Raw genomic sequence first — 576,716 nt, forward strand, 5'->3', positions numbered from 1 at the left:
TGGCAGCTCCCAGCAGTGGGGGACAAGGACACAGGGCGGCACAACTGAGCCGTCGGGCAGGAGAAAGGAGAGAGCTAGCCCAGCCATCAGGCCAGTGGTGTGCCGCGACACCTTTGGTAAGGAATGCCATGCTACACCTGCGTGCCAGACGTGACTGCGCACTTACCGCACAGCCCTTCACACACTGGAGGACCCCGTTTTGTTCACAAAATAGCACCCTCTATGCGTGTTCATGGGCTGGACAAAATTGTCCAATGGGCGCAACGGGTCAGGAAGTCATAGCCATGGCTTCCATAGGCGTGCAATGCCTGGTTGCCTACATAGATGGGAAACCACGGGTGCAGGGTCCTAGTGGTGTGAGAAAGAGAGCAAAACATCAAGAGGAGAGACTGTCACTATATTGCTATAGTCATCGTCATCCTGAAATGTGCAGATAGATTTGAGCTCTGTTACAACAATGCGAATTCGGAGTGACTCCTTTTTACTTCAGTGGCTCTGCTCCAGGGTTCCTGAAATCAGAATTTGGCTCCATCCATCTGGTGTCAACCCAGGGGAGGTACATGTGCCGGAGAGATTTTATACAGCTATGGAAGGTGTCAGCCCTACATCGGGCCTCATAATAGCACAAACTCTTACTACACGTTTGACTATTGCGCTGAGTTCCCCTCCAAATGCCCAGTGTGAAATGCCACAGCCAATGAAGTGTGGATTTTTCTTATTTAATGTACAGGAGTGGGGGATGGATTAGTTGCTAATTGGACTCACTTTGATTTTTAATGTGCTGTAATTTAATACCTAAGGCATGGATTCTGCAGTGATGGGATAAGCAGGGTTGCTGTCATCACATCCTGCAGATATTGTACCATCTCAAGTGTTTTAAAAACATAGCACCTTTTAACCTTGACCTCATCAAACTGTGAATTGCATCTTCTCCTTCTCTTTACTCTAGATTTCTAGAAATAGCTATTTTGCAAGGGACATTACATATCAAGTGAGTATGTGGATACTTTCTTCCATTTTCCATGAGTGTGCAGTCTCCAGCAGAAAACTGAATAGACGACAGTGAAATCGTACTCACATTCTCACACTCATGCTGTCTTCAATTAATTTTTTCCCCATTTGTTATCATCAAAACAATTTATTACCAATAAATAAAATACTGAGGCATCCCAGATTATTATGGGTGAATATCTGCATTACTGGTCTGGATCAAAAACCAGGAAAATCAATGGAGACTTTCCAATGATTTCTCAGGGCCCATGTAACTGGTCTCTAAATGGATAAATTAGCTTAGATATATTACCTTACCAGGATGCTTGTAAATAAATGAGACTGCCTTTTTATTAGAAATGTGGTGTTGTGGTGCAATGATGGGACTGAATGCTATGGACTGAAATATTAGGTCATGTGACTAAATGTCTGGCATGCACAAGTGTCATTTATTTTGAAATTCTTTGATGCAGGTGAGCTCTGATTACTTTCATGCTTCTGCCCTGTTTCCTCCCCGCCACCCCCACATCCCCAGGCTTGCTGCTATCAGCCTACCTGTGAAAGGCAGCTTGGCACATTTCCCCAGCAGGATCGTTTCCATATAAAGCTATTATCAAGCATACAGGGCAGCCTCATAGCAGTGGCACAATTCAGACCTTTCCTCCTTTTCTGAGGCAAGACCTAAGATCAACTGCTTTCCCAGCACATCAGCCACCAGTAGCTGTCAGATTCCATTCTCTTGTGTGTGTCGCCTGCCTTTTTTGCATTACCAGCATGGCTGATTCATGCATTGGCTTTAAAACTTTCAAAGCCTGATTCTGCTCTCACATTAGCATAAGTTAGGAACAACTCCTTTGACCAGCCAGGAGAATGGGGCTCCCATTTTTCTTGTTTGGCCTCAATACCAGGTTTATTTCTTTCAATGAGAAAAAAAGTCATGGGCTAGGAGTTTGTAAAGGCCTTTATACAGCAAAGTGCTTCAGCACATGCTTGCTTGCCCTTGATTTTGATAAGACTTAAGCTTGTCCATACAGTTCACACTCTGCATATGTGCTTTGCTGAATCTGGGTTGAAGCCATGCAGTTTCTGATTCTGCAAAGCCCACTAGTATGCAGTAAGCCATCCTCTCATGTATACATTTTTTTTTCCTGCAGCTCTTTATATTTTAAATCAATGCAATATTTTCATGTGATCCTTCTTCTGGAAGGAGTTGGCAGCAACCAGGGCTGGGTTCAACATCTAGGGGTTCCTTTTCATCCATCTCACATAGAACTGGCTCGAACCATCACTCAGGAGCCTGGGAAATTCACACACCCCTGGGTGCCTCAGAGGGGCAATGCTTCCCCACTCGCAAGCACAGAGTCTGAGTGTAGAAAAGAAACTTTTAATGGAAAAGGCAGAAAAGTCATAAGGCCTGAGCTTGGGAATTACCACTCCCAGAGTTCATAACCAATCCTCAGGTAACTGTCCCAGCTCAAATGGACTGAGCAGTGTCCTTTGCCTCTCAGGCTCACCAGTCCAATACGCTAAGGAGCCAATCCACACACCCAAACTTTCTCTGTACCTCCCCCTTTGAATGCCCCACTTACAATTCTGTCCAGTCTGTGCAAGCCCTGACACACCACCCTGCTGCATTTCCTCATTGAGTCTGGGGCACTGCCACCTTTGTGCTGGTCCAGTGCTCCGCTTGCCCCACTAGCCGCCCACTGGTCGCTTCTGCTAGCTGCCATGTTGGCCACTCACTCCTGCCAGCCACCCTGCTGGCCACTCACTGCTTCTCCTGGCCACCCGCTGGTCACCCCTGCCAGCCACCTGCTGCTTCTCTCACCAGCCATCTGCCATTTGCTCCTGCCAGCCGCCTGTCCACTGTGCTCTGCTGGCCATTTGCCCGCAGTACTGTGAGTTTTGTTGGAGGCAAAAACCCTATGATTCCATCTCTCTGTGGCTTCACCTACCAGTGATTTCAGCTCATAATGGTTTCAGCTCTGGGCCGAGTCACAGCATCTCAGTATCCACCAAGGTAGATTCTCACAAAATTATTATAGACCCAGCTTTAGATCTATTTTTGAACAGTGAGGGGGGAAAGCAAGTCAAACCAATCTTAAAGCTATATGATCAAAGAGCTCCCAGCCAGCTGCTTCAATCACTATTCCTATTTGTACTTGTATTTCTATTTCCATTTCTATTTCTCTCCTCCCTGCGCCCTTCCACCTCACAATACTTAGATGGAGGGATCCTTCTGCAATCCATACCTTACCCAGCAGTGATGACTGCCCTGTACCCCCACAACAACTTCAAGCATTGGTGAGACTCCACAATTCTGAATATGCAGCACCTCATTATGCAGGTGCTGAATATGCAGCACCTCATTGGTGAGACTCCACAATTCTGAATATGCAGCACCTCATTAGTATAACAACAACCATGGCACTTTGAAAGTGCCACTTTTGATCTCGCATGGCTCATCTACAGGTGGTCCTTTTCAAAAGAACCTCTGCACATTTTGAAATCCTCTTATTCCTATTTGGTTATAGGAATAAGGGGATTTCAAAATGTGTGGAGGTCCTTGCGAAAAGGACCCTATGTAGATGACCTGCACGCGATTGAAAGCAGCACTTTCAAAGTGCCGCGGCCACCATTATGCTAAATAGGCACTGCATATTTATTGCATTCCCTGAAGTGTCTCATTAGCATCCCCCTTTTAAAAGAAGGGAGCTAGTGTAGACACAGTCCACAGTTTACAACAGACAAAAAACTCATTGTTTCACCTGCTACACATCAGGCTTTGTTTACAACGCATTACATATGCACATATTCCCGAACTCCTTCCTTGAGCTCCTGCTGGCACATTTCTTACATGAGAAGCGGGTCTTTGCCCACGAAAGCTTATGCTCCAAAATATCTGTTAGTTTATAAGGTGCCACAGGACTTCTTGTTGTTCTCAAAGATACAGACTAACATGGCTACCTCTCTGATACTTACAGCAGCATTATTTCTGAAATCTTGTGTGGGGATTCCCAAAACGTGTGTGGGTTACAGAGACCATTTAGAGGCCTGTGATTTTTTGAAAAGTTTATTTAAAAATTAAATAATAATAATTAATAAAGTGGTCTCCTATTTCAGACCAGTTGTACTTACTAAAGATGGCTTGTAGGGTATATTTTTAAATATGCAAGTTTTACAGTCAGGTGTTAACATCAGAGAAAAGATGTCTTACATCATATTTCTGATTCCTGGAAATGCAATGCAGCCTTTTTAACACTTTAGTGTAAAGATCTCCCAAACATTCATGTTTAACAATAACCATTTCACACAAGTAAACTGTTCATTATATGAAATAGTTTTATATTCATTTTACAAATGTGCAGAGAAGCGGGACCTAGTGTAAAAGATAAATATGGAACTTACACAGTGGATGATAATAGTGTAGAGATAAGATGGCAAGATTATGACAGAGAGCATATTAGTAAAGAGCTTTGTCTTCAGGTTGTATGGTGTGCGTGTGTGTGTGTGTGTGTGCGTGCACATATGTGTATTGCAGATGCGTGTACATGCCTACACTCCCTAGATACGTATGCATACACACATGCAAACAAAACAAAGACCTTCGGTTTAGCTTGTTCTGTCTGCTTGGGTCCAATGTATCGTTCTTACTATGTACAGTGTTTTAATACATTTACACTCATGTAACAAACATTGTGCCAAACTGTGCTTTGTTATTTCTTTAAATCGAGGGTTTTTTTTCATTATTTGTAACTTATTCCTTTACGTGGATTCTCTGCCAGTATTTAAATGCATGTGTTAATGTATACTTGTATACTGACTATCTTGTGTGCTGTATGCTACTGTTTGCATCTGTTAATTAAGCTGGTTATCACTGGCCTTAATGTTCTACACTTGTTTAGAAATTAAATTTGTCTGGGTTTCAATATCTGATGCAGTATGTTTGCGATGCAGTATATTGGAGGACCAGCTGTGATGAAACAGACCGTTTCCAAACCTTCAAATTTATGTTTCATGCACAATGCCAGTACTTTCTTTTCCTACTGCAAAATCATCTCTGTATTTTAATAAAGAATTGCATTTACTTGGTTCTATGTATGTTTTAGCTAATAAACTGTATTTTTTACATAAATGTCTGCTCACAATATCTTTATGCATGTCGACACATACACATATAAACACACACTGCACATATTTACTAGCACAGAACAACTAGCCTGACAAATTCCCTATAGCATTACATGCTCCATGAGCCTAGCGCACATGATGGAATTACCACCTAGACTGTCCTGTGCAGAGCTGGGCTCATATTTTTAGTCTCAATTCTTTGGTACAAAAGCAAGGGATAGATACTGTTGTGTCAGCCTATTGATAAATCTCCTCTGCAGCACATTAGCATCAATGATTAGTTGCAGGAAAGGCAGTTTCTCCAAGTTCTACAATGAATTAGAAGAGTTGGAGCTGAAACACGCTGTCGGTTTCCTAACCCTCTAGTGTCTGGAGTCATAGGGCTAAATTCTGCTGTCGGTTAAGCCAGGGGAAATCTGGAAGACCACCACTGAAGACACAACTTCAGTGAAGCTAGACATACCAGTCTGAAGGCAGACGTGCCATCCTGACTCTGACCCTGCACACCCTACTGACTAAATACAGTTAGCGTAATCTAGCAATGCACTAAGCAAGCACCTAAGGAATCTCCAAAGAGCTCGCCAATTGCCCTAAGAAATGCTGCCCCTAGGAAACTAGAAGAGTCACCTCTTCTTCCCCCCTTATTGTATTTCTACCTCTATTGTGCTACCAACCCTAAGACATGTTGTTACCTCCATTGCGGTCAATTTGCCATTGACTTCAATGGAAGTAGATACAGGCCCCCAATTAACAATTCCCAGGTCAGAATGGCTCCTATGTCTCTATGTAATGTAGGGGCGGGCAATAATTTTCACAGAGAAGCCACTCCGCAAATGTTGGTACTGGCTGCGGGCCAGCTCTAGGCTCCCGCAGAAGGGGTTGGGCTTTGGGAAGAAGGGCTGGGACTAAGCACTATAGAGAGAGACAAAGAGTTTGTGTAAGTATGAAAGAGAAACACTTTGTGGGTGAGAGACACACTTTGTGACACAGATTGGGTCTGTGTCCAACCGTTAGCAAAGTTCCAGCTAGTGAGGCTGAAATGTGCTAGGTAAAAACATAGGATAAGAATTGCTATACTGGGTCAGACCAAGGGGCCAGCTAGCCCTGTAGCCTTCCTTCTGACAGTGGCCAATTCCAGGTGCTTCCCAAGAAATGAACAGAACAGTCATTGAATGATCCATCCCTTGTTGTCCATTCTCATTCTGGCAAAGACTAGGGACACCCAGGACATGGAGTGCATCCCTGACCACCTTGGACAATAGCCCTCAATGGGCATACCCTCCAGGAACTTCTCTTGTTCTCTTTGGACCCCAGCGACAGTTTGGGCCTTCACAACTCTCTCTAGAACAGCGGTTCCCAAACTTTTCATCATCACCACCCCTCCCTTCTGATTTTTGAGAAACCCTCACAATCCCCCACCTCTTCTTTATCACCATCCAACCCTCGTTTAACAAAAAATTCAATTTGTAATTTGAAATAAACACAAAAGCTTGATATAAAAATGTTATTTAAAATTAAAAATAAGCACAAGTAATTTTTTTTGGCCCCTTGTGGGTGCCTAGTGCAGCCCCAGCTGGCCAGCTGCCTGAGCCCCGTGCCAGCCTCCAGAGCTGCCTGCGCCAGCTGCCCACTTGCCTGAGCTCTGCACTGCCAGAGCCGCCCACCCCAGCCCCACGTTGCCAGGGCCAGCCACCTGCTCACTTGCCAGCCACCGGGGCCAGCCATCCTCCTGTTCACTGGCCACCTGAGCCCCGTGCTGCTGGGACCAGCCACCCGCCCACCCACCGGCCATCCACCCCAGCTGTGGGCCAGCCACCTGAGCCACCTTCCCAAGCCCCACACAGCCAGGGCCAGCTGCCCACCCGCCATCCCAAGCCGCCTGACCCCCATGCTGCTGGGACCAGCCGCCCAAGCCCTGCTCTGTTGGGGCCAGCCGCCTGAGCCCCATGAATCCCATAAGTGGGCTGGCTGCCCAAGCCCTGCAAGCCCTGTGAGCTGCCCACCCGAGCCCCTCCCCTGCCCTCCCACAAAGCCAACACCCCCAGCCCCCCATTTAACCCCATCTTCCTCCCCAACCCACACTCACTCTCATTCACAGAAGGCAGCCAGGTCCACGTTGGTCTTTGTTGGCTGCCTGCTTTTTATAGCGGCTGTGCCTGGTCACCCATGTAAAATGGCAGGGGCTGAGAGCTGAAAGCAAAGGCCAGATCTGTCTTCAGGTCAGGGGAATGATGGGGCAACTGGGTAGCCTTGTGCCCCTCGTGGAATTTCTTCACCCCCACCCCAGGGGACATGCCCCTGCAGTTTGGGAAACCATGAGCTAGAAACATGTGTTACAGGTTGAGTGGGAGTTGGATGAGGAAATATTCCCATTTGTTATTTTAAATTGGCCGCCTATTAACTTCATCGGGAGACACCCACGCCTTGGTAATCATCATGTCAGGTGTTGCCTCAGGGTGTATTTTCTCTGGTAAGTTTCAGATACAATGGATGAGCTATTTTCAAAAATTAAATTGGGCTGGGAGCTAGATAGTTTCACTGAAGCTAAAATAAAGAATCTGCCCATGTTTCACTGAGACAGTGCATTGTGCGTGCACACCCATGCTGGAAGTCACAGAGGCACACACCTACGCCCCATACTTTGGAACAAGGACTCACATGTAGCAGGAGTTTGGCCTGGTGACAGAGATGTGCCTTTTGCCATCCATATGAAAAAAAAAAAAACCCTGTCCAAATTTGACCAAGTTCACAGATCTTTGAAGAGGAAAAAGCTTCTCCACTTGTACTTGCTCAGTGGATACTTCTTAGAGTTTGGCTAATAAATTTGCTGAAAATTTCCTGGCAGCTGGGAACTGTTGTGGCACGAGGCACTTGACTAGAGAGCAAGTATCAGAGAGGTAGCTGTGTTAGTCTGTAGCTTCAAAAACAACAGGAAGTCCTGTGGCACCTTATAGACCAAAAGATATTTTGGAGCATAAGCTTTTGTGGGCAGATGCATGTGGGGGGGAGGGGTTCAGAGGAGGAATTAAAGAGGGGGGCGGGTCTCGGTGAAGGCAAGGGCCAGAGCTGACAAGGTCTATTCAGTCAGGGTGTAAATGACCTATTATCTGTAGTAAACATCAAGAGGGTGAAAACAAGTCAGATCAGTCGGGGGGGGGGGGGGGGGGGGGGATGTGGCCCATTGTCAGTTGCTAATGTGGAGGTGTGAACATCAAGAGCAGAGAAACTGCTTTTGTAATTGGCCAACCAGTCCCAACCTCTGTTTAATCCTTGGTTGATGCAGTCAAATTTGCAAATGAATTGCAGCTCAGAGATGTCTCTCTCCATTTTATTTTTGATTTTTTTGTTGTTGTTGTTGTAGGAAAAAAATCCGTTAAATCTGTTACTGAGTGTCCATGGAGGTTGACGTGTTCTACAGGTTTGTGTACGTTACCGTTCCTGATGTCTGATTTATGTCCATTTATTCTTTTATGGAGAGACTGTCCAGACTGGCCAATGTAAATTGCAGTGGGGCATTGGTGGCACATGATGGCATATATTATATGAGTAGATCACTCTCGTGTGGGTCTTCATAGTCACAATAGACGCTGTAAATGAAGTCCTCAACTGAAACTTTAAAGGGCGTGATCCATAGTCTATGCAGACTGAAGGATGCCTACTAAGATGTGCAGGTGAAAGAGCTCCTGATGGTATGGTTGATATTAGGTCCTGTGATGATCTCACTGGTGTAGATATATGAGCAGAGTTGGTAGCGAGGTTTGTTGCAGGGATTGGTTCCAGGCTTAGAGTTACTGTGGAGTGGTCTATAGCTGCTGGTGAGAATTTGTTTAAGGTTGGCAGGCTGTCTGCCTGCCTCCCAAGGTGTGTGAGTGTGCAGGATCGTTGTCCAGGACGGGTTGCAGCAAGACTGCCTGAGCAAGGGGACTGGGAATTGCTTTAGAGAGGAGACTGGGAATCAGGCAAGGAATCAAGAGGGGGAGACTGCACTAGCAGGGCAAGGAGACTGGCACTGGGAGGAGAAGCTCAAGGGTGGACCTGGGGACAAAGAGCCGGGAACTGGGGAGAGACTGAGATGAGAAGCCACAGGGAGACACATCTGGCCCAGGGACTGGCTGGTGGGAAGGGAAAAAAGGGCCCACGTTTTGGAAGGACAGTGCTAGATGAGTGTGTGATCCTAGCACCATGATCCCTTGCTGAACCCAGGCCAGGATTCCAAGATCTCTGAGCCTCATCGTTCCACTGCTGCGAGCAAAGCCCTGTGAAACCCACAGCCTAAGCGTGGGGCTCGTTCCCCTTCGGTATCTGGCCTCTGCAGAGGATGAGAATTTGCCACTATGACCAATTACTCCTTTCACTGAAGAAACAGAGGGTTGGGCTCTGGCTCTCAATGTTGCAATGCTTTGGGGAAAGAACGCCGCTGCCACCTGGCAGAATTTGTGTTGTTTCAGTTGGCCCTTTCCAAAGCCCTGGAGATCACACACAGGAACCCCTAGTTTAAAATAACCGCCTGGGTTGCCAAGTGAGGCACTCAGCAGCTAGGCAATGCCAGAATTGCAGCTGCCTGTGCACAAGCAGAGAGGAGGGGCAAAGATGACTTCAAGCCACTTTTGTACTTCCCCAAGTCTCAGCCCTGAGTGGCAACCAAGGAAAATGATTGCAATGTCAGAGCTACTGTCACACAGGTTCAGCTGCACAGTGGGGCCAACAGCCACTGCAAGCCCCAGGGCAAGTCAGGGGGGCAGCTCCACGGCCACAGAACGGGCAGGGCCAAGGGCAAGAAGGCAGAGCCTAAGGTTGTCTGCTCTTAGTGCCACTCAGACGGTGGCACTGGGCCCCCTCCCACTCCAGATCCAGGTGACGCAGCAGTTCAACAGGGCCCAGTGCGCCTGCCCCTTTTGCCCTCCCCCCATTGGCAGGCTGCAGCTACAGTAGCCCCCCAAGAGCTGCTCTTGCAGCCAAGGGGAGTTAAATTACAGCAGAGCTCCAGCCATCCCCCAACCCTTCAGTCTGACAATCTCCCCTGCTCACCCCACATACCTGAGAGGGTGGCTGGAGTAAGTTCACTCCAGCAACTGTCCTCTGTCTGGGGCACCCCTGACAAGGTGGATATACCTTGAGGTTTTCTGCTCCATTTGCAGACCCTTCTGGCTGCCGAAATCAGACCACAGGAGTTTGTTTCTCTTAATTCTGAATGACGCGCAGCAGCAGCAGCAGCAGCAGCAGACCTTTCTCTCAGCTCACCAGCTTCTGCACTGCATTCATTCTTACCTCAGTGACTTAACACTAATATGTGCTGTCAAAGTTAGACTCAAGACTCACAATTTGTCAGACCACTCTGTTTATTAGCAAAGCTGCTCTGCTAATACATTTAGAAAAGTGAGCCCCCTCCCAGGGCTCAGGTCTCTTAATTTATACAGATCAAGAAGGCAAGTTAATAGACAAAGGAAAAAAGAAAAAAACCAGACACACACACACCCCTTATAGGCCCAGAGACCAGTCACGTACCTTCATTTCCACATCACCCTCAGCAATCCCCTGCCAATGACTCCTTAGTTACCTTAATTAATCGCCGTTTAGCACCTAATGCTTTGGTTCCTGTTTTTCCAGGCACACCTGGCTCTGTTTAAATCAGCATAACCTCCCCTTCTTGAGCTTAGAAGCAACATTGTATCAGTGTGATTTAATTTCTTTTTACAATGTAACTCTTTTATGTACAATGTCACATCTTATACTTCCACAGTGCTCTTTGCTCAAAAGCAAATAAACCATCTTTATAAGTACTTTTACTGCCCTCCTTGAACGTTTCCCCTTGAAAGACTTGATGTTAGTCTGGTAGCTGCTCTTAACTAATTGTTAACCTATTAGTTGAGGCCATAAAAATTATTGAAAGGCCAAGACTAAGGCTGTTAGAATGAGAAATATTTCTATACAGTTCCCCTGAGATGAAATCAAAAAGCTCCTGCCAGCAGAGTGGTTGCCTGCTTCAGACTAACAGGTTTGAAGATGATGTTTTGCTAACAGTAGTTAATCAGTAAATTCCCATTACTAATAAGGCCATCACTCTTGGCTGATGCTACAAATCACATTATGTTTCTCAGTGTTGAAGAGAAAATGTTCTTAAATGTTACATCTGCATCTGTAACGTGCAGTACAAAACGCTATCGGAAAAACAAAAGGGAAATTGAAAGTGTCATGCACATTCAGCATCCACTGGCTTTCCTGTCAATGAAATTATACGTCTTTTCATTCTGAGTCTTTATTACGGGCTTAAAATGTGTGTTTCTGATGGGAAGAAGTAAACACAGGGGAATGGGTTCTGATTCCGCTAATGATTTATATCCAGAGCAACTCCACTGAAGTCAGATGCAATTGGCTGTAATTGAAATCAGAATCTGGCCCAGTCACTAGCACAATGTTTTGTAAAAGCTTGCTGTACTTACTTAATACGGACTGTACTTATTGTACCTCCAAAAGGGGGGAGGGAAGGTATGCCTCTTTAAAGAATGTTTTAACTAAATTGGTCAATTTCTGCTCTGTCGCATGGGAGTAACTCCGCTGAGTTCCATTTACAATGCTTTAACTGAGATCAGAATCAGGTCCAAAAACAGAGGTACAGAAGAAAGTGAGTACCAATAATTATAGGGCAGGAAGGAGTTGTCCAATACCGGAATGACCCTTTGCTCCACTTCCAGCTAACAGCTGTTCAAATTCATCGGCCACAATAAAGTTCACCTTGTTTGATTCTGAATGCTTATTATTGAGTATCACTCACTTTGTGCATCTCCTTTCTGCAGACCTCTTGGGGGTTAAGTCTGCTCTCGTTTACACTTAGCGCAGGTGTGAGCGAGAGCAGAGTTTTGTCCTCTGAAATACAAATTCCATATAGATTTTTACAAACACCTGGGTGCCTGCCTCAGACCTCCATGACTATGAGTTAAATCTTGATGTGGCTTAATGTCACTGGAGGCCTGTGAGTGAAACTGAGCTGAGAGTTGCGCCCCTCTATGATTACATGTCCATGATTTCAGCCAGCATTCAGAGTGCCTGAGCTTTTCTTAGACAGAGAAAATGCTTTCTTATATCCATCAACTCCATCCTCATTCTGGAAAACACACTGAATGACTGACCCTTGTGGAAGGAAAGATGGTGTAATGGTGTACAGGCAGCAGACAGGAAATTGTCTGCTTGGGTCCAAGGGAAGCTTACTCACCCAGTGGGATAAAGCTGCAAGACAACTGCTATTCTGAAGGTGAAACCTATGGGACCCAGGAGAATACAGACCATGTTCTACAAGTTAAAGCCCCTCTGCTAGAGAGACCAGTGTCCATAACTGGCCGAGCACAGAACAGGGTCACAATGAAGCTGCCCTGGTCATGGATGGCAGTGTATCTTTAGAATTCCTGGCACTGCAGCTTCTTGGCTCTAACTAACCAGCCAGAGACATTTTCAGTTAAGATTTAGACCTCATCGCCAACTGATGATGTCTTGTGTTTTCAGCTTTTTTTCTTTCCCTTCTTTTCTGTTAACACCCTGGGGCTTCTGAGAGCTGCTTACAGTTTCCTGCTGGGTGGGACCTTGTATTTTTTGGCTGTGTTTTTCTTTATATGTTTTTATGTAGAATTTTTCCTGTTTTGGTTGCACCTCTGTATGCTTCCTTCAGCCCAGTGAGAGGGGTTTTTTTAATATTATTTTTCCCTCCTGGCCCCCTTAGAACAGCTAGGTTTTTCTCTTAACATCTTAACATTTTCCACCATGAAACCTACATCCAAGAAAGTCTTGTGAAAAACTCTGTCTGCATCGGTCTCCTGGAAACAGAATATCAGCTGAAAGTTCTCTGCCTCAAACTGGGAAATTGCAACAGACACAAAATGCATGTTCCAGATAGCAGGCCTGGAAAGCTGAGAATTCTTTTTAGTTGTGACGAGGCCATGCCAAGGAAAGTCATGGGAAGAAAGTAGGCGAACTGGAGTCAGTGTTCTTCAGTCCTTCTCCCAGGGCCACCCATCATTTAGTCTATATCTCAGTTTACCCAGCTGTAAAAGGGAGTTAATAATAGTTCTTGTCTACACTAGGGATTTTGGACATTGAGGCCCAGATACTGATCTTGTTACACCAATCCCAACCCCAGAACCTATAAACTTGAGATCAGGATAAGCTGAAGTGGTACATTTGTAAATTTATGGTGACTTTGGTTGTCTACCACTGGGGCTTTAAACAAATGGCTGTAATTAGGGCAAATGCCCAGTGGGGATAAGGCTATTGTTTTGTCATTAAGGGGGTGATGTGGAAATTAATTACAGCACGAGCTAGAGATGGGCTTGAACAAAACTTCTGAACTGCAGCGTAGAGTTGAGCTCTGTAACAAGGCCTTTTCTCTAAAAAGCGCAGAACAGACTCTGGAAGCCAAGCACTCCCAATTTAGTTGAGATCAGCATCTAATTTCTCAGGGCTGACTGGTCTCCTGCTTATATGCAGCTTTGAGATCCATACATTAAAGGTGATTATTGGATTTTTTGGTCACATTTAGCCCCATTTCCAAGAAGAAATTTTGAGCTGGATTCTAACTTATGCCAAAAATCAGGTACCCAACATTACTGTGGTAACTTATTGCTAAGGTCATTCTCAAGGACATTTCTGTAAGGCCTGGCATCCATTGATCCACAAGTATTCAACAAACTTTACCAACTAAGTGCCAAATTCCAGCCTATTCCAGAATGGTCCCCAAAACACAGGCACATAAAGGACCTGATTCTGTGAGTTGCACCCTACCCTCCAGGCCCCTCAACTTCCCAATGGATTTGTAGCTGTCGTCCACACAGTTTGCATAAGTCTGTATCCCAGGGACCACTGTTAATAACGTTTAATTTTCAGCAATGACCAGAGGGAAAAAAAGAGTTCAAAACTTCTGACTGGAGTGCTGGTTTTGGTGTAGATTGCCAGAACCATGGGGGTCTGTCTCTGCAGAAAGAAGCCAAAGGTGGGTGAGAAACATCACCAGAACACCTCAGAAGAAATCAAAGGGGAGAAGGAGAGGAAACAGAATTTGGGCGCCAGTGTGGAGCAAAGGTTCCAGATCATTACCAGCAAACTCCAGTCACTGCTACTAATCCAGCGGACCCATGCCCCATGCCCCATGCCCCATGCCCCATGGGATGGCAAGCAAGATGACAGCGTAGCAACTGAACCCTGAAGCCAGATGTGAATGAGCTCCCTTGCCAGAGCGGAGGGGCTGCCTGATCCTGTCTTCCTCAGTACTGGAGGCTTTCTAGTAATATACAAGAACAATTTAATTAGTTTAGTCACCACAGCTTCATCTGTACCTAGGGATATTGTGGTTCCTGAGGTACCTCCACCCTATTCCCGTGCCACGCTTTCCCTCTTCACTCCACCGACTCTTCATGCCTCATTTCTACAGTATCAGTTCTCAGTGTTGATAGGGGCTACGGGTTGAGGCAGGGGGCTGGGTGAAGGCTTCAAAGGGCAGTGCGGGCTTGGGGAAAGGGCTGTGGATGAGGCATTTGGGGTATAGGATGGGGCTCCAAGCTGATGCCAAGTAGTATGAGGTGAAAGCAGGAGCTCAGGACAGGACATTGGGGTGGGGAGTAGGGTCTGGGCAGGAGTGAAGGTGCAGGAAGGGGGTTTGGACTGGGGCAGAGAGTTGGCATGTGGGTCACTTACCTAGGCAGCTCCCCTTTGCTGTGTGTGGCGGGAAGCAGGTACTCAGCAAGGGCTGTGCTGCCCCAGGCTTGCCTGCGGACGCTGTGCCCTGCAGCTGACATTGGCCAGGAATTCTGACCAATGGGGATTGTGGGGGTGGAGTCAGCCAGTAAGGCAGTACAGGGACAGAGCTTTTTCTGGTGCTCAGGTCAATGCTGCTCCACCCCAGCAGGGTGAAGTGGGGGAGGCAGCTTGTGGAGACTCCTTCCCCCCGCCAGGTAGAGTGGGATAATGCACAGGGAGTGTTAGTGGTTGCTGCCCAGAGCCCCAGGCCGATGGAGCCTTGCTAAAAGATCTTTACTTTTGGAGGCAAGAAATCTTTTCGCAGGGCTCTCCTTAGCCTGGGGCTCTGCACTACAGCCCCTAAAGCCACTTTGGTAATCTGGCCCTTTCTGCTGGTCACCGGCTCTTCCTTTTGCTCAGCCTTGTGAAATACAGGTTTTGAAGTTGATGTGCTTTACTGAAGAACCAACATCCGATTTCAGAGTGCTGTGTAGATAACTAGAACTGCTGCACTTATCTAACGCAGAACCAACAGATTCTCCTTTTTCAAGAAATAAACTAAACTAAGCAGAAATTGAGTGATTTACTGCTGCAGCTTAATTACCTACTCAGTTCTCTTCTTTGCATACATATCGGAGCAATGAAAGCACCACAGGGTTGGTATTAATAAAAGCTCTATTAATGATAATTAATTTTACATTGTCGATTTATTACAAAGAGTTTAACACTGTTCAACTTGTGATGGGATGAGATGACCCTGAACTGGTCTGTAAGGAAGTAACAAAACCCTGCGGGGGAGGAAGTCCTGTCCCTCTGCCTGTACTGAGCATGCATTAAGTGTCAGCAGAGCATAAAGAGCAGCTGCTCAGCTCAGTCTGGACTGGATGCCAGAGAAGGACTGGTGGCAGGAGCTCCAGGAGTGGATCAGTCACAAATCCTACCAGTGGGAACCAGAGATGCAGGGAACCTGGATGAGCCTCCTGAGCCGGTGGAACACCAGGGAGCTGATACAGAGCCTGAGAATCCTGGGACTTCAATGGCCCAGGGAGGGGGCATGAGTGGTACCGCCCACCTGAGTGGGAGTGGCGTGTTGTGGGGTAGGGAGGGGACCCTGCTGAGCTACCGGTGGGCCATTCTGGGGTCCTGGGGTGGGGCTCAGTGGAGTTAGGTGGGCCTGGGCCTCCCTACCAAGGCTGCTGCCCCACCCCTTCCTTTTGCTGTTGACTCTGGCATCTAGGGCACTCTGCCCTGCAGGAAAAGGATGTTGCTATTGATTCTGGCCTCTAGGCCAAACTGCCCTACTAGAAGGGGGCACTGCTATTGAGGGCCTGGCCACTAGGCCATATTGTCCTATAGGAAAAGGGCATTGCTATTGACTCTAGCCACTAAACATTACTGCCCCAAGAGAGGAGGGCATGGCTAGTGTCTTTGGCTGCTATGCAGTATGGTGTTGAACAAGCGAGACTGTGTTATTGACTGAGGCGGCCTAGCCAGGTTATCCAGATAGTCAGGGCTGGGGACAGAGTCGTCAGTTTGGTAATCCACCTGGAGCAATCCCCATTTGCGAGGCTGAGGGACTCCCGTTTCGCTGCAGGGGTGCGTGTGGCTGTACAGACCCTGCAACACGGCCGTATTTGAATGCCAGTATGCTATTTCTAGGTCATCTAACACTCCTGAATAGATGCTTGTATTAAAGTTCAGAGCACTGAGGACAGGCATTTTCTTACCCACTGTGGAGAATGCACCACTGAGGAAAGCTCTTAATTTCATCAAACACATTCTTGTATCATGAAAACAGTAAAGGGAGAATCAGCAAGGTGGGGGAGGTCCATGCAACGGAGAGGCTGAGCAGGCACAAAGGGGATTGGTGAGGGGTTGTGGGTTGATGAAGGGTGTCTGGGAGTCCACAAAGGCTCCCAGGCCCAGTAGAGAATTGGTGAGGAGGCCCCATGGAGGAGACAAAGGAAATCCATAAGGCTATGTCTAGACTAGAGTGTTTTGTTGACAAAACAGCTGTTTTACCAACAAAATTCACGGAGGGTCCAGATTCCCAAGGGCGTTCTATTGACAGCAAGTCGACAGAACACAGCACTTCCGTCGACAGCTATAACCCACTCACCACGAGGTAGAATGCTTCTGTCGACAAAAAGCCAGTCTGGACATTCCAGGGGTCCTTCTATCAACAGAAACGGCTTCTGGGACACCGCACAACCCTGTCTGCTGTGCTTCCAGCTGGATGTTTTGCTGATAGAGCAGCCAGGCAGTCCGGCCGCTCTCTATTGACAGAGCAGATAGCTCTCTCAACCTGCCCTGCAGCCTGGCCACGATCAGTCGACAGACTTTTGGTCAGAAGATATCTTCCAAAAAAAAATTCTGCCGACAAATCCCTCTAGTCTAGACGTAGCCTGAGAGAGCTCCAAGCCATGCAAAGGAGGCAGAGAGAGGTGGTGCATGGAGAGTGGAGGACGTGGAAGCTGCTGGTAGAGGGGGACTATTTGGGCAAAGGGAGCTGGGCAGAGTTGACAGGAGGTGCCGGGCTTAGGTGTAGGGAGCTGGCCAAGGACGGTAGCCAAGCAGAGGATAGGAAGAGCCCAAGGGAGGATTAGCTGCACATCTTGTAATAAGAACTAGTACAAATGTTTGTCCAAAATACAAAATGTCAGGCATTTGTGAGGTCATACAAGTTTTGTTTGCTTCTATTAAATTTTGTTTTCTTAAATTATCTCCCTACCCTGGACTATCTACATGGCTACATGGTCTTACGAATCTGAACCATTATTTTTTTTTTCTTTTTTGCTCAAACTTTCCGAATGACCTTCATCATTAGATAGAGAGCACGGCTGGAAAATTTTAGTCCTTTAGGTGAGACTTTTGAATAGTTATGAGCAACTGAAAACAGGGAGATATAATCTAATGGAAACACTTTGGCAGCATTTATTATAGCAGTCAGTAACACTCCAGCCAAAATGAAAACTTTCCTGATGCAAGGCAGAGGTGGGCTCATTAACACAAGAAGGGTCTTCCAGCTGTAATCTTATGGTAATGCCAGCAATTCAGGAGCCCTTGGGGCTCTTCATTTTCAGTATTTAGGGCACCTTGATTGGTCTCATGTTCTTGCTTCAGGCTCTTCTTCTGCAGTGTTTTGACTGCAATCTGAAGCACTCTCATGTCCTCCTTGGGCACTGTGAGGGAACTTCACATGCTCATAATATATTTTCACCGTTGTTTTATCACCTAGAAGGCTCAGCTAAGTATTGATCTCTGTATGGAGTAATAGTTCTTTCCTGCTGCATGGACTTCAAAGGCTGAATAGACCTGAGGTGGGAGGGGAAATGGAAACACAGAGAACAAAATTGGCTTGTTCAAGGTCACAGCAGAGGCGTGGGAGTGGTTCTTGTGCTTGCATTTTTGCAAGAAGTCTTAAGCTGGTATTCCCCTAACTCCCACCCAACCACCATTTCTGGATGTATCCTGTTCTCTTATTTCACTTCCCCATTGTGTCAGCATGGAGCTTGACCCTCACCAAAGCTGGGAGAAGGGAGAAAGCTGCACACTGGACCTCAGGACTTTCCGCTAGGGCCTCCCTGATCTGGCAAGGAGGAGGGTAAGGGGAGAGGCGAACACATGGCGATTGCTTAAACCCCTGCCCTGCTGTCACATCCAGTCCCCCTCCCCATGGCAGGCTCCTGTGGAAAGGCAAAGGTGCACCCTCCCTGCAAGCTGGGGGCTGGGTGGTGAACACATGGTGATGGCTTGAGCCCGTGCCCTGCCTTTGACTTTGACAGTAATGCATTGTGGTTATGAGCTACCCCACAGTTCCTGTCACCCCTTTGCATTCTGCTCACCTGCTGAGCATCCTCCTCCTCCTCCTCATAAGTATCTTTCTTGCTGTTGCCTGAGGCTGCCTCAAAAGTCTCTTGGGACGTACCCAGAGATAGCTTTGGGCCACTAGCCTGGTGTCTGCCCCCCCCTGGAATCCTGAGCAGATGCTCATAGAAGCAGCAAATCCACAGCTCTGACCCAGATCGTCATTTGCCTCCTTTGTCTCCTGGTACGCCTGCCTGAGCTCCTTTATTTTCACACACCGCTGGGCAGTGTCCCTGGTGTATCCTTTTACCACTGTGCTCTATGTGATTTTTGGCATAGATAGCAGCATTTCTTCTGCTGCTTCTGCGTTCTGCCTGCACAGATTCGTTTCCCCACACAGCAATCAGATCCAGGATCTCCTGGATACGCTGTGCTGGAGGTCTTCTGCAACCCTGGGCATTCATGACCAGGTGTGCTGCTTGTGGGCTCAGCTCACCATGATGGCCAAAGAGGAAATGAAATTCAAATTTTCCCAGGGCTTTTCCCATGCACCTGAAGAGCAGGAGAGTTGAAAGTTCTAGCCAGAGTGGTCACTGTGGGACACCTGCCAGAATCTAAGAATGTTGCCTTTCGCAGAATTGCATCTGCACTGTCCTGAAGTTGACCATGCAAGATTGAATTTACCATTACTCCTCTGATCAGGCAGGAGGACAGAAGTCAACTTTAACAGCCCTTAAAGTCAGCAGAAAGGTTTGGTACTGTAGACTCATTGTTTAGAAAGTCAAACTAATGTAGCTAAGTTCCAACTAAACGCATAGCATAGCCCAGGCCTATTGGTCTGTCATCAGACCTGCTTTGTTCCATAACCCTAAAACCATTTTGTAGCTCCTGAAAGATGGCGCCAAATGGGTGTAGTAGAGTCCTTCCTAGGGATGTCCAAAAAGTGTAACAATAGCACGTGGCACCAGCTGGCCAGGTGAACACCTGAGAATAGGATCGGGGGGGGGGGCGTGGTTCCTCCTTTAAATGAGAAAAAGGTAGGGGCGAGAACATGAGGAGTTTAATGAGTCCAAGAAGGGTGTGATTGCTGAGAACTTTAAGAGGGGTTTGGAAAGAGAAAGAGGTTGAAGAAACTGTCTCTCCAGTTGGTAATTCTGGCATTCTTTCTCCAAGGTTGCTATGGAACCAACAGCTCTAATCACAGGTATGGGCAACAGTTTTTGATGGAGGACGAACTCCAAGATTTTGCGAAGTTGTCAAGGGCCGCCCTTTTCTCTGGAGGGGGTGCTCTGGAGGGCTGGGATGGAGTTTGTGTGCAGAAAGGAGGTTGGGTTAGGGGACTGAGGTGCAGGAGAGGGTGTGGGGTCTGAGTGGCAGTTTGACTAAAAGAGGGGGTTGTGACCAGGGACAGGTGAGTGGGGTGCAGGGTAAGGGAGGGGGTATGGGTGCAGGAGAGGATTCTGGTCTAGGGGAGGGATATAGGAGTGGGTGCAATGTTAGAGGGAGTTGTGACCCTGGGGTGGAGGGTGCAGGGCCCAGGAGATTGCATTGGTGAAGGAGAAGATTCTGGTCAGGGGGGAAAGCTGTAGGAGTGGGTGAAGTATCTGGGAGGCAGTTGGGGTGCAGGAGGGAGTGGGGTACATCAGGACCTAAAAACATGTTTCCATGGTGTATAAATATGCTTTTTATTGTAGCATGGGAAATGTTCTTAGTCAGATCTGTGCTGTGAATGAACACTCAGGAAGACTCAGCAAAACAGGATACGTGGTCTGGTCCAGAGGCCATTGATTTCAAAGTTTTTCCCTTGATTTCAGTGGGTTCTGGATCAGGCTCATTGTGCCATCAGAGTTCTTAATCTGCCACAACTCACCTATGTGATCAGCAGCTGATACTGTGTGACCAAAAACCAAACTACGAACTAATGGCAAAACCATAAAGGGGCCATCTTAAAGTCTAGTAGTATGAACAAGTCTAGTACTGCAGATATGACTCTTTGTTAAGGATTCTTTGGCTGGCTAAGGACTGCATGATAAAGTGTATTATATTTTTTATAATCTCATTTTCTAAACTCAATGTTTCTGAATGTACTATTTAGTCACAACGTAGTGGGGAGAACCCAGGTATGTGTACAGCAGATGGAAATTTAGCTCTGCAGTGAACTTAAGTACTTCATAATGAAGTCTCAGAGGGGTAGCAATGTTAGTCTGGCGCTTCAAAAAAACAAGCAGTCCTGTAGTACCTTAAAGACTAGCATATTTATTTATTAGGTAATGCGCTTTTGTGGGTAAGACCCACTTCAGATTTCTTATTTTCTACTCCAATCTGAAAATGTGATTGAGTCTTACCCACAAAAGCTCATTACCTAATAAAGAATCTGTTGGTCTTTAAGGTGCTACAGGACTCCTTGTTTTTCATAGTGAACAGTTGAGCAACATGCTTCCTGCTTCTTCCCCGGGGAATGAGGAATACAGCTTTAGGCTCTGGCATCTCTTGTGACATAATAAATATCCACACAGAGCAGGAAAAAAAAAACAAAACGGTTTCTCCATTGATTCCCATGAGTTTGGCATGTATCTTAGAAACCAGTGAGTCACTCTGCTATTTCCTGACTCCTACAAATAAAAAGAGATTTATTTAAAATGTGATAGAGTTTAGTCTAGATCTTTATCCAGTGTGAATCCTTGTATCTCCATCCAAGTTTGTGTAGCTAAGCTGATTTATGCCACCTGAGAATCTGTCCCAGCAGGTGAGGATTAAAAAGTAGTTAGGTGATTTAGGAGCACAAGCCTTTTTTACAATAGGGCTTGTACTCCTAAGTCACTTGGGCCCTTTGGAAAATTCCACCCTAAATGCACAGGCCTGTATGTGGGGTTGGGGGGTGCGAGGGGAATGGGCTGCCTCGTCCCATCCCTGCTCCACCCCCACCCTAACCCCTGAGCCCCTCCCTGGCTAGCCTGACTGCAGATTTCCTGGGGCAGGGAGTGGCAGCAGCGGCAGCCACAAAGGATCACCTCCCTGCAGCCTTTCTCAGCGCTCATTGCCGGGCACTCTGCATCCTCCAGGTCTGCTGAGCCCTGCTGGGTGGGGTAGCTAGAGGCTGTCCAACCACCCACATGGAAGTGGGACTCAGCTGGCTGGGTGGGAGAGGAAGGGAGGTGATCCCTGGTGGCTGCTGCTGTCCAGTGCCCAGCGCCCGCCCAGGTAATCCTCCCCCTCCCATACTCAGCGAGGGGTAGGTGTTCAGGCTGAGTGGGGAGGGGAGGGAGGATGTTCAGGCTGAATGGGATGGGGTGTGTGGGCTGAGTGGGCGGGGGGTATTTTGGCTGAGGGCATATGTGCTCAGGCTGGGCTGGGGCAGGGATGTTAGGACCTTGTGGAAAGGGTCAATTCTGAGCAGGGGTCCTTGGAAAGAGCGAGGGGTGGTGTGTTCAGGCTGAACCATGGGTGGCTAGAGGGATGTGGTGGGGGACAAGGCCAGTTGGAGAAATGGGGGTGAGGAGCGAAGGTTGTGTCCCCTGGGGGGGGAGTGGTTCACATTACCAAAAAAAGCACACGCACCCCTGAAATTCCTGCCTACAGGTCTGATGTACAACGTGCGAGAAGATATTTGTTTTTAACTCCGATATTTCATTCGTGTCCAGTGTTTAAGGTGGACCTGTAAAAGGAGGGCTACAAAGGCGCACTTTAAAATAACCAGTGTAAATAGCAGGTGAGAAACGGAGCAACTGGACGAGTGTGCAGGTGATGTGGGGCCAACGGGTATAAACGGTTTGGTGAATGATTTCTACTGGGTTTTACTGAGTACTTTAGTCAGTCCCGCTGATCACCCGGCCTTTCTGCTGGGAAGGGCATGTGTAGCCACCCAGTTCAGAGCAAGTAGGGGGCGTTTCGCTCTCCTGTAAGGGAACAAAATGCACAGTGTTGTAGAATGACCTTCCCAGTTTCTCTAGTGTCCATTTTTTAACAGAATTGGAGTGAATGCAAAGAGGATCAAGGATCATTTTTAAAATAAGCAGTGGTCCCTTTATGCCTTCCACAAGGCCGAACCACCAGTACTGCAAACAAACACCCAGTGCTCTGGCTAAACACCCGACCTGTGCGACTGAAAAACAAGGAGGCTTCTGGCCTGCACACTTTGCTGAAGGCAATGTTGTCCCTTCCCTGAGCTGCACCCTTGCAAGCCTACTGCTGACACCTTGTGGCTAAGAGGCAACACTTCTGCCCTTGTTCTCCACGAAAAGAGGTGCTGACATGCGGCAGAGGCTCTCGGGTTTATGAAGACAAAAGCCAGGACCCATGGAATTCTGAGCTAACTAGGGGCCATTGAGCGCTCTGCAATCTCCAGCATTTTCAGCAGATCTAGAGAAGTTATTCCCCTCTACTTGGCACTGGTGAGGCCACATATGGAGTATTTCATCCAGTTCTGGACTCCCCAGTCTAGAAAGGTGTGGACGCATTGGAGTGGGTTCAGCAGAGGCACAGAAAATAATTAAGGGGCTGGAGCACACGACCTATGAGGCAAGGCTGTGAGATTTGGGCTTATTTAGTTTGCAGAACAGAAGACGAAGGGGTGATTTGATAGCAGCCTTCCACTTCCTGAAAGGGGCTCTAAAGAGGATGGAGAGAGGCTGTTTTCCGTAATTACTGATGGCAGAATAAGGAGCAATGTCTAAAGTTACTGAGGGAGAGGAGTAGCTTGGCTATTAGGAATAACTACTTCACCAGGAGGTTGGTGAAGCAATGGAATGCGTTACCTAGAAGGTGGTGGACTCTGTAGCCCCAGAGGTTTTTAAGTCTGGACTTGATAATGTCCTGGCTGGGATGATTTAGCTGGGGTTAGGGCAACCATAGTTCCCTGTCCCATATGTGGGACAGGGAGATATAGGGGGGAGAAGGGCAGCTACTCACAGCTCCACCAAGTCCCAGGGAGCCAGGAAGGAGACGGCAGCCACCAGCCCTCCCCCAGAGACCCTGAGAAGTGGCAGGGATGTGGCAGCCACCTACGCTCCCCCCAGGCTTGGGGAAGTGACTCCTGCCAGCAGCTCCAGCTGCTGGCAGAAAATGTCAGTTGCAGGGAGGGCCCAAACACAGGACAATTAGTCCCTTTTAAAAAATAAGTAGGGACGCCTTTTTGGTTTCCTAAATACGCAACTGTCCCGCCTAATACGGGACAGACATCGCCAGACTTGGCCTTGATCCTGCTTTAGGCAGGGGGCTGGACTAGATGACCTCCTGAGGTCCCTTCCAGCCCTGTAATTCTATGATTCCCCAGAGCAAAGCTCATCTGGGCAGTGGTGTGCCAGTCAGCCCCTCCGGTTGGCACTGCAGTGCCAGAGGCTTTGTGCAGATTCTCTCCCAGGCACTCACGGTGGGACCCCTCCCCGGTGGGTGAACTGGCTAACATGCAGCCTCTTGGCTTCCTTTGCTAACCAGGCAGTTTCAGGGGCATTCCAGTGGGGAAGAAGGCACATGGGGGTTCACCCCCAGGTTCTTAGAAAGAAGGCAACCCATGCATGGGCACTGCAGCCCCGCCACCGGCTCCCAGCAACACCAGACCTGGCTCCTGTGGCTCTTCACAGAGCAGAGCCTGCTCCTACCTTTGATTGCAAGAGTGGCGTGCAGAGGAGGGTGGCGAGGCCGGAGCTCAAATGCCGCCAAGCTCATTCAGTGCTGGCTGAGCGCTGTGTGGGCAGCTTGTCATTGGTAAATCCTTCCTTGCGCCCATGCACAGGCCTGGCTCGATTTGTTGTGTGTTTAAAAGGCCCCTTTGTAAATGCATTTACATGCATTGCTCTGCATTGTCCAGGCATGTTGTCTGCAGATGGCGGTTTCTATCTACGCTGTAAGTGTGGCTTTATCATGCCGGTCTTTGTTCCTAAGGGCACCCTGGGGCGGAGAACTGATCTGTCCTCCAGTGACTGCCCGGAGGGAGCCACAAAGAAGCCCATTAAGCCCAGACACAGGGAAAAGAGGAGGCTCCATTATTACCTCTTCCTTTTACTCCATAAATGACACAAAGAAAACCCCATTGGAATGTTATCACCTGTGACGCTGATGGCCCATATGGGGCCATCCCGTGCGCTTTAGAGTAGGCTGACCCCTAATGTCTCTTCAGATCTTCTCTGAAAGATACTTTAAGGACACTTTGGGCCTATTACCATAGGAATGACTGGGAATTATGCAAATAGCAGGGACTTAAAGGCGTTAAGCTTAACCCTGAAGAACCACTGCCACAGGAGATAACACACCATTATTCTGCTTGTCAAGAGGTAACTTACTATGTGCCAGGAAGATGAAAGCTGCACTCCGGACTGGTCCCACCATCTTCTGTTTCTTTGACTTTCCCCGGAGGGCTGTAAGTCTTGTTGTTTATTAGAAGTGTGTCATAAAAATTGAAGAGGGGTAGTGGTAGTTAGTCTGTATCTTCAAAAACAACAAGGAGTCCTGTGGCACCTTATAGACTAACGGATATTTTGGAGCATAAGCTTTTGTGGGCAAAGACCAAAGCAGGTCTTTGCCCATGAAAGCTTATGCTCCAAAATATCCGTTAGTCTATAAGGTACCACAGGACTTCTTGTTGTTCTTATAAAAATTGAAGCATCTTCTGTATTGTGCCACAGTTATAGGCTTGTTGTCCTTACCAGCCATTTAGAGTGCAGGCTTACTGTTCAGGTTGTAGTAATGACAGCAGGCTTTCAGTCCCCTTGATCCAGCCAATGATAAGTGGCAGAACATCCATGTGGCGTGCTGGCACATGGAGGGAACATAATGAACTCAGGTGACTGCCAGGATGCAAGGTGAACTTAGAGAGGGACCTTGTCCCATTGCATTCGTGCAGTGTTTCGTTAAAGGATTTTGCATGCACCAGAATGGTGGCGCATGGGCCAGCATCTTGGCTCTGCGGGCTATTTAGTCTCAGACCTTCTGCTCCTTTGGAAGCCCCAGCCCTGCTGGACAGGACAATGCTTTGTGTTCCTAGCACCAAATGGCCAGGTTCCACATCTGTGGTGCTGGTATTCGGTTGGTCTGTACAGCTCTCATTTGGCCTGTAAAATGCAAACATCTGCTGGGGTTATGGTCGGCTTGGCTGATTTCAGCAGGGGTGGTGACCTGCTGTACTAGTCGATTAGTTATGGAGGAGCAAATTGGATGCAGTGTGGAGGAGTTTGAGAGAGCAGAAAAATCATTCAGGCAATGAAAAACAAACCAAAATATATAAATAGGAAAATGCTGCACTGCAATACTGCAGTCTGATCTTCAAGGTAAAACTAAATTTCACAGTTTCTATGCCATTGCACCTGCTGTGTGGCACACTCTGAACTTTTCACATCCTCGCCGGTCAGCTATTATTTTCCAATAAATGTTGATAATTGAACAGGTTTTTTTTAATTAATCAAACAAGAGTAACAAACACCCCAAAATCACTTACGGGGAAGTAAATTACTAAAGAGAAAAGCCTTTCTCACGCCCAGGGCAATAATGCTCCTAATGATTTAGTCAGGGAATCATTTGTTTTAAGTGGTATAACATTAATTAATTCACTGTACTAGCACTGATCACAAAGAAGTGTTTGGCTATTAATGTGGATGTCGTGTCTCTCGAGAGAGATGTCACTGTGATTCAGCAAAGTGAGAAACAAAATGTATTGGATAAGAAACAAATTCCATTCTGTCCTACACCAGTGTGCAGCCAGAGTATTTTCACTGACATCCCTGTAGTTACCCTGAAGTGGCTCTGATGTAAGTGAAATCAGAATTTTGCCCCAATGATGTCCTACCTTTTCATGTTCCTGATACTTTTTAAAAATTCACTTACACGGACCCTGTTTCTTGCCTCTTCTTGAACCATTGTGAAGGTGTTGGACTCAAAAGAGTTACATCAGGAGAGAGCAGAAGCTGGCCATTCACAGGCAAAACATATATAGCTCTTCTCGTGTTGCTTCTGTTTCAATGCAGTAGTTTGGGTAAACATTTGTAGTCTAGAATTACCCCTTCCAGGATTCTGTATACACATTTAGCCACGATTGCCAAGCAGCAGATATACAGGTGTAAGAGCCTCTGGATGACCCAACAGAAGCAGTGACTGTTAGGCCCAATCGGAACATCTTTTACAGGCAAAATCCTTGTTAAAATTAATGTAAATGTTGCCTGATGAAAAGCAGCCTTGTCTGTTTGTTTAATCAGTTCCTTTTGCTCAGCTGCTCAGTTCAGTTAAATTAGTTCAAGAAATCAAAATGTGTCATAGGGAAACCCTCTATAATGCACAGTGTTTTGAATGTGTATATGAAAAGCCATTGTTGTTGTCCGTCAGTACCCTACAATTTCCCATAAGTGTAGACTGGAGAAGAACCAGCTGTCTTGCCCACCTTTTCGACTTTACCATTTTTTGGCTGTCACTCAATGGATTAAATTTGAGAACACTTTTCATTAACTATTCCACAAGATTTACCTTCCTGAAAAATGGTGTGTCAGGCAGGATTATGGCTCCAGTTGGCCCAGAGGCTCAGTGATCACTTCTCTAGTGCTACAGGGGAAGATTTTTAAAGGCACATAAGTGCACAGCGCTCATGAAACTGAATGGCGTTCGAGCACCAACTCCCTTAGGCTCCTAGGAAGATCCTAGCCTGAGCATCTGCTAAACAGCGCTCCTTGTGGAAAAATCCTATGGTGTTTAATAGGGGTAAACCCTGGAAAAATCTACAAAAATTACTCTGAGAGCCATAGAATTTAATGGAGAATGAAATCCTGCCTGTTGTTTCTTAGACGCCCTATGGCATTCTACAGCTGAGAGACAATTTTCTATTAAGTTCTTTCTGGTGGCAAGATTATCACTTTCTATTCAGTTGCATAGGACTTTGCTGTAAGGGAGGACAAGTCTGAATGATAATATATGGCACCAACATAAGGACACGTATCTAATTCATAGTCAGTACTGCAAAAGCCACCAGCAGTCGGATAAAATAGTTCTCCATATGGTACTCGAAAGCTTCCAAAAACTGCAGTTAAAAAGCCCGCAACAACTCTGGTAACAGGAATCTTGCTATTGTATATAAGAGAAGGGACTATAGCAAGGAGGTTCGTAAGAACGTATTGGAGGGAACAACCCCTTTGATGGTTCTGTAGAAACACATATCATTGATACACAGGATTATGAGTATTAGCTGCATCTCTGTGCTAACACAGCTCATGTTTTCAAGTACAAGAAAACTCTACAGTTACATTCTGTGGAGGCTTCAGGATAGAGTTTGCCAAATGGAAAAACATTTGGAGGTTTGGAAAAATCTTGCACATAAATTACCAATGGCACGAAGCGCCAGAAAGATGGATGGAATCAGAAGCCAAGGGAAAGCAGCGTGCGTGCCAAAGAGGGGGCGGGGGAGGGATGCAATGATTTCTTCTAATGACTCCTGCAAAATGGAGAGCCAGCTTCCAGGGCATGTCATATTCTCATAAAAGGAGCTCGCTCGGGTGATGAGAAATACCTTGTAAGTAGTGAGACCAAGCCCCCATTATTCATCCTTTCTGCATGCAGCTCTGCATTGATTATGTTAAGTGCTACCCTCTGGTTAAAAACACAGAAACCTCATTGTCTCTGACTGTGGCAAAGGCCAGCTACACACTTGTTAATTTCCTGATTTATGACACCCTATAGAAGGAGCTGAAAGTTGGCATTTTTTGAAACTATTAAAACAGAGGCAAATCAGGAAGTTTGTGATAAAGCAAAGCCAGGCCTTTGTCTGCCCTGCAATCTCTCTTTTGGCTTTAAGTAAAACTGCTCCTTCAGGGCTGTGCCATCAACAGGGTCTGGCTCAAGTTTCACCACTAAATCTTAGTCAACAATCTCTAATCTGGACACTGGACTCAGGATCCAGGCTCAGGTTGCAGTTGGAAACCGACAACAGTGACAAGGGGGTGGAGGGGCATTGGAGGAGAAAGGCAACCTTTGTTTCACATCTGATTGTCCACACAGGCCTGAACTGAGGTCTGGCGCCATTTTTTCGTCATTAACAAGATAAAAGTTTGTACCACTCTGGCCTTGAAATTGCCTTCTTGACACTTACATTAAGTATAGGAAAAAATATATTTCCAAGAATCAGGGACACAAGTTTGTAGTGCAGGTCAGATTTGGAGTTCTTTTCATCTTTCTGATATGTGATACCCTGCCATAAGCTGCCTGCAGGGAGGCTGCTATGCAGATATACAATTTCTGAAAAGTTACACCAGGAAAACTAAAACCTACGGCTGGATTAGCTTTTCACAAAGGAGCAGGATAAAATGTGTAGCTGATAGACTAAAAAGGTAAATTAAACTTTCATGAAAACAATCTCCCTAAAAAAGGATCAATAAGTATAAAAGTATCTTGTTGCATTCCTGGCCTAGGGTCTGATGGCTTAACCCAGCTCCCGTAGATAATAAAAGAGATACTTTGTGTTTCATGGCAGAAAATGGGGGAGAAGAGGGAAATAAAAGCCAACCAAATGTTCAGCTCTCTTTTTCATCAGTGTTGCTGCCTCATGATCATTTTAGTTTGAAAAATAAAGACTGGAATAAAAAAAATGTTCAGGGCATAGAGCCAAAAATATGCCAGCACTCTTCCCTCTTCACCCTGCTTCCCCAGCTCCTGGGGCCAAAAGCCTTAACAAAAGCTGTTTTCTGTTTGGAAGATCTCTGGGTCCTCCTCTCGCTTTCCTAAGCCCTCACATAGGAAATGATTTTACAATTCACAATGTTAAAGAATTCAGTTTGGTCCCCCTTCCTCCCCCCGCCATTCGCTGGCTGTCAACCTACAATAAGGCTGTAGCCAGTCTTCCTTTCTAAAACTTGTGTCAAGCTTCTCTACCTGACCCTGCTTGTAAATCACTCTTTGGACCTTTTCAACAGCAAGTCAACTGGCTAGAGTTCCCCAGGGCTCTTGTGTCAGAGAGGTAGCTGTGTTAGTCTGTAGCTTCAAGAACAACAACAAGTCTTGTGGCACCTTATAGACTTAACATAGTTTGGAGCATAAGCTTTCGTGGGCAGAGACCTGCTTCATCAGATGCATCTTGGGCTCTTCTGCTTTGGCCCTGCCACCCTCCAAATGCTCCACCCTCCTGAATGATGGGTGAGTGGGTGCATTTTTTTCAGCTGGTGGGACATTCCATGATAATGGAGAGTTGTTCATTCCTTAAAAAGCTACCTGTACATGAAAAAGAGCAGAATGGGGGGAGGTAAGGAGCATAAAATGATTTATAAGCCATTAATACATACTACTGTGTTTTTTTTTTAAGGAACCAGACTAATAACAACAATTAGTAGCTAATAATTCTTCATGCTTAGCACTTACGGAATACTATTAATTCTCAAAGGTGGGTGACCTGGTTAAGTCATTTATGGTACCTGAACCTCACTTGCCATCTAACAGTTAAAATCTTGCAGTCTCTCTGGTAATTATTACACTTAATTTGTATAAGGTCACACTCCTGATTGTGAAGTCATTTTTCATTTGGTGCTCAGTCTGAAGACAGTGAAATTCTATCACCAGAGGCCAGGAAATTAAAGACACAGAAATTGAGGAGCAGGTAAATGACATGACCTACCCGAGGTTACACAGTAAGGCACTGGCACACCTGGTTATAAGCCCCAGTTCTCCTGTCTCCACATCCAATGCTTTATCTAAAGAGTGTCTTGCCAGTCTTTCACGTCTGGCTACCATGGAGGACCTGAAACCTTGCTGCATTACTTTATTGAGTTATTCCCACATAAAATTGGAGTAAACACAGTGATGAATCAAGGCTTTCAGTTGACTTCATTACCAGCAATAGATGCAAATTGCCGACAGGCTCAAGAGTACATCCCCATGACTAGAGCAATCCCTCAAAATTCTACCATATTTTGTTATTTCTTCACCCTACAGCTCTTGCGAGGGGCAGTGTTTTAAACTACACCTGCAGGATAATGGATATTATTAGTTTATTATTAAAAATTTGATTTTGGTGTGTCCTCTTTTTCCTAGTCAAAGATCCAGAACTGCTCAGAACAACTTTGCATTTCTCTCACCCATGCCTTGCACAAGCCAACACTGTTCTCTCAATGAGGTACCAATGACACGTCATACGTGTGTAAGTGTTATACCACACTTCAGTATGCTCTACCGAGAGACAGCTTCCATCTGCTCAGCTAAGACAGTTTGTAAGGGAGTCTCTTTTGGCTTACGTCAGCATAACTCAAACCTATTGACTTTGAGATAATTGCACTAGGTGTGCGCCAGTGCAATTGAGATCAGACTCAAGCCCGCATCACATAGGGCTGTAGTCTCAGACCAGTATTGTTGGATGCACAGAACTCAAGTGTAGAATAAGGTTTGGTCAGGATGCCATGGGGACATAAAATAGTCTGAGGCGCAAATGCCACCAACGTTCCCTGTAAGCTGAGCACTTGGGCCGCCACCCAGCAGAGATTCAGGTGCCACCCAGCTGATTAACAGAGCACCCACAGCCACCCATCATGGGCAGCCTGTGTGTCTATTGGGGGTACACATCTGCACATGCCGTGGTGCACATAAAATTTATTCTGCCAATGGAGGGAAAAAAATTAGAGGGACCCCTGAATGCCGCTGTCAGTTACACGTCTGTAACTCCAGAACCATTCTTCTGAAAGCATCGGTTATCCCAGTCAATGAAAGCAGAATTTGGCCCTTCATTTGCACACAAATACATTGTTAGAATTATGATGAGGTGAAGCCTTGTGGTTCTCCCACTACATATTCCGAGCCCTTTTTTATAAGCAAAGCATCAACATTGGGGCAATCACGTCTACAGATGGAAACTCCAAATGGCACTGAAGAGCCTAACGTGTATTTGGGCAAGTGTTACTGTGGATGACCAAGTAAAGCCTTGGGAATGGGATATCCCATTTAGATAATTAAGCTGGTAAATTGCCCCACCATGACTATTTGAACAAAGCAAATTAATTCCAAACATTTACAGTGAGAAAAACTCATGAAGTACTTTCACTGGGTAGGAGAGTTTACCTTACAAAAGCAGAGTGAATATTGCTACATCTTTAATCTTGTTCTGAATCCCCTCTCAGTCAGCACAGGAGGTAATTAATTGAAGATGTTTACAGGGCTCTGGCCTGCTTTTTGTGTGGTCAAGAGCAAAATTCTCAATGCTTTCTATGAGAGCACGAACAAGCCTTTATTCCAGGAAAGCCTGTATTGGTTTGTCACAAAGGAAAACTCTTGTTAACTTCAATGGCAGCTTCTCTCAGGAAAAAAAAAAAAAAAAAGAGGCTTGGTCATTGTGGCTCATACAGTGCATAATAAATAAGCGTGAGAGAGCATAATGGTGTACTACTTTGAGGAGATCCCATTAATCATACAGGAACAAATGTATCCCTTGGTAATTCCATTTATTTTGTCTGGTTTGTAGAAAGAATGAATTTGGCCTTGTGAAAAAAAAAACAGGTTTCCTTTGCATGATGTATCAACCACTTTAGTTGGTTCAAGTTTCATGTGTAGTCAGATACTTCTCTAAAGTGCAGCTGAAGATGGTAAACAGGAATGCACCTGATTACCCAAACTCTGCTTCAGCATTTTGGCTGGACTGCTAAATATAATCAGCAAATTTTCACTAATCCATAGATTTCACATCGCCAGCCTTCAATTTCTATTTCTTTCTGGATCTCTTGGTTATCTTATGTTTTATTTTTTTTTTAAATCTTATTTTGGGAGGATGTAATTACAGAGAAAGAGAGATTGTAATCTTGAAAACAAAAGGATCTATTGTTTTCAGAAGGGTTGAAATAATCCCTGAGAATTGACCAAAGCAAAATCAATAGACGCAGTCATCTTGTTATGGCCAAGTTCAAATATACAGGAGGTGCTTACTAGGGATGCAAGCTTTGGTGGACTGGCCCTTCAGAGCTGCCATTCTCAGTACCCTGTTTGTTGTACTTACAATAAAGCATAAATTAAATCATATCTCCAGAAGCAACAGAGCTTGCCAGACATTTCAAAGTTGTCTAACACTGAGGAACCAGCATTTGTATATCCATAGGCTAACACCTGAAAGGTGAACATCACCATATGATATTATTCAGAGCCCAATACTAGACAATGTTTGTAAATATTACAGAGACTTAAGCTACATCTACAAAAGGGAAAGTAAGTCGATTACACATACACAATTATAGATATGGCAATTGCATAGCTAGAATCAACATATCTGCAATCAACTTACCTGACCGCCCTCACTGAAGAAGACTGATGTGAGAGTTTCTCTCATTGACCTTCCTTACTTCTCGCATCTCGTCAGGAATACAGGGTAAGGCCAACCCCAATAGGTCAATTTCGTGCATCCCTACCAGATGCATGACATCAAACCCTGTAAGATTGACCCTGATCTTCTGGGGTAGTGTAGACATAGCCTTAGGTGAGTGTTCAGTGTGGGAAGAGGCTTAGAATTGCATCCTTACAGAAGAATGGAAGAAATGAGGTGAGGCCTCAGTCCTGCAATCAACTCAGTGAAGTCAGACTTGGACACTTGCACAGAGCTCCATTTAATCAGCGACACTCATACTGAGGTTTGTGAGCCACAGGTGGCTCTTTAATGTGTGTCCTGCAGCTGTTTGCACCATATGGTATTAAAACATGGTGTAATTTACTTATTAACCAATCAGGATGCCTTTACTATGTTATTAACCAGTTATTCATTCCCAATACATGATTAACCATTCCGGATGTTTTTGCTACGATCACACTTCCTTGCTCTCACAGAGCTGTTGAACAGTGAATGAAACAATTAACTCACACCATGGAGGCTCTTTTGAGTAATGTCATTGAATCACGGGTTTGGAAGAGACCTTAGGAGGTCATCGAGTCCAACCCCCTGCTAAAAGCAGGACCAATCCCAACTAAGCCATCCCAGCCAGGGCTTTGTCAAGCCTGGACTTAAAAACCTCTAGGGATGGAGATTCCACCACCTCCCAAGGTAACCCATTCCAGAGCTTCACCACCCTCCTAGCGAAATAGTTTTTCCTAATATCCAACCTAGACCTCCTCCACCCCAACATAAGACCATGCTCCTCATTCTGTCAGCAGTCACTACTGAGAACAGCCTCTCTCCATCCTCTTTGGAACCCTGCTTCAAGTAGTTGAAGGCTACTATCAAATGCCCCCTCACTCTTCTCTTCCGTAGATTAAATAAGGCCAGATCCCACTGCCTCTTCTTGTAAATCAATAGTAAGTTGGCTCCTGAACCACGGGGGTTTGAGAATCATCAGTTTCAGGCAATGAGGTTCTGTCCAGTGAAATAGTTCACCTGTATGGAGATCTTTGCAAGCTCAGGACCTAAGTCACACTTGGAAGTGTTTCTCCACCTTCCCGCATAATCACTATGTAAATTGAGAAATCATCAGAAAGGAAATAGAGCAAACACAGAATCAGCCTCTAAGAACAGACAGTTCTGTCTCCAATGTTTTTTTTTTCTTGCTTTATATCTAAATTGTAAGCTTTTGGGTAAGGGACTGACATTTTGTTTTGTGTTTGTACAGTGCCTAGCTGATTACTGTTCATGACGGGGGCTCCTAAGCAGTGCCGCAATGCAAGTAGTAATAAAAATATCACTTGTCAGGGAGTTTTTGTTTTTTAGATTTCAGATGGAATTTTGTTTGATCTGTGATCACTCGGGGTGAGAAAAGAACAACTTTATGTGCACAGGAAAAAAAATAATAAAACAACGGCACATTTAAGTGCATTTTTTTCTTGGTGATTTATTTTCTTTTAATAAATCTGACACCAGTCAGGGAGAGAGAAAAGTGTTGTGAGCCCAGAAAGAAAGTGAGCACATTGAAAGTGCTTCGTGTTCTTGTTTTCTTGGAGATGTTTCTCGGAAGTAACTTCCCTTGGGCTCAGGAGCTTTTTTTTAATATATTTTTTTTTTTTTAAAAAGGGAGCTTGCTCGCCTGGTGTGTTTTCCAAGCTTTCACAGCTCTAATAAATAAAGGAGCACCTGTAAAACAGTAGCTTGACTTGGTTATGTGAGTCTGTACAAAGGAAATATAGAAATACAGTATATACATAGTGCTCATAGTGCACCGTCACTACAAGGCTCTGGCGTGATTGGCTTTGATACCCTGCTCCCAACTCCACTGAGACGAATAGGGACATTTCTTTTGCAAACTGCTTCTTGGTTCCTAACAGCAGCCTTATAGAAGAGGTGTACTCTGAACACTTGAGAGTGAACAATTGCTTTATTCAAGTTAGTAAACAGTTACACTGAATCACAAGGTGATTTGACTTTTTTTTTCTTTTTTGTATTTGTCAGAATGGGATACTCCACAACTGTCTTACCAATTCAGTGCCAGTATACATGCTCTAGTGTACTTTTGGACTCTTGGCTACAACTGTACAAGTGCACACAAGTTAAATTCTACCCTGTTATCCTCCACCCACTGATTGAGGATTGAATTGCACATTTCTCTTAACCATGACAGGAGAAAGCAAACAGTGAAACAGAATCATGGGGGATCTTTCTCACTTTACCCCTTGTTTTCCTTGGTTTGTCCATACCATTCTAATTATGAGGAAAGGGCTATGCATATGGAGAGATTGTCTCACTGGCTTCCTGGATCACTGAAAACCATCAGGGTTGAAATTTCATCCAAGTCTTTCGTGACGCCCAGCAAATATTCCCCTCGGATTATTTTACACCTTGAGGGAATTTTGGTCTTTAGTTCAACACTCTTGCTCTGTTCCCAAATGGGGCGCTATTTAGGGGAATTTAAAGAGAAAGCTGAGAAGAATAAACATTTACTGAGTTCTCTTGGCATTCAGGCTCTGAAAAACCACAGTATAAACTATTCATGCTGCTTCTTACATCTGTCAAATCAAAAATTAAAAGCCCTAAAAGTGTAACACTGAAAATATGGCATTAAAAAGGATAAAGGTGGCCTTTGTAAAAATAACAAGGAAAGTATATTAGCCAATAAAATATTCTAACTCTTCCTTTAAAAGTGCATCATGGGTAGGATAGAGATGACTCTGAAGTGTTTCTACTCCAGTATTACCCCTTTCCCCCATCAAAACGTGACTAGGTCCAAAACCATACAATGCAAATCACGATTCTTAGTGTAGCAGCAAAACCACAGCAGTTTTTGTAAAAAACAAAACAAAACAAAATAAAACAAAACAAAAAAAAACCACCTCCATATCACTGTCCAGTCTCATATATCTGAACCTGGAAGTCAGAGAGGAAAAAGTACCAACATTGGTCCGGATGGTTTTTGAAACCAAAGGGAAAAATTCCCCATCAAGAAACCAAGAGGAAAACATGTTCCTCCACGGAGAAGAGGAGGTGGCAGTGGGAATGAGGAGCACACTGCGTAGGTCCATCATAGGCTGTCTTCTGGGCCAAAGCCACCCATGGGACTGAGGCTTCCTCTGAGAGATGGAATGACAGGAAGCTGCTTTTTTTGCTTGACTTTTAGCCACGGGAGGTGTTGAGTGGCCAAGCTGGCATCATTCGGTGAAGTGACATGGTTTGCTCTGCTCCCTTTCTCCATGCAAGGTACCCTGTCAGTGAGCATTCCTGTAAAACACACAAGAAGAGCTCATCAGAAAGTGTTGTGAATGATTCATTGTAGGTACTGTGAGGGCAGCTTATGCAAGGATGGTTACTAAGGAGAACTGACCCAGCAGTGATATCTGAACAATCTCCCTTGGACCCCAGTGTTAAGAGTTTGGTTGTTTATTTACGCAATTGGGCTTACTGGGCACTTGTAGTCTAAGCACAGCAGAGGTTTTTAAAACATGGAGCTTAATAAAGACATTAGAGGAACTTTAACAAATCTGCACCATACCCACAAAATCTCATCACAACCCTGCCTCCATTGTACTCTCCATGAGAGGGTTCTCAATGACCCCCGCCCCGCATTCCTCCCTCTTTCACTCTTCCTAGATGAGTGCCTGACCGTGTGTCCTGAAGGTCAGCGGCTCCAGGCTCTGATGAACAGGCAGAAGAGGGGCCCAGAGCCTACACCCCTCACCTAGAATGCTCTGCTACCATCCTCTCCAGCTATACCTTTATATAAACAGGCCATGTGATTGCTCAAAGCTGAAAGCCCCATGATGCAGTGTGTGACTTTCTCTCCCCTACCCAACCACATGCCATCCAAATGCCATGCCAGCTGAGGGATGAAGTGGGTTCATTTACATGAGAGTGCGGTGGAGGCCTGGAATAGAGGAGCAGGCTGTGTATGCAGAAATACAGAACTAGAGATTATAGAAGAACGAAGGAAACAGTGGGTCTACCTTACTTATCAAACAGAGGAGCAGGGAGTAGCTATGTATCTCTCGGGTGCACCAAACAGGGTGATATTTCCCAAGGGGCTTCAGTTATCATCACAGAAATCTCTAGCTGCTGCTTATTCTCCCTACCATGTAGCACTGACATGTATTAAATATATTAAACCTCACCCTAGCTGTAGTGCCCCCATGACCTGGGCAGCTCTGCTGGCACCATTCTGTGCCAGCCCTAAGCCTACTCCACAGTTCTTCCATACTTTGCCACAAGGACAACAGAAGTTCTGCATGGAAACATGAGTATAGAGACATGGGGTATGAGAAATCCACACTGCAGGTAAGAGAACAACTATGCAGGCTGAGAAGGAAAATGTTGCCCATTGCATAAACTGAGACTGATTGTATACTTCAGGATTTGCCTATAAGATTTTAGAGAGTAATGGAGTCCAAGCCATAAGATGGTCTCAATGTGCACCCAAAGCATAGAGACTGATTTACACAATGAAGAAAATACACATTACTTTTATAATTTTTGACATGAAGTTATAGGTATGGAACAGGCATCCAAGAGAGGTAGAAAATACAACTCCTTACATAATACTGTAACCCATGATAGTGAAGAGTTTGTCCCTACTAGTGACCAATCCACATAAGAGGTCTATGGATCACCTACTATCTCAGATTAATAAACCTATAGCCCTATACCTCAAGCATCAGAGGCTAATACTTTGAGCACTAAAGGACAGTTACATATCCCCAGCCTGTCATTTCCATTCCACTGCATCTGATGAAGTGGATTTTACCCATGAAAGCTTATGTCCAAATAAATCTGTTAGTCTTTAAGGTGCCACAGGACTCGTTGTTTTAATAGTGTTTGTGATCATCTTGAGTTCAGAGCTCTGTGTATAAAACACTACACACATCTATCTATATATCAAGCATAAAGCAGTAAAGGAAAGCAATTTCTGCTATTCTTACTGTTTTCAGTTGCCAACTCCAAACGCAGCATCAGATTGTTGAGAACCAACATGGCAACTGAGCATGAGGTTTAGTCTTGGGTGTTCATTGATGTGGGCTGGCAGAGTTTTCCATCTTTTAACACAGCACTTAATTCCACCAGGCAACAAACATGAAAGCTGTTGATGCACCAGAAGACGCCTGGTTTGTAAATGGCCCCAGAGCAAAGGCAAGCCCATAATTTTCTCAGGGAGGCTCTGCTGAGGTCATAAACCACAAGACTGCAGCTGAAGCAGGCACAGAAGCATGTTCAGCCCTGTAAACATGCTGGGGTCATCTATTATTTGTAATAGTTCCGTGCTTTTTAGCAACTCTTACAAGTATTTCAAGCTTTACCATTAAAACCTTCCACTTTGAACGCTTAGCGATTTATCTTTCCACTCCATGCCATTAAAGAAATGACACCACATCACTACAGCTGAGGGAAGCAGACAGCTATGTCATTTTATTTCAGAGGGGACCCATAGTTAGGAATAAATTCAACCGGGCTCAGATTCAGAGGTCCTTACTACACCAAACTTCCAAATGCTTCAAAGGGATTTTGTTCTTCTCATTTGTGTCCTGCAAGCTCTGGGTCTTTTGTTAACGACGGGTCAGATATGCAGCCCCTGCAGCTCAAACCTGTATAGACCTTAAAAATCCAAGCAGGGATGCCTGGGACTTACTCTGACTTATACCTCTGCGTGGCCAAGGAAGGGCTAGAGATACTATTGTCCTAAAGGGACTGTGTTATAGAACTGTCATAAAGATATATTAGAGTCTGCCTGTAGATAATGCAATGGTCTCTGTCAACTTTATATTTAGCAAAGGGCTTTCTGGAAGAAACTGGGCAAGAATAGGAGAAAGGATGTCCACTGCTAGCTACTGCTTCTCTCTGTAAGAGCTGCACTTATTCCTGGAAAAGCCTTCAGTGAAATTACAACTATGTCTAAATCTGGACCCTCTTCTCTAACCTAATTTAGTCCATCCATTTAGAGTAGGCTACATTATAAAATAAGCTAAAGGAACTGGTAACTACTGACTGCTGTCAGGTGATTAGAGCCAGCAAATACATCTGAGACTTTTATTACTAGTACTCCCATGCATCACAAGTCAACTAAATCACTGGCAAAAATAGAGCAATGAAACCCCTGAGTCCCTCAGTCTGCACAGGAACTTGGGAGTTAAAAGAAGGTGGCAGATGCACAGTGCTTCCAAATTTACCAGGCAGCAAGTCCTAGGGATGACCAATACGACAGAAATCCCACCCATTGCCACAGGTAGCAGCCAAGCTGCCAGGTGAGACCACTGGCCACTCTAAACAGCATTCCTGGGCTTCCCATCTGTCACACAGGAACTACAAGCCAAGTGTGAGGAGGAGAAATTCCCACTAAACAAAAGAGAGAAAGAAAGAGCAGGTAAAAATCAGACACGACAGGTAAGGGGATGTGGGAAGAAAAAAAGAGACTCTTTTGCCAGAAAGCTACATTTTCCTGTGGGAAAGAAAAAAAGAAGGGCCAGGTATAGCAGGTGCAGGATGAAAACCAGCATCTTGTTCTGAACCCCTCCCCATGCACAAAGAAGGGAGAGTTGATATGGAGTCTCATCTCTTTCCTACACTCAGTCAGGTGAGGTGCTGAATTGCACCTCAAAGCTGAGCAATGATAAGCTGACAGGGATTCTGTGGGTATCCGGTAGCTGTGAAAAGTCAGCCCAACATCCAAACACAGGAGGACTCAAAATCTGTGGAAACTTCTGAAAAATTGCAGCCTTTGCTACACTTTTTACTGCTTTGGTTTTCGCTCTGATCCTTTCTGATCAGGTTTTAATGACCAGCTGTGACAACTGCAGTACAGAGACAGATAGGGCCATTTTAGGTAGTCCGTTGTGTCCGACGATGACGTCTTGAGCTTGCAGAGGCTCATTGGTTGTGCACTCGCATGTGGCTGAGGAGACCAAGCTTTGAAGGGCATGGGTGTTCACAGTGGGGACAAGGGAATTGTCCTGGTTCTGTTGGTGCGGCTGCCTACTGTATGTATATTATACACATGGCTCCCAGCTCCACATGAAGTAAGGGAACCTAAGGAGAAGATAAATGGGACCTCTCCTCCCATTTCCATCCTAGATGCACACAGCCCCAAACACAACAGGACCTTCATAAATATTCAGCATCAATGAGCAGAAATTGGCCCTGTGTTTGGTTTCAGGGAGTGGGGTCTGAGTATGGTGAGACTATCACCTCGCAACATGTAACGGGTTGGCTTTAGGCTGTTACTTTTTCATTTATTCCACATCTATGGGGCAGGGCATTTCTGCCCCCTCTTTAGGAATGCATTTTGTTTTCCATAACTGCAGTGATTGGGTCCCTTGGGCAGTCTATACTCTGTCAGGAAGCAATTATTTTATAAACTTTAAAGATTCTTAACACCAGTGATTAATTTCTTGCCTGCTCTTGCTGAAGTGCATCTCTTTTCCCTGCTATGCTCCCTCATGTTCTGTGTTGTTAAGATTGGTGGAGCAGACACACACAGACTTCAGGCAAGATTCATACATTCTGAGGATATATGTGATCATTATGATAATCTGTTCTCAAATCCTATATAACACAGGCCACGGAAACTCTCTAAAAGAATTCCTAAAGTAGGTCTTTTAGAAAAGGACCCAATCCTGATGTAAAAGTGGTCTGTGATGGAGAATCTACTATGACACTGGGTAGAATGTTCCAATGGCTAACTACTCTTACTGGTTTAAAAAAGAGGTCTTATTTTTTGTCTGAATTTGTCTAATTTCAACTTCCAGACTGTGATCAAGTTACCTCTTTGCCCTCTCTTTGTTAAACTAAGAACATCAAATTCTTCCAAGTCTATCCCTATCAAACAGGTTTTCTACCTCTAAATTTAATCATTCTCATGGTTCTTCTCTGAACCCTTTCCAATTTATCACCATCTTTCTTGAATTCAGGTCACCAGAACTGGACACAGTATTCAAACAGCAGTTGCACCATTTCAAAGACAGAGGTAGAATAACCTCTCTCCTCCTACTTAATATTCCCTTGTTTATGCATCCAAGGATTGCATTAGCCCTACTGGCCACAGTGTCCCAATGGGAGCTAATTTTCAGCTGAGTGTCCACCACAACATCCAGATCTTTTTCACAGTCAGTTTCCCAGGATGGAGTCCCCCTTGGTATAAGTATGGCCTATGTTATTTTGCTAGATTTGTACATTTACATTTAGCTACACTATTGTTTGTTTGTTCCCGTCTTACCAAATGATCCAGATTGCTCTGCATCAGTACCCTGCTTTCTAAATTATTTACCATTCCTCCAATTTTTGGGTAAACTGCAACCTTGATCAGTTAGGGTTTTACTGTTTTTTCCCAAGGTCATGAATAAAAATGTTAAATATCATAGGAGCAAGAACTGATCCCTGTGGGACCCCCCACTAGTAACCTACACAGTCAGTGATCATTCTCAGTTACAATTTGGGACCTACCATTTAGCCAGTTTTTAATCCAATTACTGTATGACACATTTATTTTCTATCTTTCTAGTTTTTAAAATGAAAATGGCATGCAGTACCAAGTTAAACGTCCTACAGATATTATCAAACTCTTATTACCTTTTTCAACCAGACTTGTAATCTCATCCAAACAAGATATTGAGCTAGTTCAACAAGATCTATTTTCCATAAACTCATTCTGATTACATTTAATTCTTTATTTATCAAGTCCCGTATCAGCCACACCGTTATGTTTCCTGGGATAAATGTCAGCCTCACTGGCCTATAATTATCTAAGTCATGTGTTTACTCTTTTTAAATATTGGCACGACATTAACTTCCAGTCTTCTGGAGCTTCTCCAGTGCTCCAAGACTTACTGAAAATCAACATTAATGGTCAAGTGAGCACATCGGCCAGTTTCTTCTAAAATTCTGGATGTCTAATTTTAGCTGTTCCTGCTTAACGCAGAGTGGAAAGAGTGTTCCCATATCATATGAATACATAATTTCCTATTCTTTTCCAAAAACAGAACAGAAATATTTATTGAACACATTTGACTTTTCTGCATTATTATTGATAATTCTCTTATTTTTCCCATGGACCAATACTATTATTCGGGTTATTTTATTCCTAACATTCTTAAAAAAACTCCTTAATGTCCTGGTCATAGATTTCTCCTTGTGTCCCTTTGCCTCCCTTAGTCACTTTTCTGTAGCTCCTAACTTCTGATTTATATTTATATTCATCACTCTCTACTGTTATCAACGCAGATTAACTGTAGCTCATTCAAAAGTTATTGGTGTTTATGTCCGATGTACCTCCTCTCTTCCCCCCAACCACCCACTAGAGTTATTACTCATTCCTTGGTGCACTGCTGGGGTAAAATTCATGCCATTCCCATGTCTGAGGCTATGTCTATACTATCGCAGAAGATCAACCTGCTCAGGGTTGATCGTCTGGGGTTTTGTTTTGCAGATGTGTGAAATGGCACTTTCTGGCGTCAAAGTCAACCCTGGAATGAGTGGCAAAGGTTAAGGAAGGTCAATGGGAGAAATGCTCCTGTCAATCTTCTTCCATGTAGACAGGCATTGAAGTCGATTGCTGATAAATTGATTTTAGCTATACAATTGGCATAGCTAAAATTGTGTCTCAGCGGTCAACTTCTATGTCTATTATAGATGTAGCCTCGCTTAAATCCTTACAACATTTTAATGGCATATAAAGTCCTTCATAAGTTCTATGTACTGAGGCAAATCCACTCCACACAATTGTGTGTGCCCAACCCCTGATGTTAATAACCCTGTCTCCTACAAACAAACAAAATCTTTCCTCTTAGTTAATGCTCATTTAATATAATTTTTGTGCAATTTCACACAAGCTTTAATGTTGTTCTGATTATCACACTCTCCACACAATCAAAAGATTAACAAAGCTCCCCACATTTTCAGTTTTTCCTTTAAAAAAAAAATCAGCCTTTGTGGCCTCCCCAATCCCCATGGCACCATCTCCCACTGAGAAGGGGGTCAATTGGTTTATACTCCGGGGATGCTTTAGAGACACACTAGCCAGTGGCATGCACAAAATCCAGAGCCATGGCCTGAGCAGGGGAACTTCTATTCTCCATCCTACGAGTAACTCATTTCTGGGGCCTACGGCAAGTCACCTACCCTGCCTAGGCCCGGCTCTGTTCTTATGTGCACTGAGGTGCTCTGATGTCACAGCACTGAAGCCAAGCTGCCAAGTATCATGCCACTACTGCAACCCCACTACATTTGGCAGCAGTCGGGGCCCAGCTCTGCTGAAAGCTTATTAGTTCAACAGGACTGGCCTGTTGTTGCTGGTATGGGCCTCTGGGAGCTGCTCTGGTGCCAAGGGCTGAGCATACTGACTCTCAGGCTGCTTTCCCTGCTGGAGCCAAGTGGGAAAAAAGCAAGGGGAAGTGGCTGGCAGGAGGAAGAGGAAGCAGCAGGCAGAAGGGTTGGGGGGAGGAGACACGATATGCCTCAGCTGCCTACCAGATATTCCCATTAAGCTCCCTCCCCTAGCCACACCCATACACCCACACTAGCTACACCTGCCAAGTTTTGAGCATGCAGTATCCTCAGTATCCTCGTGCTCGAGGCTGGGGGTGTTGACTGTAAATTGAAGTTTAGGGTCATATGCAAATTACTTGCAAATGTGTTAGCTGCCTCCAGCTCCTGTCATACACAGAATGACAAAGAAGATGGATGTGAAGTCAGCCAAGTCAGAGCAGTGAAAATAAAATCAGAATCTGTCCCCTCTTTGCTTCGGGTTTCTATCTGTAAAATAGGGGCTGGTATACCAAGCTATTTCACTGGGCTGTCAAGAGTTTCATTAGTTAATGCTTGAAAAGTGCTGCAGAAGTGCTCCGTGTTGGTTGATGTACTGCCTTCTGACTCAAGGTACACAAATTGTACGATCTGGGGTTGTGCTAAAATAGACGCTTTAAAAAACCTAAAGCTTTGGATTTCTTAATACGGTATTCTTAATATTAAATACACAAATCAAAATACAGCAGCCACAACAAAAGTGGTTAGATACTGATACTCTTCTCACACTGAAGCCAATGGGACTTCCTGTCTATTTAAGGACTATTCACCCTGGGCCAGTGTTTGGGGATTCAACCTCCCTGCTAAAGCCTTGAGGCTGCAACCATGGGGCCTGATTCTGAACACTCCCAGGTTTTATGCTGAAATTTAGTGTAGTTTTTCCTGATTTACACCAGTGTAAGGGCCTGTCTCACCTCCTCCTGATATTGGGAAACCTCTGATTAAGTTCAATCAGGAAGGATGAAATCCAGAAAGCACCATCAGACTTACAGAGTGTAATGGGGGAGGGTCTCAAGTGGCCATAATCTTTGGCAGATTAGGCTGGAAAAGGGGACAACAATCAAGAATGTATGGAACAAAAATAACTTGCAGCTGAAACCTTTCACAGGTGCAGTAGCAAGTTGCTTTAGAGTGTCCCTTGTGACTATGGATGTTGAATAGTAACAGAGAGGAAGCCGTGCTAGTCTATACACTATCAAAACAAAAAGCAGTCATGTAGCACTTTAAAGACCAGCAAACTAGTTTATTAGGTGAGCTTTCATGGGACAGACCCACTACTTCAGACCATAAGTAGCACTTTAAAGACTAGCAAAATATGGTCTGAAGAAGTGGGTCTGTCCCCTGAAAGCTCACCTAATAAACTATTTTGCTAGTCTTTGAAGTGCTACTTGACTGCTTTTTGTTTTGATTGTGACTATGGGTAACCGTTTGAACTGCCAGTAATTGCTGCAGAGTTCGCTATTGGTTAAGCTATTCTGCAAACACAGAGACAATGTTTTTACCGCTGGTTCAGCAGTAATTGGGAAACTACCACTGTATAATATAAAATGAGCATCTTAACTGATCTCGGACAGTTGAGAACAGTATTCAAGTCTGTAGTGACCTCATCATGTACCTCTTCTTCTGTATCACTGTGGGAAATGGTTTTGTTTTGTTTTTTAAGAAAAAGTACCTTTTTAAAAAAATAAAAAAGTCAGCTCAAGTAGATCATAAAAGTTTACAGATATTTGAAGTATAAGCATGCACAAAATCATTATAATATAAAGATTTACATTTAGCCCCAAGGACTCCAAATAAATAGCTGAAAATTGCTGTAAACATACATTTAAAATAGCTCCATGTTTTTGATGGACTGCAGAACTTTGCAAAGAAATCTGAACCTGATAGTTGTTTCCTTCTAAACCGCCCAACCTCCACAGCTTTAAAAGAAAAAAAAAAAGTGTGCTTCCACAGAGGATGATTATATTACACAGTTTCAATGTCCAAAACAAGGCTTGGAAGATGAAACGTAGCAGAGAGGAGGGGTGGGTGTTCTTCCAACAAATGTAGTTCAGCCACTTCATGTCTAGATAATTTGTTATTGTAGGTTGGCTCAAATTTAAGACAGTTAACATTTTAGGAACTCTTGGAAAACTAAGCCAGTGGCAGGGAGGATATTATTACAAATTGAGACACATGTTGCACAGGAGTATCATTCTTTTCAAACACCAAAAACATGTCTGGGGAACAAATCCATGCAAATGAGACTGAGATGGGGGCCTACTCCTGTAAACAGCAGAACACCCACAGCTCTAATGGGAGGCAGTGGGAGTTGAGGGTCCTCAGCCTCTCGCAGGCTGGGGTCCACAAATTTAATATGCATTTTTTGGAAGCAAATGTTTTCTATTTCCTGGCTCTGTACAGACTCCATGTTTACTTGATTTGTTCCTTCCATGGGATCAGGAAATGCACGTAGGTATAACATAATTCATTATCAAAAGAACACAACTGACCTGATGTAGGGTGAGGAGCACAACTGAGCAGCAAGGCTTCAATCCAGTAAAGCAGTTAAGAATGTGTTTAACTTTAATGCTTTCCTGGATGGTACCTAAAAATAGACAAGGACAGAGTCACCCAGCAGTTTAGAGGTAAATGGGGCTCTGTTTGTCACAACTAGTTCAATACCTTCTAGGCCAGGAATCAGAAAAGACATTACTGGTACTTCACCTGAATCTTCTCTTTGTTTTTTATGTGCATTTACATTTAAAGTGGATTTTCCTAAATCTAGTACTTCCTGTTTAATTCTGTCCATCTCTTGCATAACTCATTTTTCTGGTTTTCAACCCAAGTTCAGGATTTTTGGGAGGTGCTGCTAATAATGAGAGCTCTTAGGACCAGCTGTTTCCATAGGTCAGGAGCGTTTTCCATAGTTGTTTTTGTTTCTCCCTCTGCATGTGAAAGCAGTAATAACTCCATAATTTCTGACATGTTTCCACAAGTGTCCTTGATTACTGAAGAAAAGATCCATTAATGTACAGGAAGAACTTGTAATCCGGAACTCTCTCGTTCGGCAAACTCCATAATCTGGCATGATGTTAGTTAGCTAGACGACCACTTATCATGGGTGTGGGCAAGTTTCCCGTGGTCTCATGAAGTTTGTTTACAGCCATCAGTCCTGGCTCTCTGTGTTCTATACTAATATTTAGCTGTAATTTACCCCTACATGCCTTCTAAGAGCCCAGTAAGCAATGGAAGTGTTGCCAATGTGCTAGAATATGTTGACCTCTCAATACCCAGAAAATTCTCTTGCCCGGCACCAGTCAGGTCCCAAGGGTGCCGGATGAGAGAGGTTCAATCTGTATTACAGAACAGCTGCCTGTGCTGATTTCTGCATTTGAGCATGAGCTGTGGTTTCTTTCCCAACTTTCCCTGTGACACAGAAACTTTGCATCCAAATAGCACAAGAGTAAATGACAAAATGAAGAGCTTGACCCTCCTTTCATACCCCTTTTACATCAACTCCAGTGAATAGAATTACATCTGCTTAATCAGGTCCTAAATATCTGACAATGCTTAATTTCTTGAGGCCTGATATAACTATTTATGTGAACAACCCCATTGCTTACATCCAATCCATCTGAATGAGGACTACGTACATGAGTTAGGGTTTGCAGGCTTGAGCCACTGGTTTTCTCTTTCCTAAAAAAAGGTATTGATTTTCTTTTCTTTCCACAGGGACACATATTGCCCATGTCGTGAAAATGGGGTTGTATATTGTCTTGGTGCACACACTGGGTGTGGTGTTTGTTTTTTAAATATACTCCTTCTTACAAAGATCACAAAGGACAATTATATCTATAGGGGCTAAACTCCATTGTGATGGAGTATGTAGTGTAACTCCATTGATGTCAGTGGTCCCAGTCATTAAATATTTGAACTGGTCTTAACTCCCTGTGTTTCAGCACCTCTGACTCTGTTAACTGTTCTCACTCAGTTGGAGCTATGACAGTTTATACCATCTGAGGATCTGACTCCCTTTAGCTTGTAGGAAAGGAGGCTCAGGTGCTTAGGATCTTTCCGAATCAGGTCATTTTTACATTGGTGGCTAAACATGGATTCAAGAGCATGGATTTATACTTAACAATTGTGGCCTGTATCAATTGATTCTGTAAAAGGGCAATGGCACCAGATCCTCAGCCGGTATCAGTCAGCATGGGTCATTTGACATCAGCAGATCTATGCTGACCTGTAACTTCTGTGGGCATGGCTCACAGTCTGCTACGTTACTCCCATGCAGGCTGAATTCAGTGCACACAAAGCCTCACAGTCTGTGATGTGGGAATTGAAATCTGATACCAAGTATGTCATTTCGCTCTCTGCTGCTCAGAGAATCACTTTTCTGAAAAACACTTATTTAATTTAAGGTATCTGGGGATGCTGCTATGGTGATTTGGAAAAGGTAAGATCACTTGGTAGCATCAAGACATTCCTTGAGGGCTGAACTTCAATTCCAGGCAAACACGTAAGCATTTGTAATGCTAATGGTCTCCCCTAATACCACTGGCAAAACTCAGTGTATTAAGAGTTATTCTCGGAGCAGCTTTCACTTAAGTTAAACATATAGGGCCGGTTTCTAAACCGATGTCAATCATCATAGCCTTTGACATCAAGGGAGATACACAGGTTCATCCCAGCTGGGAATCGGGCCTATTGTACTGCTCCAGTAAAGATAAGTAGCAGACACCAGGTAAATACATAAAATATAGTTTCATTTATATAAGTAGGGCCAAACAGTCAGTGCATTGAAGACCAGGATGCTGGTAGATACACACAAATGCTACTGTGATGACATTACAGAAAAACCTAAGCCAGAAGAGACGTTAAAAGATATGGTCTCTGCCACAGGAATCCCACCATCCAGAGCAGGATTTCTTGTGCTGGGACCATGGGGATACATACGATTTCAGCTCTGAAAAGAAGCATTTTACACCTTGTGTATTGTTATGACCACAACATATGAATGAGCCAGCTACAGCTCTACATATATTAACTACCCAGCAAACTCTGAGCCCATGAGGAGATGGTGCATGAGCTAGTACAGTAACTGGCTTGCGCTTAGCACTTCCTATAGCCCTACAAAGCTATTCCACTCGTAGGGAGTAAGAAGCCTCCACCTCAGCTTCCCCCAACTTCTGCCCCCCCATGTGTAAACATGCACATGGACACACGTGAGCTAGTTCTGAATTTAGCTATGTGTGTGCCATTTAATCTTATAGTTCAACAATTACCTCAAGTATTATATGCAAGTCAAATGGTCTGTAGCGTTTTAACTCGTTCACCTTAAAACCCATCTACAAAGGAACTATAGGGTTAAATTTATCCTGCCTGGATGTAATATGTGCGTAAGGCCAACGCTAATATTGCTAATTTTAGAAATCTCAAGCCATTCAAATTTGAAATAATTACACCCAGCAAAATACTCCTCTGAGGGCCTGCATGTCTTTATTACACTTTGGTACTGACACTAAAACTTTTAGCTAGTTGCATGAGCTGCATTAAGTTAGACCAGCTCAATGGTCCACAATCTGATGGAGAGACTAAACTTTAACATGGAGGATTATGTTGCTGATTAGCATTTCCAATCATCAAGTAATTGGCACATTAAATGATCTAGAGTCTGGCTACTGGCCCCAAAAGGTGACACTTGCATTGATTCCTTTTTACAGTTATCCATATTGCTGTTGCTCAGATTCTACTTGAGCAAGAAGGTGTCTGGATCATTTCCCTCAATTAATACAACTTGATAGGAAACAAAATTCAGGAAAAGTTACATATTATGTCACATATGTTCAGATTTCCCAGTTAGGGGAACCAGAGGGGGAGAGAACTTTCAAGACTGCTTCTTCTAACAAGTTAATGAGAATCTAGAAGTAGCATGAGAAAAACTTCCAGGGCCCATGTCCTTAAAAAGAGGGATCAAATCTGCCCGTGTAGCTTATTTCTGCACTGGGACCTAGAAGCTCCATGTTTTCAAGAGTCACTACATATGAAATTTCCTCATTCCATTGCCAAGGGATCTTATCGCTTCCCTCACCATGGAATAGGTAGGGGACTGAGCAAAAGAGCTAGTGGCTAGGATCCTCAGCACAGAGAAGACATGCCTCAGAATTGCCTTCTGTTTATGTCCAGAGACACCAGTCGAAAGAAAGCTTTCAAAGTTTCAAAGTACATGTGGCCACCATTATGCTAATGAGGTGCTGCATATTTATGATAGTGCCTCATTAGCATATTCTGAAGTGCCACATTACCACAGCCCTTCCAAAAGGAGGGGCTAGTGTGGCCACGGCCATAGTGAGGAAGAACTAAGCTCAGGTGTATCAACAGTAACATGTTCAGTGATTGCCTATGGGGCATGAGGGTTGGAGGCTGGGGAATGGTGTTTTGCATCTCCATGCTCAACCACTCTGTACCCACAGAACATCATCTCTGTGGAACATTCACAGAGGGACTTCTTGAAGCTGGGAGGGGAGGTGGGATGAAGGAGAATGAGGGACTGCCTCAGACCTGGGACCCATCTGGGATTGCTGTCTTTTTATTTGCACTGGCAAAAGAGAATTTAGCCCCATCCTTGGGTTGCATGTGAAGCTAAATAATCAAGTCATTTCTCGGGCTCATCTCAAATCCATACCCAGTTTGCATGGATGTATGTCCTATAGAAGCCTGGCACCTCCCGGCATTTCCCTTGCACCGTGGCATCATTTGGAGTGAGGAGACATCACAGAATTTTCTTTTGTTGGGTGTGTTTGGGCTATGCTGTTTCCTGGGAAATACATAAAGATCCCGCCTTTGCATTTCTTTCGTGCAACTTTTTCTGTTAAATCACAGGGGGCCATTAACCATTTCTATGCTATTACACAAAACTCTTGGAGCAAATGTAGACACCTTTGAACTGAAAACCTACAAGTAAAATAAGTGGCAAAAACAATCAGTATCCTGAGACAAAGAAATACCAGACTCTATATAGACATCATCGTGACCAGGAAAATGCTTGTTCATTTTGGTAATTGAACTGATAGTTTTCAATGATAGAAATGCTGTTGCTTGACAAATATAAGACGCAGGGGAAACAACCACTGACTAATGCCTTTTTTTGTCTTTTGGATGATGTCTGTCTGAGCTAAGGTTGTCCACTTACTGTACGGAATTTTATAGGCAAAGTTATGCCATGTGGAATAGTGTCAGCACCACAAGCAGATGAACATCTGACTGAAGCCAGAATTTGCTGTGCCTAAGTCTGGAAGATGCTGAGCACCTATTGGGATCAGCACCTCAGAGAATGAGATTGTCTCTCTCACCAATCTTATAGCAGGAAGAGATGTTGAGATGTTAGTTGGTAACCTTACTGATGTTAAACTAAAGTAAATTGAACTCAATTATAAACATGGTGCAGACACTGGAGTTAGGTAAAAAGAATCAATGTCATAGGCATGGGTTAGTCTACTATTAATTAATAGGGAGATAGTCAAACAGCAGAGTTCCCTACAGATAAAAGCCCTGTTCCAGTGTAAAGCACAGGTGTATGCACGATGACAAAGTTTGGCTTGAATAGTCTTTTAGTATGATGAGAATTCTGAGAATAGCACAGCAGTATTTACATGAAAGATCTTGATTGTTTAACAGAAGAGTAACATAATACGTATACTGCAAGGTCTGTCCGTTTTCCCTATCTGAGAGGCACTGAAAGATCTTAAACATGTTTTCAGCTTCTGGGATCTTGACGTATGTTAATTATTGACCCAAGAAACTTACAGGTGTAGTCTATTTACTATGCGTATTTTTAAATGTCATTGTGTGCTTGGAGCATAAGATAGGGATTCAATTTCACTGAATGAGTGTGGACATTAAATTAAGTAAATAAGTATTCTGTGTAAGCAAAGGTAGAGAGCAGTCTGTATTCCAGGGTGTAAGACCAAGAACATTAAATACAGTGGTCCCCATATTAAACAAATGGACAGACAAAAAAAAAACCCCACAGCATTTATCAATTCACTGCGTGTGATTGTGCACTTACTGTCTGCTATCCGCACAGAGGAATACTGCAATATCCCAAAGGCCACAATATGTTAATTGTTAATGGATAGTGAGCCATTAATAACAATTTCTATGAGTCACTATTGCACTACAATGGACATCACAAAATACAATTTACTGGAGGTTATGGAATACTTTATAGATCGTAATAAAATTTGGCATGTCATCAAGCCACATCCGGCAAATCGTCAGTATTCAGTTTCTCAAAGGGTTCTTATAACACCCACCATTCTCCCTTTTTCTTAAAGAACACCTCCAATCTCATGTATCTCTGGGAAACGCAATTAAATTTGTGCTTGTACACTCTGTTGAAGCAAAAATAGACCTATTAAATAAAGCAATAGTTTTATAAAGATACTGCTTTGTCACTAAGTCTCACTAACTTGAGGGTTGTAGAGAATGGGCTGCAGAACTTTTTGGCCCCTGGATCATTGCTTCATCCAGGTGGGAGAGTGGATTATTAGTTCTATTGCAGTAAATCCTTCTGGCCTCAGTTAGGGATCATAATAAAATTACACATTTGAATAAAAAAGGATTCTAAAATGCTTTTATAAAATGAGAGAGATGGACTGAGATGGGCGTGTGGGGTGTAAGAGAGCGGAGTACCACATCCCAGAACCCAGCAGGACATAAACATCACTGGGAGATGGTGTCTAAGCACAGATCCCCATTGAAGCAAAGCTCAAGAAAGAATTCTTTAAGATAGCCATTCTTCAACAAAGCCTACACAGCTTTTAACACCAATACTGCCAGCTTGAAGTCAGCGTGTTCCTCTGAAGGCAGGTTAGAGTAATGTGACTGTGAGTTAAAAAAGTGCTGAACTACCAGCAAGCAGTGAAGTTGGCCAATTACTGTAATTAAATATAGTGGCCCTGAGGACGTAAGTTGCTGTTAACCAGATGTGCTAAATATTTACAACCAAGTTGACTGCCCAAACCTAGAACTTTTGATAGGCAAAGATCCACTAGTTCGGACATACACAGCACAAGAACTTCACAGCCAGCACCACAACGGAATGTTCTGTGAGCACAAAGCTGAAGACAGAACTGATGGGTGGAGAGTGACAGATATGAAGACAATACAGGACAAAGACTATATTAAAAACATAAATAATATTTTTTGATAATAAATCAGAATCTCTGTTTTTTTACAAAGACCATATCCATGGGAGTTCGATTCATACCTGGAAACACTGATATTCATTCTATTCACACAGAAGGCAGTAGTGGTTACACAAACCTTTACTTATTCTGATTTCGAATTCGGAGACACCTCCTTTTCAATGGTGGCTCCAGATCCTCTGGCCCTGTGCTGAGTATTGGTGTTGAGATTATACACGGCGCTATAGCAGTCTTTTCCGCTGGTTTTGGCACAGGCTGGATCACACAACCTGTCTTGGGCAGCATCCGCAAAGCATAAGCATGGTCCTCATCTGCAGGGTTGTTAAGGTTGGGGTCTTGCTTGTCTCCCCCAGTGAGGGGCTCTTCCCCAATCTTCTTGCCAGCCTCTCCCTCTAGGTGGCAGTTTGATGCACAGTTGTTCTCCTTAACAGACTCCAACTCACTCACTGCTGGCTCCTCTGGCGGTTGAGGCTTTTTCTGATCTGGGGATTGTTCCGAATTCTTAGAACCTTCTGTGCTCTTTGTGCCATTCACAATGACATTGCAAACTGCGGCACTAGTTTCTACTCCCGAAGTGCCGGAGGCTAATGAGGCAGGACCGCAGTGAGCTGGTTCACTGCAAGGTAACATTTTTGTTTCAACTGGGCTGCCATTGTCCCTGCAGTTGCTGCAGTTCCTTTTATCCGAGCTATTAAAAGCCAAATTTACAACACTGCTAGGTTCACGTTCAACTTTAACTTGAGCATGTAAAGCCCTGTGGATAACATTGTGTAACCTTGACCTGTGCCCTACAGTGAGGTCTATCACACCATCCTGTGGACCCTGTAGTACACCAGAAAAATTAAATTTACTGTTCACTGGACTACTAGGTCTGACAGTCAAATCAACAACTTCATTTCTGCTATGCTCCTGAAGCATTTGAGCTTGGTTTAAGGAGTGGCCCGAGCAGCTAGGTGACGAGTCGGAGGATTTAGAAGGCCCTTGTTTTGAATCTCTAGGGGATGCAGAATTATTTGTTGGCTTTGCCCCAGCTGCATCACTGGAGGTACTTGGAATGAAGTTTTCACCATTGCTGGAGAAGCCATTGGGGGGCTTGGAATCATTGATGTGTGGGATGGGAATGGGAATAGGGATGGGTACAGGCAAAGGAACAATGACAGGATATGGCACTAAGAGGGTCGGGGGTGGCACCAGTGGGGCAAGAGATGGCAATCCAAAGTTCATCATCTGTGGCATAGGCATAGGACCATTTGGCATCATGCTGACAGGGGGAAAGGGAAGGCTAGGCAAAGGAGCTCCTGGAGGGGGCGGCGGTAGTAACCCTGGGGGATTGCCAGGCATGGTCGGTGTTGTTGGCGGATGAATATGAGGTGATAGCATTGGCCTGTGCATGGGGCTGGAGGTGGGACCCATATTTCTGGGACCACCTGGTGGTGGACCAATTCCAGGAATCATTGGATTGGACAAAGGGCTGTTAGGATTTGAGGCATGATGTGGCGGCCCTCGAATAAACGGTGGACGGATTTGCTGCATAATTTGCTGTTCCATGAATATGGGCAGAGGAACCGGCCCCCGGTTTGTCATCACCATGGGAGGACTTCGAGGTGGGACACCAATTGGAGGCACAATGCTAGCAGGTGGCTGAACAGAAACTGGTGGAATATTTGGATTCTCGTTGATGGGCATAGGTTTGGGAACTGGCGTGGGAATTTTAGTGACAGAGCAGTTGGCAGTGTCAGACGGAGAGGCAGTGGTAGACGCTGATGGTCCAGGGCCCTGAATTTGGCCAGCTGCAGACACTGGGGATGGGGCCTTTCTCCGAGCATCTGCTAGCGGAATATTCCAAGAATCTGGAGTCAGCAGCTGTACCCCAGTGCCTTCTGCTTTATTTTCCACTGGAGGATGTAATGTGCTGCACAGTCCAGCTGGAAGATTGGCCTGTGTCTCTTTGTAGAAAATGTCCATTTTGTACTGATTGAGACATTTTGCACTGCAGAACTGAAGCCTTCGTTCCCCGTCCCCAAAATCCAGATACTCTTTTGTGTGTCTTATGTGCTTACACCAGTCACATACCTACAACACAGTAATAAAATCAAAACAGGTAAGAAAAGTGATCTTCTCTTTTTGATGTAATTTTAAAAAGTCATTTTTTCAGTGCTTTCTAAATATCTAATATTTTTCTCTCTAACTGGGACAAATTAAAAACATTGTGTGAACATTATTTTATTTTTCATTGGAATATAACTGACCTAAATGTCCCAAACCTTTACGGTCCTCCTATTCTTAAATCTGTCTGTTACAGTACATTAAATAATATCTATACATACTGTGAAAGATCTTCAGCTGTTGTAAAATGGCGTAACTTCTTTGACATAGCTTCTATGACAACTGAAGCCAGCTGAAGTGTGTTTGAGTGTTTGCATGTGTGTTCTTGCACAACTCATATACGTACATGGTACATAACCTACGTGTTCTTTGACATGCTGAGTTCTTACACAGTAAATGCAATCAAGAAACAATTTGAAAAGGATCCCAGAAAGTTCAACAAAAATGACTGAAAACGATGCAACAGCACCTTGTAACATTTTACATTAATAACTGTGTTAGATAATAAGTTGGAAAGGGAAAAGTATTTCAAATGGTATCAAAAAGAAAAAGCACCATACATCATTTTCTGTGCGTTCCAAGTAGAAACTTGGAAATAGTCATGAAATCTGTATAAGGTTCAGTATTCCCAACTTGTGATGTTTTGACAAGCTGGAATTATTTTCTGAGCTGTTTGCCCACTCTCGTTCACTAGTCACTTTGTGTAAAACTTATTTGGCAGACAAAGTTTTATTTAGAAACTTTTCATATACTATAGAAAAAAAGTATTACAGGGTTGTCTTCCTTTTTTCCATTTTATTCTTTTCTGCACAGTGACTGGTATGGTGAAAGCATAGCCAATTTTTTGTAAAGTAAGGCTGCAGAACTAATTAAGCTGTGAAAGGCTTTCCCAGTTGTAAACCACTAGACACTAAAGTTCAAAAAATAGTCAGTCATTCTAGGCTTCAGAATCCATTACTTCAGAGAAATTATTGTGATTTCATTAACACATTAATTTTGCAACACCAACAGCTCTCACAGATGGTGAAGACATGATCTACAATGCAAATATGACTCTTGTTTGCACAAATGCCTTTCCTTCATATGGCATTTTAAACAAGAATTAATATGAGTAATCTTGCCATAGCTATAAACAGATAAACAGATGTCAGATTTTTCAGTGCCTTACTTTTTGACAGAATTTTACATACACAATCCCTCCCACCATTTTTTGTCATTTACTTAAGTTCTCAAAATACTCCACAGAAGAGATTTTATTGCTCTCTTATAATCAGTACATTGAGCCTCTGACCATGTCAGAATACAGCATTACACTGAGTATATTCTTGCTTTTCCAAACAGCTTTTTTAAGATAACTGTTTTTAAATAAAGACAGTCATAGTAAAAAAAACTGTTTGGAAAAGCAAGAATAAACTCAATTGCGTGCTGTATTCTGACATGGTCACAGGTTCAACATATATATTTATATTTATATATTTCAACATTTATATGTGTGTGTGTATATATATATATAAAAAATAAAAGAAGATTATTGTGAAATAGCAGCTTTAAAAAGATAACTAACTTTAATAACTATTGGCCATATAAACAATTCAAAACAGCATATGCCATGCATTTGATTACTCATCTCATTTAACTCTCAGCTTCACTTCAATATAAACAGTAGTCAGATTTTGAAGTATACGTACATAATGTCCTACTATTTATTTAAGTATGCAGCTATTTGATTCTCTCTTTTTGGTCACCATTTCTCTCTCTCTCACACATATACACACTTTCTTGTTTCTTATTCATTCATGAGATTTTCATACTGACTCAAAGATTTTAAAAGCATTAAATTACATACTCCTTGGATGCTAAGTCACCTCTGAAATCTGAAAAGACTTCGGTGTCTATTGGATTGTCAGCTAGCATAAACCAGCGTTGCTCTATAGAAAATAAAAGTACAATACTGATATACACCAACTGAGGATCTGGCTATATGTAGCTTGTTCTGCTCAATGCATTCTGCATTATCATTTCCACTGCATGGATCCACAGAAGAAAGAGAATATCACTCCATGTTACAAACATTGCAAAAGTGGCAGTCTCCTCAGCAATGGAAAAATAGAAATGCAATGTCCTACAATTGCAGAATACACTGATAAACCCATAACAAAAGCACAAAGATAAAAGCTTTAGCTGCAAAGATGCACACAAACTTTAGCAGAATTGTAAAATGATGTGAACTCACCGTGAATACAGCAGAACTCCTTCCTACTCTATAGGAAGAATTAAGAGATTAGAACTGAACTAAGCACTAGTTGGTTTTTATTAACTGTAATAAAAAGTAGTGAAATGCTGCCCAAGTCTGGGTCATATTTTGCCCTTTTCACATTCCCACAGAGGATACTTGCAAAATGTGGCAATTTGCTGAAATGGGAAGAAAGTTGGGCAGAAGTAATAATTTCCCCTTAGTTCCAGAAATCCCTTGAATGGGCAGCTGCAGTTACTGGGGAAAGGGCAGATAGCTGCAAAGAGAACTGAAGGACTCGGCATAGGACATTATTCCCATTTCCTTAGACTAGCTGGGGTTCCTATAGTGTTCTGATTCCTTCCTGGGGATGGGAGCAGCTGCCAAGGAAAAGCATAAAAAACCTTTAGAGACCCATAGTGCCAAATGTGCAAAAGGGGACTGGGAAGTAGTGCCAAGTATTGAGAATGCGTTCAAGGCCTTCGAGTCTCTTGGAACACCTAAAGGTTTGCAGGGCAATGCCCCACCTCCTCCCTGGGGACAAACCTTGTGCCCACAAAAGGATGACCCAGAGAAAACCCTGCAAGATGAACCTGGCCCTTTCATGGTTTTTCAGGAAGGAGGGAAGATTTGGCTCTGAATCTGAATTCAAGGTAACAGGAAATTTTCTTCAATAATGTCTGCATGATTTGGCCGAAGGTAATTTTTTATGCAGAATTAGCCAAAATGGTATTCACGTTCCACTTATGGACCTAGGTGCAAGGGATTAAGGTTCCTCCTCAATCTCCTGGGCAGCCTATACTCCCCATGGACTACAGCACAGGTGCTACAGCTGTTCCCTCTCCTGAACAGGTAGGTGGGGAGCAGGCAGGCTGGGGAAGAGAATGAGGACAACATTGATTCTGTCTCTACTGACATAGTAGAGAGAGGTTGTAATCAAAGATGGAAAAAGTATCCAAAAAGTCATTTGTGTAAAAGTGCAGCTGCTTTCACTTCTGGATACCTGAGTACAATCTAGATATGATGTACAGTAACAGAGAGAGAAAGCCGCGCTAGTCTATACGCTATCAAGACAAAAAAGCAGTCCAGTAGCACGTAGTCTTTAAAGTGCTACTGGACTGCTTTTTTGTTTTGCTAGATATGATGTATTTGTGTGTGTGTGTGTGCGCGCACACGTGTGTACTTTTTCCTCGAAGTATAGTTTTCCAGTGGGACACTGGTGACCTATACAGTCTTCCCCTGCCTTACGAGGGTAATTTGTTCCTGAAAAACTCCTCTTAGGGCGAATTCTTGTAAGTTGAAAATGTAATTACCATTAATTTCAATGGGAAAAAATTTTATGCTTTCCTGAGCCCAAAAATTTACACCCATTTACGCTAAAAAAAAACCCACCAAATCCCATTAAAATGAACACAATTACTTCAACAGTTAACATTAGGTATCATAACACAACCTAACAAGGCATCTTCCCTTCATTAATTACTCTACAATATGTCTGTTTACCTGAAAAGACAGGGGAACGGAAATCGAAGAGTGCCTGGGAGTGGGGCGCAAAGCCAGGTAGCTGCCCATGGCTGCAGAAGCAGGGACGGTGCAAGGGGGCGGGCAGGGCAGAGCAGAGCACGGGGAGACACAGGGAGGCAGCCCGGCCTGAGTGCAGCTTAGGTAAAATGGGGAGGGGGCAGTGTCAGGGGCTGGCCGCGCGGGGAGCTAGGCAGGCACAGGAGGCCCCCAGTTGGCAAGGGACGATGCCTCGGTCGTGTGGGGCTGTGCAGTGGAGAGGCCCCGCCAGCAGCGTCTGAGGTGCTAAATGCACAGGAATGCCACAGGCAGCAAGTGGCGCCCGAGGCACAGCTGCGCAGGATGGGCAGCGGCAGCTCCCTAGCTGCCCAGGGAGCGAGCGGCAGGGGCGGGGCCAGGATGGACTGCGTGCCCAGCAGCCACGTCTCATGGGAGCACCTGGGAGCCCGCAGCAGCTGGCTGGACCGGGGCACGCCGCTGCTGCAGAGCCAAGGCGGAGACCCAGACCAGCCACAGGTAAAGGCTGGGCTGGGGTTCTGGGAAATCGCAGCCGGGTGCTGTGGAGAGACGCGCTGGGCAGGATGCAGCTGCAGGCAGCCGTTGCCTGGAGCCACAGCCTTTCTCCCGCCACACGGCATCCATGTCCCGCTGAGGCACACGAAACTGAAATTGGTCCTCGTAAATTCGAGGAAATGCCTTGTAAGATGAGGCAGGGGTTTTAAATCAAACTCCTCATAAACTTGAATTCTCAGAACCCGAATGGGTGTATCTGAGGCATGACTGTACTTAAGTACATTCCCCTCTGCCTCCCAGAAGCTGCACTCTTACTCAAGTAACTTTTTAGGTACTTTTTAAACCTCTGGTTGTAATCTGCTACTGATTCAGGCCAGAAGCAGAATACTTTCCCCTTCCCAATGGAGTAAGGAAGAAAAGAGGACTCTACATAACAACTCCCTCTCTGGTCTGTTCCTGGGATGGTGCTGCCCAATACTCAGAGCAGACTGTAAAATGACAATCTGCTTCTAAAGACTTCCAGACTGTGGCCAAAGAAATCATTCAAAAACAAAGGAAGGTGTAAAAAAAGCTTCTTGATCTTTTCACTGAAGAACTCAGTGGCTTTAGATAAATAGATTAAAAGGAAAAATAGAAAATGCCTGGCATCTTCCTAATCATTTAATTTTATTGGGTATCAGTTGAAGAGTGCACTGATATACTTCAGTGTTTTATCACTGTGTTGACCTGTTTGTCTCTGATGGATTCCAATGGCACCCGCAGTTAAACATTTTCTCTCTCAAGCTAAAATATTCAGAAATCCTGATTTGAAATTCTCTACTGATTTCTTCTGTTTTCAATCATCGCCTGAGGTACACGAAATGATCAGGCCAGTCTGCCTCACTCACACATTGATCTCAGCGTTTCCAGTATATTTTATCATCAGATAATAGCAAAGACACAAAAGTTAGATGCAATACTTCTGTTCCTGTGAAAGTCCTAGACCTAGATCAACCTGCAGCTCTGGAGCCACACATGACTCTTTAAGGACTTCGTTGTGGCTCCCAATGCTATAATTGCAAAATTAAAAAAAAAACAAAAAAAACCACAAAAACAACCTCCTCATTATTTTCGATAAACAGTGAACATCTAAAAGCCTCCAAATGAACAACTCATACCTAAATAGCAAACTATATGTGATCTTGAAACAATGGATATGCCCCCTTTGTGTCTTCCAGAAAGAGAGGGAGAGGGAGAGAGAGAGAGGATTTGGAAGTGAAAGTCAGTTAGACAGTGGTACAAACACATGCAGAAAAGCTGTGTCTACACTAGCCCCTTTGGAAGGAGCACGGTAATGAGCGAGGTCAGAAGATGCTAATGAGGTGCTACCATTAATATGTAGTGCCTCAATAGCATAATGGCGGCTGCGGTGATTCAAAAGTGCTGCTTTCAAATCGCGCGCCACCCATGTAGACAGGGGCCTTTCGAAAGGACCCCCCAGTCTTTGAAAGCCCCTTCTTCCTAACACCAGCTAGGGTTAGGGTTTTTAAAATAGGAGTTACAAAAAATATGGTTTAACATTATTTATTAAGGGCCGTCTCATATTCATATGCATTGCAGCTCTTGAATTACTGATTTTTTTTTTTAACCAAATTGGAAAAATGGCTTTTCTTGCTATTTTGGTTGCTGACCCCTGTCCTAGATGGACCAATGTCTAATAATTATCTAACTGATTTTATATTTATGTGAGGTAACTGATGCCTGCCTGTTTGAAATACTTTGTGGAGAAAAGGAAGGGTGTGTATGACCTGGAAAAATTACATCAGGGTGGGGGAAAAACATTACTCTAGGAGAAAAATATCATTTAAGAATTAATGTATCAAGTCTGTCTTACAGAATTGATTATTTAAGATGAGGTCAATGAATTTATGATACAAATAGTTATATCACTCTAAGTAATAAAATGGAGCAATATCATTTATTTTACATCCAATGACATGCTCAAAGTAATTACAAATTTCTTCTTAGAGCCAATGCTAATTATTTAAGATGTGATTGCTAGATGAAACATACACATCTTTCAGCTTAACAAAATAACAGTTTCTTATTTCTGAAATATACACCGTGTGTTTTTTCTTTTCATAAGGGAGCTTGCCTTATGGATTGATCCTCTGTGTTAATTTTCACAGGCTGCTTGAAATCTTTGCACCATCTTTACATTTTCCTGTTTTATTGCGTTATCTTTTCTCTTTATTGTACAGTCAGTTGAAGATTTAAATTGCTGCAGAATGGTTTTTAACTGCTGTGTAAAATCCTGTCATCCTTATGCAAAGTGAGTAGTCCCACAGTCCTCAGCAGGCTTGCTCCCGTGATTTAATGCTGCTGGATCAAGTTCTTACCATCTGATGCAATGCCACTGAAGACAAAGTAAAAATTCCCATTTACTTCAGTGGACTTAGATCAGGCCCCCAGTGCAGGCGAATCAGCAGGAGTTTTGCCATTTACTTCAGCAGGGTCAGAAGTGGAGCCAGAATATTTTCTGAGTAGCTGCACAGTGTTCTACAGCTACAAAGTTCAGTTCATCATGCTAACATAAGGGAACACAAAACAAATTGCTAAAATAATCAGGTGTGTCACATTTCCCAACACCTTTAAAAATAAGCATTGCCAGGTGCATTTCTATTTGCCAATTTCTAATGAAAAAGGATGTGGGACTAATGAATAATGTGTGATAATGAAAATTATGGCGATGAAGGGTGTGATCCTGCAAGGTGCCCATTGCCTCTTGAGCACCTTCACCTCCCTTTGAATAGGCTTCCAGCATCATCAACCCCTAGATCCAAAACATTTCATATCTCAAATGCCATAATTTAAAGCCTGAACGACAGAAAGATGAGAAACAAGATAAATATGTATCCCATTCAACTGTAACACAGCAACCCCCAGGAAGATTAAATTTACCTTACTGGGGAAATGTCCCATTCTAAACAACAGAATGAACATTTCCTTTAGTACACTTAATGTATTTATATTTTAGTGGCAGGGTGCCAATGTACTACTTATCAGCTCAATGGCTTGATATCACTCATCCCTTTCCTGTGAAATATATGGCATTCTACACCACTTGGAAGACTTTGCATCAGCAGAAATATTACTCTCTCTTGCTATGAGCAACGAAGGGTCCTGTGGCGCCACAGGACCCTTCGTTGCTGTTACAGATCCAGACTAACATGGCTACCCCTCCGTCTCTTGGTATGGGAACACCAAAAACCAAACCAAACCAAACCAAAACAAAAAAAAAAATCAGGGCTGTGGAATCCTGTAACTCATTCCATCTTGTATTTCTCTAGAAAAAAGAAAAAGCTATTCATGTTGGCAGCCAACCCTTTATTTCGATAGAAACATCCAAAGTGGAGTCCAAAATTTGCCATGGGGTTACCCACACAAGTACAATGTACACATTCTGCTGCTTTTAAACAACAGAATGTGGGCACAGCATAATTAATATTTTAATCAGCTGTCAAATGCAGGAGTGAATTTCATCCATTAGCAGAGCCCACCACTGACCTCTGGGCAACAATATAGAATTGGTCATTACTACATTAAGAATACGTTTGCTAAAACCTGTATCTGTGGAAATATTTTCATCAGCCTAAGAGAAATCACACATTAGTAACACTCCAGCTACACAACAAGAAGTCCTGTGGCACACAAAAGCTTATGCTCCAAAGTATCTGTTAGTCTGTAAGGTGCCACAGGACTTCTTGTTTTTGAAGACACAGACTAACTCAGCTACCCCTCTGATACTTGTCCAACAATGCAACCACAATTAAAAAGCACATCCAGGCTTCTACCTTATGATGCATCAACAGCAGCTCCATTGTGAAGCACAGAGAGATAGAAGAAAGGAATTATAACGGCAAAGATGTGATTTCCTTGAGGAGGCCATTTAGGGGTCTGAGGCAAAAAGATTTAAAAAAAAATCTGTTGGGGATGGTGCGTGGTCTCAATGACCTCTCAAGGTCCTTTCCAGTTCTATGAGACATGTATAATCTCCATATGTGTGTATATATATCGTTTTCTGCTTCTCCAGAACCACAAGATGAGTCACAAAACTTCCTTTTTTGGTCAGGGCAACCCATATATGGACTTCAGTGCCTGTTTGTCTAAGTAAGACTCGTAGGATTGGGTCCTTACCAAACATGATAACAGCAAAAGGCTGCAGCCTGTCAAAGTATTATATTTTGGAATAAATCACACATTTAACTATTGTCACCCTTCCTGTGCTTCACCACAATGGACTGGATTATGAACAGGACAGCAGATGGCCATCAACGACATCAACGAGGCATTCAGTGGACGCTTCTCAAATATCTAGAGGACATTGATTTTGCTGATGTCGTCACCCTCCTTTCACACCAACATGAAAGAAAAGGTCACAACACTAGATAAAACTGCCTCAATGACTGGACTGAACATCAACAAGAGAAAGACGAACAAAATGAGGATCAACCAATCCAACAACACCAATCTGGAAGGGGATGACCTGGAAGATTGTGCAGCAGTCCACCTACATGGGGCGTATTATGGGCACAGACAGAGGAACGAACAGATAAAGACATCAATGCCAGAATAGGGGAAGCAAGAGCTGCATTCAAGGCTCTCCGTCCCATATGGACATCACAAATATCTGTGAAGAAGAAACTGCAGATCTTCAACACAAACGTGAAGAGCGTGATCCTGTAGGGATGCGAAATCTGGCATACTAAAAAGTCTTCAAATCACAAGGTACAGACATTCATAAACAGACGCTGGAGGTACATCCTTCGCATCAAATGGCAAGACTTGGTCACAAATGTGGAACTTTGGAACAGAGCAGGACAAGAACCAATTGACATTGAAATCAAGAGAAGAAAGTGGGGGTGGCTAGGCCAAACTCTCAGCAAACCATCATCTAGCATAGTCCATCAAGCTCTCGACAGAGGAAGACCTTGGACAATGTGGAGAAGTTCTACTGACAACCTGGAGCCAGCTAGAAATTTTGTCCCAACACAGTGAAGTGGAGAATACTTGTTGATGACCTATGCTCCACGCAGCATACAAAGGTTAAGTAATTGTAGTATCAATGTGCTCCCCAGTACCTCTATTGTATGTTGCAACTAGGGCGAAATCCCAGTTCCATTGATAGCCATGGCAAAACTTCCATTGACTTCAGAAGATCCAGGATTTCACTCAGGTTGTAGGATCTTTGGGGCACTATAGTTATATGTGCATAGTGCCTAGCACAATAGGACCCCAATCCACAGTCAGGGCCCCTAGAGCAGTGTTTCTTAAACTATGTTCCATGGAACACTAGCATTCCATGAACAACTTGCAGGTGTGCTGCTAGTGTTTGGAAAAATACACTGATGGTTTGTATTCTCCGTTATTAAAACCAGATGCAATGTTACTTCTTCATTGCTACAGCACCTGATTAAATTACTTCATTTTGGTCTTGCTGTATATGTTGCTGTTTGTTTTGTTGTTTTTTTTGGTCTGACAACAATTTTTGAAGAACAGTTTTCAGGGGTGTGCTACATAAAATATTGTTTGGTATTCCATGATCTCAAAAAGTTTAAGAAACACTGATCTAGAGGACTTCAGCATTCCAAATAATAAATACCAGTAGTAACAGATAAAGCCCATTTCGGCAAGCTCTGTTTATCTCTATGATTGTGAAGCCACAGAATTGGCTACAAAATAGCCTCTAGCATCTCTCTCCACCCACACAAATCCTGTGCTGGTGCCTGCTAATTTCCTCCCAGTCAGACACTATGTTGTGCCCCCTGCCTGCTTCTTCCTCCCACTCACAAGAAGGTTTTAGCCACTTTCCTTGAACATGCCCCAAGCTATATAACATTACTTCAGATATGAGACATTACCTGGGTAGCTGGGCTTCTGACAGAAAGACTGAATCCTGAATTCTACAGGTCAATTTTCCCTCTTCCTTTAAATTACTATATCATCATCCTGAAAGCTGAACTTGTCAGCTCTGCAGAATTTCTAAACCACCCTTGGCCCAGTCCTCTTCCCTCAACACTATCACAGAACATTCAAATAGAGGAGGCAGAGGCCTATCACATCCTTTCACAGCAACCAGAAGAGCCACCACCTTTTTACACACACCTTCCCAACAATCACAAGGGATTCTGGTCATACGTTTTTGAACAAGGCCCTCAATTTTTGCCTTCTGCCAATACTGGAGCCTGTAGCAACCTAGAAGGTGTGGAGTGGCTTAAAATGCACAGAGAACTATTCACATGCAGAAGCTTTTAGTAAATATTCAAATGAGTCACAATCAGGGCTGTTGCATATGACTTAATACACTGGTTTCACAAGTATTCTCCTGTGCACAGAATAGTGAATGCTCAGCAGAACCAACTGTGACTGTGCAGCAGAACTTGGTCTATTGTGCCACAGAAGTTAGGTGCAGCAGCAGCTCGACACCCTGCTGGCAACCGTCAGCAGAATGGTCGCTCTGCTGGACGCAGCAGTGGTGGCTGCCCTGCCGCTCCTGCCAGGGGAGGCTCTCCCTGGGGCAGACGAGGATGCCCCAGATCATCGTGTCCTCCAGTGCCAACCCCTGGGTGTGCTGCCAGCTCTGGAGCCACCCCACTAGCTCAGAGGGGTGGGAGCAACTGGTCATGGGGGAGCGGGACGATGACCGGTGGCTCCAGAATTTCAGATGTGGTGGCAGGTGTTCCTCAAGCTCTGCCAGTGCCTGTCCCCTGCTCTGAGACACCAGGAAACTGGATGCTGTGTGCCCTCCCTGTGGAGAAGAGGGTCGTGACAGCTGTCTGGAAGCTGGCCACTCCAGACAGCTACCACTCCATGGGACACCAATTTGGTTTGGGCAAGGCCACAGGTGGGGCCATAGTGATGGAGGTAAGGCGGCCCGGGTATGCACCCATTGGATGGGGGGAGCCCAGGGTGCTGTGGCACTTCCTCCACAACTCTAGGAAACCTTTTACTAGAGGTTTCCAATTTAAGGCTGCTTTTGTGGTAGCCAACTTTAATAAGCAGTTAGATTGACAGAAAGATCTCTCCAGCACTCTAGCATTCTCATTCATCATTTCAATGAAAAGTAACCATTAATCAGTACAAACTATGGCACTTAAAATATTTGTTGGTTGCTGTTTGTATTGCTTTTCCCATATTGTTTAGGAAAGCATGTGAAGGTGTCTGCACAGATGAGCTGGGTTGGAGTGATACTAGGGAGAGGCAGAAGGAGTAAACATATTTAGCCCAGAGACAATGGCAAATAAAATTGAGGGGATACTTAAAAGCAAAACAAAACAGGATTCTTCCATATAACTGACCTGTAGTTCACAGAGTTCTATTTATTTGATTAACATTTTATTTTTTCTCAGTGAATTTAGTTATTATGAAAGGTGCTGGATGGCCAAGGCTGTAAACTCAGGTCCCTGATAGGACAGGTACAGCCTAACAGTGGCTGTATAAGGCTTCCTTGCCATACCTTGAGGATGTGCCTCAAACCGCAGCTAAAGGGAGCAACTCTAGAAGCGCTTTTGGCTTCTCTGCTGAGGCTGACGAAGAGAGGTGGCAGTTATAGTGGATGTGTGTGTCTCTGCCTGTACACTTTTACTAGGAACCACACCGAGGCCATTAAACTGGTATGACCTAGAATAGCTTCAGTGGAACTAAGCTGAATTATGCCCAATGACAATCTAGTCCATAATGTCCACTGAATATAACGAAGTGGTTACAGATATTTCTGCATAGGCATAACACTCATGTTTGTCAAAGTATATGCCTACTGTAATGTTATTGCAGCTATTTTCCCACTGCTGTCTATTCAATAACATATATTACTTTTATTATAAGAACGTGCAGCTTATTGTTTCAATGTTGGCATGTAACCAAAGAACTCGCACAGGGTAACCAAGTCACTGTGTACATGATAATTACTACAAATTCAAAGAACCTGGTTTCAACATGGGTGTAACCCAGACCTCTGATTCAGCTGTAATTAAAGTGAGATATGGCCTCAAGTCCTGTCGATACTACAGCTTGAACAATTTTGGCAATAGGCAAATTCTAAAACAGTCATTCAAGCCATTCAAGTCATCCAAACCTGACTGTCACGTTGATTGCAAGAAAGATTGTAACAAGGTATCCCTGGCCAGTGAGGGCAGGGATATTTTTAAATAACCATTTCAGCTGAAATATTGCCATAAAGGAATCCTAAGACATGTTCTAGCAGGTTTAGGAATGTGGTTATAATACAGTTTGTAATCATATTAAGTGTGAATGCAAACGTGTTTTCACATTGTTTGCAGCTTTGTATGAAAGCAATTTACAAGACAGAGCACTGCAATGGCCTGTAATTGAAAAGTGCCCTGTGACAATTTTAAAGTCTAGATACTACATAATAAAATGTATGACTGTGTACTACAAAGGGGGAGAATATGAGCATTTTTTCCCCTTTCTCCTTGTTTTACACAACTCTTTTGGTGGTGACTCTGCTCACTCTCTTCCCTTCAAAGCTTTATCATAATTTTCTGAATTTTAAATGTGAGACCAATTCTCTCTCCATTTTTCATTCTGATTAGGCAAACGTCTATCCTACACGAAGCATAAGGAAAGACTAGAGCTACTTGGAAATTAATTAATAATGATAAATTGCTTTCATTTTTGAGTGATTGCTTGTTTCATGTGTAGTATTTAAAATAAACTCTGTTCAAAGCTCTTTTTTTGTTTTGTTTTGTTTTGTTTTTTGTTTTGTTTTGTATAAGGGAGGGGACTTTTAATGTTTCCAGTCAAATGCAATAATTGTAAGATCTGCTAATGCCCAGTGGAATTCCAGGTTGGTTCTTATTTCATCACAATGACTGTATATCTGATTTTGCATATAGAACAGTTGAGCTCCAGTCTTTTCAACTCTAGTCTGAGGCTCTGAAACTGTAGTAAGCACTTCGGATCTGAAATCTCCGGTGAAGCCCACAGCATTGGATGAGAAAGAATTCAGGGAAAATGAATGCAGTGTGCAGTGGAATTCACCAAGAAGAAAGCAACTGAAGTCTTGCTGTCTAAACTACTATAGAATGCAATAGTAGTGGCATTTAAACCTGACTCTTTCATGTAAGGCTTTTACTCTTGCTCTGTATCAAGTTTTGTAGTAGGGACCTTCCCTACTGCTGATTCAACATTGGCTGAGAACATAATTGTTGAAGTAAAAAAATCCTAAAAAGAATAAAATAATAAGCTTGCTGAAGAAGAGGTTAAGATGTCAGGGGGAAGACTGTGGGGGAAAGAGGGGACAGTTAAATACTGTGAAAAGGACAGGCAGAGTGACCATGTGCTGGAATGATTCAGAGCTGTCTGTCTCCTGGTCTAGAAGAGTTTAAGACACTCACTCAAGTGCTGCTCTCAGGCTAGCTTGGCAGCATGTGTGCAGTTTGCATCACTGTTCTTTGGCCCCTGGATGATAATCCTTTAAACAGTACTGTGAGCCAAAATGCACATAACAGGATTCGGCTTCAGTAACTGGTCTCTGCTGGCAGGCTCCTCAGCATTTGAAGGGAAGGAATCCTCCCTCTGGGCTGTGGATGAGCAGAGGAGCCACGTCACAGCTTCTCCTGTAGTAGTTCGTATGGCTTTTGCACATCTTTCCTCAAGGAGACTTGGCCCACAGGACTTCTTACTTACAACTCCATTGCCCTCGCCCATCCCCTGTTCCCCTCACCCCAGTCCATCGTGCCTGATGATGACATCTTGAGCTTGCACAGGGTCACTGGTTGTGGATTCACACGTGGCTGAAGAGTCCATCCAAGCCTTGAATGGCATGGATGTTCACAGCCGGGGCAAGAGAAATGTCCTGGCTCTGTTGGTGCAGCTGCTGCTGTTGCTTTCCTCTTCTTATCAGCATCAATCAGGTGTATGTGTCGCTGCTCTTCGAAGTTGTCATATGTGTGTTGTACGAGAGCAAGCCAGCCTGTTTGATTTTCTGCACACTGCTCTAGCAGCTTTGGCTTTAATCCAGTATGAGCAATGCTGGCCTTCATGCAGCCTTTATACCTCTTGTGAGGCCCACCTTGATAACTTTTGCCCTGGGAGAGTTCACCATAGAGGAGTTGCTTAGGGATTCTTGACACCTCCATTTGAATGACGTGCCCTGTCCAGCAAAGCTGGGCTTTCAGAATCATGGCTTCAATGCTTGTGGTTCCTGCTCTGTCCAGGACTTCCAGGTTCATGACTCTGTCCTGCCACCGAATGTGCAGTATTGACCTCAGGCTGCGTGTGCTCTCAGACGTCCTAGTGCCTGGTTGGCCTGGCAGATCCTGGCATAGGTTTTCTTTGTCAAGGGAGCCATCGCCAGCTACCACACTGCCGAGGTACTTGAACTTGTCCACTGTTTTTAACTCTGTTCCTTCAATAAAAATTGAAGCAGGCAGAGCAGCAGATCCTGGAGCAGGTTGAAACAGCACTTCGGTCCTTCCTAGGCTGATGGTCAAACCAAACTGGGGTGGCTTCAGAAAACATGTTGACAATGAGCTGGAGATCACATTCCTTGTGTGCCATAAGCGCACATTCGCCAGTAAAAAGGGCTTCAAGGATGAGCCTCTCAAGCATCTTGGTTTTAGCATTCAGACAACAAAGGTCGAAAAGTGACCCATCAAGTCTGTACTTTATGTAGACTCCATGGTCCAGGTCCCTAACTGCGTGACTGAGGAAGCACGTGAAAAAGAGGTTGACTAGCACTGGGGCCAGCACTCACCCTTGCTTCATGCCAGCGGATATCTCAAATGTATCTGAGGACTCGCCATTCAAAAGAACAAAGCCGGTCATGTCATCGTGGAACAGGCGTATGAGGTTAATGAATCTTCTCGGGCAGCCAAATTTTGACAGGATAATCCACAGGGCTTCTCTGTTGATGGTGTCAAATGCCTTGGTCAGGTCTATAAAGATGGCGTATAGATCGAAGTTCTGCTCCATGCACTTTTCTTGGACCTGACGAACAGCAAAGAGTGCGTCAATGGCGCTGCGGACTGGGTGGAAACCGCATTGTGCCTCCGGTAGGTTCTCCTCTGAGATGCTGGTGATCAGACGGTTGAGAACAACTCAAGCCAAGATCTTCCCAGCAGCAGAGAGAAGGGAGATGCCCTGGTAATTTCCTTAGTCAGCTTTGTTGCCCTTGTTCTTGAAGGGTGAGATGATCGTGGCATCCCTAAAGTCTTCAGGCATGTCTTCTTCTTCCCAGATGCTGGTCAAAATACTGTGAAGGGCTTTAAGTGACACTGGTCCTGCTGCCCCTGTGGGGCAGATTACAGGCAAAGCACACACAGCACAGTTCTACAGCACAGTCGAGTTTACAGCTCCTGGCTTCCTTGCAAGGGATGATGCAGAATAGACCCTGCAGCCTGTCCATCCAGTCACTCACACACTCACATTAAAACTTATTTTGGAAGCACTCTAAAGAAATGAGCATCCCACTGTCGGACTTAATGTGTTTATAAGATGAGAAGCTAGATAGACATATGGCATAAAATGACTAGTGGGAGAAGGAGAGTCAGAGCTGCTAAAAAGGGGATTCACACTGATTCACAGTTTTTGGAATTCAGACGCTAACCCACCAGCAACTGGATTGAGATTAGATTTTTCAAAAGCTCCTAAATGACTTAGACTCCTAAGTCCCAGTGAACGCTATTGAGACTGAATTTTACCATCCAGCTTTCAACTTACTTCATGTGGGTCAGCGACAGTTTTGCTATTGACTTCAACAAAACCAGGGCCAAGACCTTTCATTCAGTGTTATTAAAGTTTCCTTTATCAAAACATTCATACCCACCCTCATGAAATTTAGCAGGGAAAAACTAAGGGACTAGAAACAACAATTAAATTTCATAGGTGTAGCCCTCTGTGTTTCTGGCTACTGTAACAGCTTCCCAGATCTGGTGATTTTCCTTTCTGATCTCTGAGCCATTTGCACCACAAGGAGACCACTGTTTCCTCATGAAAACAGCATGAACTTTTGCCTCAAACTGCTGCTACTACAGCCTTTCAAAATACCAAAAGTGAGGAAAATTTGAAGCGTCTTGAGAACATGACAAAAATTGTCAACTGTGAATATGCAGGAAATAAAATTAAAGGAGGTAACAAAGTAACAGCTGGAAAAACATTTCTGGAGTCTGTAAAGCACTTCCCCACCCCATGCAATGCCTGCAACTGCTTTGGTGCAGTAGCAAGAAAGTCACACTAAATTAATAAAAATCCCCAGAAGATCGTGGAAACTCATTCCTTTATTCAGGGTGAAGTTCATAGAGATGGCCATGCCAGGCCATCTAACCATGCATGTCTCTAGGAGTCAGCATGGATAGATTCTTCTGTGGGAGTGAGAATGGATGGATGGACATGTATTTTTTCATTATCTGGGCACTGAAAAACGGGGAGGGGGGAAGAGGAGAGGCTCACATTAGGGATATAAATACCCATTAAAAACCAGCTAAACGATTAAAATTATATTGTTTAACTGGCAAACCAAAGGCTGTTGCAGAGCAGTTTGGGTCCTGCAGTGGGAGGGGGCTGCTTCAGACAGGGGCTGCCAGGATCCTGCCTGCCAGCTCACTGCAGGGTGGGGGCTGCACTAGCTCATCCTCCATGGATGGGGCTGCTCCATCCCAGTCAGCCCGCTGCATTGCAGGCAAGAGGTTGTTCTGCCTGGGCCCAGCCCTGTTAACCTGTTACCAGGTAAGCATGCCAATGAACCTTTTACATCCCTAGCTCATATCAGTTCTGGTCTGGAGCAGCTGTTGGGGCCACCCACAGGTGCGGCGACTGATCTGCACTTATATGGCTCCAGCAGCCCCAAACTCCTACAGTGGAGGTTTGGGGGCTTAGCAGATGCCATTACAGATAATAGGATTGAATATTAGCTACAGAAGATCTGTACTGCAGTCCCAACGGGTTGAGGGAGTGGAGGCTTTATTTGTTACTCCTTGCAGAACTCCCTGCTCCAAGCCCTAGTAATCAGGAAGGGGAAGTGAATTTCACCCTAACCTCTAATATGTATTAGATGATTTTGGGAACTCAGAACATTCCTAGAAACGAAGAACTTGAAAGGTGAAGCAGTAATTTTAACCATTCCAAATTGTGTAATGGATGGCCGAGATGTTACCACAAGACAGACATTCAAACTTGACAATTTTTATACTGTCTAATTTTTAGATAATTTTAAAATGCAGATAAGAGATTTTTATTCGCTAATTAGTTTATTCCTTTAATCAAAAACTGAACAAACACATTCTCCCACTTTTCAGTTTAAAACTCTACTCTGCTCCTACACCAATATAACATTTTGAGATGGAAAAAGAACCATGCAGCTCGCCTGTCTAGAATGTGTACCTTGTAATATCTTTTTTTCTATGTATTTTTCTCTAATATTTTCTTTTTTATTTCCAACTGAATATAAAAACAACAAGCACTTCTCCAGCGTGTTTCCAACAGCCTGTGAGGTGCCTGACAGGAAAATAAATGAAATAACGAAGTGGTTTGAGGGGCAGGTTAATGTTTTTTGCTCTCATAAGATGCTTTTAGCCTTAGGCTTTGCTTCAGGCTAATACCGCTTTGTCTGGGCCAAAATTACCAATGAACACCCATTAAATCACTCATACTTAACTGTACTATTTGTTTAGTATAATGAGTAATACCGCATACTAAGTCTGAAATACTGTAGGGCAACAGGATAGTAAGTGGAAATACAAGTTGAGACCTTGATGATAATAATTGAAGAATTTTGGGCATAATTCTTCCCTTACTTGCAACAGGTTTATACTGATGTAATTGTCCTTGACTTTACTTCTGATTTATCCCAGAGCAAGTAAAGGGCACATAAACAACAGACTCTGGGTGCTGTTACCTGTCATTTCATTTAAGTGGGGGAATCTTCAAACCTCATTAGTATTACTTAATATTTGTACTGCAGCAGTCCTTAGATGCCAGGAACAAACAGACAATGTTAGTCTTTGAAGTGTCAAAGGACTCCTTGTTGTGAAACCAACTAACAAAGCTACCCCCCGTGGGTTGTCAAAATGTTCATATTGTGGACTAAACTCAAGAGAATATCATGGTCTACCCAGGACGACCATATCTTCCTGTCCCACATACAGGACAAGGAGATATGGGGGTGGGGAGGCAGCTCCTCCTGGCTGCACCAAGCACTGGGGAGCTGGTGCTCCCTGCTTCCCCAGCCCTGGAGAAGCAGCGGCCGCGGGAGCCCCCAGCCTGGAGCCCCAGGGAAGTGGCGGCTGCAGGAGCTGCCATTCACACCCCCAGCCTCCAAGGGCCTGAATATGGAACAATTTGCCCCTTTTAAAAAAATAAGTCGGGAGGCCTTTTTGGGGTCCCAAATATGGGACTGTCCCACTACATACAGGACAGCTGGTCATCCTAAGTCTACCTTATCTCCACACCAGCACAAACCACGTACCCTCCCATACCAAACATATAACAACTCCGGGTGGGGACTACAGCAGTTGCATTTGTGGAAAATTGATATTGAGAAGTTATTTAATGTAATTTTAGTAAAGATGGTAGGAAGCTGAAGACACTTTTCATAACCAAGGTTTGCTATTTTTCAACCCGCTAATAAAAGTAGTTCGTCTCTTTCCAAAACTGGACCATGAAGAATATACATTTTGAGAATGTTTGATCTAGGTTTTTACAATGGTACCCATCTCTATGTTGCCTCAGAACTAGCCACAAAGCGTAAAGAGAAAGCCTGCACTCCAAGGCCCTCTTTAGTTTTTAACAACAGTGACCTGATCCAAAGCCCATTCAAATCATTGGAAAGGCTTCCCTTGATTTGAACAGGCTTTGGATCAGGCCTCACACTGCCTTGTATGACTGGGTGGAAAGTGGGGAAAAAATACACTTGTGTCCCATATTTTGAGGCTGCATATGTGTATAAAAGGATGAAAAGCAGAAATATGGCTTTGACTAGTCCAGAGGAAGCAATCTGGGCCCCTGCAGTTTCTTTTGCGTGACTTTCCTTAACACGACTGAGATGGTTCCTATCCAGTCTAGACTGACTACCATCACAACCAGAACCATATGTATAGACCAGTCTTCCCTCTATTTTTGACACCCTTGGACAGCATGAAATGTGTTATGTGCACCAAGGCAGGTGCTGATGTGTACCACTAACAGAAACACAAGCTGCCCACTGTGGGTAGCTGGGAGCACTCTGCTAATCATCTGGCCAGCACCTGAAGCTCTCCTGGATGGCTCAGCTCACAGAGGTTGCTGGTGTAGATTCATGGACTTTAAGGTCAGCAGGGACCATCGTGACCCTCACCTCTGACCTCCTGCACACTTCAGGGAACAGAACCTCACCCACCCACTCCTGTAACAGACCCCTGCCCTCTGGCTGAGTTACTGCAGTCCTCAAATTGTGATTTAAAGAAGCCAGGTTACAGAGAATCCAACATTTCACTAGTTTAACCCTGAAAGTGACTCCACATTCCATGCTGTAGAGGAAGGTTAAAAAAAATCCTCAGGTCTCCACCAATCAGACCTGGTCGAAAATTCCTTCTCAGACCCAAATATGAAATCACAGAATCCTTCTACAGTCTAGCCCCTTCCCAGTCAATTAGCATCAAATCAGCATTTGAGACAGTCCAATAAATGGATTATCCTCACATTTGGACTTTTCTTCCCAAGTGAACAATTTATAATGTACAGAACAACTAATTATAAAACATGAGAAAGGGAGGAAAGAAGAGACGGGGATGCGAGGGGAGGGAAGAGGTAATAGCAGGGCAGAGTGTACATCCTCTTTCTCAATCTGTATACTCTTGTATTAGAGAGGAAAGTAAAAGAGTACAAGGAAGAAAAGAAAAAGAAACCAAATCTCCTTGAAGTTGTTTGCAAAAGGGAGCATTTCAGATGTTCCATAGTATAACTTTGATGGTTCCTAACTGAACCAACCACTTTAAAAATAATCTTTTTTAACAAATGTATTGAATGTATGAAATGAGTACGTATGATGCTGAAGGACTAAGAGCACAGCCAACCATGATGTAGGTAAATTTTTGTGCATGCTTCCTTATAAGCTTTTGCTAATGCACCTCTGTTCTTTTTAGCAATCCCCCTCTTATTAGCTCGAGCTTCCTCTGAACAGAATTACCATTGTGCCATGTATTGTGTGTCATGGTGACAAATGTCAACAGGGGACTAGCTTTATTTGTGACCTAAATGGCACCTAGCCTCCAGGGCTATACAGTGAAAAGATGAGTCTATTAAATCCCTGCCCCAGCCAGTGCCAATCTCAAGTTTCTTCCGAGCGGCACTTGGTGTCTTTGTTCAGGTAATGGGGAAATGCAGAAACACATATTTCTCTTTGGCCGTGCCTACACTAGCCCCAAATTTTGAAATGGCCATGCAAATGGCCATTTCGAAGTTTACTAATGAAGCGCTGAAATGCACATTCAGCGCTTCATTAACATGCAGGCGGCCGCGGCACTTCGAAATTGACACGCCTCACCACCGCGCGGCTCGTCCCGACGGGGCTCCTTTTCGAAAGGGTCCCACCTACTTCAAAGTCCCCTTATTCCCATCAGATCATGGAAATAAGGGGACTTCGAAATTGACGCGCCTCGCCACCGCGCGGCTTGTTCCGACGGGGCTCCTTTTTGAAAGGACCCCACCTACTTCGAAGTCCCCTTATTCCCATGAGCTGATGGGAATAAGGGGACTTTGAAGTAGGCGGGGCCCTTTCGAAAAGGAGCCCCGTCGGGACGAGCCGCGCGGTGGCGAGGCGCGTCAATTTCGAAGTCCCCTTATTTCCATGATCTGATGGGAATAAGGGGACTTTGAAGTAGGCGGGACCCTTTCGAAAAGGAGCCCCGTCGGGATGAGCCGCGCGGTGGCGAGGCGTGTCAATTTCGAAGTGCCGCGGCCGCCTGCATGTTAATGAAGCGCTGAATGTGCATTTCAGCGCTTCATTAGTAAACTTCGAAATGGCCATTTGCATGGCCATTTCAAAATTTGGGGCTAGTGTAGACATAGCCTTAGAGAATTTACTCATCCATTTCCCATGTAGGTGTGGATAGTAAACCTATAACTGAACATATCTTCAGACCTTTCTAGTCACTCTAAAATAGAGACAAGTGTTTCTTTTTCAGAAACTTCTTATTTATTTATCCCACTGTTTTAAGAAACTTATAAACACTGGCTTGTACCAGACCTACTGCTGTTTACATAATGTCACGTACAGAACCAAGATCTAATTTTGTTTATACCCATGTAAATCTGGAATAACTCTACTGAGGTCAATGGAGTTACTCCAGATTTATACCAGTGTAACGGAGAGCAGAATTTGGCTGCTGAAAGTATCCTTTTCTCACCAAGATAGGAATATTATACTACAGGGCAGCAGACACACAGTTTGGCAAAGAACATGGCCATGCAAAAAAACACCCTTAGAAATGCATTATGTTACCATAGACAACACACATTTCTTGTCAGTATGGATTAGATGAGTGGTAACGACACAGGTTTTACTATGTGAATACATCATGGCAAAACCCTATCATCGTTACAAATACATGCTGATAACTTCCTAACAGAACAAAAGCACTGGAGTAATTATTAGGGACACTTCACTTCAGTAAGAAAGAAAACAACACACTTAAGCCCTGATCCTGCAACTGGATCCACTCTCAGGCAGGTCCATGTGAAGTTTCCCTGAAGATAACAAACCTCAATACAGATGCAAGAATCTGCCTGCAAAGTTCTGGCAGCAGGACTGATGTCTTATTTTGTAACTATGTGCTCCACAGGGTAGGACTTTAACGGAGCTATACTAATTTAAACTAGCCAGGGATCTGCTCAATGAGTTTGACCAAGAGTTATTACATACAAAGACTTCTAATTAGATATCTGTCCCATGCAACTGAAGAGCTACAAAATATTTTACGAACTGACAAAGTCAAATCAGGATCAAGAGACCATCCTTCAGTAATTCACATACAGTAAAAGAAGGATGATTCTGTATTTAAACATGGACATGAGATTCAGAAGACCTAGGTAAAATTCCCCTCTCTGCAATAGAATTCTTTTGTGACTCTGGGCCAGTTAATCAATCTCATTCTGTGCCTCATTTTTTCATCTGTAAAATATGGATAATAATTCCTTGCCTATCCCAGCTATGTAGGTCGCAAGCTCTTTGAGGCGGGGACTGGCTTTTACTATGTGTATGTGTACGTTCCATCTTACTATAACTATGCCAGCACAGTCAGGCCTCAAGTTCCGATGGTGTCTCTTACTACTACACAAACAGCACAACAAATTATAATTGTCCCTTCTTCCATCTGCGTGACTCGGCCGTCAGCAGGAATTTTGCATGAATATAGACTGCAGGATTTGGTCCATGATGTATGTGTGCACAGAGACACACACAGATAAAAACTTGTCACATAACACATACCTCCTGAAACCAGCAATTAGAGGATGCAATGTATAACTAATGGGGAAAAAGAAAAGTAATTTTAGGAAAGCATATTTACTAGGGCACATGACTGAGGATATTGACTGTACTTCACACATCTAGATGGGAGATGGTTGGGGGGCAGGGCATGCTAGTTAACCTCAGGCATTTGTCCAAGCACCACAAGAGATCTGAGGGATGAGTTAGGGTTGAAATTCCATTATAGGTTTTAAATAATTAAACACTACATGTTTGGAAGCTCATTTCTTCCTATTGCTTGTTAAATAATTAATCTGTATTTACATCTATTGAACTTCACGGAGCTATACACATAACAAACTTGAATCAAGTTCAGAGGGAGCTTTCCTGTCTGATCGCAGTAAGAATTTTTCGTTATAGACACTAACAGAAGCTTGACTTTATTGAATCATTCAAATTACAGATCAGCTAGTTGATGTAGATCACAGACACACTTGTAAGTAATTTTCTATCATGTTAATCAAGAGTCATTAATCAAAACAATAAAATAAGTTGTAAATCCCAAAGGAAATATTGTGCTTCTAGTATCTTAGCACTGCAAATAATGATAAAAATTAGAGTAAATGGAAAACCCAAGGGACAGATCTTGTTCTTCACATTATTTTCTGTCTAATGTTACAGCTTGCTGTTTCCTGCTTCGGTTCATTATGCTTGGAAAGACAGTGAGCCAGCCAATCTGAATATCACAGAAACACAGTAGAACCTCACAGTTATGAACCTCAGGAACGGAGGTCATACAAAATTCTGAAATGCTTCAAACTCTGAACAAAATGCTTACAACTGAACATTGACTTAATACAGCTTTGACAGTTTACCAGGCAGAAGAAAAATGCTGCCCCACCCATGCAGAAAAAAATGCTGCCACCCCCCACTTTTTTTGTAGTTTACATACTTTAAGAGTATATCCTGTATTTGCTTTTGTGTGTGTGTCTCTCTCAGCAGTTGCCTTATTGCATAGTCCTGCTTCCAAAGCAGTTGTCTGGTTAACTGGCCAGCCTCTAACTCTTGTGTTCTTAACTCTCAGGTTCTGCTGTATTTCCATGTAGAGTAGCTCTCCTCCTCCGGAAACATTATTTACCTCCCTGTATTCCAAGTTCTATCTATCTATCTATCTAAACTCCTGTTGAATTACATGTGTTTAAAAAGAAAGCATGCAATTTCAATGCCTTATTGATAACATTTCTGAAACAACAAAATGTTAGAACAGTCCCTTAACGTGCTATTTTGTTTTGAAAAGAGATTCTATGAGAATGGCACCCATTACATTTTTACTGTATATGTGATTTTCAGCTCAAATAAGCTCTATTTACCACAGAAAAAGATGCATATGTACATAGACACACACTTCTAACTGGCAGCCTCACAAATGCAGTTTGAAAATCAACCTGAGTTCTTTAAATCTCACATCCCATAACCACTAATAGAAATTCTGCTATTCGAGCTGTAGCCTCAGTTACACCGCCACTGTCAAACTCGAGCCCTCCATTACATCTGTGCAGATATGCTGAAGTCTAATTCAACTGCATAGATATAACTGAGGATTTGATTTGTCCTGTGGAAGCCTTCGTACCAGTGACGACAATCTGGCGGAGAAACCAGCTTGACTTTCAGATCCCAAACTGACTTTATAGTTAAGGGAAGAAAAACCTCTTTGATCTAAGGTGAAGTAAGTTTCTGTTTGAAACTATGGGGAAAATGGTAAATAAGAAATCACGATGTCAGTTTTAAACTACGTCTACACGTGAATGCTACATCGAAATAGCTTATTTCGATGTAGCGACATCGAAATAAGCTATTTCAAAGAATAACATCTACACGTCCTCCAGGGCTGGTGCTGTTGACGTCCAATGTCGATGTTGGGCAGTACTATATTGAAGTAGGCACTGCAGGGGAGCGTCTACACACCAAAGCAGCCCACATCGACATAAGGGTGCCAGGAACAGCTGCAGACAGGGTCACAGGGTGGACTCAACAGCAAGCCGCTCCCTTAAAGGGCCCCTCCCAGACACACTTGCACTAAACAACACAAGATCCACAGAGCCAACAACTGGCTGCAGACCCTATGCATGCAGCATGGATCCCCAGCTGCAGTAGCAGCAGCCAGAAGCCCTGGGCTAAGGGCTGCTGCACACGGTGACCACAGAGCCCCGCAGGGGCTGGAGAGAGCGTCTCTCAACCCCTCAGCTGATGGCTGCCATGGCAGACCCCGCTATTTCGATGTTGCGAGACGCAGATCAGCTACACGTGCTCTACTTCAATGTTCAACGTCGAAGTAGGGCACTATTCCCATCCCCTCATGGGGTTAGCGACTTCGACGTCTCGCTGCCTTATGTCGATTTCAACTTCGAAATAGTGCTCGCCACGTGTAGATGTGGCGGGCGCTATTTTGAAGTTGAAGCGGCTACTTCGAAGTAGCCGGCACGTGTAGACGCGGCTTTAGAGTCACATTTCAGGACAGAGCAGCTCTTAAAACTTTATCATTTTCCCAGTATTATTATTACTAAAAGAAACAACATGCAATCAGAGGACAAACTTCAGATCTAACAATGACAGCTTTCCCATTTGCTCCATTGACCTGTATGGCTCTAATTCAGAGTCCTGAGGGTAGAAACTGAACATCTCCAAACATTAGATTGCAAACACTGCTGCACAAGGAGAGAGCAGGAGGTCAGATTTCAGTGGAGTACAGGATTCTATGCCAGGCATTGAGATCAAGGACTGACTAACTCAAAGCACAGGAAGAACTAACACTTCAGGTGTCAGCTGTTTCAAGGATTATAGGCCCTACTGTTTCTGGAGTCAAGGTAATAATCAGAATGTTGTATGTATTAGGCTCCTTGCAGAGACTGCCAAAAGTACAGCCTTACTCAGATTCAGTTTTAGGATTTTGTTTCCTTTTTGGACATAGCTAACAGTGCAAAGTATTCACATTTCAAAGCTGTTTTAAGGATCAGAACCTGTCTTAATAAAAAGAGTTATATGATTCAAAGTGGAAAATTATATGGGAGCTACACACAGTAGAGAGACAAAATTCTGTGACTTTATATTGGGGTATATTTCTGGTGACTACATTTACTGATAGCTTCCTGAGTATGATTTTTCTCCCAAGTATTCATGTTTTCACATAAATCCAGATTTTGGCATACTGCTTTATTATGGAGACATCTTCTGTGTGCTGAATGGCTTATGCAAATTAACCAAATGTCCCAGAAATTAATCTTGAAATACTTTGGGATAATGAGCTTAACACACGGTGTTAAAGTAGCGTACAGCATTTCATGGTGGACTATATAGAGTTTGGGAAAGCAAAAGAACATTCTTGATGTACTCAAAGCTGTATGATATTCCCCTGATACTGTATTTCTCAGACTTAAATGCAGAACTGACTAGAATTTGGAAGAAATACTAGGGGAGTCCTACCTAAAACTTAAGCTAAACAACAATGATGCAGTAGGAAGAGAACCACACCCATTATCTGCTGATACCCAAGCATTCAGACCTCCATATTCACTTTGCCAGTACATTTAAATTTGGTGCAGGTTTCTTGATATAGTTTTAATTCTTATTTGTAGGTCTCTCCAATGGCTCATAATAGATATCCACTGTCTACATTATACATATGTAGGTATGCAAATGTTTAATGTATACAAATTCAAAAAATAGGGCAGTCAAAGATTTGCTGGCAATTTACATTTTTGGTGGCATTAGAGAACCAGCTTAATAAAGAAAATGTGAGAGCCCTGTGAAATACCCTACAGTTGAGTTGATTCCCTACAACACCTGTTTTTTTCCTTGTATTTCTAACCAAAATTTCTTTATGTATTTTCAAAATACATGTCATATGTCAGTTACTGTTTTGCTAGTGACAGTCTTGATTTCTGAAGCACGTGGGGCTGATCTGCACTCCTGACTTAAAGGATGCTCTGTTTTAAGTACAGTAGGTAAACCTCAGTAACTATGTTTTTTTGTACTTAACTGACATTTCAAATATAATAATTAAATCTAAATTAAATTTTGTATGTGGGTACCTTCATCTGAAACATTATAATAATTAAATGACATTAGTACTCTGAAGTAAGTATCTCAGAATAGCAAAGCACTATTAGCATTATGTAGCAACAGTAAGAGCCTTAAAGGTCATTTTTACTTCTAGTTCTTCCTTTAAACTCTTTGTTGCTGTTCCAAAATGGGGGTGGGGGAAATAGGGAAAAATGGAGACAAATTATGTAACTGAAGTAACTGGACTACCTCATTACATACCTAAGTACTTCCAAGGCTCCAGCACCATTGTCTGTTAAGGGCCATATGTAATGAGTAGCCAGAAGAAACTATTTTCAGTGCACAACTTTCACCTATCCTATAAATGCTGGGGACAATGCTATATAACCTTGAGTACCAGCTTCTGGCTTCCTGTCTCATAACTATTTACGTAGACCACTCTTGGAACAGTATCAAAGCACCACGCACACATTAATATAAATAGGTATGTCAGCTGCAACTTGTACAACCACTTTAATGTTATACAGACAACGGAGACAAGAAGAGTTACCACCACGTGCTCAGTCAATTGGTCCAAAAGCCCTGTACCAAAAGCCTACCATTCTGGTTCGGTATCATTTGATATACCTTGCTGAGATCATGTAAATCACTACAAAGGGGCAAGGCCACAGAAAATCAAGACATGATGATTTTATTATCCCAATACTCATTTGAGGTACAGGTGGTACTGCTATCTCCATTTTACAGATTGGGAACTGAGGTATAGAGAGATCAAGTGACTTGCCAGGGTCACACAAGATGTCTGCTGTAGAACTTGGATTTGAACTCAGTCCTCAGCCACAAGCCCATCTTTCCTCTTCTTTAGAAAGTTGAGTTATAGGCCCAGGCCACACCAGGGCTATCATTTTTGACTGTATGGTTGTATCTACACTGCAAAAATAACTTCAAAAGTTGAGCATCTACACACACCCTACTTGGAAGTTAAACTTCAAAGTAGGGCACTACCCCATTCCTGGGAATGGAGTAAGGAATTCGAAGTTAACTTTGAAGTAAGGGAAAACGTGTGCAGACTCTCTGCTGGCTACTTCGAAGTAGTGCCTAACTTCAACATTAGTTTCTAGTGTTGATACACACATTGGCTACGTCTACACGTGAAGCCTACATCGAAGTAGCCTATTTCGATGTGGTGACATCGAAATAGGCTATTTCGATGAATAACGTCTACACGTCCTCCAGGGCTGGCAACGTCGATGTTCAACATCGACATTGCGCAGCACCACATCGAAATAGGCGCAGCGAGGGAACGTCTACACGCCACAGTAGCACACATCGAAATAAGGGTGCCAGGCACAGCTGCAGACAGGGTCACAGGGCGGACTCAACAGCCAGCCGCTCCCTTAAAGGGCCCCTCCCAGACACACTTGCACTAAACAGCACAAGATACACAGAGCCGACAACGAGTTGCAGACCCTGTGCATGCAGCATGAATCCCCCGCTGCAGGAGCAGCAGCCAGAAGCCCTGGGCTAAGGGCTGCTGCACACGGTGACCATAGAGCCCCGCACAGGCTGGAGAGGCAGCGTCTCTCAACCCCCCAGCTGATGGCTGCCATGGAGGACCCCACAATTTCGACGTTGCGGGACGCGGATCGTCTACACGGTCCCTACTTCGATGTTGAACGTCGAAGTAGGGCGCTATTCCGATCCCCTCATGAGGTTAGTGACTTCGACATCTTGCTGCCTAACGTCGAAGTTAACTTCGAAATAGCACCTGATGCGTGTAGCCGCGACGGGCGCTATTTCGAAGTTAGTGCCGCTACTTCGAAGTAGCGTGCACGTGTACACACAGCTTATGAGTGGAATAACCTCTACATGATAGCAGGGAAGCCTGCTTCTTAAGATGGACAAAGACCACCTTCAGCAGGAGTTATACATTTTACACACATTTGTAATACCTAGCAAAGCAATAATTGATAATAATAATAATAATAATAATAATAATAATAATAAATGTCAATTAAGTTAAGGAGCAGCAGAGTCAAGTAAACAAACACTAGGGGAGAAAGGATTGGAAGGCCCAGAGGATATGTAATGGCATCTATAGATGGACTTAGAAAAGAGGAGAAGGAATTAAACTGAGAGAAAGAAAGATAATGAGGTGGGGGAGGCGAGGAGGGGCGGTTGAGAGAGAGACAAATACTGAGAGATCTGGGAAGAAAAGTAGTGGGAAGGAGAACAACGCAAAATGGTAAAGATAATACTGAAAAATAGACTATCAAACTCACAGAGCTATAGGAGAGGAGTATGCAGGGAGGGATAGCTCATTGGTTAGCCCATTGACCTGCTAAACCCCAGGTTGTGAGCTCAATCCTTAAGGGGGGCATTTAGGGGTCTGTGATAAATAGATTAAAAAAAAATATCAGGGATGGAGATAGGTCACTGCTGTGAGTACAGGGGACTGGACTCAACGACCTGTCAAGGTCCCTTCCAGCTCTCTAAGATAGATATATCTGCATGTTATTATTGGATGGCAAATTATGATTGACAGAGATGTCACAGAGAACCTCCTTACCTACGGCACATTTGTGTTTCAGATAAATACATTTCAGCTTTTATATGAATTTTGGACTCCGGAGACTTTCTTTTATGTACAGCCAAGAAAATGAAAGGAGAACAAAGAAGAAAAAACAGGTGATACGACGCAAGCATGCCGCTCAGGGTCATCTCCTGTCTTTATTCACGCCTGTTCATCAGCTGTGATAGGCATAACGTTAGTAGCAACTTATTTCAGTAATGTCTAAAACTTTCCTGTCCTCGCCTGCAGATGCAAGCCCCCAGACATTCACAAGCAATTATTTTCTAATGATGCTAGAAGCAGAGCTTCTGGTCTGTAACTTTAAAAGGCTCTATGTGCCAGGGCTCTGCTGCTGCCCTTTTCAAGACACGTGTATGAGAGACTTATAGATATAATAATTGGCCAAATTCCTCCTTGGCATATCTCCAGTGAAGTTTGTGGAATTACGCCAGGGATTATTTTGATTTGTGATCAGCAGCCCAATTTGCAGGAATTTAATCTTCTTTACATTTACCAGTTCATGCTAAATTCAAGGGCTTGCTCGCTACTCTTTTCACTTTGTCATTTAACATATTTTTATTTATGAGTAATTGAACGTTATATTTCAGTGTGGATGCATTTAGCTGTGCCACTTGTTCCCCACTGGAGAGGTAATGTTGTGTACTATCTGTTATTTTCATGTAGACAGAATACCTCTCCTATTTCTGTTGTTCATAGGATATACTACACAGAGTAAAACGAAAACATTTTATGGCATTATAGGTAAACTAAATAGAAGGGCAATAAATCATCCTATTCGGGCTTGTCTACACTACCACCTTCCTTCGAAGGAAGAATGGTAATTAGGGTGTTGGGAGTTTACTAATGACATGCTGCTGTGCATAGGCAGCACTTCATTAAGCAAATTCCACCCCCCGCAGCAACTTCGAAGTTTTAAACTCCTCAAAATTTTGAGGAGTAAGGGGACTTTGAAGTTGTCCCAGCACTTTGAAGTACCGGCGGGTTAGCCGTGGCTAGACACGTGCCAGTCCTTCGAAGTTGCCGTGGCAGGGGGAGGGTTTGCTTAATGAAGTGCTGCCTATGCACGGCAGCACTTCATCAGTAAACTCCCAACACCCTAATTACCATCATTCCTTCGAAAGAAGGTGGTAGTGTAGACAAGCCCTTAAAGCGCTACCACCAACCTGAAGGGATGAAGAATGAAGCTGACAGCTTCCACACAGAAAACAACCAAAGAAAGAGGAAGAGTTTGTGTGTTTCAATTTGAAAAGCTGATGCGTTTAAATATGAATGTGTAGCTTACAGCCAAATTTTAGTGACAGCGGCCCCATGGCGTCTATCACTGTTTGCACTTTTACACTTGCTAAAAATAGGCAAATTTTCTGTGGATTCTTTCAGATTTCTCATCTGCAATAAGTCCCTCACCCCTTCTATACAACCACTGTAGTCCCCTCCACACATACACCCCACCTCTGGGGTGAACCACATTCCAGAAGACGTTAAACACCCCAGGATTATACAACACCTCAAAAGCCTGAAATTACTTCAGTCTTTATAAGAGGTCTCAGTGTGCACGTCTCTCTCTTGCTCTCCTTTGTGATTAGAGTCTAGAGGGACTGGACACAGCTACAAAGAATGAATTGGGCAGGCAGGCAAGGTAGCAGGCAGAAGCAAGACTGGAACAGTTTCCCTCAGACTAGGCCATGCAACTTACTGCTGCTCTTCATGTGGATAAAATAAGCAATGCTCTGCAACGTATTACTGTGGCATGCTTTAGAATTCCGGCTCTGGAAGGGAGATGGAGGAAGATTCCTGGGTCTTTTCCATTTCTCATTTATTTTATAAATACAAGTACAGCCAGACACTGATTTGACTGTTCTCAGAAAGAAAGAAAGAAAGAAAAAGAAAGAAAGCATAAAACAATACAAAACAAACAAAACAAGTCTACTCCAAGCTCTAGGTGACCTGCCATGAGAAACTGTGTCAAATCACAACAAGCAGCATATCTCATGCAGCAAACAGGACCTGGTTAGGGAACACATACTGCTGTCCCAAACTTCTCACCTCACAGGTCCCCAGAAGAAACCCCACATCTATACTATCTCCAAATTACTCTTCAAAGTTTGACCTGTGCAGCTTCCCTCGAACATCAGCAAGTTCAGACTATTTTGGATCTTCCTCTCACAGCCCATCTAATACCACCCTGAGAACTCTACGGACTTCTGTGTGAGCATAGGAATTTCCCCATATGGGTCTCAGTGCAAGTTTGGGGTGCTGCACACAAAGCAAATTTCATTTCAAGTGCGGCCATGCATCCAAACTGAGGCAGCATGACACAGAGTGAGCGGTAGTCTGCTTAGCAAGTTCCAAGATTGTTAAGATTTTGTACGTGACAACTATCAGTTTAACTCCATCCAGAAGCCGTTAGGCAGCCAGTGCAGATCCTAGATTACTTGCCAATCAAGCTACATTGGGGAAACTTAAAAACTTTCCCACCAGTGCCAGTGGTGCACCTGCACTAGTGGGAGCCCTAGTATAGACAAAGCTTTCACAGCCAGATCCATATTTTCCATTGTGTTAATTAGACTTACTTTCAGAGGGTTTAGCTAGAACAGGGGTAGGGAATGGGAAGGGAATGACTCTCACCTTCTCTACACTTCAGCTCCCACCAGGACTAACCATGAATAGTTTTGTAAATTTCTGCAGGGTAGGGACAGCCTACAGTCCACGTGATTACATTATTACTTAAGGTAAGCAACCTGCTGTATTCTGCACTAGCTTCAGCCTCAGAATGGATTGAAAGTTGAGAGTTTTGCATAAGCCCAAGTGAGAGATCACAAAGGCTGGTCAAACTACAGTACCACGGTCAGGTGCTGACCAAAAAATGCCAACTTGGTCACTGCTGTTTTTGGGTCATTTATATGCAGGTGGGAATCAAAAGGGACACCCACCCACCCCCCCACCCTCCCAAGATGAGATTTCTGGTCACAAACAATGGCTCAACATCCTCAGATAAGGAGGACCATTCAACATCAGCCAGATCCTTCCCTAGGAGCTGCAGCACCCCCGGTCTTGCAAGAATTTCCGTTACATAAAGGATTTACAGCTAAGTTCAATGGGTCTCAGCACCCCCGGCTATGAAAATTGTTCCAACACTCCTGGATCCTTTGGTTGCTTCTCTGAATGCACCATAGACATCTCAGGTTAATCCAGACTGAATCTCAGGCATTTTACTCTTTGCCATACCCCAGCCTGGCAGCAAGACATGTGGGCAAAAGGAGATGGAGACATAAAAGACAGGATTTCAGGACTCTCAAAACACTTCAGCCCTGTCCCCTCGTTAACGCTCTTGAAGAATGCACATGCATGTTGAACAAAAAGAGGTGACAGCACACAACCCTTTCACACCAGACCTGAGACACACCTCATGGGAGAAAAGCATTCATCCAACACAGCGTCTGGAGTCTCTGAGAGACGAAGAAATAATATATAAGCATTATCAAACTGGCTGCAGTTTCAAACTCCTTTACAAGAACTCTTGTAGCAGGCCTGCAGACAAAGGGGGAGGGAGCGGAGGGCAGGCAAAGAAGAAAGTTCTCCCAAGGCTCAGCCTTTCAATGGAAGAGATAACAGTGGCAGTCAGAGCTCTGGGGGTGTGTGCAGGGGGCCCAGGGTCAACTGCTCTGAGCCCCACCCCTTCAAAACTGGACCTTCCTCCCACCTTGCCCCTGTCCCTGCAGTGTCTGTCAGCGCCGCTGTCTTGCGGAAATGTGTGCGCACCTGTCATGCATACGGGGCCTCACGGTGGCACTCACATATATCAGAAAGCTGCAGGTACAAATCACCTTTGCTTATGCAACTCTGAGCAATTCCATCTACAAGAAAATACGGATTTTCCATAATCACTTGGTGCACTGAGGTTAGGTAATAATATGGCCCCAAAATATCTAGTATAACATGATCTATATAAACAACAGGAAGTCCTGCGGCACCTTATAGACTAACAGATAAAAATAAGGTGCCACAGGACTTCTTGCTGTTTTTGAAGATACATACTAACACGGCTACCTCTATGATCTATATAAAATATAATTCCATAGATTTATTGGCATGTAATGAAACATTAATACAGGAAAATTTAATTTCTCTCTGTATTTATTCTGTTTATGAGTTTATTAATTTAGTTTGTAGCATCTCTCACTCCATATATCTTACTGTGGGAGCAGCTGTAATCAGATGTATCAGTGCAGCATCCTAACTATATCTTGCTGTGTTACATAGAAAACTGTTAGGGGAACATTCTCATTACTATTAAGGTTCCTTTTTGCCATTCTGGTACACTGCATTAAGGCATTTTTACACTGCCAAAGGGCCTTTTGTTTAATGCCTTTAACAAATTGGAAAACTGCTATTTCAATCCAAAAGATAAAGCAAAAGTCAGTTATTGAGCAAGCTCCAAATGCTTCTTTATTTAGCAGTCCTGGACCCAGATTGTTAGACAAGGGAAAATGTATTAACATGTACCATGGTGAAACAAAAATCTCTTAGAAAATGAAAATGGTTTTCGCCTTAACTAAAGAAATATTGATTTGAGTGGCACGTAGAATGAGGTTATGTGGATACTGGGCACAGGTGGGCAGTTATTTTTCTGCCTGTCTAGATAAAGTTTGTTTATTCCTCATAATAAAAAGTATTAGTACAATAAAGTGCTTATGGCTCAATTAGAAATCTGACATGCAAAATACTTGCAGGGATTTTACTTCAGTAACATCAAATCCCAGCCCCACACACCATCACATACTCAAAAACACTCCAACTTAAAACCCCATTGACAGGTTGTATAGGAGCCATATTCAGCTTGCTTTTCAAGCTGTATATTACAGTAGGGAATGCAACATTTTTTTCCATTTTTTTTTTTGATCTGTCAGGGACAGATTTAAAAAAACAAGTGCAGAATTTAACTTAGGTCCTAAACACAAACAAAGCTGTGCATTCAGCATGATCTGAGATCACACTACGCATGTGCAGCTTGGTCTCTGTGTGAGATTAACATTAACTGCTTTGCTTGTTTTTGTTACTAGGCATTGCTTGGACAGTCACATTATTTTTAAATTCATGAAGGTGGAACAAGGAATATGTTTTCTACTGAAATGTATCATAATCATTCATAATACATGAACCCCTCTCTAAACATATAGGCTGCAGTATGGCACCATAAAACAATTTAAAATATAATAACAAATTAAAGACTCATCTTTAATCCTTACTGTATATAATATTTTTCTCCAAAGATCTAAAAGCACTTTATAAAAGTGATTAGATATCATCACTATGTTAAAGATAGGGAAATTGAAGAATAAAGCTTTTAATACCCCAGTCTGCAGAATATTGAAGCATATGCATAAATAGTCCCATTATCTTCAGTGGGTTTACATGCATGGTTAAAATTAGGAACACGCTGAAGTATGCTGCAAAATCAGGATTTGAGTGACTTGTTTGAGGTCATAAAGTGGATGTGTGACAGAGCTAGGAATAAAAACCACATAAAATCTGATCTTACGGAAGTCAATGGCAAAACTCTCATTGGCAATGGGTCATGATTTCATCCCAAGACTTCTGACTTCCAGGCCATGTCTACTCATGCTCCTCCCTTTTGGAAGGGGCATTTAAATGACACTGATTGGAACTGGTTAACGTATGAATATCCAGTGCCTTATTAGCATAATGGCAGCCAGTCACACTTCAAAAGTGCTGCTTTCAAAATGCAAACAGCCCGTGTAGACATGGGCACTCCAAAACAATTTGGGAATAAGGGAATTTATAAGTCTGGGGTTTATTTCGAAACACCCACAGCCAGTTTGGGTTTCGAAAGCAGTACTTTCAAAGCATGACTGGCCTCCACTAGGCTAATGAGGTGCTCAATATTCATATCAGTGCCGCACTAACCAGTTCCAATCTGTGTCATTTATATACCCCTTCCGAAAGGGAGCAGCATGTGTAGACACTGCCCCAGCATCACTCCATATCCACTAGACATCACTGCTCCCTTCTATACCTCTTTGCCAAATAAAACGTATCAGAGGAGTTGCCAATGAGGAACAACTTAAACTGTAGAATAAAAAAGTTTCAAGCTGTTTTATGAATGGGAAAGAGGCAGGTACTATCGATTGCAGGTGTCTGTTTTAGTCATTTGTTTGTTTATATCTTATCATTAAGCAACCAAACTCAATGACTTGGAACCATCAAGGGCTGTTTCTACACATGCCACTTCTTCGAAAATGGCATGCTAATAAATGGCCCGAAATATGCTAATGAGGTGCGGATGCAAATTCCCTGTGCCTCATTAGCATAAGGTCACATGATTTGGACTCCCGAAGATGTTCTTCTGGACTCCAAAACGCTGTTCAGAAGCACAATCCCTGGGGGTCTTCTGGAAAGAAGTCCTTCTTCCAGAGGCCCCTTCTTCCTGAAAATTTTCAGGAAGAAGGGGCCTCCGGAAGAAGGACTTCCTTCCAGAAGGCCCCCCCCCCGGGGGCCATGCTTCTAAACGGCATTTTGGAGTCTGGAAGAACATCTTCCGGACTCCAAATCATGTGACCATATACTAATGAGGCATGGGGAATTTGCATCCGCACCTCATTAGCATATTTTGGGCCATTTATTAGCATGCCACTTTCGAAGAAGTGGCATGTGTAGAAACTACCAGGGTGTATATGATGTAATGACATGTTCACATCACAATTATACTAGTATGAATGAAAAAAATATATAAATGTGGCCTGTTCCCATTTTTAAACTACTTGGGCCAATGTCTGCTCTAGCTTACTTATGCACATCCTTGCTGAAGGAATGTGACATTTATGTGGTCCAAAGATTGAGAACACTAAGGCAAATTGGCAGTATGTTGAAGACTTCACTCAAGAGTATGCGTGCACTCATTTGGCTCAAAGAGGTATAGAAAATTCAGCCTGGAAAGGACTCATATTACTACTATGAATGAAAGAGACTTTATCTCTCAAGAAAGACTGTCTGGTATACACTGCATGGTATACGCTGTTCCATGTTAATGTGCATGTATGGCCATTAATGATGTATGTATACTACTTCTCAGGACAGCTGTAGAACTGATCATTTATATATAGGAAAAGAGGGATTTTTTACCCCTAAAAGAGGAACACAGACTCCAAAGCCAGACAGCATAAGACAACATTTATAAAAATGTTGACAGATATCTTACTGTGTTTGACTTATGTAGCCATTGAAAGCTCACTTTCACAAAGCATTTTTGGACATCTTAGTTGGCTGAATCACCAATTTAGAATCTGTCAGACTTCATTATGTAGCATACGAGCTCTTCTTGGTGCCATTTGTTATGCATTAATAAGAAAGCATTAGTGAATGTATCCTGTGGTACAGCTAAAACTATTGTGCAATTACATAGTAAATTTTGTTCTTTCTAGCATTTACAAAAACCTCACAACGACAACACAGCTTAGTTGCTAAGCAAAGACTTAGAGCCACTGCATACGGATAAGTTCCAGAGTTTGGTTTGATTTGAACCAAGCCAAGCAAATTATGCCTGGATGTGATTTGACAAGATTTTCCTGCTTGCCTGTTTCTCTCATCTGGAAAAAGAGAGAGAGAAAGAAAGAAAGGCAAAGCAGAGTGTGTGTTCAGTTTAGCCTGGCCCTCATTCCCCCAGCATTCTGTGAGATTCACATCTATATTTACTGCCTTTCAGTATCATAAATAGAGCAGTTTGAGAGAGAGTGCAGTTACAAGGCAGATTCATTATGAATGCTGGTACAGATTTTTTTTTCCTCTCATTGACTAGATGTGACTCAAAAAGTTAATGGTAATTGCTCTATTCTTCATTTAGTGAAGAGAGAGCAAGCAATACGTAGAGCTGAGAACAGGTCATTACAGGTGTGTTATATGAGTATATTCATGAGACCCCAGGGACAGGCATGCTGAGATATCCAATAACTTACTTAATGTGTAATTACACGCCATTGGGCTTTAACTGATTAATTGAAAAGAGAATGTAGGCAGATGCTAGGCCAAGGCTTCTGCTGATCATTAAACGAATATGTCCTTGCTTCTTTTTAATAAGTTAAGTGAACTACTCAAAACCAATTAAGTCAGAACTGAAATTCATTAAATTTTAAGTAATTATTGGTATTAACTTGTACAATAATATAAAGGTCTTATGGGAATCTTTTTCTTTCTAATGGAAATACAATAGTTGAATATATCTCAATTCGAAAAGAAAAATATTCCTATATGGAAAAAGATTAACAGTGAAATACACAGGTACTCTTTGGTACTCCTTAAAATACACACGTCTACTGGCTCAGCTGATCTACTACAGTGAGATCTCATTCCTAGCAAGGCATATTCTTCTCCTTTCATTTCATTACTATCTGGATCTTAATTTTTGGAAATGAAAATAATATAAGATCCTGATTTTTCCAATAGTATACAGACTTTTTCTCTTCTAGTCCAACATCAGGTGTAGAAATCTAAAATTGTTTCTTTTCTTTTCCTTTTTCTCTCTTTTTTTTTTTTTTAAGGTGAAGATTGGCCAAACCTCGTAGTCACTTTTGACCATATCTTAACTCTATATTTACAAAACTGATGGAATTTCCGTATACAATGTATTACCTCAAACTTTTTTAATAGTTTTTTCTGACTGGTAATGTTCCCTCTAATTTTTTCCAACCACGTCCATCCATGTGCAGATTCTTTCTACCCATGTGCCGAACAATTTTTATACGCACCAAGGCATATGCAAATGTGCACTACTACCAGAAACAAATAAACCTAACTCAGGGAGCATTGCTAACCAGCTGGACAGCATTTGACTCTTTCCTGAGTGGCCACAGAAGTGCACAGCTTACAAGGAACAGTGCTCTCTCCTGAAGAGAGAATTAGGACACTAACTCAACTAGGGCCTGATCCTTAGACAACATGAAAATATTTCTGAAAATATTACCCTCAATCTATTTATAATAAAAAGGTTGAGGGATATTATCTCACCATTTTATCTTACATTTTGTAAAGCTTACAATCATTTAAACATGTAATAAACATCACTGAAAACAGGCTGAATTTCACAACCTTAGTTATGACTAGAGCTAGCTTAAAAATGAAAAATTAGTTCAGTGAAAAATGAAGGATTCAAAACTCTCATTTTTCATACGAATGTATTTGCTTATTTTATTTTTATCAAAATATTATTGAAATTACTATCAAAATTTTTGGTTGCCAAGAAATGGATTTTCAGTAAACACAAGATCTTGATTACTACTTCACTAACATTCCTGGTAATTTTTCAATAAATTTATTTTTAAAAAAAGCTTTTGTTGAAATTTTACATTTTCAAAAGGCCATTTTGCTTTTTTCTTATCTCAACCAACTTTAGTTATAACTCTAGCAAAAAGATTTAGAGGTAAATGAAAGAGTGATGACAGGACTAGACAACCACAATGAAGCATATGGGAGAATGCTTCTTGAAGTTAGTTGATCTTAGAAGTTACTGAGAAGCAGATGGTTGCTGCTCATTTATATGAATTTTTAGTGCTTCTACTGGGAGGAGATAGGTGATAGAATTAGGGCTTGTAATAGATTTTGAATTTTTTCCAATTTTTTAAATAAACTTTGCTCTTGACTTAAAAAAAATGTATGAATGATGAATGGAGAAAAACTGACAATATTCCTTCTACCCACAAAACAGGTTATGCTCAGAAAATATCATCTCTCAAAAACAATCAAGAGAGTACATACCACCTGAAATAACATCCGTGTCTGCACAAAATTATAACCTGGGAGAATTCTGGGGTGATCTGGTAGCTACTTATAGCATTTACAGGAAAGAGTTTTGCAAAAGAAGGGCAGTGTATTGATCTGAACTGAGTGGGCTTCATGGGCAAGTCTACACAGCAGCCTAATTCAGAAATAAAATTTCCAGAATACCATAGTTCAAAATAACGCTGCTACACACAAACATGCATTTTGAAATAGCACTCTGGATGCACTATGGCTTATTTTGAAATAGGATCTACTCCCTGTCTTAACAGCACCTATTTCGAAACAGGTGTATCGAAATAGGTACTATTCCTCATGAAATGCAATTTACCAATTTCAAAATAAAGTGGTCACTATTTCAAATTTATTTCAAAATAGCAGTTGTGCAATGTAGATACTAGGTTAGTTATTTCAAAATAACTCTTATTTTGAAATAACTGTGCTGTGTAGACCTACCCTCTGCATCCTACCACCTACATGACCAGCACTAAAGCCATTATCATTCCTCAACAACTTCGTTGGACTGGTCATGTGGTTTGAATATCTGATCGGCGCCTCCCAAAACAGATTCTGTTTTCCAAATTGGAGGAAGGACAGAGGAGCACTGGGGGCCAGTGGAAGCAATAAGGAAATGCTCAAGGCACACATGAAAAAGTGCAGCATCAATGTCGACACTTGGGAGAACACCTTGCTCAAAACCATCCCCGGTGGAGAATGGTAATCCATGATGGGGTGGCGTAATTTGAGACTTCCCACTGCAGTGCAGACAAGGAACATAAGAACATAACATAAGAACATAAGAATGGCCATACTGGGTCAGACCAAAGGTCCATCCAGCCCAGTATCCCGTCTGCCGACAGTGGCCAATGCCAGGTGCACCAGAGAAGGAGAACAGAAGACAATGATCAAGTTATTTATCTCCTGCCATCCATCTCCTGCCCTTGTACTGAAGGCTAGGGCACCATACTTTACCCCTGGCTAATAGCCATTTATGGACCTAACCTGCAAAAATTTATCGAGCTCTTTTTTAAACCCTAATAGAGTCCTGGCCTTCACAGCCTCCTCCGGCAAGGAGTTCCACAGGTTGACTGTGCACTGTGTGAAGAAAAATTTCCTTTTATTAGTTTTGAACCTACTACCCATCAATTTCATTTGGTGTCCCCTAGTTCTTGTATTATGGGAAAAGGTAAATAATTTTTCTACATTCACTTTCTCCACACCATTCATGATTTTATATACCTCTATCATATCACCCCTCAATCGCCTCTTTTCCAGACTGAAAAGTCCCAGTCTCTCTAGCCTCTCCCCATATGGGACCTGTTCCAAACCCCAAATCATCTGTCGCCCTTTTCTGAACCTTTTCTAATGCCAATATATCTTTTTTGAGATGAGGAGACCACATCTGCACACAGTACTCAAGATGTGGGCGTACCATAGTTTTATATAGGGGAAGTATGATATCTTTTGTCTTATTATCTATCCCTTTTTTAATAATTCCTAACATCCTATTTGCTTTACTAACTGCCACTGCACACTGCGTGGATGTCTTCAGAGAACTATCCACTATAACTCCAAGATCCCTTTCCCGATCTGTCGTAGCTAAATTTGACCCCAACATGTTGTACGTGTAATTTGGCTTATTTTTTCCAATGTGCATTACCTTACACTTATCCACATTAAAATTTCATTTGCCATTTTGTTGCCCAATCACTCCGTTTGTTGAGATCTTTTTGTACTTCTTCACAATCCCTTTTGGTTTTGACTATCCTGAACAACTTGGTGTCATCTGCAAACTTTGCCACCTCACTGCTTACCTCATTTTCTAGATCATTGATGAACAAGTTGAACAGGATCGGTCCCAGAACTGACCCCTGGGGAACACCACTAGTTACCCACCCCCATTGTGAAAATTTACCATTTATTCCAACCCTTTGTTTTCTGTCTTTTAACCAATTCCCAATCCATGAAAGGATCTTTCCTCCTATCCCATGACCGCCTAATTTACATAAAAGCCTTTGGTGTGGGACCATGTCAAAGGCTTTCTGGAAATCTAGGTATATTATGTCCACTGGGTGCCCCTTGTCCGCATGTTTATTAACCCCTTCAAAGAATTCTAATAGATTAGTTAGACACGACTTCCCTCTGCAGAAACCATGCTGACTTTTGCCCAACAATTCGTGCTCTTCTACGTGCCTTGCAATTTTATTCTTTACTATTGTTTCTACTAATTTGCCTGGTACTGATGTTAGACTTATCGGTCTATAATTGCCAGGGTCTCCTCTGGAGCCTTTTTTAAATATTGGCGTTATATTGGCCGTCTTCCAGTCATTGGGTACCGAAGCGGATTTAAAGGATAGGTTACAAACCACTGTTAATAACTCCGCAATTTCACATTTGAGTTCTTTCAGAACCCTTGGGTGAATACCGTCTGGTCCTGGAGACTTGTTACTATTCAGCTTATCAATTAACTCCAAAACCTCCTCTAAATGTCACTTCAATCTGTGAGAGTTCCTCAGATTTGTCACCTAAAAAGGCTGGCTCAGATTTAGGAACCTCTGTAACATCCTCAGCCGTGAAGACTGAAGCAAAGAAATCATTTAATCGCTCCGCAATGGCACTGTCATCCTTGATCGCTCCTTTTATATCTTTATCGTCCAAGGGCCCCACTGCTTTTTTAACGGGCTTCCTGCTTCTAATGTATTTAAAAAACATTTTACTATCATTTTTTGAATTTTTGGCTAGCTGTTCCTCAAAATCTTTTTTGGCTTTTCTTACTACATTATGACACTTAATTTGGGAGTGTTTATGTTCCTTTCTATTTTCCTCACTAGGATTTGACTTTCACTTTTTAAAAGCTGCCCTTTTCTCTCTCACTGCCTTTTTAACATGGCTGTTAAGCCATGGTGGTTCTTTGTTAGATCTCTTACTTTCTTTTTTTATTTGGGGTATACATTTAAGTTGGGCCTCTAGTATGGTGTCTTTAAACAGTTTCCATGCAGCTTCCAGGGATTTTAGTTTAGTTACTCTACCTTCTAGTTTCTGTTTAACTAGCTTCCTCATTTTAGTGTAATTCCCCTTTTTGAAATTAAATGCCAGAGTGTTTGACCACTGCGGTGCTCTTCCCAACACAGGAATATTAAAAGTTATTATATTGTGGTCACTATTTCCAAGCGGTACAGTAACAGTTACCTCTTGGACCAGATCCTGTGTTCCAGTCAGGACTAGTCAGTCAGGACTAGGGGAGAGAATTGGACTCTCCCCTTGTGGGTTCCTGTACTAGCTGCTCCAAGAAGCAGTCATTTAAGGCATCAAGAAATTTAATCTCTGAATCCCGTCCTGAGGTGACATGTACCCAATCAATATGGGGATAATTGAAATCTCCTATTATTACTGCGTTTTTTATTGTGATAGCCTCTTTAATCTCCCTTAACATTTCAGCATCACTATCACTGTCCTGGTTAGGTGGTCGGTAATATATTCCTAATGCCATATTCATATTAGAGGAATGAATTGTTATCCATAATGATTCTATGGAACATTTTGATTCCTTTAGGATTTTTGTTTCATTTGATTCTATATTATCCTTCACATATAGTACCACTCCGCCACCCGCACGACCTGTTCTGTCTTTCCGATATAATTTATATCCCGGTATGATAGTGTCCCACTGATTGTCCTCATTCCACCATGTTTCTGTGATGCCTATTATGTCAACTTCCTCCTTTGAGATGAGGTACTCCAGTTCACCCATCTTATTAGACAGACTCCGAGCATTTGTGTAAAAGCACTTTAAAAAACTACCACTATTTATATGTCCGCCTTTCACAGATGCCTTCGATTTTTTTTATATGCAATTGTTTCACATCTGATCTTACCCATATATTATTTCCCACGTTCCCTATCTGACTAACTTCTAGGGAATCCCTATCTATGGAGCCTCGTGTAAGAGAAGTCTCCGTCCGATCCACGTGCTCCCCTGCACCAATCGGCTTTCCCCCACCTCTTAGTTTAAAAACTAAGGAGAGACAGAGAAGAAAAGAGCATCAGAAACACGTCCTTCCAACAGCTACCAACACCTGTCCTTTCTTTGATAAGATTTGTGACTCCTGAATGGGGCTGATCAGCCATCAACAGACTCACAAATAGGAGGGTGACATGAAGATGCCCTACTCATTATCAAGTGACCGCCAAGACCGCCTTCATTGGCAGTTGTCATCCTCTCAAGTTCACCACAGTAACCGCTTTCCAACTTGTCATATTTTTATTCCCCCCACCCATGCTGAATTTTTACAATCTTCCTCCTTTTTCCTATCTCTACTGACTTTGTGTTCCTTCACTTAGCTGATTGTTCACTGAAAGAAATGTGCAGCTTATGCCAGACAACTAAGAGTGCCAGTCTGCTACTTGCTGGAACTTGTATTGCTAACCACATTGTATCTGTTTCCTGCTTGTTTGGGTCAGTTTTGTATTATATGTTGCTGGGCACTCACATAACAATATTGCCCCGCAAAGGGAATAGGTAGAAAAAGCCTCCAATCATATCTCCACTGCTATTATTGGTCACCAACACGTCCCAGTTCTTTTAAAAACAAATGGGGAGATGAGGGAAACTCTTGTTACAAGAAGCTTTGCAGAGGCTGAAATCTCTTCTAAAGCAATGTCAAATTGCCCATCAGCAGCAGCCTATTAACAGCCACGGTGAAAAAGTTCTCAGCAAAGACACGTATCCTGATTATTGTTCTTACCTAGATAATCACGTTTTTGAACACTTGCTTCTGTAGTGTAGTGGTTATTACATTAGAATAGAGACTGGAAATTATCTCCGTCTTTTACAGCTGCAAATCACAGCTACTCTCTTACCCACAACATAAAAAGCCGTGGGCTTTTGGCTCTCATTTCCACTAAAGATACTACACTTGACTCAGAACAGATATATTTTCTATAACTTTCTACAGGTGGACTGCATCTACACTGCACTCCACTTTTGGAAGCAGAATGTAAATGAGAGAGATCTAAAATACGCCAACAGAAAAGCTCTCCCTGATTTCACTGGGCTCAGAATCAAAAGCTTACACATTCTATACTTCATTTGGATCAAACAAAACACAAAGTAAATTTCAAAATCTACCAGACATAAGCAGGGTAAATATTATTATTGCCATTTTATAGATTGGGAAGCTGAGGCATTGAAAGATTTAGTGGCTTGCTGAAGGTCCCATAAAAAGTCTGTTGTAGACCAAACTCCATACCAATACTACAAAAGGACCTTCCTTCCCTTCACTGAAGAGTAGAAAAAAATAATAAAAAAGGCCAGTGCCTCATGTGACAGTGGACATTTTTGTTCTGAAAGTACATGCTGTTTCAGTTCAGGGTGGTGTGAAGGCAGACATATAGCATATATTTTCCTATGGACAGCATATTTTATGGTGATTGGCAAGTTGGGGTTCTTGTTGTCCTTATTCTTTATTTGGCCGTATTACATTGTTAGCTTTCTGTTGTACTGTATCTGCTGTGGAAGTCGTCATAGTTATGTCTACCAGCATGTCTGCCTTGGAAGTACACCATGGGTCAGAAGGCCAGAAGACTGGCCACTTAGTATTTCTACCTATATTGACGTAATATGATTGTGGATATCGGCATTAGTATTTCATTCTGTGTTGGAACTTTGCCTACAGGAAGTGTGTACAGTAGTCTCTTGTTCAAAATGTGTGCTCTTAACTCTAATGGACGTGAAGGCTCATTAAGCGAGTGCATTGTGAATAGACTATATCCCACAAATTCAGCCTGGCAGCAATACTTTTAAAAATTATTTAAAATCATTGTGCCAATTTTATTTCCAGACATGAAAAGAAACAGAATGCACGTTTTTGTGGGTTTTGTGGTGTTTGTTTTAAAAATATGCTCCCATGAATCAAGAGCAATTTAGTATCTGAAAATGAAATGTTACAGGCTCTTGGTCTATAATAGGACTTAAGCCCTTTTGTGATTTTAATCACAAGAAGGGTTAAAGTTCACATGGCCAAGCGTACTGAAGTTTAAAGAACAGCAACATAACACCTCTGTGATAGTTACTTTTCTGTGAGATTTTTGTTGCAGAGCCATACAAATGCAGACAGCTCTGCAGAGCCTAAATCAAAGTCCACTACAGTCCAGGGGACACACTTTGTATTGACTACAGAGGGTCTTGGGTTTAGTCTAGCCTGTGTACTAGCTAAACACCATTTATACGACAATGCTTTTTTGCAGCAGCTGAAATACACTGGAGCTGAATCAGTAGTTTCAGAAAAGGGGTGTTAACCCATTAGTGGGCAGCACATAATTGCTTGAAAAATAACTGGCAATTGGAAAATAATTGCACTCTGGCAATTATAAGAGCTCTGGGCAAGACCATGCCTGGTCTCTGTACGGATGTAGCCCCCCACCTATCCACCTGAAAAGAAAGCTGCAACAATAAGACACTGCGCTCAGGAAGCAAACACTTCTACTCTTGGCTAGGATAGTACCTCTCCATGTCCCAAGGGGACAGGAAGAGAGTGGAATTAAGGAACGGTGCTGAAAGGGAGGGGGGAGATGTACTCTTTTCAATGATGGTGCATCAACCCTGCACCTTCTGTGCTCCTGGAAGCTCTGAGAGGCTCTGTGTCTGCCAGAGGTACAAGAACTTCCATGGCTTCCACCGGGTCTGTGGAAATTTGCACAGACCCCAACATGAGGCTGTGCTTTAATGACATGATAGAACACCTCAAGCTCACTGGTAACAGACACTGGCTACGGCTACACTAGAAGCATCTGTCAAGAGATGTTTCTATTGGAAGAGATTTTCTGACAAAACGTCTGCCGACAGAGTGCGCCCATGCACTAAAATGGATCGAAAGAGCGGTCTGCTTTGTCAACAGAGTGGCTGGACCTGCCTGGCCGCTTTCTCAACAAAACAGCCAATTGGGAGCACAGCATAGAGGGCTGCCCAGTGTCCTGGAAGCCCTGTCTGTCAACAGAACTCCCCCCCCGACACAAAACTGCCCCAAGTGTCCGCACAGCTTTTTTGTCGACAGAATCTGTCAACCAAGGTACTCTTCCTCATCTGGGAGAGGCAGAAGGTTGTCAGCGTAAATGCTGAGTTTTGTGGACAGACTGTCAACAAAATGCATTTTGTGTGTGGACGTGTGGTGAGATTTGCCAACAAAACTTGGTAGTGTAGCCGTAGCCATTGTGTATAAACTATTCCTCTCTGGGTGGGAATTGGAAACTACTTTATTTCTTCCTCTATTGGCTTGAAGGTAAATGTGAGAAGGAAAACCAAAGTGCTAGAAAGAGAAATGGGAAAAGAAATAAAAAGGGAGCAAAACAGACAAAGAAAGAAAAGTAGATGGGCACAAAGAAAAAGAAAAGAAGCAAGAGATAAAAACCCAAAAAGGCAAAAGGAGAAAAGACAATAGTGGCGGATACAAAAATCTCTCTTCCCCCAGCTTAATGTCTCCCTCCCAACCCCATAATTGTTGCACTAAATATAAGGTAGGAAACAAGGCATATATGTGCACTAACAAAAACTTGCCTTTTGTTTATGCTGTGAATAGCGGGGCAGGTTGATTTTGTTGTTGTTTAGTTTTGGACATAGTAACCAGTTCTGATAAACTTAAAAAAATAAGAAGCCACCAAGAACATCTTTTATAAGATAGACAATCAGTCAAATACCCTTAATAGTCAATCAGCTTAAATGTAAGTATGAAGGTCAATTTTTGTACTCATGTTTTCAGAAAATGTGTTGGGGCTTGTTTGTTTTTGTTTTTTGATTGGTTATTTTTTTTGGTCAAAAACTGATACATAAAGATGTTTTATGAGTGTAATATTTGGAGTTCGATATCAACTAGCTATACAAGTCTCAGAGGGGATACAAGGACATAAAAATTAAATTTGATTTCATCTTTAATGGTGCTAAATGTCCACTTGGCACATGAATGCCATATTTTCTGATCTTCTATATAATCAATGCTATCCTATAAGTGCACAGTGGCACTAATTAAGGCACAGCATCAGCCATAACTTTGGCTTTTGTTAGTCTTTGTCATAACTCAGGGTGAAATTTTTCATGTCTCAAATTCAAATATATTTTTGTCTGTGGTTTTTTTATGGACTCCCTTTCCCCTTTTGCTAAAGATTAATGATATATGTGTGATCACTGATTTGCATGCGCAGAGTTTTGTGTAACAACTGATGGCAGGGTATAGTTTATTTTGTACTCATAAAGGTGTTTTGCTCAACTAGCCAGTCTTTTAACTAATTGTGTACCAGAGTCATGATTCAGCATTTATCATACCACAACAGTATATTACTATGCTAGTTAAAATCCTTGGTGGTATATTTTTATATAATTCCATAAGTGTTCATGGGACTCATTTGATCTCTATAAAAAGTGATCTGGGAAAGCAGTCTAGCAATCATTTCTGTATATCACGAAAATAATATCTTGCTTATAATGCAACATATATGGCCCATTTTCATCTCGAGATATGGTAGTTAGCAGTGGTGGTGAGGCTCTATGGGCAGTGTTTGAGTCTGCAGCTTCTCTCATGGCTTATCCATCCATTATTGGATTTGCACATCAATTGCAATAACCTCTGGTCAGTCTATTGCTGAATTCTTGAGACTTAGAGTTTTTCCTTCTAAGATGAAGCTTTTTTTGCATGGCTCGCACATATGCTATCAAAGGATGATGTGTCCTGTCGAAGCAATTGTCGCCAGGTATTTCAATCTGATGATGTAGATTCCCAGGTTTTAGATTAATGTTGAATTTTTTCATGGCTTTTTTGCATGTATCCTTGAATCTTACCTTGGGTCTTCCTCTTGTTCTTAACCCACATGACAATTCAACAAAGAGGATTTCTTTGGGAAGATGTCCATCACCCATTCTTTTCACATGACCAAGTCATCGTAGTCTTCTACTGTTGAGGATCGCTATGAGGCTGGGTATGCCAGATCTTGACAGGACATCTGCATTTGAAACTTTATCTTGCCAGTTGATATTCATAATTCTGGGGAGGCAGTGAAAATTTTTTCTCCTGGTTTGAGTAGGTAGTCCACGCGTCAGAACCATATAGCAGGATACTCAGTACACATATGTGGTATATTAGTATTTTTGTTTTCACTGTCATCTTAGGACTGTTCCATGCTAGTTTCATAAGTCTGCCAAAAATCATAGCTGCCTTCCTGATTCTGATGTTCAGTTCTTCATCCATGGATAGGGTTGTGGTGACAGTAGATCCATGGTAACAGAATTGTTAAACCACATCTAATGGGCTGTTATCCAGAATGAGAATGGGTCACTGAGGTATGCCTTGAGTGAATACAACAGTTTTCTTCATGCTTATGTCAAGTGAAAACAACTTGCAATCTCTGGACAGAGAATCCACCCATGACTGTAGTGTGCCTTCATTATGAGCAATGATGGCTGCATCATCTGTGAAGAGGAGCTCCCTGGTGAGGACTTTCCTGACCTTAGTTTTGGCCTCGAATCTTGCCAGGTTGTAGAGAGAGCCATCTAATCTTGTGTGGAGAAATACATCGGTGCATATGAACCATCATTTGGTCACCGGCATCCAAGGGAGCGCGACTCCTTACATCACCAGAAGGAAGACAACCCTGTCAGAAAATTCCCCATTGCCTTGTGGGTAGGTTCAGGAGATCCAAATGCTCTGGGAGTAAACCCAAACAGAAAATCCGGAGTGGAGACTCTAAGGCAGCTAGCAGAGAGGGTTCAGCAAACCTGCCTTCCTGCATCTCCTGGCAGTCACCTCAGTTCCAAACCTACTGACTTCTGTCTTTTCTTTGGATTCAACTGGGGTGACCGAGAAGGGGATCGCGATGCTTGGGCAACGCACTTGCTCCAAACACTAGCCCAGGCAATGCAGCATGTAAGAGGGTGGCAAATGGAGAGGACACTCCACCCTTGCTGATAGCATGGAAGCAACATGGGAAGTGGCAGTTACGGGTTATAAGCCCTCCTCAACTGGAGAAGAGGAGGACACCACAGGTCACTTTCATTCGTGGGAGGAGTCATCACACTCCACTGGTCACCTACCACCCAGCTCAAGCCAGGCACCCCTGGTTAATAAGGTGCTGACCCGCCACTTCTGCCTTCCTCATTGGGTGCATGGGGATAGACCAAAAATCAAAAAGAAGATGTAAATGACGTACCCACCAAAAAACAAATAATAAATCAACTTGCCTGTAGCTTGGTAGCTGAAATGTGTGGACCATGTGTCCAGGACTTGAATCTGCCCATGACCTTACAAACACTGACTCGATACACAAAACAGCAGTCATAGATCAACAGCTACACAAATGAAACATCAATATCACTGCTCTCCAGGAAACCAGTGGGGCAGATGCTGGGTCAATGAAAGAAACCAACTGTACTTTCTTCTGGAAGGGCTTGGGTTCAGAGGAATGCTGCCTCTGTGGAGTTGGATTTGCTGTTCAGAATAATCCGCTGAAATCTATCAACATGTCTACAGCTGAATTGGAACATATTATATCCCTGAAGCTCTGCACGAAGGCAGGATACATCAACATCATCATTGCTTATGCACCCACATTGGCGTCATGCGCCAAAGACAAAGACCACTTTTATTATAACCTTCAGAAAGTTATCAACTCCTTTCCAACTGGTGAACAACTGTACATCCTTGGCGACTTCAATGCTAGAGTTGGACATGACCATCAGTCCTGGCCCATCTGCCTCAGTCATCACGGTATTGGGAAAATGAAAGAAAATGGTCAAAGGCCTCTCAAATTCAGCTCTCAGGATCAGCTCTGAATCACTAATACTATGCTTAACTTGAAAGAGTGTCACAAGGTTTCATGGCGCCACCCCAGATTCAGTCACTGGCATCAACTTGACCTTGTAGTGGTACACAGGAAACATCTCAACTCTGTCAAAATTACACGCACATATCACAGCGCACATTGTGACACTGATCGCTCCTTGATCATCAGCAGAGTGAAAATTGTCCCAAAGAAACTCTACATGACACAGGAATGCAAGAAGCCAAAAATCAATACCCTCAATACCAGAGATGCACTGAAATGCTCTGTCTTTGCAGATGATCTCACTTGCAAAATGGAACACAAACCTGACCAACAGACCTTTGATGAAACATGGCCCATGCTGAGAGATGCCATATACGAATGTGCCAAATCTGTCTTTGGAACATGTAAATTCCCTAACAAAGACTGGATCGATGAAAACGCTGACATTCTTAGGTCTCTTCTTGAAGAAAAACACAAGGCACATCTGAATAACATAAAGAACCTATCTCAAAGCACAAGAGATCAACTTCAACACGCAAGATCTGTTCTTCAGAGAGAATCCAGGCCGTGTGCAAACAAGTATTGGGCCGACCTATGTTCTAATATTCAAAAGGCATCTGATTTGGCAACCTGAAAATCATGTATGATGGACTGAAGACAGCACTCAGACCAAACATTACCAAAGTTCCCCACTGAAGCATTTAAATGGACAGGTGATCGCAGACAAAAAGCTGCAGATGACCAGATGGCTAGAACACTACTCAAGTCTATTCCCATGAGCGTACAATACAACCTGAATTTGACAACCTCATCCCAACTCTTCCAGAAATGTCAGAGCTAGATGCAGAGCCTATGGAGGAGGAACTTCCTCAAGCTCTTGGTGCTCTCTTCAATGGAAAAGCACCAGGAAACAACAGAATTCCAGCTAAAGTCCTGAAGGCAACCAAGGCTGTGCTCTTTCCCTTCCTCTGTGATCTATCCCTAAAATGATGGAGAGCAGGTGATGCTCCACATGACATGAAGGATGCAAACATCATCACTGTCTATAAAAACAAAGGCAACAAGGGTGACTGGAACACCTACAGAGGCACCTCGCTAATGAGCATCACAGGCAAAGCTTTTGCCTGTGTCATTCTCAAAGCCTGCAAAAACTTGCAGATTGAGTGTATCCAGAAACACAAAGTGGCTTCAGGGCTGGCAGGTCAACAATGGACATGATTTTTTCACTTCAACGACTACAGGAAAAATGCAGAGAACAAGGAAAGCCATTATTCATAGCATTTGTGGACTTAACAAAGGCATTTCACACAGTTAGTAGATCAGGACCATACAGAGTATTAACCAAGACTGGCTGCCCACTGACCCTATGCAAGCTCATAACATCCTTTCATGAAAACATGAAAGCAACAGTGCAATACGATGGATCTACATTGGAACCATTTGCGATGAAGAGCGGAGTCAAACAAGGGTGTGTTCTTGCTCCTACCCTCTTCAGCATATTCTTCTCAGTTCTACTAAACTGCACATTTCAAAGCTGACGCAGTGATGTATTTCTCCACACAAGAATGCAACATACTAGTCCTAGAACTGCGCTGAATATTGTGGGGTAGCAAGAGAGAACAAAAACAAACTGGTTTTGCTGGTTTGTCTCCTTTTGAGGGGCATCCTTGTCTAAGCTCTCCTCTTGCTCTGACCAACTTGGGTAGAAGCCTAGGAGGACTTGTATTTTCTCTGGGCAATGACTCAGGAATTTGATCTGCTTAGAGGAGAAACTGTAAGCTTTTCACCAGTCCTTTCATTCTAGATTATCACTTTTCTCTCTGTAATCCCTTCTCTTTCCCAGCATCCAGCACTAGCTGAATTGCATTGCTACGTGACAATCAGCCTACAGGGGACTCTGCTCTGCCCATTCCTCCTGGACACAGAGATGTGTGCCTGTATAAAAGCTCCCAGCTGCTGAGAAATTTAAGTCCCGATACAGGCGACCCTGGCTGTGGATTGTATTGCCAGTCAAGCCACCATGTTGGCCTTAATCTTTTTAAAAATATTTGCATTATATAGTTCCCAATATTTTATCATGTACTGTAAACCTCAGGAGAACTTAATTTTCCAAATGACTGAAAGTTCACAAGGAAAATTCTGCATCCTCATTGATAGTTTAATATCTGTTTCTTTGTGTTCTGCGTTAACTGTGAGGGCACATAGCACATTCTGAATTACAGTGGGAAATCAATACTATCAAGTTATCCCAGAACCGCACAGCCACGTCTTTGTCACAGCTTTCTTAATGCAGACCACTACAATATGCTCTCAGGGCTTTATTTTTTGTTCAGTGATAACTGATTCTTCCTTCTGTTTTCTATCTAGGTGTTTTTTTAAATAGCTGAGTTTTTTAGACAACTAGCCAAAATATTCATCTCTTAAGGAAAGACAAAAGCATGCCATTTGCAATAGCATAGGTTATTATACTTAGAAATTTATCCAAGTATTTAGGGGTTAAGTCTTTCAATGAGCATCTGTGACCCAGAATATTAACAATCTAACCATGTATGCCTGTTCTCGTGGGAGCACACTAGCATACAGAACCCATCAGCACTTGTTCCCCTAGATCCATCCTGGCAGCACCCCCGGAGCACAAGCATTTCCCAAACTTGCTTAAACAAACTACACTGTAAAATGGCAGCTGAACCCTTAAGCTAAGAAAGCACTTTTGAGCCTCAGCTTCCATTTCATCTGACAGGCTATTATAAAACTCACTCTGAACTACACTAAGAAAACTCCAAGGATATCTGGATTCTCAAAAGAATAAAGAAGTTTCAATTTCTCTTTCTTTTAAAAAGACTTAATTCTTCCCTGCTTTACAAAAAAACAAGAAACCCACATCTGCATCTCACAATTAACAACTGGATAAGATTTTTCCATTGGGAAATGATCTTCCTGTCATTTTGGTTTTGTTATTTTTTCTCCCTTCTACTTTTTATTTTTTCCCCTTGTGCAGTGGAAAATTGCTCACAATAATATAGATATACTGACTAGCACTTCAGACAGAGACACTAGCCTTCCTCAACTTTCAAGTTATTTTCAACCATATTGTAACACAACACATTTTTGAATCAATACAAATATATAAATAAAATGAGAACTACAAGAAGTCCTGTAGCACCTTATAGACTAACACATATTTTGGAGTTTATGCTTATGCTCCAAAACATCTGTTAGTCTGTAAGGTGCCACAGGACTTCTTGTTGTTCTCGAAGATACAGACTAACACGGCTACCTCGGTGATACAAATAAAATGACTAGCTATAAAACATGTAGCATCTTATCCAAGTCATAGTGATACTAGTTTCATCATCTCCAAAAGCTACAATCAAACTATTTTCAAATATAAGTACTAAGTTTATCCTTAATGCTAGCAGAAGTGCTTATTCACTATTTTGGTCCTTTTTTCTTTCAATGCAGATTGACGTTAGGCAGCATCCCTGCCAATTATTTTTTCCAATAGCATTGGAAAAATTAAAACTATGACAAATTACTTTTATTACTTCCTTAAAAAAGAACTGAAACCTGTCCAAAAAGCACACAGAGGACAAAATAGTAGGTTGGATGACTCAGAGCTTTTGCTGAGTACAATGAGTTATGCATATAGTACAATATTTTACACACACATTGATGGGGACATATGTAACTATGCCTTAAAATACCGCCTGGAATGGGCATTAATTACTCCAGTGATCTGTTTTAAAAGAAAAGCTGAAATTTCATTTGGATTAATAAAAGAATTATGTCATAGATCAGAAAGTGTTAGTGTATTGTGTCAGACTGTACCCTGCACTCCTGGTACAACTTCTGCTGACTTCAGTAAGAGTCATGTACGTGTTGGGAAAATACTGTAGCAGGCCCTAGGAGATTAGTGCTCTTGTAATTGGGTGTTGTCGTTAAGGACTGAAACTTTTTATTTAATGAGGGAAATATACAATATTAGGGAAATAATTACAGATTTGGCTTAAATGTTCCTACTTTTTGGCCACCTACGTCTTAATCTGGCTCTAATCAATCAATGGGAACTTTGCAGGGGGAGCAAGGTGAGTTCTTCAGTCCAGATTCATGCCTGGCATAACACCATTTAGTTCCATTCAGGATGAATCTGTCCCTTTTGGGTACAGAAGTGGCACAACACAGCTGGAAAACAGTTTAACCAGCTAGTGGCAATCTCATTAGTACAGGGTATCCTTGGGGGACATGTGGTATCACTGTGGCTCTAAGCCAGTCCCTGCCCTCTAAAGGGCATTCCTGAAGAATAGGAGCATGGTTAGTGTGTGTCTCTGTGCTTTGCCCATTCTCAGTTATTGGAATGAGCCCTTGAGGGGCTTGCACTGCTTTAGTTTAGGATGGAGACTGGATGGATCCCAGGTTGATCCTAAGATTGTGGAGAAAATAAAGGTGATTAAACAGTCACCTTTGCTCCCCATTCTCCCCGTCCAGTGCCAAGCACAGCTCAACTGGACCACAGAATCCAGCCCTTTGTTTTTAAACCACTGAGGTGAGAACGAAATCCCAGGGATTGAATTCTACAGTTAGGTACTTGAGAGTCTTTTACTTCTACAACTGAGTGCACATCCTGGCCTTATGTCTTCTATAGAAGGGATTTGCTGAGGCAGAGGAGATTCAGGCAGTAATCCCCTCCCACTTCCTCTGTGTGTGTGTGTGTGTGTGTGTGTGTGTAAAAAATTAGAAAAAAACTCTGAATTGCTTCAAAATAAAGCTGAGTGTTCTCATTTTCCCCAAATATTTCTATGTAGCCAAAGGAACTATTTACATAATGGTGCTGGGAAAAAAGGAAATGTAGGGAAAAGTTCTATGAACTCATCAAATGCTCCATTTTCAAAGGCAACAGTTAAATCTCTTTTTTAAATAAATGACAATTCATTCTCTGTTTACCTTAGGTGGACAGACAAAATCATTGTGGAGCACTCATTTTCGCAACCTAACCAAGAATATTAGGTCCCAACAGATTCATTTAATAGAAATATAATAGGTATTCCTGCTTGCTTTTAATCTTGCCTAGTTGCAAATGCTAAAATGAACAGCAAATTAAACCTGCCTTGCAACAGAAATCCTTTCACAGCTGATACCATCTCTCTTACGGCTTGTAAACATTTCAGGCTCCTTGTCAGTACTTAGCTGGCTTTCACTCCTTCCCCACAGAAGAGAAGAGAGGGAAAGCACCTGAATACATTTCACTAAAAAATAGAGGACAAGTGGTATTCTAAAGGGAGTACTGCGTGTTAGCTATGTTGTGTTTCCTAGCAGAACAGAATATTACAATAGTGTTTAAAAACAGTGTAGAGCTAAGATTGAGGCTGAGGGTCATTTGCCACTTGGGAGGCAAGTGGGGTTTGTTTGTTTTGTTTTTGTGTTTTACTAGCCATTCCCTTCATGGCTCCTTATGAATTACTGTACAAGACAAGATAGTTAGACAAGGCCATTCAAGTTCTATAATCAGATATAAAAGATTTGCAAACAAATTGAGATCTTAAAATTGTTCAGTGATATCAGCATTAGAACTCTATACAGGAAAAAAAAAGCTGTCATATTTCATAACGTATGTAATCATGAACAAAAGCCTTTCAAAAATTATTTTCACTGTGCTAAAGTAACAATCTAGACTTGTTGTAAGTATGTTATTCTTACAAGTAGTTCGCAGTTATTCTTGAAGGCAAGCCTTGGAGTTTCCTTAGCATAGTGGTGCTGGGGAAAATTTTCAGCATGTCCATCTTCATCTCTAGCCTGAAGGGAAATATAATGGCCTATTTAGGGACTTACAAATAATGGAAGAAAAAATAGCTAAAAGCATAACAGCTCAGATCATTAAAACAAACGGGAATCCCAAAATACAACATTATTAAGAAGCTTGTTTAAATACGCAGTACACCTTTTAGATATGAGAACTTGGGATGCTGATTGTTACATAGTTTAGGCTGAACATGCAAATTCACTGTGGTGTAATAATTAAAACAACAAATGACAAACCCAAAATGAAATATTTGAGCTGGAAATTGTGAGCACTTACGGGTTTCAATTTACTTCATTGAATTTTTCAGGATTACATTACTTATTTAAACTTTTTTTTAACATGCTTAAGCAGTTCCTAGATAACATACCTCTATTTTCATTTTAACAGCAAGGCCATTACAGATAGGTTTTCATACTCATAATTTACCTGTAATACTATTAAAGATAAGTGGATTTTCCCTCCATTTTTAAGTAAAGCTCTGAAAAGAGCAATCATCTAACAAGAACAATGATTCTTCAGTCATATGTGGTAAAATATTTAATTAAGAAAGTGCATTAAAAGTTACAGGTTATTTTTATCTGCACTGTCAATTAAGAAGGCTGAAGTTTAAATGGAGACATTAACAGAGCCCATTAGCAATATTGCTTGCATATAGCATTTTCCTTCTCATCTACAACATTTTCTGGTTTAGAGTTAAAGCAAAAGGGAGTAGTAGGTGAAAGGAGGAGTGTCGGGAATACACTCATTACACCGTTCATTTAGGTGACACTTGCACTCTGTTCTGCTTTCATCTCATCTAATCCCCGACTGTTCACTCTTTCTCAGCCTCCTAAAATTCACAGCTGAGCTGTCTTCTTCACATATGGCTTGCATATAATTATGCATATTCCATTTTACACTGCATTAAAATGATGAGCTTCTGGCTCCATGCCAGCTTATTTAAATAGGCCCCCAGTGAACTAGGGGAAAAAAACAGGAACACAGGAAAGCCATACAGTATGCAGCAGGTAGTTTGTTCTTCTTACTCTTTAGATAAAACATATGTCTGTTGCAAAGGGAACAGCTGAGAACTACCTGTTGTGATGTATGGATTGGGGAGGGGAGGATGCAGAGAAGAGCAAAACAATGAACACATCTATGAAGCTATGACAGAACTTACATATTGTTCTTCCTTAATGTAGAGTGAAGTGTCTATATTCATATGTCATATTCAGAGCACTGAGAAATTTTTCTTTTTAGTGTTGGCATTTATGAAAGATATTTACACCTTGTAAATTCTTTAACTTGTTGTTTGTCTTCAGCTACGCTGCTGCCCCTCTTTTGTGGAGATGTAAGGTGTTTGGGGTATGGAAGGGGAATGACAGGATTAATAATGTTGAAGTTTTAAAAAGTCTCTATATCTGATCTAAAGGTTTCTGAATCAGGCCCCTAACTGTGGTGTGGACACTAGCAGACTTCACTCCATAAAGATAATATCAATTTTGAATTCTCACTAATCTGTCTGAAATATGTTTTACAAATAATATCTAAGATAACTACGGCATAGCTGTCTTTTGTATTACAAGATAAGGAAGGAAATGACTAGATTTCTCCACTGTGTATATTTCACAGCATTTTTGTCTAAGCTGTTGATCAGGTTCTCTTTTGTTTGTGAAGATCTCTCATAGACCAGTTAAGGAGAGAGAATTTTATATATTTATTTTTAAGGAAAATGTAATTGTTAAATTGAATAAAATTGACAGGGGACTCAAGCAGATGAAATACCTGAAATTACTTTTAACTCATTTTTAACTGACTAGAATTAAGCCTGAGAGGGATGGCCATAGTAAAAACAACAAAGAGTCCTGAAGTATCAGAGGGGTAGCCGTGTTAGTCTGGAAGAGTCCTGAGGCATCTTATAGATTAACTGCCCTAATAAATCCGTTAGCCTCTAAAGCCATGTCTATACATGCCCCTCCTTTTCAGAAGGGGCATTTAAATGACATGGATCAGAACTAGTTAATGAGGTGCTGATGTGAATATTCAGCACCTCATTAGCATAATAGCGGCCAGTAGCACTTCATGAGTTCTGCTTTCGCAATGCAAACTGGACACGTAGATGCGGGCTCTTCAAAATAAACCCCAGACTTCAAAATTCAAAATTATTTTATTCCTAATTCGTTTTGAAGTGTGACTGGCTGCCATTATGCTAACGAGGTGCTGAATATTCATATCATAATCAGTGCTTCATTAATCACTTCCGATCCTTGTCATTTGAACGCCCCTTCCAAAAGGGAGGAGCATGCGTAGACACAGCCTAAGGCTCTGGCTACACTGTTGTTGCTATTTCGAGATTCGCTTGTATCCCAAAATAGCAACCCTCCGGCTAAACACTGTGCTCAAAACCACAGGGCTATTTCGAGCATGGTATTCCATTTATGCTATCCCTCGTTGTGAGGGGGAACCAGAAACTTTGAAATCATGTAAGTTATTTTGAGTGATGGCTACAGTTAGCTGTAGACAAAGGTACTACAGGACTCCACATTGTATTGTCTAGAATTAAGCTCACTGTGTCTCTTTTCACTTTTCACTATCCCATGCTGTAAATGTATGCATCCTGCCTTGTGGAACACAAAGCATGTTCAGGTAATGCTGCATTGCGTATCCTGCCTTTTCCCTGTTTGAATGCATATGTTGTCCTTCCCTCTCCTTCTCTCTGACACTCATGCCACTCTTCCAAATAACCTCAAGTGCAGCTGGAAGACAAGTATCTATACAAATGCGCCTCTGTGTGGAATTTGAACTTGTCAAGCCAAAGCAGTAGTAGAAGGTACTGAGTCATTAGATTTCCGTCCCCTCTGTCATAAAAAGAAAACTTACACTACCCATATATGAGAGAGAGAGAGAGAAGTAGATCTATAGGTCCAGGGCAGATATCCCATAAGTCTTCAAAGTTCTGCAAGTCTTGTATTGAACACAAGCTATAGATAAAGCTATAGCTAAAGATAAAGCTTTTTAACAGCCTATATGTGACAGCAGATACATTCTAGCTTCTCAATGACCTTCTGTAGACATGTAGTGCTGTAAGTACATCTGTAAGCACAAACATGCCTTATAAAATTAAATAGACATTTGTGGGAGTTTTTTGTGTGTGTGTTTCTGTCTGCATGAACATGTAAAAATATACACTCTTGACCTACTTCACTCTGCCTGCCTAAGCCAGATTGCCATTTTCACAGAGATCACTCACACAAGCTGATGGCAATGCACTGCTTCCCCAGCTTATCCAAACTTTGTTCTATCCAATTACAAATGTTTCTGACGGCTTCTTTGGTAAAATCTGCACAACTAAGTCACTAGTTAAAAATTCTTATTCATAATGCTCAGAACTGTTTCTCCTTACCCAACCACGGTGCATTAAGCCACCTGTAGGGTTCTATCAGTTGCAAATTACTTCTAAAGGGCTACACTAACATTCAATGTTAAAAAAAAATTAAAAAGTGACACTAAGCTTCTTTTCTGTATGCTTCTCACTCACGCGCAGTTGGACCCCTTTGACTAGGGATGTTAAAACAGTTAACCAGTTAAACGCTTGTGCCGAACTGGTTAACCATTTTAAATTAGGTTCTGCCACCCAGCCCAGTGCCCAGTTCCAAAACAGATGCAGTGGCTGCAGCTGTGAGGTCCTGCTGCAGCCATGGGGTCCTGCCACCAAGCCCACTGGCCCCTCTGCAGCTGGGATTGGTCCAGCCCAGTGCAGTTGGCCACTACTGGATTTGACTGGTAAGTGATGGTTAATTAGTAAGCATGCCACTAAGCATCATGTTTCCTGGTATGCTTACTGGTTAACCTTTAACATCCCTACCTTGACAACCACCTGTGACAGTCAATCTTTCTCAATCATCTTCCAAAAAAGAAGCCTGTGAGGTAGGAATAGATAGCTTGTGTGTAGGAAAAACACAGAATATCAAAAACCATGGTATTTTCCAAGTGGCCTTTTGAGATCCCTTGTCCTGATTTTTCTTTTTACTCCCCTATCAGCCTCAAAGGCCGAACTTCATGTTGACCTGAAAGAGAAGCCAGCTCCACTGAGCTGACCATACAGCCCTCATGAGACACTGTATGCCACTCCATGCATTGTGAGGGAGTCTTCTCCCATGGTGACTAATGAAAGTGGCTTTGCAGACCTTCCAGTCTTCATTCGTCTAGGCTGTGGACATAGAACTGCGCTAGCACCAAATAGGCAGGACAACCTATCAGAATACACAAATACTAACAAAAGGAAGTCTTGCCACTTTGACAAAGCCCTGTAATCTTTAACTTCCACTTCCATAAGTCCTGAAGATGGCATACTGGTCATTGCAGAATCCATGTGCTGCCATGATAGCACCATGTATGATCCTACATCCAGGAACAGCTCTTAAAACTTCTGTTCCAGAACCAAATGTACAATAAGAATGGCCATATTCCTATACGTATTATCAATAGCACAGATCTTGTCCATTCCTTGGGTGCCTTTCCTTCTTTCCACACTATATTACAAAGTCGATGTATTTCCTGAATCATATTTCCTCTGCCGTATTTGATCATCTCTCCCATGATCTCATCATTTCCAGGGCTCTTGTTCTTTAGTTATTGCAATCCTTCTTCTACTTCCTCCTTCAAAATATCAGTCTCGCTCTTGATGCTCAGCAGTGATATCTCTTTCAGTTCTTTGATCATTTTCTCTGAGACACTCGGTCCAATGGTGCTTTGTACAGATCGATGCAATAGCTCGTCAATCGGTATGCAACTTCTCCTTGTTCATGAGCACCTTGCCGTTCTCATCTTTGATCACCATCTGCTTTAGCTGCCACCTCCTATTAACATTCCTGATCATCTTATACACCTCCCTGGTCATACACTTGCCATAATATCTCTCTGTCTTCATACTGCTCCTCTAATCATTTCGCCTTATATCCATTCTGGCCACTTTTCTTACCTCATTGCATTTCAACCTATACTGCTGTTCCTCCCTCTCGGAAACATCTCTTCTGATCTTCAACACTCTCTTCTCTTGGAAACAACTTCCGCGTCTCCTGTGTAATCCACTTACTGATCTTGTCTTCTTCTGGAACCATATGCTCAATTGCCTCTTCTATCGCCATTGTTATTCCTTCAACTCTCTTATCTTGGTCTTTCTCTGTGCCCCCATCCCTGATCTTCTTGTTGAGTGCTGCTCTGTACACATTCCCTATTTCTTCCTTGACTAGTCTCACCACATTTCTTTGTTTCTAGAACGGTATCTTACACTTTCTCTTAAGTTTTACCTTCATGTTTGCAATCACTAGGCTGTGGTCCTAGTCCATATCCACTCCTTGGAAAGTTCAACACTTCTTTACTGATGTTGCCCATCTTCTTCTCATATCTATCATGTTCTTAGACTTCCCATCATTCAAGTCCCATGTCCACTTCCTACAGTCCTTTTGTTGGAATGTCGTGTTGCAGATCACCATCTCATGATCTTTAGCAAACTCTAGTAGTTTCTCGCCTCACTTGTTTCTTTCTCCGCATCCAAACTTTCCCATGACTCTCTTCCAACCTTCGTTACCTGTTCTGACCTTCAAATTCCAATCTCCTCTGATGACGGACACATCTCTCTTCCGTATCTCCTCCAGAGTCTCTGTCAAGTCTTTATAGAATAGCTTGATCTCTTCCACCGTGCTATCTGGTGTGAATGCATACACCTGAATGACCAAGATGTTGAACAGTTTCACTTTGAATCTCACTACCATCATCCTCGCACTCACCAGTTTGTATCCTAACAATGCTCCACTATCGCATTCTATCACAGCTAAAAGAACATCTAGTGGATGAGCAAGCAGGATTCAGGAAAAATAGAAGTACCACACAACAGATATTGGCACTAAGATTGACAGCAGAGAAAGCTTGATGAAAGACCAAGATATCTACAACTTCACCAATTTTCAGAAGGCATTTGAGTGACTTGGGCAGTGTTAGAGTTGTACAGAGTGGATAGCAGACTGATTCAGTTGTTGAAGGACATCAGTGGCAATACGGAGGCAGTGGTGAGAATATGCAGAGAGTTGAGAAGTTGGTTTAGAATGAATAGAGGTATGAGACAAGGAGATCCAATATCACCAAGTTTCTTCAGAGAGACAATGGACAAGATCACGGAAGAGGTAGAAGGGATATCAGTGCATGAGATGAGAATTAACAACTTGAGGTTCACAGATGATACAGTTATCATCAAGGAAGATGAAGAGAAGCTAGTGAGAACAATGCAGGTACTAAATGAGGAAGGGAAGTGGAATGGACTGATTATGAACATTGATAAAACAAAGACAATGGTAGTTGGAGATCAGGAAATAGGAAGGAAGACCAGTGTAAACAGGATCAAACTAAAGAATGCAGAGAAATTCACATATCTGGGGAGCAACATGACATATGACCTAGGTTTTTAAGAAGCAAATAGTGACTAAAATGGCGAAAACAAGAGTGAATTTGAAGGTGATGGATAAAATCTGGAAAAGCAAAACAATTAGCTTAGAAACAAAGCTGAGTGCCTTGAAAACGTGCATTCAACAGACTGTTGTATGGGTGTGAGACATGGGTGATAACAAAAGATTTGAAGAAAAGAACATTGGTGTTCAAGAGAAGTTGTTATAGACAGATACTGAGAATAAGATGGATGCAGAAGGTCATCAACGAGGAATTATATAGGAAGATATAGCCAAAAGAGAACCTACTGCAAAAGGTTATACAACAGAAGTTACAACTATTTGGGCATATCTGCAGAAAGAATTACAAGCAAAAAGTCAAGACCTTGGTATTTGGCATAATGGGTGGTTCAAACAGGAGAGGCAGACCCCACAAAGAATGGATAGATGATATAATAGATTGGTGCAGAGCTAGTCTACAGAAACTAAGCCACTCCACACTGGACAGGGAAAGATAGAAGAAAATAGCAAGGGAGGTATGGAACACCATCCAGCGCTGAGTCCATGGTTGTTGATGATGATGATATTCCTATATGCAGTCCCCAACAGCCAGGCACTGCGTGTAATGCACTGACTCACATTGCCTGAAAATGGAATCTCTGTAATGTCTTTAACAGCTTGTAAGTATTTTTAAAATCAGGATACAACCATTTTTGTTTTTTTCTTATACAGTGGGTGTGGGGTAATTTTCTTAGTTCTGTGCAGTATCCACTCATGCACTGTGCAAACTGCCTAGGAAAAGAAGTAGCAGCAAGCCATAGTCTTTCAGCCCCAAGGACAAGAAGCTATACAACTCACTCAAGGCTGCTTCTCTTAATAAGCAAGAACAGTAGCAACCTGCAGAGCAATTTTCTCCTTCGCAAGTCACTGGAATTTCTGCAGCGACATTGTTTCTATTTGACCTTATACTTAGGGAAAAATTTTTCTTTGATCTACACAACAGTGTTCACATCCATAATGTTGGGGGAGAGGTTTGCACAATCTCCTTAATTTTAAGAGAAACATGTGTCCTTACCTTAATTATTTAGTATTTAAATGAAAGACTTTTCCATTATCTAATCACCAAATACTCAGCAATGGCTCAGGTGCTGATCTGAAATTTTTACCCATAAATATAATAGGGAAGAAGGCAACTCATTTTAAATTATTTATTAAATTTGTTAGTGTTAGTGGCCTTCTCTAAGATGAAACTAAGCCTTTAAGAAAAACAAAACAAAAAAGAAAATCGCACAAGCTCACCTATGTAAGTCCAGCGCAATTTAGTTAAATATGCTTCAAACACATGGTTGCTAAGGACAATAATGGCAAATACCTCCACAACTCAAACTCACAGAATATTTAACTATTTGCATAGTCAAAACTGGAGGTCCAGTTTCTGTAAAATGTCCTTTCAGACAGGCGAGCCATCCCAATGTGGCAGTTACATCCAGACACAGTATGGAGGTGTGTGACAGGATGGTTCTGGTGCAATAATCAGCTTGAAAAATTTAACCATGCTACTGCTTAAGTTGTAATAATGAGGTTGCAAAATTAACATTCCGTTAAGATGAACTTTCCCTGTTCACCTTACTTTTGGTGCTGTTATTTCAATCAGTGTGGCTACAGAAGCAAAAGTCTACAATGAAAATGGAAACATGCTTAAGGTTATCTTTTCTACCAAAAAGGCACCAGCTCCCTCTTTTTCCCCCATAAACTATATCTTATGAAATATTCAAGAGAACTTTCAGGAAATCAAGAGTTAGATGCTAATCCTTGAAATTTTACAGACCTCTAGATTTCTACTGTCCCAGCTAATCAGTCATTATTATGGTTCCTTTACTCACTTCAACCAGCAGTGGAAAAAAATAGACCTCCACTTCAATTCACTCCCTAAATATACTAGCGCACTGACTTCACTGGGGCCTCACCACAAGCCACATGCAAAGCATAGCCCCAGGAGGAGACCGGGAACCACAGTGGGGACTACAATCCATAGAATCTATTCCTTTATTTCAGAGCATAAGCTTTCATAGGCAAACACCTGCCACAGGACTTCTTGTTGTATTTGAAGATGCAGACTAACTTGGCTACCCCTCTCATTCTTTATTCTGTAAGCTTGGAGTAAATGGACAGTGAAAACTCATGCCAATGCTTATGGGAGTTTTGCCCCAGTAAGGCACCTGGATTTTGCCTCAACCACAGATTGAGGCAATAAACCACATTTAACATTTTTTAACCTTTTCTCCTTCTCACCTGCACTCTGCCCATAAATCCATCTCTGCTCATACTATTTCTAGCATTACAAACCTCTCTGCACCATTCAGACAGCCACTGTATATTTTAAATAGGCCACAAAATTGTTTAATAAATTCCCCTAAAAGTCAGATTAGTGAAAAGCAGGGGCTGCAAATCATAGTTTTAACAGTCAGCACTGAACTATTTCTCAGGCCTGTTTTCTTATGACCAGACTAGGCTAGAAATACTGGCCTATTAAATAGTGCCCAAATTGAGGTCTGTGGGCCACCGGTGGTCCTCTTACCAATTGTTGATGGGCTGTGGATTGCTGACTGGTCACAAGACACTAACTCCCCTTTTTTCCAGCAGCTGAAATGCATTAAAAGACAGCTGAAAACTACTTTCCCTTATTACTTTCCAGAGGTTATTTTTCCACTGAGCAACTACTGCAGTTGCCACAGGAAAGTTATACGAGCTACAGGGTAAAGTAGCTGACACAATCACTCTACTAGAGGTGGCCTGCAAAGGGGAAAAAAAAGGTGGGGTGGGGCGGGGAGGTAGTCTATACCCTTTTTTAAATTTCTTGTGATGCCTGAAGAGGAGAGAAGCTGATTTTCCATCCACCCCCTCACTCCCACTCTCTGCTTACTTTTGATATTAGAAACTCAAATGATGACACCAAGAGCATACTAACATGTTGCTAGACACGTCCATCCTCTGATTGTGCCCAAGGAGCTGGAGAGAACCTACACACACAACATTTTGCTGTCTAGTTGGGACAGCCCTTTTTGATTTCACTAGAATACATGATACTCAGGGGCAGGACCATGGGCTCCACAATTGAGGAGGGCCTTTCTGATAAGGGCGGATGGACATCCCCTCAAGATTTAGTTCAACTTTGCAGCTGCAGAGTCCAAGCAGATAGTACAATTCAACACCTTGAAAGTACTTAAGGCAAAACTTTAGTCTATCAGTGAAATGTGCGTAGTATTTTAGGATCATTTGATAAACTGGGGTTTATAAACATCACTGCTTCATAGAGAGGGATCCAAATCAAGACCATGCACATAGAAATGGGGGCAGGAAAGCCTCCCCAAACAGCAAATTTTGAATAGGCACAGAATTGTACCCTCCCCCAAGTGCAGACCCATTGGCCTGACTGGAGCTCCCCCCACAAACACAGAAATCAAATGATGCTTATGATCCCAAACCCTAAAACCATCTCAGCTCTTCGTTTGTTTCTGTAATAGCCAAAAGCAACTACAAAAACTGAGCTGACTCTTAGGAGAATCTGCGTTCAAAAATGAATTTAAAACCTCCAAATTGGGAGTTCTGGAGAATAATAGTTTGGTGAGGATACAGATTAAGGAAGCAGCAGCCTAGTGTGAGGTTATTATTAGTAAGAAACTAGAGAAACACATAATTAGGAATTTTCCTTTCCTTTCCTCTGTGTCAACATATGAAATACTATTTGATTATGAAAAACAAATAAAGGCACTGTGTGTTAAACGTGCTATCCTGCAGAGAAAAAAATGCCCCAGGAAAATATAATACTGTGTAACAAGGGAGACAGGGACATCCTGAGAAATAATAGGATAGTAACTATTTTTGAAGTAATCCCTATCAAAAAAATCTCAGCTATTAAAAAGCATAACATTCATTTTCTGACACAGCTTGAGCACATTTGTTTTCTCTGTGCCTGAAAATCTAATAAATAGTTAATTTGGTTTATATGATCAATAAATACACATACCCTTGCCAGGGCTGTTGATCATAATGATACCCTATTGTGAACTGGATTTTTTCAGTCACATTTTTCTGATGTAACATTACCTTTAGTCTATATTTAAGATACAAGCTCAGCTCCATTGTAATGCAAGCAACATGGTTAACTGAATCAGGTAAGAAGTATTAACAACAAATCACTTTAATTTACACTGAATTCATACTTTTCATCCCACTACACTTTAAAGAGCCAGTCAAGACCTTGACAATGAATGAAGGACATAACCTTCTAGATCCATTTTTTTTTAAAAAGTCTGTTTCACATATGGCATGCACAAGGCAATTACACTCCATGGGTTTTTGACTCAGGATTTCCTTTTATAAAACTGTTTATAATCTTGCACACTAACAGAATCTTCCATGTGATGCTTTAGAAGCCCTTTATGGCCATCTTTAGTCTCACAACATTCCTATATAGTATGAAGTACTGTTCAACCAAGTCCTGAAAGACACTGAATGCCTACTGCTCTGGTTCTCAACTTTTGTTGACTTGGTACACTTAATCTAATGTTATGGATGGGAAAACTGAAGGACAGAGAGGTTAAATAACTTGAGCTCATACGCAAATCAAGGCAGAGCCAAGACCAGAATCCACACCTCTGTTCTGCCTGTCTGGTGCTTAACCACGAAACTCCCTTTATGTTCTCAAATGAAAGTCCTGTTAACGAAGTAAACCTACAAAAATTCACTTTTCCTTTAAAATCCAGGTACCTCCGATCTTTTTCCCTTCCCCCACTGGATATTAAATAGGCAGTTTCTTCTGTCCCTGACTTCTCTACAGCTGTGTTGATCCTATCCTGACAACTCACAGTATTGTGATATAGGAGGTGCTGGCACTAAGGTTAATTTTTTTCAAACTACACAAACCTTGACACACACAAAACCAATGCAGATTATAATAAATATGTAACAACAGGATAATCTGAAATAATTTTTTCTTATTGTCCCTATGAACACATCTTGGCCAAATTGCAGTTAGCTGGGACTTCAATAAACATGAAGCTATTCTGCTGAGCTGATCTCTGATGAATGACAGGCCCCCTTGAGAGATGGTAGTGGACTGTGCCTGATAGCTATCGCAGCATATTCACTGTTGGCCTAAAATACAGCTAACACACAAATGAAAATATATTACAAACATCCTAGCAGAGTCCACTTTGTAATGACTAGCTAACACAAAAGTAGCAAAACATTCCTGGCAATTGATCCCATTAGGACAAGGATTCCAGAATACAGATAAGATGCTCATATACAGAGAAAGCAAACATTTCCAATTAGCCTCCCAGAGAAAAAAGAGGGGTGGGGACATAAAAACAAAGTCCCTCAGATGTTGGTTACAGTTAGCTAAGGCCCACAAACCAAACAAATCACTGTCGTTAATGAATTTGTTTCAATATATCAGCTTCTCCCAAGACGGTAACTACTGAAATAGAAACAAGCAGTTTCTCTGATCATGATGTCACATACATGATTAATCAAATTAACTTAGAACTCTCTCCCCACCCCACCACCAACCCCTTACACAATCCCTGGCTGGTTTAGTGCATTCTTCTCCCCACTGGATTTTAAACAGTAGCTGTGATCAAGGTACCATTACTATAAACCTTCCCCTCCTCCATGACAGCTCATCTTATTAGCCTCCCAACAGTCAATATCCAATTAAGGGGTATCAAATTTGATCAGCAGAGAGGATAACATTGAACCTTAAAGACACTGCGGGCTTTTTAAAATTTCCATCTTTTGTATCGTGCAAACATTTCCATGCTCTAAAAAGGCCTGGGGAGGGAAAGAAAAGACCAAATCTGGGTGGTGAAGCCCTTTCCTAAATCCGTTTTTCCTGCAGGCTACTGCTTAGTACAAATTTGTACCCTATTTGTATGTGCATGAGGGAGTCAGACAAGGAGAAGCATTGATTTTCTTCTGTATCTTCCAGGGTATTTCTTTCAGAGTGTGACCATAAGAAGCTGTGCTTAAATAAGAAAAAAAAGTTTTACATAATTTATGGGTGACGCACTACTTCAAATCTATGGGCTACAACTAGGGTCCTACCAAATTCATGGTCCATTTTGGTCAATTTCACAGTCATGGGATTTTGAAAATCATAAATCTTTTGCAGCTATTTAAATCTGAATTTTCACAGTGTTGTAATTGTCAGAGTCATAAGCCAAAAAGGAATTGAGGGGAGCTCACAAAGTTATTTTAGATGGAATGGCAGTACTGCTATCCTTCCTTTAGTGCTGCTGCTGGAGGAGGTGCTGCCTTCAGAGCTGGATAGATGGAGATCAGAGGTTGTTGTCTGGGTCCAGCAGCATCTTTGAAGTAAAGATGGCATGGGTATGGTGTTGCCACCATTAATTCTGCATCAGTGCTCTTGGGCCACTGTGTTCAGAGCCAGGCACTCAGAGCTGCCACCCTCCAGTGACCCAACTCTGAAGGCAGTGCAGAAGGGTGGCCATATTGTGCCCCCACCAACTCCCCTTTGGGTCAGGCCTCCCCAGTTTCAGAAACACTGGTCTCCCTTGTGAAAGCACTCAAAGGCCAGATTTCAAAGTGTGGAGACCAGATGTCATGGTTCATGGTGCATCTTTCACAGTGGTGAAGCTGGTAGGGCCCTAGCTATAACACTTAATGACAATTTTAAGATCTCTATGAAGGCATGACCATTCATGGGGGCTCAGGGAAGGGTAAGGGACCTAACAGGCAGGGAGCTTAGTTGTGGGGGGATGAGGGAGAAAAACTTCAGGACCACTTAAATTCCATCTGTCTTTCTGAAGACGACAAATGGCTGCAATAAAAGGTGGGACAGTGGCAGTAATAAGCAGCAAAAAAATAAAATCTGATTAGAACTGAGGTACAAGAATTACAATGCCAGACATCTGAACTGGAGGTGAAGAATGCAGATCCAGATCATCATCACCATCATCCACACTTGCTTTGATTAGGCACCTTGAGATTACAATTTGTTTTTAATCCAGTCACTCTGAGTTATACCTTTAAATAATGAACATTGGTATAGCAGAAATAAGGCAATCTTTCCAACTTTCCCTATCGTCCTTAAAGTATCAGGTATTTCCATAACCTGCATGAATGCTAAGAAATAGGATGTAATGCGTTCCTTGAGCTACACCGAAACTGAGCTCTAAATCAATGGTAGTGCACCTGTGCTTCCAACTATCTTTGGCCGACATAGGCAAGGTGATAACACAATATTAGCAGGCAGGATGCCAGCAACATATACAAAGCCTTGAAAACCTAGGAGAGTGGCTATCCAAACTCAAGAGGAGGTGGATAGCACACTGAGCATTTCAGACACTGAGAGGCAACTGTGAACTTCATCCTCTGACTATGTCATGGGATTTGAGAAATCCAGTTCTGGCTATGCTTTTTTTTTTTTTTTTTTGCATGTGAACTAACTCAGCTGCCTGCCTGCCTGCCTCCTTAGTTACCACCCTGCGTGTGTAACAGTCACTGGTAAATCCTAAATTGGATTTCTTTGCCCACAGGAATCAATTTACTATTTTCAGTACTTTGCATACTGAAATATATTGGGTAAAGGCAAATGTTTTCAGTGCTGTGTGCTAGTATTACACAAAAACAAACAAAAAACCTCTACCATTTTAATTCTCAAAGATGTGCTTACAGATGGAAATGTTTTAACTGGACCTAAAGTGCAACCTTACACACGTGTACGAGCCACTCTGCCTCAGCTCGACTCTGCCCATTTGTACTTGCCTCCACTCTCTGTTCTGTGAACTTTCCTCTTCCTGCATGTCTCCTACCTACCTGACTAAAGCACATTCCTTACCTGTGGCCTTACCAGATTCTAATAATGTTCACAACTTTGCTGCCTGTCTCTTCATCTGTGCAAATAAATGTGCCCATATCAGCACTGCCTCAGCCAACACCTCAAGTTCTTTGTCCATCTCAAAGTCAATTTTCCAGTGGTTTCGTCTAGCCTATCATGCATCTGTACATACTGCCTGCCCAGCCCCCTTTGGCTGTCTAACACTGGCTACCTTTCAGTTCTTTCCTACACACTATTACCAGTGATGCAATAGCCTTACCCTCTGATGTTTTTGCTCTCTTCAGCTTCTCCCTCTTCAAACTTAATCTTACAATAGACTTTTTCTCCCTAGCCAACACTTGTCATTGCCCCTCTCTTCTACTGTTCTAGTGCTTGAATTTATTCATTGAATGCAGCGGGACAGGCATGGAATATCTGGAACAATGGCAGATAGTTTTACGCTGCAAGAGTTGCTATAATCCAGAGGAGGGGAATCAGTCCTGTCTTTTTCACCACACACCTGCAGTGTTTGCTGGTCACTAATGCAGCCCTCCCACTCCTTGCTCTCCTGCTGTGCAGGGGATAATGGTGGCGGCATCCACATAGCAGCTGGTCCACTGACCTAAATCCTATTTCCTAATATTTTGGATATTGTCTTTTTCAGGGAGGGTAATGGACATTGCTTCTTGTTGCTTTTGGAGCACTTAAAGCCTGGGGCTAGAACTGCTGCAAAGTGAATAAAGCCTCTCTCCTCCCATAGGGTAATCACCAGTGATTCCATCCATAGCAAAAGACTAGTGACAGATGTTCCACCTGGACATCTGAAGGTTCCAAGCTGACACTGGGACTGGCCCACACATCCCTGGGGTAACATTCACAGGACTGATGCTGGAGTGATGTTAACCATCAGTAGGGGATGGCAGAAAGGGAGGGAGGTTTTGGAATGTGTCACCTTTTCCTCCTCAGAATAGGAGCTCTGGAAATAGAATTATAATATAAATTAATTCCATCAAACTATGCCACCGATGCTATCAGTTTACCACTATCTTTTTAGTGACCTAGTCTGTGTAATGTATCTTGAGTGACTTTTTTGGGGGGGTGGGGGGAGGGAAGGAGAAGAAAATCATTTGTCTCTCTTGCATTTCTCCCCATATAACTATCGCACTATTATGCTAGCTATGTGTATTTTCAGCCCTCAAGTCTGCCTTAAATTAAACCATTATTACACAGATCAACATTGTTCCTCCTGGTTTAAAATGCTGATGCTGACTCACTGGCTTTTGAGATGGTGGAAGTGGATTACATGTAGGGAGACTGTGAAAGACCTGCTGGGACCACTTGTGAAAAGGAAAATGCAGGTGCCTCTGCCACAACTGCGATATCTCACATTATGCAAGGGCAAGAAATCTTCTGCAGAGAATGCAAAACTTTAAAAATCCAACTCGGTAATCCACTGGTGTGCAAATACCAGCCTGTGGGCCAGATCCCATTTCCCACAGTAAACTCACGGTGAGTTGGACACTGCTTCCTGCAGCTCCCATTGGCAGGGAATAGCTATCCATAGCCAACTGCAATCACCCATACCTGTGGAGGCACAAGTAAATGTAACAGCGGAGGTCCACCTGAGTCTAACTCTGGTGAACCACTGCCATTTTACTGCCCACTTCTGCTGTAATCCTTTGAGAACAGCAAGGGTCTCTTTGGAAGGTCTAGGTCACATGTCTGGCATTGCCTCCTCTGATGCATCTCTTTTGCCATTTGTTTATTTGCTTCTGGCAGTTTTGGCAGTGAAATATCAGAGTGAAATGCACACCAAGCTATACATATGGTGAGAAGAATCTAGCGCATCAGTTGAATGCATACTGTACTGTATACACATTCTGTTTTATCTCTGAGCACAGCTGTGCTGTAAAGGCTTACAAAATGTGAAGCCTTCTGTGCAGCAAAAACATCAACTGGAGAAGCTGGCCTATAACTTACTAGGCAGTAACATACGCCAAAAAGAGCCAGAGTTAAAGCTGACAACTCCTGGCATTGTGATTAACTTTTTGTTTTGGGCTTTTGTAGGTTTGGGTCACAAATGTTAGATTATTTTCTTCCAAGAAAAAAAAATCCACAGGCCCTGCACTCAGCTTCCAGCTAAAGATGTGCAAAAAAAATATGCAAATTATCCTTGAGTGCCCAGCCTGAGGTGTCAGGCTGTGTGCATGGAGGATGGTTTCAAGGAGCAAGTGGGGAATGGAATTTTCCCCAAAAGCCAGAAAGCAGTAATGGATCTATTCCACTCCTGCTACCCTGCCTGCGTGGGCTGAAGTCAATGGGAGTGTATAGTGTGAACCAATCCAGCACTGCCTGGACTGAGTAGATCTTTTCCATTTGTTCCTTTCAGTGAACACCCAAAAAGAGCAATTTATTTTAGTTTGTTTGGCATATTAACATTGATGTTTAACATCTCTATTCACCTTTGTAAAATAGTCCTGTTTTCCCAGAATTGGAGTGATCTTAAAATCCATGGTAAACATTTTGTTTGTATTAAACACTGGCTGTGGACTGCAAGACCAGAATAAAGACACTCATGCTCCAGGGGGTTGTGGCACAGGTTAGCTAGTTGCAGCACATGGTCTGGGAAGGCTCAATTGTTGGAAGGGTTTTCAGAGGAGATGTGGGTTCTTACCATCCAGTTGGCAATTCACAACATAGCTGTTTCTGGTGTAAGAAAGTTCACTGAAACTTAGGGCTTCCTACTCTATCATTTGTATCAGTATCACTTCTTCAAGACTCTTTATATGACAGAAATGTATTTGTATCACTTAACTGGATATCATCACCATGTCTCTCAGCTATCATGATGACCAGTCTGGTACAGGTAGAGTCCACTTTATATGTTCTCCTTCTCTGCTCTCTGTTTTCTTTTGTTTTTCCTTTCATTTAGATGAAGCTGTCCCTACTCTAATTTGGTTTGCAAATAAAATTAGTTTCATTAGCTATAGTACGTAGATTTTTTATTCACCTTATTTCAGTCTTAACTCTATCTTGCTGGCTTTTATGAAAGCAGGAAATCCATAGTTTTAAGTCACTATCAGTCATGCGTTGTGACAAGTGGAATGAATACAATGAATGTAATGTTACATCTATAGAAGGGGGAATATAATAATAGAAGGGAATAAAAATTTAGATTTCAAAACACATATGTTGTGTGTGTGTGTATCTTTAATTGGCACAAAGGTGGTGGTGTTTGGTGGGGGAGGTTGTTCCAGTCTTACAGAGAATTAATTGGGAAATTAAGTCGACACTTAATAGGTTAAAACTGGTGTAGAGTTTCAAGAGGGTGAAACGGCTTAACTTAAATGAGGTTGATCAAATGCTCTGAAGCCCAGATAAACTGTATCATCTTTTGAAGCTCTGTGAAAGCCCAATATGGATGAAAAATGGTTGAAGTGCTGCAGTTGTAGCAGGATCCCTGAGGCAAGCATAAGAATGCCTAAGAAAAAGCTAAAGAAGACTCTTTGAATCGTACTTGTTGGATCTGTCTAGATCAGACCAGATGCCATTTTTTCCGCTGCCTTGCTCAGCTTCACACCCACCAGCTACCCAGCAGAGATCTGTTTGATTCATACTCCCACTATAAAGAAAGAGGGCTGAGACGTAACCCTCTGCAGAAGTCAGAATTAAAATACTCACTAGTAGAACTGACAGGGTTGATGGATGAACACACAGAGGTGAGCAACAGCTAGAATCTGCTGAGTCTAAAGTCACTTCCTGTAAGAAAGCCCACCAGGAGGATAAATCTTTCATGGCTTGAACATAATTAAGTTTTGGAAGACTGACAGAAGGCTGGGAAACCATGTACAGTGCCTCTTAAAAGTAATCAGGTTGCCCTCTAGAGCAGAAGGCACAAAGATCTCTGGAATTTGTCAACATGACCATATCACAATTTTTGTTTCTTTATGTAGAAAAACAGCCAATATTTCTGGGTGAAGGCTGCACTTTTAGAATTCCTGTGAGGAGATCTATTAGAGATAATAAAAGGGTTGCTGCCTTTATAGTGGTTAAGACTGACAGGGAGAAGCGGGGCAGATTTTTAAAAGCTGCTACACAAAAATAAAGGAACAGAATGTATGTTAGCGATGCAAACAAATGAGAAGGGAAGAGTGCAGTGAGCAAAAGAGGCTTAATTCCAAAGAACAGCAGAACACCATGGTTCTTTCAAGAAACCCACCTAAGTTCTCATACTTTAAGATGAAATTGGTTCAGAAAAACTCCATGAGAGGACAAAACCAAAGAGGTGTGTCCTGCACTCCAAAAACAAAGCAGCAAACAACTTCCTGGAATCATCAAAAGTCTATCAAGAAGAAATTTTAAATGTTGACTAATTTTAGATTGTCACTATCACCGATGAATTATTTACACTCGCTAAGAGTATGTCTACACAGCAGCATTATTCCGGAAGAGTGAGTCCAGAATAGCTCATTTCAAAATAACACAGCTACACACAAAACCCATTTTGAAACAGCACTTAGCACCATAGAGCCTATTTTAAAATACAGCCAGTGGACGCACTATGGATTATTTTGAAACAGGCGCTATTCCTCGTGCAATGAGGTTTACTTATTTCAAAAGAAGCTAACCACTATTTTGAAATTATTTCAAAAGAGAGGTTGTGTTGTGTAGACACTAAGAAAGTTATTTTGAAATAACTTTGCTGTGTAGACATACCTTAAGATTCAAAGTATACAATTTTTGAGAAATTGTCCTATGTGTACTGGTATAGGGTTACTCCTGTATACCCCCGGGTTCACCTATAAAGTGAAAAAAACTTACTTTGTGGTGGCCCTGTTGACTTTTTAAAAAACCCTGGAAGGTAAAGGACATGGCTACATAAAGGTGGGCAGACTACATAATTATAATGGCTAAATCTGGCTTTAAAAATCAAAGAATAGGAGGTCTTCTAATTAATCCCTGTACTGTGAGCATGGTTTGCATGCTTTACTACTATCCATATCATATGGGTTTCTATGATCACATCATCAGTGTGTGGTTTATCTGGTACTGCACCTAAAGTGTGGAAGTCTCTCTCTCACCATTTAACCTAGTTGTTCACTTCCGCCTTTATTTTTTTCAAGGCGTTTTCATGTCTTCAGAGCTGTTTGATTTGTTGATCTGTTTCATCTATTATTATAGTTGTATACTAATATCTGTGTTTCACAAGTTCTTAACTCAAAAGGATTACACAGGGTGCAAGTTAGCATACAATATCAACCTATTTATTCAAGGCTACGTCTCTACTACAGAGATTCTTTGAAAGAAGTTCTTCCAGAAGATATCTTCCAAAAAAAACCTCCTTTTGAAACAGTGAGTCCACACAGCCTCTGCTCTTTCAAAAGAACAGGTCAGGGATTGAAAAATCTGGCACCATGAGGACTTCACTTTCGAAAGAAGATGCCTTTCCTGAAACGGCATTTGTGTGTAGATGCTCCATGAGATCTTTGGACTTCTTTCGAAAAATCTTTCAAAAGAACTTGCTAGTGTAGACACAGCCCAAATTAATGGAAGTACTGTATTTCTATTATTTATTTTATTTTGCTGACCTATCTGCACTACTCAGCTAACTGGGTAAACAGTAAAAGAAGAGTGGAAAACAGGAATTACCATTCTGTAGGAAATTCTAAATGTTTTGACTTTTTCCATCATGAACACTGGGTTGAAAAGTTTGAAACACTCAATTCTTTTTTCCGAGAATGAAATTTAAAATTAAAAAAAAAAATCTGTTGGAAACGTCACTTGATTCCCAGGATGTTTCATGTGCCTTAGTCAGAGGGAATAGCATAGCGTATTGTGTGAGATGCAATCCTGTCAAGAAGCTCCGCCCTCAGGAGAGGATGAGGATATGAAACACCAAAACTGCAACTTCTATGAGATAATGCATACTCATAGAAAAATGCAGGTTATATTGAATTTATCTGAAAGACAACATTTGAGTTTAACAAATCAAAGTATTTTGCTGTTGGGGTCCAAAACAAAATAGTCTTTCAGGAAAATAAAAACATTACAGCCATGCTCCTGCAGAAAACTATGATTTTACAGACACTGCATTTTCTTTCAAATAATGTCACTGGAAAAATTCCCAGCCAGTTCCTGTGAGTAAAGGATGAGGGGTCTCTGTAGACACACACTACTCTGGGGCTGAGATTCCCAGCACTTCACTAAGCCCGGAATACTTCAGCTAGAGTTTTCAAACCCATGGGACTTAGGCACCCAACATCTTTTAATTTCATATTGGATTTGATCACCTAGCTACCACAAACCTTTTTGAAACCCTCCTTTTTAGCAAGGGAAACCAGCTCTTGCTTTCGGCAATGCTCCACGGATATGAATGGGAACAGGACCATGCCTCTCAAAGTTTTTCACAGTGTGAACTGCATCTTTGAAATTGTCTGTGTACTCCCCCCGCCTTACCATCAATCATTCCTATGGCAATGACAGCCACTGGTTACATGAAAAAAAAAATTAGGCAAGTCTTTTAATACATTTTTAGCCTCATTAGTGCAATTTGGAAGCTGGAAAGCTGAAGAAAGGCTGTTTCACAGGAACTGCTTGCTCTCTGCAGACTACCAGCAAGTGCACCCTGTCCCATCAGTCATCTATGGGCCACAATGAAGAGTCACTAATTTAAACCTTGGTATCTGTCAAGCTGTAGCTGTAGTTGGAGAAAATACTTTGTAAAACTGACATGTGGGCGGGGAGGTGTGTCTCGAATTCTCTTCCGATGGTTGCTGTTGTATCAAATTTGTTCTGTTTATAAAGGCTTTTGTTTTTGTTTTTATTTTCTTTTAAATTGTGTGCCAGCACTGCACACTCAATCTCAGCTCCAAATATCAAGCAGCGTACTTGCTGTTTTTCATTGTTGCCAGACCGGTAATAAACTTTTCTAACGCTTCTGTTGATGATGCCTAAGGCAGGAAGCAATCTAGCTCCTTCTTCCCTAGTTGTAATGACCCTGAAGTACTCCCAGTGATTAAAATGTGCTTTGGTCAGTAAAGTAAGTATGACACACAGAAAGAAGATACATTAAGTACCAAAATTAAGGTGGGTGGGGTAACATATTTTAGTGGATCAACTTCGACTGAAGATGTAAGCTTTCCCCAATACCCTGGGACCTACACAGCTACGACATCAATGCAAGTGAGCAACTTAGTCACTTTTCTGGAAACAAATTCATTTTAAACAGAAGTAACTTGTCTCTTTTCTCCTTGGAGGAAAAGTATTGAGATAAGATCAGCATCGAGAAGGGTACAGGATTAAAACTAGGCATAAGGGAGGTAGTATTTAGGAATTTCAGAGATATATTAACTCTCAGAACATACTCACTCCCCCAAAGCAAAAAAAAGCAAACAAAAAATCTGCCATTCAGATCTTGAAATCTGAGACTTCTTGTATGATCTGAGCTCTGCCAAATCAATTTGGTCTGCTGTAACTCTCAAATGGAATTCTGTACAACAGCCGATGTAAACAGGTGGTGAGTGTCCAGTTCAAATGTGTTAGCAGTGGATCATTTTAAAATTCTCATCTTTCTACCCTCACATTTAAGAATTTTACTATCAAAAGAAAATAGGCACCTAAGAAAAAAAATTCACACCTCTATTTCTAATTAACATAGCTAAGGAACACACAGCATCTATAAATATTTGTAGGAATATAATACGTAGTAAACAAATATAAAAGCATAGTTTAAAACATGCAGTATTTGCCATTCTGCTATCACAACAATAGAACAGTACCTTATAGAAATAACCTGCAAATATATGACATCTGCTTCTCTTCTCACTTAGTTCACTTTTACAGCAGTCTAACACTGACTTCACTGCAGTTCTCCCCTACTTCTACTAGTGTAGAAGTGAAGAATCAGGAACATTGTCTTTTGATTAACTGATCTATTAAATTTTGGTTTTCTATTCTGAAATTGCTGGTGTTGTGTACCTATGTGAAATGATTAAGAAATAAGTCAGTGGTAGTAGCCAATGATTTGTATTTGAAAGAGAGGTGCTTTCCACAGGTAAGACCCATGTGTGCTAGCAAAAGCAATAGGAAATTATGCTACACCACTCAAAGCATTCGTTGATATTCATAGAGTATTGTTTTAAAGAAATAATCCTCACAAAGTTTTAATAATTATTCTCTCCAAACAGCCCAGAGTAAATGATAGTCTTCAGACAATCTTCCAAAAGCTTTGATCTTAATGAAATTCATTAAGAAAAGAAATTAACAGAAAATATCATTATTTGTCTTGTTTCAGAAAGCGAAATAGAGCCAAGGGGCTTTTTAACATGACAAGTAATTTGGCCAGTCAAAACTCCATTATTTCACATTATTATCCACTGAGTACATATGCCTAAATTATTTACGTTGCAGTTATTCACAGTTTGGTGAATTCACATGGAAATATTAAAGAAAGCTATCCTGTGTTAGAACAGAGGCACCAAACAGCCTGTCTCCTGGCATCTGCAGTGTGTGCTTCTACAAGCATATAAGAGTGTTCAAGGTAATCAATATGCAACCTCTAACTATTCCAGACTAATCAAAGATGAAGGGTAATAAACTGGCTAGAGAAGGGATCTTACAGATAGATCATGACAACTGTTTTTGTAGTCGTGCTTCTGAAAGAGGCTCCAACAGAATAAAACCCCTGACACGTATCTTTTCAGGTACATGTGCGGTATCTATGTTCTCTCTGATTACCTGTCCAGAAATATACCAAGAAACACTTGGCTGTGGTTTTGAATCTGCGTGGAAGTGACAGGAGCATGCTGTGATGTAAGCTGCTCAGAAAAAGCAGAGCTAAACTGACATATCTCATTATGCTACCCTCGACGTGTTCCTTGTACTAGATGGATTGTTGCTTCTGACTGTTTGTTGCATTTCAGACAGGCTGGGGCAGCTTTGCTGAAGCAAGACCCAGTTTGCCTACATGGATGCTGGAAGGACTGCAAAAGTGGGGGTAAGGAAAGAGAGAAGCATTGAGGCATGGTTAATGTCTGCACAATGACAAAAATCACTAATTAAGCATCACTAACCAAAGCAATCAAAAGGTGCAACAAATGTGACTAGCTTTATGATTGGTGCATGAGTTATAATGCCACTCCAGCATGACAGATGATCAACCAGGCCAAATTTCACTGAGTGGTACTGCAAACTAGTACAGACAGTCACACTGGCACTCATATTTGGCCCAGCTGCTCTGCTGTCATGTCAGCAGGGATTGGGCTCTGCTGTTAGGCCACCCAGCTTTAGTCATTGGTCTGTTGTACCCCTGCCAATTTTGTATTCTCAGAGGGGGAGGCATGGTCTTGCCCCACTTCACCTACATCTCCACCACCTCTGTCTGTCTTGCCCTATATTTGTTTCAGGTGGACACCAGGGCTATGTGTAGACTGCAGGCTTCTGTCAACACAAGTTTTGTCAACAGAGCATGTGCCCAGACTGCAGATCTCTCTGAAGAGCTCTGCCACTTCAGGAGCATTCTGTCGATATCCCTGTACCCCTCATTCCACGAGGAAGAAGGGCTGTCTCGACAGAGAGGGTCTTTCTGACATTTGGCCCCGGGTGGATAGGCCAAATATCAGAAAAGCTTCTCCCAACAGAACGGTCAGCAAAAGATATACAAATTGTGGTGCACAATTTGTGTACCTTCTGCCAACAGCTCCCTGAAGTCTAGACACAGCCCTAGGGTGATCCAGATCCATCCAAGCCAGCAGCAAAACTCCCGTTAACTTCAGCAGGGCCAGGATTTCAGCCCAGGTGCCCCTTAGAAGGAGTGGTTATAGAGGAGAGGAAGTGGTGAAAAGAAACACAAGGTATGTTTAGACCCCCATGAGGGAATATACAGAAGAACCAGAAAAGGTGTCAGGAGTCATAGACGAAGGAAGAAGAGTACTGGGAGCCATTGACAGAATTTGCAGGCTGAAATTTCCACAGAAATCACCCCAATACCTACATGCAGCTCTAAAATCAAGCAGGCATGAAAGCGCTTAGCTCTCTTTATTCAAAAATTTGTTTTATGCTAATGTTGATTTTAAGTGGTAGCTGGCAAATGTGGCAAATAATTAAGTTAAAACAAAAAAATTAAGGGTGATTAAATAATGAACGTAAAATGCATTTAGGATTTCAACTGGGCTGTAATTTAAGTACCACAAACAGTCACTAAATCTGGAAATTAGACCCATAACTACTATTCATTAATAGTTTTAACCCTTTTGCCCTTCCAAATATAGAAATCAAGCTATCAATGCTAAAATTATAACATCGTGCACTTCTGGGAAACATTTACATGATATTCATGCCAAATATACAGAAGGCACTTTCACTTGTTTGTTTTTCCTGTGGCCACTGGGGTCCATAAAAGGAGCAACAAGCAAAGTGTGGGGTAAACCAGGTACATGAGATGGAGCAATGTGAACATGCAGAATGTTGAGAGCCGTGGCTGTGGCGTGAAGAGCCAGGGAGATGTGGCCTAATGGAAAAAGCTGTTGAAAAAGTAAGAAGGGCATGTGCAGAGTGCAAGATCCTTCATGCAAAGGAATGAAGCAGAATCAAGACTTTAAAAAACCAAATCCATCCAAACCACAGGTCACAGATGATAACACAGGTCATCTAGACTATGGTCTGGGGAAATGGATTTTATCAAAGCTGTCTCAAGGTCAGAAAAAGCCATGTCTGTCTTAACTGGAATCAAATGTATCGTCTTTTCCTACCGTCATGGCTTGCTGGAAAATGCCTACTATCTATGAGTTGGACAGATCCCTCCTGTCATGCATCACATACCAGACAGAGGTTCTAAACAAGAGTACAAACAGCATGGCGCTTCAACATTACAAATATGCCTCTAATGCCCAAAGTAGCAGGCCTAATTGTGATCTCAGCTGCACCATAAGAAATCAGTCCATTAGTGTCACAGTAGGAATCCCAGTGATAGTGAGCAGAATCAGGGACCTACAACATAGTGCTGCATGTGGGACAAAGGAGGAAGGTCAGCTTGGCCTGAGCAACAGAAAGAAGCCTTTTGTTTACACTGCTATCACAGAGTAGTGGCTAGCTGAATTTAAACGAGCTAGGGAAAGTTTTTGGTTTGTGCTGCACCCAATGTATATTGTCCTCACATTTTTTATACTGCACATTATGTCCTTTTGTTTAGTGCAATGTTTCCCCAACTTAAAACATTTGCATACCCCTTTTGGGACTTCTGCCTTATTGGCGCATCTCCTCTCCTAGTGCTGTCCCAGTCCTTATCTCCTACTTTTCAGTAATTTATTTTCTACCACGTACCCCTTGAAGTCCTTTTGCATACCACACTTTAGGAAACATTGCTCTAGTGAAGCCAATGAGCAGCTAGATTAGGAACAAATTACATGAAACCTGTCACTGTGTAGGAAAATGTATCAGACAGCCATGAGAGGCTCTTTCCACCTCCAAAATATGTCTAAGAAAGCCACCAAATGAGTTATTTAGGAGTGAGTGGAGATTAAATACACATCTTTGCGTTCGCTGTGTTGGCAGCAGTGATTTATCTGTAAGGTGCAAGCCAGGAAAATAACCTGCCTCTTCCATATATACACCCACTCCCTGACTCTGAGTAGCCAGTAACTTTTCTGTGAATAGCATTATCACTTGATGAACACATTACATCATCAATTTACTTCAGCTTGAAGATTCTTCTGCCTCACAAGACTTTTGCAAGCACCCTATACTTTTTCCCACCCACTTCTACTTTTTTTCAAACTTTGGACCAATTATTAATGTCTTGACTTCGGCATCACTTAAACCTTATTGAGACAAACTTTTCACTGACTTCACAGTCTGCCTGTTCCAGGTACGAGTATAATCTAATGGCATGTGTTTTAATGGTGTTGAATATACACAATTGCCATTACAGTCAATGGGAGCTGTGATACTCAGCATCTCCATAAATCAGACCATGAGTTAACGCTTCAGGATTTAACTTCCTGCTAGCTACTGCCAATGCTGTATTTGGTGAAAATATATTCACCTAAATTTCTTCACCCTACCCTATAAAGTTCCATGGCTCTGCTACATTTTCTCCTTCACAGCATGTCTGGGTCAGACTCCAGGTGGAGTTGGGGACCCCCAGCTGATCTTCAGGAAAAAGAAAACTGTGCCAAGAGATGCATCAAGACTCTAGGCTATACATACTGCTGAAATCATTCCCTCCTCATTTATACCCGATAGCTCAGAAGGACATCTCAGAAGTCTGCATCACTTTGATGGTTTTCAGCTGAGTTAGTTTTTTTATAAGAATGGTAACACAGCATGAACTTCAGCATGTCAGAACTTCAGATTTCTCTCATGTGAAATAGTTGCTCTAGTCATAACTGATGGGAGATCTCTGAGAATTTAGTATGCTAATCAGCTAAGTTTAGGCATTTTAAGTAAATACAAAATGGGAGTCATCACTCCCATTGTCATTTCTGGGACTAAATTTAAGGCACTTTTTAACTTTAACTTTTTTATGCTATTACATTTAAATTATTTGGGCCAGAGTCTCCTAAAGGTTACTTTAGTTTTATGCAACTGTAATTATTTATTTTCTAAGGCATTACTTTTACTGTACATGGGTGTAATATGGTGGAGACAGATCCTTCAAGCTTTCTGTTGCTAAGAAAAGTAACTGGATCAAATATATGTGAGGGTGTCTACTATATACCATAATAAGTGAAATACTCAAAAACTACAGGTGAAAGGAAGACATAACACATGGCTTCCTTTCAGTCAGTGTAAGCTCGTTTGTTTGGTAATTCTCTTGTATTCCAGCTAGTAAAGCTGGTGATGATGGCCTGGAGGGAAAAATCCTGTCAAATCTCATCCTTACTGTATGCCCGCCAGAGGCTTTGCTTCAATTCAAGGCAGGTTTGAGAATCTGGTGTACTGGGCAGGGACTGTTACATGAGTACTGTTACTGGTGCATTAGCATTGTCAGATGTGTACATCCTGTCTGATGGCCAGTCAACTAGTTAAGCCTGGCAAATATGCTTGTGCGTAGTATTTTAGCAGAGTGGGGAACAATAATCCCGCTAGCTTTACTCCAAACATCTGCAAATTCTGTAGCAGTTGGTTCAAATTACACAAACCCTCAGTTTATGTTTCTTCCAACTCATAACTATCCATTGTTGATGTACCATTGCTACTACTTGCTCTGTTAATATCTGACTGGTAAATAACAGAAGAAGTGGAAACAAAATTATATGCATGCTTTTGTTACCACAGATCAAGGTAACTAGAGCAATCAACAGCAAATCCTTGATGTGATGAAAAATAGTATTGTTCTGGGTTTTATGAGATTGCAGGTGAAGTTGATTTGTGTACCTATTGAAGGAACTATGACACTGATATAATAGAAAAACCTCTGACTACATGGATATTTTGTGGATACCATTAAAAGGACACCCAAGGAATCAAGGACAAAGGATTGATTTACAAAGTTAGGATTAGACTGTACATTTATACTGTTTTAAAAATGACTGAGGCTACTGAACTGCCAGTCCTTATTGAGAGAGAGTATTACAAGGCAGGCTGCTTGTGCCACTTAAACATGCCAAATTGCACTCACTGTTATTTGGGAAATAAAGACAAAACATACAGCCTTTTCACAGAATTTCAGAATTTGCAGGTCAAGTGCTAATACATATTATAGAGCTCTCTCTGACAAGAATTATTAAAGCTGTTGTTAAAGACCTCCAAAAGTCTTAACTGTGTGATGGAAAATATTTTCAAATCCTCTTATCCCAAACATAACAAATCCTGCTGTTAAATCTGATGTTTTTTGAATTTGATACTACTTGGCTTACTGGGGGAAGAGAAGGGGTGGGGAGTTTTTGTGGAGTAACACAGATCTACAGAAGGGGAGAAATGAAGAGCACCTCTTGTCTTCCTACTACACAATTCCCAGATTAGAAAGCACACCAATAATGCTAACCAACTACAGCTCTGTCTAGGTCATGTGCTATCTGTAACAGAAAGAAACAACATGGCAGATACCCTGGGTTATTTTAATTAATTTAATCATGTGACTAATTGGTCTCTGCTGGGTTTCTGTGGTAACTGCTTCCTAAGAGCTGATGGGCAATTGTGTTAAATGTAGCTTGGAAACTGCATGTAGGGTGCAGTGCAGCTAGAGAGCAAAGGGAATTGTGCAGCTGTGCTTGGAAGGTGCTCCAGCTGAGGCCCTGATTAACTAAGAGCGGAATGTCTGCAGCTGTACAGTCCTCTTTTCTTCTTTTTAAAGAGATTTCATATCAACTTTTTAAAAGAATATGCTGATACAGGTGGCTCTTCCCTCATCCGGCACCCTCAGTACTTGACCTGTCCCGAACAAGGGAATTTGCCGGACAAAGGGAGGTCAGCGGCTGCAGGCTCCCCGACCTCCAGCACCAGTGGTCCCCTTACCCCCAGCTGGCCCCTGGCCCTTCTGGGCTGATGCTGCTGGTCCCAACCCTGCACAGCCACTGCCCCAATTGCTGGCCCCGTGGAGGCCGGTACCAGCCCCAGCTGGGGAGCTGGGCCGCTGCCTCCATGGACACAAGCCCCTCAGCCTCCCCTGAACAGGGCTGACAGCGCCTTGTCACTGGGCTCCCTCCTGGCAAGGCTCCCAGCCGCCAGCCCTCCCCCAATAGCCTTCCAAACTGGGGCTCACTAGTGCAGTAACATCCGTGGTGCTGGTGACCAGAGAATTCCGGTTTTGGGAGGTTCAACTTGTAATGAGGCGTATCTGGGGGGTCTCTCATCTGTGTGTAAACTGATTATGAAAATATAGCTAGATAATTTGCAAATATATGTGCACAGAGTACATATCATTAGAAACAAAGGTGTAGCTGTATATAGCACTATGTATTTAAAAGAGACTGCTTTTATGTACACAATGAGGCTCCAGAAACTAGACTCTCTTATAATTGGTGTCTGTATTCTCAGTTAAACCCAGCTCTGAATCCCGATAGAAACAGCATGCAAAGCTCCTTTCACCAACTGCTCCTGTATCTTCCGGAATATTTTGTTAGGAATATTTTGTCATCCACACAAGTCACACTTAGCAAGGAGTTTTGCAGAATGATACAGAACATTGTATAAAGCTGGCAAACATGAAAATGACTTGTGCGAGTCATTCCTTGCTTCTTGTGTTGAATTTTGTATTACCACGAATAAGATGTTGTCAGCCTACTGGGTCCAAACTTAAACTCACATCTGCTCCTATGATTAATGTAACAGCAAGAATGGAAAGATGATTCATAATAGCAACCTGCATTTGCATAATCTCAACTGCACATAAGAAATGACTGTTTAATAGGTGCCGTGAGTTAAGCCACGTTAAAGACACGGACAGGAGTCTGCTGAAAACCTGAATGGTGTATTGCAAGGAAATCTAGGCAAATATACATAAGGCAAAATGATGACTTACTACAAACAGAATTCTACAAAAAAAAATTAGTATTTGTTATACTGCATCCTCACTTTGGAATTGCAAATGATCAAGTAAGGGCTATAATAAAGGGATGGAAGTTTGGAAGCTTCCCAAAAAATAAAATTGTGAAGAACAGTGTTTTGAAAGTGAGCTTTCCTTTCGAAGGAACCCCTGTCTACACAGCTGTTTGTGTTTCGAAAGCAACCCCTTTCAGAAGCGAGATCCCGTAGGAATATGCAAATGAGGTGCAAGATACTTAAATCTGCACCTAATTTGCATTTTCGATCGGCTGCATTTACATGACCCTTCTGATAGGGAGAGATAGTGTGGAGGCAGCCTTATTGATTTGCAAGTGTGTGTTTTGATCTACAATTTACATTTAGTTCAGTAAAATTAACTGCATATGTTGAAGTGTAAGTGTTACAATGAAACATACCGAAAGCAAATACATTCAAAATTAGCTGATTTTGAAAACATCTAGCCATGATAGGATAAAGTGAGTAAAAGATGATGTCTCCTCTTTAAAACTGATTTTAACTGCTTTTTTAGTTGAGTTCAATCCCAAATATTGTAATCGCCCTTTCTTTTATTTTAACCAGTAATTTTATATACATGTTTAAATTAGAAAAGTCTTTTAAAAGAACGCTAACAACATTTACTCAACTCAGGCCACAGAATTCTTGTGAGCCATTTATTTATGATTACAAACTACATTAAATAAAACTTTCCACTGATATTGTATCAGGTCTACTGCTTCTCCAGATTCAATGTAAAGTAAATGGGCCATTTACAATTCACAGAGTAGGCCAGAATCACAGGAGGTGTAAGGCAGGCACAATCACATTGACCTGAAGAGTTATGTCTGCTTACAGCAGATGTGAATTTGGCCCACTGAACAGGACACCTCACTTAGCATTTGGATTGTGTGCACAAACTCTACCAGGAACATCACTGGACTGATCAGTTCATTTGTCCATCTCATACGGCAAATTGCCTCTGATGGTGGCCAACAATGGATGTTTCAGAGAAAGGTGGGAAAATGCCCTATAATCTCTTCAGTTGTAACATGCATCTGGGGATGATCCTGGCAGGCACTAGCTGCAATGGGTGGGATGTGATTCCTGTTATTGCAGCGGTTCCCGACCTTTTCCAGACGGGGACCCATTTTGACAATTCAGGGAGACTCGGTGACCCAAGGTAACTCCAAAATGGGGAGGAGGGTGTGTGCCATAACTAGCTAATTTTGCACCTGAGGCAAGAATATAAAATTGTACCCCCTCCTGTTTATATATACATAATAGTTTTTTCATAGAAAAAGGGAAAATACACTAATAACAAAATAATAACACTATCTTTATTATAGTTAATTATTAATTTTATTATTATAGTTGACCTTAGTTGTGGTGAGGGGAAAGACCCTCATCTCCAAACTGCTCCCCCAGCTTAAACCCCACACTCAGAGGCTGGAGGGGCTGGCAGGAGCCACGCTGAAGGGCTGGGGAGAGTCACACTCAAGGGCTGGTGGGCTTGGGGGTCTGGGGGAGTCACAGTCAGGGCCAGAGAGTCCAGGGGGTCACACTCAGGGGCTGGTTGGTCACACCCTAGGGCTGGGGAAGTCACACACTGTCTGGGGGAACTGTGAGGGTCAGAGGCTGGGGGGGTGGGTGAGACACAAACAAAGAAATGAAGAATGACAAATCAACTACATAGAACAGAAGTGGAGGAGAACAGGGGAACAGTGGAGTGGGGTAAAAATTACTTACTGCAAGAGTCTATTAAGTGGCTTGCCTGGGATGACTACAACTATCAAAGGTAGAGAAGCTCTTTGTAAGGTGTAATTGCTTGTCTACTGACAGAGATAGCTGCTGATGTGGCAGCATTAAGGAGCTGCAAATGGCTTCTTTAAGAGACACATGCAGTTCCGAGCTGCTGGCAACCCTTAAAAAAATCTAATCGCGACCCATGTTTGGGACCCATAGGTTCCTGACCCATAGGTTGGGAATCCCTGCGTTATTGTCTTAACTGGCCTAGCTATCAATTATGTTAATAGCCATAATCCAGCTCCCATTCAGATCAATGCAAATACTCCCATTTAATTCAATGGCTTGTGGATCAGCCCTTTCACTAGGATGCATGGCAGTGAATTCCACAGGTTTATCTTACAGTCTGGGTAAGTACTATATTCTTTTGGTTTGTCTTACACCACTGTAATTTTCACAGCAGCACAGATATCAAAGACAAAAGACCTTACAGCCCATTTCCCTGCCAGTGCAAGACAGTTTCAGCATAGATTTTATTGTTTTGACCATTCCAGTTTTAAACTTCCCAACTGGCATGGCTTCCTTTGGGACACTATACCTTGTCCTAAGAGGTCTAATCCCAATAGCTCAAAATGGCAAAAGATAAGCTCCTCATCTTTTCTATTAAATCCTCTCCTCCTCCTCTTCCTCCTCCACCAGTGACACTGACACCACCATCCTTCTTGTCATTAACCAGCCTAGCAACCTTGAGACAGTTTTTGACTCTTCCCTGTCTCCCACTCTGCATATTCAGCCTGCCACCAAAGTTTGCTAGTTCCGTCTCTCCACCTGTTCAAATAACCACTGTTCCTCCCTCACTTTCCTATACTTCAATGCTTCTCTGCACCCTAGTCATCATCCATTTAATTAAAGCTGCTTCCACCCTGGCTGACTCAATGTCTAATTACTTAGCTACTCTCACCTCCAAGTTCAGCGTCAGTGTCCAGGTTACTCCCGTTCACTGAATAGGAGTTTCACTGTATTTTCCCCTACCTACTATTATCCTGCACTTTTATAGCCCAAAGTTAATATATTTGATTTCTGCCAAAATTTACACTTTCTTAAGGGAATTGTTTTTTTGTTTGCAGTGAGTCCCTGTTTAGTATCATCTGCACATTATATCAACATGCTGTGTCCTCCCCCTTGGAGAAATCCTGAATAAGACCAAACTTAGCACAGGTCCTAAGGGCACATTGGTCCTAAGGGCACATCCCTATCCATAACCTGATGTGATGCTGCTCATTGTTATCCTTTGTTTATAGTCCATGAGCCTGTTTTAAGTCTGGCTGACTGCATTCATAACCACCCTGGTTTGAATTAATCTCAGAGCAGCGTTCCATAGGATACCATATTAAATGCTTTACTAAATTCCCAATACATTACACCTCCTAATTTCCCTTCATCAGTTAACTTTGCAATTCTATATATCAACACTGTTGTCTGGCAAAACTTATATGCTGCTTTGCTTGTGGATCTGTTATTCCCTCACATCCCTTTAATGCTGGTCCATTATTTTATAAAGGGATTTAATCTGTACGTATAGTGAGACCAGATTCAGAGTGTGCTGCAGCCGTCTTGTGCTGCTCTGGTGGAGGACACTGGTCCTAAAGTTAGCGTGACTGGCCACAGTCCCTGGGAACCTCCAATACTGTAATCTAGAATAGTGCTCCCAGGTCATTCTGCTCCTCCAGCCACAGCTGACTTGGGAGTTGGGGAGATGGTGGGGGGGCAAGGGAGCAGGAAAGACACCAGGGCCATCCTATTCCCCACTGATCATCAACTAACTGGTCACTTCCTACACCCAAATATTAATAAATATATTCAATAGCACTGATCACAATAGATACTCCCCAGGCTACCCTTTATAATCTTTCTGCTTTGAGAAGCAGCGCCCACTACAGCTCTTTGTTTCATGTTAAGCTGTGGTAAGACTCTAATCTCACTTCATGATTATTTTGCTTAATTGTCATGAGGGCACTAACAACTCTTATTTACATGTTACTTTTCATGACCAAGAATCTCAAAATACTTCACAGAGTAGATCCAGAAATCTCACATGACAATACGTAAATCAGACACCTGAATTTGCATGCCTGCAGATAGAGCACTGGCCTGAGACACAGAAGACTTGTCTTCCATTTCTAGTTCTACCACTGCCCAGCAGAGTGATCTTGGACAATCACATTAATTTCTCTGTGCCTGTTTTCCTGTTGTAAAACAGAGATAATGATACTGATCTTCTTTGTAAAATGCTTTGATCTCTACCTGGAAAAGCAGAAGATAAGAGATAGCTGATATTCTTCTATTACAAACATCAGTGGACATTGTAAATGCAGCTTTGGCTGGTCAGATAGTCTGTCAAAATTGTTTTTCAATGGAAAACTAGTTTTTTAATTAAATGATTTTTTGTGAAAAGTATCTGCTGTCTGTGGAAAATTTCAATTTTTTAAGATCAAACACTCATAAAACTAAAATGTTTCAACCAATAACCAAAATATTTGTGTTGTAGGAAACCTAAAGTGCCAAAAAATCAAAAAGCAAAATATCTGGCACTTGAACTTTCATCAAACATATCTAAATTTTCTATGGAAAATTAGACAAACTATTTTCCCCAGTCTTCATTAAAGTGTTCTGCAGGGGAAGGGATGACACATTTTTCAACTAGCTCTAGAGTCAGTACCTTTGGAAATCAAGTAACTCATATTTAAATGTCATAGTCCATGTTTAGACAACCTGACTTAAGGCATGCACGGGTAAAATGCTAGTCTGCATAAACACAGTAAAGCAGAAATGCAGCCATCTACTGTGTGGGGGACATGAACAATATGCTATATAAAATGGTTGGTTATCTGTATGTTCAACCATATGAAGGAAATTAGTAAATGCCTTCCAAAAATCCAAAAAAGCTATGGCCACTTATTCACCCTGGTCTACTATGTTATTACATTTTAAAGAACAAATTAAAATCCAATTTTCCTTTACAGACATAATGCTGGTTAGAGTTCTATCTAGTTATACACAACCAAAAGCTATACTATTCTGTCATTATGTAAAATAAATTACTCAGACTCTTAACCGGATTTACAACAACCTAGAAGCAGCTCACCAACCTATAATTCCTTTTTCTCCCCACCGCCCTTATTTTGTTTCAAGAGAGGCACCAAACAAAACAACTTTCAAATTTTCAGAAACAGTTGCTAGTTTTAATGATATAGTGCATATCCTTGTCAATATCTCTGCTATTTCACACTTTTATTTCCTTAGGAACACTCAGATGAATACCATCTGGTCCTGATGATTTACTATACTTGAGTTTCTGAAGCTGCTCCATAACTTCCTCCGTAGAGACTTCAATTTCTCTTAAGATCACATTCTGATTTCCTGTGAAAAGCACTCTTGGAATAGGAATTTTCTCAATTTTTTGCAGTAAAGACTGATGCAGAAAATTAACTTGATTGTTCTGCTCCATTACATTTTCTGACTACCTTACTCACCATTTGGTGGCCAAGAGGAGCTAGCCACACATACCTTTCTTGTTTCTAATGTGATTAGATGCCCTTTGTTTTTAGATATCTTTGTATATTCATCCTTTACATTATTTCTGTCTTCTTTCTTTCTAGTCTGTAATTTATCTGGCATATTTGTGTCCTAATTTATTTATTATTGCCTCTGTAGACTGTCCACTTTCCCAAAGGATGTCCTTTTTGCCTTAAATGTGCAAAAATGTGGTATTTCCAGTACAAATACCCCCAAGGCCCCACTAAGCCTATTTAAAAAAGCAAATGTTTCTCTCCTCTCTTGCTATAGGAAAGGTCCAGATGAACAAGTAAACTGACTGACCTCAGGCAAAACAAAGAAACTGTACACAAAACACTCTCAAATATACAAAGGACCTGATCTGAAGCTCATTGAATTCATTAGAAAGTCTTCTGTTGGTGCCAGGGCTTTTCATGAGGCCCACAGTAAGTAAACTGAAAAGCAGAAAGCAACTTTTTTTCTATTCTCTTGCTACACTAATCATAGGTGCTATTTGTGACAGTAGTAGGTATCACATTTTCTGAAAGGTGTGATTTTTAAGTGGATGGTGTCCCTTTAAGCTTATGTAGTTTGATTAACCATGCCAGATTTACTCTTTCCTTTTACTTTTTCTTTACTCAGAGGTATATGTGCCATCTGTGCCTCTAATATGGTGTTCTTAAATAGCCTCCAGAGTGATTTGGTGTTTCTTAATTTTTAAACTTTCTTACCATTAACCCTTTTCTTCACCTCTGTGGTTGAAGAGCAGCCTATTATTCTATTGATAATTTGCTTCTTCAAACCACAGCAACCCACTCAGTCATTTAACAATGACTAGTTAAAATCAGCTATTACTATTGCAGTATAAGATTTCACTACTTAACCTTTCGATAAAATGATTGTCTTTTTCTGGGGAATGCATCACACTACAGTTTTTACGGTTACTGTTCTATCACCTGAGATTTGTAGCTGAAGAGATTCCACCCCATGGTCATCTCTAGTTTGCAGTGATCTTTTAATATTATCTAAACAGTCTAAATTTTTGATCATTTTAAATTAGTCCTTCTAGTTAAATTCCATGACTTTTCTTTCATGTCATTAGTACAGATATACACTGCAGATACAAAGTCCTGGTCCTGTAAGCTAAGCTAAGACTGAAAGGCCTCATCTAGACCAATGTTTCTTAAACTTTTTGAGACCATGGAACACGAAAAATATGTTTTGTGCAGAACACTTATGGAAATTTTCTTCAAAAAAACTGTCACCTCCCACCCCTGCCAAAAAACAAACAAACCCAAAACAACAACAAACAGCAGCAACATACGCAGCACAAACAAAATGAAGTATATTAATCAGGTATCATAGCAATGAAGAAGTAATATGGCATCTGGTTTTAATAACAGAAGATACAGGCCATCAGTGGGTTTTTCCAAACACTCACAGCACACCTGCAAATTGTTCTCGGAACAAAGTTTAAGAAACACTAGTCTAGACTGTCTCCACTACCTACACTCAAGATCCTACCTCAGGGTCAAAAGAGTAACTAGTTGTTACATGGCTTCCTCCAGCATTGCCCATGCAAAGGCCAGACAGAATTCTAATCGCCACCCATAACAATCCCTTCTATAATTCCCAAAATATATTGTGAAGAAACAACACTTCTACTTACTCAAGAAGCATACCCCAGCCAACAGAGCTGGTCTTCATATCAGTAACTTCATCTATTTAAATTGACTTTCATGGTTATATATTGCAGCAGAATTTGGCCTGACATTTTTTTACTTGGGGAGTAAAATGAATCTGAAGTATCTGAAACCACACACATACACAAAAAAGCATTCTTTTAACTGTATTATTAAACAGATGAGTGCTTGTACTTTAGATACAAAATTGCATCCAGGCTGACGACTTTAAGCATATGTTTATTTTCAGTCCAATTTAAATTCAAATGAATGAGTTATAAATGCTTGAATTTGTAACAGAAAATATCCTGTAGCTCAACTAACCTGGTTAGCAAACCCTTCTACTACTGAAGGACTGACTGAATTTTCAAAACTAAAATAGCTGTTGTTTTCGAAACTTTTACCATTTAAATATTTTCTTGTTTCTCCATCAGATTTGACACTTACCAATCTTACACTCTTCAGTCTTATAGTAGTTGTCTTACTTTAACTCCACACAAAATTAAAATTAAGGGCCACATCCACCATTGACTTCTCTCTCTCCAATAGAAATTGCTATTAGACATTGCTGTGATTTTAAGTAATGAGGATAGTACTGAATTATCAATGTGTGTCACTGAAAAAACATTAAAATTGGAAAGGACTTCCATCTTCATCTGAATTCAAGGGTTTTTACACCACTTTACTTCTTAGGGTTCTATGCTAATGTCTACCACAGCACCATTAAAGCAGGATGCCACACTCGTTTTTACTTAACTCACAAGTTCAATACACTACAATATCTCAAACACTTTCTAGAATGTGTAGTTTACACTGGGTCCCATACACAGCATTACGGCTAGTCCAACAATAGCTTTCAAAAAAATCTCTTGAAGTTTTCTCAATGACTTTAAACTACTTTGTGTCAATATTTGTCTAAATAAGCTGAGTGACAAGTTAACTCAAATTAATCTGCTGTCTTATTCAAATTCCTTCATAACTTTATAATAGAATATCTGATTTAATATTTTCTGCATTATTTGCCAAGTTCTTATCAGTACTAATGATAAATGTGTACTTTGAGAACGGAGAAAACTGTATGAAATATACTCCAATTTAAATGTCTGTAGATACATCTTAAGTTTTCATCACTGTAGACCAGGGTTTCCCAAACTGGTGTTCTGCAAGATATGAATAGGTATTCTGTGAAAAAAAAATTTGATACTAGTGATATTTTTCCTTCTAAAATATTAAATATGAAATATGTGTACCAAAAATACTAAGGTATTTGAACAGTATTTAGATTGTAGATATATTAATATAATACATTCATAATAGTATAGTTACTATGCAACTCTTGCGCCAAAACAATCTGAGCCAATTCAGATTGTTTCGACACTAGTCGTGTTCGGAGAAATCACATGATGTCGCACCTGATATAAGGATCCAACTCTGCAGCATCGTTCCCACTATTAAGCAGTTTTGTGATAAAAAGATGCAAAAATACTCTTCCCATTTAAAAAACTGTCAAATGTTACTTATTTTTATTTCCCAGTAGTTTTCACTAAAAATAAATTTATAAAAAAAACCACAAAATTTAAAAATATTTTCCTGTGCCTATTTTGTTTTGCACTTTTTATTCATAAAAATGTTTTTTAAGCTTTAAGGAAGAACAGTCCTTTTTTGAACAATATTGGCTTTTCTACGTTTGCACAAAAGAATGACATTAACCATCCTTCTTTCGGCTGGTATATGGATGGTTGTTTTGGGGTTTGTACTTAATTTTTAATTTTTATAGTTAACTACAGAATTGCTAATTGTCCTCCTATCAGAAGATTAGTTGCTGATTCAGATTATTTTCTCTTATTTTTAAAATAGAAGACAACTTAAAAATCAACTTTTGAGCATTATGTGAGGGAATTTTTCAGTATGAAATCCTCCACCCTAACCAGCATGTATGCATTCCATCAATATATTCCAAGCCCAAAAGTGTTCCGTGGCCAAATAAGTTTGGGAATTGCTGCTGGACAGTATTTTCTATATTGAGCCCAAACTGACAGAATGTAAAATCCAGCGGAATACTCTAGTCCTGTATTATATCATATGATACTATGGTAACCTGAACTAATCTGAGATGAGGTGGGTTGTCATACTGGAATAGCAGAGAAAAGCAATGTGTTACTGAACAACTGTCTGTGTCTAGCTGAAACATAACTTTTATGTCATGAAGAAGTTCAGAGGCAAAGAGAGACTTCTGGCGTCATCTGGACTTTGAAATAAAAAAAATCCCATGAGGTGATAAACCTGTGGACACAGACTGTGAACCCTATCTTACCAAACTTCTTAATGCAGCAAAATGTTCATCCATCACCCCCACAAATTCCACCTCCACATATATTCTTCTTGAGAGGTTTAAAATACTTCAAGGAAGCATCTTAGTAAATTTAAATAACAGGAATGAGAAGCAGTGTTTCCTGCTCAGTCACTGAAAGAATGTAGCCAGTAAACAATGGCTTCTTCCATGTCTTAATCCTCATCACAAAAATGCTATAGCACCCTCATATTTAAATCTCACCCAGCTGCTAAAAAATCACGTAGACCTAGTGCATGACAACGATGAAAGCTTATCTAGTCATGTCATGAAATTACTTTGTTACGTGTATATAAACAAAAGTGATTACTGGCAATACAAGCACTTTAGCTATTCAGAAATGACATGGGGACACCTTAGATAAACCAGACCATTCATTTGACTCAAATGCCCATTTTCCAAGACATGGTATAACCTGAACTCATAATTAACACGTGCATCTCTGTATAGCTAAAGTAGCCAGAATGCAATATGACCTGAGATAATGTGACATGGTGGGTAAATTAAATGCAAACACAGCTTTTAATTAGATTGTATACCTGCTAATAATTCAGACACTGGGAACTCGATTCAAATTTATTATATTAAATGGCAGCAGATGGACAGTAGAATGTCCATTGTTTGCCAACTGATGCGCATACCCTGGTTTGCCAGCTACCTCCATTAAGCCTTTGATGGCCTCAGTCTGGTCCTGTTGCATTTCCTCATTAGAGGTGCTAACACAGGGGTCTGAAACCCCAGGCTCCAGAGCCACATGCAGCTCTTTAGGGACTTCTTTCTGGCTCCTGACCCTATGGCTGTGTCTACACGAGCCCCAAACTTCGAAATGGCCACGCAAATGGCCATTTCGAAGTTTACTAATGAAGCGCTGAAATGCATATTCAGCGCTTCATTAGCATGCGGGCGGCCGCGGCACTTCGAAATTGACGCGCCTCGCCACCACGCGGCTCGTCCCGATGGGGCTCCTTTTCAAAAGGACCCCACCTACTTCGAAGTCCCCTTATTCCCACCAGCTCATGGGAATAAGGGGACTTCGAAGTAGGTGGGGTCCTTTCGAAAAGGAGCCCCGTCGGGGCGAGGCGCGTCAATTTCGAAGTGCCGCGGCCACCCGCATGCTAATGAAGCGCTGAATATGCATTTCAGCGCTTCATTAGTAAACTTCGAAATGGCCATTTGCGTGGCCATTTCGAAGTTTGGGGCTCGTGTAGACGTAGCCTATAATTGCAAAGTAAAAAACACCCCTCATGATTATTTTTGATAAACAGTGGATGTCTAAAAGCCCAGAAATGAACAACTCATCTAAATACTAAACACTATGTGATCTCCAAACACTGGATAACTCCCCCAAGTGTCCTCCAGAGAGAGGGAAGGTTCCGCAGTGAAAGTCAGGAAGACAGTGGTATAAACACACATGCAAAGTGTGAGAAAATAGAACATGTAAAAAGTCTGTGAGCATCCTGCAGTAAACATGTATCGCATTACAAACCATTGTGTGTGTTCTGTTCATAAAATAGGGGTTACAAAAAGTATGGTTCAATGTTATTTATTAAGGACCATCTCATTCACATGCACTGTGGTTCTTGAAATAAGTTTTTTGTTTTGTTTTTAACCAAATTAGAAAATAATGGCTCTTATTGCTATTTTGGTTGTGAACCCCTGTGCTAACACGTTATACTTTAATGTTGATGAGCCTGGGAAGATAGTGAGTCATGGTACCAATGGGTTAATTTGGGATTTCAATTCCTTCTTCTAATCACAAGTAGAATCTTAGCCCCTGGGGAAGGGTTTTTTAATGACTTCTGATCTCTGTCAATTTAACGATCCCCACCCATCTCTTGTTGGGACAGGAATTGCCTCATACCACAGTAATCTGTTCCATTGAGGGATGCACTATTCCAGACCTGTGGTCCCTGCTTGCAAAGCCTTTTATACTCCCACAGGCTCTTAATCTATTCTGCTCATGATCATTTTCTTCTCCCTCTTTCCAGACAGATACCTCATCAAAAAAGCTTGCAGTCATGCCCCACACTTGCAAACATGTCCCCTCCAAATCCAGTTTCCTATCTGCATGTGTTCATTAGTATTATGTTATATCCCAATGTAGCAATGGAAAGGAGTTTGATTCCCCAGAGCCCTAGGAAGAAGCCTTTGTCTCCTATAATGAACTGGAAACCCCGCTCTCTCTCTCTCTCTCTCTCTGTAAAGCAGCATCCCCAGTAGCAGCAAGCTTGTGAACTGCTTCTTAAATTACCCTTCTCTACAAAATCTGTAAAGCCAAGCAAAGGCAATTCCATGCTAACTAGGCAGCCCACCTGCACCACTGTGACCTTTCTCAATACCTAATTAAAACAAGGTGAATCGGCAAGAAAAATACTGATTGGCTGTGTATAGTCCCATGTGTTTCAAAGCTTATGTTACAAAAGAAACCTTAAAATGTAAAACTTGAGCTTTTTAATGTCAGGGGACATTAATTGCATTAAATCTATTGAATTAATTTCCAAAATTTTCATGAATGACAGTCGCTTTACAAATTAAATATTGCAGATGTCAGAGGAAAAAAGGAAGCAGACAATTTTGTCATTATTCTGTGACTTAAGAGGATGATTGTTAAATATTTCTTATATGGGGCTATGCTACATAATTAAGCCGGAAATCAAGAGAACTTTCTCTCACGATTTTCAGCATTAATTTGGTGGCAAACAATATCTTATATTTACTCATAGTTCTGTGTGTGTATGTTAATCATATGGTGGTATACAGTCATTAGCCAATACAATTAGAAAGTGAAAAACATTATCTTAGGTAATATTACTCAGCAGTAAATAAATATGTATTATTTTGAGAGCCCTAATTGTTTTCCTGACACTAAATATCCAACTAAGACAAAAATTCTCATAGCACAAAATGGATCATTTTCAACACTTCATTCCAATGCTACTGTGAAACTACTGCTTGCCATTCCTTCCACCTTGAAGTGGCAAGAGGATAAAGCTGGAGTCTGATTTGCAGAATAATGCCATGTTTACATGAGGAATGTTGGACTCCTCTGTCTCCTAAATGTATTCTGGGCTGCGAAAGGGAGAAGTATTCTTTAATGCCATATGAGCTTCACTGGTCAAGTTACCTGGCTACAGTAAACCCTCGAGTTACACAGTGGTTGCATTTCTGCAACCCCCGTGTAACTCAAATTGTCATGCAAGTCAAGGGGAGATGGTTCCGGGCTCCCATGAGCTTGCAGGAGCAGGGAAACTAACTAGCCCATGAGGGCTGGTCAGTTTCCTGGCTCCCAGAGTGGCAGGGAGCTGGGAAACGGGGCAGCCTGGTTCCCATCTCCCTGCTGCTTGCAGGATCTGGAAAACTGACCAGCTGGTCAGTTTCCCAGGTCCCGCAAGTGGCAGGGAGCTGAGACCCAGGTAGCAACCTTGTTCCCCTCTCTCCTCTGCTCCTTGGAGCCTGGAAACTAACCAGGGCTGCGGACCTGCTCAGCTTCCCGGCACTGCAAGCAGAGGGGAGCTGGGAGCCAGGCTGCTGCCTGCTTCCCAACTCCCCACCACTTTGGGGACAGGGAAGCTGCTCCTGTCAAGGGAGGCAGCCTGACAGGAGCAGAAAAATTGTTCCTGTCAGGCCAGCAGGAATCAGGCTGCTGCCCCGACAGAAGCAGTCTCCCCACTACTGTCAGGGGTAGCGGCCTGACTCACGGTTTCCCACTCCTGTCAGGGGCAGCAGATGGGTCAATCCGACTTGATTGCATGTATCTTGAGGGTTTGCTGTACTTGGACTGGTTCATTTCAATTACTATAGATCAGTATTCCACACAAGGAGAGAAAATGAATCAGTTGTGTAACAAACAGCAATTTACCTTTAGTTTTTGATGTATGGGGTTTTTATTTGTTTGTTTGTGGTGGTGAGATTTAATTATGTTGTAAACAAAAATATTTATCACCTTTACTGTCCTGATTGTAAGGCAGTGCAAAGCAGCAGCAAGGTCAAGGGTAATAAACTGCCTGACAATTTTGCACTCACTTTCTCTCCAATACCCTAGTAAAATCAAGAATATCAGTCTCTAGCACATCTATAGATAGACCTCAAAACCTGTATGAATTCATCTCCATTCTAGGTGCAGCCGTTGGGTCATAATAAATTTGTTTTCTGACCCACTGATTCAATAAACTAATTTTAAAAATTAATCTTCTCAGGCTTCAGAGTCAGTAGTCCAATTACAAATTCAATATTTCCTGTAAATTTAATATCCCGAAACTTGTGGACCATTGGTTTTGCTAAGTGCTGCTATGATTCTTCGATTTACGTTAGCTGATCTACAGAATGAAATCTATAGGGAAGGGAGCATTGGAACAGCTTTAAATCTAAATCTGTTCATTTACAAACATTAGTATGAAAAACTCCCTTTCTTGCAACATTGCTTGTAATTGGTATTATTATGCACAACAGGTTATCATTATGCACTAGTTCATTATGTACATTTGACTATGTATAGCAGACAAAACAGGAACAAGAATTCAGTGCAGAAACAATCTAAACAATCTCGCTGCCTAAACAAAGTGAAAAAATACTGAAACTTCCTTTTAACAATTTATTATTAGTCATTTATACAAGCATTATATTGTGTTTGGGTCTTGCTATATTTGCGAGGAAGAATTTCTCTATCCTTGAAATGTGTGATTTTTTTCAATAACTGCACAACACCTGAGACAAAATTCACCTTTTATAGCAAGACAGCAGATTATAAGATTCTGGTCTGTTCACCTTAAAGGCACAGGATCCCCTAGCAAATTCTGGCTGTCCATATACATGTGCCTATGCCAGACAAACAGCATATATGTTCGCTCTGCTGCTGGTGCATAAAGTTGAATTTGGCAAACAGGTGCAGCTGTTCTGCAAGCCTTCTGTGACAAGTCATGGAGAATCAATACATGTCTATAGCTAAGTCATTAGGATCCATGCAGCAACGTACGTGTATTCCACAGTCTAGGAACGATTCATGTTGTCTAGACGATTGCAACTCTTGGTAAGAAGAGTACATTTGAGGATGGAGGTGGTGTAATGTGCATGCAGCTTTGCACCTCCAACATATAGCTGCTCATTAATGGTACTTTTGCAGAATTTGTGTGCCCCTCTAATGGGTGTGTTAAATTCTGGGAATCAACCAGCTTAACTCAACTGGGAATTTGTAAAGCGCAACGTAACAGAGTCTACATTTTCACCAAATGTATTGGAAAGGATTCTTGTTTTATTTACTTGTTGAGAAAAATCTTAATTCTATAGGCAGGAATTGGTATTAAGATGTGTATAATTTCACATGAGATATGACTGACGATTTATTCTTTAGGGTTTGAATAGTCCTACAGTTTTAAGCAAGTGCTTATTACAGCAGTTTGTAGTTAGGGTGGGAGGAAGAAAAACTGCTTAATACAATCCATTAGGAAATTCAAGCCTTAAATGAAATGACCACAAAGTCCTATCAGCTCCCTGAAATACAGCAGCTGTACATATTTATTGTAATACAATACTATATTGTTGCAAAGTTATGCTGTTTAACACATGCATGAGGAAGGTGAAATGTGACCATGTTACGCCTGTTTGTAAAATGAGAAGCTGTGGAATGGTGTAAATTTTCAAATACATAAATAAACAGACTCATGGAGAAGAAAAGGTCCACGGCTAGACTAGTTACAAGAGTTTACATGTCACTGCGTACACCTGAAACTCTTCAGCCTTACTTGAAAATACCGGGGAAGGTGAAGAGCTATTTAGATAGACCAAAGGGCAACGCTGGCACAAGAGCAAATGAATATAAACAGACCATGAATAAATGATGAAATTAGACGAAGGTTTCTAGCCGTTAGAGGAGTGAAGTTCTGGAACTGACTCTAAATAAGAATTCCAGGGGCAAACACTTTAAGTAGTTTAAAGAAAGGGGTGACAAATTATGCAGTTGCCTGTCATATGGTTGGAGGGGCAGGGGGGCAGAACTGGAGAACACTGGGAATCCCTTCCAGTGTGTATCATATGGCAGGACTTGAGACAGTCAGCTACAGGAGTCAGGAAGGGATGTTCTTCCTTCCAATGTATTTTTGTTGGAGTGGTGGCGGTCTCCTTCCTCTGAAGCATACTGGATGCCCATGACGGTAGACAGGACACTGGATGGGGTGGAACAGTGCTCCCAAAGAGCATTCTCTCTCAGGTGCTTGGCTGGCTAGTTCTTGCTCACATACACAGTATCTAACTGATCACCATAAGTGGGGCCAGGAAGGAATTTTCCCCTAGGCCAGTTTGGCAGTGACCTTGGGGTTTTTCAGCTTCCTCTGGAGCACATAATCTCAGCAAGCATCCTGCACTAACTGAGGATATTTCATTTAATAATTCCCTGCCACTGCAAGGGCCTCGGCCACTGGTCCTCCTCAGTCCCTGCTACTCTCTACCTGGGGCACGCAACATGTAGTCTTCTATGGGCTATGAACCTTTGGTCAAATTTCTGTTGCTGGGTTTAGTGCAAGGGTGCTGAGTGATACTGGGGCTTATGACATTGCTAAATTTGTAAGGAAAGAAATGTCAGGGCTCAAACAATTAACTGCCAGGGGTCAAGCATTTTAAAAAAAAAAACAAAACAACTTTTGTAACTGACGTGCCAAGCCCAGAGGTGACAGAGCTGTTAACTGCCAAGCCTACAGGGGCCAGGGCTCAAGCCCCCACACAAATTAGTCAGAGGCTCATGGTATGCATGAGGTCACACTAGACGATCTTGTGGGCCCTTCTGACCTTAAACTCTAGGATTTTGATCTAGTGCCATGTTTCTCAAAATCCTGCTCAGTATATTATATTATATTATATTATATTACATTACATTACATTATATTATGCCTGCTGACCTTTACTGGACCTGCCTAACGTCAACAGCTGAGCACTGCACCTGTACTTGTTATATTGAACACCAGGTATAGAACATTCTAGATTGAAAATAGCGTGTGGGCCAGGTTCAGGTCTCGGTTTCACTCATGTAGCCATAGGCTCCCAGGTGTAACCAAGGACAGAATTTGGTCCTTCATCTTAATTTAAAGAAGCTTTAAGCCATGATGTAAATACTGTCAATTGTTTTGCCTTAAAATGTCTTAATTCCTCAAAGCACATGGGAAAGTGGGACATGTGATGATTTTTAATATTTACAGAAGAAAACCAGTTACTGTTCTGACCTAATTGAAAGATGTGTAACGCAATCTGTTGTGATGAAATGTACATTTAAAAGAACAAGAATTTCTGCTGTTCTTGAGATCTATGGAAAATGTTTATAGGTATGAAGAGGTTTCTGTCTGAGGAAATTCAAAATATTTGGGACTGTTTAGAGAGGACACAAACAAACAGAGGTTATACAATAAAACATCTGATACAAAGAATAAATGATACCAACAAAGTAAATCGGGCACTTCACTTTACCTTTTCCCACAATACATGAATAAGGGGACATCCAACAAAACGGACAGGCAATAAAATTAAAACCGGTAAAGGGAATATTTACTTATAAGAGGTATGATTACCCTCTCTCTCCTTTGGCCACAAAATATAATTGAATCTTATTCTTTTAGTTGTAACAGGATGACACATTTTTAAGGATAATGACAACATCCACAATTACATTAAGCAGAATCTTTTAATCAAGTTTTTAGATGGCATATTATCCCCCTGACTTCCTGGCACAAGCCAAAGACTTAACACTTGGGCGGTGCGGGGGGGAGGTTAGGCCCCACTGCGGATTGGGAATTCCGTAATTGTCCTCTAAAAGATTTCAGTAGATTTCAGACATACAGTACTGCACAAGATGGACAACTGGCAATCCCTATGTTCCTGAGTGCTGCCTTACTTAAGAAAATCCTGACAGTGGAATCCATGGGAGTTGCAGCTGAATTATGAGTGCGGGACTGGATCCTTCATTATCTCAGATAGCTTACATACACACTTTGCGCATACATACACAAACACACCCTCTTCACTGTCCGTGATCTGAACAACCAATTCCATAAATCATCGCATGTGAAAAAATGACTATTTTCCTGCAAAAATGTGGAGTATCTGAGGAGCATTTCTCACTACCTGCCCCACATCCTCCATACAAAAAGATAAACACTACAATTCACAGCAGCTTTCCCATGATCATTTAACATGCTTATCTGCTCCAGTAAACATTATGAGCTTGATTCTCAAAGACTGCAACTAAAATTCCGCTCCCCTGGTTTTTGCAACCTAATTCTTCAGGCTTTCTGGAGGGAGGATGGGAGGCAGAATGATGTAACCAAATTTATAAAGCAGAGTAATTTGCAGCTACAATGTTTCTTGCATCTAAAATCTATTTTTTACTATTGATTGCAAATATCAGATGGGGGAATTATTTTTAATGTTCAGATGTTCTGCAGCATGAAAGTAAAATATGTAGGCTTAATATTGTGAAGAATGTTATAAATAGTAAAGCTTTCTGGATCAGTGAGTCGCACCCCAGGACTCATCTATTATACTAATAAGTTTCAAGCTTTTGCAACAATTAAAAATTGGTGTGTTTTGCAAGATTGTTTTTGTTTTTAATAACAAATACCCTATATTCTGCTGCTCAAACCAGGTACTAAAATAAACAGCATGGTTCCTTCAGACACTGCACTTCAGAGATTAGAATAGTTATTTGGGCCATTTCCTTTTGAGAAACCCAGCTAACATTGGAATTGCATTTTAACTTTAGACAAAATGATATTTCAAATTTTTAGAAATACCCTTGTGTTAAGATAGTTATTTCTGACACTACTTATCCCACACACACACAAAAAAACAAAACAAAACACTGCGCTCGTTTAAAGAAATAAGTGCATAACTGTTTACACTTAAGGACAAAAATTTTAAAAGCATGTTAGCAAACTAAGGTCCTGATCCAAAGCTCACTGAACTCAGTGGAAAGACTCCCATTACCTTCACTGCACTTTGGCTCAGGTCCTAACTGCATAAGCCAATGATCCTGCTGCCACTGAAATCAATGACCAAGCTTCTCTTGACTTCAGCTGCGCAAGACATAGCCACCTAATAAACATTAAGAATTGTATGTCTATCTCCTTATGCAAGGCTACAAAGATTCCTCTCCTAGTCTTAAACACAGAGCAAATATAGTAAGATTCCAAAGCAGAACTATGATTCTTGTTTCATAGTGCATTATTAGTATCATCTAATTAAATTCATTCACCCTCACAGAACTCAGACATCAGTCTGATGGAAACTATGAAAACAGGTTACATGTTGGTAAAGGGTTGATAGTCCAACAGACAATACATATGGAAAGATAAGGGAAAAGACAAAACAGAAGGAACTAAAAAATATCCAGTCCTTTTTGCTAGCTACGAAATTAGACTGGATCAGGGCATGTGCAGAGCTAGAGCTTTCTTGGGCTTTCTTACCTTGTTTCTCTTGAAGTACGCTCTTCGGCAAGCTGCAAAGCACTTCTCACTGCAGAAGCATTTCACTTCACTTCCCATACTCAGGGAATAGCGCTTTATTCCCACTTTCTGGCACCAGGCACACATTATTTGTACATTTGACACATCATCTTCTACGACAAAAATATAAAAATAATGTTTATATCAGAAGCAAAACACTCATCCAGATATCTACGTATGCAATGAAAGAACTCTGTAACAGTGAAATTTGTCTTCCTCACTCTTTGTTAGCAGAACTAAGCATGCTTGTGATTAACCAACTGGTTCCCTAGATAGCTGGTAGCCTGTGCCCATCAAACCAGAAGACGGGCAGAGCTTCTGAGATGGATGGTAAAGATGGTACATCTCTGAAAAGCTCTGGAGGCCCTTGAGCATGGGAGGTCCAAAAAGACGTGTTTAAGAAAGTGCCTAGCTGTATGTATTACACCAGTAACTAATAGGAAAGACCCATGTATCAGTACTAAATTACATTCCCATACTTAAAATCCATTATCAAGAGCCTCAGAGGTATTCTGCTCAGCAGCCAAAGGATAAAATACACATTGAAGCTATGGCATCAGAGTAATGTAATGAGGCCCTTTACGAAATAGGATTCTAAATGTGATGTGACGAAGAAAAAGGAAATGCTCCACTTGAATGTGGATTCCAAGTAATGAATAGCAGTGAATGGGAGGAGGTCTCCCTCTCCTCCCCACCTCCTGCCATAAGACACGCACAGGAGATGCCTAATTGTGATACCACAATCTGCAAATAAAACAGCAGAAATGTAGCACTTTAAAGACTAACCAAATGATTTATTCAGAGATGAGCTTTCATGGGACAGACCCACTTCATCAGATCTATGGTCTGTCCCATGAAAGCTCATCCCCGAGTAAATCATTTGGTTAGTCTTTAAAGTGCTACATTTCTGCTGTACTGTTCTGTTGGGGTACAGACTAACACGGCTACCTCTCTGTTTCTATAGTCTGCAAAGTGATTCTTCTCATGACTGAGCATATTTTAACTCACCAAAAGTTCTTTCACCACATTCTGAATTCTTCTGACAAGTCCATGGAGATTTAACTTTTTTAAAATTTATATTAATTTTGGAATTATTTCCCCTGAATTGTACAGTGATCATTTCTATCATCCATAAGAAAGTGCACAGCTTTGTACTTGATGACATTTTCTTCACCTGCAGTCCTCATTCTCTTTCCAATATTCCTCATATCTCTAATCTAATTTGATATTCTCTGGCATCTTGTATGGATTTAAACATTTCTGTGCTCTAGAGCCTCCAACTTCTTTTCCCAATTTTTGTCTTTGATACTAGCTCTTCATGCTGTTACCTACACTTGTTCCTATCTATTTAACTAGTAACTAGACTGTTGCTCTAAGTTGGAGCCAAATAAATAGTCAAGTGCAAGCAGAATTCCCTATAATAATTAGGTTTACATAACACTTCCCATCTTCAAATCCTGTCAAAGTTACTGAGAAGTCATTATTCTTAGCACCATTTTATTGAAGGGCAAATTGAACATTTAAGTTACTTGTACAAAGCAACACAATAAACCAGTGGCAAACCCAGGAATTAAGAGTAAGGATTCTATTCTTATACCCAGTCCATTAGACCACATGACCTTTCAGTCACTAATATTAACTATTGTCTGATATCAGGCACAGAAGGGAAGCAAAATCCACAAAAACACGAATTGTTAAAGCCATCTGCAGTCCAGCAGTGATGGAAAATTCATGGTTCAGAGAGTCTGCGATGCAGTAACCCCATTTCCCTGTACAGGATTTATTTTGCAGCAACACTGGCATCATTCTACAAAATTATTGCAAACTAATTTTTAGTAGAGTAATTGGGCTCTTTCCCCTAGCCATCATAAATCAGAACTATAGGCTACATTTTATTAACCTTAGCAGAATAAATATTTCCAGTTTAATAACTTTCTTCCTTCCTCAAATTGTGTTATGATTTATAGCTACAAATAAATCGTACAATGTAAAAAACTTGACCTTTTAGTCTGAATCACACTGTACACCTTTAAAGTTATATTTAAGGCCAAGTCATCATGTAGATTTGTGTTTAATGTACTATAATTAAGACATTTTAGCACTTACTCTTTAGAGTGGGATTTGTCAAAATCTCATAAATGTTCCAACGTATCAGACATCAAAAGAAATCAAAATAGCTTGGGCCAAATTATAGCCAGTCACTCACAAGTTCAAGAAGCTCAAACTAGGAACACTTATAATTTTGGCTGCAGGATGCTTTGGAGTACACACTGGCAAAAAGAGCTGCCTCATGTCATTGCCCCAGGCTGCACTGTTAACTTACAGCGCTGTACTGGCAGAAGTACTTAGTGCACCTGTTCAAATGTGAATCAAGGCACTCTTCCATCCTGCTCCCCCAGAGCCACTGAAGGCAGTATGCCTTATAAAAGGTATTGGTTCTGAGACAGTCTTTTCCCACCTTCATGGATCTGCTTCTTTTAAAAGGTGTGATTTTGCCCTGTTGATTTTATCTGCCAAGCAAGAGAAAAGCTGCGAAAGCAATAAAACCAAAAACCTCTTGCACCTGAAAACAGCAGCGTGCAGCATTAATATAACTTAATGTATTTGATATTTTCCCTACTGATTTTAGAGTATTAACTCTTCGATGTTTTTACAAAACCCAAAGATGTAAGAGATTCACATGCTCCCTTTTGCAAAACAATTTATGTTAATGCTGAGATGAGCTGAAGGACGAACTCACCAGTTGAGGGCAGAGCTTGCTTTCAAAGTGGCTATGTGCTGGGAGCACTCACTTCCATTGTAGATAAACAAAAAACCAGTAAAGTAGCACTTTAAAGACTAACAGAATAATTTATTAGATGAGCTTTCGTGGGACAGACCCACTTCTTCAGACCGTAGCCATACCAGAACAGACTCAATACTCATACTCGGACACCTTCCTTATCCTTGTTTTTTGCCAGCAGAACCACATCTATACTGCTTCTTTTCTGCCAGCAGGGTGATCTCATGCAAATACGCAAATTAGCTGTGGAAATATGCAAATGAGCAGTCACTTGTATTTTTGAGACCGCTCATTTGCATCAATATTGAGTCTGTTCTGGTATGGCTACGGTCTGAAGAAGTGGGTCTGTCCCATGAAAGCTCCCCTAATAAATTATTCTGTTAGTCTTTAAAGTGCTACTTAACTGCTTTTTTGTTTTGATAGTATATAGACTAGCACAGCTTTCCCTCTCTTACTATTGTAGATAGTTTCTAGAAGAACAATGTGGACTTACAGAATGAGGACAAAATTCCAAGACAGGGATTCTGAAATTATCCCATAGTGTAGGCCACATCTTAATAGGGAGAATTCTTCCTGGACCACTCACATGCCAGTTCATGAACACACAGGCTCTGGCTGATGATCAGGAAGTTCATCTATCTACCCACATACTATCACAAAACAGCCTCCTGGCAACAGCAGCAATTGTTTCCACAAGAAAAGGTAATGTTGGAGGGAGATGGGAGTTATACTCCATTTTTTGCAGCCATGCAGGTGGAATGAGGCTGCCCCATACTGCCTTGTGGGTTATATTCAGCTCCTGGCATCTATGCTACTGTCTGCTGTTCTGAACAAATCCTGATACAAACTGGCCTGCAAAGCTAGCTGGTGCATGGTGAGGGTGCATGCTTCCTTCTGTAAAGGATTGTGGGAAGATCTCTCCATGCCCCAAATAGCAGTGGTGGAACTATGACTTCAGGGAGCTCTGAGGCATTGCCTTTTGCTCAGGATGTACCTTCAGGCACATTCTTGCCCTGAGAAAACATATAATGTATTTTTAACTTCTCTTTGTGCAATTTACCAGGTGGAAGTAAGTAAAGGAACCAGTACCATATGATCAACCAGCTCTCCATGGACCACCTATTTCTTCAGCTTTGAGTAAATAGGGCTGACAGATGAAGTACATAGGATAAAATCAGGACAGGTACAGCACCAACAACTGAGGATTCCATGCAGGTTACGTGGATGAAAACTGGTGACCAAGGTAAAGTTCCTGCTTTGTGTTTAGATTTTCTTCTTCTGCAGAGGTTAAAAGGCTATAATGAACTTGTGAAAATATTTAATAAGAACCTTACCGAGCATATTTACCTTATTATTTGAACAAGAAGAGTACAACTTTTAAAACAGCTAATAGTCTGGCCATTTCTGTAATTACAAACCAACAGCATGGGGAATAAAACCAAAAATATCATTTAAGGTTTTGTGCAGTAAAAATATGAGTTCATTTGATTTTGGTCTTATTCTAGAAAGAAACTGGAAGACTCCAAACAACTGCATTTTAAATCTTCCCTAAAAGTCAGGATTTCTATTACTTTTTCAGACTACTATTTCATACTAGGACTAATTCCTTCAGAATTATATTTAAAAGATATATTAGGAAAATGTACCCATTAATACTATTTAGCACACTCAGTGAGAAGAGTATATTGCAAGTATGCAAAAAAGAAAACTTGCAGTGTTCAGTTGGCTTGTCTGTCCTCAGACTTCTCCAAAACTCTTCTGTATGATTACGTTAGGCTAGCATTACAGTAAACTCTTTCATATCCAGCAGCCCTGGGACCGAGAAGTTGCTGGATCTGTAAATATTCTGGATAACAGACAGGTATACCTAGCAATGCATAACACTAAGACAGAAGCAGATTAGCTATTAAGAAACAAGCAGAAATGTATGCAGAGTACTTTATTTCCCAACAAAAATAACATTGTACACTATAAACTTAAAGGCTGGGGTTATATTGAGCCGTAGTGCTGGCAGCTTGATGCAAATGAGCAGTCTCAAAATGCAAATAGATGATTATTTGAATTTCTAATTTGCATATTTGCATGAGATCACCCTGCAGGTAGAAAACAAGCAGTGTAGATGTGGTTCTGCTGGCAAAAACACCTTCTGTCAAAAGCGCCTTCCTTATCCTCGACTTCTTCCAGGCCTAAAGGCCTGCCAACAAAGGGCTTTTTGCCAGAAGAACCACATCTCTACTGCTTGTTTTCTGCCAGCAGGGTGATCTCACGTAAATATGCAAATTATCCATGTGAATATGCAAATGAGCAGTCACTTGTGGTTTTGAGACCGCTCATTTGCATCAAGCTGCCAGCACCATGGCTCACTGTAGCCCTAGCCTTGCTGTATTTATTTGCATTTATTTTCACTATACTGGACTTATGGAAAACGTAACTAAAATTTACTTAGAGTTAAAATGCAGTTACTTGAGAGTTCCGGCTAATAGAATACTGGATATGTAAGAGTTTACTGTATACTGACTGAGTGCTCCTAGCATGAACACAGTTTACGCTGCCAAAACTGATCTTGCATTAGAGCTGTTAAAGTGTAACTGATTATGGTTAACCTGTACTGGCGGAAGCAGCCCCCCACCGGCTGTGGGAAGGAGGTTGTTCCATCCCCACAGTGCTGCTGGCCAGGCCAGAATGCCTCCCATCTGTGGCAGCCTGGAGGAGGGAGGAGCAGTTGAGAAGGGAGGGGCAGCTGGGGACACCATTTCAGCCCAGCCAAGTGGAGCGTTCCCCCTGCCACAGACCCGGACTGCTCCGGCCCAAAGGAAGCACCCTGACCCCACAGTGTGCCCAGCGCCACCAGAGACAGGCGCTGCTCCAGCCTAATTGAAGCGCCCTCAACCCAGGCCATTGGAGTGCCCCCCACCTGCAGCTGTGCCACAGGCAGTGATGCTTCAGCTGGGCCAGAGCAGCCCTAGTCCCCAGCAGGGCTGAAGTGGTCTGCCCAGTTGTGACACCCCCACCCCCAACTCCACACACACACGTTTAATCGGTTAACCAGTTAAACCTAGTGTTTAACCCATTAATTAAATGGGATTTAACATCTCTAAGTTGTATCAGTCTAGCTTATTTTAGACTCCTAATGCAAAACATGCTATTCTGGCTAAACCAAAGTTTTGCCAGTATGACCGTGTCTGCACTTGAGGTTTTGTGAGCACAGCCTGGTTGGTCATGAATCACACAGCTTGTAGTACCCCGACTGACCCAGGTATGCTGATAAAGTCTATAGTGCAGATCTGGCCTTCATGTTGTATTTTACACTTGGAAAAACAAAGATAAAGTTAATTTGGGCAACTCTTCAATTTTGCCATATATGGATTCCTCCCTTAGGGATTATTACTGCAAGGTGCTTTGCACCTCTTTAGAAGTGCTGAGTAGAGCAATGTACTGTACATTCAATATTTATCAAGACCAATGACAGCACTCACAGGCATCAGGCAAGCAAAATTTAGCACACAGAGTCTAAGTAATAAGAAGTGAGCTTTCAGCAGAACATCTATACTAATGTTTCTATAAACAGAACATGTATTAGAACCACACTTTTTTTTTTTCATTTGCTGCTAGAGATCTCAATTTCCATCCTCTATTTTAGTGAGATCTCATCTTTTCAGAAGAGTTATTCTGGGAGTTCCAATGTTGTGTTTTTCTGCCCCAGGTTATGTCATTACATGATGAAAAGTGATTCCTGCAAATGTGGCACAAATAGTGCTTATATACATTTCTTCATGGTTTTTAGCATGTGTATTTTTCATAATGAACAATGCAATAATCACAGTATGTTTGCAGTGTTAAATCATGTTCCCAAAGGGAGCAGCTTGTGTAACAAGATAAAATGATCACATTATAATAACTAAATATGCATCAGGGTACAGCATGCTTCAATTAATCACCAGAAGTTTGCACTATCTCTTTAGGGCTTGTTTAAGCAGACTGGTGTTGGGGATTTTGTGTTGGTTGAGTCTGTTTTTTCCCTTCAAACACACGTGAAGAAGCTATACAAAATTCTTCTTACAGCCACACAGTAGCAGTTTTTGGAGAATCCCAGTTATATGTAGTTATGATATTTGGGGGTGGAGGGCAAACAGAAAGTAACCAAACAGAATCAGAGTAAATCCTTCCTCACAGCTCTAAATCGTAATCCAAGCAAATGAGCAGAGCCTATTGTATTAGAGCAGTGTTTCCCAAAGTGTGGTCCACGGCCCATTACCAATCCTTGGAAAAAAGACACCAGCCCTTAAACAAACTTAACAACTGTTAAAATGCTACTGTTTAAATTGTAATTAAGGTACTAACAATAAGTTAGGCACTCAAATGTTTGATATCAAGATTCATATTATTATGTACTATCATTAGTGTGAATAAACAGTGAAAATTTATTCATTTTTCAATCACTTTTTAATATGCATTTATACTTTGGGCCACAAAAAATTACTGAAAAAAACTCTGTATTAGAGAGATGGCTTCACTAAGAATCCTGCAAACGCTGCTCATTTTACTCACCATTTATGATTACAACATTCTAATAATATTTTAAGTTATCTGATATGCACTTTTAACCCTAACTTTATTTCAAAAGTTTCAGGAAACTAAATGCAACTAATGGTCCTGATCCTGCAGAAATTGGGCTTCAGCAATGAGCTCTGTGCAGAGTCCAAAGGTTTTCATTTCATAAACTCCTTAAATCTCATTCAGCCTTGGGAACCTACTGAGTTTGCAAATTCCTTTAACCTGAACTGTTTTGCAAGAAGAGTTTATAAAGTGGCTAGCGCTATGCAGTTTTGGCATCAAAAGGGTTATGTTTGGAGGAGAAGTAATGTATGGGAGCTGGAACTTAAAAGGTTACATTTGTGTGGACTAAGTAAGTTACAGCACTGAAAAGATTATACCTGGAAGAAATGGTTAGGGGAAGCTGAACCTGTGATATGTTAAGAGCGACACATTTAGAGAAACCAATGGGAAAAATGAAAGGGGAGCCAAGAACTTTGGCATTCGTTGTCCTTCGAGAGACCTCTTTCCTAGCCTTCTAGACTACATCCTACTCATGCCTTTCAGTGGCAGTGCATAGCTTTCTTTTTGGTTTTCCTATCCTTTCTCAAAGGGGGAAAGTACAACTACTTTGTTATACTACCTAAATACATTTTTTCAGGATTTGTACTTTAGTCAAGTAATTTATTTTTACGAAGCTTGTACTTTCACTTAAGTATTTTTTAAAAAAATACTGTACTTTTTACTCACCTACCATTCCCGAAAGTATTTAGTTACTCACTACCTTCATCGCTCCACTCCCAGTTGTTCAAGCCAGTATTACAATTTGCTAAAGCACAGCTTCACATGCATATTATCCAATCATCATGCAGTGACAATTTAAAAAAAAAATAACCAAGCACAATGGCCCTGCCAAAGGAGAACACTTTTTTCAATAGCTTCATCAACACCTTTTCATTCAAACACAACCTTTCAATAGCTGCATCAACACCTTTTCATTCAAAAACAGTATCTATGCAGTATCTACCATCCCTAGTGACCAAAGGTGTCGCCCAAGGTGATGTGCTGAGAGGGGTGCATATGAAGAGTCTCGTGTGACTTGACCTGCAGGCGACCCAGCTAGGTAGGAGGGGAAATCAAGCATATCAGCTAATGGCAGGAAAGAAAGTAGTATTTACCGCGTCTCAGGCAATTCCTCTGTTCTGGTGGGAGAAGCAGCAAAGTGAGTGCCCAAGGCAGGGGCTCCCCCTTCTCCCTGGGACAGAGGACCTCTTGTAGAAGCCCTATGCGAACAGGGTGGGGCAAGTTGTGCTGGAAGAGGCTTGGGGTGGGTGTTTGAGGTTGCTGGGGGTTGAAGAAGTATGTATGTATTCCCTCTGTTCTGGCTGGCTGGGGTTTGGAGTGGGGGTGGGGCATTAGTGTGTGTGCCTTCTCTGTGTGCTGGCTGGCTGGAATTTGGAGCAAGCTTGCTATCTGGGTGTGTTACAGTGGAGCAGGTCTGAGTCCACCGCCACCCTTCTTCCTCCCAAGCCCCACTGGGGGACTGGGCTACAAACTGGGGAGTGGGGTATGACACTTAAGTTTTTGAGGTGGGAACCTTTTAGTTGTGCCCCTCCCCTATCAGCAGTTGGTCCGCCCATCTTCCTGCTTCCTTGGCTGGCTTAGAAGATTTGCTCATTTTTTTGGGGTGGATGTGGGGGGATGCTGCTGCTGCTTCCTCAATGTGAGCCAGGTGGGTGGGTTCAGTAACAGTTGTGTCTTCTGCAATCAGCTCTCCCAGGAGTCCCCTAGGGAAATGAATCAGAGTGGGCGATCTCTGGCTGGATGGTTGAAACATTTACCTTCCATTCAATTCTTGATGACCTTTGCGTATGTTATGTGTTTACGTTAGTTCACACTTATCAGTGTGCTGAAATTTCTCAGGTGGGGGAGGCTTGTTATTCTTGCCTCAAGATTAGGAATAAGGATTTTTCTTTGCTCCCATCTTAACCTGCAAACTTTCTTCGTGCTCTGGAAGGATGAGGTGTGACTGTTGTGACTTGCAGTTTCAATGAGGCACTTAAACTCAGAGGAACTCAAAACAAAAAAAGCAGCCAAGTAGCATTTTAAAGACTAACAAAATAATTTATTAATTACTATTCAGAGGAACTCAGTGGCCACATCTACACTAGCCCAAAACTTCGAAATGGCCATGCAAATGGCCATTTCGAAGATTACTAATGAAGCGCTGAAATACATATTCAGCGCCTCATTAGCATGCGGGCAGCCACAGCACTTTGAAATTGCCACGGCTCACCACCACACGGCTCGTCCAAACGGGCTTTTTTTTCGAAAGGACCCCGGGAACTTAGAAATACCCTTGTTCCTATATGGCTAGTGTAGACATGGCCAGTGTGAACACAGGCTGTGCCCCATCCCCCCATCTCCTCTGCAATGTTTCACCCCTGCTGTTCTGGCTTATAAAAAGGCTTGGAGGAATGCACTTTTAATAAAAATAACTTTGCATAATATGTTTTAAGCTTTTTGTGGTTTTATAATTTTCAAAGTTGTGGGAAACTATGGAGGGAGGTTGGATAATTTTTAATGACAGATGAAGTTGAGATGCAAAGAGTTCAAGCTTTAAAGTTGTTAAAACACAGAAAAACAAGGTGGGTGAAGAAATATAGTTTTTTATTTTGAAAACATCTTTGGTTGGTGAGAGATTGGCCCTCTTGAGCTTCACAGACCTGGAAAAGAGCTCCGAGGTGTTCCAAAGGTGGTCTCTTTCACCAACCATATTTGGCCCAATTAAAGATATTACTTAGCTCACTTTGTGGCTCTCATCCAGTCTCCAACATGACTACAACAAAACGGCAAAATCCACTATATCACATGTCAAAATATACAAAATAAATATGCTAACACCAGACATGATTTGTTCATTTAACTGTTCATTCACTCACCCATTTATTACAAGCCCAGTTCAGAAGTTTGTATCATTGAATTTTAACTTTAACAAGTTCTCAAGCTGCATTTTTCTTGCTTTCCCTACCTATAGATAATATTACTGATGGAAGTATTTCAGAGGTGCTGTGTACTGTGAAATCAGCTAATTTCGAGGTTATCTGGAGCCCCCCCCCCCAAAAAAAAAAAAAAAAAGTAGTCCCACAAAACCCTAGACATTTCAGTTGCCTTCTTCAGCCCCACCACAACCCAAAATGGCACCACTGGAGAGTCAGGAATGGTCAGAGAACAGCAGGAGAACCATGGACAAGATGCAGCCCCCATCCGATAGCATGGAGCTCGCCATTAGCTGCAGGCTAAGCACAAGTCAAAAGGCGCAAGTCCTGCTGCAGCAAGGGAGCTGACAGTGCTTCTTCAGAGCAACCTCAAACTGTGGAGGCAGAACCCAATGAATGGTGAGTGATTCCTTCACATTTTTTAACGCACTGTTTCATTTCACAATCTGATGCCTTTCAAAAACAGCAGCCTGCCTTCTGGGTGCCATATCTGGGGGAAAATATTTAAATCAGATGTAGGGAACCTTTCTGGGGCCAGGGGCCACAATCCAGGGTCACATACAAGTGAGAAGCAAAAACAAAAAACAAAACAAACAGAGCCCTCACTGATGTGGCCTTCAACTGAGAAGATGAAATACATTCCCCTTGCACACTAGAGCTTTGGAGGGCCCAGGCTAGTAGATTTTGTGTGCTCCTGCCCCCTGAGGTGGATGGTAGGAGGCTGGAGGTTCAGCATGGGCTCCTCAATGCTGTGGGGAAGCCCTGAGTCTCAGGGGGCAGTTCTAGGCAAGCCAGGGGCTGCATCCATTCCCCTGGGCCTTAGGTTCCCCAACCCTGATTTAAGCTAAAATAATCCATTCCCCATATAGCTCTTAAAGGAAGGGCTTGGCCAAGAAGGACTTTGACAACTCCCTTTGCAAGGGGGAGAGACAATAGCCCTGTACTCAGAGGAGCAATGGATTGAGCAGCTTCCAAGGAAAAACTGGGGGGTGAGGACACCATACCCGGATTGGGGAAGAGGTGGGGTCAGAGTACCAAAATGCAAAGTTGCCCAGGACACCATTTTCCCTAAGGCTTGACTCTGACAATTTTGAAAATCAACTGCTCTTAAGGTTGAATAAGCATTTTTGAAATTAATCATTACAATGCTAATATTCACACTTGTGAATGTGGACAAAATAAATACATTTCTGTAATTTGACTCCTGTATTTAACTTGGTCACTCTTTAGCTTTATAAATGAAGGCTACAATTAGATTTCAAATATGGAATTTAAATGGAAGTGCATCGTATGTGTGTTCGTATGTGTGTATATAATACACATATATGTGTGTGTGTGCGTACATCTATGCACACATACTATCAAGAGGAGACAACTTTGTACTTTTACCAAAGTCGTTTTCCACAAGGATACTTCGACTTCATTACATTTTTTGCAAAATAACTCTACTTTTAACCAAGTAACCTTTCTGGATACTTTTTCAACCACTGTCCTTTCTCTTCTACTTGCTCCGCTTACAAGCCAGAGGCTTCCCCTTTAAAGGAATTTGGAGCCTAAGTACCTTTAATAAGCACAAGTGATCTCCTGTTGCATCCCATTAGCCCCTAACGGGGAGAGAACCGTGAATTTTATTTATTCATGGGGGCACACAGTCAACCATTCAAACCTTTTTCAAGACTATTTTTTCAATGAAAAGGATGAAAACTTAGTTTTTTAAAGAAAATCAGTCTTCAGTTCTCTGGCATCTAAATGTTAATAATCAAACTGTATCAGCTGCACTGAGGCTGACTCTACCAGAATTTCCACAATGGTTAATTCAGGAATGCTCCAATCCTAAAATACTACTCCAGTCAGAACAATCAAATACAATTAGTGTGGACTTTCTGTACCAAGTGGGTTTTGATATAAAATATTCCCATGAAAGTCAGACTCCTCCAGAATAATTTTTCACACTTATAAGTTTAAAATGTTTTGTCTGGCTAATCTCAATGAAAAAAAATTGGAGGTTTTTTCAGGGCATCCATCACCACTGAATCTAAGCATGGACTGTGTAACTAGATGACATGCTTAACAAATTTCAGGTGCTGAAAGCAGTGTTGTAAAACTTATGAGATATAAATCAGAAAAATGACTTGTAATGGAAAGCTTGTTATAACTGTAAGAAAGAATAACTGGAGATACACATCTTCTAGAACTGGAAGGGACCTCTGGAGGTCATCTAGTCCAGTCTCCTGCCCTCTTGGCAGGACCAAGCACCATCCCTGACATCTATCTGCCTTAATTAGCCTCCACAAGGATTGAACTCACAACCCAAAGTTTAGCAGGCCAATGCCCAAACCACTGAGCTATCCCTCCCCCACCAACTACAACTATGGAATCCTTTCAGTGTGCTACTGGATTGCTTTTTTGTTTTGATAATATATAGACTAGCACGGCTTTCTCCCTGTTTCTACAATGTAGGAAAGAGGGCAAAAAGATGGATAAAATGGAGCGTCCTGGTTCTTTTAACAGTTGTTTTGGGACACTACTGCTTCCTTCTATTTTCTATGCCTGAGTTACAAGGCATATTCTCATATTTAGCTCAATAAGAACTGAATGCATGACACAAAAGTATACTGGCATGTAGGCAGGATTTAAGCATGCAAGCACATAGGTGCAGCTTACAAAGGTGCAAGGGAACACCCTTCTTATTCCTCACATTCTATTACAATGTATGTGTGGTCTCCATGTTTTTTCTCTAACACAAAGGAATAACACTCTGCTGTCCAAAGAGAGCAAAAAGCATTAACAGGGTGCTGGAAACAGCAGACTGGCAACCAGTGGCACATTAAAACAACATAAAAACAACCTATCATCAGTATAAACTAGATAATGGCATCTGAAAAAAATGAATGTGGATGAACACAAAAACAATGCTCATAAAAGCTACATTCACACTACTAGGCAGTACACACACATCACATGGAAATGGAGAAAAAAAATCGAGTGGGAACAGGATGCTATCCATACTAAACAAATATTAGCTGTAAAATACAAAGGCAATAAAAAGCAACAAGAGTAAGAGAAAGGCTATTTTGTCTGGTGGGCCAGCACTAGATATTTGTACCTAACAACCCCATCATCAACTCAGCCCTTCCAAATACACACATGATTTTCATTTTAATGAGTTCTGAGTCAGCACAAGGGACACTGAGTCATTCTGCAACCTCTCTCCATTAGCCTCAGGAGTCTAGAGAAACTTTTGGCTAATTCCTTTCACTTACACAGAGAAGAAAACAGATTAATGCACTACAAAATTTTCAAAGAAAACAAGGGGAGACAAAGTCGAGTAGTAAGTGTAAGATTGAGGATGCTGGCTGTGGACTTATTTAGAAGTTAAATCTGAAATAGGAAGAATAGTAAAACATTCCTCAATCAGTATCAAATGAAATAAAAAGATGAAATAAGAGTTGGAAAACAGTGACCTGAGAGCCAGAATATACTAAAATTGAACACCTCAGAACAGAACATTAGGGACAGTCCTGCAGCCATTATTTTAGCAAATCTGCCCTTGAGCTTTGCCTGAATAAGGACAGCAGGATTGGGAATACAGTAATGGGACCATGGGGAATTTAGATAGGTAATCTTGGAGTTACTTTTTACAACCACATTTATAAACCCATTTTAATATTCACCCATTACCTCTAAACTCTTCCTATAGCACGTTAATCTTGATAATTTGTACAGAACACATTTCGAGAGGGTCCTTAGGGCTGGAACTAAGATCCACCTGTAGTCACTAAAGTACACCAGGCACACTGATGGTACTCCCTAATAATAACAATGAGTATGAATTACCTAAGTGCACTGGGGACCTTCCCATTCAAATATCTAGCTCTGATAAAGGATCGATAAAATACCTCTTTCTTAAGGATGGTCTAACTCTACAGCGGAAGGTCAAATTCATGTATACAACTCCACCTACGTTAATTACATAGCTGGAGTTAATGTACATTAATTTGGACTTCCATGCCAGCTCCACTAAGGGAAGATCAACGGGAGCGTTCACTCCTGTTGACTTTCCTTACTCCTAACAGGGCGCAGGAGTATCAGTGCCAATGTGAGCACCCTGTAAGTTCATTTAGTGTGTCTCTAGCAGGTGTGCTAAATCAAACTCCAGAAGATCAATTGCAGCAGGGTCAATCTTCCCTGTAAAGACAACGTATCCTAAATTACTCAGCATTCAACCATAATGCTTCCTTGTTCTAATTGTCCATGACTTTTTTTTTTTAAAAACACACACTGGTTAGTACATTATTATATTAGATACAAGCATCACGGTTTCTTTTTCTGTACTGTTGCTAGCTGCTATACTTTGCTCCTGGTTATTTTGACATCATTTGTTGTGTAGAAATAAATTCTCTTTTACGCTGCTATGTGGAACACAAGAGTTTTTTTAAAGCTAGTAGAAGTTATTACCGGTATAATGTCGTTTCTATATGTTGTACTTGAAACTAACCTGAAACATCATTTAGAAAATGTAGCTGATACAAAATGCAGCTACCCAATTCTTTGGGGATGTTAGCCTCAAGAAGCATGATGTACCACTTCTCCCAAGACTGAGCTGTCCTCCTGTTTGCTTCCAGGCACAATTTATATTCTGATGTACAAAGCTCCATATGATGTGGGAGCTGGCTGAATCTGTTTCTTTCCTATCATGTTTCCACAGCAGCTCAGGTCATCTGAGATTTTCCTGCTAATAGTGCCTAGATTTAAATGTTTAGGGGCAGAGCATTCTCAGTGAAGGGCCATCAACTCAGGAATTAATTTCTCTCACTGAGCTGCCACATCCCAGGGCTGTTTTCTTTCTTCATTACACAGTGTAAGGCCCGCATGTCTTCTAAGGATTTCTCACAGTGTTTATTGTAAGGAGTGAGAGCCTTTAACTGGGACCTGTTTATACTTGGTCAGCTACATTCTTTAATTTTTCAGTTTTCTACATCTTCAAATTGTACACATTTTAAAAAATACTTCATATTTTATTGTTACTATTAAAAGTTGAGCATTTGGGAGATTAACTGAATTCAAGCAAACTACTTAAAAATCTGGGTTTTTATTTGGTTTTCAAAAAAAAATGTCATATTTGCTGCATCCTGAACCTTTGGGAGAGACGATAACATAAATATTCAATACTCACAACCCTTTTGATCATGGTTTCCCAAACTGGGGGGCATGCCAGTGTGAAGAAATTCGGGGGGGGTGGGAGGTACGAGGTGACCCAGCCCACTGTCATTCCCCCAAGCAGAACCAAAATTTGGCCTTTGCTTCCAGCTCTCAGCCCCTGCCATTTTATATGGGCAACCCGCCGCAGCCACTATAGAAGGCAGGCAGCCAACACCACCCATATGGAGCTCGCTGCCTCCTGCAAAGGGGAGTGAGTGAGGGTTGGGGGGGTGAGGGAGGAGGAGGAGAAGAATGGGGTTAGATGGGGGCTGGGGGTGCCTGGCTTGCGGGAGGGGGATGGAGTGAGAGGGGGCACTGGGAGTGCCTGGCTTTGGGGGAGGTGAGGGGTTGGCCAGAGGGTCTCACGAGGTTCGGGCAGCCGGCTTGCAGGCTCATGGAGCTTGGGTGGCTGATCCCAGAATTATGGGACTTGGGCAGCTTGGGCTGACATGCGGGCAGCTGGCCCCGCAGAACGGGGCCCTGGAAAGCTGGTGGGTGGCCGGCTGCCCCACCCTGGCAGCACAGGGCTCAGTCAGCTTGGATGGGGGGCTCTGGCACGGCAGGGCTTAGGCAGGTGGGCAGCTGGTGCAGGCAGATCTGGTGTCTGGCACAGGGCTCAGGCAGCTGTCTAGCTGGGGCTGCACCAGACACCAGCAAGGGGCCAAGGAAAATTATTTGTACTTATTTTTAATTTGAAATAACATTTTATATGAAGTTTTTGTGTTTATTTTAAATTACAAATTACATTTTTTGTTAAAAGGGGGCTGGATGATGGTAAAGAAGGGGTGGGGGGGCATGAGGGTTTCTCAAAAATCAAAAGCGGGGCGTGAGGCCAAGAAGCTTAGGAACCACTGCTTTATATGACATGTAAGAGCTCACAATATACTTCCCCAAGGCACCCAAAAGTTCTTAAACAGGAGAACAAGATCAGATGTGATGTCATACTCCTAAGGCAAACAAAAAAAAAAAAGGTGAAAAAATATTTAAAAAAAAAACAAAACAACAACTTCAGATCTAATTTAAACATCAAAAAAGTACCAAAACCCCAGGGAAGGGGGAGAGGAGCAGATTGGGGTAACTAATTTAAAAAATACTCTGAAGGCCAGCTTCATTGATGGACTCTGATAGTGGAACACACTTAGGCCTGGTCTACACTAGGGAACAAAGTTGATCCCAGATATGCAATTCTAACTATGCCATTAGTGTAGCGAAAATTGACGTATCAGAATTGACTTTCTGCCCCAGTATAGATCAGGGGTCTATGGGCTCACACTGGAAGTCCCTTACTCCACATGACAGAGTGGAGTATCAGCTGAGCCCAGAGAGATTGCTTTTGCCACATCTTGACATACACAGCAAAACTGAACTCGAAAAGAACAATCACAGAGCATTGAATGCCGGGTAGGTAAATACAGACTTACCCCACCTAGTAAGTGGATGAGGAAAGAGCAGAAATACATCTTCTTTGCCAGTATTTTCCTGTGCCCCATTCCAAAAGTTGAGGTTATTTGCTTTTCTACATCATAGTTTATTGTTTCCCAGGCACAGGGATAGCTCAGTGGCTGGAACATTGACCTGCTAAACCCAGGGTTGTGAGCCCCATTCTCGAGGGGCCCATTTAGGGACCAGGCAAAAAAAAAGATGGTGCTTAGTCCTCTCAAGAGGTCAGGGGACTGGACTCACTGACCTCAGAAAGCCCCTTCCAGCTCTGTGAGATGTGTATTTCCGTTTATTATTAGCTGATTGATGTTGTTTACTGTTATCAGTAATGGCAGCATGTACAATTCATGTTATAGCCCTGTGTTATAACAATATAATAGTGTTGCACAAATTCAGCATTATGACTTCAGTTTTCACTCACACTGAAAGAGAAGAAAGCTTGAGTAACACAAGTCCTTGATTAAATCTTTAGAAGTAGATCAAGCCCATTTTAAGATTCAGCCTATGTGGGCTGAATACTTTTGCTCTGGAAAAGTTGAAGGAGCAGGTCCAAATAGATGTAAAAATTAGTAATCACTGTACAAAATATACGGGAAAATATTTGGCAAGAACAGATTTGATAATGTTTGAAAATTTTTCAAATATTAAAATACCTTATAATATTAAAAATGAAAAGGCAAAAAATAATTCATGAGGCCAGCTGTCAAAATATTATATACTGAACCAATATGTATTTTAAACTGAACTTTTGTAAATGGGGAGAAGGCCATTTCACACTTGGCCCCTGATCTTGCAAGCTGCTCTGTCCAGCCCGTATTGGTGGAACTCTGTCTAGGCGTAGGAATCCACTGCATAACAGGGGTCTTAACAATTAAATACATCACCACATTTCTCAGTCCTCTGATGGGCTAATAATGTTATTCATTGATACACATTTAGCCTATATTAAGGCCACTCGTACTGACAGTGAAGCTAACTCAGTTCAGCAACACTCCCAATAACCTCAGTGGAAGCAGGATTGAACAGGATGAATTATTTGCAGTGTGTTCAACAGAAATAACATCAGTTAAACACCCTAGTGTAACAATAACAGTTACTTTAGCAGACTGGTAAACAGTGTGCAATAAATAATTTCCTCAAACTCTGACAAACATCATGTTAGAAAAAAGACCCCAGTAAGAAGTTCATTAAATTCTTAAAACATTTCAGCATTATCTCCTGAGGTAGAGTTTACATCATAAAAACCCCCCAAAGGATAATGAGAACTGAACAGTCTTCCCGGGACAAGCCTGCTGGGCTGACACAAGGATTTGTGATATCTGACTGTTTAGTTATATACTTTGTGGACCATGTGTGTAATACAATCATCTTTCATTAATATATGAAAAGACTATACATAGAAGAAAAATCACTTGTTTAAAACAGATATTGTTGAATTGGCGAGACAGTATAATTCAACATCCAGAATTTCACAAGCCATATAAATAAGTACAGAATTTCACTTGTTGTCCTGATACTGCAAGAACTTTATAAAACCTGCAATACAATAATACTCTGCTGCTTCCTATCTAAGGATCATTCCTATCTAAGTCTACTGTAGCAGCCTTTAAAAAAATTAAATAAAATCTTTTACACATGAACCACAATTTACGATAGTTATAATTCTTTGAAATGTTTGTTATATGATTTACCTGCTGGTGGCTTTATGAAAGGTGGTGGGATTAATGGTACAATAATGGGCACAGTTCCATGATCCTTTGACCCTGCTGGTGAGTCTGAAAGTCCATTTCCTGTGGCAAGCCCTGGATAGCTTGTGTTTATATTGTATGGTGAAATAACACTGTCCTCAGGTAATTTTGGTTTTGGCAAAGAATTTTCTGTAAAAGAAAAGGGACAACCCATACAGAATGGCAGAAGTGTTGCTTAGGTGCACCTACATATTTTCACTAATCTGTTGATGTATTATTTTCTAAAATAGAAAGAGCAAATAATAAAAACAAGAATACTTTCTCCACCAAAAGCCACTACCTTATTCCAGCAAAATTGTAATATTTTAATCAAAAACTGCATTAAACTTTGCTTCAAAACAGTAACAGACTCTTTTACATGGGCTGAATATGCCTGATTTATCCAATGATATCACACTTCACTGGCTTCTGTATCAATTATTTTCATGGCAGTGAACTGTGATGTCACACACAGGATTATGGTGTTAATGGAGAAATAATGCAAAAAGGGTAGACTGATAAAATAAGAGACCTCTTATTCTGTTCCAATAACTAATAATAATGGAAATGAGGACAAAGAACAAAACAAACATCAACATTTTAGAAAAATATGATTGTAATTTTTTTTAATACAAAACCACACCTGAACTCTTATTTATAGGCACTTCTTTGCCACACTTGACTGCACTAAGGGATAGGGTTTAACAGGATTCTAGAACAATTCTTCCTCTTCTCACAAAAAAAAGCAAAAGGACTGTTTCCCCCCCTACAGATTCTGTAAGCCAAAGATTTCTACCTGGCACAGGTATCCAGCATCTTTGTTTTCACTATAAAACATATGACTTGCATAATGTATTTATAACATTACATAGGATCCTACCTGTTTTACATGGTGAATAAAGTGTTACGCAGACTTATTCTTACAATGTGACACAAATTTAATTCCACACATTCTATTATGGCTATAGAGAATCCCACATAAGATTCATTTATTAAAATGTATGAAGAAAATAAAATATGTTGGAGCACAAGAACAAGTTGTTTTAAAGATGTCTTACAAATACTGTATGTTAAATACAGTACAAATACTAATTACCATGTTGGTAACAGTATATAACTAATGGCTGCAAACATTTAATATCTATACAATTAAATTGTTTTATCTTACCTCTATTTTTTCCACCTTTTATCTAGCACCCTCTCCTCCAGTATTGGGCTCTTTGGTGCCAGTACTCATATCAACACTCACTGAATACAAGCCTCCACAAAGAAATCCCAGAGACTGGTGCCCAGATATGCAGCAAAATGATGCAGTTCAACAGTGCAAAGCCTCTGTAATTTCCTCTCTTATTTTTTTTACCTCAGCTTTCAGAAATTCTTGTTGGATAAGTCAAGATCCAGCAATTTTCTACTCTTTCACTCTGAAGAAATTTTCTTCTTTTCACTGTGATTGCAATTCCCTATCCATCTGGTGTAGCTGAAGAGTCAAAATGTAGGAACTGAACTGCTGAACAGAAAGACTGAATCCCATTGTTTAGCTTTTAAACAAATTCATATACAATATACGAAGGACCAGATATACGGAACCCAAACAAGCTCCACCCCTAAAAGCCTTTCTAATGCACTTTCAGGAAATAAAATATTAAAGCAGAAAACTTTCTGAAGTAACCCTTTGTAACTACCACTCATGGCACTGCTGTGCATTCTGAATGTTCTAATTCAACATCAAAAGCCTCAGCCCACAAATTTTGTTGGAAGGAAGATTCAATAGACACAGACTGCTCAGAAAACACTTCCGCATTTTTTCAACTTTTTGGCAGCTCCTTAGATTCTTGGGTGCATGAGTATCAACTGGCTCAAAAAACATTTACTATTGGAGACACATTAGTAAGGGTATATTAGCTGCTATGTTGCTAAATACTGTGCACTTGCATTCTATTGCTTTCCGCTTACTGGAAGGCACTATCAGAGATGTATATTTAAATCAGCCACAGAATAAGCAACAAAACATGAATCACAGTGCAAGCCAATTCTGGCAGGTTGAGATAGTTAATCCTTCCTTGCATGAACAAAGGAACATTAAATGTCATTACCTTTGAGAACAGAAATGTGCTGCCGGCTCTCCCCATCTGCAGAGTAGTTCCTGAATTCAATATCTTCTCCATCTTTCAGTTCAACCTTATCATAACCATACCAGCCAAGGAGCTCATTCATGGTGTTCTCTGCAAAGTTCTGAAAGAGAAGAATTGCCTTCTTATTTATGTAATCAATAATCATTTGAAATGAAGAGATGTATGCATAAATCGAATTCTATTTGCAGTGTACCATGAACTCTCAGATTTGTTTCATTTCCCTCAGACTAATGTTCATTTTTCAAATCAAGTATATACAATGGAATGCATTTAAACCTCAGTGATGCACACAATTATGACAGATAATCATTTGATTGTTATTTAAAGCAAATAAGGACAAAGAGGATTATTTATTATTTTTGCTCAGGAATTCAGTCAGTTACATTTTAGAATATATTATTCACAAAAATTTGTCCCAGGCTATCATAATATTTAACATTACAGCAGAAAAACAGATTTTTCACCAGCAAGCAATCTCACTTTGTTACAGCTCTTTCAACTAAAAGAAATCACTGACCCTAGTACAGTTCCTGAAGGTGGAGAAGCACCATACTGAATAAAATCATAAGAAAATCTTTTCAAAAGTAAGATTGCAATGTTGAAATCCCCAAAACAGCAGTATTATGGTAGTGCATGAGAACCAAAAATGAAATTGACTACAAACTGAAACTGGAACTAAACACAGCTAATTTGCCCAAAATGTAGCAGCTGGACTGGATCCTGATCTATGATCCTGCCCTGAAATAGAGCTTTGCAAATGCAGCCTTCCTTTGTTTTCTACACTGCAGCTAGGAAAACACAGCCCTGAAAGGCTAACCTAACAGGATAGACTCCAGATGGACTCTGTCCTCACTTAAACTCCAGGCAACTTCAGTAACTCCAGTGGATGCTTTATTCAAGAACTCAGCCTTTGAGTAATTCCTAATCACGTGTCAGAGAATACATAATTAACAGCTATAGGCATTTATTCTTGACTTGCAAAATGCACAGAAACACAGATACAAACTATTTGCAACTTTAGGATCCAGCCAAGATGATAGCAAGGACCTATAATGTCACAAAGGTTTAGTAATTCTAGATAAATTGAACGAGCTTAATTTCTCTACACAGTAAACTCATATCCAGCAGCACCGGAACTTGGAGGTTGCTGGATAATCAAATATTCTGCATAATAGAGAAGTATACCTAGCAATGCATAACACTAAAGAAAAACAAGATTATATATTAAGAAACAAACAAAAATGTATGAAAAGTACTTTATTTACCAACAACTGTAGCATTGTACACTGTAAACTTATACTGTATTTGCATGGAAAATGTAACTATAATTTACTTACAGTTAAAATGGCAGTTATTTTAGAATGCCATATTATAGAATGCCAGTTAAGACAGTTTACTGTACAAGATCAGTGAAGTGCAAAATGTAAACAACAACATGCTTATTTCTAATGAAGTCAACTGCTCTTTTACTATTAAATTTCAACGGAAATAGATATGGTCCTACATTACTGGCAACATAAGTGAAGAATCTCTTAAAATATTGTTTTTAAAGTCTCTCTTTATAAACAACTCAAAATTAATCTTATTTTTATTACTTTAATATTAGTACTGCAGGAGCACTTGAAGACCACAGCTCGATTATGCAATGTAGCCCCTGCCATAAAGAGCTTACAGCAAAGTTTGTGAGCACCTTCAAAAATTTTTCCATGTGGCCCCCTGACCTGGAAGGGGGTGCCCATAATAATTAAAAAGCAGTTCATTATCCTCTTTCAAATATTTTTCTTAAGCTTCTATTTTTCCCATGATGGCTAGAAAAAACTGACAATGACCAGACTGCAGGTTCACTGGTGATACCACTGTAAATCATGATGACCAACATAATTCCACTGTTACTCTGTAGTCCCTTGTCTGCTTGATTTAATTTGTTTTCTGTCTCCTTTTTGGTGAGGGTGGCGGGGGAGGAGAGCATTCACACTTCAATGTGACTTTCATTGGGAAAGCATCCCCTATTTTGGTGGATACATATTTCAACCCCTATGAGAGACTTTTTTCTTTTCCCTCACTTTATTATCAATAAAGAGCCAGTGTAAACACTGAGGTTTCATCAGCAGAACTGGCCTCCATCAATATCCTACAATGCCTGACCCGATGTCTCTGCTCAGTATTTTGATCTCAGGTGTCCTGTCTGAGTTCTGCTAGGAGAGTACCTGCCACAGTGGAATCCTGGTCCATAGTTCTTAGCACTGCAGTAACACAGATAAATAATAAGCACAAAAATAAAATTTAAGACAGTGTGCCTATGACAAACAGAGCACAAGGGAACAAAGTGTTACAAATAATCAGTAGTTACAGCACAGCAGTTGTCTAATCATGGTCACGTTTTTGGGTAGGCATCATGGTATGAGTGGGTTTTAAGGAGAAATGTAAAGGAAGACAATGCAGTGACCTTGTGGATTTTGCATGGGATACAGCCTGATGGGGCTCATCTGAACATCTGACAAATGGGCAATCAATGGTAAAGCAAATGTAGGGCTCATACGTTTTCATAGCACATAAAAAATGATAGTTTATAAGAGAGTAGAATAGTGGGCCTTGAAACTGGTGACAGATGCAATATAGGAGGGGGTGTTAGTGGAGAGATGCCAAGAGGTGGGTAACATGGTCAAAATGATGAGCCACAAGATTATGTTTGCTGCAGCGTCAAGATGTAGAAGTGGGTCTGGATCAGAGGTCAGCAACCCCCCAGCAGGGGTGCCAAGAGTGGCATGCATGCCCGATATTCATCAGCACATGAAGCAGGAGCTCAGCCCTGCCTCTCTTCCCCGCTATGCAGCCAGGAGCTTACTCAAAGCCATACCACCTGTGGATTAACAAACGACCAGCTAACACTACCCACCACCTAAATGAATAAAGATGCAGTTCTTTACCATTTATTAACAAAGCTGTTGTAAGTAGGACTATTAGCTACTTTAAAAAGTGTCACCAGCACTCAGACCATACACAGAGATCAAAAGGTCAAATTTCAACACTCCACCACAGAAGGCTGATGACCTCTGATCTAGACAGAGGGCTGAGTCAAAGATGGTACCTTATATATAGGCCTGAGTAAGAGAGAGGAGTAGGTGGTGGTTTCTGAATGACAAGGACCAAGGATAGGTCTTCACTAGAGAAGATCAACCCTGCTGCAGTCGAACTTCTGGAGTTCAATTTAGTGTGCCTGTTAGAGATGCAATAAATCTAACGTACAGAGCATGTTTGCACCAGTACTCTTCCCCCTAGTTAAGAGTAAAGGAAGTCGATGGGCGCGAACACTCGTGTAGACTTCCCTTAGTGGAGATGGTGTGGATGCCTGAAATAAGGTATGTCAACTCCAGCTTCATTAATTGCATACTTTAATTTGACCTTCTGCTGTAGCACAGACCTGCCCTAAGGAAAGAGCAAGAAGAAAGATTTGGGGAAGACTCAAGAGCTCATTTTTGCACATGGTAAACCTGAGTTGAGTCCTCAAAGACATCTGCCCAAAAGAAGGCTGAAAAGTCAACATGGTAAAATCTGGGTTACAGTGAGTACCAAAGCTCTGGATGCTTCTCTGGATGATTGGGGAACAAAAGGGCATATGTAATTCAATGCTGATCAATGCAATGTTATACACTATGGAAAGCATAATCCCAACTACGCATACAAAACTCTGGGATCTAAATTATTTGTTATCACTCAAAAAAGAGATCTTGGAATCACTGTGGATAGCTCTCTGAAAACATCCATGCAATATGCAGTAGTAACCAAAAGCACCAACAAATTGTTAGGAATTGTTATCCATTAGGAAAAGGATAGCTAATAAAAGAGAAAATATCATAATGCCAATATATAAATTCATGGTATACAAATTCACCTTGAGCACTGCATGCAGTTTCGGTCATCTCATCTCATTAAATATATATTAGAATTGGAAAAGGGAAGGTTACCAACCATTATTAAGGGAACAAATTAATGAAGAAAGATTAAAAAGGCCAGGACTTTCAGCTTGCAAAAGAGAACTAAGAAAGGATATGATAGAAGTCTATGAAAATTGTGACTGGTGTGTAGAGAGAGTAAATAAGGATGGCTGTGGCCACACTAGCCCCTCCTTTCAGAGGGGCTATGGTAATGTGGCACTTTGAGATATTCTAATGAGGTGCTCACATGAATATGCAGTGCCTTATTAGCATAATGGCAGCTGCGCAAGCTTCGAAACTGTTGGTTTCGTAACGCAGCTGCCCTTGTAGCCGGAAGGCCTTTCGAAATGACCCCCAATTTCGAAATTCCCTTCTTCCCATCTGGTTTTGGGAATAAGCAACTTTCAAAATCAGGGGTCTGTTTTGAAAGGCCCCCTGGTTACACGGGCAGCTGCATTTCGAAACCAGCAGTTTCAAAGTGCACATGGCTGCAACTATGCTAATGAGGTGCTGCATATTCATAGCAGTGCCTCATTAGCATATCCCAAAGTGCCACATTACCATAGCCCCTCCAAAAGGAGGAGCTAATGTGGCCACAGCCAAAGTGTTATTTAGTTCTTCACACAACACAAGAACCGGAGATCACCCAATGAAATAGGCAGTAGGTTTAAAAACAAACAGAAAAAACAAAAACAAAAGGAAGTATTTGCACAATGGACAGTCAACCTGTGGAATCTGTTCCCAGGAGATGTCAAGAAGACTAAAGCTATAACACATTTCATGAAATAGCTAGATAAGTTTATGGAGGACAGGGCCACTAACAGCTATTAGCTAAAACAGCACGCAAGCACATGATCTGGGTAGACTTGATTGCCAGAAACTGGAAGTGGATGACAGGGGATCACTTAATAACTGCCTGGTCTACTTATTCCCTCTAAAGAACCTGGCATTGGCCACTGACAGAAGACAAGATACTGGGCTAGGTGGACCTTTGGTTTGACCCAGTATGGCCATTCTTATATCCTTATGCATTGAAAAATCACAACAATATGGGCTTGGGTGGTGGGTCTCTTTGGCCTGTAGTGTTTAAATGATAATGCTCTGCACTCCTGTAACAGGTCCATCAGAGGTTCTCAAAGAGATAGTCTAAATATTATGGTGAAAGTCAGTTTGCCGGAATAAAGGCTATGTAGTTAGATTTTATCCTGATGCAGTTTGGTGGGGAATAGATGGTAGAGATAAAAGGGGTTGTTATTTCAGTCTATGGACCACACAATTACCTTCTAGTGTGTGTAGGGATTGGGGCGTGGAACATGAGACGTTTAGACTCCAGCACTTTGTATTGTTGTTTAGCTGCTCTGCCAGTAAGCCCAACTGTATGGTCCCATGGAGGGACCAGCATCTAGAGGCCCACATCTGATCCTCTATAACAGAATGTCATCCATTAATCAATTGAGTCCCTATTATGCAATATTCACACAGACCACAAAAACAATGTAGAGCTCTATTGAACCCCACTGTACTTCTGCAGATCACTGTGCTTGTAGATTTGATTTCAAGATTGCGTCCTTAAACATCACAAAAGCCCTACAAGACAGCAATTAATGATAATATTCATTTCACACAGAGGTAAACTGAGGTACAGAAAGGCTGACTAATACCCATGATCACGCAATAAATCAATGACACAGCTGACAGTAAGAACTAAGAACTCCTGACTCCCTATCTTCCATACTCAGACCATCGGATAATTCTTGGGCGTGTGTTGGCCAACACTATACATTTATTATCCCAAGTTAATGATAATCTTCAGCTGTGCTTTCTAGTGCATTGAAAGAGTCAGTTAACCCACAGAATTGCTAAAGTGAAATGTCCTGAAATATGATAGCTTGCAATGCAGGTATGCAGCTGCATACTAACATCTGTTTAATTGCCATAATTTACTATGGTTTGCAACAGACTCATCTTTGCCAAAGAAAATGTCCTTAAAATACTGTAGTACTCCAGGGACCCTTGGATAGGTAATAACAATAGCTTACGATATTTATTTGCCCCTATCAGTCCCAAACAATATATTGTAATTCGGCCATGTGATTTGATTCCATGTTCTAACAGGATCAATTCTTGTACACTCTCCTCTCTCTCGCTCTCTCTCTCTCTAAAAAATTGTATCATTTTGCTCGATTGTAATTTGACATGAATTTACTTCTCATTCAGAGGGAGGGGAAAATTTTTGGGCTTCTGACTGTGCCTTCTTTTATGAGACTGATGATATGAAGCAAAAGAAATCTTGTCTCCATTAACACTGATTACCTTTACAGGATTCATTTCATTGTAATCATATACCTTCAGTTTGACCCTATTTGACAGAGTATTTTTCCCAAATTTTTACTGATGGATATATTTTAAAACAAAATGGTGTTTTCCCTTCATTTATCTTCCCTATTCTCTCCCCTCTGACCCTTATTCCAGGGACAGGCCTGGCAAAGACAGAGACAGGAAACACAAAAGAGAAAGAGTCTGTCAGACTAATTTTCTTCTAGGTTTTACTGCTGAGGAGTGATTTCAGATTTTGGAGGAAGCAGAGTGGCTCCATTCCATACCCCTGCATGAGTGACCCACCAGGTGCAAGACACTGAGAATTCATCTCAGGTACAGAAACAGCATTAAAATGTGGGCATATTCGCAACATGAATTTGATCACTTTTTTCCCACTCCACACTTTCTCTGCTCATTTACGTTGACACAATTTTGGATTTTATGCATAGACTGTGATACTGTCAATAAATAAATTTTCCTGGCCCTTCTTTCATTTCCTTCTTTCTCACCCAGCCACCCCTTTTATTAATGCTGAAAGGTGGATTTAGCTCCCTCAGTTGTATAAACAGTTAATACACAGACTTGTTACTCCACTAAAGAGGACAGGAGCAAGTCTCTCATGCAGATGATAAAATCTGCCCTGTAAATATCTCATAGATCTACTTCCATGAAAATAGTATAGTTGAACAAGTTGAACCTCTCTCATCCAGCACCTTTGAAACCTGACCAATACCAGATGAGAGAATTTATTGAATGAGATGAGGTCAATATATTTTAGCACATTACCAACACTTCCACCACTTACTGGGCTCTTAGAGGACAACGTAGCAACAGCACAGAACACAGAGCCAGGACTGATGGCTGCAAACAAACTTTATGAGACTACAGGAAACTTGGCCACACCCATCGTTAAGTGGTTGTCCCGCTAACTAAAATCATCCCAGATTATGGATGTTGCTGGATGAGTGTGTTCTGGATTTACAGAGATTCTACATGTAGCGCCCTGAAACAGTACAACTGATAAACGCTGAATGCTTTCACTTTTACAAACACATTTTTGCTTTTCAGAAGGGAAAGGAGTAGTTTCTCTGGAACCTTTTTAATATTTACACTATCTGGCTCATTTCAAATGCAGTCAGCGTTGCAGTGACCGTTATATTTTGATAGTGGTCCTTTCAAAATACCAAACAGGGAATATTAAAACACTAAATTGAAGACTCAATTTTGATGAGTTTACTATTAAACTATAATATATGAAAACAAAAAAGTAGTCAAGTAGCACTTTAAAGACTAACAAAATAATTTATTAGGTGAGCTTTCGTGGGACAGACCCACTTCTTCAGACCATAGCCACGAAAGCTCTCCTAATAAATTATTTTGTTAGTCTTTAAAATGCTACTTGACTGCTTTTTTTTGGAAGACTAGCACGGTTTTCTCTCTGTTACTATAATACATGAGTGTGTTTTAAACTCCAGGCATCAGGAATGAATCTCAATTTTAGATATAAAAATCACATATTGAGAATATTTATAGATAAACTCTTAGGGCACAAGGAGGCAGCTGTGTGAAATTATAACACAGATTAATCACTAATTTTGCAAATGACTAAGAATCTAAACAGGTAGATAAATTAAGTCTTGTTTGTTTACCAGAGTTTCTAGCACACTATGCTTGAGGCAATCACATGAAATATATTCCGTTAAATTTGCTTGAATCAGTTAAAGTCACCTTTTTCACATTCTTAAGTTTTTCTGCAACCCCCAGGAGAATAGCACATGAAAGTAAGTATGGATAGAATGGTATAGAGCTTTAGGTAGTCTTTAGAGACTACTGTATTGATTAGGCTGTAACAACAATTTTGAAAGGTGTCAGATTGCTTTGATTGTATTCTATTCAAGAATATAAATGTATGTTGTATTATTCATAATAGTCACTAAAAAGTACTAAAGTGATAAATTACACAGACTTAGTTTCAGAATAACAATTTGTTATTTTTTTTAACTGGCATATGAACACCCATTTCTGAAGACAAGTAGAAAACATAATGTGAGGGGAAAAAGGAGAAGAAATAAAGACAAAAATAAATAAGGGGAAAGAGAGAGACTGTGAAGGTCAACATGAAAAAACATTTCTATCCGAATATTTTTAATTGAAACGTAATAGAGGGAAACTATGCAGAGTCATGTATTTTTTGCACACAATGTTGTATCAAATTTAAATTTGTTACAACAGTCATGTACATTAGGCTAGGGATAACAAAAATGTAACTCAATATCTGGCATAACAAAATAGTAAGCAACATGAGCTTCCAGTCTTATTAAAACTGAGTTAAAAGTGACATTACTGATGCAACCTCTGAAAACCGAGCAGTTTGGGTTTAGTGATCATTCTTGAGTAAATATGTGACTATGTCAAACAGCAAATCATGAAGGGAGTCTTTGTGATGAGGTAATTTTATTGCTCATTCATAGTGCCTAGCATTTTCTGAACTTAAAATAGACACTTGTACCAATGGCCTTTTTATTACCCAAAGAAAAAAAACCACCCCCCTCAGTCCTTTTTCCTTTCTGCTAGCAAAAGGAAGCAATGTGATCCAATGTGGGCTGAAACCTGAGTAGGTCACTGTATACCATGATAAAATTCCCTAATCCTGGAGCCAAATTTCCCCGAGGGGGGCCCTCCTCCTACTCCTTCACTTTCCAAGCTGACTTTTCCATTCCCTCTCTCGTCTTTTCCTCCCCTTCATCTCTTTCATTTCCCCTACCTTGAAGCCTTGATATCTGATCTGCTGCGGGTACTCAGGTTACAGTTTTTACAGCTTAGGCTGTCTATTGCTGTATACATTCCTTTCTTTCTACTCTGCTGTGATTACTTACCAGAGCTTATTTTACACTGGTCCAGATGAAAGCAGTTCAGATGAAGGGAAACAGTCGGTTTGAACGTTACAGATATGAACTTACAAAAAGGGCACATTGTGCTCTCTGTGACATTTTGTTGCACAGACTTTATACAGTGTAACGAATGTATGTTACTGTATTCTTCATATTATGAAAAATAAACATTAGAACAGATTTTTATTAATTGTATAAATATATCAGGAAAGGCAAGGTATCCTCCCACATTTTTTAACATTCTCAACAGCACAAATATGCAAACATCTTGTTTTTTACTTTGATTATAGTTAGACAATCATAAAAAGCAACTGCTCTGACTAAAAATGGGGTCTCCTAGCTCAATAGCATAATTTGCACTAGTAGGTAATCTGATCTTTGTGAAAGCTACTGCCAAAATTTATCCTATCCCAGCTCAGGAAAAAGTATCTGTTCTAAATTCCATTCATATCAGCATACAACCTGTGATTTAATTATTAATACAGTTAAAATCTTGAGGTTTGTAACATTAAGCAGTCAGCATGGATTACAAAAGAAAAACCCTCTACACCAAAGTTAATTCCAATACTCAATACCAAAGCAATAGCTTAAAAGTGTGTATTTTTTCCTTCACACAATGTTGTTTTTGTTTCTTCCTCACCATTTCAGACAAACATCTGTTATACTGCAGAAGAACAACTATCTCCCAAACCGCTGAGTGTGCCTGCAGCCAAAGTAAACAAAACAAACCCAGAGGATCCAGCACAGTCAGCCTTTATATCCAGCCAGGATAACATTTCGCATGTTTTGATTAAAATTAGCTAATTTGTAATTCTAGAATCTATGAAACTTAAAATCTGCTCTCCATATATAACACATTAAGGGGTGCTTTAAAATGTGATAGATTTGTACAGCCCCAAAAAACTATGGGATTGTGATGAGCAATTACTGTTATTAGCAACAACCTTTAGAAAGTCCCATCCAAAAATAGGAACCATTACAAATTTCTTAAAGAAACAATAATGCTCTCTGGGGGTGGAATCTAGTGTGGTTAGCTCTGGGTATCAGTGGCAACTCTTCATTGTCAGTTAGCCCTTGTTTTGTTCAAGACCATTAATACTGTCCTTGTTCATATTTCCCGTTCTGGTGAGACACACTCAGTACACAGACAACATGGAAAATAGAATTCCCACCTAAACCACTAAAGAATGCTTAGTCAAATTCGTAGGGCAGTTTGGGGGCTGGAGAGGAAATGTATGCAGCATTCCTCTTTAATGCTGGATGAAGACCAATGGCATATTATAAAATATCTCAATAGGTGTGTTTCTGTATAGAATGACATCGGTAACAACGTTTTCACAGCAATATTCCGGTGACATTCTGTTTTAGGATCAAATGATCATTTAAATAATGACCGTTTTATAATACACACTGAATTGTTTTAATTTATAATTCCCTGTTTAAAAAGTAAGTTCATCTGAAGTCCAGTAATACTCTTGCAGTTGCGTATGACTCATGGGGAAACTATAGCACAGGTATAAAATAAATGCAGGTCAGGGAATAGACAGGGAAAACAAAGGCGCAAAATAGGACCAGCCCGACCTAGAACTGCGACCTAATAATAAAAGAAGTCCTGAAATGTGTTTTTGTGCAACCTCTCCCATTTTAACAGCTGGAGGGACAGCCTCCAGCGCTACCTCTCCCACACAGCTGGACTGGCACAGTTTCCTATCAGACAGGAATAGACTCCAAACAATAAACAGTCCGCTCTCAACACCAGCCCTCGGGCAGCTCTCTTTCAACAGCACCTATGCTGCGTGGATCAGCTGTGAAGCGAGGCATGTAGAGCGGAGAAAGAGGGAAGAGAGAGTCCTGGACGCCAAGCCCCAAAATGATGCGCGGCTCAGCCCGTAACGCTTCACTTTGACATTTGAATTACACGCCTGCAGCTGGCTCCTGGAAAGGGAGAGCAAGGCAGGGTTGAAAAGCCCCCGCTCCTCCTCTAACTTCCCAGCTCGCCGGCTCACCCGCGCGCGTCGGGATCCACAATGCACCCGAGGAGCCTGAGACCCCAAGGAGGGCGAGTTCAGCCCAGAAAGCCCCCGCGATCCAGGGCGGCCAGGGAGCTGGCTTTGCAGCCCGTGAATTCGGCTCTGTTGGCAGCCCGGGAGGCGGAGTTGAGCCACATTCAGAGCGCCCCCCCCCCCCCCGCGCCCCAAATGACAAGAGACCCTTTCTTATTCCACTGCCCGGTGGGGGGGGGCAGAGGCGCCCCCAGCCCACCACAGCCCCCTACCTTCATCTCCTCGTTGATCTCCCTCTTCACCGGGTGAGCCGGCTTCCTGCTGCGCTTGTTTTCGGGCGGTCTCCCTTCTTTCTCCATTTCTGCCATTTTTGGTGTCTGGCTGGTGGAGATGAAATGGCTGCTGGTGCCGTGGGGGGGCTGGGAAGCCGAAGTTGGTGGAGGGGGGGAGATAGAGGCGGGGGTGGGGGGGGTCGCTGCTTCAGCGGTGGGAGCCGGCGGGAGGGAGCGTGGGAGGCGAGAGCGGCGCGGGGGGGGCTGGGGATGCGGGTGGATGCCCGCTGGAGTCAGCCATCTTCCGCCGCCCCGGCTGCCGCTGCCTGCAGGGGAGAGCCCGAGCCCGAGCCCGGCGGCGGGGGCAGAGAGCGAGCGCGCCAGCCCGCCCGCCCCGCTGCGCCGCGCCGCGCCGCGCTCCTTCTGCCGCGCGGCTGGGCCGAGGGGGTGGCAGGCGACGGGGTGGGCCGGCCCCCAGCTCCGGGAGCGGGCGGGGCTTCCGCCGCGGCTCTGGGGGCTGCGCTCGCCTCCCTGCTCGGGCGCTCCCCCCCCCAGCCTCCCGCGGGGCCGTGCGGCGCCCCCGAGCCCGCGCTCCCCCCCTCCCGGCCTGCGCTCGCACGCGCGGCCCGCAGGGGGCGGGGCAGGACAGGGGCGGGCCGGGCCAGGCCGGGCGCGCTCGGTGCCCGCCCGGCGCCTGCCAGCCCCCCGCCAGCCCGGCCGGTCAGGGAGCGCAGCGCCGGGGCGGACGTGGCCTGGGAGCGGCCGGGCCGTGCCGCGCCGCACGCGCGCTTCGCAGCCCCAGCAGCTGCCCGGCCGAGGAACGCCGCCGCGCTGCCCGGTCCCCCCGCCTGGGAGCAAGCGGCGTGGGGGGGGCGGGTCTGACCGCTGCCCGGGCTCCTGAGCCCTCAGCACTGCCCCGCGGCAAAACAGCCCCCCAGCCCCAGGGTGTAGCCAGCCCGTGCGGTGCACTCGTGGCGCAAGTCTGGTTTGAAAGCGGCCGCACGGTTTCTGTGACCCAGCTGCCATTCACTTTCTGATGCCCCCTTCCCTCTCCTCCGCCTTCTCAGCTTCCACACCTGGGTGTCTTAGGGTTTGCGCTGGGAAGCTGTCTCTGTCATGAAAAGGTTTGATTACCTCCGTGGGGCTTTTTCTTTTCTCTATCTGTGCCGAGGAAAATGAGAATGAATGGTCTGATAGGAGGCACTTGAGAAATGAGGTACTGAATTACGGTACACGCTGTGGGGGTTACAATTGATTCTTCTCGGGCTGTGCTTGCCTACTCCTTGGCAGTTCATAATTACCTGATACAATACGGTATGGGGGTGTCCATTGTTCCCTAAGTCAAAATTGTAATTGTTAAGGATTTTTCATTATGACTGTGGTACAGCTTCAAATTACACATTTTTAAAAATGTATTTGAAAGCTAAAATGTGTTCTGTATGCATATGAGTAGGCTCTCCATAAAATGTCTGTTTAGCCTGTCAAAGCTAGAGTTCATTTTGTATGTTACAGATGTCTAATTTACATATTTTTGTTTCTTAAAGTTAAATCACGGGCATTTGTGAGTATAAAAAGTTGAGCAGAACTCTTTCTGCTTTTGTGACCAGAATAAGTCATGCTTACTCTGTTCTCATTGTGGAGTGGTTAGAAATATAGAGCCTCTGTTGTTTGTTTGCTTGCTCTGCAGTTCTGAAAATATGAAGAATCTGAGATTTAAAATACTTGGTTTATTAATGCATGAGTAATCATCAAAAGGTGTCAACACAAAACATATGTCAGGCTGGAGTACATCTATACAGCTGTAGAGTCACCAGAACAGTTCAACAAAAGATTACTTTAATCACAGCCTAAATGAGTGAGTCAGGGCAAGAGATTTGATCAGACAGTTTAGCAAAGCAGTAGAAACCTGCAAAGGCACTTGTATAGACTTCTTTGCATCAATGTAGATGCTACAATACATACGGTACATGCAATGCTCCGCAAGAGCAATGCATATTCATATACATATTTCACTGATAGTTTTGAATGCACAAGGAATGCTTAACAGGTATTCAGATTTTTGTAACACTTTTAAATATAATGAGCTTTCCAATTTTTGCAAGTAATTTAGATGAATTTGCAGAGATGTTCAGTACTCGGTATATAATTTCTAATTCATTGTGAATTTGCCATACTGGTGCTTTTGCGGTTTTTTTTGTTTTTGTTTTTGTTTTTTTATTCTACCGCAAAAATATTAATTCCCCTCATTTTCTTCTTGTTTGAAACTCATTACAATGCAATCACTGTTAAAAGTCTCCAAGGGATAACTGTGATTGTTAGTTTGTAGCTTCACAAATAACAAGCAGTCCTGGAGTACTTTAAAGTCTAACAAATTTATTAGGCCATGAGCTTTAATTGGTAAGCCCCACTTCTTCAGATGCCTGGAGCAGACCACTAGAATCCTGGGTTTACATAGCAGGGAGAGAGTGGGAAGGGGGGAGTGAAGGAAGGAGAGAAAAAAACTACTAGTGACAGGTAACCCCCTTTTAAATTCCTTTCCTAGTCTCCCCCTGGTTCTTCCCTGCTATATAAACCTCAGGTTCTAATTGCCTGTTACAGTCATCTGCAAAAGTGGGTCTTACTCATAAAAGCTCATGACCTAATAAATTTTGTAACCTTTAAGGTGCTCCAAGACTGCTTGTTGTTTGTGTTGTTGAGCACCTAACAAAAAGCAAAATCTTCAAAATATTGTTTCAAGGGTTACAAATGAAATATTGCTCAAACACAATTTTATATATAGCACCTTACTGTTTTGAAGCTTTAATAAAATGTCTCCCTCAGAAAACAATTTTGATTCGAATTGCCACCTGTTCAGTTATATAGCTATACCTTGATGAAAAAAAGTAAAGTGAATTCTTGTATTAGAAAAAAGTAGCAGTTTCTAATATGGGCTGATAAGGCAGTTTTAAAGAAAAATGTGGGACAATGATGGTTCTGTTTAGAGAGACTTCTAAAAACTCATGGATTGAAAGTGCAAGTTTTAGAGTATTATGTGAAACACACTGTTAAAAATATGTTTCTCGTATAATAATAATTCTAAACATTTGCTATAATTATGGCAATAAAGCATTGTTTTTTCTAATAATCAAAGCAGATAAATAATGTGACAGATGATACAGTCCTGTGATCCTAACAGAGGCACATCTTCCATTGAAAACAACAGGAATTTTGTACAGCTCAACAGGCACAGATAATCTGAATGGCCACAACCCATTACATCCGTAAGTGGGGAAATATGAACAATTAAATTGTAACCAAGCAGGTTAAATTAGTGAGCAGACAAATATGACTAATTTGTCTCTTAGGACCAAATGTGGCATTCCTTACATATTTCTTCAATGAGGATTCTGACTATGTCCGTTTTCCTGTGTAAAGACTGCAGGATTTGGCTGTAAGTCAGGCATCACTTTGAATTTGGTACTGTAAAGTCTATGGTCTGATCCTCAGAAGTCCCGCTTTTCAACCATTGCCAATAATCTTTAACATGCTGATCATACATTCTGATCACCTCAGATTCTGTACTGTTTCTGTGTATCTACTATTGATGGTTACAGGAGTGCTGACTCAATTTCTCTTCTGTAGTGACCATGGATCACCTCTTGACATCTGTCAGGAGTCATACCTCATTGAGAACTAGTGTTTTCTCTCCAGAGTATGTTACTGAACAATTATATTTCTGATGATGGCATAGGGTGCAATGTCAACTCTTGTTTGCATAGGAAAAGTTCCGGTTCAAATATTCCTGTATATAAAATGTTCAAATTACATGTGTGATTTACTATATATTTTCAACTATTAAATAAGCTTTGGAAATAATCTGAGGATGAATCATTTTACTTGTCATTTGAGATACAGAAGCCAAGAAAAAGAGATAATTTGATGTCTTAATGGTGGCTCATTCAATTTCTGTGAAGACTTAGAACATCAGAAATAGTGAAAGTGGCTCCTCTTTTGTTCCAAGTCCTCAATTAATTCCATGTGCACGTAATTCAGTGAAGGAGTGGCAGCATGTGGCACTACTTTTGAAAGGTAAGTGAACTTTGGGTTGCGGGGGGTTGGAAGGGTTAAAGTGTGGGGTCAGTTTGGGGCCATAAGTGGGAGGAAGGGTTAAAACCTGGTGGTGGATCGGGTGCATGGGGCGGGCAGGGGGGATGGTTCAGGCTGCTGCAGTTTGGGTCAGTGGGACAGGTGGGGCAGTTAAGGCCATGGCAGGTTGAGTCTCTGAGGCCGACAGGGTTTCAGGCTACAGCAGGATGGGGCCGTGGAGAAGGCGGGGTGTGAAGGCTGCAGCAGGTTGGGTTTTTGGGGCTGTCAGGGTGTTAAGGTTGGGGCAGCAGACCCAGCAGGGAGTTCAGACTGTGGTGGGTTGAGTCTGCGGGGCTGGTGAGGGGGGTCAGGCTGCGGCAGGTTGGGTCTGTGGGGGTGGCAGGGGGGGTCAGGCTGCAGCAGGTTGGGTCTGTGGGGCCGGTTGGGGGGAGGGTCAGGCTGCGGCAGGTTGGGTCTGTGGGGCCGGTCAGGCTGTGGTGGGTAGGGTCTGCAGGGTGGGGTGTAAGACTCGTATTAGCAGGGTGGAGTTCACTCATCTAGTGAACAAAGGCAGGGATGTGTCCCTGTTTTAGAAAGTACTTATAAGTAAAGTACTTGTTTAACAAGGGATGAGTGTATATGAAAATAAATCTGCTGTTCACCTTAGAGAATCCATAAGTACTTACATATGTTTACTGAACAATGACCACACATATCTCTAATATGTAAAGAACTATATAATTTGGAAGGAAACCTCACAATTCTAATGGCTAAGCATTGTGGGGAGGTGGGTACTCTGCATTTTAACACCCTTTGAAACAGTAGTTCCCAAACTTTTCGACATCATGCCCCCTTTTTAATTTTTGAAAAACCTTCATACCCCCCCACCTCTTGTTCACCATCCTCCAACCCCCTCTTTTTTAACAAAAAATTCTATTTGTAATTTAAAATTTAAAATAAACTCAAAAACTTGGTATAAAATTTTATTTAAAATTAAAAATAAGCACAAATATTTTTTCTTGGCCCAGTAGCTGCACGCCAGGTCCGGGATCTCAGGAAGTGCATGCTCTGCTCCCCTCCTCAAACAACCAGCATGTTTCCTGAAAAGCTGGGTCTGTTGCCCGCCAGCAACTTCCTTCCGCCTGCTGCCTTCCTGTGCAGGAGACGGAGGGGCATGGGAGTCCCCAGTCTGTGCCTGCTCTGACTGCTCAGGTAGTACGCCCTGCTCCACGCTCCCCACAGCAGCCATCACTGCCTGAGCAGCTGGAGGTGGCGCAGCTTCAGGACTTGCACTTCCACACCGCCCCCTGTGCAGGAAAGTAGCAGGTGGAAAGAAGCCGCCGGTGGACATCAGACACAGCTTTTCAGGAGACACATTAACTGTTTAGGGAGGGGAAGCAGAGTACACGCTTCCTGAGATGCCGGCTCTGGCTTACCCCCAAAGCTGCCCGCATTTTTGCTGGAGGTAATGCCAGTGCAGGCTCTTTCTTGGAGTGGGGGGGGTTGATTGGGGGGCTGGGTTGCCTCATGCCCCCACCCCCCCCCAGAATATCTTCACACACCCCAGTTTGGGAACCTGTGCTTTAAAAGATGGGATGCCTTGGGACTGCTCATGTATATAAAAGTATGCATGTGTATTTGCAGGATTTGTATCTATGACTTTATCAAGTTCTCGTGGCTGAGGGTGATTTCCTACTGAAATCATTGGGAATTTTGTCCAGGAATTCTCCCAGAATTTCAGAGGGAAATTAATCAGCCTATTAAGGCTCACTCCTGCATCTGTTGAGGTCACTGTTAAAACTTGTATTGACTTCAGGAAGAGGAGAATATGGCCTTAATTTTTTCCTTGCCATTTTACAGGCCTAATCATTTGCACTTACAAAAGACAAAATTTGTGTTTACAAAGGGAACTTGCAAATAGGTCATTTTAACAAATTGCCCCAGTGTCAAATTTAGACACTTATTTCTCTTTCTGTGTACAGTAAACTCTTTCATATCTGGCATTCTATTATCTGTAACTCCCAAATAACTGGCATTTTAACCATAAGTAAATGTTAGTTACAGTGAAAGTAAATACAGCAAATACAGTATAAGTGTACAGGGTACATAAATGTTGTTGTGGGTAATTAAAGTACTTTGCATACATTTTTGTTTGTTTCTTAATATCTAATCTTGTTTTTCCTTTAGGGTGTGTGTACACAGGCACAAATCTTCGAAATAGCCATGCTAATGGCCATTTCGAAGATTACTAATGAGGCGCTGAATTGAATATTCAGTGCCTCATTAGCATTAGGACGCTTCTGACCGCGGTGCTTCAAAAGCGCTGCTTTCGAAAGCGCGCAGCTCGGCGCGGCTACACGGGGGTCCTTTTCGAAAGGACCCCGCACCTTTTGAAATCCCCTTATCCCAATCACTGATCGGAATAAGGGGATTTCGAAAGGTGCGGGGTCCTTTTGAAGAGGAGCCTGTGTAGCCGTGCCGAGCCACACACTTTCGAAAGCGGTGCTTTCGAAGTGCCACGGCCGGAAGTGTCCTAACGCTAATGAGGCGCTGAATATTCAGTTCAGTGCCTCATTAGTAATCTTCAAAATATGGCTATTTCGAAGATTTGTGCCTATGTAGACACAGCCTTAATGTTATGTATTACTAGGTATACCTCTCTATTATCAAGAATATTTGACTATCTGGCAGCCAGATATGAAAGAGTTTACTGTATTGAGAGTGAAATATTTTTAAAGAGCATGTAACCATGTACTCTTGGTGCACCTAGCATAATTTAAAAATGTCTACATCAAAACACACACTTCAACATAACTAAAGATGTTGTCCTAATTCAGTTTAGATGCAATTTAAGTGATGTTTTCCTATCAGTGCAACTGAGGTCATTTTTCTTTGAAGGAAATAAGTGGAAAAGCAGACTCTTCAGCTTAAACATGGAAGAACAACATATTGGTTTAAAAAATGCATGGAAGGGCTGCTGTAAGGCATGAGTGACAGTGTATGGGGATGCTAGCAAATTATGCAAGTTTTTGTTTGGGCATTAATACAAGGTTGGGAAAGTCATGATAATTACCATAGCAACATCATTATCACATGATATAGAAATCCAGTATGAAATCAGGAACCGAAGTGGGGTGAGGGGCCCTGGAAAGGGAAAGAATAGCACTCCCTCCTCTTTTTAGCTTGCTTAGGTAGAACTCCCCGCCAGGTCCCTCACTTCTTTGGCTGGTGTGATGAGAGCTCCCCCTCCTGTTTCCATCTACTTTAAACGTTGTATAAAATGCATCCCGGAATTTCCCAAATCATGTATTCAGATTTTCACCTACAATGGGAAGAAGGCGAAAGAAATAACCAATGGAGACATTGTACCTGTCACAGTTTGTGAAGCTCATTTATGAGAAGAAATTTTTCCTATTGTCTTTTCTAATGTTTAAACATAATATCTCTCAAGATCCATCTTAATTATATTCACAAGCACAGAGTATATTAATTAACACAGATATTGATGTTTTTCATTTTATTATGTACTTTAAAGTGGCAGCCTCTACTTTTTGTTCAGCTGTTCTCTGAACACTATTTATAATAATTTGCAATACCCATAGGTTATAATAGCAATGGTAAACTAAATTAATTAATTACAATATCTGCTGCCAGCCTCCTTTCCTTTAACAGTTTTCACCCACATGGAAACATGCATGAACTACTTCCTCACTTCACTTGTATCAAATCCACATATAACTTCAAAAATGTTATTCCGCATTCACACCTTTTCAGACCAATTCCATTCATTCCTGTACATGGATGAATGTCCCCAGTGGTATTCACACAGAAAATATATCTATAGGTACCTTTCTGCTATGCGTACTAAACTCCATCATGGTTTTCTTAGTCAGTTGGAGGCTGCAGTGAAGAGTGTCAAAATATGGCCTCAAGAAAGCAGATCCCTGAGGGGAGTTGATATGAAAGCTGTGGAGACTTTCAAAAACACCAAATACGGAAACTTTAAAAATTGATGTACACTAAAGATAATTCTTGAGCTGGAAAAATGTAACCCCAAAGTTGTTAGTGTTGTTAATGTTTTGTTTAATTAAATACTCTGGCAGACACAAAGTAACTTTTTTTTTTTTTTTTTTTTTTGTATTTATTGTTTCACTTGTCTTAAAATAAGAGCTACACATGAGATAACTGGGTAAAAAATTGGCTAGTTTCAGTGTACCTTCTCTTAGTAGTTCTGCATCTTTTACCTAAATGGTAAAAATAAATAAATAAACCCTTCTAATGTCTGCTACAAAAAAATTACACAGGGACAATTATTTTTCTTCTTCGGCATCAGAGCACACCAGTGTCATTAAAGGCTATGTAACATCAGCCACTAAAATGGATACCAAGAGATACTTCATATGAAACCAAATTAGCACAACCCACACAAATCACCAGTGTTGAAGTTCTGTAGTAAAATCTTATGAGACACCTTCCAAGACTGTTCTGTAAACATTGCCAATGATACTTTCATACTGGATGCAGTGCCAATGGCAGGTGGTGTTATGGCTGGACAGGGAACTAAGACCCATCATACAAATTTGGCATTGGCTTTGTGGTGCTCCACACATATGCAATATTCAGTCTTCATTATTGTGAAGGATTCTGTGTTGGAATTAAACTGTGAACCTTAAAACAGCTCCAGGTGGTTCAGTGCAGGTGGCTGCTTGCTCTGCAACACTGCGTGCCAATCTTGTTCACTTCTTTGGATCTCTATTGACAATTGATTCAAATTCAAGGTCTGGACCTCATTTTAAAAGTCTATGAGACAGGCCTAATGTACCTAAGGGACTGTCTCACGAGGTTCCCTGTAAGATGAGCAATTAAGTGGCCATCCAGGAGCGGTTCAAATGCTGCTGAGCTGATTAGCAGAGCACCCACAGCCAGCAGCATGTGTTCCTGGTGGTAGTATGCATCCCCACGTACTTTGGTGTGCACAAAATTTATTCTGCACATGGATGGGGAAAAGTTAGAGGGAACATTGCTGCCTCACTCTGTGAGTCCTGCTCTCTTTTGACTGCTGTATTCTACCAAAACAAGAGAACTGTCAAACTCAAACGTGAAACTTTAAATGGCAGAGCCTGACAGCTCAGAAACTCTCCTGAAAATCTTAGAATTACTTTATATTTCAAAATATTCAGAGCTAAATGTAAAACTCAGTTATTAAACCTAATTTTCTCTCAGTAACACAAAAGGTACATATTTAATAAAATAACAGCAATCCTGCAGAATGAGAGAAGAACAGAGAGATCATGTATTTCTTTTATTAAATGGATGAAGCACACAGATGTTGTGGTACAAAAACTTAACAAGAATGAGCTATTAGGGAGTAAAATGAGTTTGGGCAGAAAATGGGGGGAAAATGCTCTATTTTTTTACCTTATTTCTCTTTTTAAAAATAGGTCAGATATGCTGATAAACTCATCAGAACATTGTCACAGGAAACTTCATTTGGCTCCATCCAAAGTGTCTTCCTCCTCCCTTTGGATTTATGGACCCATTCTCTTTTTTTCCTTGTCAATTCATGAAAAACAAAAACAAAAATCTGAATGTACAGATGCCAATTTTTTACATTAATCTAATAATCCTATATCTCCCTACTGATTTTTGTTGAATGAGACAGTATGTCAATGTAAGTAACATCTATCATAGAAAGGAAAACATCTATACATTCTTTTAATTCATGAAATCATTCTAGAATTGCTGTATATTTAAATTACTTCAGTTTTCAAACAAACAGTATTTTGGAGTACCCCACACATTGCACACAAGATCTCATACAGTAGGTTATTCATTTTTTATGGACCTAAAGAAATAAAACCAATGTATTTAAGGTGATGCCTACAAAAGGATTTACAGTACAGAAAAGTTAAGAATCAGGCTTTGACAACATCATTACTTGACAATGATTTTTCTATTGTAATGCCTACTTTCCTGTTAGCTTCTCAGCAGAATCCTCAATGACATACTGTCTAATTTCTTGATCTTCTCAGATATATTTACATGATTAATGGGTTACCAGAAAAATCCACTTTATTTAAGAATATATAACTGTGGACATATATTCCAGACTGTCACGTATCATATATTTCAGCGCAGGAAAATGTTTCTTACAAAAAAAAAAGAAAACTTTGAATAAGATATGACATTCACAATTTCTTTGTAAGCTATTATGTTGAAGAAATACATTTTCTGATTTGTATTGCTCTTATTTTAAAAATGACATTGTTAGTAAATATACATCATCTTGCTTTTGAGGATCTCAAAGTCCTTTATAAATATTAATTTATTTGTATAACATCCCTTTCCAGAGTGGATTAAGAAGACCTGGGTCCCTAAACACTGTCCCACAAGGCACCCTAATGTCCACTTTCAAATCATGGGATGGTATTGGTGAGGGCTATGTACACACAAGCTGGGCCTGTGACAGGTTTCAGTCTTTGGGAGATCCTGGTAATGCAAGTTCCTCAGCCTTCGGTATGTAATGTAGGTCTTCCAATCCCATTAACTACCCAGTATATTTGTCATGCCCTTTTGTGTCTCTGTACTGCTGTAGTGCCCAATTTATTCTTGAAACACCACGGTTCCGGTACGCTGTGTGTGTGCTACAGCATGGTTGGACTCTGTGATTCAAATAAGTTCAGCTTCCTTGTACTAGGGCATGTGCTTCTAGCTGAACCAGTTAAAGGGGTAGAAGCTGCACTTGAGCTATAAAGGGTCAGAGGGAGGCTCAGTGAGAGCAGAGGTAGAAGAAGGACAAGCTGTGGAGAGAGAAGAGCTCCTGCAGTGGTCATTGAGAAAGGAGTTGGGACCAGGCAGGAAGACCTAGGTAAAAGTCTGGATTTTTCTTCAGAAGTCCAAGTGGGCAGTCCAGGCCTTTCACCTTCTCCAGGTGCTCGGAGAGCATGGACAGGAGCTCCTCGAGGAGGGGCAGTGCCCAGTTTAAGACAGGGCCAAAGACTCTTCTTTGTTTTTTGGACCTTTCTTAACTTAATAAAAAAAAAAACACCAACCAAAAACAAACCTCAAGTAGAGGTCTGGTTGAATGAGAGAGGCTGTAGTTTAAAGTGCACTGAAGAAAGGGAACTCAGGGCCATGAGCGGGTGGCTAGAGGGCAGCCAGTTTTGTTTCTGGGTGCTTCAACTACTTGCAAGTCCCACCACATAACGCTCTGCCAACTGCCTGCAGCCATTACTCTCCTTTCAGGGTTACCAGATACCCTGACCCACTGCTCATCAAATGCCTCCAAACTTTTCCTGCTGGCAACCAGTACCCCACAGCAAGAGGAGCAGTGACAGATTCATAACACCTCCTTCCATGGGCTTATTACTGCTCAGTGGATTCATCACACCCCTATGCTGTTCCTGGTTGCAGGAAATCTGGAGTTCATCCAGGACCTGGAAAGCCTCAGCTGCTGTGTGTAGGGGGCCATCCTAGTAACCCAGCAAGTTCTATGCGGGGAAGGGCACTCAGCCTGGTGCTGGGAGTGGGGTAATTGTTGTGAAATGTTGTTCTTCACTGGAAATGTTCCTTTACACTAGACTTTCTGATTCAGAGGTTGGGGATGGCAGTAGCTGTTGAGTAAAGGGGTGCTACCCCTTGGCTGCCTGAGTAAGAAGTAGGGCAGCATGGCCAGGCACCCCATTCTTACCTGACCAGGGTTTGTGGGATTCCCTTGAGAAGTAGGCTGCCTCCTGTTCTACGTGAGTCTCTGCCAGCTGCATGTGATGACAGGTTCTCATATGACCCCCGAGCTGGACACTCTTTGGACAAGTTTACTATGCTTAATGGTTAGACTGTCCCTACTTTTTCTGGTCAGGATGGTAACTATTCTTATACCCATCTTAAAGCAAAAAAAAGCTAGGAAGATTTAACAGCTCTAATGCTGAATCAGGATCAGGTTCTGAATTAGTAAACCCATGTCTCCTGACTCCCAGAACTGTGCTCTAGTCATAAGAGCATGCAACCTGTTCTCCCTTCAAAATCTGAAAATTGGCCAATGCTTGGAAACAACTTCTGTCCTGAGGTTTATCCATGAAACTGCACTGAACATAGAGGAATTGCACAGGGGTAACTGTGGACAGAATTTGTCTGAGCTGGTCTACAACTGAAATTATTTCAAATCATGAAAAGAATTGTACCATAGGAGGCTTTCTCACTGACACCACAAGGCAAGGAACTTCAGAGCTAATTAAGGCCTTCTATAGACTGTGTGAAAAGTGTTGGTGCGTGGCTTGGAAAAACATTAAATGAAGGAAGAGAAGAGAGGGAAATGACACATTCCAGATCTGAAGAAATGGATCTGTCCCACAAAAGCTCATATTGTTAGTCTTTAAAGTACTACAGGACTGATTTTTTATTTTGTGAAGATACAGACTAACACAGCTACCTCCCTGTCACTATCCTACAGCTCTGGTTGCTTTTGGGGAAAGTGAGCCTCTACATTTTAGAAATGTGTGGAGAGAATGGGATTGGTAAAAGAGAGTGTGGGGGAGAGTTGGCTAGCATGAATGGGAATCAACTGAGGGGAAACTGACTTGTGGCTATGAGAAAATAAGAATCTGAGCAAATTCCAGAAAGGATGAGGACAATAGAAAAGGGGATGGAATGAAAGCTTAGAGGACTGATATAAAGCTGTGTGAAAATGTATGAATGGGTTAAAGTGCTAATTGTGTTTCTGTATCACGCTGTAATCTAGTGCTTGAATTTTGCTGTTCAAGCAGATGCAAATCTGTAGTCCAGATGCTTGACAAGGACCCTTGATAAGGCAGTGGGCATCTATCCTCTTTTATTTAACAGAGTCCTTGTGACAATCAGCCTTCCTGGAAACTGCCATGAAACATGTTATCTTGAAAACATATCAAGGAGGGGAATGGTTGTATTATCTTCAGTCGTGAATTAAATGGGACTGCTCAGATGGAACTATTTTGAGTTACGGGTTGTGGAACAAATCCAGGGGTGGGGTCTCTATATTTTGCTGCACAGCTGCGTGTTTTCTGTGCTTATTGGTGTGTGAAGAAGCACCAAGTCAACATTTTAAAACTTTGGTACCTAAAGTTAAGTTCTTGAATCATATTTATATTTCTTCATAAAGTGCTCTTATTTTCACAGGTACTGAACTCCTGCGACTATCAATGGAAGTACACCCAGCGCTCAGCACCTTCAAAATTCAGGCCACTTGTATTGAAGAACTTAAGCAGAGGCTTATGTGCTTATCTTTAGGTTTGAAGATTTAGCCACAGTCACTAATCTGGTTAAACTCATAGTGGTGTTGTACAGAAGTAGAGCTATAGGACTCTAATCAGGTTTGATCATTAGATCCTATAGTCAGTGCTATCTTTTATAGATAACGTACCAAGAAAAGGCACAGAGAGAATGAGGAAGAGGGTGAGAAGAACTAGCAGATGTTAATTTAAAAAAAGTGCCTGAGTGTGTGCAGGGGACAGGGCTAGTGACAAAGGATGGCCTCAGGGAGGTAGACCAGTCCTCATTTTGGACTAACTTTAATGTCCCATGAGATCTTCGAAATCAAGCCATCAGTCAGTGATAAACTAGGATATAGTAATCGTCTTTTCAGTCGCTAATTGAACTAACATACTCTAGATCAACTGTGCTTTAGTTTCAATAATAGCCGTAGCAATAACTCCTATTATTATTTTAATAATTTTAGAGTTTTTATTGCCATGACAGGTAGGTTCTTTGATGCAAGGGTTAAAACAAGATCAAATGCAGTCAAATGCTAAGCAACATAAATGTGTCTAACATTGCATTCTGATGGTCATTAGCAATGTTCCTGCTATTTTTCCATCCACGTGCAGAATAAATTTTGTTACATGCACAAAGGCACCCATGAGTAGAAACACGTGATGCTGGCTGCTGCCAGCTGTGAGTGTCCTGCTAATCAGCAGGGTGGTATTTGAATCTCTCTTGGGTGGCCAAAAGGCACTCAGTTTACAGGGAACACTGATCATTAGTCTTTGATGCAATGACAAGTATAGCAAATTTCAAAGGCAGGTGGAACCTATCTGAAAACCACTTCCCCTGTTGCTCGACACAGAAGATTTACTTAGATTAGGGGGGAAGAGATGAAGTTAGGATGCACTACCAAGTCTAATTTCAAACTCTCCCCTATACGAGATGAATGATAATACCCTCGTTACTAGGGTATTATCATTCATCTAGTATAGAGGAATGGTATCTTGATTTAGCCGGTTTTGATTGAGATCTGTCTATCCTAAGTTTTCCCCTAATTTATAGTTTGACCAGCCAAACTTTTGTTAAAACTGTTATAGTGTTTCACAAAGTATTAGGGATCATTTCAAATCCTGTTACTTAACTCAAGTTAACAAATTCAATTTTTAAAGGCACCTTTTTTCATTGTCCAGTCCAAGACAGATCAGATATTCAAACTTGGTTTCCTACAACAAAGATTTCCCAGTTGACCATATCTCAGATCATCCTGTCCCTGATCATTCAGGTCTTGAGAGAACATGAGTAAACAGAAATCTAATGCAGAGTCTCTGGTCTTAAGTGTTCAAGATGTCCTACACTAACAACAGCTTTCAGGTTGACTTCAAATGCAGTGCGCTACAGAAACAAAGAGGGAAGGTGTGATGTAGTAGGGGATGTGTATGAGAGAGAGGCTGAGCAGCTCACACCGGCTAGGGATGACCCCCTGCTGTCTGTAACCTGAGCTGGCAGGTAATACCTCTGTCCCTGAACAAAAAGCAGGGAGGAGCCCAGCTGGGTTTGAATCAGAGGCAGCATTTGGAAGCTGGGGGAGAGTTGAAAGGCAGCCAGCCTGTGCTGAGGGGAGACTAGACCCCAGATGGGGCCCCCTTGGGGCCTCCTCTCCACAAAATGGATTGGACTGACTGCTTCTGGCTGATGTTAGGAATATATTATCGACCATCTAACCAGGACAATGATAGTGATGCTGACAGGTTAAGGGAGATTAGAGAGGCTATCAAAATAAAAAATTCAGTAATAATAGGGGATTTCAATTATCCCCATATTGACTGGGTACATGTCACCTCAGGACAGGATTCAGAGATAAAATTTCTCAATGCCTTAAATGACTGCTTCTTGGAGCAGCTGGTACAGGAACCCACAAGGGGAGAGTCAATTCTCCATCTAGTACTGACTGGAACGCAGGATCTGGTCCAAGAAGCAACTATTACAGGACCGCTTGGAAATAGTGACCATAATATAATAACATTTGATATTCCTGTGTTGGGAAGAACACCGCAGCAGTCCAACACTCTGGCATTTAATTTAAAAAAGGGGAATTATACAAAAATGAGGAGGTTAGTTAAACAGAAATTAAAAAGTAGAGTAACTAGAGTAAAATCCCTGCAGGCTGCATGGAAACTTTTCAAGGACACCATATTAGAGGCCCAACTTAAATGTACACCCCAAATTAAAAAACACAGTCAGAGACCTAAAAAAGAGCCACCGTGGCTTAACAACCATATAAAAGAGGCAGTGAGAGATAAAAAGGCATCCTTTAAAAAGTGGAAGTCAGATCCTAGTGAGGAAAATAGAAAGGAACATAAACACTGCCAAATTAAGTGTAAAAATGTAATAAGAAAAGCCAAAAAAGATTTTGAGGAACAGTTAGCCATAAATTCAAAAAACAATAGTAAAATGTTTTTTAAGTACATTAGAAGCAGGAAGCCTGCTAAAAAAGCAGTGGGACCCCTGGACAATAGAGAGATAAAAGGAGCAATCAAGGAAGATAATGCTATTGCAGAGAAACTAAATGATTTCTTTGCTTCAGTCTTCACGGCTGAGGATATTACAGAGGTTCCCAAATCTGAGCCGTCCTTTGTAAGTGACAAATCTGAGGAACTGTCCCAGATTGAAGTGTCAGTAGAAGAGGTTTTGGAACTAATTGGTAAGCTAAACAGTAACAAGCCTCCAGGACCAGATGGCATTCACCCAAGGGTTCTGAAAGAACTCAAATGTGAAATTGCAGAGCTATTAATGGTGGTTTGTAACCTAGCCTTTAAATCAGCTTCGGTACCCAGTGGTTGGAAGACAGCTAATATAACGCCAATATTTAAAAAGGGCTCTAGAGGAGACCCTAGCAATTCTAGACCACTAAGTCTAATGTCAGTACCGGGCAAATTAGTAGAAACAATAGTAAAGAATAAAATTGTCAGACATGTAGAAGAACATGATTTGTTGGGCAAAAGTCAGCATGGTTTCTGTAGAGGGAAGTCATGTCTTACTAATCTATTAGAGTTCTTTGAAGGGGTTAACAAACATGCAGACGGGGGGATCCAGCGGACATAATATACTTAGATTTCCAGAAAGCCTTGGACAAGGTCCCTCACCAAAGGCTCTTATGTAAATTAGGTGGTCATGGGATAGGAGGAAAGATCCTTTCATGGACTGGAAACTGGTTAAAAGACAGGAAACAAAGGGTTGGAATAAACGGTAAATTTTCACAGTGGAGGGGGGGTTACTAGTGGTGTTCCCCAAGGGTCAGTCCTGGGACCAATCCTGTTCAACTTGTTCATCAATGATCTAGAGAAAGGGGTAAGCAGTGAGGTGGCAAAGTTTGCAGATGATACCAAGCTGTTCAGGATAGTCAAAACCAAAGTAGATTGCAAAGAACTTCAAAAAGATCTCAGCAAACTGAGTGATTGGGCAGCAAAATGGCAAATGAAATTTAATGTGTGTAAGTGTAAGGTAATGCACATTGGGAAAAATAACCCCAACTACACATACAATGTGATGGGGGCAAATTTAGATACAACAGATCAGGAAAAGGATCTTGGAATTATAGTGGATAGTTCTCTGAAAACATCTACACAGTGTGCAGCGGCAGTCAGTAAAGCAAATAGTATGTTAGGAATTATTAAAAAAGGGATAGAGAATAAGACAAAGAATATCATACTTCCCCTATACAAAACTATGGTACGCCCACATCCTGAGTACTGCGTGCAGATGTGGTCTCCTCACCTCAAAAAAGATATACTGGCATTAGAAAAAGTTCAGAAAAGGGCAACTAAAATGATTAAGGTTTTGGAAAGAGTCTCATATGAGGAGAGGCTAGAGAGACTGGGACTTTTCAGTCTAGAAAAGAGGAGATTGAGGGGCGATATGATAGAGGTATATAAAATCATGAATGGTGTGGAGAAAGTGAATATTGAAAAGTTATTTACTTGTTCCCATAATATAAGAACTAGAGGACACCAAATGAAATTAATGGGTGGTAGGTTCAACACTAATAAAAGAAAATTTTTCTTCACACAGCGCACAGTCAACCTGTGGAACTCCTTGCCAGAGGAGGCTGTGAAGGCCAGCACTCTAACAGAGTTTTAAAAAGAGCTTGATAAATTTTTGGAGGTTAGGTCCATAAATGGCTATTAGCCAAGGGTAAAGTATGGTGCCCCTAGCCTTTAGTCAAAGGCTGGAAACAGATGGCAGGAGACAAATCGCTTGATCATTGTCTTCGGTTCACCTCCTCTGGGGCACCTGGCACTGGCCACTGTCGGCAGACAAGATATTGGGCTGGATGGACCTTTGGTCTGACCCAGTATGGCTGTTCTTATGTTCTGACACCTCTGTACGACGTTGTGTCCCCGTTGGCTAATAAACCTGCAGTTCTAACTGCTGTGTGAGAGTCACTTCTGTCTGCAGATGGAGTGAAGAGCTTGGAGACCCCTGAACCTCATTACAGCTGGTAGCAGTGATGGGATGCACTGCGCCCATGGATGGGCTTCCAGCAATGACTGACTGGGTGCAGTAGAAGTAAGGAGGCTTATAAGAGACAGGGGTGCTGGAGGCAGAATAAAGTGATCTTTGGAAGTCATGGGGTGCTGCAGCTTTGGCCGATGAGTCTGCACCCCAGGGAATGGCAGGAAGATGGCTTACACCCGACTCCTGAAGGCAAACCTTGAGGATCTGTGCAGAGAGAAGGACCTGACCATGGGGAAGGCAACCAAGGCCCACCTGATTGCCTGGCTGTAAGAGAATGACTGATGCAGGGGGCCAGATTCTGTCCCAGCTGGAAGCAGCTGTTCACCCCCTGGGAGCATTTCAGATTCTCAGGCAGGAGTGGGGGGGCTGGACTCTGCCAGACAGACGCGATGCCCACCTGGTCATGTCCCGGTAGCAGTGGCGTGTCCGGGGTGGAGTCCCCCATGACAAAGTTGTGATGGCTGAAGATCGAGATGCGATTAAAAGAACTGGAAGATGGTGAGAGACAGCAGTGGCATGAGCAGACTATGGTGAACCATGAACAGACCATGGCAGAGATGAGATGCCAAGAGGCCCTGGCAGCGGTGAGTGGGGAGACGCCCAAGAGGCCCAATACTGGCTGTCACGTTGAGAAGCAGAAGATGTAGGGGGACCTGGATGGGTTTCTTACCTCCTTTGAGCAAGTCTGTGATTTGCACCAGGTCCCCCAAGCCAAATGGCTCTTGCAGACCACCCCCTTGCTGGATCAGAAGGCCATAGAGGTGCTCAATCAGCTGCAGGGGCTGCAGCCAGGGGACTATGAATGGGTCAAACAGGCCCTGCTGCATAAGTTCAGGCTGACCCCCAAGACATACAGGAAGAAGTTCCAGGAGGCACAGAAGAGGCCAGAGGAGACCTATGTAGACCTGGCCTCCTGCATGATGCAATACTACCACAAGTGGGTGTTTGGGATGGGAACCCAGACTACAGAGGACCTGGTTAACCTGATGGTCCTGGAACAGTTCTATGGAGTGTGCTCACCTGACTTCAGGATGTGGATCAAGTACCGGAAGCCAGAGGACTGACACAGCATGGGGAAGCTGGCTGATCAGTTCACAAACAGCTGGGCCAGATGTGAAAGGGAATCTTGGAAAGAGAAGGAGCCCCAGAGAGACAGGGAATCCTGGACAGACCGGTCCCCAGCTGTGCAGCGGAGGGAATCACCTATGGGGTGAGGCCAGAAAAGAGGGGCCAGCCATGCTCCCCTGAGAGGGCCAGCTAGATCCTGGGTGGAATAGCCAGCCCAAGGGGCACATTGAGACCTGGCCTGTTATTGCTGTGGGCAGAAGGGGCGTAGACAGGTCCAGTGCCCCAAATCCCCAGACAGGCCCAGCCAGCAGAGGCCTCATGAGGTCAACTGGGTGATGTCCCAGCAGCCAGAGGAGCCAGCTTTCCAGGAAGGAGAGGCTGGAGATATGGCAGGCTGTGGGGGAACGGATCCACAAGCCAGCACCTCTGGGAGACCTGACATCTCAGAGGCGGACTTCCCCATGTACCAGGTGGGGGCAGGGTGGCCCCTGCAGAGTGAGTGCCTCATGCCCCTGGAAGTGGAGGGCTTCTGGGACACAGGGGTGGAGGTGATGGTGGCCTGACACAAGCTAGTGGACCCAAACTGCATGGTGCCCAACACTCAGCTGATTCTGAGGGGCACAGACAGGACCCTGTTCAAGGTACCCATAGCCCAAGTGCATTGGAAAAGTGGGGCTAAGGAGGGCCCCAAAGAAGTGCGGGTGCTCCAGCACTTGCCTATGGAGGTGCTGATGGGGCGTGACTTAGAGGAGTGGCCAGAAGGACTCCACAGTGCTCAGATCACTACCCATGGCCAGAACCAGCGAGGAGTTTGCAACCCTGACTCAGGGGAGGGCACCTGCAGGGTATTGGCCTGACAGGCATGGGGCTCAGCAGGGCTGGGACTCTGGACCCAGGCAGTGGTGGGGAATAGGTCCCTGTCCCTTCCTCAGCTGCTGAATTCCAGGCCAAGGTGCAGGCAAATCCCTCCTTACAGATGCTGAGGGACTGGGTTGGCCTTTGTGTGGCTCAGCTCCTGGGGGGAGCCCATCAGGAGAGATTCCTGTGGAAAAGAGGATTCCTGTGTCAGGAATGACTTCCCCTGGGGGAGAGGGTGATCACGGGGGGTCCAGTGGCAGCTGGTGGTTCCCCAAAGGTACCACTCCAGGCTGCCCTGCCTGGCTCATGACGACCCCCTCTCAGGGCACGCAGGGATCCGGCGCACCCAGCTGAGGCTGCTTCAGACCTTTTATTGGCCAGGGATATTTGGGGCCATATGGCAGTACTGCCAGGCCTGAGACTCCTGCCAGAGGGTGGGAAAAGCCCAAGACTGGGGGAAAGCTGCCGTGAGGCACCAGCCCATTGTAAAGCAGCCTTCCCAGAAGGCAACAGATATAGTGGGGCCTACTGGCAAGGCGACCTGGATGGGGAAGAAATACATCCTGGTGGTGATGGATGTCGCTATCCGCTGCTCTGAGGCCATGACTCTAGCCTCTGTTGAGGAAAGCACAGTGGCAGATGTTCTGCTGACCATTTTCAGCAGAGTGGGGTTCCCCAGGGAGGTCTTCAGTGACCAGGGGGTCAACTTCATATCTGCCCTGCTCCGGTACTTGTGGGAGAAGTATGGGATCTGGCTCTCCTGGGCCTCAGGGTGTCACTCCTGGCCCGACAGGCTGGTGGGAAGTTATTTGGGACACTGAAGCAGACGTTGGCGGCCGTTATGCGCCAGCACCTGCAGAACTGGGAGGTGCCCCAAAGGTCCACCAGGCTCCCTCTGAGAGAGCAGAAGGGGAAGGAGACCTCTGGGCTTGCTGAGAAAGTTATGGGAGGGGAAGGCTTCCCCAGATGGAGAGTTGGGGGTGGAGGATGTCCTGGCCTTCCACAAAAGGCTTGCTGAGTGCATGGGCCCGGCCAAGGAGACCCTGGGCACCAAGGAAAGAGGAAGGGCTGGTATGAACACAGAGGGCGGGCCCGCGCCAGCCCCCTCAAAGTTGTCCAGCAACCAAACAAGGTGGAGCCAGCACCTGCAGGACATTGCCGTGGCAGGCCCAGCAAAGGGGAGCACCAATGTCACAGCTGATGCTTTACCTGGCTGGGGTGGATCTGAACTTCTCCAGGTCACCAACTGAATGAAGCTACTCAGTATGGTCTGGAGTTGGGGAGAGAAGTGATGTCGACGCAGTGTGTGTGAGTGACAGGCTGAGCAGCTCACACCAGCTAGGGATGATCCCCTGATGTCTGTAACCTAAGCTGGCAGGTAATACCTCTGTCCCTGAACAAAGAGTGGGGAGGAGCCCAGCTGGGTTTGAATCAGAGGCAGCAGCTGGAAGCTGGGGAAGAGTTGGAAGGCAGCTAGCCTGTGCTGAGTGGGGTCTAGACCCCAGATGGGGGCCCCTTTGGGGCCTCCTCTCCACAAAATAGATTGGACTAACTGCTTCTGGCTGCTGTCCTGACACCTCTGTATGACACTGTGTCCCTGTTGGCTAATAAACCTGTTGTTCTAACAGCTGTGAGAGACTCATTTCTGCCCGTGGATGAGGTGCAGAGCTTGGAGACCCTGAACCCCATTACAGGAAGGTAAAAAGACATGGATAACTTTTGCAAAGTCTTTACTTGAGAAGAATGGTCCACTGTATCCTAGCCAGCTTCATGGAATAACAAACAGGATATCTCAGACATAAGCAAATATGAGGGAGCAAAGGAAAAAAATTATATGGATATTTTTTCCCCCAAAGTGATTGTTGCAAAGTAAAACCATGGTAGCCTTAGCATGTAATATTTTAAACAGCAAAATATAAAGCTTCATAATTGACAATACACATATGTAAACACTAAGGAAAATAACTATAACAAAGATTTTTTTCACAATGACTTAACATTTATTCATTTATGTATTTAACTTCTTAAATGCTATGTCCACTGAGTAATCAGGGCCACTCCATTTGTTTCATGAACTGCTATGGCACAATCCAGTTTTCAGAGCAAGTTTTATGGAGTGATTTTCAAGATTTTTTTATTTGTGTGCTCAGGACCCAAAAGCTACTCTCGGTTTCTTATTGGACCCTCCCAAATATCATAGGGACCATACAGTTTGCGACTGTAAAGGATGGTGGGATTGAGTCACTGTAAAAAATATGGGCATATATATATCTTGGGTAGCTACTGAGTGTGGCTGGGGATCAGTCATCAAGGGAGTGAGAACATGTCAAGGGGATGCCACCCCAATGGTTTCTTTTATTTACTTCCTGTGGCTTCCTGCTCCCACCAATACTACAAGCTCCTTGGGGAAGGGACTGTTTTTTTTGTTACATGTGCCAGAAGTGTACCTTGCACAATGGGTACCTGACTGGGATTTCTAGGTCCTCTGTAGGTACCAATAAATAACAATGGCAATAATAATAATAATAATATCAATAGGCTGTGCTGTTAGGAGGGATGAGGCTGAGATGGTTGTTTCTGCAGAAGGGAGGTGATACTGGGTTGGACATATGAGATCCTGGTTTTTGGGGCGATGGCACTGCATGAGAGTATGAAGGAGTGTTGCTAGGGTGTTCTCCTCTTCTCCCTCCTTCACCAGCTTGCTCTGTCAGTTGTGCATTATTCAGCTCCACGAGAATGCTGCTTCAAGAGGCTGTGAGTAAGGTGGGACAAGCTAAAGGGTTATACTGAGAATGACACAGAGTTGGGAGATGTTAAAAACACCAATTGCACCAGGGAAGAGGAGTAACAGAGAGGAAGCCGTGGTAGTCTATACACTATCAAAACAAAAAGCAGTCAAGTAGCACTTTAACGACTAGCAAAATAGTTTATTAGGTGAGCTTTTGTGGCACAGACCCACTTCTTCAGACCATAGCCAGACCAGAACAGACTCAATATTTAAGGCACAGAGAACCAAATACAGTAAGCAAAGAGGACAAATCAGAAAAAGATAATCAAGGTGAGCAAATCAGAGACTGGAGGGCTTGGGGGGAAGGTCAAGAATTAGACTGAGCCAAGTATGCAGACAAGCCCCTATAGTGACCCAGAAAGTTCCCATCATGATTTAAACCATGTGTTAATGTGCCGAATTTGAATATAAAAGCCAGCTCGGCTGCTTCCCTTTCCAGAACGGTGCGATAATTCTTCTTCAGTAACACACATACCTTTAGGTCATTGACAGAATGCCCCATTCCATTAAAATGTTGACTAACTGGTTTGTGGATCTGGAGTGTTTTGATGTCTGTTTTGTGCCCATTGACCCTTTTTCTAAGGGAGTTAGAAGTCTGTCCAATATACAAAGCATCTGGGCATTGTTGGCACATGATGGCATATATGATGTTAGTAGAGGAGCATGAGAAAGTGCCCGTGATTCTGTGAGTAACCTGGTTAGGTCCAGTGATGGTATTTCCAGAGAAGATACGTGGACAAAGCCGGCAGCGGGCTTTGTTGCAGGGAAAGGTTCCAGGACTGGTGTTCCTGGGGTATAGACTGTGGCTCTTAGTGAGGATCCTCATGAGGTTGGGAGGTTGTCCGTAGGAGAGAACAGGCACGTCACCCAGGGCCTTCTGGAGTGTGGCATCCTGATTAAGGATAGGTTGTAGGTCTTTAATAATTCGTTGCAGCCCCCAACTCAGACCACTGCAACGAATTATTAAAGACCTACAACCTATCCTTAATCAGGATGCCACACTCCAGAAGGCCCTGGGTGACGTGCCTGTTCTCTCCTACGGACAACCTCCCAACCTCATGAGGATCCTCACTAAGAGCCACAGTCTATACCCCAGGAACACCAGTCCTGGAACCTTTCCCTGCAACAAAGCCCGCTGCCGGCTTTGTCCACGTATCTTCTCTGGAAATACCATCACTGGACCTAACCAGGTTACTCACAGAATCACGGGCACTTTCTCATGCTCCTCTACTAACATCATATATGCCATCATGTGCCAACAATGCCCAGATGCTTTGTATATTGCACAGACTTCTAACTCCCTTAGAAAAAGGGTCAATGGGCACAAAACAGACATCAAAACACTCCAGATCCACAAACCAGTTAGTCAACATTTTAATGGAATGGGGCATTCTGTCAATGACCTCAAGGTATGTGTGTTACTGAAGAAGAATTATCGCACCGTTCTGGAAAGGGAAGCAGCCGAGCTGGCTTTTATATTCAAATTCGGCACATTAACACATGGTTTAAATCATGATGGGAACTTTCTGGGTCACTATAGGGGCTTGTCTGCATACTTGGCTCAGTCTAATTCTTGACCTTCCCCCCAAGCCCTCCAGTCTCTGATTTGCTCACCTTGATTATCTTTTTCTGATTTGTCCTCTTTGCTTACTGTATTTGGTTCTCTGTGCCTTAAATATTGAGTCTGTTCTGGTCTGGCTATGGTCTGAAGAAGTGGGTCTGTCCCACGAAAGCTCACCTAATAAACTATTTTGCTAGTCTTAAAAGTGCTACTTGACTGCTTTTTGTTTTGAAAGGGAAGAGGAGCTGCTCCTTACTCCCTTGCCTGTTTGCACTTCTACTTAGAGTGAGCAACTGTGGGATTTTGAGTTCGTTTTCTTTGTATCTTCAGCTGGTGACAGTACAAAACAGCAGGTGCCCCTTGGTTACTTCCCTGGTGCCATGTTTTCCCACTAGCTGTGACATTCTGGTCTAATAGGTGCAGAAAACCTAGGTTCTAGTTTGCACTGTGTGTTGACTTACTGAATGATCATTCTGTGTCTCATTTGCAGAGGTGAAAGTAACTTAAATTACGTACAGGTACTGTTCTATCACACCCCCAGGGCAGGGGGTAAGGGAAGAGGCTTGAAATACTAATGTCTATAAGAAATGTAAGTGTGTTTGTGTGTGGGGGGGAAGGCTCAGGGCAAAGGGCTGGGGGCCCCTCTGGGCAGGAAATAGGGATGTGGGGGGTGCAGGAGTCAAGGCAGGAGTTCAGGGGCTTGGAGGCTCAGGGCAGGGGATTGTGTGTGTCTGGGGGCGGGGTGTGCCAGATCCAGGGTTGGGGTGTGTAAGGAGGAGCTCAGAGAAGGGGCCTTGAGTATGTGTGGGTGCAGCAAGTGCAGGGAGGAAAGTGTGCTATTTAGGGAGGAATAGGCAGCTCAAGCCTCCCCACACCAGACCAAGATTCAGACTGGAGGCTGCTTGCTGTTCCCTTTTGTCACTCTCAGGAGTGAGAGGTCAAATCACAGCCTGGGTCACTCATTCCTCTGCCCTTTCCCCAGCCAGGAGAGAGAGGAATTTACATATGCTGTGTGCTTTGCTTTTGCGCTCAGGGAGAGGAAAACAGCAAGCAACATCCCTCCCAAAATATCTCCCTGGGTGGGCTCACGCAGCCCCCGAACAGTGGGGGAGTGCACCCCTAGCTGGCTCCTTTAGCCTGTCTGCCTGCTGCTTAGCAAGAAGCCCCAGAAGACGAGCCTGGGAGCACACCATGCCTCCTCCTGTAACCATGTACCCAACTGGCCAGCTCTTTCTTGCCAGAGCAGTGCACCAGGGTGTGCCGGTTTACATTCACCTCTGTTCATTTGCCCTACCAGTAAAATGGAGATGATAATTCTGATTTACCTTTGTGATCTAAAGTCTTTGTATAACTATAAAGCATTAATATTATTATCCAGCAATGAAACATGTTACAACATCAGCATTTAAGTAGCTATAATTTTGTGAATGTTAATAGTCTTCAAGGGCTGACTTCTGACCAGGAATTTGTGATTCTCATTGAAGTCAACTGGAGTCTAACATACGCAGCTGAAACAGAAGGGGTGTGTCTACACTAGGAACTAACTGTGAAGTTAATGTCAAAGTTAGGCACTACTTAGAATCATAGAATCATAGAAGAGTAAGACTGAAAGGGACGTCGAGAGGCCATCGAGTCCAGCCCCCTGCCCTCATGGCAGGACCAAGCACTTTCTAGACCATCTCTGAAAGCCATCTATCTAACCTCTTCTTAAATATCTCCAGTGATGGAGATTCTACCACCTCCCTTGGCAATTCGTTCCAGTGTTTGATCAACCTGACAGTTAGGAACTTTTTCCTAATGTCCAACCGGAACCTCCCCTGCTGCAATTTCAGTCCATTGCCTCTTGTTCTATCCTCAGAGGCAAGGAAGAACAAGTTCCCTCCCTCTGCCTTATGACACCCTTTGAGATACCTGAAAACTGGTATCATGTCCCCCCTCAATCTTCTCTTTTCCAAACTAAACAAGCCCAATTCCTTCAGCCTTTCTTCATAGGCCATGTTCTCTAGACCTTTGATCATTCTAGTTGCTCTCCTCTGGACCCTCTCCAATTTCTCCACATCCTTCCTGAACTGCGGTGCCCAGAACTGGACACAATACTCCAGCTGAGGTCTAACCAGTGTAGAGTAGAGCAGGAGAATGACTTATTGTGTTTTGTTCACAACACACCTGTTAATGCATCCTAGAATCAGGTTTGCTTTTTTTGCAACAGCATCACACTATTGACTCATATTTAACTTGTGGTCCACTATAACCCCGAGATCCCTTTCTGCTGTACTCATTCCTAGGCAGTCCTTTCCCATTCTGTATGTGTGACACTGATTGTTCCTTCCTAAGTGGAGCACTTTGCATTTGTCCTTATTAAACTTCATGCTGTTTACCTCAGCCCATTTCTCCAGTTTATCCAGATCCTTTTGAATTATGACCCTATCCTCCAAAGAAGTTGCAACCCCTCCCAGCTTGGTATCATCTGCAAACTTAAAAAGTGTACTTTCTATGTCAATATCTAAATCGTTAATGAAGATATTGAACAGAACCGGTCTTAAAACAGACCCCCTGTGGAACTCCACTAGTTATACTTTTCCAGCAGGATTGAAAGCCATTAATAACTACTCTCTGGGTACGGTTATCCAGCCAGTTGTTCACCCACCTTATAGTAGCCCCTTGGAAGTAGCCAGCAGAGAGTCTACACACATTTTCCCTCACATCAAACTTAACTTAGGCAGTTAATGTAGGGAACCCTACTTTGAAGTCCTTACTCCATTCCTTACTCCTTATTCCACACCCAGGAATGGGGTAGTGCCCTACTTTGAAGTTTAACTTCCAAGTAGGGTGTGCGTAGATGCTCAACTTCGAAGTTGCTTATGTCTAAGTAAGCAACTTCAAGGTTATTTTTGTAGTGTAGGCACAGCCAGTACAATCCAAAGTTAATAATATCAGAACTCCACCACTGTCTTGGTGCTGCTGTTTTACAGTCTGACTGCAGAGTCGATGAGGCTACTGGGAAAGTAGGATTGCCATTTAGTTAAGACATAGGGCTGAAAGTAAGTTTGCCTAGAGTTCTGATGTGATCTTGAGCAAATCACTTAACTCCTCCTTACTACAACTTCCTCACTTGTAAAATGGCTATAATAATAGCTGGCTACCTCACAGTTATACCATGAAACTAAATTTACTTGTGTGTGTGTAAGTTGCTTTGAGATCTTCAGATGAAAAGCTTCATAGGTGTGCTAAATATATTTTATTAATTTTCATTTTATAGATTAAATCTTGTGAAGAACAGAGTACAGTCTGCAACAGGAGATTGTAGTCACTGGTTAGTGTATAGTGAGTATACTCTACTCATACATGCATCTCAGAGTAGCTATGTTAGGCTGTACCTGTAAAAATGAGTCCCACGGTGCCTTAAAGACCAACAGATTTGGGCAAAAGCTTTTGATGGATGAAAGCTCATGCCCAAATAAATCTGTTACGGTGAGTCTACAGTGGCTTTCTTCTTTCCAAAGAAGTTCTTTTGCATACCTCTTTCAAAAGAGGAATACAAGTGTAGATGCACCCTTAGACTTTAAGGTAGCACAGGACTCCTTGTTTTTTCTACTCAAGCATAGTAGACTTATCTGCAGATTCCAATTATTTTTTGGTAAGACTGTGGTAAATGTGAAAAGATTGCATATATGTATGTCCTTACAGAGGTGGAGTTACGAAAAATGTTCCCATGTGTCGTTTGTTATTTGAAAAAGAAGATTGCCAGAACTAGCTTTGATGGGCTCTGAAGTGTCCTGCTTTGCATGAGATGAGAATATACTACTGCAAGCAGATGAGTTTCTGTACACTCTCTAGACCTTTGTTCCCCAAACGGTGATCCTAGCCTCCCTGCAGGAGTTTCTCTTCCTGGGAAGGCTTCTCAATGTCAACTGAAAACAAAGAAGGGGCTTTATTTTTCCTATCTTAATTGATTCTTTCTGCTTAAGACTCAGCAGAAACAGAAGGAATATATTGTACACTGGGGTTCTCTAAGCAGCTACTGTACAATTCTAAGGAAAACAAACTAACAAGGGACAAATGAGCAGGCAAATTATTAGTCTACAATATACTTAAAATGCAGTAAAGAAGTCGTACCTTTTGTTTGTGATGGTTTCTGTAGACAGCATAAGTCTAAATTATAAATGGTTCAGGTCAAGATACCTATAGGTAAGGACACCCATCGTTTCCCAATATAAGGCTATGTTTTTAGTTACTTACAGCTTTGTCAAATGAGTCATTTGGGTTGAAATATTCCATGACAGGTTTCTGCCTCTCACTAATTGTTACTTATATTTAAAAAATCAATCAGTGGTTCAGCCATTTCTCAGAACAAGGTTGGGGAAAAGATATTTTGCCTATGTTAATAATATCTTACATCCATTTTTATTGGTGAGCTCTAATGGCACAGTTCACCTTTATTCCCCCTCCACAGTCTAGCAAAAGGACTCACCTATGCTCCCAGCTATTTAGCCATCACCTCTCTTGGGCAGAGACTATAAATCTCTGTTACCTGACCAGGGTTTGTCAAGGCTGCAAAGGTTCCAGCCTACACTGTGAACGCTCCAGCAAGTTAGACTGTGTAGGCAGCGATGCTCCTTCTAATTTTTGTCACCCTGGAGTCAAATTATTTTTGTTATATGCACCAATGTGGAGGTAATGTGTGATACAACACATTCATATTAGTGCACATAACAAAATTTGTGTGGTGGGAATGGTACCAAAGGGTCCTGTGTGTGGGAAAAGGATCAGGGATGGGGTAGAGGGTTGGGTACAGGCTCTGGACTGGGGGTGTGGGACTTGGGTTGGGGATGGAGATGAGGGCTTTGGGGTGCAGTAATGTGCTCAGGGTGGGGGGTCCTCAAGGTAGGGCAGAGCTTTGGGGGTTGGACTCCCCACTGGGAATGCTAAGGAGGGGCTCCTTTCCCTCACGTGTGGCAACTAGGTGCAAGGACCAGCAGAGAAGGGCACCATCCTTCCCATGGAAGTTTGTTGCTGGGGTTAGTGGGGAGGACTCTTCCCTGCTGGCCTCAGCAGCTTCTGGTCTTGGGGAGGGATCTCTCCTCACTGCAGCCCTGAGTCCCTATGGAGGGCTTAACAGCCCCTTATGCAGGGCTTAATGAGAATCTGCATTGCCCCACTCCTTAGGTGGAACTTAGGTAGGCAGGCTGGATTTGCCTTCTTCTCAAGGGCTATAAACAACTTTACTGCTCTCAGTTTATAGGGTGCTACACAGCTTTTTCTAACCAAACATATTATTCTTAAGGGCTGTGTCTACACTTGCAGTCCTCTTCAAAAGAGGCATGCAAATGAGGAAAATTGAAAATGCAAAACGAGGTGCAGATTAACATATATGGTGTCTCATTTGCATATTATTATTTTGAAATAGCTTCTTTTGAAAGAAGAAAATCAGTGTAGACACTGGTCTTTCGAAAGTACACCCCATCTTTGAAAGAATCCTTCTTCCCTTTTTTTATGAGAAGAAGGATTCTTTCAAAGATGGGGTTTACTTTCGAAAGAGCAGTGTCTACACCGGTTTTCTTCTTTTGAAAAAAGCTATTTTGAAATATTAATATGCAAATGAGGTGCCAGATATGTAAATCTGGTGCCTCATTTGCATTTTCAATTCCCTCATTTGCATGCCTCTTTCTAAAGAGGAATGGCAAGTGTAGACACAGCCAAGGAGAAAGCATTAGTGTAATAGTTCTCAAAGATTTTGGTCTGTGGCCCTTCCTGCTCAATGCAAACCTTTCCATGGACCATCAGCCAACCACCCATGATAACAAAATGCCTTTGTTTAACTCTAAATACTTTAAATACTAAATTATTCAAATTAGGCTACAGGGAAGCCCTTATACACCCATTGATGGAAGGTGACAGGTTTGGTCAAGGCCCAGATGAGCATGACCAAGCACTCTGCAGAGGTGTTCTGCAGCTGGAGAAATCCCTTGAAACAGGTTTCGAAGTTGAATGCCCACAGAGTTATCACCTGTAATCCATCATGTTAAATGCCTTCTCCACATCCAGGCATAAAAAGAGGGTGAACAGATCATCCCTACATACAAGATGGAACTGGTCCTGGACCAGATAGAGATTGTTGAAGATGGTCAGATTCAGGGCAACATAGGTCTGGGCAGGAGGAATCACATCTACCAGCACAGACCCCAGCCACTGTGAGATGGCTTTTATGACAACCCTGTAGTCCACACTGAGGAGCAAAACTTGGCACTAATTCCTGAAGTTAGGAAGGAGGTCCCCCTTCTTAGGCAGCAGAGGCTGTCTGCACAATATGGGGGAACACCCAGATCCCCAGGAACTTGATCTAGGTAGTCATAAGGTTTGAGCCAGAGATGACCAAGAATACTTAGCAGAACTCCATGATCAGCGCATTGATGGCCATAGATTTACTGGTGGGCATCAGATGGAAGCCTTCTGAGAACACAACCAGAATGAGAGATTGTTCTAACTGATTCAGGCACCTGCATTAACCATAGGAGCTTGTCCCCTGGAACATCATAGATTCCAGTATCATTCGGATTGGTGGAGAAAAGGCTAGCACAGAAGAGGCCTGGCCTTTCCCAAAATCTTCACTGGATCTGTGAGGGAGTGCTGTCCTTTGCCAGAAGGCAGGAATATGCTTTTTGGTCCCTCCGTTTTGTCACAAGATGTAGAAAAAGCAAGAGTGATCCATCTCCTGAAGGAGCTGTATACACAAATGATCAAAGTTACCTTGGATCAATGGTTGCCAAGGGCCTGAAACTTGTCCCGTGTCTTCTAACTCTCTTTGCAGATGGAATGAACAATGGGATGAGGAGCTAGGAGTCTTTGCAGCTCGAAAGCCTCTCTCTCCAACTGTTCTGTCGCTGTGTTCCTCCTCCAGCCATCGTGAAGACAGAAGGGCACAGAGTGTACTTCTCCACCTCTGCTTGGGGAGGTCTGAAATGAAAGAGGATGGGGACTATGGGAAGGGAAAGGACTCTGTAATTGTAGCAGTTGATACTATCATAGAGAAGTGGATTCTACTCTTACCTCTGCCTCAGAGGTCCTATATGATGCATTGGCAAGTCACTTAAACTAAATTTCTCAAAGGTCATCACTAACTGTGTGTTCCTGATTTTCTGTGTGCTCAAACTGGGATATGATTTGCAGAAGTGCTGAACATTCACAATTGCAAATGAAGTCAATAAATAGCTGTGTTCTGAAATAAGTGCTATAAAAATCTGAAGATGCTTTTCAAAGGTATATTCACTTGGACACCCAAAATTAGTTGGTACTTTGACATTTATGTCTCTGTGCCTCTGTTTGGAATAATACTACCTCAATTCATAGAGGGATTGTGGAAAAATACATTTATGTATTCTAAACTTTCAAATGTTATAGTGATGAGGCTCACTGCAGAGGAGTAGGGGTGTCTCTGTGGGGGTGACAAGTTCTCTGGGGAGGGTGAGGTATGTATGGGATTGATGGGACCAAGCAAATGGTGGGGGTGTCTGTGGGGGTAATAGGTTCACTGGAGGATGGGGTGTTTGAGGTGTCTGTGGGGAGATCAGGTGTGTGTGTGGGTTGAAAGGGTCTGTGGGGAGCTTGGGTGTGTTTGTGGGGTAACATGGTCTGAGGGGAGTTTGGGTGTGTGTGTGGAGCAAGAGGGTCTGTGGGGTTTGTGTGTGGGGGGTGACATGGTCTAAGGGGAGTTCTCGTGCGTGCATGGGGCAAGAAGTTCTGTGGGGAGTTCAGGTGTGTGCAGGGAGTGAGAGGGTCTGTGGGGAATTAGTGTGTGTCTGTGGGGTGATGGGATCTGTGAGGATTTTGTGGGGGGGTGACAGGGTCTGTGGGGATTTTGTATGTGTGTGTGTGGGGGGTGACAAGGGTCTGTGGGGAATTTGGATGTGTGCAGAGGGTGTCAGGGTCTGTGAGGAGTTTGGATGTGTGTGGGGGGGTGACAGTCTGTGGGTAGTTTGGGTGTGTGCACAGGGTGACAGTCTGGGGAGTTCAGGTGTGTGCAGGGGCTATCAGGGGCTGTGGGGAGTTTGGGTGTGTGTGTGAGGTGACAGACTGTGGGGCGGTTGGGTGTGTGCAAGGAATGACAGGGTATGTGGGGAGTTCATGTGTGTGAGGGGAGTGAGAGGGTCTGTGAGGAGTTTGGGTGTGTGCAGTGGATGGGAGGGTCTGTGGGGAGTTTGTGTGTGTGTGCTGATGGTCTGTGGGGAGTTCAGGTGTGTGTGGGGTGAGAGGGTTTGTGGGGAGTTAGGGTCTTTTTGCAGGGGGTGACATGGTCTGTGGGGAATTAATTTGTGTGGGAAGGTGAGAGGGTCTGTGGGAAGTGCAGGTGCACGGAGGGGGCAACAGGGTCTGTGGGGAGTTTGGGTGTGTGCAGGGGGTGACGGTCTGTGGGAAGTTTGTGTGTGTGTGTGTTGGCTGACAGGGTCTGTGGGGAGTTTTGGTGTGTGTAGGGTGATAGGGTTTGTGGGGAGTTTGGGTGTGTGCATGAGGTGACAGGGTCTGCAGGCAGTTTGGGTGTGTGTGTGGGTTGAGGGTCTGTGGGGAATTCGTGTGTGTATGTAGAGTGAGAGGGTCTGTGGGAAGTTCTGGTGTGTGCAGCGGCTGAGAGGATCTGTGGGGATTTTGGGTGTGTGGGGTGAGAGGGTCTGTGAGTTCAGGTGTGTGCAAGGGGTTAGAGGGTCTGTGGAGAATTCGGGTGTGTGCAGGGGGTGACGGTGTGTGGTGCGCGGAGCTCGTGTGCATAGGGGGTGACAGGATCTGTGTGACGTTCCCGTGGGGGCGGGGTGAGAGGGTCTGTGGGGAGTTCGGGTGTGCATGAAGCGACAGTCTGAGGGGAGTTCGGCTATGTGGGGGGAACGGGTCTCCCTCTGGATGGGGGCTGCCCTGGTTGTTTCTCCCTTTCCCCGCCCCCGTTCGAGACGCGCCGAAGCCCGGGCGCAGAGGGCAAAACTGCTGGAAGACGTCCACCCGCTACCCTGCAGCCCCCTCCCGGCCTCAGCTGTAGCCGTAAAGGGAGGAAGCGGCAGGGTTCCAAATTGTACGACTTTGATTTTGCGACAGCCAAGATGGCTGCCCCCATCACGGCAAACGGCAGCGGTGCTGCCGGCTGTGGGCGCAGGGTGGGCAGCCCTCGTGGGGAGCGGCGATAGCTACAGCCAGCCGCTCCCCGTCCGAGCCCTGCGGCCCCGCATCCCGGGCAGGGCTGGGCCCAGGTCCTGCGCGGGCAGCTGGTATCCGGACGCCGCTGGCGAGGAGCCGTTGACGGCGGGGTGGTAGTTGGGTGCGATCCGGCGCCGGGGCCCTGCGGGGCTGGGCACGTACCTGAGCGCGGCGCGCGACGCTCACTGGGGGAGCGTGTGGAGGGGCTGGGATGATGTGTCGCCGGCTGCTGCGGCGCTGGGGGGGCTGCTCTCCCCGGCTGCTGCTGCTGCCCACCGGGCTCCGATCTGCGACGGGAAGCGGTGTGCGGTGGCGCAGGGGCCTGGTCTCGGGTTCCCCTTCCGCGGCTTCTCACTGGAGTAAAGTGGTGTCCGAGGCCGAGAAGATCGTGGGGTATCCGACCTCGTTCATGAGCCTCCGCTGTCTGCTGAGCGACGAGCTGAGCAATATTGCGATGCAGGTCCGTAAGCTGATTGGGACCAAGCACCCGCTGCTTAACACGGCCAGGTAAACACTGGGGCCCACGTCCCTCCTGCTATGGATCTCTGGCTCATATTTTGTAATTGTAATACATAAAAAGCGGGTGCTCTTCCTGAGTTGAGAATCTTGTTGTCCCTTGTATAAAGGGAAAGTTATCGTTGATAATGACGGGGCTGTAAATAATTATTGTTTAATCTGGGCTTGGTCTGCTAAAATGTGAAAGTTATTGAAACATACAGCTTTTCTCAAAATCTTCCATCTTCCAGGAGAGAAACTAAACCTGTGCATTCCAGTCTAAGTCTTTCTTGTACTAATGGATGAGCTCTTATTTTGACATTTGTATAGTTCTTACCACACTGGCAATCTCATATTGGCTGGGTTGCTAGGTGCTATTTATGGAGGTTGGTTTATTTGACAGGAGCTCATGATTATGAGGCTCAGGTAAGAGGCAGTTGTGGTGGCTTTATACATAACGTTGATATGTTGGTGATTGTGTAGATTAACTGTACGACTTTCCCATTTAAAAGGGATTTAAGACAACTGGCACATCTTGGAAATTCCGCCCTAAATTGCACTATGCATTTCTGCTTAGACATATAGTCCACAGACCTGGATTTTGAGTTCCTTGCATCCATTTTCATTGAAAAATTTGTTCCCTTCTAGTACATCAGTTACTAAATGATTTATTATATTTACACTATTCAAGGAACTGTGTCCCTCTACATAGCTAACCTTCCTTTATTAACCATTGTACTTTCCAAATGCTGAAGACGGCTTTTGGAAGAAACTATCCAAATGAAGGAAAACAGGAAAAATTACTGAAGTAATTAAGTACTTAATGTGATGGAACACTTCACGAATGTTTGTGTCATTGGCAGCATATATACTAAAATTGGGACAAATTTAAAATGCAGGTGTTAAACGTATATTTAAAATGACTTTTTCAGAACATTTTTAGTGTTAGAAAATTAAGATGGTTGTTAGCATGTTTGTGCAGGCTGTCAGGACATTTGAAATCGGTTGGTAGCACTGTCTTAGTTATTATGAAGGCACGTTGCTGATGAAGATGCATATGCTCATAGATCAGCCAAAGCAAAGTTTATTCTGGACAATATTTTCTTTGTCGTCTTTAAGTCACAAGAATCAGTGTCCAGTTTATAGAACTTTTCAGGTATATCATGTTGGTATGTTCTTGTGACTTTAAAAAAAATCTCTTTGAAAAGGTAGTACTTTACAAGCACCTATCACAAGAGTGGAAGAGATGTTATTGGTGGAAGCAGTACTTTTTTGTGTTAGTACTTGCTGTTACTAAGTACCGGCACCTCAGAAGCACCCCGCCTCCCTGGGGGGTAGGGAGCCCACTGAGTACCGGCTCCTCTTTTTTTACAAAAGAAAGCATTGGTGGAAACATATTTAAGGTATACAGGACTTGGACTTTGTGAATAGGTTTAACTGAAAAGTAACTTTTATTCAAAACATGCTTATATTTTTAAAGGAAAAAAATTCCAGTTTGCTAGCTTTCATGAGAAATTTTGTAACAGTTGTGTTTCAAAAGTGAATGGATTACAGGCTGAACCTCTTTAATCTGGAACTCTCTTGTCTGGCAACAGCTGCAATCTGGCATGATTTTTAGCTGCCTGCAGGTCAGTTTACCATGGGTGTGGCCACTAAGCAGTGGAAATGTTGGTAATGGGGTAGACAATAATGACCTCCCATAGTCCAGCAAATTCTCCTATCTGGCACCAGTCAGGTCCTGAGAATGCTGGACTAGAGAGGTTCAACCTGTACTTCACAATATCAAATATAGAATACCCAGATAGCCTTAGAGAAAATTCAGTCTCTAGATCACAGGGATTTTTTGACTGAAGTTTTAGTCAGAAGATATCTTTTGATAAAACTTCTCTTGACAGATTGTGACCAAACTGCCAAGTGAATTGCAAGAGTGATCTGCTCTGTTGACAAAGAGTGTCTGGACTGCCTGGCCCCTCCGTTGGCAAAAGAACCAACCGGAAACACAGCAGACAGGGCTGCCTGGTGGCCCAGAAGCCCTGTCTGTCAACAGAGAGCCCTCTGGAACGTCCAGACCAGCTTTCTATCGACACATCTCTGTGGACAGAGGTGTCATTTCTTGTGGGGAGTGTGGTACAGCTGTTTAAAAAAGTGCTGCGTTCTGTCTTACTGTCAATAGAACATCTTGGAACTCTGGATGCTGGTTTGCCCAAAAAAACCCCCTAGGGTAGACATAGCCTACTTGTTAGGTTAAACGTGCCAGGATAGCGTTCTATGTGCACAATTCTGCTTGCATTGATCAAATCATTAAAACATAAAGGCATAAAAACAATGTAGAGGATATGTCATTTTGCATTTTGTGGATTTGCGTATTTTATGATTTGAGGTTTTCAGTAACAGGCCTATCTATTGAAGACTGAACTACTAGCATATGTTAATGTTAATTTCTTAATGAAATAGAAAATGGGAAGTAGCTGCCATTTTTGGCTTTTGAAAAAATATGCTGGAAAGAATGTCTGAGTCTGATCTTTTTATTGCTCTTAACAGTATGACTATGCATAACGTTGCAACAGTTTTTAACGTAACTAAAAGGTGTTTTTGAATGTAATTATTCTCAAAGCTTTGTAGAGTAAGTATAATGTCTCTACGTCTGTAATGGAGGTGAAGGATCCAGGTTCGGTGTAGGTGGAAATTTGTGAAAAGCAAGCATAGTAGTTTCCTGTAAGTGAGTTAAATCCAAAATTATAGTTTATTGTCGTGGATAGAACCTGTCTGTGCTCCTGTAGGTTTTGGGTAGAGGGGGATAAACAGTTTTGTAAGCAGGGTGTGATACAACTGAGTGTAGTCATGTCAGAGAGGCACATGATGAGAGCTGACTTAATGCAAATTACCTTAAATAGTGCTACTTTAAATGTATAGTTCTTATTTTTGTTGGCTTATTAATGAGTTAATTTAAAAAGGGTATATTTTTGAGGTATAATATTCTTAAGATGGTACATATGAATGACTTGGGCTTTGTCCTGCAAGTGCATGGAGCATAAACCAACTTCAATAGGAGATTATGCTCTGAATACATGTACAACGAGGCCCACGGTTTTTACTTCAGGAACTGTGTTCAGAACCTTGTTGAAACTTGGTAGTAAACTGATCAAATGCCTTATTTTGATTCCTTACAATATGTATATGTTTGAGGTTTGATTGTGATATGTATGCTTGACAATAAGCATTGATTAATTGTATTTTGGACAATGAGACTCGAGTGAAATTGATAGTTACCTGTATCTTAGTATATAATGGCTGTTTCGTTAACGTCCTAATTTTTTCAGTACCAAAATACTGAAGATTTTGTTTTGTTTGTAAGTCTGATTGTAGCTATCTTAAAATTGTTTCAGGTTAGGCTTCTTTTCCTATAGTCACTATATATGGGTACCTAAAGTTTGGTATTCAAGAGTTATTTAAAGATGTTTGATATATTATTTAAGTACATGGATGTGGGTGTGTATATATCATATATAACCAAAATCAGCTTGCCTGAATAAGTTTTAAAATTTGGACTATATGCTGTTGAGGAACTCTAAGGCCATGTCTACCCGACAGATAAAGTAGAATTTAAGACAGTCAGCTTGATTTTACAATGTCACCATCTTCACTGTAAATACCATTAGCTTGCTTGTAGGGAGCACTATGGTCAATATAACATCATAGAAAGTGCCTGGATGTAGTGTCAAGTTTGAATTTAAAAGTTCAAATTAAGGCTAGTATGGAAATGCCATGTCTATTAATAGACTTTATTCGCCTCCAGAGTGTTCCTGTATGTATCCCACAATACCCCACAGTCCTCTGCTTTGGCTGCTTCCATCTCCGCTGCTCTCCAGATGTGCAGGAATTGGGTAACAGGAAGTCTGCAAATTTAAAATTTGGTACCCGGAAGCCCATGGCTGTGGGGTCATGCTTATAAGAGAGGCTGAAAAACTTTATTTCTTTGCTATCAGCGCTGAGTGCATCTACTCATTAAAAATAGCCCCAACACAGAGTTCATGGTTCTGTCTCTTCCTCTGCAAGCTGAGCACTTTGATTTTTTTTTCCAGCGCTGGTGCCAGCCCCTGCTCCACCACACCACATGGCAGCTGGACTGTTGGGGTAGTTGTGCTTCTAAGAGAGGTTAAGAAACTTCTTTTCTACAGTTTACATTTGTGCAGGGCCCCCTCTCTCTTCCCCAGAGGCAGCATGCAGTAGGAGTCTTTCCTGTGCCCAACCACATCACGTGGCTAGCCGCTGACCCAATAAAAGGACGTGCTTGCCCTTCAGTGCAGACCATGCTGCCAGGCAGCACCATGTCCTGGCTTGTATGAATAATTATTACAATGTTCATCTTAAATGGAAATTCTGGAAGTAAAGTTGCAGTTTAAGGGGCACTGGTGCATCTGTTTCTACCCCTGGGAGAAGCAAAGTGTAATTGATACCGAAAACACTTTTCTAAAAAACTGTGTGAATAAAATATTCTTCTTTATTGTAACATCCCCTGAGGAAGGTATTGCCTATTCTAGCTGAACAATAAATGTGGTTAATGTATCATTTATACTGTCATTAAAGGAAATAGAGCAGTTCACATGCATAAATGTATTTTGGAATATAGTTTATTTTGTAGCCATTTTATCCTAGTTAGAGAATGGGGAAAGAGCTGCATTTTTGTTCCATATAAAATTGCTTGTAATGTTGGATGTAAGTAGACATAGATACGGTTTTCATGGATTCATACAGAAGGAAAAGGCCTGGAATATCAGGGTTCTTCTGCAAGAAGCAAAGACTCTACCTGATTTTGGACTGTGTTCTTATTTTGATCTGCGCTGAAACACTTAAAAGTGATAGGTGTGGCAGCTTTAAGATTGAACAGTTTATGGTGCACTTTACAAATGATTCAAGTGCTCAGTCACCTCAAAATTTTCATTCTGTTTTAAATTAATTTGTTGCTCGAACTTGCTCATCAGTTTAAAAACTACTGTGTTCAGCTATTGCTTCATAGTGTTAGAAACTGGTTCTAATTCCTCTGTTTTGTTGTAATGGGGTCCCGCTCTCCTCTCATGAGGAGCCCGTCTCTGTGGTGAGTCTTCAGTGACTCACTGTCTGGCGCAGTCTCTTTCAGTATCTATGGCTGGGGGTTGGGGGGAAGCAAACAAAACCCACCTCCTTTGGGATGTAAATTGAACGTGGGGCCTATCTTTGCCCTCCACTGTCTCTTTAATTGCAGCCCCGTTGCTGGGCTCCATCCTCAATCATAGAATCATAGGGCTGGAAGGGACCTCAGGAGGTCATCTAGTTCAGCCCCCTGCTTCAAGCAGGATCAACCCCAACTAAATAATCCAAGCCAGGACTTAAAAACCACTGGGGATGGAGAATCCACCACCTTTCTAGGCAACGCATTCCAGTACTTCACCACCTTTCTGGTAAGGTAGTTTTTCCTAATATCCGACCTACAACTCTCCCTCTTTATATTCAGACCATTGCTGCTTGTTCTGCTGTCTGACACCACTGAGAACAGTTCTCACCATCCTCTTTAGAGCTCCCCTTCAGGAAGCTGAAGGCTGATATTAAATCACGCCTAAGTCTTCTCTTCTGTAAACTAAACATGCCCAAATTCCTCAGCCTCTCCTCATAGGTCTTGTGCTCCTGCCCCTTAATCATTTTTGTTGCCCTCCGCTGAACCTGCTCCAGCACATCCACATTCTTCTTATACTGGGGGGCCCAAAACTGGACACAGTATTCCCGATGTGGCCTCACTAGTGCCCAATAGAGGGGGAACAACCACTTCTCTAGATCTGCTCAAAATGCTCCTCCTAATGCTCCCTAATATGCTGTTAGCCTTTTTGACTACAAGGGCACATTGTTTACTCATATCCAGCCTTTCATCCACCATAACCCCAAGGTCCCTTTCCGCTGTACTACTGCTTAGCCATTTGGTCCCCAGCCTATAACAATGCTTGGGATTCTTCCATCCCAAGTGCAGGACTCTACACTGCATCAGATTTCTTTTGGTTCAATCCTGCAATTTGTGCAGGTCACTGTGGATCTACCCTCCAACGTATCTTCCTCTCCCCCAGCTTTGCTGAGGGTGCAATCCAGTCCCTCATACAGATCATTAATCAAGATATTGAACAACACCAGCCCCAGAACCGAGCCTTGCGGCACTCCTCTTGAAACTGACTGCCATCCAGATGTTAAGCCATTGACCATTACCCATTGGGCCCGACTGTCAAGCCAGCTTTCTATCCATTTTATAGTCCATGATCCAGTCCATACTTCCTTAACTTATGGGCAAGAATGTTGTGGGAAACTGTATCAGTCCAACAGGGTCTATCACAGTCTCCTGGTTTAAATTTTTCTCAGTCCCTTGTATGCATTTAAATTGTCCCCGCTCTTCAAGAATTCCCAGCCCTGGTGTGCAGCCACATCTTCCAGGGCTTGCTTTCCAGAGACTCTTTGCCTCTTTGGCTCCAGCTCTCCTGCAATGCCATCAGAAGAGGTCAGTTCCTCTTCAGGAGTGTATCAAAGTCCAGACTATTTTTGCAGTCTTCAGGCATGGGAGTTCTGGAGAGAAGAGAGGGAAGGTGAGATCCCAGCCAAGGGATTCTATGGGTAGCAGCCATCTGCTACATCCCCATAGTAAAGTTTAATTAAATCAGCCAGCCTGGAGCTCCTTACTGTGTCCCTTTTCCACCAGCCCATTTTTCTGTTCAAGGTCCTTTGTCTCCCTCAGCCAGCCAGGCACACCATCCATGCGTCATCAATTATAGCAAGTACTGATTTCTGCTCTGCATTGCATCACCTTTTATATAGGCCTGCTCGTGACCCTGGATTGGCTACTTCTGGCATCCCCTTTCTGGTTGCTTTCATATTTTGCCATTGCTCTAGGCTGCTTGGAGGTCTCTCTCCACTTTCCTTTTTTTGGAGTGGGGTGTGGCAGGCCACGAGGCCTCCAGAAGGTGACCTCAAGGCCTAGTCCACTTATCACACTTATATAAATTTAGGTATAGATTGTTCACAAGCCACCATCATCTGTTACTAAAAATAGTGAGTAGTAACAGAGAGGTATCTGTGTTAGCCTGTATTCTAACAAAATGAAACCGCAGTCACACAGCACTTTAAAGACTAACAAAATGGTTTATTAGATGATGAGCTTTCACGAGACAGACCCACTTCTTCAGATCTATAGAATTTCCAGTCCAGACTCAATTATATTTTGCATTTTTTTTAACCTCTGTACTGCATGATTGAGTCTGGACTGGAAATTCTATAGATCTGAAGAAGTGGGTTTGTCCCACGAAAGCTCATCACCTGATAAATCATTTTGTTAGTAGTCATGTAGCACTTTAAAGACTGTTTTGTTTTTTTAAAAATGGTGAGGTAAGAAGAGTTACTTTCATGTTTTTGTTTTACTGCATTTGTGCTTTTTCCAAAGATGCCTATGTAAATTGAGTTGCAAATTCTCACTGCATTAATTCTGGAGAAATAAAATTATGTAATCTCACTAACAGTGTTGTGGTTGAAGGATACAGGAGTTATATTTAAGGCAGGATTTAGCCGCTGACTTTTTATGACTGGTAAGGATGCATGAAGAGGTAAACTGGTTTACTGTAGGATCCCAGGCCAATTTTGCAGAGGTGGCATTTATGAAAAATGTTTCTGTATTTATAAACCAAACAAAATTGTTAGGAAAACTATTACTACAACATATGTGAAAACCTGGTGATTGTTTACAAAGTCACTTTCCAGCATAGAACTGTTTCTGAATGTAAATTTCCTTAATTCTGTTAACACCTCATTAAAACTGAAAGTGTGTTAAACATTTAATTTCACAATTAATTAGAATGACTATGAATCCCTGAAAACTGTGGCTGTGTTTTCGTTACCTCTATCTGGTGTTCCTGTTTTTTTTCAAAGCTGACAGTATTGTACTACTTTAGGAGGGAGAGAAGGCGGACAGGGATTTGTGAACCTTGGGACATTGGCCAACAGGCTGAGCTGTTGAAATTTTCATCTGGCTGCCAGCAAGTGCATGTACCACAGTGCTGTCTCCCTGGGTTTTACTTTGCACTCCATCAACCATAAGCCCTCTCAGTAAGATACGTCCCACCCAACAGATGAATCCACTGGTATAAATTAAGATTATGGAATTACTTGATCCTGATTCTGGGCTGTGGTTCAATTAGTGTTCTGCCTTCTAGAGACTCAGTTTGTGCAAACATCTGTTTTGCCACCCTGCCTCATCAATACCTCATGGGGAAGCAGGGCACTGTAGGGGAAAGACAGTACTTTCATCTGCTGTTATATTTCTTCTTTCATAACATCCAGCTCCAGGAATCTTAACCATTTCAGCCATCAGTTAAAAATAAAGATTTTGTTTCTCATATCTGACAGATATCAGAGAGGTAGCCAGGTTAGTCTGTATCTTCAAAAACAACAATAAGTCGTGTGACACCTTATAAACTAACAGATATTTCAGAGCATAAGCTTTGGTGCGCAAAGACCTGCTTCATCAGATTATGAAATAGGTCTTTGCCCACAAAAGCTTATGCTCCAAAACATCTGTTAGTCTATAAGGTGCCACAGGACTTCTTGTTGTTTATATCTGATAGAGAAAAGCTTGGAAATGTGAACCCTAAAGACTCAAAAACTAAAGGTAAATGCACTCCCTCTGCCACTTTTTTATGTAAATTTTTAAAATATAAACTTGATTTTTGGGGGAGCCCAATTCATGATTTTTGAATGTTTCAGGCTGACAGATATGTACACTAGGTGTTGAATTTTTTCATTTTGAAAACTGATAATACATAAATTCTTATTTTTTGCACTACAGTCTTGGTCTGCAGAAATGCGCTAGTTTGTTTCACTTTTTTGTCAGTTTCACTTTGTGGCTCATGCATTGTCAGCAGAAGGGCTTACAAACGAAAGGCTTATTTCTTGAATCCAATCCAAGGACAACATACTTAAAGGATGTGTGAAAGAGAATGGTAAATTAGGGGAATAAAGTTCTAGTGGCTTGGCAGTAATTTCCTGCAAAGAGCAGAAGCTAAAAACTGGTTGCACCAAGCACTTTGATTTGTTACATATATTTTTAATATGTAAAAGAATACACTGATTTAGAGGTGGGTTAGAGTTGATAGGTTTTACAAAGTTAGTGAGTTTTAAGGAGAGAGTTGAACAAGGGGAGGCTGATAATGTTTGTGGCAGAATAGTAGTATGGAAGGAGGTGGCAAGGCATAAATCAGATGAACCACATTACTTTAATTAAGCTACCTAGTTGCTCAACTAGGATGCAGAAGGAAGTATTCAAAATAATAATGTTTACTAATCATAGTAGAGGCCTGGCCAAACTGCTGTTTGTGAGCTTTATGTGGCTCTTTAGCGTGGCTTCTGGAGCCCTCCCCTCACCCCCCACCCGATTCTCTGCCTACCAAATTTTTGGAGGAGGGACTAAGTTTCAGCCCTGTGGTGGACTGGTGGCTCCGACTAGAGACAAGTGCCTGCTGAATGCATGTTGGGGGGCACAATTTCAAGACACCCCCGCAACAGCTTGAACTATGTTCCCCATGTAACCCTCAGTAGCCCTTTACTAAGACCGGAGAGCTGCAGCTCTGTCTGGGGAGGCAGTGGCAAACAGTTGGGAGTTGTAGGGAGAGCTCCCTGAAGCTCCCAGCTTTTGCTGCTGCTTCTCCCCATGTCTGGAACTCCCTGTTTGCTGGGCCCTGAAGCACCATGTGATCCAGTGGGGCCAGGGCTCACTTTATAATAGTTTATTACAAATATTTCTGCTGTGAAAATTAGAAGAAATAGTGTGTTTTTGTTCACCTCATCCAAGTACTGCAGTGCAATCTTTTTATCATGAGAACACAAATTGCAAATACAGGGTGGTGGTGGGGTTTTTTTTTTTTTGGGTTTATATATCTGTACCCAAAACCAAAACTAAAACTTTAGAGTCTACCAGTCTACTCAGACTTACTACGTCTTCAACCAGTTTCTCAGACCAGAGGTCAGCAACCAAAATATCAAGAAGCGCCATATTTTCCAGTTCGTTTGAAAAAAAATAATTCCAGAGCCGCAGTGCACATGAATATGAGATGGTTCTTAATAAATAATGTCAAACCAAAGTTTCTGTAACCCCTATTCTTAGAAAAGTGCACGCACAATAATTTGCAATGCAGCGCACGTTTACTGCAGGATGTTCACAGACTTTTTACATATTCTGTTTCCTCACATTTTGTGTGTGCTTGCATCACCGTCTTCCTGACTTTCACTCCCAAACCGTCTCGCTTTCCGGAGGGCGCTAGGGGGAGTTATCCAACGTTTTGAGATCACGTATCATTTGCTGTTTAGATATGAGCTGTTCACTTTTAGGCTTTTAGGTGTTCACCGTTTATTGAAAATAATCAAGAGGGTTGTTGTTTTATTTAAACGTTGCAGTTACAGCATCAGATGCCACAACCAAGTCTTTAGAGAGCTGCAGGTTGCAGACCCCTGGCTAAGACAAATAAATTGGCATATATTTATGGGAGATAATGCTGCCCTCTTCTTGTTTACAAAGTTACCCAAAAGTGAGAGCAGACATTTGCATGGCACTTTTGTCCTCAGCTAGGTATTCATGTACCAGATACACTAAACATTCGTATTCCCCTTCATACTTTGGCCATCATTCCAGAGGACATGCTTCAGTGCTGATGATGCTCCTTAAAACAGCATTGCATTAATTAAATTTGTGACTGAACTTCTTGGGGGCCGGGGGGGGGGCAGTAGGGGAGAATTGTGTGTGTCCTGCTCTGTTTAACCCACATTCTGACATTTTTCACATTATAGCATCTTGGATGATTACCCAGCATGTTGTTCATTTTAAGAACACTTTTTCACAGAACACAATGAAGATACCAATATGAAATTTCTAAAGATAGCTACAGTACTGGCCCAGATTCAAGAATCTGAAGTGTAGTCCAAAATGTAAGGACAGGCTGTAGAGTATGCTTTCAGAAGCCTTAAAAGAACAGTATTCTGATGTGGAATTTACAGAATTTGAACCACCAGAAAAGAAAATGAACCTTTTTGCTGATGTCATCTGAGTCTGATGATGAAAATAAACATGTTGGTCTGCACTGCTTTGGATCATTATCAAGTAGAACCCATCATCAGTTTGTTTGCATGTTCTCTGGCATGGTAGTTGAAGCATGAAAGGACATCTGAATCTTTAGCTCATGTGGTGCATAACATTTAATGGGAGATACACATTTCCTAGAAGTGGAAGGGACCATGGGAGATCACCTAGTCCATCCCCTGCCCTCTTGGCAGGACCAAGCACTATCCCTGACATCTATGGCCTTCTCAAGGATTGAACTCACAACCTCAGGTTTAGTAGGCTAATGCTCAAACCACTGAGCTATCCCTTCTGTGCTATCTTGCAGTGTTGTCTGCAGCAGTGCCATGAGAATGCCTGTTCTCACTTTCAGGTGATATTTTAAACAAGAAATGGGCGGCACTATCCCCTGAAAATGTAAACAAACTTATTTGTCTGCATGATTGGCTGAATAAGTAGTAGGACTGTATGCACTCGTAGCCCCTGAAGTTTTACATTGTTTTATCTCTGAATGCATTTTTGTACATAATTCTAAATTGTAAGTTCAACTTTCGTGATAAAGAATCATGGAACACTAGGACTGGAAGGGACCTCGAGAGGCCATCGAGTCCAGCCCCTGCCCCAGTGGCAGGACCAAGTACAGTCCAAACCATGCCTGATAGACATCTATCTAACCTGTTCTTAAATATCTCCAGTGATGGAGATTCCACAACCTCCCTTGGCAATTTATTCCACTGTTTGACCACTCTGATAGTTAAGAACTTTTTCCTAATGTCTAACCTAAACTTCCCTTGCTGCAGTTTAAGTCCATTGCCTCCTGCTCTATCCTCAGAGGCCAAAAAGAACAAGTTTTCTCCCTCCTTCTTATGACACCCTTTTAGATACCTGAAAACCGTTATCATGTCGCCTCTCAATCTTCTCTTTTCCAAACTAAACAAGCCCAATTCTTTCAGCCTTGTTTAGTTAAAGAAGTTACACTACAGTATTTACATTAAATGAACTGAAAAAACCTTTCTTTTTACAGTGTAAATATTTTAAAAACTAAATATTAAGTGAGCACTGTTCACTTTGATATTGATTACAACACAGAATACAAATGGATGTTTTAGAATCCTATTCTGTTAAGCTGTGTCTACACGTGAGTGCCCTTTTGAAGGGCAAAAATTGAAGTTCAGCAGTCGAAATAGCGGCCGTCGAAAGGGCGCAGGCACCACCATTTTTCAGACTGGCACTTCAATCTGCTCTTTTGAAGTGCTTTCGAGGTCTTTCGAAAGAGAGCATCCACACGGCTCCAAGCCCTCTTTCAAAAGAAGGGAGGCAGTAAACGCCACAGACAGCATCCCATGGCCGACGAGCCCTTCTGGGGCAGCAGCCAGCCGCCTCCTTTAAAGGGCCCCTCCCTCCGCCTTCCCCTCTGCATGAGCCGAGTGTTGGCCAGCCTTTCCCAGCCTTGCAGTGCTGTGCACCATCGCCGCGGCTGCACATGATCTCACTGGGTGGCTGGGTGGTCCCCCTGGGGCCGTGGGGCTCCCCCCCCCGGGTGCCCCGATGCCTCTGGACCTATCCCAGCAGCAGTGACTGGTGGGAGCGTGTGGTGCTAAGGGAGCGTGCGGTGTGTGTGGGGCAAGGAAAGGTGGCTGCAGAACTTCCGCATGTCGAGGCAGACCTTTGATGAGATCTGCCACTGGCTCACCCCTGCACTCTGGCACCATGACACCTGCATGCAACCAGCCCTCACCCTGGAGAAACGGGTCACGATCACCATGTGGAAGCTGGCCACCCCAGACTCCTATTGCTCCGTGGGACAGCAGTTTGGGGTGGGCTAGGCCACTGTTGGGGCCGTACTTATGGAGATAAGGTAGAGTCAGGTGGATGGGGGGGCTGGGGCAAGGGGAACCCTCTGCTGCAAGGGGCCGGCTGGGGCAGGGGGCTGGATGAGGCCGGGGCTGAATGGGAGGGGGGCAGAATGGGCCCAAAGCGGGGGGAGATGGCCGCCACACCCGCACTAGAGCACGTGTTCCCCTTCCCCCTCTGCAGGACATCAGGGCCATCAACGTGATGCTGCTCAATAGGGTCGTCCGCCTGGGGGATCTGGACAAGACCGTCGCCGGCTTCCAGGACCTGGGCTTTCTGAACTGCATTGGCGCTTTGGATGGCACGCACATCCCCTTCAGCGCCCTGCCACACAGCGCCAGCCAGTACATCAACTGAAAGGGCTACCATTCGATGGTGCTTCAGGCCCAGGTGGACGCGAGGGGCCAGTTCACCGACCTCTACATGGGCTGGGCCGGCCGCACCTACGATGCCTGGATCTTCCAGAACTCCAGCCTCTGGCACCTTTGCCCCCAGCGGGAGATCCCCCAGGGGAGGACATTACCAGGCCACTCTGCATGGTGGCAGATGCAGCGTACCCCCTGCAGCCGTGGCGCATGAGGCCGTACATGGGACACCTCGACCCCACCCGGGAGGCATTCAATGAGCACCTCAACCACACCCGCAACATGGTGGAGTGGGTCTTCGGGCGCCTAAAGGGGTGGTGGAGGTGCCTCCTCACATGGCTGGAGGTCGGGGTCCTCAACATGCCCCAGGTGGTGGGTGCCTGTTGTGTCCTCCATAACATCATGGAGGGAAAGGGGGATGCCTATGTCCTCGGAAGGCCCTCCGTCCAGCGCTGTTTGTGAGCAGCCGGGCACCGCCCCCATCCGCCAGGCCCACCGGGATGGCCACCGCATCTGGGAGGCCCTCAGGCAGGCCTTTGCTGAGAGCCACCTCTGACCTGCCTGCACACCCACATCCCATGCACATCCACCACCCACCATCCCCCTGAAGAGCACAGCATGGAGTGGTGAGCAATAAAGAAATGTTTATATAACTGGTTGTGTTGGTAACTATGTGCAGGGGGGAACCTAACTTGGAGGGGGGCAAGGGGAACCTAACTTGGATGGGGGCAAGGCGCTCATTCTGGGGCAGGTGGTGGGTCATGAGCCCCTGGAGCCCCTGCCTCCCTGGGTGCGGTGTCCCCAGCTGGGAGGGGAGAGTGCAGGTAGCACTGCCAGTATTGCTGGCGCGTGGGCCTGGTGAAGGTGGAGGGGGCAGGCTCAGTGGGGGTGGAGGGGGCAGGACCAGCAGGGGGAGCCGCCGGGGGGGTGCCAGGTGGCAGGCAACAGTAGCCATATGGTCCCTGACAGCATGGCCAATGCCCTCTAGGGTGGTGAGGAGCCTATCCCAGGCTGCCCTCCGCCACTCCATATCAGCATGCGCAGCTGCAGGTGTTGTTTGGCCACCTCGGCCTGGCGCTGGCTGGCTGGGTCCTCCTCAGCCCAGCGGGGGGCCCTCTGGCCATGGCCCCAACAGTGCGCTGCCTAGGGTGGCGTCTGGACACCTCTGAGGACTGTGGGCAGGCTCTCGGGGACGAGGGATGGCATGGGGCTCTCCCAGCCCACGGATGGTGTGGCTGTGTGGAGAGGAGGAGAGCATGTCAGTAATGTGCCCTGGATGGAGGGGACCTGGCTGTGGCCCACCCTCCTGAGCCCACACCACGGAGCCCCTGACCCCCCCCAAAGGACACTGACCCACCCAGGGGACACTGACCCGCACCCCACGGGCTGGGCCTCCCAGCCTGGGGGTGCATCCAGGGGTCTCCTGCAGGTGGCCCTTCCCGGTCTGCGGTGCGCAGGCCCCGGGCGCCGTCCAGCACCAACCAGCTGCCACCCCTGTGCGGCTGGCAGCGCTGTCGACTGAAGGCGGGTGCTGGGCATCGCTGGTGAGCCACCGTGGGGTGTCACATCCTATGTGGGGACTGGCCTGTGTGCGGCCCAGGACCACCAGTCCCGTGTGCAGCCCAGGACCACCAGTCCCGTGTGCGGGAGACTAGCCGTTACGTCTCCCCCACCCTGTGGAGTAGGTATGCACCCCTCCCTGTACATACCTGAGGGTCCCTCAGCGACGTCCGGGGATGTCCAGCCTTTGGTCTCCCGGCTGGAGAAGCGGGAGGGGATTATGATGGTCAGCTTCCCCTCCTCACTCGACCAGTCCGTGGTACCGTCTCCCTCCTGGGTCCCTGGTCCAGGCTGCTCCTCCTCTGGCTGCAGCTCCTCGCTGGAGGTGTCCAGGAATGCTGGGGGTGGGGAGCTCTTCTGGGGCCCCAGGATGCCTCGGAGCTCCCTGTAGAAGGGGCATGTGGCTGGAGCTGCCCCGGAGCGTCCAGCCTCGTCTCCAGCCTGGGTATAGCCTTGGCGCAGTTCCTTAACTTTGGAGTGTACCTGCTCTGCAGTACGCTCTGGGGGGCCCCTGGTGTGGAGGCCCTGCGCCAGGTGGCTGAAGGCGGCGGCATTGTGCTCCTTGACCCCCATGTGGTGCAGGACCTCCTCCTCCTTCCACAGACCCAGGAGGTCCCACAGCTCCCACTTGGTCCAGCAGGGGGCCCTTTTTTTCCTTCCCCGGGAGCCCTGAGGGGGCTTGAAGGGGGGGCTGGCTGCTGGCCATGCTGGTGCTGGAGCGTGGGGCTGGGGCACATGCACAGGCTGCTCATAGCATGCTCTCAGCTTCCTGTCATGGGTTTCCTGTGTGCATGCAGCTTTAAGGCAGCTGAATGCAGGGACCAAAAAGCCCCGCTGCTGCCAGGTGGAGCGGCCCCGAGCTCCAGCTGATCGGTGCCATGGCAGACGCGTATTTCGAAAGAGCAGACTGTGGAGTGTCTACAAGTGTACTCTTTCGATTTAGTATTTCGAAAGGGAGCGATCTTCCTGTTACAGGATCGGGGTTTGGATTTTGAAGTCTGCACCCTGTTCTTTCGATTGTCTTTTGAAAGATGGGTTTACATGTGTGGATACTCCTCCCGCTCTTTTGAAAAAGGGCCACTTATTTCAACTCTTTGTGCACGTGTAGACACAGCTTTATTGTTTAACAGTGCAATTAGTCACAGTTTTTGTATTGCTTGATAGGTTGAACTGTTAAGTAGAGCTCTTATGAGAAACAACTAACTTTTCGTCAGGGAGAAAGAACTGGAAGAAGTGACAACTTCTGCATATGTATGTAAGGCGCTCCAGTACATATTCCTCTGATTTCCTTTTTATTTTTCCTCTAACTTCTTGTTTTAACTTTAATTTACAGTTCAACCATGCATATTGTTTTGTGGAGACTAGGGGTAGGGTATCTGACTATCTGTTACTCTCCATCATCCTCAGCTGCCAGGCTGCAGCAAGGAAGAATGAGAAGAACAAATGTGTGTTACTATTCTCTCCCTCCCCAGATAGTTTTTTGATTTACTTTACACATGAATAGTACCATGGCCTGACACTGCTGCTCTCTGCTTTCCCCAGTAGTAGCATGCAGTTGACACCATCCTGCTCAATTTTACTACTTACAACAGAGTGTTGAGCTGCTTTGCTTTAGAAAGCTGTCAGGAGACACAGGAAGACCGAACTGCGTCAGTTATCATCAGTTCACGCCTGGAAGGTTAACTGCACAACAAAAAAAAGTTCTAAAGGTTTTTGTTTTTTTTTTAAATGACTGATTCAGTTCTATTGAAATTTGGAATGTAGAGCCTCTCAGTTGCAAGAACATCCGATACTCTGAATGGATTATTCAAGGCCTACTTTAAAAGTTGGTATTGGTGTTAAACAAGATTCAAATTGGAACTGATTTATAGAGCTACCCTTTTTTCAGAATCTGTGTATATGGTAATTTTAGTTCTGTAATATGCTCAATGTGATTGAGTTAAATTATTGATGCCATGCTTGCAATTCATTGACATCTCTTAGTTGATAGTGTCAAGCTTGAGTGTGTGTGTGTGTGTGTTTTTACACACTTGCTGCACTGTCCTGCCTCTCTAAGGATGTAATAGAATTGCTTTTTTGAGATGATTACATAAAGAATTACAATATAAAAATATTGGCTTTGCATAGTCTTGTCTTTTTTCATTTTCTAAGATTCACTTTTTATTTGTGTAGTATTCATAATTTGGTACTCACGACAGGAATGGAAACTCATGACATAAAAGTCAAGCTGTAGGTAGTACTACTTTTAGATATAGTGACTGTGTTCATAGTGTCTTTCACTATATAAGCACCTCCAACAAGTATTATCAGTGTACTTATAGTCCAAAAGTACAATGCTCTTTCTAGCTGAATCCTTTCCATGTCCTAGGCAAAGCACAATTTGGAGTCAGTTTTGCCATGTGGACATACAATAACTAGGGGTTTGGCTGAGACAATTGAATCCACTCTCACATTTGAGTAACTTCACATTTATTATCGTTGCTATCTCATTTAATATCTTCAGTGAACCCAGGTTTTTGATGCTCATAGGCATAGTGCATTAGCCCACTGCTCAGAACAGTCTTGGTAAATGAGGTGTGCTTAGTAAAAGAAGAAGCTGGCTAGTATATTATACCATAAATAGTTCCAACAGAAAATGTTGTCTTCTTGACATCAGTTATTTCTAATATTTTATATGGGAGCACATTATGCTGGTTTCAAGGGTTGTCATAGCCGGGGGTAGTAGCGGCGATAAGCTCCCACTATCTATAAAATGCTCCCATGGTGTGCGTCACCAATAGCCTCTGACAACTGAAGTCTGGCTCCTGGCCTTCACGTGTGGCTTAGTTTCTAAGCCCGGCGAAACTGTTTGCACTGACAGGAGAAGGGGGGAAGGCGGGTGACTGGCGCCATCAAACCAGCTGCTTCGGGCAGATGGGGCTCGTCAGCCTGGGAAGGCCGCCCACCTAGGAGAAGGAAACTCTGATTTAAAACTTCCGCTGCCTTGCAGCGATACCTAGTCATGGGAAAGGCTTCGGGAGTAAACCCTGAGTTAAAATCCAGAGATGGTGCCCCTAAGGCAGTTTGAGGTTGTGCTCAATCTCACTCTGGCAGCTCCTGCGACGACATTGATGCCAAGCTGTACTGGCTTCCGCCTTTCCCTTGGATTACATCAGTTGCGTGGAGAGGGGGAACCTGCTGCTGGGCATCAGCTGGTTCTTCAAACTTACTTGCCCAGGCCTGCGCCCTGGAGGGGATACTCCTGCATCGCTTTCTGAGCAGTGACACAACACGGGAAGCAGCACTTACCGGTATTAAGCCACTGCACTCAATCGGCGTAGAGTGAGGCGCCAGGGGTTGCTTCTGATGGTGGGAGAAGTCTTCGGATCTCATTGGGCAGCTACCACCCGCCTCAAGCTGGGTAGCCCCCAGCCAAGTAGGTGCTGCCTTGCCACGGTCCACTTGCTCCACTGAGTGTATGGGGCTTAGGGAATCACCAACAGGTGGATCATTAACCTTACACCAGGCAAAGCAAACAAGCAACAAAATAATCCAGCCTTCAGGCTGTGCAAATGGAATGTAAGGACCATGACTCTGGGCCTTACGGAAGACCTACAGAGCATTAGTAACCCCCGGAAGACAGCAGTCATTAACAACGAGCTGAGAAGACTGCGGATGGACATCGTGGCCCTCCAGGAAACAAGGCTATCGTCCTCTGGATGTCTCAGGGAGAAGGACTTTTCCTTTTTCTGGCATGGGAAGCCTCCAGAAGAGACCAGGGAATACGGTGTTGGCTTCGCAATCAGAAACAGCCTAGTTGGCTCAGCCATGTCACCAAACGTGGGAACTGAGAGAATGCTGAAAATCCAGCTTCAAACACCAGTGGGCATGGTCAACATCTTCAGCGTCTATGCGCCTACTTTAACTTCTGCCCAGGAAGTTAAGGTCAAGTTCTATGATGAACTTAGCATTGCCATCAGTCAGGTACCTTCCCATGAGCTGCTATTCATCCTTGGCGACTTCAGTGCCGGAGTTGGCAGCGACCACCACAGCTGGCCATCCTGTCTGGGACAGTTTGGAACAGGGAAGATGAATGAAAACAGACAGCGCCTCCTTGAACTCTGCTCCCAACATGACCTCTGCATAACCAATACCTTCTCCAACGTCAAACCCCAGCACAAAGTTTCGTGGCGACACCCAAGATTGAAACATTGGCACCAGCTTGACCTCGTCCTCACCAAACGCAGCTGTTTAGGTAATGTCAGGGTGACACGTAGCTACCACAGCGCAGACTGTGACACTGTCCATTTGCTCATGTGTAGTAAGGTGCACATCCAGCTGCGAAGATTCTTTCGCTCCTAAAAGGAAGGGAGGGTGCGCATTGACACCGGAAACACTCGTGACCCTTCAAAAGCATGCGAGTTTGTCCAAGCACTTGAAGAAGTCTTGCCCTGCCCAGACGACACTGATATCAGCAAGAGATGGGAACAACTACGGGACACTATCTATAATACCGCGATATCTACCTTTGGGAAGAAGACAGTCAAGTCTGCTGATTGGTTTGAAGCCCACACTGAAGTGCTGACGCCCCTGATTGAGAAGAAGAGACAGGCACTCACCTCACCCAGTGAGGTGAACCTGCAGGCACTCTGGTCTGCTCAGAGTCAAGTGCAGCAGGTTGCTCGGCGGTGTGCCAACGATTACTGGCTCCAACTCTGCTCCAAGATTCAGCAGGCCGCAGACACTGGTAACATGAGAAATGTACGATGGGATCAAGCAGGCCGTCAGTCCATCACAAAGAAAGACTGCCTCACTTAAGTCGGCCACAGGCGAGGTCTTGAAGGACAGAACCAAGCAGATGGAATGCTGGGTGGAACACTACTCACAGTTGTACGCCAGAGAGACCGTAGTTACAGAGAGAGCCCTGAATGCCATCGAGCCTCTGCTCACCATGACTGAACTCAATGCTGAGCCCACCTTGGAGGAACTCAGCAACGCGCCAAAAGCACTTTCTTCTGGAAAAGCCCCAGGGAAAGACGGTATTCCCTCAGAAATCCTCAAATGCGCCAACGGTACCCTAGTTTCAGAGCTGCATGGAATACTTTGCCAATGCTGGAGAGAAGGCAGCATACCGCAAGATATGAGGGATGCTAACATCGTTACTGTCTACAAGAACAAGGGTGACAAAAGTGATTGTAACAACTATCACAGCATCTTCCTTCTCAGTGCCGTGGGGAAGCTATTTGCACGTGTTGTTCTGAAGATGCTCAATGTTCTTGCGGAGAGAGTCTACCCTGAGTCTCAGTGTGGGTTCAGAGCTGAACGGTCCACCATAGACATGGTTTTCTCTGTTGGGCAACTACAAGAAAAGTGTAGGGAGCAGAACAAACCTCTGTATATTGCCTTCATCAACCTGACCAAGGCATTTGACCTCATCAGCAGAAAGGGTCTGTTTGTGATTCTGGCTAAGATCGGCTGTCCGCCAACTCTGCTCAGCACTATTAGGGCCTTCCATGAAGGCATGAAGGGGACCGTCGTATACGACGGATCCACATCTGAACCCTTTGAGATTCTCAGCGGAGTGAAGCAGGGGTGTGTGCTGGCTCCAACACTGTTTGGCATCTTCTTTGCAGTTTTGCTCAAATATGCCTTCAGAACTGCTACAGAGGGCATCTCTCTCCACATGAGAATGGACGGCAACCTCTTCAAACTGTCGAGGCTTAGAGCAAAGAACAGGGTGCTTACGAAGAGTCTAAGGGAGTTCCTTTTTGCTGATGATGCAGCTATTGCTGCTTACACTCAGCAGGAACTGCAGTCACTCATAACTCGCTTTGCGGATGCATGTATGGAATTTGGCCTCACAATCAGCTCAAAGAAGACCCAGGGGATGGGCCAAAACGTGGGTAACGAGCCATCTATCAATGTGCTAGACTATGAACTGGAAGTCATCCATGAGTTTGTGTACCTAGGCTCGACGATCTCGGACAACTTGTCACTTGATAGTGAGATCAACAAGCGCATTGGAAAAGCCGCCACAACGTTCTCCAGGCTGACGAAGAGCGTATGGGCTAACAATAAGCTCACTGTACACACCAAGGTGCAGGTCTACACAGCCTGTGTTTTGAGCACATTGCTGTACACCAGTGAAACATGGACTTTGCACTCAAAACAAGAGCAGCAGCTCAACACATTCCACATGCGCTGCCTTAGGCGCATAGTCGATATCTCATGGCAGGACAAGGTCCCCAATAGCGCAGTGCTTGAGAGGGCAGGCACCGCCTCCATGTTCACCCTTCTCAAACAGAGGCGTATGCGCTGGCTGGGCCATGTCTCACGCATGACGGATGGCCGACTACCGAAGGACCTCCTCTTCGGCGAACTGGCGTCTGGAAAGAGGCCGAAAGGGTGACCTAAATTGTGCTACAAGGACACGTGCAAGCGTGACCTCAGCGCGCTCTCTATCAGTGTGAACACCTGGCATTTGCTCGCCTCAGACAGGCATGGCTGGAAACAGGGAGTGAAGGAAGCTCTTGTCATGTATGAAACTACCTTGGTGAAGGAAGCGGAAGACAGGAGAGCCCTCAGGAAGATCCGTGCCCGTGACACCAGAGCGACATCTGCCTACTGCTGCTCACAGTGCGGAAAGGACTGCCACTCCCGCATTGGATTGCACAGCCACAGAAGACGCTGCTCGACTCAGTCCAATTGGGGCGCAAACCCATGATCCCTCGGGATCGAAGGATGCCTACTAATAATTATACTGATTTGTTGTAGACTAAATTCCTTGCAAGTCTTCACATTTCAGCAGAATTTTGCATACAATTCACTTTGGCAAAAGGGAGAGCTTTCGGATTCTTTTAATTTTGATTCAGCACATACAAAGAAGAAACTGAATGAATAATGAACAGAATATGAATACCAGTCATCCCTGGCAAGAGATTGCACAAGTGTCATCCAGCTACTGTTACAAAAATGACATGAGTTTAAACTAAGAAAACAAATGGGAATACCTGACAGGGGATCAATCTGGAATGACTTGTGATGCCATTAACCTGCTGTACACTCATTGTACTTGACACATATAGTATAAGCTCTTTTTAAGAAGTGGTAGCTATTTAGGTTCACATACACTCTTCTTTTTCTTTGCTGTGTCATACAACTGAACTGTAACTTTACACACACACACACACACACACACACACACACACACACACACACACACAATGTACAGAGAGAGAGAGAGTGTGTGTACAGTAAATTATTTCATATCTGGCATTCTATCATCTGGACCTCTCAGATAACCGCCCTTTTAACCATAAGTAAATTTTAGTTGTTTTCCATAAGTACACTATAGTGAAAGTAAATACAAATGAATGCAAAAAATACAGTATAAGTTTACCACATACAGTACTACTGTTGGTAACTAAAGTATTCTGCATACATTTTTGTTTAAGATCTTATTTGTTTTTCTTTCGTGTTATGCATTGCTAGGTATACCTCTCTATTATCCAGAATATTGGAATATCTGGCAACCTCCTGGTTATGGGGATGCTACGTATGAAACAGTTTACTGTATTAAAAATGAGAAATTGAATGTACTGTGGCAGTGTTTCCCGAACATAAAACATTCACGTACCCCTTTTGGGACTTCAGGTTTGTCACCATACCCCCTCTCTCAGTGCCATCCCTGCGCTTATCTCCTGATTTTTAGTAATTTATTTTCTGCCACCTACCCCTTGAAATCCTTTTGCAGACCACTGGTGGTACACCTACCACATTTTGGGAAACACTGTACTGTACATTTTCTGACCTGTCAGAAAAGAGAGAGAGAGAGAGAGTGTGTGTGTGTTCTGGGCAGCAAAAGACAATTGATATCTAAGTTGAAAAACCGATACTACTATGTCACAGCACAGATAAAACTTACATAGTTGATAGGACAGGTCTACACAACAACTGAATGCTGAAGCCTGGCTTGGACTGGCTGACTTGAGCTTGTGGGGCTTTGGGCTGCAAGGCTAATTCATTGTTGTATAAAGTTCCCAGACTGTGAGCTCTCAGACACGGTGGGATAGTAGGATCGCAGAGCTCGAGCTGGAGCGCGGGCCTGGAAGTCTGCACAACAGTGATACAGCCTTGCACCCCAAGCCCAAATTGTAGACGTATCCTTAGAGACAGCATTTTAATCACGGCTGTCAGGCTCTGTTTTGTTACTTGTGATATTTTCTTCTCTCTTTTTTGCTTCCGCATTTAGGCTAAAATTCAGTTTGCAAGTTGTGATAGGTTCCCCCCATTGTGATGCCTGGAACTGGGGTCCTGCTGATTCCTCTGATCTGCCAGCCTGTGGTGTTGTGACACATGCTCATAGTCGTACACTTCCACCAGTATGAACACACACAGCTGCAGTTATATGCAGGCTCTGTGACCAGCCACTGCATGTGAACTGTCAATAGAGAGGCTACAGCCAAAATAACCACCAGTTTTCTAGCCTAGGATCTCGGAGCTATACCATCCTGTCCTGGTCCAAACCCCAACCTATAGGAATTTATTATCCAGTTTGCCTACCCTTCAATGTGAAGAAAAATATGCAACAGCCCTTGTCTGCAGAGCTATGATTTCCTGCACACTGTACTCCAGCTCACTGGTTTAAATAACGGGGGAAAAAAAGACAAGCTAACAACAAAAGATTAAAAGTGATAGCAAACACATCAGAGCAGATTACCTGGCAAATAAAAACAAAAACTAAGACTAAGATACTAAAATGATAAGATAAGAATCTGCTAATTCATATCTTGGCTGATGATACAAGTAGGCTGTAGACTCTTAAAGCATGAGCTTTACACTTTGCAGCTTGGAATGCCCAGGTTTTCATACACAGGTTAGAAATCCCTGTAGTCTGGGTTCAGCACTTCCTCCAGTTCAGTCTTTATTCCTCAGGTGTTTTCAGGAGGTCCATTGTGTGGGAAGTAAAGAACAACCACTGATGCTGTTAGGGTTCCTGCAAAGCTGTGTGGCCATGTGGCTGCTTAACATGGAGCTTCTGCAGCCTGTAAAGCCCCCGTATTCTGGGCTAGCCCTTCCTGGTGGGGGTGGGAGGAAGTGGCTGCACACACTGCCATTTCCCCTGCTCCTGCTGGGGGAGCTGCATCGCCTTGGGCACTGGGAAGCTGTGTCTCTGCACTGCCCCCAAAAGCTCACATTACTTCGTGAAGAAAGGTAATTCCTGGCCATCTGGATTAGATGTGGGCCACTGGCACTTTATTCATCTGCCAGTCCACCCGCATTCATGGCTCTTATTGACAATGAATCAGTGTTCGCAGCCAATGGGAGCTGCAGAAAGTGGTGTCCCAATCTGTGTCGCTTCCTGCAGGTCTCCTTGGCCAGGAACAGTGATCTGTGGCCAAGGGGAGCTGCAAACAGTTGTATCTGCAGACCAGCAGGTAGCTAAATTGCCAGCAGCCAGTGGGGTGCTGACCCTGCTGAACTGCATGAGGGCCATCTATTGCCCACCCCAGTCTAGACTGAAAGCATCTTGCCTATTGGACATCACCCGGGGTAGCTACATTTGAAATACACACAGTTGATGTAACTACAGATGCAAAAAAAAAAAAAAAAAAAAAAAAGCATACAAATAGGATAATTATATGCAGCAAATCATAACTTTTCTAATGACACATCACATAATCCATCTTGTACAAAATGCATCATAATTATGCCATAGTTGTATAATAAAATCATTAGGAAGAACAGGGTGCAGTGTCACAGGAATTTTTTTTTCTTACAGCTTTTATAGTTAGTTACTTCAGTTATTGTAGGATCAGGTAGTGACAACTCTTGCTGATTAGTTATTCTCTCTTTCTATCCACCTTTCTTTCACACCAGCTGCCTTTTCAGTTATTTTTATCCAGTATTCTAGACCAACATTAGGGCCCTGTTAATTATTATTCAAGGTTGTCGTCACAAAATTTCACGCTCATGATAATGCAGATTCCTTTACAATTATGTTGTACTTTATATTAAATGTACTGTATAAATATCAAGATTTTCACAATACGGTCAAGCATAAAAAGCTAGAGGAATTGGAAGGCTAATGACAATGCTACGCTTTCTTCAGGGGATGGGGAAACCAATATCATTAATATTGATTTTGTCTACCCCACTTACGAGTTATTTAGTTCACTTCAGGCAAAGCAGACTGTCTACACTGCTTGCTTTAGAGGAGCTGCTTCTGGAGACAAACCTGGCAGACTTTAAAGGAATATCATAAATTTGAAATCTAGACAATTTAAAAAAAGTTGAGTTAAAAGCAGTTTCATAAATACTTGACCTTTTGCTGTTGATTTGTGTTATTTAACACTTTGTCTATTTTAAAAATGGCTTTCTTCTCATTTGCAGATTGAGTGTATATTTTTCAAGCACTGCCATTTTACATTATAAATTTAATTGTGCTGCTTTATATAAGCACAGACAGCTTTTTCAGTACCTGTTATGTAGCAGAGGTTAGGATTGAGTCTTCTGTTTTTGTACAGAAATTGTTTGTGTTTACTGCAGCTTCATTAAGTTTTCTGTTTCACTATGAGCACCATATCCATATCACACTTTCAATTTCATAATTCAGAGAGCCCATAGACTCTTGTGAAGTATCTGAGTAATTATAGAAGAGTAACTATAAAAACAAATCCTTCCCCAAGCCAGTGAAATGGTACAGAGGCAATGCATTGGTCCACAGCAGACCAATTTATTATCTGTCCCTGCTCTCAGGTGCCCAGAAGTTAGAAATACTGTGTAATCTGTGCATTATATTCTTGAAGCTCTGAAGAGAGAGCCTGACACTCTGAATCTCTGTAGTGAGAGTCATTACTGACAGGATCCAGAGGAATTAGTATTTAGCCCTCATTTGCCAGAAGTAGGGATGCTGTGATGCAAGACCCTTTTGAGGTTCAGAGCACAGTGTACCCAAGGAGGTGGGAAGAACAGTGACTTGAAAGAATGCGGGAGGACATCCCTCCTTGCTTCACCACACATTGATGTGAAGAGAGCTTGTTAAAGGAATATTTGTTGTTGGATTTTATAGTGTGTAATGAAATACATCTTTCATTTTGTCCAACATATAAGCTTTATAAAACTGTTACAAATAGTTTTATCAATAGGAAAGTAGAGAATAAGTCCATTTAACAACTGTACAGTGTCATGGCAACTACATTTTAAAATAACAGATTCTGAAATGATGTGATAGAAAATGACATCAGAGAACAAATATATTATGTTGTTGTTATAGCAACAGCAATATAGAAGTGGTTTTTGTTTGTGAATCATTGAGATCGTATTTCTGTCATGCAACTTGCAGAATTTTTTAAAAATGAGCCTATTGGCTTGATCTCTTGTGATTTCTGTTTCAATTTTTCGCTCTGAAGAAGGGGGCTGGCTTAACACACACAATAGCTACTGTGAATGCTATATTTAATATCAGTTATTCCTTTTCTTTCTGAGACTTCGAAAGTATGTTTGGGATGTTTTGTGCCTCTCAGCTTGTTTCCTTCAGCACTCACTGAATCTTTGCCATTTCTGTTGCTGCTCTGAGTTAATTACAGGTAGCTGTAATTCACAGTACAGTAGGATACTGAGCCTACTGTAAGTGATGTAATTGTGACTTTTTTCCCTTGACTTTCTTCCTCTTAGACTTTTTAAAGCAATATGTTTTATTTTGTTTTTTTCCTAAGTGAACGAATGCCAGACCGAATATCTTGAAGTTTGAGATGTTGTGTCAGCAGAGCAAATGTATGGTGTGCAGTGGAAATGGAGACCCAGCCTACTCCTTTCGCCTGTGGCTCATAAAGCCTTATACGGGAAACATGGTCAGCAGCAGGGAGTGCTTCACAACAAACTCACAAGGTGCAGAGTGACCGCTGATTGTGCATGTGGCATGTTAGATCTCAATGAGGAAAATAGTCCCATGATCATAGCAACCTGAGGTGCTCAGCAAAATATTTGTGAAATTTAGGGGGAAGAAGTTTCCCCAGCAGTGAGTGTCAACGTGTGTTGCCAGGTGGTTGATTAGGAGCAGCTAGATACCAGAGTCAATAGAGGGGCTCGATGCTGGGCTACATGAATGAGGGAGCATTTTGACAATGGGTCCCTGCAAGGCATTCAGCCAGATGTTGTTTCCTTGCCAGCTTGAATGACCCTTGTAATGATTTCTGCCTGAGTATTAATTGGAGTCTGCAAATGTGTTCTTGCCGCTGTGTATGAATTTCTGTTGTAACCTCCATGTATAGGACACAAAATTTGTATTTCTAAGATTAAATTTTTATTAAACATCCGTACACAGATTTCCATTTCTTACGTGGGATATGAGACAGATAAACACTCTATCAGATAAGACTCTGAGGCTGCATTTGCACTGTGAGAAATTAGAATTTCAAGACTATAGCTCGATATTAAAACGTTACCTCAAGGCTCGGTTCTGGGGCCGGTGTTATTCAACATCTTTATTAATGACCTGGATGAGGGACTGAATTGCACCCTCAGCAAGTTTGTGGATGACACAAAACTAGAGGGAGAGGTGGATTCGTTGGAGGATAGAGAGAGAATCCAGAGTGACCTGGATAAATTGGAGGACTGGGCCAAAAGAAATCTGATGCAGTTCAATAAGGAGAAGTGTAGAGTCCTGCACCTGGGGTAGAAGCATCCCAAGCATTGTTACAGGCTGGGGACCGACTGTCTCAGCAGCAGTACGATGGAAAGGGACCTAGGGTTATGGTGGATGAAAGGCTGGATATGAGTAAACAGTGTGCCCTTGTAGCCAAGAAGGCTAACAGCATATTAGGGAGCATTAGGAGGAGCATTTCGAGCTCATCTAGAGAAGTGGTTGTTCCCCTCTATTGGGCACTAGTGAGGCCACATCTGGAATATTGTGTCCGGTTTTGGGCCCCCCAGTATAAGAAGAATGTGGATTTGCTGGAGCAGGTTCAGCGAAGGGCAACAAAAATGATTAAGGGTCTGGAGCACAAGACCTATGAGGAGAGGCTGAGGAATTTGAGCTTGTTTAGTTTACAGACGAGAAGAGTTACATGTGATTTAATATCAGCCTTCAACTTCCTGAAGGGGAGCTCTAAAAAGGAGGGTGAGAAACTGTTCTCAGTTGTGTCAGATGGCAGAACAAGGAGTGATGGTCTGAAGTTGAAGAGGAAGAGGTGTAGATTAGATATTAGGAAAAACTACTTCACCAGGAGAGTGGTGAAGCATTGGAATGCGTTGCCTAGAGAGGTGGTGGATTCAAAATCCCTTGAGGTTTTTAAGTCCTGGCTGGACAAGATCCTGTCTGGGATGACTTACTGGGGGTTGATCCTGCTTGAGCAGGGGGCTGGACTAGATGACCTCCTGAGGTCCCTTCCAGCCCTGTGATTCTGTGATTCTGTTACTGTCTTCACACGTAATACTGTGTACTCGATTTATTGAGCTGTAATACCAATTACAAAATATCGATATTACAGGATGGGTATAGCATCTATTTTGAATTTCAAATCAAGGCAAGTGTAGAAGCACCATGTCCTTAATTCAAATTTGTTAGCCTCTAGAAGTGTTCAGTATATATCCCACAAAGCTACAAGGTGACCCTCCAACTATGGCTGCTTTGTAGTGTACTGCTTTCAGGTGTGCAGGAAGAAGGTCAGAGTAAGCCCATCAAGTTTTGATTGAATCTGAATTGGAATTTAGCAGCCTGACCCTGCAAATAAAAAGGCCATTCATTATGAAAAAATTCCTTTACTAATCACGTCGCACCGCATTGGTAGCGATTATCAGTAGCCATGTACTGCAATCATGAGCGCTCAGGGTAGTGATCTGACTAGCACTTCTCAGGCTCGCAAGAGAGCCCCAGCTTGAATCCACCAGGAGGGGAAATGCCCAGCAGCCTCAGGGTGCCATGGGGGCCCAGGAAAATGCAAAGAAACGTTGGGGGAAAGGGACGTGGCGTGAGAAAAGCACAGCTGAGCCCATCAGTGGGGGAGTCCTGAAAAATGAAAAGAAATGTTGGAAAAGAAATGCTGGGGGAAGAGGGCATGGGATGGGAAAAACCCAGCAGAGTCTGGCAGCCATGTGGTGCTCAGGAGTCCTGGAAAATGCAAAGAAATGATGGAAAAGAAATCCTGGGGGAAAGGAACATGGGATGGGAAAAGCACAGCAGAGCCCGGCCGCAGCATGGCATGGGGAAGTCATGAAAAATGAAAAGAAATGCTGGTTGGAAAAGGACATGGGGGGGAGCCCTGACAGAGCCTGCAAACCACCTTATGGGACGGGGAACTGAGCACTTGCTGGCTGCTGTAGGCAAATGTAAAGGAGCAGGAAGCATGTTTTTAAAGAAAAGAAAAGAAAAAAACCAAAAAACAGATGTGAATTCCTGTGCTTCTGAAGGTTGCCGAAGACTACCAGGCAAGGAGAAAAAAGGCTTCTTTTCCCTGCAGCTTAAACCTCTCCTGCCCCCAAAATAAAATCATTCCTTTATACTCGGTGTGATTTCTTGTCCTGCAGGAGTGTAGGGAGGGACAGAAAACTAACTGGGCGAGTTGGGGGATGGTGAGTGTTGCTGAAGGCATAGATGTCCATTGATGGTCCCTGGTCTGCAGGAGAACTGCAGCTGAGGGAACCAGAAGGGTGGGGAAGGGGGCACTGAAGGCACAGCTGCCCACCACATGCTTTCTATTTCCTGCAACTTAACCCTCTACCACCAAGTGAGATCATTCATTCGTTATGGCATGGTATGATTTATTGGCATTGTGGCAGAGACATACATAGGTCGCATATGCGTTACAGGTCGGTCATAAAGCTGTTTTTTAAAAGTGCTCCTTATTGCTGCAGCCTGAATGTGGCTACTGGTGGATGGCAGTGTAGATGGCTGAGAGTAAGCCCTGACTATTGCTTCTGCTTCTGGCTCCAGATAGACAGGAAAATCTCCTGGCTTGATTCACATATGTTGTGCAAAATAATGCATTCTGTAATAACGGTGGGGACATTAGTTTCAGAAACGTCTAAACAGGTCAGTAAACATCTGACCTTTGCTTTCAAACATCTAAGGGCTCATTCCATGATCATTCTGCGCCTGCTCAGTCTGTGATTAAAGTTTTCCTTGCTGGGGTCCAGGACTCCTGTATAGTGTTTCATCAGGCAGGGAAGCAGAGGGTAAGCAGGGTTGCCCAATATAACAATGGGCATCTCCACGTTGCCAATATTGATTTTCCCAAAAGGGAAAACGTCCCAGCCAGGAGTTTTTGGTACAGCCCCACATTTTGGAATATCTGCGTGTCGTAAACCCTCCCTGGCCAGCCAACATTGATGTCAGTAAAATGACCTTTGTGATCTGCCAACCCCTGCATGACCATCGAGCAGTGCCGCTTTCGATTAATATACTCCATGGCCAGGTGGGCCAGAGCCATGATGGGGATGTACGTGCAATCTCTTGCCCCAGTACAGTTAGGAAAGACCTGGGCAGCAAAGCCATCCACTATGGCCTGTGCATCTTCTCACAATCATCCTGAGGAGACATAGGCAGATTGCTTGGGCCACGTCTATCACCTGGATCCCACTGTAGATCTGCCAACCCCGAACTGATTTGCCACTGACCGGTAACTGTTGGGGGTTGCAAACTTCCACAGTGCAATTCCCACTCGCTTCTGAACTGTGGAAGCTTGTCTCGTTTTGGGGTTGCTGTGCTTCAGGGCGGGTGCCAGCACACCACAAAGTTCCTTAAAAGTGGACTTGTGCATGCAAAAGTTCTTCACCCACTGCTGGTTGCCCCAGGACTGTAAAACAATGGGATTCCACCAGTGTGTGCTGGTCTCTTGAGTCCAAAACTGCCGCTCCACTCTCAGCAATGCAGTCATGGCAGCCACCAGCTCTGAGTTCTTGGACTACAGTTAGGACAATTGCTGTTCCAAACCTCTGCTGTCATGGTTGGTGGTGGTGGTGGTGACAGCAGCAGCAGCACCACCACCACCAGTAGGATAGCCAAGCGTCATTGAGCTTTGGAATTGAAGGACAAATTGCGTGACAGCCGCTGTGGTTGCTGAAACAATCTGTGCTATGACTTGGAGCGTTCGTGGATCCATGCTTGCGCTGGAATGCTGCAGCAGGAAATGGCGCAATCTCCAGTTCTCTTTTTTCATGCGACTGGTGATGCAGTGAGTTCTGAGACAGTGCCTGGAATTCGGGATTCCAACATAAAACACCCACAAGCAACTGGGGCTAAGGCACTGTGGGATAGGTACCCACAATGCAGTGCTCATGCTGTAGAACTTGCACGGGGTAATGGGGACATGGAGGTTAGACATGGAAAAAATGTGGGTCGAATTTCAAGAAACTTAGTGAACGTTTTATTTGAATTCATAGTATCAAGGTTAAATATTCAAATTTAGTAAATGTTGTATTTATCTCGTAGTGTAGATGCAGCGTCACAGCTATGTGTAAGTCATGCTGTCATTATGAAACACATCCCTTAGGGTGGAGTGTAAGGAGTACTGCAGTGGGCTGAGAACATGTGAGGATTTTTGGGGAGGGCTGGGGGGGAATGCAGTTCTGTGTGGGTTGCAGGAGGAGCTGAACAGAGATGTGTATTGAATGCATCATCATTGGGGACCTCAGCACCTCTGGTTCTCTGGCAGATTTGTCATCTGCTCCTGCCCCCTTTCCTCTTCTGGCTATCCATTCTGAGGGTTTTGTTTATTGTCTCTCTCCATGCTGTGCGCTTGCTATCTTCAGCACCCCACAATGGCAGCACTCTGCTGCTATGTAAGAGCAAAAGGAACCATACACAGTCAGTATTGTGGGTGTACTCACAGCTTTGTGTCATAAAAGTTACATACACCTGTTTCTCATTTTTGCTTGGCAAGCACACAATGCAGGGAGAGCCATAAATATGGTGACTTTGTCCTGGGATGGGGGTGCGAGATAGGATAAAGGATCTTAGTGGTTTAGAAAGAAGATTAGTAAAAGTGCTTGGGAGCTCTGAATACTGGTGCCATTTTCCACAGGTAGGGGAGATTGAAACTGATATGTCGCTACTGAGGTTGACAAAAGATGATAGGACATATCTTCTGTGTTACAGCTCCAGACCAAGTCCATATCCTGCTTCTCTGTGTGGTGCTTTGCTATATAATTGCCAGTTGGCATGGGAAGGTTTCCTACAGTGTGGGAAGAAACCAAGCTGCTCTGGATTGCAGAGTACCTTCAGGAATTTTTCCTAAAGAACTGTATGGAGAATTCTCAGGAGATGCTGGTGTGTGTTAACAAACTTTTATGCAGGGCCCAGGCTGCATAGCTGAACAGGAAAATGAGAAACAGATGTTAAGAGTCCTGTTGTTAAAGGGCACATCTAGCTCATGTCACTGTGCAGTCTCCAAATAAAATGTATACTTATTCCCTTGGCCTGCTTCAGGCATGCCAGAGTACTGGGACTAGCTAGACCTGTCCTGAGTGAAAAGTTGTCCTGGCTCACTAAATCACTGGGTGACCATATCCTACACCTTGCTCTGACTCCACTTCATTATTCACTCTTTGTCCTCAGGGTTGTCTCTGGTGGGTGCTGTTCCAGCCTTCTCAAAGTATCAGTGGGGCTCTTGGCAGTGGAGGTGGAGTTGCCACTGGGGATGGCATGCAGCTCCTTGTAGAAGTTCACCACCAGACCAGAGTGACAGCTGGTCTGCTTTACCTTCTGATATCCAGGCCTCTGTTCCTTGGTCACAGCATGGCACTGTAGCATGTCTCTTTTATGCCCCTTCTCCTCTGTGCTATGAGCAATGTGCTCATAGGTATCAAAGTTCCTATGGCTGGAGTGGAGCCAGGACTGCACAGCCTCCTCTCCCCACATACCCAGCAGATCCAACAGCTCCAGTGAACTCCAGGTGGGAATGCGTGTGCTGTGGAAACCCAGCATGGTCAGCTGAGAAGATGCTGTGTGAGCTGTCCATGCTGAGCAAACGGGAAGTGGGATTTGAAAAATTCCCAGGGCTTTAAAGGAGGAGGTCTGCATGCCTGTATACCAGGCTGCAGATAGCAGAGCTGGAACTGCTACCCATAGCAGTCGTGATGGACACCGTGAGAGGCCATGTGGAGGCAAGTGCAGTATTTACATTGGCACCGTTGCAAAAAGCTTAGTGCTTTTGGTCAAAGTGGTTGCATTAATTCAACATAGCAGGAGAGTTAAATTGGTGAGAGTAGCATTGCAATGTGTGCTCCTCCATTGTTTTGTCAACGAAAGATGACTTTGGTAAAACTGGGGCCTGTGGACAGGGCTGAAGTCAGCCTCCCTTGAGGCAAACTATCAAGAGATGGTGTATGAACTCCAACTTGGCTCCGTGTGCGATAATTAGATTTCACCAACAAAGTACCAAGTGTGAATTCCACAAGAGCTGGAACAGCGTAAACGTGGAATCAGAGTGCTCAAGGGCTCTGTCTGTGCTGCTACCCAGGCAAGCTTGCCTTTGTGATAGATGGTCCCTTGCTCCAAAAATCACAAATAGCATTCAGATTACTCCCAGTCCCCTAAGGATCACTCACTGTACTGGAAGTTTCAAACTAAAGACAAAACTTGTAGCCTGCCCTATAATACTAAAGATAAATTTAGTAAGTGAGCCAAAAAAAGAAGTTATTTATAAAGTGAAAGAGGTAAACATGCACGTACAAATGAGTAACACCTTAGATTCTAAAAGGTAATAGCTGTTATAATATGCAAGCTCATTACGTCCTGCGGCTCTTTAAGGATTTGTTTGTGGCTCCTGATGCTGTAATTGCAAAGTAAAAAAACACCCCTTCTGATTATTTTTGATAAATGATGAACATCTAAAAGCCCAAACATGAACAACTCCTATCTAAATAGCAGACGATATGTGATCTTGAAACGTTAGCTAACTCCCCCTAGTGTCTTCCAGAGAGAGAGAAGGTTTGGGCGTGAAAGTTGGGAAGACAGTGTTATAAACACACAAGTGAAGTGTGAGGAAATGGAATATGTCAAATGTTTGTGAATGTCCTGCAATAAACCTGCATTGCATTACAAATCATTTTGTGTGCACTGTCCTTTAATGAGGGATTACAAAAAAGTACAGTTTGACATTATTTATTAAGGACCATCTTCTATTCACGTGCATTGCGGCTTTTGAGTTATTGAGATTTTTACAGGTTGGAAAAAAATGGCTCTTCTTGCCATTTTGATTGCCGACCCCTGGGTTAGGGCTAACTGACACCAAGCACTCTTGAAAAAGAGGCTGCTGAACTCTTTTATATTCAAATTCGACACATTAACACGTGGTTTGAACCGGGATGGGAATTTTCTGAGTCACTATAGGGGCTCGTTTGCATACTTGGCTTAATCTAATTCTTGACTTCCCCGCCCCCCGCCTTCTGCCCCTCTCCTCTCTGATTTGCTCACCTGGATCATTTTTTTTTCTCTGATTTATCCACCTTGATTACTGTTTTTGGTTCTCTGTGACTTAAATATTGAGTCTGTTCTGGTATGGCTATGGTCTGAAGAAGTGGGTCTGTCCCATGAAAGCTCATCACCTAATAAATTATTTTGTTAGTCTTTAAAGTGCTACTTGACTGCTTTTTTTTTTTTTTTTTGGACACCAAGCAGTTTAGGATTCCTTGCTTATGCTTAAAATTTTGCTCTGTCTAAATTCAAGCAATGTTAACCAGTTCCTCCTTGGAAGGGATTTTTATTCCTTCCCCCCCAGTGATGGAAGTGAGGGCTTGTGTAATCAACTAAGGGTGTCAGGGAGGCGATTAACCGAGTCTGTTGTTTCCTGATGTTGTGTGATGGGATGTCTGGTGTCTGTGGGTCCTCTTTTTTGGCTGGGAGAAGATGACATTTCTTGTGGTAAGCTAGTATTTCACACTTGGTAATGCTGTTTTTCCTCCTGATTGTGAATGTTTACAGTTTTAGCAAACACATACAGTTAGAGAGTAAACACATAAATATTGCTGTATCGCATAGGCTACAGAAGTTTACTGCATGCAGCATCCTACAATCATAAGTTTAAACACGTTCTTATAACTCTATTTTAAGTAATAATATTAATACACAGGCTAGTGAGACTGATTCCAACTGTGCATTTGTCAGTGTTCAGTGAGGTCCAGGGCTGCCAGCATCAGAAGTTCAGTTTCTCAGAATGTATATTTAATATGTTGTCCGTAGCCAGTAGTGGTGCCTTTACTGCTGTGTGCATTTGGTGTCAGATATTAAATGCTATTTTCATGTTGTTAGAGAGCTTTGGAGTGGTCTATACCACTCTTCCTAGTTTTTTAATGCTTTAGGGGGCATGCATACAATGTCCATCCCTAAACAGCTTCTAACTTCTATATGAATCTATGTGCCTGTTAACGCTGCTGTCTAGACATAGCCTATTTTGCAGTAATCCATTCAGGAATAGCTATTCCAAAATACTTTATTTTGAAATAACACAGCTCCGCAGAAGAATGCATTTCAAAATAGCATCATTGGACTCCATTATGGTTTATTTCAAAATAGCAGAATTCCTCTTGCAGTTAAGTTTAAAAACTTTGGAATAATGCACCCACTATTGTGAATTTATTTTGAAATAGCATGTGCATAGCCTAGATGCTCACAAAGTTGTTTCGAAACGGTGGTTGTAAACATGGCCTTAGGGTTTACTAGCTCTTGCAAGTGAGTGCTCTGAAACATTTTTGTGTGTGTGGGGTGGACTGCAGAAATTCCAAAATAATAAACTTAATCTAGAGCTGAGCAAAGTAACATATCTCTGAGTGTGAGGAATTACAATGATTTATAAAAACATTTAGAAATCACTGTAATTCCTCACACTCAGAGAAATGTTAAGCCTGCAAAGGCAAAGTGTAGTTTCTGTTATGAGACAAAACAATTAAGTTTTCATGAAAAACCTTCTCTGTCCTCAGACCAGTAACAAATGAAGACATTATAATTAAAGAACATGTGTTTGTTATCAGTGTCTCCAAGATTTAAGGACACTTATAAGTATCTTGAGACTGGATACTGCAATATTAGATAAAGCAAACTATATATGTTTGTATTACAGATCCTCCTAACTATGGGCTCTGTAAGTCTATAACCCTCAATCAACTATTAAGAGCAAAATTAAGACTGCTTTAATAATTTTCATGAATGCGTTGACATAGCTGTGAAACTTTTCATAAAAGTAATTTAAAAATCCTCCTTGCAGACTTGGTGTAAAGGGTTCTGTAGGTACAGTTTTGTAGGCTATTGTTGGCACAGAAGAAAGTTGAGGGATTTTCTGGTGACTTTAAAGTGATAAACTTCAAAATCAGAAGAGACAGCCATGATTTGACCTCCTGAACATTGCAGACCACAGAACTTCAGGTACCCACTCCTGCAAACCATAACATTTGGCTGAGTTATTGAAATCCTCAAATCTTGATTTTAAAGATTTCAAGTTATAGACATCCACTGTTGACTCTACTCTAAACCAGCCAGTGGCCCATCCTGCATGCAGCAAAAGAAGGTGAAAAGCCTGCAAGGTCTCTGCCAGTCTGAATGTGGGAGTGGGGTGAGGAGGAGGAGCTGGGATTCCTTCGTGTCCCCTGAACCCCTAAAGGCAGTCATTTAGCCCCCTGAGCACGTGGGTGTGGTGCACCAGCTAGACACTCAGGAAAGAATTCTCTTTTGTAACTATGAGCCCTCCACATATAGCGTCCCGTCTCCTGTCATTGGAGACGTATGGTAATAGTAGTAAATATAGAAAAGTAGTGGAAAGAAGAATAAATGGGCCAGATGCCATTGTAAGCAACTCATCATACTATCCTTTCCATAAATTGATCAAAATCAGTTTTGAAAAAGTTGTTTTTTGGTCCATTACTATTCTGGGAAGGTTATTCCAGAACTTCATATGATGGTTAGAAATCTTAATCTAAATTTGTTGATTGCCAACTTTCATCCGTATGTTCCTGTGCCAAATATAGTTTGTAATTTACTCTTTTCCTTCTCTCATATTTTTAACTCTGATGCATTTAAAGAGAGCAATTGTATCTTCCTTCAGCCTTCTTTTATTTAAGTTCTAGAAGGTATGTCTACACCAGGGGTCAGCAACCTTTCTGAGGTGGAGTGCCAAAATGTGACCCTTTGACCTCTATGTAGAGTTCCAGTGCCGGTGATACTTTTTAAAGTCACTAATAGGTCAATTTACAACAGCTTAATAAATAGATTGAGGTGCAGAGCTTTACCTTTTATGAGGTAGTTGGTAGCATTAGATGGTCTTTTGTTAATCCACTTGTGGCATGGCTTTGAGCAAGTTTTCGGCTGTATGGGGGAGGAGAGGCAGAGCTGAACTCCTGCCTCGTGCTGGTGCAAATTGGCTCAAGTGCCACTCTTGGCACCCTAGCCAGGGGTTGCTGACCCCAGCCCTACACAGAGAAAAGCTCATGCCAGCTGACTTGGAGTCCAAGAGCTCTGTCAGGCTATTTCATTGCAGTGTGGACTTCTGGGCTCAGGCCAGACCTGGGGCTCTTGGACCTACCTGCCTTTCAGGGTCCATCTTTGTGTCGAGTTGCGTATTAAAAATGTAACAGCTTAAGGTCATATTTGACACACATTTATACTAAGACTGGAATTGATTTATGAAACAAAGTAGTGAAAGTTTTCTGTTGTGAATGTTTTCCCTCATGGGCATATTGCAGCCAAATAGTAATTTACTTTGTAATGAGGTAAGAAAGATACACACATAAACACAGAGTAAAAATTCTGTCCTTTGTAATATTTTGTTTTAATAAGAGTCAGCTTTGATAATCTCATATCTAATTGTATTAACTATAACAAAATAAATTACAGCTCTTGTGGAACAAGTAAGCTGAGCTTTCCCTTTTTGCCCTCTCCTGTTACAGTATAATAAATACTACTTCTAAAGGTGAATTGCAAAACTAAACAAGGAAAAAAAGAATAAACTGGATTAAACAAAGACTTCTTTGTGGAGCCCCTATATCCTTGCAAGGCAGTGGGAGAGATTTAACACCAAAACAAATGTAATATTTTAAAAATATTTCTTCCTTTCTTAGAAATACTTTCTTGGTACTTTCTGATTTACTAATGATATTCCAAAGAGTCATATTGAAAGTAATTGTAATCTGATTGAAAACCTTGTACAATAGAGATCGTCTGGAGACTTATCTGAAGGGTGGATCACAGCACTGAGCCTGCCTGCTTGACATCTGGGGTGCCCCAGAACCTCTGATCTACTCCAGCAAAGGCACAGAATTGGGGTCACAGCCCACAACGGAGCAGCAGAGGGACTTGACATGGCACTCAAGTGGAGCACAGCCCAGCAGGGACCTCAGCCCCTAGTAAATCTGTTTTACAGGGCATAAAAGTATGAAAAAGTTTTTAAAAAGTCTTTGAGGACAGTGGTCAGCCAGTGATGTGGGAGACTGCTGCAGCTGCAAATGTGAAACACATATAACATTTAAGATTTAGTTTAATAAAATATAATTCTTCTTTGAGTGTCCCCGTGGGTGCTCCACATTAGGTGTCGGGCTCGCCTGGCGCCGCAGATAGGATCTTCCAAGCAGTTTCTGCCGGACCGCGCATGCGCCGGTGCGCGCCGCTCCCTTGCGCGCTCCTGGCCACGTGCGCGATCCAGTCCCCGCCAGTTCCTCTTAACCGCCGTCAGCTGCAGACGGAATCCTACTAGGCTACGGCCAAGTTAGCGTATTCAATGGTTTTAATTGCTTTTCTTTAAAGTTTTCAAGTTCTTAGTCTATTGTTCAGTTAGCCAGTTATTTTCAAAAAAAAAACAAAAACAAAAACAAAAACAAAAACAAGAAACAAGAAGCGGGACGGCATTCAGTCCAGTCCTAGTAACAAGTGGAGCACCGGAGGCCAAGAGCCAAGGGCCATTAGCCCTCCTGCCGCGGCAGGCTATCGGAGAGGGGGAAAACAGCACAGAGAAGGTGCTAAGTACCCCATTAACAACTAAAAGACTCACCAACAATGTCCTCTTCAGGATTCAAGAAATGCGAGTCTTGCCGAGAGGCAATGCCAGCATCTGATGGGCACAGTCACTGCATAAGGTGCCTTGGGGAGTCCCATGTCACGCAGAAATGCTCCTTCTGTGCAAAATTAACAGCCAGAGAAAGGAAGGACAGGGAGATGCGGCTTAAAATGCTGCTCTTCGACAACGCCCTCCAGCCAGACGTGCCGGAGCGGCCGCAGCAGGAGGGACCCTCCGGGGCCCATAAAAGGAAAGCCGCCTCCCTCACCCCATCAGCGCAAAAACGGAGGAAAGTCTCCCCAGCCCGATCCCTGCCGGCAGCAACAGCGAGCGGGATAGGAGGAGCGCACAGCCCCCAGCCGCAGCAACAGCAACAGCTGATCGGCGGCGGCACGGAGAGCCACGTGGAGGCAGCTCAGCCTCCGATAATCAAACAGCCACCCCGCACCGCAGGCAGGGCGGCGGCTAAACAAGCGCCGGTACTGGCAGCACCGCAGGCAGCAGCACTGACCCCCGGGGAACCGGCGGTGCAGAGCGCGCAGGTATGCAGCCTGCAGGCACCGGAGGACACCGCCTGTGTGGCACCGCCCATGAGCGTGCCGAGCGCAGCGCGGACGGGGCCGGGATCCCCTGTGCGTCAGGGGGCGGAGTTACCTCCTCCAGGGAGGGGGAAGGCTGCACACAAGAGGAGGCATTGCAGTCCCTCTCCAGACAGGGCTGCAGAGTTGCTTTCTCTCAGCCCTCTGCTTATGCTGCAGACTCCAACTAGAAGGCAGGGGTCCCCCCTAGCCTACCCGGAGCCCCCGTCTCCATTTTTACAACCAGCCTCGCCCTGGCTGGGACCACCTTCACCCTTCCTGGGGTTTGAGCCGCTGGAGTACTATCACAAATCGCTCTCTCCAGTGTCCCAGGTCTCTCGACGATCTCACTCCCCCAGAAGCAGGGGGTATGCACCAAGGGAGTGGTCCAGGTCACCTTCCCAAGAACAGTGCCCATGCTGCCATGGTCGCCCCTATCACGCGGGGCATAGACACCACCGGCAGTCTACCACGGAAAGATCTCCACAGACGGTCCCGTATCCCTGAGGGCAATCGTGAACGGGGACAGAGACTCAAGTATCTCAGGGGGAACTGGTTATGGAACCTCGAGATTTTCCCTTACAAGCTTCCAGCGAGCGGATATACCATCACCAACAGGAACCGGAAGGGTCCAGAGAGGCGTATCCTAGTGGTTCCTCGCTCTCCTCCCCGGACGAGGCTATGGCCCCAGGGGACGTCCATCCTCCGGACGATCTCAAACAGTTTCAAGAGCTGTTTAAGAGGGTGGCCTTCACGCAAGGCATCCAGACAGCAGAGGTGCAAGAGAAACACCATAAGCTCCTCAAAAATCTGAGACCTCCGGCCTCCTCCAAAATAGCAATACCGCTTGATGAAGCAATCTTGGAGTCCGCCACTATGATATGGCAGACCCCCGCGACTATTCCGCCTGTCCACAAGAGAGCGGACAAGAAATACTTCGTGCTGGCGAAGGGCATGGAGTTCCTGTTCAGCCACCCACAACCAAATTCCTTGGTGGTGGAGTCGTCGCAACAAAGATCAAAAACATCTCAATTCAAGACAGGGGGAACAGACAAAGATGCCAAGAAGCTAGAGCTGTTCAGCAGAAAGGTCTACTCCTCCTCCACCCGACTGTTGCAAATGGCAAATTACGCAGCGCATCTAGCGAACCATAATTTTGACAACTACACTAGGTTAACCTCCCTCATGGACTCGCTTCCAGAGGACAAGAAACCGGTGCTCAAGGCCATTGTGCAAGAAGGCTACGCGGCCTCGAGGAAGGGAGTTCAGATCGCCCTGGATGTTGCGGACACAGCAGCATGCTCCACAGGTACGGCAGTGGTGATGCGAAGGGAGTCCTGGCTCCAGACTTTGGGTATACCGAGGGATCTGCAGGCAAAGATAGTCGATCTTCCCTTCGACTCGCAGAAGCTGTTTGCTGAATCAACTGACTCGGACCTTCATTCCAGTAAAGACTCAAGAGCCACACTTAGGACCCTGGGGAATTACACCCCTCCATACAGAAAGGCGAAGTACTACCCTCAACAAAGACGGTACCAGTACCAGCAACAGCGTCCCCAGTACCACAGGGGTTACGAGCAAGGGCGACATCAACAGCACCAGCAGTACAGAACTCCCAGGCGGCGTTCCCAACAGAGCCGTGTGTCCTTGGGGCAGGGCCAAAGGCCACAAGTTTGACACACAGATCCAGGGCTGCGCCATCACTACCATCGCACAAGGTCATCCGAAGCGGTCATTCCACCATCGCCTCCGACCATTCTACGACCAGTGGCAAAGGATCACCACAGACAAATGGGTGCTGGAGACCATAGCCACGAGGTACGCCATCCCCTTCCAGTCGCTCCCACCGCCACGACCTCCACCCAGGCCCCACCTCCAGGAGGCCTCCCGTGTAGAGAGGCTCAAGCAGGAGGTAGACCATCTCATGCTCATAGGGGCAGTGGAAAGAGTGCTGGAGCAACTGCAGGGGAGAGGGTTCTACTCGAGGTACTTCCTCACGGAGAAAAAGACAGGAGGCTGGAGGCACATCTTAGATCTTCGAGGCCTCAACCGGTACCTGCGCAAGCAACGCTTTCGGATGATCACAATCGCCTCCATCCTTACGGCACTGGACGATGGAGATTGGTTCGCAGCCCTCGACTTACAAGACACGTATTTTCACATAACTATGCATCCGGCTCACCAACGATTCCTTCGGTTCATGGTAGGCAAAGAACATTTTCAATACAGGGTCCTACCGTTTGGCCTCTCCTCGGCCCCCAGAGTCTTCACCAAGACCTTGGCAGTGGTGTCAGCCTACCTGCACAGACGGGGTATTTATATTCCCGTATCTGGATGACTGCCTACTCAAAGGGGCCTCGAAGGAGGAGGTACTACGCATGATACGCGTCACAGCAGGCACGTTCTCTTCGCTCGGCCTGGTTATCAATCTGGCAAAATCAAAGATAGACCCCACACAGGACATAGAGTTCATAGGGGCACGCATAAATTCTATTACAGCGAGAGTGTATCTACCAGAGACTCGCTTTCGGGCCATCGGCTCCCTCGTGCAAGTCGTCACCTTCAGCCCTACGGTGCCGGTTCTGACGTGCTTACAGCTGCTGGGCCACATGGCAGCAGCGACGTTCGTAGTACAGAACGCCAGGTTACACATGCGCAGCATGCAGCACTGGCTGGCGAGCGTATACAAACCGGCAGCACACACCGTTCACAGGGTGGTGTCGCCCACAACAGAGGTGTGCAAATCCCTGCAATGGTGGGTAAACCCCAAGAAGTTGCTAACAGGGGTACCCTTCCACCAACCACAAATATCGGTTTTTCTTACTACAGATGCCTCCCTCATAGGGTGGGGAGCACACATGGGCGAAGAGGTGACGCAAGGGCTGTGGTCCTCCACGGAGCAGTCACTGCACATAAATATACTGGAGCTCAGAGCAGTGTTCAATGCCTGCAGACACTTTGAAGACAATATACAAGGCAAAGTAGTCGGGATCAGTACAGACAATACCTCCACCGTGTTTTATATAAATCGGCAAGGAGGAGCTCGGTCCCGTGCCTTATGTGCGGAAGCAGTCCGGTTGTGGAACTGGTGCATCGCCAACAATATAACCTTGAAAGCCTCGTACCTACCAGGCGCTCACAATGTGAAGGCAGACCAGCTGAGCAGGCGTTTCGCACGCACGCACGAGTGGCAGATCCGTCCCGATCTGCTACGACCGATTTTTCACGCGTGGGGCTTTCCCCAGATAGACCTGTTTGCCACTCAACACAACAAGAAGTGCCCACAATTCTGCTCCAGGGCAGGACTGGGACGGGGGTCCCTGGGGGACACATTCGCGATCTCCTGGAGGGGCCCCCTGCTTTACGCTTTTCCTCCCACAGTGCTGATCCACAAAGTCTTGCAGAAAGCCAGGAGGGAAGGAGCCCGAATGATCCTGATAGTCCCAACGTGGGATCGACAGCAATGGTTCCCCCTACTCCTGCGCATGTCGGACCATCCACTGATGCCCCTTCCGGTGGTGCCGGATCTGCTCACGCAAGCCCAGGGGTCCATAGTGCATCCACACCCCCAAGGCCTGTGACTACAAGCGTGGTTAATCCATGGCTCAGCTCCCTAGAGAGCACATGTACAGAGGAAGTGCAACAAGTCCTAGAAAGTAGCAGGAGGACTTCCACCAGGAAGACCTACAAGCAGAAATGGACTCGCTTCACGTCATGGTGTTCTACCAAACAGCTAGCCCCCCTTTCGGTGCCTATACCTGTAATATTAGAGTATTTACTGGACCTCAAGAGAGGACGACTCTCACTATCCTCGTTAAAGGTCCACCTTGCCACCATTTCGGCGTTCAGACACGAAGAGGAAGGGCACACGGTGTTCACCCATCCCATGGTTACCAGGTTCCTCAAAGGGTTGGTAAACCTATACCCCCCTCAGAAACCGCTTCCACCTTCGTGGAACTTGGACCTGGTGCTTAATGCGCTAACGGGACCACTGTTCGAGCCTTTGGCCACGGTTTCCCTCCGCCTCCTTACGATAAAGACGACCTTTCTTCTCGCAATCATGTCAGCTCTCAGGGTGAGCAAGCTTGCGGCAGTTATGGCAATGCCACCCTGCACTGTTTTTTCCAAGGAGGCGGTAACCATACGGCTGCATCCAGCCTTTGTTCCTAAAGTTTCTTCTGAGTTTCATATTAACAAACCTATTGTTTTACCCTCGTTTTATCCAAAGCCTCATAACTCTAACAAAGAGGCGCGCCTACACCTCCTGGACGTGAGGAGGGTGCTAGCCTTCTATATAGACAGGACCAAGTCCTTCCGGAAAATGGATAGACTCCTAGTCTCTCTCGCTCCCAAATCAAAAGGAGAAGGTCTCTCTTTGCAGAGGATCTCGAAGCACATCGTATCCTGCATAAAAATGTGCTACGAACTCAAAAAGACTCCTTTACTGGCCACGTCCAGGGCTCACTCCACTAGGGCGGTGGCGGCATCAACAGCCTTTTTCAAGGGCGTTGCGCTAAAAGACATTTGCAGAGCGGCCACCTGGTCATCCTATGACACCTTCGCCAAACATTACGCCCTTCACAGGGTATTCCAAGAGGATACCCGTCTCTCGACAGCGGTCTTCTCGGGGACAAGCTGCACATAATCCGATTACCCACCTCCTATCTTGGGTTACTGCTGGGTAGTCACCTAATGTGGAGCACCCACGGGGACACTCAAAGAAGAAAGAAAGGTTACTCACCGTAGTAACGGTGGTTCTTCGAGATGTGTCCCCATGGGTGCTCCACTACCCGCCCATCCTCCCCGCTTCGGATCTCGGTTTAGTGTTTTGCAGGAGTATCCGAGGCGGTTGGTCAAGGAACTGGCAGGGACCGGATCGCGCACGTGGCCAGGAGCGCGCAAGGGAGCGGCGCGCACTGGCGCATGCGCGGTCCAACAGAAACTGCTTGGAAGATCCGATCTGCGGCGCCGGGCGAGCCCGACACCTAATGTGGAGCACCCACGGGGACACATCTCGAAGAACCACCGTTACTACCGTGAGTAACCTTTCTTTACTGCTTTTCTGTGTGATTTTGTTCTTGCCATTCTTAATGTACTTCTGCCGCATCTGCAGCTTGGCACACGTGATGAGTATTATGTTGTACAGGTTGAACCTCTCTCGTTTGGCACCCTCGGGATCTGACAGGTGCTTGATGGGGGAATTTGCAGGAAGACAGGAGGTCAATATTTTCTACCACGTTACCAACACTTCCACTACTTACTGGGATCTTAGAAGACATTAGGGCTGTGTCTACATGGGCACAAACCTTCAAAATAGTTGTATTTCGAAGATTACTAATGAGGCGCTGAATTGAATATTCAGTGCCTCATTAGCATTAAGATGCTTCCGGCCGCGGCGCTTTGAAACCGTGCTGCTTGGCACGGCTACATGGGGGTCCTTTTGGAAAGGACCCTCACCTCTCAAAATCCCCTTATCATGATCAGTGATCAGGATAAGGGGGTTTCGAAAGGTGCGGGGTCCTTTCGCAAAGGAGCCCATGTAGCCACGCCGAGCCATGTGCTTTCGAAAGTGGTGCTTTTGAAGCGCCGCAGCCGGAAGCGTCCTAATGCTAATGAGGCGCTGAATATTCAATTCAGCGCCTCATTAGTAATCTTCGAAATATGGCTATTTCGAAGATTTGTGCCCTAGTAGACACAGCCTAGGAATAAGTTAGAGCTAAATAACAGTGCAGCATACTGAGAGCCAGGATGATGGCTGTAAACAAACTTTATGGGACCATGGGAAGCTCGCCATACCCATGATAAGTGATCATTTAGCTAACGAAAGTCATGCTGAATTAGAGTTTGCTGGATGAAAGAGTTCCGGGTTAGAATGGTTCAACCTGTATTTCCTAAATTAATAAAAATCAAGCTTTGTAAAAAATTACAAAAGTATACCGTCTTCGGCCAGATCTACACTAGGCCAAAAAGTCAGCCTAAGATACACGATTCCAGCTATGACAATTGCCTAGCTGGAATCAATAGATCCCGGATGGATTTTTTGGCCATCCATTCTCCCTTCGACCTCCCTTACACCTTGCAATAATGAAGAATAGCAGTGCTAACAGCAGAGCCCTAATGGTTCAATAGTAGTGCCATCCCAATTTGTTTTGTGTCTATGCATAACTAGTTGTCACACACTTTTCTACTGTGTCAGGAAGTAATTTCTCAGCAATAATATTATTTGCTCTTTCAGGTATATATGTCTTACTGATTATTTCTAATGTGCAAAATGATGACATACCATGCAGAGCTCTGGCCTGCCTGAGGCTAATGGTCTCAGCATTACAGATGTCGATAGGTTTCTTCTTGCTGATTTAAAGTGTTGAAAGGGAGTTGATTTCACTACATTTTTTTAAAAATAAAACCTTGACACCTATATCTTTCAATGTAGAGTTTACAGCTGATTTTTATCAGTTTGTCATGATTTACAGTTGAAGCAATGCAATATTTGTAAAAAGTTACTTATCGGAGTTTGAACAAAATTTTCCTTTCAAAACTTTTCGTTCAGCAAACTCCAGATGGCTCTATAGTGTAGCATTTGTTAGTAGGATCCCCAAAATGATGTGTTCAGCATGAAAACGTTAGTTGAACAATTTCTCTTTTTTCTCCTCCTTAGGAGCAAAGGTGTTGGCAACTTCAGCCCATTAAGGCCAGAGCTGGGGAGCTTGTACTAGTCAAGGTTTTGAGATGATCAGGACTTGGATGAGTGTCTAATCAGCATGGGTATGAAGGAAGGGACTTTTGTCTATGCTACAGACTTAACAGTGGCCCAGCTGTGGTGCTGCAGCTGCACCACTATAAGGACTCCCACGTAGCCACTCGATGCTGATGAACGAGAACTGTCCTGCTCGCTTAACTAAATCTCCACAATGTACAGTGGTAGCTGTGTTGGCAGGAGAGCATCTGTGATCGACATAACGTTGTCCACACCAGGGCTACATCTACGCTAGAGAATTTTGTCAATAAAACTCATAAAGCATCTACACACAAAATGTGTTTTGTTGACAGTCTGTTGCTAAAACTTGGCACTTTTGCCAAGAGTGTTCTGCCTCACCATGATGAGGAGTAACTCCTTTGTCAACAGTTTCTGTCGACAAATAAGCTGTGTAGAGGCTCCAGGGGGCCTTCCATCGACAGACAGGGCTTCTGGTTCACCGGGCAACCCCTTTTGCTGAGCTTCCAGTTGGCCATTCTGTTGAGAGAGCAACCGGGCAGTCTGGCCACACTCTGTTGATGGAGCAGATTATTTTTTCAATCTGCTTTTGGGTGTGGACGTGATCTGTCAACAGAATTTTCTTCCAGAAGATCTCTTCCAACAGTAACTTCTGTTGACAGATGGCTGTAGTGTAGACTTAGCCCAGCACTTTTGTTGGTAAAACTTATGTTACTAACAAAAGTGTAGATGTAGCCTGATCTGATCTGGATGTCTAAGTCAAAAGAAATGATTTCTTATTTAATCTGAGTTACTAGAAGCTACCTTGTTGATTTATTTCATTTGGACATTTTGTTTAAGTAATACTATATAAACGTTACCTCTTAAGTTCAATTTGCTTGGTCTTAAAAATTTGCAAACAGTTGCTTTTGGTTCAGTTATGGTTCCCTTCAAGACAAATACTAGAAATAGGAGGGACTATGTTCATAATGACCCTTAAAGCAAAATACAGCTTTACTTGGAGTATTATTTCAAGTGTGATATCTGTACAGGGTGAACCTTGCTAATCTGGAACTCGTTCATCTGGGAACATGTGTAATCCAGCAGATGATCATTTTTCATAGGTGTGGTCAAGTTTCCTGTGGTTCCATAAAGTTTGTTTCCGGACACCAGTTCTGTCTCTCACTGTTCTCTGCTGTTATTTAGCTGTAATTTACCCCCAAATGCTTCTAAGACCCCAGTAAGCAGTGAAAGCATTGCTAATGTGATAGACCATATTGACTTCCTGTGGTCCAGCACCTGTCTGGTCCTGAGAGTGCCAGATTGGAGAGGTTCAACCTGCATTAGAAAGACTAAGGAAATCAGTAATTGATAAGTGAGTTTAAGACAAAATGAAGATTTTACTGTCTTTGGTATAACTGTTTGGCTCCAGTGCACACTGAGATCAGTTGCTTGCAAAATTGTGTGATAGGTTCAGTACATGCCTAGAACTTCTGGTATCAAAATTTAATCTATACACTTTGGCTATACCGATGAACACACACACCTGTGTGGTTCTTGGTGAATTAATAAAACTTGTGGATTTATTGAGTAAGTGCTCAGGTTTGATTAATGCTGTATAACATGTAAAGGTTGACTTGAGAAGAATTTAGCATTAAAATTAGTAAATTTATATGCCATAAACTCTAACCATTATAATTATTTAAATTCTATACAACTATGCACTATAATACAGGTTGAACTTCTTTAATCCAACACCCTTGGGACCTGAATTGTGCCAAACAAGAGAATTTGCTGGGCTATGCAAGGTCAATATTGTTTAGCAGCATTACCAACACTTCTGCTGTGCAGTGGGCTCTTAGAAGTCATTTAGGGATAAATTACAGCAAAATAAAAGCACAGAAGACTGAGAGCCAGGACTGGTGACCATAAACAGACTTTATGGGGCCACAGGAAACTTGGCCATGCCCATGAGAAGTGATTGTCTGGCTAATTTAAATCATGCCACAATATGTATGTTGCCAGACCAGAGAGTTCTGGATTAGAGAGGTTCAACCTGTATTAATCATGTTGGCATATCTAATCTTAGAGTTCAGCTTTGAAAATGTATTCCTTTTATTTATATATATATATATATATATATATATATATATATATTGTGTGTGTGTGTGTGTGTGTGTGTGTACGCACGCGTGTGTTGTACAAATTACATGTTGTCCTTAACTGTGCTGGCCAGCGATTCTGCTGTGTGTCCCTTTGCTTCTCTGACAGTTTTCTACCATTCCTGACTTCTGAGTTATATTATTAATTATTACCAATCAGCATCTCATTTCTTCCAGTTGTTTCTTTTTATGTTATTTTATCAAATTTATTAATAAATATGTGAATGATCTAATATGAATGTTCTACAGCGGCCTTCACTTCCCCTCTCAGTCTAGTCCTTTTTTAAGACCAGTACAACTTCATTCTCACTTGTGGATTTTTCAGAATTAATGAAGTAATCTTAAAAGATTATCAATTATGAATCACATTTTTCTGAATAAATTTTTCCTCACAGCTGATTCGGCTCATTTGGCCCTAGTAAAGTACCAGGTAGGGACAAAAAGAGTTCTGACAATGGTACTGATCCATGGCTACATGGAAATGGTAGAATTAATGGTACTGATCCATGGCTACATGGAAATGGTAGAATTATCAATAATAATGCAGAAAAGTCAGAAGTGTTGAGTAAATATTTCTGGTCTGCATTTGGGAAAAAGACAGATAATATAGTCCCCGCATGTGGTGAAAACACTTTCCTTTCCACTGATGCCTTGGGGATTTTAAATAGCAACTGCTAAATTTAGGCTTTTTTTAAATAAACGATCCAGATAACTTGTATCCAAGAGCTTTGAAAGAGCTAGCAAAGGTGCTTGCTGGGCTGTTAATGTTGATTTTCAGTAAGTCTTGGAATGCTGGCAATGGTTAATATTGTGCTAGTTTTTAAAAAATGTAAGCAGGATTATTTGTATAATTAAAAGGCTGTCAGCCTGAGACTGATCCGTAGCAAGGTAGTGGAGTAGCTGACATGGGAGCTGAGTAATAAAAATTAAAGCAGGTAGTATAAGTAAGTGGCTCTCAACCTTTCCAGATTGGTGTACCCTTTTCAGCGGTCTGACATGTATTACATACATCACCAAACTTAAACTACTTGCTCACAAAGGCTACGTCTACACGTGCAGCCAACATCGAAATAGCTTATTTCGATGTTGCGACATCGAAATAGTCTATTTCGATGAATAACGTCTACACGTCCTCCAGGGCCGGCAACGTCGATGTTCAACTTCGACGTTGCTCAGCCCAACATCGAAATAGGCGCAGCGAGGGAACGTCTACACGTCAAAGTAGCACACATCGAAATAGGGATGCCAGGCACAGCTGCAGACAGGGTCAACGGGCGGACTCAACAGCAAGCCGCTCCCTTAAAGGGCCCCTCCCAGACACAGTTGCACTAAACAACACAAGATACACAGAGCTGACAACTGGTTGCAGACCCTGTGCCTGCAGCATAGATCCCCAGCTGCCGCAGAAGCAGCCAGAAGCCCTGGGCTAAGGGCTGCTGCCCACGGTGACCATAGAGCCCCGCAGGGGCTGGAGAGAGAGCATCTCTCAACCCCCCAGCTGATGGCCGCCATGGAGGACCCAGCAATTTCGATGTTGCGGGACGCGGATCGTCTACACGGTCCCTACTTCGACGTTGAACGTCGAAGTAGGGCGCTATTCCTATCTCCTCATGAGGTTAGCGACTTCGACGTCTCGCCGCCTAACGTCGAAGTTAACTTCGAAATAGCGCCCGACGCGTGTAGACACGACGGGCGCTATTTCGAAGTTGGTGCCGCTACTTCGAAGTAGCGTGCACGTGTAGACGCAGCTAAATTCAGATATAAAATACAAAAGAGTCACCGTATGTCATTATTGAAAAATTGCTTACTTTCTAATTTTATCGTATAGTTATAAAACGAATGTACAGTAAACCCTTGACTTACATGGGGGTTGCATTTCTGTAACCCCTGCATAACTCAAATTTTCATGCAAGTCGAGGGGAGATGGGGACCAGGCTGCAGCCTGGTCCCTGGCTGCCCTGGGCTTGCAGGAGCCGGGAAACTGTCCAGGCCACCAGGGTTGGTCAGTTTCCTGGTTCCCAGAGTGGCAGGGAGCTGAGAATTGGGAGCAGCCTGGATCCTGTCACCCTGTTGCTTAGGGGACCTGGGAAACTGACCAGCTGGTCAGTTTCCTGGATCCCACAAGTGGTGGGGAGCTGGGAACCAGGCAGCAGCCTGGCTTCCATCTCCCCTCCGCTTGCAGAGAAGGGAAACTGACCAAGGCAGCAGCCTTGATCTGTTTCCTGGCTCCAGCCAATGGAGGAGAGCTGAGAATCAGGGGCAGCATGGCTCTGGGCTCCCTTATGCTCCTTGGAGCCAGGAAACTAACCAGGGCTGCTGCCCTGCTCAGTTTCCTAGCTCTGCAAGCAGAGGGGAGCTGGGAGCAAGGCTGCTGGCCCTGACAGGAGTGGGAAAACCACTCCTTTCGGGTTGGCAGCCTGACTCGCGGCCGCACCTCTGACAGGAGCGGTTTCCTGTTGGGGCAGCAGTCGCGTTAACCTGAGGCAATCTGTAGGGTTTATTGTAATGTAAATATTTTACTTGCATTTAGTCTGTACTATTTAGAGGAGCAAAAACAAGCCATTGTCTGAATGAAATTTTAGTTTGTAGTGATATCGTTAGTGTTTTTTATATACACTGTTGTAAAACTAGGCATATATATAGATAAGTTGATGTACCTTCTGGAAGACCTCTGTGTACCCCCAAAGGCACATGTATATCTGGTTGAGAATCACTGGTGTAACTAATACAAATCAGCATGAGTTTATGGAAAGTAGATGCTGTCAAACTAATTAGATACCTGCTTTGATGAGATTACAAGTTTGGTCAATTAAAATTAATGGTGTTATGCAATAGACTTCTGTAAGGCATATGTCTTGTTGCTGCATGGTATTCTGATTGACAAAACTAAATCAATATAAAATTAGCATGCATATACTAAATGAGTTAGAAGCTGGCTGATAGGTGTTAACATGTAATTGTAAATTAGGAATCATCAAACAGATGTGTTTTGAGCGGGGTCCTGCAGTGACTGGTTCTTGGCCAATTAGGATGTACTGTAAAACAGTGACTCTAAAAAAGATTTGGGATCATAGTTGATAATGATTTGAACATGAGCTTCCTGTGTGACATAGGAACACATCTATAAAAGGAAACCACAACACTTCTGTCCCTTCCATTCCTGCCATAAGATCTGGAAGCTCCTTTAACCTTTTTAGGGTGTTTCTTCTCTTTACTGTGTAGTTTCTTAGTGTGTGTCTGTGTACTGAGTGTTACTGAAATCTGTAAGTGCAGCACTGAACCAAAAACTTTAGTTTAAATCTGACCCCTGCTTGGTAGTACACATGTGCCATTATGTCTTGACTGAGTCTACCTGCATGTATTGAAGAACTCTCCCATTGACGTAGCTGCATCTACATTGGCGCTTATGTTGACTTAACTGCACGGATTTTTTTCATAGCCCTCAGTGATATAGCTAGATTGATCTAGTTTTTAGGCATTAGACAGGCCTAAGTCTCCAAAGTCAAGCTAAATAGTTCTACAACAGATTAACCCAATGGTTCAGACTGTTGTAATACAAAAGTGCTTCTTGAGTACTCGTCTATATAATTACATTTATATAATTAGTTCTTTGTAACAGTTAAGGAAGAAAGTCTTAATTTAAATGAAACATCTTCTCTGTCACAATAATGTAGCCACCCAGCTGTGGAAAACTAATAATCTGCCTTAGATTTAGGTTTTCAAATTAATTACATTTGTGTGTACGCATTGTAGTTTTAGCTGTGTTGGTCTCAGGATACTAGACAAACAAGATGGATGACGTAATATCTTTTATTGGACCAAATATGTCCAATGTGGTATGTTGGTGAGACATTTTTTGAGCTATGTGAGTTCTTCTTCATAGCTGCTTCAAAAGCGTCTGTCTCTAACCAACAGAAGTTTGTCCAGCCAAAGATATTACATCACCCACCTTGTGTCTCCTACATTTGCCTGATAATTCTGAAAGATTGAGTGTGTTCTTTGTACAGTCTGATCATTAAAATATGATGTGAACTTGTTTCCTTCATACTAACTTCATACGCATCCTAGATTGGATCACAGATGAGCCCTTAGAATACAAAGGGTTATTAACCAAGTACACTATTTGTCATGTTCCCTTGTGCAGGGATACATTAGCTTATCTGAATTTTCCATTTAAAATGATAACAGAAGCTTTTCTTGAAGATGGTAAGTACTTTGGCTGTCATGTGCATTCTGTAGTATGATCTTGGTGGCTGCAGATTGAGATTATGTTTTAGAAGTTTTATAGCTTGCATTATCAAGTCACTTACAATTATTTATAGGCTTTTTTTAAAGTGATGGAGTAATACTTTTGAATCCTGTATATCTCAAATGTTGTCACGTAATTGTGGTGAAATATTTGAGTGCAAATGCAAGGACATACAAAAATCTTGAAATATAGAACTGACATCTTGAAATTGCTAAGTGCCATAAAGCCTAGCATATGGTTGTATTTCTTTACTTAAAAACAAAAAGCAAAACTGTTGTAGCGTGTAAAGTACAGTAAATTCTTTCATACCTGGCAGCCATGGGACCAGGAGGTTGTTGGATATTCTGGATAATAGAGAGGTGTACTTAGCAATGCATAACACTAAAGAAAAACAAAATTAGATGTTAAGAAAGAAAGAAAAATGTATGAAGAGAGCTTTGTTTACCAACAGCAGTAGCATTGTACACTGTAAACTTATAGGGCTTGTCTACACTACCACCTTCTTTTGAAGGAAGAATGGTAATTAGGTTGTTGAGAGTTTACTAATGAAGTGCTGCCGTGTATAGGCAGCACTTCATTAAGCAAACTCCCCCCTGTGGCAACTTTGAAGTTTTAAACTTTGAAGTACCAGCACACGTCTAGCCATGGCTCACCCACCGGTACATCGAAGTGCTGGGGCATCTTCGAAGTCCCCTTACTCCTCAAAATTGTCAAGCACTTCGAAGTACCAGTGGGTGTGCTGCAGCTACATGCGTGCTGGCACTTTGAAGTTTAAAACTTCGAAGTTGCCTCAGGGGGTAGTTTGCTTAATGAAGTGCTGCCTATGCATGGCAGCACTTCATTAGTAAACTCCCAACACCCTAATTACCATTCTTCCTTCGAAGGAAGGTAGTAGCGTAGACAACCTCATACTGTATTTGCTGTATTTATTTGTATTTACTTTCACAATACTGTACTTATGGAAAACGTAACTAAAATTTACATGTGGTTAAAATACTGGCTATTTGAGAGTTCCCGATGATAGAATGCCAGATATGAAAGAGTTTACTGTACTCTGCATATATTTTTGTTTGTTTCTTAATATCTAATCTTGTTTCTTCTTTAGTGTCATGCATTGCTAGGTATTCCTCTCTGTTATCCAGAATATTTGAATATCCGGCCACCTCCCGGTTCTGGGGCAGCTTGATATGAATGAGTTTACTGTATATATGGGGCAGCAGTACATAACATGCAGTTGGTTCTTCTTCAAGTGATTGCTCATGTGTATTCCAATTTGTGTGTGCGCCGTGCACATGCCCAGTTGCCGGAAGCTTTTTGCCCTAGCCAGTAGCCTTAGGGTCGGTGCGGCGCCCCCTGGAGTGGCGCCTGTATGGCCACCCATATATGCACTGCCTGACCTGCCCCCTGCTCAGTTCCTTCTCCCTGCGCTGTCGGTTGCTGGAGCTTAACTCTTCTTGAGAGTTCGCTGGTGGCCTTTGTTTTAATCAGTTGTAAATAGTTTAGTTTGTTATCTCTGTAGGAAATGAGCACTTAGTAAACCGCGGTGGGTCTTTAACCCCCTCGGCGTCTCACCCCCAGGCGATACCTGGCTCTCTGGGTTTTAAAAACTGTTCTAAATGTGGCAAACTTATGCCCAAGAGTGACCCGCATAAAGCTTGTCTGGGCTGCCTCGGTGAGGCTCATCTCCGAGAGCGGTGCTCCATCTGCAAGGCCTTCAACTCAAGGACTCTAAAAAATAGAGCTCAAAGACTAAAAGTTCTTCTGATGGAGTCAGGCTTGTGCCCGGAGAGTTCCTCGGTGGGAACACAGAGCGCCGCATCTTTGGTGCAGAGCGCTCCAGCACTGTTGGTGCCCTCAGAGGGCTCCCGGCGCCAAGAGCTGGACTCGGCACCTAGCGCCTCCCGGCATCGCAAGAAGATGAGACGGGACCGGGGCCATTAACAGGAGAGAAGAGGGTGAAGACAGGCGTCTGGAGAGTCCACCAAATCGCACCATGAGCAGGGTCACGAAGTGCTGGCGTCGACTTCAGCGCGAGACAGGAGCTCATGCTCTTCCAGACTGCCCTCGACGCCGGAGGCCTTTAGTGCTGCTCAAGGCCTCCTGCAATTTACGTTGCTGCTACAAACGCCGCACCGGGAGCCTTGGTCACCCTTCCTCCAGACACCGGGTCAGGCTCCAGGGACCCCAGCACAGCTTCCAATGCCGGAGGGACCCCAACAATCCATTGGCACCGTGCAGATGGGACAGAGCCTGCAGGAACCAATGAGAAGCATGGGACGCTTGGCACCACCATGGTCGTCGGTTTCAGGGTCCGCTTTGGAATCGGACTTCCTTTACTCCAGCTCAGTAAGGAGCGAGAGTACAAGGTCATCCCAACGCAGTGGGTGCCAGTGCCACTCCCAACGCTCCCTGGAAGGAGAGTGGCAAAGGCACCATCAGGGGACACCACAATGGCCCTTCTGGACCCCGTGGGTGATCCACGAGGAGCAAGGGCAAGTTGCTGGACTCCTGTTCAGGGCGCTGGGCACTCCCCAGGTGCTGAGCTTGGCGCCGACAGCATCTCTGGGAGCCCCGCCGAAGGAGCAGGGGGAGTCATTGGCACCGGCTCTGATGGCAGTACTGGCACCATCATCGGCGTCGACATCAGCACCAGGTCAGTTAGAAGTGACCCAAGCATGGGTGCCGCCCGTGCAGGCACCGGGAACTGTGGTGCAATGGACACCGGCACCGACTGAACCGGTGCCATCCCAGGTGCAGAGTGACCCTGGTTTCATAGCACCACACCAGGGACCACTAGAGGGCCCTCCACCCCAGGCACCGAGCACGGCGCCGCAGATTGTGGTGCCGGGGACTCAAGTAGTGGTGCCAGAATCCTCTGTATCAACAGGTTTGGAGGGTATGTTGACATCATCTTCATCTTCTCCAGATGAGGCATTAGCTGGGTCCTCTGCATCCCCAGTATTGGGGGATGGAGGCACGTACCAGCAACTGTTGAGGAGGGTAGCCCAGAGCCTGGGGGTACAGGCTGAAGAGGTCAGGGATGAAGTAGACCCTGTCACAAACATCTTCTCAACCTCTGGACCGTCCAGGGTGGCGCTGCCTATTATAAAGACAATTGCCAACACAGCTAAGACAGTGTGGCAAACCCCGGCTAGGAAAAGCGAACGCAGGTATTTTGTCCTGGCACAGGGAAATGAGCATCTGTTCACCCATCCTCCCCCGACTCCCTTGTCGTGGATGCGGTGAACAATAGGGAGAGACAGGGGCTTCAAGGGCCATCCCCCAAGAACAAGGATGCCAAAAGACTAGACCTGTATGGTAGAAAAGTTTACTCCACAGGTGGTCTGCAGTTGAGAATTACTAACCAGCAGGCCATGGTTAGCAGGTATGTGTATAATACGGCCAGTTCCATAGACCATTTCGCTGAACTGCTTCCACTGGACGCCAAGACAGACTTTACGGCCCTGGTAGCAGAACAGAGGCTCATATCCAGAGCAGCACTGCAGGCCGCCCTAGATGCAGCTGATGCAGCCACTAGGGTTATGGCCTCGGGTATTGCCGTGCGAAGAGGAGCATGGCTTCAGGTCTCAGGACTCTCACAAGAGGTGCAGCAGTCCATTCAAGACCTCCCTTTTGAAGGCCCCTCTCTATTTTCAGAGAAAACGGATAAGAGACTTCATGGCGTGAAAGACTCTCGATCCACGTTACGTTCACTGGGTCTATACACACCGGCAACCCAAAGAAGGCAGTTTAACCCTAGGCCCCAGTTCAGACAGTTCCCCCAGCAGCAACAGGAGGGGAACAGAAGAAGGGGCCACCATAATAGGAGGTATCAGGGTTGCCAAACACAGGACCAGGGCCACACTAAAACCCCTCCTGGGCCTAGACACCAGTTTTGACAGGGCGATTGAAAGCGTTGTACTGTCCACTCCCATAGTTCCAGCCCAAGGTTTATTTTCACTCTGCTTATCCCCATTCTACCAGGTGTGGTGCAGCATAACTTCGGACCAGTGGGTCCTCCACATGGTAGAAAAGGGATATGCTATCCAATTTTCTTCTTACCCCCCTTCGCAACCCCCTTCCCTGTCCCTCTTCAGGGACCGCTCTCACGAGATAGTTCTCAGACAGGAGGTAGGAATCCTCCTCCAAAAGGGGTCTATAGAGGAAGTCCCCCAGGAATTCCAGGGACAGGGATTTTATTCCCACTATTTCCTCATTCCGAAAGCGAAAGTGGGGTTGAGGCCCCTCTTGGACCTACGAAATCTCAACAAGTTTGTAAGAAAGATAAAGTTTCATATGATATCCCTGGGAATAATTATCCCAATGCTGGAACAAGGGGATTGGTTTGCCGCTCTCGACTTACAGGACGCATATTTCCATGTAGCAATTTATCCACCTCACAGGAGGTTCCTCAGATTTGTGCTAGGGAAGGACCATTATCAATTTACAGTCTTCCTGTTCGGACTCTCCTGAGCCCTGAGAGTCTTTGCCAAATGCATGTCAGTAGTGGCAGCCTTCCTACGCAGGCAAGGTGTGCATCTGTTCCTGTACCTAGATGACTGGCTGATCAAGGGTCGGTCACAAGGACAGGTGTTGAAACATGTACACCTAATAAGAGCAATGTGCGACACATTAGGTCTCCTAGTAAATGAGGCGAAGTCTGTAGTAGTCCTGTCTCAAGTCATACAGTTCGTAGGCTCAAGTCTAGACTCAAAGCAGGCCAGAGTGTTTCTGCCACACAGCAGGGTCCAGGCAATGGCAGCTTGCATACAAGCCCTAATAAGGTTCCCAACCACAACAGCCAGGGGATGTCTCAGATTGTTGGGACACATGGCGGCGTGCACGTTCGTAGTCCAGCATGCCAGGTTACGAATGCACTCCTTTCAGATGTGGCTCGCCTCAGTATACAGACCTGTCAGGGACAGAATAGACGTGTTAGTCACAGTCCCCCCCTGAAGTGTTGAGGACACTACACTGGTGGCTGGAGGACGGGTCAGTTGGCATGGGGATACCCTTCAGTCCCCCACAACCCTCCCTCTCCTTGGTCACGGACGCATCAGACCTGGGCTGGGAAGCACACTTGGAACTGCCAGACGCAGGCCCTGTGGGGCAAAACGGATGCTCATCTCCACATAAATGTGAGAGAGCTCAGAGCAGTTCGTCTGGCGTGCAAAGTATTTCATCACGAGTTGAAGGGGCAGTGTGTAGCAGTCAGCACAGACAACACCACAGCAGTGTACTATATAAACAAACAAGGGGGTGCATGCTCATCTCCCCTCTGTCTAGAGGCCCTCGCGCTTTGGGATTTCTGCATCCAGCACCAGATTCTCCTGAGGGCGTTCTACCTGCCTGGGACTCTCAACTCTCTGGTGGACCACCTCTGCAGGTCCTTCATGGACCACGAGGGGTCATTACTCACAGAAGTACTGAATTCAGTTTTCCAGAGGTGGGGCCGTCCCCAGGTAGGCCTCTTTGCCACGCATCTCAGTGTGAAGTGCAGGACATTCTGCTCTTACCATAACCGAAGTCCAGGTTCTTGGGCAGACGTCGGGCCCATTGCTGTATGCCTTCCCACCTATACTGCTCATCCACCGAACGCTGTTGAAAATTCGGTCAGACCGAGTGTCAGTAATCCTGGTGGCCCCGGCCTGGGCTCGACAACATTGGTACTCAGCCCTCTTGGAGATGTTCACTCACACTCTGGAGACACTCCCGCTGTGCCTGGACCTGCTGACACAGGAGGAAGGGAGACTGCGGCACCCCAATCTCCAAGCGCTGCACCTGACAGCATGGAGGCTCCATGGCTGAGACTGGTTGAGCTGGCCTGCTCTGAACCTGTCAGGGAAGTATTGCTGAACAGCAGGAAACCCTCTACAAGGGTAGCATATGTAGCCAAATGGAAAAGATTTACCATTTGGGCCACCCAAAAGGGAATGTCCCCAGGAGAGGCCACAATACCAAGTGTCCTAGATTACTTGCTGGCTCTGAGCCAGGCGGGGCTGTCAGTATCCTCCCCAAAGGTGCACCTGGCAGCCATGTCGGCGTTCCACCAAGGGGACGGGAGGTTTTCGGTCTTCTCAGACCCGGTGGTAAAAAGGTTTATGAAGGGGATGGAGAGAGTTAGACCACAGGTTCGGCCCCCCCCCCTGCCCCCTATGTGGGACTTTAATTTGGTTTTGTCTAAGCTGATGGCTCCCCCTTTTGAACCTCTTGCCTCTTGTTCTATGTTGTTTCTTTCTTATAAGGTGGCATTCCTGGTGGCCATTACCTCAGCCAGAAGGGTGTCAGAGCTAAGGGCTCTGATGGTGGACCCAATTTATACAGTGTTCCACAAGGACAAGGTTAGACTAAGACCCCACCCGGCATTTCAGCCTAAGGTGGTCTCCCCTTTCCATAGTAACCAAGACCTCACCTTACCGGTGTTTTACCCAAAGCCCCATGCCTCCACTAGGGAGCAGAGTCTACATACCTTGGATGTATGGAGGGCACTGGCCTTCTATATGGACAGGACCAAACCCATCCAGAAGTCACAGCAGCTGTTTGTTGCAGTAGCAGACAGGATGAAGGGGCATCTAGTCTCCTCTCAGAGGATCTCCTCCTGGATAGTAGCCTGTATCATTGAGTGTTACAAACTGGTGGGGGTTCCCCCTCCGCCAATCAGGGCGCACTCCACAAGGGCACAGGCGTCCTCTGTGGCGTTCTTAGCCATAGTCCCTATCCAGGACATCTGCAGAGCGGCCACTTGGTCCTCCATTCACACATTCACAGCGCATTATGCAGTTACACAGCACGCTAGGGAAGACGCTGCAGTGGGCAGGGCTGTCCTGCACTCCTTTCAGGGCTCCGACCCCACCTCCTAGGCATTGGCTTTCATTCACCCACATTGGAATGCACATGAGCAATCACTCAAAGAAGAAAATACAGTTACCTGTTCTGTAACTGGTGTTCTTCGAGACGTGTTGCTCGTGTCCATTCGAAAACCCTCCCGCCTTCCCCTCTGTTGGAGTAGCCGGCAAGAAGGAACTGAGCAGGGGGCGGGGTGGGCGGTGCATAGATGGGTGGCCATACGGGCGCCACTCCAGGGGGCACCGCACCGACCCTAAGTCTACTGGCTAGGGCAAAAAGCTTCCGGCAACTGGGCATGCGTACGGCGCACACTCAAATTGGAATGGACATGAGCAACACATCTCAAAGAACACCAGTTACGGAACAGGCAACTGTCTTTTTGTCTGTTTCCAGTTTTCTGTCTGGGTCTGTGCTTGGTGTATTTGCAGCTTTTTTTGTAAAGTTTCAGCTTTTGTACCAGAGCATCTATTTTCAGTTCCTTGAAGTAGGGGCTCTTGGTTGTACGGGTCACGGGAGGGAAGACCCTTTTTTGGTGATCTTTCTTTTGGGGTGAATGGCCATAGTAGTACAATACAAGGAAACAGACTTTGTTAAAATGGGTTTTAGAGGAGAATCCAAGTACTTCATTCTCTGCTTTTACTTTGTTTCCTAATCACTGACACTTTACCACAAAGCACTAATCAAATTTCAGTTTAAAAACCTCAGGATCCGCTGTGGCTGACCTCATAGGCAGAGAAGTGACATCTGAGCACAAATACACAGAGGCACCAAAATGTTTAACGCAGCGACTGTGCAGGCTGGTAGAGGTTCTCTTCTTACTTCAGAATTTCCGACCAACTTTTGAAGGAATAGAAACAATATTTGCCAAATGGCAAATGGCAAAATTAATAGGTAAAGAAAATTGTCAAGCACTCTGTACAATGTAATTGTAGTGTTACACATTACTTTTTCAAAAAGCTCCAAGGTATGTTATTCCAATGACATGTATACCGTACATCTATATATGCACTTTTCATTTTCATTTTGACATTCATGCTTGTCATTTATGATGCTATAATTTTGCATCTTATCTTACATGCACTTTTTTCAGTGCCTAACTGAAGTCCCAGATGAAGAGAACTTGCCTGGAATGGAAAATGCTTTGTTGAGGAGCAGCTTCCCAGTATGAAAACTGCATTGCTTGTCTGCAATCTTCTGTGTGCAAATTAAGACTGTTCATGAGAACAAGGGTGTATTTCTTTATTTTCCATGCTTCAAAGAATGTTAAGGACAGTGCAGATGGTTCCCTGGAGTAGTAAAATGTATCCCATTTTAGCTGTAGTCAAGAACATGCTTTGTAAAGTTCAAGAACTTGCCAAAATATTGTGGTAAAAATAACTGAACTATAAGATTTTTTTTTGTGAATTTAACAGGAATACCAAAAGTATCTTGGCTGTGATCCAGAGTTAAACTGTATCCTTGGCGTGTAAGATAATGTATAAAAAGTCGATTTTTTTTCCTTTCTAGACTGCTTATCTTTTTGTGGTACTGTCTCTCTAAAGTTTTAATGCAGTGGTTTATTTTTCAGAAGTTGGAGTCATGTATCTCATTGTCAGAGCCATTTTCTGCTAAACTACTTACCCTAATATTTCTCTCTTCAAAGTAACTTAATAGTAACACAGCTCTGTGTTACAGATAACAAATGGCACACATTACATGCACTGGAGTAATGTGAGAATTTTTCTTCAATTTTTTTTTTTAAACCAGTGGTGGTTATATAGATATATAAAGGATTAGAAGTTAGTAAATTAGAGATGAAATCTTGAAAACACAATTCTAATCAACTAATTTTCTATATTCAAAGTGAGCAGAGGAAGAGCTTCTTGTTTGATCTCATGCTTGAAAATTCTAAAATGCATGGATGATTTATGGAGCAGAAGTAAAGGTTCACACTTATTTTTATTCTGTTGGCACCCAATGTTCCAAGGCTTCACAACCTAAATAGGTAGGGCAGATGAAATGCTGAAAAGAGGCATACAAGATATGAACAAGTGGCCTTCATACTGGAAATCAAAGGAAGAGATGGGCACGTGGGCTATTGCACATATCTGAAATCTAGAGGTTTTTCTTTTTTCTAGAGGTTTTTCTACATCTACATAGAGGATTTTGTTGACAAAACCAGCATTTTGTTGACAAAACCAGCGGAGCCTCCACACTAAAAATGTGTTTTGTTGACATATTATCAACAGAACTTGGCAGTTTTGTCGACAGACTTCTGCCTCTCTCCCATGAGACGGAGAGCCGTTCTTGACAGAATCTATTGACAAAAATGCTATGTGGATGCTCCAGGGAGCCCTCTGCTGACAGACTGAGCTTCCAGGTCTCTGGGCAGCCCTGTCTGCTGTGCTTTAGGTTGGCCAGTCTGGCAGCTCTCTGTTCACAGAGCAGATCGACAAAGCAGTCCGCCTTTTGTGTGTAGGCACAATCTATTGACAGATGTTTTGTCAGCAGGTTGCTCTAGTGTAGACAGCTTCTGAGAAGGTGGGGCACGGCAGGGTAGGAAATGTGGAGAGGATGTAAAGAGGAAAAGAATTTGGACTGAAGGGTGCAGAAGAGTAGATTGTTGGGGAGAGGGTTGGACATGAATGGAGCAGAGTTCAAATTTCAGAAATGACCTGGATTTGTTGACAATTTTGGCTTGCGGCTGAAGTTTCAAAGGTGACTGGTGCTTCTGGGGATGATGGACTGGTGCCTTTTATAGGATATTCTGTCACTTTCTCCTGCCATTTTTCCTGGCCACATGGGTTGCTGGAGCAGGGAGGGAAAGTCTGATTGTCTCAGTGACCCAGTGAACGCTGTGGTTATGTGTGAAAGTGAGGGTGGAGGAAGTGTTTGTAGATTCATAGATTCTATGATTAGAAAGACTGTGATCAGCTGATCTTCTGGATACCACAGAACTTCCTCATAATAATTCCTTACTCATCTCTGTTAGACAAATGTCTGACAACTTTTATATCAAGATCAGTGATTCACAGGAACCCTCGGTAAATTGTTCCAAAAATAATTATTCTTATCATTAACTTATATGTCTTATTGCTGGTCTGCATTTGTCTATGCTCAATTTACTGGCATTGGAGCCTTTTATACCTTTGTTGGAGAGATTGAAGAGCCTATTATTAAATATCTGTTCCCTGTGTAAGTACTTATAGACTGTAGTCAGGTCACCCCTTAACATTCTCCTTAAATCACATAGATTGAACTCCTTGGGTCTATCACTATAAGACATGTTTTCTAGTCCTTTAAACTTCCCTGTGGCTTTTCTCTGAACACTATCCAATGTCTTAACATCCTTGAATTGTGGGGACTAGTACTGGACACAGCTGGCAGGCTTAACTAATTTCAGCTGATTGGCTTCTGCTGTTGCCATGGAGACCTAGAAGCTTGCCTTTACTGATCTTTGCCATCTGGAACCGGGGTGGAGCCTGCTGAGGCGGATCCAGTCCAGTGCATGGAGTGAAGAAAGGGACCCCCTCCTGCTTCTTTTGATGATCTTCAAGTCAAAGAATAGAAGTGTTTTGGAGAGGAGGAAGGAATAATGTGCTTCACAAATACAAAGTATGGGTGTTTTGTGGACCTGATGAGGCACCAAAGCTAGCCAGAAATTTTTACTGTAGCAAATAGTTATTTCAGCTTAGCACGTTTCAGAGGGTCTACAGATGGATCTCTAAAAGATAAGTGTAGAAGATATTTGATTTGTGTTTTATATTGTTCTAGATAATTATTAATATTATACACTCAGCATTGTTTGCAGGAAAGTATGTAAAGTGGTAGCTACTTGGCATCAACAGAACATAGTTTGCATAGTTCTGGTAATTAGTGTAGTCCTACCACATCAGGCTATGATTTTTCATTGTGTGACATGAGCTTGATTTGGTTACAACAAATCAATATTTGGGTAAGTAATTTCTTAAAAGAATACAAGGTGGTCCAGGAAGTGGTGCTGACTACTTAGTAGAACCCCTTTCTGTTGGCAGTGAATCAATGATAAAGAATAGCACTGGAAAACTTTGTATTGTAGGAGATGCCTTTTTTGGCATGAGTTAAAATGAGTCCTGACCATGTATGGTACCATTTCCACAGAATTTTGTTTTCAAAAGCAAGGATGTTGGCTCAAGTTCCCAATGGGCCAGTTATAGTCCTTGAATGGTAATTCTTTAAGTCTCATCTGAATCCTGCTTTTTCACTTTTTTAACCTTATCAGAGGGATTGGAATGTTTTGTGCTGTTAAACATCATTCTAAAAGACTAATGTTGTGTTCTGCTTGAGATATGGCTGCATTTTATTAGCGAATGTAGGGATTGTCATATCTGGGAAAAGATTATTTAATTAGAAAATTGGATAGCCAAAAGGCAGTCATTTTATTTTACATACTTTTATATTCATGAAGGTATTTGCAATATATATGCAATCAGATCTATAGGTCTTTTATTCCTTAACACAAAATATGAAGTTTAATATGGCTCACTCTCTCTCTGTCACACACACACACACACACACACACACACACACACACACAATCTATCTATCTATCTATCTATCTACCTATGTATATATATTATGTGTGTGTGTGTATGTGTATATATGAGCCTTACTAAACTTCATATTTTGTGTTAAGGAATAAAAGCCTATAGATTTGATTTTTCAGTGGCTTATACTTCTTACAATCACAACATTGGTTCCGTTGTTATTTTGTTAGTGGACACTATAAGATGATCAGGTCTGTTTCTTATGACTTAAAACTATAGTTTGGGTGCTTATCATAATTGTCTTCAATATCTTTTGTCAGTTTGATAGATGTCTGTTCTTTTTGAAAATGTTACATTGTATGGTTATAAGCAGTGTTTTGTTAAAATCAAGTTTGTCTAGAATTAAGGTTTTCTAGGTGTGTCTACATCTCTTACCACAAATCATAAATTGTAATTTATATAAATCATTGCATTAAATAAACTTGCTTGCATTTGTTCAAACTAAAAATAGTTATTCAAAATAGGTCAGATTTTCTGTAACTACATTTGCAATAGTATTTTTCATGTATAACGATGGAAGTTCTATTGTACTTGATTTAATGTAGACCATTGTTAAAAATGCAAATTCTGATTTGGAGCTGATGTCAAATGGAACAGTTCAGAGCTAAACTGGTGGTCATGTGCCGTGTCAAAATATAATACGATCTCTATTTATCTTGCAAATCTGCATATCTGTATAATTCACACAAAAATGGCAGCCTTCTCACGAAATTTTAGTTTTTCTGTCAGAGACAGACTAGCCTTTCCAATACCAAATTTTCCTGTGCTCTGTAGGTCCTGGAAACAAGGCTGGATCTATTAGTCAAAGGAAGGAGATTTGGCTCACACTTCTGGGGATATTCTCTCGTTCATTCAGCCTTTGGCAGCTTCAACACGAACGCTTGAGATCTATCCTCCTGATCTACAGAGCACAGGAAAACCTTTGTTTTCAGCTTGAGACAAAGTTCCTATATGCATTAGCCTTCTCCCCATAAAGTGTTGTGGGTTTTTTTGTGAAGGGGGTGGTGGAGGAGGCAGGACAGAGAGGAAGAGGTTTATTTTCAGTCATTCAGAACTGCCTAGTTCTAAAGCATGGAGTGACTCCCTTTGCACCCTAAGCAGAAAAATGACAGCAATTCCTCTGCAAAATGTGGCAGGGGGAGGGGAACCAGAGGGTGGGGAATCATCTCCCCTATTCCTTCACTAAAAGGAGATATATTATGTTTTCTGTTCCAAAGATGCTATCTGTCCAGAGAGATCCCTCTCTTTCAAGAAGTACCTGATAATGGCTCTTTCACCAGTTCCTGCTCTAAAGGTGATGAGTTCTGCAGCCTCCTTGACTCTCAGAATTAGCAACTGTTTCAGAGGCGAAGAGTGCAGCTACTCATGTGTCTGCTGTGCAGCAAAAGGTACAGCAACTGCAGTTCCCATGAGAGGTTTCAGCTGCCCATTTCAGTCATGCCTTCTCCAGACAGATTTTATTTTGGATTCTGACAAATATTCTACCATGACTCCCATAGGCTGGGGTCCAGTGCTGCTGCTCGGACACCAGGAAATAGTCAGTACCACCAGCACCTTTGCTGAATAACTTCATAATTTTACTACAGAAGCCCCAACTCTACACCTGTTTTTCCATTCTGTACTGTTTGGAAATGGTTTTCCACCTTTGTTTTCTCATGTCTGAAGTAAGTAAAGGCTTTCTTGCAGAGGCCATGTCTTCTCATTCATACTGTATAGCATGTAGTACACCTTTACTACTGTCAAATAATAAGATTCTTAAGGACCCCCCCCATCACCTGCTCTTCTAGCCTCTTTCCAACCTTCATAATGTTCCTCGATATCTTTTCACAAGTAATCTGAATCCAGTTGCTGAACTATGCTGTCACCTCAGCTAAGAGGAGTTTGTGAACTTGAAGTCTAGTCACTGTAAAAATGAGTTAAAAGTTCAGATTCTACTGCTGCCCCTGAAGTCCTCTGCCAGTGTTTGTGGATTTACCCACATTTTCTTATTCGTACATGTTGTTTTCTCCCTATTGTTGTTAGAAATACACAAAGTTTAAATTGCATTTGATATCTTGTGTATTTGACTTAAAGTATTATTTTTATAATTCTCCTTAAGCTACAAGGGACTTGGACCTTACAAAATCAAGTTTTATAATATTCAGTCAAATATAGCCTTATTTTAAAATCATAATTCCTTTTACTTCCTCTAAGGATAACAATAGAAACTTAGAGAATGAGGAAATACACTTGTTAAGTAGAAGAGCTATAAAATTCCAAAATGTGTATCCTAGTTCATACTGAAGTGTGTTTGCATGCAGTTTAATGCAAAAACGTATACTGTGTACTGTCTTCTGACAACAGTGAGGTAGAAATATCTAGTATCGGATGTCATTTTTGCTGGGCAGCATTATCTCAGAGAAAGATAAAACACCTACAAGCCATTTGTTTTCTCAACACAAAGTAAAATTTCTTATTTGCTTATATCACAGATGCTGTTAAATCTTTAACTAGTTCTATAGCAGGAACTAAGCGGCAAGTTTGGGGTTTGATACTAAAATAACCCATAAACCTCACACCCAGTTAATTACATAGGAACATCATCTACTGCACTTTGGGAGACTTAATCTACTGCAGACAAATATGTCTGGTGGACTTAGAGATAGAAGCAAAACCAAAAACTTCTCAGAGTCACTTGGATATGCACAAAGCTGACAGATGTTAGGGTGAGGAATCAATAGGAGGAGTGGGGAATGGAGTGGGGAGTGGGGGAAGAGACAGAGTGTCTGCACTGCCCCGTGGCTGGGGGTGGGTTTGGGAGCATGGGCCAGAGTCTGTGGGGCTTGGTGTGTGCCACCACGGCGGTGCTTCCAGCCCCTGACTGCGGAGCTCCACAGCTATCCTCAAGGGCTCCCCACCTCCAGTCCCTACTTGATCAATGCCAGCCCTGCTACTGCTACCAAGGCAGACCCCATGCAGCTAGTGGTAGCAGAGGGGCCAGCGTTAACCTTCTCTGGCCAGCAGATCCCCTGGTTCTGGACCAGTCAGGTAAAACCTTTATTAGGTACATATCCTCAGCTAGATTCCATAGCAGTGGCAACAACTTATGGCGACTGAATTCCTAAATGCTTTGTACCAAATTTATCATGATGACAAACAGAGCAAGTTCTAAACAATGCTAAATGGCAACTTTTATTACTTCTTGGCAGTTCAAAACCAGACCTCTGAACCCAGAACACCTGTCTGTCTCAGATCACAACTATGTTTGAAATTAGTGATTAAAATTGAAAGTGTGTTCTTTGCCAGCTAAAGCTCACATGCAAGAATAGTTTCTGATTTATGGATACATATGAAATAAACTGACTTACATTTCTGTACACTTGACTATATCTTTGCTGAATCATTACAGATGTAATTTAACAAAAAAAGAATCTAAAGGACATTTTAATACCAGAAAGTGTAAGTATAGTCACTCTCTTATTTCCTATTTAAATTCATTATTTTACTCCCCGTCAAATTCATATTTGTGGTTATGTGCCCTGCATGGCAAGTGCTGAGAAAACATTTATAGAAAGCCTTGCCAAAGATGACTTGACTGCAGACTACACTGACTGTACCGTTCAGAATCGTTGTGTTTATAAAAAAACAGATAGTCATTAATCCTACTCGTCTGTCTGAATTAGTGAATTTTGTTGCTAGAATACCCCAATTATTTAATAATGCAAATGCATTAGATATAGTAATACAGCACCTTTATTGATACGCTGGCAGAGAAACAAACATAACCACTCTTCACCATCTGTTTATAATGCTATATAAAGAAGACCATGCTGGTTGCTATGGAAACGAACACTTCCAAAAGCCACAAATGTATGTTTAAATTCTCCAACTTCATAAAGTCTTAATTTTTTGGAGAAAAGAATAGAAAATACATCTGAAATTTTCCACTGATTTTTTTTTCCATCAGTGTTTCTGTGTTATCTTTTTGTTTCAGGGTTTCATAAAATTTAAACTATCATACATAGATTCATCACCTTATTTTGGCAGTTAGAAATTATTCAGAAAAAGGGGGTAAGTGTTGTCTTTTTGCATAATTTATTTTTAGAAATAAAAGTTTTCTCCTTTAAACAAATTCTTTTGATTATGATGTTGGGAGTAAAGGGAAAACATGGAATCTGAGTAGGGCTCAGAAACTGAAAGTGGTATTTAGCTGAGAAAAGAGCATATCCACGATAGTTATAATGTACTGCCACCTGGACCTTAATGGAAAGAGACTGTGGAATGTTGGCTTATCTTGAAAAAATTAGAGCTAAAACAACAGTAATAAATAAAATGGTTTGGATTTGTGTGTGTGGTTATTTTAAAAAGTCTCTGGTCCTTCAAGATCCATTTTAACTGAAGCTTACGCACACTATAGTGTGAACTTACTTGGTTGGACTAGAAAGTAACATACAGTAAACTCTTTCCTCTCCAGCAGCCCCAAGATATTAAAATATTCTGGATAATAGAGAGGTATAACTAGAAATGCGTAACACTAAAGAAAAACAAGAATAGATATTAAGAAACAAAAATATATGCAGAGTACTTTATTTACCAACAACAGTAGTACTGTACAGTGTAAACTTATATTGTATTTGCTGTGTTTATTTATATTTACTTTCACTATGCTGTACTTATGGAAAATGTAACTAAAATATACTTATGGTTAAAATGATGGTTATTTGACAGTTCCGGGTGATAGAATGCTGGATAGTAAAGCGTTTACTGTATAACTACTACTGTGGTTACTTTACATATTTATGGTTCTGCCGTCTTGTGACTAGTGTAGGCAAGCAGGCTTCTCGTTCTATATATTACTGTCTGTTCTCAGTTGTCAGTTGTGTTCTAAGAGGTGAGCTTTTTTCCTGGTACACAGAGAGAGACTTCTTTTCAATGTAATCAGTCAACTTAATAAAGTAGTTTTAAAGCCAGAATCTTTAGTAAGGGTCCTCCAGCATAATTAAAATGACTTGGTTGGCAATCACTGCTGTTTAAGGAAAGAAGGATTTCTGTTTACAGGCCCTATATGCCACTGATACTAAATCAGAACAGTTAATCAACTGAAAGCCTAAGCTTGAAGCCACTACATTTTTCACCGTTACAGTACTGAGCTATAAATGTTGGCAAGGAATAAATATTTATTTTGAATTGTACCCTTAATGCTGAGAAATTGGGAGGTTTCTGTACAAAGACATACATTGTTGCAGAGGTGAGGATAAGAGGTTTTCAGCTCATTCTATAACGGCCTCACCTATTTTAACATTTTTGCCTTTTTTGTGTTGCCTTCAATTGAATACCATGCTGTGAGCATTTTTGTCATGAGATAATGACCAAGAATTGACCTGACTCGTTGTATTTCAATAGTAGAGTTTATTTAATGCAAAACACTTTTCTTTGTGACATGTTTTACCATTACAGTATTGCTCGACTGACACTGAACCTCCAGAGGTCTCTGAATTCATTAGCCTTGTGAAACTAATCATATTTCTGTCTGTCACTCATGAAGCTCTTTTGAAATACTTGTATTCCCTTCTCTTACAGGATATCATTGGATCCAGGAAACCTGTTTTCAAACAACTACTATTAATATCTGTTGATACTAGTTGAAAGAGGGATGCTAGACCTCCCACTAGGTTTAAATAAAGTAAACATTGTTGGAGAAATCCGACATACAAAAACTAGGCTCCTGTCTACGTATTTGTGGTTACAAAAGTAAGGGTGCCAGACATGCAAGTTAGTGCTGCAGTCAAACACTAACTACATTTTTTTGACAGAGGCAACTGCTTGCAAGCTATCCACACACATTACATTCCAAGATCAAATCAAGCACTGAGCAGGAAAAACAGCAGAGACTGACAGTTGGTATAAAAATTTCATGAAGTACCTTTGGTGTCCTTGTAGGCACCCAAGTGAGCCAAATCCCTGCTTCCCTTGTCAAGTCTTAGCTGGAGGAGAAATGGATACAGTCAGGATCAAACTGAATTTGCTATATATGTCCCGAAATGTATGTTTAGTTCGTGTTTACTGAAAATGATAGTTTGTCAATTTTTGGCTTAAATACTGTTCTGTACAACCCAGTGTTAGGCTAGCAGGAATCTACATTACTTAAATACATCTGAAATTCTGAGTTTTCTAAATAACTAATATATTTGATATTGTGTCTTATAGTGACTTCCCTAGTTTTTATCTGTCTTTCTGTATCTCCAGTAGTTCTTCTGCAGGCAATGGGCCACATGGCCTAATGTCAGCTTGTCATTGAAACTTCAGGCAATTCATTATACAGACTCTTTCATTCAGATCAAAAAGTGATTACTTTCCTATTCCTGGAAAGCAAAGTCTTCCTTGGAAGTTCTAGGCATGCATTTTTGCTCTGTAGCTAACTGCTTGCAAAATCAAATTGTTCAGTCAACCCTTGGTCATGCATTTTACGAAAGTTTTGGTTTGGTTTTGGTTTTGGTTTTTACATGAAGCACCCCACACCCTCCACCACCCTCTGTGAAAATCCTCTAAAAATGAATGCAAGTCAGCCTCATTCTCAGGTAGTATCCAGGTGAGACATTTATTCTCAGAACTCTTAAGATGAGGAGAATGATATTTTTCCATTCCCTCAGTTCATTCTGAATCTAAGAATTCTGGTCACTTCTTCCTCAATAAAGATGTTCACTACTTAGTAGATGTTATCCATCCCACTTTAAAGACAACATATTCAGCTTCCATTTGCCCAGGATGTCATCAAGGTGTAGGAAGGACAAAATACATTCCTTTTCCAGATTCTGGGGGAAACAGTGGCCTTAGAATGGTAGATATTTGCCGGCACAGCCTTTTAAAAATGTTTACAGTACAACAAGATAAGGTTGCCGAGAATTTACTCTTCAATTTCACATCTGTCAAAACTACTATTGTCCTAGGAAAATCCTAACACAGATGGATGAACTAGTAGTAGATCTTAATTACTTCATGGTCTGTAGGTTCAAGAATTCTCTCTAAGTTGGCCTTCAGGTGTCACCCTGTGAGTAACCGGGGTGCTCTCACTTGTTTTTTACTGACAGCAGAAAAGATTCTACAAGGGAATGGACAGGAATTACTGGAAAATACCTTGTTTACTTTATACCTACTTCTCTGCCCAAACTTCTTCCTGAAGTACTTTAGGGCAGTGGAATGCACGGCTGAGGACCCTTCATATGAGTAATCTCTCGTTACTCTCTCATCCAACCCCTTTTTTATGAGGTGAAATTGTTCAGAAACTCTTCTGGAAGAGTCCTGAAGCACTTTCAGCAAGGCTGACTAAACAGCCCACTTTGAGAGATACATGAGGGAGAGTTGCAATTGTGGAAAAAAGACTGAAACTTAATACTTCATCTGAAGTGCTAGTCCTTTCAACCCACTGGGGTAGAAAGGGCTCCCCAAATGACTGCAAGAAGGAACACATGCTAGAAACAGCTTCCCTATATAGCAGTCAAGTTTTGGAAATCTAAGAGCCTTTTTGTCTAAAAGGAAGTCTGAAGAACTTTTTTTCCTCCTTAGCCAATACCGTCAGACAACTAGGCTCTCAAAAGTATCAGTGTGTGTTTTGTAATAACCTTTAAGGAATCCTCTCTTGAAATACTTTCTCTTTTCTTCTCCTGTGTCCAAGTAATAGTGGACATTAGAAATATCTCACATATTTGGAGAGGTCATCCCAGTACCAGCAGAAGACCATGATCTCAAGAGTAGTTGTTGTATACAAAAGAAAGTGGAGGTTTTGACCCTGAACTGGATCTGTCAGCATTCAGTCTTACAGGTCGCAGAGTTCCTCACAAGATTGAGATCTCAGCTCTCCTAATATAAGAGTGGGACATATGTAGGCTACAAAATTTATAGGCTTCTTTGAAGTGTATACAGTACAATCTTCATATACCAGTGCATCAATTCAGCTAGCATAACCTGTGTTCCACAACCGGGGGTGGGCACTAAATGCTTGCAAATAGTGCCCTTCATGCATCTTAAGGGTTCATAAATTTCACAGTTATCTTATTAACCTGGGACAAGAAGAGGTCCAAATATGCCATCATTTAGACCAGTGACTCTTGAACTTGGATCCACAACTCCCAAAAATCATACACAACTCAGAATTCTTCAGTCTTTTGCAGTCACAAAGGAATTTCTGGTCCTTGGAACACAGGAAGAAAAAAACAAGGAGGGCTTTGGTAAGTGTCAGTGCTTGTTTGAGGGCTGAGGTGACTGTTGTTGGATGAGGGGCTGCTGCTACTGAGTTCGTTATCCCCGGTGGCGTGTAGCTTTGGGACATGATTACTTCAAGAGGCTGTGAAGAAATTGACAAGTATTGTCTCATTGATGTCCTCATCTGGTTGGCATGATAGTAGCCTATGTAGGAGCTGCCAGTCATTTGAAATAAAAAGTGTCAGTCTGGAGTGAGTGTTGCCTCTAAGGCCCAGATGAGATCTCGTGTTTCAGAGCAAATGGTCCTTCCAGGAATCTCAACATCCCATCAGTGTTGTGGGATTGTGAGCACTAAAGAACAGTAAATTGCCATAGTAGTCAGGGTATGATCGAGGATCTAGCATCAATGAAGTTTTTAATTCTGTATGGCCCAGACACACTTGACTTATCGAATTGATAAGAAATATTGGTGTGATGGTTGTGGAGTCAATCAGTCTTCTGGGATATTGTTCATTTGAACTGCCTCCATCTTTTACGTCCTGGAACCTGAGAGATTACCTGTGTTGAGTCCGTGTTACTTTCAAAAGCTGTGGGACTTCCTTTTCAAATCTAGGAACCCTTCTATTAACTAGATACGTAAAGGGATCTGGACAATTTCTGTCTGCGATGTGTCAAAATAGAAGTAAACTTTGCAGTTCCTTTTGTAGGGTTTTCTATAATGGTCTCTTGAGGGTGTAATTCTCTGCTTTATATCAGAGGGGTAGCCATGTTAGTCTGGATCTTCAAAAACAACGAGAAGTCCTGTGCCACATGATAGATTATCAGATTTGTTGGAGCATAAGCTTTCATGGGCAAAGACCCACTTCATCCCATGCATGCAAAATATGATGTGGCTAATGTAGTGCTTAGATGAAGAATCATTCTGTGTTTCCTTGGCCTTCTCTAGCAAAACCCCTTTTTTGTTAACAATGGATGCCTGTATCAAATTTAGTCAATTGTCCTGAGGTGCCTGTTTTCAGTTACTGCTTAAGATTCTCACCTTAGCTGTGTCTTATCTGCTGTATCAGCAAGTATTTATTCCCCCGGCCTTCACTTCATGCCACGTTTTTGTTCCCTAAGTTTTCTTCATCTTTAAGTGAGTTTCTGCTTTTCTGTCAATAATGGGCCTGCACCTTAACTTCATGTATTATTTATTTTTTTCTTATCAACATAATCTGAATTTTCTGTTCAGTGTAAAGTTTTTTGTATAGTTGGTTTCTTGTAAAGAAATCAAACAAGAGACAGACTAAGGTGAAGAGGTCTACTTAAATATTTTGTTAGGCAGATAGAATAGCATGAAATAGATTTACTGCTTCATCATGTTATATTGATTTACAAAAAATCTTTTGATTGCTTATTTACATTTCCATAGCTGTGGTACTATGCCATGGGATTCAGTGTACATTGCAGTGGCTTGAGCTTGCCAACAAGAGGAACTGGTAAGCTGCTCCCGCTCCAAAAAAATTCTCTTTTCCCCTCAAGAATCATGTGGGGCTTTGCGTGTGTGTGTCTCAGGGGAGAGGGGATTAATGGGCAGATTGGAATACTGTGTATATACATTAGAAAAATGTAAAACTATTGTGAAGACTAATTTAATCTGTTTCTTTCACATACTTCAAACTAGTTTGTGTCTGGTTTTGCTGAACTACAAGAAACTGTGATAAGGAGTAAGTAAGGCTCTCCTATGGTAACTGATAAGCTGTATATTACTGTAGAGTAGTAACTTTTTTGTAAAATTTCAGCTTTGGGCTGTTTTTGTCCAAAACGAACCAGTTGAGATTCAGTTGACCAAGCATCTTGTCAGTCTTTGAAATTCAAATGTAATTAAGTTTTTTTCTTAACTTCACTGCCATGAACTTAGGCTAAGTCTACACTGCCACTTTGGTGTGCTGCAGCTTTTTGGCCCAGATGTGAATTCTCCCACACCCCTGCTGAGCACAGCAAGTTAGTTCTGAAAAGTGACAGTGTAAATGGGCTCCCAACACATTCCCAGTGCTGTTAGCTGCTCTCCTCATGGAAGAGTTCTCTTGCAGTGCTGGTGCTGTGCCCACACTTTCACTTTAAAGCAGCTGTGCTTTAATTTTAGAAGTATAAGCAAAGCTTTAGTCTTTTAACAGAGACATGGTCTTTGGGTTGGTTTGAAGAACTAAGGTTGATAAATAATAAAGTTCTAAGTATTTGTTAAATACGTAGTCAGAAGGTGGAAGTAATTAACTTTATTTTAGATTGCATTTTTACCATGCTGTGCTTTATTTCAAAGTGAATACTTGAGAAAACTCATATAAATATTTTGTGTTACATATTGATTTACTTTTAGCCAGTCATTATTAAAATAGAATGGAAACTAGTCACAAGGATAGCAGAACTCATGTTTGTAGTTATGAGAGATAACTGCTGTGTTGTGCTGATAATGGCTACCTCTAGCTTTAAGTTTAGAAATGGCAATTGCAATTAATGTTAAAGAACACTGTTGTATTCTCTGTTCACCCATTTTGCTCAACCCAAGAGGCTAAGTCTTTCCCTTTATGTCATAAATTTTAATAGCATTTGCAATTTGGGATAGGGATGCCTTGTTCTGTATTTGTGTAGTGCCTTACCTAATCAGGTCTTGGGCCATAACTAGGGCTCCTAGGTGCTCCAGTATTCCAAATAATAAACAGTAATTTACAGTGTCACACCAAATGTGTACATTCTTGGTCAGCTGTATTTTTATGGGAACTGAGCTATGTCATTGTCTTATCATTCCTAAATTTACTTACTACCTCATGTTGCTCTTCTTCATTTTGCTTACATTTCACTATTCCAGCTACTCCTTAAATCTACCATATTCACACTTCTGCTGTTCCTCCATTGTTAATTACCCAATTGCATACATACTTTCTTTAGGCTTTCCATTATCCATCCAATATCATGATATCTCATCCTTATCCCTTCATCTGCTTGTAGAACCAGCTTATTACATTTCCTGTTATTTCATCTACTCCCCATTTTACTCTTACTATATACTGTAAAAAGCAGAAGATGGTAATAAAATTACTTTTGTCATCTCACAATTACCTCCATTGCTTAAATTTGGAATATCTGCAATCTTCATTAACTAATAGGAGTAACGCTAAAATTATTAAATATTAATAGCTTGCAATTAGGCGGTGTTTTTTTTCTGACAAGACATCATTGTTAGTGTTGTTAAACCATTGAAAATTATAGGAGATTAATCTTCAAAATGCTTTTTAAAAGCAAAGTCTGTTGAAATCGGCATTACAAGTTGAGAAGTGCACAAAACATTGAGTGGCAATATATGTTTGCTTGATTTATTCTCTGTAACAGACGGACTGTGGTCGTAGGAGGTGTAATTTGCAGCACATTAGCTATTAGCCAGTGTCACTGCTTGAGTGGGTGGTGTGAGTCTCTTATGTCTGTGTAGCATAATACATGTGTTTTGGAGCTAGACTCATCTCTCCTGTACCTCAACTCTGTTCACAAAGAAATTAAAAATTAAAGAGAAAAATAAATCTTTATTTAAACCAGTGAATCTGACAGTTTTCCAATGGCTTATTTTGTCATATTTATAAAATCTAGTGTAGATGATTTTCTTTCGACCCATTTAATCTTTTGTATAAGCTGAATTGTTGTAGATTGTTAGCAAGACATGCTCATCTATCTCTTGTATTTTCCCCTGACGGTGCAGTGTATAAGTCCAATATGCCCAGTCTGTAACTTACAGCAAGTAAAATTCACTAATATCTTTTCTTGGCTACTCTCTGCTTACGCTTGTGATGTTATTATGCAGTTGTTTTACAAAAGATTCTAAACTTGACACTACTTGTGTATGTGTCCAATTTTACTTGGGTTGCTTTCAGTTCACTTTTTTTCCCCTAGAGGAAACTGTCTTCTGCCACATACCCATCAAAACTAATTGCACCATCTGGAAGACTTCTGTGTGGCTGTACATGGGCAGAATATCTCTTGGGAATTTAAATCAGGTAGTGTGTGAATGTGACCCCTGAAGCCATGTCAAATAGATGCTGTAGTTTCTAGTTTCTAAAGGATGGACACCTTAGGCTTTTTTGAATTTGTCCAATTCAATTGGCTTTAGTGTATGTATGATGTATGTCAGCACCACAATTCATGTCTATAAATAGAATTGGACTTTGAATATTATTTTGCTTATAAATCTACATGTACGTATATGGTGTTCTGCTGGATAAAATTGTATTTTACTTATATAATCATGTGACAGACATAGCACATTTAATCATAATACTTGAACAGCTCTTCCTCTTTTACACCTTTGGGATCCTTACTCTATACCCTGCATACAATTTGTTTTTACCACATACATTCTAAACTTCTGAACTTTCAAACAGTTAGTTTTCTACTAATAGTGTTAATTGCTCATTTTCATTCCCTTCCCTCCCCTGATATGGATCAGGTAAAAGAAGACATTTAAAACTTCACTTTTTCTGTACTTGCCCTATGTGTTCCTGAACCAGCAACTAAGTGCCGTACTTTGTGGCTCAGCAGGTCTGTGCCCCATGGGACAGCTGGGTTGCTTGCTTTTTTAATGTTATGTTATAATACAGTTTGTTTCTAATCGTATCAGATGGGGAGATACGGGACTCTCAAATCCTACAGAAACATTTCTTCAGATTAATTTTAGATATTTACATTTTAGTAGTAATTTTTCTGTGCATGAGAGCTATGGCAACTTGTTTTATGAGTAAAGGAATAGGAAGAAATAGTGCTAGTGTTTTTTTTCAGAGCCAGTTTTCTCTCAATGATTTACTAGATGATGAGCATTCGTGAGACAGACCTACTTCTTCAGATCTATAGAATTTCCAGACCAGACCCAGCTATGTAGCACAAAGGTCCAACTCTATATATCTGGGTCTGGACTGGAAATTCTATAGATCTGAAGAAGTGGGTCTGTCCGGTGAAGGCTCATCACCTAATAAATCATTTTGTTAGCCTTTAAAATGCTACATGACCGCTGTTTTGTTAGAACACAGACTAACACGGCTACCTCTCTGATACTTTTCTCTAATCACATGTGATAAACTAAGCACATGAATGGAGTGAGGAAGTATGAAGATTGTTGAATTACCTGCATCTCTCTTGTGCTTAACCACGTTTAAATAATGTGGTGCATTTATGTTCAAGCTAGTTGAGTGAAATCCCATTTAATTAGTTAACCGATTAAACGGCAGGGGTGGCCGGGGAACTGCTGCAGCACAGCAGGGCTGGAGAGTCCCCCCTTGCCTCTGCCACAGACAGGGATTATTCCAGCTGGTGTTCTGGAGCTCTCTTTTCTTCCCCTACCCTCCATGCTATTCCCAGGGCTGCTTCTGACCAGAGCTGCTGCTACTTGGCTAGAGCACCCTTGCCCTCCTGGGACCTCTGTGGACTGGGGCTCCTCCAGCTGGGAAGGAGCCCCCAGTCTGTGGTGCTTGTGAGGCCACAGTGGATGGGGCTGCTCTGGCCAGGCTAGAGCCCCATTGCCTGCAGCACTCCCAGGACCATGGTGGATCTAGGCTGTTCTGGTTGTGCTGGAGCATGACCCATCCACTGGGGGCTAGAGCAGCTCCCTGCCTGCAGCAGGCAGAGGGCAGCTCCATCCCCTTTCAGTTGATCAGCCTCATCCATTTAGGTTGAGGATTACTGGTTAACCTTTAACATCCCTAACTCAAGAACTGGAACAGACCTTGCGAGGCCAAGTCCAGTCCTGCCCTCACAGCCAGACCTATCACTATTTCTGATTTTTTTTTTTTTTAATCTAACCTGCCCAAGGCCCTTGAAAGGCCCCCTCAAGGATTGAGTTCACAACCCTGGGTTTGCAAGGCCAGTGCTCTAACCAATGTTTATATCCTCAGTACTTTCTTGGCATAAGCAAAACAGTGTGACTTTTCATCTGAATTTGTTGTTTGTTCATTTGAATAGGAAGAATAAAGATATGAAAATGTATGTTCACTGAATGTTGAATGCAACTTATTCACTTTAAACCCCTTCATTAGGTGTATCTTTTCAGTAAAAAAAGAAAGCTAATGATAGAGCAACACAAAATTTGTTCTTGTCAACAGTTTTGTTTAAGTTGTTTTAGCCTTCCATCTTTTGTGCATGATTCCTAAAGTAACTGATCTTTCATGCAAACTTGCTTACAACCTACAGTATATATGTCATAAAACACCTTTCCTTGGAGTTGAAATTTACAAATACTGTGTCCTCCTTCCTACCACAGTCTTCAGTTTTACAGAGGAAGGGACTTGTCTGTATTTCAGCATCACCGATTTTCATACCCAGAGGGTGCTCAACACTGACAGTAGCTTACCTAGTTTCTTGATTTCTAGTCAGAATTAAGGTCCAGGTTAAACCTCTCTAGTCCAAGACCCACAGGTCTTGACCAGTGCCAAACCAGAGAATTTGCTGAACCACAGGAAGTCAATACTGTATAGCACGGTGTTTCTCAAACTGTGCTCCGTGGAACACTGCCGTTCCGTGCAATGTCATAGGTGTTCAATAAAAAAAATTTTGATGCTAGCAATATTTTTCCTTCTAAAATATTAAATAAGAAATTGTGTGTGTCAAAAATACTAAGCTATTTGAATAGTACTTAGATTGTAGGTATTTTAATATTTATAAAACCTTTCATAATAGTATAGTTTCAGAGAAGTAGCCATGTTAGTCTGTATCTTCTTTCAGTACTTTTTCTGTTATCCGTTATTCTCCAGATCTGAGCAAACAAAAGCTTATCACCTAATAGATAATACTCTAGTCTTTAAGGTGCTACAGAACTGCTTGTTTGTTTTACAAGAGAATAGTCTTGTGTGACTCGTGCCAAAACAGAAATGCAAAAACACTCTTCCCATTAAAAAACCTATTGGTTTTTTTATTTCCAGTAATTTTATAAATTTATAAAAAACACAATTTAAAAATATTTTGCATTTCTTTTTCATAATTTTTTTAAACTTTAAGAAAGCACAGTCCATTTTCGAACAACATTGTCCTTTCTATTTGTGTACAAAAGAATGAAATTAACCATCCGTCTTTCATCTGTTATATTGATGTTTGGGGTTCATACTTAATTTTAAAACTTAATTATAGAGTGGCTGACTGTCCTCTTATCAGAAAGACAGTAGTTCTTCTTTCAGATTCTTGTGATTTTTTTGTTCTTTTAAAATAAGAGATGTAAAAAACTAACTTTTAAATTGTCTTTTTACAATTGTGTGGCAATTTTTCAGTATGGAAATACCCCACCCCATCCTCTGACCAGTGTGTATGTTTTCTGTCAATATGTTCCAAGCCCAAAAGTGTTCCATGGCCAAATTAGTTTGGGAAGCACTGGTCTAGCAGCATTACCAGTACTTCTACTGCTTACTGGGTTCTTAGAAGATATCTAGGAGTAAAATAACAGCACAGACAGAACCCTGAGAGCCAGGACTGGAGGCTGTAAACAGCCCTTATGAGACTTCAGGAAACTTGGCCACACCCATGATAAGTGAACATCTGACTAATTAAAACTGCAACAGAACATGGATGTTGCCAGACCAGAGAGTGCTCAACTAGAGAGGTTCAACCTGTAGTATAATAATAAAAAACATGTGAAGGAACATGAGAAAATATGTGAATTACTTTTTAGTCCCAAGAAAGCTCTTCTTGGGTATAGCATCTGGTTTTCATTAATGTCTTGCTAATTTTTACCCATTTTTAAAACTGGATTGTCCAGAGCTGACGAGTGGGAGCTAGTAGCTTTCACAACGTACTGTGGTAAGTAAGTATGCACATTAAGTCTCAGAATTTACTCTGCATCCAGGGTGCCCCCCACCCTTTTTTTTAACCACTGGATTGCAAAGCCTCCTAGTAAAGAGAATATGAAATTATTTAAGCAGGTGTACTCCTTATTTTTCAATGGTGAAGTAGTTCATTATCTGACCTTGTGAGTCATCCTGTGCTTGAATACTAAATACTAGGCTTAATATATTTTCTGACATCCTAATGTTACTCCATGTTCTCACAGCTTTCAAGCAGCACTCAAAATTGTTGATTAAAATTTTGCTAGCCACATACTTATATACTGCCATAGCCTGAATGCCATCTCCATTTTAACACCCAATTTAAGAGAGAGAAGTGGTTTTTAACTGCATGGCACGAAATTGACTTTTAAGATTGGAAGCCAGTGGGACTGCTGGCAGAGTAGATTATTAGCATCATCCTTAAATATTTGTTTTCCATTTGGTCCCTCAGATCGCTAAATATTTGAAAGCCAATCTCAAAACTCGGTTCTAATCTGCAACTATTTTAAAACAAAATTTGTACTATTTAGTTGTTAAATTCTGCAGAAGGTGCTTGTACTCTTCTGGGACAGTTTTTTTTTCTTGGTCACAGAGAAGATTTTATTTTTGTTTGTTTTCAACTCTGTCCCCAAAACCACCTGAGTCATTGGTTTCTATCTGTTTTGATTGTTTCTCTCTGAATAATGTCAACTCCCAAGAGAAGTGTGTGAGCTGTGGCCTTTAATGATCAATCTTTCTATAATTTGTTAAATTGAAGTACATTTGAATTGTTACTGCATCCAGAGGGTAGTGTTATGGGTATGTGGAGAGAATCTCTGAGTCAGGAGGATGGCTTGGCTTGGCAGCATTAAGTGCACGGAGGAAAAGTTTGTGAATGAGGGGTTGGCTGAGTTCTGGTGGGCTTAGAGACAATGGTGGCAGAGAGAGGGTGTGAGCTGTACTGGGGGGGGAGATTGGGAGAGGGAGTGAGTAAGAGATCAGACATCATAAATAAATTTTTTCTTCTTGCTGCTGCTTAGCATCAGGTATCATAATTTTCTTTCTGAACGCAGATATAATTGGGAGCGTATAAACAGCGCGTCTCTTTTTCTTTTCACTTTTTATTACTCATCAAACGTTTTCTTGTGCTACATCCAATACCAGCATCCCAGTTTTTCAGTTTGAAAATACAGTCATCTTGCAGAGGAGGAAAGAATGTGGTGGGTGAGAGAGAATGATGAGCAGCTTGCTATCCCTGATCTCAGCATGTATTTTGGGCACCCATTGTTCTTTCCTCAATGATGAGTGTAAAGTGAATCTATTTGTATAAGGAAAACAGGATAGGAAGTGAGACGTTAACTCCAACGTCAGAACATCAATTCTGAGATTTTTTTCTACCAAACTGAAATGGCATCAGTACTTCCATTGCAGACATTTGCAGGACTACAGCTTGGAATTCTTTACCCATAGTGCAGAAAATGGTTTTCCTCATAGGTGCACCTGATGCTTGTTTTGCGAGAATGGGTTTGCAATTCTGATTTGTTGAGAATGCTTCAGTTCACCTTGCTGCGGCTTATGGTGTTATCTAGACTCTCAAAAATGGGAGTTTACTTGCCATAAAGACTGAAGTTCTTTGTGGACATTGCCTCTGCTTATTGTACTTTGTGTCCTTGCCCTTTCCTTGGAAGTTTTTGGAGCACCAAGCATTCAGAGCTGTGAGAAGGTACTCATACTACTTCAATGGGCACCACTTTCGTGTAGGTCTGTGGCATGCAGGGCAGGGGTAGGCACAAGTGTGACTGTAGAGGCAACATTTGAAGAGCCAAACTTAATCTCTTTTACCTTTTTATTCAGCTCTTATTCCCAAGATTCTTCCTTCCTTCTTTATTCCTACTCTGTGTACAAGTATCATGTTGATTGGCTCTTCTTAAATGGCAAAATTATAATCTGTTCTTTCTCTTTTCCTCCTCCTCCAACATACTGTGTTTTTAGTATGAAGTGGTTATAACATGCCTGAAAAGCTGCTGAATGAGCTCCATGACTCTGGTATCCTGTTTTAACTAATCCTGTTATGGCAAGGTTTTTCACACGTCAGGACAATCAATATTTGTGGATTGCATGTCATGCAATTTTGTTTAATGTTTGTAAAGCTCTTTGTAAATGTAAACCATAATAAAGGCAGTATCATCAAGACTTAATGGAATGCAATGGCACCTTTAGTGTGAACATTGTTGTCACCTGCCCTCATGGTGAATTTTTATATTTATAGATCTGTCAATTTGAAATACCATTCTAAAGATTCTTTAGTTTGTCTTAGATTGTAAAATAGTGAAAATGTTTTGTAATGTGCCACTGTGAGGTATTATGAGACTAAGTAATGTATGTTAGATTTTCTTATATATAAATATCACCTAGCTAGAAGACACCATAGATTTTCCTAGAGTATTGTTGTTATAAAGACAGTTATGATCTGATTTCTTCCAGAGAATTATAACCAGGAGTAATATGGGACTCAACCTGTCTAATAACCTTCCATATTCTCCTAGGAAATAGAAATGGGAATTCCAGATTGAAGTATTGTGTTATTTGTAATAGTAACACCTCACTGCAAACTGTGGACTAAATATGACAAAAGATCTTGATTGAGAACTGAAGTTGTCTTCATCTGTAGATGTGAATAATAGAGACTTTACATGAAATGATTGTCAATTTGGAGTCTGCTTTTCTACTTGGATTTTGTTGATCAGGTAAAATGGTTTATGAAAAATCCTGATTTCTCTTCCCCGCCCCTCCTTCTTTTGGCAGAGGGCTTGTATATGATAGCCGGAACAACCTACAGATGCGAGGTTTGGTCGTACTGCTTATTTCCAAAGCAGCTGGCCCCAGCAATACAGCAGAGCTTTCCTTCCAGCAAGACATGATCAGCGGGATTTATTCCAGGTATAGTGGGATCTCTTATAACAACAGTGACACATGTTTATTGGACAGGTGATTTCCACTGCATCCTAATGATTGGTCTGAAGGCCATTTGTGGAAGTCAGTATTGATGTATGTAATTAGAAAAGTTACAAATTCCATCTGAAAATACAAGTGTATATATAATATGTGATGGGGAGAGAGGAGACATTGGCATATACAAAGTGACAGCCTTCCTTGCCCCAGCATATGTTGCTCTTCACTATAAGTTGTCCAGGGCTGGAACTGTACGTACCTCTGCACAGTCCTTAGGATAACAGGGTCCTAGGTGGTGGTTCTCGGACCCTTCCATAATAAAAGGATTTTTGAGAACTGTGTCCCATACCCTCCCCTGGCTGTTGGGCAGTTAGCTATTCCTGGAGCTGTGCTGAAATTGTAAATAATGTCAGAACTGGTAGAAAATTTTTGAAATTTTAACCTTTTTCTAATTGAAATTTTATTTGAACTTCAATGGAATCCCCCCACAAAGGGTTTCTTTGTCAGCTTTGAAATTTAGTTTTATTTGTGACCAGTTCTGGTGCTGATGGACCAAAAACGATTAGATACACAGAGGCATTGTTATGTCCTGACCTATTTAGAAATGGTGATTAAAATTGTATAAGACAAAAAAAAAAAGTGAGACAATGTGTAGCTTCTGATTTCTAGGAGAGTATTACAAGCAAAAGAAAGAGAGGAAGATACATATGGAAAGGGGAGGGAATGCACTTTTTCTAGGCACGCAATATACAGCAAGCTGGCATATAAATGTGCGGTGCCCTAGCATGGCACTCATTAACTGTCCATGTGATCCCTGCTCTCACACACTAAAAGTTCCCTTGTGTGCTTTGAGGAACAGGAGTACATCAGTGCACGGTAGGGAACAGTGCGGGCATGGAAACAGTAGTCAATATGGACAGCTATTGCACTGTAGATTTATACCCTAGCTTTTTGCTTGCTTTTAATCCAGGCCAGTTTTTCTCAATCTGGGGGACGCAGGAAAGGCTTGGGGCGGTTGCAAGCAGGGCTGGCACATGCCACTTGGGGCCCATCAAAGTTAACTTACATATTTCAGCCCCAAGCTTAAGGTATTGGGTGCCATGTTTTCTAATGGTGGGGTGTTATTTTTTTAAATCCAGAGGGGTGGGGGGGGGCGGTCACCTGCTGAAAAATACTGAGAAATACTGGTCCAGCCAAGCCATAGGAAACTTTTGAAGGGCTGTGATGTCACTTCAGCTGATTAGTCCCATCTTGTATGGTTTTCCAAATACTGTCCACTTAAGCTGTGCATATCTTTTCTATACCTATGCAAATGATGCTAGATGATACCAAAACTCAATTAACTCTGCAGTAACTGATAACTCTAATTAGTTACAGTATAGGAGGTATTGTGGTTTGGGTTATAAACAATTGAAAAAAGAAAAACTTAACGCTTGAAACAGGAGAGGGAAAACAGTCTATATAGTCTTGAATGTTGTCATTTTGAAAAGAGATATATTTGAGCATTTAAATCTATAGAGTAAACCCCCACTTTACGTGATTTCGACATGCATTAATCGTATTAGTGAGAATGTCAACATCCTGGGTGGCTGGAGCATGGAGGAGGGGACATGGCTTCCCTTTGGGTTCCTGGGGGCTCGGAGGTCAAGGGACAGGGTGGTGGTGGGGGAGAAACCCCTCAGCCCTCTGGGAGCCAGGGTCCAGGTACAAGCAATGGGGAGCCAGGAAACTGACCATGTGCTGCGCACCTGGATCCTGGCTCCCCGCGGTTGAGCAGGAGCCTGGAAACTAACCATGTGCTTCTGTGCCTGGTTCCAGGTTCCCAGGAGCTCCCAGGAGAAGGAAGGGGTCCACCTCCCCCAACTTACGCGAAATTTCTGTTATGTACGGTTTGTGAGGAACACAACTCCTGCGTAACTCGGGGTTTTACTGTAGTTAGAAAAGTAGTAGTAACATTTGGAAACACGAACTGCAAGCGAAAAATAAAAGACTGAATTAATAATGGTTTAGCTGCATGGTTCTCAGTAAAGTTATAAGAATTTGAGATACTTGAAGTATTTGGTCCAGTATATTAAGTGTAAGAACAAGACACAGCCATAATGATATGTAGAATTAGACACTGAGAAGATAAAAGACCCTTGCATGCTCTTGTGCACAATATTAGGGTTCATTCTCGGCTGCCAAAGTGCTCACAGTGGGTCTGTGATACTTCAGACATGTAGCAATCTGCAATATGAGAACAATAATGTATTTTGGTAATAGCACCGAGGCACTTTTTATTTTGTACTATACATGAGCCAGTTACTGCTCCCCTTGAAGTCAATATAGGTGTTGCCATTGGTTTTAAATAGAAGTACATTTGGATACTCTGTAGTTTTTGTGAGTGTGTATGTTTGTGGCTCTCCAAGGGCACATTGTATACAGAACTTGTGTTCATTCTCTATTTTTCTCAGTTAAAGAGATAAAATAAAAAGGACAAAATGCTTATAAAATCAACGTTCAAAAGCTATTTGCAATTCCTCTATGTATTACAAATGACATTGTACAAAGACTAGTGGTCTGAATAGAAACCAAGGACATCATTTTCCATCAGTAAGGTTTTCTCTTAGATCTTTGTAAGGACACAGTCACTCTTTTGGCCTGGTGCTGGTGGTACGTATGAGGAAGTTAAGAGGTACATACCAAAGGCAGAGCACACCCCTTGATTATATGAAATAAAGAAACTTTTTATTTTAATCATTCCTTTTTATTTTATATATATTTAACAATTTTCAGGTTATAGAGAGCTCTTGTTTGAAGTATGTTTTTTCACATTATTTTAAACTCTGCTCAACTCATACTGTCTTTTTCTGTTGCCATGCTGTGTATGATCTATCTATGAAAATGCTGGAATATTAATGTTGGGACTGTAAAGAATATCTTCATTGCCTGATACTTAAATGCTGTGCACATTCTGTTGAAGTTTTTAGCTATTAGCTATGGCTCTCTTGATCTTTAGGCAGTTGGTAATGATTAATTACTTGCTTTCCTAAAGTCCGATCATCACTAAATTGTTCCAGTGCTAGTCAGAGATTATACCAAACCTGTCTTTTGTTTCCTTTTTTTGGAATCTGTTTATGTTCTCTTTAAATCTCTGTCCCCGAGGTGGTAGCCCTTAAATTGCCCCCTGACACATTTGATAGCTGTATGTTGAAAATATAGTTTGGGAAAGAAGAAGAAAGGGGATACATAGTAGAATGTGGTCTACCCATTTAATTCAGAAGAGGGTAAGTCAGTTACACTTTATATTTGTGAATGAGGTTTAATTATAATGAATTTTTCATCTCCCATTGTCTTGAGTAAAATAAAGTGTAAGTAAACAGTATGTATAATCTAATTTAAAATAGAATGTTATCGAGTAGCAGATTAGAATAAGGTCACTACTTATTTGTCCATCTCTTCCTATCTGCAAATTAGTCAGTGTGGGAGACAAATGATTTAAATATAAATATAGGGCATATATTTGTTTTTTATGCATTTTTTTTTGTTTGTGTGTAAGCAAAACTTTAATTGGGTTATGTAATTATAAATAAAATCAAACTTGATTTTAGTTACAATGAAGAGTCTCTTTCCCCTGCAAGCCACACATATAGCACTTGTATGTTATTGCACCATGAGTAAAAGAAAAAAAAATACATACAATGTGTTAGCACATGGATCTTTGTTTTGTTACATTTTGCCTCCTGTTATCCTTCCTGTTTCTGGCATTTTTTTCATTTTATCTTTTCCATCCTTCTGCATAACATGAGTAGAATTCTGCTTGTGGAGAGAGCATGTTACTGTTTATGTATATAAAATGTTATAAAAAAATCCAGATAGTTGAGAGGTATGATTCTCCTCTTTCTCTGTTCTATAGTTGGAAATAAGGAAATGGATGCCCAAATTTTATAATAGATGCCTCCTGTTACTTTACACATAAAATTAACTGCTCATTTTTTAAATCAAAAATAAATGTGGAATCCTTATACTTGACAAGAAGCAAATTCAGTTCTTCTCTGATTTCACCTGGTACGGAAATCTATAATTGATTAGATATAGCATGCCCTGCAGTTTTAGGGAAGAAATGGCCAAGGGCTACAATCTGGGAGTTTGAAGCTGCATTTATACATTTGTCTCTCTTCTCTCCTTGCAAACCCCACCCCCCCACCCCGCCACTCCTCCCGCTGCATGCACTTCCTAGCCCTGTGAAGTAAAACATAGTAGCAGTAAATAGAACATGTTGGGTGGAAGTGAAGAGAAATAAAAATACTGGAAACAGGAAATAAGGTAGCTGACATGGCAATGTGTTTGTGAACAGAAGTTCAGACTAAACTCAGAATGCAAAGTATTATCAGCAAATGGTTAAGCTTTTTACTACAGCAGGAGGACTAGACTGGGCCTCAGCTGCAGATATTGCAGAGATTTATCTTATTAATGGGAATGCTAATTGGTGTTTGACTTCTAATTATAGTAACAGTAGACCTTAACAATCAATCCTCACCTCTACTGGTGCACATTAAGTCTCTGCATCATAAAAGTGATTTCTGTTGGGACTTACTGTTCTTATCCATATCATCAGCAAAGGTACAGTATCCTAAATAGTGTATGCTTTAGGCTCAACTAATTAAGAAGTGCAGAAAGTGTGTAATTCTAAAATATTCAGCACCTAAGAAAATATAAAGTAGAATGGTATTCTTGACACGATTATTTAGGTGAAACATAAAAGAAAACACAATGAGCATAAAATCTGTCCTAATTCTTTAAAGAATGTTCAGTCTTGTTTTAAATAGCTTAACAAAAATTGGGGAGAATCTACTAAGTTTTTTAAGCAAGTATTTAAAATTATTTTATTTAGCTTTTGATCTCCGTGATTAATCCTTCGAGATGCTTCCTCTCATTTACAAGAGGAGTCTCAGGAGATAAAAAGCACAGACAACTTGATTACATATTCCTATTGTTCATTTTCCACTTGCAACAATAAAAATCAACTCTAAATTCAAATCTAACAGTGTTATTAATTCATTACTACCAGTACCGTTCTTCATTAGCTTTTGTTTTCAACATATGCAGTATTTACAAAATACAGCAATTGTATGTTGAATAAGAGAAAGGAATACAATGCAGAGTATGTCAAAAATCATAGTAGAGATTACTGAAGATTATTGTAAAAACATAAAAAAATCACTTCTACAAAAGGGGAGTATTTAGCAAACATGCTGAATATGCAAACAGCTACCAGCCTACCTGAAACAAAGTTAAATTTTTAAATATCATGACTGCTTAACGCTCTTGGTTAGGGCTTTTCTGTGATTCCTTAATGCACCCGTTGCTTCGACATTCTGATTCAGAATCTGAGGTCGGGTCTTGCCTAGCTGAAAGTAAATCCCAGATATGCAATTCCAGCTATCACAGTTATGCAGCTAGAATCAACACATCTAGGATTGATTTATCTGGACATCCTCACAGAGGGAGACAGGACAGGAGAGTTTCTCCCATTGACCTTCTTTACTCCTCACGATCATGGGGAGTACCAGGGTTGACTGTCAAGCTCTGATAGTTCATTTTCTCCTGGTAAATGTAGATGTATCCTAAGTTTTACAATTATAGAGAGAACCTTCCATGTGTAAGTAGTGTAAAGATCTTAATAACTTTGGAAGGTAAGACTTGCTTGTCCAAGGCATCAGGAGGCTGCTTACTCTGAAAACTTGTCAGCATTGTTAACTATTTCACTGCTGATTAATTAAGCAGAAACATGCATGTAATGTGCATGGTCTCCAGCACCAAAATCTCTCCTGCCTTTCCCCATAAGTTAAAAATACCAGCTGTTCTCAGCAGCTGAACCCCCCAATTTCTCCCTGACAAATTCTACAAGTTTTCAAACTTCAATCACCTACTTATTGTCTGCTTATTATTCAGTTTCTCTTGGGAGGTAGTCTAACATTCTAAGCCTCTGAGGTTTTTTCTTTTGCTCCCCAAAACAATTATGCTTGCACAAGGCTCTGAACCAGACAGATTCATTTCTGCATCAGTAATAACTTTTCATGCATAAAATGTTTCAGGTTTAAGGTCTGTTCTCTCATGCTGCTGCAATAGCTTCATGCTGTTGGGAAGGATAGCTCTCCAGTTTCTAGTGCTCCTAACCCTGGAAGGTCATGAGTAAATGGACAAGTTCTGGTATTGTAATGTGCACTCATCCCTCGCTATCTGAGCACAATTAGTTCCCAACTTTCTGCTTGTAGACAAAAACTCATAAAAGGAGCACTAAATTCCCATTAAAATACATGTAAAAGTCTCTGATTCATTTCAAGTGCTCATAATTTGGCGAAGAAGTGGCAGCATGTGGTGCTGCTTTTGAAAGGTAAGTGAACTTTGCATTTGCAGGGAGTTGGAGAAGGTTAAAGGTTGGGGCAGTTTGGGGCCATGAGCGGGAAGGAAGATTAAAAGCTGGTGGCGGGTTGAGTCCATGGGGTGGGCTGGGGGCTGAGGTTGTGGTGGGCTGGGTCCACAGGGAGGGTGTGGTGTTAAGGCTGCGTGGGGCACGTGGGGGATTTAAGCCTGCTGTAGATTGGGTCAGTGGGGCAAGTGGGGGGGTGGGGGTTAAGGACACGGCAGGTTGGGTGTATGAGGCTGGTAGGGTTTCAGGCTGTGGCAAGTAGGGTCTGCAGGGCCTGTGTGGGCGGTCAGGCTGTGGTGGGTTGGGTCTGGGTTGCCAGCGCGGGGGTTCAGGCTGCAGGTGGCTGGGGGTGTGAGGCTGGTGAAGGAGTCAGGCTGTCGTGTGTTGGGTCTGCGGGGAGGGGAGTAAGTCTCGTATTAGTGGGGGGGGAGTTCACTCATCTAGTGAACAAAGGTAGGTATATGTGTCCTTGTTTAACGAGTACTCATAAGTAAAGTACTCTTTAATGAGGGATGAGTATACAATAAATAGCTTTTGGATCACTCATGTAGGTTATTGTAGCTCCCTCTGTAGCTTGGGCTGTTAGACTTGTGGTAACTAAAGCACTTGGCTCTACAGTTGAAAGGATAAAAAACAGAACAGCTCATTTTTTTTTCAGAAAATCTACAGCATTTCAGAAATAATTTTTTTTGTAGTGGATATATCTGACAGAATAGCTGATGGTGTTACATGAAGGTTTTAACTTGCTTGTGACTTCCCCTTAAGAGCTGTGCACCCTTTCCAAATTCCATAATAATAAATGTTTGTTGCTCTTATATATGTATGTGTGACTCAATTACTTTCAGTTACTAATGGCGGCAATATAGTAATTCCATTAGATGCAATTGAGTGCATTTGGGTCTGAAAAGAGTTGTTAAATGCTCTGCCTCTTTATTACAGAGATTAAGTTCAATGTTAGTTGGTGCTTGAGAATATAAATTATGTTTTGAGTTGGATGTAGCAAAGTTTTAATTTCTTCAACTAATTTGTCTATTGTATGTTTTCTTTTGGCACACTTCAGTTCACGTGTTTAATTTTATCCATACGTTTTACTCCTTTCAGTTTGATAGAAGATTTATTCTCTTAACAGGTCTACTGATTTGGCAGGTATCCTTTCTTAATAGGCTTCAGTTATCTAAAATAGTTCAATATATTTCATATGTAACTAGTACTGCACTTGTTAACGTTAAGGAGGCTGCACCTTAACTCTAGCTACATTGGATACAATTATATACCAACTCCTTAGAGGCAATGTTTTGGGGAAACAGTGGAACTGCTAAGCAGTCACTGAGAGGTTTGCTGGTGTCCATACATAATTGACATCACACAATAATTAGAGTTTGTATTACCCCAGTGCAATTTCTCTCACACAGTCATTACAAATAAAATTTTGAACTGAATCTCAAAACCTTGAGGCCTGAGAATCAACCAACAAAGAGAGAGGAAAAAATTATGGACATGAAATTACTCAATCTTATTAGCAGTCCGTCTTATTTCAGTAAGTTATAAGTGAGCTCTTGTACTTGTACTTCAGTTCTGAAACACTGTATCTTTAATTTGGGGATTTTAAAAGATCAGTTTATTTTCAATAGTAAATACGTGTTTGAAATTCAGAATTTTGTGTGGTGGCCATTGTGCTACATTTGTCAAGAAAAAGGTGTTAGATAAGATTTCACAATGGGACTGTTCACTGGGGAGTTAAAGCTTTCATACTTTAGAAAAGAGCAAATTTAAATTAATTTCTAGTGGACAGAAGTCTTAATTGGCAAATCGCCATCCAGTAAGTAGTTTATTGCTGGCATCCACTGTAGTTCTGTGAAAGGACTTTTAGTAATTGCCGAAACTGAACTCCTGATTGTTCTCTCCCAAAGGCTGCCTGCCTTATTCCTCTGTCATAGTAGAGAGAACCACCATCCTGCTTGTCACCTAATCCTTTAATCTCAGCTTTATGTTTGCCTTTCCTTTTGACACATGCTTTTACGTCAGGTCTGAACCTTACTGTTTTTTTTCCCTGCATAAAATCTCCAATATCAGACCTTTCTCAGCCTCGTTCATCTCATGCCTTGAATCTCACAATCTCTTCCCTAGTTTCTGTGCTTGCAACCACTTTCAGGTCTATTCAAAATGCTGCTGTGCAGATTATCATCTTGGTTCACTGCTCAAACTGTCATTTTTGTCCTTTTAAATTCTTTTGTTCCGGTCTTTGTATTCCACCATATCAGGTGAAAACTTCTTTGACCTTACCTTCAAAGCCTTTCACACTAGAGTTCTTCCCCGTTATCACAAAGTTAGGGGGGCAGTTGTTGGTTATTCTTTTTGCTTATAAATAAACACCATTATTGGTCAGTGTATACAGGCCTTTCCTGTTCTTTGACCTTCCTCTCCCCGACCAAGCCAGTCCTCACTTACAGACAGCTCCAACCCCTGTAACCTGAAACAAATACCATCAAATTCACACCCCCAGAACAGGAACATTAACCCAGGAACCAAACCCTGCAACAAACCACTTTGCCAACTCTGTCCACCTATCTACCCAAGTGACAGCATCATGGAACCTAACCAAATCAGCTATAACATTATAGCTGGTATAGCTGATTCTCCTGCACATTTACTATTGCAGTATATACCAGTGGTGCCCTCTGCCACGTCCATGGGACAAACTGGACTGTCTCTACTCAAAAACAAACAAAATAAAAATAAAAGACACAAATCAAACATAAAGAATGCCAACATACAAACACCGGCAGGTTGGGGGTGCTCTTTAACCTCTGTGGACACATAAGCTATATCTAGTAGTAGTAGTAGGCATCCCTCAGTCTGCATAGACTATGGATTGCGCCCTTTAAAGTTTCAATTGAGGACTTCATTTACAGAGTCTATTGTGACTATGAAGACCCACACGAGAGTCACAGTCCTTGCTGCATCTCTTGCAGATGAAGTGGGTGTCTGGCAAGTCCTTATTGTGCTTTCTGTGCGCTCGCTTCTCCTCTGCTAGCTGTCTGATCTTCAACTCACCCTTCTGAAGGCCCTTGTGTAACCCCTGCCTCCATCTGCTGCGGTCATCTGCTAGTTCTTCCCAGTTGTCCAGCTCGATGTCTACCTCTCTGAGGTCTCTCTTGCAGACATCTTTGTAACGCAACTGGGGGCGTCCGGGAGGTCTTTTGCCAGAGGCTAGCTCACCATACAGGATGTCTTTTGGAATCCTTCCATCGTTCATCCTGTGGACGTGGCCAAGCCAGCGGAGTCGCCACTGCCTGAGGAGGGTGTGCATGGTTGGGATTCCAGCTTGCTCGAGGACGGCGGTGTTGGTCACTCTTTCCTTCCATGATATTCCAAGGATGCGCCTGAGGCAGCGCAAGTGGAAGATGTTCAGCCTCTTTTCCTGGCGGGCATACGGGGTCCAAGTCTCGCTGCCATAAAGGAGGGTGCTGAGGATGCAGGCTCTGTAGACTTGCATTTTGGTGTGAGTGTACAGCTTGTTGTTATTCCACACTCTCTTGCTGAGTCTGGACAGAGTTGTGGCCGCTTTTCCGATCCTCCTGTTTAGCTCAGTGTCCAACGACAGGGTGTCAGTGATGGTGGACCCGAGGTAAACGAACTCGTGGACGACCTCTAACGTATAGTTGTCAATGCTGATTGATGGGGATTCAGCAACATCCTGACCGAGTACGTTCGTCTTCTTTAGGCTGATGGTAAGCCCAAAGTCCTTGCACGCTTTGGAGAACCAATCCAGCAGTTTTTGAAGCTGGTCTTCTGTGTGAGACACCACAGCAGCATCGTCTGTGAACAGCATGTCTCTGATGAGGACTTCTCGCACCTTAGACTTCGCTTTCAGCCTTGCAAGGTTAAACAGTTTCCCATCAGATCTAGTGTGCAGCAAGATGCCCTCTGTTGAAGATCCAAAGGCATGCTTCAGGAGGAGTGCGAAGAAGATCCCAAACAATGTCGGAGCAAGCACGCATCCTTGTTTGACGCCACTCCTGATTCTGAAAGCATCCGATAATGTGCCATCATATTGGATGGTTCCTCTCATGTCTTCGTGGAACGACTGGATCATCTTGAGTAACCGGGGAGGACAGCCTATCTTGTGGAGCAGTTTGAACAGACCATCCCTGCTGACCAAGTCAAAAGCCTTGGTCAAGTCGATGAAGGCTATGTAGAGTGGCTTTTTCTGCTCCCTGCACTTCTCCTGCAGCTGCCTTAGAGAGAAGACCATGTCAACGGTAGACCTCTCTGTGCGGAATCTGCACTGCGATTCAGGGTACACCCTCTCAGCAATCTTCTGGTGTCTGCCAAGGATGACGCGAGTGAACAGTTTACCAGTGACGCTTAGGAGGGAGATTCCACGGTAGTTGTTGCAGTCACTTCTGTCTCCTTTGTTCTTGTACAACGTTACAATGTTAGCGTCATGCATATCCTGTGGAACCTCACCCTCTTTCCAGCACAGGCACAGTAGCTCATGCAGGGGTTCCAGGAGTGTGTCCGTGGCACATTTGATTACCTCTGGTGGTATACCATCCTGACCAGGGGCCTTTCCTGCTGCAATGCTGTCAATGGCTCTCTTCAGTTCATCCACAGTTGGTTCTTGATCCAGTTCGTCCATTACTGGTAGGAGCTCGACGGCATTGAGGGCTGCATCAACCACAACATTCTCGCGTGAGTACAGCTCGGAGTAGTGCTCAACCCAGTGCTCCATCTGTTTGGCTTTGTCAGCGATGACTTCACCAGATTTGGATTTCAGAGGTGCCATCTTGTTCTGGGTGGGTCCTAATGCCTTCTTCATACCCTCGTACATTCCTCTGAGATTACCAGAGTTGGCACAGGTCTGGATGCTGCTGCATAGCTGGAGCCAGTGGTTGTTGGCACAGCGCCTGGCTGTCTGCTGTACTGTTCTTCTGGCCTCTCTAAGCGCTTGCTGGGTACTCTAGCTCGGTGAGCGTTTGTACTCCAGGAGTGCAGCGCGCTTCTTTTCAATGACTGGAATCATCTCATCAGAGTTAGCTTCGAACCAGTCGTTTGTGTTTCTAGCTCTTCTTCCAAACACCGACAAGGCTGTGTTGTAAACTGTATCCCTCAGATGTTGCCATTTGGATGTCGCATCGACGCCCCCAGGGCCGCTGCACAGATTTTCTTGGAGGGTCTCTCTGAACTTTTCAGCTTTCTCCGAGTTTGCTGTCTTTCTGGCGTCAATGCGGGGCTTTCCAGTAGGTTTAGAGCGGTACAGCTTCTTGGGTCTCAGCTTGAGCTTGGAGCAAACTAGCGAGTGATCTGTGTCACAGTCAGCACTATTATAGCTGCGTGTCAGAAGGACGTTTTTGAGGTTATTACGCCTAGTGATGACCACATCTAGTTGATGCCAGTGCTTCGAGCTTGGGTGTCTCCACGACACTCTGTGCTGTGGCTTCATTTGGAAGAATGTGTTTGTGATGCACAGATTGTGGTACGTGCACAGTTCAAGGAGACGCTGTCCATTGTCATTCATTTTTCCCACACCGAAGTGTCCTAAGCAGGAAGGCCATGAGGCCCAATCAGCTCCAACTCTTGCATTGAAGTCACCCAAGATGTACAGTTGTTCACAAGCAGGTATTTGTGCTACAGCAGCACTAAGCATGTCATAGAACTTGTCTTTTACTTCTGGTGTGGCGTACAGGGTTGGAGCATAAGCGCTGATCAGGTGGACAGGACCGGCGCAAGTTTGAAGCGTGATTCAAAGAAGTCTTTCTGATCCGCCCATGACTAAATCCACCATTTGTAGAAGGGTGTTTCTGACAGCAAAGCCAACACCATGCTCTCTGGGTTCTTCTTGGGCTTTACCCTGCCAGAAAAAGGTGTAGTCCTTTTCCTTTAGAGATCCCGAATCTGCGAGTCGCATCTCTTGCAGTGCAGCGATATCAACTCAGAGCCTCTTCAGTTCCTCGTTGATGACAGCGGTCTTTCGGGTGTCACTGATGGCCTGAAGATCTTCAGTCAAGCCGGTCAGCATGGTCCGCACATTCTAGCAAGCAAGCTTGAATTGTTGATGGGTCTCATTTCTTGTTGATTTTCTTATTGGTTTGCCTGGTGCCCAAATTTCAGTCACTTGTCAGGTTCAGGAACCTTAAGCCTCACGCACCCAGCGAGGCAGGTGAACTGTGGCGGGACAGTACCCTATTGGCTGGGGGCTGCCCAGCTTGAGGCGGGCGGTGACTGTCCAGTGAGATGCGAGGATCTCTCCCACCGTCAAAGGCAACCCCTGGCACTCATTCTCTACGCCAATCGAGCAAGAGCTTATAACCAGTATCTGTTGCCTCCTGTGTTGACACAACGCTGTTCAGCGATGCCAGAGTACCTCTCCGGGCACGAGCCTGGGCATTTGTTATGGAGTCTCCAAGCTATATCTACACTTTGAAATAAAGGTGAATTTAATAAAGCCGATTTTTTAACATTACATCTTAGAAAATTGAAGTTGAGCATCCACAAACGTTCAGAAAGTTAACTTACGGGTCTCCATTGCCTTACTTACATTCAACTGCATGAGCAATGCATTGTGGTTACCTATCCTACAGTGTCTTTTGCCCTATTCCATTCTGGGTTTTTGTGCCAGTGCCTTATGGGGAATAATGCACCTCAAGTGCTTGTGGTTGTCTGATGTCATCATCCAAAAAAGCAAAGCACCCATCCCCACTGGAAAACAAATGGTCAGCCAACTTCACACAATTTTTCTGGTTGTTTTCCAAAGACTACCCATGGCTTAAACTGCTATATGGTGCTAGCATGGATCCTCAACTGCTTCTAGCCGTTGCACAGTGCATTATAGCCATTTCCCAGAGTGTTGCAGAGTATTTATATAGACATGGGTAGGCTATGATGGATGAGATGGATGTGGAGGAAGACGATGCATTGGTTGATGAAGCTGAAGAACTGGAGACAAGTAATTTAGAAATGCTGGATGCCTTGGTTGCATTGCTTACAGTGGAGCTTTGTTTCTGGAGACATGAAACCAGCACACATTGCTGGGACCACATCGTTTTGACTGCCTGAGACAACCAGCAGTGGGTGTAAAACTTCTTCATGGGCAAGGCCTCTTTCATGGAACTTTGTGATTTGCTGTTGCCCTGAAGTGCAGTGATGCCAGAATGAGACCTGCTTTGACAGTTCACAAGCAAGTGGCAATTGCTCTGTGGAAGTTTGCAACACCTGACAGCTATTAGTCAATGGCAAATCAATTTGGGGTGGTCAGATCTACACTGGGGGGCCATGGTGATACAGGTAGCCAGTGTAATCTGTCACTGTCTCATGCAGAAGATCATGACCATGGGAAATTTCTAGCACATATTGGATGGTTTTGCTACCATGGGGTTTCCTAACTGTGATGGGGCACACACATCCCCGTCATGGCCCTGGACCACCTGGCCTCAGAATACATTAACAGAAAGGGATAGCTCTCATGGTATTGCAGGCGTCGGTGGATCATAAAGGTCATTTCACCAACATCTACATGGGATGGTCGGGAAAGGTGCATGATGTGTGCATCTTTAGAAATTCAAGTCTGTACAGAATGCTCCTGGATGGGTCTTTTTTCCCAAACCAGAAAATCAAGATTGGCCACGTGGAGATGCCCATAGTTATACTGGGCAACCCTGCTTACTCTCTGCTCCCTTGCCTCATGAAGCCATACACAAGCACTCTGGACCACAGTTAGGAATGCTTCAACTACAGGGTAAGTGCAGAATGGTGGTGGAATGTGCCTTTGGCTGTTTAAAAGTCAGATTTGGGTGCCTTTTGATCCGTTTGGACCTTTCTGAAACAAATGTCCCCCCATGAAAATGTGCCATAGAAAATATGCAAAAATGCTGTGTGTTGCCATGACGCCAGATCACTTACTGGTTGCCTGTCGTGGCAATGTGTCTTATTGTGGAAGCTACAATAAGTCAGGTCTCCCCAAAGACCTTGTGTGAAAAACAAGAGTACCCGGCTGAGATCTTCATGGAGATCTCCAAAAAGGATAAGTGCCCCACCCCCAGAAATATTAACAAGCTGTTCTGAGGGTCATAGATCCACTGCATCAGATCCACAAACCGCTTGTAGCAGTTTAAAAAAACAGATGCTTCACTTAAGCAAACCTATACCTAAAACCAGCAGCAATCCGCTTGTAGTGTTCTAAAAAAATACTCACCAGAAGAGCTGGTCCCTGGCAGTTCAGATGTCGATGTTGAGGGCTTGAGCTTGAAGAGCTCCGGGCTGCCAGGATCAGCTTCATCAGGCCACTGCTGATGACTGTTGCCATGCTCTTCTTCATTGGCCTCCACCTCCTGCTCTCCCTCTTGACTCCCACCAGACTCCTCAGTACAGCCTCCTGAAGAGTCCCAGTTAAGATTAGTGACCATGGTTGGGTCCTTCCCATGAGTGGCATCCAGCTGTTTCTAATACTGGCACGTCTGGAGAGAGATGACCCAGATTGTCCGTTGGCTTCCCAAACTGTATGATAGCTCTGCTGTTGCTCCTTCACTTTCACCCGGCATTGCTGAGCATCCCGGAAGTAACCTTTTATGATCATGCCGCACAAAATCTTTTCATAAATGTCCACGTTTCTCTTGCAAACTCAGTCTGCCCACCACTGTCTTTTCTCCCCAAACAGCAATGAGATCCAGGATTTCGCCATGGGTTCATGCTGGAGCTCTCTTGAGACCCTGAGAACTCCAATCAGAAGAACCCTGAGTACTCACGATGGTAAGATGCCTGCATTAGATGGCTATGGATATGGTGGATGGCTGCTGAGGTGTGCTCCTGAGGTGCGCTATCCACATTGGTCAGAAAAAAAATAAACTCAAATTCCCGGGCTTCCTCTTACATACTTCCTGCGCACCCGGAGAGCACCGGAGATGAAAGCGGCTAGAATGGACAACTGTGCGGCATTCTGGGATACATGTGGGACACCTCTGGAGGCCAATAAAATGGTTTAAAGAAATGCTGTTTCCACACTAGCTTATTTCAACCTTTTACATTTGAACTTGGTGTTACGCTGACTTCCATGGTAGATGTAAGAATGTCAACCATAACAGTCTCGAAAATCGACCTAATGATATTTGCAGTGAGGACAGTGACATTATAAAATTGAGCTAACTGCCTTAAAATCAACTTTATGCTGTAGAGCAGACATAACCTAGTTACTGACGTGCGAGTTGCCATTCTTAGGCAAACAAAACCTTCAAAAACAGACTGCTACATGAAACTGCTGAGTTGGAATTCATATGCAAATTTGACACAGTCATAATGGGCCTGAGCAGAGACATGGAATAGCTCTCTCATTACAAGAAGTAATTTCCCTGTCAGGCATTCTCACCTTCTCATCAACATTGGAGGTGAGCCACAGCTGCCCTGCTAAAATTAGCACCGATGTTACCCTCCGGTCACTCTTATTTCTTCCTGCCTTTCTTTCACTTCCAGCTCTGAGGCAGTGAGTTGCACCTCACAAAAGTCTTATGCTCTAATAAAATTGTTAGCCTTTAAGGTGACACAGGACTCCTTGTTATTTTTTGTTGAAACAGACTAACATGGCTACCTCTCTGAAACCTGCTTGACATTGGACTGTCAAAAGGAAGAAGGTTGGTAATAGCTTGGGATGACTGCTTACTTATGCTGTCCCTTTTACTGCTCTTAGGATAGGTGTCCTTCGGAATGATGTTGCTTGAAGTTAAAGATTTCATTAGTATATGGCCCCTGGACCAAAACATTCCTTCTTGTTGGCCTTCTGCCACTAACAATAAGGAATTGAATCCCACTCACTGTGTGAATTGTTTAGAAAACTGTTTTAAAACAAAAGAATTGTCATGATCCATTATCTTCTGTTTTTTGCTCTCTGCTTCCACCTTTAACTTCATCCAGTATTCTGTATACGTTGTAACAGAATTGAGGGATCTGGTTCTGTGTAGTACTGGATGTATCTGTTTGCACAAATGCCAGTTTGTCCAGTGGGGAAGGGGCCAATGATGAAAATGAATTGATGACCTGCATTGGACTGAAACTGATGACGCAGTTAGTGTAAAGCAGATTACAACTTCCAGGCAGTGTACATGCTATGTTCTACTTGTCATGTTGGCACAAGCAATGCACAAAATCCCCATCCCTGTCCTGAGGGGTTCTAAAATCTTTAATTTCTTAGCGATATATTTTATATTTTGTGGGCTCATTAAAAGACTTCAACATAGGACTTGTCAACACTGCCTGCCATTCTGAATTTGGGGGTTTGACTGCATGTTTTAACCGGTAGGTTCATCCTCTTTTGTTTTGACACAACATTGCCACTGAGAAATCTATAACTATGGTCACATCCACGTAGCTCTTAGACAAGTCTAAAAGCAAGAGAGCAGATATCCCCAAATATTATCTTCTGGATGGAAAACCACATGTGTAACTGGGTAAACATAGTTTAACTACCTTAACATTGGTTTACCTGAGAAATGCCGTTTCAGTTTTTTCAGTAAATGAGTTTTTAACCTTCCCTTAAATATTTAATTTTTTACAAACTTTTATGCACCATTGTAGAAATAAATTGTGCACAAATGAGGACATTCAAAGCCGAGTCAGGGAGGTCATCTTTTAATTTTGTTATTTTTATCATGGTGTGTCACAGACTTTCTGTTTTTAATGTAGTTTATTTTTTAATTAAATAATAGAGTGTTTGCTCATTTAAAATGGTATACCGTTGTTCATGTCAAAGCTATACTTGCAGAATTTTTTTTTTTTGTTTTAGTGCCCGGTTAGATAATAGTTGAGCAAATAATAGATTCTAGGGACCTTTGATCCATCATTACTATAACATAAAATGCAACTTAATTTTTTCTCCTGTCCATAATGGTTTTAACCTTGTGTACTAATTTGAATGTGCTTGTGGGGACAGAGCCTTAAATGAGACACAAATGAAGGAAAAATTGCTAATGCTGCCACTGTATATCTAATGAGCACTGTGTAATAAACCATAACCTCTTCAACATTTATGTGGAAAATGGTGTGATTATTTTGGATGGCTGGCCCTTTGTGTATGGCTCATTACCATCTGGCATAATGTGTATTGATAGAGCCTGTAATTGTCAACTCCTATTTGACATGCTGCCTTTAATAAATGTGACTTGCATGGCTGGAACCCACTAATGGTTATATGGTAAACTGTAATTAAAGAAAAAAAAAAAAATATATATATATATAGTTGGGTAAAATATGCACCTGTGCATGTGCACACACATATGCTTGCACAAAATATTTTGATGGATGGTCTCTCTGTTTTCCCATGGTTGTGTATTTCCCACTTCAGCATAATAATGTACATTGCTTTGCCAACAGAGGCCTAAATATCATAAGACAGGCATGAGTCTTAAACAGTTTTACTTCATCGTGCAGCACCTGCTTATAGTGAAATGTTCTGTGATGACAATTGTCTGTATATAGCAAAGCAGAATAAAAGTTGATATACTTGTGCTCGGATAATGGGATGCCAATCCTGATTAGGACTTTAGATTGCTACCATCACATAAATGATAGAAAATAATTGTAATGCAAAAAATTCCTTTCTGGATTTGATGATTCTTAGAATTAAATTCTTCTCTGGAAGAAATGGATTCACTAATAACAAGGTTGTTTGCGGCAAGAAGGAAGCTTTCCTCTTGCAAGTATGGGTATCAACTTTAACTGCTGTAGTAGCTAAGCTTTCATTCTGAAAATGTTTCTTGTCTTTATGGTCAATGTGCCCTCTAATATTTTGCATCCATGTGCAGAATAAATTTTACTGTGTGCACTGAGGCATGTGTGATGTGTACCACCAGTAGATACACATGTTGCTGGCTGTGGGCACTGTGGATGCTCTGCAAATCAGCTGGGTGGCATTTGAATCTCATCTGGGTGGCTTTCCAAGTACTCTTCTAGCAGGAAACACTGCTTAAGGCTATGATGACAACCTTGCAAAAGTGACCAGACTGTAAATTGATGCAAACAGTCAGTTTCAGGGCACTGCTGTTGCTGCTCATAGTTTTCCCAAGATGCGTCACAGTAGGTATGTTAATGGTTAACTGGTTCACTTGAAGCCTCATCCTAAACGGCTTATTGGTTACAGTTAACTGGTAGAGGCTGGAACAGCCCCCTGTCTGGCACGGGCAGTGGTCACTGCAGCCCCACAGGGTTGCTGCAGGTGAAAAGCGCTCTGGCAAAGCTGGAGCAGCCCTTGTTTGCAACAGCCTGAGGGAGCAGGTGCGGGGGAGGTCACTGCAGCTCAGCCAGGCTGGAGTGGCCCTCCTGTCATGGAGAGAGACTGCTCCACCTGGGGTGGAGCATCCCCACCTGCAGTGCATTCAGGGCTGCCCCGGATGGGGGCTACTCTGGCCTGGTTGGAATTATCCTGCCCACAGATCACTGAGGGTTGCCTGGAAGTGGGGCTGCTCCAGCTGGGCTGGATCGCCCCTGCATGTAATGCTCTGAGAGCTGGGGCTACTCCGGTGGGCAGGGGCACACTAGCCCGCTGGAGCAACCCTGTTCCCCAGTGGTAACCGGTTAAATGGTAGGTTGGCATACCATTTAACCAATTAAATGGGATTTTACGTGCCTACTCCAGAATGAAGTTAGCAAGAATCAGGCCGATATTCCTTATTATATTATGGGCAGCTGTGATACTGACAGATCGGTTTTGTGTTCCTGTTTGGCAGAACTGTGAGGAACAGCAGTGATAGAAGCTAAAGCTGTTCACTTGGTAGAACCAAATACAAAAATAGGGAAGTAGTGTAGCATTCCACCCCTCACTTCACCCCCAAGTCCCTGCAGCAACCAAGAGATTTTTAGAAAAGGGAGGAGAAGCAGAGTGTTAGAATGCACCTTTTCTTTCCATCGGGTAGGGGGTAGAGGAGCTAGAATTTATCAGATTCTTGCCTTTTGGAGGCTAATAAAGATAAAACCCACACAACAGAGCCCAGGTACAGAGTCCTGGAAGGAATCTCTTGGCCATGGTCCTTGGACAGTATCTGTCAGTCACTTAAATTAGTCTTTGGGTAGTAGGCTTACTTAATCCCCTATCTGTTAGGCCACTGGAGATTTTTCAGATCCTTTGTGTGAGAAAGGGTTGGTTGAGGGGAGAGAAATTGATTCAGCATGTTGAGGAGGAAAGTAGAAATTTCAGTTGAAGAGTGTGACAGAATGTACCCCTGTGTCCACATGCTACATGCTGTTTGAAAACTCATAATTTGCTGGACTTTGTTGTCCTGATAAAATGCCTGTTGCTACATTGTATGTGAAGTTAAGATTCAATTGTATAGTGTTCTTAACACATCCTTTAAAGTGAAGTTGGCAAACAGGCCTGCCACAAACAAAAGAATGTGGTCTTTGCTTAACGTTCGTTTTAGCAGTAAACAGAATCACCATGCAGAAAGGATAGACAAAGAAACCTGAAACAGGTGCATAAAAGCTGCAGGGAATGTCCTTCCTTATAGACTCTGCCTGGAAATCTTTTCCAACGGGTGGCCTAACACTATGAAAAGGAGGGATAAACACTTCCAGCCACCCTTCTGTTAATTATCAGTTCCGTGCAATCAAAATGGACAAAGAAAGTAGCTGTTGAACTGGAGAAGGGATTCTGACCTAGGAAGTTTGCTCAGTAAGATTTGTGAAAGCATATGATGTGAAAACTTTGCTTTAAATTTAATAGTTTGTTTGGCACTGATTAAGTTTTACCTACTAACCATTTCTGACCTTTCTTTTATTACTTGTACCCCTTTAAAAATCTATCTTTGTAGTTAATAAACAAGTATGGTCTAATCTAGTGTTCGAGGTTGATGTGTTTTTGAAACTCTGTTTGGAAGTGTATGCTATTTCTGGACTTTTATATAAATGTATATTGTCCTGGAGATGGCTGGGCAGTAGAGAATGTACATTTCTGGGAGAAGCAGGGAATATAAGACCAAGAGTGAGTTGGGGCACCCTGCAGTACAACCAAGGTTAGTGAGAGCCACAGTGTGGCTAGTAGGCTGCAGCCCACGCGCAGATATAGCTGTGAGTGACTTGTGTGCTGGAGGCTGTTTGTGAATTGTCCACACTGAAGACTACAACAGCAACGCATATGAAGGGTGCTCCAGGTTGGAGGGCATGATGACACAGCCACTTATTATTCTGGAGTGCATCCTGTGTATGTCACCTAAGGAAAAGGGAGACCGCATTGAATGTAACTAGCTAGAAAGTAAGAAATGTAAGGTGGGTGCAAGAGAGAGAGGAAAAAAAAAGAGAAAAAAGATTGTGTAAAAGACTCTGATTCTTCTAGGAGGAGGCCGGGTGGGGCTGGGGGAAAAACAGTGGAGTGAAGGTTGGAAGTGAAAGAAATATTAGAAAGGCAAGATACGTAGTTAGGGTGACTGTCCGTCCTGTATTGGGCAGGATGGTCCCGTATTTGGGATGCCAAAATGTCATCTCAACTTATTTTTTAAAAAGGGCTAATTTCCTGTATTTGGGCTGTCCCCCTGGCCCCACTTCCCTGAGCCTTCCATGGGCACCTGCCACTTCCCCAGGGCTCTGGGGGATCACCAGCCACTGCTGCTTCCTTCCCGGCTCCCTAGGGCTTGGAGGAGCCACCCCTTCCTCCATATCTCCCTGTCCCGTGTTTGGGACACGGTGATATGATTGCCGTATATATAGTATGTTTTTTAATTATGAGAAATAATAAATCAATTGACAGAGTTGTAATTATAGCACACAATCTATAGTGAGCTGATTTATTTCTTTAAACTGATTGCATTTTGAGGTGGGGAATGACAGTCATGGGTATTTTTCACCCTGGCTGAGCAGCTTAGTCCTGAGTATGGTAGGTGTCAGGTAATTTTTACAAGTTGCAACTTTAAAAGTCGTTACAGTTACAGTTGTCTTGCATAATAGATACTAAAGTCATGATCATCTGCTAGAAAGAGCGTCCCAGGAAAAACCTGAAAAAAAAACCCATTAGTTCTATCAGCAGTGGAAACTGCAGCCTCTAACAACAAAAATGTTTTGTAGAGTAAACGTAAAACTTTCACTTCCCTGTTTCTTCTTGGTAATTGGGTGTACATAAGTGAAGAACTAGTTTTTGTATCTGTTCAGTTCACTGTACTGCTTGTTGTATAGTGATGCTTGGGTCACATTTCCATTAACTGTGGAATTGTCTTTGATAGACAAGTGGCAAATAGATAAACTGCTCTAATTGTGGCCTGAGAGCAGCAGTGTGCGTCTGTCAAGCCAAGCAGGGAAAATGTGCAGTTCTCATAGAAAAACCAACCCACATGTTCAGGGATAAGTCCTATTGCTATATATGCAGGCAGATAAGCAACAGAAATAGAGGACTTCGAAAACTAAAATGGTGGTTGTTCAGACATTTTTCAGACTTTTTTGTATTAACTCTTGCCATTCATCTGAATAAGACTGACTTTTTAGTACCATATTACTCTGAAATCAATGTACATCTATTACAAAGATCATGTCATGCTGATATTAATGCATACTTTGAAGCTCACGTTGCAATTTGACAAAATAACAAAAAGATCAGAAGACTAATGCAAAATTAAAATCTGTAAAGACAAAATCGGTTTGAATAGTGAATCTGTTATGTGAATTTTTCATTATTATATATATAAAACAATGTGCCTTTGTGTTATCTTGATTGGCCTTTCTTTTATTTTTAATCTATACACACACATTTTTGCATATTTTAAACATTCAGCCTGAGTGTAAACAGCTAAAATGGCTTTGTGCAATAATTTACTATTATGAGACATAAACCAGCAAAACATGGAGACACTATCATGGAATTTAAACTAAAAAATTTGGGTCTGTTATAAAATGGTTTTCCAAAACCCAATATAGCTAGAAATGTAAGTGTTCTTATTACGTGAAAGCAAAAAAAACATGAAAACAGTTCAGTTCAGTTTAAATATTTCATCTGCAATGTTTGCAGCTCAAACTCTGGAGCCCTGTTATCAGAACAAGTGAAGTTGACTAGTTTTGTTTCACTGTCAAAACTGAACGGAGTATAAAAAATAAACAACTGATATGATGAATAAGTACATGTTTTTAAAATGTTAATAGTCTAAAATACTATTAATAGCAGGAACATGGATCAAAATTTTTAAATGAACACCTTAAACTAGTCACCAAAATCTATGTTTAGACGTTTAATGAGCCTGATTTTTCAGCAGTGAGCACCTACAGCTCCTAGTGAAGTCAGAAGGGGCAGTGTGTGTTCAGCTTTTCTGACAACCAGCCTCCTTAACAGATGTGACTAACACTGGAACCCAAACACCACAGGAGGTCTGTTTGCTGCATCTTAACCTTCAACATCTCTTCCTGGGTCTGGACTTCATGCTCTCTGAGACCTGCCTCTCCTCATGATCCTCCCATCTATCTTCCCAGTCCACCCTCCTCTCCTCCAACATTTTTCTCCTCCATGCATTTAACTGTCCATGCGGGCAGCATACATGTGCTCTAGGACCATATCTTTCTGCATTTGTTTTCTCCTTAACATCTGTGTCAAGTCTAACAGCTGAAGGGGACACGGTGTGGTGTCAAAAAGCCCACTGTCAAGCACACGGTATCCAACCATAAGTGAAGGGAAGACATTAGGGAGAGACATTTACGTAGATAAGTAGTTTTACAACACACACAGGAATTTTATGAAAGAACCTCAGTGGCAAACAGTAAGGATGTGTTATGTACAAGGACAAAGTCTGGCTTTTAAGCATCTTCTGTGCAGCAGATACTACGCAGCGTTAAGGGACCTATTTGACTCATTTTGCTTCTAGTCATGGTAAGGCACAGATTGGGGCATGCTGGCTTTCAAAGCTGTAGCACTGGGGACCAACCTGTCCCCACCCTTAGCTGTCAAAGGGATAGTTTCCCTTCCCTCAGGATTCCAGGGAGGCGAAGGGTTGGGGAGAGGCATGGGAGGGTATCTTATGCTTTCCTTCTCTGGGCTGTGTGTGTGGCTATCGCGATCACCACATGCTCCTCCCTGCTCCCCAGCTGGAACTGTGAAGACTTTGCTTACCCTAGGAGCCTAGGAAATGGAGAAGAAGGGGGAGTGGCCCCAGGCATGGTGAAGCCGCTTGTGCTATCATAGCTCTGTTTACAGGTGCTTAGCCAGTGACTTCCACTGATTCAGTGGTTTCAATTTCTTTAAAATATGACAGCAAATATGTACCGCTTAGTATTATTTTTACATTTAATTCAAATGATTTAAGTATACTAAATTGGGCCTTAAAGTAAGTTGTCAGTTTCAATTTTGATTATAAATAGCTTTATTTTAAAAAAAATCCATTTAAAAAAAATCCAATTTAAATTTGAAAAATCTGCTTTCCTTTTATAGTGTTTTCTTTTTCACCCACCCCGGATGGCAGGCATTTCATCTGCTTTCCTCCTACCTCTCCTTCTCTTCTTCCTGCACTCCCATTTTCCTCCTTTCTCCTCCCTGAAAAAGATACGGTAGTTGCTGAATCAGTCTGAGTGGATAGTCTTGCTGCTTCCCATGTGTTCTGCCCCAGATCAGGTGAGCATCTGATTCTGGCAGAGTACAGGAGGACAGAAAGGAACCTCTTGGTGCAGCATGTGGGGAGCAGGGAAGAGTGGAAAGGGGAAAGGACTAAAAGACCAGATTTCACGGTCTGGTCCATATTTTTCATGTGTGCGAATTAGGGAGGGCCCTGCCTTTCTACATAAGCAATCATAGTAGCTGCCATTGCCCTGTCCCATGAGTGGGAGGTGGACTGCACAGTCATAAATAGGAAGGAAAAATCGTTCATGCAATCAAGAATGGGAGTAGCAGTGATTCCTGAGTGATCATTTTATTAAGATTTGGTCCATGTAATAATGGAAACTTCAGAATTTCCACCATACACCTAGATTACCATCAGATCACACCTAAACATATTTATTTTTGTTTGCATTAACTGGAGAATGAGCCATTCATCTTAACTTGGTTTAGTCCATTGGTATGCAAACCCAGAGCAAGCGACCCTGCTTTTGAGCATCTGACTTCAAATTCATACAGTAAACCCTCCTTTATGCAGCTTTAATGTGAGTTTTGCACAACGTGAAGCTTCTGGGCTGTCAGCTTGCCTAGCTGCCCGCAGGCTAGGCAGGCTAAGATCCCCTTCCTAGGCACTGCACTGGGAAGGTAGGGGGCAGGCTTTTAACCTGCTTAGTTGCCTGCCCTGACCCAGCTGCACTCCTGGGTCCAACCCCCATGCCACAGCCCCCCGCACACCCAGACCCCAACTTGCCCCCCCCCATGCGGCTCCAAACCTCCCCCCCCCCACTCAAGCACCCCAAGTACACCCCCATTCGACCCCTCGCCCACCCAGTTCAACACCCCTGCACATGGGGCTCTGGCTTCCAGCCTCCTGGTGCATTGCATGGGGCTGCACTTCTCCCCTCAACCACCCCGCCCTGGTGCACCCCCTGTTCAACTCCCCCCCCAGCTCAACTCCTACCCCTGCAGCCCTAGCTCACCCCCCCATGTGTGGGGCTCCAGCTGTCCACCACCACCAGTGTGTCCAGGGGCTCTAACCTCCCCTGCCAGCTCAACCCACCCCCACCCTCGTTCACCCCTGTTCAATTTCCCCTCCACCTGGCTCAACGCCCCCCCATACCCAGCTGACCCCCCCCCGGCATGCACTGGGCTCCAGCTGTCAGGTGCTGCAGGCACATGAGGTTCTACCTCCCCCAGCTACCACCCCCTGCCCTAGTTCACCCTGTTGAACCCCCCCATCCCTCCACTGTCCCAGCTCACACCCTCTGGCACATGAGGCTGCAGATTCAACCTGGGCCCGGGGCTTCAGCTCCAACCCCCCTACCCACCACCCCTGCAGTCTCAGCTCCAGCCCCCTGGCCAGGCTCAACCCCCACCCCAACCCCCTGCTTCCCGGGTCCAACCCCTGCACACATGGGCTCAACTGCGCCCCCCCCCCACCTCCCCTGCAGCTCCAACCCATCCCCCAAGCCCTCCCCAACTTAGGCGAAAATTCAAGATGCATGAGGGTTGTATGAAACACAACCCTCACGTACCTCGGGGGACTGCTGTAGTTGGTACTGCTTTAATATGAATTATCATGGATGACTGAAATGAATTGTTCTTCATTAAATAATGCTGTAGAATGGGTATTGTTGTAAATGTAATGAACAGGACTCTCAGCGTTTGTAAGGGCCTTTCCAATAAAAGTAAATGTAAACATAAAAATAAACAAGCTCTTTGGGGACAGGAGTCATTTTTGTACTGTTTGTACAGTGGCTAGTGCAATATCCCTCTGTATCCCTCTGGGTACTACCACAATAAGAATCTCTTAGGCTGATGCCTTCTGCAACAAGTTTGAAAACCAAGAAATTCAGGAGCAAGTTGTAACTCTCCAAAGAGAGAGAAATTGGTGGAAAATAGGACAGGTTGAGCCTCTCTCATCGAGCATCCTCATCTGACTGGTGCTGGATGCGAGAATTTGTTGGAGAACAGGAGGTCAGTATTGTCAAGCACATTATCAACCCTTCCACTGCTTACCTGGCTCTTAGAAGACATTGAGGGGTAAATTACAGCTAAAAAGAAGCACAGAACACTGAAGTGCCAGGACTGGTGGCTGTAAACAAACTTTAGGGGACCAGAGGAAATTTGAGCACACCCATGATCAGGGGTCATCTGGCTAACTGCAATCATATACATACATGTCTCATGGAGCTGGAAGGGACCTTAAGAGGTCATGGAGTCCAGTCCCCTGCTCTCACAGCAGGACCCATCACCACCCTTGAGAGGGGTGTGTGTGTATAGATATATATACAATATATATTTTAAATCTAACCTGCCTCAGGCCCTTGAAAGCGCCCCCCCGCCAAACATTGAACTCACAACCTTGGGTTTACAAGGCTAATGCTGCTGGATTATGGATGTTCCTGGATGAGAGAGTTCCTGGTTAGAGAGGTTCAACCTGTACATAGATTAGAAAAATTATAGACTTTCTATACAAGGCACTTCTGATAATTTCTCCAGCTTATGTGTATGATGGTACTCAGTAAGAACACAACTACTATTTGGAGAGCAAACTGAATACAGAAATTGGAGGACAATAATGCAGATAGCATTTGGAAAGTGCAAGACATGTATTTATGCAACTGTTTCGTAGGACGCTGTGTTGAAGTCAAAGAGGAGATTTTGGTTTCCTTTGTTCAAAAGCTTATTAAATGAAGAAATAGTACAGTCACTGTTTTGTTTGAATAGCTGGAGGTCAAAGAGGCGGGTCTGATCTCCTCAGAATATGAACGTCTGCCTTCAGCTGGGGAAATGAGCCGTCACTTCAGTTCTCTGCAGCTTTATGTGCTCGTCACTAGGGATCCCCATATGTCCTGGGATCTTCAGCAGTCGGAAATGGCAGAACTCAGTTGTAGAGAGCAGAGGGCTCTCATTAGTATTCCTAACAGGTAGCTCAGCTCAATCTGCCCAGAGCAACTCTGTTTAATGTTGATCAGCTGTCCATCTGATAAATTGAATTGATGTGGACATTTCCTCCAAGGGCTGCCCTGACAATGACAGCAGGAGCATCGGGATGTCTTGTTAGTCTTTTTTTTTGGTTAGTGCTTGAAATTTTGTTAACTCTTCACTGTACCCAAGGCAAGGCTATGTGCAGTATCTTTTGTGCATGTTTTTTGTATCTTTGCTCCCCTGCCTCTTTGAGAAACCATATCAGTGTTGAATTTTGTTGCCTATATGATGAATGATTTGCCCCGTCTCTCAGTAACACGTCCATGCATGACCCAGAATAGTGAATAATAAATAAGGTTGGCTTTTAAAACTCTTTTTTTAAATAGTTTTTGTTCTGCTATAACTAATATAATGGAAACCTCAGTTCACATCCCCACAGATACTCTCCTACCTCTCCTGCCATTATGCTGCAGCAGAAATCTAACTTAAACACACATTAGTAAGGGTGGGTGGGCTAATTTATGTACTGAACAAATCCGTCCTGAACCCTTTTCCTTGGGAATAAGTGTGGAGGACGTAACAGGGCTCTGTTAAGGGTTACAGTTTAATTTTATGTTTGCTGTCTAAGTCCTTGATTCTGCAAAACTTGAGTACAAATGTAACTTTACTCACGTGAGTTATTTTCATTGATGTCAGTGAAATTACTTAAGTAAGCAAAGTTGTCATGCTTCCTAAATTGCAAGATTAGGCTTAAATGCACCAATTTAATGAACTGTAAACTGTGAAATTAACAAGGTGGTTTATTGCTTTGCTACTTGTGATTAGTTTTGCTCTTCTTTTTCTCTTTCTTGCATTCAGTTGTTGTGTCTGATTGACATGTGATTCTAGCATAGGTGAGCAATAAGCAGCCTGTGAACCACATCCAGTCTGCAGGCCACTTATTGTCCACGTCTGGGCTGGGGTGTCTGGTCTCCTTGAAATCAGATTAATTGCCATGTATAACCAGTTAGAAAAAATGCTCTTCTCCTCTTTTTATTTCCTACAGCAACCTAGAAGGTCAGGTAAGCCCTCTGAAAGAGAGGTGGTGCCACCGGTGTTTGCAGATTGCTTACTTGCTAAGAATTGGCAAAGAAGAGTCATTCTCTCATTTCTCTGGGTTGACTTGGTTATGTAATCAGGTTCCGCTGAACATTCCTGAACATTATTTTGGCTTTACGGTTGTTACATCGGTTCTCCTTCTCCACAGCTGAAAAGTGTCAGAGAAAGGAGAGCCATATATAGATAGAAAATACTAGTTTTTTCAGAGCAGGGGTTGGAGCCTTCTCTCTTGAGCACATTAGAATACATCAGAATGATAAACTCAGTTGTAAAATTATCCAAGTAAAGTTTAATCTGCCTTTGTACAAAAGTCCAGAGAAATGTGGATAATCTCCCCAACTTCTATTAAACAGGTCAACTTAGTTTCATCTTCAGATGTCATTTATCCACTGCTTGTCCATTTGAAAATCTAGCCCCATTATTGAAATGTAAGGCAGGTAGCCGATTGTTAATCCTCCCCCAACCAAAGGAGCACTCATTTATTGCAGTACTTTCCTGATGCTCAGCTGGTTATTAATCTAATTCTGATTTATTGGTCCCTCCCCCTTCTGTGGTTGGTTTCCTTAACCATTTCTTTTTTTGGACATTGTAAAAACCTTTTCTTTAAAAAATTAAGAAAAATGTTAACTACTTACTTATTTGAATTCTTTGAGAAAGTTCAAAAAATAAAACTGAGGAAGGCTTTTTCCAGACAGGAGGATTTCACCGCATCATGCTATACTTGCTGAGGTAGTAACATAGTATCTCTAATTACTTCTCATGAACTGCAGTTTTTAAAGATTTATTGTGAAGCAACAGTTACAAAACATTCTTGTGTATATGAAAAACTATAGGATGGCTTGTTATTAAAAATCTGCATTGTGTTTGGGGCTTCAAAAATTAATCTCTTATCTTTGTGTTAAGTCAGAGAAGTCTGGCAGAGATTACAGAGCTGATTCACACTGCCTTCCTGGTGCATCGTGGGATAGTAAACATTGGTGAGCTGAAGTCTTGTGATGGCCTACTGAAAGACATGCAGTTTGGAAATAAAATAGCTGTCCTGAGTGGAGACTTTCTTCTAGCAAACGCTTGCACAAGCCTAGCTCAGTTACAGAATACTAAGGTAAAAATATTTCTTTTACTCTAACAAGTAACAGCTCTGGTTGTTAGATAACCACTGAATAGATAAAAGCTGAATTGGGGCATCCTTTCACAATAAAAATTGGCACAGTTCTATTGTATGTGCAGCTGAATCAACAGCTGGATGCTGTTCCAGGTGAGTCCAACAAAATATTACAGAAATCTTATCACTGCTAAGGCTTTAATATGTATTCTGAAGCAGTGATTTGATGGTTAATAATGGATGAAAGGACAGGCTGGTGAATTAATGCATATATGTTGCTGAGTCTTCAAGATTTATAAGAGTACAGAACATCTCTGGCAACCTGCCAGGTGAAATTCAAGACACATTCAGTTGATTTTTTTCGTTTTTTATTATGCTTTTTTGGGGAGAGAAGAACTGGTTCTGTTTCTTTTACTTGTGTTCGATTCTTTGTTATCTTTTCATTTGGGTCCACTGAGGTATAATTTGCCATTTTTGTTATTAGTAAAAAAATGTTGCTAGACATCCAAACAGCTTTGGGCATTGAATGCCTTATGAGCAAAAATGCATTATCATATTAAAGGGTAACTGCAGCTATTTTGCTCAGCCCAGCTGTCTGAAGGGTTGTAAGATAAGAAATTATGAATAAACTGGGATGTATATGCATATGTATGCAGAAATGTATTTGTGTGTATGTGAAAATGATATGTTCACTAGGTGCAAAACCTTGACTGTCACAGGGTGAAATTCATGAAGTGGGGACAAAGCCCAAAATAGCTGAGAATTTGAATCCCAGTGATGATTGAACCTGGTGCTATACTAAACAAAAAGAATTCTCACCCATGTCAGGCTTTCTGGCCTGGCTCGTGAATGGGAGTGCTAGCCTCAGGGCAAACGGTTACAAACCAGTGCACAAACCCCACGCTGGTTGTAAGTTGTGTATTTAATTTTCTTCAGGCAAGTATCAAGTGTGAACCCCCTGACAGCCTTAATGTGGAGTCAGAGATAGTCCCCTTGGGCACTCTGATCTATGTTGTCACCAAGGCAAAAGTGCCTTGGTGATAGATGGGCCTTTACACTAAAAATCACTATAGTATTCAGATTACTCCCAGTCCAAAAGACCAGTCACTTACCCCTGGTTAGTTGTACCTCGGTTTCACACCAAAGAAAATGTTTCCAGCCAATCCTGTAAAAAATAAGAAAAGACATGAGAATGATTTACAATGTTAGAGTAGATAAATAGGTGCACACAAATGAGGTAGCATCTTAGGTTTCAAAGATAATGGAGGTTACCATAATATGCAAGCTCTGTGTGTGCTCTAAGGTTCGTCCAAACTGAACAGGTGGGGAGCTCTTGCTTATGCTTGGAAGTCACAGCACTGTTGTCAAGACACAATAAAACCTGCATCTTGTCAAGGGGTTAGATTGAATTACCATGGCGGTCCCTTCTAAACTTAACGATTCTGCAGTTCTAAGTCTGGTCCCCTGCCTAAAGTCCAAGCAGCATAGAGATCCCAATTTCTTCTTGTTAGGGCTTTTGTTCCATTCTCCCAGAGCTCAAACTAATGAGATGAGTCCATCTTCAGATCTCTTCTTCATGGATGTAAGGGGAGCAGTTTACAAAATCTTTTGTCCACTGGTATTCTATAATGGCTTGTCTGGTGTCTGTGGGCCGCCTTTTATTGAAGAGGAGATGACCCCTCTTGAGGTAAACTAGCATTTCACTCTTAGTAATTCTTTCCTTACTTGGCAAATTCACACTTTTAGATCAAACACTTTTATAGTTACCAGAGCAAACACTTTTATAGTTACCAGAGCAAACACTTTTATAACATAGGGTATAGATGTCATAAGAATAACAAGTCCAACAACTCTCAAGTGTTTCATAAAGTCTAAACACATTTTTATAAATCTAATACCTGTGCAATACCGTTATTAAACAAGTGAGCCAGACTGGTTTGCAGCTATGCAAATGTCAGTGTTCAGTGAGGCTTAGGGGACTTGGCATACACTGGCAACTGTTCTGCCAGCATTACATGTGTTTCCAGTTGTTTCTCACTGAGTCAAAACACACAGTAGGCTTCGGAGTGAAATCCTGGAATCTTATTGTAAGGACACAAGAAAATATAATTATCTATCTAGCCATCCACTATTGCGTGTAATAAAAATGTGCACCGTATATGAAATATTTCCACAATGTTACACAGTAAGCCTGATAATTCTGTTATGTGTAATGTCATCTTCTGCATACCCTGCTATCTGAATTTGTATGACACTTGAATGATGTCATTTGTAACACTAGAAGAGTTCTATATAAGAGAAGGTAAATCAGCTTCTAACCAGCTTGCTTGCTTGCTTGTTTGATTAATGGTTTCTCTGAGAAAAAATGTAATATTAAGTAGTCAGAACATATACTTTAACTTCTACAGTGCTTTTTTCTGATTTACCTGTCACATGAAACAGTTTGAAAACAGATTTAAAATACCCTGATTATACATCAAAAAACAAGTAGTCCTGTGGCACCTTAGGGACCTGCATATTTATTAGGTTATGGGCTTGTGTGGGTACATCCCCACTTCATAAGGTTTTACTTGTTTTGTATCAATTAAAGATTAACTCTTCATTATTTCAGGAAATTCTAGATGAGCCCCTCAATGAAAATCAAAGGAAAATTTAAACCTAGGTTTTAATTCAACTGAGGGAGAACATTGAGAAAAATAATATTAATCAATCCAACAATTAAGTATAGTCCATTAAGACTTGCCAGGAATCAGACCTACAGAAAATTGAAGCACAAAGACCAAAGAGAGTCTTTACTTTTCAAGCACCCATGATAATACTATGGCCCCTTTTCATCTTGAGAGATGATGGTTACCAGCTGCGGTGAGGATCTAAGGGCAGCATTTGAGTCTGCAGCTTCTCTCTTGGCATGTCCATCTCCAATACTGGATTTGCATGATCAGTTGCAATAACCGCTTGTCAGTCTATTTCTGAATTTTTGAGTCTGAGAGTTTTTCCTTCTAAGGTAAAGATCTGTTGGGTGACTTGAACATATACTATCAAACCATGATGTGCCCTGTTGTAGCAATTGTTGCCAGGTATTTCGATCTGATGATGTGGGTTCCCAGGAGTTTAGATCAATGTTGAATTTTTCCATGGCGTTTTTGCATATATCCTTGAATCTTAGCTTTGGTCTTCCTCTTGTTCTTGCCCCACAAGACAGTTCACTGAAGAAGATTTCTTTGGGAAGACGTTCGTCACCCATTCTTCTCACATGACCAAGCCATCATAGTCTTCTGCTGTTGAGGATCGCTATGAGGCTGGGACCTTGATAGGACATCTCCATTTGAAACTTTATCTTGCCAATTGATACTCATAATTCTGCAGAGGCAGCGAAGATGGAAGCCTTTCACCTACTTGAACCAGGAGGAAAAATTCGTCCATGCCTCAGATCCACGTAGCAGGATACTCCATACAAATGCCTGATAGATTAGTATCTTTGTTTTCACTGTCAGCTTAGGATAGTTCCATGCTGGTTTCATAAGTCTGCCAAAAATAGTAGCTACCTTCACAATTCTGATGTTCAGTTCTTTGTCCATAGGTTTGTGGTGACAGTAGATCCAAGGTAAGAGAATTGTTAAACCACATCTAATGGGCTGTTATCCAGAATGACATTGGGTCGCGGAGGTATACCTTGGGTGAATACAGCAGTTTTCTTCATGCTTATGTCAAGGGAAGACAACTTGCAGGCTCTAGACAGAGAATTCATAAGTGACTGTAGTGTGTCTTCATTATGAGTGATGAGAGCTGCATCATCTGTGAAGAGGAGTTCCCTACTGAGGACTTTCTTGACCTTAGTTTTGATCTTGAGTCTTGCCAGGTTGTAGAGAGAGCCATCTAATATTGCATGGAGAAATACATTGGTGCATAAGTTTTGAAATGTGCAGTTTAGGAGAACTGAGAAGACTGCGATGAAGAGGGTAGGGGCAAGAACGCACCCTTGTTTGACTCTACTGTTCATCGCAAATGGTTCCGATGTAGATCCATCATACTGAACTGCTGCTTCCATGTTTTCATGAAAGGGTGTTATGAGCTGGAGTAGGGTTGGTGGGCATCCACTCTTAGTTAATAGTGTGTATAGTCCTCATCTACTAACTGTGTCAGACTCCTTTGTTAAGTCCACAAATGCTACGAATAACAGCCTTCCTTGTTCTCTGCATTTTTCATGTAGTTGTCAAAGAGAGAAGTCATTATACTACACAGCTGAAAATTCTGCCAAAACATTTTAACACTTCTTTTTTTTCCCATTTTTCTGACATCTAAATAGTTTCAGTGTCTACATACTATAAGTGGAATACCACCATGGAAACGGAGTTATTAATTTTTTCTCTCGTACTTCCAACCCAACTGGAAAAGTTAGAAAAGTTTAAGACCAGCTATAGGAATCTCTTAGCAGGTGCTATGATTTAAACGTAATGTATTTATTCTTTTGAAAGTGGTTAATTTTCAGATCTGTGCATCTATTTTTTTAGTAGTGTGAAATAGCCATGACATTTTTCTTCATAATGTTTTGTCTTCTTTGAAAGAAAACCCCAAATATGCCCTGATAAAAACCAAAAGTGATGATATTTTTCTGTGGCAGTTAGCAGCTAAGCAAATTGGCATATAGAAGAAGAAACATGGAATATATTGTAAACAATACCGACCATGAAAAGACTACAGTCTATAGCTAGGTGTGTATATCGGTTTCAGTAATTAGAGCTGTTACATGCATTGTAATTTAAACTTAAGCATGTTAGCTTAATGCAAACCATTACTACTGAGCTAATTTTATTTTGCAGTTAGATTCTTGTCTGAGTTTCTGTATGATGCATTTATCTCAGTACTTCTCTCGGGGCTTACAATTAGATGTAAATTTCTTCAGTCATAATGAAATGCAGAGCCATTTTATAATTGCCATGGGTAAAATTAGCAAAGTCAATTATTTTCCGTTAGGCTTTTCCCTGTAGATATTAAAAGTCTGTAAGGTAATTGCCGTAGGTAATACTTTGATTTTTAAATAACATTAGGTATAGGAATTGTTGTTAATCCTGTGATAATTTTCTTCCTCCTGCTCCTGTTGTAGCATGTCACTGTAGTGGTAAAACAATTCAGAATTAAAGGAGAGAAGTCCTTCAAATTTTATTTTCAACTAATGTTCATGGTTTTCATTCATGCAGTGCTGTGATGCAGAAGTGTGGTTTTTTTTGTTTTTTTTGGCTACTTCAGGGTACAGAAAATTTGAACAAAAGACGTCTAGAAATGCTAGCTGTGAAGCCATAGGTTGCATGACCTCCTCCAAGACAGATTGCACTATGTTGGGTTAATGTGAAACAGTGATGGGGCTCAGACAGGGTCATCTAAATTCTTGTTATTTGAGCATACGAATGTGCAGAATAACTTGAATAAAGTGTTAGGAAGGAAGCTTTATAATTTTCTATATTTTGAATTACTATTGTACCTTATTCTCAGGACAAGTTTTATGGGGTTTTTTCCCGAGACTTTTTCATAATTGGTGTGGACTCTAAGGATTAAAATAAAATACTATAGGACAGCCATAACTATATTTTGTCATTCAGGTATAATTTTCAGTTGTCATCTAATAAAAACTATTTGAGATGAATGTGAAAAAATTTCATTATATTTTTACCACTATATTGAATGGCATGTGAATCTGATTAAACTGTTTACAGTTCTTGAATGTAGTCATTGTTGGGTCTCATTAACTTATTGCTTTCTAGGATTTAAAAATATGTTTTCCAAAAGGAATGGCTTCTCTTGGCTTTTAACGTACAATATACTTTACATCATACGAGCATATCCTACAGCCAAAGGGAGATGGACTCTGATTTCTAAAGTCAGTTGACCTATTATGTTTAATAGCAGCATGTGGTACCTCTTTTGTTTAAAAAAAAAAATCTGTCTGTCATTGGTAGTTTTTGTAGAGTATAGATGGGCTATGGATTAGTACATTAATAGACACTCTCTTTATAAATTGTGGTTCTGTATGCATCTTTGTTTTACAACAGTTTCAAAGTTTTTACAGAATGAATTAGAATTGCTCATTTTGGAACGTATCACCTTTGTCCACATTTTAAAATGTTAACGTGCTTGTATAGGCAAAGATGAAATACCTGTAGTTTCACTCACGACAATACTTTTTTGACATTATAATAAAACCTAGTGTGTAGGTTGAGGTTTTCATCAGCGGATCTCAAAGTGCTCTACGAAAAAAGCCAGTGTCATAGTACTGGGCCTGTATAATTCTGCACTCATTTAAACTGCATGAAAATCTGAATACATGTAACATTTGTATGATAGATGAGCAGGTGAGAAGCTCATGTTGCAAGGGGAGTATCAGAGAGAAGTCAGTGGAAACCTTTTCAGTATTAGAGCTGAACCACTAAAACATCTTAGGTACCACTGTGATGCTTGTAATATAAATGCCTGTGTAGATAGAGGATGCAATGAAGGTAAACACATAACCTGATCTGACATTCCAGCGATCTGAGTGCACTGATACACAAGTCTGTGAGAGGACAGATTTGATGCATGTAAATTGGCAAGCTGAGATGGCTACACGCTCCTGGAAGGAGTGGGGGCAGCTAGCCCTCAGTGCTGCTCAGAGCGCACTGCACTTCCTCTTCCCCTCCCCTCCCAGATCCCCCAGAAATGCCCCAAAGTGTGCTGCACAGAGCTCCAGCAGCAATTTTAAAGGCTTGGGGAGCCAGCTGCTGCTGCTTCTGCAGTAGTGACGGCTAGGAGTCCCAGGCCTTTTTGAATTGCTGAACCTCAGGGCAGCTGCCTCTTCTGACCCCATTGTTGGCAGGCCTGACTATGTGTTATAGCATTGTTCCCGACTTAGGATGTAAGGCTGACCCCCACAGCTTTTCTCCACTTAATTTTATGACCCCTTGGTTTGATGACTGGACTGTACATTGAAGCGCTTCTCACTATGTGAAATTCTAGGAATTTGAATTGAGCATTGTTGTATTAAGCATTAGTTGTTTATAAATAAACAGAGAAACAGATGTACTGCTTATATAGTCATTGCATTTCCGTATGTTAACTTTATGTATTCCTGAAAGGATAAATATGTTGTTTACAAAATAGTCCTTGTGTTTGCATAAATGTTGCCCGTTTATTCATGTAAATCTTTCCTTTTCACAGAAGCAAATGTATGTAGTGGTTCATTAAAGAAACTACTTAGTTATGCTTTAGTAGTATGCAAATATCAGTCATGGGTCTCTAATCAAGGTTGTGCTGAGTTTTGTACTTAACATGGGAATTCAAGCAATTTGTTTAATATGAATTATATATTGCTTTCTCCCAAAAATTAGAGCACTTGATTTTTGAGTATAGAATTGATTTTTGAGAATTTACGAGTAAAACATTTAGTTTGATCTGAAAATAAGAATTTTAAAATGAGTTCCTGGGTCAGACAACCTTCATCAAAAAATAACAAACTCTGAACCGTCCCAGATACCTAAAATTCTTCTTCAGTGATTGCTCTTGTCCATTCCAAGTTGGATGTGCACTGGCGCATGCCCAGTTGCTGGAAGCTTTTTTGCCCTAGCCAGTAGCCATAGGGTCGGTGCGGCGCCCCCCGGAGTGGTGCTGATATGGCGACCAATATGTGCACTGCCCAACAACCCCACCGCTCAGTTCCTTTTCGCCGTGCTGCCGGTTGTTGTAGCTCTTGCTTTCTCTGCTTAATTCTTTAGCTAGTAGCCTATTTTAGTGTAAGTAGTTCTTGAAGAAGTGTAAATAGTTTTAGTACTTGATAGTTAATCAGCGTTTCAACTAATAGCCAACGTGGGGTTTTCCTTCCCCCTCGGCTCTGGGGAATGCCTGGCTTCCCAGGCTTTAAGACTTGTTCAAAATGCGGCAAACATATGCCCAAAAGTGACCCCCATTCATCCTGTTTGATTTGCTTGGGGGAAGGACACTTGCGTGATCACTGTCCTATTTGTAAGTCCTTTCAGCCCAGAACTTTAAAAGATAGGGCCCAACGCCTTAAAGTCCTCTTTAGGACTTTTAAGTCCTAAAAGTCCTTTTAGTCCTCTTTAATAAAGGTGGCTCTTAAGCCTCAAGAGTCTCCAGCAGGAGCGGAACATGGAGCCTTCTCCATGCAAAGTTCACTGGTGCCGTCAACCAACAGGGCCTCCTAAGGATTCCCGGCACTGAGAGCAGGTGCAGGCACCACCGCCTTCTTGGCACCATCGGAGTCAATCTCTGGTGCAGGTGAAGAGGAGGAGCATAAGAGGCATCACTCACCGAAGTCAAAGAGGGCAGACTCAGGTCCAAGGCTCCAGTGCACACTGCCGAAGGGCAGTAGGCGCATCCGTTGAAGCTGGTGCAGAGCGGGAGCCCACAGGCACTGGACTTGCCCTCAGTGCTGGGGGCGTTTTGAGCGGCACAAGAACTTCTGCAGATGATGGTGCTGAGTCCTTCTATGTCTGTGGAGGACAGGTGCTGTAGCACTGAAACAGAATGATCAGGGTTTAAGGATGTGACACCGACACCAACCCCTGTGCTCATGTTGACACCAGCACTGACACCGTATCCGGTGCTGAGCACTCTTGTGTTGACCCAGCTGACTGTGGGCTAGTTTCAGGTGCCCTATACTCTGGCACCAGCACCATCCTCGATGCTCATGATATCAGCACTGTCTCCGATGGCCCCACCGTGGTCATCTGCTTCTAAATAAGCATTGGAGTCGGACTCCTTTTACTAGCACTCCGGACAGCGCGGGAGCTCGAGAAGGTCACAGCATAGCCATCGCAGGCACCGTAGTCATCGCTCAGACAATACGGAATGGCTACCACCTTCGCAGGCCACTCAGCAGTGGCCCTTCTGGACCCTGTGGGAATTGCACAAGGCTCACGGCCAGGCTGTTGGAGTGACTTCAATGGTCCAAGAGGCCCCACCGATCCAATGCTCAGCAACATCATCATTACTGGGCGCCCCACCACCAGAATAAAGATAGGAAGTAGCAGTCAGTGTGGAGCTGCCTGCATCTACTTCATCGCTATCGACCTTGGCACCATTCTGGGCACCGTCACAGCAGGACTGGACCCTTTCAGTGCTGGCACAAACTGTAATTATACCTGTGGTGTAGACGGGGCAGGCGCCAGCCCAAGCACCGGCACCAACTCAACGTACAGAGAATGCTAGTGGTGTCGTTTGTGCCACCTGCGATGGGATTTTCTGGCCAGCCAGTGCCTATGTCAGTTCCATCTATGGTGCCCCTGGGCTTGCACATAATTTCCATGGGGGGGCCAAGTGTCTGAACAGGTCTCTACTGGCCTTCCCCTCCAAATGGAGGCGCAAGGGCTGTCGTTGTCTTCCTCCCCAGATGGGGTGATGGCAGACTCACCAGCCTCACCTGTACTGGAGGATGGCAGGGCTTTTTAACAGCTCCTTTGGAGAGTGGCCCAAAAGTTGGGGGTGCAAGCGGAGGAGGTCCGGGATGAAATGGACCCTGTCATGGACATTTTGTCCTCCACAGGCTCCAGCAGGCAAAAAACGGTTTGGCAAACCCTTGCTTCCACTCTTCCTAGAAGCTGTAGGAATGAGAGATGGTACTTTGTCCCATCCCAGGGCAATGAAAGTTTGTTCACTCACCCCCACACCTGACTCCCTGGTAGTGGACACTGCTAACAATAGAGAGCATCAAGGGTTCCAGGGACCCTGCCCAAAAAATAGACAAGCTAAACACTTGGACCTCTATGGGAGGAAGGTCTATTTAATGGGAGGGTTGCAATTCAGAGTTGGTAACCAGCAGGTTCTTGTTAGCAGGTATACTTATAATACAGACAGCGCCCTGTCTAGGCTCTCTGAGCTGGTGCCACTCGAAGCCAAGCAGGACTTCACAGCCATGTTGGAGGAGTACAAACTGATTTCAAGGGCGGCCCTGCAGGAAGCATTGAATGCTGCGGATGCTGCCATGAGGGTTATGGCCTCTGGAGTGGCAATGTGCAGGGGGACTTGGCTGCAGGTTTCCGGCCTGCCTCGTGGGGTTCAGCAGATGATCCAGGACCTCCCCTTTGATGGTCCTATCCTATTTTCAGGTAAGACAGATAAAAGACTGCATAGTCTGAAAAACTGTAGGGCCACCCTCCACTCCTTGGGTCTGCATACACCTGCCAACCAGCACAGGCACTTTAATCCCTGTCCTCAGCAAAGACAGTTTCTGCAGCCACAAAGGGATAGCAGTAGAAGGCAGATCAGGATGGGCAGGCGCCGTTCAGGCCAACAACCTCATGGCCACCAAAAGAGCCCACAGAGACCCAAGCCTGATGGCATGGTTGGGGAAGTTGAGTTGATCTCACCCACTCCAGCATCCCCACTTTTTTCATTTCACCTATCCCCTTTTACCATATTTGATGTAGCATCACCACAGGCTGGTGTGTCTGTCGTATGGTACAGAGGGTATACACTATTCAGTTCTCTTTGTACCCCCCTTCCCAACCGCCTTCCCTGTCACTATTCAGGGACTCCTCTCATGAGATCCTGTTATGGCAGGAATTGCAATTCCTCCTGGGTTCTGGGGCCATAAAAGTTCCTGCCAGGTTCAGGGGACAGGGATATTATTCTCAGTATTTCTTAATTCCAAAACTAAAGTGGGGCTTGAGACCCATCCTGGACCTAAGAGATGTCAACAAGTTCATGAAAAAGATAAAATTTCATATGATATCCCTGGGTCTCATACTCCTGATGCTGGAGCTGGGGGATTGGTTTGTGGCTCTCGACTTACAGGACACATTTCTATATTTCAATCTACCCTCCTCACAGGAGGTTTCTCAGGTTCATGGCAGTTGGGGAGCCACTAAGAGTTCATAGTCCTGCCTTTTGGTCTGTCTGCGGCCCCAAGGGTCTTCACCAAATTCATGGCGGTACTAGCAGCACACCTATGCAGTCAAGGGGTGCAGCTGTTCCTGTTCCTGGACAACTGGCTAGTCAAGGGTCGTTCCAGGGAGCAGGTGGTTCAGCATGTACAGCTGATCCGTCAAACCTTTTTAAGCCTTGGTCTCTTGATCAATGAGGTAAAGTCGGTGTTGGTTCCATCTTGTCGTGCTTAAAACATCTCTGTGGACATATTTGCCCCCATGAGTCAGGGACAGCACGCCTTTGGTGGGAAAGATCTCTGTGAGGAAAAATCTCCTCAGACACATGAAGCCTCAAATTGTCATAGCCTGCCAGTTAGCAGCACTTCAACGGTCACTTTTTGACCATTAGCTCCCCTGGCAACCTGAAATTATGAATCATGATTTGCATGCAGTGCTCTGATTGGGTGGGTCTGGAGAGTTTCCAGAACCTTCCACCCAAGTGAGGACCCGTTAGAAGACTGTGCATGCATGCTAATTCCTTCATAAATATTCATGAGGATGTTCTATAAAAGCAGGGTTCGCAGCCCGTTCTGCGGCCCTTGACGGGAAGGCGCGGTTCCCCAGAACGTCCACCAGTCCCCAGGCTAGCCAGAAAAGGCGAAGAGCGAAGAAAGAGATGAACGCCTCACAGAAGCGCAAGATTGCCCATCACCTGCGCTCCTGGCAAGCAGCAAGCGGTGTCTATGAGGGGAAGCCGCTGCCAGCTGTCGAACTGGCCTGCACTTGTGCAGGTACTGCGCGGCTGGTACGGTGAAACCCAGGGCCCGCCAACATACATACCGGACCTGACCAACTTATCGGACGTAACCTTTCCACTGGACGGGACATACCAAACAGAACAAGTATCTCCATTCACAGGCCTGTGCTTGGCACAGAGCCACAGCTATCACACTTCATGCCAGTCAGTGGCATCGGGACCCTCAGTGGGGCAGCGAGGCTGATCACCTTGCTGTGTCCCTGCCTGGCAGGGTAGGGGCAGTACCCAGGGGCCTGACCCCAAGGCCGGGCCTTGCTGGCCTCTGGCTGGACTAAATCTAGAAAAAGGGGCATTTAATAAGCTTGTCCACTTTACAACTGTTATTATTGTATTTAATTGTTAGTTATAGAGATATTTATAAGATTTTTTAAAACAGGGTATTTTAATGACATTTAATTAGTTAATTTATCAGAAGTGTTAGTATTATTATTGTTAAAAGAAGATAGGATACACCTGTTAAATTATCTTAAATGTTGGTTGTTAACAATATTCAACCACAAAGGAATTAGTAGTCACTTACCAGCCACATATATATGCACTAAGGTGAAGGCGTGGTCTCCCTTTTCCCTTGATATACTTTTGGGTCCAATAGAGAGGAAAATCCTCCTTCAGGACCATAATTGATATACGGATCGAGCTAACAACCTGATCCCGGTAGGGGTGAGAGGGGTAGCCTCCTCCCGCCTCATTTGGATAAGAAAAGGGTACACATATATTTATATATTTAATATTTATCTATTTATCATACTTCTTTAACTTTCTTTAACTATCACGCCACTTTAGTGTCATCATGAACACCGTGGCTCTCATCCAAGTAAGTGGGTACTGTTGTTAAGCAAACTAGTGCAATACCATTCTATTTGCTTTTCAATTAATAAATCTATTTAAGTGTTTTCGAAGAAAAAAGTGTGCTTGTCTGTCATGTTGTTCCTCCTGGCTCCTGCTTGTCCAGGGGGGTTCGGTGGGGACCATGTCAACCAAGTATGCACCCTGTCATAAGTCCGCGGGGGTGGGTCCTGGGACCTTAGGTGAGGAAGGCCTAGCGCTACTGTAGTATTTGCGGTCCTGCTAGAGAGCCTCCCTCTGCATTCCATCACATCTCAGTCAATAGAGTTTGTAGGGGCATGACTGGACGCCAGAGCTACGTCTACACGTGAAGCCTACATCGAAGTAGCTTATTTCGATGTAGCGACATCGAAATACGCTATTTCGATGAATAACGTCTACATGTCCTCCAGGGCTGGCAACATCGACGTTCAACATCGACGTTGCGCAGCACCACATTGAAATAGGCGCTGCGAGGGAGCGTCTACACGCCAAAGTAGCACACATCGAAATAAGGGTGCCAGGCACAGCTGCAGACAGGGTCACAGGGTGGACTCAACAGCAAGCCGCTCCCTTAAAGGGCCCCTCCCAGACACAGTTGCACTAAACAACACAAGATCCACAGAGCCGACAACTGGTTGCAGACCCTGTGCATGCAGCATGGATCCCCAGCTGCCGCAGCAGCAGCCAGAAGCCCTGGGCTAAGGGCTGCTGCACACGGTGACCATAGAGCCCCTCAGGGGCTGGAGAGAGCGTCTCTCAACCCCTCAGCTGATGGCCACCATGGCGGACCCCGCTATTTCGATGTTGCAGGACGCGGATCGTCTACACGTGCCCTACTTTGACGTTCAACTTTGAAGTAGGGCGCTATTCCCATCCCCTCATGGGGTTAGTGGCTTTGACGTCTCACCGCCTAACGTCGATGTTAACATCGAAATAGCGCCCAACGTGTGTAGCCGTGACGGGCGCTATTTCGAAGTTAGTGCCGCTACTTCGAAGTAGCGTGCACCTGTAGACACGGCTCAGATGTGCTAGGGCGATCCTGCCAGATGACAGGTTCAGGTCTGTGGGGGCCATCATCCAAGACATTCTGGCAGTTCCCACTATGACGGCCAGGTGCTGCCTGTGTCTGCTGTGTCATGTGGCAGCATGCACTTTTGTGGTACAGCACGCCAGGTTAAGGATGCGCCCTCTACAGCAATGACTGTCATTGGTGTATTGCCCTGTAAGAGATAGTTTAGACTTGGTGGTTATGGTGCCAGCATGGACTTTGTTGACCCTGCAGTGGTGGTTGGATTTCCTCCTGGATAGTGCTGTACATCAAGGAGTGTTACAAGCTCACAGGGAATCCATTCTGGAGCACTTGGAAGAGGGGAAAGTGATCAAAAGTAGCCAACATGGATTCATCAGGGGCAGGTCCAGCCTGATCAATCTGGTTAGCTTCTATGGTGAGGTAACAAGCTGTGTGGACATGGGGAAGTCAGTGGATGTGATATACCTTGACTTCAGCAAGGGTTTTGATATGGTCTCCCACAACAGTCTTGTCCATAAGTTAAGGAAATATGGATTGAATCCTTGGAGTATAAGATGGATAGAAAGCTGACTTGGTGGTCAGGCCCAGCGGGTAGTGGTCAATGGCTTAATATCTGGATGGCGGTTGGTTTCAAGCGGAATGCCGCAAGGCTCAGTTCTGGGGCCTGTGTTATTCAAGATCTTTATTAATGACTTGGATGAGGGACTGGATTGCACCCTCAGCAACTTTGCGGATGACACAAAACTAGGGGGAGAGGTAGATACATTGGAGGGTACAGAGAGAATCCAGAGTGACCTGGGTAAATTGGAGGACTGGGCCAAAAAAAATCTGATGCAGTTCAACAAGGAGAAGTGTAGAGTTCTGCACCTGGGGCGGAAGAATCCCAAGCATTGTTATAGGCTGGGGACCACCTGGTTCAACAGCAGTACGATGGAAAGGGACCAAAGGGTTATGGTGGATGAAAGGCTGGATATGAGTAAACAGTGTGCCCTTGTAGCCAAGAAGGCTAACGGCATACGAGGGTGCACTAGGAGGAGCATTTCGAGCAGATCTAGAGAAGTAGTTATTCCCCTCTGTTCAGCACTGGTGAGGCCACATCTTGAATATTGTGTCCAGTTTTGGGCCCCCCAGTATAAAAAGGATGTGGATGTGCTGGAGCAGGTTCAGAAGAGGGCAACAAAACTGATTAAGGGTCTGGAGCACAAGACCTATGAAGATAGGCTGAGGGATTTGGGCTTGTTTAGTTTACAGAAGAGAAGACTTAGGGGTGATTTAATAGCAGCCTTCAACTTCCTGAAGGGGAGCTCTAAAGAGGATGGTGAGAAACTGTTCTCAGTGGTATCAGATGGCAGATCAAGGAATAATGGTCTGAAGTTGAAGAGGGAGAGATGTAGGTTAGATATTACTAAAAACTACTTCACCAGGAGGGTGGTGAAGCATTGGAACGCGTTTCCTAGGGAGGTGGTAGATTCTTCATCCCTCAAGGTTTTTAAGTCCCGGCTTGACAAGGTCCTGGCTGTGATGACTTAGTGGGGGTTGAAGTAGGGGGCTGGACTAGATGATCTCCTGAGATCCCTTCCAGCCCTATGATTCTGTGAGGGGTTCCTTCCTCTCTGGTTAGGGCACACTCCATGAGAGTGGAGGCGTCTGTGGCATATTTGATGCAGGTGCCTATCCCGGACATCTGTAGGGCGGCCACCTGGTCCTCCGTTCATATGATTACACCACATTATGTTTTGACACAGCATGCACAGGAAGACACTGCGGTGGGCAGGGCTGTCCTGTAGTCCATTCGGGGCTCCGACCCCACCTCCTGCGCACTGGCTTGTATTTACCCAACTTGGAATGGACATGAGCAGTCACTCGAAGAAGAAAAGACAGTTACCTGTTCTGAAATGGGTGTTCTTCGAGGTGTGTGGCTCATGTCCATTCCAAAACCCTCCTGCCTTCCCCACTGTTAGAGTAGCCAGCAAGAAGGAGCTGACTGGGGGAGGGGGCGGGGCGGGACACATGGGTTCACCAGTGTATATATTGATCGCCTTATTGGCACCACTCCAGGCAGCGCCGCACTGACCCTATGGCTACTGGCTAGGGCAAAATGCTTCTGATGACTGGGTGTGCGCCCATGCACACCTAACTTGGAATGGACGTGAGCAGCACATCTCAAGGAACACCAGTTACAGAACACGTAACTGTTTTTTCATGGTTGTATTTGAAGAAAATAAGTTAGGATCGGGCATAATTTTTGCCTTTACTATTCATAATTGAACACTTATTCTTCAGGTAAGACTGAAGAGAGTTTTCCTCTTTCAAAATGGCTGCCCTTTGTTGCCATCTCAGGATTGCGTGAGGCTACAAGGTCTCCATTAGCAGACACCCTCTAAAGGGCAAGGAAAGTGTAGCAAAATGTGATAATCAGAAGTTAAGTTAAAGGAACCTTTTACTCATGGTTCTGGTCATAAAAGGTAAAATAATACAAAAATATACAGAATGATGCTACATATGCTAAAAAATTAGAAATCGTATGGTAACCTCTTGGAGTTTCGTATTTGCACTTATATGTAAATTTTAGTTTCTTTAAAAAATAATAAAATTTCAGACAAAAACTACATTAAGCTTAGCTTAAGATTGAATATATTCTACATAAACAATATAAATTCAATAAAGTAACCTAACAAGATGTTAGGATGCAAAAGGAATTGTTTGGAAAATATAAAATAATATGGTAAAATGTTACACTGCAGTTATATACAGAGATTCAGCTTCATCTCTAGTATTGGGTGCATTAATAAGCATCTTATCTGTAAAAGGGTATTGCAGAACTGGAGGTAGTTCAGGAAAAGGGAATAAAGGGCATGAAAATACTCTCCTAAAGATGGAGAAGACTGATTCTTTATTAAAAAGGCAAATAAGAGAGGGCAAATATATGCAATAATGAATGGCATAGAAAAGGTGGATCACCTTGACATACAAGAACGAGGGGACTGCCAAACAGAATGGTAGCAAATTCTGAACTGATAAAAAAGAAATACTTGTCACTTTATACACAAACAGACTTGACATTTCTGCCTCATGATATTGAGGCCAATTGCTTACACAAATCACCAAGAGGTTAGCTATTTATATGGGTAACAAGAATATTCAAGTGGTAAAGTTATAATAGTTAATGCAAACAAAGTTTTGGAAGTGATTAAAATCCTGATACTTGCAGGCTTAAGCAAATTTCTGTTAGGGGAGTAGGACAAAAATTTTATTTATTATATCTGCCTACTCTAAGACCACAGTTCTTAGTTCTCATGGGAGACTTCAGTCCCCCTGATATCTTCTGGGAAAGCAATACACCAGTGCAAAGACAATCCAGGAAGTTTTTGGAAAGTGTTGGGGACACTCCTGGGGGAAGTGCTGGAGAAACCAATGATGGGTCATGCTCCTCTTTACCTGCTGCTCACAAACAGGGAAGAATTCAGAGGGGAAGATGTAACTGAGCAGCAGTGACCCATGAGATAGTTGAGTTCAGGTTCCTGACAAAGGAAGAAAGGAGAACAGCAGAGTAGGAGAGTTGGATATATTTTAAAGAAGCGTTATTGAGGGCACAGTAATAAACCATGCCAATATGCAGAGTGAATGGCACTGGGCTGGATCTAATATGTCTGAGGGTGCTGAGAGAATTAGCTGATGTGATTGCAGAACCATCTTTAAAAACTCTTGCTGAGCAGGGAAGGTCTCAGATGATTAGAAAAAGGCAAATGTAGAACCCATTTTTAAAAAAACAGGAAAAGAAGACTCACGGAAACTACAGACTGGTCAGTCTCACTTCAGTCCTTGGAAAATCATGGAGCAGGTCTTCAGTAGGGTGACCATCCTTCCTATATTAGGGATGCCAAAAAGGTGTTCCTGCTTATTTTTGAAAGGGAACTAATTGGCAGGCATCACTTCCCTGAGCCTCAAAGAAGCGGGGGAGTGTGGGCGGCTGCTGCATCCCTGCAGCTTACCTGGGGCTCCCAGACAGTGCTGGGGGCTGCAGCTTCCCCAGGGCTCCAGGGAGCGCTGGTAGCTGCCACTTCCTGGGGCTTGGTGGAGCTGAGAGGAGACACCCCTCCCCCACATATCTCCCTGTCCTGTATTTGGGACAGGGAGATACAGTTGCCCTAGTCGTCAGGCATCCCATTTTTAAACAACTGGAGGAAAGGAAGATGTTTCGGAACCATCTACATGGATTCACCAAGTGTCAGGCATGGACTTTGCAAACTAATTACCTTCTATGAGACAAGTGACTCCATGGATGGGGAGAAATGGCATGTGATATACATTGACTTTAGCAAAGCTGTTGATACCGTCTCCCATAGTATTCTTGCCACCACGTTAAAGAAGCATGACTAGGACGAATGAAATAGAAGATGGATAGAAAGGTGGTTAGATTGTCTGGTTTAACAGGTAGTGGTCAATGGTTCGATGTCTAGTTGGTAGTGAGCAGCAAGTGGAGAGCCCCAGGGTTAGTCCTGGAGCTGGTTTTGTTCATCATCTTATGATCTGAGTGAGGGGGTGGATTGCACCTTCAGCAAGTTTGTGGATGACACTAAACTGTGGAAAGAGGTAGATTGACTGGCAGGTAGAGAGAATTACCGAGACCAATTTGGAGAATTAGACCAAAAGAAATCTGCTGAGGTTCAGCAAGGACAACTGCAGAGTTCTGAACTTCGAATGGAAGAATCACAGGTACTGCTACAGGCTGGGGACCGACTGGATAAGCAGCAGTTCTGCAGAAGAGGACCTGCGGATTCTTCTTCGAGTGTCCCCGTGGGTGCTCCACAATAGGTGTCGGGCTTGCCCGGCGCTGCAGATCGGATCTTCCAAGCAGTTTCTGCCGGACCGCGCATGCGCCGGCGCGCGCCGCTCCCTTGCGCGCTCCTGGCCACGTGCGCGATCCGGTCCCCGCCAGTTCCTCTTAACTGCTGTCGGCTGCAGACGGAATCCGAACTAGGCTAAGGCCAAGTAGCGTATTCAATGACTTTAACTGTTTTTCTTTAAAGTTTTTCAAGTACTTAGGCTACTGCAAGTTAGCCGGTTGTTATTTTTGAAAAAAAAAAAAAAAAAAACCAAAGCAACAAACAAACTACAAGCGGGACAGCTTCAATCCAGTCCCAGTAACAAGCGCCGGAGGCCAGGAGCATAGGGCCATCAGCCCTCCTGCTGCGGCAGGCCATCGGAAGGGGAAAACAGCACAGAGAAGGTGCTAAGTACCCGTTTAACAACTGAAAGACTCACCAACAATGTCCTCTTCAGGATTTAAAAAATGTGAGTCCTGCCGAGAGGCGATGCCAGCGTCCGATGGGCACAGTCTATGCATAAGGTGACTTGGGGAGTCCTATGTTGCACAGAAATGCTCCTTCTGTGCTAAATTAACAGCCAGAGCAAGGAGAGACAGGGAGATGCGGCTTAAAATGCTGCTTTTTGATAAGGCCCTCCAGCCAGACGTGCCGGAGCGGCCGCAGCAGGAGGGACCCTCCGGGGCCCATAAAAGGAAAGCTGCCTCCCTCACTCCATCAGCGCAAAAACGGAGGAAAGCCTCCCCAGCCCGATCCCTGCCGGCAGCAACAGCGAGCGGGACGGGAGGAGAGAGCAGCCCCCAGCCGCAGCAACAGCTGATCGGCGGCGGCACGGAGAGCCACGTGGAAGCGGCTCAGCCTCCGATAATCAGCCAGCTGCCCCACACCGCAGGCAGGGCGGCGGCTAAACAACCGCCGGTACCGGCGGCACCGCAGGCAGCGGCACCGACCCCCGGGGAACCGGCGGTGCAGAGCGCGCAGGCATGCAACCTGCAGGCACCGAAGGACACCTCACGTGCGGCACCGCCCTCGAGCGTGCCGAGCACGGTGCGGACGGGGCCGGGATCCCCTGTGCATCAGGGGGCGGAGTTACCTCCTCCAGGGAGGGGGAAGGCTGCACACAAGAGGAGGCATTGCAGCCCCTCTCCGGACAGGGCTGTGGAGTTGCTTTCTCACAGCCCTCCGCTTATGTTGCAGACTCCAACCAGAAGGCAGGGGTCCCCCCTAGCCTACCCGGAGCCCCCTTCTCCATTTTTGCAACCAGCCTCACCCTGGCTGGGACCACCTTCACCCTTCCTGGGGTTAGAACCGCTGGACTATTATGCAAAATCGCTCTCTCCAGTGGCTCGACGATCTCCCTCCCCCAGACGCAGAGGATATGCACCAAGGGAGTGGTCTAGGTCACCTTCCCAAGAACAGTGCCTATACTGCCATGGTCGCCCCTACCACGCGGGGCATAGACACCATCGGCAATCTACTAGGGAAAGATCCCCACAGACGATCTCATACCCCTGAGGGCAATTGCGACCGGGGACAGAGACTCAAGCATCTCAGTGGGGACTGGTTATGGAACCCCGAGATTTTCCCTCGCAAACCTCTAGTGAGAGGGTGTACCATCACCAGCAGGAACCGGAAGGGTCCAGAGAGACGTACCCCAGCGGTTCCTCGCTCTCCTCCCCGGACGAGGCTACGGCCCCGGGGGGCGTCCATCCTCCAGACGATCTCAAACAGTTTCAAGAGCAGTTTAAGAGGGTGGCCTTCACGCAAGGCATCCAGACAGCAGAGGTGCAAGAGAAACACCATAAGCTCCTCAAAAATTTGAGACCTCCGGCCTCCTCCAGAGTAGCAATACCACTTGATGAAGCGATCTTAGAGTCCGCCACTACGATATGGCAGACCCCTGCGACTATTCCGCCTGTCCAAAAGAGAGCGGATAAGAAATACTTCGTGCCGGCGAAGGGCATGGAGTTCCTGTTCAGCCACCCACAGCCAAATTCCTTGGTGGTGGAGTCGTCGCAACAAAGATCAAAGACATCTCAATTCAGGACAGGGGGAACAGACAAAGATGCCAAGAAGCGCTAGAGCTGTTCGGCAGAAAGGTCTACTCCTCCTCCACTTTAACGTTGCGAATGGCAAATTACGCAGCGCACTTAGCGAACCATAATTTCGACAACTATTCCAGGTTAACCTCCCTCATGGACTCGCTTCCAGAGGACAAAAAGCCGGTGCTCAAGGCCATAGTGCAAGAAGGCTACGTGGCCTCGAGGACGGGAGTTCAGATCGCCCTGGACGTTGCAGACACAGCAGCACGTTCCACAGCAACGGCAGTGGTGATGCGAAGGGAGTCCTGGCTCCAGATTTCGGGTATACTGAGGGATCTGCAGGCGAAGATAGTTGACCTTCCCTTCGACTCGCAGAAGCTGTTTGCTGAATCAACTGACTCGGTCCTTCATTCCAGTAAAGATTCAAGAGCCACACTCAGGACCCTGGGGATTTACACTCCTCCATACACAAAGAAAAGGTACTACCCTCAACAAAGACGGTACCAGTATCAGCAACAGCGCCCCCAGTACCACAGGGGTTACGAGCAAGGGCGACATCAACAGCACCAGCAGTGCAGAACTCCCAGGCGACGTTCACAACAGAGCCGTGCGTCCTCGGGGCGGGGCCAAAGGCCACAAGTTTGACATACAGATCCAGGGCTGCGCCATCACTACCATCGCACAAGGTCATCCGAAGCGACTATTCCACCATCGCCTCTGACCATTCTACGACCAGTGGCAAAGGATCACCACAGACAAATGGGTGCTGGAGATCATAGCCACGGGGTACGCCATCCCCTTCCAGTCACTCCCACCGTCACGACCTCCACCCAAGCCCCACCTCCAGGAGGCCTCCCATGTAGCGAGGCTCAGGCAGGAGGTGGACCATCTCATGCTCATAGGGGCAGTGGAAAGAGTGCCGGAGCAACTGCAATGGAAAGGGTTCTACTCCAGGTACTTCCTCACGGAGAAGAAGACAGGAGGCTGGAGGCCCATCTTAGACCTTCGCGGCCTCAACCGGTACCTGCGCAAGCAACGTTTTCGGATGACCACAATCGCCTCCATCCTTACAGCACTGGACGATGGAGACTGTTTCGCAGCCCTCGATTTACAAGACGCGTACTTCCACATAACTATCCATCCGGCTCACCGGCGATTCCTCCGGTTCATGGTAGGCAATGAACACTTCCAATACAAGGTCCTACCGTTTGGCCTCTCCTCGGCCCCCAGAGTCTTCACCAAGACCTTGGCAGTGGTGTCAGCCTACCTGCACAGACAGGGGGTATTTATTTTCCCGTATCTGGACGACTGCCTGCTCAAAGGGGCCTCGAAGTGGGAGGTTCTGCGCATGATACGCGTCACAGCAAACACGTTCTCTTCACTCGGCCTGGTTATCAATCTGGCAAAATCAAAAATAGACCCCACACAGGACATAGAGTTCATAGGGGCTCGCATAAATTCTATTACAGCGAGAGTATATCTACCAGAGGCTCGCTTTCGGGCCATCGGTTCCCTCGTGCAGGTCATCACCTTCAGCCCTACGGTGCCGGTCTTGACGTGCTTGCAGCTGCTGGGCCACGTGGCAGCGGCGACGTTCGTAGTACAGAATGCCAGGTTACACATGCGCAGCATGCAGCACTGGCTGGCGAGTGTATACAAACCAGCAGTACACACCGTTCACAGGGTGGTGTCGCCCACAGCCGGGGTGCGCAAATCCCTACAATGTTGGGTAAACCCCAGGAACCTGCTAACGGGTACCCTTCCACCAGCCGCAAATATCGGTTTTTCTCACTACAGATGCCTCCCTCATAGGGTGGGGAGCGCACATGGGCGAAGAGGTGACTCAAGGACTGTGGTCACCCACAGAACAGTCACTACACATAAATATACTGGAGCTCAGAGCAGTGTTCAACGCCTGCAGACACTTTCGAGACCATATACAAGGCAAAGTCGTCGGGATCAGTACAGACAATACCTCCACCATGTTTTATATAAACAGGCAAGGAGGAGCTCGATCCCGTGCCTTATGCGCGGAAGCAATCCGCTTATGGAACTGGTGCATTGCCAACAATATAATCTTGAAAGCCTCATACTTGCCGGGTGCGCACAATGTGAAGGCAGACCAGCTGAGCAGGCGTTTTGCACTCACACACGAGTGGCAGATCCGTCCCGATATGCTACGGCCGATTTTCCACGCGTGGGGCTTTCCCCAAATAGACCTGTTTGCCACTCAGCAGAACAAGAAGTGCCCACGATTCTGCTCCAGGGCAGGACTGGGATGGGGGTCCTGGGGGATGCGTTCGCGATCCCGTGGAGGGGCCCCCTGCTTTATGCGTTTCCTCCCACAGTGCTGATCCACAAAGTCTTGCAGAAAGCCAGGAGGGAAAGGGCCCGGATGATCCTGATAGTCCCAATGTGGGATCGACAACAATGGTTCCCCCTACTCCTGCGCATGTCGGACCGTCCACCGATGCCTCTTCCGGTGGTGCCGGATCTGCTCACGCAAGCCCAGGGGTCCATAGTGCACCCGCACCCCCAAAGCCTGCGACTGCAAGCGTGGTTAATCCATGGCTCAGCTCCCTAGAGAGCACATGCACAGTGGAGGTACAGCAAGTCCTAGAAAGTAGCAGGAGGACTTCCACCAGGAAGACCTACAAGCAAAAATGGACTCGCTTCACGGCTTGGTGTTCTACCAAACAGCTGGCCCCCCTTTTGGTGCCTATACCTACAATACTAGAGTATTTACTGGATCTCAAGAGAGGAGGACTCTCGCTATCCTCGTTGAAGGTCCGCCGTGCCGCCATCTCGGCGTTCAGACACGAGGAGGAAGGGCACACGGTGTTCGCCCACCCTGTGGTTACCAGGTTCCTCAAAGGGTTGGTAAACCTATACCCCCCTCGGAAACCGATTCCACCTTCGTGGAACTTGGACCTGGTGCTTACCACGCTAATGGGACCACTGTTCGAGCCCTTGGCCACGGTTCCCCTCCGCCTCCTTACAATAAAGACGACCTTTCTTCTTGCAATTACGTCAGCTCGTAGGGTGAGCGAGCTTGCGGCAGTCATGGCAACGCCACCCTGCACTGTTTTTTCCAAGGAGGCGGTAACCATACGGCTGCATCCAGCCTTTGTTCCCAAAGTTTCTTCCGAGTTTCACATTAACGAACCTATTGTTCTACCCTCGTTTTATCCAAAGCCTCATAACTCCAATGAAGAGGCGCGCCTACACCTCCTGGACGTGAGGAGGGCACTAGCCTTCTATGTAGACAGGACCAAGTCCTTCCGGAAAACGGATAGACTCCTAGTCTCCCTCGCTCCCAAATTGAAAGGAGAAGGTCTCTCCTCGCAGAGAATCTCAAAGCACATTGTATCCTGCATAAAAATGTGCTACGAGCTCAAAAAGACTCCTTTATCGGCCACTCCCAGGGCTCATTCCACTAGGGCGGTGGCGGCATCAACAGCCTTTTTCAAGGGTGTTGCGTTAAAAGACATTTGCAGAGCAGCGACCTGGTCTTCCTACGACACCTTCGCCAAACATTACGCCCTTCACAGGGTATTCCAAGAGGATACCCGTCTCTCGACAGCGGTCCTCTCGGGGACAAGCTGCACATAATCCGATTACCCACCTCCTATCTTGGGTTACTGCTGGGTAGTCACCTATTGTGGAGCACCCACGGGGACACTTGAAGAAGAAAGAGAAGTTACTCACCGTAGTAACGGTGGTTCTTCGAGATGTGTCCCTGTGGGTGCTCCACTACCCGCCCATCCTCCCCACTTCGGATCTCAGTTAGTGTTTTGCAGGGGCACCCGAGGCAGTTGGTCGAGGAACTGGTGGGGACCGGATCGCGCACATGGCCAGGAGCGTGCAAGGGAGTGGTGCGCGCCAGCGCATGCGCGGTCCGGCAGAAACTGCTTGGAAGATCCGATCTGCGGCGCCGGGCAAGCCCGACACCTATTGTGGAGCACCCACGGGGACACATCTCAAAGAACCACCGTTACTACGGTGAGTAACTTCTCTTTACAGTAGCTGAGAAGCTGGAAGAGTCACCAGTGTGTCCTTGTTGGCAAGAAGGCTAATGGCATATTGGACTGCGTTAGTAAGAAGATTGCCAGTAGATTGAAGAAAATGTGTTTTTTTTCCTCTATTTGGCACTGGTGAGGCTACATCTGGAGTATTGCATTCAGTGTAGGCTCCCCCATTACAGAAAGGCTGAAGACAAACTGTAGAGAGTCCAGTGGATGGCAGTGAAAATGATAAGGAGTTTGTGGCACATGCCTTATGAAGAGAGGCTGAAGGAACTAGGGTTATTTAGTCTGCAGAAGAGTGAAGGGGGTTTGATAGCAGCCTTCAGCTACCTGAAGGGGGCTCTCAAAACAGGTGGAGCTATCCTAGTTTCAGTGGTTGCAGATAACAGAATAAGAAGCAATGGCCTCAAGTTGCAGTGGGGAAGGTCCAGGCTGGATGATGGGAAAACTGTCACTAGGAGGATGATGAAACACAGTAATGGGTTGCCTAGGGAGATGGTGGAATCTCCATTCCAACAAGATTTTTAAGACCAGGTTTGAAAAAGCCCTGGCAAGAATGATTTAGTTGGGCTTGGTCCTACTTTGAGAAGGGAGTTGGGCTGGACTTCCCAAATTCTCTTCCAATCCATACATATGATTTTATTATTCATTCCAGATAGGGTTTTTTTTAATCAACTGTTCTTAAAAACCTCCAACCTGATGGGAGTTCCACACCCTTTCTTTCAAGCTTGTTCTAGCACTTAATTATTCTTATAATGAGAGAGATTTTCATATTATCCAACCTGTCTTCTGCCACATGCGTTTTTTGCCTGTTACCTCTTGTCCTCATTGTAGTACCCTAACATTTTTGACACTTATTTGAGTCACCCCTCAGTCATCTTTTCTATATGCTCAACAGGCCCAGTTTTTAACTTAGTAGACCAGGTTTTCTAAAATGTTTGTAAATTTTGTTGCTCTCCTGTGAACATTCTACAATTTATCAACATCTTTCCTAAAATGTGATGTCCAGGATTGGACCCACTGCTCCAGCTGAGGCCTCATCAGGACTGAGTAGAGAAGAACGATTGCCTCGTGCTCATATGTGACACTTCTGTTCATACATCCCAGAATGAAAAATGCCAAAAGGCAATTTGCCTTGCTGAGGAATATATGCATGCCAAATTCTCTATTTTCACTTTGAACTACTTAGGAGCCAGACTTGTTTAAAAAGGTCTTGATTTTTAAATGTAATAAGAAAATATGAAGGGGGTGGGGGTAGGGTTCAGATGAGGGTAGGAAATTTATTATTTATTTATTTTGCTCTAAGGACAATTTTCCCAACACAATTACACTGTCTAAAGTAATGGAACAGCTGGAAGGGTCATCCAGATAGCTGAAATTTTTTTAAAAATTGAGCAGCTGAAAAAGAATTCTTTAAAAAGGAAAATCCTTCAGTAACCTGGGCTGTAGCAGGCCTAATTGACTTGATTTCAATAGTACAAAGGATCTGTTTAAACAATAACGTACAATATTGTAATCTCAAACACTACAGCAAATGTCCATGTGAACTAGAAATAAAACTGGTCGTGAACAAATTAGGTCCAAGTTTTCTGTTGAACCCAAATGAAATGTAAAATAAATTACAGCGCAAGTGAATCCTTTAAAAATTTATTTCTGTTTGGATTGTTTCACTTCCCCCTCCGCAAAAGAACCTCGGTATTCATATAAGGGAGTAGATTTCCCTCCCATCCAGTATGTAAATTTGAAACTAATTTGATCATAGAGAATATTTTTACATTTGCCTATGGCATTGTAGCCCTGCTTTTTTGTATTGCAGAAAAAGACTAATAAATCCATTTGTGATTAATGCTATCAGTACTGCAACTGCGTGCGCGCACAGTCAGCTATGGTTCTTCGTCTCTAGGAGGAGGATGGAGGACACATGTTCTGGAGGGTCCAGCTATGCTGCAAGTCAGGATCTGTTTGAGACTCCCCTGCAGTCTATCCCAGCAGAGCAGGATCTATGAAAAGCCAGAGACATGAGCCCTTGTATTAGAGGCCTGGTGTGAGGTAGGATCTGCTCATAGAATCTGGCAAGAGCTGGACAGACATTGCAGAAATTCACATTCCCGGGAATTGCTAGTCACAGCGTACTCACGCAAATGCATCCTGATGTCAAGAGGTACCAAGACTTCCGGATATCAAGGATACTACAAAAACATTCCCTAAGGACAGGACCACTTCCAAGAGATAGGAGGAGGAGGATGATGTGAAATAGCAATGTTTTGATTGAATCAACTTGTACAAGATGATAACTAGACACATGGAAGTGGTCTGCAATCCTCCCTGAAGGCTTCTGGGGATGGAAGTCTGATTTCTTCCTCTGTGGTAGGATACTTTGCCACACCACTCCACAGTAACTCCAGCAGGCACCACTGCAGTAAACTGGCTGGCTGCAGGTGGTCCCCAAGTGAGTTTGGTATGCCAGCAGCAGCTATGCTTTCTGTGCCTTGGTTACCCTCAGGAATGTGACGTTACCTTCAGGAATGTGATGTCAACTAAACTCACCATCGTTTATGGAAAATAGTAGTAGTGCAGTTTTGTTGCCTTGTACTCATGCCCATGGTAATAAAAGCCAAAGTTTTTATTGTTTCATGCAACCAACCAATTTCCTCCTCATGCTCTCCTCCTCTCCCTCACACTATGGCTGGGGCTGTGCATGAACACTCCAATCATGAAGTGTTTATAAACATGCCCATTTAAAACACTAGGGAAGCAAGAGCAGAGTGTTCTGAATTTTTAACTTTCTCTGTTTCTGTTGCGACTGTATAATGACACCTCTTTGTGTTTCATCTGTAGCTGCTGCCATTGCAGCTGTAACATGCCCAATATTGACACTCAAGCTTCATGGCAAACTATTAAATACCAGGGAATAAACCCCAAACAGGTTGTGAATTTTGATTATATTTCATCAGCCATTTGTGTCAAGTACAAAGTCCTCAAGCACTTTACCAGTACTATCTTGGAGACTGGAGACACTCCTTTTGGGTACCAGTCTGTCTTGCCACACAGGTGAGCCTAAGTGGGATAGAAGTCAACTTACATCAGGATTCACAGCAATATTCAGCTCACCTCTGAGCCCAGAGGGCCAGTTCCTTATCCCAGGTGTTGCACAATGAAGACCTTGTAGTCAATCCTATAGTAAACTATATGTTATGAAGGGATTTATTAAAAAGGAAATTAGAGCGTTATTTACAAGTTAAGCAAATATAGGCAAACAAATGAGTTAGGTTTCATAAAGTTGTATCATCTATAATCATCAACCTCTTTTTGAACTTTAGGTCTAGCCCAGACTAAGCAGATGGGAAGCTCTTGCTTGTGCCTAGAAACACCTTACTCTCCTTCCCGAGTCCAAATATTGTGGAGGTGCTTAATTCCTTTGCTTTGGAGATTTATCCTTTTCCTGCCTTGTGCTCTGAACTGTGCACTCATCTGATGGGAGGATTCCACTTTCTTGGTATCTTCAAGGGGAGGAGAGTAGAACAGAAAGTAAGTCCATTTGTTGGCAGTTTCTCAGTCCAGATATACTGAGATTCCCGTTCTGTAAGCTCTAACCAGAGTCTGTGTCGTATCAATGGGTTTCTCCCTTTGGGGGGGAGGGGAGTAACAGTTGTGTCAAAGAACAGCACTTTACATTAATATCCCTCTCCTGTTTGACTATTCAGACAGCCACAAAGCTCCTAAGACAAGTACCCAAATATAACATTACAATATGGAGCGAAGAGGTGAGGTGGGTGAGGCAGTATCTTTTATTGGATCAACTTTGAGCTTTTGAGCTTACCCAGAATTTGTCTCTCCAACAGAAGCTGGTCCAGTAAAACATACTCCCTTACTTGCCTTTTGTCTCTAATATTTTGGGACTAACACAACTACAACACCATTGCATATAATAATGGAACACAGATATTCTCAAATTAATGCATGCAGTAATTCACAAGCATTCAATCCATTATAAATATTGTCTTAGAATTCTAATACCTGCTTTATCAATCTTAACTCACAAATGAGCCAAACAGATTTGAGCTATGCAGCTGTCAGTGTTCAACTGAGATGTGGGCACCTTGGTGTGAGCTGGCACCTAATCTGCCAGCATCACAGCAGTCTTGAAGGCACCCCTGTCTACACCAATGGAACACTTGGCCAGGATAAGGAAGAGAAAGAAGAGGACACCAAAGGATATATTCAGAGATATTCTGCAAACCAGTGCTGCATAGGACCATGAACAGATGGCCTCAAGTGTGAGTATTGCAGACAATATGGATAGGGGAAGAGCGGATAGGAGAAACTCCCGAGTTGGAGAGGAGGATGTAATAGGACATAATAGGGCATCTCTTGCAGCAAATACAAATGATACAGACTTTTTTCACCTTCAAGTTCAGTAATCATGGGCTTGCAGTCAGTGTAGAATTCCATTATATTACCTCTTTACACCCCTCAACATTCTGCATGGCATTGTGCCCACATCCCTGGCCCTCCCATTTTTTTTTTCCAGTGATTGTTCGTGTCCATTCAGCATAGGGTGTGTGTGTGTGTGTGTGTGTGTGTGTGTGTGTGTGTGTGTGTGTGTGTGTGTGTGTGTGTGTGTGTGTGTGTGCGCCAAATGCACTGGTGTCAGAAGATCTTCCCTTAGCAATACCTGTAGGTGAGCCAGCTCAGGTGCCCCTGGAGTGGTGCGCACATGCCCTCTCCACCGTCAGTTCCTTTTTATCGCGAGTGACAGTGCTTGGAACCTGCTCATCTCAGCATTAGCTTTGGCGCATTTCCTGAGTCGGACTCTGTTTTACCTGTAAATAGTTTCTATTGTTAGTTTACTGATAGATTGTATTTGTCTCACAGGGGTTTAGCCTCATATCGGGGCATGCTCTGTTCCCTGGGCTTCAAATCCTATCATGGTTGCAGTTGGCCCATGCTAATGAGCAACCCCCATTGAGACTGTTTGCAGTGCTTAGGAGAGGCACATGTAAGTTATAAGTGCCTCGTTTGCAAGTCTTTCAAGCCTCATACCAGAAAGGAGAGAGTGCCAAATACAGCATTACAATATGGAGCAAAGAGGTGAGGTGGATGAGGCAATATCTTTTATTGGACCAAGATCTACTGGTGAAAGAGACAAGCCGCTTGTCTCGTTTGTCTCAAGGCTCTCCTAATGGAATCTGCTTTCGCTCCAGTGCATAAACACTCAGACTCAGCACTGAATGTCAGTGTGGTGCAGCAGACATCTTGGTGGGCCCATTCAGAGCACTGTCACCCCCTGGCTCCTTCTCAGAGTAGTGTTGAACAGCTCCAGCTCCCCTTGATGCTAGAAGCCCTGTTGTTGTAGGACTGTGCCATAAAGGAAAGTTAACCATGGCACTATCCCAGTCTCTACGGGTGTTTTTTCCTCTTGGGTGGAACGTCTAAATCCTCACCTCTTCATGGTAAGCACCTCACATCCTGCAGCCCAGCTGGGTTCCCAGCAGGGCTTAAGGCTGCAGAAGACATTAGGTGCGGGGCTCCCTGGGACTGGAGCACAGATCTCCTCAGGCACACGCCTCCTGGTATGGACTGTACACTCGGGACCAGTACTCGCTGCAGTCCCAGCGTCGTTTGACAGACTGGTTTCTCAGAACTGCACTGGTACTGTTTCCCAGCTTGTGACTCCCTGCAGCATCTGTGAGGAGCACAGATGTTTGTATCAGTGGCCTACTGCTTGCAGTCACGTACATTTGAGCGGACACAAGCAATCACTCAAAGAAAAGATCCACTGTTTCCGTAGCTGGTGATCTTCAACATGTTGTTCACGTCCATTCAAGACCCCACCCTCCTTTCCCCACTGTTTGTGTTGTGTGGCAAGAAGGAACTTAGGGGCAAGGGGACCCGAGGCACCCTGTATAGTGTGGCACGGGCACACCACTCCAGAGGGAACCTGACCCAGTTTCCCTATGGGCACTGCCAAGGGAAAATCTTCTGGCAATGATGCATGTGATGAGCGCACACACCTGTGTTGAACGGACATGAGGAATGCATCTTGAAAAGCACCAATTATTGAAAAGGTAACTGTCATGCCAGGAGGCAATAAAGGGAACCACAGTTTTGCAAACACTGACCCTTGAGAGCCATGGTTGCTGTATATGTAGCCAAAATGAATCTAAAATGGACATGGCTGTTCTTACCCCTTGTTAAGTTCTGTTCAGTGGTTTTAATTGTGTTTAATTACACATTTTTGCATGGGTTTTGGTGGAAAATAAAATTCATTTTTAATAAATAATTTATCATTATTATTTCTCACCATATGCAATCGAGTGCCCAGCACTCCTGAAGCACCTACTACTTGTTCTACAGGACAGCAAAACTCAGGATTAGTGATAAACATATGTCATAATTATAAATGTTAAGCAAGCACCTCACAAATTTCTAAAACCCCCAAAATTTCAGGGCCAGATAGAGCACAGTTCACCATAACACATTACTGTAGCTGACTGTTCTAAGTGCTCTTTCAAGGCCTCTCCAAGTTGCAGAGCTCCATGTTGAGCTCATTTAATAGCTTTTCTGCCTGGCTGTTTGAATTCAGCAGACAGCTGTGCCACCTCTGCCCTTCAGTATGGTGGCAGCTTTTCTACCTTTGCCTCACAGATATTACGCAGGACACAGCTGGAAGCTATAGCTATTTGAGGTATTTTTTTCACTTAGAGCCAGTCTTGCGAGTACGCAACACCAAGTTCTATTCAGTCTACCAAAATCACATTTAGCTGTCGTTCTGCGCCTGCTGAACTGGCAGCCGAATCTTTTTTCTTGGTGCTTTTAAGGTGGTTAGTGTACAGCTTTTGATCCAGGCTGGATCCCCCCAGAATCATTCTTGATATTTCAACATCATTTGATAATCCACAGTTAGGAAACAATGTCCCACTTGCAGTTTTCTGCACAGTCCCATATTCTTAAAAATGTGAGTGTTGTGCACCTCCTCTGGCCAGCCCACACTGATGTCAGCGAACCATCTCTGGTGATCCACTAGTGCTTATGTAGTCAGAGTAAAGTGTTTGTTTCCTTTGATGTATTCCATGGCCAGATGGACTAGTGCCAAAATAGAGATGTGTGCGCCATCTATTGCCCCCCTGCAGTTTGGGAGTCCCATTGCTGCACATCCATCTACTATGTGCTTTACCAAGAATCACAGCCTGCTTAACTGGAGGTGGTTAACTGTCCCTCATTTTTGCATGATAGTGGCTCCCGCTGTATTTTCCTACTCCAGAATGATCTCCCACTGACTGGTCTCAATCTGGCATTACAAGTTTGTGCCATGCTTTTGCCACTTGCTTCTCCATTGTCGGGGCAGCTCTCATTTTAGGAGCCTTCATGGTGGAAGGCTGGGGCAGGCTTGGCACAGAAGTCCAGGAAAACGGCTTTGCACATCCAAAAATTCTGCAGCCATTGTTCATTTTTCCTCATCTACACCATGAAGTGATCCCACCAGTCAGTGCTCATTTCTTGGTCCCCGAATAGGCACTCCACTGCCTGCAGCTGCTTTGGGAACATCACCCATCACCTTGAATTGGTTTCTCAGGTGTCCCACAGCAGTATGTCCTCCGTGAAATTGTCCTGCCCCCTGTTGCTGCTGTTTTTTCTTGTTATTGTGCAAATACCGGAGAATTGTTTGTCCTGCCTTTGCAACATTCATGACAGAAGTCCATAACCGTGTAGTGTCCATGCTTCCATCGGAGATAACGGACAGTGAGATGTGTCATGTAGTTCTCTAGGATATGATGGGAACTTGAACCCTTGTTCCCAGTGACCCCTACGTGAATTTTCTTCCACCATAATGCATTGCCATAATTTCCCAAAAGACAGTGTACTGTATTCTGAGTTGCATGCTTGGAAACCTACCTGTGGTGCACTGTACTGTGCATTGAGAAGCATTTCTGATGACTGTCCACATTACCCATGCAAAGACCAAATATACAGCTGCATGAGAAATATGCTAAGTGAAGTGAGGGTGTAAGGTGCGTCAACCAAAGTTTGTAGTGTAGACATGACCAAGGAGCCTGTCCACATTAGAATTTTTGCACTGATGTGGCTGCACTGATGCAAACCCCTAAGCCAGATGTGGCCAACCTTTTTCATCGGGGGCCACATGGCAATTTTTTTACATGTTCTGGGGGCATCTTTTTGCACACAAGATCTGATGGGAAACTGTTTAACCTTGCAAGGCTGAGAGCTAAGACTAAGGTGTGAGAAGTCCTCATCAGAGACATACTGTTCGCAGACGATGCTGCTGTAGTGTCTCACACAGAAGACCAGCTTCAAAAACTGCTGGATGGTTCTCCAAAGCGTGCAAGGACTTTGGGCTTACCATCAGCCTAAAGAAGACAAATGTACTCGGTCAAGATGTTGCTGAATCCCCATCAATCAGCATTGACAACTATACGTTAGAGGTCGTCCACGAGTACGTTTACCTCAGGTCCACCATCACTGACACCCTGTCGTTGGACACTGAGCTAAATAGGAGGACCGGAAAAGCGGCCACAATTCTGTCCAGACTCAGCAAGAGAGTGTGGAATAACAACAAGCTGTACACTCACACCAAAATGCAAGTCTACAGAGCCTGCATCCTCAGCACCCTCCTTTATGGCAGCGAGACTTGGACCCTGTATGCCCGCCAGGAAAAGAGGCTGAACGTCTTCCACTTGCACTGCCTCAGGCGCATCCTTGGAATATCATGGAAGGACAGAGTGACCAACACCGCTGTCCTCGAGCAAGCTGGAATCCCAACCATGCACACCCTCCTCAGGCAGCGTCGACTCCGCTGGCTTGGCCACGTCCACAGGATGAACGATGGAAGGATTCCAAAAGACATCATGTATGGTGAGCTAGCCTCTGGCAAAAGACCCCCCGGACGCCCCCAGTTGCGTTACAAAGATGTCTGCAAGAGAGACCTCAGAGAGGTAGACATCGAGCTGGACAACTGGGAAGAACTAGCAGATGACCGCGGCAGATGGAGGCAGGGGTTACACAAGGGCTTTCAGAAGGGCGAGTTGAAGATCAGACAGCTAGCAGAGGAGAAGCGAGTGCACAGAAAGCACAATAAGGACTTGCTAGACACCCACTACATCTGCAAGAGATGCAGCAAAGACTGTCACTCTCGTGTGGGTCTTTATAGTCACAATAGACGCTGTAAATGAAATCTTAAATTGAAACTTTAAAGGGCGCGATCCATAGTCTGTGCAGACTGAAGGATGCCTACTACTCTGGGGGCCAAACACAAAATGGCCCCAAATGTGCCCCCCATCCCCAGGCTTAACCTCTCAGCCCCAAACCTGCCCCCCTAGTCCTCAGGCATAACATCTCACAGCACCAGGATGCCCTCATGCCCCACCCTGGCATAACACCTTGCAGCCACAAACCTAGGATTACCTTACCTTACACAGGAGCTCTGCATGCTGCTTCCCACCGCTGCACCTTCACTGGGTTGCCGTTTCCTCCTCACTGCAGCTGTGCAGCTCCCCTAGCCCTTCTATTCCCTTCCCCCATGTACAGCGTGTGGCTCTCTGCCCTGCTGCACCAAAATAATGGGACTCAGTTTAATTAGTTTAACAGCTGGATCCCTCCTGCTGGCTGTTAAACCAATTAAATTGAGTTCCATTATTTCAGCACAGAAGGGCACAGAACTGGCAGAGGAGTGAGCAGTGGCAGCATCCAGAGCCACAAATGGCTCCTTAAAGAGCCAGTGGCAGCCTAGAACCTCCCAGCCAGCTTTCAAAATGGTGCCGCTACTGGCTCTGGGGCCCAGATTCTGTCCCCTGGGCCATGTATTGGCCACCCCTGCTCTAAGCAGAGATGCACTACACCAGTGTAAAGGGGGGCTTTCGCGGTTGCAACTTTTCCCCTGTTAAAAAAGTCCCTAAGATAAGCAGACCCTAAGATATTTTAAAAGCTAAAGAAACATGATGGAATTAAATGTTGAAGCTTATTTTTTATTTATTTTCATAGTTAACTAGGGCTGCTCTTGCAACCCAGAGGAGTATCTATTAGTGACAAGTTTGTTGCAATTTATACATTACTGCAGTAAGTTCCATGATTAATATTGTGAGGATTCATGTCAAGCTGTTGATATCCAAGAAAGATTAATGACTACTGCCAGAAAGATGATCGCTGTGAGGAACGTGCTTTTTTTCATAGTATGGTGCTTGGGCTGAAAGTGAGGGGCATCTTTTGAAAGGGGCTTGGTGAGGGTGTGAATAAAATGGTGAATCTGGGATGCAGTTATTTTAAAAAATGTGTGCTGTAGCCAAACACATTTTTTACTCAAGTGAGTAAACACACCTCAGATAAAAAAAAAAAAGGGGGGGAAAGGATTTTAAAATTTGGCTACTTAGCTGAACAGCTGTTTGAAAGAGCGGCAGTCCAAAGAGAGAAAGGGGAAGGACTGGCAGAGAGAGAGAGAGAGAATATTACTTGTGTCTGTCCCCAAAAGAAATGTGGGAGAGTTCCCCAAATAGAATAGAGAAGCTGAGAAGGAACAGGAACAAGGAACAAGCTAGCGCTCCTCCTGCTCTTACCCCTCCCCTCAAAAAATAATTTGGTGGGATGTGAGGAGATGAGTTCTTACTTGTAAAACTAATTCTCCCCAAAACTGAGAGAGACAGCTCGGTGAGGAGGGGGCACAGGAAGAATCTGGCAGTACTGTAGGAAGGAGTTGTGGAAACACGGTTCTGTCAGGGATTTTTCATCCCTCAGGCATTATCGTCCCCGTGGGCCAGGGGAAACAAGCCTTTGGGCCATTAACATCATCACAGGGGCAGGTAGACTCTAAAAAGTACATAGGCTGCTATTTCGCGCCCTTAGTAACGGTCACTCTGTGTCAGTTGGTTTTACCGGTAACCTGAACTCTCACACATTTCAAATCATGTATTTTAAAATCCAGGGCCCCCATTGGACAAAGGTGAGGTGGCTCCTGGGGAGGGACCTGATTGAAAGCAGGCCCCTCAGAACGCTCACATGATAATGAGATCATAAATATTCATGAGAGCAGAGAATATAAGGCGGCGCCTCGCAGTGCTCAGGGTCCATCTGATTCGGTCGGTCAGTCAGCCCGTTCCTGTTCGCCCAGTAGAAGACTTTGTGAAGAGCTCCTGATCTGAGAAGAGCTCCTGTCTCCTGAGCCTGCAGCGCTGCAGCCGCCCAGCAGAGTCCGCCCTGCTGAGACATTCTACCTGAAATCACTTTGCTTGAAATCACTTTCTAAAAGAGCTTGGGAACCCTGAGGTAAATTTAAGTGAGGGTCGAACTGGCCTCGCTCCTAGAGCGGGGTACTGCGTCCTCACCCCTTAGTACCCAGGGTCTCCCACCTAAATCACTGCAGCATCTTCAATCCAGCTGCCGACAACAGGCTGAGAGCGGACGGGGAGTGGGGCGAACTGGCCCCATCAATAGGGTGGGGTACTGCGCCCATTCCCACTGAGGCTTAAAGCCTGCAACTTGAGCAGCACCACCGCCCTCGCTGCCACCGCCTCCTCTATCGGACTTGACCACCAGACTTGGACACTGGAATTGACTACCGGCTCACACGGACACGTAACAAACCCCCTGAACACTAACTTTTCAACCTAATTTAGGCCGTGTGGGGTCGTTTACCAACCTTATACCCTTAATTGGGATCTATTACTACCTGGGACTGCACACCTGACTAACAAGTCCCCAATTAGTTGTTTTAGTAGTTAAGTTTGTTATTGTTGTTCTGTTACCCTTTTTGTTGCCTCCCTTATTTCCCTCTCCCATTTTCTCCGATCCCCACTGTAAAAAACAGTTGGGAAGGGCCCTTGAAGGGCGGACCTCAGGGCCCAATAGAGCGACCTTGCAAGTCACTCAGGGCATATAGGGGTAAATACAAATTAATCCCTGTAGTCCGGAGACGAAAACTCACAAAACTCTTTCTCCTTGTATCTTACAAGGAGAGCCTTACCCGGGCTTCCCCCATGGAACCCTTAACCCTGTCCATAGTAAGTGCTTAAATATACAATAAATGAGTTAGTGTATAGTTTAAAGTATAATTAGAAGTAGATAAGTTGATATATAGTAATTATACTGTTTGTGCTGTTTAGCTATACTGTTTATGTTGTTTGTTAGTGTTAATAAATATAGTTGTTATTTTAAGATCAACCTTCTCCTCCTCGTCTCACCCTCGCCACAGGCAATCCCTCGCCAGCTCTCGCCCTGCCAGTGGCTAGCTTCTCCCCCAGTCGCTCCCGTGGTTCGAGCACTGCGCTCCAGGCCCCCTGCCGGAGGTGGGTGGGGTCGGTCTGCGGAGGAGCGGAGCAGCCCTTCGCCAGTTGGTGGGCTTTCTGCCGGCTCCTCTGTGCCCTCGCCTGAAGCCCCGTGGGGGATCCGACGGACTGCTGGTGCGGGGTCAGCGGGGGGTCGTTTTTCACCCGCGATTCTGCCCGCGCTGTCAGGTTCAATTAAAAAAAAAGAGAGAGAGAAATGGCACAGGTGCCTGGAAATTGGGAAGGGTATGGGGGCAATGTTCCCTCTAATCTTTTCCATCCATGTGCAGAATAAATCTGTATGTGCACCAAGGTATGTGTGAATGGGCACCACTAGTAGAAACGCAAAGCCTAGCTGCGTTCACTCTGCTCGTCAGCTGGGCAGCATCTGAATTTCTCCTGGGCAGCTGCACGCACACACAGCTTAGAGGAAACACTGATGTGTGGGAACTTAACAATCTGGTTATAATGAGATGGGCACTGAGTACTGAGTACTAAGTTCTCTGTTTCTTCTGTTGCCCCAGTGGCCTATTGTTCTTCCTCCTGAAGCCCTTTGATCTTTCAGATATGAATGGGAGAGGGGGACAAGTGCATTCATCCACCAAAGCACTTGCAGAGAAAAGGCTTGGTGAAAGCACAAGCCTTTTCTTTTGTTTCCTTCTATTTCTGGAGGTGGATCACAAGGCTGCTAGGAAAGTTCCATGCATTGGTGAGGCTCTCAGAAAAGAATTCAGGACCCTTTTCATTGTGAAGAGGCTGCAGATCTTCCTGGGCAATGATTCCCTTTCTGTAGGTGTCACAGTGCTTGCTCCTTTTCTCCCCTCCTCGACCCAGCTACTACTGTTAGAAATGGGGAAGGTTTCCCTCACCCTCCATCAGATTTATTAGGCAAAGGGGGCAGGTAATGGTGCTGGTTTCCTATCCTGCCACACTGCCAGTTGAAGTGGGAGGGGGAGCTTTCCATAGTCCCTGTGCTTTTCAAGTTGCACAGAGTAATTAAAGGAAATGTGCTACCACAGCTGTTTCTCCTTTCCATTCTGCCTGTGCAGATCCACATCCTGCTCCTGATGGAACCTGACTATGAGGGAGCTCACGCATGTGAAAGTGATGAGCAAGGAGAGGATCAGGTCTGGCCCCTCAAATGGTCAAAGTTAACGTACAGGTTTTACTATCAAGCCTGATCTTCAAAAACAATGTCATTGTGTGAAACTAGGCAGCGCTGGCTAGCGATAGACCCATGAACTGGGACTCAGAGAGCTGGCTTCTGGTCCTTGTCCTGACAATGGCTGCTGCGTGACTCTGGGAACATCACTTCACCTGTCTTTGCACCTCACTTTCTCCATCATTAAAGTAGGGATAATGTTACTTGTCTCCTTTGTAAAACACACTAAAGCTTGGTAATATTATTTGTGGGACTCTTTAAAGGGTGCTGACCAGAACTTGTGTTTTCTTTACTTTAAAATCATTTGAGACACATTGGCTACGTCTACATGTGAAGCCTACATCGAAGTAGCCTATTTCGATGTGGCGACATCGAAATAGTCTATTTCGATGAATAACGTCTACACGTCCTCCAGGGCTGGCAATGTCGACGTTCAACATCGACGTTGTGCAGCACCACATCGAAATAGGCGCTGTGAGGGAACATCTACACGCCAAAGTCGCACACATCGAAATAAGGGTGCCAGGCACAGCTGCAGACAGTCACAGGGCGGACTCAACAGCAAGCCGCTCCCTTAAAGGGCCCCTCCCAGACACAGTTGCACTAAACAACACAAGATCCACAGAGCCGACAACTGGTTGCAGACCCTGTGCATGCAGCATGGATCCCCAGCTGCCGCAGCAGCAGCCAGAAGCCCTGGGCTAAGGGCTGCTGCACATGGTGACCATAGAGCCCCACAGGCGCTGGAGAGAGAGCATCTCTCAACCCCTCAGCTGATGGCCACCATGGCGGACCCCGCTATTTCGATGTTGCGGGACGCGCAACAACTACACGGTCCCTACTTCGACGTTCAACTTCGAAGTAGGGCGCTATTCCCATCCCCTCATGGGGTTAGCGGCTTCGACGTCTCGCCGCCTAACGTCGATGTTAACATCGAAATAGCGCCCAACACATGTAGCCGTGACGGGCGCTATTTCGAAGTTAGTGCCACTACTTCGAAGTAGCGTGCACGTGTAGACACGGCTATTTAGAAACATAACGCATCTTGATTTCCGTAGTTTTCCCTACAGCCCAAAGGCCCAGCCCACAGATGTTGCACAGCAGATACTTTCTCATAGAACAGATTATAAATTAATGAAGTGACAAACATTAAAATGTCCCATCCTGGTCTTGAATATAAAAGTTGTCATCACAACTGAGATTCTGTGTGACCTTGCAAGGTGTGTTAGGGTTTTTTTGTTTGTTTGTTTTTTGTTTTGTTTTTTTAAGTGTATGGAAATAGAGTATTTTAGTGAGGTGGATGAAAGGAGGCAACCTTTGCAATATTACCAACATTTAGTATCCTATATCTAATATAGTGTCATGCTTTAAACTGTCTTGTATAGATAGTCCCTAGAATTCTATCTATGGAAAAATTACATAATAAACATTACAAGAAATTTAGGCACGATTTTGGTTAAATATTTTCATGGAGAGAGTTATAGTAATTTTTCAGCAAAATTGTCATTTGCAAATTAAGTTCTTTTGGGGGGCATCCAGGGAGAGAAATTCCAAAACAGAATGTTTCATTTTGTCCTGCATAGGTTAGAGTTTCAGGAGAGAGAGAGAGGAAGAAGAGGTCTGGTTATCCACAGCCAGATGCCTTGTTAAAGGTTCATACTATCACTTTGACATTTAGAATAGAACTCAATGTCTTTGTAAATTCCTCTTCGTATTACCGGTGTCGGTCTCTGAGCTCAGACTGTTTCACAAACCATAACATTTTTTAGTGAATGATTGATCTGTATTATGTGTCCCCGCCATCAGAAGAATCTTGGGATGTTGCTTGTATAAACTGTAATACAATCTGATGCTGAGCATTTGGTTACAGACTTTCATAGACCTATTGGTGATACTCAATCCTCCTGGATTTGGGAATAGGGCTTATCTGATACCTTCAAAAAAAGCTACTAATATTCTCTGTTCCCCACTTAAATAACTCAACACATCTGGTAACACTGTAGGATCATTGTCCTTTCAGTTTCTGTGCAGCTCATATTGCTACAATATTTCATAAGTATCTGGTTATCTAAATGGCAACATGATTTTTTTAGAAACTGTTTTTATAGGTCTTACAAATTAACCCATATGCATCACAAGATTTTTTTAAAAATCCTGCTAATGAGCACCATTTCTAAAGTTTTTTTCTCACTCTCTGTAGGCATAAGTGTCAGAATTAGCATTTTAAAAAGCTGTGTTGAAAATACTTGAAGCTATCATCAGAATGTGTTTTTATTATCTAATAAAATATGCCTCAACATTGAAATATCTGTTTGGGGCATTATAGTTTAGCTTAATGTATTCAATTACAAGAATGATAAAAGCTGAAACAAAATCCTTTAATTCAGTAAGAGCTAGGCTGAATTTTAGGAAGCAAAGAAGTGAATCAGATATAGAATCATACTCAAAGGAAATTAAACAGTCAAGAAATTAAAACTTTGTGAGCACAGCTATAAGGATAGCCTTAAGGTTTGTGTATTTGAAATGGCTGCATGTGATTTTACAGTAAACCCCAGAATTTTGTTCCAATTAAGACAGTTCATGCAGACACTTCTAAATTGTGCAGTAGTTCCAGTGAGACCATGGACTCCTTGTTTTACATTCTGGATCAAGTTCAGATTTTTAGGCTTTGCTTGAATAAAATAAAAAGTCTGAAGCCTAAAGATAATACAGATTGATAAATCTGAGTCAAACATTCCCGTGTTGCAGACTTTCACTCTGTGAGTACCTGCTGACCCGCAGGCCATGCACTAAATATGTCCACAGAGCATTCCCAGAACACTCAAATACCAAATGATCTCATTTGAAGGGTTAGCTTTCTGTGGATTCTGACTTTTTCTGTATTACCAGTGAAGATTAGAATTTTAGCAGCTCCCAGTGAGGTATATGATGAAATATCTACCTGGGGGGGGGAAGATGGGGTTATTGTCTCATATTCATGAACTGGGATTTAGGTGTACTGTATAGATCCTTGTGAGAATATACTCTGTAGTTTACAGTCTTAGGAAAATAAATATTACTTGGTTCTCATTTGTATTAACTTAAAGCTTTGATAGAAGGGAGAAGGACTTTGCTAAAGGTTCCAGTATGGAGACTTGTATCTTATTTCTTTGTCATTAGGTGGCAAAAAATAGTCTTGCCAGAATCTCTTCTGGTAGCCCATGTAGTCTTTCGAAGTCATGATCCTGCAGGGAAGGTTAATGAGCCTTCTAGGCACGCTGTTGATGATCAGGTAATTGACCATAATTAAATAAATAAATTTTGGGGCTTTCTGTTTTGTTTTCCAGGTTGTGGAACTCATCTCAAGTGCAATTGGTGACTTAGTACAAGGAATATACTATGACAATTCTAACTTGTCAGAGGTAAGACTTGATTCCTTGCACTTCACACAAGTAGTTTGTTTTAAAGCAACATGTGGCAATAGTGAATAGTATGATGACTTGGTTTTGTTTAAAGGGAAGGGAGGGGGAAGGGCTAATTACAGTCCCAGCAAGCTTCAGAAATACTTTTATTATGGTGCCTCAGTTGTGCCATAGTTGGTGGGTGGGCAGCACTAGACGTGCTCAGAGATTCTGTAATTTTTTATTAGTAAAAAGCCAAACAAGTTTGCAGTTACCATGAGTGTTAAACATACCTCAGTCAGTAGTGCCTTTGTTAAAGATTCTATCTAAAGCAGTTATATAGGAATACTGCAAATAGCGAACTGGAAACATAGTCATTTGTATTGAAGGATTTTTTAAAATGTATATATTTTAAGAGCAATCGTATACATAGATTTTGCTAGGTCATGTAGTTTTTAAGATCCTGGCTGCTTCAGTGTTTGCAGCCACTGCAACCAAAATTTAAACCAGGACCTTTGTATTCCTAAATCTGTCAGCTTTATTTGGTGAGCTAAATAGAAGCCTCATGCTGAGGCATAAGGAGCTGTACTATGCTCCTCTCTGGAGAAAGTCATTCTTACACGTATCAGAGAGTACTGGCCTGCTGAAAGAAAAGGGTTCCATCATTTATATGACTGTGGGATGTGAAGTTCAGTGCAAAGACAGTTATAAATATGCCACATTACAGTTACTTTGCTGCATGGCAAGAACTCTTGTGAACTGTTTGGAAGCTTTTGATGAAACTGGAATTTAGATTTGAGTCATATAACAGGCGTTTCAAGGGGCTGCACTTATTACAGTGATTTAATTTTGGCAGGATACTAAATTAAGAAATCTAGTTTCATTTACCTTATCCCTTAACATTGTGTGTATTAGGAAATTCATATATTAGAGTATTCATTGTTGTTACCTCTGTATTTCACCCAATACACTGTCAAAAAGCGTAGATTTATTCTATTGAGATAATCACAGATGTGTGCATAGGCGTATTATAGACTATCGTAATTTAAATGGCGCATATTAATAGAAACAAAAGGATCTCAGATGGCCAAGCCAAGTCAGAAATATGAATCTTAAAGGAATAGCACTGGGAAGCAAAACATCTTGTTACATGGAACCTTTCACTTGTAAGTGTTCATTTTAAAATAGAGCTCAGGTTAATCACTACTTGTATTTTGTTGTCGAGAGCAAGTGAAGTGAGTTCTCAGTTTAGCTCCAAGTTGCTGTAAGTACCTAGATCATATAAATTAGCATCGCAGTTGGCATGCATGTTGGCAGCCCTCCATCATCTAAGGAATAAAAGGGCATGGAGAATTTATAAAATTGCATATTATATAAGCCAAGCAGGTTTTTCTAATCTCAGCTATGTTTTACTTAAAATACCTTTTTTAAGGGTAAACTTCCCATCATTGACTTTAGCAATGGGGCTGCTTCACTGTGATTTCATTTGCACATTTTAGATTAACGCCATCTTCAGTATTACTAGAAATGTTCTCAGCTCTATTGGGTGTCTGCCATTGCAGCAGGTCTTAGTCTTATTTCTCTTTACTCAGCAGCATGTTGGACTGAGAGCTGTGTAAGAAGACAATGATACTGCCTCAGAAGAAATTGAGAAATTTAATGATTGTTCAACCACACTTACATAAGACTTAGTAAGCATCAGCTATGGGGAAAGTATAAGGTGCCCTGAGCCTGGCTGCACAATGTCAAGTTAAAAAAAACCAAAAGAATGTTTTTGTGTTTATAATAAGCACTGAGCTATTCTGCCTGGCAAGAGTTGAAAGTAAAGCAATGCTTTACTAAGAGAAACCAGATTGTTGTAAATATAATTAATATATTGCAATGATATAAAATAACATATAGCATAGTAGCTAAAGATTAAACTTTTAGTAGGTCTGGTATGGCCACCAATCAAGTCCATATCTAACACAAGTGAACCTGTGAAAGCCAATGGGTGCAGAGGAGCAAGTGGTTCAGACAGAGACACTCATATGAGGATGGACATTCTTTATCTACTAGGGAGGAGGAGAGGGTGGAAAACTATAAAATACAGGCGGGGTCTGATCAGAAACAGCCATATGGAAAAGAGTGCCATTCAATTACCTCTTGTAACAGCAGACAGCTAGAGAGTGACAAGTTTATAAAGTGCTAACATATCGATGCTGGAAGTATAAATGATAAGATGGGTGAACTAGAGTGCCTCATATTAAATGAGGATATAATAGGCATCACCCATACCTGGTTGAATGAGAATAATCAATGGGTCATAGTAATACCAGGGTAAAAAATATATTGGAAGGACAGAACAGGTCATTCTGGTGGGGGAGTGGCACTGTATGCGAAAGAAAGCCTAAAGTTAAATGAAATAAAAATTTAAATATACCAAACTGTGCCATATAATATCTTATGGCTAGTAATCCATAATGCTCTAATAATAAGACTATAGCAGTAGAGATATATTACTGAACCCATGGCTAGGATTGTGATATTGTAAAATGCATGGGAAGATTAGATGGACGACTAAAATAAACAACTCAGCAATAATGGGCGATTTCAACTATCCCCATATTGACGGAGTACATATCACTTCAGGATAAGATGCACAAATAGTTTCTTCGAGAACAACAAGAAGTCCTGTGGCACCTTGTAGACTGACATATTTTAGAGCATAAGCTTTTATGGGCAAAGACCTGCTTCGTCGGTGAAGCGGGTCTTTGCCCATTAAAGCTTATGCTTCAAAATATCTGTTAGTCTATAAAGTGCCACAGGACTTCTTGTTGTCCTCGAAGATACAGACTAATATGGCTACCTCTCTGCCAAATACTTTTTGACACCTTAAAAGGCTGCTTCTTGGAGCAGCTGATCCTGGCACTCACAAATGGAGAAGCAATTCTTGATTTAATAAATGGAACACAGGGTCTGGTCCAAGGTTGTGAATACAGTAAACCCTTGAGTTATGTGGGGGTTGCATTTCTGCAACTCCCACGTAGCTCAAATTTATATGCAAGTTGAGGGGAGACAGGAACCAGGCTGCCCCAAACTGAGGAGCCCACCCAGGCTGGTCAGTTTCCTGGCTCCCAGAGTGACAGGGAGCTGGGAACCAGGGAGCAGCCTGGTTCCCATCTCCCTACTACTTGCAGGACATGGGAAACTGACCAACCATGTGCTGGTCAGTTTCCTGGGTCCCACAAGAAACAAGGAGACAGGAACCAAGCTGCTACTTGGTTTCCAGCTCCCTGCCACTGAGGAGACCCGGGCAGCAGCCTTGGTCAGTTTCCTGGCTCCAGCCAGTGGAAGGGAGTCAGAAACCAGGGGCAGCCTGGCTTCTGGCTCTTCTCCACTCCTTAGAGCCAGAAAACTGGCCAGGGCTCCTACCCTGGTCAGTTTCATAGCTCTGCAAGCAGAGGGGAGCAGGAGCCAGGCTGTCACCTGGTTCCCAGCTCCCCACCACTCTGGGGACCGGAAAACCACTCCTTTCAGTGGCAGCAGCCAAGAGTCAGTTTCCTGCTCCTGTCAGGGCAGCAGTCGCATTAACCTGAGACACACACAACTTGGCTACGCATATCTCGAGGGTTTGCTGTATAACTGGATAGCTTGGAAATCGTGACCACAATATAATTACATTTAAAAATCCCTGTAAGCTGCATGGAAACTTTTTAAAGACACCATAATACAGGCTCAACTCAAATAAAAAATATAAAAATAGAACCAAAAAAGGGCCACCATAGGTAAATAATGAAGTAATAGCAACAATCAGAGGCAAAAGGCATTGTTTAAAAAGTGAAAGATAAATCTAATGAGGAAAATAGAAAGGAACATAACTTCTGGCAAAGTAAGTGTAAAATATAATTAGGAAGACCAAAAAAGAATTTTAAGAATAGCTATCCAAAAACTCAAAGAATAATAGCAAAAAAAGTTAAAAAAAAAAAAAAGTACATCAAAAGCAGGAAACCTGCTAAACAATCAGTGGTGTCATTGGACAAATGAGGTAATACTTGTATACTGTATCCAGATGTGATTGCCCCATCTCACAAAAAGATACGTTGGAATTTGAAAAGGTTCAGAAAAGGGCAACAAAAGTTATTAGGAGTTACGGAGCAGCTTCCATATGAGGTGAGATTAATAAGACTGGGTCTTTTCAGCTAAGAATAGACGCACCTAAAGAGGAGATACAGTTGGGGTCTATAGAATTTTGACTGATGTATGAAAAAGGCAGATAAGGAGATGCTATTTACTCCTTCTCGTAAGAAGTAGGGGTCAGCAAGTGACATTGATGGGTAGCAGGTTTAAAACAGGCCAAAGGAAGTACTTCTTCACACAGTTCATAGTCAACCTCTGGATCCCCTTGCCAGAGGATGTTTGGAAGGCCAAGACTTAACAGGATACAAAAAGAGCTAGATAAATTCATGGAGTATATGGTATATCAGTGGCTATTCGCCAAAATGGACAGGCCTGGTGTTCCTAGCCTCTGTTTGCCAGAAGTTGGAAATGGGTGGTGGGATGGATCACTTGATCTAGATCACTTAATAAAGGAATAGATAATAAGACAGAAAATATACAGTTGCCTCTATATAAATCTAGATCTAATCTAGAATCTGATTTGAAATCACTAGATATAAAAAAAGGTAATGCAGTATTCTCCAGTGTCAGATAACTTCTCATTTTTGAATACGGAGGTGTTATCTACTAACATTCTTTATTTAGGGGGGGAAAAAAAACCTTGTGCTGTAAATTTGGAAAACAAGAACATTTTAAAGAAACAATGGGCTTTAAATGGGAAGGATGACCATGGAATGGTGCTTAAACCATTATGGCTACGTCTACACGTGCAGCCAACATCGAAATAGTCTATTTCGATGAATAACGTCTACATGTCCTCCAGGGCTGGCAACGTCGATGTTCAACTTCGACGTTGCTCAGCCCAATATCGAAATAGGCGCAGCGAGGGAACGTCTACACGTCAAAGTAGCACACATCGAAATAGGGATGCCAGGCACAGCTGCAGACAGGGTCACAGGGTGGACTCAACAGCAAGCCGCTCCCTTAAAGGGCCCCTCCCAGACACAGTTGCACTAAACAACACAAGATACACAGAGCCGACAACTGGTTGCAGACCCTGTGCCTGCAGCATAGATCCCCAGCTGCCGCAGAAGCAGCCAGAAGCCCTGGGCTAAGGGCTGCTGCCCACGGTGACCATAGAGCCCCGCAGGGGCTGGAGAGAGAGCATCTCTCAACCCCCCAGCTGATGGCCGCCATGGAGGACCCGGCAATTTTGACGTTGCGGGACGCGGATCGTCTACACGGTCCCTACTTCAACGTTGAATGTCGAAGTAGGGCGCTATTCCTATCTCCTCATGAAGTTAGCGACTTCGACGTCTCGCCGCCTAACGTCGAAGTTAACTTCGAAATAGCGCCCGACGCGTGTAGACGCGATGGGCACTATTTCGAAGTTGGTGCCGCTACTTCGAAGTAACGTGCACGTGTAGGCGCAGCTAAAATGATGTATTCCATGACCACCTCTTGGTCAACAGCAATCTGCAGTGAGCTGCTCTGGGTATCCTCTTTAATTGCTGGATTTAAGCTGTCTTTTACAGTGAACTACATCATTCACTGTAATTTACCCTTCGCTGACACCTCAGGCCTGGGGTCCATTGGAATATTTTTGTTACGCCATCTCTGATGGCCCTTTATAAAGATTAAATGTGAGCAAATTGGCGTTTGTAGTCTCCCTGAGGACAGGGAAAGGAGCAAAACTCTCAGTCCCATGCACAGATGCGGCAGCTCTGGACAGGAGCTGGGAGTTGTGCTTCTTTCCCTGATGGGAGGGGCAGCAAAGAAAGGAGCAGAACTTTCAGCCCCGACCCACCCCCCCCCCCACAGCCACCCCAGCTGCACGGTACACAGACATGGCAGCCAGTGGAGTGGCTGGGGGTGGTCATGAGGGAGTCTTTGCAGTACATTCTGCCAGTTAAAAATAACTTTCTGGTATAACAGACTGGCCCACTTGCACCACCGATGATAGCTCTTGCTGTCGTTTTTCCTTTGCAAAGCCATACACAATCCTGCAGTAAGCCCCTTTTGTCACTTTTTAGTTGACCGTATTTTGTCATCTTATTTGTATAGCGAGCCAAACCATATGTGAATGAAATAGGCAAATAAAAAATAGGTTCTTCCCTTTCTTGCTTCTCTCTTATTTTGAATGATGCTTCAACCCAAAAGTTTTAGGCTTTAGTTGCAAGAGCAGCCTAAAGTTTAGTTTTCTGAGTGTGAGTGAAAGGGCCTTTCTGCCAATCGTCTTCCGTTTTTCTCAAACCTACTCCTACTTGAAATTCAAAGTTCTAACCAGCCAAGCTGCCTCTTAAACCTGTGGACTGCAAAGAGTATCAGTATCCAAGTGGTTTTTCTTGGAGGTTCAGTTGTGGGAATGGTTGCTAAGTTTCAAAGAAAAGTGCCACCTGTGGTGATCTCATCCTCCATGCCCTGCTCTGTAGAGGTGACTAGGCTTCCATAACTTACAAACACCTTCTAAAACATTTATCATATACTTTTTTCTACTTCTAGAGTGCCTGTATCAGAGGCTCTCAAAGCACTTCACACATGTTAACAAAGGTAGCCTCAAAACTGCCGAGTAGGGGAAGTATTGCTGTCCCTGTTTTTTCCCGTACAGTCATTCAATAAGGCTGTAGAAGAGCCAAGAACAGAACTTAGGTGCTCTGGTTCTTAGGTTAAACCTACACTGTCACTTTATTCTGCTTCAACTTTCTGGTTCAGATTGTGAAAAAACACCCTGCTTCCGAGCGTAGCAAGTTATAGCGCTGCAAAACAACAGTGTAAACAGACTGTGCTATTGGCTGCTCCCTGGAGGTGGGCAGGGGGCGGCAGTTACATAGAGTGCTGGGAAAGCGCTCTCCCAGTGCTTCTGCCATGGCCACACATTCATTTTTAAGTGCTGTCATGGCAGTACTTTAATTTTAGAAGTGTAGACAAAGTCTTTGTCTTACACTTTACCAGCCAGATCATCCTTATCTTAAATAAAAAATCAGGAGCTTTTTGGAAAGGAAAACTGCACTGGTTTTTCCTCAGCTCCTGAATATGAATATTGATGGGGTCTCATGCTAGAAGCAACAGCTTTATTATATCACTTTTAAAAGTGGAGAAGGAATGCTTTGTAAGAAGGAATGCTGTGAATTGCAGAGCAATTTCCAATGTGTTTTCATAATGGTCAGTCAGAAGAAAATCCATTTTAATATTTTGAAATTAAACATTATTAAAATACTTATGCTATGCAGTTGTTCAGCTATTTTAAAAACAGCAACACCTTGTTCATGGCAAGTGCTCCTTTTCCTAATAAAGTTTTAGATTGACTGCGGTGATCAAAATCGACACAGTTTTCCTTTAAATGCCCCCAGCAGAGCTTTTAAACTGAAAATTCTTGCTCAGTGAGGCTCATCCACTTGTGAAACACAGAGATTTGGTGGCATTCAGGTGCTCTACTTTTCTTTGATCCTTGGACACCGGCCCTTCTCAGAGGGGTAACTTTTAAAGAAAAGTTGCATTTCATCTTCCACTCAGATGCCATGATTTATATATTGTAAGCAACTGGTCTACTTTACTTGAGGGTAAATCAAAAAACTTTTGAGTGAAAACTGAAAAGTAGCTGCCTTCTAACAGCCCATCAGTCAGGCTCATTCCCCAGCAAGAAATCTAGCAGTTTTTTTAAAAAGTGCCTCTGTTGTGGGGCAACTGCTGGCTTAAGAGAAGGTCCAAATTATAGTAAAGTGCTGCTGCAAGATGAAAATGACTGAAAATTAAAGAGGAAAAAGCATGAAAATGAAAGAAAAAGCAGGTCTGTCGCAGGCTTTCTGTAATGTTACCTTTTTCTAGACTGTCTGAAGTAGTCCTCTGTGATGAAGTACTTGTAGAGAAAAGATATGTTTAAAATGTTACTGTCTTTTTTTAAAACAGAATTGTTTTAGAGAGTCATAATGCAGGTATTGGAGCACTCTAGCTTATGTTTTATTGACTCATTTGTGCTCACCCTTCTTCCTCACAAAGCACTGAAGGCATATATTAATAGACCAATAAAACATGCTGTGTCATGTCCAACAAGCAGGAAGACATCTGTTAAAGCTTACATCAATTAAGCAAATGATGTTTTGTAGGATAAATGTGTTGCTACCATTAGAGAGCCATAATTTTATTGACTTATTTTTCCTTCTGTGCAGAATGTAAGTTGTTGAACCATCCAATTTAAAACCCTAGTGCTGAGATTGAATCAAATTAAAATATGCTTGATTTATATATGCATTTTTATTCTAATGAGGATTAGACCAGAGTTTGAGTTGTGCATGGATCAGACAGTATCACATTGTGCAAGAGTAGGTGGTAAAGCAGGTGCTGCTGTGTATCAAAATAAAAACCCTTAGTTATAAAATGTATTCTGAATACTTCCACTTTTCATCCAGAAGCTGAAGGGGAGCCAACAGCCGCTGTGGGCCCCTGGGAAAAATGGAAAGGAGGCTGGCTCCCTGCACCAGAAAGGTTTGGGGCCTCAGGCAGAAGGGGCGGGGCTGAGGCAGCCAGCCCTCCTTGCTGCCTAGAGTGCACCTTCCACCCTCCCCTCAGAGCGACACAGAGCACATGATGCCCCAGTGACAATTTAAATGGGAGCCGAGGCCCCTTTGAACTGCTGGGTGACCTGGGACAACTGCCCCCTTTGTTGCCAACCTCAACCCCTGGTCAGTGGGTCAGAGAAAGTGTGACTTTGAGTATTGCTGGTTCTTGTTGTGCATTTTGGAACACTCCAATATATGGGTATGTTTTGTGACATTTGTATCCAGTGCTGAAAATGCCAACAAATGAATCATGCCATCTATTTACATAAATGCTATCTAGTTCTTAAGGAGACACTGAATCCAGTTTGAGCTATTTTAAGGCAGTTCGGTGAGGGGGCATAAATCTTAAATGATACTTAATATAAAGTGTGTTAAATTAATTTGATATCATAAATATGATAGCTATAAGTGGTAAAAATCTTGGTGTAAAATGTCTTGATTCTTTAGAAATTATTTGTTTTCCATTGCCCAGATAGTGTAAGAGCTGTCTGAGAAAGTAATGGCTATAGCTCTCAGCAAACCAATTCCTTTCTAATAGCAGAGCAGTAAGTAGTTGTATAAAGTGAAAACACCCTTACTGATCTTGAAGCTGATGAAATAAAAATATTAGCTGTAGTCAGGGTTTGCCACTTGAAATTACAGTATTTCAAAATAAATATTAAAAGCATGAATTATGTTGTATAGTGTGAAAAGTGGGAATGTTTATTTCTACTTTAAACTCTCAAGTTATTAAGATAAAAACATAATCTGAATGTTGTCCACAAGCTAGATCTAATAATAAAACACTCCCATTGCTAGACTTTCATGTGTATAGTTTCAATTGAATTTAGTGCTTAGAAAAGTGCTGGATGAACAGGCCTGAAGACCAATGTCTTCCAGTGCTTCCTTCCCCATGGCGCCTTAGCTGTGGCTTAGAGGTCCTGTCTCCGTGGATGACAGGTTAATTTAATCTCTTTGCTCTGTTTTTGGCTTTTCTGACACAACCTGCTCTTGTGCCAGGTTGTGTTTTTGTTTTGTTTTGTTTTGTTTTTTTGTGACTTAGATTCATCACATCTCCTGCAAATGAGTACAACTAAGACCACTGCCTTATTTCATGTATACCATTAAACAGTCATCAGATATTAAATGTTTTTTTTTTCATAAACTAGTGATCTAAAGGTAGGGAGTATGTTTCAAATTCTCTTATCAATCCTGAGAGCCAGCCATTGACCCCTTCTTCCTATTGATATGGAAAGCTTCAGAAATAAAGGGAGAAATCCCACCTATTTCACATCCACAGATGTAACTTCAGTTTTCATAAAATGTGCAGTCCAGAGATAATTAATGTTTCTCTCCTTGATGATTTCAAGTGATTTAGAGCAGTGATACTTATTCACCCTGTGGCTTGGGAGCTGCAAGTGACTTTTTAATGTGTCTTCTTTAGCTCTTTGCAACACTACATTAAAAAGCAATGATTTCATCATTAACCAGTCTAACTTACTAACCAGTAAGGCTGATTTTAGTCTGATATTTGCTAATTTAGTTATCACCTTGCACTAAGTTATTAACTAATTTGCTGTGAAAATAATACATACTCATTTATATAAAAGTGTGTGTATGTTTTCCTCTGGTATAATGTTTAAATATGAATATAACCAACTACTGCTGTGGCCCTTTTGGGTAATGTTGATCACCAATTCATCTCCTGAACCTCTAGGTTACATCTACATTACTGTGGAAGATCATCCCACTCGGGGTTGATCTTCTGGGATGCCGTTTCACAAAATGGTGCTTTCCAGGGTCAATGTTAACTCCATAACTCCTCGCAAGCTGCGAGGATTAAGGAAAGTCAATGGGAGTGGCCGTCACACTTCTTCTGTGAAGACAGCCACAGAAGCTGATGGCTGAAAAGTCAGTTTTAGCGACACAATTGGCGTAGCTAAAATTGTGTATCAACCATTGACTGCTGTGTCTAGTACAGACATAGCCTAAGTCTGAGTATCACTAATTTAGAGTAACACCATGTCTGATCTACTCTTTCTATCAGGAAAACTTATGCCGCTCATGGGTGAGAAAAACCAACCCTGCTGAGCGTTGTAAGTTTTGCTTGCATGCGTGCCTGTGGGCACAGCACTGTGTCAGTGGGAGATTCCCCCAGCTACTCCTGCTTGTTTAGGTGCTTTTGTACAACTACCGGACAGCTCTCTCCGGGCTGTGCTGCTGTCAGCCTGCAAATGTAGACGTGGTCTAACTGACACATTACAAGCTTTATCAGTGTTGTTGAACTAAATCACAGCTACTGTTATGGGTATTTTGGCTGGGAAACAACGTTTTCCCTAGTCCTGTTGTTGCAATGCCAACATAAATAAATAAAAGGGTATTTTTGATAAATTGTAAAAATTCAGGGTAGGTTTTCCTAGTCCTGTTGTTGCAATGCAATTTACAAACATTTCACTGAGAGATGACAACTTAAGTGGAAGAAGGCTCTCAAGATTTTCTCTGACTGGACTGTGCTTATAGTTTGGCTACCAAATTCTTATACGAGTACTTTTTTCAGACAGCTCCTATCAGACTGAGCATGCTTCTTTATGTACCCTCAGGATTTCAATATCCACGTTAAGAGATGCAGTACATTACCTTTGGGCATATTTTTTCAGCACAGGAAATTAAAAAATTTATTTTGGATGTTTGGGAGATTTCAGAAGCTGTGTGTTATTTTGTTGGCTTGTAAAGCATAGTAAACAACATAATACTGAACATTTTTTCAAAGTGCCTGAAATACAGGCGGTATGTTACTGGTAAAATTTTCAATGTTAAGATTTTGCCTAGATCTCTCTAAAGACTTTTTCACAATTCCACATTTAAGCATAAAAATTGAAAATCTGCACATTTAAAAAAATCATTGTCTTTAAAAGATCAGTATCCAAAATTACTTTTTATTAGGGATAAATTTGTTGTCATGGTACACATATAATAAATCCACTGGTTTCATTAGACTGTCACTAGATTTGTAGGAAGCAGAGCAGAAATTTGTCCATCTGGTGAAGTCTTGCCCACGTCAATAGTATCATCCAAATAAAAGGGTGTTTTTGATAAATTGCAAAAATTCAGGATAAGTTTCCACTCTTCTCAAATATTTTCAAGACTTTGAGGTCACAAAAATACTAATTTTTTCATTTTTGTGTATAAGATGCCACTTTTGGAAAATATTGTAGAATTTCTTGCCGAATTATTTGCCATGGTTAGTAGGGTCTATTCAGTATCTGCAGTTCACAAGTGATGTCACAATCTGTATTTAGTATCTGAATGTTTCCAAGACTTTGTATGACTAATGTTTTAAGGACTTTGTAACTTCATAAATGACTGTTTGTTTTTGTTGAACTTCTTGGTTTACTTCTGTTTTCATGATGGTTAAAGTAAATAATTGCAAAATCACTGCTAGTTGGATGTCCTAATCTTCATCCAATAAGCTTTACTAAGTACACATTTTTATCTTGGTTGGTTCTGACTTTAAAAAAAAGCAAGTTACAACATCCTAGAACTTCATCTCTGAATTATTTTAAATTCGTCTATGTCTGAGTAAGAAAATGGCTAAGCATTTAGTTATGTTAGCAGTTCTTATTTATATTTTTTTCATTCTGCCAGTCATGGAAACTTGTGTATGTTTTGGGCTGAACTACCACATTAGAGAACAAATATCATACTAAAATGAGGCCTACTTAAAGTTTAATCTTTACTTTGTAAATTGTCATCACATACATAGTAGCAAACATGTTGTTCTCTGCTCTTTCCACTCTGTAAAAGGGAGGGGTGTGTTTGTGTGCTTGCCATTAAAACATTCTACTTTTCCTATTCGTCTCATATTATCTTCTCTCCTGTAATGCAGCACTCCTTGGCAGCATTCACAAGGGAGGAAGATTGGAGCTGAATTAGAAAGATTTTATTTCATTTGTTACCAATTTCATGTCAGATAATAGCTGGTAGAAAATTAAGGGGTCACACAGATTTAGTTCTTATTCATTTTAAAGTAATATAATTGAAGTAACATTAGGGGAAGGGTCTTGTTAGATGAGAGTCTTTTAATTTCTTTTCTCACTTCGTCTATCAAATTTTACCTTTTGGCTCAGTCAGTGCTGTAAATTTCTGTGTAGTGAGAAATTACATACGATATTTAATATCTAAATTTTGAAACCATTTCTCCACATTCCTTCATTTATAACCTGTGGTGTTTTTTATACTTTTTTTAAGGAGATCCTGAAAAGGAGTGAAATAAAACCCTGGGCTTTGTGATCTTTTTTCCCTCTTTACAATTCATAAAGCTCTGACTTTTTATTTATTTGTGTGTGTGTGTGTGTGTGTGTGTGTGTGTGTGTGTGTGTGTGTGTAAATCAAGTGTTTTAGGCACAATGCTTAAAACTGGTTATTTTTTCTTTTGGTTTTGTTAAAATATAAATACATGTTGGATAAAAAGAAACTGTGTTAAAGGCTTAGCATCTTTTTTGGGCATTATAGCTCATGATAAGCATCTGTAATATCTACTAGAGCCCTCCAAGGGAATTCAGGCTTGATATTCCTAATATTTCTACTGTAAAAATATCTTCCAAGGCTTGCTTGTTTATCATAAAGAAGCAAAAAGTATACAACCCCAAAATATCCTACACAGGATATACCTTTATACCTTTAGGGGTCTGTACTCACTTTAGTTTTTGAGGCAGCAGCAGCTCTAAAATTCAGCAGCTAAAACTTGCTGTAATGTTTTCACCTTTTCCACCAGTGACTGCTTTGCATGGCACATTAAAGTCCTCAGCCTTGGAATTTATAGCATGTGGAAATTCCAAGGTGGCATAGCAATGTTTTTAATTTCCTATGTCTGATATTATCACTGCTTCAGCTTTCTTAGTATAGCCTTCCTTTTATTTTTAGGAAAACTGTCTTACACATGATATTGGAATATCAACTTGGAAGGAACAGATTTTCCTATCCCATAGTGCCTTGTTGGCAAAGAGCTGCCAGGCTGCAATGGAATTAGCAAAGCATGACGCTGAGATCCAGGAGATGGCATTTCAGTATGGAAAGCACATGTCTACGAGTCATAAGGTATGCCTTTTCTCTCTGTTCAGCCTTCTACTGAAAGAGCAGATGAAAAACTTCTAATATATTTCATTTAAGCCTCTCTTGGATCTGAGTTTAGCTGATACTTTAAATGAATCCACTTGTAATTATCCAGTGTAGGCAATATGTATAAAGAGCCATATGCTTGTGACAGCAAACTACTTTTTATGAAATATTCAGTGTATCAGAAATGTATGCATCAAGTAACACCCATGGGTCCTGGAAAGTGGAAAATAATTCTATACCATTCACAATGGTGAAAAAGAGTGCCTTCCTCATAAACGAGTGAGACCTCACCACCACATACTAACAACTCTTTCCTTCCCTCTACCCCACCCCACACCTTACTATCCACCTGATGACTTTATTACCCCTTCCCAGACACAACAGACTGTGGAAGGGAGTGAGGAATGTGGAACTGGAGTTGGCTCTGTGGTTGATGGTTGTATGTGTGCACGTAGGGCTGAGTGTCTAGAGAAGGATTACGTGGTGACCTCATAGATATCAGAAGCCTGAGGCCACCATCGTCTGACATATTGTAAAACTAAGGTGTGTCAATCTTTTTTTATTTAACAGAAATATTTTCATCCTCTCTTACAGCTGCACTCCGATCTCCAGCCTTTTATTAAAGGAAAATCTAGTGACTCTGTGGCCTTTAGTTTAAATTCTGCTCCTGTAGTCCTGCATCAGGAGTTGATCGGAAGGGAGGAGTGGATTAAACAGATTAGAGAGGTAAATTATAAATGCAGTTTAAAGTGAATTTGTAGTGTTATAATAGTTCTTAGATTGGTCTTTCTTCTCCCTCTTCTCCCAGCTTCTGGAAGACTCTATTAGTATTATGGGGCCTTCTACAAAGAAACACAGAAGCCAAGAGTACTCAAAGACAGAGGCAAATCCCATGGCCTCGCCATTCAGTGTTTCTTTGACTTCTTCTGTCCTGAGAACATAAAGATTAGTTCTCTGCTCCTCTAAAAAACAATGAGAAGTCCCCTGGCACCTTTTAGTCTAATAGATTTATTGGAGCATAAGCTTTCGTGGGCAAAGCCCCACTTTCTCAGATGCATCTGATGAAGTGGGTCTTTGCCCACAAAACTTTATGCTCCATTAAATCTGTTAGGGTGTGTCTACAAGTGTACAGTATTTCGGAAAGACCAGCCCTCTTTCAAAAGAATGAAGGGAGTGTCTACACGTGCCATGCGCTCTTTCGATTTGAAATCAAAGGAACACAGCCCAGACACCGAAAGCTGAATGCTGATCCCGTATGGGAAGAGCGCCACCCCTCGAACAACGTCGAAAGAAGGCACATCTAGACGCTCCACGGCCTGCTCTTTTGAAAGAGGAGTGCTCCACGACGGCGCCCAGCTGGAGTGCGGCGATGCCCTGCCCCACCAAGTGGAGCTCTATGACCCGCGCGTCTGGCCGCTCTTAAAGCTGCACGGACCCAGAAACCCTGTGTCAGGAAGCTGAGAGCAGGTAAGCTGTGAAAGCGCAAACTCCCAGCAGCATGCCCTCTCAGCCACCCCCGAAGACAGCGACGGGCACATGGCCAGCACCTGGCAGTCTCCTGAGCCCCAGAGCCCCCCCTCAGAACCCCTAAGGGGATCCCAGGGGTCTGTACCAGAAAAAAAGAAAAGGGGTCCCTCCTGGAACGACCGTGAGCTCTGAGCCCTCCTGGGCCTCTGGAGAGAAGAGGAGGTCCTCCGGGAGATGGGGGTTAAGCAGAGGAACGCCGCTGCCTTCACCCACCTGGCTCGGGGACTGACCAGCCAAGGCCACCCGGAGTGAACCCCGAAACAAGTCTGGAGCAAAGTGAAGGAGCTCCAGCAGTGCTATGCCTGGGTCCGGGACAAGGCTGGGTGCTCAGGAGCAGGCCCCTCCACCTGCCCCTACTATCAGGAGCTACACCACATCCCGGGGCCCTGGGACGGCTCTCCATCCACAGTGGTCCTGGACAGCTCAGCAGACCAGCCTGAGCTGGAAGAGCGAGGACCAGCCAGCCTGAGCCAGGGGGCAGACACCACCCAGGACTGGTCCAGCGAGGAGGGCGATCTCATCATCAATGTCTCCTCGCGGTTGTCCAGCTGGGCCACGGGGAGCCGGGCATCCCCAGAAATCATAGAGGTCCCCCTCACAGTAAGTGCACAGTGGGTCCAGCACCCTGGCGGTCAGGGTGGGGGGTGGCACCCCTGCCAGTGGACCAAGCACAGGCCTGGAAGCCCAGGGCCAGACACCCCAGCTGGCCACAGCCCCGAACACGCCCTATGTGCCACCCAGCACCCAGACCTGTGACAGTTCCAGGCACCCAGTTGCCCAGTGGGATGCCCACGGGCCAGCCCACACCAGGGGGTGGTTCCACTCAGGAGGGAAGGCCTGTGTGCACTTAACACCACAGTGCCCACCATGGCCAGGCACCGGGGGGAGGTCGGGAGAGGCAGGGCCTCAGGGGGACAGAGTCCCGGGATGGGGGAATGGGGGATGAGGTCCTGCGTGGAGACCAACATGCTATCTGTCCCCCTTCCAGGTGCAGCAAGCGAGGGCCCACACAGTCCTTTGGCGTCGGTGGTCCCCGAGAGCCCCCTGGAGACATCGGACGGGGCCAGGCACCTGCAGCAGCAGCAAGGCACCGGGCGCGCAGCTGGAGGTCGCAGAGGCGCACGGGGGATGACCCCCACCAACCTCCACCAGGCAGAGCTCATGGAGCTGCCACCTCTGGCTGGACTAGACTGACCTGGTGTGGCAGAGGAAGGCCTGGGACCAGCTCATGTCCCGCCTGGACACCATCCATGGGACTTTGCAGGAGCCCATGGGCAATGTGGCCCGGCTCCTGGCCCTCCACCCCTCCCCCCCAGCTGCCCAACCCCCTGAGCCCCCTGCAGGCCCCCTCTCAGAAAGGTTCCCCCCCAGGGTCCACTGCCCACCCCACGCCCCCCACAGAGTCCTCCACCCCACCCCACACCGATGCCCTGTCTGCCGTCCCACCACACCCTTACCTTCTGGTGCTCCCTGCCCCATCCCAGCCCCGCCATGGCACCTGCTCCCGGGAGGGAAGGGGATTCTGGGGCCGGCGGGGCTCTTGGCCCACAACCCCCTTTCCCGAGTGACTCTCCCAGTTCTGGCCCCCTCCCCACTCTCCTCCAAGTTCAGGGCACCCACCCACATTGTAAATATTCAGACATTTATACAACAGTTTTTTATGGGTTATTGTTGATAAAGGGTTTTATTGTGCTCCAATACCTGTGTCCCATGGTCCCATCGGGGCGGGAGGCATGGGTGTGGTGGTGGTACACGTGCGGGGGGGTGGATGCATTTGGATAGAGGGAGGGGTGGGCGGGGGGGGCGGTCAGTGCAGCCCTGGGGCGAGACTCACACGAAGGGCCTCCCGACACCATCGTAGTTCACCTGGTGGCTGGCGACAGCAGCCAGCTGCGCGAACCCCACAGTGGCCTCAGCTCCCACCCCTGGATGTAGGCATCCCCCTCACCCTCCACAATGTTGTAGAGGACGCAGCAGGTGCCCACCACTTGTGGGGCATTGCGCACCCCGCTCCCCCAAGGCAGGCAAGAAAGCACCACAACCGCCCGTTGAGGCACCCAAAAGCCGGCTCGACCACGTGCCAGCCCTGGTTGAGGTGGGTGTTGAAGGCCTCCCTGATGGGGTTGAGGTGGCCAGTATAGGGCTGCATCAGCCACGGCAGTAGGGGGTATGCCGCATCTGCAATCATGCAGAGCAGTATGGTGGTGTCCCCAACCATCATCTCCCACTGGGGGTGAAGGTGCCGGCCTCCATACGCCAGCACAGGCCGGAATTGCAGAAGACCCTGGAATCATGGGTTCGCCCTGACCAGCCAACGTAGATGTCCGTGAGCCAGCCTTTGTGGTCCACGAAGGTCTGGAGGACCACTGAGTGGTGGCCCTTCCAGTTGATATAGCGGCTGGTGCTGTGTGGTGGGGTGCGGATGGGGATGTGCGTCCCATCCAGGGCACCAAAGCAATTCGGGAACCTCAACGAGGAGAAGCCCTCGACGATGGCGTCGAGGTCCTCGATGCAGACGACCCGGTGCAGGAGCATGACGTTCATGGCATGGACAACCTGCATGGGAGGGAGGCCATGCGCTCTCATGAGGGTGTGGCAGGGTGTTCCCAGCTGGCGACCCCCTCCTAGCGCCCCCCCCCCCGCAGCCAGCAACCCCTGAGGGGTCCCTGTGCCCATGGGCCCCCTTTCCCCTTCCCATGGTGGGAATGTGCCCTGGGCCCGGCTTACCTCCATGAGCACTGCTCTGACAGTGGCCTTGCCCACCCCGAAATGGTGGCCCACTGAATGGTAGGAGTCCAGGGTGGCCAGTTTCTATACCTCAATTGCAACTCACTTGTCAAGGGGGAATGTGGGCCACATGGTGGTGTCCTGATGCCTCAATGTGGGTGCCAGCCAGTGACACAGCTCCTGGAAGGTGTCCTGGCTCATGCGAAAGTTCCGGAGCCAGGTGGCATCATCCCATTGCCCCAGAACCAGTCGCTCCCACCAGTCCATGCTACTGGGGTAGCTCCACAGGCGCTGGGGTGCAAGGGGGCGGGGTGCAGGCTGGGTGGGTTCCGTGTCCTCAGAGGGGCCGTTCTGTCTCCCAAAGAGGAGTGGGGCAGCTGTGGCGACCGTGCAGACAAGAGGGGTAGCAGTGCCCAAGATGTCTGCATCCAGTGCGAGGAGCAGGTTGTTGTCAGCCATGGTGCTGCTGCACTGGGGTCCACGTTGCTCCTGGCAGCTCGGTGGGCCTCAGCTAGTGCAGGGTGGGGGAAACGGGAGCGGGGCCCTTTAAGGCGGCAGCTGGCTGCGGGCTGCGGAAGGGCTTGGCAGCCATGCGACCCCATCCATGGCATCTCCGCCTCTGTTCTTTCGAAAGAGCGCTCGTACACGTGTGGATGCTCTCTTTCGAAATAATGGGACAGGGTTTTCGAAAGAGTGGGTTGGAACTGCGATCCGCCTTTGCCGTGTGGTCGTGTTCTTTCAAAAGCCAGTATATCGATTTCTGGCTTTCGATTTTTTTTTTCTTTCGGTGGTGGGCTGCCGTGTAGACACAGCCTTAGTGTATACGATGCCACAGGACTTCTCATTTTCATGGATACAGACTAACACAGCTACCCCTCTGATACCTTTTTCTCTGGTAATTCACTGACAGCATTAATGAATGTGTAATCCAATCTTGTTCATTTCTCCACTGTTCTGGTCCAGGACTGGGTGTTCAGTAAGTAACAATGACACAAAAAGCAGGACAAGAACACATAGGACCTACCTAAAAAGAAAGGCAAGACTTGGCACCCTCTAGTGAGGCTGCATCAGTTACATGGGCTCCCTGTGTCTAACAGTTTTGAAGAAGCACCCACTGAGTTTTTAGTCTTAGCTGTGTAAACCTCCCCGCCTTGCCAGGAAGATTTTTGGTGCTAATGAGATAACATTGGAGCAAAGATTTATTAGTGTTAGTCTGGGATGATTCATGCTGATATTTGCAGCACAGGGGTTCTGGTGGTGCGGATATTCACCTGCTGAGAAGTGTACTGCCTCTGGAGTTTGTCCTTGTTAGATGTGTTGGCCATCTCGGTGCCTGTAGATGAAGTGACGACCAGAATCAAGCTAAAATTGATAAATGAATTGGCCTTCAGAGATAATTTAGAAAATAAAAGAGCAATAATGCTGTAAACTAACATGCCGGAGTCACATTCAAGGTTGGACTTCTGTTGATGCCTTTTCTGCTGTTTAGCCTGAAGGTAAAATATGGGGGTAGAGGCCAAGCGTGGGGGTTATGACTGGTTCTACAGTTGTGACTGACAGTTTTGAGCCTACTTTCATGTGCTCCAGGCAAAGAACTGTAGTCTTAGTAGTGAGGCTTGTTAGACACATTCTCACAGGAGAATATAATTTTATACTCATACAGGCAAAACAACTTTTTTTTCTAAGTGAATCCTTGTTGTTTTAAAAGTTAGATAATAGTAATTCTGCATATTACTAAGAGTCTTGGAGTTTTGCAGCTTTGACACAAGACTCCTGTATGTACCAAATGCAAATAGATTTGCATGAATATGTTTCAAAGGCTTTCATAAACTGTACTCCTATAATACCATTACATTCTAAATTTCCTGTCTGCAAAATGTAGAATAGGCTGCAAAATTCAAGTTCCATTTGTCCACTAATTAGTTTCAGTTAGCTACATCACACCAAAACACAAAATGGGAAATTTTCTGCTCATCATCTTAGGTGCTGTTTTAGAATGTATTTGCTCATCAGTGCATCTTAAATTGATGGTAGTTTTAAAACTGCCACAAAAAAATCTCAATATGAATAAATATTAGCAGTGCAAATCCAAATACTGTTTCATGCATGTTTAGTTCATAGAATTATAGAAATGTAGGGCTAGAAGGGAACTTGAAAGGTAATACCTGCTCTGAGGCAGGACCAAGTAAACCTAGACAATCCATGAAATGTCAAACATGTTCTTAAAAACCTCCAGTAATGGGGATTCCACAACCTCTCTTGGAAGCCTGTTCCAGAGTTTCAGTAACACCCCCTCACCCTCTCCTCAGTTACAAAATTTTTCTTAATATCTAATCTAAATATCCCTTGTTCCAGTCCATTATTACTTGTCCTACTTTCACTTGATGTGGAGAACAGTTGATCATCAACCCTCTTTATAAGAGTACTTAACATATTTGAAGACTGTCTTATTTTGTCAAGATTAACCATGCCCCCCCCTTTTTTTTCACATTTACTCCTATTTCAGGTTTTCTAAAACCTTTATTGTTGTTCCTCTCCTCTGGAGTCTATTATCATTTACCCAATTTTTTCGTAAAGTGTGGACACACAACTCCAGGGGTTGAGTGGGAAGGTGAGGCTTGCAGAATTGTCAGTATATTTAGTAGGCCAGGCAGCTTTTGTCTCTGTACCCAGTGCACAGTTGTCAGAGAATTCTTTCCCTTATCAGTATCCATCACTGCAAACTAAGCATCCTCTCCTGCCTCACACAGCTGTGTGCAGGTATTAATGGCAGAATCTCCTCCGAACTTTCTCATCTGCCACCCATGATGGTTGCTGGAGCTATCTTTGCAAGTTCTCAATTTCATCTTCCATTTTGCTAGTCTTTAAAGTGCTACTTGACTGCTTTTTGTTTTGATAGTGTATAGACTAGCATGGCTTCCTCTCTGTTATTATCTTGTACATAGTACAACCATTGGTTAGTTTTGAGAGTTTTAGCATAGTTTAGATTTTGTATTAGAATTAGATTAGTGGTTGATAATTGTGCAGAAGTTCAGCTCATGCAATGACATTGTGTGCTTAGTTAGAGGTACTTTGTGGTAGAAGTCTCAAATTATGGAAATCAGGTCTCCAGACTGCAGTTCAAGTCTAGTGAGACTGACTCCTTCAGTTTCTGCCTCACTGTTAGCTTAGGAATCAGTACCACAGGATCAAGACTCTTTCCCTGTGCCATCCACATTCAAGGCTTATGTAACTGCTAGGCAGTTTTTGACGCATCAGTACACTTTTCCTGGCCATTCAGGACTTTCATCTATCTCCCATGTCAAAGATATTGCTGTCTACCCTTCTTGCTCTTGTTCTGACACACTATACTGTCCGACCCAATGGTTAACATACCTCTTAGACCAGTACAGACAAGAGAAACCACCCAGGATCTTATTTGTGCCTCCATCCTCTTACTCTAAACTGATCTTCCCAGCATTGATGTGGTCAGCTGCCCTGGTGAGAAGCAGCAATCTCCTTATTGGATGCCAAGTTCATTCTTTACGTGTCACAATCTGGGCACGTTCAGAAGCTCCCATGGAGTGCCTGTCCACTGTAGTAACAGCCTCAGTTGCAGCATGGCCAGTAGTACAAGGATTCATGACCGCACATAGCTGGGGTCCAATGCCATATCAGTCACCTTTTGGAACCCTGGGGCTTTCCTCCCTTCACCTATGAAGTTCCAACAGCCTTCACATCCAACAGCAGAGTCAGCCTACACTTAGTGCTGGACCTATTACCTTTCATATGGATGTTCACTCTCAGGAGCTACTACTGGAGGAATTGGAGGAAGCTCTATCTCACCAGTCTTTGGCCTCCTCGTCTTCATCCCTTGATGAGGCAATGCAGCCTTGTTTGTTTCTCCAGCCCCCCATGATTACAGAGATCATCAGGAGTTGTTGAAGAGGGTGGTTGTGTCTCTGGATATCCAGCTGCTCATGCGCCAGTAAAAATCAAGCAGGTTTGTGGATATTTTAGCCTTAGGGAAGCTTGTAGAGTAAGGCTCCTAATTAATGTGGAGTCAGCATGCCGTTGCATACCCCGTCTTCTCTGCCCCCTGCTACTGAAGGAGCAGAGAGGAAGTACTGTGTCACCTTGCAGGGCTTTGAAATTGGTTATCAGTATCTCTTTCAAAGCTGCAGTCACCACCTAAATGTTCATCTTCCAGTCCAGTCCAGTCCTTTAGACTTCTTATAGCAGTTGCCTGGTCCCTTCCTTTTAGTTCTCTGTGTCAGCATTTCTCAACTAGATTTCCAGAAGATTGGCGGGGAGGAGTTCCATTCTGCATCCCTCTTTGCCTAGGACAAGCAACTGGGGTTTGAGGCCTCTTCTGGAGGGGTATCAACGGCCAGGAGTCTTCTCTTTCCTACACTACCCTTGTGAGGGGCACTTAATAGAGTTGGACAGGGAAATAATGAGAAAACTGAGTTTGGCCACAGGAGAATGCTTTGGGGTCAGGAATGCTCTGGGTCTAGCATTAGCAACCACTGAGTGAGAAACAAACAGGTATGTCCAAGGTAAGAGAGATTTTTGTATCTCGAAAATGTGTATGTTGTGTAAAACACAGTTCTCTGCCTGAACCCCATGACAAAACTCAGGGTGTTGGGCTCCAGTGTATCTTGCATTGCTGTAGTTTCATGAGTTGGAACCATTCTAAAATATAAAAGAGTTATCTGCTCTGGAACATGTTAGAAAATATGCTTGTCTATTTTGAAACCTAATTACTTGTAAGCGCAGAACAGAGAAGGAACAAAGGGATGACACTGAATATATGCATGATCCAAACCAAAACACAGTTTGGAGGTCTAATTTTAAGTGCTTTGACATTGTCTTTGATATTACCTATTTTAAATGACCAAGTCTAGACTTTTTCTCCTCATGTACATGCAATCTATTCCTCGACAGAGTTAAGTTTTTGGTTTTTTTGATGGCAGCGTAAATCTAATATTGATTTTTGTTTGTTATCTGTTTACTCCCTTTATTGTTGATCAGAAGCAGAGGTGGAAAACGTATCCAAAAATTGCTTGAGTAAAAGGGCATCTGCTTTCATTTCTGGATACTTCAGTGCAGTCTAGACGTGATGTAATGTGTGTGTGTGTGCACGCGCACATGTACTTTTGCTCAAGTAGTTTTCCTGGGGTGGGGGACGGGGCATTGATAACTGGTACATAACGACACACACACACACACCCCACACCCATATGCAGGCAGCTGCATTTTTACTCAAGTAGCTTTTTGGGTACCTTTTCCACTTCTGGTCAGAAGTACACTATATATTTAAGCATCTTGAGTTTTTGCAATCCATATGAGCAGCATACTTTTGAAGGAAGTTGTTATTTATGTCTAACATATTTTTATTTGAAGAATCAACTGTACTCTGATCTAGACTGAACTTTTGAACATTGCAGATATCCAGAGATATGCCTATGTCCAAAAGAAATCTTTTTCCATGTTGCATTGGGGCATTCAGCTAGTAAATATTCTTTTTTAAATTTGGAATCTTAAGGAAATCATTTAAATTTAGAATATTAATTGTATAGCTCCTTACATATTTTGTTCTTGCTGCTTACAGAGAACCAGGAAGTCTAGAAAAATTATGATCATCTGTGATAGATGGTATTTTATATTTAATCTTCTCTTTTTCATGTTTAAGGCACAAATCAAAGGGAATTTAATGGATTTTACTAAGGTAAGGAAATTACATTAAGGCTACATCTTATTTTAAATGTAATGCTTTCATTTTTAGATTTTATATTTTGAGAGAACCTTTTTACATTACAGTTGAAGATTTATCAGAGACATTTTAACTTTCTATAACAAAGAGTAGGCAATTAGAATGGACATAAGAACTGTCATACCACGTTAGATTATTGACCTGTCTTGTCCCATTTCCTGACCATGACAGTACCAGGTAGATCTGCCTATGGCCTTCCAGACAGACTGCTTGATATGGGGAACTTTTTGTATTAAACCAAACCCTATGTATCAAAATTAGCCTTTTTAATTTGATTATCCTTTTTGCCTACTCAGATTTGGAGTCTTTAAACATTTTAAATATTTTTTTTCATCTAGGGAGTTTGTTGCTTTTGTCTTTTTGTTATTTTGTTAAGTCAACCATCAGGCCCAGATTAACCAAAATGCATTTGCATGAGGCCCTATCCTGTGTGAACCTACCCACCAGGTATATTTGGAGATATACGTATCTCATTTAAGTGGAAGGGACCTCCAGAGATCTTTGAGGTCAATCCCCTGCCCTCTCAGCAGGGCCAATCAGTGATGTGGCAGTTTTTTTAATCTGTTTGCCCCAGGTCTTCAATGGACTCCTCAGGGATTGAGCTCACAGCCCTGGGTTTACAAGGCTAATACTCAAACCACTGAGCTATCTCCCTTCCCCCATCCCCCAAGTTGGGTAGTTGCTCTGAAACTTCATTTGTGAGGTTTTCGTGATGGTGGTGGAGGGGCCAAATTTGAGCGAGTGGCATTGCAACCTGGAAGGCAGGGTCACAGCACCATTGAGCTTTGGCCAGACTGTCCCTCTTTCATGGTACTTGGGCAAATGGGCCAAATTTCTGTGAATGATATTTTGACCTGGCAACACTACTCCCTCAAACGTGACCTGCTCAATAAGAGTGCAGGGCGGGTGACAGGAGCAAGATGAGCTGGAACTGGGAGGAGCCATGTAGGATTGGAGTGAAGAGTGAAGCAGTTATAGATAGGACACAAATGAATGGTCAGGGAGGTCCTGATGGGTGTGAGGCTGACAGTAAGTTATTGTATACTGTGGGTACAGTGGGAGCACTGCAGAGTGAGGAGTTGGGGGTCAGAAGAAGGTTTTTGGGGTAGTGGAGTAAGTTGTGAAGGGGGTCTGTGGAGAGTCTGGGGTGATTAGGCTGTATGTCAAGGTGACTGGAATGTCTGACAGGACGTCAGAGTAAGTTGAGGCAGGTTGAAGGTTGTTGGAATATATGTGGAGTAGTTGGGACATTGTGCGTGTGTGTGTGTGTGAGAGAGAGAGAGAGAGCGAGCAGTGATATATCTGGGATAGGGGCTTTTTGCTGAGCAGCCCCAGTACATACCATGTAATACTGCAGCTGTTGACACAGAACTAGAGCAGGTTTGCAGTGCCACTCAAATTTGGGGGGAGGAGCAAGTTCTCTAGTTCGGAGGGCCCAGCATTCTTTAATCTGGCACAGGTGATTGTGAACTCTTTACAATGAAGTTATGTACTCTTCCCTATCAGCTCCCCACTTCATCCACATATCACAGGTGAAAGGGAGTCTTTCCTCCTCATAGCTGCTCCTCATACTCCTCCTCATGTACAGTCTTTTTGTGAACTGTACATGGAAACTGTTCCTTTCATTGCACCAATTAAAACTGAGGCCCATCAGATATCTCTAACTGCAGGGGAATCTTGACACTAAACTGCATGCTGACAGTCTTTCACTCAAATATATAGTTGTAAATAAAACCAGTCTACCCTTAGGAACTTGGTATAGCCTTTTTGTGATGGTGTTGAAATATCATGACACGGATACCTTAACTATATGGAGATTCACATCTCACAGAACTGGAAGGGACCTCAGGAGGTGACCGAATCTAGTTCCCTGCCCTTTTGACAGGACCAAGCACCATCCCCCTTTTTTTTAAATCTATTTGCCCCAGATCCCTAAAATGGCCCCCTCAAGGAGCGAGCTCACAACCCTAGGTTTATCAGGCTAATGCTCAAACCACTGAACTGTGTTTAATTTGAAATGCCAAGGTCAGCCACATTGAGTGCCAGTGGGAGGAATAAGCAGGATTCCAAGTTAAGAAAATGGGAGTCATCAGTATGAATGTATTTTTCCCTATTTATGATCCTTGTTTAGAACTTCTGAAACCTATTTTGATCCATTTAAATTTGTTGTTGTTTTCTTCTGTTGTGTTTCATCTCTGTGTGTTGGAGACACAACATATAGGGACAAAAAGATAGTTAAATTTCCATCTCTCTTCAGTCTTTGATTACCCTGTGGACTTCACTATTATTGCCAATTGCGCCTGGAAACCACCAGTTAGGAAGTAGATAGACACCACTAACTCATGTCACATCTATCACAGAAGAAATACCAGATAACTTTTGGTCATAACTGGCTTGGGTCAGATTTGAACCAGTGACCTAGAGGTGAAAAGTTCCACATCTCATCTTGCCAGTCTTAAAATAGGAAAGAAGCTGATTGGTCATGTTGAATATCTCAGGAACATCATGAGATTTCAGCTAATTACCCTCAGAAGCATCTGAATTACATGTGTGTTTAACAGTAACAGAGAGGGAGCTGTGCTAGTCTATATACTGTCAAAACAAAAAGCAGTCAAGTAACACTTTAAAGACTAGCAAAATAATTTATTAGGTGAGCTTTCATGGGACAGACCCACTTCTTCAGACCATAGCCATACCAGAACAGACTCAATATTTAAGGCGCAGAGAACCAAAAACATTTGTCCTCCTTGATTACTGTTTTTGATTCTCTGTGCCTTAAATATTGAGTCTGTTCTGGTCTGGCTATGTTCTGAAGAAGTGGGTCTGTCCCACGAAAGCTCACCTAATAAATTATTTTGCTAGTCTTTAAAGTGCTGCTTGACTGCTTTTTGTTTTGATGTGTGTTTAATGTTTAATTTCCCTTTGTTGTTGAGTAGAGGCTGAATAGATTTATGGTTTTGATTGATATTTCCTAAGACTGATGGAAAATTTGAAAGGAGGTGCAATTTATACTTTGATTTCCTCTTACAACTATATGTGTCTAAAGGAAAATTATGATATAGAGTAGTGTTCCCTGGGAAAAACTCTCTAAATGTGTGTCTGTTCTAAACAGCTATAGATATCTCTGTCGCAGAGTTTACTGTTACTTAAAATAATCATTCTTATTATAGGACTGCAGTAGATATTTTTTACCACAGCAGACGAAGTCCAGTACACATAGTGTGACTTTGTCAATTTATGTTAATTTTTAAAAGAGCCACAGTTACTTTTTGTACAACTATCCAGCTAAGGAACTTCTGTGGTGACTACTTCTTCTTATAAAAACTGTAGCTTTTTCGTTTGAATTGCTACACTTCTAATCTGGTGTCACAACAATATGTTTGTAGCTGTAAAATAGGAGGACTCACATCAAATTTGACATGCTGAATCTTATGGCTTTGCCTGTGTCTGTGTTTTGCCATATTCATTTTCAACAGTTGAAAGTGGTTAAAAATCAATAATACACCTAGTCAATTTGTAATTTTTTTTGATTGAGAAGGAAAAAGGAATTTCTTTACCCTTCAGGTGCTTGGGTTTAACCTGATGGAATGAGATTTAATGAGCCTTGGCTATAGTTACACTACAGCGATCTGTCAATAGAAGTTGCTGTCAGAAGAGATTTCCCTACAAAATTTCTGTGGCCAGAGTGTGGCCACACACAAAAGTCAATTGGAAGAGTGCTCTGCTCTGTTGACAGATCAGCCAGACTGCTCTCTCAACAACACAGTCACCCAGAAGCACAGCACTTGTGGATGCCCTGTCTGTTGAGAGAAGGCCCCCCTAGAGTGTCCACACAGCTTTTTTGTCCACAGAATCTGTTGACAGCAGTGTTCTATATAATGGAGATACACATCTCCTAGAACCACACGGGATCTTGGGAGGTCATCTAGTCCAGTCCCCTGCCCTCTTGGCAGGACCAAGCACCATCCCTGGCATCTATTTGCCCCAATCCCTGAATAGCCTCTACAAGGATTGAGCTCACAACCCCCCATTTAGCAGGCTAGTGTTCAAACCACTGAGCTATCCCTCTCTCTGAAGGCTATATGGAGATACAACATATCTCATAGAGCTGGAAGGGATCTCTGGAGGTCATCCAGTCCACTGCCCTCTTGGCACAACCAAGCAACATCCCTTCCCCTCTCCTTTCCCCCCAGATCCCTAAATGCCCCCCTCAAGGACTGAGTTCACAACCATGGGTTTAGCAGGCCAATGCTTAAACCACTGAGCTATCAGAGCAGAGTAATGCCTCATGGCTGAGAGGCAGAACACTGCCGGCATTTCGTGTGTGGATGTTCCACCAGTTTTGGTGACCAAACCTGGTTTGGTCAGCAAAACTCAGTAGTGTAACCATAACTTTCATGTTAATGTGGCTGGCATAGCTGCAGATGTCATAAATTTGAGATACTGAGATTATCCTATAATTTTTGTAAACGTTTCTGTAGTATTTGACTTAATAAGTACACACACGCTGCAATTAAAAAAAAAACTCAGCACCAACTCTCAGAGTCCAGGTCAGATAACTTGAGTTCACAGAACTCAGGCTGCCAGGCTAAAAGTTGTAATGTAGACTTTTGGTCTTCGGCTGAAGCCCAGACTCAGAGACCCTCCTCACGTGCAGGATTTCAGAACACAGGCACTAGCCCAGTTCTAAATGTCTACATTACAACTTTTATCTCTGCAAGCCTGAACTCCATGAGCCAGAGTCAATTGACCCCAGCCAGGCGTAGCTATTCCACATGACGTTTTATTGTCATGAAGATGTACCTAGTGACTCTGATTTTACCTGAATGAAAGTGAATTTCAAAGTTGACTATTGGAAGTTCCATGAAATATTTCCTTGGTACTATTGATAGTGCCAAGAAATATTTCTTTATTGCCCTTCAGTTCAATAGCCTGTTTTTTGTTTTCACATCATTGGACGTGGTAAAAACAAGGACTTGGCAGTTTTTGCTGCATCCATTCATGCTGCTTCCACCTCAGCCAAGGCCCGTCTAATCTTTTGCCTTTCAAAGTTCATTTAAACCTAACGTCTGAAATTTCTTTGTACTGGAAGTTCTGTCATACCTTTAATTATGTTAGTTCTTTAAATCTCCCATGCATCTTGTAATAAGGTTCAGATCACCAATCCTGGCCACAGTACATCAAAAAACCATTCCATTTTAATTTCTGTACTAATAATTTTCCTTTTTAGTACACTAAAATAAAAGCCTATTTGTTTTAATTAAATTAATAAAATCCTTTTTGCTTTAGCTTATACACCTACATTATGGGTTTGTGTAATTCTGTTTATTTAGTTGATCTTCTCAAACATATTTTACATATCATAAGATTTTCAGTTACAAATAATGAATGAGTAAGATTGAGATCCATCCATTCCCCACACCAGCTTTTAGGCATAGGGTTTATTTTTTCATGGAATAAAACAGCCTCCCATACGTTTTTACTCCTGTGTTTACATCTGCATTTTGCCTTACACATTTGACACACAGTATTTTAAAATTGTAATGCTAAGTCTACACTAACCCAAGAGTGTGCTTTTAAATATATCAAGCTAACTATCACAAGGACTTTGATATTGCAAAAAGGATATCTTAAGGTTGTCATGTCTGAAGCCATTTTCTTACAATGCCGTTAATCAGCCACTGAATGCCCTGTTTTTTTTAACTACACCATCATTACCACATCCAGACAAATTATTGATCCATCATTGTGTTGTATGAAAGCCCCTTCCTGAGATGAAAAAGTAAATCTACTTCTGTTTTAGTATTAAGAGCCTGCACAAAAGAGAGTAGTAATAAGACTGAGGCACATGCCACTGAATGTGTCTGCTGGAGACAGCAGGTCAGTGAATTTTGGAAAAACCTTTTTATCTTACACTCATTTGTCTCTCTTATTTTAACAAAATATTTGTCATTTACCAGAATCACCTCTATCTATATTACTTTTTTCTTACTATGTACAGCAACAATACAAAGCAGTTTTGTTGGAGTGCAGACTAACACAGCTACCTCTCTGTTACTATGCACAGCAAAAACAAAAAAGCAGTAAAGTAGCACTTTAAAGACTAACAAAATTAATTTATTAGGTGTGCTTTTGTGGGACAGACCCACTTCTTCAGATCATAGCCATACTAGAACAGACTCAATATTTAAGGCACAGAGAACCAAAAATAGTAATCAAGGCTGACAAATCAGAAAAAAATTATCAAGGTGAGCAAATCAGAGAGCAGAGGGGCGCGTGAGAGAGGAGTCAAGAATTAGATGAAGCCAAGTATGCAAAAGAGCCCCTATAATGACCAAGAAAATTCCCATCCCGGTTCAACCACGTGTTAATATGTCAAATTTGAATATGAAAGAGAGTTCAGCAGTCTCTGTTTCCAAAGCAGAGTGAAAATTCTTCTTCAATAAGATGCAAACTCTTCAGTCATTAACAGAATGGCCCACTCCATTAAAATGCAGACTAACTGGTTTGTGGATCAGAAGTGTTTTGATGTCTGTTTTGTGCCCATTAACTCTTTGTCTGAGAGAGTTTGAAGTCTGTCCAATATACAAAGCATCTGGGCATTGTTGGCACATGATAGCATATATGATGTTAGCTGAAGAACATGAGGATGTGCCCGTGATTCTGTGACTAACCTGGTTAGGTCCAGTGATGGTATCTCCAGAATAGATACGTGGACAAAGCTGGCAGTGGGCTTTGTTGCAAGGAAAAGTCCCAGGACTGGTGTTCCTGCTGTATAGACTGTGGCTGTTGTTGAGAATCCTCATAAGGTTGGGAGGTTGTGTGTAGGAGAGAACAGGCCTGTCACCTAGAGCCTTCTGGAGTGTGGCATCCTGATGAAGGATAGTTTGTAGGTCTTTAATAATTCGTTGCAGTGGTTTGAGTTGGGGGCTGTAGGTAATGACCAGTGGTGTTCTGTTGTTGGCTTTTTTGGGCCTATCTTGGAGTAGCTGATCTCTGGATATTCATCTGGCCCTGTCGATTTGTTTTCTTATTTCCCCTGGTGGGTAATTCAGGTTTATGAATATTTGGTAAAGATCTTGTAGTTTTTTGTCTCTGTCAGTAGGATCAGAGCAAATGCGATTGTACCTAAGGCTTGACTGTAAACAGTGGATCTAGTTGTGTGTGCAGGATGGAAGATAGAAGCGTGTAGGTAAGTATAGCGGTCAGTGGGTTTCCGGTAGTGTGTGTTACCGATTAGGCCATCCTTGATTTGTACTGTAGTGTCCAGGAAATGTATCTCTCGCGTGGAGTAATCAAGGCATAAATTGATGGTGGGGTGCAGATTGTTAAAGTCCCTGTGGAATTCTTCTAGAGACTCTATACCATGGGTCCAAATCATAAAGATGTCATCAATTTATAGTAAGCAGAGGAGAGGTAATAGGGGACGAGAGCTGAGGAATCCGTTGTTCCAGGTCCGCCATAATTATATTAGCATATTGTGGGGCCATGCAGGTGCCCATAGCAGTTCTACTAATCTGGAGGTATAAATTGTCCCCGGATCAGAAATAATTGTGGGTGAGAACAAAGTTACAGAGGTCAGACACCAGATTGGCTGTGCTGACATCAGGGATGGTATTCCTGATTGCTTGTAATCCATCTTTGTGTGGAATATTAGTGTACAGAGCCTCTGCATCCATGGTGGCAAGGATGGTGTTGTCAGGAACTTTTCCGATGTTTTGTAATTCCCTCGGGAAGTCAGTGGTATGTCGGAGATAGCTGAGAGTATTGGTGGCATAGGGTTTGAGGAGGGAGTCCACGTAACTGGATAGTCCGGTGGTAAGGGTGCCAATACCTGAAATGATAGGTCGTCCAGGGTTCCCCAGTTTGTGGATTTTGGGAAGTAAATAGAATAATCCAGGATGGGGCTCAGATAGTGTGTCTGAGTTAATAAGGTCCCGAGTAGCAGCAGGGAGTTCCTTAAGTAGTTGTTGTAATTTCCTTTGGAATTCCAAAGTGGGATCAGAGGAGAGAGGTTCGTAAAATGTGGTGTTGGAGAGTTGTCTGGCTGCCTCCTGTTCATAGTCTGACTTATTCATGATGACAACAGCACCCCCTTTGTCAGCTGGTTTGATTATAATGTCTGGGTTATTTTTGAGACTCTAGACAGCATAACATTCAGCATAGTTGAGATTGTCTCATTTGGCATTGTTTACGTATAATGTCAGTCTCAGCATGGTTGTGGAAGCATTGTACATAGAAATGCAGACTTTCACTATGGCTGTCAGGCACAGCAAGTTCTAGTGAAACCATGCTACCCTGTTGAATTATTTATTATTTGTATTACAGTATCACCTGGGCTACGTCTACACGTGAACGCTACATCAAAATAGCCTATTTCGATGTAACGACATCGAAATAGCCTGTTTTGATGAATAACGTCTACACGTCCTCCAGGGCTGGCAACGTCGACGGTCAATGTCGACGTTGGGCAGCACCACATCGAAATAGGCGCCGCGAGAGAACGTCTACACGCCAAAGTAGCACACATCGAAATAAGGGTGCCAGGAACAGCTGCAGACAGGGTCACAGGGCGGACTAGCGCTTCCGAGGCAACAGCTAGCCGCTCCCTTAAAGGGCCCCTCCCAGACACACACAGCCTGCACAGCACACGGTCTGCAGAGCCATAGGCACGCACACCTCGAGCGACGCAGTCATGGACCCCCAGCAGCAGCAGCAGCAGCCAGAGGTCCACCTCCTTGCCACAGAGGAGGAGCTGCCCGCAGGGGAGGAGGACGCAAACCCCAACCCCGCAGCACCCCGCCCCCCCGCTACACATGCCGCCGGCTGTGGAGCTACCCCATGAGCACTGACTGGTGGGAGCGCCTGGTGCTCGGAGAGTGGGACGACAACCGCTGGCTCCAGAACTTTCGGATGAGCCGGCAGACATTTCTGGAGCTATTCCAGTGGCTCACCCGCGCACTGAGGCACCAGGACACCGCCATGCGGTGTGCCTTCAGCGTCGAGAAACGGGTCGGCATCGCTGTCTGGAAGCTGGCCACTCCAGACAGCTACCGATCCATGGGCCAGCAGTTTGGCGTTGGCAAGGCCACCGTCGGGGCTGTCCTCATGGAGGTAAGAGGACCCACGGGGAGCTGGGGGAGGCAGCCCTGGCAGGGGAAGGCGGGGGGAGGGGAGCCCTGGCAGGGGAGAGGAGGGGAGGGGAGGGGAGGGGGGCCCTGGCAGGGGAGGGCCACACACACCCTGCACACCCCTCATTGGTGCTCTCCCATGTGCTTCCCCTGTAGGTCGTCCGCGCCATCAACGCCCTGCTCCTCCACAGGCTCGTGAGGCTTGGGGACCCGGATGCCACCATTGCGGGCTTCCCCAGTTGCTTTGGGGCTCTGGGTGGGACTCACATCCCCATCTGCACCCCGGAACACAGTGGAGGTCGCTACTTAAACAGGAAGGGCTATCACTCAGTGGTCCTCCAGGCCTTGGTGGACAGCTGGGGCCGTTTCCTGGACATTTATGTGGGCTGGCCTGGCAGCACCCACGACGCCCGGGTATTCCGGAACTCGGGCCTGTGCCGCCGGCTGGAGGCGGGGACCTACATCCCCCAGCAGAAGATCCCTGTGGGGGACACCACCATGCCCCTGTGCGTCATCGCAAATGCGGCATACCCCCTCCGGCCCTGGCTTATGCACCCACACACGGGCCATCTGTCTGCCAGCCAGGAGCACTTCAACCAGCGCCTGAACCACGCGCGCCAGGTGGTGGAGCGCACATTTGGGCGCCTCAAAGGGCGCTGGAGGTGTCTCCTCACCCGCCTTGATGCGGGCCCCACCAACAGCCCCCAGATTGTGGGCGCGTGCAGCGCCCTCCACAACCTGGTGGAGAGCAAGGGGGAGGCCTTCTTTCAGGGCTGGGCTGTGGAGGCCAGCAGGGCCGATGTGCAGCCACCCGCTGCCCCCAGTCGCCAGGTGGACCCCGAAGGGACCCGGGTCCGGGAGGCCCTGCGGGCCCAGTTTGATGAGGCCGTGGGGTGAACGGTGGCAGGCCCCCCACTGCCCCCCCCCATTCTCCACAACATTCCCTGCCCCTACGCCCACACCACAGAGCACCCAAGAGCACCCCCCCCCACTTTTCTTGTAAATAAAAGCAGACAGTTTTGCATCAAATCAAATATCTGTAGAACTCTTATTATTATTATCAACAAGACTAACTATTTACAGGCAAAATCTAACTTATATATATATGTATTATAAATAAGGATAAGATGAAAGGGGAAGACAAGGAAGGGGAGAACTATGTACATGGGGGGGCAAGGATCAGCATAGTAACAGGGGTCAAATATACAAACTATTTACAAAAGAACATAACACTGGGGGGAATACATACAAAGGGGGGGGGGCCCACGTCCTGGGCCCCACACCCCCTAATGTCCAGCGCTGGGGGTGGGCAGCCGGGATCCCCGCCTCGGCCTCAGCCCTGGCCGGGACTGGCTGGGGGCCGGGCAGACCGGTAGATACGGCCGGCGGGTGTCAGCTGGCCCCAGGTCCCCCTTGGCAGAAGGGCCCTCGGTGGCGGGTGGTGGTGCGATGGCGGACGGCGCAGTGGCTGGAGCAGCGGGTGGAGCAGGCAGGGTGGGCGCCACAGTGGATGGTGCAGCATGGGGGGCCAAGTAGTCGGCAATACAATCAAATGTCCGCGTGAAGGCCCCCCATGCCTCCTGGTGCCAGTCCAGTGCCCGCTCCTGCAGCTGGAGGCGGCGCTCCTCCACCCGCAGCCACTGCTCGGCAACCTCCAGCTGCCGACGGTGGAGGGCCAGGAGCTGGGGGTCCGTCGCCGGCGGCTGGTGGTGCTGGGTCCGCCGTCTTCCCCGCCGTGGGGCTGGTCGGTCCTCCGCCGAGGGGCTGGCCTGGAGTGATGGCCCCGGTGGGCTGTCTGGGACCACTGACACCTCGCCGGCACTCTCCGGTCCTTCCGATGGTGCAGCTGCGGAACGGAGGAGGGGGAGAAGAAGAGTGGAGACAGCCGTTAGTGTGGGCCCTGAGCCGTGGCCCTTGTCCCCCCACCCCTCTGCTGCAGGTTTCCCATCCCCGTCCCCGGGAGCTGCTGCTGTGATGGGGTTCAGGGGTCCCCCTGCACTGCACCCCATCCACTGGCAGGAGTGACTCTCACTCAGCAGGTACAACAGGAGGTTTATTAGGCAACAGATGCCCAGTTTCTCACAGAAGCGACAGTACAGCAGTCAGAGACAGTCCTTCCAACCCGTCCTGGGGAGAAGACCCCGAGGGGTGCCCCTCTGAGGTGTAGCTTTCCCCCTCCTCAGGCTGGCTGCCTTCTAGCTCTCCCTTCCCCTAACCTCTAACTGCCACCCCCGATTCAAACCCAGCTCGGCTCCTCCCTCCTCTTTGTTCAGGGCAGAGGTGTAACCTGCCAGTTGTAGCCCCAGGGTCATCCTTAGCCACTGGGAGCTATTCTGCTTGTTTCTCATATGTAGCCTGAGTCTCGCATTTGCACTCCCCCCACTCCATCACATGCTGCTGCTGGGTGTCCCATCCCCTCCCCCCGGGGGACCCTAGAGGTTCCGCTCCCCCCAGCCCCGGGGATGGGGCATGGCACTGTCGTGCTGGGGGGGGCAGGGGCTGATGCACTCTTCTGAGGGACATGGCATTGCTGTCCTTGGGGCCATGGTCATCTGGGCACATGGAGGGCCCTGGTCATATCTACTACCCCTGCCCCTCAACCCCGGGGGTGTGCACCGGGGGGGGTACATACCTGATGGTCCACTCCCATGGTCGGGGGACACCCAGGGGGCGGACGCCCGGCTGGAGCTCCTGGATGGCAGGACGATCCTCAGGCCAGCGTCGCTGGAGGAGGACTCCCCCTCCTCCTCCTCCTCCTCTGGTGCCCCGTGGTTGGGCTCCTGGGGGGGGGCCCCCGGGGTGCGGGGCTTGCCTCTGGGGCGGACTCCGCCTCGGGGCCTGCTGGGGCTCGTCGGCCGAGGTATCAAGCGTGGCTGGAGGGGAGGAGGTGTGCCAGGGGCCCAGGATGTCCCTGAGCTCCCTGTAAAAGGGGCAAGTGACGGGGGCGGCCCCAGATTGGCCGGCCACATCCCGGGCCCGGGCGTAACCCTGCCGCAGCTCCTTCACTTTACTCTGGATATGATCCAGAGTGCGGGCAGGGTGACCCCGGGCGGCCAGGCCCTCGGCCAGCCGAGCGAACGCATCTGTGTTCCACCTCTTGCTCCCCATTACCTGGAGCACCTCCTCCTCGCTCCAGAGCCCCAGCAGGTCCCAAAGCTCGGCCTCCGTCCAGGAGAGACCCCGCTGCCGCTTCCCCGCCTGGCTGCTGGGCTGGGAGCCCTGGCTCCCCTTGGGGGGCAGTCCCCTGGGGGGGCTGGGGGGCGGCCATCGCGTCAGGTGTGGGTGTCTGTAGCTGCAGAGGAGCATGCAGGCTAGCCGTGTGGCAATGCTGCTGTCTGCACGCTCCCTCAGCTTCCTGCACAGGAAGGCAGGGGGCGGGGAGCTTTAAGGGGCCGCTCCACGCGGCCACCATCGAGCTCAGGGGCTGGAGAGAGCGTCTCTCAACCTCTCAGCTGATGGCCGCCATGGAGGACCCTGCTATTTCGATGTTGCGGGACGCACAACGACTACACGTTCCCTACTTCAACATTGAACGTCGAAGTAGGGCGCTATTCCCATCCCCTCATGGGGTTAGCGACTTTGACGTCTCACCGCCTAACGTCGATGTTAACTTCGAAATAGCGCCCAACACGTGTAGCCGTGACGGGCGCTATTTCGAAGTTGGCGCCGCTACTTCGAAGTAGGCGGCACGTGTAGACGCAGCTCTAGAGGATGTACAAATACCTACTGAGAGTGTTCCTGCCTGAGTAATTGAGGGATGTCTACACTAGGAAATTAGGTTGAACTTGTTAAGGTCAGTTTTCTGCCACCCGATTTTGTAAAGTCAAAAGTGCATGTCCACGCTGGTAAAGTCAATGTAGTGTGTTCCCATTAGCATTGCTGGGTTTGACTTAGTCAGCAATGCACTGTGGATACCTATCCCAGTGTTCCTGCTGCCCTTGTGCATTGTAGATTTCTGTCCCGGTGTGTGATGGGAAAAAATGTGCTGGGGTCATTCTGGATGTGTGTCGTCAACATCCCACAGGGCACTTGTCTTCTACCTCTACCTTTGGAAAGCAACAGCAGAAGGAGTTTTCATGCCCATTTTTCATGCCCATGCAGATGCCGTGCCATTGCAAGGCTAGCATGGGACCTGTGCAGCTTAAAACAGTTGTGCCAAATATTATGAGCACTTCGCACATTGTGCTGAGACATGTTTAGATCCTAAGTAGCCGTGAGAGTGATGAAGATTCCGAGGACGACATGGACATATACAAAGGGCAGACAGTGGTGAGGAGGAATGGGGAGATGCTGTCAGCATTCAATGCTTTGTACACAGTACAGCGCTGATTCTTGTGCCATAAAATAAGCTCAGATTGGTGGGACCACATTGTTTTGCCGGTATGGGACAATCAGCAGTGGCTACAAAATTTCTGCTTTCATAGGGCCACTTTCATTGAACTTTGTGAATTGCCTTCCCCCACCCTGAAGTGCTGCAATACTAAAATGAGACCTGCTCTGACATTTCAGAAGCGAATGGCAATAGCTCTGTGGAAGCTTGCAATGCCATATAGCTACTAGTCAGTGGGCAATCAGTTTAGAGTGGGCAAATCTACAGTGGGGGCAGCTGTGATCCTGGTAGCAAAAATAATCAATACCCTTCTGCTGTTAAAGACAATGACTCTGGGAAATGTGCAGAACATAGTAGATGATTTTGCCATGATGGGCTTCTCTAACTGTGGCAGAGTGATAGATGGAACAAACACCCTATCCTAGTACCAGACCACCTGGCCACAGAGTACATAAAACACAAAGAGTACTTCTGTATGGTATTGCAGGCATTGGTGGATCACAAGGGCTATTTCACCAGCATTAAAATATGATGTTTGGGAAAGGTGCTTGATGTGTGCATCTTTAGGAAGTCTATTCTGTTCAGAAAGCTACAGCATGGAAATTTCTTCCAAGACCAGAAAATCACCACTGGATATTTGGAGATGCCAGTAATGACCCTGGGAGATTCAACTTTCCCCTTGCTCCTTGGGCTCATGAAGCCATTCACAGTCGGCCTGGATTGCAGTAAGAAGCAGTTCAACTGCAGTATGAGCAAGTGGAGAATGTTAGTAGAATGACCATTTAAGAGCCAGATTCAGGAGTCTCCTGAGTTGGTTAGACCTCAGTGAGGGCCACATTCCCCTGGTGGTAGCAGCCTGCTGTGTACTTCAAAATTTATGTGAGAGCAAGGGGGAAATGTTCATGCCAGGCTGGAGGGCTGAGAAATGTTATCTGACCAGTAATTATGAGCAACCAGGCACCCAGCCAATAAGGAGAGCACAGAGAGGGACACTGCTAATCAGAGAGGCTTTGAAAAATAGCTTTATGAACAACCAGACAGCAACATGACTGTCATGTGTTACTCCTACAGAAGTGACCCCTGAATGCTGTGTGCTTAGCTCTAAAGCCTGTAAACCAGCTCTTCCCTGGTGACTCTGTGACCCAGAGTTACTCTGCTTCCTCTCCACTTCCCCCGGGTGCAACACAAACAATAAAGACGATGATTTTGCAAGTTTAAGTGTTTTTATTCAGGGGACATTACATGAGTTCATGGCATGGATTCAGTGGTGGGTAAACGAGGGCATTTTGCCATCACAGTTCTGTGGCCTAGCTACTGTACCACTATGAATCAAGTTACATGCAAGAGTCATGAATTTTTCAACCAGTTATTATTGTATTACAAAAACTCATGGGCATTTTCCTTGATGCCATTTCTTTAAAGGATGGAATTAAGCAGAATGGGGCTTTTTTAAATCCCAGCATGTGCCCTTATTCATTTACTCTGCTGCAGTTCGCTTTCTTTCAGACTGGCATGGGAAATTGGGCAAGTGTTGATATAGTTTGTAGTTTTTTTCTTAATTCACGTATGAAGCAATGTACATATAATATATAAACATGGGAAACAGATTTTGTACCTATACTGCAAATAGGTCACCTGAGAAATGATGTACCAAATAGTATTTGCACTGCATGACAGTAATAATGACTTAAGATGTGAGGGGGAAAGGGATGAAGAAAAGGTGGAGAAAGGTAATTTTTAAGGAAATAAGGGTTCTTGAAGATACCATATTATCATGCAAATAGTAAATAATAACAAAATAAACTTAGTCCAGGTGATAGCAACCCACCCCCCCCAAAAAAAAATTCAAAATTGACTATCAGAGTTAAAACATTAACACACCACAGCACTGTTAGCAGAATGGTTTTTCAGCCTTGTGATTTATGTAACAATAGTCCCACAGTATTCTAATATTAAGTAGCAAAGAATCATCACACTTCAGTTCATGGGATTCTTCTCATTTACTCGCTTACTTCCAAGAGCAGTGAAGTGGAAAGGACGGGAAGTTCTTGTTCACATCAGGCGCTTATGATCTACAATATTTTTTCATTAAACTTTGTTTCAGCAGGATTGATGTAGTCAATGTGGATAATTCCTTTGGTGATTTTATCCTTTGGTGATTTTGTGTGTAAATCAGAAAAAGCTACATTTTGAATGTAGATATTTTAAATATCTAATATTTAAATTCTAGTCATTCAACATCACCAAGTCCAGATGTTTAAATCCAAGAGTTTTAAAAGAGCTGGCTGAGGAACTTACTGGACAATTAATGTTGATTTTCAGTAAATCTTAGAACACCAAGGAATTTCAAGAAGACTGTAAAAAAGCTAACATGCCCGTATTTGTAGAAAGATAAATGGAATGACCCGAGTAATTGTATACGTCAGTCTGACATTGATTCTGGGCACGTAACAGAGAGAAAGCCGTGCTAGTCTATATACTGTCAAAACAAAAAAAGCAGTCAAGTAGCACTTTAAAGACTAACAAAATAATTTATTAGGTGGTGAGCTTTCATGAAACAGACCCGCTTCTTCAGACCATAGCCATACCAGAACAGACCTTTTTTGTTTTTTTTATTCTAGGCAAGATAATGAAGCCACTGATATGAAACTCAATAATCAATAGGGGGATGATATAATTAATGGCAGTCAGTGTTTGTTTTATGGAATGTAGATCCTCGCATACTAACTTGCTATCTGTTTTTGGTAAGATTATAAACTTGGTTGATAAAGGTAAAAGTGTTATGTGATAGACTTCTGTAAGGCATTAGACTTGATTTGATTAAAAATTAGAATGATATACAGTTTTCACAGAGTCATACTGAGAGCTCATGTTCTGCTGGTTATTCACCATGTCTCACAGGAATTACTGCTTCCTGAGAGAAAATGCTCATGGTTTAGGATGGCGTATATTCCTTGTTCTAGATGTGTACTTTTACAGTTAGCCATATTAAAATGTACGTTGTTGTGCGCTCCCAGTCTCACTTTTGGACTCTGAAGGCAACAACCACTCATCTAGATCACTCTGAATCAGTGACCTGTCCTCTTCATTGTTTATCGCTCCCAATGTTTGTGTTATCTGCAAACTTTATTAGTGATGATTTTCTATTTTGTCTCAGGTCATCAATAAATGAGTTAAATGACAAAGGGTAATAACTGATCCCTGCATGGCCAAATAGGAAATGCACCCACTTAGTGATGATTCCCCATTTACAATTACATTTTGAGACCTAACAGCTGGTTTTTAATCCATTTAGTATGTGCCTTTTTAATTTTATACAATTATCAAAATATGGTGTCAGTACTAGGTCAAAACCTCACAAGGTTTTAAAGGTATTCTGTTAACCCTATCCCCTTTATCAACAAAACACGTAATCTCATCAAAAAACAGTATCAAGTTAGTTTGACAGGATTTGTTTTCCATAAACCTTCGTTCATTTGCATTAATCATATGACCCTCCTTTGATTCTTTATTAATTGAGTCCTGTATTAGTAGAGCCTTATCAATTTCACACCTGTGAAAATTCATCATAGACTGTGAAATAAGCCTTTTGCCGTGAAATCTGATGTCCCCCTTGTTCCTAGGAGCATCCCATCAAAGGCGGCTTTCTAGCTCTGACTTGGTGATGGAGGGACAAGATATGCCCCTCCCGTGCAAGCTGCTCTGGAGGTGGGAGGGAGGACCAGACCGGATCCATCTTCAGATGCCTCCCCTGCTGCAAGACACTGTCTGGGACTCAGCAGTAGTATGAACTTCCTGCAGCTGGAGGAGACTTGAGGAATTGAAGTGTATCTTCTCTGTGCTGTTGGGAGTTCCCTATCAAAGGGGACTTCCCAGCTCTGACTGGGCAGTGGAGGGACAGGACTTGTCCATCCCTCCATAGGTGCTGGAGGTGAGGTGAGGCCAGACAAATCCACCTCTAGGCACCTCCCCTCTACTGGAGGACACTGTCTGCCACTGACCATTAGCCTGAGGTTCCTGTGTATTAACCTCACAAACTGGTCAAAACTGGCGGTGAGGAGTTTCTAGCTGGGACGCTGCCAGGGAGATCAGGTACACCTCTACACCTGGAACTCCTATGGGTGCAAGGAGCTGTGGTTGTTGCCTTCAGAGTCCAAAAGTGAGAGTGGGAATCCCATGACCTTCTTACAATAGGTTTATGATCCCCCTACCCCACTTCCATACACACATAATCTCCTTTTGGGTTGGGACCCCACAGTTACAATATTGTGAAATTTCAGCTTCAAACAGCAAAAACATGAAATTTACCAATTTTACATATAAATCATATGGCCATGAAATTAGCCATAATGGTTTGTGAATTTGGTTGGGCCCTAGGTATCAGCCACTCCATTAACTTGCCCAGGATTGATGAAAGACTGTCAGATCTGTAATTACCTGGCTAATCCCATTTATGCTGCTGAAAAATTGACATATTAATTGTCATTCAGTGTTCTGGAAGTTTCCCGGTGCTCTCAGACTTTTATTGAATATTGATGTTAATCTTGTGGTGAGCTCCATACCCACTTCTTCTAAAATCCATGAAAGCAAGTTATCTGGACCTGCAGTTATCAACAGTCTAATCTTCCTGCTACTAAAGAAACAAAAAGAATGTTAACACTGTACAATGAGACTATATAATCTGTGTTTTTCTTACATACTGGATGGAAATATTTACTGAAAATGTCTTTTCTGCAATATTATTGATAATTCTTTCATTTCCACATAGTCATGGACTAATACCATTTACTTTTAGCTCCTAATAGATTTTAAAAATTCCTCTTTATTATGCTTAGGCCATAGATTTCTCCTTAGCTTCCCTTAGCAATTTTCTAGAATTTTTAACCTCTGAATTTATGTTCATTGCTATTAACTTCCTATTTCTTCCATTTGTTGTGTGTAGATCTATGTATTTATTATACTTTTGTAGTTGCCTTCGCTTTTCCACTACATTAGTTCAGTTTTTTTAACCAGTAAGACCTGGTTTCATCTTTGTTGTATTGCAGCTTTTTGTGCATCTAGTTAAGGTGTTCTTAAAAGATTGCAAATTATCATTCAAATGTTTCCAATTAATTTCTTCCTCTTGGCTGATTTGGCAAATAATTGTTTTTTTAAATTGGTCCTTGTAAAATATCAAGTGTATATATATAGGGCTGGTCTAGACTTGATTGCATTTATAATGTGCAAATAGATTAAGGACATGATCACTTCTACCTAGGCTACCATTAATTTTTAGTGCTGTGGTGAGCTCCTCTTCATACGTTAGGCCCCGGTCGAATAAAGAATTCCCCGTTTTGCCTGTGAGTTTCTTCAGTAAGGAAATTGTCCTGTATAATCTGTAGAAATTCCATCGATGTTTTGACAGCATGAGACCTCCGGCATATGTCACTCAAACTGAATTCCCCCATGATCACTCAGCTTTTTTCCACTACACATTCTGTAGATTGATGCTTTGCGATGTAGTCAGCCTGTTCCCTAATGTGATTTGGTGGTCTGCAGCAGACAGCAACTAAAACCTCATCTTGTGCTTTATCTGTTAGGACATTGATCCCTAAGCATTCAGGATCATTGGGTGCTTAAACAGGGGAATACGGAGTAGGAATGGAGCGAGATAAGATGAGTGAGATATTATCTTTTATTGGACTAACTGCTATTGGTGAGAGAAAAAAGAGAAAAGATTTTGAGTTTGCACAGAGCTCTCCTTCAGGTGGTAGAGAGAGAGTCACAGTTAAATCCAAGGTGTAAGACAACATCTAGAATAAGTAGTTAGCACGTATTCTAATCTAAGGCACCATTCAAAGTAGAGTGAACAGTCAAACACAGCCTTACCCTCTCTTGTTGTCCCCTCATAATACACCTTATAGTGACAATGATAGACTCAATAAACTCAGTCTTTTAACTTAAAGAGAAGGTTCAGGGATCACAGTCAGGAACCACAAGTTTGGCACTCCAGTCCACTGGGCTCTTAGAAGTTCTGTCTACACAGTATAGAAACCAGATTGAGTTTAATCAGCAGGGCTGTTTCATTGCTGTTTAGACATCTGGGCTTGGGGTGGAGTTAAGCTCTGGAACACTCTCACCTCATCGGATCCTAGAGCCCATGCTCTGGCCCAAGCCTGGAAGTCTTAGTTTACACAGGAATGCAACAGCTCTGCAGCCTGAACCAGAATTGGCTGGCACAGGCCAGCCATGGGGGTCTAGTTGCTGTGTACACATATGCTAAGGAGTCAGTAAGTTCCAACCTGTCACCCAGTGACCTGTTAACAGTCACCAGAACTATAAGCTCAGCATTGGAGGAATGCCAGGGGTCCCAGTTCTTTCCTGTTTCTATTAAATCAAGCAGAGGAAGAGGACATTGTCTGAGCACCTGCTTTTCCCTGATTAGGACTACCTCCTCTTCTCTACCTGCCTCTGCTGCCTGATTCTGATCTCTTGGTAACCTGAGCCTTCCTGCATCATGACATTGAATCTTCTGGGCTCTCATCTGGCATCCAGTCCAGCCTGTCGCTTGAGTCATGCTCTAACCATAAGGCAAGACCACCCACATCCTGCTTGTGACAGTGACTTAATGACACTCTGTAAGTACCAATATGAGGAACAAACATTTGATAATGGATTCTTCAGTAGAAAAGGACACAACACAACACAACCCAGTAGTTAGAAATTGAAGCTGACAAATTCAAAGTGGAGATAAGGGGTAGACTTTTGACAGTGAGGGTGATTAGCCACGGGATCAATTAGTCAAGGGTTGTGGTGGATTCGTCATCACTGGCACCTTTTAAAACAAGATTGGGTGTTTTTATAAAAGATCTGCTCTAGGAATCACTTTAAGGAAGTTCTGTGGCCTAAGTTGCAGAGGAGGTCAGACTAAATGATGAGAAATGATCCCTTTCAGACTTTGGAATCCATTAAATTAAGTTGTCAGTATTGCAACAGGCTGATAAAACCATTCAAAACAGGAGGTTCCCAACTTGGTGAGGATTACAGCCATACTTCAAGTTGTTGAAGTTTGTGTTATGTGCAGGACCCTGTAATGATTTGACTTCTAAGCTTCTTTAAAAAAATCCCTATTCTTACAACAGCCGGTGACTGGATCATAATGAGAGGTAGAAAAGCTATCTAATCTAATCTAGGATTGCCTGTAGTCAAACTTTGCCACCCCAATGGTTTCCTTAAGATACAAACAAGTCTCTAGCTCCATGGTGCCCATCATGCTAGCCACTAGCCACATGTGGCTTTTTCGCCAAGTGATTGTGGCTAGTTGGCTTGAGCTGTATATTTCCAGAATAATGTGGCTAGTTCATTGCAGCAGTAGCCACAATAGTGACCTACTGCTTCAGAACTAGTTGGACACCACAACGCTGGTAGTACAGCTTGGAGCTCCCTGGTCTGGCACCCTCAGGACCTGTCTGGTCCCAAATGAGGGAGTTTCCTAGACCAGGGACAGTCAATGCTGGATGCTGCTGCTGACCTCCGAACTCTCCCTGGGGGGTCATAGCCACTGAGCCCCCTGTAGCTGGCCTTGGAGGGCTCCCTTCCCCCAGTTGTGGGACTGTCTCCGATCACTGTCCCTTCCACTGCTGGGCTCCCAACCAGCTGCCAGTGCTCTCTGGTTCAGGTACTCTTTGGTCGAGCAACAGCCATGGTCCTGCTGGACCACGGATATTGCTGGACCAGAGAATCCTTGACCAGAGAGTTTTAGCCAGTATAAATATTGGTATGAGAACGTGTAGCAAGTAATAAGAGCAGTACCAACAGCAACTGGTGGCACTGTGTAGAAGTACCATAAAATTAAGTCACATATGCTTTTAAGGACACCCTTTACTTCCTAGTGTCTGATTTAAAATCATGACTTGCTTAATCTACTTCACAAAGGAACCAGTCCTTGTGTTGCTGTTTGAAGGAGACTGGGCACAATGAAGAATTGTTGGTGTGTTGTATTCTGAAACCTCTCAAGAACCTACACACCACATCAGTGCATATGGAAGAATGATTTCCCATGAATATTAATAAAATATACTGTTGAAACAATGTTATGACTGGAGAGACTGCTAAAGCAAGATTTCATACATAATTGCATTCTGATTTCCTTTCTTCCCGCCCCCCTCTTTTTTCTTTTGTTCTTTTTTTCAGTTACTTATGATTTTTTTAAAGTTTTTTTTTTTCCTTTGAGGCTGAAATTTTCCAGAATAAGTGTCTGCCCATATGTCACTTATTTAAAAAAAAAAAAAAAAAAAAAGTTTGAGGGGGCAAAGCAGCTCATGTATTTCAGTATGATATTAATAGAAAAGAAACACTCTACTATTCAAACTTAGTATTTTATTAGTGTACTTTTGTACAATGAATTATATCACTTTAATTAAAGATTCAGTTATCTGTAATTTTACTGTTACTTTACAGTACAAAATGTTTTTCAGCAAATACTGGGGAAAACAGTCTTACCCTGTAATTCAAGTGACATCCTGTTCTGTATATTATCAGGAAAGACAAACTAAAGTATTAGATTCTAGCAGTTTATACATTGTGAAATGATGCACTTAATGTAAATAAATGATTGGCAAACTCCCGTTTGAGGAAGAAAAAAGAGGAAGAGCTTAACTGTGGGCCCAGCCACAAAAACAGATCGAATATGTAACGGTTAATGCTGAAACATTCCAAGATGCCTGAAAAGCAAAAGGAGGGAAGGGTAGAGAGTTCATCTATTAGCTATGACAGGTAGAGTTGCCATTTCAAAGTAACATATTAACAATCTAAATATCAGTAACATGTTAACAATCTGAGTAAGTATCAATGTTTATTGAGGCAGACTGATCCCACATGAGACAAAAAACATGTTTAGAAAAGCTAGCAAGGAACTTTGTAAACAATTAATGCATTAATTAGTCACTTGACCAGAGGTCAATTTGTTTTATTTCAGAAAATATTATACATCTCAGAAGTAAAAAGAATGTTTTAGATCAGTTCAACATTAGAGGAAACTCATGATCTTTGAAGATCTCAGACTTTAGCAGAAAATCTAACTACAGGATCCTCTTCCTTAGATAAGTCCTCTGAACTTGTTTGCTGACTATTGTCCTGGAAAATATGTGAGATCATAATTAGCTGAGTTTGACAAAAAAAAATTAAGGCCTTAATTTACTCTTTTAATAAAGCCATTAAATTTCATAAAAAAGTTATTTCTTGAGCTTTAAATTGTTAGTGTAAATAATAAAATATTTACATTTCTGTACAGCCAGTTCCACAGCAGGGAAAAGTCCGTCCTTCCACTTATATGATTGGGTCATAATATTTGCCAGTAGTCGTGTCTCTCTCTCCTAGAAGTCCCTGTCCTTTAGTTAAATTGGATCTTTCTAAACATGACAAAAGAAATTGGGGAAATCTTTCAATGAACACGATAGGCTCTAGATGATTCCTAGCTGCTGGAATACTTATGACCATTCTCCTGCAAATGCTTTTCTGTTTCTCTAGTGTCGACATGTTTTTAGATAAAGTTAGGATTTCTGTAGACATTTTGCATAAGCTCTTCCTTCCAAGAGGACTCCAACATAATAGTTCTGGTTGGCTTACCACTTCCTCCACATTGTGTGCTGTGGCTGACAGCTTTGCTAAGCTTTTTTAAGATTTCACTTTTCATATTCCAGTTTTGTCTTGAATAGACATTTTTACAGGGAGAATTGAGTGAGTGGAGTGGAGACTCGTGTTTGCTTCACCTCTTGATCGCTGGTTCAAATCCAACTGAATCTGATAACATCCAGAGGTGGTTGCCTTCTGACAGCTTACAAGTGCCACATGTGAAATGAACTGCTAGTTTCAAAGTCTCTGTCTTCCTCTGTGACTGTGTCTACACTAGAAAATAGTCAACTTTATTAACATTGACTTTATACCACTAGATTTTGTAAAGTCAATGGTGAGTGTCTGCATGTTTAGAAAGTCAACATAATGTGTCCCCACTACCTCTGCTAAGTTTGACTGTCAGCAGTGCATTGTGGGTACCTATCCTAGAGTTCCTGTGCCTCTGTTGCATTCTGAGTTTCTGTGCCAGTATGTTATGGGAAAAAAAATTGCAGCAAGTGGTAGTGAGTGTCTGATGTCATCATCCCAGCATGCATTGTCCTCACTCCTCGCTCCCATTGAAAACAAACTGCCAAATGAATTTTTGCACCACTTTCCCACAGCATGCCATTACAAGGCTAGAAGGCCAGTCCTGGGAAATGTAAAATGCAGAAATAAAAATCTGAAAAGTTTCAATTTGGAGCTATTGAAAAGTTATTTTTTGGTATTGTTGAAATGCTTCATTTTGATAGTGTTATTTTCATTCATTTCATTTTGACCCGATGGCCACATGGAGGGGGTGGGCAGCCGAAGAGCCCAGCAGCCACATGGTGGGGGTAGGGATGGGGGCCGCCAGAGAGCCCAGCAGCTGTGTGGTGCGGCAGGCAGCCAGAGAGCCTGAGCTGATTCTTCCTTCCCGTTTCCTACTTCTTGTTCACCTGCAGAGCAGCCAAGGTGAAAGCAATGGTCAGAACAGACATATTGGTGGCATTGTGGGACACTTCTGGAGGCCAGTAAAATTGAATTAAATATGCTGTGTCTACACTAGCGTGAAGTTGACCTTGTAAATTCAAACTTGGTGTTACTCCTCATGAAAACGCTGGAGTAGAAAAGTCAGCTTCAGGACCTCTTAAATCGACCTAATGATATTTGTAGTGAAGACAGTTACATTATAAAATTGACTTAATTCCCTTAAAATTGAATTTATGCCCTAGTGTAGACAGAGCCTGTGAGACCCACCAGTATCACAACTGGTAGGCCTCTGACAAGTCAGCAGAGGGGTTGGCATTGTTATTGTTGATGTGGAATACCTCTTCTATTTTAAATGTGCCCTAGTGCTGAAAAAAACTAATGCTAAGTGAAAGCAGCAGTGGGTATGATTCTATTTTCTAAGCAGAATGACCCACTGATATCCACAATACCAAACAAACGTTGCTTTTCACTTTTATTCCACTCAATTATTGTCGCTTCAAAAGTTTGCTAGCCTGTAAGTATAGAGTTGGCAGGAACTGTACGATGAATGAAGCCCAGGTTCTTTTGGTCCATACAGATGTCTTTGTGACACTGTGCGATCCTCTTTCCTCACCAAAAACTTATCCCAGTTATACCCTCATTTTCCAATAAGGAACAACTTTTATCATTAGGAAGCTAACCACTCTCACAATACTCTGGGCTGGCAGGTAGAGCTCTGGTCACCGGAGGGCAGAGCAAAGCATGACTCTGGATGGAGCAAGTCTCAAATCTACCCTGCCTGACAAATGTAGAAATCCAAACCTGACCCATTTCACCTGCAGTCCAATATATCTCCTTTTCCTTCTGGGTTCATATCCCTAGGCTGAAAGGGGATAAACTATAAATTGAAAAGATATGATATTCACTTCTACTCCTAATCAGTAGTTTGATGTTTGGTTGTGCTGTGTGCCCCTATAACGTTGACAATCATTGTAAAAGTGCCTGTATTAGAGATTTAGAAAGATTTTCATTTTTTTTTTTAATTTGGAGAGGAAGTTAATGAGAGGGAACATGATAGAAGTATACAAATAATGAATAGAATGCTGAAGAAAAATAGGCCACTACTTTTTCTCCTGGCTCATAATATCAGAAGCTCCTATTTTCTCATAATGCAACATTGAAATTGAGAGACATTGAATTTCAAACTGATAAAAGAAAGTTGGAACTCATTATCTCAAGATACTGTGATGCTCAGAGTTTAGCATTTATGTGGGTAATAAATATTGCTAAGAATTTTTCCAAGTTCTTAAGAACTATACACTCTAATCTGTCAGGGCATAAGATAAATAATTAATGGGGTTAGGAAGAAACTTTCCCTAGGAGCTGGTTATGTCATCATTGCCCTGTTGTGGATTTTGCATCTTCCTCTGAGGTACCTGGTAGTGGATGAGTCTGATCTTATGCGTATAGTTTGTCATACATTTTGGCCTTCTTTTGGAATACATGTGAGTAGTTCTACAAGGCATGTCTGTGGATGGATTGAGTTCTCACTCTGCGTTTAGCAGATGTGCTAGTTCCTAACTCTCCTCCTTTCTGGGGTTTGACTTTATTGACAACTGAAAAGCAATAAAAGACTGCAAACCTCAGTGTAAGGGCTTGTCTACATTTAACTGGAGATCGATCTCCTGGGGGTCGATTTAGAGGGCTCAGTAGGGACCTGCTAAATCAACTGCTCATTGCTCTCCTGTGGACCCCAGTACTCCATGGGGTCTCAAAGAGTAAGGGAAATCAACAAGAGAGTTTCTCTCATTGACCTCCATTGTAGGGATGCCTCAGTAATTTGGATTAAGGTATGTGGACTCCAGCTACACTGTTCACATAGCTGGAGTTGCATATCTCAAGTAGACTTTCTCCCTAAGTGTAGACCTACCCTGAGCGTCCTCTCTGAGCTTGACTAGCCCTAAAGGTTTTCCTCCACGATTTCTTCTTTCTGGTCAATTGTCACCAGCTATCTCCTTCTGCATCCCTACTCCTTGGGTATTGTTAATGAGCTTCAGAAAGTCAATGGAACTTTAGCATCCTCATGTAAATTGTAATACCTGCTGACAGGCTGGGTCGAAGGAAGAACCCTTACATCCTGTTAAAACCCCTTTTTCTCACTTAACAGCTGTCTTCCCTGGCTGGATACCTGGATGGCTTAAACACATTAGCAAAGGCGTTGAATTAACTGCCTGCACTTCTGCTTTAGGGGAAGTATTCTTCCAAAGCACAGTGTATGAAAGTTCTATCTTAAGGGGAATAGTTTTTTTTATGAATTGGGACTTGAAGATTAAAGTATTATAATATGCTTTTGTGAAATTTCATCTTCAATACATACAATGAGTCCACTTCAGTGTGTATTTAGATAAGAAAAGTCTTTCATTACAAGTACAAACATCTCCTAGAGCTGGAAGGGACCTTGGGAGGTCATCTAGTCCAGTCCTCTGCCTTCTTGGCAGGACCAAGCACCATCTCTGACATCTATTTACCCTAATCCCTAAATAGCCTCTTCAAGGATTGAGCTTGCAACCTTAGGATCAGCAGGCCAAGACTCAAACTACTGAGCTATCTCTCTCCTGTCAGCTCTGCTGTGAAATATTGACTTACAGTTCTGGTTTTCAGATACACCATGTCATTTAAGTGAGATATGTTGGTGTTATACTGGTGTATGAAATATTTACTAGAAGTAATTGAAGGTGATATGTACTGTGATATACTGCAGGAACACTTCTTTTAAAAAGATTTATTTTTCTGTCATCATTTTAGATACAATATTTATATGTATTAAAAAGCTTTATACCTGATAGTTTGATTCGATGATAAGGAAATACAGTGGACCCCTGACTCTCACATAGGTTGTGTTCCTGGGCAACCACACATAAGTCAAATTTCATGTACCCCAGGACAGGGATGGGGGAGGGACCATACTGCCTTCAGGTCCCCCAAGCCAGGGCTGCAAGTGGCAGAGGGGCTCAGCAACCATAGCGAAGATGATGGCGGCTCTGTGCCTGCTCCTGGCGCTCACCCTGCTTCCTGGCTTCTGGCACCCCTCCACTTGCAGGAGCTGGGAAACTGACCGGCGCTGCTGTGCCTGTCAGTTTCCTGGCTCCCGCAAGTGGTGAGGAGCCGGGAACCAGGTGGCAGTCAGGCCTTTGCACTCCCAGCTCCCAGTAGCTGCACCTGGTCCCAGCTCCCCACCACTCACGGAAGCCAGGACACTGACGGGAGCAGCAGCGCTGGTTGATTTCAACTCGTATTATTGCAAGAATCGCAGAAGTTGAAATAGTGTAAGTTGGGGGCCTACTGTATTACTATTAAACCATGTAGGACACATTAAAGTATGTGACATGCTTAGATACTATGGGGATAAGGGCCTTGTAAATACCTACAGGTATGTTTACATTCCAGCAGCTGCCCCTGCCATCTGACTCAGGCTTAAGGGGCTGTTTAATTTTGGTTGCCATCCTTCAGGCTCTGGCTATAGCCCAGGCTCCAGGACCCTGCAAGGTCAGAGGGTCCCAGAGCTCCCCACCCTGAATTTCTTTACCACAGTTAGACAGCCCACTAGCCCACAACAGCTGGCACAGGCAAGCCCCAGATGTCTAACTGCAGTAAACAAATGTATGAGAGACCTGGATTTGATTCCTGGTCTGTCATTCTGTTGGATTGGGATTGCTGTGAAGGCTACATTTTAAAAGCAATCATACAATAATAATTTGTATATATATAGTTTCACCTCTTTCTGATGATATTTTCAGGATGCTGTTCATCATACAAACAATTTTAAATACATTTTAAAATAAGACCACCTTAAAAAACTTAAACAAAATTTAGCCATATAAAAAGCACGCAACTATTGCCTAGCATTTTACTCAAGTTTTGCATTTGACCATTCTCTGCAGCAGTTTCCCAAAAATGTTTATTATCACATGGAAACATTTTCCAATTTAATATCTGGACAAAATATTATTCAAAGTCACCATCCCTACTGAGTGCCTTGCATTTGCCTGGCAGAATTGATGGCAGAATTGAGTTTAAGGTCTACTTTACTGAAGAAATCTGCTGTTGTCCACTCTAGAATATGAAATTATATATATATGAACTATGAAAATCTGCATTTGTAAAATACATAATATATGAAATGTGTCTTTATAAATCCTTTTTGACTTTTGATACCCACATATGGGCTACAAGAAAATAAGTGCTTGGTTGAAATGTTGACTTAGCATATTAAGCATTCTGGTATTTAACTTCCTGTCTTTGTTGCATACACTTTGTAAGTCATAGTGCTTTGAATTATCAAGAAGTAGTAGTATAGTTCAGAGTGACTGGGGTTTTATTGTAGGTAGTAATTGAATTAGAGCATGTTTATATTTGAGAATGGTACGAGAGCTTTGAGCGATTTGATTTTTAACTGTCCTTTTTACCTCAAGAAAATGTAATGGAAATACTGAGTGGGTATTGTTATCTTTAGAAAAAAAATGTATCCAGAGCATTGTCAAAACTGATTTTATTATGCATGTTTTCTCTAACAGCTGCAAGAAGCAATCAAGGCTGGCAAAGGTGTGACTTCAGCTATTGACCTATGTCATTACCATGGAAACAGAGCACTGGAGGCCCTGGAGTGCTTCCCTCCCTCTGAGGCCAGATCTGCTTTAGAAAACATGGTTTATGCTGTGACCAAATTTTCATGACATAGAGTTCAAAAAATAAGCTCTTGTTCATATGTAGACAACAACTAGATGGATAGTAGCTGGGAAAAGGGGAAAAATACCCTGTATGTTTCAAGAACTAAATTTGTTGGTTGCTTCCCCCTCCTACTCCCCCCATTTACCGCATTGCTGCATGAACATGAATTCTTTGGAAATGCTATAAACAAAATTAGGGGAAAAAGGTCAAACACTTTTCACTTGCCATGCCAGAAGCATACTTGAGGCTGCACCAGTAGAAATAATTAATGAGACTCACTTCTGTGACCTCAGCAAATGGACAGGAAATAACTCCTTATTGATTGGACATAGCCAGGGATGGCGCCAATGTGGTGGCCTGTGGTTTTCCTGCACAAGAGAGGACAGAGGGGGGCCTGAAGCTGCAGGTGTCAGGAGAAACACTTTCTAAAACTGCCACAGAGAGGCTATTAAAGTCAAGAATTAATGTACCAATTTATCAACACAAAAGGCTGTTCAGTGAATTAACGAGGAAAAATCATTTATCTGTCTACATGCAGTTATGTCACCACTGTTTATATGTATTCAAATGTAAAATTATTCTGTGCCTAATGCTTTCCCTGTTTGAGAAACTTGCTGAGAATGTGTTAAGCATGGTAAGTAGGAGCTTTAAAATATTTAATCAAATATTAATTTGTCCTGTTGAGAGAATTGATTGCCTATATTTTTATAGTGTATGGATAAAATACTTTGCCCGGCTCAAAAAATGAAGTTTTCAATGCTTTTAAGAAAAAAAAAATCTTCCCCCCCACATCAAGCAGTTTGTTTCAGAACACTCTTACCCTAAATAATTTCCCAGATTTCTGTGACTCTTGTTTTCACGTAAGTCAAATAAATGTGAATATGTAATGTTTAGTATCAGTCTTTTGGCAGAAAAGAAGGAGCAATAGTCTTCTTTTAGACCCAGCACAAGAGAACAGACAGCACAAGAACAGTTTTTTTTTAACCTTAGTTTGTCAGATTTAAAATCCAATTACAGAAAGAATATAAGGTATATCAGAAGTCTGCAATTTGACACTGTCTCTAGTTTGTTCATAGGAGATGATTTTTGTGGTTTGCATGCATGCAATCTGAGAACTTGGTTGACAAGAAGGCTGAGTTTACATAAATGATCTAGATTGAGACTCAGCTACCTTTCTTCCTTCTGTGATGTAATTACAGCCCAATCTGAAGACAGCTAGCACAGCAAACAGATTTCATTACATCACTCACTCAAACATTAAGTAGAGTTATTTCTGTTAAATTTTACTCCTCTCCCCTTGCCCCCTCCCCACCAAAAAGGAAGGTGTCACAAGCATGTTTTTTTAATCGTGGACCAGCATGTTGTGTTCAGCTGAAAGGAAAAATGTGCATGCATGCACGCACACACAGTTTCAATGCCTTTGGCAATTCTTTGGGCATTTTATTTTAATTCTTAATATCTTTTACTGCCTTATCAAAGTTCAGCTAATTAGTAATTCTGTTCAACTGTGTATATGTCAGACTTAGTCCTCAAGCATTATGTTCTGTAAGAGCCATATGTTACTTTCTTCTTATGGTGAGCCTACCTACTATTTTTATTCCAATACTTCATGGTAAGGCTGATCCTCCAAGAAGCTGAGGGACTCCAGAGACATCCTGAGTCCTTTCAGCTTCCCTTGATTTTCAGAGGACACTCGGTAGCATGAAAGAAACAGGCAGCATATTATGTGACGGGACATGTTTGTTTTTTAATGAAAATACAACATCTTTCTTAAGATCAATAAAGCAAAACCAAATAGCTGTGATATTATAGACAGGTAGTTTCATTGGCTGAGTTGGAGAAAATGTACAATCCCATACAAATGCCTTTATGATTCAGATTTACAATGTCTTCCAGTAAACTAATTGAAAGCATGATTTTTTGTTGTTTTGGATTCTTGAGGCAAGTCAAAAATTAAAGGCCTACCCTACACTGAACCCTACAGGCAAAACATACAAACCAGAGGACTGGTGATCGAGTCCAGTTCCCTATAACAGGCAATCCAGTCACACAATCCTGTTTATAAATTCATCAGACTGCACTTTAAAGCTAGTTAGGTTGTTTGCCCTCACTGCTCCTAATGAAGGGCTGTTCAGAACATCAGTCCTCTGAAAAATAGAAACATTCCTCTAATATTCAGTCTAAATTTTATACTTGTCCAGTTTCTATGCATTTGTTCTTGTTGCAAGGCTGTCCTTTAGCTAACAATCACTGATGAGAATTATGATGTTCTCTGCACACTTACAGATACATATTTCTGTTTTTGACATTTTCCTCTTCTTCATCACATTTTGTGAGCCGTGTAGGTGCATCAGGTTTTTCCTCCTTCAGCCTCCTTTCCCTTTTCTGCCTATTCATATCCTGAAAAGTAAGCATCAGAGGAGGCTTGGAAAAATATAGCTTCCTCCACAGTTCTAGTAAGTGGCACTCCTGATGTGGTTAGAATGATCAGTGTAGAGCAACAGGCTGCTCTAGTATATTTTGGGTGCTACATAAGAAATAAAAACAATAAAGTATTCCATATGCTCTGCTCCCAAACAAGAGAGATGGAAATAATGTCAGAGAACTGTTTAGAATGGCCAAAAACAAAGGGTAAAGCTAGGGACATAATCCCTTTCCATATTATCTGCTTTTCCTAGTTTTCAGCATCATTGCAAGCCAAAGTATCAGCACTTCAGTTACAGTATTTCATTTCAGCTAATACCCCTGCGTCAATCATAATGAGTTATAGCCTAACTATAATATTGCAGTTGCCACCTTATAGTTGGGCACAAAACCCCAGCTAAGGCTGCATCTACACTACAAGATACATTCAAATTTAAGGCAGTTAGTTTGATATTACCACGTGACTGTCTTCACTGTGAATGCCATTAGCTCAATTTAGGGAGCACTAATATTAGTATCCTAATATCGTCGGAACCAGCTGGGTGTAGCATCAAGCTCAAATTCAAAAGTTCAGTTAAAGGTTAGTATGGAAGCCTCATGTCTTAAAATCAAATTTATCCTCCAGAGGTGTCCAGTATGTAACCCACAATGCCCCTTAGTGCTCTGCTCTGGCCACTGCTCTCCAGGTGCGCAGGAATTAGGTAACAGTAGACCATGAATTTCAAATTGTGACCAGGAAGCCTGTGGCTGTGGGGGCATGTTTCTATGAGAGCCTGAGAAATATCTTTCTTTCTTTGCTGTTAGCACTGCGAGTGTACCTACCCATTACAAATAGCCCCTGCAGGGAGTTTGTGACTCTCTCTACATTTGCTATTTTTTTTCTGCACCACCTGGCTCTGGCCGCTGCCCTGCCACACCACATGGCAGTAAGGCTGTTGTGGGGTCGTGCTTGCACAAGGGGCCGAAAAACTTCTCAGCGGATTACATTTATGTGCACTCCCTTTCCCCACAGGTGCCACTCAGTTGGGGTCTTTCCCGCATTCAGCCACATCACGTGGTAGCCCCCGAACTAATAAAAGGATGTGTCTGCTGTTCAGTGCTGACCATGCTGCCAGGCAGCACCTTGTCCTGGCTTCCACATGGTTAGGGCTCCAAGGGCAGGAAGGAATTTCAGGGGCTTGCAGCCACCCAGGGGAAGTCTCCTCTGTCAGCTGAGATATTTGGGGGGCACTACTTCAGCTGGCCCTCCCACCGAAAATATTTTCAGGGCCTTTCTGCTGCAGGGGGAAAGTTTCCCCTGGCGGCAAAAGTATGTGGTGGGACCGCTTCAGCTCAACCCCACCCTAAATATACAATCAGGGCCTTTCTGCCACCGGGCGTGGGGAAGTCTCCCCCCGATGGCTAAGATATGTGGGGGCTTGATGACGCTAGTGGGGAGTCTTCCCCGGCAGCTGAGATTTTTAGGGGCAGTGCAACATTTCAATTGTCTCTGCAGCCACAGACCACAGTCCCCACACCCCTGCCAAAAATATTTTCAGGGGCTTGCTGTCCACTGCAGACACCTGCTGCTTTTTGCAAAATCTTTGCTATTTCAGTTATAAAATCTTTTTTCCTATACTCTTTCTTCATGGTTTGACACCCCCCCTTCAAAAAAAAAAAAATACCCTGCAGGGAAATGTGGGTGGAGAGTCCTGTTTCCATTATAAGTTCAGGGTATGAAATTTCACTGCCATCCCCAGCATTGGCAATGTCTGTGTAGTGAAGAGGGAAGATAAAAATCTTTTTTTGTAGCCTCTTCTGTCCTCTTTCTTCTAACTTTGCACCCCTTCATGCAGGGAAGAGTGGGTAGAGGGCCAGCTGAGAATACAGACTCTCCCTGTGTTATTTTCAGGGATCAGATGCAATCATGGAAGGGATGACAGTCAGTGGATGGCCAGTTGAGAAGACACACACTTGCTGATTTTTATGAAATTCTTGATAATTAAGTTACAGAAGAAAGAGATTTCTGTTAACTTTGCCATCTCTGTTGATGCCCTGATTTTCTTTCCTTCCGACTTGAAAAATGGTCGTTTGGTTAATGTGGGTGGGGAATGAGGAAAATGCAATGTGGGGAAGATGATCTCAAAGACCAGCGAGCATACCCAGAATGCTATGGTGTTGAGGGAACTATGGGATAGGTTCCCACGGTGCACTACTGCAACAGTCAATGTCTGCCAACTGAGTGTGGCAACAGTAAGTCGACTTTGTGAGGAGTACCTGGGGAGGTGAAGATAGTCAAATTTGAATTTATAAATTCCAAAGTTACAAAATCGATATTAACAAATTTGATTTTATCTCATAGTGTAGACGCAGCCCAAGCCACATTCTTGTCTCTCAGAAAACTAGTCCTTACACTAGCAATGTGTCCCTCAAAAAGATAAGCTGGGTGTGCAACAGAATTGCTGTGTCACCTGGTGCAAGCCAGTTAAATTCTACATCTGTTTCCCCACCTGTAAAAGGGGGCACGAACTTATTGCAAAGCGGGGGAGGTTGAGATCATTGGATGGAAGTTGCTATACAACTGGCCTGTTATTCTAATGGAATAGTAAAATGGCACGTCTTCATGTGTCTCCCCCCGATCCCTTCTTGGTGGCTGTGGGATGCTAAAGTGTGGACTCTTACTCCCCAGCTTTGTGAGATGGATGTCACACTGAATGCTTTTAAAAGTACGTACTGGATGCTTTAATATATGTAGAAGTGATTAGCAAAAATCTGAAACAATTAGGGATAGCAAAGAGCTTGTACCCACATGATGGCATGAACATCTATGTTGTAAAGAGCTTTACTTATGATGTGTTCTGTAGACTGGCTTCCGCAGAGCAAGGGTGTGATTAGGAAATGAACAATTTCCCATCTTGGCTAGTTTTGATGAAAGCTCTCCAACTTGCACATTGTGTCTGAGCATTTCTTCATTCAAAGCATGTGGCCGACATAAACTGCTTTCTGTTTGCAGAATTTCAGCTGTACTATTTATAACCAAGTTAAACAATGCCAACTAGAGGCAGTAGAAGGTGTGTATTTCAAATGCAAATCACTCGCAATAATTTTGTACAATTACACTTAGTTACTTGCATCATTATGTTCAGCACCATCAAAAAAGGCATAGTGGGAGAACATTATTTAGAAATACTTTTTGTCTGCCTTAGTCAGACTTTTCTGCAGCTCATTGAACAGTGTTGTTTTCTGGGCATGTAAAAGCTAAACTTGTTACATTTTTGAAGTGCATGGATACACAGAAGTTATGAACAGCTCTTATCCCAACACACAATTACAACTCTTTAGAAACTATTTTCTATGTATACACTGAGAAAATATCTGAAATGTTAGTGAAATATACTTTCTCAGGAATATCTGAGCTATTTAAAACTGATAGGTGCTTTCTCAAGAGTAGTGTCAGGACTAGTCCTGCTATAATTTAGAGCTGACTGGAAACTTTTTTTTTTGACAAATTTTCCTGAAAAATAGTTGTTTTCCAATGTGCTGTATTAAATGTAAGTTGCTTAATAGCAAGCACTATTTACTATCTAATTTTCTGTTATAAGTCCATATTGTCACTGCTTATGACTTTTTCGGAAGAATTTCAGCAAAAAATGTCCACTGGTTTGTCTTCAAAAGTGATATTTTTTTTAAATTGGGTAGAATCTGTTCACATTTTTACATGACGTAGAGAAAATCATACTTTTTCCGCAATAAAAAATCTTTCTTGAAATGTGAGAAATGGACAGACAACTGGACACAACACTAATTGAGGTCTAATCAGCACAGAATAGAGCAGAATTACTTTTTGGGTCTTGCTCACATCACTCCAACTATTGCATCCCAAAAGCTTGGGTTTTTTGAACACATTTTTTCAGCTCATATTTAGCTTTGCCTCTAGATCTCTTTCTGCAGCACTCCATCCTTAAGCAGTCATTTCCCATTTTGTATATGTGAAGCTGATTGTTCTTTCCTAAGTGGAGTACTTTTCATTTGTCCTTCTTAAAGTTCATTCTATGTACCTCAGACCATTTCTCCCGTTTGTCCAGATCTTTTTGAATTCTGACCTGGTCCTCCAAAGCACTTGCATCCCCTTCCAGCTTGGTATCATGTACATCTCTTTCCTTTTCGTGTCTTGTTTATTTCAAAATTACAGAGCTTTGAGCACTTGATTACTTAGATAACAGAATGTCAATTTTATATTACAATAATTTGGTATATGCAATGAATGTTTTCACTTGAATGCTTTACACAGGTTTACCCTGAAACTTTGTGAACACAGTTTCTGCTGTAACTGGGTAAAAAATAAACTGCTACTTTCATGTGCGTATTTTATCACCTGGGCATGTACTGTTGCGTTCTCCTGGAAGGAACACCAGACCTCTACAAGTGGCTGCAGCTTAGAGATCTCAGCCTAGTCCTGTAGTGAATGAGTGTGAATGGTCGCCCCTAGAATTGAAGTACTTCCATAAAATTACTTTAAGCTTCCCAGGTGCTTTTCAGCAATGTATTTCACTGCCAGATGGAAGAAATGTTTTGAGAACTATCCAAGGACACTTGTTCCTTTAGGCTAAAATCCTTAATAATTTCTTTGGAAACTGTGTGATTAGAATATAGATTTAAATGTTAGAATGGTATTTGTACTTCTGGGAGATCTGAACAGGTTGGACAAAAAGGGGCTTAAGAAAGTACAGTTACCAACCTTATATTGCTTACATGGTTTTAAACAGCAAATCTTTATGGAGGGAGCAAATGTTCTTCTAATCATTCGTAAAGCTTATTATTCATAGATAGCAAGCTGACTCTGAATTCAAGTGAGCACTACTGCTTTTTACAGCAAAGCTATGGGGTAGCATCAGTTACTATCTCTACCGTAGGACACTTGTAGGCTGAACTAAAACATAGTACAGAGGATTCTCCAAATTTGATTGACAAGATATAAAGGAAGCTTATGTTTTCCCCATTTAAAATTGCCTGGGTTTATCAGTTTTAATAGTTACGGGTATAACCAGCGCTTTTTTCCTGCAGGCATTTGCTGGTGATGAATACTGGCACCTTGGCAGCCCCAGCCATGGGATCAGTTGGAGGTGAGGGGTGGGGAGCCAGCTGAGTACAAAAAAGGCACTGGGTATGACTGACACACAAGTTACAGCTGAGTCCTGGAAGGAGACCCAGCAGAGGGTACCCAGAGGGTGGGTCATTGGGGCCTGTGGGCCAGACATGTTCCGGAGGGCCACCCTGATCTGCAGCACCTGGGCATGGTGGGCTTGGCAGTTCGGGGCTGTGGCTGGCTGGTCATAACCACAGCAAGCATCAGACACTCACCCTGGGTGAAGGTCTCATCCTTGCTCTCCCAGGAAGTACGGCTCCCCAGACCCAGTGGGGGGGGTCTCTGCCACTGGATGAGCTGGAGGGCAGCCATGATCACCATGGCCAGCAGGCAGACCTAGGCATGGATGCAGTCCTAGTCTGGGAACTGCTGGGTCCACAGAGCTCTGGTATGGGCTTCTGGTCCCTGCAGCAGCTCTCCTGTGATGTCTACAGCAAGGCAGGTGTCAGCAACATGTGCAGGGAGGGAGCGTTTGGGAGGGGCCCTTTAAGGGAATGGCTGGCCAGAGCTGCCAGAAGGGCTTGCCAGCCATGTGACTCAGTCCCGCGGCATTTCCTGCCCTCTTCTTCCGACAGAGGTGCCAGCGGTGTGCAGCTGGCCATTTTCAAAACAGCAGATTGATCTTTTGATCTGTTTCATGTGTGTGGATGCCATCTTTTGAAAGAAATTTTTTTGGAAGAGATCTTCTGGAAGAACTTCTTTCGAAGGATCGCTGTAGTGTAAACATAGCCACTGAGTAAAAGCCAGCTGATTCTGAACCCATGTGGGCAGACTGCACACAGAAAAATGCCTACCTGCACATATTTACTAACTTATGCCTGCTTCTTGCCAGTGGATTGGCTTAAAAGATCCATAGTTTATTAGTTTTATCCTTTGTAAATTTTAATCAGCATTCCCATCTTTACAATTGTAAAGTTTCAGTTGGGTCAAGTCACAGCTACAACTTTAAGTCTTGTGGCACCTTATAGACTAACAGATATTTTGGAGCATAAGCTTTCGTGGGCAGAGACCTGCTTCATCAGATGCATGAGCGGGGGGGTGGTTTCAGAGGGATAGTTAAAGAGTGGAGTCCCAGTAAGAGGGAGGACCAGAGCTGACAAGGTCTAAACCACACCCCCCACTCATGCATTTGATGAAGCAGGTCTTTGCCCACGAAAGCTTATACTCCAAAATATCTGTTAGTCTATAAGGTGTCACAAGACTTCTTGTTCTTGAAGCTACAGACTAACACAGCTACCTCTCTGATAATAGCTACAACTTTGTTTACTCTCAATCTTGATAATGAGTTTTCCTTTAAAGTTCACTTATATGAAATAGCAGAATGCCTTTTCTTCTCCCATGCTGAATGGGAATATTGTCACAGAGTGCCTTTTGAGCTAAAGGCATGAAACAAAAAGGTGCCTATCTGAATAAATCACTTCTATAGCACCTACTTATATGGTGAAAAAAATGGGACTTGACTAGCTGGGAAGTCAGTCTAAACTTGCTATCTACACTGCCTGGAGACAGTGTCCTTAGCGTGTTTTCTGCAACAGTATGATTGTGCCCCTGAATATCTAGCAGAGGCCCTTCAGGTCTCCTCCTGGGTGTGGGTCCCCTAGTAGCTGCAGTGCCTCAGGCCAGCACTACACGGTAGAAATGAGATGGAGATCAAATTGGCAAGCATTTTCTCAAGGGCTTTGAAATTGAGTTTGGGATTGCACTAGTTGGTTTTTCCCTTCTCCTTCCCTGTACTAAATCCCATGGTGTAAAGCACTCAAGTAAAATGAGATTGAGGCTACAACACTGCTTAAGAGCTGTGGCAGGTATTCATATATTTAACCCTTTGACTGCATGTTTATTTAGCTATATAATACTGAAAAGAAGGTAAATCACACAATACTTGGCCTCTAGTTCATAGTGATAATACAGTATAGTAAAAATAAGACCCTGAATAAACTTATCTGGAATTGTTTTTTATCTTGAATTATTGTTTAGCACCGGATCCACTGAAGTGAATTTGTCTTCGTAATGATGCATCCTGCATTCTAATGATTTATTAGAGGAGTTTGCAGGTAATCTGTGCTTTGGAGGTGCCTATAAACAGAACTAGGTAAATAGTTAATTTGAGGGGTTTCATTGCTTTTTTCCTTCTTTATTATCTGTTGTGATTATTCATAGAATCTGTCACTGTAAATCTGCCAGCAGTTTCAGTTTCAAGAGGTTTTGGCAGAATTACACAATCGCAAGAAAGAAATCTCAAAGAACTACTTTACAAACAAGCCCCAAAATCTGTTGCTTTAAGACTTAAAAAAAATCTAAATATATTATTACAAGAGGCAATATATCTAGTTACTGTTTTACTTCTTAGATCCACAGCTTAGCATCTGACTGCATCTTAAAAGTAAATGTAATAGCCTTAATTCTAAAAGAAAATAAAATTTGTAATTCTGAAGTGAATTCTGAGCAGTTTTAGAGGATTTTGAGAAATTCTTTTCACTAGATTACAAACAAAATGTAACTTTAACTCTTGAGTCTGGATGTTGCTTCATTCAAAGAATTTTACCTATGATTTTATTAACGGGGTAAATATTCCCTGTGCTATGTCACTTTCAATTTTGCAGCCTTTAATTTTGCTTGCCCAGAAACAATTGCCTCTTGCTGTGGTGTTATGTGCATTCTTATTACAATGTAACATTGATGGCATCTTTGCCCCTGCTCTCTGGCAAAAGGAGAAAACATATATATTATAATGATCATGACTTCATAAAATGAAACACGCACTGTTTAAGTGAAAAGGACCAAAGGCCCTGTCCTATCAAAGGAAAACACATACAAAAGGTGTCAGGGTAGATATCTCTATACTACTAATTTCAGAGGGTTATGAAATTGTGGGAGACATTGCCCAAAGACAGCCCTTTCCATCCACTTCAAATATTCAACATTACTGCAGGGCTGGCAATTTACATTTTACACACATCAAATGAGAATTATTTATGCAAATTTTGTACAGTGAGAACCTATTTGTCACCACCCTCCCTCCCCTCCTGAGCAAGGAACAGTCTGAATTGCTAGAATTTTATATTCTAAGATACTGCAAATGTCTCTTTTTTCAATACTTTAAAAAAAAAAGTTAGGATTCCTGGCAATGTGTAGCTAAGTTCTGGAAAAGTTACAATATACACAGGTATTTAATGGAAATCGCACCATTCCTGTATTAAATTTAAGTCATTGCAGCCCCCTTCCGACCAAAGCTGAAGCAACTGAAAAAATACTAGATCAAATGATGAATGCTTTAAAGTGTTAAGTGACTTTAAACCCCTAAATATTTCAGCTTGAAAGTGAATAAAACAACACTTAATATATGAATACATGTGAATATTTTTAAATAAATGTTTTAAAATGAAATTGTGCACTCCAAAGTTAAACTACTATGAATAACTTTTCTAAATGGGCAGCAGGAAATTCAGCAAATACCTGTTCTCTGAGAAGAGAATCTGATGGATCTGAAGTGTGTCTGTCCCATGAAAGCTCACTGCCGAATAAATTGCTTTGTTAGTCTTTAAAGTGCTACATTTTTGCTGCTTTGTTTTGTTGGAGTACAGACTAACAGGGCTACCTCTCTGTCATTGTTCTCTGAGGTTCTTCATGAAACTGAAGCACATTTTATGTCGATTAAAGGTAGCGTTAAAACTGTTCTTTTAGCTAGTGATTTCCTTCCCTGACAACCAAAGCACACCAAAATCAGATTTTCGGCTACTTTAGTTGTGTCTAATGCATTATGTATAAATCTCAAGTTCAGAGTTGATGCAGCAGTGTATGAACCTTGCCCATACTTTTCTGAGTGTTCAATCCGTAATTGGTTTCAGATACTCCTCACAGTTACTATTATTTAAATGTTTTAATCATATGTTTTGGGCCAAATTGATTATATCCTTTTCCATTCTTAAAATAGGAAGTATGAAAGTGACCGCGATTTTGAGTATCTTAAATGAACCAAGTACAGAAACGTTTGTGTATCTCGGAGCAGGTTGCAGAGGGTATGTACAAAGGAAAACCAGGCTACCATGTTTAAAATGAGTCAATCCAATTCTGATTTTCACCGGCTACCCCAGAAAAGTGCTGTTTTCTTTAAAATACAAGGCCTCCCCTCTCCGCTGTCAAAAATACTTGTATTTTACTGGACTGCGGCCACCGCTGGCTTTGGGCTGTATGTACCTAACAAAGGCGCCTCTCGCTGCTCCCGTAGGATGAGGAGGACGTTCGCAGGGCCAGCGGGGCAGACTGCACGTTTCCGGGGCGGCGTGCCCGGGGTAGCCTGCTGGGCTGGGGAGACTTGCTGCCAACAGGCTCGTGCAGAGGGAGAAGTGCGAGTGTCTGCCACCCGCCACGCGGCGCGGAGCGCTGTACGAGCAGCCGCCACCGCACCCCGTGTGCAGCCAAAGCTGCTCCCTAGCCCGCCAGGCGCGGGGGCACCGAGCTGAGCCGCCCGGCCCGGGTTCGACCCACGATAGCAGGCGGGGCTCGTTCCGCCGAGCAGCTCCTTTCAGCCCCAGGGCCGCGTCTATCCCCGACACTGGCCAGGCGGAAGCCGGCAGGGGCGGGCTGCCCGCCGCGGGGGGAGCCGAGTCCCCACCTTTACTCCGGTCGAAGCAGACGCTTTGGACGCTGCCTGGACCAGCGGCGCTCAGGCGGGGGCGAGGCCGTATTTCCACGGGCCGTAGCCCGGGGGCGGGGGCAGGGGCAGGAGAGGAGCGCGAGGTCCCACTGAGAGCGGGCGGGGGAGGGGAGCGCGAGGCCCCAGTGGGAGAGGGAGGGGGAGGAGGGAAGCGCGAGGTCCCAGTGGGAGCGGGCGGCGCTGGCCGCGGCTCGGGGCGCTGTGTCCTTGTGCGGAAATGACACACGGTCCCGTCACGTCACGCGAGAGCGCAGCGCGCGGACCCTCGCACACAAAGAGCGGGGGGAACACGGGCGGGCTCCGACGCCGCCGCCGCTCCCGGCCCCGCCGTGTCCTCAGGTGAGTGACGCTGGGTCCGATCCAAGCCGCTCCCTGCTGCCGGGACAGAACCGCGGACGGCCCCGGTGCAGGGAAGAACCGGCTTCGGCCTCAGTCTCCCTCCCCCGCTCGGGTCTCAGCCGCCCCTCCCCGGGCCCTTTGTTGGCTGCCCGGGACACGGCTATGGCGCGGCGGCTCGTGGCAACGCTCGGGGCGCGCGTGCGCGCGGCCTGGGCGAATCCATCTGCCGAGCGCGCGCTGGGGAAGAGTGGAACGGTCACGCCGTCACCCCACCTCCGCCGGCCACATAGATCCGACCAGGCAGCGGTCGCACCGGAAGCTGCCGCTGCCGCGCCGCGCGCGCGCTGGGCTCGTGGGTTTTTAGCGCCGCGTGCGCAGGAGGAAACGAACCGAGCTGCCGCAGTCTCCGCCTTGGGGCGGGGCTTTCACCACAGCCCGCCCTGCGGGGCGGTGCGCACGTGGCGGGAAGTGAAGCCCCGAGGAACCTGCTTCCCCGGAGTCCCCGCGCGGGCTGATACCACCCCCCACCCACCCCCCCGCCGCCTATGGGCGCAGGTCGCGAGCCGGCTCCTCAGGCCAGGCACTCGGTGCTGCCCTGCAGGTACCGCCCGGCCGCGCTCGGGGCCAGGCCGGACTCGAGTTCCGCCCTCCTTGTATCCCCTCCTGATCTCCGCGGCCGGGCCAGGCTAGCTCACTGTCGCCACAGGCCGTCCCCGCCCTTCTGGCTGCTCGGCCTCCTCCCTGCCACTAGCCGCGCCGTCGTCTCCCGCTTCCACAGAGCCACCTCGCTCCTGCCTTCGGCCCTTCGTCCTCCTCCTAGTCCGCGGTGAGGATTGGCCCCGATTCTCGCCTCCTGTCTTGCATTTCACCCCAGCTTCAAGGCAGCATAAGTCCCACCTAGGTGCAGTGCTAACCCACACACTTTGGGGTGTGCCCCAGTCCGGCTTCCTCAAAAGGACCACGGATGGCATTAAGGGTCGGCGCTGGCCAATGTTTGCGCTGTGGGGATGTGCTAGCATAGTCCCCTGGTGCGGATGAAACGTAAAACAAAAAAACTTCCATCCTTGTGTTTTATTTTATTTTTGTTTTTTTTTCCTGTGGTTATAGGATCCCCACTCCAGAGCGATGGTAGCTTGGTCTATAACATTAGAATTAGTCCACTGATTTTGCTGCCTCTGCACCAGGATTAGGATGCTGTAGGTATGCTGAGATGTGGCATAGTACAACCTTAAGTGCAGTGGCTACTTCAACATAAATGGTATGTGTAGACCAGAACCCATAGGCTAATTCATTTTCAGAAGTAGAGCCATTTCTAAAATAGAGCCTTTTATCTTGTTAAATGTAGCTGCTTAACTCATTAAAGTAGTTAGGGATTGCTGATGATTATTTTAAAAGATCAAATTCAGCAAAACCCTTAAATGATTTTTTTCTGTTCCTCTCCATTATCCCCTGTGTGCCTACTGTCTTAAATTGTTCATGTCAAAGTCTGTATCTCCTTGTTTGTGGATAGGACCTAGAATGATAATCGTACATGTAAAACTCATAAAACTATTTTGTTTCTTTGAGCTATTTTGCACTAAATAAAGTAGATGCTGACATCCAAGAATGCTACTAGATTTTAAGGGCTGCAGTTGAATTTATTTGTGTTATGTATTGTTAATAAATACTATGAATGTCTTTTCATAATTAGAGCCCTGCAAATCTATGGATATCCATTGTATATCTATGGATCACTTTTGTGGATCAGATTCAGATATAAATTTTATATCTGCACAAGGTCCTATTCATAATTGTGTTCTGCAGTGCAACTCTACTCATCTTCTCATCCACTGCAAGAAACAGAGATCTACAGCCAGTTTCTGAGCTGGTGTAAATTGGTGTAGCTCCATTGATGTCAACGATGATATATTGACTTACATCAGCTGAGGATCTTGCTCCAGGTTCAGGTAGAAATGTGGCTAGAGGATCTGCTGCTACAGCAAACTTTCATATCCAGCAACCTTGGGACTGGGAGGTTGCCAGGTATTCAGATATGCTGCCTAATAGAGAGGTGGTTGTGGGATCCAGGGCAGGGGACCCTGCCAGCCCCTGGGGCTGGGAGCTAACTGGGGTGTGAAGGTCTGTTGACAGCTCCAGCCCCAGGGGAGCCAGCTACGAGGGCAACTCCAGTCAGCTCCAGCACCAGCACCAGGGGGCCGTTTGGAGCACCAGGTTGGTGAAAACTCTGTCAGGGCACAGAGCTCTGCCGGTAGCTATGGGGCTGAGGGAACTCTGGGGAGGAGCAGAGCTCCACCAACAGCCCTCGGACTGGGGGAACTCTGGCTGGCATCCCTGGGGCTGGGAGCCCTTTCAGCAGCTGGTAAGGAGTCAGGGCAAACACTGAGCAGACCAACCAGGGGCACGGGGTGGGACAGGATGGGACATTAAGCCTGTGCTCAGTTCAGGAAGCTCATGTTTCAGATGGTTATTTGAGATTGGTTTATCTGGTATTCATTCAACCAATAACCAGAGTTTATTGTAAATAGATCACCTTTTTCTTCCCCTTATTGCGTGGAGAAATACAGGGCAGGGAAGATATCTTTGTTTTTCTCACTCTTCCACACACAACTACCTGGTGCCTGCTGGACAGTTGTCTCTGAATTTGCCTGAGTGAATATGTGCTAAGATGAGTCTTTTTTGCAATGTGTGTATATTTTTCATGTGTTGTATATATTACACAAATATCTTGGTTTTAAAAACATCAACTCAAGATTTTTTAAAAGTAGAAAATAAGATGTCCAGTGCAGTGCTGGAATCTTTCTGATGAAGCTTGGGCTGAAAAAGATGGTTAACACTTTTATAATGGCTGTTCTTACTGCTGTTATGAACATCCTTTGTTCTTATTTAATTAAACTAAGTTGAACACTGGCACAGCTGTTTACCTCATGTCATGAACAGGTCATTTTGATAAAGAAGGCAAGTCAAGTGGGTACAAAACAACAGTTAAATATAGTTTGAAGAAGACCCCAGAGCTCCTGCTCTCACAGAAACAGGAATACAGAGGTTGGAGGGAGACAGATATTAAAATAAAATTGGATACACATTGTCTAAAAGAGTCTTGCCACTTTTCTGATGAAAAGACCACCCAAATGAAAAAGCAAGATTGTGGTTAGCATGTTCTTTGAAATATGTACGTGTAGCAAAGTAAGTACTAGAAGGTGACGTCATTTGACAATATGTTAGGATCAGGCAATGTGTATAGTTAAGAGCAGTTCGTGGGAAATTCACTGCTTGAAAGAATTTTTTTTAAATAATTGCATCTGTAGCTGTAACTAAAAATAAAAGCAAATTGAGAGCATGCCCTATAAGTCCTGTTGGCAAAATGCCACCATTAGAAACAAGCTTCTGTGGAACTGAGGCTGCCAGTATTCCACAGGACAGCAAATGAGGCTTTTAATCTGCAATAAATATTGGGACATTTTTTGTCCATAAGGGTAGCACTTTGATTTTGTCTCCCAGTGTTTTAAAAACAAAAGAGGCTGTCTATTTAAAAGCTTCAATAATGAACTTAATGTTATAGTGTCAGAAAAGGTTTGTAATATGCAACATACTGCCCAAGAGGTTTAATTTTAGGTAGCACTTTTAGATATTAAAAATTATTAAAAGCGATAGTACTGTAAAAGTCTCTTTTAGTGTACTTTTATACTGTTTGCAATTTGCTCAGCCTTAGCAGTGAAGCTGTACTGATTTGTTTCACATTTATTTTAACTTTAAATCTTTTAAGTAACTTTTAATCAAACTAGTAGTTTCTGGTATCAGACCTGCCCTTGATATCCCTTGCCTTTTTAAGTAATTTCACAATAATAATTTCCCTACATAGGTGGGGGTGATTTTCCCCCCTCCAGAAAACCCAACACACAATTCAGGAGTAATTGATTATATACAAAGTTCTGTGAAATGTATATGCAAACAGACTAGATTAAGCTCTGTCTGTCTTCACTAACAACGTAATATTTAGGAGGACCGGTTCTGTTGATGTAAAATTGCATAATTTTATTGACTTCAGTTAAGCCACAACTATTTACAGAAGTTGAGGACTTGGCCTTTAAGGAATAACCTATATGTGAAATTTATCTGCAGGTAACTTTACTTCCTATGTATAGATGCAAAACGATAGGAGTAAACTAGAAGTCTTGAAACAGAAAATAAAGTATCTTAAAGGAATTACTAATCTTCCAATGAAGAAAAGGTTTGCATATTAAATGGATGTCCGAATTCATACATTCTTGGCAGAAAAGCAACAGATTTAGACTAAATATAAAGGGTCCTTGTATATACACAAAAGTTTTCATACAGTTGCAATATAAACATTAACCCTCACTGAACATTAATATTTACACAAGAATTTGGGTTTGCTGGTATACCAGGTGTTAGTTCTCTAAAATAAATATTGAATACAGCACTCTTCTTGTGATGTTTTGATAAAACTGCTACAGGGAGAATGGGAGTAAAGGATGGAAAAAAAATTCTCTTTAGGATATCATATCTGTGGAGTCTAAGCAGTGTCATCTCCTTAGGCCATCAGTTACTACAACTGCCAATTATGCCCCGGTACATTACCTGATCCTTTAAAAAGAGAATGTTTTCTCACCTCTCTGTTAAAAACAAGTAACATGGATAAATTTTAAAACTATTTGTTCAAGAATCATTATTACCACTGATATATACTGGTATATCTCACCCTTTAATTGAAAAATTTGAAGATCAATCTCTTCAGACACAAATGAAGCTAAAACCAGATATACACTACTTATAACAGCCTTCAGTGAAATGCATAAAACTGTGTGCCAACAGAGGCACAAATAAAATTGATGTTATATTGTGGCTTTTACAGTGAACATGGAATTAGGGAATTACCAACTGCTGCAGATACTGAAATTTTCGTGGTGTGATCTTCATTGAAGAAAAAATAAATGCACTTAGCATGCATTTGTGGGGTAAATAATACAGTTAGATGTAAGGATTTTGATTGTCAATAGCAAACCTTTTCTAGGAAAGTAGAAACATGAAGTCTTGGGTATAGTAATATACATAATGTTTTCTATTGCACAATGAATAGTAGTTGTATTTTTTAGTATAACACAAAATCACACCTTGCATGTGCCTGCAGTGCACCTTTTACATTAAAGCATCCAACGTGATTGTAGTTAGCTGGGTGATCCCTTATCCTGTGTGTGGCCAAGTTTCCCATGGTCTCATGAAGTTTGTTGACAGCCACCAGTCCTGGCTCTCAGTGTTCTGTGCTGTTACTTAGCTGTAATTTACCCCAAAATGTCTTCTGAGAGTCCACTGAGCAGTGGAAGTGTTGATAATGCCGCTAGATAATCTTGACCTCCCATGGTCTGGCAAATTCTCTTGCTCAGCACTAGTCAGGTCCTGAGACTGCCATAATAGAAAGGTTCAACCAATAGTCTGTCTCTGCCAAAAGAATGGAAATGCATCTTTTACTAGCATGGCTAAGTCTTTTCAGAAACTCAGATATCATGAAGTATCTCTTAATCCTGAAGAATGAAATAGCAACCTTGGTAAAAGGGAACGTTGGTCTCTTTGTAAGTGACCTACACAAACAGTGGCATCTCAGGAATAGTGCAAAGCAGTGCATATATCTTACATGATCCCATCTTCATCACACAGTGCCAAAAGAGGCATTCTGCTAGTTTAAAAGTGTCAAATGCTATACTGTCACTAGAATATTTAGGTTTTTATGAGTTAAACAGTGATCACATTACAGTAAAGGCTACACACTGTTTTCAAACAGAAAGTTCTGTTGCAGGCATTAGGAAGTGCTTTACAATGTCTCCTACTGCCTTCATCCTGGGGATGTAGTATGCTGTCAAATGGTGAGACTGCTTTCTCTGTCTCTTATTCCTTGAACATCGAATCTATCTGAATATTGTACCTCTTTCAGTTTCTCTTTGGTAGATAATTTGAGTTAGGAACTCCAATAGAAACAAAGCAATTGTGTTTAATAAGGGGGACTTTTGAATGCTGGTTTGAGGAAAGATCCAGAGTAGGGTATACTTGCTTCATTTTTGGGGTACAAACTCATAACCTCAGTTGTAAGACCAGATTGTTTTTCTGAATAATTTTCTTTATGCTAATAATGGATTCTTTGGGCAACACTGTGTTAGTATTTCTATTATAGGCCTATTTTTAGACATTTATAAATAATTCACAAAAAAATTTTCCAGAATGAAACTTTACATCCAATGTATAAACCCACAAATAAATGTGATTTAACCAAGAGTACATTTACAATGCCTCAACCAAGTAATTGTTTCAAGTGTATTCAAACAAAAACACAGTGAAGTTTACTACTTTAAGATGCTGTTATGTTTGCTTTTTGGGAAGTGTATACCTCAAAAGGGTTGGGTAATTAAAAATTATATTTAACAAGCAATGCCAGCTAATCCTGATCCCACTGAAGTCTATTGCAAAACTCTGGTTGATTTCTGTAGGAGCAGGTTTTGGCCATTAGGATAGAGTATGGTTTTTCTTGTGGGTATTTGGTATGCAAAAAGGCTATGGTCTATCAGGCTTCCAAACCCAGTTTCCTGGGAAACAAGAACACAAGCTGCAGCTCTGATCCTTTTCCCAGCAACATACTGTAGCTAAGAGTGGATGTCCCTGAGTTCCCAACTCTGGTAGTCATGGCTACAAACCTAGATTCACAGACCACATTACATAAGTACTTTAGTACTACTGGTTTTCTGCCCCTCATCTGTTTATTCTTTTCTAGAACTAGTTACTGTTTTAGAGACAAAAGGATGAGGGAGTAGGATTTAATTTTATATCACAGCAAGATACATCAGGCAACAATTCATCTCCTTCATACCCTCTGAGCACTGAGAAACAACTCGAAGCCCACTTACCTTCTCAGATGGATTTCTCAATTTGATTACTTGTTGCATCATTTTTTCCTCAATCCTGGTTTGTTGTATTCTTTCCATGGCCCATTTCCCTCTTGATAGCTGGTCTAGGATTCTTCTAAAAAGAGGCTCTGCAACTGTTCCTACTACAAATCCTCTCTCCAACTTCCCAATTCCAACTGTGATTCTCAAACTTTTGCCTAACTCTTGCTTCCAACCCACTTGTCTCCTGTTGAAGTGACTTCTCCCAAAGTGATCTGCCTGTTTGAATAGGAGGCATGGAAGAAAATATCATTCCATGTGTATCATCCTGCACTGTTTATTTTTTTCCTTTATGTTATGTATATTCATATTTTGTCATTTATAAAACAGTGTCTCCTCACAGAAGTTTGCACCTAGTTTAACTAAAACGATGTAAAAAAACAATTGTAATTAACTTGCCTACATACAGGTTATGGTAGTTTAAGAGTAAAAACCAGGTTCACTGTATTTAAACCTGGGGGGAGGAGAGATTATGCTGAATAAAAGAGCCAGAGTAGATATATTAATAAATAAATATTTAATATAAAGCATTTTAACAGTAATTGTGATTCTTTTAAAATTATTTTGTATATAAGACTACAATTGCAATACTTTGTATACAGGCTTTCAAAAGGTATATTCATGGGCCATAAATGTCTGACTGTTTATTCCTGTAGGCGTGGTTGAGTGTTTAACCAGAAAATCTCTGGTTTTGGGTGACCCATGTGGAGCTTGACCCCAAAAAGTGTATGATTTGATGAAAGAAGTCTGTTTGGAAAAGCCATATAGTTATGGAAGTTTTAATGTCTTTCAAATATGTTTCTTTTGGGTTAAGTGAACCGATGAGGCTAAGCATATATCTGGAGAATTTGAACTATGTATGGCTGATTTAAAAGGTATCTAGTTTTGGTTGCCACTGTTGCTGAATGTATGCTTCTCAATAGCTAGTGACAGGTGAGGATGCTTGCTCTGTCTTCAGTGGAGTTTGAAGCCCTTTTTTTTTTTTAAACTTCTTGTGGCATCCTATAAACTAACACAGTTCTTGGAGCATAAGCTTTCATGGGCAAACTTTGGTGTTTATAACAATTGCTCAATGGTTCGAGCATTGGCCTTGTAAACCAATCACCGAGGGGGCCATTTAGGGTCTAGAGCAAATAGGTTTAAAAAAAAAAGTCAGGGAAATTGATCTACAGTGAATCATGTTGATAACGGACTCTTGGGCCTCCACAGTTTTTTGGCTCTTATAACAGGTGGCCGCTTAATACAGTCCGTCCAAAAATACCCATTCAGAGAACTTTCATTTGTACACTGTCAAGAAAGTTCTATTTACAATAGAGCACTAAAACTGGAGTTCTTCACATCAAAAAATAATTAGTGTTATTCTTCTGGCCATCTGCTGTTTAATTTACTGTGCTGGGCAGATCTGTAGCTCTCCAGGAAACATGTAAGAAAAGTGGCTGCCTACTATAATGTGAATAAAAATGTAGCCAATAGAAAATTTCCCAAGTACGGTTAATATTGTCCAGGAGCAGCAAACAGTAGTATATAACAAGTTTCTGAACGTTTTTAACAAAGGGCTGAAAACATAATCCAGATCCTGTGTCTAGAAAATTACTGATGTCTTTTTTTTTTCCCTTTCCTTTAAGTGGGCTAGAAGATGAACTCAGCTGAATTCAATGATGATGATGGTAAATATATCTTGTTTATTTTCTCGTCACATAAAAAAGCTATAGCTGAAGACTTCATATATTTGGATAAAAATGCATTGTGATAAAGCAAAGATTATAACAGTGACTGAATAATTAGCTGCTAAACCATTATTTTTTGTTACCCATCATTCTTCTCCCTTTCCCAGACTCCTGCCTACAGTACTTTCCTCTCAACTACTATGTATTATTTTATAGACTGTAAGCTCTTTGGGGCAGGTATTGTCATTTACTATATGTTCATATAGTTCCGATCACAGTGGTGCCCCAGCTTGGGGGAAGTGAGACTTCAAGGTGTGGCCATTATAATTAAACTCTTCAAAAGGCAGTTTCAGGAAAAAAGAAAGCAACTTGTTGAAAGGATATCATGAATTTCTGGTGAAAGTGCTTAATTGTTCTAATCCTCCCTTTTTCTAGTTAAGATTACAAAAAATCTTGTGAAAGTAGAAACAGAAAATGAAGATGAAGCACTAGACTGCTCTCTGACATCCAGATCTCCTGAGAAACACTCGTTGGACTGCTCAGTTACTTGCCTGCAGGATTCCAACAAACGGAAGCAGAGCTCACTTGGTTGTGATGGTTCAGGGATCCAACCAGAGGTGTTACCCAGTGTGAAGAAAAGACGCTTTCCCCAAGAGGTGATTTCTCTACGTGTTAATGTACATGATGTTCAGATTTTGTAGGCCAAATTTACTTCTCCTGTATGCAGAGCACAGCTTTTTTAAATAGATTCATGCCAGCAATTTGTTTATAGTCAGATACAAATTATAACCGTCACCTAGTCTACCCATATTTAAATGATGTGAGCATCATTTTACAGCACAAATTTCACCTTAATTTTTTTATCTGAAGCAATTATTTTGTTCTAATAATGCACATAAATGTGGAATTCTCAAACTGGTTTGGAGTAATTTAGGTCTGATTGTGATTATAACCCCCTGATGTCCCTGGAGTATAGATTTTATTTGTATTTTCATTAGAAATTCAGGCCCCGCTGCTTAAATCATGTCCACACGGGTAAACCTAATCCAGGCCAGGACTGTAATATTTACAGATTATGTACAGTGGGACAGATTCTGATCTAAGTGAAACCAGTCTAAATCTAGATGTTATTTGAACTCAGTACCCTTGGATTTACAATGGGCCCAGAAACTGACTCAGTAACTATAGTGAAAATGTATTCTTCGTTGACTCTAATGCTGAGTCAACATTATTAAGATAATAGTGAACTAAAGTCTTAATCTGAAGTTCTAAGAGAATTTATAAGAGGCTAACTTTTTTAATATTAATGTTTTTATGTGTGCTCCTCTCTGCTTTCCAATTCTGGCCATGAGCAAAAGTCGGGCTGTTAAATGCTTTAAGTAGATCAGTGAGGCTTGGGCTCATAAGTGCCTGAGCCACTTTTGAAAATGCACCTTAAGACTTGCAATGCAGAATGTAGCAAAGCCTAAATACAATGAAATTCCTTGAGTTTGGCTCATCTGGGACAGGACAGGTGCCAGATTACCACATTTTCCCAGACTATTAGATGTCACCACCCCCACGCTCCTGCAGCTTCACCACTCCCAGGCCCAGCTGCAACTCATCACCCCGCATCCATCCCCAGGTCCTTCCCTACTCTGCACTCCTCTCGCTTCAGACGGTGACCAACCATACCATATTGCGCGGGACAGTCCCATATTTGGGACTCCAAAAAGGCATCCCTACTTATTTTTTAAAGGGGACGAATTGTCCCGTATTTAGGTCCTTGGGGGTAGGACCGCCTGCAGCCAATGCTTTCCTGGGGCTCAGCCTGGAGCACCCACTGCCACCACCCCCAGTCCCCCTGAGGCCCTAACCCACCCCAGGCTTAGCTTCCCCCTACCCCCCTCCCACAGCACCAACCCACCACCCAGGCCTTACGACTTACACATATTTTGAGGCACGCATATCTCAGGGCATGCCAGATTATCTCCATAAATGGGACTATTTTTGCAAGATGCCAGACCATCAGGATTTCTGGACCATCAGAGGCCGGATTAAAGGAATTTTACTGTACTTTTTTAAATTTGGGACCTATGGTTCTAAGAAATAATGTGAAAGATTATTTTACAGTTGCAAAAAAATGCATTTTATATAATCTTAGCAACAGTAGGTAAAACATAGCTTCCAATGAATTGTAGGCAGCATGATACTATGTGCCTCTAGCTTGTACAGAACCATCTTCCTTGTAACACGGGGCACTGATAATCTTTTTAACTGTGTGTAGCATTATCAGAAACATATACACACATCTGTGCTTAAAGTCCAGTGTCCTTATTGATAATACAAAAGCATGTTCCACAATAGATTATTCTGAAGTTTTGCCAAAAATACCCCATGTAGGTCTCAGATATAAACAATATGGCAGTATAATCTGTATAGTGCCAAGATTACTACTGGAGGCAAGGAGAATGTTTTAAAGGCAAAATAAAGTATCCCAAATTGGCAGAAAACGCTTAAATCTAAAACCAGGTGTGCCACTAGCAGTTAGCTGAACACTGACCATGTGTTTCTGAAATGCAGATCTGCAAATTCTTCTCTCAACCAGATCCAAACATCGTGAGCTGCATTAGTGAAAGGGCAGAAGTTCTGCTGCCCTTACAACATACAGAGATGTCCCATAATTCTCAACGTAAGCACTTCTTTTCTTCAAAAGGGCCCAATTCAACCCTAAGAATGTTGACTTCTGTCTGTTCATTTCCAAAGTGCAATAAGGCACTTTAGATGACTCCATACTAATTAATACACTTCCCAGGTACTGTCTTGCACCAGCCTCTTCACTCAACCTGAGCATTAATCCAAACTACCCTCAAATTATCATGTTTTATTGCTTAAGTAAACAAAAAAACCTTAAGTGAAACTTGAAAAGGACTAACAAAAAAGTTGTTTCATAACAAGCTTTCTAACAAGGATGGAGCCAAATTTTCCTCTTCATATATGAGGATTCTTTGGGACAGATCTGAAGACATAAAGTTGCCAGATTAGGGCAGGTTTTACCATATGTTCAAATCACTTTGTAATGCTGGGTTGGTTCTTTTTTTTGGTTTTTGTTGTTTTTTGTTGTTGTTGTTTAAATCTGAAAAGACAGAGATCCCTGTTCTTAATTCTGTTGCTTGTGTTTTGGTATAACTAAATTCTGTAACAAGTGCTTTAGTTAGGGTACATCTTTTCAGTTAACAAAGGCACTTCTATGAAAAATGATCCTGTAAAAGTGGTGTTTTGGTCTTGCTCCATGTTTATCATGTCTCATTGATTCCATCTCAGATGTGCTTTGTTTACATGTAAAACTGGAGAAGAAAATTTTTAACTGCTATGCCTGCAAAATACGGTTGCCAGTTCAAACAGGCAGACTTGATGCTATTTGTGGCAATAGTGTCTGTTCCAGAGAGTTGGTAACCCTACTGCAGAATCAGCTGGCATCTGAAAATCAAGCTTCCGAAGTATCATCACTGCAGTAAGGATGCTGCACTCTAAATTGAATCCATTGACCTCCTCAGCTATCACCTGAGCAATGTGATGGCCTTCAGTATGCTCATATACTTGTCTTCAGTGGGGTTATACTTATGTAAATAAACAAGAAATTTCACTGCAGTCGGAATTCAGCTTATTCTGGTGGTAATACAGGAGCTGCTAGAATAGAATCCAGCTTGAGCTCCCTTACCTACTTGGTCTCTGCATTGCTTATAGGACTAAAAATTAGTATACATTTATTTTTATCATTAAGATAAGCTGATAAGCATTTAAATACACATAGAAAGCAGGTTGGCTGAATGAAGTTGTTGCCATTTTTTTACACTGTTGTTTTCTAGAGAAGATCCCTAATTGAAGGGCTTGATCTGAGGATGGGTCTTAAAAGTTGTTCATCACCTCAGGCATTTCATTTCTTTTAAATATTTGAATGCAAGTTCTTTATTTTTTGTCTAATTAATATTCTGTATAGCAAGCTGAGGAAACATTTCAATATGGTCAGATTCAAAACGTGTATGTGTGTTCTCACGTTTTTGAGTTCTCTGTCTTAATTTATTATTGTTTTTGTTCACCTACTTAATTTTCTAGTTTATTCACAATATCTATGTGCTTGCAAAAATAAATAAATGATGAGCTAAATATTTACAGTGAATTAATGGAAAACATTTGCTTTAGAACTCAAACAATGAGGAACAGCAAGGAAATTCAGTGCTTAAAAATAATTTATAGAGTGAATTCTTAAAGAATTCTTAGCTAGTTTAGAACCATGAGGAATTCAATGAATATAAATGTTTCTATCTTTCAGAAACAGCTCATTTTGCTTTCCTTTTTTAAAAGGTCTTTTCACTGATTTTAATTTTTTTTTATTTTGAGTTGGTTATCATAGAATTGTCCCTGAATTGGATCTCTAGAAGTGGGGTGGCGAAAGGTAAATACTTGAATAACCTTTTGGGCCAGATGAAGAAAAAAATAATACACTTGGTTCAAGGTTATTGGACCTAAGTGGCCTCATTAGCTTGTAAAGGGAGAGTAATGAAAAATTAAAATATAGTTGGGGGAGCATAAGGTTGTGGCTAGGTTACAGAATTAGTAGTCAGAAAATCTGAATTCTGTGCTTGGCTCTGTCATTGACTTACTACCATTCAACCTTTCAGAGTTTCTCAGACATAAAAGTGGGAGGTAACAATGTCTAAATTTTATTTAGTTAAAGCTCTCAGGATAAAAATGCTAAGTATAATTATATAGTTATCCCAAATCATGACCAAGGAAGTAAAACCATACTTTCCCTGTAAAGCATATTTGGTCATTGTTTTCCTTCCATACGTTTGTGAGCTTGATTGCTGTAGCAGAGTTGTGTTCACTGATGAAAATTAGGCAGTGCATATTTATTTAATGTTGCGTGTCTGTGGAGCATAAATGTGAAGTTATTTTTTAAAGCAAACCGTCTCACTACATTTGTCATTCATAGGGTTTCATTTCAAACATGAAGAATCGAGATAGTGGGTCACCCACTCAAGTAAACACAGAGCAGCCTAACAAGAATAAGAATCCCAGCATAACGTGGTTGTGTGAAGAAGAACCCTTCAGTGACATAACCATACCATCCTATAAGAAACCTCTATATGGCATCTCACACAAAATTACAGAGAAGAAGAACACACCAGGGGCAGAGCAGTTTTCTTCTTATGAACTGTTTGAAAAAGTCAATCCAAGCAGTCCTTCCCATCTGCGGAGTTTGAGTGATCAACGCAAAAGGGACTCTGGTGCTACTATTGCTGTAACGGCTTCCACCACCGATTCTGATCCAAACATATATTCTTTGATACAGAAAATGTTTTACACCTTAAACACTCTGAATTCCAATATGACTCAGCTTCACAGCAAGGTTGACCTGTTGTCGCTTGAGGTCAGCAGAATTAAAAAACATGTCAGCCCAACAGAGTCCATAGCAGAGTTCAGGCCTCCCCCAGAGTACCAGCTGACCGCTGCAGAACTCAAACAGATCATGGATCAGAGCAATTCAGGTGGAGATTTGGCTTGTCGGTTGCTAGTTCAGCTTTTCCCAGAGCTCTTCAGTGACGATGAGTTGAACAGGAGCTGCAGCACCTGCGGCTTTCTTAATAAAAAGAAACTTGAATCGCTTCATCTGCAGCTTATCCGAAACTACGTGGAGGTTTGTTATCCTTCTGTGAAAAACAATGCTGTGTGGCAGGTGGAGTGTTTGCCCCAAGTTAATGACTTTTTCAGTAGGTTTTGGGCTCAAAGAGAAATGGAAAATAGCCAGCAAAGTGTGCAGTCATCCAGTTTTTATGAGTCTGAACAGGTAGAGTCCTCTCATTTCATTGAGGATAAAGAGCAGGAGGAATCTTTGTCTCTGGACAGAGATAATGCAACAACCTCAGATTATGTTCTGGATGCTCAGGATCTCAATGAATTTTTAGATGAAGCTTCATCCCCTGGGGAATTTTCTGTATTTTTGTTGCACAGATTGTTTCCTGAGCTCTTTGATCACAGGAACCTAGCTGAAAGATATAACTGCTATGGAGATTCTGGGAAACAAGAGCTGGATCCTCATCGACTTCAGGTAATTCGAAGGTACACAGAAATTTACTTTCCTGATGTGCAGGAAGAGGAGGCATGGTTACAGCAGTGTGCCCAGCGAATAAATGATGAACTTGAAAGTATGTACATGGATGGGAGTGATTGTGAACAGATGAGAGATGACTGCTATGATTCTTCTAGTTTGCCTGATGATGTATCTATCATAAAAGTGGAAGACAGCTTTGAATATGAGAGGCCAGGAAGAAGGTCAAAAAAGATTTGGCTTGTGCCCATAGACTTTGATAAGCTTGACATTCCCCCTCCTGATTTTGATGTTCCTATCCCAGATTACCTGTTGAATAAGGAACAAATTAAAAATATATATGAAAGTAGTCTGTCCATAGGAAACTTTGCCTCTAGATTGCTTGTTCACTTATTCCCTGAACTATTTACTCATGAAAATTTAAGGAAGCAATACAACTGTAGTGGATCACTAGGCAAGAAACAACTTGATCCAACCAGGATTAAATTAATTCGACACTACGTGCAAATATTGTACCCAAGAGCCAAGAATGATAGAGTATGGACATTGGAATTTGTTGGGAAGCTCGATGAGAGGTGTCGACGCAGGGATACTGAGCAGAGGCGCACATACCAACAGCAGCGGAAAGTTCATGTGCCGGGGCCTGAGAGGCGAGAGTTTCTTACCTATGCAATAAACCCAGAAAGATTCAGAGAAGAATTTGAAGGGCCACCACTGCCTCCAGAAAGAAGCAGCAAAGATTTTTGCAAGATACCACTTGATGAACTTGTCGTTCCTTCTCCAGACTTCCCTGTGCCTTCTATGTACATGCTGTCTGATAAAGAGGTAAGAGAGATAGTACAGCAGAGCCTTTCTGTGGGAAACTTTGCTGCCAGACTTCTAGTAAGACTTTTTCCAGAGCTCTTTACTCCAGAGAATCTCAGACTGCAGTATAACCATTCAGGTGCTTGTAACAAGAAGCAACTTGATCCCATCAGACTCAGACTGATCCGTCATTATGTTGAAGCTGTTTACCCTGTGGAGAAAATGGAAGAAGTGTGGCATTATGAATGTATACCAAGCATTGATGAAAGATGCCGGCGTCCCAACAGGAAAAAGTGCGATATACTGAAAAAAGCCAAGAAGGCAAAAAAGTGACAGGCTCTAAATTCTTCAGACTTTGACCACTAAATTATTTGGGGAAAGCATATTTTGTTTTAGACTGATAGCCTGATCTTACTATGGAAACTAAGGGTGATCAGTCCCTAAGAATATTGGGCACTAAGATTATTACTTTGATGGGTCTGTTGTATATACAAAGGCATTGCAAGAGGTGGGGAGTGGTTTATTACATTTGTACATGACAAAGACCATTATTGATTAGTGATAAAGTCATTGACTCATTAAGAACATGACTTTCAATTGTGCGAATACATATATTAACTGTAATATTCCTCTCCCTACTTTTGCATCTTCCATTTTTAATCACTTTTTTAATAATAAAAAAATCTTTTTAAAAATCATTGTGCTCTTCAGGGGCAATTTTGCATTCAATGTTTTTAAACACTGAGGGTAAATAATTTGGAATTTGAAATCTGATTTTTTTTTTTAACTTGCAGATTTTGTTTTTGAAAGTGCCATGTTTGTTGAGAATGATTGGAACATCAGACTCTGTTACTAGAGTAATTTCAGCTATCCCATATTTGTTCTTGATGCTACTGGGATAATGAAAATAACATTGGTCAGTACTGGGTCAAATGTTATAATTTCTTTTTTGACTGTTACCCATTTATTATTTCCATTCCTATAAGAACAGACTCAGACAAAATATGAGTGTGTTTTTGTGTTAAGACTGCAGAGCTGATCCTTCACTCTTGCTCATGTCATTTATTTCATTGTCTTCAATATGAGTACTGAGAACTGCTTCAGTGAGTAGAGTTACAAAAGAGAATCAGTCCTTTACCAGCAGAATGTGTTGCTACTGCCTGTTAGTCTCTCTCTTAGTAAAAAAATGTATTTGAAATGAGGAATGTAGGCAAATATGTAAGACCTTATTCTTCATCAGAATTCTGATTCCAGAGTTTACCAATATTAATTCAAATATTTAGTGAGTAAAAGGTACAAAAAAGGTTTGATTCTGTAGCAGAACTGAATACTGCAGGGTCCCCACCAATGTGCCCTCTAAACTTTACCATCCATGTGCAGAATAAATGCTATGTCCACTGAGGCATGTGCAAATATACACTACCAACAGAAACAAAAATAGCTGTGGTGTGTGGGTACTCTTCAGTCTGTCCCAAGTGGCCATACAAGTACACAGCTTAAAGGGAACACTGTTCCCCACTTACATTCTGTGATGACTGTGTGTGTGAATACAGCACAACCTAGTGTTTCTGAATGTCATAGGGATTATCCAAATTGATATAGTGTAACTAATTGCCATCTGTAAATGTAATCTTGTGTGGGTAATTTAGGTTCAGATGATCAAGATTACATTTTAATACGATCAGTTATAATAAAGAATGTCTCCATTGTGACTTCACAGTTTGTGATCTGTCCTTGGAGAATGCCACATTAAAATCAAAACCTGATTTTCCTCTCAATTATGGTGTTGCAAAGCAGGATTTCGTTGGTGTCAATGGTGTGAGAAAATTAAGCCTTCCATTTGATGTAATGGCAGTGATCATTTAACACTGACCATCCCTTGAACATCTTGAGATGTGTTAAGGTTTTTTATTTACTTAGATGGGTCATAGTATCACATTTCAATTAAGCCCCAATGTGAATTTCTATTTTAGTAATTGTATTAAATTACAAAATACTTCAGATTTTTAGAATTTACTGTTCTCAATCATGTTGACCCTTTCCTTAATTTTTTTTTAATGGCAAGAATTAGCAAAGTTATTTACGTTGTTAAAGCAATAGAAAGTCCCAGTAGATAAATAGTGCTCACTCATTTTTCCCTGTGAGCGAGCAATATCCTGAAAGAATGTATGATGAGTCATGATTGTCCTGAATAATCTAACACTGTTTAAATTCACATAAATGTTTCCTGTTGGAAGACCATGTGCAAAATGAATATCAGCACAAATATGGCTATAAATAAAATGAGAACATTTTACCAAAGATCATGAATGAAAAACCACAATATCTGCATCTTACCTTTCATTTTAGTACATATTTTAGCGAACTGAGTGTAACAGAAATACAGAATTTTTACAGTTATAAGCTACCTACCATCTATTTGTGAACTATCATACGTGCACTTTTATAGGCTATATAAAATGTTTGACAATGAGGAAAGCCTTTTAATTTAGTTCTCAAAATGGCTAGCATTTATTCTGCAGCCTAAAAAATAAGGAATGTAAGTTGCAGGTTTTCTTTATAGTTTATATATCTTAATGCCACATTTTTTCAACAATAAAATGTCAGATCCCATTGAGGACTTGAAAATTTGCACATGGTTGGTAGACAGATTATACGAATGCACAGAATTTTCTACCTAACATATAATTTTAAAATATATTGACAGTTTCAGTGAGTTTTGACATTCTTTTGATACATTTGGCTGTACCATTTCCTAAGGCAACCAGAGGAATCTGATCAATATGTGAGGTTTTTTTTTTTGTTTTTTTTTTTTAAAAGACATATCAAAAGGTGACGTTGTAGTTCAACAGAAATGGTCTTTTTTTCCCAACTTCTGGTCAGATTACTGTAGTCTGCTTACATATTATCCTTCTGATTTGACAGTCTTCTTGGATTGCCCACAATCTTTTTCTGACCTGACTTTTTTTAAAACACCTTTTGATATAAAGGCAAAATACACCTGAAAATTGACTTTACCTTGCAAAAAAATTCATGAAGTCCACATGGAAGTAAATTCATCCAATAGTCAAGTAATGAAATATATATATGGTTACAAAATAAATGCTGGCTCATGATTGGCTATGAATAACTACATTAATTGTAAGTAAGTTTCATTACTTATCTTTTCTAAGGTCTGTTACTAAGCTCTGGAATGTTAACCTGTCTGAATACACAAGTGAGGGCATCCTGATCTAATTCAAGAGCTCTAATCTCATCTCCCTTTTAAAATGCTATTTTAAAAGTAGAGGTACTGATTTAAAATTTAGTTAATCTGCAGAGATTCCCAGATACTTAATGAAAACATGCAGAACATACATAACCACACACATGCTGACTTCATTTTAGGTGTACATTGTTTTACCTCAGTTAATCCTGTTGAGATGAATGTCAAAAGACTTAAGGATCTGCTTATTATTGTTTGAATATACCACTTTTAATAAGTATTGTACATTTCCCTCTTGCAGTGATTATAAAAAAGCATAGTAGTCACGGATTCTGTTTTTTTCCATTGTGACTCAGAATTTTCACAACAAAAGTAGTACTGCAAGCTGCTACAAAAATAATATAGAACTTTTTTTGGTGTTTCACCAGTTTGAAACAAATGAAACACTTAACTAAGGAGTTGTGCAAGAGTTTAAGATGCATATGTTCTTTTCTGAAATTTGAAGGGGAAAATTAAGCTACTGCTTAGAAATTCTTGCAGTTATCAAGGGAATCTGGCAGCTGTATTAAGCAGGGAAATGCAAATAGCAAGTTTTCAAGAGAAAAAATGTTTCTTAATTGAAAACATTATATTTGATTACTATTAAGAGGAAGATGTAGCCTTGAGCATTTTGTCATATTGTGTTATTAATAAAACTTCTTAGGAAAAATGTTCAGAAACAGTTCAATTTTTACATAGTTTGAATATTAATTATATTTCTGAATTAATTTAATTTAGATCCAATTTTTTACTGTTTAATTTTTTTAACAGTGGTACCCAGAGGCTCCAATAAGGATCAGGGCACAGAAATGCTTAGCAGCGTACAAACACATGGGCTACGTCTACACTGGCCAAAAACTCCAAAATGGCCATGCAAATGGCCATTTCAAAGTTTACTAATAAAGCGCTGAAATACATATTCAGCGCCTCATTAGCATGCGGGTGGCCACCACGGCACTTTGAAATTGACATGGCTTGCCGCCGTGCGGCTCGTCCAGACGGGGCTCCTTTTCGAAAGGACCCCGGCTACCTGGAAGTCCCCTTAGTCCTATCTGCTGATAGGAATAAGGGGACTTCGAAGTAGGCAGGGTCCTTTCGAAAAGGAGCCCTGTCTGGATGAGCCGCGCAGCGGTGAGCTGCGTCAATTTCAAAGTGCCATGGCCGTCCCCATGCTAATGAGGCGCTGAATATGTATTTCAGCACTTTGTTAGTAAACTTCGAAATGGCCATTTGCATGGCCATTTCGAAGTTTTTGGTTAGCGTAGACATGGCCATGAAGACATCACTGCACCAAAGATCTTAAAATCTTACCAAAAATTTTGAGACTAGTTCAAACCTCTTACTTTAAATGTTGCGACTTCCATTGACACAAAGGATGTGCTGTTTGGGTGCTATAACTTCTTTTTCCAGGCCCATTCTCAGTGTTTCCACTATTCATTTGGTGTTAATGCAAGCATAAACTTTGTGTATGTTCAAAACATGCTTGTCAAAGGGCTTGTCTACGTTACCTACTTCGAAGGGAGGATGGTAAATAAAGTGTTGGGAGTTTATTAATGAAGTGCTGTGGTGCATATGCAGCACTTCATTTAGCAAATTCCGCCCCCCCCCCCCCCCCAACGTGGCAACGCAGACATTTTAAACTTCGAAGTGCAGGCTCGCATGTAACCACGGCTAACCTGCCAGTACTTCGAAGTGCCCAGGGTACTTCAAAGTACCGGTGGGTTAGCTGCGGCTACACGTGAGCTGTCACTTCGAATTTTAAAACGTCAGAGTTGCCGCAAGGGGGAATTTGCTTAATGAAGTGCTGCATATGCACTTCACCCTACTTACCATCACGCTACTTACCATCCTCCCTTTGAAGAAGGGAGGTAGTGTAGACACAGCCAAAGTGTGTTTTGGATGATTTAATTGCAAACCTGAACCCTGTTTTTGCTCCCTTCCCTTACTCCATGCTCCCATGTGACCATCATCCATTCCTGGAGAATCTGTCTTCTTTATGTGAAGCATTATCATCTGTCCAAGGACACTGGTCTCAGGCACATTTCATAAAGTTGTGCTTTCATTATCTAGCCACAGTAAATCTGAGGGGAGAACTCCCAAAATTTACCTTTCAGTGCTTTCATGAAGTTCATTTTGCCTCGCTGACCCTGCAAGCCCCACTCAAAGTTATCATTAGCAATGAGATTCTTTTTAATTTTTTATTAAAACAAATTATTGTAATAGAAAACATAAGTAATTTTGTTCATGGATTAAATTATTCTTATTTGCTGTAGCTATCAGTAAATATATTAATAGTTTCACTTTCCTTACAGAGAGCTATCTATGGATTATCTTGTTTATCAGTAACCAAATGTAAATACAGTAAACTCTTTCATATCCAGCATTCTATTATCTGGAACAATCAAATAACCAGCATTTTAACCATCAGTAACTTTTAGCTACATTTTCCTTAAGTACAGTATAGTAAAGTAAATACAAATGAATATAGCAAATAAAGTATAAGTTTACAATGTACAGTACTACTTTTATTGGCAAATAAAGTATTCTGCATACATTTGTTAATATCTAATTTTTGTTTTTCTTTAGCGTTAGTCATTGCTAGGTATCTCTCTCTTTCTCCAGAATATTTGAATATCCAGCAACCTACCGGTCCAAGGGCTGCCAGATATGAAAGAGTTTACTGTCATCTTAAAAAGATAAATCAAGTTCCAGCATACTTAAAGGATTTGCTTTTTCGATCTTTACTTCGCCTAGTTGCCAGGATGTAGAACCTACCCTGCTTTTTCCTGCATTTTCCTTGCTTAGATCTAGCTGCTCTCTTTCAAAGGTATCCTGCTGGTCCCTTGAGACTTGATTTGCTGCTGTATGCATAGAACTTGTCTCATTTCCTGCCTTATCACACCAATGTATCCCTATTGCATGTAGAAATTTTTCTCCTTTCATAACCTTTCAGAAAGGGAAACATTGTCATTGAAGGGTTTATAAAAGGGATTCCTGAGAAGTAAAGAGTTGTGGGAAGGATTTCCCCCCTGCACCCCCCCCGAGAAAAATTTTGATAAGTAAATTTGCTTGAATCAAAAACTCTTCTGTGGGAGTCTTCAATTTTTCCGTCTAAAAATCTTTTCAGGAACCAAAACGAATAAAAAAAAGTGAGGGGAATTGTTTTGGTAAAAACATTTTTTCAAAAAGCACACAGCTCAAAAAAATTGTTTTTGGTCACTTGCTCTCTCACACACACCTACCACCTCCACCCTTGTTGACCGTCAAAACCTAAAATCTTGTCAAAATTTGGCATATCCTGCAGAAATTTCCATTACAAAAATAGCTGTTTTCTGTTTAATTGTGCATATAAATGTTTCCAGTGTTTTACATTGGCTTTTGTGATTCTGCTGAACTCCCTTTGCTTGAAGGCAACCAGGGACAATTCTTCAAAAATTCTTTTTGGCCCTGCAAGGAGGCTATCAGTTGATTAACTGGGAGAGACAAACCCTTCAGATACTGGTTAGGGGTGAGTACTATGTTGCCCAAAATAGTGTCATGCCCTGTTTTGATTCTATTTGTGGGATCCAGGGCAGATTACTGCAGAACATGAAGCGATCCCAACTGTGTATCTGCTTTAAAACTTTAAATCAGAGAGCAGCTGGAGAAGTATACTTTTAAGATGAAACTCTGTTGCCCTCTGAGCAAACAATCCTTATTGTGCACTCTCTCAAACAATTTCTTCTTGGTCCAAGCAGCTCTCCTCACACGATTGCAGTATCTTTAGAAGTTTTCCTTTCCTTTGCCTTCAGGGAACTCCTTTTACTAGGTCAGTGATCTAAATTATGCTTAAAGGTTCAAGCCAGGATATTCAAAATTACTGACTGCTGCCCCATTTGACACCTGAATGGAGAAGCCTGATTTCTAAAAGGTGAGTGCGCTGCACTTAACTGAAAACCAACTCCCTCTCCCATATCACTAATTGCTTAGCCTGTCTCTTATCTGCTACTCAGTATACTCATTACTTTATCTAATGTAGTTCTGACAACAAACTCTTATGTCAAAACTTTAAAAGATATTTCCATCTCATTTTTCAATGCTTTCTACCTTGTCCACTGACAACTGCACCAGGCACTTCCCTGTCTTCCAGCTGGAGTCTGCACACTTGTCTTGTCTGCGTTACAGTTACACCACCATGAAGCCCCCTGTAATTAAACCTCTTTCACATCCACACTTTGCTCCTTGTGTTGGTGAAGCACATCTACAATAACTAGCTAGTAAGTCAGTGCAAGAACTGCGATCCCACTGTGAAACTGGTTACAGGGTGCTTTGGGAAGGCTTTACAGTGCATCATGGGGGTGCTGATACAATATTACACGGTTTCTCCATCCCATCATTCCATGGGCAATGTACTAGACTACCACTCTTTTCAGTTGTGGTGATCTAAAGAGAAGTTACTCACCATGGTAACGATGGTTCTTCGAGATGTGTCCCCGTGGGTGCTCCACGATAGGTGTCAGGCTCGCCCCGGCACCACAGATCAGATCTTTCCAGCAGTTTCTGCTGGACCACACATGCGCTGGCGCGCGCCGCTCCCTTGCACACTCCTGGCCACGTGCGCGATCCGGTCCCCACCAGTTCCTTGACCAACCGCCTCAGATGCTCCTGAAAAACACTAAACAGAGATCCAAAGTGGGGAGGATGGGCGGGTGGTGGAGCACCCACGGGGACACATCTCGAAGAACCATCGTTACCACGGTGAGTAACTTCTCTTTCTTCCTCGAGTGTCCCCGTGGGTGCTCTACAATAGGTGACTACCCAGCAGTAACCCAAGAAAGGAGGTGGGTAATCGGTTTATGTGCAGCTTGCCCCCGAAAGGACTGCTGTCGAGAGGCGGGTATCCTCTTGGAATACCCGGTGTAGGGCATAATGCTTGGCGAAGGTGTCATAGGATGACCAGGTCACTGCTCTGCAGATGTCTTTTAGCGCGATGCCCTTGAAAAAGGCTGTTGATGCCACCACTGCCCTGGTGGAGTGAGCCCTAGGCGGGGCCAGTAAAGGAGTTTTTCGAAGTTCGTAGCACATCTTTATGCAGGACACAATGTGCTTCGAGATTCTCTGTGAAGAGAGACCCTCTCCTTTTGACCTGGGAGCGAGAGAGACTTAACAGTCTGTCCGTTTTCCAGAATGACTTAGTCCTGTCTATGTAGAAGGCCAACGCCCTCCTCATGTCCAGGAGGTGCAGGCGTGCCTCCTTGCTGGAGCTATGAGGCTTCAGGTGAAATGAGGGTAAAACTATAGGTTCGTTAAGATGGAACTCTGAAGAAACTTTTGGAACGAAGGCTGGGTGCAGCCGTAAGGTTACCGCCTCCTTTGAGAATACCGTGCAGGGCGGTGTTGCCATAACTGCTGCGAGCTCACTCACCCTGCGAGCTGACACGATTGCAAGAAGGAAGGTAGTCTTTATCGTAAGGAGACGGAGGGAAACTGTGGCTAAGGGTTCAAACGGTGGTCCCGTTAGCTCGCTGAGCACCAGGTCCAAGCTCCACGATGGTGGAAGCGGTTTCCGAGGGGGGTACAGGTTTACCAGCCCCTTCAGGAACCTGGTAACAATAGGATGGGCAAACACCGTGGGCCCTTCCTCTTCATGCCGAAACACCGATATAGCGGCAAGATGGACCTTCAACGAGGAGAGGGAGGAGCCCGCCTCTCTTGAGGTCCAGTAAGTATTCTAGTATTACAGGTATAGGCACCTCAAGGGGAGCTAACTGCTTGGTGGAACACCATGCAGTGAATCGAGTCCATTTCTGCTTGTAGGTCTTCCTGGTGGAGATCCTTCGGCTACTTTCCAGGACTTGTTGTACTCTCTCCGTACACGTACTTTCTAGGGAGCTGAGCCATGGATTAATCATGCTTGTAGGCGCAGGCCTCGCGGGTGTGGATGCACTATGGACCCCTGGGCCTGCGTGAGCAGGTCCGGCGCCACTGGAAGGGGAAGCAGTGGACGATCCGACATGCGCAGAAGCAAGGGGAACCATTGCTGTCGATCCCATGTTGGGACCACTAGGATCATGCGGGCTCTCTCCCTCCTGGCTTTCTGCAGGACCTTGTGGATGAGCACTGTGGGGGGAAACATGTAAAGCAGGGGGCCCTTCCACGAAATCGTGAACGCGTCCCCCAAGTACCCCCGCCCCAGTCCTGCCCTGGAGCAGTATTGGGGGCACTTCTTGTTGTGCTGAGTGGCAAACAGGTCTATCTGGGGAAATCCCCATGCACGAAAGATCGGTCGTAGCAGATTGGAGCGGATCTGCCACTCGTGTGTGAGTGCGAAGTGCCTGTGCCTGTTGTTGCTGTTGATGCCGCCCTTGGTCGTAGCCCCGTTGGTACTGAGCACGCTGAGGTTGGTACGGGTATCGCCTTTGTTGAGGGTAATACTTTTTCTTTCTGTATGGAGGGGTATAAATACCCAGGGTTCTGAGTGTAGCTCTTGAGCCTTTACTGGAATGAAGGACCGAATCAGTTGACTCTGCAAACAACTTCTGCGTGTCGAAAGGGAGATCGACAATTGTTGCCTGCAGATCCCTCGGGATACCCGATGTCTGGAGCCAGGACTCCCTGCGCATGACCACCGCCGTAGCTGGTGAGCGTGCCGCCGTGTCTGCTACGTCCAGGGCGATCTGGACTCCTGTCCTCCAAGCTGCATAGCCCTCTTGCACGATGGCCTTCAGCACCGGCTTCTTATCTTCTGGAAGTGAATCCATGAAAGAAGTAAGCCTCGAGTAATTGTCGAAATTGTGGTTCGCTAGATGTGCTGCATAATTTGCCATTCTCAGCAGCAGGGTGGAGGAGGAGTATACCTTTCTGCCGAATAGCTCTAGCTTCTTGGCATCTCTGTCTGTTCCCCCCGCTTTGTACTGGGACGTGTTCGATCTCTGCTGAGACAATTCTACCACCAGAGAATTTGGTTGTGGGTGACTAAACAGGAACTCCATGCCCTTCGCCAGGATGAAGTATTTCTTCTTCTTCGAGTGTCCCTGTGGGTGCTCCACATTAAGTGTCGGGCTCGCCCGGCGCCGCAGATCAGATCTTACAAGCAGTTTCTGCCGGACCGCGCATGCGCCGGTGCGTGCCGCTCCCTTGCGCGCTCCTGGCCACGTGCGCGATCCGGTCCCTGCCAGTTCCTCTTAACCGCCGTCGGCTGCAGACGGAATCCGACTAGACTACGGCCAAGTTAGCGTATTCAATGGTTTTAATTGTTTTTCTTTAAAGTTTCAAGTTCTTAGTTTATTGTTCAGTTAGCCAGTTGTTATTTTCAAAAAAAAACAAAAAACAAAAAACAAAAACAAGAAACAACAAGCGGGACGGCATTCAGTCCAGTCCTAGTAACAAGCGGAGCACCGGAGGCCAGGAGCCTAGGGCCATTAGCCCTCCTGCCCCGGCAGGCTATCAGAGAGGGGGAAAACAGCACAGAGAAGGTGCTAAGTACCCCCATTAACAACTAAAAGACTCACCAACAATGTCCTCTTCAGGATTCAAGAAATGTGAGTCTTGCCGAGAGGCAATGCCAGCGTCTGATGGGCACAGTCACGGCATAAGGTGCCTTGGGGAGTCCCATGTCACGCAGAAATGCTCCTTCTGTGCAAAATTAACAGCCAGAGCAAGGAAGGACAGGGAGATGCAGCTTAAAATGCTGCTCTTCGACAAGGCCCTCCAGCCAGACGTGCCGGAGCGGCCGCAACAGGAGGGACCCTCCGGGGCCCATAAAAGGAAAGCCGCCTCCCTCACCCCATCAGCGCAAAAACGGAGGAAAGTCTCCCCAGCCCGATCCCTGCCGGCAGCAACAGCGAGCGGGACGGGAGAAGCGCACAGCCACCAGCCGCAGCAACAGCTGATCGGCGGCGGCACGGAGAGCCACGTGGAGGCGGCTCAGCCTCCGATAATCAAACAGCCGCCCCGCACCGCAGGCAGGGTGGCGGCTAAACAAGCGCCGGTACCAGCGGCACCGACCCCCAGGGAACCGGCAGTGCAGAGCACGCAGGCACGCAGCCTGCAGGCACCGGAGGACACTGCCCATGCGGCACCACCCATGAGCGTGCCGAGCGCGGCGCGGACGGGGCCGAGATCCCCTGCACATCAGGGGGCGGAGCCACCCCCGCAAGGGAGGAGGAAGGCTGCACACAAAACAAGGCACTGCAGCCCCTCTCCAGACAGGGCTGCAGAGCTGCTTTCTCTCAGCCCTCCGCTTATGCTGCAGACTCCAACTAGAAGGCAGGGGTCCCCCCTAGCCTACCCGGAGCCCCCGTCTCCATTTTTACAACCAGCCTCACCCTGGCTGGGACCACCTTCACCCTTCCCGGGGTTTGAGCCGCTGGAGTACTATCACAAATCGCTCTCTCCAGTGTCCCAGGTCTCTTGACGATCTCGCTCCCCCAGACGCAGGGGGTATGCACCAAGGGAGTGGTCCAGGTCACCTTCCCAAGAACAGTGCCCATGCTGCCATGGTCGCCCCTATCACGCGGGGCATAGACACCCCCGGCAGTCTACCAGAGAAAGATCCCCACAGACGGTCCCGTATCCCCGAGGGCAATCGCGAACGGGGACAGAGACTCAAGTATCTCAGGGGGAACTGGTTATGGAACCCCGAGATTTTCCCTTACAAGCTTCCAGCGAGCGGATATACCATCACCAACAGGAACCGGAAGGGTCCAGAGAGGCATATCCTAGTGGTTCCTCGCTCTCCTCCCCGGACGAGGTTACGGCCCCGGGGGACGTCCATCCTCCGGACGATCTCAAACAGTTTCAAGAGCTGTTTAAGAGGGTGGCCTTCACGGAAGGCATCCAGACAGCAGAGGTGCAAGAGAAACACCATAAGCTCCTCAAAAATCTGAAACCTCCGGCCTCCTCCAAAATAGCAATACCACTTGATGAAGCAATCTTGGAGTCCGCCACTATGATATGGCAGACCCCCGCGACTATTCTGCCTGTCCACAAGAGAGCGGATAAGAAATACTTCGTGCCGGCGAAGGGCATGGAGTGCCTGTTCAGCCACCCACAACCAAATTCCTTGGTGGTGGAGTTGTCGCAACAAAGATCAAAGACATCTCAATTCAAGACAGGGGGAACAGACAAAGATGCCAAGAAGCTAGAGCTGTTCGGCAGAAAGGTCTACTCCTCCTCCACCCTACTGTTGCGAATGGCAAATTATGCAGCGCATCTAGCGAACCATAATTTCGACAACTACACTAGGTTAACCTCCCTCATGGACTCGCTTCCAGAGGACAAGAAACCGGTGCTCAAGGCCATCGTGCAAGAAGGCTACGCGGCCTTGAGGACGGGAGTGCAGATCGCCCTGGATGTTGTGGACACAGCAGCACGCTCCACAGCTACGGCAGTGGTGATGCGAAGGGAGTCCTGGCTCCAGACTTCGGGTATACCGAGGGATCTGCAGGCAAAGATAGTTGATCTTCCCTTCGACTCGCAGAAGCTGTTTGCTGAATCAACTGACTCGGTCCTTCATTCCAGTAAAGACTCAAGAGCCACACTTAGGACCCTGGGGATTTACACCCCTCCATACAGAAAGAAGTACTACCCTCAACAAACGGTACCAGTACCAGCAACAGCATCCCCAGTACCACAGGGGTTACGAGCAAGGGCGACATCAACAGCACCAGCAGTACAGAACTCCCAAGCGGCGTTCCCAACAGAGCCGTGCGTCCTCGGAGCAGGGCCAAAGGCCACAAGTTTGACACACAGACCCAGGGCTGCGCCATCACTACCATCGCACAAGGTCATCCGAAGCGGTTATTCCACCATCGCCTCCGACCATTCTACGACCAGTGGCAAAGGATCACCACAGACAAATGGGTGCTGGAGATCATAGCCACGGAGTACGCCATCCCCTTCCAGTCGCTCCCACCGCCACGACCTCCACCCAGGCCCCACCTCCAGGAGGCCTCCCACGTAGAGAGGCTCAAGCAGGAGGTAGACCATCTCATGCTCATAGGGGCAGTGGAAAGAGTGCTGGAGCAACTGCAGGGGAGAGGGTTCTACTCGAGGTACTTCCTCATGGAGAAAAAGACAGGAGGCTGGAGGCCCATCTTAGATCTTCGAGGCCTCAACCAGTACCTGCGCAAGCAACGCTTTCGGATGATCACAATCGCCTCCATCCTTACGGCACTGGACGATGGAGATTGGTTCGCAGCCCTCGACTTACAAGACGCGTATTTTCACATAACTATCCATCCGGCTCACCAACGATTCCTCCGGTTCATGGTAGGCAAAGAACATTTTCAACACAAGGTCCTACCATTTGGCCTCTCCTCGGCCCCCAGAGTCTTCACCAAGACCTTGGCAGTGGTGTCAGCCTACCTGCACAGACAGGGGGTATTTATATTCCCGTATCTGGACGACTGCCTACTCAAAGGGGCCTCGAAGGAGGAGGTACTACGCATGATACGCGTCACAGCAGGCACATTCTCTTCGCTCGGCCTGGTTATCAATCTGGCAAAATCAAAGATAGACCCCACACAGGACATAGAGTTCATAGGGGCACGCATAAATTCTATTACAGCGAGAGTGTATCTACCAGAGACTCGCTTTCGGGCCATCGGCTCCCTCGTGCAAGTCATCACCTTCAGCCCTACGGTGCCGGTTCTGACGTGCTTACAGCTGCTAGGCCACATGGCGGCAGCAGCGACATTCGTAGTACAGAATGCCAGGTTACACATGCGCAGCATGCAGCACTGGCTGGCGAGCGTATACAAACCGGCAGCACACACCATTCACAGGGTGGTGTTGCCCACAACAGAGGTGCGCAAATCCCTGCAATGGTGGGTAAACCCCAAGAAGTTGCTAACAGGGGTACCCTTCCACCAACCACAAATATCGGTTTTTCTTACTACAGATGCCTCCTTCATAGGGTGGGGAGCACACATGGGCGAAGAGGTGACGCAAGGGCTGTGGTCCTCCACGGAGCAGTCACTGCACATAAATATACTGGAGCTCAGAGCAGTTTTCAACGCCTGCAGACACTTTCGAGACCATATACAAGGCAAAGTAGTCGGGATCAGTACAGACAATACCTGCACCATGTTTTATATAAATCGGCAAGGAGGAGCTCGGTCCTGTGCCTTATGTGCGGAAGCAGTCCGGTTGTGGAACTGGTGCATCGCCAACAATATAACCTTGAAAGCCTCGTACTTACCACGCGCTCACAATGTGAAGGCAGACCAGCTGAGCAGGCATTTCGCACTCACGCACGAGTGGCAGATCCGTCCCGATCTGCTATGGCCGATTTTTCACGCGTGGGGCTTTCCCCAGATAGACCTGTTTGCCACTCAACACAACAAGAAGTGCCCACAATTCTGCTCCAGGGCAGGACTGGGACGGGGATCCCTGGGGGACGCATTCGTGATCTCCTGGAGGGGCCCCTGCTTTACGCTTTTCCTCCCACAGTGCTGATCCACAAAGTCTTGCAGAAAGCCAGGAGGGAAGGAGCCCGAATGATCCTGATAGTCCCAACGTGGGATCGACAGCAATGGTTCCCCCTACTCCTGTGCATGTCGGACTGTCCACCGATGCCCCTTCCGGTGGCGCCGGATCTGCTCACGCAAGCTCAGGGGTCCATAGTGCATCCGCACCCCCAAGGCCTGCGACTACAAGCGTGGTTAATCCATGGCTCAGCTCCCTAGAGAGCACATGTACGGAGGAAGTGCAACAAGTCCTAGAAAGTAGCAGGAGGACTTCCACCAGGAAGACCTACAAGCAAAAATGGGCTCGCTTCACGGCATGGTGTTCTACCAAACAGCTAGCCCCCCTTTCGGTGCCTATACCTGTAATATTAGAGAATTTACTGGACCTCAAGAGAGGAGGACTCTCACTATCCTCGTTAAAGGTCCACCTTGCCGCCATTTCGGCGTTCAGACACGAAGAGGAAGGGCACACGGTGTTCGCCCATCCCATGGTTACCAGGTTCCTCAAAGGGTTGGTAAACCTATACCCCCCTCGGAAACCGCTTCCACCTTCGTGGAACTTGGACCTGGTGCTTAATGCGCTAACGGGACCACCGTTCGAGCCTTTGGCCACGGTTTCCCTCTGCCTCCTTACAATAAAGACGACCTTTCTCCTCACAATCACATCAGCTCGCAGGGTGAGCGAGCTTGCGGCAGTTATGGCAACGCCACCCTGCACTGTTTTTTCCAAGGAGGCGGTAACCATACGGCTGCATCCAGCCTTTGTTCCTAAGGTTTCTTCTGAGTTTCATATTAACGAACCTATTGTTTTACCCTCGTTTTATCCAAAGCCTCATAACTCTAACAAAGAGGTGCGCCTACACCTCCTGGATGTGAGGAGGGCGCTAGCCTTCTATATAGACAGGACCAAGTCCTTCCGGAAAACGGATAGACTCCTAGTCTCTCTCACTCGCAAATCGAAAGGAGAAGGTCTCTCTTCGCAGAGAATCTCGAAGCATATCGTATCCTGCATAAAAATGTGCTACGAACTCAAAAAGACTCCTTTACTGGCCATGCCCAGGGCTCATTCCACTAGGGCAGTAGCGGCATCAACAGCCTTTTTCAAGAGCGTTGCGCTAAAAGACATTTGCAGAGCGGCAACCTGGTCATCCTATGACACCTTCGCCAAACATTACGCCCTTCACAGGGTATTCCAAGAGGATACCCGTCTCTCGACAGCGGTCCTCTCGGGGACAAGCTGCACATAATCCGATTACCCACCTCCTATCTTGGGTTACTGCTGGGTAGTCACCTAATGTGGAGCACCCACGGGGACACTCGAAGAAGAAAGAAAGGTTACTCACCGTAGTAACGGTGGTTCTTCGAGATGTGTCCCCGTGGGTGCTCCACTACCCGCCCATCCGCCCCGCTTCGGATCTCTGTTTAGTGTTTTGCAGGAGCATCCGAGGCAGTTGGTCAAGGAACTGGCGGGGACCGGATCGCGCACGTGGCCAGGAGCGCGCAAGGGAGCGGCGCGTACCGGCGCATGCGCGGTCCGGCAGAAACTGCTTGGAAGATCTGCTCTGCGGCGCCGGGCGAGCCCGACACCTAATGTGGAGCACCCACGGGGACACATCTCGAAGAACCACCGTTACTACGGTGAGTAACCTTTCTTTATCCCTCTCTGGTTTATAGGTGGAACAGAAGCCGGGGTCTGCCATATGGTGCTAGCAGACTCCATGATTGCTTTGTCGAGCGGGATAGCGATTTTGGACGAGGCCGGAGGCCTCAGGTTTTTGAGGAGCTTGTGGTGCTCCTCCTGCACCTCTGCTGTTTGGATGCCTTGCATGAAAGCCACCCTTTTAAACAGCTCCTGAAACTGTTTGAGGTCGTCCAGGGGGGCAACATCCCCGGGGGCCGTAGCCTCGTCGGGGGAGGACAAGGAGGAACCACTAGGGTAGACCTCCCTTGAACTCTCAGGGTCCTGCTGTCGGTGGTACACCCTCTCACTGGAAGCTTGCGAGGGAAAATCTCGGGGTTCCAAAAATCAACTTCCCCTGAGACAACTGTGTTTCCGTCCCTGTCCGTGAGTGCCTGCGGGGGTGCTGGACGGTCGAGGGGGACCTGCCCCTGGGTGTATGCCTGTGGTGTCTATGCCCAGCGTGATAAGGACGACTGTGGCAGCACGGGCACGGTTCCTGGGATGGAGACCTGGACCACTCTCGAGGTGCATACCCCCTATGTCTGGGGGAGCGAGATCGTCTGGATGACTGAGACAATGGTGAAACTGGTTTGTGATAGTACTCCAGAGGGTCAAATCCCAGAAAGGGCGAGGGTGGCCCGAGCCATGGTGACGCTGGTTGGAAGAACGGAGGAGGCGGCTTTGGGTAGGCTGGGGGAGACCCATGTCTCCTGGTTGGCGTTCGCAGCATAAGGGGAGGACTTGTTGAGAGCAGCCCTGTCCAGAGAAGGGCTGCAGTGCTGGGTTTTCGCTGCTGCCTTTCCCCTCCCCTGCGCGGCTGGCTCCGCCCCTTCCCGTGCCGGGGATCTCGGCCCTGCTGTCGGCGCCGCGCTCGGCACGCTTATCTGCGGTGCCGCATGGGTGGTCTCCTCCGGTGCCTGCAGGCTGCGTGCCTGTTGGCGCCGCGGGGGTCTGTGCCGCTTGCGGCGGTGCCGCTGGTTCCGGCGCTTGCCTGGCCGCCGCTCTGAACGCTGTGTGGGCCGGCTGCTTAGTAATCAGAGGCTCAGCCTGTGCCACGTGCGCTGCTACACTGCCGCTTGTTTGTGACTGCGGCTGGGGGCTGTGTGCTATGCCCATCCCGCTCACTGTGGCCGCCGGCAGGGATCGGGCTGGAGAGAGCTTCCTCCATTTCTGCACCGAGGGGGTGAGGGACACTGCCTTCCTTTTATGGAGCCCTGTGGGTCCCTCCGGTTGAAGCCTCTCCGGCACGTCTGGCTGGAGGGCCTTATCAAACAGCAGCATTTTCAGCCGCATTTCTCTATCCTTTCTGGCTCTGGCCATGAGCTTTGCACAAAAGGAACATTTCTGGGTGATGTGTGATTCCCCCAGGCACCTAATACATTGACTGTGCCCATCAGAGGCTGGCATAGCTTCGCGGCATGACTCACACTTCTTGAATCCTGAAGAGGACATTGCGGTGAGTCTTTGAGCTGTTAATAGAGTACTTAGCACCTTCTCTGTGCCTGTTCCCCTTTCACGGACCCCAGCCTGCCACAGCAGGAGGCCTACCGGCCTTCACGTCCCCGGGTTGCCTCCGCTCCTCCTTCTCGTTTACTAAGACTTTCTACTTATATATGTTTTTTTTTTTGGCAATAAAGAAACAAACAAACAATCTAACTAAGAACTCTGAAAAGAAACTCTAAAAACTCTGAAAACTCTAAATACGCTGACTCTGGCCGCAGCCTGAGCGGATTCTGTCTGCAGCCGATGGCGGTTAAGGAACTGTCAGGGACCGGATAACGCACGTGGCCGGGAGCGCGCAAGGGAGCGGCGCGCGCCGGCGCATGCGTGGTCCAGCAGAAACTTCTGGAAAGATCCGATCTGCGGCGCCGGGGCGAGCCCGACACCTATCGTGGAGCACCCACGGGGCCACTCGAGGAAGAACCTGCTTTCCAGTCTTCTGTATCAGAAAGCATGGATTCTGCCCTGCTCTGCAGTATTCTGTTGGGTGTTTTAAACACAAGGCTGTAAGAAGAGCCCCATGGAGAGGGTGCTTGGTTGGGAGAGGCCTTGAAGAAGCATATGCACAGTTAGATTAATGCATGTTGTTACAGTGCACCAAGCCTTGTATTGTGTGTGAGTACCATGCTATGAACCTTGGAATGATTGCTGTGTGTGCTGGGTAACACACTGTAAATCACTTTTTAAAGTATTGATCAGTAACGTGACCAGGTATTGCTGAACACTAACCCCAGAGTCCACAGAAGAGGGAGGAAATGCAGAAAGAGAACAAATGTGTAAGAGACTGATTGTGTTTTGGGGGAGTACGTCTGTGAGAGAGGGAGTGCACCACCACAGTCTCAAATTCAGATAGCAACCAGAAACAATCAATCCTGACGGAGAAGACGGTGCACAGAAAACTGGTGTCCCGTTCCAGAAACCAGTACACCAGCAGGGGAACACCCTGACATCAGCTCCTGCCTCTGAGTTTTTCCCCATGCAACAACAGCCCTGCCTGCCACTGCCATCCTATTACCAGACAGAACAGGGTTCCACAGTTCTCTCTGAATTCTTCCACAGTGTCCTTTCCACACAGGCCAAGGAGACCTACTGCATACTGTAATTTGAGAAGTATGTTTGCTGTCAGGAGCTGGCCGGCTCAGTTGTGAGGAGGGGTGCATGCCTTTGTAACTAGATGCAAAATGGTAGAATTCACAACAGTGCTGAGAGCAGTCACTGTGGGATACCGCCCCAAGGCCAGTTACAGTGATGTAACAAACGCACTATCTATACTCTGGCAATCTCTCATAAGAAGCTCTATGCCTCTCCTCAAGGGGTTTCTTTTGTCAGCCAAGCAGCAGTTTGGACAGCAAGATGCACAGGGTAGTATGTACACCTCCACTGTTCTGTCCACAAATGCTGCTTTTTTCCAAAAAACCTGGGTGTAGGGTAGACAAGGCCTTAGAGCAGGTCCCTCCAGCTACTTTTAATACTGACATCAAGTGCTTCCTTATATTTCTCCAGCTTGGAGAAATTTGTGGAAGGGGTTTCTGGGGCCTCCTTGTCATTTAAAGAGCATATTTTTTGTTGTTTAGGCACCTGACAATGCAGGGGGGACCATGCTGGAATTTTTAAAGAAGTGTTCAATTGGATTAGGCATCTGAGAATCTCGTGGGAGTTTCAGAAGTGCCCAGGTGCAGCTTTAAACACCAAAAGACATTTAAACATCTGGCGCTCAGTCACTTCTGAAGATTTCTGCAACAGAATTTTAATCTGAAACAACTATTTTGAAGTGCTGCCTCATTTAATTTATCCTACCCACTTTCCATTTCTACTACGTGAAACCAGAGCAAGAACCTCCTGAAAAATATTATTACTTATTATATTTATTATGTATAATAGAGCCTATTGAAAGAAAAAGGTCAAAAAGATATAATTATGTAAGTCTGACTTAATTAGGTTACGTTTTTAGTATAATAATGAACCAATAAGCATTCCACTTCATACAGATGCTGCAGGCTTTATACCATTGAACAAAAAAAAATTTTTGCCTAATATTGAAGGTACAAAAATTTCCTTTATATTTGCCGCTTTTTAAAAAAAAATCCTTCAGGGAGGGTGATAGGTCCTCCTGTGAGTGCAGAGGACTAGAGTCTATGACCTCTGAAGGTTTCTTCCAGTTCTATGATTTTTTTTTAATCTATTTGTCCCAGATCCCTAAATGACACCCTCCCCCACCAGGACTGAGCTCACAACCCTGGGTTTAGTGGGCGAATGCTCAAATCACTGAGCTTTCCCTCCCCCACTCATCCCACTACAAACACTGTTTCAGCCACCACTTATTAAATACAAGCTCATTCTCATGTCCACGATAACGTACAATGACCACCATTAAATGAAGAATTTGTTACAACCTGTATACACTATGAAAGAAAAATGGACATGAGAGACAGCACAGTTTTTACTTTTTATTGTCCACTCTTAAGAGATCTTAGAGCAACACTGTACAATTAACTGAAGTACTCTAGTATTTTAAGGATTTTCTAAAATTACATCAATTATGAGGTCACAAGGCCCAAATCTCCCACTCACTCATTCTGCACAGCTGCTATGCAATATGAAGTAATAGTATGAAAAGCTACCTCTTCCTGATCTGTGCCTGACAGTCATGATGCAAATGCCTCCTCAGCCACTCAAAGTAGCCAAACTAGCTAATGTTTCCATATCACCAATCACCACCACATTTCACAGAGGCAGGTGACAAGCATCTGATAGTAGTGACTGTCATCAATTGAATCAGATTCAAATTGGTGACTACTGGAGGGGAAGAACTCTGAAGTCATCCTGTCTCCCTCCTCTGAGTTTTTTAGTTCTGAGAAAGGTTCATGATACTAAAGTGATGCCACTGAGTTACAAGGTTAGAAAATTGAGTTATAAGTGAGGATCCTTGTTCGTCACTGAACTCACTGAGTTCATGATGAGGGTGCAGGATGGTGCTTACCTGGGGAGCTCAGCCCCTAACTCCAAGTGCTACCTCCACCAGCAGGCACCGCCTCTGCTGCTCCAACAGTGCAAAACCAAGGCAGACAGAGGTAGCATGTGGAGCTGAGGTCACTGTGTCCCAGGAGCCAGACAGGGAGCCTGCCTCACCAAGCTCCCCACTCCAAGCACCCACATACGCTGCCCTCCACACCCAAGTTTAAGTCAGAATATACAGTAAAGTCATGGAAAGGTCACAGCCTGTACATTTTTGTTTACTGCCTATGACTTATTAAAAATATCTGTGACTAAATCTGTAAGTCTCACATCCAGAAATATTCTTCATTTGTTATGAGACCAGCCTTAGTTTAAAACAGTCATTTTGATTAATGAAATCAGAAATAAGGGTCAAGCAGTTAGAGATATAGCTAGCCTTTATCCAATCACTGAAACTTCTTTAGGGAAATGGTCTGGAAATAAAGCTTTTTTCCACATTACTATGAAACAAAAATGAACAGAACAGAGCAAACTGACAGATTCTCACAATACATGAAATGGTGCATATGGCAAGGAGGTACCATTTTATCACAAACCTTTAGAAAGGGTGCAAGAAGTGCAACCAAAATTTAGATTTAGGAACAAATGAAAGGATTTTTCACAAGAAGTCTCATGCTGCCATATGCAAATTTTGTCACTGAAATACATCCTGCTTGGGCACTTTTAAGTTTTTCCAGCGCCGCAAAATCACCCTGTATTTTTCAGTTCCAGTCCTTTCTAATGCTTTTTTAAAGAAAACTCGCATAACTACCACAGTTTCTGTTTCTTTATCCTCCCCAATTATGAGATCCAGTGTGTCACCAACTTTCACCTGAAAATAAAGACACAGGAGAGATCATTAACATTCTTTGGAAGAGAAAATTTTAAGTTTATGTGCAACTTTAATTATCCTCTTGCTCTCCCTTCCCCCGATTATTCTTGTTATAAGTTGTAAAAATAGCTGCATGACCATGTCTACAGTACAGCAGCCACATCTCTCTAATGCAGGCCTGCAAGTGATGAGGAGTGAATCCCTATGAACCTCTCTATCCAGGGCAATGCCCTGATTTCCATCCATCCAGCATGCTGATTTTTTAATTTTATGTATTGTAAATGCAACTGACTGATACTCTGCAAATTATTTAAGACAGCAAATTAATAGCTTAATCAAAATGACAGATACTGACAAAAAAGAATAGAAAATCCACAGGCAAATACTACCACTTATTATAAATTTTGAGTGATTTAATGAATACGTATTTATGCTCAGCTACTTCTGCACCTTTCAAAACTCACAAGAAGATAGCTAGGTCTCCTGATAACTGTAAAGAATAGGTGGAGAACTTACAGCCCGCAGTCCAGATCCAGCCTCTGAGGCTCCCTCTCCCACACCTCCACTATCTGGCCCACTGTGAGGAAAGGGGCATGGAGCCCTGAGCTCTGTGAGCAGGAGTTAGGCAAGCTGGGGCCAGATCTGCCACAGGATCTGCTTGATGGGCGGCAGGAAATGGCTCAGCATGCTGCTGCCACTTTCCCTAGTGTCTGGGAGCAGCAGGGGACGAGTAGTTACATCCCCCCATTGCCCAGACACCGCACCTCCAGCCTGCTTCCACACCCTCGCTTCCACCCAGATCTCCAGCCTGTCCCTGCACACCCCTACCCAGACCACCCACCTCCAGCCTGCTCCTGCACCCTCCCTCCTGTCCAAACTTCATATGCCAAGCCTGCTTCCTGGCACCCACCTCCCACACTAAATCCATAATTTTTGGCCCTACCCGAGAGAGCACCACAAAATCTACTAGCACTGGGGCTGGTGTGCAAGGCGAATGAGGGAAGTGTTCCCCCTCCCCACTGGCAGTTGTGACCAGATCAGTAAGGTAGGGGGTTGGTTTTTTTTTCTGGGGGGGGGGGGGGCTTCCCACTTGTGTGGCCCCCAAGTGATTTTTCCCTGAGTCAGCAGCCCCTGACCCATAAGAGGTTCCCCAAACCTGTTGTAAAGCTTCAAGCCAGATCGAAGTTAACTATTAAGAACTGCTCTTACTGCCAGCTGTAATACTAAAACAGTTTTGACTTCTGTAATCATCCACATATTAGGTAGCTAGTAATCAATCTATCCCAGCAGTAGGCCCTACTCTGTTAAGTAACCTCTTTTCTCCATGATAGAAACTACCACCATTCTGCACGAGCTGTTGATATTCTGCTGGTTATTCTCCTCCTATCAGGTATATGAGTGGCAAACACCTGGATTATTCCCATTTCTCTCATCTTCAACCAATCCAAAGTAATGCTGCCAAAATAATCTCTTTGATCATATAATCCTCCCTACCATGCTCACTATCTTTTCCTTAGCTTTCTGCACCACAGTTCAACACATCACCTTCCAAATTCTACAAAGTTCAGCTCCTAATTCCACCTCTTCTCTCATGTAGGCTTTTGAAGTCCCCAGTTCTGCAAGTCTCCTTGCTGTCTTTCTGTCCTCATTCCACTCTTAACCTGTACATTTGGATCAACCCTGGAGCATCTATTTATTATGCACCTTCCCTTTCTGCCCACATTCCCTCCATTATTCACTACCTCCTTTCAGTTTGCCTTCCAAACCTACATGCCCCCTTCAATCTTCCATGCCTAGTCCCACCATCCTCCAGAAATGCACAGCTGCTGGTGTGAATGTTGCACAACAATTTCATGACTCAAAACAATGCAGCCATCATCTTTCCTCCTACCAGCCCCTGACTGCCATTGCTTCTCCACTTCTCTGTCATATCTAACCAACATGATAGGATTCAGGAGCAGAGATCTGTCTTATCTGACTAAAGCACTACATGGATGCTTATGGTTCAGTAAATAATTAAGCAGCCTGTACTACTGCCATATTAAAGAGAAAGAGAGCCCCTACAATACTTGGCATTTCTTTTATTTGCCAGCCTGTATCACCATCTTGGTCAGTTAGTTGGTAATCTATCCTGACCGCTATTTTCTAATTATGAGAGAATGGAATTACTATCCACAAAAATGAATCAAAATGTTCCATAGAATGTAAGATTTTTACTTCATTTGATTCTACATTTTCATTCATGTATAGTGCTACTCCCCCACCAGCAGAACCTGTTCTGTCCTTCCGATATATTTCATACCCTGGTATGACACTCGCATTGATTGTGCTCATTCCACCAAGTTTTTGTGATGCCAATTATATCAATATCCTCCTTTAAGATGAGGCACGTTAGTTCATCCATCTTATTATTTAGACTGCCAGCATTATTTATAAGCACTTTAAAAACGTCAGTATATATGTATCTGTCTGCCATTTCTTGGTGTGTTGGACTCTTTCATTTGATTGTTTCTCATCTGATCTTACTCATTTTACCATCTTCAATCCTCTCCTCCTTACAAGGGCACAGAGAACCCTCCCCTAAGAGATGTCTTTTCCAATCCATCTGCTCTTCTGTACCCATTGGCTTTCCCCCAGCCCTTAACATTAAAAAGGTTGTAGAGCAGTTTCTAAACTAAGTGCCAGCAGTCTGTTTCCATTTTGGGTTAAGTGGACCCCATCCTTCCTGTACAGGATCCCTCTTTCTCAAAGTTTCCCCAGTTTCTCATGAATCTAAACCTCTCCTTACCCCATCATCTCAGCGACTCATTTAGCCACTGAAGTTCTGCCTGCCTGGCACTACAAACAGAACTGGACACTTCAGAGAACGCTATCAGTAGAGGTCCTGGATTCCAAACTCTTTCCTATCAGCCTAATATTGGCCTCCAGCACCTCTTTCCTACCTTTCCCTATGTCATTGATACCTACATGTACCATGACAACCAGCTCCTCCCCAGCACTACACATAAGTCTATCTAGATGTCTCGAGAGATGCGCAACTTCACATGAGGCAGGCAAGTCACTATACAATTTTCCCAATCATCACAAACTCTGCTATGTTTCTAATAATCAAATCCCACATTACTAACACCTGCCTTTTCCTAAGAACAGAAGTTCCCTTGCTCCAGGGAGGTATCCTCACTGTGAGAGGATACCACATCATCATCGGGACAGAGGGTCTCAACTATGGGATGGTTTTCCTCTTCTCCAGTTGAATGTTCTCATTCCCTGAGTCATTAACCCTCCTAAACAAACACTCTCTGAATGAAAGTGGGACAGTTGTACAGTGTACCGGAAACTTCATCAACATACCAATTGAGCCATCTGGCTTCCGAAGCCCATACACAGTCTGAGGGCCAGGGGCTTTTTGCATTGAATGCACACATATACTACCTGTCCATAAGGCAGGTAATCACACATGCTGCATTGGGTGTACTAAACAAGATATCCCCAACTCTGCTGCTGGGCTTCTGACTGCATTTCCTCCTACAGATAATCAGATTCTTGATAGGGTTTTATTTAAAATCAAGTACTTTTTGTTTTAGTTTAATTTAAAAGAGGTTTTCAATAATACCACACATATCTACTCTCCTTCAAACTCCTGCTCTAGACTTCCACATGAAACTCTGTTAGCTAAATGTTTTTCCCCAAAGGATTGACATTGTCTCCATTTTACAAACAGAAAAATGGAGGTAGAGAGGTAAGCAAAATGACAAAAGAGTTACCTCAACTTCAATCAAACAAAGCAGCAGAAAATGTGCCACTTTAAAAGACTAACAAAATGATTTATGCGGTGATGAGCTTTCATGGGACAGACCCATTTCTTCAGATCAATTTCATTTCCAATACAGACTGACATACAAGTGCAGAGGACCAAAAAGAAAAAAAAAACTGCAATAAAAACTGAAATCAAGTAGGATAGAAGGAAGGGGGTTAGAGGTGGGGGGATGTTAATTGTCCTGTCTGAGATAATTACAAGCATCAAAGGAAGGGAAGCAGTCCTTGTAATACGTGAGGTTGTTGATGTCTCTGTTCATACCACGTGTTAATATGTCAAATTTGAATATGTACTCTAACTCAGAAGTTTCACACTCTAATCTGTTGTTAAATTCTTTATGTTCCAGGACACACACACTCAGGTTTTTAACAGAATGGCCCACTCCACTGAAGTGTTCGCTGACAGGATTGTGTGTATTGAGTTTCTTGATGTCTGCCAAAAGCTCATCACCGAATAAATCATTTTGTTAGTCTTTAATGTGCTGCATTTCTGCTGCCTTGTTTTGTTGGAGTACAGACTAACATGGCTACCTCTCTGTTACTACTGAACTTCAGCCAGTTAGCATATGGATCTGCTAATAAGTCTACCCAGAATCAACTTCAGAAGACTGTCTTATAGCCTAGATAATACTTCATTTTTAAAATTCATCCAATTTCCCTTTTGACTTCTAGCAGAAGAAGCACTAAACCTTAGCAAAGACAAGTATTCCTGAAAGATGACTTACATATAATTGGTGATTACAGCATTTTTTACTTCTGACTCTGGACAGTTTATGATACATGGCTACCTCTCCGATATGAAGCACCATAGGCTTGCATTGGAGTACATCACTATTATATCTGCTTCATTTACAATTAGAGTTATACAGGTCTGATCTATAGAGAGTTTATTGTAAAATATTTTTGTTCACAAAAGAATTTCACCAAAGGACTCTGAATACAAACTGCATATTGGCATTTTTGCTTTGCAAGATTACAAGATTTCAAGCAGATTTCAAGCAGAGTCTGTGTACTCAGATTAGCATGTCCCCAAAAAACAAACAAAAGAAACCTTAGTTAAACATTACAGTTCTCTCATCAATAAAATTAAACCATGAAAAAGGAAATGAATTACAGATTAAAAAGAATTAAAAGGTTGCAAATTCAAGCACCCTCAAGTTAGGAAATGCTAGAAGAAACTTTGATTAGGCTCCCTTGCACATAGGCATATATAGGCTACCTGTGAGAATTTTGACGTAAAAGATTCGCCCAGGGTCATGCAAGATCTTGGCGGCAGCAGCAGAGTCTAAGGCCAGTCTACACCCAATCATAAATCAGAAAACTGACATCACTCCAGTCTGAAAAATTTCATGCCTGCATGACAAGTAGATCTACCTAACCCCGCAACTGTAACATCAATTATATTGATGGAAGAATTCTTCCATTCACCTAGCTACTACCTCTCAGAGAAGTGGCTCATCTACATCACAGAAAAACCCCTTCCACCAATACAGGGAGTATGGTGCTACAGAAGCATCCCCCATAACTATGCTATTTTATCCACTATAGTGCAGACATACCCTGAGCCTAAATGGTGGCACTGAACTGCCCTCACCCCAAGACCATCCTTTCTCTTCCTGCAGTCCTCTGCCTTATTCACTACAACCTCCCAACTTCTGCAACAAATGAGACATGGCTCTTACAGACAAGGTGTGTGTGTGTGGTGGGGAAGTTGAGTTAGATAAAACATCAGAGTTCTTATAACGAGTCAAGTAATAGCTGTCCCATATTTTGATGTTTTATGTAACTCAACTTCCCCACGCCCCCAACCTGCCATCCCTTTGCTCTTCTGATTTGCCAATCTTGATAACAATTTTTCTGATTTGTCAACCTTGATAAGCTTTGGAGCTCTGTACTTTATATATTGAGTCTGTTCTGGTAAGGCTATGATCTGAAGAAGTGGGTCTGTCCCAGGAAAGCTCATCACCTAATAAATTATTTTGTTAGTCTTTAAAGTGCTACATGACTGCTTTTTTAACCTTAACTATAGTCTATACTGCAAGACCATAGCATAAAGTTTGTAGAAACTATAAATGAAGTGTTGCAAGCAGGGAAAAAAAGTTTGTGATGATTCTATGGATACACAGGCAAAAAAAGCAAGACAGTTTATGGGAGATCAGAGGGTTTGCCATAAAGATGCAATCTTTATAACACTACCATTATGTGATGGGTATATTCCAGGCATTCAAAAGTGGACTAGCCCCCATACCAAATAGCTCATACCGTAAGGAAACATGACTAGATAACGGCTAAGGAAATGGAAGGGGGGGGCGGGGGGGGGGGGGAAGGGTTTCACGAGGGATAGCTAGGCAGAAGTGAATTTTTACATACTTAAAAATACAATTGCTGCAAATAAGATCAGAGATTGGGACTTATCAAGAGTGATATCCTGAAAGAGAACAACAGGAACAATTCCTTCAACTCATAAGAAATCAGACAGAAGTTAGTTAACTAAGACTGGAGAAATTGGGCAGTGCAACTCTCAGGAAGGGATGATGTAGGTGCAGGAAGTAATGATAAATGTATGGTTTATCTCCTGACTTTCTTGTAATAGTATTTCTTACATAATTATTTTCTCTAAGTAGCTACAATAACCCACGTGATCTTACTAGTGGATGAGCTATAGGGGATATTTAAAAAAGTAAATGTTTGTGGGGGTTAATAAAGAATCAGTAAAGCCTGTTTAATGCAGCTACAAGTGCTCTCCTCCCCCATATTTCTGCAAAGTCTTCTGGGGGAAGCAACTGCCTTACAGGCAGAAAATTCCTTCCCCAAAACAGAAAAAAGAACAAGATGTACTCCTGAGTTTACAAAACTACTTCTACTTTAGCTGAGATGGAATATGCATAAAATAACTTGTTTTGATTATTCCATCCCTCAGTTAAACAAGATACAATTAGAAAATTCAGGAAACCTGGGTATTTTGTGTTTTTACCTAAGCTTCCGTTCTTTATATAGTATTGTCTTTTAAACCCAGGTATAGCAGCTCACAGGTTATATGCAGAATAACTCATTCTCTGCATGAGTTCTATCACAGTAGTGGGAAAAGAATGTCAGCCTTAGTTATAATTTTATACTGTATTAGTTTAAAAAAATAACTTACAGTTCTGCTTTTCTTCCACAGTTTGTCTCCATTCAGTCTGAGTTGGCCATTATAGAATGCATCTTCCACTTTGCTGGAGTTGAAACAAAAAGAAAGCCTGCTTTATGGAGCCACATTTACAGTGCATGGTAAGCAAGTGCAATTATTTCATAACAGACAAGAAAAAAAAACACTTCACAAGCGAAGTTTAATCCAGAAAAAGAATCTGTGCATAAACCATATTATCTATTTCTGTGAAGGTTATCTGAAGACTGACTTAGGCTGGAAATGAAAGATACATTTAATAAATGCTGAATAAAAAAAATCATTTTTCTGTGCCACAGGTATCAGTGCTATTTAAGAATATTTATAATATCCTTTTTCTACGCCACCAGTCATTTTAAGAATGTTGACTTTTGTATGACTTGAATATGATATCCACTGTATTGTAACTAACAAGAACTTCTTAAGTCCTCTGTAGAATGTAAAGGTACTTTTTTATGAGGTTTATGTATGTCTTCTGGAGGTAGGCATGCCAGGCTTATATTTACTGTAGAACTGGGTAAGTCTCTTCCAATGGATTTTCTTAAATCCTTCCTCAAACTAGAGGACTCTTTTCTATTCTTTAGTGAAATAACTTAAAAGAAAAAAAAAAAAAAAAAAAAAGCTTAAGTAACAGTGAAAAGTATAATTGCTAGAGACTCGTTACAACTATAATAGTCTCTTTGGCTGTGTCTACACTGTGGGTGTCCAACCTTTTGGCTTGCCTGGGCCGCATTGAGTGAAGAGGAATTGTCTTGGGCCGCACATAAAATATATAATATAGTTAATGTATATAAATCACATAATAATGTTAAAAGTTTACGATCTTGTGGGGCCGCATTACTAGCTGTCCAGGGCCGCATGCGGCCCGCGGGCTGGACACGCCTGGTCTACACTAAGACAAAACTTCGAAAAGGCCAGCACCGCTTTCAAACACGCATAGCTCGGCATGGCTACACGGGGGTCCTTTTCATGGAATGAAGGGATTTTGAGACGTGCAGGGCCCTTTCAAAAAAGACCCCCCCCATGTAGCCACACCAAGCCACATGCATTTGAAAGCAGTGCTTTTGAAGTGTTGTGGCTGGAAGCATCCTAATGCTAATGAGGCACTGAATATTCAATTCAGTGCCTCATTAGTATTCTTCAATATGGCCATTAGCATGGCCATTTCAGAGTTTTGTCTTCATGTAGACACAGCCTTTAGGAAGTATAACAAATACAGACAATGATGAATAGCGGAATTCTGGGGAAAAAAAAAAAAGATTGCAAGAGCTAAAGTAACAATATATCTCCAAAGACAAATATGTTTGAAAGTATAAAAAAAAAATATTCCTCCATAAGGTATTGCAACCAAGAAAAAGGATATCATATGAACATTTAACTATTTGCTATACAGCTACTTCCTTATTAAGTAAGCAGTATAAGTATTTCATACTTACTTTCTTGCAATATCTAGACCAGATTTCATTATCACATCAAAGCGAAAAGATGGGACTACTCTTTCAAGATTCTTGTAATCTTTCTTTATACTGGGGTCAACATCAAATTTATCTTCTGAATCACTTCTTTCTTCCTCTTCATCATCCTCTTCATCATCATCAGCAGCATCATCCTCTTCATCTTCCTCCTCCTCCTCTTCTTCTTGCAGGGTTTGTTTCTCCCTTCTGGACCTTTTATCACTTTTGAGTCGTACACAAGGCACTGAAATACATTGTGAGCGTGGTCTTAAAAATACATCATGTTTCAAAGGAGAAATGCTCAAGTGTTTTCTGTAGTTTATTGTACTGGATTGGTGGCTAGAGTATATACATCCCCTCCAGGATACGCCCAGTTTATTAGAGGGAAATTTCTCCCACACTCCAAGCCAAACATTTAGTTTTTTAAAGGCAGCGATGGACAGTCTGAAACCAATCATAGCATAGCCTGAAATAAAAGAGAAATTTTAATTTTGTTTGGTACTCTTCATATTTACTCAATATTGAAAAAAAATTGTTCACCAAACAGCATATTTATATTTGTGATGACAAAAAACAGTCTCTTTTTCTTTTTTGAATGAATGAATTAAAAAGCTCATTTTGTAAACACAAAGATTTATGATCTCTTTCTGCAAAAGACATTAGAAATTAGGAATGCAAATTCCAGTGCAATACTCTGGTATGTAAATCTTTTTACAACTTGTGAAACTACTAATTCTTATGGTTTCTTCCTTCCATTACTCAAACACAGTATTTCTAAGGTCACAGTTAACTTCTAATCCAGGCTACTGACAAAGAGCAGAGGGATGACCACGTTTATTAGAAACAGTTATTGACAGAAGCGTCTTGCCCGATACCAGAAACAGAAGCAAAATCAAGAATAAATCAGTCAATACTGAAGTCACCTTGTGCTTAAACCGCAGAGTAAGATGAGAAAAATGCTACTTCTCCTAACCGGACCTTAATATTCAAGGGAAATGCTCTTGCCTGCTGCAATGAAGTTAACCTCTCTCTGCTAGACTATTAGTCACTAGCACAATCATCCCTTTTCAGAAGGTTCCCAGAAAAATCACTGGAAACCATATTCCTAGAAATGGGAGAAACATAATACTTACTTTTAATAAGCTAAGGGAAAAATGGATGCATCTTAGTAAGGATGAAAAACATTACAATACTAAATTTCCATACATTTGCATTAATGTTTTCAACTGAAATGGCCATATTTTGTTCTCTATTCCAAAATAAATTTCTGGAAAAAAAAGTCTGAGCAAAATTCTTTTAGTTGTTTCAGGATTGTCAGCGAGGAAAGGATTAAAAAAATAAATGAAAACCTACATCTCATTGTCTTTGTTAGTTTGTTCTTTTAAATGCACACACAGAACAACTATTACTACTGCAACTGAAATATCAAATTTGGCAAGAACAGTCCTTGCTAGGACAAATAATTTAAGATATATTAGTAGTATTACTGTAGCACCTAAAAGCATTAATCTTGAAGAGGGACCCCACTCTGTGAAGTGCTGCAGGCTTTTGCTTGTCTTCAATTGTTATGAAGTACTGAAAAAAATGCACTAACATGTTTAACAGCATCTAATATTTTAATAGAACCTAATGACGCCCCTACCCACCCAATCACAGCATCACTGCTAGGATTATTTATGTGAAAGAGACTGAACCACAGCAAGGACTTCCTCATATTTTTGTAACTGAACTTTTGTCAAGCATCTGTCACATCATATACCTGAAGGGCCAAATTAACTCTTCTGGGAGATCAGTCGCTATTAGCTAGATTCCATGATGGGGACAAAATAAGGGTTCAGTGCGTTGAGGCACAAAGGTAGTGCAGGAGGGGATGCCAGGCTGGGGACCAATGGGTATGGAGTGCAGGAATGGGCATGGGACAGAGGTGGGAGTGAAAGTGCAGGGACCAAACTTACCCTGATGCTTGCAGGGACATGGCTGCAGTAGAAGCGGGAGGACGAGGGGTGCGGGCATTGGCAGTGTGCAGAGCCACACCTTCCCTCTCCCAGCTAGGCAGGAAAGGATAACGTGCAGGAGTTTAATGGGCATGCCTCACAAAAAGATACCGACTTTTGGCAGCCTGGAGATCTTTTTGCAGGGCCCCACTTAACCCAGGGCTCTGGGATACTGCCACTTAGGCCCCGTTCTTAACAGCCCTGTATACTTGCCATATGTTTTTTCACATTAGTGGGGAGCAGTGCTCCCTCTAATCTTTTGCCATCCAAGCACAGCTTTTTCTCCCCCACCTGCAGAATAAAATTTATTATGTGCACATACAAATGCACAACACCAACAGGAAAACCCAGCTGCGGGCACCCTGCTAATTAGCTGGGTGGCTTTTGAATTTCTCCTGCTAAATCAGTGCTCATCTTACAGGGAACACTGGAGCGGGGGTTGTGAAGTCACAAAATATATACATACTCGTAGCAAGAAGCAAAAGTGGATTTTAAGTTCTATGCGCTGTGTTGTGAGAGTGCTGCAAAATCCCAGTCAGGTAAGGCCAGACTATATTAAGTGGGGTCGTGTACGTACCCGCGCGCACACACGCAGACTTCCCTGCCCTGGGGAATTTATAATCTAGTTAAGAAAGGTGAGACAGACACAAGAGGAGCACGTTACTGATTCTGATCCAAGACTACAACTGCAAAGGGGAAAGAGACTCTTGTTTTAAACTTACTTTTTCTGGGACAACCGTGCCTGAAGCAAGCCGCTGGCTAGTACGCTCCCGGGGCTGATTTCACTCTCACTCACACACACACACTCACTCTCGCTCTCACACACACACACACACCGGTTACGACTCACCTGCTGGGACACGCTAATTTACGTCCAGAAACCCTCCCCGGGCTGCAGGTGGGATCCCGAAGTGTGACTGAGCGTGACCTCTGCTCACCACCCCGCCGCTGCACCCCACCCTTGGCGACGAGGCGCCCGAACTAGACGACCAATTCCTCCCCCGCCAACACACTCTCTTCCCGCCTTTCTCCCCGGCCCGCCGCAGGAACAGGCCGCACAGCGAGCCAGCCCACAGGAGCCGGGGCCGACCGGGCCGCGCTAGCTCCCTGCACCAGCGCCGCTGCGGAGCGCTATGGTGCGGAGCCGGGCAAGGCCGAGCTCCGCAGCCCCCGTCCCCACAGCTGCCGCCGGCCTCAGCATCCCGGCCCGCCCCGCCGCAGAACAAAGCACCGCTCGGGGCACGTCCCCCGCAGCCCGGGCGGGGCCGCTGTTACCTGTGCCCGCCGGAGGCTGCGGCCCGACTCAGTCCCAGTGCCACCACCGCCGAGCAACTACGCGCAGCAGAGCGGTCGGGGCGGAGCCGCGGCCGGGCCGGGCCCTGCGCAGCTCGCTGTGTCCGGGGCCGCTCGCTTCCGCCCGGCCCGGCCCGGCCCGGCTCCTGGCAGGCGGGGGGCACGCGCAGTTCGCGCCCCGGGCTGGGGAAGAGCCTTTGCAAACGCGAGGCGATGGGTTTGTGGGGCTGCTTCGGCCGGGCGCCCGCGAGCACAGGCAGCGGCCAGGCCTCGGGTTATGCCTAGGTGGCGTTGGAGCCCTCGTTCTCCGGCGAATAAGGACGGCGCTGAGCGGGCGCGGGGAGAGGCCTTGTCTCCTCTCAGGGTCACACAGCAGCCTGGCCCGGGCTGTGAAAGCCGAGGCAGCGGTCGTGAGGCCGCCCCTGGGCCCAGCAGAGCGCCTAGACCTGCAAAACTCGCCTGTGCTGCAAGTGTTCTGAGCACCGGCGGGGCCCAACGTGGCACACTGACAGCGGGGCCCGCCGCTGGGGGGCGGGCGCTACAGTCGGTTGGAGTAGGGATGCCCTCTTTGACCTGCCCGGGGAGAGGGGGACTTCTCTGTATCAGCGGCTCCCCACTCCCCTGGGAGGGGCGCACTGGATGGACTGTACCACCTGAACACAAGGGGGGGAGTTATTGACAGACTCGCCCCCCTCTGCGGGGTGTTCTCCTTTTCATGGGGTAACCCTAAACTGGAGTGCAGGGCCCACAGCTCACCTCACCCTAAGGCAGGGCCTGAGTACAACTGCGTCACTCACAGGTAAGGAAGAGCCAAAACCCTAAGGGACAGCTGTTGGCATGGTCTGTGGTGTAGAGAGCACCCTGTGGTGGGAGGGCTGCTCTGGTTAACATAGCTGTGGCTTGGCTGGGCTGGGCTGCAGTACTGCTTAAGTCAGGTGTGGCCACCCTCTTTCATCAGGGGCCACGTGGCAACTTCTTACATGTTCCAGGGGCCAAACAGAAAATAGCCCCAAACCTGCCCCTCCACCCCCAGGCTTAAACCCCTCGCAGCCCCAGAATCCCCCCACTGCTCCCTCACACACTTAAAGTGCCCCCACCCTCACCCCCAGGCTTAAACCCCTCACAGCCCCAAAATGGCCCCTCTGCCCCCAGGCTTAAACCCCTCAGAGCTCTAACCACCCCCCGAGGTTTAACTCCTTGCAGCCCCAAAGACAGGATAAATTTACTTTACACAGGAGCTCTGCATGCTGCCGCACACCTGCGGCTCCTTCCTTGGGCCGGCATCTCCTGAACAGAGTCTACACGGCTTCTCCCAGCCCTCCTACTCCCCCCCCCCCCCCACATACAATGACTGGGTCTACATGAACCCCTTCCTTTTGGAAGGGGCATGTTAATGAGTGGGTTTGAAAGATGCTAATGAGGCACTGCCATGAATATGCAGCGCCTCATTAGCATAATGGCAGCCACAGCGATTCGAAAGTGCGGCTTTTTAAATTGTGCGCTGCCTGTGGAGACAGGGACCTTCTGAAAGGACCCCCCCCAGTTTTCAAAAGCCCCTTCTTCCTAACACCAGATAGGAAAACCTACTTGGATGGGAAAAGCTCACCTGTCAGCGTACGTAGTAATGTGATTAAACACTGTAGTGGTGCCCTAAAACAGTTGGTGGAACCTCAGGATATGGCATTGCAACTAAAGGCAAGAGTGTAAAATATGTTTGAAGAGTTAGATTTTTATTGGCATGCACCATTTTCTCTATCCATCCACAGACTAATGGCAAATGTTTTAATTGATAAATAAATAATTTACAGATAGGTTCTCAAACTGCTTTTTTGTTACTTTGCCAATTAGAGTTTGGTTGAAGGATATTTATGTTTGCCATGATGATGTCAATCTGTGATTTAATGCTAATAAAGCTTTAATTTTTGAATCTCATCATCTACTTTAATTATATCATTATTGTAACAGAGAGGGATCCGTGCTAGTCTATACACTATAGAAACAAAAAGCAGTCAAGTAGCACTTTAAAGACTAGCAAAATAGTTTATTAGGTGAGCTTTCGTGGGACAGACCCACTTCTTCAGACCATAGCCAGACCAGAACAGACTCAATATTTAAGACACAGAGAACCAAAAACAGTAAGCAAGGAGGACAAATCAGAAAAAGATAATCAAGGTGAGCAAATCAGAGAGTGCAGAGGTGGTGGGGAGGTCAAGAATTAGGTTAAGCCAAATATGCAGACGAGCCCTATAGTGACTCAGAAAGTTCCCGTCCCGGTTTAAACCACATGTTAATGTGCCAAATTTGAATATATCATTATCATGTGACTCCTCCATTGTCTAAACTTCCCACGGTTTCTTGCAACTGTGAAAATTTTAATCAATACACATAAAAATAACATATAAAATCAATAATTTTGCGCAGCTTTGAACATTTAAATTGATGGTATTTTTAAAAAATGCTTTTACCCGTTAATATTTTCGGTCAAAATTATTTTTAAAAAATCAAGTTCTTCCAAGCCTACAGGTGCAGCAGCATCCAGGTGCCTATTGTCCAGGAAGTCCTACAGCTCCCATTACTAATACCTGAGCTAAGTGTTTTTTCTGTGGGTCAGTGGCCCCTGACCCAAAAAAGATTCCCTGTCCCTGCTACAAAGGATTAGAAAACATGCCTCAGAAGTGACTGAACTCTTTGGGGGATGAATACATGTGGGATAAATATTCAGGGCCATCCCTAGGGGGGCATGGGACCTGGGGCAGTCACACCGGGCATAGGGTATTGGGCAACCTCTCTACCCCATCTCCTGCCTCACCAACCCCTTTCCCCTGCTCTGCTCCCACTGCACCAACACTTCACCCTTTCCTTCAAGCCCTGCTTCTGCTCTGCCCCTCTTCTCTTCAAGACTCTGCTCCACCACCTCCCATTCCTACCCTGAAGCACCCTCCCCTATCTACATGAGCCAGGGGATTACCTGGGCAGCCTGGCATGGGATGGCACTCGGGGGTCACCCACTCCCAACACTCACCATAGTGGCAGGAGTCTGAGTGACCCAGCAGCCTGCTTCACTCCACCCCATCCCACTGCGCATCTCCCAGCCCACTGTGCTCCTTTTCACCCCAGCAGCAGGAGGTGGAGCAGCTCAAACCAGGGTGCTGCAGCCCAGCCCCAGCCTGCTGCACTCCCCCAAGCACTGCATTGCTTGAGGGAGCAGAGCGCAGCAGGTTGGGGCACTCCATTTCCCACTTCTGCAGTGAATGGGAGTGATCCAGCTGTTAGAGGGTGGGAGCAGCACAAGATGCTGCTTCCCCGCCACCCACCACTGTCATGAGTACAGGGGAGGAGCAACCTGCTAATCCTCCAGGCTGTCCTTAGCCCCATGAGCTCCCATCACATTGGAGTCCATATGATGATTGGGACGGCCACCCCACATCATCCTATGGACAGAATGGATCAGGATGGCTAATGTTCAATGGGTTCTTCACTGTAGCAAAGGCAGGTATAAGATAACCAATAGCTACCCTTTGAAACTAAGCGAGTTCAGACTGGAGAAAAGGTATACATTTTTAACAGTGAGAGTAAGTAACCAGTGGTAGATTCTTCATCAGTGGCAATTATAAAATTAAGATAGAATGCTTTTCTAAAAGGATATGCTCTAGAAATTTTGCAGGGGTTCTACGGCTTGTATTTTATAGGGGGTCATACTACATGAACATAAGGGTCTCCTTTTGCCTGTGGAATATTTTTCATAACCTGGAGGCCATCTGTCTTCCTTGCCCTATACATCTGATCTGTGTCTAAATCCTGGCACTTCTGCCTTGAGATCCCTGAGCTCTACAAGACTTGCTTATGCAGATATTTAGTATATGTGCAGTTATGTATGTGTTTAGTACCTGGACTTTAGGTCTTCATATTTGAAATTTTGGCCAGAAGTGTTAAATATAGTGCTATGAGGATGTAACTGTGCAATTTTCATTATTTTCATTGGAAGTTGCATGATTAAACCATGGCCAGTTTTTGAAAATGTGTCCTTTTAAAATAGTTTTAATTCTGCATTATAATACAGTAAACCCTCGATTTAATGGATCCTGATATAGCAGACTTTGGAAATAACAGATGCTATCCGCCAGCCCCCTTGCCCCTCACTAAATAAATGCTGGAGACTCACCTGAGCTGCAGCCGGGGCTGGAGGAGCTCCACAGCATCTGAAGCCACAGGGGCCAGAGGAGCTGGGCAGGCAGGCTGTGGCAGGGCATGGGAGCTCTCGTCCCACAGCCCCATGTGCATGGAGCATGTCGGCACCCAGCTGCCGCTGCCTGCAACGACGCTAAGCAACAGCCATAGTGTTGGAGGGTGCTGCTCACTGGCAGGCTGGGAGCAGCCACACTCTACCTTTGCACAGGTGTCTCAGAGCTGGGGGCTGGAGGAACTGCAGTGCTGAGACTTGCTGGTGGTGGAACCTACCAGGCCAGCATTTAGCTCGTCTCCTGGTAATTGGGAGAGGGAGATGGAGGTGTGAGAGGAAGAATGGGACGGGCTGGGGGAAGAAAGACGGGGTCAGTGGACAGGAGTGAGTGATGGGCTGGGAAGGTCAGTGCATCATCATCCAGTATAACCATTCGGATATAATGGATTTTTGGCATTAATGGACACCCCTTCTCTGCTGTTAGTCCATTAAATCAAGGGTTTACTGTATGCTGATAGAAATAGTGTGTAATGAAAAATGAGCTACTGTAGTTACACTGTCACAGATGTTATAAATTCATGTATTGTCAGTGAGAAGAGAAGCTCATACCTTAGAATAGGAGAAAGGAGTACATCCCAAGTACTGGTATCTAGAATATTGTTTTTACTGTATATCATCTCTAAGAACTTACCCTTTTTCTCTGTTTTTGGAGCAGAAACTCTAGTTCAGGCCTTCCTCTTTCATTTTTGCAACCCACATTGGTCTCTTTCAATCTGTACTAAATGTAGCTGCCAAATTCACCTTCTTTTCTCTGACCATATCAGTTACTGCCTTCTCACACTTCTCTGTCTCCTCCATCACTTCAGTTTAATCTTGGCTCCATCCACCCCACAACTTACCCTTTTCCCCTCTTTTTTTTGGCCCCAAGCCCCTGGTCCAAAAATGATGCCTCTATTCAGGGACTGTCCTTCCTGGACCGATTGAGGAGGTATCCCCTCTTCCCCCAGATCTCTCTGAAAGCCCACTTCTACCATGCCACCTACAAAAAATTCAAACTAATAGTGGCAAAGTAGAGAGGTCATTCTGGATAGGTTTTAAATTTCTTTTTAAAATTATATCAGGTAGCCTTAATAGCCACCTTGATATCTACTTGTTTCCCCTTTCCCCTAATCTTTGGGTGTCTTTCTGTCTTTGGGATCAGGACTGCCTTTGTTCACATACTGCAGGTGCTACCAGAAACAAAACAAATAATGATCACCACTTGCTGGCAAGAAGGCCATGTAATTTCTGCTTTTGAGTCTATTGTAACAAATCAGTTGCTCACCTCTCTTTGTCAAGTTGATCCATGTTTGTTCCTAGCTGCTCGTAGATGAAATGTTCCGCATATCCTGATGCTAATTCCTGAGCTGCCTTGTTTTCTTGCTGTGAGTTTTATTCATCTTTGATATCTACCTTGTTCGTTTACTTGACTTTCTCTAAAAGCTGTCTCTTAAAAGCACCCATTTCTTTTGAGGAAAAAAAAGAAGGCTAAACTGATTATAAATGCTGCAGGAACCCTGCCCAATGGGTCCGGCTTTGGCTGTTGCCCTGACAGCTTATCTAGCTAAGATTAACAGGTGATTAATGCAATGGAAAGGGGAAAGCAATCAAAAAAAGCAATTTTGAATTTTTGTGTTGACCATGACAGCTACACATTCCAGGAGCAAATGTTAATTAGTTTGAATTACTTGTTTGCTTTTGTGTTCTGTTTTTATTTGAGATTAATTGTTTACTACTTAGAATATGTTCTTTTCACTAATTAATGGTAACTAATTTCAGATATATATGCTGGACTAAAATAATTAGTTTGCAGTGAGGAAAACTGGATTGTTCCCCCATCTGTGTGCAGTGAAAACATTAACTTTTCCTGTTCTGTTTTTGTAAGTTTTTTTTTTTAATTAACGCATTTCAGTGTCTATAATGACTGAATGTCAGAGTACTCTTTATGTAGAGTTAGAGCTGAGGAGGAAATGTGTATCTTTGGAATTTGAGTTGTAGGCACTTCTTACATAACTAATGGCACCGCAGGAATGTTGGAACAAGAGTACAGCCGTACTAGATTAGACCCAAAGTCCATCTAGTCCACTAGTTTATCTATGACACTGACCAGTCCTAGATGCTTTAGATGAAGGTGTATGAATCTGCAATCTTCCGATGTAAGATAATTTGCCCTCTGTGAAACTTTTCTCTTCACTCTTAATAGTCAAAAGTTTTCTTGAGCCCTGAAGCATGAGGCTTTACATTCCTTTCAAGCTTTTTTACAGTACTTACTCACTGTCTGTAGAATCATAGAAAATTAGGATTGAAAGAGGCCTCAGGAGATAATTTAGTTCAACCCCCTGCTCAGAGCAGGCCCAGCCCCAGCTAAATGATACCAGCCAGAGTTTTGTCAAACCAGGCCCTAAAAATCTCTTAGGGGTGGAGATTGTACCCCATCACTAGTAGGGATGTTAATGGTTAACCCTAAATAGATGAGGCTTACCAACTACATTTAACCAGTAGGGGCTGGAGCAGCCCCCCTGCCTGCCAAGGACAGGGGGCTACTCCAGCCATGCAGGGCCTACTGTGAGCAAGGGGTGCTCCAAACAAGCTGGAGCAACCCTCGTCCACAGTGGTTCCAGCCTGGGGTGTGCCATGGGCAGGGGCACTCCAGGTCAGCCAGTGTAGCCCTCGTCCACTGCACCCCTGGCCCAGGAGCTTGGTGGGCAGGGTGATCCTGCCTGGCTGCCCCCCTTCACCCCCTGTAATTGGTTAACCGGTTAAACTTAATACTTAACTGGTTAACTAACTAAATGGGATTTTACATCTCTACTCTCAAAGCAACCCATTCCAGTGCTTCACCGCCCTCCTATTGAGATAGTTTTCCTGATAACCATCCTAGACCTTTCCCACCACAACTTGAGAGAATTGCTCCTTTTTGTGTTATCTGCCACCACTGAGAATAGCCTGGCTCCATCCTCTTCAGAACCCCCGCTGGAGGTAGTTGAAGGGTGCTATCAAGTCCCCCCCACGTTTTTCTCTTCTGCAGACTAAATAAGCCCATTTCTCTCAGCGTCTCCCCATAAGGCTTGTGCCTCATCACCTAATGATTTTCATTGCCCTCTACTGGACCCTCTCCAATTTGCCCACATCCTTTTGGTAGTGGAGGGGCCTAAAACTGGATGCCAGTGCTGACAGAGGAGCAGGCATGGAGAGGAAAAGCCTCAGGCAGATGGTGTTTACTGGGTAGGATGTTTGGAGCAGGAAAATCCTGAGGTGGCTGGTGCTGACAGGGCAGGTTTTGGGGGTAACTAGCTTCAGGCAGCTAGTGCTGACTGTGCATGAGGTTTTGGGAGGGAAAATCCTGAGGGGGCTGGTGCTGATTGGTCAGGAGAGTTTGGGCTGGAAAAGCCTGAGGAGGCTGGCACCAGCAGAGCAGGAGACATTGGGAGAGAAAGCGTCAGGCAGATGGTACTTACTGGGTAAGACACTTACAGTGGAAAAATCTTGAGGCATCTGGTGCTGACAAGGCAGGTGGTGCCAGGTGTGAATACCCTCAGATGCCTCAAGCTCACTAGGATGGAAAACCTTCCGGTAGCAGGCACTGACTGTACAGGAGGTGCTGTGTGGGGAAACCCTCAAGAGTCTGACACTGACTAGGCAAGAGGCAATGGGGAAGAAAATCCTCGGGGGTTAGTGCTGACTGGGCAGGAGGCACTGGGTGTGAATACCCTCAGATGCCTTGAGCTCACTAGGCAGGAAATCCCTCTGGTAGCTGGCGCTGACTGTACAGGAGATGCTGGGTTCAAAAACCCTCAAGAAGCCACCACTGACCAGGCAAGAGGAAATGGGGGAGAAAATCCTCAGGCAGCTGGTGCTTATGGTGCAGCAGGTGTCAAAAGGAAAAATCTCAGGCATCTTCTTCTGACAGGGTAGGATGTGCAGGTTGGGAAAAGCCTCAGTCAGCACATTCTCAAAGAACAGGCAGTCCTGGGCATAAGCAGTCTCAGGCAGTGGTCTCTTACTGGGTGGGATGGGCTCGGTAGGCAAACCTTACATCTGCTGGCGATGATTGGGCAGCAGAGGTTGGGTGGGAAAAACAGAGAAGGCTGCTGTTGACAGGTCAGGAGGAGCTTGACAGTAAAACCCTAAGATACTGTGAGATTCTGGAGCTTACGTGAAAAAAAGACATTCAGATCGTGGTATCCATTCAGACCACATCTAAGAGCTCTTCCTCTTCTCTCTCTATAGAACAATAAAAAATAAATAAATATGTAGTATCCAAAGGCACTGAGACCTCATACTAGAGTGAGTGAAGTCTCTGCTCTACAGCCTCAGCTGAGGGCCAGCTGGCCTTTAGCTCAGGTGGTAGAGCACAAGGCTTTAGCCCCTATGATTGCAGGTTCTATCCCTGGTGCTGGCATCCCATGTCTGTCAGTGTTACAACTGGGGTCTCATCCAGGATCCTTGGTTAGTACCCCTTGCAAGCGCATGTTGGGTGATTTGCTAAGTGGGAATCGATTATGTTTTGTATTTGAGGAAGTTACTGTTTGTATCATGGCTAGTCCATTGAGTTTGTTGGGCCTTGGCTCAGAAGCCTCTAGCTCAAGGGTGGCAGTCTCAGCTGATGCCTGGGCAGACATTGGGAAAGTGTGTGCTACCCCATGTTATGGAGAACTTCTGTTGTAAGCTAAGATTATTTCCTGGGGAAGAGGAGTTTGAACCCTGCCTAGAACACACCACTGAAATGTGAGAGCAGTGGGCTGTACCAGACAGAGAGAAGCGAAGATGTTAAAAGAGAGTCTCAGGGACCCAGCGTTAGATGTGATTCGCACCTTGAAGCTCACTAAGCCTGAGGTCAGTGTAAAGGATTGCCTAGAGGCCTTCACTCACGCCTTTGGGAGTGTAGAGAGCCCTGGAGATAGTTATTGTAACTTCCTTGATGCTAAGCAGCACCAGGGAGAGAAGGTTTTGGCCTATGTACACAGGCTGGAGAGACTGCTACAGAGAGCTGTCATTAGGGGAGCATTTACTGTGGAGCAGATGGACCAGGGCAGACTGATTCAAATTGTAAGAGGAACTCAGTATTACAGCCCCATTCTACTTCATCTTGGGTTAAGAGTACGACAGGAGCACCCACCAAGCTACTCCCAGCTGATTAAAGAGGTCAGAGAGGAGGAAGCAAGGGAAGCTGCCAGTGAGTTTTGGGAAGCCCAGATGCCTGAGCCAGCTGGCACAGCACTGCAACCAACAGCCAGTGTACTGATGGTGAACAGCAGAGAAGACCTCGCTCAACAAACTCTGGTTCTGACAGGACAGATGGCTGAGTTGCAAAGCATCATTGACCAGGCTAGGATTTGCAAGGTTGAGGAGCCTTGGGCTGCAGTGATGGAGACGTCTGTATCTGGAGCCACCATCCCCCCCAGGCGGAGGAGGAGAGGACAGTTTTTCTCCTACCAGTGTGGTCAAGATGGGCACAGTGCTGCCAATTGCCAAAATGAGGAAAATCCCAGCTTAGTTTATGGGAAGCTGAGGATTAGTTGGGAAAAAGTTGGGAAACGGCCACAAAGTTTGGAAAGGAGCTGCTTAAGCTCGCAGGGACTGGAGGCTCCCCTAGAAGAGACAGACCCACTGCAATCCCACAAGGACTGATAGGCCCACGAGCAGAGGTCACTGTAAAGATAGAAGGGGAGGGATATGGGTTGAACCAGCTAGCTGAATGCCTTGGCCCTACCTAAGCCTTGGCCATATATCTATAAGCCTGGTTTGACTAGCCCTCCCCACCTGTTAAAAGATAGAGCTGGATATTAGTGTTTGTATTTTCTGTGAGACTCTGCTTTGATAGATGCTGAGAGCTGAAATCACAGGGTGGCAGCTAACGCCACTAAGAGCTGAAATCACAGAGTCTTGCCTCAGGCCAAACCCACAACAGACACTGCGACCAGAGGCTGGCCAGTAGGAGGAGCGGCAGATGGACGGACGGCGCGACCGGCGGATGGCTGGTAGGAGGAGTGGCAGGCAGATGGACAGTAGGAGCAGCTGCGGATGGACGGCGCAACCAGTGGCTGGCTGGCAGGAGGAGCAGCAGGTGGACGACGTGACCAGCGGATGGCCAGTGGGGCAGCTGGCAGGGAGCAAGCAGAACGCTGGACCAGCACAAAGGTGGCATTTCCTCAGGCTCAGTGAGGGAATGCATCAGTGTGAGGTGTCAGGGCCTGCACAGACAGGACCGAGTTGTAAGTGGGGCATTTGAAGTGGGCATGTGGAGAAAGTTGGGTATGGGGATTGGCTGTTAACAGTATTGGACTAGTGAGCCTGAGAGGCCAAGGACACTGCTCAATCCACTTGAGCTGGGACAGTTACTCGAGAATTGGTTATGAACTCTGGGTGTGGTATTTCCCAAGCTAATGCCAATTGACTTTTTCTTCCTCTTTCATCAAAAGTTTCTTTTCTGCACTCAGACTGTGTGCTTGCGAGTGGGGAAGCATTGCCTCTCCGAGGTGCCCAGGGATGTGTGAATTTCCCAGGCTACTGGGTAGGAGCTCAGGCCAGTTCCGTATGAGATGGAAGAAAAGGAACCCCTAGATGTTGAACCCGGCCCTGGTTGCTGCCGACTCCTTCCGTCAGAAGGGTTACAAATAAATAAATAAACACTTCATAAAACAAAGGAACTTGCGGAAAAGACAGTGGAAAAAAAGACATTGAAGAACAATGACCCACCTTCTAAGGAAGGTAGAGATAATTAATATGATATATAAATCTTGACATATGTGGAAAGGGTGTCGTTGAAGGCTGGAGAATATATAGGAAATGGGATAGTCAGCAAGATTCTTAACTTCTGCCTCAAAGGACCTTAGCCTTTCTGATTCTTTCCCCTAGTTTAAAGGAAGTAGGTTTTTGGTGAAGGAAGGGTGACCGCCCTGTCCTCAGGGTTCAGTTCTCTTTCCTTTTTCCCCTCTCTGCATTGGCCCAAAGTCTAAAGCGAGCTCCCTGGAGCTAGGGTGTGCCTCTTCCCTCACTTTCCCAAGCTGTCTCACCCCTTGGAAAACTAGTTCTAGAACTACCAGCCTCTCCGGGGACTTAGGAGGTTGTCCTGCTAGCTGTCCTGTCACCTTGCCCCTACTACCACTCATGAGCAAGTCCCCCCGACCAGTGAAGTCTGCACCCAGCTGGCCCTAACTTTCTGGTGCTGCAAGGTCTCCTGCTCTGTGCTACAGTTTGGTGTTGAAGCCTGGGAATTGAGCTAATAGTAAGAAGGGGCCTTGTCCATTGAATCTGAAGTGAAGCTGTCATCGTGGGCAGGGAGTCCGCATCTCACCTTGCTTTTCCTCTTTCCTCTCTCCAGCAACTCTGAAGAGAAAAACAGACAAGAAGACAGAAAGCAGTGAAGAAAAGGCAGGCAAAGTGAGTTGGAAGCAGAAGCCAGAGAAAAAAAAAGAAGCGCACCTTGCATGCAAGGGCCTCCATGCAGCAATGGGACGGGACTTGCAGACAAACTTCATCCCCCTTGAGGTGGCCGTTAAAAGGACCTCCCTGTAAACAGGGCTCCATGTCCACCCCTTGCTAACACAAATGCCTTTGGGATCCTTTAGGGCGGTCTGTCGGCAAGACCCCCTCCTTAAGAAGGGAGCAGTCTTCCTGTAGGTGTCAGCTCTTCAGGACCTAGCCTTTGAAATGCATGGTGCCGCTGACCTGTCCCCATAAGAGGGGCACAGGTATTCTGTTTTCAGCTTGTCTCAGCCCCTTGGCACTTGTCGGGCCAGGGGAGACCACCCTCTCCTGAGGGAATGGAGGTCTGTCCTTTTGCCCCCCCTCTAGGCTGTGGCCCATGCTTAATGACCACCCTTTAAGGCAGGTTTGGGTCTACTTCGCCATGCTGCTTTAGGCACACTTTGCCACACCATGCCTAAGGACCGCCCTGTAAACCGGGTATAAGGTCTTTACCCAATCCCTCATAAACTGGCAGGGCCTTTCTGTGCCTGTGGCCGAAGAAGGACCCCTTTTAAGAAGGGTAGCAGTCTGGTAGGCTTTAATGTGCCCCATGCCATTGACCTATCCCTGTAAGAAGGATTAGGTCTTCCCCTTGTAGCCTGTTTGGAGCTGCCAGCACTTGCTGGGCAAAGCACCCTCTTTACGGAGGGGAGTGGTGGTGTGTCCTTTTAAGGGCTTTTGTCTCTCTCCCTTCACAATAGGCCAGCTTAAGGAGCACCCTGTAAGGAGGAGCAACGAAGGGTCCTGTGGCACCTTATAGACTAACAGAAAAGTTTAGAGCATGAGCTTTCGTGAGTTAACTCACTTCTTCAGATGCTGTAAGGAGGGTTTGGGTCTCCTTTGCCGGGCTGCTTTAGCCACAGGTCACTTTGCATTGCCAGGCAAAATGAGCGCCCTATCACCGGGGTATAAGGTCTTCCCTCTCTGAAACTAATGGGCCCTTCACGGGCCTGTGGCTGAGGGGCCTTCCTCTAGGAAGGTTGAGAGTGTGTCTTTGTGTTAGCCCTAGAAAGTGACCCAAGGAATGATTTGCACTTGGCGTTTTTGAAATTGGCAGTCCAGTGGTATTTGTGACCTCTTTCGTTGAAGCCGGGGTAGGATGTAATGTGGTGTGGTGCAGGGGTGGCTGTAAGTGGACAGTGGAGGCCATGAGAAATTGGACCTGTTTTTCTAAAAAAGCCAAGAACTCTCCTCAAGTGATCCAAAAGTTGCCAGGTCTGGAAAGGAAGAGGTGAGGCAGTGGGCTCCTTTCAGCTCCTCCCTTCCATGGTCTCCTTCCTCATTTCCTCTTGCCCTGCCCAACTGGCACTGCCCCACCAAGCAAAGCTTTGAGCCTGTGTTTTAAACTGCTCAGGAATGGCCTGGCAGGCTGTGGTTGCTTTAGTTGTGTGCATTGGGAACAGTCCATCCCCGATCCCGACCTTTTGTGTCTGGTGGTGGCAGACTGAAGCTATTGTTTGGACTTTCTTTGAAATGCTTGGGAGAGCTGTCCTTCAGGCCAGGTGTGGTGATCAGTTGGTGTAGATAGCCATGTCGTGGTGTTGGTTCTTGCAGGTGGCTGCACCTAAGCCTATTAACAGGACTGTGGAAGGAGTAAGGACTGTGTGTGTGTCTTGAAAAAGGTGGGGGCACAAAGTTGTAATTTTCTTGGTGAGGCAGATAGATAAGTTAGGAGAGACATTGATGTGGGATGGAGGATTTCTTAGGAATGGTCAACTACCTTACCTGTTCCTTTCCAGACCTGTTCCCCGCCTTGTGACTTCTTTCCCCTGGTTTAAAGGAAGTAGGTTTTGGTGAAGGAAGGGTGTGCACCCTGTCTTCAGGGTTTGGTTCTCTTTCCTTTTTCCCCTCTCTGCATTGGCCCAGAATCCAAAGCGAGTTCCCTGGAGCTAGGGTGTGCCTCTTCCCTCACTTTCCCAAGCTGCCTCACCCTTTGGAAAACTAGTTCTAGAACTACCAGCCTCTCCAGGGACTTAGGAAGTTGTCCTGCTAGCTGTCCTGTCACTTTGCCCCTACTCCCACTCACGAGCAAGTCCCCCCTCACCAGTGAACTCTGCTCCCAGGATGGGAATGAAATCCACAGTGTAGGGCCCCTCAGAATCATAGAATCATAGAAGAGTAGGACTGGAAGGGACCTGGAGAGGCCATCGAGTCCAGCCCCCTGCCCTTATGGCAGGACCAAGCACTTTCTAGACCATCACTGAAAGCCATCTATCTAACCTCTTCTTAAATATCTCCAGTGATGGAGATTCTACCACCTCCCTTGGCAATTCGTTCCAGTGTTTGATCACCCTGACAGTTAGGAACTTTTTCCTAATGTCCAACCTGAACCTCCCCTGCTGCAATTTAAGTCCATTGCCTCTTGTTCTATCCTCAGAGGCAAGAAAGAACGAGTTCCCTCCCTCTGCCTTATGACACCCTTTTAGATACCTGAAAACTGCTATCATGTCCCCCCCTCAATCTTCTCTTTACCAAACTAAATAAGCCCAATTCTTTCAGCCTGTCTTCATAGGTCATGTTCTCTAGACCTTTGATCATTCTCGTTGCTCTCCTCTGGACCCTCTCCAATTTCTCCACATCCTTCCTGAACTGCGGTGCCCAGAACTGGACACAATACTACAGCTGAGGCCTAACCAGCACAGAGTAGAGCAGGAGAATGACTTCTCATGTCTTGTTCACAACACACCTGTTAATGAGCAGCTCCCTCTTATACAGAGGCTGCTGGAGCATCTTTCCTGCTAACTCTGGTTAAAAGCCCATCCTGGTTCAGTGGTGAAGTAAAAGCAGTGGTAGTGAATGTAACATGGAAAAGGAAAAATGGATAGCAATATATATAAATTACAACACCTAAAGTACAGGCATGGTCTACACTAGGGAACAAAGTCAATCACAGATACGCAATTCTATCTATGCCATTAGCATAGCTAGAATCGACTTTTCAGGATTGACTTTGTTCACTAGTGTAGATTTGGGGGTTTTGGGCTTGCACTGACTTACTCCACGCGATAGAATGGAGTGCCACGGTCGACAGCTGAGCCCAGAGAGATCAGTTTTGCTGCATCTTCATACACGTGGCAAAATTGAACTCTGGAAGATCGATTGCAGTGCATTGAACACCTAGTGAGCATAAATATACCCATAGAAAACTGATTAGGGAAGCTAATACATTAAGAAGAAAATCCATGGTTGGCAGGGGTTAAGGACAACAGGACATCAATAAGTATGGCAGAGTTAAAAGAAATCCTGACATTGCTATAGGCTCGGTACTAAATGGAGGTGGTAAAATTTTTAATGATGCAGAAAATGCAGAAGTGTTCAATAATTATTTATGTTCTATAATTGGAAAGAATAAAAATGAATAAAAATACATGTTGTTATATGAAGCTGATAAAGTAGTTTCCAGTTCATTAGCAACTGAGGACAATGATAGAATGCATTTGCAGCTAGGGACAAACATTTTTAAATTACTAGGCCTGGGGAGTTGATGCTCAAATTACAAAAACTCGATGACTGAGGAGATCCCTAACATGCTGGTGTTTAATATTTAATCTAGGAATTGCAGGGAAATTCCAGAAGACTGGAAGTGCAAATATTCAAAGCAGAACAACACAGGTAACTATATGCTGGTTAGCCAGATGTCAATTCAAGCAAAATAACGAACACTTGGCAGACTGTGAAGAACATCAAAAGGATCTCACAATACTGAGTGATTGGAGAACAAAATGGCAAATGAAATTTAATGTGTATAAGTGTAAAGTACTGCACATTGGAAAAAATAACTCCAACTATACATACAGTATTATAGGGGCTAATTTAGCTATAACTCATCAGGAAAGAGATGTTGAAGTCATCATGGATAGTCCTCTGAAAACATCCATGCAGTGTGCAGCAGCAGTCAAAAAAGCAAACAGGATGTTAGGAATCATTAAAAAAAAGGATAGAGAATAAGATGAATAATATCTTATTGTCCTTATATAAAACCATGGTATACCCACATCTTGAATGCTGCATACAGATGTGGTCTCCTCATCTCAAAAGAGATATATTGGCATTAGAAAAGGTTCAAAAAAGGGCAACTAAAATGATTAGGGGTTTGGAACGGGTCCCATATGAAGAGAGATTAAAGAGACTAGGACTTTTCAACTTAGAAAAGAGAAAACTAGGGGGGGATATGGTAGAGGAATATAAAATTATGAGTGGTGTGGAGAAAGTGTACAAGAAAAAATTATTTACTTCTCATAATATCAGAACTAGAGGACACCAAATGAAGTTAATGGGCAGCAGGTTTAAAACAAATAAAAGGACGTTCTTCTTCACACAGAGCACAGTCAACCTATGGAACTCCTTGCCAGAGGAGACTGCAAAGACTAGGACTACAATAGGGATTTATAAAGAGCTAGATAAATTCATGGAGCGTAGGTCCACCAGGATGGGTAAGGAATAGTGTCCCTAGCCTGATGTGGAGTGGGCTTTGGGGTTGGGACTGCTGCAAATTCCACACAGCGGTCTTTGGGTGGTCGTCTGCTTCCTGGCCCCACCCAGCAGGGTCTGGTTTTGCAGTGGGGGCTTGGGGTAGGGTTCTGGCTGCCCCTCAGGCCTGCACAGTGGAGTCAGTGTCAGACCTGCGTATGCAGTGGGACCTGGGAATGAGGTCCCTGCCACATACCCAGCACTCTGCTCCTGACCCCCCTCTGGGGAAGGATCTCTGGTTAGAGGGTGCTGGGCACACAGGTTGGGGGCGGATTCTAGATGAGGGGCACTGTAGCACTCAATCTGGCTACGTCTACACGTGCAGCCAACATCGAAATAGTCTATTTCGATGAATAACGTCTACACGTCCTCCAGGGCCGGCAACGTCGATGTTCAACTTCGACGTTGCTCAGCCCAACATCGAAATAGGCACAGCGAGGGAACGTCTACACGTCAAAGTAGCACACATCGAAATAGGGATGCCAGGCACAGCTGCAGACAGGGTCACAGGGCGGACTCAACAGCAAGCCGCTCCCTTAAAGGGCCCCTCCCAGACACAGTTGCACTAAACAACACAAGATCCACAGAGCCGACAACTGGTTGCAGACCCTGTGCCTGCAGCATAGATCCCCAGCTGCCGCAGAAGCAGCCAGAAGCCCTGGGCTAAGGGCTGCTGCCCACGGTGACCATAGAGCCCCGCAGGGGCTGGAGAGAGAGCATCTCTCAACCCCTCAGCTGATGGCCGCCATGGAGGACCCGGCAATTTCGACGTTGCGGGACGCGGATCGTCTACACGGTCCCTACTTTGACGTTGAACGTCGAAGTAGGGCGCTATTCCTATCTCCTCATGAGGTTAGCGACTTCGACGTCTCGCCGCCTAACGTCGAAGTTAACTTCGAAATAGCGCCCGACGCATGTAGACGCGACGGGCGCTATTTCGAAGTTGGTGCCGCTACTTCGAAGTAGCGTGCACGTGTAGACGCAGCTTCTGTGGCCCAGGTAATGCAAAATTAGGTTGAGATCCTCTGGTACTGAAATTTTGTCTCCATTTAACAGATGGAAAAAAGTATACGATTAAACATATTTAAAAGCTTTTAAATATTGTTTTTAGTTCCTCTCCTTTGTTCACTTTTTAATTTAGTATTTTTAACAGGAGGAATTATTCTGGTACAAAAATGAAGAGGCTAAGGGAATTGCAACTATTTCACTTGCCACACAAATCTGTGTTGTGGGAACAATTAATTTCTCCTGTAAAAACAAAGAATGCTTGTTTCTTTCACAGGCATCTTGTGTTTTCGACAGGAACTACACGGGCTGACCACCAGATGGCAGCAACTCACCATGCAGACTTCCAGTTTCAATTACTTGCTTTTGAAATACCCCTATCTGAAATCCACATATAAGTTATATCTACACTACAGAGTTCTGCCCACAGATGTCACTGTCGACAGATATTTCCCCGCAGACCCTCTGTCTACAGAAAACCAACACACCTAATACGGTTCCCCCGTCAACGCCCTCTGCTGACAAAACAGTCAATCGGAAGCTCTGCAAACAGGGCAGTCTGGTGAACCAAAAGCCGCCTCTGTCCCCCCGAGTGTCTACACTATTTTTTTTGGTCAACAATCTGTCGACAGAGGCACTATGCCTAATACGGTCAAGATAGAACTCTGCTGGGAAAACTGCTGTTCTGTTGTCAGATTCTCAACAGAACACATTTGTAGTGTGGACACTCCCTACTTTTGTTGACAGAAGGCATCTTCTGTCAACAGAACTCTGTAATGCAGACCCGAACTGCTACGGGCACCCGCATGGCACCACAATATGCCAACATTTTTATTGGCTGACCTGGAACAACATTTTCTCAGTTCTCGTCCCCTAGTGCCCCTCCTTTACCTGCGCTACACTGATGACATCTTCATCATCTGGACCCATGGGAAGGAGGCTTTGAAGAGTTCCACTGTGATTTCAACAGTTTCCACCCCACCATCAACCTTAGCCTGGACCAGTCCACACAAGAAATTCATTTCCTGGACACTATTGTGCAGGTAAGCGACGGTCACATAAATACCACCCTATACCGAAAACCCACGGACCACTATGCTTATCTACATGCCTCCAGCTTCCATCCAGGGCATATTACACGATCCATTGTTTACATCCAGGTACTAAGGTACTACCGTGTTTGCTCTGATCTACAAGACCTTTACCAAGCTTTCCTCAAACTACAATATCCACCTAAGGAAGTGAGGAAACAGATTGATAGAGCCAGATGGGTACCCAGAAGCCACCTGCTACAAGACAGGCCTCGCAAGGAAAACAAGAGAACATTGCTGACCATCACATACAGTCCCCACCTAAGGCCTCTCCTACGCGTCATCAGTGATCTGCAACCCATCCTGAACAATGATCTTTCTCTGTCACAGACGTTAGGAGGCAGGTGTGTCCTCGCCTACAGACAGCCGCCAACCTTAAACAAATCCTCACCAGCCACTACAAATCACAAACCAGTGACTCTAGGCCTGGAACCAGCCCCTGCTACAGTCCTGGCTGCCAACTCTGCTCACATATCTACACCAGTGACAGCATCGCAGGACCTAACATCAACCATACCATCAGGGGCTCCTTCACCTGCACATCTACTAATATAATATATGCCATCATGTGCCAGCAATGCCCCACTGCAATCTACATTGGCCAAACTGGACAGTCTCTCCATAAAAGAATAAATGGACATAAATCAGACATCAGGAATGGTAATGTACAGAAGCCTGTGGAGGAAGACTTCAATCTCCCCGGACACTCAGTGGCAGATTTAAGGGGGACAGTTCTGAAACAAAGAAATTTCAAAAATCAAATGGAGAGAGAAATCTCTGAGCTGCAATTCATTTGCAAATTTGACTCCATTAACCAAGGATTAAAAAGAGACTGGGAGTGGTTCACAGCTTGTAAAACCAGCTTCTCTGCCCTGGGCATTAATATCTCCCTATCAGACTCTGCAACGGCTCACATCCCCGGTCTGATCTAACTTGTTTTTTCCTCTTTTGATAAGTACTGTTGATACTGGGCCATTTCTGCCTTGCTGAATAGACCTTGTCAGCTCTGGCCCTCCCTCTTACTGGGACCTCACTCTTTAAATACCCCTGTGAACGCCCCCCCATTCATGCATCTGATGAAGCGGGTCTTTGCCCACGAAAGCTTATGCTCCAAAATATCTGTTAGTCTATAAGGTGCCACAAGACTTCTTCTTGTTCTCTTCACTGTTCTGTTACTCAAGCATAACTTCTAGTGACTTCAGGGGGCTCTGGACACAGTAGCAGCAACCTAAGGATTTTAGAATCAGGTTCATAGTTGATTTTTCTGGTCAGGGTCATCAAGAACATTTGCAATTCTCCTGCACTGGGATATTTAGTTATAAAAATTAAGCACTAGTCTGGACATTTCAAGGGAAAACTTGATTTGAGTCCATACGCTTCCTGTAGCACTCTTACCTGTTCCCAAGAGGCTTCCCGTATAAACGGTTATTATTTCTTCCTATTTTTCTGAAAGAGGCATTGTTCTTGCCCGCACAATACAAAACAAACATGCCTATATCCTCAAATAACACACAGTCATGTAGCACAGTGGAGATTAACAAATTTATTAGTTCATGAACTTTTGTGGGTAAGCCCCACTTTCCTCAGAGAGTAGCCATTCGTCTTCCAAAGACTTTACCACAAGATTACAGAAGCTATTTTCTGAAGAAGGGGGTCTCTTTCCTTTTCTTTCACTTCCCGCCTCCGATGAAGTGAGTTGTAACTCAGGAAAGGCTGTGTCACAATAAAATCGTTGGTCTGTAAGGAGCCACCAGACTCCTTGTTGTTGTGACTGTAGTGACTGACCCCAGGAATATTAACAGAGAGATAGCCATGCTAGTCTATATATTATCAAAACAAAAAAGCAGTCCGGTAGGACTTTGAAGACTAACAAAATAATTTATTAGGTGATGAGCTTTTGTGGGACAGACCCGCTTGTTCTGCCCAGGAATATGGGCAGATGTGACTCTTTGGCGCTGAGCTGTGGTTTGGCTCCTGAGCCACTGAGGCCCGAAGCAGAGCCTGGAAGCCAAGGGAGTGGGAGGCAGGGCCGGTGGGGAAGGCAGGAATGGGGACAGAGAGGGACCGAGGGAGGTGACTGGGAGCAGAGGCAGGCTGGGGACCAGAAGGGGCGGAGGGGTCTGACCGGGAGGAGGGCTAAAGGGGCGGGGCGAGGGAGGAGGCACAGCGCGGTGTGTGCCGCTGTCCTATAAAGCCCGGAGCCGGGGCTCTCAGCCAGCCCGCCTGCCTGCAGGGAGAGCAGCTGCAGGACCAGCAGTAGCAGAGGTCTGGCCATGGGGACAGCGCTGGCGGCGCGGCTCGGGCTGGGGCTCTTGCTCCTGGCGCTTTTCTTCCCCCCGCAGGTGAGCCAGGGCCCCCAGGGCAACCCAGGCTGAACGCCCCCCCCCGCCACACGCTATGGGGCTGCTTGCGGCTGGTGCCGGGATGGGGGTGTCGGGATCCGCGGGGTACGCCAGCTCCTGTCTCCAGCTACTTGGCGGGTCCCACCAGGGCCGCGGCTCAGGCGGCTCCCGGGTGCAAGCTAGAGACTCCGGGGCGGCTGCAGCCTTGGCTCGGGGATCCCCGCCCCCGGGGGCAAGCCCGGCTGTCCGGGAGCCCTGCGCGGCGCGCGGATTTGGTGCGCAGCCTCCCGCAGCCGGGGCTAGCCGTGCGCGCTCTCTCGGCGGCGGTGGGGGGTGCTGCACAGGCCCACCCAGCCATCGCCCAGGGCAGCGCGAGGCCGCTTTGTCTAGGAAAAAGCGACACAACAAAAGTCCCATTGCGCAGATGCCATTGGCCAACTTGTGGGGGGGTGGGGTCCAGCCAACGCCCCCGACCCCTTGGGAGCAGTCTTCGGATTTCGCTGGTGTAGGGGCCAGAGCTTCGGGAGCGACACCCACAGGGCAGATTTCCCATCCCCCTGAAGGCGCCACCTTCCGCTATTCAAACCTCTCTTGCCAGCCCAGTAGCCGCATTGTTAGCGGAGTCACGCCCGTGGAGGTTTACTGGGCAACGGCCTGGGAAGGCCATGTTGTCCAGCCTTCAGCTAGCCCTGCATTGCCCCCCTCTGTGGATATCATGCAACAAGGGCTGCGGCTGGGCAGTGTCTTTTAACGTGTCGTCTCTCACCGAGCCGTGCAGACGGTAGAATAGTGGCATGGCTCTCCAGAAGCTCTCTTGAACGTCACAAAACAGCAGTCAAGTGGATCTGAGGAAGTGGGTCTGTCTCAGGAAAGCTCATCACCTAATAAATAATTCTGAAGTGGTAGAGGACTGCTGTTTTGTTTTGTTAGAGTACAGACTACCAGGGCTACCTCTCTGTTCCTTTGAACTTGTTTCTGCTGTAAATAAATATGGTTCTCTCTCTGTTCCCCCTAATTTGAGTGGTAGTCTTTCCTGCCCTTGACTTCAAAGAGAACAGACTCAGCCCCTATGGGTGTATATTCAGACTGGCCTCCTTGTGCTCTGTGAAGCTGCAGAAATTGCAGCAGAATTGAGCTTGAGCTCTCCCATGGGAGCTCTCAGGGTGGAGAGGGAAAATCTTGCTCCCCCTGTGGGGAAGAAAACTTTTATCAGCGTGAAGTGAGAGCACATGGATGCTGGCATCTGAAGTAACAGTCACTTGCCTCAGGGTTTAGGGCTGCAATCCAATGTTGGCAAATCTAAATGTCCGTTCTTTCTCTGGTGATCGTGTCAGAAATGTCCAAGGAACGGGCTTATTTAATAATCTAAATTGCCTTCTTGCCACCTTCTCAAAATTTTCCACTGCCATAAACTTCAGCTACCCTCTTGGCAACTTCCACAGTATAGTGCCTCATTTCCAGTTCAACATTCTGCTGTGTATTGAAAACATAGGTGCACCATAAAGGTAGAATAGGCATCAAACTTCTGGATCATGGGGACTGGGAAAGTGCCTTCTTTTTGCTTGAAAGTTTTAGCACGTTTCTGGGTGACATGACAGAATAAACACAAGGAGTGTTTTACTGATCATATTATTTGTTATCCTGGTCCAGTCTCTAAAAATCTACTTTATTTTATGGAAATTTGTCTCAGTATTTCTAATCCGGAGTTTACAGAAATGCACGGCTCTTGGGAAGAAATTAGCTCAAGCTTTCTGGGGTACATCACTAACCACTGCTGTATTTTAATAATGTGGAGGGTATGTGTGTGCGCTCTCTTTTTCCTTTTGTTTTAATTAACTAATTAAGCTTTGAAATATTTCTAATGTGCGCAACATTTGAAATTTCATGACCCCCCCCACACCCATGTAACCAGAAGCTATAAATGGAAATCAGCATAGGTGTCTTTCATATTACCTGACTTTGTCACCCCCCCAGTACAGATTTTGTTACCTGCCAAACTACTGGGCTTTCAGTTAAGCTTTCTTTAGCTTTGTGCCAGCAGTAACAGGTCTTCTCTCTCGCTCTCCCCCTCGCTGTCCTCAGTATAGTTCCACTGCTGTCTCATCTCATTACAACCAAAATGGACTGATGCGACTCCAGGGAGTCTAAAGATATTTAATACACTTCCACTGACCTGGTTCTGAGAAATCATGGAGTCAGTGCAAGAGCTAGTGCTTCAGTAGACTTTTCACTGTTAAGTGTTTATATTTTTGTGTGTTAATTAAAAAAATCCAATTCAGAAAGTTTATCTTTCCACTTAAAGAGGATGAAGCAGGACTTCAGCTGAGCTAGAGCTGTTGCAAGTATATTTTTCCTTTGTTCAATGATGGTATTTTAATAAGCATAGACAGATCAAATGATCCCTCCTTGCCATTGACATAGTCAAAAGAACAAACAGGTCCCCATAATAAATCATTTGGGACCTTTTATGCAGTACGTATTTTGTAGGGAACTTACAATAAAACTGAGTCATCTGCACATTCCTGCATATGAGGTATTTTGGGGATGAATTTTTCAAATGGCGAAACTTTGTTGCATTTTGATTTTGTTCTGAGTTAACACAGTTTTGATGAGCATATTACGAATAAGCTACTGTAGAAAAATGTCAGCCACTGAAACTTGCATGTCCACGTAATGAAATTCAAGTTGTCTTTGCCCTTAATTGAATAGGTTGCATCGCATCTGAGTGGCACTGACATGAATACTCACTTGTATCTGATAAATATTACGATCAGATGATGGCTTTTGAGGAAGAATATATCATTTTTCCCCTTAACTTTTTTGTACATTTTAGACTTCCTGCAACTCAAATGGAACAAGCCAAACACCCTCCAGCAATAATTCAACAGCAAGTTTCACTTCTATGCCAGCTGGAACAAACGACACCATGCGGGGACATGGAAATTCCCTGCATTCAACCACAGCTCTTGCCTTTCTTCTCTCAATTTCTCTTCTACATTTTTGCTGTTAAGAGACTCTGGCTGGGAAATGGCTATGATTCTCCACCCAAATCCTGAACCATTTGAACTGTACATCTGCAAACCCAGCAGGCAAATGAACCAGGCAAAACTTCTGCATCAAAATCAACTTGATTCCATTCCACAGTTTAATGGGTACCTGTCTGAGCTAGAGAATCTCGCAGTCTTCGATTTTTTTCCAAAGCTGAGTGATGTGAAAAAGGATTTGATCAGCTGCAACCAGAAAGTAAATAAAGTGGCTCCTGCACAAAGCCAGCAGAAATTTGAAAAACAAGATGGAAGATGTTCAGAATCTCTAATTTCAAGATGAGAAGATACAATATGCAACAGTAAACAGAGGATAAAGACTTCACTAAGGGGGGAACAGGGTAAAATGTAGATGGTTATCTAATTGTGCAAAATAAGGATTTGAAGAGATTTATTTACACTTAAATTCATTAATGTCTAGAAGCTCATAAAGTCACTTGAAAATTCGAAAATCTTATATGAGCCTCTTTATGGTAGTTGAAATTACTCCAACAGAAACAAATAAGTAATAGCACTAAAATGGATTCCTTCTTGTTTCCTCTTTGAATAGAATTTCCCTGAGGATAAAAGAAGACACTGAAATATTATATGAAATCATCTCTGTAGTTTTTTTCAGCCATTGAATACCTATACAATCAGAGGCAGATTAAAAATGAGTTGGAATCATTGTTTTTCAGAATATCTGAGCTACGTACAGCGGGGCTTAGGAGTGCATGCTTTATTTAAATACTTGAGTTTAAACCATATGTGCTAGAGGAAAGAAGTATTGAAAAGGCAAAGAGCATTTTGTGAATGTGGTTTACACAAAATAAAATCAAGGGAGAAACATATCTCCCTACCTTCAAGCCCCACCCAAACTCAAATTTTCCCAGTCTGTTTGACTCCTGAATCCCTCCTTAATTGTGATGTGTTTGTGGAATCTCTTGAGTAATTTTCAGATGGTGTGTGGGTTTTTTTTTAATTTTGGCACAATTTGAAAAACTTTTACTGTTCTGAATTTTTTTCAGTTGTGTGATGTTTTAGTTTGAAGATTATCTAATTTGGGTCTGGGGAAAAGCACTGAAAGCCAAAAATCAGAAATGAAATCATTGGATGTTTGGCATGTTGAGGCTCAAGTTTTATTTGAATTAAGTTTTAAAGAATATTTTTGTATTACTTCTGGAAATACTTTTTAAAAAATTATGGCTCAACAATGCTACGCTTGCACAAACTGTTTCTGTAGCATCAAGCATTTTAAGTACATGGTACTCAAATTAAATTAAAGCTGACTCTACTGATGTAAGTTCAACTACCTTGATGCTCACTTTTTGTCAATATTTAAATGAGTAACGACCAGTGTTTTTGGTATGGTCAGACACAAATATTTAGATTGCCCAGTACAAAATGCTGTCAAATCATTTAAATGTTCATTACTTTAAAAAATCCTTTACCTGACCAATGAAGACAGTAAAATATTAAGGGTGAAATACCATAAATTATTGCTATTGGGTTGGGTATGTATGAACACTTCCTTTGTAAGCTGCTAACGTTTGTGTTTGTATAATTATGCTTTGATTCATTACCTGTTGATTTTCATTGGACATAAACTATAAATAAAAGGAAATAAAATGATCAGAAGGCAGTGCATGCTTAACTGCCTTCCCATACCATCTTTCTGCAGAATCTTATAACTCACCTGCACAGTATGAATAAATTGTTCATGTAAGACTGTATACATGATTAAAAACAGCAAGGTCTAGAAACGCTGAAGTGTAATTAGTTTTGTTTCTTCTGATCATTTAGGTTTTAGTTGCACTGTAAATCTGGATCCTGCTTTGACAGTGATAATGTGAGACGAGATTAGTTTCTGTCCCTATATAATGACACTATTAATGAAATAGTATGATGAGTACCAGAATGTTGTTCCTTTTACTACAGGTTGAATCTCTCTCATCTTGAACTCTCTTGTCCAGAAAACTTTGTAATCTGGCAAGATTTTAGTTAGCTGGACAACTACTTATCATGGGTGTGGCCAAATTTCCCATGGTCCCATAAAGTTTGTTTACAGCCACCAGTCCTGGCTCTCAGTGTTCTGTGCTGTTATTTAGCTGTAATTTACCCCTAAATGTCTTCTAAGAGCCCAGTAAGCAGTGGAAGTGTTGGTAATGTGCTAGAAAATATTGACCTCCTGTCATCCAACAAATTCTCTCGTCCTGCACCAGTCAGCTCCTGAGGGTCCTGGACGAGAGGTTCAACCTGTACTGATTTCAGACAAACACTAGTTGAGCAGAGTTTTATCTTATTGTGAAGACGTGAACATAAGAACCGACATACTGAATCAGACCAAAAATCCATCTAGCCTAGTATCCTGTCTTCTGATAGTCGCTGATGTTAGGTGTCCCAGAGGGAATGAACAGAACAGGTGTCACCCATTTGCCAGCTTTTGTCCAAAACTGTGCTTAAGTTGCCACCAGCAGCTAAATTTGTTCTTCTAAATAGTTTCTCGGTGCTAAGTTTATACAGTAGATGCCCCCATTTTCTATACGTAAGCAGGTTTCCTATACTTTGTGCAAATACCATGATAACATAAGAGTCCACTACATTTGGGATGATGGACACTGCATTGGAAGGAACATCTGCTTGTGAAATACTTTCCAAAAAAATTAAAATTCAGAAGCTTATTTTACAGCTCAGGGGATCATTCATTGTTCTTAAGGCATATTCCTTTTAAACTCTTAAAGTCCAATGCCATTCCCAGAGCCTGCACTATTTTTATTTTGATTATATAGAAAAATTCTTTTTTTCAGAAGGGCTAGCTGCTCAGACATATTATTCCACAGCCCAGAGTTTTCAACTGGAACGAGACCCCTCACATGGCCTCTCCATGCTTGGAAAGCAATGATGAGAGGCAGGCCTTTGATTACTTTCTTTTACTTTTCCAGTACACTGAACAAAACCCAAAAGCAGCATAAATACATCAAAGCGCCCTGTTTGCATCTATCATGGAATCTGTTGGGAATGTAAGACTGAAACTCTTCTCTTACTATTGATCCTAGCTGAGTGCACTAAAGGAAAAAAAGATCAAATGCTGTATCCACCTTTTAACTGGGTGCATATGTTTTAGAAGTGTCTAATAAAACATGAAAATAATAGCAGAAAACTTGCCACTAGCTTCTCCAATTCAGCAAAGCATAATTCGCAAGCATAAAGCACTTACCATGTGCTTAAAATTAAGAGTTTAAGATGTTTTGCTGAGTTGTGTTTTATTTGGAGAGGTAATATTCAATGGTTGTGTTGCTTTTTTAATACCATGTAAGCATTTTAGAGTTGTCTTGAGTTTATCAAACCAGACTGATGAATTAGAAAAGACGATCCAGTAATTTATACTCCACTCCTGTAATTTAATCATGGAACTAAGGAGTCACTGGTGAAGAAATCTACACGGGGAAGAAAACAAGATGTCTTTATTTAGCAAGAAGGGGACATAATGGGGACTACACATTTAATACCCTCTTCTGTTTTTATAAAAGGGCTATAATAAACATTATTGCTGCTCTCTGGTGCTTGTTTTCACAAAACTGCCCAACTGGAGTGTGCCTGGATAGTGTGCCTTGAAGGGTTCTTTGCAACAGTTGTGCGTCTGTTCGATGCATGGCACAACATTCACAGTAAACAGATGTTCATTGTGTGGGGCAAGTATGAAGTCTAAAGTAATCATTAACATTAAATGGGCTAAAATGAGCACTTACAGTTTGTGTGTAGCCCGCTGTTCCTTCCTCTGCCAACATTAGGTCCTGAATAGCTTTTTGTGTTTTCAAGACAGTTTGTGACTGTGACTTAGAATCTGCAGGACCTCTGACTGGACAAATTCCCATTTAACATAAAACTACCAAGTAAATCACACGGGGCCAGATCCTACAGCAGTGACATCAATGGTGCATTTGCTATCAGTCTCTTTGAGGGCAGGAATGGGCACTCCCATCCCCCAGCAAGGTACAAATAAAGTAGTACTGGTCTGACTGTCTTTCAATGAGCCTTTCTCAGCACAAGGGCAGGTTCTTTGCATAGCATGGCAATAGGAGCCAGGCTAAGCCTCTCCATGACTGAATGGAGATACTGACTGCTCAGCATCAAAACAAAGACATGCTTTCAGATTAGCTTGGTAGTATTTGGCACAGACCACAAATGCTTGCTCCTGCATACAGAACTTACTCTGATGTACTCCTGTTGACTTCAGGGGGCCTGCTTGTATGCATGAGTAGTTTAGGATCAGGCTCTTTATTCACAATGGGTTTATCCGAATCAGCTTTTTCCCTTGGCTCAGGTTCCATAGCAAAGCTCACAATGCACGTTTGTGCCTGAGAGCTCCCAACATGAGCACACCAGCATCAGTTCTCATAAGCTTTGCTTTTCACTTACAGTCTGTCTGTTACAGGCGTTGATTCCCATACTCAGACTGAAATTATTTAAGTACCAGACAGTCATTCAGCAACTCGATTGTCATGCGAACAATTGCAAACATTTCTTCTTTTTAGGATTAAAGAGACCTTTGAAAGAGGATCTGCGTCTGCTCTGCTTGTTAGCCACACAGGGCTCTGGGTTACACCGGTCGATGCTGCATTGGTTACGAGGGTTAGGTCTATTATTACCAAGCAGAATGAAGAGAACAGTTATTTTAAGCCCATCACTTTGTCTACAGCAGTTTCAAGAGCAGTGCTAGTCTTTCTCTGATTTGTGTTTTAACCTTGATTATTTTCACTGTTGTGCTTTAGCCTTGGGAAAGGAACTCAGTGCTCACCCTTTGGTTATTAGCCTTTGGTTAGGCTTTATGCTCAGAACTCCATGGTTGGTTTTAGTCCGTATCAAAAAGCCCTGACTGAATGACCCAACCAGCACTGCAGCAGAAACATGACCCATGTTGTGCAATTCAACTGAAATTCTAAACTAACAAACTTAACCCCATCTCGATGTGGTCAGTCAGTTACTTCAGAATCTCTTTGAAACTCCTACAATAGTTATGCTGTAAATAAATGAATAAATTATTTTCTAATTTTTTCAAATGTCAGCAGCACCCCATCTCCATCTGCTTCATGCCTAGTGAGCCCTTATCTTTAACAACTGATGGGACTGCACTATAAAAAAGTAACAAGTCAGCAAGAGTAAATCGGGGAAGCTTTGCTGTGATGGGTAAACTGAATGTTCAAATGCCAAAAGAGTCAATCTTGAAAAACTTTAGTATGAAAGATTCTCCATGTGACACAAATTATTAAGGAAAAAAATGATTTTGGAAAGCAATCATTTTTTCTAACTTTTTGGAAATTCTAAACACAGTTGCTAGGGTTCAGCTCTTTTGCTAGCCTGGTTTACTGAGTATAATTGAGACTGCAGGCTTTTTGTACTCACAACATGTGGGCTTTACGTGCGTGATGTTGTTGGATATTGAGACGAACATGCAAAAACATTGTTGCAAACTACTGGTCTATGTTTGCACCAAATCTCGTGCAGTGTGAGCTGAGTGAAATGTCTACTGAAAATTTACAATACACTGATTCTGTTTTTACTGCTCATATGCTTGTTTCATTTTTACATTTGAAGTTATTAGTACTGGCTCTGCAATTGTATTTGAAATTTTAGTTTCTGGGTAACCTCAGCAGTAGGCTTGGCAGTCTGTCATGGGACGGTTTCTTGTCAAGTGAAGCAATACTTTACAAAGGTTACAATCAACATCTGATGAATTAGGCTGTGAACGTGGCATCCAGCAGACAGGCAGTGGCTGATTTCCTAAAAAGGACTTGAACAGGTGACTTGCGCATGTGACAGGCTCCATCTTAGGATCTGCGTCCACACATGGCAAGCAATGGAATTCCCTCCAGATGGGCAAGGGTACAAAGGAGCCCATGAGAGCTCTTCCATTTGTCTTCTTTCCAGCTCTTCACTTCAGAAGAATCTTTGCTATGTACTTGGGCCCAGAAGGATTGATGACATATTCTAACAAAGGACGTATTCCAGAGACCTATAAGATAAGTCTGTTCCACCTCTGCTGCAAGCCTGCATCAAGAATGTTGTGACTGGTGTATGTAATTTGATTTCTCTACAAAATTTCACTCTAAACCTGCTCTTGCTTTCTTTCTGTTAATAAGCTATTAGATTCTAAATTCTAAAGGACTGGCACAGTGTGCTCTTTTGGGTAAGTTCTGAGGTATACATTGACCTGGAAATGTTGCTGGTCCTGTTCTGATTTGGTGAGACTGGTTTTCATGACCTCTCGACTATGTAAGGAGGAATAGTGGTTGTGGCACAAGGGTGTCTGAGGGAATTGCTTGTGTGACTTCTTGCTGGGCAGTGTGGCAATAGAAGTGCTCTGTGTGGCTGGTTTAGTGTACATTATACTGGAAGACCCCAAGTCTTGGGGCTGTAAGTAGCCCTGTTTTAAGCAATTTGCCCTGATTTGGTCTTCTGAGCCGTGCTCAGAAAAACCTCCAATATTTGAACATGATATTATTCTTGCAGTTCTATATCAATAGGTCACATGACGTGCCAGGTGCTTCACTTTCTTTTCAGATTGAGGCTAGGTACAAAGTAACCAAAAGAGGGGAAATATTTTAATTTCAGAAAATTCTCATGTAGTGGTTTGAGTGTATTCATTTTTGGGAGATAGGTGGGAAATATGGTAATAGTTATTGTTTTCTCCCTGTATAGTAATACTATAGTAAACATTGATTAATTGAGCAGGAGTCAAAAAGGGATTGAACATCTATACATCTCAAAATAACTGTCAGAGTTACAATAGCAAGCACTAGGACAACAGTTTTGGTATGGTTATAACCTTTATGCTTCAGTGCATAATCCAATATTAAATGAAGATCAGGGAGAAATGTTTCCTCTGAGTAGTTTATCCCACTGTTGCCTACTGCAACATTTCTTACACCTTTCTCTGAAGCATCTGGTGCTGACCACTGTTGGAGGCAGGATAGTGGATTAGAGGAACCCACTGGTTTGTTCTAACATGGCAACTCCTTTGAACAAAATCAGCATATTTTCAAAATAATCCTTAAAGGAAGGGTGCTTATAATGAAAAAGGGATGGCTGTTAGAATTTGAGAAATCTGACCATGCCTCATCCATAAACACTTGATGCAGCTGTCCGTCTCTCATTTTGTTTTACATATGTACTCCAATACAGAAGTCCATGATGCATCGCTTCGCACTTTATATTTATTTGTTTCTTGCACTTTTATAGCTATACAACAGTATCACTGAATTAATCTTTCCACTGCTGAATTTATAATCTTTCATGTCATGGAAGAATACTAGAAGAGCAAGCAACAGGTGCAAACTTTTTACATCTCATGATTGGTCACAAATAACAATAGTAATAATACAGTTGCCAGCATAAGCTGTTACTGGCTTGACAGAATTTTCTGCCAGGTGTGATCATCTTAAAAAACACACTGCAAATTCCATTTCTTTGAAATAGCCTTCCTGACTGAAGTCTGTTCCTGCTGAATCCTGCCCCATGGGCCTACCTCCCTGTGCTGCCCACCCCTTTCCAGCCCTTCCTGGGATCGCGAACCAGAGGTGGGAGGGGAGCCCAGAGCCAAAGGGGCTTGTGGCCTTCCAGCCCCATCTTGGAGTGGCACCCCGTTCGTCCCAGGTTGAGGTTTCTCCTCCCACACAGGTTGAGGTCCTCCCCAGTGGAATACAAACCCTGGTTGTGCCACTTCCCCCTTGCCCAGACCCCCCATTGTATATAGTTTGCCCCTACGCCCTGCTGTAGCCAGTTTTGTTGCAATATTAGACAACACGAAGTAATAGTTAAAAGTTTTATTTGTGCACCTCCCATGTGTCCCGTGCTCTTGTTGGGGGGATGGTGGTGGTGGATGTGTGTGTTGGAGGGAACGTTGTGTGGGGTGATAGCACAGATCCTGTCCTGGTGGGCCTGGTGGCTTGGGGCAGGGGCTGGCTGTTCAAAGTTGGGGCCACCCACCATTGGGGGAAGGCCTCACCCTCCACAGTGTTGTGGACGATGCAGCAGATGCTGTCCACCTGTGGGACATTCTGCAGGCTGATCTCCAGATGCACGAGGAGGCACTGCCACTGGCCCTTCAGGTGCCCAAAGGCCCACTCCACCACGTGGCGAGCCTGGTTCAGTAACATGTTGAACAGCTCATGGGTGAGTTCGGGGTGGCTAGTATAGGGCCGCATTAACCAGGGTTGCAGGGGATAGGTGGCTTCCACCACCATGCAGAGGGGCAAAGTGATGTCCCCGACCTGGTGCGCCCGCAGTGGGACACATGTCTTGGCCTCCATTCAGAGGCAGAGGCCAGAGTGCCAGCACATCTGAGCATAGTGTGTCTGGCCCACTCAGCCCACATAAATGTCCCAGAAGCATCCCCTTGGGTCCTCCAGTGCCTGGAGCGCTACTGAGTGGTAGCTGTTGTGATTTATGTAGGTGCCAGCGCTGCGTGTCTGGGATGCGGATGGGGATGTGCAGTCCCTTAAAGGCACTGAAGCACTTCGGGAAGCCGAGTGCTGCAATCCCACAACTGCTGTATCCACGTCCCCCATGTGGACGAGCCTGTGCAGGAGCATGGTGTTGATGGCCTGCATGGCCTGCATTGGAGGGAGGGTGTGTGCTCCCATAAGGCCATGACAGGGTGTCCCCAGCCCCCTCCCCATGTCCCCTGCCTGGAGCCCTTCCCAGATTCCTCCCTGGCCCCCTCCCCAAACCCCTTCTTTGGCCCCTCCCTGTGCCCTTCCCTGTACCCCCACCTCCAGCCATCAAGGGTCCCCCTTGCCTGGGCCCCCCCTCCTTCCCTGTGGCAGGTGCATGCCCCAAGCATGCTAACCTTCATCACCTCCAAGGTAACAGCCCCGACAGCGGCCTTGCCGAGCGTGAATTGGTGCCCCACTAACTGGTAACTCAAGAATGGCCAGCTCAACAAGGAGAAGCTGCTGCTGTGCATCCATGGTGACTTGCTTCCAGGCACCTTCAGGCTCTGCAGGCCTCAGCATGTGCAGGGTGAGGTTGCTTGTGAGGGCCCCTTTAAGGGAGCAGCTGGCTGTGGTGCCTGGAAGGGCTTGTCTGTCATGCGATCCCATCTGTGGTGTTTCCCGGCCTGTTCTTTCAAAAAGGCACCCACAGCTGTGTGGATGCTTTCTTTCAAAAGAGTGGATCACAATCTCTATCTGCTTTTTGTGTGTAGATGTGTGCTTTCAAAAGGGTGGCTTTTGAAAGATAACCTTTCGAAAGTGCACTGTAATATAGACGTAGCCTCTTTGATTTCCCATGGAAAGGTGTGTGCTCCTAGGGCTTCTCAGAGAAACAGGACTTTGCATGTATTTCTGTGGCTACATTGATTACATCAAGAATATGCCTGACTCATTTCTTTGCTCTTCCAAGTGGAAACAAATGCACCAGACCCCAAATTGGATATGTCCGCTTAGCCTCAGGGACAATAAGCCAGTATTTCCTTCTGGGGAGCCATTAACATGTCACAACACACTGCTTCCTGGTCTGAAGAAGTGGGTCTATCCCATGAAAGCTCTCCACCTAATAAATTATTTTGTTAGTCTTTAAAGTGCTACTTTACTGCTTTTTTGTTTTGATAGTATATAGACTAGCATGTCTCTCTCTCTGTTACTTTTCCACATAGCTTCCTGTTTGCCTCCTTATGTTTTTAGCAACATCTCATTCTTTCAGCTCCTCTTCCTCAGTTCCGGTACCAGCTCCAGGAAAGCATGTGTGGGTCTGGAGTGGCAGCTGTGCTTCTGCTGTAGGATACTGAGTCTAGAGAATAGGAGGTTTACTTTCTTTTTAAATCTGCAACTCCTGTATGAGAGCTTGTTTGAACAAAAACTTGTGCTTTATACTGGCCCTTTTTTTTTTTTTTTTCCAAAAGGCATAGTGTTTTTCCCTGGAGTGGCAGGTACGCTGATGTAAAGAGGCTTGTACTGGTGTATAGCCAAAGAAGAATAAGCTATTGCAGAATAAGGCACCTTTACTTTGGTAGAATTGCATCATTGCTAATGGTTGCAGTGGTATAACGATTTTGCTTTTAAGAACAAAAATATCTGACCCCCAACTGAAACAGTTATGCTGGTGCAGAAACTGTGCAGCTCAAGCACGGGTCTCTGAAGCGGCAATGGAGGATTTAGAAAGGACAGGCTTCCAAAAGTATATTTCATACTTTTAAAAGAACCTTTATTAAAGTCTCAGTGCTGTACAAGTAATTAAAATACAAGCAAAGCTAGGACAAGTGATCTTCTACCCATTACACTGAGATGCATTTTTCTTTCTGTGGTGATGGTGTTATCCAATGATCAGAGCATGTTTTTGAGACTGCTGGGTGGCAGTCAGAGATTAGTAGGAACTAGAAGTGGGAAAAGCTCAGTTTTAGGCAATCCTGCCTTGCTCTTTGGCAATGTTGCCTGTTATGCTCTTTGGTGCATTCAGTTTCAGTGATGGGGTTTTGCTGTATCACTAAGAAGGCAGATCTTGATAAAGATCTTTCTCCTGTTATTTTTCCTAGTTTAATTTCATCCCTTGACCTGTATTTAATTCAGTGTATTGAACTAGTCAGAAATGGAAAAACAATTTCACAAATAAATTTGAAGCTATTTTCCATTTAAAAACATCTGGTCCCTTAAAGAGAGAAAGGGATCAGTCCCTTGTGAGTAGGAAGTTCTCTCTCAGTGGATCCAATTTAGCTTATTTGAGAACACCTGGGGCTAATTCAATGGATGCTACAATTCTCAGATGGGAGAGTCTAGAGCTCATTATAGTAAGAGGAAGCCCGCACAGAGGCAATGGAAGCCTTTTCTGAGGGGTCAGAAAGATAGAGCTCTAGGCCTGTGTAGCTACAAGTGGGTTGTTTGTATTTTCTTAAGATATCAAGGTGAGTTCGAATTTGGGGGGCAGTGGTTTAACTTCTGAATGGAAACAACACGAAAAGAAATACAATCTCAAATGTGCTGAACGCTAATATTATCAAGCTGGCTGACAAAGGGGTGCTGTCGTCATCATGAATAAGTCAGACTGTGAACAGGAGATAGCTAGACAATTCTCTAACACCACATTTCACAGACCTCTTTCTTCAGACCCTACTTTGGAATTCCAAAAAAACCACACATTCTACTTAAAGTATCGGAGGGGTAGCCGTGTTAGTCTGGATCTGTAACAGCAACAAAGGATCCTGTGGCACCTTATAGACTAACAGAAAAGTTTTGAGCATGAGCTTTCGTGAGCACAGACTCACTTCATCAGATGCTCTGAGCATCTGATGAAGTGAGTCTGTGCTCACGAAAGCTCATGCTCAAAACTTTTCTGTTAGTCTATAAGGTGCCACAGGATCCTTCGTTGCTGTTACATTCTACTTAAAGAACTCCCTGCCACTACTCGAGATCAAATTTACTCAGACACATCATCTGAGCCTTGACCTGGATTATTCTATTTACTTCCTAAAATCCATAAACCTTGAAACCCAAGATGCCCTATCATTTCACATATTGGTACCTTTACTACAGGACTGTCCAGCTATGTAGACTTCCTCCTCAAACCCTATCCCACCAGCACTCCTAGCTATCTCTGCGATACCACTGACTTCTTGAGGAAATTACAAAACATTGGAAACTGTCCTGACAATTCCATCGTTGCCACAATGTAAGTAGGGGCTCTCTACATCAATATTCCACATGGAAATGGACTACAAGGTATCAGGAATACCATCTGTGATGTTACCACAGCAAATCTGGTGGCTGACCTACGTAACTTTGCTCTCATCAACAACTATTTCCAATTTGGGGACAATTTATACCTCCAGATTAGTGGCACTGCTATGGGCACCCACACTTTGTTGGAACAAAGTCTGGAGATTGTGTATGAAGCAAGCAGGAGAGTTTATTACACACAGAGCTGGTGGAGTGCCACTTTGTCCATCAGGACTCAGTGGAGCACAGCCAGACAATGGGTTACAATTGATGATGTAAGGAATGTGCCAGCAGGAGCTCAATACTGCTGAAGGAGTTGGGGAATGTGTTCTGCAGAGATAATTTGCATGAAAATACAAAGGTCTGCTGAAGGAGTAGGGGGATAGTATCAGAGAGGTAGCCGTGTTAGTCTGTAGCTTCGAGAACAACAAGAAGTCTTGTGGCACCTTATAGACTTACAGATATTTTGGAGCATAAGTTTTCATGGGCAAAGACCCACTTCATCATATGCATGAGTGGGGGGTGGTTTCAGAGGGGTATTTAAAGAGTAGTAGGCATCCCTCAGTCTGCATAGACTATGGATCGCGCCCTTTATAGTTTCAATTGAGGACTTCATTTACAGCGTCTACTGTGACTATGAAGACCCACACGAGAGTGACAGTCCTTACCGCATCTCTTGCAGATTTAAAGAGTGGGGTCCCAGTAAAAGGGAGGGCCAGAGCTGACAAAATCTATTCAGCAAGGTGGAAATGGCCCAATATCAATAGTACTTATCAAAAGAGATAAAAACAAGTCAGATCAGACTGGGGGATGTGAGCCTTAGTCAGAGCGTAATGGGGAGGTATTAACGCTCAGGGCAGAGAAGCTGGTTTTGTAAGATGTGAGCTACTCCCAGTCTCTGTTTAATCCGTGGTTAATGGAGTCAAATTTGCAAATGAATTGCAGCTCAGAGATTTCTCTCTCCATTTGATTTTTGAAATTTCTTTGTTTCAGAACAGTCACCCTTAAATCTGCCACTGACAATTAACATCCCCCCACCTATGTATTTGATTTGTCAGTTTTATTGCTTTTTTTTTTTTGGTTCTCTGTACTTATAAATGTCAGTGTGTGTTGGAAATGAGATTGATCTGATGAGATTGGTCTGTTCCACGAAAGCTCATCACCAAATAAATCATTGTGTTAGTCTTTAAAGCACTGCTGTTTCATTTTGGTGGAATAATGACTAACACTCCTACCTCTCTATTACTCTGCATGAGAGGGTTATTTAAGGTCTTCGTTTGGAAGGGGGACAATCTCCTAGTTTTCTGTAAGAATGTGATGTGGCATGAGAAGAGTCTGGATGAAGAGCCAGTGATTAATCAATTCAAGCGAGAGTGTTTAAGTTCTACCTTGTGGATTCTACTGTACTGCTCTGGTGTGGGTTGGGATAGGGATGCTGTCTGTAAGCCAATAATGAAGTTCTTCCCTCCTGGGGTTTTCTCTTGGAAAGACTGGGCTCTGTAGTAATTTTGAGAACTGCTGGAGGCATCCAGATGCTTCAACCCTTACCTGGTCTCTCACCAGTTACCAACTTGAGTAGGTGCAGTCACCTGACTGATGGTGCAGATCAACCAGGGAGCAGTCAGCAGTGATCTAGGTGTGGTGGAAATCTCAGAAGGACTGTAGGGAAAGGCGGTATACCTTTGAATAGGGACTTTGCGTGGTTGATAAAGGAGGCTACTTCGAAGCAGTGTTCAAGGGTTTTTTTTTTGCTTATTTGTTTTGTTTTTTGGGGGGGCGGTTGTGTATTCTGAGGAACAGGGGCTTCTACTCATGGGTGGCTGGTGAAGCTGCTGTTTAAGGAGGCAAACTCCCCACCCTGTGGTTCTGCTCATACTCTGCTGCTATCTGAAACCAAACCCTTCCCCTTTCTCACTCTCTTCTGTCTCCCTCTTCCCTCTGCTCACCCATTGCTGCCAAATCCCTGAGCCCAAATGTGGCAAATGACATTTGGGAACAAAAACACTCTTCTAAAATATCATTCTAATGAAAATGGAGCCTCCTTTCCACTGCATGCCAAATTGTGAGGACTGGACATGCAGTGGGTACCTAGTTAAAAGCATTAAATTTCAGAATAAAAAAATGGCAGTCAGAGATTTTTTTTTTAATATACCCTGAAGTTTGTCAGATCTATTACAACAACTTATAAAGATGAGTGAGTCATTGTCCTATTTAATACATTAAATATTGTGGAATACACAATGTGGCCTGTCTGTTTTACATTTTCTTCATCAGTATTTCTAAGATAATTTTGTTGTTTTAAATATACTCTTAAACCTTCATAAAGTAATCGTTCCAGATTACTACATATGTAAACTCACTGAAACAAAGACTTTATTTTAAATTAATATGGGCAATTTAGTGCACTTTTAACAATTCATTGCTTTTAGAAAAAAGAAACATTTATTTTGTGTGTGTGTTTTTAATAGCAAGACCTTTATGAAATTCATGACACGTTTATTTAAAAAAGTTTCCAAAGATTTTAGGAATATCAAAGGATTTGTATTTTAGTCAGGTTATGATTTTGGTGGAGAGATCTCTTAATCACTAGCTCATCAAAGAGTCAGAAGTAAAGAGAGGGTAAGTCATCTGTCTAGCTATTTGGAAGAAAATAAATTTTTCTAAGCTCTCTCTTCAAAGTGGGGGGAGGACAGAGGATGAAAGGAGGGTAGGGGTGTTCAGACAAGACAGGAAGAGTTTTGGAAGCAAATTTTTGTACTGTAGTAATTAAAGTTTAAAACTGCATTTTGAAGAATTTATTTAAAAAGTTGTATGTCTGAGTATCCAAGCATCTAAGGGTAAAGCTAACACTGAATACTCAGGTCTAAATATATATGTAAATAAATATGTCTAAATATATATGTATGGGTTTTTAGAGATGGGATATTTATAATCTTCAGCAATAAACTAATGAAATATTTAAAGCAAATTGTAAACCAAGGTCCTGTAGACATAGTAATACACAACTGCTTTTGCCAGTAAGTAGGGTTGACACATGCCTGTTAAATGGTTTCATTAGGGGTCAATGGCTCTTTTCACAGGTTCAATATTATGCTAATAGGTCTGGCAAGCTGGAAGCCTTTTCACTTTTAAGTTCACACACATTTGGCAATGAGAAGAAAGAAGCCCATCTCCAAGCTGCAATAGCCTACTGGGGGAGGCTTCAGGAATGGTCAGGATAGGGATAGGAAGGAAGAGGGGAAAGGCTGAGCATGAAGGGTACAGGTACTTATCAGAAGACTGGTGTGGTGGTGATTCCTTTTCAGTGGTTCGATTTAGTATGACTAGAGGGGGCTGAGCTAAATCAAAAAATCAAGGCTCTGCTGTCAGCCCTGGTACTTCTCACAGTCATGAGGAGTAAAAGAAGTCAATGGGAGTTTCTCCTGTTGACCTCCCACTGCGTGGATGTCAGGAAAAAGTCGATTTAGTATATGTTGACTCCAGCTGTGCAATTCATGTAGCTGGAGTTGTATAACTTAAATTCTTTTACCTGTATTGTAGACCTGACCTAAGATGCAGGGAAGGCTTTGCCTACTATACCCACTGCCCATGCTTCTGCTTATAAAAACCCATGTCTGCATTTTTATGCTTTTAATGGTGGAACTGGTAGGTGCTGGCTGCTGACAGCATCAAGGGTAGCAGTTTTCCTCTGTGTTGCCTGTAAGGCATGGCGCAGTGCCTAAATATCAGAGTGATGGACTTTTTACAAGGGCCCTAGAGTCCTCAGGGATAAAACTGAAAGAAGGGTTATTGAAACATCACTAAACTCAGAAAGGAGCTGAAGCTTCACTTTTTCCTTCATATACTGCAATGGCTTTTACGTCTCTTCCATTTTGAAACCTTTTACTTATGTAAACAGTTACAGTAGACAATACACTGTGCACAGCAGAGAAATTCTAACAGTCAAACCTCTCTAGTCAGCCAGAATACTCAGGCTGCAAACTTTCTGCTCCAAAGCATGAGTGTTTGTGTGGAGGAGGGGGAGTATGTTCACACTCAGGGAACTATAACAACAGAGAGGAAGCTGTGCTAGTCTACACACTATCAAAACAAAAAGCAGTCAAGTAGCACTTTAAAGACTAGCAAAATAGTTTATTAGGTGAGCTTTCGTGGGACAGACCCACTTCTTCAGACCATAGCCAGACCAGAACAGACTCAATATTTAAGGCACAGAGAACCAAAAACAGTAATCAAGGAGGGCAAATCAGAAAAAGATAATCAAGGTGAGCAAATCAGAGAGTGGAGGGCTGGGGGGGAAGATCAAGAATTAGACTGAGTCAAGTATGCAGACGAGCCCCTATAGTGACTCAGAAAGTTTCCATCACTATTTAAACCATGTGTTAATGTTCCGAATTTGAATATGAATGTCAGTTTGTCCACTTCTCTTTCTAAAACGGAGCGATAATGTCTCTTCAGTAACACACATACCTTGAGGTCATTGACAGAATGCCCCATTCCATTAAAATGTTGACTAACTGTTTTGTGGATCTGGAGTGTTTTGATGTCTGTTTTGTGCCCATTGACCCTTTGTCTAAGGGAGTTAGAAGTCTGTCCAACATACAAAGCATCTGGGCATTGTTGGCACATGATGGCATACATGACGTTAGTAGAGGAGCATGAGAAAGTGCCCGTGATTCTGTGAGTAACCTGGTTAGGTCCAGTGATGGTATTTCCAGAGAAGATATGTGGACAAAGATGGCAGCGGGCTTTGTTGCAGGGAAAGTTTCCAGGACTGGTGTTCCTGGGGTATAGACTGTGGCTGTTAGTAAGGATCCTCATGAGGTTGGGAGGTTGTCTGTAGGAGAGAACAGGCACATCACCCAGGGTCTTCTGGAGTGTAGCATCCTGATTAAGAATAGGTTGTAGGTCTTTAATAATTCGTTGCAGTGGTCTGAGTTGGGGGCTGTAAGTGATGACCAGTGGTGTTCTGTTCTTGGCTTTTTGGGGCTGATCTTGGAGTAGCTGGTTTCTGGGTATGCGTCTGGCCCTGTCGATTTGTTTTTTTACTTCTCCTGGTGGGTAATTCAGGTTTATGAATATTTGGTAAAGTTCTTGTAGTTTTTGGTCTCTGTCAGTTGGATCAGAGCAAATGCGATTATACCTAAGAGCTTGACTGTAAACAATGGATCTAGTCACGTGTGCAGGATGGAAACTAGAAGGGTGTAGATAAGTATAGCGATTAGTAGGTTTTCGGTACAGTGTGGTACTGATCAGGCCATCCTTGATAAGTACTGTAGTGTCCCAGGAAATGTATCTCTTGCATGTTGTAATCGAGGCATAAGTTGATGGGGGGGAGCAGACTGTTAAAGTCTCTGTGGAATTCCTCTAGAGCCTCTGTACCATGGGTCCAAATCATAAAGATGTCATCAATGTATCTTAAGTAGAGGAGTGGTAATAGGGGACGAGAGCTGAGGAATCGTTGTTCCAGGTCAGCCATAAATATATTAGCATATTGTGGGGCCATGCGGGTCCCCATAGCAGTTCCACTAATTTGGAGGTATAAATTGTCCCCAAAACGGAAATGATTGTGTGTGAGAACAAAGTTACAGAAGTCAGACACCAGATTGGCTGTGCTGACATCAGGGATGGTATTCCTGATTGCTTGTAATCCGTCTTTATGTGGAATATTAGTGTACAGAGCCTCTACATCCATTGTGGCAAGGATGGCGTTATCAGGAACTTTTCCGATGTTTTGTAATTTCCTCAGGAAGTCGGTGGTATCTCGGATATAGCTGGGAGTGTTGGTGGCATAGGGTTTGAGGAGGGAGCCCACATAACTGGATAGTCCGGTGGTAAGGGTGCCAATACCTGAAATGATAGGGTGTCCAGGGTTTCCAGGTTTGTGGATTTTGGGAAGTAAATAGAATAATCCAGGCTGCGGCTTGGATGGTGTGTCTGAGTTAATGAGTCCCGAGTAGCAGCAGGGAGTTCCTTCAGTAGTTGTTGCAATTTCCTTTTGAATTCCAAAGCGGGATCAGCGGAGAGAGGTCTGTAAAATGTGGTCTTGGAGAGTTGTCTGGCTGCCTCCTGTTCATAGTCTGACTTATTCAGGATGACAACAGCACCCCCTTTGTCAGCTGGTTTGATTATGATGTCTTGGTTATTTTTGAGACTCTGGACAGCATAGCATTCAGCATAGTTGAGATTGTGTCTCATTTGGCATTGTTTGTGTATAATGTCAGACTGAGCACGGTTGCAGAAGCACTGTACGTAGAAGTCCAGACTTTCACTATGACCCTCAGGGGGAGTCCACATAGAGTTCTTCTTCTTTTGTTGTTGGTAGGGGGCGTTGAGAGAGTCAGACTGTTGTTCATAGGTGTGCTGGAAAAATTCCTTTAGACGGAGGCGGCGAAAGAAGGCTTCAGGGTCACCACAGAATTGTATTAAGTTTGTGGGGGAAGTAGGGCAGAAGGAAAGACCCCGGGATAAGAGAGACTCCTCTGCTGGGCTAAAGATGTTCAAAAATGAACTCTCTGAACTTGAAATTATCATCAAGGAACAGGCATCCACACAAGACCCCACAGTATGAAACTTTACCAGTGCCAGACAAGATATTTATAAAACACACTTCCTCTTTCTACAAAAAAGAAAAGAGAATACATTTTCTTCATTACTTCATTCCTCAGGATACTTCAACCACAATAATAGTAGCTCGACCAACAACATTGTTAACCTTTCAAACTACCAACTCAGCCCAGCAGAGGAGTCTGTCAATGACCTCAAGGTATGTGTGTTAATGAAGAGACATTATCGCTCCGTTTTAGAAAGAGAAGTGGACAAACTGACATTCATATTCAAATTCGGAACATTAATGCATGGTTTAAATCGTGATGGAAACTTTCTGAGTCACTATAGGGGCTCGTCTGCATACTTGACTCAGTCTAATTCTTGATCTTCCCCCCCACCCCTCCACTCTCTGATTTGCTCACCTTGATTATCTTTTTCTGATTTGTCCTCCTTGCTTACTGTTTTTGGTTCTCTGTGTCTTAAATATTGAGTCTGTTCTGGTCTGGCTATGGTCTGAAGAAGTGGGTCTGTCCCACGAAAGCTCACCTAATAAACTATTTTGCTAGTCTTTAAAGTGCTACTTGACTGCTTTTTGTTTTGTCAGGGAACTATGTAATGCAAACTACAAAGCACTTTAAAATTTCTGAGTGTGCACAGAAAGGTGGATAAAGTTTGAATAGCTAAAAACAAAGGCTCCCAGTTAGACCTGGAGGGAGAAATTGAATTCGTCATTCCTAGCTGTTTGGAGATCCCGCTGGAGTACTGAGTGAAGGAATCTCTCTTCTATAGAATTGTAAGGCTTTAATCCTTTTAAAGGCAAAGCAGATTCCTGAGCACTCTTGTCTCCTTTTTCTTCTTTCTGGCAGATGAGAGCAGGATTAAACCAGGTTAGTAATATTTAAAACAGTGTTTTGATGATGGAAGAACTCTGAGCTTTGTATGTGCCAATTTGTGTTTCTCTAGTGAAGACTAGCATAACTTTATAACAAACACCACTGGGTTTGTCTTATTCTGAGCCCTAGGAATTGGGTAAGGGTGGGAGCTTAATTATCAGGGTCTGTCCCATAAGGATGTTCATGAAGAGAACTGGGATGTGTGGCCAAAGAAGGGACTAACAGATGAGCACATGGGAGAAGCCCGATGTGCATTCGAGCCAGGATCATGGTAACTCAATTGTCAAGTGTTGTACCAGATTAGCCCATTATTCTGAGCTATGCTCATTTATGTGGGGTTACAGGGAAGGGAGGTGAATAATTCTATCTGTGTGCTGCTTGTGACACTAGTGTTCCTAAGGAGCTTCACTTCTCCCGTCTGCTAATTCCCTCCCCATGGAGCTGTTCTGCCCACCCCGGATCCACAGGATTCAGGTCTTCCCACCCTGGACTCAGGTAAGCAAGCGTGCGCGCACGCGCGCGCACACACACACACACACACACACACACACACTGCCAGAGCTCATCTGAGAGGACTGATTAATCAGCACTTACAAGCTGACACCTGATATGTCCCTGTACTCAGTGGGCTGGGTTGCACAGCAGTGCCAAGCTGTAGCCCTTATGTGCCCTTGGACTCAGTGGCTGGGTTAAACAGCACTCTCAGCTGCCACCCTCATATGCCTCCCTGGTTCAGCACCACCTCACAACCATTCTGCCAGTAACTCACTCGATGGGCTAACCCCACAGGAGTTCTGGGCACTGCAGGAATCTTTAGCATAGGTACAAGAAGTGATGTTGCACAGTGAATGGGGAAGCCAAAACAACACCCCTGAGGGGGAGCCAGCCAGAGAGAAAGAAAATGAGAGAAGCAACCAACTTAACAATGCAAGTTATTTATTGCTGGGTAGTGAATATACATTGAACAGTTACAGTCGTATATAAACCGACTGTAAATGTTAGGGCAAGCAAACCATAGAACTCGTGACATAAGGCAAGGTCAGGAGGCTATGCCAAGACAGATCCCTCCACTCCATGGAGTTTGCACTGACTGGGGTTCCCAGAGGCTCATGGCAGCTGGAGGGTCCGGAGGGCAGGAGACAAGCAGAGCCCCCAGTGCGATTAGGCAGGAGGTGATGGAGTCTCAATGGAACTGATGGAGCGTTTACATCCAGACATCAGAACAGTTTCTCAAGCAAGGGTAGGTGTTTTTGTAGGAACAGGACAATAGTTCAAGAAGAATGCTGGATTTAAACAGAGGCGAGACAATAGAGACAGCGCATGCCTGGCAATGGGTGATGTTCCTCAAATGAGTTCACAATGCAACTAGGCAGTTTCAGTATTTTGCGTGTCCATAGGCTCCATTACTAGAACTGGTTTGATAATGACTAATTTGGGTGTCGGCAGGCGTGGGTTCATTAGCATCAGGAGCAGAGATTTCCCATCAGGCAGTATTGCTCTGCTTTCGGTACTCCCTAGTTCACTGCAGTTCCTGGAAACGCTGTTCTCCATTCTGTATGCTAATGCAGATGTCTTTCTTCTCTATCTTCAATGCAGTTACAGATAGGGGTGTTTCCTTAATCCAGTCACCTTTGCTGGTGGGATTTAGGTGTGTCCTCCCCTGCCAGTTTCAGTGCTTTGTCTTTGATTCAAACAGAGGCCTGGGGGAAGGGGAATTGTTTTCCAGGAGTAGTACTTCCTGGCTTCCCAAGAGCACAGGGCTGACAGGAGGTCATGGTTTGGTTCCCCCAAAATACAGAAATCTTCAGTTAGCCCCGAGCTTCCTGCTGCATCAAAGTTCATTTTCTAGCTCTTATGGAGATATTCTCCAACCATCACTATCTGTGAGAACTTCCTTTGTTTACTCAACATTATAACTGAGAAATGTACATTGTGGCATCTCTATCAATACTACATCTTGTGATGTATATATTCAATATGTCTTCTCTGATCAGTCGTGTTTAGACTCACAACTTTTCCACTTTAAGAGCAGTAGACTCGCAAAGGTAAACTAGCATATCTACTGTGCCTGACTGGCATCGATACTTGAATCTCTTCCAGCTAATTTGTCAATCTGCAAGATTTACAAACTAAATTCAGCACATGCCATTCTCAGGAAGGGAAATGCCTGAACTGTTTGTGGTTGGTTGATCTTGCAAGGGCACTTCTGGCTTAGTTATTTGAAAAATAGTAATAAAATGAAGTTATTGCAAGAAACATTACTGTAGCTGGGACAAAATAATCCATTTAGACAATAGTCCTTTTAAAGGAAAACATCTCCTTTTGGGGTAAGCAGATTCCGTCTTGGACTAAGGTAATCCAATCCACCATTCATTTCCATAAATGGGTCACATGGATACAGGAATAAAACTGATAATGACTGGATGGAAGAGTAAATTTGTGGGACTCAGAAATGAAATTAATTTGTTACATTGACAGTAATTTAATTTGGTCGCAGAGGTGAGCTGCAGTCTAATGAGAAAGTAGGGAAATAATGCAAGAGACTAGCCAGCAGCAGGATCATCTCTGACAATTAAACTCAAAATGGTGACAGAGTTTGTTTCATTTTTCTAATTTTGCCATTTTAGACTATAGAAATTCTCAGTTGTTCCTCTGAGTGAATGTAATGGGGTAGGCAAAATCTTCTGACTTCTAATCAGTTTTGTCTCCTCTCAGTTTCCAAGGCAAATAATTTTCTTTCAGAATGGGATATAATCTTCTGGCAAACCGGAAACTGAGTTTTGAGTTACTGTGGCAACAGAAGGGTTCAGGAACTATGCTTCCCTCTAATCCAAGAGATTAAATAACTGATTTGGACTGACCATAGGGGAAATACATCCTGACAGTGTCATCAAACAGGCCCATGGGCAGGAATTTTGCATAGTAGGTTTTTTTTGTGAATGTGGACCACCAGCATCCCCGGCTGCGGGTGCTGCTCCCCTCGCCCCGACTCCCCCAGCAACCCTGCTGCTGGCAGCCATGTCTGTGCACACCAGCACCCTGCCGCCCTATTTGCCCGCCCTCCCCACCAGGTCCTGGCTGCCTTGCACCAGGGGGTCTCCTAGCTGCCCCTAGCCCTGTGCACGTGTGAGGGCTCTTTTGATGGCATGCAGGGAAGAGGAGCAGTGTTCCCTCCAATGTTTTTTCCATCCGTGGAGGGGGATGAATTTTCTCTTGGGCAGGTTAAAATTTTCTTATGTGCAATGTCAATACTGAGGTAGTGTGTGGCTGTGCGCCACCCGTACAAACAACGATCCCAGATATAAATATACATTGTAACCAGTCCCTCAGCGTGGAAGAAAATATATTAAAATAAGGGATAATTAACAAGGAGCAAGGCTTGCAAGGTTTGTTTAATATGAAATTAAATGAAAAGAGAAGGACCACTGCTCTTGGCATACCTTTTATCTTCCTCTCTAACAACTTGAGTAAACACAATAAAGGCTGCTTCTACACTCGCCCCCTCCTGTCGGAAGTGCCATGATAATGAGGCAATTCGAAGCAGGCTAATGAGGCGCTAACAAGCATATTCAGTGCCTCATTAACATCATGGCCGCTGTGCAAATTTGGAAGTGCAGATTTTGAATTGCAGACGGGCAGTGGAGATGGGAGCAGCTTCGAAGTAAGCGCTCCACTTTGACATTCCCTTACTCTGATCTAGTTTTGTGGGAGTAAAGGAATGTCAAAGTGGGGCGCTTATTTCAAAGCTGCCCCCAGCTACACTGTCAGTCTGCAATTCGAAGTCTGCACTTTGAAATTTGCATGGCTGCCATTATGCTAATGAGGCACTGCATATGCAGATTAATACCTCATTAGCCTGCTTCAAATTGCCTCATTACGATGCCACCTCTGATGGAAGGGGCGAGTGTAGAAGCAGCCAAAATGTGTATTATCCACACACAGCTCAGGTTTAAAATGGTAAACAAATCTGAGTCAAGAACTACTCCAAAAATTGTGGGGTGGTGCTTGGGAGGCACTGGGCAGCGGGCTGGGGATGTGAGGCTGCAGCAGTCTGGGTGGGGTTATATGAGGTGCTAATGTGTAGGGGATGCAGAAGCTGGGGACATGAGGTGCAGGAATCAGAGCTGGAGGCTTGTCTTGTAGGACTGAACCCAGAGTCCCATGGCAAGAGCTTCCCTTCATATACATTTAAGTTCCCATTTGAGTTTATGGGTTTTGCACTGGCATGCTGCAATCATCCACCCTTAGGTGGTGCTAATCTGTGTTTTTCAGAGTTATCTTTTGATGAGGATAGTCAGGCTGCCCATCCTTGTCTTGCACTCATGGGGGTGGGGGTTTCTGCCTGCCTCCAGGGTTTGTCAGTGCCGCTAATTTAATTTAGCCTCAAGACACAATGGATGTTTCCAGTTATCATCAAAGGTTCTTCCAGTTGTCTTTAAACTTTCCAGTTCTTGATCACCTGGACATCCGTGATGGCTTTTTCTTACACATTCTACACTCACTCCAAACAATTGTATAGAGTTTCAGATAAAATCCGTAATTACTAGAAGACACGACTTGGTTTGTGATACAGAAAAGGGATACAACTTAATTTGTAATGCTAACGGGGAACCATACAAGTATCAGAGGCGTAGCTGTGTTAGTCTGTATCTTCAAAAACAACAAGAAGTTCTGTGGCACCTTATAGAGCAATACAGTAAACAGTAAATATCTAAACATGAGAGACAGAGAAATAGAAGTTACAGAGCTTATAATTTCATGTACTTGCTTATAAATCATATTTAGTCTTACAACAAATACTAATTAAAATATACGTTTTTCCTATACAGGGTGTATTCAGCCAGGCTTGGAGATCCCAATCCACAGCTTAAAGCTTTCCCTGGTAAAGCATGAAGAAGATCTGAGATAAAAAGGATCAGGTCCAAGGGTCTTTATAGTGTCCCAGGCTTCTCTTGACAGCTCAATCTTTAGGCACACAAGAGGCAATGGTGGGGATTTCCAAAGAGGCCAACCTTTCAAGCACCACTCGTAACTGTTTGGACAGATTAGCATAAGGTAACAGCTTTCTACCATTCACAGATTTGCTGTATGCTTCAGAGATGAATACAGCATTGACAGGAACCATTTGGTTACACTGTTAATCTTTCACTATATATATTAGCTGCAGAGAGTTAAATGAGGAGTTGATAGATACAGACAAAAAAAAAAAGGACAGAGATAGGAACGTGGAAAAGTGCAGTAACTCGGTCTCCAATGTCTCCTGTTTGACTCTGGGGACAAATTATACCTTCAAATCAGGGGCACTGCTATGGGCACCCACATGGCCCCACAGTACACCAACATTTTTATGGCTGACCTGGAACACTTTCTCAGTTCTCATCCCCTAGTGCCCCTCCTCTACCTGCACTACACTGATGACATCTTCATCATCTGGACCCATGGGAAGGAGGCTCTTGAAGAGTTCCACTGTGAGTTCAACAGTTTCCACCCCACCATCAACCTTAGCCTGGACCAGTCCACACAAGAGGTCCACTTCCTGGACGCTACTGTGAAGGTAAGCAACAGTCACATAAATACCACCCTATACTGAAAACTCATGGACTGCTATGCTTATCTACATGCCTCCAGCTTCCATCCAGGGCATTCTACACTATCCATTGTTTAGAGCCAGACAGTAAAGTATAACTCTATTTGCTCTGATCCATCAGACAGAGACAAACATCTACAAGACCTTTACCAAGCTTTCCTCAATCTACAATACCCACCTAAGGAAACAGATTGATAGAGCCAGACGGGTACCCAGAAGCCATCCGCTACAAGACAGGCCTCGCAAGGAAAACAAGAGAACATCACTGACCAATCCATACAGCCCCTACCTAAGGTTTCTCCAGTGCATCATCAGTGATCTGCAACCCATCCTGAACAATGATCTTTCTCTCTCAGACCTTGGGAGGCAGGTCTTTCCTCGCCTACAGCCAGCCAGCCAACCTTAAACAAATCCTCACCAGCTACTACAAATCACAAACCAGTGTCTCTAAGCTTGGAACCAGCCCCTGCTACAGTCCTGGCTGCCATCTCTGCTCACATATCTACACCAGTGACATCATCACAGGACCTAACATCAACCATACCATCAGGGGCTCCTTTACCTGCTCATCTACTAATATAATATGTGCCATCATGTGCCAGCAATGCCCCACTGCAATTTACATTGGCCAAACTGGACAGTCTCTCCATAAAAGAATAAATGGACATAAATCAGACATCAGAAACAGTAATGTACAGAAGCCTGTAGGAGAACGCTTCAATCTCCCTGGACACTCAGTAGCAGATTTAAGGGTAACAGTACTGAAACAAAAAAATTTCAAAAATCAAATGGAGAGAGAAATCTCTGAGCTGCAATTTATTTGCAAATTTGACTCCTTTACCCACGGATTAAACAGAGACTGGGAATGGCTCGCATCTTACAAAACCAGCTTCTCTGCCCTGGGCGTTAATACCTCCCCATTACACTCTGACTAAGGCTCACATCCCCCGGTCTGATCTAACCTGTTTTTATCTCTTTTGATAAGTACTATTGATACTGGGCCATTTCCACCTTGCTGAGTAGACTTTGTCAGCTCTGGCCCTCCCTTGTACTGGGACCCCACTCTTTAAATACCCCTCCGAAACCACCACCCCCCACTTATGCGTCTGATGAAGGGGGACTCTGCCCACAAAAGTTTATGCTCCAAAATATCTGCTAGTCTATAAGGTGCCACAAGACTTCTTCTTGTTCTGTTTGACTTCAGTGGCAGTAGGATCAGGCTTTTAATGCCTTTACCCTGGAAAAAGGCTAGATCACCGCAGTAACTGCAGTGTGATATGGAACATCACTGAAGGTGGTGTGGCAAAAAAATGTGACACTGTCAAGTGATGGTCCTGATACTAGTATTTAGCTAGTTATTGCTTTATGGGTGCTTTGATTTCATACCACACAGAAGATTACAGCAGGGTACTTCTCAATTGCATGGATGACTATTGCTTTTTCTTGGAAAAGCTCACTTGGGTGATAGGCAATACTTTAGCACTCCTTGCAAGTACTGAAGTGGAGACCTTGTTGTCTTTTTTGGCTGCAGAGAAATAGAAAAGAATAAATAGTTAAGAGGAAGCTCCAAGGGAGAGAATCTGCTCCTGTGAAAATCAAAGAGAACTTCTGACTTCCATGGATGCAGAAGTGAGTTACAAAAGTGATTGTTTTAAATTGTAGAGTAAGAGTGAAACTGGTTGAGTAAAATTTTATAAGGTGTATTTCTTAGAGCAGTAAAATGGAAAAGAACTTCTGACATATAGCATTGAGAAATGATATACTCCTATTACAAAAGACAAATTACTTTTGTGCTACAAGTTTTTAATATTCCTAACATGGAAGCTCAAAAAGAGAATTCAAGCAGCTGGAATATTAACAGGGGAAAAACAGAAACTTTGTTTCAATCTGAAATCAGTTTAGGCACAGTCAACAGAGTACATACTCTTACACTGAATTTGGGAATATAAAATACCCCATATTATGGTATTCATTGAAAACAAAAAAGCAGTCCAGGAGCACTTTAACAACTAACAAAATAATTTATTAGGTGATGAGCTTCCGTGGGACAGACCCACTTCTTCAGATCATAGCCATACCAGAACAGGCTCAGTATTTAAGGCACAGAGTCTGTGCTGGTATAGCTATGATCTGAAGAAGTGGGTCTGTCCCATGGAAGCTCATCACCTAATAAATTATTTTGTTAGTCGTTAAAGTGCTCCTGGACTGCTTTCTTGTTTTCATGGTAGATAGACTAACATGACTATCTCTCTGTTACTATTCAATATGGTATTCATTGTATGTAATGACTGAGTCACACTCTGATGTACAGTCTCTGTCCATAAATTATAAAATCTTCACACTTTGTTTTTAGATGAGAAATCCAGATGGAATAATTAGGCGGAAGGATTGAAAAAGCAGCTAATATTAGCTAATCTCTGCTCCCGCTGACATCCACGGGAGTGGCACAGGTGCGCCAGTGCTTAGGTCTTTTGACTATCCTTCTCAGATGTGGGATATACATATAGATAAAATTACTGTTAAATGACTTGGTGTTACAACCTTAAAGCAGCAAAACGATCTTTTTGAAAGTTAGGAAATTTCAATTGTCCACAGAACTTTAATTCTGCCCCTTTCATTGATCACGGCTGTTATGATGATCACGTCAAATAATAATAACAGAGAGGTAGCCATGTTAGTCTATATTCTCACAAGACAAAACAGCGGTCATGTAGCACTTTAAAGACTAACAAAATAATTGATTAGGTGATGAACTTTCCTGGGACAGACCCACTTCTTCAGGTCTATAGCATTTCCAGTCCAGACTCAGTTATGTAGCACAGAGGTCCAAAAAATTGCAATAAAAACTGACATTGAACTGAAGGATGGGAGTGAGGGGTGGGGGAATGTTAAGTGTCTTAAAGATATAAAGATATAAAAGGAGCGATCAAGGAAGACAGTGCCATTGCGGAGCAATTAAATGATTTCTTTGCTTCAGTCTTCACGGCTGAGGATGTTACAGAGGTTCCTAAATCTGAGCCAGCCTTTTTAGGTGACAAATCTGAGGAACTCACTCAGATTGAAGTGACATTAGAGGAGGTTTTGGAGTTAATTGATAAGCTGAATAGTAACAAGTCTCCAGGACCAGACGGCATTCACCCAAGGGTTCTGAAAGAACTCAAATGTGAAATTGCGGAGTTATTAACAGTGGTTTGTAACCTATCCTTTAAATCCACTTTGGTACCAAATGACTGGAAGACAGCCAATATAACGCCAATATTTAAAAAAGGCTCTAGAGGAGACCCTGGCAATTATAGACCGATAAGTTTAACATCAGTACCAGGCAAATTAGTAGAAACACTAGTAAAGAATAAAATTGCAAGGCACGTAGAAGAGCACGAATTGTTGGGCAAAAGTCAGCATGGTTTCTGCAGAGGGAAGTCGTGTCTAACTAATCTATTAGAATTCTTTGAAGGGGTTAATAAACATGCGGACAAGGGGCACCCAGTGGACATAATATACCTAGATTTCCAGAAAGCCTTTGACACGGTCCCACACCAAAGGCTTTTATGTAAATTAGGTGGTCATGGGATAGGAGGAAAGATCCTTTCATGGATCGGGAATTGGTTAAAAGACAGAAAACAAAGGGTGGGAATAAATGGTAAATTTTCACAATGGAGGAGGGTAACTAGTGGTGTTCCCCAGGGGTCAGTCCTGGGACCGATCCTGTTCAACTTGTTCATCAATGATCTAGAAAATGAGGTAGGGAGTGAGGTGGCCAAGTTTGCAGATGACACCAAGTTGTTCAGGACAGTCAAAACCAAAAGGGATTGTGAAGAACTACAAAAAGATCTCAGCAAACTGAGTGATTGGGCAGCAAAATGGCAAATGAAATTTAATGTGGGTAAGTGTAAGGTAATGCATGTTGGAAAAAATAACCCAAATTACACGTACTACATGATGGGGTCAAATTTAGCTACGACAGATCAGGAAAGGGATCTTGGAGTTATAGTGGATAGTTCTCTGAAGACATCCACGCAGTGTGCGGCGGCAGTTAGTAAGGCAAATAGGATGTTAGGAATTATTAAAAAAGGGATCGATAATAAGACAAAAGATATCATACTTCCCCTATATAAAACTATGGTACGCCCACATCTTGAGTACTGCGTGCAGATGTGGTCTCCTCACCTCAAAAAAGATATATTGGCATTAGAAAAGGTTCAGAAAAGGGCGACTAAGATGATTAGGGGCTTGGAACGGGTCCCATATGGGGAGAGGCTAGAGAGACTGGGACTTTTCAGTCTGGAAAAGAGGCGATTGAGGGGCGATATGATAGAGGTATATAAAATCATGAATGGTGTGGAGAAAGTGAATATAGAAAAATTATTTACCTTTTCCCATAATACAAGAACTAGGGGACACCAAATGAAATGGATGGGTAGTAGGTTCAAAACTAATAAAAGGAAATTTTTCTTCACACAGCGCACAGTCAACCTGTGGAACTCCTTGCCCGAGGAGGCTGTGAAGGCCAGGACTCTATTAGGGTTTAAAAAAGAGCTTGATAAATTTTTGCAGGTTAGGTCCATAAATGGCTATTAGCCAGGGATAAAGTATGGTGCCCTAGCCTTCAGTACAAGGGCAGGAGATGGATGGCAGGAGATAAATCACTTGATCATTGTCTTCTGTTCTCCTTCTCTGGGGCACCTGGCATTGGCCACCGTCGGCAGATGGGATGCTGGGCTGGATGGACCTTTGGTCTGACCCAGTATGGCCATTCTTATGTTCTTATGTTCTTATGTCTTGCCTGAGATAATTACAAATATCAAAGGGAGACAGTCCCTGTCATGCATGAGAAAATTGCTGTCCCTGCTCATACCAAGTGTTAAGCGTCAAATTTGAGTATGAGCTCCAGTTCACAAATGTCCCTATGTAATCTGCTTTTAAAGTCTCTCTGTTGCAGAACACATAGTCTCATGTCTTTAACAGAATGACCCACTACTTTGAAATGCTCACTGACTGGCTTCTGAGATTCCTGATGTCTGCTCCGTGTCCATTCATTCTTTTGCGAAGTGTTTGCCAGGTTTGTCCAATGTACATAGCAGAGGGGCATTGCTGGCACAGGATGGCATATATAAAATTGGTTGATCTATAGGAGAATGAGTCACTGATCTTATAAGTAACGTGTAATTAATGATGATAACGTCAATTAAACTTTCTACGGAGGCAAAGGAGTTTTGCCTGTATAAAAACTGCAATCTGACTTTTTTGAGGGATGCATTGTTCAATAAATGATTTCCTAGCTATAGTACTGAACAGTGTCTGATGCTGAGGTGAGTCCATTTTGAATCACTCTCTTGTTTTCATTCCATTAACGAAGTGGATGGAATTATTTCAAGCCTGAGTCACTCTGCAAGTGTTTCACCTGTACTTCATTGTTTGCACATGCTGATAGGATCAGGGAAAAGAGCTTCTGGCAGACTGATCCCTCTCTCCCTGCTTGAAAGTTCCTTGCTGTTCCCAGGCACTACAATTAACCATTATGAAACAAAGAAGTTATTGCTGCCTGTTTCCAAAGACTGTGAGTACAGAAGCTTGCCTCAATATTGTCAGTTTACACCTACCCAGAAAAGCTCGTGACCTAATAAATTTGTTAGTCTACTTGTTATCTGTGAAGCTACAGGCTAATATGGCTATCCCTCTGTGACTGTTGTATAGTTTATCTAACTTCTGATTTGTAATCAAAGCATATTAATTCTGAAGAGTAAACAACATAGCCATAAGTGCTGGAACTAGAGGTGCAGGGCGTGCTGCAGCATGCCCTGGCTGGAAGTAGTTTTCATTAGATACAGGTTTGCTCTTTGGTTCAGTGGTTCTCAGCACCCTCATTAGAGAAACTTGTTCCAGGACCCCTTCATACAGTGCGCTGCCGGTACTGCGCTAACTCAAGAAGCTACTGCCGCTGCTTTCAGAAAACTTATAGTGATGGAGAGCCAGGGTAGGTAAAATAGGAATTGACTCAGATGGGAGAGTGAAGTGACCTTTGAACAGTATGAAAAGCTCTTTAAAGGCACGAAAAGTTTCTTTGTTAGAAACCAGGCCCTTAAGCAGCAGGGGAGGAGTTCTTGTACACTTCCACGATCTCTGAGGGTCAGCCTCTTATGACAGCAGGATTTCTCTTCAAGGGAGAAGATCACTCCACATTGAAGGTTTTGTTTTTATGTCCAGATGGATGATAACATAAGTGTTTGACCCTCCAAGCTTGTGGAGCTGAGACCTATTCATGCATGCAAAGAGCAGTGTTACCGAGGCTAGGGAGCTTTCAAATGGCATGGCTAATTCAAATATTCAGGCTTCTTGATAACTCACTCTAAATCCCATAATAGCTCTCCATATGGATTGGTTGCCTATGGTTACCTAGTGTTGTACTGAACAGTACTGCACGGGATCTTTTCAGGGGGAAAAGGCAAAATGCCACATTTCTTGGTGCACGGTATGACAATGAATACTTATCATATGCATATGATATATTTCTCTCTCTCTCACACACACACACACTCCTACTCCTGTTTTGTTGCTATTACCTATACTTGCTCCCCCTAAATGCGCTGGCCAGGTGAGTTAGATGGGGGAGAGCGGGGAGCCGGGCTTCTGCTGATCTGGATCGGTGCTCCAGTGCTGGCAAGACAAAACCCAGGGTCCCTGTGCAAGAAGCCTTCCATTTATAGTGTCCTCTCTCTCATACAGGTTGATACCAATTAGCCATCTCATGCATATACATAATCTGGAAGTGCAATCTTATGAATATGCATTTGGACATCTGTGGAACCTTCTTCTAGGTCAGTGGTTCCCAAACTTTTTAGCATCATATCCCCCTTTTGACTTTTGAGAAACCCTCATGCCCCGCACCTCTTCTTTACCATCATCCAATCCCCCTTTAACAAAAAACTCTATTTGTAATTTAAAATAAACACAAAAACATGATAGAAAATGTTATCTAAAACTAAAAATAAGCACAAATAGTTTTTCTTAGCCCTTTGTGGTGCCTGGTACAGCCCCAGCTGGCCAGTTTCCTCATCCCTGTGCCAGCCGCCAGAGCTGCACGTGCCAGCCGCCTGCCCACCTGCCTGAGCCCTGCGCTGCCAGAGCCACCCAGCTGCCCACCTAAGTCCTGCGCTGCCAGGGCCAGCCACCAGCTCAAGCTGCCTGAGCCCTGCACTTTTGGGGCCAGCTGCCTGTCTGAGCTGCCCAAGCCCCAAGATGCTGGGGCCATCCACCCGAGCCTCATAAGTCCTGCCACCCAAGCCTCTCCCCTCCCTCAAAGCCAGACACCACCAGCCTTCTACTCTCATTCCATCCCCCTCCCCGTGCCAGGCACCCCCAGTCCCTCATCTAACCTCATCCTCCTCCCCAACTCCCCAACCCACACTCACTCACCTTTGCAGGAGGCAGCCAGCTCCATGTGAGTCTTCACCAGCTGCCTGCTTTTTATAGCGGCTGCGCCAGGTCACCAACATAAAACGGCAGGGGCTGAGAGCCACAAGCAAAGGCCAGCTTTTTCTTTGGGTTGGGGAAATGACGGGGGGCGGGTGGGGACTAGGTCACCTCATGTCCCCCGTGGAATTTCTTCATGGTCCCTGAGGGAGCACACTCCCTAGTTTGGGAAACCATGTTCTAGGTGGTGTTTCCAAAAGCAGGCACTTGCTGGTGACTCCTAAGGCATCCATATGTGCAATCTTTCAATGGGCCCACTTCACAGGTTCCATTGTTCTTCTCACTGGTCTTGGATCTAGCTTATATCCCTTCTCCAACCCCTGCAATACCTGGAGGTGTTGTCTCTCATGCCTTATTCATTCATACCTCATTCACTCAACAGGGCAATCAATTAAGCAATCCAAAAGCAAAGGGTACAAAGTGGTTTTTCTTTACCTTACTTACTTCTAGGAACTATTCTACAAAATATAAAATTTCTATGTAAAAAGTCATAATACAAAGTTTCTACATTCTATATGAAAAGACACTAAATTTCTATATAACAGGGCTTAATACAATGATACATAAAATGACTTGATACAATATTTAAAAATTCCAATGAGAAAATAGTTAAAACAAAGATGTATCTACACTAGCAAAAGGTTGTGCTTGGCCATTTGTGTTACATATCAGGTTTAAATGTAGATTTCTGTAGTCTTTGCAAAGTGCTAGTAGCAAATGTCCTCACATGTGATCATGCTGTTAGTAACGGATCATGTTGTGTGTCTGCTGGATGGCCTCGTAGCAGGGTACTTGCAGTGCATAACTAGGGATCTATGGCCAGTACAAGTGAGGAGCTATAAGATGAACTATTTGAGTTTGAGGCTCAATCCTCATGATTATATGCACTTGCTAAAGGGAAGCATTTTAGACCCAGTTCCCTTGTCCTTTCTTCAACCCTCCATCTTGCTTCCAAAGTGCTCCCCCTGTTGGTATGAAGAGGCTGCACACAGACAATGCCTCACGGGCAGGTGTGTTTGTCAAATATGTGGCACTTTCCCGATATGAAATACTTGTATTTGATTCTGGCTACAGGTGAAGATGCAGGTGTTGAAAGCATTGCTTTGAAAGGTAACATCTCAGATGGGCTATGAACTGGGTTCTCCATCTGCTGTTGTTTTGGAATATCTAACGTACAACATATTTGAGAATTTGCTGCATCTGTCTGTTCAAGAAACCCTCTTGATCAGTAAGAGCTAGAACATCCAAATTCAGTTTAAAGCTTCCTCTTGCATCTTAAAACAAGCGAAGGGTTTGGTTGTGCTGGAGAGCTGAAGGTCTCCCACCCCCAGATTCGTAGCTGGATGTTCCCTTTCCTCACTGTTGGGGAGCAAGGGGAAAGTGTATTGTTTTCTGCATTCCTCACTCTGGCTGGCGGGGGTCAAGGGCCAGGCTGGGGAGGTCAGGGGGCAGTCTGTCCACTTCACTCTTTGTCCCTCACAAGGACAAGAAGGGGAACAGCAAGCAGCTGGGTCTGTGGGAATCAGAGCAGTGGGTTGGGAGGTACAGGAGTCAGGGTAGAGGCACGAGGAGGGGCTCAGGGCTGGGGGTTAGTCGAGGGTGTCATTTTGGGAAGCTACAGGGGCAGCAGCTGTGCCTACTGGGATGCTGATTGCTCTGCTTCCAATTCCCCTGTCAGGGAGAGAGAAGAAAGTACACAGCTTGTGTGAATTCTCTCAGTCCTATTCAGTGAGCAGAGGGGGCAGAGGAGTAATGCTCAATCTAGGCACATCCCCTCTCTCCTTGATAGTCAGGGGAACAGGAGGAAGAGCCAGCAGTGTCCTGACCCTCCTGAAACGGTATCGTTGGGATGCGTGTGTGTGAGAGCGGGAGGAACTGTATCACTATTGACCTAAGGACCCCAGGATTGCTGGGTAAATTTGCAAGTGCAGTTACAAGCCTCACCAACTAAACTGAAGTACTGCTGTTTCCCTCAGGAGCTTAGTTAACACTTGCTGCAGAATGCCAATTTACTGTCATAATACCATGAAGGAGAACCTACATAAATCAGGATATTTGACATTTCTAGACCAAATATAGTCCCTGACAATACAAATCTCATCGAGCAGCTGACTTGCTAGTCTCTTCTTTTAGTACCATCACCAGAGATAATGCCCCATCCCCATCCAGACAATGGGACATCATTTCTACAGCGAATGTAACTGAGAATTATGAGTGCAATTTAAAAAGTGGTACTGTCTATTTTCATATGAAAATCAGATTTTTGCCTGTCTGGATCTGGGCTGTCTTCTGGATCTGGGCTGTCTTCTTGAGGCTAATTGCTGGGCCTGGAAACATTCACAGAGGCTTTCAGTCACTAACCTTCCCAGCTGTTGGGCTGATGAAGAAACGCTTGGAATTCATGGAGCTTTAACGATCCACTGGGATTAAATGGCGGTCACAAGTATTTGCATGAATGGTGGCTGGATTTGACAGTGTTTGTTTAATGTTCATGTAAGCCTGTGATATTCAACATGCCACAAGTGGCTATTTGGCCAGTTGAGTGTGGCTAGTTGGCTTGAAAAAACATTTTCAGAATAAATGTGGTTAGTTTGCTATAACAGTAGCCATGATAGTGGCTATTGCTTCAGAAAACTGGTTGGACACTGTGGAAATTAAGCTACCTCTTATCCATGTGCATCACTAGGAACAGCTGTTTTTTAGACAAATACAAATATTCACGTACATCACTGTTCTCCCGGCTAAAATAGTCATCCAGTCAGGAACAAGAAACATTACCTTGTGACGTGTTTGTTTATTTATTTTTAGGTGACCAATTACATATCATTAACAAGATGATTTGAAAATGGCTGTTCATACAAACACTTATGAAGGGTGGCTCATCTTGCCCATTTTCAACAGAAATGTCTAGAGTTTGGGGCCCTGGGCTATTCACAGGGGGGAAAGAGGGAGGAGCAATTTCGTCAGAGAAAATGCCATTCAACAATCTTGTTTATTTGCAAGTAATTTTTAAAGTCCTTATTCCCCAAACACAGGAGGAATCAAAAACTAGGGCATCACTTATCAGCTTAAAGCCAAGGTTCTTTCAAGCAGCATCAGACCCCAAAAGACATCTCTAGCACCTTTCCGGTTTGAACACTAGCCTCACTGGCTCCTGCTTGGCTTTCCGTATCTTCTGTCTGCACCCCATCTTGTCTTATACACCACCCACCGCCCCCATCACCCTGCCCCACCTAGCAATGACAATACCCAATAGAAGTCCCCACTCACCCTGTGCTGATTTCTGGGCACACTCCATTGTGCTTAGTATTGCTCTAACTGCTTATAGCAATCTTTTCTCTGTGAATGGTCCCTTATCTATTTCAACAAGGTTTTAATGATGCTCGTAAGAGTACTGCTATGGATCTTCTAGTGCACAGTAGCACAGGATCACACGGTGATGCAACATGCAACAGCACTACAGATTTATCCCCAGGCTTGCCATGCCTTAAGAACTGGGTCTATACATATATTAACCTAGAGGTAGCCATATTGGTCTGTACTCCGACAAAACAAAGCTGCAGAAATGTAGCACTTTTAAAGACTAATAAAATGATTTATACGGTGATGAGCTTTTGTGGCACAGAGCCACTCCTTCAGATCAATTTCATTTCCAATACAGGCTGACATATGTAAGTACAGATGACCAAAAAGAAAAAAAAATCAATAAAAACTGACAAATCAAATAGGATAGAAAGAAGGGCGTGAGAGATGGGGGGAAATTATTCCCAATTTGGGGACAATTTATACCTCCAGATTAGCAGCACTGCTATGGGCACCTACATGGCTCCGCAGTATGCTAACATTTTTATGGCCACCTTAGAACAACGATTCCTTAGCCCTCGTCCCCTGATAGCCCTCCTCTACTTACGCTACATCAATGACATCTTTATCATTTGGAATCACAGTAAAGAGACTCTGGAAGAATTCCACAGAGATTTTAACAACCTGCATCCTACCATCAATCTCAGCCTTGACTATTCCATGCAAAAAATACATTTTCTGGATACCACAGTACAAGTCACTGATGGCCACATCGACACAACTCTCTACCGGAAACCCACTGACTGCTACACTTACACATCACAAGATCCCTCATTTACAGTCAAGCCCTTAGATACAATCCCATCTGCTCTGATCTTACTGACAGAGACCAAAAACTACAAGACCTCTACCAAGCATTCATAAAACTGAATTACCCACTGGGAGAAGTAAAAATACAACTTGACAGAGCCAGATGAATACCGAGAAACCAGCGACTTCAGGATAGGCCGAAGAAAATTAACAACAGAAGACCACTTGTCATCACCTATAGCCCCCAACCCAAACCCCTGCAATGCATCATTAAAAATCTACAACCTATTCTGGATCAGGAAGCTACACTCCAGAAGGCTCTAGGTGACAGGCTTGTCCTTTCCTATAGACAACCTCCTAACCTAAGAAAGATTATCACCAACAATCACAGGCTACACCACAGTAATATTAATCCTGGAACTTATCCTTGCAACAAACCCCGCTGCCAACTTTGTCCACGTATTTTTTCTGGGGATACCATCACTGGACCTAATCATGTTAGTTACAAAATCAAAGGCACATTCTCATGCGCTTCCAACAACATTATATATGCTATTATGTACCAAAAAAGCCCTGACACTGTGTATGTTGGACAGACTGGGCAAAACATTCGCCAAAGAATAAATGGACACAGCGCAGACATCAAGAAACTCAATACACATAAGCCTGTCAGTGAACACTTCAGTGGAATGGGCCATTCTTAAACACCTGAGAATGTGTGTCTTGCAACATAGAGAATTTAACAACAGATTAGAGTGAGAGATTTCTGAGTTAGAGTACATATTCAAATTTGACACATTAACATGTGGTATGAACAGAGACATCAACTACCTCACACATTACAAGGACTAACAGATATTTTGGAGCATAAGCTTTCGTGGGCAAAGACCCGCTTTGTCAGATGCAAGCGGGTCTTTACCCACGAAAGCTTATGCTCCAAAATATCTGTTAGTTTACAAGGTGCCACAGGACTTCTTGTTGGTTTTGAAGATACAGACTAACTCTGCTACCTCTCTGATTACAAGGAGTGCTTCCCTTCCTTTGATGCTTGTAATTTTCTGAAACAGGACAATTAACATCCTCCCCACCTCTCACCCCCTTCCTTCTATCTTATTAAATTTGTCAGTTTTATTTAAATCTTTTTTTCTTTTTGGTTCTCTGTACTTATATATGTCAGTCTGTGCTGGAAATGAAATTGATCTGAAGAAATGGGTCTGTCCCACGAAAGCTCATCACCAAATAAATAATTTTGTTAGACTTTAAAGTGCTACCTTTCTGCTGCTGTACATTAACTTAGTTATCGCAGCTTGGGCTCTGGAAACATTTCCTGTTCTGAGGACCATAGTCAGATTCATCTGAGCTCCACTGTTAAGTCAACAGATGTTTTCTGGCCTAGCTACTGCCTCTGAGGCAAATTACTTTCAGCAATTGAAAAATGCTTTCCATCTCTGTGGGAAGTGTGCATAAATAGTGGATCTGTGGGTGTCCCACTGTACTGCTTCTAACCTAGATGGAGGCTACATCTAGACTAGCATGTTTTGGTGACAACAGTGAGTATACACACTGCAATGCCACTTTTTGTCAGGAAAAATGCTCAGTTTCAAAAACAAAACCCTTCCTCTCCTGCCAAAGTCTTCTTCTTTTCTTTCCCTTCCCTTTACTGTTGACTAAGAGCCAGTGCAGACGACACTACTTTATATTTGTGGGCAGAACCTGGTTTCACCAGTATCGCACACTGCCTGCCCTGATAGCTCTGCTCAGTGTTTTGATATCTGCTGCCCTGCAGCCATGTACCCTCCCCTCTTAAAGCTCTAGGAAGTACGACAGCTGAGTAAGCTGCTCTGTTTGGGGAACAAAGAAGGAGCAAGTGATTGGAGTGCTCCTGTTCTGCCTGGCGCTAGGAATGCAGCAAAGATGGTGGCTGTGCTGCTTTGATATTCCTGCTCAGAGAACTCATGGAGCTACATGAGCTGCTGCTCCCAGCAGCTGAGGAGGCTGTAGGAGAATTAGGAGGGAATCACAAAATACTTAGGGATCAGCTCCACCTTACCATACCACTGCACTGTGGGATTCATTACCCACAGTGCACTGCTCACACGGATGGTGCCCCCAGTGTGGAGATGATCCGTCAACAAAGGGAGCGAGAATGAACACTCTCCTGCACCCTCTGGCAATTTTTGAGATTTGTCATCATTTTGATGAAAAAACCTTTTAGTGTAGCTGTAGCCTGAGTCTCCATGTGGATAATCCCCAAGGTTGTACATAACCTGCAACCAGGAAACACAGACCTACATTCATCCAATGATTCACATGAATAATTCAAGCAGCTCTGGAAATTAATTAGTTTTTTGTTTTATGGTCATTCAACCAATTCACTCTGTCACACTGAACATACCCTAGCCAATCTGACTCCTTATTGAATAAGAGAGAAATTGGAGGCAGTGGACCCAAGACCAAATAGCAACTATGTTTTTGCACTTACTGTTGCCAAGGGATGATTGTTCATCTTGGCTTTCCTGGTTTGTTTCTGTGAGCATCACAATGGATTGATTTGTACCTATAGCAAAGCCCCTAGTATTACCATAAGGCACTTCAAAGGCCTGATCGTGGTCTGGGATGTAGCCCAGTGAGCCAACTTCCCTGTTATTATATTCACTGCTTTGCATTATATTCTGCTTTATTATGTTCTTCAGTAATGCAAGGAACCTACAGGTTTGTATCGTGTAAGACTTAGGCTTTAACAGTTAATGTGAGGCTTGAAACCTGTAAACTTTGGTATAGATAGATTTGAATAATTTATAAGTTGTGAGGAACTGGAAGTAGAACACAAGAGAGTTTGGGGCATATGACATCAGCTGGCCACAGGACAGGAGCTAAATCCAGCTTCTGGAAGATTCTGGATGGAACATCCAACCACAAATGTGCCAAGGCAACTAACCGGCATACATGATCGGGGTGCTGGGACAACTTTTATACTGGGGGTGCTGAGTGCCACTGAATCAAAGTGTAGACCTTGCATATAATGTAAACCACTGCAAATTGGCACCCTGCATCCAGCATCTATGTATATGATAATGAGGTGAAATGATATATGTACTAATCCAGGGGTGAAAAAAATGGGGGGGCAGGCCCTATTGGGGCTGTGAAATTTCATAAGTGGGGGCACAACACAATTGGCTGCTGGGTCTCAGGCTCATCCAGCTCATTAAAAATGTTAAAGTATGTTACTGTTTTTATGTATGTGTATTCACAATCATATGCACTGATTAATAAAGTTTTTACATTCTACATACTTGTTTTCTTAATGGCAACAGGGCTTTTTTATATAAACACAACAGAAATTTCCATCGGTTTGGATTACATTAGACAGATCGGGGGCGGGGGGTGTCCTGCTAATTGCAGGGATGAAAAGTGGGGCCTGATGTAAAAAGTTTGCTCAGCTCTGTACTAAACTACATGGAAAGGGCACCTTTGCATTGGTAAGGGGAGGAAACACAAGTAAGACATGCAGGGAGGGGGAACCCTATTGAATATGCATTAGACATAGTAATATCAGTGTAAAATATTATAAAAGTAGTCTCCCAGGGCAGTGAAGGTAGAGATGTAGACCTTGGGAGGGACCATAATGATGGCCACTGGTGAAGATGAGGCAGGTGACAGTAAAGAGGAAGATAATGGCTAACATCCAAGTTGTTCTGCAAGGGATGGTGCGAGTATGGATGTTTCAATGTACTTTCTGCATTATCTTTATCTGCCTTGCTGAGTTAGCATGTGTAACTTTATTAAAAGCGTAAATAAATTCTTTATTTGTAAATATAAGAGTTTCTATAGTGTGAGTGTTGCACCTGAGCACATCGGGATTCCCTAGTGATTACGGTGGCCATATTTCCCTAGGTAAAATATGGGACACCTGGTAAAATTGCTTGTAGTTAAGTGAGTTCTATGGCAATCCATCAGAACAGTGCAGTACAAACCTTCAAAGTAACATTCGGGTGACTGAGCACCCATTTAAAAGATATACTGCATTTTTGTAACACGATTAGGTAAACATTCAAAATATATCACAGAAGTAGCCATGTTAGTCTGTATCTTCGAGAACAACAAGAAGTCCTGTGATACCTTTTCAACTAACAGATATTTTGGAGCATAAGCTTTCGTGGGCAAAGACTTGCTTCATCAGATGTATGAGTTGGGGGGGTGGGCGGGAGACTCAGAGGAGTATTTAAAGAGTGGGGTCCCAGTAAAAGGGAGGGCCAGAGCTGACAAGGTCTATTCAGTCAGGGTGGAAATAGCCAATTATCAGTAGTATAGATCAAGAGAGGAGAAAAAACAAGTCAGATCACTTGGGGGGGAGGGGTGGATGTGGCCCATTGTCAGATTCTAATGTGGAGGTGTGAATTTCCACCTCAGTTCCAATGTGGAGGTGTGAACTTCCATCCCTCCAAACCTCTGTGATGGAAGTTCACACCTCCACATTAGAATGTGACAATGGGCCACATCCCCCCGACTGTTTTGACTTGTTTTTGATCCTCTCTTGATCTATACTACTGATAATGGGCCACTTCCACCCTGACTGATTAGACCTTGTCAGCTCTGGCCCTCCCTTTTAATGGGACCTGCACTCTTTAAATACTCCTCTGAACTCCACCCGCCCCCACTCACGCATGTGATGAGGCAGGTCTTTGCCCACGAAAGCTTATGCACCAAAATGTCTGTTACTCAAAACAAAGATCTACAATTAAGTGATCATTGATCTATAAAAGTGCTTGCCTTGTCCTCATCTTGCTGTCCTCCCGAGTGTGTCCTGGTTGTGTGAGGGCTGGTAGTGACAGAGAGTGAGGTGCAGGGGGCTGAGGGTACGTGAGTGAGGTGTTGGAAATCAGGGATGAGTTTGTGTGCAGCAGGGCTGGAGTCAGGGATGGAGGGCAGGAGTCAGGACAGGAGGCTGGGAGCAGGGAGGAGCCCTGTGTCTGGGTTCTGGAACAATGTAAACCATTTGATATTTTTGCTGCACTATAAAAAGAGGATGAACCCTACTAGGCCAGTTCCTCTCCTCCTCGCCCCCATTTAATTTGACTGGAGTTGGTGGATTTACAAATGATAAATTTTAGCTTTCAAAGCAAAACAATATATTATTCCATACCTGGTACCTTTCAATACCTCACTGTATTCAACACAGCACAGTATACTCTCGAATACACACTATGCCAAGCCCATTGCCAAACCTTCCAACTTGCCACCAGTCCGCATGCAACAGACCTGTATTCTAATACCCCACTCTGTAAACAGGATTTTCAGCACTTGTAATTTATAAGCCCCCATGAGAGGTACACCAGCGAAAGGTTTGGTAATACTCACCCCTTGCCCTGATGCTGCCTCCCAGAGTCTCCCACTGAAATGCCCCATTATGGGTTTCTCTCCCCCAAAAAGTAACTTGACCTCCCATCTAACCACTGGACCCAGCTGCCCCTCTCTACCCCAGAGATGCACAGGTCACATGGCTCCTGTTTGTTTCCTAGTTGCTGCCTGTGGGCCAACCCTTCCTCCCTTGCTTTGCAGTCCTGTCTAGCTAGTTCTCCCATTCCCCAGGACAGGGCCAGATCAGGATAAGGGCCGCAGCCTAATGGTTCAGATATACCTTCCTAAACAAATGCTAAAACTTGATGGAAGTCACTTATCTGGAAATCCAACTCTAATGGAAAAGTCAAATATACAGAATCTATGGTAAAGTTATTCTAGTTTTTAATTTACCATTCATCAATTAGTAAAGTAACTGGATATTTTTTAAACAATTGATGTTTCCAATTGCTATAACACTCCACAAGAATCGTGTTGTGAAAAGAATTCTTTCCCTTTTAAACCATTAACACCTAAGCAAAGTGCAGCAGCCAAACTCCCTTCCCCCACCCTACTTCTCCATCCACTCCCCTTTTTCCACCTCCTCTGGAGGGGCGGGTGGCGGGGCTGCGGCTCTGACCTTTGAGGGAAGGCACAGACAGAAAGAATGGAGCAGGGAGTTACTCCTCCCCAAAGGGTGATTTCACCTGCCAGAGCAATTTAAAAAGTTCTGGGGCTCCCAAGTCATTTTAAATTATCTGAGGTCCTGGGCACTTGCCTCATTTGCCCTCACATGCATCAGTGGACCAGACTCAGCTCCCTTCCACACTCCAAACCCCTGGGCCCCAGCCTGGAGCTCCCTCCTGCTGCACCCCAAATCCTTCACCCCAGGCTCTAATTCAGAGCATGAGCTCCTAGCCGGAGCATCCTCACCCCACCTCACACCCCAGCCTTCTGTTCCATCCTGGAGCAACCCTCCCATATTCTCAACCCATAATTTTTGTGACAAGTATCAGAGGGGTAGACGTGTTAGTCAGTATCTTCAAAACCAACAAGAAGTCGCGTGGCACCTTAATAGACTAACAGCTATTTTGGAGCATAGGCTTTCATGGGTGGGTCTTTGCCCATGATAATTTTTGTGCTCTCCCCAATCCCAGGGGCTCCACAAAATCTAATAGCCCTGGCCTGCAAAAGAGTTAATCCAGCCCTCCTCTGTGATCCACCTTCCTGGTTCCCTTCTTTCTGTCTCTGCACCCTCCTGAGCCCTGTCCCTCACCCTTCACAGAACTCCTCCAAACCTAGGGTTCCCTCACATAACTCCTGGCCTGGGTCAAGCTGCCCTGTATTCCAGAGACTTGCCTGTGGGCTACCAAGCTAAGTTCAACTCCCCAGCAGCTGTCCCCCAACCCCCTTTCCCCAAGTGGCTATTCCCTACCATAGGCCCTGCCCTCCCTACCCACATCCTATTACCTGCCAGCAATGTGTGCAGGTCAGGACCCTCTGAGCTAAAGACAGCCTCCTCTGTCTGTCTCAGGCAGGATGAGCAAAGAGTGCACAGCAGCCTGATTCTGGCTACCTTGCTCTTCTTATGCATCTTACAGAATTGGAAGGTCATCAGGTCCAGCCCCCTGCCCTCTTAGCAGGGCCACGCACCATCCCCAACTTTTTTTTTTAATCTATTTGCCTCACACTCCTAAAGGGCCTCCTTAAGGAGTGAGCTCACAACCCTGGGTTTAGCAGGCCAATGCTCAAACCACTGACCTATCCCTCTCCTTTCAGCCTGTTTAGTCTGCTCTTAACTGGAGAAGAATTTGCTACACAAATTAAGTGTTGGTGAGCGGAAGCTTACAGTATCTCAATTACTGTACTCAACCCATCCCATATTTCATGAAGAATTAAGTCAGAATATACTCTGAAGCAGAGCAAGTATACTCAATAGGCCACCCCTAAGGTGTCTACTAAAATGCGATATGAACCACAACACAAAAAACCCCCTTGAGTTACAGAGGAACTTTAGATCTGTATTTATAATTTCATTCTAATTTTTCAGATACTTCTCTGTTCCCCAAACGTAGTGTTAGGCAGTGCTTTTCTGCTTTAGAAAAAGAAAAACCACTATTCAGCCAGCTGCCTGCCTCCAGCCAATCCCACGGCTGGGGCTGGTGAGGTGTCAGTACCGGCATAAAAAAGGCACTGGTGTGTGGAACTCTGCTCGCAGAGATGCAGGATTAATGTAATTTTTTAAAAAAGTGAAAACACTGAGGTAACCTTTCCAATATACCATTCAGTGGCATGTAATCACATAACCCTCACAAGTTCTTGGTTGGGAGGGTGAAGCTCATTGAAAGGCTGTGTGTGTGTATTTATTTGTTTGTTTGTTTTGGGAGGGTCTTGTGGTGGGTTTTCATGATGGTTGGGTGTGGTTGTGTTGTTGTTTTTTTATTTTTTTTTTAAATCTGTTTCAGGCTATATGAATACCAACAAAGGACTGTGCATAACTTTAAATTTTCTTCCCTTGCGCGCTTAATCTATAGGTGCAAGCTAAGCAGAAACAGTGGGGACACAGATAAATAACCAAATACCAGAATTCAACTTACACCACTTTCTCACTTGCTTAAAACCTTGGATTTGTGCACATTTCCTGAGCTAGTTATCCAAAAAGATGTGTGAGCAACTTGTTCTGTTAATCATACACCTCCAAGTATTACCAATCTGCCACTAATTGATGACTAACAATAGAACCACTCTAGCAAATAAAGAAGCAAATTAAATCTCTTGCCCAGTAAATGCTTTTTGTCAAAACTGTGGCTGCAAACAGCAGATGTGCTCAGCTGCACAGGTGTTCGTGGATGTTCAGTTAATAAAGCAATGTTTTATCCTTCCAATAAATTATTAAAGCTTTTCATGACAGTATAATTATATTCAAATGAATTACATTTAAGTCAGATTTAGAGCCAAACTCAAAGGTGATGGAGTCTATGTAAACAATCTCTTCTCACAAAACTGGTATTTACATGCTGAGAGGCTAAAAGGATGCTTTTAAGCAACAAAAGCAATTGGGGCTGCGGGAGGGGGGTTACTTCTCCTACAAAGCCATCACTTTATGCTCTTTGCACCTACAATACCCTGACTTAACACCATGTAATTAACCCATCATTTATGTTTCCTCTGAATTTGAACTGGTTTTCCACTTTAGAATAATATTTGATAACATCTGTTAGTGATGGGTTTGACCGCAAAGGTCCCTTTCCAGCTGTCACCCGGTGTGCTGATCATAAACATTGAGCCTGCCTATTTGGCCTCTGGGGCACCCTGCTGGGCCTGAAGCTCCTCTGGTCTTCCCCAGCCAAGGCACAGAGCTGCAATAACAGCCCCCACAAAGAATAACACAGATGCTGAACCTGCTCAGCTCTGGGAGGGCTCAGCCGCAGTGTTTTTCCCCTCATTTAAGCACACTGCCCACACACAGGATCAACACCCTGAATAAATCAGCCTTAGGCTGTATAAAAGTTTTACACGAAGAACACCCCCTTTATGAGCTAACATCTTTATCAGTGAAAGAGATATAGAATATGAGAACTGGAAGGGACCTTGAGAGGTCATTAAATCCTCACAGCAGGACCAAGCACCATCCACATCATGGTTTCCCAAATTGGGGGGCGTGCCCCCCCAGGGGGCATGAAGAAATTCCAGGGGGTCGCAAGGTGACCCAGCTCCCTGCCATCATTTCTCCCACCCAAAGAAAGAACTGGTCTTTGCTTGCGGCTCTCAGCCCCTGCCATTTGATGTGGGTGACCCAGCACAGCCGCTATAAAAAGCAGCCAGCCAGTGAAGACCCACATGGAGCTAGCTGCCTCCTGCAAAGGTGAGTGTGGGTTGTGGGGAAGAAGGAGGAGGATGGGATTAGAATGGGCTGGGGATTCCTGGCTTTGTGGGAGGGGAGGGGCTTGGGCAGGCGGCTCCAGCAGCACAAGTCTCAGGCAGGCGGGTGGCTGTGTGGGCAGCTATGGCGGCTGGCATGGGGCTCGGGACCTGACCTGCTGGAACTGCACCAGGCACCCACAAGGGGACAAGAAGAACTATTTGTGCTTATTTTTAATTTTAAATAACTTTTTATATCAAGTTTTTGTGTTTATTTTTAACTTACAAATTGAATTTTTTGTTGGAAGGTGGTAGAGAAGAGGTGGGGAGGGGCGTGAGGGTTTCTCGCAAATCAAAAGTGGGGGCATGATACCAAAAAGCTTGGGAACCACTGATCTACATCATCCCCTACAGATGCGCAGCTCTGGCTTTATCCAGGTAACACTTATTTACACTGGTCTTACTGTCACTTAAATGCTCCCTTTTGTACTTAAAACACTTCTATTATCAAGCCCATTGTAAATAACATGCATTGAGCTGTCTGAGTTTGTTTACAAAGCCAAAATACATCAATTGTAAGTTACTAAGCCAAAAGAGCCACTCTGCTTGTTTTAGATACATTTCTTCGAGTCAGAGCTAATCTTTTCTCTGGTCTGGGTCTAACAGCTACTTGAGTATTCTTTTGGGAAGAGGAAGCAGCTTTCCAGAGAGGAGAAGGTTGATTGCTTCCCTTTTCTTAAATTGAATTTCCCCAGGGCAGGAACCCTTTGTTTAATCCTCCCTGTCCCACTGGAAAAATACCAGATTCAAGGTGCACTCTAGTACCACATGGCATGGTCACCCATCTGTTTAGGAACAACCACAGTTTAGACTTTCAAGAAAAATAAAGTATCAGAGGGGTAGCTGTGTTAGTTTGGATCTTTAACAGCAACGAAGGGTCCTGTGGCCCCTGATAGACTAACAGAAAAGTTTTGAGCGTGAGCTTTCGTGAGCACAGGCTCACTTCATCAGATGCTGGTCATGGAAATCGCATGATTTCCATGACCAGCATCTGATGAAGTGAGTCTGTGCTCACGAAAGCTCATGCTCAAGAAAAATAAAGCCATTCACAGATCATTGCCTTGTGCACTGAACTACTATGCCCCTTAAACACCAGTGATGGCTTTCACCAGAAACTCCAGCTTAATAAGCAGGTTTAAACTTCACATTTCTAACTTCACATACCAGAACAATATATGCACACAAATAAACTATACAGAATCAGGGGCTCCCAGACTCTTGAATGACAGGTTACTTGACCTTCTTTTCACAAAGCATATTTGTTATGCATATTCATATTAAATACCAGGTCCATAAACATAAGAGCATAACACCACCTTTCTTCTGAGGTGTCATCTCCCACTTCAAAATCTGGTGTTCCCATATTCATGTCCATGCTGCAAAACTTTTTAAATACCTTGGTGTCCCTGTAAATACAACCAAGGATATTATCAGGATGTATCATGGAGTGACAGTAGATACTCCACCATTATGGCTGAAAACTCACCTTTTTCCTTTTGCGGGGAACTGATGGGGGCCAGGATAGGGGGCATTCTTACTAAGGTAGTTGAGTTAATTAGGAATTCTTATCTGATACAGAGTTCAGTGGCAGGCTTGGGGAAGGACCTTGACAGGAACAGGAAATATACTGTTTGCATGGCCTTGGACAAAAGGGGGTTGGGAAACATTTAAGCCTGTAACTGATCGTTTTTTTTTTTATGTGGAACAACTAGACCATTTGATTTCCTCAGTCATGGAACTGGGATATAGTGAGGTCTCTTAAACAACACCATGACTTATTGTCTGGCTTGGGGAAGAAAGCTTATAAAAGAGAAAACAAAATACAGGTACCGTACAAGAAAGCACTGTCATCCCAAGTGAGTCTGCTCAGTTCTAAAGAGGGGCTTTCTTAGTTGAGCGGTGGCAGCTACCTCCCAGGGCCAGGGAATCTGTGCCCTTGGGAAGCTTTAAAGCAGAAAACCAATAAAGGGAAGGAGTGGGGAACAGCCTTGACGGTTATGTTTTGCATCAGTGGGTCAAGTTTATTTGGAAGTCCAATGGATACTAACTCTTAGTGATATGCTATGTTTGTATGACACACAATAGTTACCGTCAGTGTTTCCTGTAAGCTGAGTGCTTAGGCGGCTGCCCGGGAGCAATACAGATGTCACCTAGCTGATTAGCAGAGCACACACAGATGTGTTTCTATTGGTGGTGCACATTTGCACATGCCTTGGTGCACATAACAAAATGTATTGTGCTGGTGGCTACAAAAACTTAGAGAGAACACTGGTTACCGTATTTCTCTAAGAGGTTAAACAGTTAAATTTTTTTGCTGTACATCACATCATTCTGCAGTCTGAACTTTTCCAGTATATTTCTTATTACAGCACTCCTTCTGCACTATCCTAAGGGTTTTTCTGTTGGCTCTCTTCACAGCACTGAATCCTCTAACCAGCTGGGAAATAGAACTTATGGGTTCCTCTGCCATAAAAATGATGGATGTGATGCACCATCTCAAAGGCAGAAATATGAAGTGGGCAAGGGGGGTGAATGGGAAGACACCTTCAGGACTCTTACAGGGAGATGATACTGGCAGAAAAATGGCAGGTCCTCCGCAGCTGCCTTTCCTCTGTGTCAGATCTCATTGCATCTTCCCTCCCTGCTAAAAGAGATGAAAAAAGGCCTCATTTTCCATACCACCATCTCAAAGGAGAAATGTTTTCCCCTCCATCTGGTAGCAATACAGTAATAAAATTTCCTGCTGATTTTCTGCCTTCTAACAGCACTTAACTGTCTATCAAAAGCATTTGTAGCTTTCTTGTGATTGCTAACTCTTACTCTTCAGTATATTACACATAAGGGGTCAGAGTGTTTGTATTTGGAGTAAAATTTTTGGGGTCAAATTCTGATCACACTTAAGTAAGGGGCAAAACTCCCTTTCTCTAGTGCAGCCAGGATCTGTCCCTTAATTTGATTTCTGTTCACGCTGAAATTGGATTTCTTTTTAAAGATGAAAGGAGAAATATTCTGGTAGCCCAAGAAGATGGAGCTCTGATATCACAAATCTATTTTTATTGAAATCACAACATGTGGAGTAATTATACTGGTGTATCAGTGGGTAATGTATAGAAGTATAGACTAAAAACAACCATATTCAGATAGAAATGTTATATTTGCCCAAGGATGGGGAGAACAGATGTAATCCAGGTCTCCCCTTCCCACACTGAGAGCTGCTGACTCAGATTTTTCCAACCCGTAGGAACTGGAGGAAGGATGAATTGGTTCTGCGTATGACTTGGTTTGACACCTCTTAATTTTTAAAAATAGTTTTGCCACTATAACCTGAACCTCTTCATCAGGTAATGGCTGAAAAAGTAATGAGAGCCAACACAGATCCTTTGTAGTGTGAGGTTGCTAAGGACATTGTCATAAATCTATATAACCTAATCTCTCAAGTATGTGTATACTCAAGTATGTGTATACTCTTTTAAAGTAGAATTGCTGTGAATTTTCAGCACTGCTTTGCAACCATACATTGCGGGGTACTTCATTTAGTGGGATTTTTGGGGTGATGGCTGGGGAGGGTCTTGCAAGACACTCTGTCCCTCTCAGGGTACAGCAACTAATATTTATACAAGATAACATTTTTGTACAGGAAGGGTGTAATAGGGTCAGTCATATTGCTGGATTTATTCCAAACTAAATCGAAACTGACAAGAACACAAATTGGCTGAAGTGCTCCATTAAGGTTTATTTTTCCAGTTCATGTCATTTATTTAAATCAAGCTGATTTGTTTTGATTGTAGCAGATTGACTTAAACCTGGAGGCACAATTCTGCCAGTTTAATAATCTCATTTTATTCATAATGTATTTCACTGATAACTTTGAAGTACTGAAGGCTATTTGGTTACCCTCAATATATTGAACTCTTCCATTTTAATTTTTCTGTTTAGATTTTATTGAGCATGTAACTGTGCCAGCACCAGCAGGATATCTTAAAGAACAAAAGCAGCTGTTTTGTAGTGTACACATTCTGGGACACTTTAATTATTGACAGATGATTGATGGCTCACAAAGGCGTTAGAGCTAAGGCACTGGAAAATGTTACATTAGCTGGCTTTGAAGGTGGTGGGGTCAGGGCTCTGCAAAGAATAATGCTTCATTTGTTCCTTCCTTATTTGAATGTTATTATGTTTTTGAACTGCATAAACAATGCATTACAAACAAACAGAATAAATTTTGCTGCCCCTCACAAATGCCAAAATATTAGCATTGTTATCTAATGGTGCTGTATTTTTTTAAAAGTGATAAATGTGATTCTTTTTGTTCTTCCTTCTCATTCGAATGTGTAGACAAACCTACTTGTGTTTTGGGCACAGGTTTGGAGCTATCCCCCAACTCATACCAATGTCTCAAGTGAGAAGAGAAATTGTGCCAGTTCTCACAGCTGAAGCCAGCCAACTTTCACATCCATAGAAACCCAGCAGTAACTGACCTGTAACTGACTAATAGAACTATTTGAGTCGTGAAAACAAATGGTCTGAATACCACACCAACCAGAAAATAAGTTTGGAAAATAAAGACAGATCTCTCACTGCAGTTTATGTAGCTCTGGTTCTGCTTTCAACATATTATCCCTCTTCATTTCTAGTGGGCCAGGCTGCAGCCTCTGAGGGCTCACAATGGAAGATCTTTGAATAGGACAGGTACTACTTCTCACATGGAGACTATTATATTAGTTGTTTCTGAAATATTAAAAACTCAAAGCAATGTAGCATGAAAGTGGTAGGGTGAGTGTAAAATGTGACACAGACCAAATAAGTATGGCCATATCCAGTCAGAAATAAATCCAATCCTGCTCCCCAGACCTGCCCCTACACAGCACATAGTTAGTGATCAGGTATAACATTCAATAGCCAGTAAGTTCCTGGAGTAAATGGGCATTCAGCATGGCTTCTGGAGTGGGAAATGCATCCCCAGCCTGGCTGGCTCTCAGATTCTGCTGGAGCAGTTCTACTGCACTTCCAGGAGCGTTTCTGACTCATCAACGTTATGAGGCACATTATAGTGGTAACCTGCTCTGGGAATGTTTGTAACTAATGTATACAGCACCTAAGAACAAAGATAGGGTGAAAGCAGTAGGAATGGTATCTACAATTTCCCGGTCACCACAGCATGGAAGACAAATTATTTTATACCAGAACTTTGCCGAACTTTTAGGCTTGGGCACTGATTCCAAGGTGTTTGCTGGTCAATTATTCGCACCATGTATTTTGCTGTGACATTGAGTCCTTTTCCCAGGCCTGCAGAAGAGCTGGGTGCAGCTCAAAAGCCAGCCTCATGCACCACCAAGATCCAATAAAAACGACTACCTCATCCACATTGGCTGTCTAGTATCCTGGGAACAAGAAAGCTACAACACTGCAAACAAAGTTTTTTCAGCGCTATTGGGCTTGGAAGACTGTATCAGATTTCCTCTCCCTCCTCACCCCCCACCGCTTAACACAGGAGCAGTAGAAGGTTTAGCAAATTAAACAAAAGACTCATTCAATCCTCTTGGTGGATGTCACAATTCACTAAATTTACTAGAAAGTCATCATTCTTGTGGCTTGGAACGATGACTTGACTCTAGCATGTAACAGATTGGCTGTCCCCTTTAAGGGAGGCGGGTCCAGATCCCAAAGGGCTGCTAGGCAATGGAAGGGGAATTGTGACTTGGTCCAAGATATATCATTTATTTGAGACCCTAGATTGTTATGTAGTGTACAGGGATGGGGTAGTATCTCTTTAAGCAGATATTTAACCTGTTTGGTTTCTCCACATTTTCAATCTTGCGTGGAGAGCAAGGGGCACCACAGTTTTAAACTTCTGTGGCTTTGCACTTAGCACCATGTCTTTGTATGATATTGCTCAGCAAGGAGGTTGGTGGCGTTCTGCCTGCCTGCCTCACTTGCAGCTCTGAAAGACAATATCACAGATTCTGGCTTCCCCCCTTGCTTCGTTGGTGCTCCACGTGCACCTTGGCCCAAGCCCTGCTCCCACACCACACCTCTTCCAGCTCCTGCTTCACCCCAGGCTCCCCCTCTGCTTCACTCATTCCCCCACCCTTGCCCTGCCTCTTCCCACCTAGTTCTGACCCCTCTCCCCAGTACTTCCTGAGTTACCAGTAGTAGTAGTAGGCATCCTTCAGTCTGCACAGACTATGGATCGCGCCCTTTAAAGTTTCAATTGAGGGCTTCATTTACAGCGTCTACTGTGACTATGAAGACCCACACGAGAGTGACAGTCTTTGCTGCATCTCTTGCAGAGGTGGTGGGTGTCTGGCAAGTCCTTAGTGTGCTTTCTGTGTGCTCGCTTCTCCTCTGCTAGCTGTCTGATCCTCATCTCGCCCTTCTGAAGGCCCTTGTGTAACCCCTGCCTCCACCTGCCGCGGTCATCTGCTAGTTCTTCCCAGTTGTCCAGCTCGATGTCTACCTCTCTGAGGTCTCTCTTGCAGACATCTTTGTAGCGCAGCTGGGGGCGTCCGGGAGGTCTTTTGCCAGAGGCTAGCTCACCATACAGGATGTCTTTCGGAATCCTTCCATCATTCATCCTGTGGACGTGGCCAAGCCAGCGGAGCCGACGCTGCCTGAGGAGGGTGTGCGTGGTTGGGATTCCAGCTGCTCGAGGACAGCGGTGTTGGTCACTCTGTCCTTCCATGATATTCCAAGGATGCGCCTGAGGCAGCACAAGTGGAAGACGTTCAGCCTCTTTTCCTGGCGGGCATACAGGGTCCAAGTCTCACTGCCATAAAAGAGGGTGCTGAGGATGCAGGCTCTGTAGACTTGCATTTTGGTGTGAGTGTACAGCTTGTTGTTATTCCACACTCTCTTGCTGAGTCTGGACAGAGTTGTGGCCGCTTTTCCGATCCTCTTATTTAGCTCAGGGTCCAACGACAGGGTGTCAGTGATGGTGGACCCGAGGTAAACGAACTCGTGGACGACCTCTAACGTATAGTTGTGAATGTTGATTGATGGGGATTCAGCAACATCCTGACTGAGTACGTTTGTCTTCTTTAGGCTGATGGTAAGCCCAAAGTCCTTGCACGCTTTGGAGAACTGATCCAGCAGTTTATGAAGCTGGTCTTCTGTGTGAGACACTACAGCAGCATCGTCTGCGAACAGCATGTCTCTGATGAGGACTTCTTGCACCTTAGACTTAGCTTTCAGCCTTGCAAGGTTAAACAGTTTCCCATCAGATCTAGTGTGCAGCAAGATGCCCTCTGTTGAAGATCCAAAGGCATGCTTCAGGAGGAGTGCGAAGAAGATCCCGAACAATGTCAGAGCAAGCACGCATCCTTGTTTGACACCGCTCCTGATTCTGAAAGCATCTGATAATGCGCTGTCATATTGGATGGTTCCTCTCATGTCTTCGTGGAACGACTGGATCATCTTGAGTAACCGTGAAGGACAGCCTATCTTGTGGAGCAGTTTGAACACACCATCCCTGCTGACCAAGTAAAAAGCCTTGGTCAAGTTGATGAAGGCTATGTAGAGTGGCTTTCTCTGCTCCCTGCACTTCTCCTTGTAGCCAGACAGCCAGCCCCGTCTCAGACCAGCATTGTTGGGAACACAAGGGAGCCAAAACAACAGGGCACTTAACATAAATTCCAGCACAGCCTTTGAAGCTGTGAGAAGCACAGGTGTGCTGCTGCAATGTGCCTCTGGGAACATATACAACGATTAGGCTCACAGCAGACGGAGAAGCTGTGACAGACATGGCTCTTAGCCCCTACTAAATAACGTGATGCACACACACCAACATCCTAGGTGGGAAAATATTTACCCTAATAAAAGGAATGTCCAGTAGTCGAAACTTATTGTTTCTCTCCCTTGCAAGTGTAAACTACTCTTGCAAGAGCTGGCGTCGTCCAGACAGACCAGCCCCAATTTGGCATAAGAAAGGAGAAAGAGAATAAAGGAGTACAGAGGTATAAGTATGGGACCTACAGCACCATGATTTTTGAGTGCTTTTCACTATCTATCTGCTGGTCAGATAAGTGACAGCCTCCCAAGGCTTCTGCAGCTAAAAGGGTCCCTAAGCCTTGTCCCTTATTTGTCTTTCCGCGGAATTGAGTGACCGATCCTGGCTTGGCAGCGCTGGAATCGAGAGATGCAAGGAGGGTAAGAAGCACCCACACCTGATCTCCTATCTTTAGTGTACACATATTTTGAAATAGAGCTCTATACTTTGTTTTTCTTTCTTTGGGATCGTGGCTTCAGTTTTGTAACTTGTTTGTGTGTGTAACACCTATACATTTAAATAAGTAGGCACTAGCAATTTTGTAACCACATGATTAGAATCTAGTTTAATAAATTTTGGTAACCGTTTGTGCATAAGCCTCACTTGTTTCCTTGGTTTACTATAAAGCAGCCAACACAATCAAAGAACCTCAGCTGTTTTGGCTATAAAGCCTGGCCATTAGGTGAGAGTACTAAGAGCCTAGCGTTGAGTTGTGCCGCCTCCACAGGGCAAACTCTTGGGGCGCCTGTCAGTCAATCCTGACTGCCCGCCGCGAAGGGACAGTGAGTCCTAGCGGTTAAAGTCACGGGTGTGGAAAGGCTCTTAGTGCTGCCATTGGGGCACCTGTCAGTCAGTGTTGACTGCCCACTGCGAAGGGGCTCTGAGCTCTAGCAGTTAAAGTCACGGGTGTTTAGGACCTTGGGGCATCCGTCAGCCTAGCCCGGGCTGCCCGCCGCGAAGGGACAGTGAGTCCTAGCGGTTAAAGTCACGGATGGTATAAAACGGGCATAGCTGGCACCTCACCAAACATCCTTGGCCATTGGCTAACAAAGAGGTACTCGGAACTGAAACATGATATGCCAGGGGAAGATATACCACTGATTTCCAACATAAGAACTGCCATACTGGCTCAAATCAAAGGTCTGTCTAGCCCAGTATCCTGTCTTCCAACAGCGGCCAATGCCAGATGCCCCAGAGGGAATGACCAGAACAGGTAATCACTGAATGGTCCCTCTCCTGTCATCCATCTCCAGCCTCTGACAAACGGAAGCTAGAGACACAATTCCCACCCATCCTGGCTAGTAGCCACTGATGGACTGAACCTTCATGAATTTATCTAGCCCCTTTTCTGAACCCAGTTGAAGTTCTGGTCTTTTGGTGGTAATTTTGTATAGTATTCTCTGCACAGCAGAGCTTGTTAATTTGTTTGACTACAGAGTACTGATCTGAACGGGAATTTTCCTTGAGCAGCCTACAATATTGCCCAGGTTTTGCCCCAATTAGCTCAGCAATATGTGTTCATATTATTCCTCCCAGTGTCCTTGTGCTGGTCAACGTTATGTTTTGCCATTCATTGTGATGCAGCAATACTCTGGTGGGGCCTTCGGAAGTTAATTAGTTTCTTAGCCTTAGCTAATCTAAATAACTTTGCCCTTTGCAGATCTTGCTGCCTCACTCTTCATTCCCTCATATAGCTCATGAATACATTGAACCACACAGGTCCTAGTCTTGTAACCTGTGAGGTATCTTGTGGCTCACTTTCCTATGTTAACGTGCGCCCCTTCTCTTTTTGTCTTTGCAAGTGTCTTCTATGCCAGACCTCCCACACCTATGTAGCTTCCTTAACAATTAATTCTGAAGGACTTTGTCAGCAGCATTAACAATTCCTGAGGTGTTTGGAGACCAGATCCAGCAAGGGAGTTCTTCGGGGATGAGGAAGAGAAGGGAAGCCTATGTGCTGAGACATCACATTAAGGGCTCACATGGCATTTGCTGCTTCAACTGTGTCACAGTTCTGAGGGAGCAGCTTTCCTGAAGCTTTGGTGCAGGGATATGTGGCTTTTGTAACCCTGCTGCCTTCTTGTGCAAAAGAGTTAAGGTGGAAGTAGCAGCAGCATCACTATCAAGTGGAGGAGTTTTCGGCTGCCTTCACTTCTCCACAGTTTTACTGTTCAGCCAAGGCTGGCTTTAGAGGCAGGCAACTGTGTGGTGTGCTGGGCATGTGGGAAGCTGAGCCTGGAGTGCTGTTTATTTATCAGTGACAGGAAAAAAATAGAATGAAGTAAAATGTGCCAGGTATTCTGTATGTGAACTCATTTTTCATTAACCTCCTAGAATGCTCGGGATCTTTATAGAATCTCATGGAACTTTCCAGACTTTCTGACAATTGCATTTTCCTGGCGCCTCTTAGAGTGTTGTTGGCCACACCTCTGGTAACCAGGTGTCTATTTTCTGACCGGCACACCTGGAGAAAAGAGAGCTCCTGCTGGCCCCATTCAGCACTGCTGTCCAGCCTGTTGACTGTCTGGTTGGCACTATTGCACCACAGTGCTGGCAGGCTCCGTGTTAGCCTCTGCCCCACAAGGCTCCTGGGAAGCAGTGGCATGTTTCCCCTCCAGCTCCGATGCCTAAGGGCATCCTGGGGACTCTGCACGCTGCCCCAAGCACCACTCCCCACTGCTCCCCTTGGCTGGGAACCAGGGCCAATGAGAGTGGTGGGGGTGGTGCTTGCAGATGGGGCAGTGCCCAGATCTGCCTGGCCACGCCTCTATATAGGACTTGGAGGGTGGGATGTGCTGCTGCTTCTGGGAGTTGCTTGAGGTAAGGGCAGCCTGGAACCTGCGCCCCTGAACCCTCGCTGTGACATTATCTGCTTGAAGTGTTAGATAGCTGATTAAAATGTGACACATGGCCAGAAAGAGTTAACCAGCTCATAGGCAGTTGATGCAGGGTCCACTTTAAAGACTTGTTAGGAAAAATATGTAATGATGGTTGGGCTATTACATTAGGTTAGAGCAGAGCTTTGAAATGCAAACTGGCATTGTTAGAGCATTAGAAGGGTAGGTATTTGCTCAGGTCTCCTAAGGAATGAACTATTCTCTTTGATTCAAGATCAAAAGAGAATATTAATATTTCCGATTAAACTCGCCTGAAGAACTCAACCTTCAAAAAGATATCTAACTCATATATGAACTGCTTAATGGATAAATTACCCTCTGCTAATTTCCACAATGTTTGGGAGAACAAAGGTTATGACAAAAGCCTATTGTTCTCCCAGGCCAAGAGGCTGCTGCAAGCATAAGAAGTCCCTTTGACAGGATCCTTTTTTATCTCATATTTGCTTAGGTGCTCATGGGGAAACCTACAAGTCATAAAGGATGAATTCCTGGGGTATCCTGGTGCCCCTACAGAGGGACATTGACTTAACTCCTGACTGATCTCAAAAGATCTGTCTGCAACTACAAAGATCAACAACTCTCTGTATCTGACCCTTACGAACTGAACTCCTGTCTGTGTGTATATTGCTTTTTCAGCCAATACTCTCTTTTCCTGTTTAATAATTTTTAGTTTAGTTAATGACAATTGGCTACAAGTTTGTATTTTGCATAAGATCTAAGTTAGATACTGACCTGGGTGCCTGGATCATCTTTTGGGATTGGAAGAATGTTTACTTTTATGTGATGAAATGAGATTTTCAGTAGTTGTTGTCTTATTTGACCTGCGTGCATGGATGGAGGTTGGGTACTTTAAGGGAACTGCTTTGGTTGGACTTCTGAGTAACCAGTGAGGTAGTACAGGAGCTGTTTTGTGCTGATTTAATAAATCTAAACATTGAACATTAAACAGTGTTTGGGGATAGTTTGCCCCACTCTGTTTGAGCGACCTCAGCTGGCTCCTACAGAGACCGTGTTTATACCTTCGCATGCCCCAGCCCTCACTTCTGCCCTTCAAACCCACCAGTTTCAGCCCAGACTACCCTCCTATACTCCAAAACCCTCATTCCCAGCCCCACCCCAGTGTGCACCCCCAGCAGGAGTCCTCACTTCCTCCCACTCTCTGAACCCCTCAGCCTCAGCCAGGAGCCCCCTCCAGCAGCCAAAACACTCATGTCTGGTCCTACTGCAGAACCTGCACCTGCAGCTAGAGCCCTTGCACCTCCCAATGTGCCAGCAACCTGAGCCAGCACAGTGAGAATGAGGGATCGAGGCTGGAGTGAGTGAGAGGTAGGGGGCGGGGGAATGGGGTGAGCGGGGCCAGAGCCTCAGAGAAGGGGTGGAGCAGAGGTGTGGCCTCCAAGGAGGAGCTGGGCGACACTGGTCAGTCTCATGTGAGTAGGAAGTTGGAAGCTCTAGCCCTGCCTCCACAGATGTATCCAGAGAGGGGCTGTGCTAGTCATCCAGGTCAGGACCCCACAACAAGGGAGGCCAGAAGGAGAGCCCTCTTCCTTTTTACCAACTGTAAGGATGCAATGGGGGACAGAGGAGGCCCACGATTAGGGCACAGGTGCCGTCCCCACACTGTTAGGATGCTTCCACCTCCCCCGAGTGAGAGAGAAAAATGAAATGAAGTGAAAGTCCGGCTCTGATATTATGAACCTTGTTTTATTGAGAAAATTTATTTGCATTATAAGACAAAGAATATAAATAGCGACTAATAAAACACATTTGATGAGACACCAGAGATATCTAGCAAACCCCTATCTCCTCATTAATATAAAATTACTGTTACTATTTTTGCTGTGCTTAACGCATAATGTTTGACTTGGTGTAAGTATAGTTCAGCTATTCTTAAAATTGAAATTTCTATAAGCTTTATAAAAAAAATTATTGATGCTTATAGGGCATAAATAAATGCAGATCCTAGTGTGGAAATTTTTGTCTTATATGGCAGGATAAGCCATGCATGCAAATAGTATGTAAAAGTAACAAAATGGGCTAAACATTTTATAAAAGATAAGATGGTCAAAAGTTTAAGAAATAGAGGAGGGATTCTAAAGATGCTCCTGGAGTGGAATTTGTCCAGGGCTGGCCCTGTGCTCCAATCTTGCTGCCCTGCCACAGCAGCTCAGTCTACTTGCAACCTTACCTTCAATCCCAGTGACCCAGCCAAGAACTCAGAACCACAGAAAGAGACATTCTCCATCTGTATCATTCCTCCAAAACAAGACTTATCCTCCCAAGCTGAACATCCATGTCGACCGCTTACTGTGCAATTCTCTGCAAATGTCAGTGCTGTGCATAGTCCCACTCTCTTAGATACAAGACACGCCAGACTCACTTTGCCCACCCAGGTAAGCACACAACTGCAAACTAGTTCAGCCCATCTGCCTTCTAAAGAGCAAACTACACAAGGTCTTACCTCTAGACCAGCCCTCAGCAACTTTTATCACCTCGTGGCACGCTTCAGCACGCTTTATAATTTCATGGCACACCCATTCTGTATAACCCAATCCCCTCCCCAGAGCCAGCCCCTCCCCCACTCCAACTTAACACCTTCTCCCAGAGCCAGGCCCTCCACTGTAACTCAGTCTCCTCCCCCTCTCCCAGTGTCAGGCACCTCCAGCCCTCCACCCCACTCTAATTCTATGCTGGAAACCCACCAGAGCCTCGCCACTGCTGCCGCCACCGCCGTCACATGCTTCTCCACCAGTGGGGGGAGTGTGCAGCATGGCAGACAGCATCCCCGGTGTGTGGCACACCAGTGTGCCACAGCACACCAGCTGAGTCTTTCCAACCTTCCTAAAGACGGAGCTGAAGTTACCTATTTGCTGGTGAGTGCGATGGAGTTTGTCCATACGTAGTGCATTAGAAATGACTAGGAAGAGACAATGTCAAGGTGAGAGATTAATTTAAACCAGGATTTCCTACCCTTCTTGTGTTAGTGGCTGACCCAGGACCAGTACTTGCACAATGTTGATTAAGCGGGCTGTAAAGGATTGGTTTGAAATGATAAAGGTAAGATCACAGGCCTAGTCAAGGCGGCGGTAATGACAGCAAGGGTTTAAAAAAAACCATTCTTTCCTATTCATACTCTATCTGGCTTCTGTTTCAAGTATAAGCTTCCTGATTCAGGGACTGGTTTCACTGTGTCTCTTGTCACAGGACGACGGAAACCTTTAAAGAGCACTGAGGAGCAGCTTTGCTCACCTCCCCAGGTGGAGGGAATGAGTACAAGTCATGTGATGGGGAGTATGTGACTGAGAATCAGGCCTGCGAAGGAAGACAGAAGGGGCAGCCTGTGCTCAGGGGAGGCAAACTTTCTGTTAGAGTGGGAAACCAGCCAGAGAAGGGCCGCTGGGGAACCTCACCTCGTCATCTAAGACAAAACAGGGCAAATTGGGCCTGGGGCCCTGTAGCAGAAGGGGAATGGGAAGTGACGCAGGGTGGGAAAGAAGGGACTATGTGGCGCTTAAGGCAAAGGCTAGAGACCCTCCTGGAAGAGGACAGATGACTGAGAGGAAGGATTGAACCTGGCAAGAGTTTGGGATGAATGACAAGTTTTGTATTTCCTTTTGGAATTTGATTGTCTCCGGAAGGACTTTTCTGACTGAGCTGGAGGACTAGGTTATCTTAATGGTCCAATATTTCTGAGTGCTGAGGGGAAGACAGCAAGTTGCCCAGTGAGAGGCACCAGACTGAAGGAAACAGAGTTGTATGGGCATGTGATGCCCAGGCTCCACCAGTGTCGGGGTCTTGGGAGCCTGGAGCCACCAATGTCCGGCTGAGTCTCTCCACTGGCCTCACCTGCTGGCTCCCGCACATCTCTGCTACTTGGCTGGGCTGGCTGCCTGACCTGAGAGACACAGCTCTGCAAGTAACTCTGCATGTGGGGAGTGGAGGATTTATACCGGCTCTGGGCATTACCAAAAATTACGCAAACCTGCCACCTCTGACTGAGGTAGTGGACAGGTCTGAAACATCATTGTGTTAGACTCTGCAACAGTCTCTGAAGCACTTAACTCACTGAGGTGATGTATTAAAAACAATAGTTTCCAGGCCTGTGTCTCTTAAATAGAAAATGTTAATACATCCGCACTGTACAGAACTTTTAAAAATCACTAAAATGTTGTGGGCCATTGTGCACTCTGTGAAATGCTGTACAGACATTGAAAGAAGACTCTTAAGTCCACATTAATAGGCTCTTTCGAGAAGCTGTCTACCCCATGAGGATTCAGGAATAATCCAATGTCCTTCTTCTGAAAGCCAAACTTAATTACCCTTGTCACTTTTAATGCTTGAAGGTGGCAAGCCAGTGCAAAAGCATTCAAAGCTCCCCAAATTGTGCTTTGCAGGCAGTACAGAAGCAGTTGAATACTTGTTTTCCTGCTCATTTATGCTTACTTTATTGTGTAACATTCAGAAAATAACACAGTAGTTCAATCACCAGCTCAGAGCTACATTAAAGCTTGATGACCCATTGTTTAATGGAAAAAATAAGTAATGAGAGCTGCAGTGTAAGTGGGAATTGGAAGCAAGCTCTGGTGGAATCTCTTCTGTAAACTCAGGAATTGCCAATGCTTGTCATTGTGACTAAAGTGCCATGAAGGAGGATTTGGCTAAAGTCCTTTGGCTTGATCTGTGCAGTCGACCTAGTGGTAACTGGACCCCCATTCATTCATGAATAATGTAGCAGGGTTTGTTTTCCTAACAAGCTCACTGTGATAGCGGGGAGGCTGCTACCTAGCAAACCACTGGACAGCACCTGCCTAGCAGTATTGCTGATGTC

At 43.5% G+C, this 576,716-nt stretch overlaps 4 protein-coding genes and 1 long non-coding RNA gene across 14 annotated transcripts; 3 read left to right on the forward strand and 2 right to left on the reverse strand.

The window, feature by feature from the left end:
- Positions 1-34,858: 34,858 nt before the first annotated feature.
- On the reverse strand, positions 34,859-191,666 carry SOBP (sine oculis binding protein homolog). 2 transcript variants are annotated; one of them, XM_074990782.1, is made up of 7 exons: positions 191,110-191,666; positions 179,651-179,789; positions 177,522-177,707; positions 158,836-158,987; positions 110,218-110,313; positions 52,583-54,537; positions 34,859-36,214 (listed from the first exon to the last, which is right to left on the reverse strand). In XM_074990782.1, exons 1-6 carry the CDS (start codon positions 191,203-191,205, stop codon positions 52,585-52,587), a joined length of 2,622 nt encoding a protein of 873 aa, XP_074846883.1. In that variant the 5' UTR covers positions 191,206-191,666; the 3' UTR covers positions 34,859-36,214; positions 52,583-52,584. The 2 variants fall into 2 exon arrangements, with proteins under 2 accessions (XP_074846883.1, XP_074846884.1); XM_074990783.1 differs by lacking the exon at positions 110,218-110,313.
- LOC142011399 (uncharacterized) lies at positions 191,081-218,501 on the forward strand. The gene is made up of 5 exons (XR_012645074.1): positions 191,081-191,142; positions 194,243-194,369; positions 195,004-195,177; positions 204,325-204,435; positions 218,458-218,501. It is a non-coding gene; the product is annotated as an uncharacterized LOC142011399 (long non-coding RNA).
- A 5,788-nt stretch (positions 218,502-224,289) lies between these two features.
- On the forward strand, positions 224,290-438,459 carry PDSS2 (decaprenyl diphosphate synthase subunit 2). 3 transcript variants are annotated; one of them, XR_012645075.1, is made up of 9 exons: positions 224,290-224,882; positions 307,599-307,733; positions 336,629-336,827; positions 378,006-378,080; positions 391,616-391,789; positions 392,405-392,536; positions 401,739-401,774; positions 421,705-421,897; positions 430,397-430,520. XR_012645075.1 is itself a non-coding variant. In XM_074990784.1 (8 exons), the coding sequence occupies exons 1-8, from the start codon at positions 224,587-224,589 to the stop codon at positions 430,553-430,555; spliced, it is 1,206 nt and encodes a 401-aa protein (XP_074846885.1). In that variant the 5' UTR covers positions 224,290-224,586; the 3' UTR covers positions 430,556-438,458. The 3 variants fall into 3 exon arrangements, 2 of the variants coding, with proteins under 2 accessions (XP_074846885.1, XP_074846886.1); XM_074990784.1 differs by lacking the exon at positions 421,705-421,897 and having other exon boundaries at positions 430,397-438,458; XM_074990785.1 differs by lacking the exons at positions 401,739-401,774; positions 421,705-421,897 and having other exon boundaries at positions 430,397-438,459.
- A 4,457-nt stretch (positions 438,460-442,916) lies between these two features.
- Positions 442,917-462,722, forward strand: BEND3 (BEN domain containing 3). 5 transcript variants are annotated; one of them, XM_074990788.1, is made up of 5 exons: positions 442,917-443,095; positions 444,203-444,295; positions 451,671-451,712; positions 452,148-452,368; positions 456,688-462,722. In XM_074990788.1, exons 3-5 carry the CDS (start codon positions 451,682-451,684, stop codon positions 458,938-458,940), a joined length of 2,505 nt encoding a protein of 834 aa, XP_074846889.1. In that variant the 5' UTR covers positions 442,917-443,095; positions 444,203-444,295; positions 451,671-451,681; the 3' UTR covers positions 458,941-462,722. The 5 variants fall into 5 exon arrangements, with proteins under 5 accessions (XP_074846889.1, XP_074846887.1, XP_074846888.1 ...); XM_074990786.1 differs by lacking the exon at positions 444,203-444,295; XM_074990787.1 differs by lacking the exon at positions 442,917-443,095 and having other exon boundaries at positions 444,290-444,353.
- A 16,194-nt stretch (positions 462,723-478,916) lies between these two features.
- On the reverse strand, positions 478,917-492,622 carry MTRES1 (mitochondrial transcription rescue factor 1). Of its 3 annotated transcripts, none has more exons than XM_074990793.1 (4): positions 492,491-492,622; positions 488,727-489,210; positions 487,267-487,339; positions 478,917-480,308 (listed from the first exon to the last, which is right to left on the reverse strand). In XM_074990793.1, exons 2-4 carry the CDS (start codon positions 489,200-489,202, stop codon positions 480,132-480,134), a joined length of 726 nt encoding a protein of 241 aa, XP_074846894.1. In that variant the 5' UTR covers positions 489,203-489,210; positions 492,491-492,622; the 3' UTR covers positions 478,917-480,131. The 3 variants fall into 3 exon arrangements, with proteins under 3 accessions (XP_074846894.1, XP_074846893.1, XP_074846895.1); XM_074990792.1 differs by lacking the exon at positions 492,491-492,622 and adding an exon at positions 492,014-492,484; XM_074990794.1 differs by lacking the exon at positions 492,491-492,622 and adding an exon at positions 491,589-491,947.
- Positions 492,623-576,716: the final 84,094 nt, after the last annotated feature.

Source organism: Carettochelys insculpta, chromosome 3, assembly GCF_033958435.1.
Source record: "Carettochelys insculpta isolate YL-2023 chromosome 3, ASM3395843v1, whole genome shotgun sequence".
NCBI lineage: Eukaryota > Metazoa > Chordata > Testudines > Carettochelyidae > Carettochelys > Carettochelys insculpta.

What these genes read in the sequence shown, in the direction of transcription:
- SOBP (XM_074990782.1), bottom strand. Translation starts at nt 191,205, where the DNA reads ATGGCAGAAATGGAGAAAGAAGGGAGACCGCCCGAAAACAAGCGCAGC. An exon ending in GCACATTTCTGTTCTCAAAG is followed by an intron (nt 177,708 to 179,650) that starts GTAATGACATTT and finishes TTTCTTTTACAG; the next exon opens with AAAATTCTTTGCCAAAACCA. An exon ending in TTTCATAAAGCCACCAGCAG is followed by an intron (nt 158,988 to 177,521) that starts GTAAATCATATA and finishes TTTTTGTCGTAG; the next exon opens with AAGATGATGTGTCAAATGTA.
- PDSS2 (XM_074990784.1), top strand. Translation starts at nt 224,587, where the DNA reads ATGATGTGTCGCCGGCTGCTGCGGCGCTGGGGGGGCTGCTCTCCCCGG. An exon ending in ATCAGCGGGATTTATTCCAG is followed by an intron (nt 307,734 to 336,628) that starts GTATAGTGGGAT and finishes CTTTGTGTTAAG; the next exon opens with TCAGAGAAGTCTGGCAGAGA. An exon ending in GGATTAAACAGATTAGAGAG is followed by an intron (nt 392,537 to 401,738) that starts GTAAATTATAAA and finishes TTCATGTTTAAG; the next exon opens with GCACAAATCAAAGGGAATTT.
- BEND3 (XM_074990788.1), top strand. Translation starts at nt 451,682, where the DNA reads ATGAACTCAGCTGAATTCAATGATGATGATG. An exon ending in TGAATTCAATGATGATGATG is followed by an intron (nt 451,713 to 452,147) that starts GTAAATATATCT and finishes CCCTTTTTCTAG; the next exon opens with TTAAGATTACAAAAAATCTT. An exon ending in AAAGACGCTTTCCCCAAGAG is followed by an intron (nt 452,369 to 456,687) that starts GTGATTTCTCTA and finishes TGTCATTCATAG; the next exon opens with GGTTTCATTTCAAACATGAA.
- MTRES1 (XM_074990793.1), bottom strand. Translation starts at nt 489,202, where the DNA reads ATGATTGGTTTCAGACTGTCCATCGCTGCCTTTAAAAAACTAAATGTT. An exon ending in GGTCTAGATATTGCAAGAAA is followed by an intron (nt 487,340 to 488,726) that starts GTAAGTATGAAA and finishes TTTCAACTCCAG; the next exon opens with CAAAGTGGAAGATGCATTCT. An exon ending in TGTGGAAGAAAAGCAGAACT is followed by an intron (nt 480,309 to 487,266) that starts GTAAGTTATTTT and finishes CTTTATTTTCAG; the next exon opens with GTGAAAGTTGGTGACACACT.